This window comes from Schistocerca gregaria, chromosome 2, assembly GCF_023897955.1.
Source record: "Schistocerca gregaria isolate iqSchGreg1 chromosome 2, iqSchGreg1.2, whole genome shotgun sequence".
NCBI classification, from domain to species: domain Eukaryota; kingdom Metazoa; phylum Arthropoda; class Insecta; order Orthoptera; family Acrididae; genus Schistocerca; species Schistocerca gregaria.
In genome coordinates this window covers 30,557,937-31,134,652 of record NC_064921.1, presented here as the reverse complement: position 1 = coordinate 31,134,652, position 576,716 = coordinate 30,557,937, and the positions used below count along the sequence as shown (strand labels likewise).

At 40.2% G+C, this 576,716-nt stretch overlaps 4 protein-coding genes across 4 annotated transcripts; 3 read left to right on the top strand and 1 right to left on the bottom strand.

Annotated features, from left to right (window-relative positions):
- Nucleotides 1-120,159: 120,159 nt before the first annotated feature.
- On the top strand, nucleotides 120,160-298,689 carry LOC126335624 (Down syndrome cell adhesion molecule-like protein Dscam2). The gene is made up of 12 exons (XM_049999079.1): nucleotides 120,160-120,181; nucleotides 120,297-120,581; nucleotides 164,361-164,532; nucleotides 183,004-183,128; nucleotides 204,445-204,873; nucleotides 204,979-205,220; nucleotides 238,413-238,650; nucleotides 246,449-246,595; nucleotides 259,460-259,615; nucleotides 282,279-282,418; nucleotides 284,868-285,136; nucleotides 298,636-298,689. Exons 1-12 carry the CDS (start codon nucleotides 120,160-120,162, stop codon nucleotides 298,655-298,657), a joined length of 2,247 nt encoding a protein of 748 aa, XP_049855036.1. The 3' UTR covers nucleotides 298,658-298,689.
- A 2,906-nt stretch (nucleotides 298,690-301,595) lies between these two features.
- LOC126336261 (Down syndrome cell adhesion molecule-like protein Dscam2) lies at nucleotides 301,596-404,676 on the top strand. The gene is made up of 8 exons (XM_049999757.1): nucleotides 301,596-301,738; nucleotides 301,837-301,854; nucleotides 330,395-330,493; nucleotides 339,744-339,929; nucleotides 343,138-343,431; nucleotides 371,491-371,667; nucleotides 383,401-383,681; nucleotides 404,422-404,676. The coding sequence occupies exons 4-8, from the start codon at nucleotides 339,809-339,811 to the stop codon at nucleotides 404,533-404,535; spliced, it is 987 nt and encodes a 328-aa protein (XP_049855714.1). The 5' UTR covers nucleotides 301,596-301,738; nucleotides 301,837-301,854; nucleotides 330,395-330,493; nucleotides 339,744-339,808; the 3' UTR covers nucleotides 404,536-404,676.
- Nucleotides 404,677-470,576: 65,900 nt separating this feature from the next.
- Nucleotides 470,577-514,714, top strand: LOC126336260 (glutathione S-transferase 1-1-like). The gene is made up of 6 exons (XM_049999756.1): nucleotides 470,577-470,834; nucleotides 486,024-486,172; nucleotides 486,566-486,624; nucleotides 504,010-504,148; nucleotides 514,021-514,182; nucleotides 514,504-514,714. Exons 2-6 carry the CDS (start codon nucleotides 486,032-486,034, stop codon nucleotides 514,651-514,653), a joined length of 651 nt encoding a protein of 216 aa, XP_049855713.1. The 5' UTR covers nucleotides 470,577-470,834; nucleotides 486,024-486,031; the 3' UTR covers nucleotides 514,654-514,714.
- A 33,623-nt stretch (nucleotides 514,715-548,337) lies between these two features.
- Nucleotides 548,338-576,343, bottom strand: LOC126336259 (hemolymph lipopolysaccharide-binding protein-like). Its single transcript, XM_049999754.1, has 5 exons — nucleotides 576,280-576,343; nucleotides 566,239-566,360; nucleotides 566,004-566,160; nucleotides 556,126-556,410; nucleotides 548,338-548,788 (listed from the first exon to the last, which is right to left on the bottom strand). The coding sequence occupies exons 1-5, from the start codon at nucleotides 576,290-576,292 to the stop codon at nucleotides 548,634-548,636; spliced, it is 732 nt and encodes a 243-aa protein (XP_049855711.1). The 5' UTR covers nucleotides 576,293-576,343; the 3' UTR covers nucleotides 548,338-548,633.
- Between the last annotated feature and the right edge of the window lie 373 nt (nucleotides 576,344-576,716).

Genomic DNA, 576,716 nt, shown 5'->3' with positions numbered 1-576,716 from the left:
GGTGTGTGTAACCAGTAAAAGTGCTGGTTTTTGGACAGTTACACTAAGCATGGATACTTGCGCTTGTGGGACGTTAGTGATATAGTTACAAGAACCAGGTGTCAAGCAATGGTCTACTTGAAACAATTTTTCTTGTCATAAGCTGAATGAATTGACGGTGTCAAAGTAACTAACACGTTACTGAAACACGTCTGTTATTTATGTCTATCATCTTCATAATCACTTCCGGGGATGAGGCTAAGTACGTGTACCGTCATCAAAGACTATTCTTGAGTCCATCTGATTTTGGGCCTACTAGTAATTCTGCTTGGTCTAAGCCTGTATCTGCACAGTTCTTTCGTCGGTCTTTCTTCTGGCATTCTGCTCTCATTCTCTTTTAATCCGTTTCTATATTTTTCTATAGTGTTGTTCACCTATTCAAGACTAATTTTTCCTCTAATTTGTTCGTTCGTAATTCGGTGTCTGTGTTTACAACCTTTTACCATTCTTATACATCTAATTCTGCTACCTGTGTTTTGCTCTTATCCTTTTGTTGTGAGAACCCAGGCTTAACTCCGGTGTAGGAGAGACGTTACAGTCATACTTTCATAAAAGATTATTTTTGGTTTCTAACGCCTTTCTTCAAGCTTCTGTTAATGGAACCATATATGTATCGAAACTCATGAAACTTGTTGTCCACATCTCTATTATACTGACAGCCAATTTGATCTCGTAAATAACTGAAGCGGTTAACATGTTTAATTATTCTATTATTGATAACAATTTTTGATCTCATTAGTTAGAGTCCTTTAAATGCTATTAGCTATTTTATTGAGATTCTCTTAACGTATTGCTTCCTAGCAGATAAAGTTCATGTGGGGCACATTGTAAGTTTCTTCCATCATGAAATACAATAAACTGATCGTCTACAAAATCTTAGTTGTTTATGGTTCCGTACTGTGATATCTGTAACCCAGGATGCACTTCTTCTTTATATGTTCTGAAAAGATCGGCAATGCGTATATTAAATAATCTCGTGATAAACTGCAGTCTTGTCAGACGGCCTTATTCACAGGTCTCGTGTCTTAAGTACTTGCATCCCTTTCTCTCATTATTTTAGTGTTTGCATACGTATCTTTCAAACCCTTCATGATGTGTTTCTCTAATATTCCCCATAGTGTTTGCCTATTTACACGACGGGGAAGGCTTTTACGTAATCTATAAGAACTGTATGGATTTCCATATTAAATTCTTACCTTTTCTCTATTAACTGTCTTACACACATTACGCTAAGTGTGCATGAAGTTTGCTTAGTGCACTCATTCTGTTCTCCTATACTGAGTCTTTCACTCACAGGTTGTAGCCTCGTGCCTGTCATTCTACACATTTTGTAAGCCTTGTCTATCAGCTTTCTCCCTCTATAATTATCAGAGTATTCGGTTTTGCTGTTTTAAAAACAGGGATGACAACTGTACTCCTTCATGCACTTGGTACATGCCCATAATTACAGCAAACATTAAAGAGATAGATTCATTTTAGCAAGGTATCATCATATTTTACAAGGTCTTTGTGTTTTGTATAAGGAACGATCGAAGAGTTTCAGTTTGAGGGCGCTGCTGCAGCGCATATGCAACCCAGCGCGAACCCGATTCAGGTCTATCAACACCGACATACTGATCGCGCATTATAATTGTTTAAAGCAGTAAGCCTGAACGCCACCAATGCCGATGTAAGTGCGGCAACTCTCATTTCAGAGACTAAAATAGGGATTCGCTCGATAATCATGAAGTGCTGAAACTGGATTTTTTTTAAATTTGTGGTAAGTTCCTATGGGACCAAACTGCTGAGGTCATTGGTCCCTAGGCTTACACACTACTTTATCCAACTTAAACTAACCTACGCTAAGGACAACACACACACCCATGCCCGAGGGAGGACTCGAACCTCCGACGGGAAAAGCCCCGCGAACGATGGCAAGGCACCCAAGACCGCGCGGCTGCCCGTTGCAGCTGTGCACCGATGTCACCGTGTAGACAGCCACTTACGAAGCTTTATTTGCAACGCTGATTTCAAGTGCCGAGTTTCGCAACTCTGTGTCTCCGTCGGAACTAGACTTCACTTGCAGAATGAGCCGGTGCGCGCGTGCAGTGCCCGGGCTGGAGGAAGCCACAGCACAGCAACGGCATGTGCCTCTTCCCGGCCAGCCACGGGGGTGCGAGGCCTGAGAGCAGAGCAGAGCAGCGCGGTGGAGTGCGGCGGTAACTCAGGTGGGGGGTGGGGGGCGTGGCGCAGCCGCTGCCGCTGCCGCGGCCGCCGCCGCCGCCCGTCCATCTCGTCCCCGGGGAGCCTCATTAGCGGCACAACGCAGCACGGCACGCCGGGAAAGCTCCCTGCCTCTGCCCCCAGTAAAAGGATAGCTCTCGCGGCAGTAATTTTCTTTCTCCCAACGGCGTAACGAAGAAAATTGCGCTTTGTTTCTTGGGCGCCGGCTGTTGTGCATGCAAAGTGAAGGGAACAGCCGACCACTGTATATGCAAAGCGGAAGAGCAAAGCAGAAAGAAAGGAAAAAAAAGGAAAGCATATTGGTTCCTGCTTCCTCTTTGTGTGCTAATTTGTACAAAATGCCGCAACGTAATGCTGCAAATGCTGTGGAATTTTAATTTTTGCTGACTCGTGCAAGGAAGTCATGCCGAGATGAGAGACTAGCATACCGATTATATTAATTCTAAAAACGGCTACTGCGGTACGAACGGTACGTTTCATTGCAGTTACCTTATTATCTACTGCCAACAAGTTCGAATTAAATGTCGTTGCCTCACGTAATTAAATTAACAAATGGTCGCACAGTTGATTTCTTTTCTGGGTGAAAATTAACTCTTGAAAAGTATTGAACCGTGATTTACTTTCAAAGAATATTCTTAAGAATTTATTTTATTTACTAGCGATTCATCAAGAACATTAACACATTTAATAACACTATGTAAGCATGGAAGTAGTTGCCAGGCAGTAACTGATGAAATCATAAGCAAATGCCTCTTAACAAATGGGAATTTTATTCACGTTAATAGTGCCTAAAATCATTTTTTAAAAGAAACAGATTTAAAGCTATAATCAGAAAGCACTCTCTAAATGTCAAAGTTACAATTTCTTCAGAGGCAGAAAGAAACATGTTTAGACTATATGAGCTGTCGGGCAGAGAACCTTGCCGCTCCCTTTTGACACGGCCATAGCTGTGACCGCTCACAACAGCCTCTGAAACACTACCCTGGAGCAAATCTGCAACACACCAGATAACTTTACACTAAGAATTTTAACAATTTACACAAGCGCACAAACTATGCACCCCGCCCGTAGGAGGGATGGAAATTGTACAAAACACTAACAATTAAAATATTAATCTTGCCTCCAAAGGTGCAACTTGATTTTAATTTCTAAGGAAAGTCTTGCGGTGAAAGAGTGGCAACTTTATATACTAAAATGATCATTTAAATAAAAGCCCATGAAATGCTATCTTACAAGGTTGGCGAAACAATAGTTAACATGCTCTACAGTACACAGATACCTCCTCTCAAGACCATAGGCAATAATATCAAAGTTTCCAAAGATCAAAACATATTTCAGGTATAGGCCGTTACACTCCAAGCAATAAATTCTTTAACACACCAAATCCGACAAACATGACAAAGGCAGCTACTAACGTACGGTAGAATGATAGGGAGATTACCAAACAACCCGAACCGCAGGTTGCTTTGACCCGCCCCTACTCCACAAGGGAAAAATGGACCACCCAATTTATAAACAACCACTTTCTAGCGGATGGGCAAGCGGAGAAGAATGGTGGGACGACTCCAAAGCAAAACGGCTCGTGACCTCACCAAGAAAACAGGTAGAATTTAACAAGATTAAATCAAACAACATATCACCAATCACTTAACTTCCTATAAACTGCGATTTCTCGAGAAGACGTGGCGCAGCACCCCCAAAACGCTCTCCCGAACCGTCCGCTGCCAGCCGCTTCAACGGACGCAGGAAGGCCCGCCGATCTCCCGTCTCACGGCGTCGCAGCTCGCACCGGCCAGACTGATGTCGTGGGTTGACTCCCGTTGCTCTCGTGTCGTCCACGAAGTCACTACCCCTCGCTATACACCGCGGCCAACTGGACTGACGTGGCGACCTCACATGCGCCGACGCTCAAGACGGACAAGTCATCTTGTGTCTCGGTGCGCGACAAACCAACCGATCGATCCAACGATTGCCTGAGCAAATTCGAGCAGACTGGAGGCCTAACGCGCAGACTCAGATGCAAGAACTAAGCCCCAACCGGGCGACCACTCGCTGGCCTATCTTACTGGCGGAGTGGAAAGACTCTCATTTTGCCGGCTTTAAAGGTTGATCCGAACGACAGACATACTAGCACTCCGAACTACGGACAGACACTAACTGCCTAAAAAAATGGGGACGAGAGACAGACTAGCAAACTGGGGACGGTTCCCTTCAGAATTCCTGTTCTGTGTTTGCGCAAAATGGAAGCTTACTGCTAAAAATTCCTTAGCTGAAATCCAAGTCTCCGCTCGAAACGAACTTGGATTTCTCTCAGTCTTCCGTCCTGTAATACGTAACTTCGTTCGTCACGATGGATCATCTACTCTCCACTTAAGAAACACATAACGAAAACGCCATCTGCCCCCCCTCCCCCCCCCCCCCCCTACGCTCCTGAAGGCTCACAACTTGCACATATCACGAGGGCTGCCAACCGAGACCTCGATTTAGCTGGCTCCAAATCATTCCACGAAAATACGTAACACTCAGGCATTTCAGCCGGTCACAATCACGATCAGAATTCAGGGTTTCCTGTTCCCTCTAACAGCGCCTCTGTTTCCTAACAGGACTTTTAAAAGTTTCTCTCTGCCATGGATGTTGGAAACACCGGCTATCTCACCTGTAAGCCACCCATGTGGGCTCCGGCCATCACCCAATTGACCATTAGGAAAAGAGCAGCCCATCACTTCCAGCTTGAAAATCCTGCTTCCTTCCTCCAGTTCCCGACCCTTTCGTAGACGGTAGCTACAAGGAGAGTACATAGGTGAGACTAGAAAATATCTTACAAGCCAAGCTGTACTGTCGTTGCATAAGTGCCTGTAAACTTCAGTACAGGCGAAGCTGGGTGTTGCACTGCAGTTGTGGTTCCAGCGCAGGAGAACAGAAGAAATTCCCGTTCCACATCAGTTTCTAGTAGAGGAAGGAGGAGAGCTAACGCGCAGCTTTTAAGACTGAGGGAAAATTTAGCGCTTCGTCAAGATGGCTGACACAATTTAAACTTCACTACGGGAATCGAGAAACTGCTGTTCAGAGCGAAAAACGTAGTGATGGAGTTTTATTTCTTTACGGTGATTTCTTCAGTTACATTGACTCTGGAAACATGTTTACAACGCCAATGAAACTAGACTGACTGCACTTGAGGGGATTCTCACAAGATCTTAAGCCTCTTTGACACAGGCACATGATAATTTTGGAGATTATCCACGTTTTTCCGTTATCCGTTTACCTAGATAATCGGGGGGTTGCTGTATTTACACGGCATTTTTTTCTTGCCTATCAAATGTACTTAATACTAATCATCAGTCTGACGAAGCGGATTTTAAACTGTTAGGGACGCCTGATCTGGACGTGAAGAGAGCCTTTCATATGCAGTAGGCAGACGGTCTATACGTGAGGAAAAACAAGTAGAATTGACGACAACCGTTTCAACGTCTGTGCAGAGCCTTCAGTCACACAGCAACAAAGCTCCTTACAGAGCTCCATGGTGCATAGTGTTACGTCGTTCCTAATGGACTGTGATTTAGAAACTGTGACCATTTACAGTATGAAAGGCACATTAAAGCCATTATCTCTGGCAATAACCTTAGTTTGTCTTTTATAGTGTATAGGGATGAGTAGTTCCTACGTGCATGTCATTATAAACTTGTACGTTTCTAGACACTCCAGAATAACACATGACACTGGATTGTAATATGACAGTTTAATACTAATAAAGATGTCGGTTAATTTTAAATTAGATTTACGTGTTACGTTTCTTTCTTGAAAGTATTCGAAGATTTCGCCGTGAATACTGTTTTGAATTTTCCAGACTGATTTGGGTGACTCTTAATGCTGTGTTTCTAACGGTCTGTCAATTGAGTTGTTGAACAACTATGTTACTCTTTCCAAGGACAACCCTATTATCACATTCTGTGTGTACACACGACTTGTTCTGTTAGTCTCACCTGATACATTCTTTCGCAGTCAACCAAATTTTCCGGGTGGAGACAGTTGAAGCTTGAGGTCTGCTTTACCATACATGAAGTTACTCAGTAGTTGTTTCGATGGTAGGCATTGAATACCTCGTAACTCCATTTGTCTGTGAAAACTCGTAATTGTAATAACCAGTAATTCCATAATCAAAGAGGGAATTTAAAGTGCATGGATTTTTCTAATCTGCAAAAACTAGGCTTCTACTATGCAGTTACACATGTAGCAACTTCCTATATCACTTTATATTATTTTCTTAAGAAACTGTTTTTGCTTCATCTGGAAAATTTAACACAGTGGAGTTAAGAGGTTTTAATTGCCTACCGTCGGTCTGTCATATCTTAACACACTCTTTACATGACATTAATGCTTTCAGTTCTGATTCATTAACTGTATAATCAAAACCGCTTCACCTTTTACATTTTGCGAAGCATACCACTTTGCGTTCCCTACATTAACGTTTAGTCGCCAATAATTGTCATACAGTCAAAAACATTTTACCTGTTTTAATTCATAAACAATTATTCTCTCCGCAAATGTAAAAAATAGCTAGTACCACACAGTAAGTAACATGAACTGTAACGACCTTTATGCTTCAGTGGAACTTACATGGGGCTATTCATTTGTGTAGTGTCAGTAGACAATAGCCCGGAAACTGCCAGACATACCCGGTTATGGAGCATATTTGCATGTTTCTATCTGTAATACGCAACTTTGCGTAGTTGCATGCGGGGACAAGCGTGTTGGAACACGTAGGCAAACCATCCGCTCCGTATCGTCACACTGATTTAGTTCGCGCCTGCAGATAGGCAACGCAATAAACGGCTTTCCATAGCGGGCTGCTTTCGCTACGTCCCGGGAAATTCGTTTTGGTAACACTAATGACTGGCACACACATATTGACATTTGCCATGTCAGTAATGAAACCTATATTGAGCACCTGTAGTGTGTGACAAAAACTTCGGGAGGTGCTGTTTCATCTGATATGTGTTCGCTTTCGGTATGTCTTGTAGTCTTCGTGCAGTGGTGTTATGAAACCGCAAGGGGGCTTGTGAAAGCGCTATATATGTCTGTGGCGGTACGCTTCAATTGAAACCGAGCTTTGTGGCCTTGCAGCCTCAAAATACAAATTAAATTTCTGTTATTTGTGTCTGCCATGGGATGAAAGAGCAAACACGGTGAAAAATCCATTTTGTCCGTGCCTCGGAGCTTCCGTGGCAAAGTGCGGAACGCCAGACAAAGTACGCGGCGTATTGCACTGCGGGTTTAACTGGAAACATTTATTGTGAGGCCAGGATTAATTCTCTGCTACACCAGTAAGTCAGACCAAATGAGCGACTCCAGCCTCTCTGTGACCCGCGAGAGAGGATTAAACTTCTTGCGGCTCTCATACCAGTAATCAAAGGCCTCCAGCAGTCCCACTACAGTCAAAAGGATTCTCATAACTGACCACTTTTTGTAGGTTGGCAAATCCGACGAAAGTGTCTTTTTTCATAAGTCTTGCTTCCGTTATTAACCACAGTGTCAGGTATTACGGACACACAACACTGTGATTCCAATACAACATTAATTTATTTATCTCCAAGGAACGTACATCATGGAATATAAAACATTAATTCAAGGATAATCAATATTTACAGAGTGTCTATAATTACAAAGACCAACCCGCAAAACCCTCCGCACCCTGCTCAACATCTAGAGGATGACCAGTTGAACGGGATGTTAGATTACGGATCCTCTGAAGTTCGTAAGGTTATAGTTCGTATTTTCCCATCTCTTCCTTCATGAAGATCTTCTATCCGCGCCTTCCTCTACATGTGTCGTGGACGAACATCCTTTTGCAGAAGAGTCTTCCTGAACCTGGCCTTGGTTGATGAGTTTCATGGACGTTTTTGAGCAGGATCAGATAATCTTTCTTCCACCTGTTCCAGGCGTGTTCCACCGTCTTCTGCAGCCGTTGAAATTCCTTCGACTAGTCCTTTCTAACTGGTGATTCTGGACCAGTAGGTAGTGTTGTGAGTCGATCACCTACAAGGATATGTGCGGACGTCAGTGGCTCAGATTCCTCTTCCCCTTGCGTAATTGGTCTAGAGTTTAGTGATGCTCCTGTGCTGACCAAGATTGTGTTGCGGTCTTCTTCGTCCAACTCTGGCTGTCCTAAAACTTATCACAGGCAGCGTTTGACAGATCCCACAATCCGCTCCGAGAATCCTCCCCACCAAGGCGCGTGTGGGGCGATGAATTTCCGAGTGATGGCTAGGTGGGGTAGGTACTTGTGCGTCTTGCTTGCCATGAGAGCCTGCCAGAGCTCCTTCAGCTCTAAGTGCGTGGCATGGAAGGTAGTAGCATTATCAGTGTAAATTGTGCTAGGCACTCCTCGTGTTCCGACAAACCTTTGTTGGGCTTGAAGAAATCTGTCAGTTGACATATCAACCCGCAACATCAGGACTGCTGCCTGGTGCCTTTGCCTTTACTAAAGCCAAACTGATCCCTATCTAACGTATCTTCTGTTTTCTTTCCTATTCTTCTGTAGATTATTCTTCTCAGCGACCCGCATGCATGTGCTTTTAAACTGAGTGATAGTTCCAGCACGTATCTGCCTTTACTATCTTCGGAATTGCATGTAAGATATTTTTACTGAAGTCTCATGGTACGTCACCCATGTCATAGATTTTGCACAAATACGTGGAAGTGTCTTTCGGTTTCCACTTCTTCCAATGATTTTAGAATTTCCTATGAAATGTTATCAACCTCTTTTATCTTATTTGATCTAAAGTGTTGTAACGTTCTGTCAAATCTGCTTGTATTACTCGATCTCCTTTGACTTCCAAAACGACTTCCATTTCTTCTTGTATCACGTCGTCAGACAAGTATTCCTCCTCCCAGAAGCCTTCAGTGTACTCGTAGCACCTATCCACTCTCTACATTTACCAGTGGACTTCCCATTTCATTCTTTATACTGACAATTTTGCTTTTAATTTCACAGAAGGTTGAACCGACTTGTCTATACGCTGAATGTTTACCTCCGACCACTATTTCTTTTTCGATTTCTCTGTATTTTCCCTGCAGGTATTTCGCCTTAGATTCCCTGCACTTTATTTCGTTACTAAGCCACTTACTGTATTTCTGTCTTTTCCCGAGTATTCTTGTACTTTCTTGTTCCGTCCCGCAAATGAAGTATTTCATCATTGCCGAATATTCCTTCGCAGTTACCTTCCTTGTTATTGTATTTCTCTGTGCAACTTCTGTTATTGCTCGTTTTAGAGATGTCTATTCCCATTCATCTGAAGTGACTACGGTACTAGCTATTCACGCAATACATATAGCCTCAGAGAACTTCAAACACACATCGCAATTTTACATCTACATTGATACTCTGTAAATCACACTTAAGTGCCAGGCAGAGGGTTCATCAAACACTTTCACAATGTTGTTGTGGTCTTCAGTCCTCAGACTGGTTTGATGCAGCTCCCCATACAACTCTATCCTGTGCAAGCTTCTTCATCTCCCAGTACCTACTGCAACCTACATCTATCTGAATCTGCTTAGTGTATTCATCTCTTGGTCTCCCTCTACGATTATTACCCTCCACTCTGCCCTCCAATACTAAATTGGTGATCCCTTGATGTCTCAGAACGTGTCCTATCAACCGATCCCTTCTTCTGGTCAAGTTGTGCCACAAACTTCTCTTCTCCCCAATCCTATTGAATAGTTCCTCATTAGTTATGTGGTCTACCCATCTAATCTTCAGCATTCTTCTGTAGCATTTCGAAAGCTTCTATTCTCTTCTTGTCTAAACTATTTATCGTCCATGTTTCACTTCCATACATGGCTACACTCCATACAAATACTTTCAGAAAAAACTTCCTGACACTTAAATCAATACTCGATGTTAACAAATTTCTCTTCTTAAGGAATGTTTCCATTGCCATTGCCAGTCGACATTTTATATCCTCTCTACTTCGACCATCATCAGTTATTTTGCTCCCCAAACAGCAAAACTCCTTTACCACTTGAAGTGTCTCATTTTGTAATCTGATTCTGTTAGCAGCACTCGACTTAATTCGACTACATTCCATTATCCTCGTTTTGCTTTTGTTGATGTTCATCTTATATCCTCCTTTCAAGACACTACCCATTCCGTTCAACTGCTTTTCCAAGTCCTTTGCTGTCTCTGACAGAATTACAATGTCATCGGCGAACCTCAAAGTTTTTATTTCTTCTCCATGGATTTTAATACTTACCCCGAATATTTCTTTTGTTTCCTTTACTGCTTGCTCAATATACAGATTGAATAACATCGGGGAGAGGCTACAACCCTGTCTTACTCCCTTCCCAACCACGGCTTCCCTTTCATGTCCGTCGACTGTTATAACTGTCATCTGGTTTCTGTACAAATTGTAAATAGCCTTTCGCTCCCTGTATTTTACCCCTGCCACCTTTAGAATTTGAAAGGGAGTATTCCAATCAACATTGTCAAAAGCTTTCTCTAAGTCTACAAATGCTAGAAACGTAGATTTGCCTTTCCTTAATCTTTCTTCTATGATAAGTCGTAGTGTCACTATTGCCTCAGGTGTTCAGTGTTTCTACGGAATCCAAACTGATCTTCCCCGAGGTCGGCTTCTACTAGTTTTTCCATTCGTCTGTAAAGAATTCGTGTTAGTATTTTGCAGCTGTGGCTTATTAAACTAATTGTTCGGTAATTTTCACATCTCTCAACACCTGCTTTCTTTGGGATTGGAATTATTATATCCTTCTTGAAGTCTGCGGGTATTTCGCCTGTTTCTTACATCTTGTTCACCAGATGGTAGATTTTTGTCAAGACTGGCTCTCCCAAGGTCGTCAGTAGTTCCAATGGAATGTTGTCTACTCCGGGGGCCTTGTTTCGACTCAGGTCTTTCAGTGCTCTGTCAAACTCTTCACGCAGTATCGTATTTCCCATTTCATCTTCATCCACATCCTCTTCTATTTCCATAATATTGTCCTCAAGTACATCGCCCTTGTATAAACCTTCTATATACTCCTTCCACCTTTGTGCTTTCCCTTCTTTGCTTAGAACTGGGTTTCCATCTGAGCTCTTGATGTTCATACAAGTGGTTCTCTTATCTCCAAAGGTCTCTTTAATTTTCCTGTAGGCAGTATCTATCTTACCCCTAGAGAGATAAGCCTCTACATCCTTACATTTGTCCTCTAGCCATCCCTGCTTAACCATTCTGCACTTCCTGTCGATCTCATTTTTGAGACGTTTGTATTACTTTTTGCCTGCTTCATTTGCTGCATTTTTATATTTTCTCCTTTCATCAATTAAATTCAATACTTCTTCGGCTACCCAAGGATTTCTACTAGCCCTCGTCTTTTTACCTACTTGATTATCTGTTGCCTTCACTATTTAATCTCTCAAAGCTACCCATTCTTCTTCTACTGTTTTTGTTTCTCCCATTCCTGTCAATTGTTCCCTTACGCTCTCCCTGAAACTCTGTACAACCTCTGGTTCTTTCAGTTTATCCAGGTCATATCTCCTTAAGTTCCCTCCTTTTTGCAGTTTCTTCAGTTTTAATCTACAGGTCATAACCAATAGATTGTGGTCAGAGTCCACATCTGCCCCTGGAAATGTCTTACAATTTAAAACCTGGTTCCTTAATCTCTGTCTTATCATTATATAGTCTATCTGATACCTTTCAGTATCTCCAGGGTTCTTCCATGTATACAACCTTCTTTCATGGTTCTTAAACCAAATATTAGCTACGATTAAGTTGAGCTCTGTGCAAAATTCTACCAGGCGGGTTCCTCCTTCATTTCTTAGCCCCAATCCATATTCACCCACTACGTTTCCTTCTCTCCCTTTTCCTACTGCCGAATTCCAGTCACCCATGACTATTAAATTTTCATCACCCTTCACTATCTGAATAATTTCTTTTATTTCATCATACATTTCTTAAATTTCTTCGTCATCTTCAGAGCTAGTTGGCATATAAACTTGTACTACTGTAGTAGGTGTGGGCTTGGTGTCTATCTTGGCCACACTAATGCGTTCACTATGCTGTTTGTAGTAGCTTACCCGCATTCCTATTTTCCTATTCATTATTAAACCTACTCCTGCATTACCCCTATTTGATTTTGTGTTTATAACCCTGTAGTCACATGACCAGGAGTCTTGTTCCTCCTGCCACCGAACTTCACTAATTCCCACTACACCTAACTTTAACCTATCCATTTCCCTTTTTAAATTTAATAACCTACCTAGCCGATTAAGGGATCTGACTTTCCACGCTCCGATCCGTAGAACGCCAGTTTTCTTTCTGCTGATAACGACATCCTCTTGAGTAGTCCCCGCCCGGAGATACGAATGGCGTACTATTTTACCTCCGGAATATTGTACCCAAGAGGACGCCATCATCATTTAATCATACAGTAAAGCTGCATGCCCTCGGGAAAAATTACGGCCGTAGTTTCCCCTTGCTTTCAGCCGTTCGCAGTACCAGCACAGCAAGGCCATTTTGGTTATTGTTACAAGGCCAGTTCAGTCAATCATCCAGACTGTTGCCCTTGCAACTACTGAAAAGGCTGCTTCCCCTCTTCAGGAACCACACATTTGTCTGGCCTCTCAAGAGATACCCCTCCGTTGTGGTTGCACCTACGGTACGGCTATCTGTATCGCTGAGGCTCGCAAGCCTCCCCACCATCGGCAAGGTCCATGGTTCATGGGGTAGGACCTTCACAATAATTCTCTATTATTCCACTCTCAAACAGCGCGTAGTGAAAAGAAGATCTGATTTCTCTTATTTTACTACGATGATAGATTCTCCCTGTGTAGATCGGCGTCAACAAAAAATTTTCACATTCGGAGGAGGAAGTTGCTGATTGAAATTTCGTGAAAAGGTTCCGCCGCAACGAAAAACGCTTTTGTTTCAATGGTGTCCATCGAAAATTCTGTATCATGTCCGTGATGCTCTCTCCCCTACTTCGTGATGATACAAAACATGCTGCTCTTCATTGAACATTCTCGATGTACTCCTTTAATCCTATCTGCTAAGGACCCCAGATCGTGCTGCTGTACTGCAAAAGAGGACGGACAAGCGTAGTGTAGGCAGTCTCTTCAGTAGTTATGTTACATTTTCTAAGTGTCCTGCCAATAACACAGTCTTTGCAAAACACAGTGTTTGGTTTGCCTTTCCCACAACATTTTGTATGTGTTCTTCCCAATTTAAGCTGTTCGTAGTTGTAATTGCTAGGTATTTAGTTGAATTTACGGCCTATCCATTTGACTGATGTATCGAGTAACCGAAGTTTACAGGATTCCTTTTAGCACTCAAGTGGATGACCATGGACTTTTCGTTATTTAGGGTTAATTGCCAATTATTTCACCATTCAGATGTCTTTCCTAAATCGTTTCACAATTTCTTTCGATGTTCTGATGAACATAAATGACAGCATCATCTGCTCAGATTGTCTCCCAAATCATTTATATACACTCCTGGAAATTGAAATAAGAACACCGTGAATTCATTGTCCCAGGAAGGGGAAACTTTATTGACACATTCCTGGGGTCAGATACATCACATGATCACACTGACAGAACCACAGGCACATAGACACAGGCAACAGAGCATGCACAATGTCGGCACTAGTACAGTGTATATCCATCTTTCGCAGCAATGCAGGCTGCTATTCTCCCATGGAGACGATAGTAGAGATGCTGGATGTAGTCCTGTGGAACGGCTTGCCATGCCATTTCCACCTGGCGCCTCAGTTGGACCAGCGTTCGTGCTGGACGTGCAGACCGCGTGAGACGACGCTTCATCCAGTCCCAAACATGCTCAATGGGGGACAGATCCGGAGATCTTGCTGGCCAGGGTAGTTGACTTACACCTTCTAGAGCACGTTGGGTGGCACGGGGATACATGCGGACGTGCATTGTCCTGTTGGAACAGCAAGTTCCCTTGCCGGTCTAGGAATGGTAGAACGATGGGTTCGATGACGGTTTGGATGTACCGTGCTCTATTCAGTGTCCCCTCGACGATGACCAGAGGTGTACGGCCAGTATAGGAGATCGCTCCCCACACCATGATGCCGGGTGTTGGCCCTGTAAGCCCCGGTCGTATGCAGTCCTGATTGTGGCGCTCACCTGCAAGGCGCCAAACACGCATACGACCATCATTGGCACCAAGGCAGAAGCGACTCTCATCGCTGAAGATGACACGTCTTCATTCGTCCCTCCATTCACGCCTGTAGCGACACCACTGGAGGCGGGCTGCACGATATTGGGGCGTGAGCGGAAGACGGCCTAACGGTGTGCGGTACCGTAGCCCAGCTTCATGGAGACGGTTGCGAATGGTCCTCGCCGATACCCCAGGAACATCAGTGTCCCTAATTTGCTGGGAAGTGGTGGTGCGGTCCCCTACGGCACTGCGTAGGATCCTACGGTCTTGGCGTGCATCCGTGCGTCGCTGCGGTCCGGTCCCAGGTCGACGGGCACGTGCACCTTCCGCCGACCACTGGCGACAACATCGATGTACTGTGGAGACCTTACGCCCCACGTGTTGAGCAATTCGGCGGTACGTCCAACCGGCCTCCCGCATGCCCACTATACGCCCTCGCTCAAAGTCCGTCAACTGCACATACGGTTCACGTCCACGCTGTCGCGGCATGCTACCAGTGTTAAAGACTGCGATGGAGCTCCGTATGCCACGGCAAACTGGCTGACACTGACGGCGGCGGTGCACAAATGCTGCGCAGCTAGCGCCATTCGACGGCCAACACCGCGGTTCCTGGTGTGTCCGCTGTGCCGTGCGTGTGATCATTGCTTGTACAGCCCTCTCGCAGTGTCCGGAGCAAGTATGGTGGGTCTGACACACCGGTGTCAATGTGTTCTTTTTTCCATTTCCAGGAGTGTAGATAAGGAACAGCAAAGGGCCTATAACACTACCTTGGGGAATGGCAGAAATCACTTCTGTTTCACTCTATGAGTTTCCGTCAGTTACTAAGAACTATGACCTCTCTGACAGGAAATCACGAAGCCAGTCAAATAACTGAGTTGATATTCCATGAGCACGCAATTTCACTACGAGCCGCTTGTGTGGTACAGTATCAGAAGCCTTTTGGAAATCTAGAAATACCGAATCACACGTAGTGTATGTAAAGAGCTAATTGTGTTTCACAGGAAAAATCTATTTTCACAGTGTGTCAATAGACCGTTCTCTTCAAGGTAATTCATAATACATTTTCCAATATCCTGCCGAATGTCGACGTTAATGGTAAGGGCCTGTAACTTTGTGGATTACTCCTGCTACCTTCCTTGAATATTGGTGTGACCTGTGCAACTTTCAAGTCTTTGGGTACGGGTCTTTCATCGCGCGATCGGTTGTATATAATTGTTAAGTATGGAGCTACTGCATCAACATACTCTGAAACGAACGTAATTGGTACGCAGTCTGAGCCAGAAGACTTGCTATTATTACACGAAGTTGCTTCACTACTCCGAGGACATCTGCGTCTAAGTTACTCGTGTTGGCAGCTATTCTTGGTCAAATTCTGGAATATTTACTTAAGTAATCCGTATCCCACATCTTTCTATGTTGTTGCTCCAGATGATTCTCTTAAACTTAAGCCTACTCTTCATCACCACTAAATTGCGCTCTGCCTTTGTTAATTCAACTGGAATTTTCCCCTACCTGAAGGCCGTTTCAGGTATATTTTCCCCTAGTTTGATTTGTGACCTGTGTGTCCGCTGTTACCAGCTGGGGTTTACTGCAGGCTCCTGCTGGTCTCCCTCCGTGGTACGCACTATCCGGCTGGTTCCACCCCACCTTATTGTTAACGTTCTCCCAGTGCTCCTTATGAGCAGAGTGTTAAATTGTCATCTCCTTTTTGCGTATCGAGTTACGAGCGGACTGCCGTCATGTACTCAAAATCCGCTTCTTCTGCTTGTGACGTCGGATGTGTAACTGAATTATTGTTATTTATGTTAGTTTGCTGTCAGTTCTAACGAGAATAACGCTATCACGAAGTTGTTCAGTGTAGCTAACTCTCTGACCTACCTTTGTACTCATAATGAATCCTACTCGCTACATAATCTTGTATTACTGTTGATATGCCGTATTTTCGTGAGACTATAAATCCTTACCTTCTTCCCATTTCACTTCTTCGACCCCCACTATACAAACTAAGCCTTTACCATCCCTTTTTCAGTTTCCCTGGCTACCCTATTAAAGGTTTTTTTGTCGGTCTATATTTTATTTCCTTGTTTTTCAGGTTTACATTTTATGTTGTGTCTGAGGATATCAGCAGCATTCAGTAACCTCAGGCAGACCTGCACTACGCATAACACGGAGTACGATTTCAGTTCCCACGCTGACATAAGTAGTCACTGAACCATCTGGCGTTGCCAGCAGACTGTGGTCGAGGCACAGTGGCTGGCTGTGAGAAGACAGTTGCATCAGCGAAACCACAGCCAACCTGGTGCGGAGCAAGCGATCTTGTTTAGTAAATATTTACTAATAAAAGCCACTTTTTCCAGTACAGATTTTAGGAGAACCTAATGGTCATAAACAATTTCTTATGAGGATATTACGACGAAAGAAAGCAGTCACTTCAAAAAACAAATGAACATTGTTTAAGATGAAGGAGTTTTGCGAACAGCTACGATGTTTCACGATTGTTAAGTACGAGATGTGGACTGTGCGCCATAGTCGCCAGCCGCCAGTATGGTTCCCACCGAACTAATTCTGTCGTAAGACCATGCTCTCAAGAAACTGCTGGTTTTGAGATAATAAGTGATACAGTGACTCACAAAGGTATTCCACCACCAGTGTTACGTTTTATTTGTACTTCATTATATACAGGCACACACATTACAGGAGTAATCTCGGCACAAAATGGTATAGTATTATGTAATAAATAACAGAACAGCATTTTATTATTTAAAAACTTAACTCGAACAACATAAACAATAATACGTAAAGAAACATTCCCACTATCACATCCAAAACAGTTTTCGGGCGGCAATTACAACAGTCACAAAAATGGTTCAAATGGCTATAAGAACTATGGGACTTAACATCTGAGGTCATCAGTCCAATAGACTTAAAACTATTTAAACCTGACTAACCTAAGGACATCACACACATCTATGCCCGAGGCAGGATTCGAACCTGCGACCGTAGCAGTGGTTCGGTTCAGGACTGAAGCGCCTAGAAGCACTTTTTTTAAGACCGCTTTTTTAGCCTTTTTTACCACCTTTCTTTTACCGAAGAGAGTATTGAAAAAATTAAAATGAAAGAAAATATAATTTAATATCAAAAATAAATAAGCACCAAACATTAGCGGCGAGATAAAAATATGGCCGCTGTACGGTTTTCTTAGACCGCTTTTTTTAAATCAAAAGTGAAAAAAGGAAAAGGGTTTTGGAAGGTTTGTTTTTCTGTTTGTTTTTTTTTTTATTTTATTTTTTAAATTTGTTTTTAATTTTATTTTATTTTGATGCAAATGGATAAAAGCAAAGTCTTTCCTCTTCGGCTACATAAACAGAATAGTAGAAAGTCGTCCCGTTACGACAAAGGATGCTCCTATTAGAGCCCGCTGCGAATTTTTAATGACTGTCGTCTCGTTGCTGTGTTGTTGTCGTTGTTTGTTCAATCGCATAAAATAAAGTAACTGGAAAGAGGTGCTATGGTTATCTTCTCATGTCATCGGTAATCCAGTTGCGAGGCGGATTATGGAATGCGCTCCAAAGAAAATTTGAAAAATATTGCCCATGTTTACGGTTTTTGACGATCGCAAGATGTCGTTCGTTGAGGTAATACCAAAAATCGGGTACTGTCTTTTCTCCATTACCTTATAGGCCGCTAATCCTCGTCACAGAGTTCGCTTTTGCTCTTGGGAAATACATCTCATCGGGGAAAAGAAGTGTGACAAAAGCCAATATCTGACGCACCAAATACCAAACGTCCTTTGCCGACCCGCATTCGAAACGATGTGCATCCGTGTCAGTCACTTGGCATGTTGCACGCAAGTGTGAGTCGGCGAGGTGGATGTGATGTAGGCGGGACTGGCACAACTGTTTCCCATTAGCAGTTAAGTACCATGCAGATTGCAGGCCAGTAGCAATGGTGGTGGCATTCACTGCCTGCCACACAGCACGCCGCTTCGTAGTGGGATGTTTGCTTTCAATCACATTCGGCGTTCTGTTCATTTACATGGCAGCATATATCGTCGTCGTCATCATCAATCGTGTGGGTAGTAGTGGTGTGCGGAAGTAGCTTCATTCTAGGAAGAATTGGCTAATGTAGAAGAAAGGTGCTGGGATTGCCGATATCATCACAGGGGGTGCGAGTGAAGCTGGTCGTAAGGCATCCAGTAAGAGACTTGTGAGGCACGTCGGACTTCGTCGTCACAGTTGCAGGTGACAGCTGACGAACAGGGCCTTCGCTCTGTTCTGAACATGACAGAGGCCTAAACCCCCTCTGCTCCTCCGGAGGGTTAGGGACTCGTAACGAATCTTAAATAAACTGCCCGTATTAACAAAGGATTCCAAAATCGCCAACATGCGGTGAGCCAGGGTAGGTGGTATCGGGAGTATCTGTGCAAAATGACGCCAAATAGACGTTAGCATATCGTGTCCGTTGCAGGAGGTCTAGATGTCTAAGAAGGTGGTCACTTATTCCTGATCTGGTCTAATTCAATAAACGCGTGTAGCTAAGGGCTGTTGAACGCTTCACGTCAGATGTGAATTCAATGCCAAGACAGCGGATTGTGTCACTGATTCGCAGCGGTGCGACGCTCTCGTCGGGTAGACCTCTGCCTATAGGCAGGGCGTGCGATTTGTGGAGACTGAGATGGCTCCCCGATGCCGCACCGTAGGTCGCCACCCACGCCAGTGCTGCACGAACATTGTCATTACTGCGAAGAAGGAGTACCACATCATCCACATAGGCAGTGCAGCAAAAAGTGTATCCACCGAGGGACATCCCCGTCAGGCGTTGTCGGAGGCCGCAGAGGAGTGGTTCCAAGACGAGGGCGTACAATATCGCCGAAAGAGGGCAGCCTTGTCGCACCGATCGCTGGATCTGTATCGGCGGCGTGAGACGGCCTTTATATAACACCTTGGACGTCGCGCCGCGTAGGAGACGCATCAGTACCTTAACTATGATATCCGGATACCCCACGTGTCGCAGTACCTCCATCAAAAATGTGTGGTCGACTGTGTCAAAGGCCTGGCTAAAGTCGAGTGAGGCCAAAACTCCTGACAGTTGGCGAGCTTTGGCTAGCGCGATCATATATCGAGATCGGCACAGTGCAGTGCGAATATTATGGTCACCTCCTAACGATGCCTGGTCCTGCGACACAACACATTGTACCGATCGCTTTAGGCGTGCCGCCAGAAGCCGGGTGAAAATCATCAAGTCAGTGTTGAGTAAGGTCAAGGGGCGATAATCACTGATCCTGGATCCACCTCGTGTTTTGTGTATGGGCTGAATCAGTCCTTCTGGGAAAGCCCCAGGGATCTGCGTCATGGGAGACATACGATCGCGGCAAATATCAGTTCATGCTGGTGCCAGCAATTGCTGATATGTCCGGTAAAATTCCAGAGGCAGGTCATCAGCTCCTGGGGACTTATGAGCAGCCCCCACCTGTATTCCTTCAATGATTTCCTCTTCCGTTACGTCTGCAGTCAAATCGGCTGCCGCTGACGGAGAGATCACTCGACTTTAGCCAGGCCTTTGACAGAGTCGACCGAGTGAGTTGAGAGACTCCCCCGCCTCTGGGGGATGTCGATGTTCCGAGTACAGCCTAGTGTAGTGAACATGAAGGGAGTTTCCTATGCTGGGTATCAAGGCGTCGTCCGTCTTCCGTCGCGATAGCTTGGATCAGTGTCGGCCAAACTCCGGAAACTCTCGTCCCCAGAGCTATGGATCGCGAGATATAAATCCGGTCGATGCGGCTGGAGGAATGGCTGGTGTAATGAGTAAATCCGGGCCGATCACCACAAACATGTCCCCACGAGTCGACCAATTTAAGATTATTTATAATTGTCGCAAGTTCTGCGCAGGGAGAATGATGTGGTAACTGATCCTTAGGTGCTTGGCTACAGTTGAACTCACCTCCGATTATCAAGGCGTCCTGACGGCCCAAAAGAGGGACGTGATTGTATGATCGAAAAAGGTGGATCGTTCGCGACGCCGACCAGATCCTTGCGGTGCATAGATGTTAATAAGTTTGATTCCTTGGATAGTAAGAGCCATGCCTCTGGCGTCAGGGAGATACTCGACGTCTTCTGCGGATATACCGTCGTGGAGGAGGATCACCACACCACTGCCTTTGGCAGACGTATGTGAGACCTAAGCCTTGTAGCCATAGGGTTCCTTGAAGTCTGCGACATACACTTCTTGAAGGAGAGCAACGTCGATGTCTGCTGCGTTGAGTAGATCTTGTAGCATCGCTAATTTATATCGGGCACGTATTTTCTTGATATTAATCGTCGCTAGATGGTATGTTTGGTCAGCCAGGTCGGCAACTGGGTTGTTTAGGAGGACAGGTGTGGGCGGCAGGGGCGGCTCCACACAGGCTGACGATACAGCCGTAGTCACTGCGGTTGGTCGGTGCTGGGTACAGCCGAGGGAGCATCTCTGCCCTCGGCATCCTCCTGGTGCTGTGGCTCATCCTCGACATCATCCGCCCGAAAATCAGATGCAGCAATTGGTAACTGTTGATTAGTGTTGTCAATGGAGCGCTTGCGCGCATGTTCAGTAGCAGAATTGATGTCGTCAGACCGAGGCTCAGAAATTGTATCCGCCGTAATCGTGATGGAAAGTTTGAGTTGTGGTGGTAGAGTACTGAGTGTCGTCAGACGCCGGATTTTCGTCCGGGTCACACATCCGACGCAGGCAATCATCGGATGGCGTATGGCGCCGTTTCTTGCGTTTACGAGGGGACCGTTGTTTCCGAACATGTTGTTCTGTGTCAGAGTGCGGGCGGCATTCATCTGATGCGGTCTCCATTGGTAGGAAGGCAGAAGTCGGGACAATTTCCGTTTCTACTTCCATCTTCTCTTTGGCCTCGTCTCGGTGGCACAATTGATCACCGTCTTGAGGCAAGTCTGCCGAAGGCGTCGTAGAGGGGGATACGCTGTCCGCCACACCGTCATCGACCACTGACTGCACACAACATCAGTGCACGCCTTTTCATTGATCAGTTTTATGTAGACGACACTTTGTGTTATAGAAAAGTGGATCCCAATGATGTCTTGAGGTGCAATATGAAGTTCTTCCCGGATGAAACGTTCAATGTCAAGTGCTCGAGGTCTTGCGTAGTCCTCTTGAATGTGATCTTAATTGTGGACTTGCGGTACGAGTGCGCCATGGCACTACCGAGACACGGACGCGTGACACTCGCCGCAGCGGAAGGTAAACAGGAAACACTGGCGCGCGCGGTGCGCTGACAGTGGGACACAGGCACGACGGCCTCGCCCCACCGCTGCTAACAGCGGACTGAGCACTCGGCCACAGTGGCCAGCTAACAATCACAACCTTGTACATTTTGATACCTTCTATCGAGTCCTTTTTGCTTATTCACTTGTTCGAAGCGTTTAGGCATGCTTTGAACCAGCTTTCGCGTATAATCAGGATTTATTTGTCGCCGTTCTTTCCGTATTCGTTACTTTAAAGCTTGTTTTGATGTCACTTTTCACTACAATACGCTCCAAATATTTTTAATTGGGTTCAAGTCTAGACTCTGAGGAGGGGTATTCAAAACCTTAGGGCAATTATACAGCGCCCACAGTCTCACAATATCCGCTTTATGCTTCAGATCATTGTCTTGATAAAATCAGAACGTCCTCGAAAGCCCGTAACTTGTAGCTCTTTGCGGTAAGTTCTCTTTTAGGATGTTCAAATACTTAACGCTAGTCCGTTGTACCTTCAATGAATGGTAATTCGCCTACCCCAGATGACAACATGGAACCGCAAATCATGACACCTCTATCACCGTGTTTAACTGTGGGTTGCACATGCTTTAATTGAAATTCTTCAAGTGGTTTTCTCCAAATTATGGGTCTTCCGTTGAGGAGAACATTTGCACTTGGCATTCATCGACAAAAATTACTTTGTACCACCAACTGACACTTTTATTTACGTGTTGTTTTGTGATGTCTACTCGTTTCTTTCTATTCCTCTCATTTCCCACAGGCTTCTTCCTGCTTACTCGACCATTGTACCCCTCTCGTCTGGTGATTCGTCGGACTGTTTCAGGCTGCACGTCCTGCCCATATTCCAGCTGCACTGCGGCAGCAATTGCCGACAGCGTTGGATGTGTTTTAATTTTTCTTATCACTCTGGTTTCCTCTCTTCTACTCAGCTTCTTTAGTAGCTCTGTTTTTGGTTTATCTTCAATTCTATCTTCTCTGTTGAATCTTCGTACAATTTCACCTATAGTACTCTTACTCATTTGTAACAATCCGTCTTTCGGAACGTCCTTTAGCGTGATGGAAAATAACAAATTGTCTCTTTTCAAAGAACGTAATGTTTCCTTTCCGCCCGATGCGTGCCAACACGGAAACGCAGCAAGGAATGACTCTGCTCGTTCTACAGCTAGCACCACCGCCGCCTACACGGCATGTGTCCGGATAATGAAGTGACTGCATGGTGGGGTGTCTTATAATGCAAATATACTTTTGCGTAGTTAATTATATTATACAGCGACCTGCTTATGGTACAATGTCAGACAATAATCACACTACAGAATGGACCGGCAATTGCTTCTCGTGGACCTCAAATTTTCGAAGAGAACTTCACCTTTCAAGAACAATGTGGGTGGTCAAGTACTTTTGTGATGCACTGTATATCGCCCATTTTTATCAAATTATCGTTTTTATCGTAAATAAACACATCATAAGGGCATCTACGAACATTATTTCAAAAACATAGCTTCACGTATTATCACTTAGTATTACAGAATATGGAAATGCACTTTTCCAGAAAACCTGATGGGTTTAAAGTCTGACATTACACACTACGTCTCCTAGTATGTAATCCTTTAGTATTTCTACATTTTTTTACTTGATTACGTCCCCTTTGGACCGGAGATCCGAATACCGCTCTAATCTCGATACTTTTGCCAATGGAGAGATTAACATGACACTTTTTCAGTTGCTGGCCACATGTGCTGTGGATAGAAGTTGTGAGCCTTTACTACAGTGATGGGAACCACCGTAGTAAAGACGCAGAACGTCTCTCCGTTCTTTGGTTTACAACGTTATCTGTCTGATCGTTCCAATTTAAGTCAATGTCTCCGACTTACGGTATCGCAGAGTGGTACAAAGTGCAACAAGCAAACTAACTTGCTGCTTCTCCTTTCCTGTGTCACGTACGGCGGAGTCCTTACGCGAGGGTGGGTGTCAGCTTGCAGCGGCAAGGCTTGGTTTCGAAACTTCTGGCTGACCTGTCGTGTACGCACGTCCTGCGGGTGAACAGGCGTCCCTTATCCGTTACGGGTACGGAAAGGGAGAGGGGAGGGGACTCGGACAATTGGAGATTCAGAACCACCGATTGTCAAAGCAGGTAAACGCTATGGTGCAAAGGCTTTCCTCATCTTCGTAAACCCACCAAAAGAGTAGTCATACTCATGTCAGCCTGAGACAAATAACATCCAGTTTTGTAGCACAGACGTACATGTTCACTTAAACAAACCTGTCTCGAACTCATATGAACAAATACTGTATTTACAAATATAATTACAGTCTTTCAAGCAACCTACGACGATGAATTGATAAGTTTTGTAAAGAAACTTGCTAAATAGCAGTGTTTACTAAACAAAGTGTTATTTCTCAATATAATCACCTCTGAGTTGAACGCATTAGGTCCTGTGAGATTGTAAGATTGTACTTCCTTTCATACTCTCGAACGGCGAGCGGGAAAAACGAGCACCTAAATCTTCCTGTGCGACATATTATTTCTCTTATTGTACCATCATGATCATTTCTCCCTATGCAGGTGGGCAGCAAAAAAATATTTTTGCAATCTGAGGAAAAAGTTGGTGACTGAAATTCCACGAAAAGATACTGCCGCAACGAAAAATGCCTTTTTTTGTGATTATCTCCCCAAATCACGTATCCTGTCCGTGGTACTCACTCCCTATTCAGGATAATAAAAAACTAGCTGCCTTTCTTTGAAGTTTTTTGATGTCTTCTCAGTCCCGCACCGTAAAGCAGTACTCCAGAAGAGGGCAGACAAGCGTGGTGTAAGCAGTCTCTTTAGCATGCCTGTTGCACTTTCTGTTCTGATAATAAATCGGGGTCTTCGGCTTGCTTTACCCACAACATTATCTATGCGATCGTTTCAATTTAAGTTGTTCGTATTGTAGTCCCTAAGTACTGTATTTAGTTGAATTTACAGCCTTTAAATTTTAGTGGCTTGTTACGTAACCGAAATTCAGCGGATTCCTTTTACTACTCATGTAGATTTCATACTATTAATTATTTGGAGTCAGTTGCCACTTTTTACACCATACAGATACCTTGTCTAAATTACTTTGCAATTCGTTTTAACCACCTGATGACTTTACAAGACGGTAAATAATTGCATCATCTGCAAACAGTCTAAGAGGGCTGCTCAGAATGTCTCCTAACTCGTTTATGTAGAACAGAAATAACACAGGGTCTATTACACTTCCTTCGAGAACGCCATATGTAACTTCTGTTTTACTCGATAACTTACCGCCGGTTACTAGGAATTGTGACCTTCCTGACAAGAAATCAGGAATTAGTTTAGACAACTGAGGCGATACTCCACAGGCACGCAATTTGATTAGAAAACGCTTGTGAGGAACGGTGACAAAAGCCTTGTGGAAATATAAAAATAAGGAATGAATTTGACATCCCCTGTCGACATCATTCCTTGCTTCTGAGAATAAAGTTGTGGTTCACAAGAACGATATTTTCTGAATCAGTACTATGTGTCAATGAATTGTTTTTTTTTTTTTTTTTCGAAGTGATTCATAATGTTCGAACACAGTACATCTTCCAGAATCCAACCGTAAATCGACGTTAGTGAATGCATCTGTGACTTGCGGCGGACCTTTCGACGGGCGTGTGATTGTATATAATTTCTAATTATGGAGCTATTGTATCAGCGTACTCTGAAAGGAACCTAACTGGTATACAAATTGGACCGAAGGCCTGGCCTTTAGTAAGAGATTAAAGCTGCTCCGCTACATCGAGGACATCTACTTCGGAGTTATTAATGTTGGCCATTGTTCTAGATCAGAACTCTCGAATATTTTATTCGTCCTCTCTGGTGAAGGAGTTATCGCGCGGTAAAGGTACTCATTGCCTCTCGCCGCTGGTGTACTTAACATACGACCAGAATCTCTATAGGTTTTCTTCCAGATTTCGGCACAGAGTTTCGTCGTGGAAAATATTAAAAGCATTGAAGTTCGCGCTAACGTCGCTAATCTTGAGGATTTTGCTTTCTTTTAAATTTGCCATGCTTTCTCCGTTGCTTCTGCAACAGTGTTCTGATCGGTTTTGTGTACCTTGTCAATGTTGATACAACAGGCTTGTGGTCACTAGTCCCTTTATACGTCACAATGTTCCCCCATTTGCTCGGAATTATTTGTTTGCTGAGAGGTGAAATACGTTTTCGTAACCATTTACACGTCCAGTCGGCTTCTGAACTAATTGTTCGAAATAATTTTCTGAGAAAATACCAATATAATTTCGGACGACGCGTTGCACCTACTGCCGGCTGTAAACTTGTATTTTTGGAAGCATATCAGGGGTAGATTCAAGTCATCACCAATTATAATTCTATGAGTGGATTACCTACAGTACTGGCCATTAAAAATGCTACACCACGAAGATGACGCGCCAGAGACGCGAAATTTAACTGACAGGAAGAAGATGCTGTGATGTGCAAATGACTAGCTTTTCAGGGCATTCACACATGGTTGGCACAGGTGGCGACACCTACAACGTGCTGACATGAGGAAAGTTTCCAACTGATTTCTCATACACAAACAGCAGTTGACCGGCGTTGCCGGGTGAAACGTTGTTGTGATGCCTCGTGTAAGGAGGAGAAATGCGTACCATCACGCTTCCGACTTTCATAAAGGTCGGACATTGCTGCTCGCATTGGTCGAGATCCAATGACTGTTAGCAGAATACGGAATCGGTGGGTTAAGGAGGGTGATACGGAACGCCGAGCTGGATCCCAACTAGCAGTCGAGATGACAGGCATCTTATCCGCACGGCTGTAACGGATCGTGCAGCCACGTCTCGATCCCTGACTCAACAGATGAGGACGTTTGCAAGACAACAACCATCTGCACGAACAGTTCGACGACGTTTGCAGAAACATGGACTATCAGCTGGGAGACCATGGCTGCGGTTACCCTTGACGCTGCATTACAGACAGGAGCGCCTGCGATGGTGTACTCAACGACGAACCTGGATGCACGAATGGCAAAACGTCATTTTTTCGGATGAATCCAGGTTATGTTTACAGCATCATGATGGTCACATCCGTATTTGGCGACATCGCGGTAAATGCACATTGGAAGCGTGTATTCATCATCGCCATACTGGCGTATCACCCGACGCGATGGTATGAGATGCCAATGTTTACACGTCTCAGTCTCCTCTTGTTCGCATTGATGGCACTTTGAACAGTGGACGTTACATTTCGGACGTGTTACGACCCTTGGCTCTACTCCTCATCCGATCCCTGCAAAAACCTACATTTCAGCAGGATAATGCACGACCGCATGTTGCAGGTCCTGGATACAGAAAATGTTCGACTGCTGCCCTGGCCAACACATTCTCCAGATCTCTCTCCAATTGAAAACGTCTGGTCAATGGTGGCCGAGCAACTGGCTCATCACAATATGCCACTCACTACTCTTGACGAACTGTGGTAACGTGTTGAAGCTGCAAGGGCAGCTGTACCTGTTCACGCCACCCAAGCTCTGTTTGACTCAATGCCCAGGTGTATCAAGGCCGTTATTAAGGCCAGAGGTAATTGTTCTGGGTACTGATTTCTCAGGATCTATGGACCTAAACTGCGTGAAAATGTAATCACATGTCAGTTCTAGTATAATGTATTTGTCCAATCAATACCCGTTTGTCACTTGCATTTCTTCTTGGTGTAGTAATTTTAATGGCCAGTAGTGTATTTGAAATAAGACAACAGTTTTCTTTTAACTGTTCAGCAATTCTATCATCTAAGTCAGGGGGTCGGTAAAAAGAACCAATTATGAATTTACTCTGGTTGGCGAGTATAACTAACCTCTACCCACGCTAATTCACAGGAACTATCTACTTCAATTTCACTACATGAAAATTACATCTGACAGCAATAAACTCTCCACTACCAGCTATATTTAGTCTGTCCTTTCTAAAAGGTATATTTGTTTCCATCTCTAAGCTCATTCTCATGACAGATAACTTCTTCACCCCGTAACACTTTATTCTCTCCACATCACTTTCTAACGATAGAATGAGGAAAACAGTTACATCACGCTCATCTGAAGAACGGTATCTATAAGGAACTCTTTTGGAGACGTTCTAATGCGTTTTTCCATCCCCGTTTTATGATTGTGGACAGCACCATGGTGATGATCAATGTTTTATGTCATAGTCTCGTCCACATATGTAAATAGTCGCACTGCCTGATAAAAACAATTTACAATTTTACCTATCTTACAAATAAAAAACTTCACATCACTTTTCTCCATCAACAAAACTGATTCCTGATTTTCTTGGTTCACTTCCATCTTCGCCACGACACTATTTTTGTACGAGTTTTGTCGGTAGAAAGTAAATGAAGAATACTCAGTATTGTAGAACACTCAGTATAATGTCGTTTATTGAAACTGAACTACACTTCTCGAACAATCACAATATACACACAAAAACAAATAACTTGTAGACGACTATTCATCAAGAGCGTCGGTGAGGTCCGTCTGAGCTGGTCCTAGCTCGGCGAGGAGCTGGCACTACTGCTGCTGCGCTGGCCTTATAAAGCCGGCGGAGGTCGGCGGAGTACTCCAACTTTCCTTGTGTCCGTGAGGCGACCTCTGCAGAAAAAGGTTCGCATTAGTCTCTAGCAAGTTCTGTTTGTCATGAAGAATTGTTTTCCTCTTGGTTGCTCCTGCAAGTGGTTGTGTATGTTATATGGTACACAGAGGTGTAGTCTGCCTGACAGGGGCTGACTGTGGCAGACGTAACAGTAAAGATATATTTATATTTCGTCTGAAGTCGCATAACAGCGTCAGAAACTTCAACTTCATGTAACTTCAACATCTACGATCACATTTTTGAAAGATACATCCTTGAGCGCTTTGGGCATTGAGGCCGCGTGGGTAGCAGTGCCGTCTAGGGCGTCTTGTCACGGTTCGCGCGGCTTCCCCCGTCAGAGGTTCGACACCTACCTCGGGCATGGGTGTGTGTGTGTGTGTGTGTGTGTGTGTGTGTGTGTGTGTGTGTGTGTGTGTCTGTGTGTTGTTCTGAGGATAAGTTAGTTTAAAGTCAGATTAAGTAGTGCGTAAGCCTAGGGAGCGACGGCCTAAGCAGTTTGGTCCCATATTCCTTACCACAAATTTACAAATTTCCATTCAGTCAGTAAACAGTATTTCTCCAGCATACTTCATCACCATCATCATGGCCATAAACATTTAGTGATCACAAGTCTTATGGACAAGCACTTCCGAAACAAGCTACCGCCATTTCAGTCTGTATCTTCCTTCCCTCTTCGAGCTGCGTGGTACACCAGGTTTAATTAGGTTCGTGCTCTTCCGGCTCTCTTTGTCACGTGTTCTTGGTCAACAAACGCGACTCGTTCTCCCTGGGGTCTACTCCAGCACAGCTCTGGGAACCGTATCTTGAGACATACACGCCGCACAGCCAGCGCACTGGAACCTCTTGCTTTCCTCGTTACTCGAAATACGATGTCTGCCCACGATATCACAGACTTCATTGCTAGTCCGCTGTGACCATTTGGCTGCGTCCTTAAAAGACTCCTCTTTCGAAAATATCAAGTTTATTTCTGTGCACCTTACTTGGGCTCTATGTTACCGAGCCGTAGTTTACCACTGGATCAATCAGGGCACTTCTTATTTTTGTGATGTGCGACCAGGCTTGGGGTTGCTGAAGATACAACCTTACTCAAGCGTGAATTTTCTCAAGGCACTGAATCTGGCACCAGAAGGTCGCCGCAATTATGTTACAAAGAACTAAAGTACATACAATTGTTGCCATTGATAGCACATTGTCTGTATTATTCTAACGTCATCGTGTTCGCTGATCTCGTGGTCCCTGTTTAAGCCGGTTCGTGAAATTCGGGACATTTCGTGGTCATTAACAAACTCAAGCAACTTGTAACACTAAAGTTTTGGTGTGTCAGCATCATCTGTAGATGGGCCTATTTTGATATACACCTTAACCTTCTGTCACTCCTTCCGATAGCTGCTCTTAAATATGCTCATTTTGTTTGCAACTGACGATTTCGTGAAACCTGTTTCCTTTCCATTTTTTACACATGTCTGGTACATGCAACATCCCACCTCACGCAATCGTGGTATCCAGGGGACCTCACATTCCTGTGTCAGCTTTCGCTTTGATAGAGGCTGATAAACTCTTCGACACAGTGGTTTTCCTTGTCCCGTGACTACTGCTGCTTGAAGCACACAGATTCAGTACAAGACACGTACTGAGAGTCGCCAGCTGACCTGTCAGCCTGTCACATCACCCCACACACTGTCCAACGCGTCTGCGCGCTCTTCACTTAGGCCAGATAGACGAACGAAATTCCTTTGTTTCTCCAGCTGCCGGATTAGTTAGACTAGGGATGGGATAAACTAGGACTTTTCGATATCAGTGATTTCTGTGATACTTTTTGGTAATGGGTATTTTTAGTTATATAGTCACAATTTAAAATCACATTTAATGAATTCACAACGTGTACTCCATGTGCTGGTGCCTGCCCAGCAGGTGGTACCGCAGCGCGGAGGGTCGCAGCCAGCCGGTGCTCCAGGGGGGCGGCAGCCGCGTGCGCCAGGTGGGCGGCAGCCTGTACGTGACCGGCGCGCTGCTGCAGGACTCGGGCCGCTACGTCTGCGTCGTCAACAACTCGGTGGGCGTCGAGCGCGCCTCCACATCGCTGCTCGTCACCAGTGAGTACCGGCAGTCGGCCTCTTAACACGAAAGCAGGCGTTTTACGTGTAAAGTGAAGTGATAGTAACCCTGGCAGGGTCGCCAATTCAAACCCAGCTGTTGTCTTTTTTGAATTAACTTCTCAACCGAGTGAGTCTGGATTACATGTCACTGATACTGCTGATTATCCAGCAAGTCCAAGTGAAAAGCGCATGTGACTATAAGTTATGTGTCAGCAGCAGTTAACCTTCACAAACTCAGCAGAAAACAGATTCATTTCCATCAGAAAGAATTAATTATTCTGTACTGCAAGGGGGATCATTGGATCTCAGGGGGAGTAAAGATTATGAAACTTTGAGTAGAGTAGACGATCTTCCTTGCAACGGATATGTTTATGCAGTTTCTGTAATCTGAAACAACTCCGAATCTTACTTAAGATCAAAAATCCTGGACTCTGAACAATAAAAAAGAGAGACTGTCTCTGAGTTTTCGGTGAAACCTGTGTGCTATCAGTGATGCTGCATTAGTTATCGCTCTTCTATATTACTTGTCCAGAAATGTAGAAAAGTCGCCTGATATATACTCGCAGTGTAGTAAAATGTGCCAGATATTTATGATGGCTGGTGCAGTTACACAGGCGTTGAATAATTATTATGCCTGCTACAGATCGTTAGTTTATGTAACCACAGGACTGCAAAAGGGACTAGTAAGTTTTTACAAGGAACTTGCACATTGACATCAGATATTAATAAATCACTCTATTAGAAAATCACTTCTTTTACAGAAATTGCAGACCTACATAGAACCTTCTCAACGAAGATCGAAATTCATAGAGGGAAATGGAGATGAATTACTACACGGTATGTGAAAAATAATACCAGAAAAACTAAATGAGTGAGGGGGGTTTTTAGAATCCAAAATGGTCATGGATAACAATTGTCTGCATGTAAAGCGGCGTGGAAAACTTACGGACGAAAGTAACTTTCGCATGATGGGTCATTGCTACGTAACATAGCTTCATGAAACTTGGACCCTACATAGAAATAACTGCCACAGTAAAATATGGAAGGTAAGTGAAAGAAATACGCAAAAAGATGAACTGAAATAACTTTCATTCACAGACAACAATTACACTGAAGTCACCGCTATTTATGAAGGTCCCCAGGGCATTATGAAAAGCGCTACATAAATCTAAGTAGCCTATTTGATCACCACGAACGTCAGTGCATGCTCCCCCCCCCCCCCCCCCCCCCCCCAAAGCACCCCCCTCGACGTACGAACTGTCTGGCCACTTCCTTGAGCTTCCAGGAGCTCCTCCACCTGAGCAGTTCGATGTGGTGGTGCATTGTCAGCCACAAAAATGATGTCAGGGCTGAATGCACTCCTGAATAGACTGTCAGAGGACAGGAGTACAGTGTCGCCATAACGTTGACCATTGAGTCTATGATATTCAAGATTTTGAAGGTCAGTATGCACATGCAAAACTATGCCTGCCCACTCCGTAACACTAAGACCACCAAAACGATCATGTTTGACATTGTTGGACGTAGCGTCATATGACGAAGCGGTGAACACATAATGTACAGAGGAACATTGTCGAACATTAAAGCTTCGGAAGTCCATCTGCTATGGTTGGCAAGGCATAATGTTATATAGGTGCACTAACGCCAAAATCTTTGAAAACGGTACGCAACATTATAGTCGAACTGTCCTTTCCCATATGCGTCTTTTCAGGGATACATTCGGTCACATACATCCCCGATCTCCTCCCCCGACTCGTTGGGGAATCTCACATCGTAAGGAAGAAATGACTATTTGTTCCGGCTGCCAGCTACCTCCGCCATGCACTCGGCCTCAATTCAGAACCTGCCTACGAAACCAGCCACACATTTATCAGTGTAATTACAACGAAATATTAGAATTGAACCACCAATATGGTGGCATTCGACAATGGGAGCAGTGTCAGAAATAGCTCCTCCGACAACTGTGGCTCTGGAGTTATTAATTCTCGTCTTAAATCTATATCCTCCTTATGATTGGATGTAATTCTCCACGTAAAATCTTTCATCCCCCTTATGGGTACGAATGCGCTGAAATCGTAGTTTTTCACATCAGATCTATACGTCACTTACGACCGGACATAGTCACACCATTTATTCCTAATGTCACCTGATATATAAGATATTACAGGGTCTTCTTCTTCTAATTTATAGAAAGTTTGCACACAGCTGTGTAAAGTTTTATCGCCTGTAGTGGAGGAAGACCATATCCCACAGACTATGAATCACAAGAAGAGGGTTGTTGTATCACTGTCTCATAAACAGTTTGATACCTTGTTTTTTGCTGTGACACATCGAAACAGTGTATTACTAAAGCTGTGTACACACCCATACATTTTGTTTTTCTATCATGACTTCGAGGCCTGTGTCAAGTGCTTAACCAGCATTAGCACGTTTCCATCCATCGGCGCTCACGGAAAGCTGGACATCACATGGTGTAATTTAAGATGCTGCCACAATAAACAGGATGGTTGAAATAAAAGACAGAGGTGGTGTTTCTTATTGCCAAAATGTGGAAGACATGTCAATAGAAGTACACTGAAAGAGTTAGCGGTGTTGTGTAGCTATTCCAAACAGCTATCCGATGGTGATGACGTCTACTTTTAATCTTATCTTCAACATTGACACGTTAGCAGGCGTCTAGGTATTCTGTTTTTGAAGAGATGCAGAGCATTGATTCCTCATACTGGTGGTGCATATTGCACCCAGATATGTTACCTCCGTTTCTGTAGTCATACTGACCCCCAAATCCTTGGAGACTGCGTATTTCATTTTTATAACTTAAAATGCATAACTGCATGTGGAACAAGGGGATATTTTCCAGGACTTAAACGCATAGAGCACAGATAGTGTGCACCATCATTTGTCAATCACACCGGTGGGGGAATGGAATGATTTTCATGCACACTGCCCAGAGAGGGAGATGTTGTGGTAGGTTATTTATCATACGTTTAACCATTTCTTTCATTGTTCTCTCCATGTGTATCAGTTGTATGGTACAACCTGCACATGACTCATATACAACTTCCTGTTCTGTGTGTGACTTAGAGCGCTACCTTCCAGCAATTGTTAATAGCATACATCTCCGTACCCCTCTCAGCGGAGCACTGCCAACGCATGTGTGGTAAATTATGTCTACCAACCCAGTGGAAAACCCATTTTGGCAGCCTCCTCTAGAGGAAAGACAATGCACTTGGATTACTTCATTTCCCTGCCACATACCGGGCATAAATAAGGTCCTCAGTTTCATAATTGCAGTGATTCTGAGCTAGTGCTAGGGGTTTCTGAGGTACTACAATCCTGTGTATACATTTGCTTGGCAGATGTGTGTGGAAGAGACTGCATTCTCTACATGGAGTTGGAACAGCATGGCATGTAATTTCACATGTCAAACGCCGCTGCTATGCATTCTTTGCATTTGTCTAATTCATCATAAGGTGTTGTTGTTTTATGAATTTTCCGTTGATGACGATCACTTTTAGGACTGATGATGCGGGCATAACAGAATTTCTGAACTGTAATCGGATGTGAACAGTGGGAGCTATATACCTCCAGAAAGCTATATAGTATTAGATCACAGAGAATCCCTGTTTTTTCCCCTTTGGAGTAGAAGGTAGTAGTTTTATTATCTTAAATCTGATCACCAAAGTGAGTGCGATAGAAAATATGCAGTGTGAATGTATGCCATATGTTGCAAATAAATTTCCTGCATTGGAGTATAACAGTCTTTCACGCCACGCAACTAATATATAGGAAACCACACTGCTTTAATATTATAGCATGCTTCAGTGCACAATCATGTAGCCATAACAATAAGTGTTTATGTTCCACGATCATTTCTCTCTTCAAAGTACCTCCATGGTATGGAACTGATAGCACAAGAGATTTAAGTAAAATTTTCAAACTACTTCGTCTGGGGCTCCTTTATGCATAAATAATGCGTTAGTTCATCTTCTTAATCGCCTCTTACACCACTACGGTAGTCTTAAATGTAACAGGCTCATATCTACTATATAATGACAAAAAACGCTAAACTCCTCTGCATGCAAGTAGCTACAGAGTGCATGTCTAATTGGATGAATGACGTGAGCAACACTGGTTGGAACAGTCTTTACAGAACGGCTGTTACGGTATAGGACTGAGAATACTTATCAATGTCACTGGTACCGGCCAGTACAAGCTTGGATCGCGCGTTATACTTTTTGCAAAAGCAAATTGGCGAAGAGTATTGATTACATGGAACTCAGCTTGTTCTACTCTTTAACCAGACATCAGATGTAGTGGGTATAATACTGTCCTACTTTTGGTCAGTTTCAAATTAAACAGGATACAATGTTGCAGGGAGGGTTGGTTAAAGACAGAGGAAGAGTTACGAGACGCATAGGGAGACGCCATCTAGAATTTTGCTCAGATTCCTTAGACGATAGTTTCAACGAGAGCGTAGCTCATTTCGAAATAGAGGGTAGAGTGCTAGATCTTTGAGTGATTGTGACTATACTTTGTGACTCCCATCACAGAAGGGGAGAGGTAAATCGTAATAACATCTTACCAAATTTAAAACAGTGGTTTGGTTAAGAAACATAGTCTTTGGACCTCCAATTTGGTGACAGCTATTCCCCCCACAAGGAAAGAGTATTTGTGTCACGCCGTGTAGGCACTGTAACAGAATTTGCAATATGTCCACATGTCTATGACCATCGCAAAGTAATGGAGTGGGTGGTGTAGCGGTGATACGAAAATTGAGAACTGTGCTTCAATGACACTGCCTCATAGCACCACGAGATGCACGTGATGAGATGTTCTGTTGACGTGACAACTTGTCGAAAGTGGTGGCCAGGAATTCGAGTAACTGAGTAAAATTTGTTGAAATTACGGAAAGCCTGGTAAAATTACGTAACCTGATTGAAAATACGTAAAACTGACGAAAATATGACGATAAATGTGGAGAGATGAGGGTACTTTCATGCTCGCCTGGGTGTATGAAAATCATTCCATTCCTCTAGCAGTGGGATTGACAACTAATGGTGCATACTATCTGTACTCTATGCTTTTAAGTTATGCAGAATATCCCTTTGTTCCACATGCAGTTATGCATTTTAAGTCATGAAAATGAAAGACGCAATCTCCAAAGATTTGGGGGTCAGTATGACTACAGAAACGGAGATCACATATCTGGGTGCAATATTCACCACCAGTATGAGGAATCAATGCTCTGTATCTCTTCAAAATCAGAATACCTAGACGCCTGATAACGTGCCAATGTGGAAGATAAGATTAAAAGTAGAGGTCATCACCATCGGATAGCTTTTTGGAAGAGCTCCACAATGCCGCAAACTCTTCCAGTGTCCTTATATTGAGGTCTTCCACATCTTTGTTAATAAGAAACAGCATCTCTGTCTTTTATTTTAACCATGCTTTTTACTGTGGCAGCATCTTAGCTTACACAGTGTGATGTCCAACTTTCTGTGAGAGCCGATGGAGCTAAACGTGCTAATGCTGGTTAAGTACTTGACACAGACCTCTAAGTCATGATGAAAAGCAAAATGTATGGGTGTGTACACAACTATAGTAATACACTGCATCGATCACCACCCACCGAAGTTCTATAAGTCCCTACAAATCCTCAAACGCTATACACTTACTTTTGCTTTCTGCTTCTGTTTACAGTCCCCCCCCTCCACACGGATCCTCTACCATGCCATCAAATTCCCACCCCTCCTAACCTATATCTAACACCCACGCATCTCCTCTATTGTCTACGAAGAAGTTCCCAATAACCCCATTGCCTCGCCTCTGACCACCAACCTTCGTAAGCTGCTGCACCTTTACAAACAAATCCCTCCGTCCCTACACCTACACGCACTCCATATCCTATTCCAACACAATTTCAACCAGCTTCCTCTCTCAGACAATAAGGTCATCCCCGATGGTTTATCCCTCCCACCAACCTCAACTCTTCACTACCTGTCCCATTCCACGTCAGAACTTCTCTCTGCTTTACCTCTCTATCCAACCCCATCCATTTCTTCTTGCAGCCACTGCCCTACCAGCGTGACAGACTATTTCTCACCCTCTGTCTTTCCCACCGACTGTATTTTCCTCTATCCTTCACACTTCCTCCCTCTCATCTCCATCGTTTCCCTTTCTAACAAACTCCTCTTTTCCTACCCAAAACCCTGAACCCTATGGAATATACACACTCCTCTAGCAATACCTCTCACCCTGGTTCAGATTTTAAGCGAATGTACAGTGCCTTAGTGCTTTTCATCCAAAGAATTCCATTTTCTTGCAGTGTGTTTAAAAAATATATATATTTTCTTTTTTTTAGCTGTCCATCTTTTATTTTTAATTTAAAATAGAAAACAGCCCGAAATATTTTTTATGTTTCTCATTGCAATTTTTTTTAATTCGCCTCGCTGAAGAGTAGGGAACTGTACAAGAGACGGCCCATCTCCTGCCCTCATAGGATGATTGGTATGAAGTAACAGTGAAGCAGAAAAATTCTAATATTATTACGCATCCTTACGCCACCCTCAGAAGCTATTCACTACCAAACTGGCAGGAGCTACTGGCTTGCACTTCAGTGATAGATTGCTATCCTATTATTATTACTCATCCTTCCCACATAGCGCCATTAGCAGAAATGGCTGGAGCAACTCTGCACGCGCATCTCGTGGTCGTGCGGTAGCATTCTCGCTTGGGTGTTGTGTGATATCCTTAGGTTAGTTAGGTTTAAGTAGTTCTAAGTTCTAGGGGACTAATGACCATAGATGTTAAGTCCCATAGTGCTCAGAGCCATTTGACCTCTGCACGCTAGTCTAATGTCAACAATATCCTCTGTATATCCAGCAATCATTGATGAGACACTCTATAGTGCTCGATCAATGGCAACTACCCGTCCCCAACTCCCGAACTTCACAGCCAGAGCAAAAAATTTTGATTTTCCTGCCAGTTTTAAAATTTCCCGCCAATAGGAGGGGCAAGGGGGAGTTGAACTACACCAGTACTCTAGATCGGCCATTTCGGATTGTGACATCATAGTTAGACTCTGTCAGTATTCCAAAGATGATGGAACAAAGAGAGTGCGCTACGTTCTTCAACACCAGCAATACGCAAATTGAATCTTTATAAATAAAGCACTCCGCCTTCAGGCCACAAGTGGCCCATCGGGACGATCCGACCGCCGTGTCATCCTCAGGTGAAGATGCGGATAGGAGGGACGTGTGGTCAGCACACCGCTCTCTCGGTCGTTACGATGGTTTTCTTTGACCGGAGCCGCTACTAGTCGGTCGAGTAGCTCCTCAGTTGGTATCACGAGCCTGAGTGCACCTCTTTATAAATAAATGATTTATTATTATTAATTATTATTATGTCCTCTACAATACAGTCTACTAGTCGGTCGAGTAGCTCCTCAGTTGGTATCACGAGCCTGAGTGCACCTCTTTATAAATAAATGATTTATTATTATTAATTATTATTATGTCCTCTACCATTTAAATTTACAGTCAAAATTCGAAGTAACCATGAAATTTTGAATTTACCGCCGATTTTTTCATTTCCTACCTATGGTTAAAATTTCATCGTATTTGGGCGTTATCGTATTATAACTTGGTCCTTAATAAAGTATGACATTTCAAAGCAAGAGCGCATTGAAGTTTTATCGAAAACGGTTCGTTCTTGTTACGATTTGCTTTAATTAAATACCAGTTAATGATGTATCAGCAGTGAAGACTTTAAGTTGTCGCAACATTGAAGAAAAATACATTCAACTCACAAGTTCGCTGTAGTGTAATGGACAGAGGTGCACAGTGGTGAAGATAACTGCGGCTAGTTGGTGTCCTACTATGCCCATTTTTTTAAATTCTGCTTCGCATTTTCAAAAAGATTATGACTTTCATTATGAATTTAATGGAAGTATATGTAATATTCGATGTGATGCATATATGAGAGCTCCCTCCATCTGCCCTACCGTTCTTTCTGTTGTCTCTCTCTTTCTCTTTCTCCTTCTCCCTCTCTTATGCGCTCTCACTCTCTCAGGAATGGGTTTGTTCCATTTTGTGAACATGTCAAGAATGGTGGACCAAAGAACTGCAAGGCTGCTTTCTACGTTCCTGCCTGATTCGATCGCAATTCATTAATTTACAGCAATGTTGCAGTAACTAAATGATTTATTTGGTTTTATCTTCAACAAAGTTTGCACTTCTTACAGCAGGAGATCTTGCACTTTCTTGTGAAATGTTTAATGTTCTAAAAATCATGGTACTGAATACAAGCAGTGCTGTAGCAAGAATGACCTTAGTGTTGTACTAAAAGTGAGAATAATAAAAATTAGTTCATCTTATATGGAAGACTATTGTAAATTCTTGTCCCGCTATTTGTAATGTATGTTTTAAAAGGTGTTGTCAGTACTAACTGGATATGCAACTTTCCTTTTTGCCCAGTTTGATTTTCATGGATACTGAACTTTTTATTTATGTACAGTCCGGACAGAACGACATAGCTTGCATGTGGACAAGGAAAGAATACGCTTTTTAATAGAGCTGAAGTAGAAACTTTAAACGTGTCTGTTTTCGTAAGTAAACTGCGTGAACTGCGAGAGAGATACAACCGAAAACTGCCGCAGGAGGGAGTCGCAGCCGCAAATCACGACGAGGAACTTATTCAGTGTGACACACGTGAGAGAGCGCTTCCACAACTCGTGTTTGATAGGTTCTTGAGTGCTGCTTGGGAAGCTTACCACACTGAATTACTGGAAGAGGTAGAAAAGATTCAAAAGTGAGCTGTAATATTCCTCTGGATTTTCCGTAATCAACGTAGAGTGTTACATGTATACTGAACGAACCGCAGTATGAGACGTCAAAGGAAGAAGGTTGTACTCCGTGGCGGATCTTACTCCAAAAGGCTGGTGAATCACGAAGCATGTTACTTGTTCCAAAACACATCTCGCATAACAACAAAAAACGGTAAAATTATGAAAATTCTGATTCATAGAGAAAGATAATGGCAGGGTTTCTTCAAATATTCAATCCGCAAACGGATTAGAAAGGAGGGAAAATGCTGCTGTAGTACAAACGTAGGCGGAGGATCGATATACGGTGCATTCTGTTTTATTACGAGGTACTTACTACAGCTCACGAAATACGCTTCTCATTCAGGCGTATTCCCGTTGTGTGGCGGAAACGGCAAATTTCGCTGAAGAATGCATGCCTCCAGAAACTTAATAACTCAGAAATCTCGTCAGTGTTGCTGTATTTCTACGTTTCCAAGACGATTCAGTCTCGTACGAAGCGACGAAGCGGATTCTTACAGCGTGGGGTTGAGCAGAGATCAAGCTCTTCACCAGTGCAAATTGAGTTCCAGGTCCAGACACCAAGATCTGCTGGTGGCGTTCCTGAACTGCTAAAGTTTAATGAAGAGATGGTTCCTTTCAAAGGGGTGCGGCCAATTTCCTTCTCCATACTTCCCCAGTCCAAGTTTGTGCTTTATCTGTAATAATATTGTCGTCGATGGGAAGTTAAACCCTAACTTACTTCCTTCAAAGTACGTCATTTGCCTTTCTGAAGAGGAGTTGGTTACTTCTACATCTACATCCATACTCCGCAAGCCACCTGACGGTGTGTGGCGGAGAGTACTTTGAGTACCTCTGTCGGTTATCCCTTCTATTCCAGTCTCGTATTGTTCGTGGAGAGAAGGATTGTCGGTATGCCTCTGTGTGGGCTCTAATCTCTCTGATTTTATCCTCATGGTCTCTTCGCGAGATATACGTAGGAGGGAGCAATATACTGCTTGACTCCTCGGTGAAGGTATGTTCTCGAAACTTCAAAAAAAGCTCGTACCGAGCTACTGAGCGTCTCTCCTGGAGAGTCTTCCACTGGAGTTTGTCTATCATCTCCGTAACACTTTCGCGATTACTAAATGATCCTGTAACGAAGCGCGCTGCTCTCCGTTGGATCTGTATCTCTTCTATCAACCCTAACTGGTACGGATCCCACACTGCTGTGCAGTATTCAAGCAGTGGGCGTACAAGCGTACTGTAGCCTACTTCCTTTGTTTTTGGATTGCATTTCGTTAGGATTCTTCCAACGAATCCCAGTCTGGCATCGGCTTTACCGACGATCAACTTTATATGATCATTCTATTTTAAATCTCTCCTAATGCGTACTCCCAGATAATTTATGGAATTAACTGCTTCCAGTTGCTGACCCACTATATTGTAGCTAAATGATAAGGGATATTTCTTTCTATGTATTCGCAGCACATTACAGTTGTCTACATTGAGGTTCAATTGCCATTCCCTGCACCATGCGTCAATTCGCTGTAGATCCTCCTGCATTTCAGTACAATTTTCCATTGTTACAATCTCTCGATATACCACAGCATCTTCCGCAAAAAGCCTCAGTGAACTTCCGATGTCATCCACAAGGTCATCTATGTATATCGTGAATAGCAACGGTCCTACAACACTTCCCTGCGGCACACCTGAAATCACTCTTACTTCGGAAGACTTCTCTCCATTGAGAATGACATGCTGCGTTCTGTTATCTAGGAACTCCTCAATCCAATCACACAATTGATCTGATAGTCCATATGCTCTAATTTGTCCATTATACGACTGTTTGGAACTGTATCGAACGCCTTGCGGAAGTCAAGAAACACGGCATCGACCTGTGAACCCGTGTCTATGGCCCTCTGAGTCCCGTGGACGAATAGCGCGAGCTTGGTTTCACACGAGCGTCTTTTTTGAAATCCATGCAGATTCCTGCAGAGTAAATTTCTAGTCTCCAGAAAATTCATTATACTCGAACACAATACGTGTTCCAATATTCTACAACTAATCGACGTTAGAGGTATAGTTCTGTTCGACGTCCCTTCTTAAGACAGGACTAACGTCCGTGATGTGCTTCAGCGCCGCTGTCGGCGTACGTGGTTCCGCAGCAGCAGACGGTGGACGCGGGGCGGCCCGCGCATCTCAACTGCTCCACCGCCGGCCACCCCCAGCTGGCCGTCTCCTGGCTCAAGGACGGCCGGCCGCTTCGCACCTCGGCCAGGGTGACGCTGCTTTCGCCGCAGGTGAGTGAGCGCTCACTCCGTCTCACAGCGCTGCGCCTCTCCCAGCTGTTAACGGCGAGAAAGCCTGACAAATACGCCACTCGTGAGGGCTACTGCGCGCGCCATTGATACACAGCTTATTGTGCTGCGCTCAGGTACTGAGGCTACTGCGTTCTGTGGTCATCTTCAAATCTCTTCAACAAAATAATATCTGGATGAATAAAACTGACGTTTTCCTCACATTTGCAGTAGCCATCCTCTGGATCTCCTGCTGTATTGTGGTGTTTGGTATCCACCTATATTTCATCGTAAGCCAAATGCCGGAAAGGCATACATCAAATAAAAAAAAATGCTTAGATGATGAATGGTGGTCGGATTTGGAGGCTTTATTAATTGATTTCCTGTGTTGAAAGTAGGGTGAATCTTCTGTGGTCTGTTGCCCCATTCAGTATTTGTCACGACTGGCAGATGTCGACCCTGTTTTCCTCCGGCAGCACAGTGGACGTGCAGCGGCTGTTTCTTGATAGCACCGCGGGTGTGTCTTGTCGATATTGCGAACTATAGGGCCTGTTGGCTGCCTGCCACGACGGCGCAATATTGTAATCATCCAGGCCGGGTATTTCAATATTTCAGTAAGTTCCTCCATCTTGTACTTCACCGTATATGACTGCTTTGCTTTGCCGAATTTTATCATCTCGCTGCCGTCTTTCTCGTATTCAGCCACAACCGATTTCTTCTGCTACCTGATTCGAATGTATAGCCTGTGCACCCGGATACACTTTGCTTCTGGCGTCCCAGTTTCACCGACGTATACTAAACTGTAAATGCCCTGTAACTAGGGCCTCCCGTCAGGCAGACCGTTCGCCGTGCAAGTCTTTCGATTTCAGTCCACATCGGCGTCTTGCGCGACGGTGGGGATGAAATGATGATGATTAGGACAACACAACACCCAATCCCTGGGCGGAGAAAATTTCCTACCCAGCCGGCAATCGAACCCGGGCCCTTAGGATTGACATACTGTCGCGCTGACCTCTCAGCTACCGGGGGCGGACGCCGATGTACACTGCTCCACACATACATCCCCCTCGCACCCGCCAACTGTGTGCAGGGCGGCGGCCGCTGTGGCCGAGCGGTTCTAGGCGCTCCATTCCGGAACCGTGCTGCTGCTACCGTCGCAGGTTCGAATCCTGCCTCGGGCATGGATGTGTGCGATGTCCTTAGGTTTCTTTAAATGTTCAAATGGCTCTGAGCACTATGAGACTTAACATCTGAGGTCATCAGTCATCTAGAACTTAGAACTACTTAAACCTAGCTAACCTAAGGACATCACACGTATCCATGCCCGAGGCAGGATTCGAACCTGCGATCGTAGCAGTCGCGCGGTTCCGGACTGAAGCGCCTACAACCGCTCGGTCAGCGCGGCCGGCTCCTTAGGTTTAAGTAGTTCTGAGTCTAGGGGACTGATGACCTCAGTTCAGTCCCACAGTGCTCAGAGCCTTTTTTCTTCTTTTTTTTGTGTGCAGAGCTTCTGTCTACTCCCTGCCTCTCTCTCTGCTTCTCCATTTGGTCATTCGATTCCGGCACTATGAACTAAACACACCAATTTCCTCTGCTATTCACTTTCTACCGCAGACTTTCCAGTTTTGAATACATTACTCTGTGAAGCCATCGAGAACCATCTCAACTTTTCCCGCCCCGTTACCCTTGTGCGTTCGGACTTCACCAGTATTAACGTCTTTTCCAGCGGATCACGTTTCTTCATGATGCGCTCACAGTAGTTGAGTTTTCGTTTCAGTACCAGATCTTCCAAGCAGCAGTCTGGTTTTATTTGCTCCAATACAGACCTGCTTACTCTCTTGCGGTCCATAGACTCTGAGGAGTTCCCTCCAACACCACAGTTCAAAGCTGTTTGTTTTGCGTCGGTCAGCCTTTCTTATGGTTCAGATCTCACATCTGTATAACATAACTGGAAATACTATATCCCTTGCTACACGTATCTTTGTTATTAATGTCTCTACTCCTTAAAGTGATCGCATTTTATCCATGTCGGGCGTGTCATTTGTTATACTTATTTGTGACAATCGCTGTACTTTTCAGTTTGGGGTTACAGACATTGGCCATATTTTGTAAGCACACGTGTTGTATTGAGAGCATCTTTTACGTGTACTGTCATGCCCACTTGAGAGGCCATGACGAAATCTTACAGGACCATCGACGAATCAGTTCAGCAGCATGTCCAGAGAAAGGCCTTCCAACTGTAACCAAAACATTGGTTTTGTTAATACAGATAGTTATTTTACACTATGACGCGGCTCTACACACATAAAACATTTGCGTTAACTGAATCTAGCACTTAAAAACAAATTCACTAAAATAAAACATTTGCGTTAACTGAATCTAGCACTTAAAAACAAATTCACTAAAATGGCTATCAGGTAAGTCTGTCAAAGTTCTGTGCTCTTAGCCAGTGCTCGCGGTTCTGAAGTGCAACCATGCTTAGCCAATACTCAGGGTTTACCTCGACTCCCTGCTACTTGAGAGTGATAAGTCAGTTACTTCCTTGATCTTGCACTTAACCATAACTGACCCCTCGTCTAGGAGCAGGAATGTGGTTGGAATAAACGCCCACGTGGTGCACTGTTAGGGCAGTGTACGAACCCGCTAACTGGTATCCACAAAAAATATTTTATTTTGTGCGGTTTCTTTCATTGGGTCATGTTATTATAACGGAGCAGGTGAAACGTTTTCTCCTCCAAGCGCACTGTGCCATGGTTGAGCTTCAGTACACAATGCGTAGCTAACGACGAACATAACTTCGATCACTGTGTTTCCCAGTCTCGCAGAACGGTCGCTTCTTGACAACATTGGCTCCGTCCCCACTGTATTAAGGTACACTTTCGTTTCATAGACGTCTATGGTGCACCACAAACCTTACTAAAGTTCAGACATCATGCTCGAAGCGTTCACAGACATCTTGCAAATTTCTGTCAGTCCTTCTTCGCTTTATGGATACTATTTACTGGGTTCATCTTCTAAATTCTTGTCCAAGAGTTTCTACTCGATGTACCCCTTTCGTAAATAAATTACTGTCTCTTTTTTGAAACTCTTCTTAAGTCACTACCTAATCCTTGCCCTCTGTTTATCCGTTTGTCTGCCACGAAACACAAGAGCTTCTCAGGTGTTCTTGGTAGTCCGTGTGTGTATTTACTGCTCATGCCATTGTACAGCACCGCCAGGGGTACTTCGTATCAGTAACTTCAAATTTATTTCCGATTTTTTTCGTGTATTTACAGAGGTAAAAATGGCTGCCTACATACCTCGGTACGCGCTCTAGTGTCTCTCATCCTCGTGCCCCCAACGCGAGACATCTGGTGGTTGCAGCAGAACTGTCGCACGTTTCTCGAATACTGCTTCTCTGCGTTTATCCAACATTCACTTAAACTTCGCTTCTTTTCGTCCAAACATGCCCATTTAAGTTCCCTTGGCATAACTGTTGCACTTTCGTATAGGCAATAACAAATTGCTACGATCCTAGAAGAGCGTCACTGAATTCGCTCGATTTTTGCTATCGCCCAACTAGATGAAGACTCTGAGGGCTGAAGCAGTATGCTAGGATTACCTGCACTGGCGTCGTATATGCGATCTTCTCAATTAACGCACCACACTTTCTTATACCCCATCCAGCAAACGTAAGTTCTCTATTCACCTACTTCACTACAGATTTCATGTGTTTGGTCCATTTCATATAGCTTCTTAGTACCACCCGAATATATTTGTAGGATCTGACATAGTCCACATTATCGCAATTGACCTTGTAGTCAGATGCTGTCCAGTGGAAATATACTAGCCTTGGTCACGAAGATAATTTTTATTCATCTTCTCATCATTACGCATTTCAAGATAAACCCATAATCAGATCCGTCAAGGAAAGAAAAAAAGGATGCATTCCCATGTGGCATACTAGTATATTCCGAACAATTAGACCTGTCGAAAACGATGCGTAGGACCCAGTCGCCACGTATTACGCTCTGAAACAATCAAACCTGTCAGAAACAAAATGCAGCACCCTTTCGCCTCCAATATCGTTCTGAAACAATCTGATATTTCAAAAACAATTCACAGTGCCCTATCGTCTCATAATACATTCCGAAACATAATGATGATGTTCCGAACGCATAATGATTAGAAGAAAAATAAAAATTATGCTGGTGACGAAGACTAGCGCATTTACATTCATTGCTAAAGATGGTCGCAGTTCTCCAAAGCGACTTCTTGTCATTAGAGATAAAACAGATGGTATCAGATTCTTTCTCTTTTTTAAACCACAGGATGAAAGAGAAAGAGGAAAGATAAGAGTTTAACGCCCTGTTGTCGGATTACAGCGTCTAATCTACTGAATCAGCGTTATATTTAATTGGGTATTATAAGCGTATGCTTTCTGTACTGGAAGATCAATCAACACTCACATATAATGTTTCATGTTGAAAGGGATCCGTGATCCCCTGAACATAGATGTTAGTATCCGACACCCAGGTCGATTGCAGGCAGGAGTCGATTGCCGAGCGCTGCAGGAGGCAGTGAGACCAGTGTTGAGTGAGAAGTGGTAATGGCGAAGCGGGCAAGAATGGTGGTCGGGTGAGTAGTAAACGGCAAATTCAATGGAGTATGACAAATGATCATGTCCCCCTGATCGTTATGGGGTTGTCCTTCATCAATACTGATTCGCGAGTGATGTGAAACCTAAAGTGACAAGTGCCGAATTACGTGTTTCGCGTCAACTGCATCGGCCAGCAACAGCCACGGATTGCATTGAGGATTGTGAATGTTAACCATCATCATTGCGTGTGACGAAGTACTTGAAATAAGCAACCAATAAAAAGATATAACCGTAATTAAACGTGTAAGGCGAAGGTAGCAACAGCCTCAGAATTTGTGCGTTCGTAGAAAATACAATACAATTTGTACATCGAAACCTTTATGGTCTTTAATAATAGACAAACTTTCAATCATTAACTATTCCGTCTCAGAACAGCCGCACTCGGTTGAAATACCTCCGAAGCCACAAAAGAAAATGCGATAGCCTTTCATCCATTAAGCACACGGTGATATAATTATAATAATTAACTATTTGGCGGCTTCGGTAATTCACACGAAACCCAGTTAGGGACAAATCGGCGGTGGTTCATCAATGCTCCCGTGCCAAGGACAGTTACAATCTTCGGATCCGAACAATGATTCATTAAGCACCATTTTTGGTTTCAGTTGAAAGACATTTGCATTTATCGGACAATTTTAGTGCAAGAATAATCCGGTATTGTCGTTACCATGACTAAAATTAGAGTTTTTCAACTAGGAACAGTGAAATATAACGTAATTATGGTTAAACTAGAAATCGCGGGAACGAAGCACATCATTTAGACAGTACAGAGCAAAAGTGACTAATTTAGACACTACAATGCAAAGTCACTGATAAATAGTAAACAATTTGTTTTTACGAGTTTTGGTGACAAGAGTAGTGTTAATAAACTAAGTATTGAAGTATGAACAGGAAAACCAGCGTGAATTTCTGTAAAATTCATACTCTAAGAAAAGGAGCATTTGTGTATAGTCGCGAGTGAACCAGCCAAAATTCAGTTACGAGTGGATCAGGAGCATGTTCTCATGTGACTTTGTATCCGAAATTATCTTTTGAACGGTGTAAATCGCTCAAGTTGATGTGGACCCACAAACTGTAACTGCATTTGCGAGTGTTGACTGTGGCGTAATTGTTGGATGACGTCACCGAGACTATGAGCGGCTAGCCAAAGCATTTGAAGCAGTGAAGAAGGTCCACACGCCGCTACAGCAAGGGTTTGGATAGCGAAGGTGTACCACACTAACCAGTGACTACAGCGGAGCCAAGTGACTGAAATAGAAACCACGACGACACGGAGTTCGACATCTAGTGGTGAACCCCCCCCACATCGAAGTATACGATGCCTGCCCCACCTACCAACGCCACCAAGGTGGCGTTGCATCTATCCGCCGATCAGCGAAATACGTGATAGCAGCTCCATCCCGTCGCCAACCACCGAACTACGAGGCTGCGTCAGTGCGATTCGTCGCGAACGTAAGCAGTGCACACGGCACCACACCAGCTTTAACGACGCTTCGCCTGACAGCCGCCGCGCCGGAGGAGCCAACGCTGGCACGACTAGTAAGTAGCGCGATTTCAAACGTCAAAACATCGTGACTTCGAGAAGCGTCGAAGGTTGAATGAGGACGATTTGCTGGCGCAAGACTAATTAGTATTGCACTATCTTCAGAGCTCAGAAGGAACTTCAAATTAAATTTGACAATTGCAGAAATTATAAAAACTATTTTTTAACATTTCTTTGCGAATTTGCTCTGAAGTATGGTATGCTAATATGTGCGTGTTTTCATGCTGTGCAGCACAGACTAATCTCTCATTTGCATTATTTATCTTAAACTACATTTTTATATGTCTTTTAAGTTGCGTGTACGTTACTTCAAGATTTTGTGTATAAATGCAGTCATTGTGTGATTTAGGGACGCTTCTGTAATTTATAGTGTTCAATGGAGAGGTCTATTTTGCCAATTTGGATTAACCTAATACAGTAAAGTATTATTTACTTTTTAGCTAATTAGTGAGTGTTTGGGTTACTATGAGATTATTTTATTTTTCTTGTCTGTGCATAGTAAATAGTTGAGAATGGATACTGAACTGAAAGTAAAGGTTGTGGAGATAGGGCAGGAGGACAAGGATGAGTCAGGAATTAGTATTAGTGGAATGTCAATGGACAGCCCATTGGGTCATTCAACTGGTTATCCTGAGACACCAGTAAAACCAATTAGAAAGGAACTGAGTCTAGAGGATGGAGAGTCACAGTCAATAATATTTAAGATGATCCAAGAAATCAACAAGCATTTAGAAGAGATGTCTTAAGGAAGTGAAGAAATGAACAAGTGAATAGAAGAGATGTCCAAAAGAAACGATGAAATCTAAAACGGAAATGAAGATATCAACAAGCTTTTCCAGAGATGTCCAAAGGAAATGAAGAAATCAAGAAAGAAAACAAAGAAATGCTATGTTAGCATCAGATAGAACCAACTGCAATCTCAAGTTATAGACCGGCCTCCAATCCAGCTGAATGATCCATGAAGGAATTAAATCATTTATATAGGACATACTGTTACAAGAAGCACGGGTCATGGAAGGAGTAAATGGGAGAATTTGAATGTATCAGGATCATCTCCTGAATGACTTGACGGTATTTGCCCCGTATCGTATGAGATCTTACTTAACCAAGAACCTGATAGTGTGTTTTGTGAGCTATTAGATTATCCACCTGGAAATGACATAACATGTGAGAAGAAGTTAGAGTTAGCGGAACTGAGTATGAAAGAGAAATCAAAGAGGAGACAGGAGAGACATCATAATTGATAAAGCCAATAACTTATCTAGTGGGGGATCTGGTGCTCATAAAAGTGCATGCCAAATCGAAGAAATTAAATTCTGAGATACATAAATTTAACCATGTCTATAAAGAACCATATAAGATCACAAGAATTGATCACCTGACACATTTGAATTAGAATATGTGCAAACAAAAACATCTCATGCAAGGAACCGGTTGAGAATATAAAAAGATACTATCCACATAAGGATAAGGGCAACCCAGGTGATGGAACAGAGTCAGAGTAGGTGTAGGGAGCCAGCAACTCTTTTGCTAGTATACCAAGTGGCGACTGGTATACTCCCAGCTGGGTGAGACTTTATTTCTTATTTCAAGTTTCACTCCTCTACCATCTTTCTCTATCTCTAGATTAAGAAAGTTAGTTTATAGTAGTTAGAATAAGTAGTCAGCAACCATGTAGCAAATTTATAGTAGACTTAAAATAAGGATATGTAGTTACTGTTGATGTAGAGTGTGAGGTGTCAGAGAATCAATAAGTTAAAAATCAGCTTAGTGTCAGTACATTACAAAATGATTAGTGCCAGAAGTAATAAAAAGAGAACCATATCAGAAAGCCAATGTTTATAAAATGTAATGAGAAATTAACTGTTCAAACAAGGATTTCTGTAATCTTATCAAGTTGTTTTGTGAGGCATGAAAAGGTCATGTAATTGTAAGAGAACTGAAGTAATGTATCAGCTTGTAAATAGGAAGGCATATAGAGAAACAAATACATGATGAGATACTTGTTCAAATTAATGATGTGAAATATGATATATGGAGAGGCAAAGGAGCCTGGAGTAGTATTTTTATGTAGGTGTTGCTCCAAATATAGGTTTGATGTAGGTTTAAGATATAAATATATTTGCAGTTGAAGTTGCTGTTATATTTGTTGGAGTTATGTATAATGAGGTGTATTGAATATGAGATGTTCGAAGTATGTTATTTAGCACACAAGCAAAATCTGTCTGTAGGTTTTTGTAAGTACACATGTTGATCTAAAGTATGCTGATAAAATCAGAAACTGTAACTCATGAGTAATGAGTAATTCATGTATCCAGTTATCTATCAGGGTCAAATATGGTTATACTTAGGTCAAGCTTTAGAAACATAATTCTGGCACTGTGTAATGAATAATAAATATCCATATAGCAGATTTGGATTAATGTTCACATACGGCAGTATAAGCGTTTGGCAAAATGAAATGATTAGTAATTTAAAATTTTTCATTGGGTGACCACATTAGTTATTTTTGTAAGACGTATTTAGTGCAATAATGGAACATTTTAGATTACTGAATAAATCTGCAAGGGTATGAGAAATTGTAAAATAAGTGCATAAGTCAAGGTATTAATGTTACATTTTGTTCTCATATTCAATTTCACTTGTGTTAAAGACTCAAATGAAAAAATTGTGAATTTCTTCCTTAATTTTAGTATGTGTTGACCAAGTGAGTTATATGTTAGAGTGATAGTAGTATGGACGGCAGGAACCCTGCTGAAAGGACAGCATACCAAATAGGTAGCTGATATTCGACTAGTTATATTCTTGTCTTTGCTGTAGTAAGTTATAAAAGATTAACCAGTAACAAGTATGTCGTTAACTGCCTATACAAACCTTTGAAAGTGAAGTGTTTTTGGTAGCTGAATGTAAGATACAGTTTATAAAAATATTTACCGTGCTATGTTAATTAAAATAGTTTGATGTTGTATGATGTTTCTGTGGGGGCAGTTTGCTACCGGAGTCAATAGGGTATGATTTGTTATACATTGTAACTTTCAGTATGTGAACAAGCATCCTTCCTCATTCTCATTTACACGCTGTGTGATGCTTTCTTGCTATTATTCTTATTCGCCTGTGGCTATAAAGAAGGTTTTTAGGGTGAGGATGTAAGGGATCCGTGATCCCATGAACATAGATATTAATATCCAACACACGGGTCAATTGCAGACAGGACTCGATTGTCGAGCACTGCAGGAGGCATTGAGACCAGTGTTGAGTGAGAAGTGGTACTGGCGAAGCGGGCAAGAATGGTGGTCGGGTGGAGTATGACAAATGATCATGTCCCCCTGATCGTTGTGGGGTTGACCTTCATCAATACTGATTCACGAGTAATGTGAAACCTAAAGTGGCAAGTACCGAATTACGTGTTTTGCATCAACTGCATCAGCCAGAAACAATCATGGATTGCATTGCGGATTGTTGTGAATGTTATCCATCATCATTGTGTGTGACGAAGTACTTGAAATCAGCAACCAATAAAAAGATATAACCGTAATTAAACGTGTAAGGCGAAGGTAGCAACAGCCTCAGAATTTGTGTGTTCGTAGAAAATACAGTACAATTTGTACATAGCAACCTTTATGGTCTTTAATAATAGACAAACTTTCAATCATTAACTATTCCATCTCAGAACAGCCGCACTCGGTTGAAATACCTACGAAACCACAACAGAAAAAGCGATAGCCTTTTATCCGTTAAGCACACGGTCATATAATCATAATAATTAACTATTTGGTGGCTTCGTTAATTCACACAAAACCCAGTTAGGGACAAATTGGGGGTGTTTGAACGTGCACACTTCTACACTGACAAACATAAAGATAAATAACGAAATAAAGTTTTTCCCGTTCATCATGCCATGGTGCAAACTCTTACCTCCAACGCAATTAGAGACGCCTGTGGAAGGAGGATAATGACGACTGCTGTGTGGAATGAGCAACCGTCGTATCAAGATAGTGGCACGGCTTCGCCGAAGGCCTGTACTGAGTAGAGAGCAGCCATTCGCCGTGAGATGGGAAAGCATGAAACTGTCAGTCCGAAAGCAAAACGGCGTCACGTTTTGGAAACACGTCTGGTTTCTGAAGAACAACACGCCTCCACTGCCTTGTATCAGATACCATGGGAAAAATTGCATACTCCAAAGCTAAGCTGCTCATATGAAGCATATTTGTAGATGCTTGTATTTCTTAGTTGTTCTTTCTGATTTTTTACACCTAGTTCTACTGTATCTACAAAGTATCTAACGTTAAGGAATAAATGGTTTGTATTAATGTTTTTTTACCTCCATACTGGAGAAGACTGTATTTTGGTACCAGCAGAATGTCAAAGGGGCCAGAATGTATGACAAGTAAGAACGTTTCAGTAGTCTTAGCCACAAGTATGTCGGGGGACATACTTGAATGGGGCAATGGGAGTGGGGCGAGTGGTTTGGGAAGGGGAAGGCTAAAGAGAGCGACAGGCATTTGCAAGAACTATTGTCATGCATTGCTCGTGAGGTGATAGGGAGATATCTGATGTATGATGCGTTAGGACAGGAGGAAGGCAGTCTCGATATCTATAACACAACGGGAACGTTATTTCTCACACAAATGAAGCTCATTTGCGCGTGAATGATGGAAGATGAATTCCGCTGACGTTTATTTCTCGTCCTTGGAATGCTACACAAAGTGATTATGGGTTTCTGATATACACTCAGCTATGATTCCGCACAATGAGCTTCAGATGTGCATTCAGTATGATTCGGCTTTTCTCTATGGAGGTTCGTACTGCCGATGAGTCGCGGGCATGTGGTTTTGACCGTAAGCAGAAGCTGCAGTCGCCACAGTGGTAACGCCACTGTTTAAGTATCTGAGCATTTTGTGTGTCTGCAGTAACAATGTCAGTTGTAAAAGAGTAGTGCTTAAGTTATTTTCCTACATTTCTATTCATCCATCTGCTCTTTGTTCCGCCTGCCCAGATTCTCATGAAAAACTTGTACTGTGGTAATGTCAGGAAACTGAGGAAGAATTTTGAGCATGTACTACCCGAAATCTGGAAGAACTGCTTGCTTCAATATGACAATGTGCCATCACACATCTTACTGATTCATAATGAATTTCCTTTTAGAGAGCAGAACAAGACCTGGTCCCTCGCAGCTTCTCTCTCTTCCTTCCTGTGAAATCTCAGCTGACAGACCCACATCAAAGAGATTTGAACACACATCACTGAGAGTACTTCCCAGTACTTTAAGGAACTTAAAATTTGCTGAAATCACATAATATTGTCGAATATTGCTTTCAAAACAGCTGTTACCGTCTTTTAGCTCCGTTCACAATTATTCGACACGAATACATTTATTTTGCGTGTTGTTTCAATGGTTTTCCCACTTTTACAATAACTATTTATTTCCACTGTATAATTTGGACTAACTGTTGTTTTGCATACTCAATTTAATCAGAATCACTTTTAATGGACTGTTGTAGAAGGTAACAAATTTAATTCCTTTTCATGGATGAAAAACGATAAATTGTATTTTCTTAATTTATAACATGGATGCGTATGACTGTAGTCGTATACCATAATGCGTGGGAAGCTGCAAGAGTTAACTTTCATCCAGCAGTGGATGTAAAATGTCTGGCAATAGTGAAGGTGTCCTGTGACACTCTGGCACAGTTTTGTTACAGATACGCAAACAACAGAGGCATTGCGGCTTGGTAGTGAAATTCGATACCATTTGCTCCCTACACCAATGCTATAGATTTATTCGAGCCAGGAAGACCATCGCTAGGCAAGCATAGCTATTTGTTCTTGGTAAGTATTCGAGATATAACCTGTGTTTCTTTTCCTGTAGTTTGGCATTCATCAACTCACACTTAGTGATATATGAACACAGATTTAGAATTTAAGCTCGTTATTTGCTCTTGGAAATGATTAGAAACAGTCTCCTAATGGATTTCGAAACATGGAACGACAGTGACCACTCAAATGCACAGCTGTTGGAGACGGAAAACGTGCTTCGTATAGGATGTATGTCTTCCGAAGGTAGATCAATCTCCTCAAAGAGCTCACTTGAGGTGAAAAACAGAGATAAATGCGAAATATGATAGAATAAAGCAAAATCATAACACCAGCTGACATTTTTAGTACTTTTTATTACTAGAGCATTGTTTCAACATTAAAGGCCTAACAAATTCCACTTAAGCCCTAGAGAAGGACTCTCATCTTTTCAGGAGGAACAGTGTGACTTGGCCAAAATTTCCCCGCATCTGGCTGAAAATATCTGAAGCTACTGAAATGGAACCCACGAAATCTTCCACTGTATCTATAACCTTACGACGTACTCAGTTCTTCATGTGGCTCCGCATAAATTAGTCCACTGCTACCAAACGTAGCAGTGTCCTGCTGGAATTGCCCAACTCCATCGGAAAGCACAATGGACATGAATGGATGCAGGTGATGAGACAGGATGCTTACTTACGTGTCACCTGTCAGAGATGTATCTAGACGTACCAGGGGTCCCATATCACTCCAATTGCACACACCCCACACCATTACAGAGCCTCCACCAGCTTGAGCAGTCCCCTGCTGCCATGCAAGGTCCATGGATTCATGAGTTTTTCTTCATGCTCGACCACCTCCATCCACTTGATAGAATTTGAAACGAGACTTGTCTGAGCAGGCAACACGTTTCCAGTCATCAACAATTCAACGTCGGTGCTGACAGGCCCTGGCGAGGTGTAAAGCTGTGTATTGTGCCATCATCAAGGGTACGTGAGTGGGAGTGAGGCCATTGAATGGTTTGCATGCTGACACTTGTTGGTGGCTGAGCATCGAAACGTGCAGCAATTTGCCGAAGGGTTGCACTTCTCTTCAGTCGTCGTTGGCTCCGTTCTTCCAGGATGTTTTTCTGGCCACAGCGATGTCCGAGATTTGATGTTTTACAGACAGGAAAATCCCCACTTAATCGCTTCCTCGGAGATTGTGTGCCCCACTCACTCATGCGCCGACTATAACATCACGTTCAAACTCACTTAAATCTTGATAACCTGCCATTGTAGCAGTAGTAACCGATCTAACAACTGCGCCGGACCCTTGTTGTCTGATATAGGCGTTGCCGACCGCAGCGCCGTTTCCTACCTGTTTGTATATCTCTGTACCTGAATACGCATGCCTACACCAGTCTCTTTGGCGCTTCAGTGTATAACACAGTTGAGGAGGAACGTTTTCTATGTGACAATTTTTTATGATGGAAATAATGTTTCTGAAATTTGTGGCACCTGCTAACATTGCACATTCTTATTGTGAAAGGCATAATGCTGAAACAAGAAATGGTCCTACCGTCAGATCATGGTTTATTCGTTTATGGAGTAACTGGTGATAGCTGGAGCAACATCCTGCTGGAATTACACACCTACATCGTTAAGGAATACGACATCCTTTATCAGCTGTGGACGCAGATGATGAAAAATAGTTGACAGTTTGTCTATGATCAGTCTATCCGGCGGTGAGTAAGAGCCAAGCGAACCATTCTGTGATTCCTGACATAATGTTCACACGAAACACTTCTCAGCAGATTAGGCAGAGACAACACCGGACTTATCCTAACGTTGGAGCAAGAGTAAATGAAACAAATTTTCGTTTGATATATATGGCTGCAGGTGGTGCAATTGTTCTAGATCATAAGGGTGTAATTAGTACTCATCAAGCACGTTCCGAACTATCTTTCACTCTCACAAGACATTCGCGTGTTCTGCATAGAGTTTCCTTCAATCCACTAGAGAACTTTCTGATCTAAATTAATGTATAATCGCTAGTTTTCTTTAAATCGCCTGTTGATTGTACAAAACGTGGGGTGGCACACATCACCTTATCTGGAACATCTCTTCATAAATACCACTGGACTGGCTTCAACAGCTTAGTGCAGTACCACAGACAAGGGGGAACTTTGCCAAATTTACGCCGAGGAAACTGCTTGGAAATGACGACACAAGAGTATTGCCTGTTCCCAAGGTAATGTTCTGTTCAGTAATTGAAAAGCAAACAGGAACCAGCCACTCTGTTGGTAGAGAGTCAAGAGAATTAATCGCTTTTCTGTAACTCACATGATTAAACGTCTATCTTTCAGCTGTTGCTAACTCCTATGATATAGAGAAGCCGTTAATATATTTTTGTACCTAAAACTATTTATTTTGATGCACTCTGTTTCTATTGTAGTTTATGCAGATTTTGTAACATTTCAATTTGTGAATTAGAAATTTCATCATGAAGCGAACCCTTTGGTTGCAACCGAGTCATTTCCCGCTGTATCTTTGCGTCTCTGTCCTGCATCGAGGGCAGTTACGTCCACTCTGCTATATGAGTGGTCAGCGTGACGGATTGCCGTCCTATGGGACCAGGTTCGATTCCCAGATGGGTCGAAGATTTTCTACGGTCAGGGGCCGGGTGTTGTGTTTTTCCTATCTGGCACGCAGGTCGCCCAATGTTTGGTCGAATGTAATAAGACCTGCAGCAACGCGGCAGGAACTGCCCCGTAAGGGGCCTCCCAGCCAAATGCTGATTTCCATTTCCATCGATGGCAGTTTATTCGGTAACGGAGTTTGGAAAAGCTGGAGAAAGGCGAAGTGGGTTGCAGAAGTTCCGGCCTATGTTTGGGGAGTGCCAAATCAACTGAGTCGGAACAGCACTGCTCATGGAGGTCTTTGGTTCCGCGTACTTCTTTCCACCAACGACCGAAGTTCTTAATGCACATTACCTCACAGAAAAAGGAACCCGACCGTCAGAAATCACCGTTGTCCACACCCGATCACGAAGCCACCGCAAAAAAACTTGATATGAAGCTGTGACCTAGAAGAAAAAGATAGGAGAAATCGAAAATTGAACAGATAGCACAATATTTGTTGACAGTTGAAAGATGTCGACTGTAAGTGCACTCTGTTCCAAGATATGTTTGACAGAGTATGAGGAAGGATCTTCTTGTACACCTGTAAGTTGCTAGCACCAATGTGTCACAGTGTGGTTCATCTGAAAAGATACCGCTTATAGGACGTTGGTGTGACCTATTCTTGAATACTGTTCGAGTGTTTGGGATTCGTAGCAGGTGGGATTGAAAGAGAACATGAAAGTGATTCAGAGGCAGGCTGCTAGATTTGTTACCGGTAGATTCGAACAGCAGGTAATTGCTACGGAGATGCTTCTGGAACTCTAATGGAAATAATTGGAGGGACGGCAACATTGTTTTTCGAAGAACACTATTGAGAAAATTTAGAGAACCGCCATCTGAAACTGACTGTCGAATGATTCTACTGCCACCAACGTACATTGCGTGTAACGACGACAAAGATAAGACACAAGAAATTAGGGCTCATACGGAGGCATACAGACAGCCATTCTTCCCTCGCTCTATTTGTGAGTGGAACAGGAAAGGAAATAACTAGTAGTGGTGTAGGGTACCCTTCGCCACACGCCGTGCGGTGGCTTGGGGAATATCTGTGCAGATATAGATGCAGATTTACCGTGAATGCTACTAAAAGAATACTTCACACAGTTGTAAAATATATAGTCAAGAATAATTGTGTAGCCAATAATAATTTCCGTGAGTTTTTAAATCAGCCACCCATCTGAGAGTGAATTAAAACAGTTGAAAACCTTATCTGCAGTTTTCTGTGAAATTGACCGTTGATCATCTAATAATACTGGGCACTTCTTCTTTATTTGCGCACATTACATTAAATTTATATATGAGAGGTAACTGTCAATTTTCACAATAGGCTCTTATCATTTGTTTCAGTTTACATCATTCTACAGGCGTGACGTATGCTAAGAAATGGAAACAGTGTTTGCCTGTGTAACGTTTTGATACTTGTTGTTTTGATGTTGTAATATTTGTATACCTGTGGTACTGTGATTCTGTCCTATTGTTTTCAGACTCTCCTTATTGAACGCGTAGAGAGGTCAGATCGGGGGATGTACCAGTGCGTGGTGTCCAACAACGAGGAGACGGCCCAGGGCACTGCGGAGATCAGGCTGGGAGGTGAGTATCTCTATCCTTGGAACACCGCCAGTCTCCAACTTTATTCATGTAGGGTCTATTATAAAAACAGATTCGACATCATGACGAATTAAATTTTCCAATTGACATGCCTGCCCCTACAGAAAACGCCATACGACTTACTAGCAAGTATAGCAGACATGACAAAGTGACTTTTGGAAAAGCTGAGGACAGGTACTAGGGAATTAAGACTTTGTTCAAAGGAAAGAAGAGTGGCAGTGTTTCCACGTCCCTCAGACAACACAGCCCTTGGAAGTGGACTACCTCGGATTGAACAATGAAGGAAATACATCGTAGCTTAGTTTAAAGAGTGAAAAATAACATGGCGCAACAGTTAATTAGCAAATACTCATCTTCGTTTCCGGCGATCTCCTTTGCTGCAGTAGCTGCAAAATAATTTGCGAGTATCTATTCCATCATTAAAATTTGCTGCAACTTGCTGAGTTCTTGACAGTGTCGCTTGATATGGTAGTGCTAAGAGAAATTTCAAGAAATTCGCCTTGACACATTGTTCTCTTTCCAATCACATACTTAATGATTTAGACTGTAACATAACTGGCTCACATGTGTCAGAAAACTGAGACGCTGACGACTAATTCGCCGTTTCTCATAATGTTGTACGGGGTGAGTCACTAACTATTGCCACCTGAAATAACTCCGAAAGTATGATAGGAGCTGAAAAGTTTGTGGGGCAAAAGTTGCATGGGACAATGGGGACCATAATATTACGTTGGGTGTTTGTTTGTGGGTGTGGTCACGTCAGATATATGAAGGTCAACTTTGTTTTTTAAGTGGCAAGCTATAGTTTGGTACTTATTTTCTGATAGCGTCGATCGAGGTGAATGCAATGATGTGTAACAGTAAGCTCTTTGAAGGTCAGTGAAGGTCAAAGAGGTGGTATGAACGTCCATTTACAGAAGGTGTTTGAAATGATGTCTATTGGTATCAATACAGTGCTGCAATCTTCTTATGATGGATTGAGTGATATTCCTTATCACTTCCGCACTTATCGAAGCACATTCTCTGACAGTTCACTCTCGCATATCGTGCAAATAGTAAATATTCGACAAATACGGCGTATCCATCTAACGTGCCATTGACATGTAAACACTATTCTACTGTTGCGCAATACAGGAATGGTAGTATCATGGAATCAAGAGAATGCGAATGATGAACTCCTTCGAAGAACAAGTCGATGCTGTTGTTGTGGTCCAACAACATAAACAACATCGACTTGTTCTTCGAAGGAGTACATCATTCGCATTCTCTTGGTTCCATGATACTAGTCTCACCATTCCTGTATTGCGAAACAGTAGAATGGTTCGAAGAACAAGTCGATATGCTTCTCATTTACGGAGAATGCCAACGAAATTCAATGAGAGCTAGAGACATATACGCTGAAATATATCCTCAACGTACTCATCCTACTCATCGAACATTTAAATATATGTTTGATAAATTGAGAACAACTGGATCTTTAACGCATCGGAAACATGTCCGGCAAAGAAAAGTTACTAACGGTGAAATGGAGATTGGTACTCTTTCTACTGTGGTTCGAGATCCTTGTGTTAGTTCGCGTGAAATCGCAAGGGAATCTGGCATGAGTCAGAGTAGAGTTGTTCATATTCTGTATTGCCATAAATATCATACTTACCGTATCAGTGTCCACCAAGAATTAACTGGTATGGATTGCATGCGTCACACTGAATTCTGCCGACGGGCTCAACTTCAGGTTCAGCGGGATGATACATTTATTAATTTGGTTTTCTGTACTGACGAGGCTACATTCTCGAACCATGCAAATGTTAATTTGCATAACATGCATTATTGGGCAACTGAAAATCCATGTTGGCGGCAAGTTGCACACCAAAAACCCTGGTCGGTGAATGTATGGTGTGGGATTCTGTACGACAGAATTATAGGACCCTATTTCATCGAAGGAAATCTTAATGGTAGAAAGTACCCCTCATTCCTGCAAGAAACATCAGGTCTGTTACTGGAAGAAATACTTTTAGGAACAACGAACAGAATGTGGTATCAACATGATGGATGTCCGGCACATTTTTCGCTGATGACTAGGAATGAGTTGCAAAGACAATTCCCAAATCGTTGGAATGGACACGGAGAAGGTGTGTCATGGACGGCGCACTCACCAGACTTGGTGCCTCTGGATTTTTTCTTGTGGAGATTCGTAAAAAACATTGTTTATAAAGATGTTCCATCTACACCTGAAGATATGGGTGAGAGAATTGTCAGAGCATGTGCTTCAATAAGTGCCGATGTGATAAGGAATACCACTCAATCCATCATAAGAAGATTGCAGCACTGCATTGATACCAATGGCCATCACTTCAAACACCTTCTGTAAATGGACCTTCATTCCACCTCTTTGACCTTCAAAGATCTTACTGTTACACATCACTGTATTCGTCTCGGTAGCCACTATCAGAAAATAAGTGCCAAACTGTAACATTCCATTAAAAAAAATTGACCTTCATATCTGTGATGCGACCACACCTAGCAACAAAAAACCAACATCACATTATGGCCCATCGTTGCCCCATGCAACTTTCGTCCAACAAACTTTTCAGCTCTTATGATACTTTCGGAGTTATTCTTGGTGGCAATAGTTGGTGACTCACTCTGTATATTTGTGACGGTCACTGCTATTGCCATCCAATATTACAAACAGACAATTCATGGATTACAATCAAACATTTGATCGTTGTATACCAATTGGCCTCATCCAGTTACGCAAAAATTCGTTCCTCTACCATTCCAAGATAAAGCTTTACATGGCTTTTAATTTCTAGTATTGAAACTGAAAAAGGTATTCTGGAATTACATAGGCTAATGAGAATTGGTTATGTGTTATGTTCAAGTATCGATTAGTAGCAGTCTAACCATCGCAGCGATTTTGTATGCCTTCTGAGATCTACATCTACATCTACAGCCACACTCCGCAAGCCACCTGACGGTGTGTGGCGGAGGGTACCTTGAGTACCTCTATCGGTTCTCTCTTCTATTCCAGTGTCGTATTGTTCGTGGAAAGAAGGATTGTGGTATGCCTCTGTGTGGGCTCTAATCTCTCTGATTTTATCCTCATGGTCTCTTCGCGAGATATACGTAGGAGGGAGCAATATACTGCTTGACTCCTCGGTGAAGGTATGTTCTCGAAACTTCAACAAAAGCCCGTACTGAGCTACTGAGCGTCTCTCCTGCAGAGTCTTCCACTGGAGTTTATCTATCATCTCCGTAACGCTTTCACGATTACTAAGTGATGCTGTAATGAAGTGCGCTGCTCTCCGTTGGATCTTCTCTATCTCTTCAATCAGCCCTATCTGGTACGGATCCCACACTGCTGTGCAGTATTCAAGCAGTGGACGAACAAGCGTACTGTAACCTACTTCCTTTGTTTTCGGATTGCATTTCCTTAGGATTCTTCTAATGAATCTCAGTCTGGCGTCTGCTTTACCGACGATCAACTCTATATGATCATTCCATTTTAAATCAGTCCTAATGCGTACTCCCAGATAATTTATGAAATTAACTGCTTCCAGTTGCTGACCTGCTATATTGTAGCTAAATGATAAGGGATATTTCTTTCTATGAATTCACAGCACATTACACGTGTATACATTGAGATTCAATTGCCATTCCCTGCACCATTTGTCAATTTGCTGCAGATCCTCCTACATTTCAGTACAATTTTCCATTGTTACAACCTCTCGATATACCACAGCATCTCCTGCAAAAAGCTTCAGTGAACTTCTGATATCATCCACAAGGTCATTTATATATATTGTGAATAGCAACGGTCCTACGACACTCCCCTGCGGCAGACCTGAAATCGCTCTTACTTCGGAAGACTTCTCTCCATTGAGAATGATGTGCTGCGTTCTGTTATCTAGGAACTCTTCAATCCAATCACACAGTTCGTCTGATATTCCATACGCTCTTAGTTTGTTCATTAAACGACTATGGGAAACTGTATCGAACGCCTTGCGGAAGTCAAGAAACACGGCATCTACCTGGGATCCCGTGTCTATGGCCCTCTGAGTCTCGTGGACGAATAGCGCGAGCTGGGATTCACACGATTGTCTTTTTCGAAACTCATGTTGATTCCTACAGAGTAGATTTCTAGTCTCCAGAAAAGTCATTATACTCGAACATAATACGTGTTCCAAAATTCTACAACTGATAGACGTTAGAGATATAGGTCTATAGTTCTGCACATCTGTTCGACGTCCCTTCTTGAAAACGGGGATGACCTGTGCCCTTTTCAAATCCTTTGGAACGCTACGCTCTTCTAGAGACCTACGGTACACCGCTGCAAGAAGGGGGACAAGTTCCTTCGCGTACTCTGTGTAAAATCGAACTGGTATCCCATCAGGTCCAGCGGCCTATCCTATTATGAGCGATTTTAATTGTTTCTCTATCCCTCTGTCGTCTATTTCGATATCTACCATTTTGTCATCTGTGCGACAATCTAAAAAAGGAACTACAGTGCAGTCTTCCTATGTGAAACAGCTTTGGAAAAAGACATTTAGTATTTCTGCCTTTAGTCTGCCATCCTCTGTTTCAGTACCATTTTTGTCACAGAGTGTCTTTATATTGATCCACCTACCGCTTTCACATAAGAACAAAATTGCTTAGGATTTCCTGCCAAGTTAGTGCATAGAACTTTACTTTCGAATTCATTGAATGCCTCTCGCATAGCCCTCCTCACACTACATTTCGCTTCACGTAATTTTTGTTTGTCTGCATGGCTTTGGCTATGTTTATATTTGCTGTGAAGTTTCCTTTGCTTCCACAGCAGTTTTCTAACTCGGTTGTTGTACCACGGTGGTTCTTTTCCATCTCTTACGATCTTGCTTGGCTCATACTCATCTAACGCATATTGTACGATGGTTTTGACCTTTGTCCACTGATCCTCAACACTACCTGTATTTGAGACAAAACTTTTGTGTTGAGCCGTCAGATACTCTGAAATCTGCTTTTTGTCACTTTTGCTAAACAGAAAAATCTTCCTACCTTTTTTAATTTTTCCTTTTACGGCTGATTCATCGATGCTGTATCAGCTTTATGATCACTGATTCCCTGTTCTGCGTTAACTGTTTCAAATAGTTCGGGTCTGTTTGTCACCAGAAGGTCTAATATGTTATCGCCACCAATCGGTTCTCTGTTTAACTGCTCAAGGTAGTTTTCAGATAAATCACAGTAAAAAAATTCACTGGATGCTTTGTCCCAGACACCCGTTATGAACGTTTGAGTCTCCCAGTCTATATCCGGCAAATTAAAATCTCCACCCAGAACTATAACATGGTGGGGAAATCTACGCGAAATATTTTCCAAATTATCCTTCAGGTGCTCTGCCACAACAGCTGCTGAGTCAGGGGGCTACAGTGACATCCAATGACCATGTCTGAGCCTGCTTTAACCGTGACCTTCACAAAAATTATTTCACATTTCACATCTCCGTCAATTTCCTTCGATACTATTGCACTTTTTATCGCTATAAACACGCCTCCCCGTTCACTGTACAGCCTGTCTCTGCGATATACATTCCAATTTGAGTTTAGAATTTCATTACTGTTTACATCTGGTTTCAGCCAACTTTCGGTCCCTTGTACTATGTGGGCGTTGTGACCGTTTATTAATGAGAGCAGTTCTGGGAAATTTCTATAGACGCTACTGCAGTTCACTATTAGCACATTAATATTGTTATTCCCTGTTGCATTTTGCCTACTCCTACCTTGCCACGTCTCCGGAGGCGTCTTGTCGGGCCTAGTGAGGGAACTCTCTAACCTAAAAAACGCACATGTGCACTCCACACGTACTCCGCTACCCTTGTAGCCGCTCCCTGCGTGTAGAGCATGCCTGACCTATTCAGGGGGACCCTACATTTTTCCACCCGATAGCGGAGGTCGAGAAATTTGCATCCCAAACCTCCGCAGAATCGTCTGAGCCTCTGGTTTAAGCCTTCCACTCAGCTCCAAGCTAGAGGACCGCGATCGGTTCTGGGAACGATACTACAATTAGTTAGCTCAGATTCCACCCCGCAAGCGAGGCTTTCCGCCTTCACCAACTCCGCCAACCGACTGTATGAACTGAAGATGACCTCTGAACCCAGACATCAGGAGACATTGGTGCCGATATGAGCAACGATTTGAAGTCGGGTGCACCCAGTGCTCTCTATCGCCGCAGGCAGGGCCTCCTCCACATCTCGGATGAGACCCCCAGCAAGCAGACAAACACTGGCCTTCTTCCCCGACCTTTCCGCTATTTCCCCAAGGGGCTCCATCACCCGCCTAACATCGGAGCTCCCAATCACTAATAAACCCCTCCCCCATGTGCCTGCTCGGACCTTGATGAAGAAGCGGCCACATTTCCATTCACAGAGCGGGCGATGCCACACGGCCAGCTTCCACATTGACCCTCCGCCACGTGCGCCACGAACGCCGCTGAACCCGCCACAACCCTTGGGGAGAGGGTGGCCCAACCGCGCCCGGTACCCGCAAAGATGCCTCGACAGCACGGACAGTGGGTGAAGAATGGAACACCTGTTCGAAACGAAATTAGTATCAGAATGTTAATCAGTGAAACATATTAAATTCTAAAATGACTATTACAAAATTTATCATTTGATCTTAATTTCCCCTCTATCCAACATCTGGTCGGGTTGGGGTATAAATTTATATAAGGTTATGAATGTGGCAACCTGACACCTGAAGACAACACTTCATGTCATACTCATCCTGACGATCATATACTGGTAAGTTTCAGGAGTTATCCTAGCATACACCTCATTTTATTGAAGGAAAATTCAGAAAATCTAATTTACGACTGCCAAAGTAATTTTTATTTGATTTTAGTCACTCGAATCACAACCTTCGCAACTCTTCAACTCGTACACCGAGTGTTTCTCCTATGGGTCGTCACGCACAGTTTCTCTGGCGTTTAAGCAGTTATTTGCAGCTTCGTTGTTGCGATATGTAGCCGGAGACAGTCCAAGCGAATACTACCCAGTTTTGATGGAAAGCGTTGGTTTGTTTTCCACTGCAAAGTAAATCATTTTTAAAACGAAATTTTACTTGCCCATTCGACAGAGCAGTCCTAAATTAGTCCAGTGCTGTACTGTTTTCCTCGATATGTATTAGCAGGGACAATAAAACACAAAGAATAACCAGTACAGCAGCAGCGACTGAGCAACATTTTTGCCTATCGGTAGCAGTCGGCGCTGGCGAGGGCGGACTGCAGGAGTACTGGTCGTTCTTCGTGTTTTACCCACTCCAACGTTTTTGACGACAAGAATGTGTGATGTTGGATTGCAACCTTCCCATTTCTGTTATACTAGTAGACTTAACTTGTTGTACACAGCCGATCTTCTTCTCTGGATAGCCCGCTTCTGGAATCTCTGCAAACTTCTTCTCCGAAGAGTGATGCTAGCTACAGGAACCTTCCCCACTACCTCTCTACTCGTGAAATAATTAGGTACTGGAAGAATACTTCTCAATAACTATCGGTATATTCGAGCTTCATAAAGAACAAAATTCACACTTCGCACATAAAGATAAGACTTTTTGTAATCACTCGTATCGTCTCGTATTAGAAACAGATTTAAGTACATTTAGCAAATAGTTGGCTTAACAACCATAACTCTATTACAAGCAAATCGTAAAACACGTCGTGCCTCCAGCAAGTCCAAGATAAGAGATTTTTCTGACTTCAGAATCTCAGTTGTTCGTTTTATTTATAACAGTGGTCACTGATACGATTAGCACAAATAACCTAGAAGTTTCACGGTTCTTCCGCACACTTTCACTAGAACTTCCGTGGATCACCCGACAAGAAATTGTCGGTGCTGTTTGTCCACCGCGTCTACCTTCTGCTCGCAACTGATTTCACACCTACACACACAAACATGTGACATGCAGTAGGTAGGATTCTAACATCCCACTCTCACATCTAAAATATCGTGTGTTCGAGATGGTAGAAGGCCGAGTGGTTCTAGAATTTACGCAGAAATTCTCGAAACACTGCAGTGCATCCATAAAAGGAATATTGAATTATATTGATGTGGGATCACTCTGTCAAATGCGCACATAAAATCCCGATTTAACTAGAGCGTTCCGTCAATGCTGGGCGTCGGACGAAAGACGTGATTAGCCATGTTTTTTTGGGCTTACTCCCTTTGCACTCCGTAAAAAGAAAACTGCAAATATCTGCCGTAACACCAGAAAAAATGCACCTGACGATTCTTGGGAGACACACCCTGTACATCGTTCAGTTTTATCCATAATAGTCAGTGTTTCTTCCTTACTGTATTACTTTCCTAAAATAAAGAACAACCGCCTTCGGTCACGACCGTGATTTTATTTCAATGCACAACGCATCTCGAGCCCTGAGCTCTCATCTTCAGTTGCTATAACAGTCTAAATCATTTTGTTGTTTTTCTCAGATTTAGGTTAATTCTGGTCCTGGCATAATTACAGCGGTATATTATGAAGTGTCAGTTCAGATGCGCTGTTTGCAACGTGTATAGTGTATTTTCCTTTCTACTTACTACCTTTCCATTATCTGCTTTATTATGATTTGTGTCTTTTTTTTATTTTGTGATGTATTGTTGTGATGTATTTTTACTTCATGATGTATTGTTGACGTTGCCACGTTGAACGAATTCACAGTATATTCAGGGTGTTAGGGGTATAAGTGTATAAATATTTGTTGATGAGCAAGGGCAGTGCACCGAACAACATGACTTCATTGTTTGCTTAATTTGGACACTAATAATTATAGCTATTACGAAGCAGTATGTTTTTAGAAGTACGTCGAAGTACAGGTGGCGCAACAAGCTATTAACGTTTATCAAATGGTTCAAATGGCTCTGGGCACTATGGGACTTAACTTCTGAGTCATCAGTCCCCTAGAACTTAGAACTACTTAAACCTAACTAACCTAAGGGCATCACACACATGCTTGCCCGAGGCAGGATTTGAACCTGCGCCGTAGCGGTCGCGCGGTTCCAGACTGTAGCGCCTAGAACCGCTCGGCCACTCCGGCCGGCCTTCGTTTATCCTACCCTGGGTAGCAGGTTGGTTATTGAGGTGTGGATAGGTGAGAGTAAAATGTTAGTCTATAATGACAGGAGTAGTCCACTTCGTAGTACAGTTACGACCATGCAGGAAAGCTCAGTTAGTAATTCTTTTCGTGAGATATTTGCAGGAAGACCATTTGACACAGCGAGGGTCCGCATCTCGTGGTCGTGCAGTAGCGTTCTCGCTTTCCACCCCCGGGTTCCCGGGTTCGATTCCCGGCGGGGTCAGGGATTTTCTCGTGATGACTGGGTGTTGTGTGATGTCCTTATGTTAGTTAGGTTTAAGTAGTTCTATGTTCTAGGGGACTGATGACCATCGATGTTAAGTCCCATAGTGCTCAAGAGTCATTTGAACCATTTGACACATAGAAGAAACAACTAACACACTGATGTCAGTGCACATTCAGGTATCAATTGTCGTGATGTCTGTACTTACAGCCCCGGCATGGTGCGTATCAACACGATGTGATCAAAAGTATGAGAACACATCCAAAAACATACATTTTTCATATTAGGTGCATTGTGCTGCCACCTACTGCCAGGTACTCCATATTAGCGACCTCGGTAGTCATAAGACATCGTGAGAGGGCAGATTGGGGCGCTCCGCGGTACTCACGGACTTCGAACGTGGTCGGGTGATGGGCTGTCACTTGTGTTATACGTCTGTTAGCGAGATTTCGACACTCCTAAACATCCCTAGGTCCACTGTTTCCGATGTGGTAGTAAAGTGGAAACGTGAAGGGACAAATACAGCACAAAAGCGTACAGGCCGACCTCGTCTGTTCACTGACAGAGACACCGACAGTTGAAGAGGGCGTAATGTGTAACAGGCAGACATCTATCCAGACCACCACACAGGAATTCCAGACTGCGTCACGATCCACTGCTAGTAGTCTAACAGTTAGGCGGGAAGTGAGAAAACTTGGGTTTTATAGTGGAGCAGCTGCTCATAAGCAGCACAACACGCCGGTAGATGCCAGAGGAGACCTCACTTGGTGTAAAGGGTGTAAAAATTGGACCACTGAACAGTGGAAAAACGTTGTGCGGAGTGAGGAATCACGGTATGCAATGCTGCGATCCGATGGTAGGGTGTGGTTATGGCGAATGTCCGGTGAACGTCATCTGCCAACGTGTGTAGTGCCAACAGTAAAATTCAGAGGCGGTGGAGTTATGGTGTGGTCGTGTTATGATGGAGGAGGTTTGTTCCCTTGTTATTTTGTGTGTCACTATCAAAGCACAGGCTTCATTGATGTTTTAAGCACATTTTTGCTGGAAGCTGTCATCAAGGCTGAGAGGTTGGGCCAACACCACACTAAATTCCCGCATTACCGGTGGACGGCGCCTCGAACTTGTAAGTCATTTTCAGCCAGGTGTCTGGACTTTTGATGACATAGTGTATTCGAGCTGTACTATTTCCCTTGTTAGATGGAAACTTGTGGAACATGTCTCACATGAACTTACTCGTCTGTTTACGACTGAATGCTTATTTTAGGCGCCTTACCTATAGATTCTTCCTTTCCTCTTGGGGATGTGCGACAGCGACGATCTTGTAACATTTCCTGTAAATAATAATAACTTGTTTTACTTAAAAGGACTCGTTGTAGATGTAGGTGCGCCTCCGGCAGATCGCGAGCGCTGAGTGTGAAACGTCCCCTTATAAAAATTATACAAGACTGTGCTTAAACTGACACATAATTTTTAGCGCAATGCAATCTGACTTTCAAAAATCCCTACAAAAGAATGGCCTGACTAACATTAACCTATACGTTTCACAAATCACTTACGTCACCAAAAATTTTCGTTACTCGAACTACTGCAATACAGCGAGCGCCACTACTGCCAGCTAAATAAAAGATTCAAACTACCGAAGGCACTAACTACTGATAGGTATAGTTAGCGAGTGAAAGATTTTAATAGAGAAGAACCCTTAATATTGTTCAAAAATTCATAATATATATAGCAGTTCATGACATCCAGTCTTACAAATTTCAAAACTCCGCCATCTCTCTTCCCACATCCACCACTGCGGGCGGCTGACCTCCCACTGCACAACGCTACGCGCTGTTAGCATCCAGCTGCCACTGCCCAACACTACAATGGCAGACAACAATGCAAACTAAACACAGACTGCGCACAGCGCAGCCAGTGATTTTTCATACCGAGCGCTAAGCGGCATTACCAATAAGAAAACTTAAACAGCCTACTTACATAGCCTCCATGCTCCCCACAAAAAAATTTACGAATTGTTTTGGGCAGTGGCCAATACAGATTTGAAATTTTTTTCATAATTACAATAACAAATAAATGAAACGCACATACTTATCGATACAATGTTGGTCAAAAGCTAAAATTTTCACACAGTGCATAAAGACAGTCCTGATCATTCATCAAAGTAAAACTGCAGTGTTTTTCTCAAAGTCTGAGTAGTAAAAGAAAATTTACATGGAAGTAGTGGATTTCCATGCAGTCTTGAAGAAGTAGTGTTGTCCTTTCAAGGAAAGAAAGTGCTGACTCTCGGCATGCAGACAGGTAATGGGCCACAACAGAGCAAACCCACAGCAGAGTCAGTCGAAGTTTTAAAGAATATTGGTAGGTAGATCATCACAGACTAGACCCATTGTAGTCCTGGTAGAGATTACGGTATTGGTGGGCCACCAGAGGTGCACACCCACTGCAGTCCTTGTAGAAATAATGGTATTGGTGGGTCATCAAAGGTGTAGACCCACTGTAGTCGTTGTAGAGATGGCCAGCAGCCATCTGTTTGACTGTGCAGGCGCACAATCACCATTGAAGCGTCTTGCGGATAATATAGCAAGTCCATAACCACCACTTGTGCACTCACAAAAATTGTTTTTGAAAAGTCCTTAGAACCAGCAATGCTGTTATCCAGTCCCTTACTGAATTATTAACACACGTGCAAACACTATCAGTTCTTCTTCTCATATATTGTCCATATACTATGACCAACAGAAACGTGTGCAGTGAAATGTAATTTACAAGTTACTTAATTTGATGAACTAGTGTCAGTTACAATTTTATAACATAAGAATGCAATAACAAAGGTACAAAATACATCTTTAAAGAACATAACAATACAGATAACATTTGCAGTAGTACAGGCTTTACAAAAGAATCGAAATAGCAAACACATCAGTGTTACAAAAATTACGACATAAGTACATACATAAGAGATCAGAATAACTTTTGAAACATCAACTTCACACATGGGCATTAGAACAAAACAAAATAAATAATGTGTAAACATCTTTACGAAGTAAATAACATGTTATTAACGCAAATTATATTTGAGGATAACAGTATTCCTCATTATAGTGAATGTCTCTTAGTATTAGAAGAGAAAAAATTCTATGAAACAGCGCACAGAGACAGGAAGAAATCAAATACACAAGGGTACACAAACACATAGTGGGATAACACAAAAGGAAAGGACAGGGTTTGTTTTACTGCAGTATTTTGCAAACAAAACTTTCTTTACTTCTCGGAGATCTCCCTTCGTTCTTCATTACCTGCTTTCTGTACTTTTCTCATATAACCTATCAGTGCATTTCTTCAAATCCATCGCAACTCATTCTCTTATATAGGCTACCCCCTCTTAAGCTAACTTAAATCTACTGAGCTCAGATGCTTAACTAAGGGACGAGGCAATGCAGCAGTAGAAAACAATTTACACAAACAGCAATGATAAAAAAAAAATGGAAACTGGCAAAAAAAGGCAGCAATATTACAACTAATATAAGGCAATGCGCAGCAAACAAGAAAAATAAATCAGTAATAAAATTGGCTTAACCTAGTAATACAAAGTGACATTCAGTAGCACTATGAATGGCAAACAGCCGCAGCAAATGCTATAACTTATACCTAACATGACAAAGCTCAAGCAGAAAAAATGTTACACTAAAGACAACAATGCAGATAAGGACAATGTCTATGTAATTAAAGTGGTGCACCACAAAAATTTATTGTAAAAAAAATATTACCATGTACTTGAAAAGAAAATTCTGTATGCAATTCCTGTGAAGGGAAATGTCTTTTTGTGCTCCCTCATTTTTTTGGAAGTATATCACGAAGTTATTCTTTACTGGGTCTGTAGGCATAAAATATTTATATTAGTACATCTATAAAATTTTACTTTAACCAATGCTACAGGGCAGCTAGAAACTAGATATTAAACAAAATGGGCGAAGCAAGGCGTGAAACGTCGTTCGCTAGCCATAAGTCATTTCATAATGCAGTAAACAATCTTCCAATTCGCAAGACAATAGACATGGAATGTTTCTCATCATTTCATTTCAGTAAATATCATAAATTAAGAACTCCAAAGTGTAATCGTATGTTTTCAAGTTTGAGCGTGTCGTATTTGCGACGCTTTCTACAAATAAATGTCAATAGCGAGCATAATGGCTCCCTTTTTTTTTTACCTGTGCCTGTGAAAGGCACACACTAATGGCTTGTTTCCAGGTGGCTGTCGCCCAGCTGGGTGCCCACGACGCATTAAGTGCAGGTGGTCACTTAAATGTCTTAGCGAAATATTTACAACACCAGTTTTCGCTACGGTGGCAGTCTCATATAAAAATATTTCACAGGTCAAGAATTTGCGTTACAAATCTGTAGAAAGAAAATCCTATTGATATAACAGTGTCCAAAAAATTTTCGTCGGCCTTATAATACAGTCACGCATTTACATACATTTCATAACTCTTAAAGTACGATTCTTGGTTTCCAAAAACCTTTTTCACAAACAAGAGTCCCTAACCACTATTCATTATTCCTTACCTTATTCGTCTACACTTCTTCAATATTTCATCAAACAGATACGTAGCATAATCAAATAACTCGTATAGCATCAGCTTATTGATCATAAACATACCGCAACAGCATAATACATATCGTCATCATAACATCATAAAACCTCAGCCAAATCTCAAAATCATCATAGCTTTCTGCAATAACTTCAAAACCTAAAAAAAATATTTTCTGCTCATTTCAATAGAGTCATCTACCTCAAACTTACTTTTAAAATCATGATCCCATACCAAATACATCAATCAAAGCTCTCATAGTATAACAATGGTTCCGAAAAAATATGAACTGTTCACAAAGTACAGACAAAATACAATTTCATAAGTGTGAAGTTATCCAACGGTGTAAATACGTAAACATCTGTCACTGATGTAGTATAAAAAATGATTATTTCTCTCAGTTAAATGCTTAGATAGCTGTTAATTTATGTGTTAGAGAAATATGGTACCGATGTGTAAAGTTGTATAAGCAAATACCATATTAGCTAGGGCTCCTTGTGCTTGCCAAACACATGGTACACAAAGTAGGCGTGTACCCCCCTGAGGATTAATGTAATTATACCCTCAGGTGTTACAGATTACAGCAATGGAATGAAATGTATCACGGAAAACTTTCTTTGTAATTCAAAAATCATGAAAAATAAATGGCTTAAGTACAAAATTAATCTCTCAAATGCGTGTCCTGTAGCGCTGAATGTGCGTCTTGGTGTAAGATAATTCTGTGGAAGTGTCGGAGTTATCGTCCTCTGTAAGTAAAGTTCTGCTGAAGTCAATGTACTTAGCTCATCATAAACGAAAGTGAAATGCTTTGAGTATAGATATCGTAGTTATTACGTACCTTACCATTACCAAGAAAGTACTAAAATGTAACGTATTGTTGTGCTACGGAAAAGGCGGTCTCCTTGTAGCTATACCACAAAAGTTACTACTAAAACATGTTTTACTTTCCAGAAAAATTCAGAAAGACTGTGCAGATATAAAACACATACAGCGCAAAAGCAATCTGACTTTCAAAAATCCCTACGAAAGAATGGCCTGACTAACATTAACCTATACGTTTCACAAATCACTTACGTCACCAAAAATTTTCGTTACTCGAACTACTGCAATATAGCAAGCGCCACTACTGCCAGCTAAATAAAAGATTCAAACTACGGAAGGCACTAACTACTGATAGGTATGGTTAGCGAATGAAAGATTTTAATAGAGAAGAAACCTTAATATTGTTCAAAAATTCATAATATATATAGCAGTTCATGACATCCAGTCTTACAAATTTCAAAACTCCGCCATCTCTCTTCCCACATCCACCACTGCGGGCGGCTGACCTCCAACTGCGCAACGCTACGCGCTGTTAGCATCCAGCTGCCACTGCCCAGCACTACAATGGCAGACAACAATGCAAACTAAACACAGACTGCGCACAGCACAGCCAGTGATTTTTCATACCGAGCGCTAAGCGGCGTTACCAATAAGAGAACCTAAACAGCCTACTTACAAGTGGTGTTTGCCCGCAGACTCGTCGCCGGCGCTGCTGTCTGCGTTCAGCGGGGCGACGCTGCAGCCGGGCGACGGGTGGTCGGCGCAGTGCGAGGCCGCCGGCTCCCCTCTGCCCTCCGTGTCGTGGCTGCTGGACGGGCAGCCGCTGCGATCCTCCGCCGTGCCCGGGGAGCGCAGGGTCGAGGTAAGGCGCCAGTCAGTGATAGCGGCAGTAGTAGTAATGGTAGCATACCACAGTCACATCTGACTGATGACATCGATAGTTGCACGTGTGCAAAGTAGCAGTTACCGACGGCTGTAACGGTGTTCTTCATTGATAGGGAGGGCGGTGATAACAGGTGCAAGAGCTTCTTATTTGGCTCTCTTTCCCTTCCCCGACGTGGCCGAGTGGTTCTAGGTGCTACAGTCTGGACCTGCGCGACCGCTACGGTCGCTACGGTCGCAGGTTCGAATCCTGTCTCGGGCATGGAAGCGTGTGATGTCCTTAGGTTAGTTAGGTATAAGTCGGACTTCGTATTTCAGAAAAGTTATCGGACTTCGTGATTCGGAAAATCTATTCTTGGGGTGGTCCTTGTGGCGTTTATGACCAAAAGTCAAACCAATTTCCACTACAAAAAATATATGAAAAAAAACAGAGAATAACAAAACGTGATTAACAGGGGGAAATGGCGTAGATAAGAGTTCATCCTTTACCATGTTAACATGTCTTCTTTCCTGCGGCTTCCAGGTCTTCAAAAATCTCCTACTTCATTTCTGCGTAAAAAGTAGTAGCGGCTCCGAAATCTTGCAATCGTCCAGAAATCACTAATTTACACAAATCAAAATCGTCTTTAGATTAAATGCAATGTATTTTATGTTGTTGCTTCCATCCTCTGAATTTCATACAAATTTACACAATACATCTGCACATCAATAAGTTGTTTTTCGTCTTAATCAGACCAAGACTAGCTAAAAAGTTTTTACGTCTGCATTTATTTTCCGCTCTCAAAAGAGACAAAAGACGGATAAAAAAAAGGAGTTAACAAATTTTTGTACCTTCATTTTCTGCTGCTGCGACGGTATAATTTATACCTGAGGGAACGAGTGTAGCGCGGCGAAATTCGGAGTCCCGCTACAAAGTTAAGTCCCCAAACCTTTCGCAATGCCTGGCTCTCTCCCGCTCCAGATGACTGTGTTGTCTGGAAAGACTCTGCAAGTACCTACTGCAGAGGCAACACAGCCTGCACATCGAGCCCGGAAAGCAACTGCGACTGCTTCGTACCCAGCCCCTGCCAATCAACTCGCTTAAACAGCAATCTCAATTTTTATCAAATGTAGTTTTATTTATTCTCCTGTCATAAACGTACATAAAATACAGTTCATAAAATTCTTGACAGATCAGCACATTTTACATAATCTTTGACACAGTCGATACTGAAGCATGTGTTGAACAGTCTTTTTTTCCCCGCAGTCGTGTAGGGTTTTGTTTTCTTCAATGTATCTCGATTTTGCTGGGTTAACCCATTATCTGCCCACTCCTCACCATAGCCTATTCAAGGACCTCCAGTTTGGCCAGTTCTCCTCATGACCAACCTGAAAATATTTTCCAGCCAGGAGGGTGAGATGTCTCAGCCCTCCATAATTGCAGCCTGGCTTCTTCATCAGTGGTTGCTAGTTTCTGCGATGTTTTGAGGAAACTTTTCCTTGACCTTAGTCGCTGAGGTTAGGATTGTTGCCCATGCATTGGATGCGTTTTTCCCTGCTCCAGTTTCGTTCTTTCCCTGTTTCCTGCTATTTCTCTTCGAACAGGGAGTGGTGCAATTCCCTCAAGGTGGTAGAGCCATTACGTCTCATTTAGCACAATATCAGCCTGTTTGGCAAGGGTTCGCACGGAGTGGCCGCGCGGTTTAAGGCGTCCTGTCACGACTTGCGCGGCTCCTCCCGCCGGAGGTTCGTCTTCCCTCGGGCATGGGTGTGTGTGCTATTCTTGGCATACGTTTAAGTTGGTTTAAGTAGTGTGTAAGTCTAGGGCCCGATGACCTCAGCAGTTTGGTTTCTTAGGAATACACACACACACACACATTTGAACATTTTTGGCAAACATGACAGGCATGCTCTGCCGCGGAGTAACATAATTCCATTGCAGAAATAATCAAACGTAGTAGTAGCTGTTTTATTCATTCATGGATCATTTTTACAAGGGTACTGGGTGTGTCATCTTTATCACTAAATGTCTAGAACAATCAGCCACTCAGAGTTTTCAGGTTGCCTATCTAAAAACTTCAAGGGGCAACAAAAATTTCTGTTTCAGTATTTCATATAGATATTGAGTGATGCAATATATCTATGAGGTTTCCAGCACACTTTGTTTACCTTTGTGACATCACGTGACAGAGTCATTAATATAGTATGTCATCACTCTTAAGACTGGCATCATTTTTATCAGTGACTAGCCAGTCTCCTCCCTCCCTATTTCTAACCAGTCACAGCGATTTATTAAAAACAAAACAGATGGCAGAAATAGCCGAACTGTGCTAGCTGGAAATTTAAAACATCCTTCCCTCCCTCCTACAGAGTAGCCAGTCAGAAATTCAATTTAGAAACTAGCTCTGTTTTCCTTTATGCCCCAGCCGTTCCCCTCCTCTCCTGCCAGTCACAGTCAGATATTAAAATGATGTGTTAAAACGGGTCAAGTTACATTATTTCCGTGAAATTTACATAGAATTGCTTACACATACATGCCTCTGGTGTAGTATTAAAAATAAGTGTAAAAACGTTGCCAAGATCAAAGATAACCATTATTTACGAAAAATTGCATACATATGCATACCGGATGGTTATAATTACAGTGCAACCACTCACGGAGGTCCAGTGTGTGCTGTAATTATCGTATGGCAGCAAAACTTGCTAGATATGCTGATGCTTTACTGCGAAACCGATTTATGTTGGGGAAACAATTAGTTGCAACTGCGGGCACCAGGAGCAACTTGGTACTGGAACTTGTTTGTGGGACTTTACGACACCCACGCTGTCATGTCACAAGCTATAACGTGAGTTAACGGTGTGGCTATCTAGAAGAGAGACTGTACGCCTCCAACTGGCCACTAGCAACTCTCGTCCATAACAGGACTGCAATTCAAAGTCAATAGAGAAAGAATCACAACGAACATCATCACTCTCAGACTTCCACGCAAACAACTATAATTTACTGCCACGAATTAACCCTTACCAAGTTGGTCACATTTACCAAACATCATCTCCAGGAAGCTAACGACTTCACCCTCTGCCCTAAAGTCCACGGTCACTAATCCACAGCACACGCCGAGAAAGACAGGAAAGCATGTACCCATAAATTCATTGGAACTCTTCAGTACTTCGTTGTGCAATAAGTAACTTTGTTGATCGCGAAGCATCACCTACTCCCAACCTCGTCAAAATTAAAGTGCACCTACTTAGTGAAGTCCTGTGTGGGATGTAATTATCGTACAGCGTGAGTCGACAGTAAGGCTATCGAGAATAGAGAGCTTGCGCTTTTAGCGAAATTATTTTATGTGAACGGCAACAATTACAGTGCTGAAAAAAGCTGTGAGGAGAGCCCAATGTTATTAAATGGTTTAATGAAGATGGTGATGAAATTCGAAAATATAAGTGACGTTGGTGTGGTACCCGGAAGAGTGAGGCGTCCTATGCCAGCAGAAGTTACGGATGGGAGGGAACTGTCGCTATGGCTGACCACACAGAACGTGTTCCGTGTAGTGCTAGGGCTTCTGCACGGTCACGGGAACCGTCCAGCCCAGGGTCAGCTGTACGGAAAGCTTTGTGGTCTGTTTTACGCTGGATCCCGTAAAAAATCCACATTGTACAGCAACTGAACCCTCATGACCCGCAGCAACGATCTGAATTTCCTCTTCGATTTCTGGTTCAAAAAAATGGTTCAAATGGCTCTGAGCACTATGGGACTCAACTGCTGTGGTCATCAGTCCCCTACAACTTAGAACTACTTAAACCTAACTAACCTAAGGACATCACACACATCCATGCCCGAGGCAGGATTCGAACCTGCGACCGTAGCAGTCGCACGGTTCCGGATTGCGCACCTAGAACCGCGAGACCACCGCGGCCGGCTTCGATTTCTGGTATGGATCGAAGTTGATGACGTGTGGCAGGCAGTATTCTGTGGAGCGACGACACACATTTTACACTAAAGGATGCAGTGACTACACAGAACTGACGAATTAGTGGTAGGGTTAAACTACATGTTGTGCAAGAAGAGCCACTGCACGCCCCGAATGTGACTTGTGACTGAGTGGTGAGCATCTTTATTCTCGGTCCGTTCTTCTTTCAAAAGAATATACCTAGAGGTCTAATCATGTGTAGCGTAATATCTGCACGTTATCGAGACCTCCTTGTACAACATGAATTCCTGCTCTGGAATATCGCAGCTGTGTGGAAACCACTGTGACGGTGCAAGATGGAGCAACAGCTCATGTCACTAGTCCAGTGAAAGATCTGTTAAATGCAACATTCCTCAAACATGTTACCTCCAAAGATTTTCCAGATTCATGGAATGCAAGAACACGTAATCTGAATCCCAGGGACTTTTGACCCTGGGGATATCTAAAAGAACACGTTTACCAGGAACACGTTCGGTCTCTACCTGACATGAAGGCCAGTGTACGATTACAAGAATACGTTGCTCACACCCAAACCTCCAGATGTCAGACACTCAGATCGGTACCAAACATTGCATGTCGACAGGGTGTCAACCGAAGCTCCAATTTAGTTCGTACTGTGTGCTGTCATCCAGCAAAATAGGAGTAAACATTAAATAAAAGTAGCGTTAGAAATACGGAGCACAAGAGAAGCATAACTGTATTTCTTAAGTACAGCTTCCGTGGGGAAGTTGGTAGAGCATTGAATCCTCGTACCAAGGGTCATGAGTTCACTGTATTACGCGAGAAAGTGTTATACCAAACAACATGTTTGAGACATGTAAAAGGACTGTTTGCAGTTTACAGCAATGTTCTCTTAGCCTGCTTTCGTTTCGTTTCTTTGAAAGCAGTAAACGTACAGAGTAAATTTGTAGTTTCACAGAATATACAATCAGAACAGAAAAATAACGAAACAATTTTATCGCACTTATGGGAGTAATGGTTATAATAATAATAATAATAAATAATAATAATAATACACATGCTAAAACTACTAGCAGTAATAATAATCAAGATCAGTAATAAGTGCTATAAGTACATAACATTCAAAAATCAATGCACACACACACACACACACACACACACACACACACACACACACACACACACACACACACACTCACAAAGTGTCATACATTCAGGAACAAAGGCTTCACAGTAGTGGCTGTACAGGAAGAAGTGAGTGAAGCAAATTACATATGACAGTTTCATGCGCAAACAGTTCAAAAAAATTGTCATTGCTGGAGTTCAAAGGCGGAATCTGCGGTACGAGGACCTCACGCTGTACCAGCTTACCCACGCGAGATCTACCGACAAGTACTCACAGATACACTTTTCCTGTGCTTCGAAGTTGTGATGTTATTTTTACCTGCCGTTTACGCACGTTGTACTGGACGGCAGCACATAGCATAAACTAAATCGGTGTTTCGGTTGATACGCTATCGATCTGTCTGACATCTGGAGGTTTGGGTGTCAGATTCCACCAGAACTGCTGCCAGCAACTGTTGATCATATCGTTTTACTGATGCAGCATATCACCGACATCACCGGTGCTTATTTTGAACAAATTGTGCAAACGGTGGTTAATAATAAAATCGACATTATGCTTTTCTCTCTCGTTTGACCTTTCTTGCCAACGTGCCGTTCCTGATCCAGTACATATGGAAACATTTATTTAAGTCTTTCTTGCATTCACAGCTCCAGGTTTGCACCTGGTGGCCAGAACTGCAACTATTTTTTCCATTGTAAATCGGTTCAGCATAAACACATTAGAATATCTACCATTTTTCACTCTCATACTGTAACTGCAGCGCACACATGACCTCTGTGAGTAGTTGCACTTTAATGATAACCCGACGTTAATGATAACCTCAGACGTTATATCAAATTGATCTGTAAAAGTGGTCATAAGTTAAAATATTCGTTACTCACAAAAAACTGTGTAAGATACTTGCCTCTCAGTTGAATAAACACGCATTTCTATGTTTCATACATCAAATACTGCACTCCTTATACAAAGGCACTCCTCTCATACAAAGTAGTCATTTCTTTTCTGTCTCTCTCTCCGTCCCTCCCCCCCTGCTTCCCTCCTTTCCTTCCTCCCTCCCTCTCCCTCACAAGTGCGTCATCATTATACTACATAAGAAATGAAAATAAAAAACAAACAAAATGTATATATAAAACAATTTTATTATAAAAACTTTTAGAGCGAATTTTGGCAATTTATAGTGTCACAGGCAATGGACATATACTAATATAATAAGGTAAATATTAAACTTTAGAAACTGTGTACTAGTTTTGTTTTGGACTTTTTCATTAGTCTATGTTTGACTAAATCTAAAATAGTAAAACCAATACAATTATCACTTTTGCAATTTCAGCATTAATGGTTTCACGTTCTTAACATCAAATATTTAACCCATTATTGTATTTGTAAAGTAATCAGACGCTTGAAGCTGTTTTATGCATGGGAGCTCGATTCTTCCAAGAACTGGGCAGGTGGTGGTGGACGGTGGGGATCAGGGGGGGGGGGGGGGTAGCGTTACTAGTGGCGTTAAATAATAAACAAAATAAAATAAAAGTAACATGATTCATGTTAGGCATATACATACTTAAAAGTACGGTGTGGCAATAATGACATAGATGTTCAGTTGTGACCTCATTATAATCATCATGACATTCACGTGAAGTAATTTCGGGAAAGCACGGAAACTGTAAATCAGGTGTCCATATGAAGACTGGAACATCCACCCTCCCGAGTAAAACACCAGTCTATTTTGAAATATGCTACTTCATTCAGTTTATCCGGTCGGTTCGTTTGAGGGGGTTGAAGGGACCAGACTACAAAGGCCATCGGACCCTTCAGTCTATCCCTAGAAAATATTTAATGGAAGAGATTATTGCTACGTTGTTTCTTTATTTCTCTTCACGAGAACTTGCAACGTGCCGCCTCGAGTTACGTATCTTTCCGTGGTACTTGTGATTCACACCGGCTGAACCGACCGAATGGCGGATCACTCCCCACTGCGAATTGGAATTTATTGCACAACGGAACACATGAGAAGGAAAGTATGGCCCACGCATGTGAGTCAAAGTTGGCAACTCTTACATACGATAATAACAATTCATCGCTAGTGAAGGTACTCAGCTAGTCCACATTTACTCCAACTTTAATACCCTTTGTGTCCGAACACAAAAAAGACCATCATCAATGCAAAAAAGACAATCGTCAATACGAGCAAGTAAAAAATAAGAGGAGAACAAGAAATTACTGATCACATACGTTGATACCACCCGGTTGAAACTGAATTAGCTTGAGAAGCCGCTAGGGAAGAATGAGGCAGGAATGCTAAATGTCTTATCAAGTCGCTCCCCATAGATAGGGGTGTGATGGCTGCTCCAACTGTGCATGTAAAGTAAGGAAAGTTTCTGCGAGAAAAATCTATTGGCGTGGGAATGAGTAAGCCCATGTTCACAAAACATAACATCAGGGCGCATTAACTAAGCAGCTTTATGGATCGGATCAAATGTTCCTAATCCCATCCCTATCATGACATCCCAAACCGTGAGCGGTTCTTACCAGCATCGAGGTTGCGGCTTGACAAAACCTTCACTCACAGTAGCCCGTCGGCAGCGGCCATTCATCGGAGGTTGGGGAATTGTTTGTGAAGATGCAAGTCTGTTGCCGCTGCAGCTGTCTGAGTTCTGCCATCCCCCTTCCTCTCCATCTAACTTCTCCGACGGCTCCTGGCCGAATGTCACCAAAAATCTCTTCTCACCTCTCTGCCCCGGAATTTCCCAAGAAAATTAATTGTCGCCAGTGGGAAGGCTCGCTAAAAGCTTGCCCAAGTAAATTTTTAGGAACAGAGCTCCAACCTCCCAAACATTTTTCCATTCACCCAATGAGGTGCTTCCTCACTTCGTATGAGAAGAATTTTGTTGTTCCGCATATTTTCACGTTTGGCTGTCGCCATTCTGCCACCACATAACGTCCCCACATGAATTCCAGAGAATGCTGTCTTTTCTACGGATACAACTGATTGTTCCCCACCTGAGAGTGTTTGTCGGTGCGGACTGACACTGCAGCGTGCCAATGTTGAGGCCCACTCAGATCTCTGCATAATGTCCGATACATTAATTAGCAGAAAATGCAGTTACAGTATAGACATGGAACTACCTGAGATGAGATCCTCGCAATCACTAACAATCACATTGTATGGGGCCTCGTATGCCGATTAATAATACGGCCCAATTAGTAAACAGATCTCCATCAATGTATGTAAAAGAAACAAGATATGGGAGCAACCCCAAGATGATGCGTACTATACATATATAACAAAACACACTAGACACACTTTCAGCTGAATGAAGATTTTGTGTATTACTACTTACCATTTACTGCCTTGAAAAATTGAGTCAGTATCCCTCTGTAACAAATACGATGTTGAGCTAAGAAGGAGGGTAAGGTGTTAGTACTGTACATTAAATTATTCTGGGAGAAACGTTTTCCAGAAGTGAACAAAAGAAAGCAGAAGTGGAGAAAACATAGTGTGAAAGTGTTATGTGGAATGATACAACGGAAACTCCAGGCTGGTATAACAGCAATATAAAGAAAAAAGATAGAGTACTACTCACCATAAAGATGACATGATTTTCGGACAGGTACGAAGGACACTTACATACAATCTTCCGGCCAAGACCTTCCTCAGAAAAGAGAAACTAACGCACATTCAGACAAGCAATCTGATCTTACACACATATGACCCCCGTATCCGGCAGCTCGGACAGAAATGTGCCATCTGCAACTCAAAGTGTCGCTTTTACTATGAGTTGCAATTTATCTTTCTCCTTATATTGTTGTTCTGTGAAGAGACACATGCTTTATTATTATTATTATTATTATTATTATTATTATTATTATATTATTATTATTATCACTTTTTTTAAATTTTAGTATTGACCAAACTATTACACTGTATTTTCAAAGTTAGCAAGTAAATTTTATGTTTTAGTAATCTCTTTAATGTCCTAGGGCAATTTATTGCACAGTTTTATACCTTGATGTTTTGAGTTTCATTTTTATTCTTTAATTTTGTTCCATGATCCTGTGCAGAAGTGTTTATGTGCGAAACAGTAATTACCAGTGTTATTTTTATGTGCATAAACTATTAAATCTACTTACATTGCAAAGCTTAAAGTCTTGAAAAGATCTTTAGAATGACCTCGATACTATCTTTTATTATTAATCTTGTGGCCCTTTTCTGTTGTTTGAAAGTTGTGTTTATATTTGGCGCGTTTGTTCCCCAGAAAAGAATTCCAAAGCTGTGGACTGAGTGTATACACGAGTGGTATAGGGGCAGTCACAAGAAAAAGGGACAGACAGAAAAAAGGAAATAAACGCTTTATTATTTCAAAATTCATCACCATAATTGTGAATAAATTTATCCCACTCTGGCAATGCCTTCATGGGAAAATGTTTGCATTGCCTATGAAACCACGATGGCATCCAGTCATGCACCTCTTCGTCCGAAGCAAATCGACGGCTACGAATGTCTTTCTTCGGGGTTCCAAAAACATGGAAATCACGTGGGGAGGGATCGGGGCTCTATGGAGGATCTGTAAGGGCTTCCCAGCGAAACTTCTGCGCGTACTCATAACAACCTTGGCAAGACATGAGCAGGAATTATCCTGCAACAGGATGTTGCCGTCCTTGAACAATTCTGGGTGTTTCGACTTGATGACGTGCTTCAGTTTCCTAAAAGTGCCCACATACCGCTGTGCATAAATGTATTAGCTCCATCCTTAACAATCTTATACAACCGTTCGCTCGACGAAAAATCCGTATCCAAGACTAGAAAATTGCACACGGCACACCAATATTCGAGAAAGAATGTAGGAGTAATCCATTAAATTACAGGCTCATATCGTTAACATCGATATGCAGCAGGATTTTAGAACATATATTGTGTTAGGTGACGGCGATGTACTTGAGGACAATATTATGGAAATGGAAGAGGATGCAGATGAAGATGAAATGGGAGATATTATATTGAGTGAAGTGTTTGACAGAGCACTGAAAGACCTGAGTCGAAACAAGGCCCCCGGAGTAGACAACATTCCATTAGAACTACTGACAACCTTGGGAGAGCCAGTCCTGACAAAACTCTACCGTCTGGTGAGCAAGATGTATGAGACTGGCGAAATACCCTCAGAGTTCAAGAAGAATATAATAATTCCAATCCCAAAGAAAGCAGGTGTTGAGAGATGTGAAAATTACCGAACAATTAGTTTAAGAAGCCACAGCTGCAAAATACAAACACGAATTCTTTACAGACGAATGGAAAAACTAGTAGAAGCCGACCTCGGGGAAGATCAGTTTGGATTCCGTAGAAACACTGGAACACATGAGGCAATACTGACCTTACGACTTATCTTAGAAGAAAGATTAAGGAAAGGCAAACCTATGTTTCTCGCATTTGTAGACTTAGAGAAAGCTTTTGACAATGTTGATTGGAACACTCTCTTTCAATTTCTAAAGGTGGCAGGGGTAAAATACAGGGAGCGAAAGGCTATTTACAATTTGTACAGAAACCAGATGGCAGTTATAACAGTCGAGGGACATGAAAGGGAAGCAGTTGTTGGGAAGGGAGTTAGATAGGGTTGTAGCCTCTCCCCGATGTTATTCAATCTGTGTATTGAGCAAGCAGTAAAGGAAACAAAAGAAAAATTCGGGGTAGGTATTAAAATCCATGGAGAAGAAATAAAAACTTTGAGGTTCGCCAATGACATTGTAATTCTGTCAGAGACAGCAAAGGACTTGGAAGAGCAGTCGAGCGGCATGGACAGTGTCTTGAAAGGGAGGTAGAAGATGAACATCAACAAAAGCAAAACGAGAATAATGGAATGTAGTCGAATTAAGTCGGGTGATGCTGAGGGAATTAGATTAGGAAATGAGACACTTAAAGTAGTAAAGGAGTTTTGCTATTTGGGGAGCAAAATAACTGATGATGGTCGAAGTAGAGAGGATATAAAATGTCGACTGGCAATGGCAATGAAATCGTTCCTTAAGAAGAGAAATTTGTTAACATCGAGTATTGATTTAAGTGTCAGGAAGTCTTTTCTGAAAGTATTTATATGGAGTGTAGCCATGTATGGAGGTGAAACGTGGACGATAAATAGTTTGGAAAAGAAGAGAATAGAAGCTTTCGAAATGCTACAGAAGAATGCTGAAGATTAGATGGGTAGATCACATAACTAATGAGGAGGTATTGAACAGAATTGGGGAGAAGAGGAGCTTGTGACACAACTTGACTAGAAGAAGTGATCGGTTGGTAGGACATGTTCTGAGACATCGAGGGATCACCAATTTTGTATTGGAGGGGAGTGTGGAGGGTAAAAATCGTAGAGGGAGACCAAGAGATGAATACACTAAGCAGATTCAGAAGGATGTAGGTTGCAGCAGGTACTGGGAGATGAAGAAACTTGCACAGGATAGAGTAGCATGGAGAGCTGCATCAAACCAGTCTCAGGACTGAAGACCACAACAACATTGTGTTAAAACATTATGAATTACCCCGAAGAAAACTGTCTATTGACACACAGTCAACATGGGTTTAGAAAACATCGTTCCTGTGAAACACAACTAGCTCTTTATTCACATGAAGTGTTGAGTGCTATTGACAAGGGATTTCAGATCGACTCCGTATTTCTGGCTTTACGGAAGGCTTTTGACACTGTACCACACAAGCGGCTTCTAGTGAAATTGCGTGCTTATGGAATATTGTCTCAGTTATGTGACTGGATTTGTGATTTCCTGTCAGAGAGGTCACAGTTCGTAGTAATTGACGGAAAGTCATCGAGTAAAACAGAAGTGATTTCTGGCATTCCCCAAGGTAGTGTTATAGGCCCTTTGCTGTTCCTTATCTATATAAACGATTTTGAAGACAATCTGAGCAGCCGTCTTCGCTTGTTTTCAGATGACGCTGTCATTTATCGACTAATAAAGTCATCAGAATATCAAAACAAACTTCAGAACGAAGAGATATCTGAATGGTGCAAAAATTGGTAGTTGACCCTAAATAACAAAATGTGTAAGGTCATCCACATGAGTGCTAAAAGGAACTCGTTAAACTTCGGTTACAAGATAAATCAGTCAAATATAAAGGCAGTAAATTCGACTAAATACCTAGGAATTACAATTACCATCACTTTAAATTGAAAGGAAAACACAGAAAATGTTGTGGGGAAGGCAAACAAAGACTGTGTTTTATTGGCAGGACACTTAGAAAATGTAACAGATCTACTAAGGAGACTGCCTACACTAAGTTTCTCCGTCCTCTTTTAGAATAATGCTGCGCGGTGTGGGATCCTTACCAGATAGGAATGACGGAGTACATCGAAGAAGTTCAAAGAACTCGTGAGAGTTGTGTATTATCACTAAATATGGAAGAGAGTGCCACTGAAATGATATAGGATTTGGGTTGGACATCATTAAAAGAAAGGTGTTTTTCGTTGCTACGGAGTCTTCTCAAGAAATTCCAATCACAACTTTCTCCTCCGAATGCGAAAATATTTTGTTGACTCCGACCTACATAGGGAGAAACGATCACCACGATAAAATAAGGGGAATCAGAGCCCGTACGGAAAGATATAGGTGTTCATTCTTTCTTTGTGCTATACGAGAATAGAATAATAGAGAATTGTAAAGGTGGTTCGATGAACACTCTGCCAGGCACTTGAATGTGATTTTCAGAGTATCCATGTAGATGTAGAAGGAACTTCCTGCACTCCCTCCTGCCTGGACGCCACCTCGATTGGTGTCAGAGGTTCACTCCTTCCACTGGAACAACAGAACAGATTCCAGATTCCGATTATGAATTAATGTGGGTGAAGTATCAGAGATCAGTCAAAAATGGTAATCGGATGCTTTTATAGACCGCTTGAGTCCGGAGCTCTAGCAGTAGAGCACTTCAGATACAACTTGCAGAATATCGATAATAATTTTCCTGAACATGCCATTGTAACAGAGGGTGGCTTCAGCTGGCCAGGTATAGACTGGGAGTGTCATGCTACCGAAACTGGTGCCAGAGACAGGTATTCATATGACATGTAATAAAATGGAACACCTTAAGTCGTACTTACCAGTCATTGATTATATGGCTACCAGTTTCTGCGCTTCAGTGTAAAATCTTTAGAGCTTAGCTGACGCTGAGGGAATTAACACCATCCGTATACACGATTCATTAGTGGACAACATCCATAACTGGTTTTCCCAGACTGGTTTTCGCAACGTTGTTTGCCAAAAACAGTTATACATATGATCCACTGACGAACTGTGTATCCCTCAGCGTCATCTGAGCACTGAAGATGGTGCACTGAAGCAACGAAACTGGTAGTCACACAATAAAAGACATAGTAAGTACGACTGATGGTGTTCCATTTCATTACGTAAGTGGACGGCCGAAGTCCCTCAGACCTCCAATCACAAGGATGGACATACAAAAACATGTGTGACATTGTTCTGGATGTCTTGTTCGAAAATTATTTTTAGCAGATAATCAAAGAATCAACTCCTGAGAGTAACTTCTTAGACCTCCAAGCCACAAACGGGTCTAAACCTATGAAACTTCCTGGCTGATTAAAACTGTGTGCCGGTCCGAGACGCGAACTCGGGGACCTTTACCTTTCGCGGGCAAGTTCTCTACCATCCTTGCTACCCAAGCACGACTCACGCCCCGTCCTCACTGCTTTACTTCTGCCAGTGCCTCGTCTCTTACTTTCTGGCAAAAGCAAAACTGTGAGGACCAGTTGACGTAGGGGAAGATATCAGCGATCAAAAGGCTGTGATAGCTTCTATGACAACGGGTCTTCCAAAGAATGTTAAGAAAGGTGGGAACGTATTTTTATTTAGCAAGGAGGATACGATATAAATTTCAGAGTATATGAGCACTTAGTATCAAATGTGGACAAAGATGTGGAAAACAAATGTAAAAAATGCAAAGGCGTTGTGCAATATGCCCTAGATAAATCTATGTTCAGAGTAAGGTCCTAAGGGATGCGAAAGACCCACCATTGTTTAATAGCCGTGTTAGAAAACTGCTACGAAAGCAAAGAGAGCCTCATCTCAGATTCAAGAGAAATAAACACCTAGCTGACAAACAAAAGCTAAACAAAGTGAAAATGTACTTATGGGGAGCAGATAGAGAAGAGTTCAGTGACTTTTGAAAGTAAAACTTTGTCAACCGATCCGAGTAAAACCCTAAGAGGTTTCAGTCGTGTGTAAAAGTAGCAAGTGGCTCAATATTATCTACTCATTCACTCAATTATAATGGCACCGAAACAGAAGATAACAGATAGAAGGCTGAAATACTGAATTTGGTCTTCCGAAATTGTTTCACCGTGCAAGATGGTAACACGGCTCCACCTTTCATTGTCGAAATGGCAGGTATTGAAATAACCGATTGCGGAATAAAAAAACAACTACAATCATTTAGCAGTAGAAAGGCGTCACGACCAGATGAGATAACTATGAGATTCTACAAAGATTATGCAAAAGAACTGACTCCCCTTTTAGCAGTAATATATCGTAGATCACTTGAGCAACGCAGGGTGCCAAGTGACTGGAAGAAAGCATGGGTCATTCCCATTTTTTAGAAGGGTTAAGGGCAGATGCACACAATTATAGACCTATATCGTTGACGTCAATCTGTTGTAGAATTATGGAACATGTCCTATGCTCAAGAATTACGACGTTTTCGGAGAATGAAAATCTCTGATATAAAAATCTAAGCGGATTACGCAAACAGAGATCCTGTGAAACTCAGATTAGATTAGATTAGTTTTTCGTTCCATAGATCCGTGCTGAGGAGATCCTCGTGGATGTGGAGCATGTCGATTTTTTTAAGCTGAAAAAACAATGCTAATAGTATGACTATATACAATACATCATTTTTAAGCTGAAATAACAATACTAATAGTATGAGTATGTACAATACATCATTTGTTTCTATTAAAAAATTCCTTATTGGAGTAGAAGGAGTTGGCCACTAGTAAGTCTTTCAGGCTCCTTTTAAATTGATCTTTATTTGTAACTACATTTTTATGTTTGCTGCCAAATTATTGAAGATGAGAGTTCCTGAGTAGTGGATCCCCTTTTTGAACTAAAGTAAGTGCTTTTAAGTCGTTGTGCAGATCATTTTTGTTCCTGGTCTTGTATGTATGAACTGAGCTGTTTGTTGGAAAAAGAGATACATTATTTAGGACAAATTTCATTAAGGAGTAGATATACTAAGAGGCAGTAGTTAGTGTACCCAGTTTTTTGAAGAGGTTTCTACAGGACATCCGTGAATTTACTCCACAAATAATACGTATTACACGCTTCTGGACTCTAAAAACTTTTGTTTGACTTGAAGAGTTACCCCAAAATATTATACCATATGACATCATGGTGTGAAAGTAGGCAAAGTATGCAAGCTTTTTCATTTTTATGTCGCCTATGCCTGCTAACACTCGAATTGCAAATACAGATTTGTTAAGGCGTTTCTGCAGTTCTGTGGTGTGCTCTTCCCAAATGAATTTATTATCAAGTTGTAATCCCAGGAATTTAAGACTGTCAAACCTCTTCTATCTGCTCTTCTTCATACTTTATGCATATGCTGGGTGGAAACCTCTTACAGGTTATGAATTGCATATAGTGAGTCTTTTTGAAGTTTAATGTCAGTGAGTTGACTTTAAACCATTTATTAATATCCATAAAAATATCATTAGCAGATCTTTCAAGAACTACACTTGGCATACTATTCATTGCAATACTTGTGTCATCTGCAAACAAAATGAACTCTGCTTCTGGCAGTGTAACTGATGAGAGATCATGAATGTACACAAGAAAAAGCAATGGCCCTAAGATTGGTCCTTGTGGGACACCACATGTAATTTCTCCCCATTCTGTTGATGACTGATGACTTTATTCGCTAGTCCCTTGCACTGACACCCTTTGTTTCCTGTTTGTGAGGTATGACTTGAACCATTTTGCAGCACTGCCTGTGATACCATAGAATTCTAATTCATTTAAAAGAATGTTGTAGTTCACACAATCAAATGCCTTTGACAAATCATAGAAAATACCTCCTGCTTGTAATTTGTTATTTAATGAATTAAGTACATTTTCACTGTAGGTGTAAATAGCCTTCTCGATATCAGAACCCTTCAGAAATCCAAACTGAATTCTTGATCATGTGTTATTTGTGGTCAGATGGTTGAGAAGCTGCCTGTATATTACTTTTCCTAAAATTTTTGAGAATGTGGCAAAAATGAAATCGGTCTGTAGTTTTATGGTATCTCTTTATCCCCTGTCTTGATTAGGGGCTTAACATCTGCATATTTTAGCCAGTCAGGGAATATCCCAGTTATAATTGACTGGTTACGCAAGTAACTTAGAATTGTTCTAAACTCACAAGAACATGCCTTAATTAACTTCGTTGATATTTCATTGTAACCACCAGAATGCTTTGTTTTTAAAGCTTTTATTATGGAAGTTATTTATTTTGGTGAAGTGAGTGACATATTCATGTACCTGAAGCTATTTGTAAAGGCTAGTTTCAGGTATTTAAGGGCATTATTTACTGATCCTGACAATCCCATTCTATTAGTAATGGATATAAAGTACTTGTTAAATAGATTTGCCACACTATGCCCATCGGTTACTAATGTGTAATCTACCCTTAATGCTATTTGCTCCTGTTCCTTTCTGGTTCTACCGGTCTCCTCTCTGACTATATCCCATATTGTTTTTATTTTGTTCCCTGACATTGCTATCTTCTTCTCGTAGTGCATTTGTTTAGATCTCTGAATTACTTTTTTTAAATATTTTACAGTATTCCTTGTGTTTAGCTAAATCATCAGCATTAGGGCTATTCTTGGTCAACAGATATATTTTCCTTTTTGTCGTACAGGAAATCATTATTCCTTGTGTAATCCTTTGTTTTATTATAGACTTCTGTTTGATTTGAGTAACTTTTAGGGGAATGTGCTATATTTTTCATTCATGTCATAAGCACTATAAACATCTTTCCAGTTCATACCTTTGAGCAGGTTTCTAAAACAATCAAATTTTGGTTGATTTACTGCTCTCCTGTACTAAGATTTAGCAGTCTTGATAATTTGCTTAGAATTTGCATCCAAAACAAGGAGCTGCATGTCATGATCTGATAGTCCATTTATTACAGGTTTCATGATATGATTTTGTTCCTTTGATTTGTCTATAAAAGTGTTATCAATGGCTGTCCTTGAGGATTTATTAATCCTAGTTGGAAAGTTTACAGTGTGAATTAGATTGAAAGATAACATTACTAACTGCAGTAAATGTTTACTGGAAGACTGCATTAGAAAATCTATATTAAAGTCGCCAGTAATCAAAATTTCTTTGTTTCTTCCTATTAAATAATCCAAAAGAGCTTCTAGATGATTTATTAATAGATTATAATTTCCTGTAGGTGCTTGGTAAATAGTTACTATTATATAGGATCTGTTATGGAACTCTACTTCTGTTGCACATTCTTCTTGATGCTGCTCTAAACACAATTTTTAAAGTCAATGTTCTTGAATTTTTGGCAGTTTTAATAAATGTGGCAACTCCTCCTCCATCCATATCAACTCTGCAGAAGTAGGAAGCTATCTTAAATCCTGAAATGTCTAACATATCTATACCAGTGGTCACTTGATGTTCAGAGAGGCAGGTTATGTCAATTTGGTTAGATGAATTCATTTCATCAATACAAATGAGTAGTTCATCAACTTTATTTCTGAGTCCCGGGATGTTCTGGTGTAATAAAGATAACTGATACAGCATACTAATGGGATTATAACTGCTTTGGGGGAGATGAACTGGCAGTTTTTGCTTACTTTCTGTTAAAAATTGTTTAAATGGAGGCTGTATGCTAAATTCTGACTCCTGTTTATCTGTTTTTTCAAACTGAGTGTGTCTGCCAATCTCTCTTAAAACTCGTTTTCTTTCCCTCTTCCCTGTCCTAAAAAAGGCATCAATCTGACACCTGTGACCACTGGTATTTTACCACTTGTGACAGTGTCCCGCCTTAAGTTTTCAGCTCCCTCTGTTCCTGCATGAGATCCACAGCGCTATAGATGACGACGCTCAGGTTGATGCCATGTTCCTTGACTTCAGCAAGGAATTTGACACCGTCCCGCACTGCCATTTAGTGGAAAAAATACAAGCTTATGGAGTATCGGAGCAGATCTGCGATTGGATTTAAGAATTCCTTGCGGATAGAACTCAACGCGTCGCTCTTGATGGAACCAAATGGACAGATGTAAAGTTGATTTCCGGAGTACCCCAAGGAAGTGTGATAGGACCGTTACTGTTTACAATATACATACGTGATCTAGCAGAAAGCGGCGGGTGTTCTTTAACCCTCTTTGCAGCTGATGCAATTGGCTATAAAATTATCAACGCCAGAAGATAGTAACGATTTGGAGAATGACCTCTAGAGAATTGATGAATGGTGCAGGCTCCGGCAATTGACCCTGAACACTAATAAGTGTAACATGTTGCACATACATGGAAAAAAGAATTCCACTACTGTACAGCTACACTACTCATGACAAACTGCTGGGAACAGTATCTACCATAAAATATCTAGGAGTAACTATCCGGAGCGACCTTAAGTGGAATGGACACATAAAACAGATACTGTAGTGGGTAAAATGGATTCTAGACTTTGGTTCGTAGGAAGAATATTAAGAAATGTCACTCATCCACGAAAGAAGTTTATAAGGCGCTTGTTCGACGAATCTTGAATATTGTTCATCAATCTGGGATCCCTACCAGATAGGTCTGATAGAATATATAGAGAAGGTCCAACAAAGAACGGCGCATTTCGTCACTGGATCGTTCAGCGGCACGAGAGCGTTATGGAAATGCTCAACAAACGTCAGTGGCATACGTTACAAGAGAGGCGTTGTGCACCACTGAGAGATTTACTATTCAAATTTCGAGAGGCCACTTTGGGGAAGAGTGAGACAGAATATTACTTCCCCCTACATACGTCTCGCGCAAAGACCACGAGGAGAAAATTCGAGGAACTAGAGCCAATAGAGAGGCTTACCGAAAATCATTCTTCCAACGTGCTATTCGTGGTTGTAACAGGATTGGAGGGCTCAGTTAATGTTACAAAAGAACCCTGCGTCACACACTATTTGGTGACTTGCGGAGTATGAAGGAAGATGTGGACGCATTGTGTGTGTGTCTCTGCTTAGCAGTCATTCCTCGCCAGGTGATGCGGAAATCACCTGTAAGAGCTTATTTCGAGAGCAGGTCGGTGGCTGTAGCGTCCTGGCTGGTCAGTGTACGGAATCACTGTGCTTGGCCAACACTGGAGTGTTACGGAGATGTTCCGGGAACTCAAATGGGAATCCATGGAGGTTAAAAGACGTTCGTTTTTGCTAAAAATATTTGAGCAACTTTAGGTAACCAGCAATTATGACAGACTGCAGAACAATTCTACTGCCTTCAATATACATCTGGATAAAAGTTCCGGTCAGCAGATTTGCAATGATTTTCGACCAGCAAGCATCAGACGTCCAGAGCAGTCAGAAGAAACAGCGACTGGAAGAAAGCGTGGGTCATTCCCGTTTTTTAGAAGGGTTATACCATCCTACACTAGGATGGTATTCCTGTCTTTGTTGACGGTGTGTGCGTGAAGACTGGCAAGTTGTATAAGGAACACCGAATGAAATATGTCTTTCGTCCTGTGACACGAGCATACTTTCGTTGCCTTCTTCACTGATAGGTGGCTATGAATATCAACATCCCATGCGATAGCGTTATAGCACCGGTTCTAGGCAACTGCGCTTTTCAAGCAAACTGGTGTTAATGCTGGCGAGCCAGAATAGCTAGCCACAGTCGCAACTGAAAAGAAGGGACAATTACTTTGTGGAAGTATTGTGCATTTTACGATCCAAAGGTACGCCGGAGAACGTGTCAAACAACCATCGTGTTGTTCCAGTTATAGCGTACTGTCTTCCTCCGTAGATATTCAGGTAATAATGTTACAACTTCGTTATGTATTAATATGTAACATAGAAGCATGTTGACAGAGATCTCGTCAGAGTCTACAGAGCAATTCCACAACCCAGACAGGAACATACTTCCAAACTGATTAGAATGTGAAGTAATGTGAATGTGAAAGAGGAAAGCAGTGTTTACCACGAACTGAGCTCCAGCTTTTAACTATGCCAGGCAACAGCCAGTGCCCAGCTGGATAGCAATCGGCTAGGCTCTTGTAAATTTCCGGCGTCCAACTGCGACCCCATACTGCAGCAGACTCTGAATCGCTAGGACAGTGATCTTTGGTGTCTAGCACAGTCTTTACTTTGTCAACAGATGCCAAGACGATTCTTACGAATAAGTAACTACATCCACAGACACCGTGTTGTGTTCCACTGCTGGAGCTCGAAGCCCGACTGCTCTGTGATTGCAGGTGGCAGTGCAGGCCGGCGGCGTTTCGGTGAGGGGGCGGCTGTCGCTGTCAGGAGTGCGGGCGACGGACGCGGGGGTGTACGAGTGCGTGGCCAGCAGCGCGGCGGGGGAGGCACGCCACGCCGCCCCCCTGCACGTGCTGGGCCCGCCGCACGTGCGGCCCATGCGGGACGAGAGGCTGGTCGCCAGGGAGGACGCCGCCTTCCACTGCCGCGTCACCGGCTACCCCATTAGCGAGGTCCACTGGGAGAGGGAAGGTGAGCTGGCAGCTGGTCAGGGGCGCCAGTGTAGAGATAGCATACCTCTGTGCACGCTGTTGTTACAATTCTAACTTGTCTCTGCTGTCCCTACGTGACGGGTGTGTGGAGATCTGTAGTATATTACCAGATCCTTCACTTAATGCTAGATCTCGAACTTTGTAAGAAGTACACAAACCCGTGATCATTCGTGCTACCCCTTTTTATGTTGCTGTTGTCCTGCTCTTCACTCTGAAGACTGATTCGGTGCAGTTCTCCTATAACAGCATCTTTATCTCCACACAACTACTGCAAGCAACAGCATTTCAATGTTTCCAGAACGAGATTTTCACTCTGCAGCGGAGTGTGCATTGATATGACACTTCCTGGCAGATTAAAACTGTGTGCCGGACCCTGGAAGGTAGGAGACGAGGTACTGGCAGAAGTAAAGCTGTGAGGACGGGGCGGGAGTCGTGCTTGGGTAGCTCAGTGGTAGAGCACTTGCCCGCGAAAGGCAAAGCTCCCGAGTTCGAGACTCAGTCTGGCACACAGTTTTAATCTGCCAGGAAGTAGCATTTCAACGTACTTACAATATTTAAGCATTCGTCTTCTTCTACAATTTGTATCCCCTTCACTTCCTTCTCTTACCAGAAGATTCATTGATGCCCCAAGATCTGACCTATTAACCGAGCGCTCCTTTTTCTTCAAATTGCGCCACCAATTCCTTTTCCCCCAGTACGATTATTTTCAGTGCCACCTTATTAGTTATTCCGTCTACTCATCTAATCTTCAGCATTCTTCTGTAGCGTCACATTTCAAAGGATTCTATCTCTTCTTGTCTAGACTTTTTATCATCTACGTTTCACTTCCGTGGAAGGCTGCACTCCATAAAAGCCCCATCATAAATAATCACTATCGGATTCCTGTCCATCATCACAAATATATTTGCATATTCCTTTACTACCCAAATAATTTCTTTTATCTCATCACACATTTTTCCAATTCCTTCATCATTTTCTCCACTAGTATGCTTGTAAATTTCAAGTACTGCAACTGGTCATGGCTTTGTGCCTATCATCAGTACTACAATGTGTTCACTTTGCTGTTCATAATAGCTAACTCGCGTTACTATTCTCTTATTCGTTATTAGTCGTGTTCCTGTGTCACCCTCATCTTGTTTTGTGTTGATAACTGTCAGCTGACCTGATGAAAAGACCTGTTCTTCCTGCCACTTCAGTTCACTGTACTGCAAGAATGTATGTGTGTATGCATGTACATACACTGATAGAAAAAAAATCGCAACGCCAAGGAGGAGCTTGTGCGGCATAAATGGAAGTTGGTAGACCTGTTTCTACATATGAAAGGTGATGTCTGTTCAGATTTAGCGTCGGTCACATAAGAGTGGCGGTAACAGCGCCACTATCACGTTTGCTTTAAATAAACGCTGCAGCAGTCGTGAGCGTTGGTTACGTTTCACATTAGACGTGGTGAGTTAATGTTGGGTGAGAATGCCTTTAAGAAGACTCAGTCCGGACGGCCGTGTCACTACAGAGAAGGACGGCCGTCGTGTTAAGTGTACAGTTCTGGCCCGTCGCACTGCATCTGCAACAGAAATTTCAGCTGTAGTTAACACCACAGTGATGCAAATAACTGTTACAAGCCGGCCGCGGTGGTCATGCGGTTCTAGCGCTGCAGTCCAGAACCGCGGGACTGCTACGGTCGCAGGTTCGAATCCTGCCTCGGGCATGGATGTGTGTGATGTCCTTAGGTTAGTTCGGTTTAAGTAGTTCTAAGTTCTAGGGGACTGATGACCTAAGATGTTAAGTCCCATAGTGCTCAGAGCCATTTGAATCATTATTTTGAACTGTTACAAATAGGCCAATTCAAGGACAGCTCTGAGCCAGATGTCCTGTAACGTGCATTCCACTGACCCCAAACCACCGCCCTTTGCAACTCCATTGGTGTCAAGTGAGAGCTCATTAAAGGCACGGAAGGTGTGTAGCGTTTCCTGACGAAAGCTGGTCGCACCTTGGTGCAAGTGATGGTTGTGTGTTGGTCAGAAAGTGGTCATCTGACAGCCTGCAGTCCACCTGTCTGTGGCGGCTGTAGTAACCTTGATATTTGTTGACAACTTTGTAGGGGTTAGTCGTTGGCGTGGTAGCTGTTAATTTTCTTTGCAAGAAGACGCCCAGTTTACTGTTTTTAAAACTCGTCGTAAAACAGGGTTCGTATTGGAACTGAATATTGCGTAGTATCTTTTTCTCTTTAACTTTCATGTATTAATCGATGAATAAAGACAATAATCGTTAAGCAAGGCCTGTCCATATTGATTTTACACTCTTGCAAGTAAGTTAAATTCACGTCAAAAGTAATTTTTCTGGCAGTGAAAAATACTATGCCTATGCTAACTTTTGTTCAATTTGATGAAAAATTGCAATCGTTATGCTGCGCTGCGTAATGTAGCGATCGAAAATAATTAAATTTCTCACAGTTTCAACTTTGAATTAATTACCATCCACTGAAGCTCCCTATCTCACTTCCCTTAATTCACTTAAAATTAATTAGCAGTTATTTTTAAGAATAAAACTTTTCCCTTTCAGGGAAGATGGGCGGTATTTCTCAAATTAAGTTTGTGACTGCTTTCACATGATATATATTTTCACAGTTAAACATCACAAGCGCTCACACGAGCTAACACAATACAGAAAACGTGAGACTAGATGAGCTGAGACAAAATGACAGCGAGACACTGTTGTGTCGACTATTTATAGATTCATACAAAACAGAAGTTGACGTAACTACAACTTCTCAACCTAGTAATTCTTCGTACTCGACTTATTCTTTTGAAATGTTTATTCTTAAATAATTCACAATTATACAAAAATAATAACGGAATTATTTAAAACGATGGCTTATGCCCATATAAGAGTGACTTCAACACACTGGACCTGCACCTGGAGCCATATGCAATAGGAGCAGTCTCGTGGCTATCACACGCACCAATGCTACAAATTTGGGCATCAGTCTGGTGCTTCGACATGTTGTGCTACCATTCATGGACGGCGTTCCAGAGGGTATTTTTTAACGGGATAACACTCGCCCACGTACCGCTGTTGTAATCCAACATGCTCTTCAGACTGTCAAAATGTTGCCTTGGCCTGCTCGATCACCAAATCTGTCTCCAATCGAGCACATACGGGACATCATTGAATGACAATTCCATTGTCGTCCAGCATTAACAGTCCCTGTAATGACTGAACAAGTACCACCAGGCAGGTATCTACATCCCACGAACATCTGGTACCTGTACAACATATCCATGTATGTTTACATGCTTGATTTCAACATCCTTCCAGTTACACCAGTTATTAATGTATTATCATTTCGTATTTACAGTGGCTTAACTCATACATTAATTTGTGATCTTCCAATGTTAATCACTTAAATATGCTTCCTAGTTAAATTTACTCCTGAAACTTCATTACTCTACAATGTTTATTTTTTGGTGTTGCGATTTTTTTTTTCTGTCAGTGTATGTATGGATGTCCAGGATCTTCCTCCAAACACCTGTATCGATTTCGACCAGATTTGGCACACAAAGAGCAAACTTCACGGGTATCACCACTTCCTTGCTCCAGTAGGAGCGCAAATACGTACTAGAAGGTGTTTTTCAGCACCTGCCGTATAGGATGTCTTACACAACATGTGTGTTGTTTGGGAGTAGTATCAGCTTACCTTCTTAACCGTGCTTAGCATTGCAGCTTACACGTCCGAAGCAAGAAAGTTTCCGAGTCCCTGGGCCATGGGACGCTAAGAAAGAAGGTGACGGCAGGTTGTTAAGGTCAGTATCTAGGTGTTTCACCACTCCTGGATGTGACCTGTCAGACGCTCGGAGGCGCCAGTAAACACGATTAACTCGGTAAACAGTTATTCCTCAAAAATGCGCAGTCGTCTCGCTTCTCAGGCCGCCTGCAGCGGCAGAAGTGGAGGGCGTGCAGCACGCCGGCGCCAGCTCGCGGCGTGCAGTCCCATCGTGTGACGTCAGCGAGCAGCGGCATCGCGGGCCAGTGGCCACGTTGTGCGGCCGGCTGCTGGCAGCTCCGGGCAGTTGGCGACTGGGGCCAGGGCACGCCCCACTCTGCAGCACGAAGTGCGCGATTTCGTGCACAGAAAGCTGTGACCATCTGACAGGAAAACGGCCAGCAGCATTGATGTCTACTCGCAGGACCATCTACCCACTGTTTTCACGATGTGGAGGAACAAGATCAGAGTACACTTGCGTTGCAGAAGCTAGAACAGTATATATATTCTATCAAATAAACCCTTTGTTCCGAAAACTAAAATATTTCCAATATAGCCGGATGAGGAATGCAATAATGCTTTGTTGGGATGAAGAGAAGTACTAAAACCATACAGAAGGTACACTTCGAAAGAAAATGTCATAAACTGCAATAGAATGCAGCCGGAAGTAAAGCGACTATTCAAAAATAATCTTTGTATATTCATAATTGAAACGGACAACTTGGGACGTCAGCTAGTATAATATATGTTAAAAAATGACGAAATTCCTTCAGCTCTGTTAAGGTGTTGCTTTAATGCCAACTAGTTTCGATGTTGTTACAGCATCATCTTCAGGCCCTAAATACAACATACCATATACAAACAACCAATGCAACAACAGTAATTTATGAGTTATTATGCAAAACAATTCTATTATAACCATATTACACAATGGATAATTTTAATGAAACTAATTATATTTTTGGTCATTTCAGTTAAAATGCCATCACTCTGGACATTAGCCATTTACGTGGTATCACTAAATACAAATGAAGCTGTATATACACCGTTTTATTATAGGTTAATATCAGGTATTAAAAAATTGGAGTATATATAAGCTTAAGCGACAAGCTGTTATTCTAATGGATAACAATATAGGCGTGGAACATTGTAAATATTTTTTTTAAATAATGAACTATAAAAAGGTGAACATACGCTTTGCTAATCAGATATATGTCAGGTAAACCTCATTGTTTACTAGTGGTGGACGATGGGCAAGGTAGACTAGGGTTACGTTTGCAAAATTCTGTACTGTCGTCATACTAAAGTAACAGTGGCTTAATTTACTTAGAAAACTTCACTCGTAACACCACGAATGAAATGGTAAGGGACCGAAAAAATTGTGTGACACCTAGTTGATACAAGGTAGTCAATAGTGTAAAATAAATACTAATCAATTTAAAAAAACTATTCATTCCAATAAAAGTATAAGTTCACGTTGCTGAAATATTTTCTATGTCAGTCTCTCATCGAAGGCTATGACCAGGGTCTAAAATAATAAATCCCAGTAAGTTTACATGGTCAAAAGCACGATCAGGTACATGGCAATGCTCTAAATAGAAGCAATCTAGGTAATGTCAATTGATATAAACGGTCATATATGTAACCTATATTTTACTGAGTGTCTGTGTTTGTGTGTATTTATTAGAGGAACAACAAATAGGCTGACAGTACAGTAGAAACAAAGACTTGTGTGGTGGTCTGGGTACCACGGCCTCTGCCTCAAAACAAACTACAGAGTTTGGAGACGACATGATACAAGTCAAATGCTAATATAGTGAGTAACCGATATCCAGGTAAGTCTCAGCCGCAATGGGTATGTCACTGCTGTTTCAACACACACAACCAACGCTGGTTGCCAAAATGCGGAGACAGAATATTCCTAGTAGCTTCGTGAGCAACTTGCCCACTAACATTCTCCACACTGGTGGAACGTCGTAGGTACATCTGGACATGCAATACATCTCTCCAACACCTTCAACACGTGGTAGATGGAAACCAGATCGAAAAAACGCGCCGGTCAGTCCATTTGCTGACTATCTCTCATTGCAAGAGCTCCGGCACCTGCACTGTTCGATGCAATAGCGCATTGTTATGAATAAAGATGAAGTGAAGGCTGAATGCACCCCTCAGAAGACCACATGGGGAAGGAGTGCAGTGTCTCAGTAACGTTGACCCGTGAATGTAGCTCACCATTCACTTCCACAGAATACCCTACGATTAATCTTCCCTTAACCTTTTTACCCAGCACAGATGCTTCAGCTCTTCAGTGAAACTGCAGTCCTCCATTTTAATGCCGTTTTATCATCTTTTAAATGTCTATTTTGTCTTTCTCTCTGTCTTTGTTATTGTTAAACCTTTTGCTTCTTTTTATAAATTACGAAAACTTTTTTAATGTTTCATCCTAAATATTCTTGCCGATTTTGGCTGAAGAGCGGGATATTGTACCGAGCGAGATGAAATAACAATAAATAAAAAAAAACGTGCTAGGTCACTAGAGTGTTTTATATTTGTACTAATATGGTAGTAGTATGGTTCAGTAAACCAACCCCCACATCTACGAAAGATGAAGTTTAGGGTTTAATGTCCTTTCAACGACAAGGTCATTAGATGAAATGTACTTGATGTTGCAAATATGGACAATCACCAGGTGTACAATGGAATCACGACAGTGAAAATTTGTAGCGGACCACGACTTGAACCTGGATTTCCCTCTTATCGCGAGCCGTCGCCTTACCATTTTTTTTTTTTTTTTAATGAAGTAGAGCTCCCAGATTCAGACCATTGGAAGATGGGTGAGCAGGGTTCGAAACCAGAGGCCTGGCCACGATGCCTGCCCCCTTCTCGTCCTTGAACCACCCCAGCCGATTTTTTTGTGGGTGTGGAGCAGGAAGGCAGGTTAAACAGAACAGCTTTACTCATACAATCTGCCCTTCTACGGGTAAAGACAGTAACTGAACAACAAGAACAAAAGTAAGCCATAAATACAATGTAAAGGACACCCTTCTAGCAGAACCAACATTAGACACTACACCCGCTGCTACCAGCGACCAATATGTCAATGGGACCTTCTAACCCGCCATTGGAACTGGGCATTTATTAACAAAGAATGGGTCCATTTGGTGCTGTCACTTGTTCTGGTCTGTTTAATAAAATTGACGTGCACCTCAGGTTAAATTCTCATACTTGGCATACCCAACTGTTGCGAGGGTCTAAGAAGACACCACCCAGAGAGTTAGCAAAGTACTGGTGGTAGAGCAGTTATAAAAGTACTGGTAGTAGCGCAAGTGACGTCGGAGACAAGTGGATCGCTGCAAAAGCAAGGTCCAAAAATCGAGAAAGTGTTTGTCACCATTCTGGTAAAGATACGATATGGTCAAACCCTTCATCCATACCACTGCATGCATCTTAATATGTGGATGAAAGTCATATCTAGGATAAGAAGGGATGTCGCGGTCACTGACGTTGGGGTTGTTCACTGAACGAGAGGCAACATCTGTCTCATCAACCTCCACACCACCACGGCAGGCCCGCATTCCAGACGATGTTAACCCTTATCACATATATGTCACAGTAGATGTAACGGAGTATCCGCCATATGCATAGAATGTAGTCTCTGGCGATTCATATGTTATTGGTTGGCCGCCAGATACCAGGCTGCTCTGGTGTCCAAATCGAGAAAAGCGCTGTTTACTGAATTCCAGACCACTGACCAAGTAACTGAAGGTAAGCGGCTTTCGGTCAAATTTCGAAGATGTCCTCGCATCATCTGGCAATAAACATCAAGGGCCCTCTGCAACCACTCATTCAGCAGGTCGGCATTGACGTGACTGAAGTCCACAAACAACTGTTTAAGGTATAGGGTAAATATACACCTCTGAAATCGATGGTTCATGAGAGGCAGGGGCCAGTTATTCTGTCAAAGTCCTCGTAAAGTGCTGCATAGAAGGCACATAGCGGTGTTAATGAATGACAGGGGTGAAGTTAGCTGCCATGACACACCCTGTCGAAAGTGTGGTCAAAGTCCACTGACACAAAGGCTCCACACATGTGACATGCCCCCATTGTTGCAATGACATCACGCTAATCACTGACCACCATATGGGTATTGCTGTTACTATCAAGACATGTCTTGTCTGTAGAAATGCCTTGGGGAAGGAGACACTGAATGTAGGCAGTCAGAATCTGCAGGCAGTCAGAATCCTTTTAAAGAACTTGAAATTACTGTTAAGCAATATAAGAAGCAGCTAATAGTCAACTTCCATTCCAGCAGAAGGCGTGTAGAACGATATGAGGATGCCATTGACAAAGGCAGGTGGCATCTTCACTGTAGGGTTCATTGGCTCTCAGTACATTGGGGCATCATAACATCATAGAAATTACAATAAATATTGGGAAACCATCTGGGCCTTACAATTCGTTGGTAGCCCCTTTTTGAGGGCGTTGGTGTCATTCTCCGCTGTTGGAATCCGTGAGGATTCCCACCACATCTCCATTAAGGGTCCGAGCTAGCAAGTTGAGGAATTCTTCAGTCTCTGGAACATCGTAGTCTCCTATAGCATAGGACTGCCCGTAATGATACAATAAGGTGTTGGCGATATCCTTTTGAGGTGTCAGGCATCGTCCATCTGGTATATCCAGCATGGGAATCAACACTCTTCAACGCCTACTATGTTTGCGGAAAATGTAAGGCATGGCTGGCATTTCATCCCAGATCCAGTCCTGACTATGTTCATGCACAAGTGTGCCCTTGAGATGGCATCATGTAAGCTTAGGGAGCATTGCTTGCAGTCACTGAACCTCTGCCTGATGTCCTGGCAATGACAGTTGGATGGATATCTTCCAGAGTAACACAAAATGGTATTCCATAGTGTGCCATTTCCAACACATATCCTCTAGACCACAATAAAACAACATGTGCTGCAGTGCAGGTTTTGCACAATCAAGCCATCACTGCATCGTAGAAATAAACGTCAGATGCCACCTCTCACAGTTCCCCCACGTCTCCACTACCTTCTGCCAACACTTGGTATCCTCAAGGAGCAAGACGTTCATCTTCCATGAGCTCCTACTCCGCCACAGAAACTGACTACGAAGGGAGATGGTGCAGAGGTAGGCATCAGGATTGGTAAAGGCCACCAACCATATCTCAGCATCAAGCATGTCCATTGTACATCCCCGGGAGACATTGACACAGTCAAGGCGACTCACCAGATGTCTAGTAAATATATGTAACCCTGTCTATAGTCAAGATTGCTTCAGCATCTATCAATGAGGCGAAGGTTGTGTACCAGCATTATGGTTCCCTGCAAGTGGTAGTGTAGCACTCTATCTTGTGGTGACAGGACACAACTAAAATTCCCTTCCCTCCCTGGGGTGATAGGGTGATATTATCATGGCGTCCCTTGAATAAGGGTGCACCTTATCCACATAAAATGTCATATGGTCTCTCCTCTTGTCTGTACTTGAGTACAGATTTGTACACATTCATAATCCTGCCACCATGATATATCACAACAAGCCCTTGTGCTGAAGGAAGGTAGGTCACACCATCGATCACGATGCCATCCTTCACAAAAATGACTGTACTACAACCACTGTCCGTCCACAGCGGCTGATAAACATCGTATCCATAAATAGACGGAAAGTGGTTGAGGTGCACTTCCTGTAGAAGGGCGATATCGAAATCCACCACCTGCAATATGTCATGAAACATCTATAGTTTAACCTTCAAACTGATGGTATTGGGCTTGATGGTGCGGTAGGCCTGGCAAGAGGAGATGGAATTGTTGGCACCCATTTGGAAGGGGGGAGATCGTCGCCATTTAACTGTCATGATGTGAAGCAACTGGAATCGCTTTAGGTATGATAGTGTATATAGTGTCCTCGATATGTTCGGCTCTCGTAGTTAGGCTTGTGCTGCAATCATTCCTCAGAATTAACAGGGTGGCTCAAGGCTGCAGCACATCCACATTGAGGCAAAGACTATATCCATCTGCGGTCCATTATCCAAGCTGACACTGACGCTGTGAGAGGTCTCCTTTGAATCCACTGCCGATCAAATCCCACCAGGGAAACTGTCGATGATATCTTCCTGCCGAGGGCGATCGCCACCATCGAGGTCTTTATCCTCTTTAGACATAGTACTGCAGGTATTCGACAATGCCAGCTGGTGTTTCACCCATCTCTTCTGAGCACAGACATGACTGTTGTCCGATGGAACAGACTGAAGGGCACCCACACACGTTAACCGAACCACCACCATCAGTTTGGGCAACATCTTTTCCTCCTCCATCGACAATTGCGTGATGCCATGTTACACACAGCTTAATCTGAGACGCCCCTCTTGTCAGCATCCTGAACTGGTCTTTCGTTGGCCATCGTAAATTGCAATGGAACACCATCTGCCTATGTTCAAATAGGGCGGAACATATTTAGTAAGATTTATGCACACTTGGCGCACCCCTTTCGGAACAGGGTACGTGGTAAAGTGAGTCCATTTTTCCGCCGGATGGTTTATCATTGTGCCATCTCTGCTGGCACCTCAAATGGCAGTTCGAACACTCGGGCCGTCCTCTGGCCGAGACCTGTGTGTTCCACTTCCACAGGGTCTATGTGCCAATCCGAATGTCTGAATCAAAGTCGCTCATCATACTGAGGATCCCTTCACAAGTCACGTCATCCACCACTTTGACGTAGACCACACTACCCACAATGGAGAGATGAATCCCTGCTAGTTCATGATAATCGATGCAGATGTCACCTCGTGAGAGATGTTTAATTTCCAAAGCTTTTGCTCGCTCATACTCGGTCGTAAAACTAAACTTCAGTGTCGATTTTCGTTGTGAAAATGTAATGTGGCAATGAAGAAAGTAAGCTGCACAGAGACCACTATAAATCACACAATTAGGCTATCCTAGCACAACTCACGGCTAGACACAAACTTCCATATGCCATCAACCACGCTTACAACCTGCACTCGTACGTTCATTATGTACATTCTCATACACGGGAGACATTTTAATTGAAAGTTACCTGCCCAGTGACGGTAGATAAATACGATATTGCACCGCCTGTGTTTGTAAGGAGTACAGTGCAACGTTTCCTCAGACATGGATGCATGTCCGAAGGAGCACTGCATAGTACTTCTTACAATCACAGGCGGTGCAATACCGTAATGTCATTAGTGGTAGATTGCAAGCTCGCATTGGAGGAATTATGGAGGCAGGAATGGTGCGCATTCTTTTCAGACGAACCATTCTGACATTTGTCTCCAGAGATTTAGAGAAACCGTGGATAACCGTACAGGGGTCTGGACCGGCGTACCCCAGCAGGTGTCCCCCCCACCCCTCCTCCCCCAGCCAGACAGCCTGCCCGCCGTCCTGCCCGCTGCAACTGCTCGCCGGGTCCACCCGTCACTGTTTCTCTCGCGGCCTCCTCAGCACGGGAACAGAACCCGGCACCGCTACGAGCCACGACTGGACGCACTTTTGAATGACGTGCGGTGCCCACTCAAGAATCGCTCATCAGCCTACAATCTTTGGGCCCATCCTGAAATAACATTTTTTTGTCACTTCTCTAAATAATTACCGCACAGCAGTTATCACATCTGATTGTCGGGTAACTTCAGAGCATTAACTGTCATTGAATTAAAGTGTCATTTCAGATTTTCTTATTGTGTACTTCTCTCAGCTACTTTCTGTGCTCTGCTGTAGCACTTCTTTCTATCTGTGGTCCAAGTTTCATCGAACTTTGTTACTTGGCGGTGACAAATTACGCGAAAGCTACTTTTGTCCTTACATCTTGTACACCGAGGTCCTAAACTATACCGAATTTACAATTAATAGTGGAGTGTCTTTTTTTTTATCAGTTAAGGTTCTTCGGGAGAACCATTCCGGCACTATAATTCGTGATTTTATATTCTTTTCCTGACACCTCTGTATCAGCTATTAGAAAATTCAGATAATATGTACGTAACTACCGAATTTACAATTCATAGCAAAATGTTCATTTTGTTTTCAGGTAAAATACTGCCGGAAAATCATCGGCAGCAAGTATTTCCAAATGGGACATTGGTTATCAAGGATGTACGGAAATATGCTGACGAAGGAGGCTACGTGTGTGTCGCTACCAATCCGCAAGGCCAGACTTCGAGGAGCAAAATGAATATTCAGATAATGGGTAAGAGAATTTAGTTTATAACAATGTGTACGGCATATGAGATTGAACTGTCGTATTTTCAATATAAATACAAAATGCTGGATTTCTTTAAAATATGACCCAGCATTCTAGCCAAGTTCTTCAAGAGCTTGCTAGAATTGTCAATGTAAATTTCGTTGAAGAATTCGCGAATAATCCTTTTTCGTGACACTTTACCTTATTATTTACTCATCATGGTAAGCAAGTGCTTGTTGAGACACTGCTCTACAGGAAAACAAAGCCGTGTGCAGAGCTGGATTCTCGCATAGGCCAGGGAGGCCCACGCCTAGGAGAGGGAAAGGGCTGCTGGAATTTTCGGAAGGCTGGTGAAACAAAAGTAGGTAACTTGAAAACCTGGAAGGCCAGCCAGTAGCCAACAGCATTTTGTTCACCACTGAGTTCAGTTGGAGAGCGGCTACTGATGTCGCTGGTCGTTAAGTGCTGTATAGATGAGTTTCGCATCGTTAAGAATACAAGGAGATCACAACGTCCCTTTAGCTGCTATCGTGTGTCGACTTATTCATAGATGTTCGTATTGTAATAATGTGGGATCGTGACGGAGGACAGCTTTGAGGCAGTGTGACTATTCTTTATTATTTATTCCAGACTGTCTGTGTGTACACCATCGTTTTCATAACAGAGTATGATTCCCTTTTGTCGCTAGATTACAGATCAGGAGTTCGTAATCACTACTTCAGAGGTGCAGGCAACGGACAAAACCACGTCCAATCCATTTATTAGGAAATACCTCATTGAGATATATTCTACCAGCAATAGCATAAAGGGCTGGTGCTCCATTCTACGGCAACCATACAAGACCGAGCAGCTCCAGATCGTGCAGATGTGGAATAAATCAGTCACATAACATGGTGAGATACGCAATGCGATTCATAGCCCCGTCACAGAAATATGAACCTACCAAGTGGGTTGCCGACATTTCAGTCTGCATCATGACATGTGGTGGGTTGTGTTAAAGTTTTTCATAAAAATGTGGGTTTTCTTCACTCCAGAACAAATATTTCTCGCTTTTGCACTCGAGTCATTGCACTTTTGTCCGAGAAATACACTTTCCCCTTTGAAGGAAGAGTTGTAAAAACATCGAACATTCGCCCACATGCCCTATGTTGTCTTTACGTGTCATTATCATTCAGGTCACTTACCAATTAACGGTTAAATGCTCTTAACTTCAGATCAGTCTTCATATGTCCTTGTAATGTCAAGTGTGGGACTCCCAGTTCTGAGACGGATTACTAATGAACGTTTTCGGCGAACGTCCAAGAGACACTGTAGCCTCCACACACATTTCCAGTGTTGTTAGTGGTCGTTCTGAAGGAGCTTATCTTTTATGCAACCAGCTAAAAAGAGCTTTTTCTCCCGCCATAAAACTGTTGATTTTTGCAGAGAAAGTTTCTGGAACCTTACAGTGAAATCATGCTGAATATCTCTCACTGACTTTCCTGTGTTCGTGAGCCTACGAATAACAGCAATTCATTAACTTCTGTGTAACACATAGGGCTGCCAACGGCCTTGCCGCAGTGTTAATACAGGTTCGCCGAGCGGGATAGTCGAGCTGTCTGTGAAAAATTTAATATCGTTTCCCGCCAGATCACTGAAGTTAAGGACTGTCGAACTGGGCTAGCGCTAGGATGGGTGTCAATGCGGTATGCCGAGTGCTGTTAGCAAGCGGGGTGCCTTGTGAGGCAAACCGAGGACCTACTTGATTGGGAAGAAGAGGCTAGGAAAGCAGTGTGTAACCACATGCCCTTCCATATCCACACCCAGTGACTCCTGTGAGTGAGGATGACACGGCGGCCGATCGGTACCGTTGGGCCTTCATGACCTGTTAAGGCTGGGCTTAGTTCAATACATATGAGGTAATCGGACTTTCTGATCATTCTGTGGAAGTCGACATTACTTAAGATGTCAGTCCTCCTTTTAAAAAAAAATTACATTGAAAAAAAAAATCGGCCTATCCAACATGATGAGCGACTCGAAGAAGCTAAATACTGTTCAAAAAAGGGAAACAAACTATTGCAGGGAAAAGAAAAAGGCCGGTAAAGTTAGAAAAATAATATTTTTCTAAGCGCGAAAATGAAAATTTGAACTGACGGTTGGTGGTAATAACATTAACGGCCAAGGTGTTGTGGCGGTGAAAAATGTGGCGACAGTGGTGGCTGTGACGCGAATATTATAAGCAGCACGCAGTGCTGTAGTTGGAATAGTGTATGCCAACTACATTTCGCTCCATCACAGCATTGGCGCGAAATTACGAATGTTAACGGAAGTTTTTGAACAGACGTCGTATCTCTTCATTGCTAGAACCGTTTCCCGGCGCATTAAGCAAATAGCAGCATCTTCTTTGCGTCCAATTATGAAATAAAATTCTTCTTCCCGTATTCCTTGGAAACTTCTGTTCTGCACACTCATCACCCTCATAGCCATTATTTTTGGCCTTAGACCAGATATTATTTATTCCAATAAATACATTCACATTGAGAACGAGTACAAAAACATTAAGAACACGACTGACGCTCCCGAGTACCGAAACTTGGGGTGCCACTGACACTGCGTCACGCCAGGCTGCCTGACACTGAGTGACATGACAAAGCTGTGCAGGGCGGTGGGAGGGTGCGCGGGTGCCTCGCCCTGTCCTTAGTCTCTGGGTACGCCTGTAATGTTGACGAATTTTTGTGCTGGGAATTTCGAATTAGATGTTTCAGATAAACAATTAACGAAAACAGAAAGGATACAGGAACACAACAATGAACGGATATTTTAGCATCGCTTTACCTACATTTAAAAAATTTCTAAAGCACGTTTCGTCACGGGTGAATGAATTGTAATTTAAATTAAAGCAGAAGGAAATGAAGGAAAAAAATAAGGAGAAACACTGAATTTGACAGTGCAGCAACGGTCAGTGTTGGACGGAGTTCAGCAGAAAATAATGACGTTCCGTATAGTTTCCACTATAAAACGGCCCAAGCAGTTACAAGAGGAAATGACAAAAAGGCAACGGGCACGTTCTTCTCCAGTACCCTCCACATCTGAATTGCAATGTAAAAATAATTACATGTTTGGCCTTAAATCTGGATCTTTATTTTCAAAAATTACAAAGTAAATTTAAGTATAAAAATATTTAAATTAATGTGTCTCCTGGTGTATTTTTTTGGCTGTCTTAGCCATATTTGTACCTGTTCAGTTGCACGCACCCTTCCTGCGTTTTTAAATATGGAATGCTTGATTACCATGTAAGCCAGTAGTCTCATTACACATACTGCGATTAAAATTAGTTTGCACCTTGCAGCGGACTATTTCAGATTGCTGCCAGTCTTAGCGATCGAATAGTTGTGACATTATAGTTGCGTGGTGAATTGTTGGTTTTACTGTGTTTGTGGTTGACTTTGTTTAATAATAGTTTCGTTTGCAATACATCATCACAAATGCTTGACAAATGATTTAAATATCAGTCTACTATTTATTTAACATACTGGGAGCAAGTATGTAAAATGTGTTAAATAAATACTTCAAAGTGTCACCAGTAAGAGAAATTGTGCTTTAGGTCGCAAAAACGAGAAAATAAATACACAGACATAGCAGAAAAAAGGACGAATTAGCAAGGATATAATCGCTAATGTGTGGCAAATTCGGTGTTTTTCTGACACCAAAGTATTCCTCTCTAACTTCAACATGTGACAAACGTCCAGTACAATATATATCTTTTTACCAGTTCCCTTGTGGATGAAATAATTTTGAAAGTCTCCAATATTTACACCCAGATTAGCACGTAGCCATGGTTAAATTGCAACTAGCACCATCAAATGTCAGAGAAACTACTTCCAAACCAATATCTGCAATAAAATCCAGTGGTAAATTGATGAAGTGTGGCCTCTCGGAAACTCCCAACCATTGATAAGAAAATAGCCAATTGGTATTTTCCAGTGTCCATTAATAGCATTTAACAGGAAAACCCATGCTTCTTTTGCAACTGGAAGCTGATCGTTATCCAGATCTGACCCATAATCTATGTAGCTGTTGAATTTTGCCCATGCCATTCTACATGTTGCCTAGTCGCAGTTTCATCCACCATCATCGCACAATATAGTTTGAGCCCCTTACTTGACGCTTCAGCAACTTTTGCTTCTAAAGCAGTTACGGCTTCTGAAGTAAAGCCAGCTGACCCATTAACAGCATATACCACTTTCTGAAAGTGTCCTCACGAGGCAAAGCAAGGTCAAAAGTTTCTCTTACATAATTGTAAGCTTACGTGGAATAGAACTGAAGTGTCAGAGCAAATGTTCTTCGTTCTGGTAAGTATTGTCCCTTTTCCTTGCCCGACAAAGCCCTCTTGACCAATTCTTTCGAAGGTCCTGGGAGTGAGGCTTGGAAAACACAAACTTATCAAATACCTGTTAATACTATTCAGAATGAAATAATAATTGGACACAGTCTTAATATTTACCTCTAAAACTTGACACACTTCTTCTGAAATATTTGATTTTACCTTTAACTCATCAAGCAAAGAGGACAAGGAAGTTACTTTCTTCTTGCTCCGTGTGTTCTGAATTCTCAGAATATCAATCCTTGGTTTTGTACAGCTACTTGCTTCCTTGCAATAGATAGCGCTTTTTTTGCTTTTGTTGGAGAATCCATATCTTCTCGTGTGAAGTCTCCCACATACCTATATTAAACTATTTTTATGTAGTTTAATGACCTATACTAAACAATTTTTGTGTAGGTTAATGAAAAACACACAGCCATATATTGAGTTTTGTACTGTTACAAATGCAACAGATGCACGTATAAAACTCTTTGACAATCTATATATGAAAATAAAATATTTTCTGGCAGGTAACAAAAGTTTTTTCAAATGTACGTTGAAGGCATTTCTCCTTAACAATTCCTTCCATGCCATGAATTTATTCTTCAGTAGAGATAGTAGTTTTTAAAGAAAACTACCTGTACGTTACCAGGATGTACCCTTGTAAATATTAATTTTTTGTTGTTGTGGTATTCTACATATGTTGTTTTTAACGTGTTTCACCAAATCATGAGGTTTATCTTGAATTTGAGCTAGGGAACAATTAGCCCCAACTATGATATTACTTAGAAATATTTCACTTCTTTTACTTTACCTGTGTCGCCTTTTCCTCCTTACTGACATGGAGGGCATGGAGTCAGATGGCAAATACTCACTTTCAACATCCATCATGGGCTCATCTTGACTTTTTGCACTATTGTCATCACAGTTTGTCAAGGTTTCTGAGTGTAAAGATGAAGCAGACACCTCAGTGTACAAACCTATGCCAAATAATACAGAATGAAACACATTTCTCAGTGAAAGAAAGTAGCAAATATGATAATCACAAGTTATATGTACAAACCTGACAAATTTCGTTTTACTGGTGGTTTTTGTGTGGGTACTTTTGGTAGTAGATACTGTGAAAAACTAAAAATAGTTGGTGTAGCATCTACCTTCAGCCACACATGTCAAAATTTTTCTCTGTCTAAACATTCCTCTTCAAGGTATTTTGAACATACTTTGGAATATTTTGTGGGGACAAAATTACTCCTCCTTATTTACTGGACCCACATCTTTACTCGTTTTTCATCCTTCGCGAAACTAAAATATACATCACACGTAATCATTTTCCATGTCCTAGACACACTTAACATGGTCTCCTACTGTAACTTTATAGTAAACAGAAAGGTTTGGACACAAATATTGTATGAATACACTTACAGACTCCCAATCTATTGAATTTATTTATCTCCCATCTTCCAAATCTATATACATAATTGACAAGTCACTGATAAATGCATGGAGAATAGTATTCGCTGAAACAACTAAACATTCCCTTTCCTGTTCCACTTTCAAATTTTCAAGAGGAAGCGATTGTTTGTAAGGTTTTGTACAAGCCATAATATCTATTATATAATCATAAAACTGTAGAAAAATAGGTCTGCAGAATCAAGCCTTAATTATAATGCATCTCAAATTTTTTAAACACATACAGTGTCTCTTACTAATATGATAACTATAATTAGAGCTACATAGTATGTACCGATGAAAAGTTACTATCCCTCCTTTCACATATTTTTCTTTGCATCCGTAGCAACAACAGTAATTCACCAACGCTATTACACTATTAATAAATGGTGAAAACACAATAAAAACTCTTCATATTATAAACTTCAAACTCTGCAGAAAACACACACACACAGCGAAGTCCCAAAAACACGTGACAATCCTGGTTTAATGTTGACAACATGCACAGAACGCAATGCTCACTCCAGAGATATTTACTCTATAGTTGGGACAAAGTAAGCTCAAGGAGTATCCCTAGAGTAGACATTCATGATCATGAGGAACAAATAAAACACTAAATTTTGCAGGAAGGACTGAGAATACATTACTTTATTCAGAAATAGATTACATTAAATACACAAGTGTTGTACATTTCATCAACCGACTAATTCTCAAGTTACATGTTACACTATGGTAACTATTTGCAAAGAGAATATATAATATCTTCAGTACACTGTACCATATAGAAACTTTGTTACACTAATTACTGGTGCTCTAGTCACGTTTTGTTAGTTGTGTTGGAATGATTATTCTTATCAAACCTTCTCAAGTATAAAAAACTTTATCTTATTGTTCTGGTCATTTGCAGAAGGACTTGGTCTTCTTTACACAGTCACTTTGCTACCCTCATATCTCACATCAGTTCCAATTTTGGAATATTCTTCTTAATTGTTTAAAACTGTAGTATATTACCCAACTGCTAATTTATCTTTCCACATTTTGTAGTGCTGGACATCATCTTGCATATCACAGTAATTTCAGGATCACCTTCAATTGGTAGCACCCCATCATCTTCATTTTCAGCTTACTTTGGCCTGCGCTAAAGTAACACCATATATTCCAGAAATAAGCACCATTGTACAGAAGTGTTAAATATATTACCTAAATTGAATTTATTACAAATGACAGTTTTCTCATCTTGTTACCTGCTGGACAGATTGTAAAATTACACTCATCATATTTAACTTAACTGATGTAAAACCCTACAGGCAGAAGTTACAACTGTTAAAATATTGGGATTACAGAAGCATCCGATTCCACCCTGACCCATGACATCACCAATATGGTGGAAATGACCACTCTCAGTGTCTCCAATATGGCGCCTATGATGTCATTACATAAACACGACAACAAACACGGAAATAAATATAAAACCAACAAACACATCTCCAAAAATATAATCAAACTAACGGGACCAGTGTGGGAAATTGGGGGTTTGTGGGTGGGGACAAAACAAATATAAACACATACAGACACACACCACAATCCCAAATCACGCAAAACGATGACATAAAAGCTCCACAAAATTCCAAAACTCCGCGACACTCACAGTATCGACAGGAATCAGTCACTTCCCTTCACCTACATGGCACAACCACAATTGTCGATACCACAAAATAAAAAATAACTACTCCAAAAATTATAATCACACCGCGACTATCGATACCACAAAACCATTACCCAAAAACAACAAAATTGGAATTGGATACTTCCCTTGACCTATATAGGTCAACAGTAGCTCAGGATACCAAAACACACATAGCTACTATGACAAATTGGAATCAGACACTTCCCTTGAACTACATAGCTCAAATACAACAGACAAAACCAAAAAAATTGAAATCGGGTACTTCCCCTAAGACACACAAATCTACAGCAAGTACCGATACCAAAACATCAGCCACCAACACATGCATTAAATAACACCGACCCAACTGCACATAAAAACCCCAGACATTAGATACAAGAAAATGACTAATTACCTCAAAAAAGTTCCGGAAATACACCAACAGTTCCTGGTCCAAGATGCCGGAACTCTGGCCAACCATACACTCTGCTTGCATACGCTGCATTTCACTGTCTCCGCCACGAGCCCAAAAAGTTGCAGAAACTTAATGACGGTCAACATGTCGTCCCCCATTTCAGCCCACAGACATGCACTATTAAACTTAGGAGTCATATCCATAGTTAACAAAAGAAGCCACAAATGAATTAAATGACTTACCATGTGATAAACAGCTAACCAATAACATCAAACGGCAGTGCAATAACATAAACATAACAGAAACTTAATTCTTATCTCACTGAAACCAGTTTTCTTTCTTCTATAACAGTCACGACTGATAAATGCACACTTCACACACCGACACCCAAATGAACCCAACACACCACATAACATGCCGACCATACATACACCACCAGAGGACACCACCAACCACAACAAGACGACATCTACAAACATAACACACACGTTAACTTATCTCTGTGCCGTCATGACATCACACACCACAACACCCATATGTCACGGGTTGAAGCAAACGGGTGGGATCGCACACCTCCATTGACCCAAAATATTTATGACCAACATTGAGTCCAATGCTGCCACCATAATATTACTTCCTGAAACTCTTAGCCTTCTGGACGAAATTTCACACATTGTAAATACATCTCACCTATTTTACTTCTTGCTAATGATGTAATTTTCATGGGAAAAAAATTTTTAAACTTTGGTCCAGCCCTTGGAAAAAGTTACCTGCAAAGGGCCAAAGAAACCCCAGGTTATGGTACCTGTTTCTTATTTTATTTTAACAGTTGAATGTTGTTATTCCAGTGCAAGAATCGTGAAACATATAGTAATTTATAGAAACTTACTGAAAATTTAAGATGGAATTCTAATCTGTTAATTAGCTAAATCAGTCATCATGTTCCATAGTTCAAATGGCTCTGAGCGCTATGGGATTCAACTGCTGTGGTCATTAGTCCCCTAGAACTAAGAACTACTTAAACCTAACTAACCTAAGGACATCACACACATCCATGCCCGAGGCAGGATTCAAACCTGCAACCGTAGCAGCCGCACGGCTCCGGACTGCACGTGTTCCATAGTTCCCACAAAGGAGAGGCGTTAGAGGTGTGAAACAAATAAAATTTGTAAATTGCTATAAAGATGCAGGTGGCTTTCTAATCTCAGAAATATTTATCTCCTCCACTGCTGGAAAGCATATTCTTATGCAGTGAAAGCAACAATGATATGAAACTGTTTTGGACAAAAAAAAAAAAAAAAATTCTGTCACTTTGTATAATTAAATTGTACTCATACCATTCTTATATTCAGACTGAACTTATTCACCACAATACAAAACCAAGTCTTGATATCATAGATATTGGAAACCCAAAGTGTAATGTTAAATAAATTTGAGGGTAAATTACAGTAATCAGTCTAATTTGACAGAATGTACTCAACACCACTTCACTCTCATGAAATAGGCCTATTCTTTGTCTGTCAGTACCACTTAAGTAAGCTTCCATTCATTCACACAGCATATTCCCAAACTCCCTTAGAAGCAGCCACAGCAAGTAAAATTTACTAACAACAAATTATGACTAGTGCTGTAAGGTTACTGCACTTCCGTCCACAGCTAGTGGCTAGCATTGCTGCCTCTGGATTACATCTCAGGTTTGATCTCCGGCTGGGTCAGTGATTTTCTCCACCCGGGAACTAGGTGTTAGTGTTGTCCTCATCATCATTCAAGACATGGCAAGACTGAAAATCGAAAGATTGGCATCCTGTACAGGTGCTGAGCACCACAATGTTGAGTGCCCCTCAAAACACCAATACCACCACTGCTCTTCCACCTGTCATTTTTATCAACTACTTCATACTAAGTGTGCCATTTATATAACTTTTTAGAGCACAAAATCAACTGTCTATATATTGGAAAGGTTAAAATTCTTGAATATGAAACTGAAATATATACACAGTCCAAATATTGTGATAAATTGTAGAAATGGCTAATAAGATACAATTGTGCTTTAGTTTTGGATCTCAGGGGATTCCCATTTTCTTGCCTGATGCCGGTCAGTAGACTGTGAAAGCAACTGTTGTATTTGTAATAGAAAAAAAGACAGAAATATTTCTGTTTCATTTTTATTAGTCTCATATATCAAATTGGTACAATCTCATACACAGTTAAAAAGGGGGTGTATTGTAGCTACATATATATCTGCACAAATGCAAGACACATATTACTGGTATGTGGAAGTTTATATTATTGGAAGTGATACAAAACTCTTTACCTAAGTTGCTGAACATAGAAATGTTTCTGATTGCAGTCCTACATGAAAATATACAATCATTTTGAAACCTTTCAATCCTTTTGGTGGCAAGCTTCACCACCCGGTTCTTTTTATTTAGTTATTTTTTAACGTAGATGTGAATCAGTAATCCCTACCTATCCCCTTTTACACATTACAAAAACAGAAATTCTTTTATATGGCATTTGCTATTTGTGGAAGTTTATTCCCACAACATGTATTACATTGATGATGCCAAATACAATTTTCAAATAGCCTTAGAATACATACATAATGACAATTTTATGGGTACATTGAAGTCAAGGCAGGTCTGCCTGAATATACTGTTTTTCAGAATAATGATAATTTTTTGCTGGTTGATTGATGTACACAGTGATGATGATGGTTAAGCTTGTAATTGCTTGCTCACCATTCTCTTTACATTAATACTGTCTTTGATAATTTCTTTAGTATCCCTATGCATCACACCTTGCAGTATTCACATAGGATTTCACAATTACAATTAACATAGTTGGTGCTGTCATGACTACACTGCCAAATCGCATGGTCTCTTCTACATCCAACTTTTTATGAACTCATCCTTTTGCAGCAGGTAGTAATGTCATGTCCTTTTTTTTTACCAGTTAAAATAAAATCGTGCAGTAGTTAAAAATATAGAAGTGAGAATATTACCAAGGTAATCAGATCAGACATGACTAATTACTTCATTTAACAAATGGATTGTATCCTCGTGTTTTGCAAACACTCAAAGTTGTACTTTTTGATACTGTGACTTCATGTTTGAAATCTTCCCCAGATTCGAAGAGGGCCATCATTTATATTTAACTAAAGTTTAAATTTTGAATTATTCCCTCAAAATACAGACTGTGGTAAACCAAAGAAGATCACTGTGTTCAGAGAATCATAAGCTTCAGTATTATCAAAGTAGATTTTAGAAACATGAAAGGGTATAAAGATAGGCATGTCTGGAAATTGCATATTAATTAATTGATAACTTTCAAAGTATGAATATTTAAGCCAAAGTAATTGCTTTCTTTGAATGAGGAACAGTGAATACCTAAATTTATTAATTAGGTGGCTGGTCTATTTCAATTCTAATACATGTAATTTTGCAGAGTAATGAATTTACGTCCCTCGAATTGTATCTTCTGAACCAGTTAACTTTCTGTGAAAACCTTGGCCCCATAATGTTCAGGCTTAGAGAAATCATTTCTGTAATAATAAGAACATGAAATCCTTTACCACTGGAAAATTTGACAAATGCGTGTACACTAATGGTGCAGTCATAATTCTGTAGTTACAATAACAAGGTAATGTAGGGTGGCATTCACATATGAAATAGCTATGTATTAACCATTAAATATGCTACATTTCAATCTAACATGTCAGATTTCCTGACGGAGCAAATAGTGTGCTCTTAAGCTGATATCCTACAAGGTGGCCAATGAGGTTTGCTGAGTCAACATCTGTTGAATTACATCAGCTGATATTGATAAGTTTCCAGTCATCATTGTGAGACACATGTTTAGGATCTGTAGATCCCTGAGCTAAACCTGTACCCAGAAGGCATCATTTTAGAGCATTTTTTCCTAATTAAAAGCCTGTTATGTGGCATTTAAGTTTTATTACCGTATTTAATTGTGTAAAATTTTGCTATACAACTTTAGATTTAATGGACTGCCAAGAGTAAAAAATTGAAAAAGATTTAAATCATTGAAATACTGGCATTCAAAAAAAATTTATTAAAAGTGCAGTGGACAAAAGGAAACAGAGCTTCATGTCAATACTAAACTCAATGTTTCAAGAACTATCATTTGGTTTTAAATAAAAGTACTTCCTGCTTATGGTACAAAGGTGCTAAAATACTTTCGGGCATTGAAAAAAACAGCAGCTTTCATAACAGGCATATCTAAATTTTCACAATTCACTATTTCAGTTTTTAAAAAAATAACGTAGTGTGAGCATAGACACACAAGCTTGTTAGACAAATTCAATATAGCAAGGAGAATGTGTAAACAAAGCGTATTTTAACTATGTTGAATTCAAATACAATTCTTTCCCAAATAAGCAGTCTTAAAATGAAAGCTTTTAATAATCATATTGGCTAAATGATTGGTACCTGCACTTTGTTGTAATGAAGCATCTTATAACATTTTCGTAACTATATTGTCTTAAATGACCTTCTCCCATTACGATCATAATTAACAGATACATTCTCAGAGTGAACTCGATATTAAGAAAATACTCTGTGACATTTTATAAATTCTGATTTGAATGAAATGAGGTAAGGAGAAAGTGACTTCCTGTGATATCAACCCCATACAAAATAACAATGTCTTTGTCTTTTAGGGTTGAAAAAAGGGCTTGCACCACAGTATTAAAACAAAGACGTGTTTTGAATCTTAACATTTTGTTGTGTAAGCTCCTCTGTGATACTTGTCCTTTGGCTGTAACCTAGATAGCCTGTGCATAAATCTGGCCATTACTGCCTTACATAAGTAACTGACAACACATTGTATAGTACACATGAAATGACAACAGTGTAATTTCAGATAGAGTTAATGCAAATATCTTAGCAATTGTTGACTCTCTACACCACTTTTGCTTTTGCTGACAATGGTGTACTAAACACAGTCTTGTCTACTAGTTAATGTTTGTGCTAACCAGAAAAATTGTTAATAATTGTTAATTTTGGATGAAGTTATCTGACTGCCATCACTCACCTTTCTTAGTGTCAACTCAAGAGAATGCATGTAATAAAAAGATTACAGCTTTATCATGAGGAATAAAACTTGCACTCTGTATTCTGAAAGTATATTCATCTACATGACTACTCTGCAATTCACATTTAAGTGCTTGGCAGAGGGTTCATCGAACCACAATCATACTATCACTCTACTATTCCACTCCCGAACAGCGAGCGGGAAAAACGAACACCTAAACCTTTCTGTTCGAGCTCTGATTTCTCTTATTTTATTTTGATGATCATTCCTACCTATGTAGGTTGGGCTCAACAAAATATTTTCGCATTCGGAAGTGATGTGTGCAATTAAGGAAAAAATAATTTGGTTGTCTAGTAATTCAGTTCCACAACAAATATAGTAATTTGACAAATATTTTTTCCCTATTTATCTTATACATCGTGGAGATGTTTACTGGTTCAAATGGCTCTGAGCACTATGGGACTTAACTGCTGAGGTCATCAGTCCCCTAGAACTTTGAACTACTTAAACCTAGCTAACCTAGGGACATGACACACGTCCATGCCCGTGGCATATATGTATAAAGAAAAGCATATATGTATAAAGAAAATTGCTTCTTCCATGATAATATTTAATTATGAGCTGGTCATTGTTATGTGCTACCCTGCTGTGAATGAAACTGTTCTGTCTTGATTTATAGGCTAGTCAGAATTAACAAATATTTTATTTTCCAAAGCTAACAACTGTTCACTACTCTTTATCTCATGTTGGAGCTTGGAAAAAGTGCTACCAGCAATTATTTGATTCTTATCCATCTGATTCAGGTTTTTGCATCTTATATGACTATTCTTCCAATTTAGGATATTTGATTTCTTGAAATCTCTTTCTCTCTGCATGGTTGCCGTAAAGATTTTTTCCAATGGAACTAATGGATTTTATCATGTGAAGATCTAACTACTACTGTATATGCACACAAAGAATACTGTCCTAGGTGCTAAGATTGTTTAAATGTATCCATAGTACATTTTTTATGATGTGCCTCCATGTGTGTGAATTTTAGCTCAGTCCAAAGATTTTTACTGACTAGCGATATACACAGGAAATTCTGCATTAATTGTGAAAAATGGTACCTTGGTTATTTATTGGTGTAGTGAATGCTCATCAGCTAATTGTTAAGAAAAATTGAATTTCATAAAACAGTCAGAATAAATAAGTGAATATTTTTTATTATTATGTTAACACTATTTCTTCTGTTTTCAGAGGCACCAGAAATTGATCCAATTGTAATCAAACGTGACTTGCAACTGGGCATGCGGATGCATCTTGTTTGTGTAGTAAGTAAAGGGGACTTCCCGATACTGATTCAGTGGCTAAAAGATGGAAGTCCCATACCAGAGGACCAAGATGTTGCCGAGAAGATCCTAGATGAATACTCAAGTACGCTGAGTTTCAGCAGTCTGGCTGTAAAACATAATGGAAATTACACCTGCCAAGCTTCAAATGCTGCTGCATCCAGGAACTACTCTGTGGAAATAATTGTAAATGGTTAGAATTTACTTTTAGCAATTTAAGGAAGTATTTCATATAGTTAAATGATGCCCAATGCTGCTTCTTATTCAGTCCACTCTGTATTTGCATAGACTAATATTCATTATAATACGTGTAATGTTCTGTGGTTGCTGCTGTCTCTCATTTCTACCCAGTTTTTACATCAGCATCTATACTCTGCCAGTCACAGTGAAGTTCATGGCAGGGGGGAAGTTGCCATTGTGCCACATATTAGGGTTTTCATTCATTCCAGATGCATAAAAAGCATGGGAAGAGTGACTGCACATCTCTGCAGATGCTATAATTAGTCAGTTCCTATGAAAGTAATACAAGGTATTACAAAATGGTGTTTTATAGATTTGGAAGACTATAGAGAACAAAAAATTTGAATATTTTTAGGTAAAAAACATGTAACAGGATATATAAAATAATGTTTCAACAGCCACAACTGAGCTATTGAATAATCCATTTTGTACCTGTTCAAGAATTCTCAGGCAAGATTCACAGCGAGCATTTGGGCTGGTACTGTTGATCACCTTACTGGACCACACATTTTGCCAGATTGCTTGACTGGTGCATGGTATTTGAGCTCCTGGTGTATGCCTTGCCTGAACTTCTGGAGAATATTTCCTTGCAACTGCGCACTTGTTTGTGGCTTCAGCTCATGGATGATTCAGCACAGTTTGATTATTGGACCAGGGCATATCTTGCAGACAACCTCAGGCAGAGGGAAAACTGAATGGGATGCCCAATGCCCAGTCCTATGGCCTGCACACTCCCCTGACCTCACTGCTCTTCATTCCTTCCTCTGCAGTTATGTAAAGTCTCTCCTGTACTAAGCACCAGTAGAAACAATACCTGAGTTTATTGAGTGTATCTTTACAGCATTTGATACCATCAGAGGGGATCACAGAATCTTACAGAGAATCAGATAGAACATGGTGCACTGTTGAACATTTTGTAATGAAGCTGGTAGTAGTCACATTGAACATTTACTCAACAGTAGTGAAGCCACATGTTCAATTTATATTATTTGATTGTTCTTTTCTGCCAGTAAACTTTTCTAAATTACAGTATTTTGGTTTTTCACTTAGCCTTCCAAATGCATAGAACATGCATTGTGCAATAGAAACTGTATTTCATATTTCTTGCTACAGGTTCCTCATATTAAAAGATTCAAAATTTCATCTTCTACAGTCTCTAAAATTTTTAAAACAACATTCTGTAACACCCTATACACAGTTGTATTACAGCCCTAGATTCCCCACTTACAGCCAGGTGCTTGTTCAAACCGACCGAGAATTTGTTTTTTTTTTAATTATTTTTTTTATTGCATTTTTCGAAAGGTATATATGTCTAGAATGTTGGGACAAAAAGGTTTTTTAATCCACCCATTACAAAAGTTTCTATAGCCCATTGTTCAGTCAGTGTCACAGCTGCCAAGGTATGCTCTCAGCTAGAGATGCCTGGCTCAGGTAGAAAACTTGTCATGCTGCATGTCCACAAAATGATTTATATTGCAGTACAATTACAAACATATTCGTTGATAAAGCTGATGAACAACATGTGCAGGCTGCTGAATGTTGTATGTCCAGCTCATCCAGAACGGCTTTCTTGTCTAGAAAAATGAAGGAATTGCTGTCCAGCAACAATTTGGGTTAGCTGAAGGGTTCATATACGCTCTTGGAATTGCACTTCTTTTGGTCAAATTTTTTTCAAAATTCGTCAAAACATAAATTTTGGCCTGCTGTATTGGATTGGCCATTTTCAGTTTTGAAGATCTAACTTCAGATTTGTGTTCAACAACAACAAAAATATATAACAACATGTAGTTTTTGTGCAGATTGGACTAAAATGTATATAAAGGTTTTCCCAAACCACTAAATCAGTTTATCCTCAGAAACAACTTTTAAAACTGTGCCCAGCATAACGTAAGTGGTTCACTGTTTTAACTTCTATCTGTGACCCCTGGAGAACAAATACTTTTCTGGGGCACTGATACCGATGACATATGAAATTCTTTAATATTAATTATTTTTCACAAATCCATAAAGAGTGAAACAAACCCCTAAAAATCAAACTCAAAGTTTGAGTTGGCATCATATTGATAAATTTAAGGTTATTTCATTGTGGTTAGGAAAACATGAAATGAAATGAGCATATGGCATTGTTGGCCGGGAGGCCCCATCCAGGGAAGTTTGGCCACCGAGTGCAAGTCTTATTTCAATCGAAACCACATTGGGCGACTTGCGTGCCAGTGATGAGGATGAAATGAAGATGACAACACAACACCGAGTTCACAAGTGGAGAAAATATCCAACTCCACCAGGAATCGAACCTGGGCCCACTGCATGGGAGGCAAGCACAGCTAAGCAGGCAATTATTATGGTTAGGTATTAGCTCCCATAAATTCAGTATCGCAGCAACTGATGTTATCCATTTTTTATTCCAGATAACCCGCAGAGGCTGTACTTCACACAGTCTGCGTACCTCAAACTTGCAGACTCTTGATGAAACCATAAATTATGTTCATCATTTTTGTTATTTTTTTATTGAAAGTGTAAAATAAAGTTCCAGGTATGGTCAACCATAAAATCCATACAGGTCCTGTGAATGTCTTTTCATTGTCTCAAAAAGATATATGAACTTTGCCAATTTTTTGCTCATTTGAAAGAGAACATGCTATTAATACTGACTCTTGAAACTTAGTAAATAGTCTTTTATGGAAAAGTTGGAGTTTGTTTTCAAGCATCTGCCTATTCAGGTTTTTCATCATCTCTGTGGGTCAAGGGAGAGTGTTACCATGCTGTGTCAACAATGATATTATCTTAGAAAAATCTTAACAATTACAAATGTCCATCCTATTATTGCAACTGAAAGCAGCTCGCTCCTATAAATTGTAATGAACGTTCCACAAGCATGTACATGCAGATGTAATTTCAAATAACATCACATGATCATTTAATTAGGTGTCATATTATTCTTGTCACTGACTAGGATTTTTATCTATCATTGACATTATAGATGATATTCAGACACAACAAGATTGTTGTGGATAAATTGTACCTATAATGTCAATGATAGATAAAAATCCTAGTCATGGTTCAGAATAAAATGACATCTAATTACATTTTCATTTGTTGAAACTGTTAGACAGTGTGATAGAAAACATATTTAAACTGAAAATTCATACTATAAATTCCTCCATCTCACTGCTACTGCAGCGAATCATCACGTACCTAATATTATGCTGCTCTCAACTTGAGTCTCAATATCCTTACCATGTCTCTACTCATTTTCTTCTCTGTTGACTTTTTAAATTCATTTTTATAGTAGAAATAAGGTTTCATGATATTCTTGGGGCACACATCCTACCCATTTTCTCCTTTCTTGGTTTTTCAAACTCTTTGTTCTTTCAATCCTATGAGGCATCACTGTCTTTGAGTATTTTCAAGGATTTCACTGTTTATTTCTGAAACCTACCTATTCATCACTGATAATTACCTGCAGGTGCCCAATTACTTCTTCTCACATCCTTGGGTCCATCCCACAATCTTTCCCAGGAGTCTATCCCTCTCCTCACCCCTACCACTCCCCACACTCATACATTTATTTATTTATTTTTGAGTCATCAGTCTCCTGACTGTTTTGATTCTGCCCACTACAAATTCCTCTTGTGTGCATTTAAAGCTTATGTCCTTGATTACATGCAGGATGTATTACAGAGCCTGTATTCCCCCATAGTTCGTACCCTCTACAGCTCCCTCAAGGACTACAGATGTCCTGTCGTCCTGTCCCTTGTCTGCAGCTCATCATCTAGTCGCTAGCATTGCTGCCTCTGGATCACGGGGTCCTAGCTTTGATTCCCGGCCAGCTTGGGGATTTCCTCTGCCCAGGAACTGGGTGCTTGTGTTGCCCTCCTCCTCCTCCTCCTCCTCATCATCATCATCATCATTCGGGACAGTGGTTGGACTGGACTGTGTACAGAAATTGGGCTCTGTGAAAATTGGGACTTTGTACAGGCGCTGATGACCATGCAGTTGAGTGCTCCACAAACCAATCATCATCATCATCATCCTGTCCCTTCTTCTTGTCAGTGTTTTCCATATATTCCTTTCCTTGTTGATTCTGTGCAGAACCTCCCCATTCCTTAGTGTATCAGTCCACCTGATTCTCAACATTCTTCTGTAGCATTAGACCTCAAATACTTCCTTATCTTCTGTTTCAGTTTTCCAGCGGCCTATGTTTCACTACCGTACAATTCTATGCTCCACACATACATTCTCAGAATTTTCTTCCTCAAATTAACGCCTGTATTAGTATACTTCTCTTGGCAAGGAATGCACTTTTTGCCAGTGCTAGTCTGCTTTTTATCTCCTATTTGCTCCACCCCTCATGGATTAATTTGCTGCCTAGGTACCACAATTATTTAGTTTTGTTTGCTTTTTGATCCCTAATTCTGATGTTACGTTGCATGCTGTTCTTATTTCTGCGACTTCTCATTACTTTCCTATTTCTTCAATTTACTCTCAATCCATATTCTGTAATCATTGGACTGTTCATTTTATTCAACAGATTCCATATTTTTTTCACTTTCACTTGAACTTTTCTTTTGCTTCCATCATAGATTGAATAGTAATTGTCAAAGACTATGTATCTGTCCTACACACTGTTTAATCCAAGCACTTCGTTCTTATCTTTCTCTCTTATTGTTGTCTATTTTTCTCATAATTTCGACCACTTGGCGTCACTTTATATTCTCACTTTCTCCAGGTTGACAAATCCTATGAAGATCTCTTGATTTTTCTTCACTCTTGCTTCAGTTATGAGCTGGAATGTCAAAAATGAGTGCTGCATTTACCTTTCCTAAAGATAAACTGATTGTGATCTAACAGATCACCAGTTTTCTTTTTCATTCTTCTGTGTATTACTATTGTCAGCACCTTGGACGCAGGAGCTATTAAGCTGATTGTGTGATAATTCTGACACTTGTTGGCTCTTGTTACCTTCGGAATTGTGTGGATGGCGTTTTTTGAAAAACGAAGTCTGATGGTATATTGCCAGTCTCATAAATTCTACACACTAATGTGAATAGTCATTTTGTTGCCACTACCTCCATTGATTTCAGAAATTCCAATAGAATGCTGTTGATCCCTTCTGCCTTATTTAATCGTAAGTCATCCAAAGCTCTTTTAAATTCTGTTTTCAATATTGGAACCCTTGTCTCCTCCATGTTGACCTCTGTTTCTTCTGTTGCATCATCAGACAAGTCCTATACCCTACATCTACATCTACATCTACATCCGTACTCCGCAATCCACCTGACGGTGTGTGGCGGAGGGTACCCTGAGTACGTCTATCGGTTCTCCCTTCTATTCCAGTCTCGTATTGTACGTGGAAAGAAGGATTGTCGGTATGCTTCTGTGTGGGCTCTAATCTCTCTGATTTTATCCTCATGGTCTCTTCGCGAGATATACGTAGGAGGGAGCAATATACTGCTTGACTCTTCGGTGAAGGTATGTTCTCGAAACTTTAACAAAAGCCCGTACCGAGCTACTGAGCGTCTCTCCTGCAGAGTCTTCCACTGGAGTTTATCTATCATCTCCGTAACGCTTTCACAATTACTAAATGATCCTGTAACGAAGCGCGCTGCTCTCCGTTGGATCTTCTCTATCTCTTCTATCAACCCTACCTGGTGCGGATCCCACACTGCTGAGCAGTATTCAAGCATTGGGCGAACAAGCGTACTGTAACCTACTTCCTATGTTTTCGGATTGCATTTCCTTAGGATTCTTCCAATGAATCTCAGTCTGGCATCTGCTTTACCGACGATCAACTTCATATGATAATTCCATTTTAAATCACTCCTAATGCGTACTCCCAGATAATTTATGGAATTAACTGCTTCCAGTTGCTGACCTGCTATTTTGTAGCTAAATGATAAGGGACCTATCTTTCTATGTATTCGCATCACATTACACTTCGCTACATTGAGATTCAATTGCCATTCCGTGCACCATGCGTCAATTCGCTGCAGATCCTCCTGCATTTCAGTACAATTTTCCATTGTTGCAACCTCTCGATACACCACAGCATCATCTGCAAAAAGCCTCAGTGAACTTCCGATGTCATCCACCAGGTCATTTATGTATATTGTGAATAGCAACGGTCCTATGACACTCCCCTGCGGCACACCTGAAATCACTCTTACTTCGGAATACTTCTCTCCATTGAGAATGACATGCTGCGTTCTGTTATCTAGGAACTCCTCAATCCAATCACACAATTGATCTGATAGTCCGTATGCTCTCACTTTGTTCATTAAACGACTGTGGGGAACTGTGTCAAACGCTTTGCGGAAGTCAAGAAACACGGCATCTACCTGTGAACCTGTGTCTAAGGCCCTCTGAGTCTCGTGGATGAATAGCGCGAGCTGGGTTTCACACGATCGTCTTTTTCGAAACCCATGCTGATTCCTACAGAGTAGATTTCTAATCTCCAGAAAAGACATTATACTCGAACATAATACGTGTTCCAAAATTCTACAACTGATCGACGTTAGAGATATAGGTCTATAGTTCTGCACATCTGTTCGACGTCCCTTCTTGAGAACGGGGATGACCTGTGCCCTTTTCCAATCCTTTGGAACGCTTCGCTCTTCTAGAGACCTACGGTACACCGCTGCAAGAAGGGGGGCAAGTTCCTTCGCGTACTCTGTGTAAAATCGAACTGGTATCCCATCAGGACCAGCGGCCTTTCCTCTTTTGAGCGATTTTAATTGTTTCTCTACCCCTCTGTCGTCTACTTCGATATCTACCATTTTGTCAACTGTGCGACAATCTAGAGAAGGAAGCACAGTGCAGTCTTCCTCTGTGAAACAGCTTTGGAAGAAGACATTTAGTAATTCGGCCTTTAGTCTGTCATCCTCTGTTTCAGTACCATTTTGGTCACAGAGTGTCTGGACATTTTGTTTTGATCCTCCTACCGCTTTGACATAGGACCAAAATTTCTTAGGATTTTCTGCCAAGTCAGTACATAGAACTTTACTTTCGAATTCATTGAAAGCCTCTCGCATAGCGCTCCTCACACTACATTTCGCTTCGCGTAATTTTTGTTTGTCTGCAAGGCTTTGGCTATGTTTATGTTTGCTGTGAAGTTCCCTTTGCTTCCGCAGCAGTTTTCTAACTCGGTTGTTGTACCACGGTGGCTCTTTTCCATCTCTTATGATCTTGCTTGGCACATACTCATCTAACGCATATTGTACCATGGTTTTGAACTTTGTCCACTGATCCTCAACACTATCTGCACTTGAGACAAAACTTTTGTGTTGAGCCGTCAGGTACTCTGTAATCTGCTTTTTGTCACTTTTGCTAAACAGAAAAATCTTCCTACCTTTTTTAATATTTCTATTTACGGCTGAAATCATCGACGCAGTAACCGCTTTATGGTCGCTGATTCCCTGTTCTGCATTAACTGATTCAGAGGCCTTTGTACAGTCTTTCCACCTATCTCCTCTTTCCTCTGCATTTAACAGTGGAATTCCTGTTGCACTGTTAATGTTATCATACTTGCTTTCGATTTCACTGAAGCTTGTATTGATTTCTCTATACACTAAGGCAGTCCTTCTGCCAAATCATTTCTTTTTCTATTTCTTCACATTTTTTAAACAACTGTTTTGCCTTAACTCCCCTGCACTGTCTATTTATTTTGTTCCAAAGTGACTTGCATTTCCATATTCATGAGTTTCCTTGCACATTTTTGTATTTCCTTCATTCCCATCAGCCGAAGTATTTCTTCTGTTATCCATGATCTCTTAGTAGTGCTTACTGTCTGCTGAGCTATTCATTATCACAGTATTTCCATATCCCACTTCTTTGTGCAATGATTCTTCCTAACTAGTCTCTTGAACTTCAGCCTACTGTTCGTCATTACTAAATCATGATTAGAGTCTGTATCTGCTCCTGGGTAAGCCTTACATTCCAAAATCTAATTTCAGGAGCTCTGTCTGACTATGATGTAATCTAACTGGGTTCATCTTCCTTCACATATTTAATTTTCCATTCAGTATCCTCTTGTATCTCCTCTATATCTGCATCCTCAGTTTGTGATATTGGCATGTATACCGGAATCTTGTTTCAGTTTTCTATTGATTCTGATGAGAACAACCTTGTCACTGAACTTCTGCCCTATTTTCCTGTTCTTATATAATGAATCCTACTCTTGTTATACAGCTTTCTGCTGCTGTTGACATTGTCCTACACTTGTCTGACCAGAAAACCTTGTCTTCTTTTGATTTCATTTTACTGTCCCACACTATATCTAGATTGAGCCTTTTAATTTCCCTTATCAGATTTTCTAGCTTCCCTACCACATTCAAACTTCTGAAACTCCACACCTTGACTCAAAGATTGTTACACTTCTTATGGTTGTTTAGACTTTTTCTCATGGTCAGCTTCCACTTGGCAGTCCCCTCCTGGAGAGCCAAATGGGAGTCTAGTCCAGAATCTTTTGCCTATGGAGAGATCGTCATGACACTTTTTCACTTACAGGCTGCATGTCTTGTGGATACACACAGTGTATATTCAGTGTAGTTGTTTCCTTTGCCTTCTGCATACTTGTGCCATTGACCATGACTGATTCTTCCATCTTTTAGGGGCAGTTTCACTCCCCAAAGACAAAAGAGAGTGCGCTGACCCTCTGTTCCCTTCTCCACCCTCTTTGACAAGGCTGTTGGCAGAATGGAGGTGACTTCTTATGCTGGAAATCTTCAGCTAACATTGCTGATATTTATTCAAAATGTAAGCAGTGCTGAGATTGGAACCTGGGACTGAAGACATATTGATTGATAGTCCAACAAGCTGCCCATAAACCACGGTTGCATTATCTTGTACATAATTCCTAATGTCCGTAAACCCTACCACCCAGTAAGCCACATCAACAACAACCATTTCCTCCACCAACCCTCCACTCTTCCTGTTGTTTACCACACAGAGTTCACTTACCACTGTTGATGCCACCTTCCTCTAAAGTATCATCCCTAATGCCCATGGACTTGCTGCTGCTGAACACGACCTTTCCCAATGCCTGACTGACTCCAAACTTGTAACCTCTCTTCTGGTCACCGTTACCAACTACATCCTAACCTACAGTTACTTCACCTTTGAAGGCATCACAAATTTTGTGGTACACCAATGGCCACCCACATGGCACCATCCTATGACACCGTATCCATGGGCCATCTGCCACCTGTGGCTGCTGCATCTGTAGTGAAAAGAGCAGTCCCCCTCCAGACATACCAAGGATCTTGCCTTCACATACTGAAATTACTTTCCCAACCCTGTACAGTAACACATCTTCCTTGCCTTGTCACTCCAGTCACCTACCACCTCCCACATTTCTATTGCCTGGCCACAGAGAGTGACTACCCTTGTGACTCAGTACCAACCAGTACTAGAGCAACTCAATCACATTCTCCACTAGGGCTTTGACTACCTTTGATCACGTTGAGAAATGAGGAATGTTCTGCCCACTGTCCTTCTCATCTCCCACAGGCCGCTTGGTGCTCAGCATTTGTTTTCAGGGTACGGGCTTGGTGACCCTCATGTTTCTGAGCTGGGGACTGGTGAGTGCAACCATCCTCTGTCACTGTAAGCTCTGGACATGTTTCAGCAACCACCGTGCAGTGTCGTGGAGGAACATTGTGTATCACTGGGAACAGGGATCTTGGCTCAACTGCCTGGATCATCAGGATGGTAGAAGGCTATATAAAAAAAATCTCTCAATTTCAGGGTGTGCTGTTTGCTGATGAGATGCATGGCTGTTGACGTGGAACAGTCATTAGCGGGCAACTTGTGGCGAACCTGCCACATCATAGTTGTATAAGTCTTACCTAGACATATGGGGCTGTGTCTAAGCTGACTTTTATTTCCCTAGCTGCTCATGGGACCAGGATGAATCCTTTGAAAACTTCACTTCCTCCTCCCAACAGAAAGCGTGGGCTACTGGTAGGTACCAACACCCAGTCTAACAAGAAGACTCATGTAGCCAGTCCTCCAGACTTGGGGATTACACAGACTCTTTCACTATCGAGTAACAGAACATATACTGGTGGTCAGAACGTTTTTTATAATTAAGTGGACAGAGGGGAGCTCTGAGAAGGATTCACCTTTTTACATAAAAAAGGATTAGAGGGAATTGATGGGAGTTTAAAATCTGTCAAGCACTTATGAAACATAACCCTGTTGGTAGAAACATCTAATTCCTAGCAAGTGAAGAACATCCAGAAAGCTCAATGCCTCAAGGAGTATGCAATAAAAAGTGAACTGCACAAAAACTTGAAATATAGCAAAGGTGTTACGACTTGAAGGATCTGGTTGATATTCCCCAAAAAGAGCTGAAAGCTGAGTGGTCCCAGGAATGCAACATTGATGTACAGAACATAATGAAATGAGTGGATTTCGATCTCATAAAATCAGATTCATTTATACTGATTTTCACAAGCACAAAACTTTCAGAGCACATTAAGGCTGATTTTCATTGCCTCAGTATGCGGCCTTATTTTCCCAACCCAATGTGCTGTCTTACACACCACTGCTTTATGCACACTACCTTAGGTTGTAAAGCAGAAGCCACTTGTGGGAAATGTGGTAAGGCTGCCCATGAAGGAGGTGGGTATTCATCTCCTCCAAACTGTGTAAACTGCTCTGGGGATCACCCTGTGTAGAGTAGGGACTGCAGTGTCTTTCTTTTTAGGCCAAAAAGATCTATAAGACCATGCAGCCCCTGGTGTTTGCTACCTCCCTTGCGTCTCTTCTTAAGCAGCAATTTCAGGCTAGTGATGCTGCTACACAAACAGAGGTTGCTAGTGTCTGCACTAATACCTCCGTTCGCCAGTGCACTTGTGCTGCTGCAGCACTTCAACGCCTTCACTTCCTCCCACTACATCAGACAGGCCCGTGGCTGCTAACTTTGGGGAGCTCCCTGCTCCTGCAAAGGTTCAGTCTGGCCCACTGTCCAGTGCTGCTGCTACCACTCTTGCGTTTGTAGCTCCAAAGTCTACCCAGCAAAAAATCAAAGGTCAGGCATCTGTTGCTGACAGAGTTGGCAATCAAACAGTCTGACAGTGACAATGTGATCCTATCTGAGTTCTCTCTCAACTCTTTGGTAGTGCTAATGGACCTTGTCAGACTGGGACAATCATCTTGTACCAAAACTGAGCCCTCACCCATTACAGGCTCCCCTTCCTGGCAGAAAGCCAGAGTGAAAGTGCAACCACATATTAGATGGCTCCCATATTGCAGTGGAACATTAATGGGTTATCTACACATGTAGACGAACTGAAACTGCTAGCACAGGAATGTCACCTGAGCCTGTGTTTACACTAAAACCATCTTAAAGTCACTGATGCCCTTGTGATACGGGGCTATCCCATCACTGAAAGGATAACCTCACTGGGGACAGTCACAGGAAACGTTGTTGTGTTGGTAAATAATGCGCATCACTCCTCTGCTATTGCTCTAACTACTGACCTGCGAGCAGTTGCTGTTAAAATTCACGCGTGTCAGAGGATCTTGTTTGATCACTATTTTCTCATTGTATCTACCTCCACAAGATGCAATAGACTCTGAGGCTCTCATAGATTGTGTGGAACAACTCCCTTGACCATTTTGCTGCTCGAAGGCTTAAATGGCCATCATGTCTTGTGGGGCTCAACCTCCACTTGTCCCCTGGGTTGGGTTTTTGGAGAGCCTCGTGACATCTCACGAGCTGTGCATCCTCATTACGAGTACTCTCACTCATTTCTGTGCTGCTGCTGGGTCATTCTCAGCCATCGGCCTCTCTGCTCTCCAGCCCTCATAGACTCTGTAATGTGAAGTCATTGATGAGCTTCTTTTTAGTGACCACTTCCCTCTCCGCATTCACCTACTGTATAGAGAAACCACCAAAATGGATGGTCAGAAGGGCTAACTGGACACTGTTCCACCAGCTCACTGTGTTTGAACACTGTGACAGTGTCCACGAATGGGTCGTGGGACAGTGTCCACTGATGAGTACTACATAGCAATCTGGGTCAGGCATGGAGCTCTTCAATGATTTGAGTACTACCCAATAGCAGAGAATCTCAAAAGCTTTTGGGTTGCAAGGGCCAAGACTTGATGCGTAATTAAGAAGAGCAAGAAAAGGTCAATTAACTGTTCCACGTGGTCTACAAAAGTGTGGGAAGCCATCAGGATTTCTGGTAAACACAATCATTTACTATAGACCAATTCACTGATGATGGCAGATTTTGCAGCTTGAGACACAGACACAAGTTGGATTGTTATTGGTTCCAAGTGATGTTTGTGGTAAATCCATACACATTCATTGCATTTGGAGAAAGTGGGTGTATTGTAAATTATGTCCCTTGCATGTTTGTACAGAACTATTCGCTTAGCACCACCATCAGCAGTGACAACTTGCAACAAATGGAATAAAAATGCAATAAATAACTCACTTTGATAATGTTTAATGCTATTGTTAGTTACAACATTCACATCAGAGTGCTGAAAACACTACTGAACACTCATTGGTTGCCGGAGAATGCATTATGTAGATGTGCAGAACAAATGTAAACTTGACTGCCATCGTTGATGACTCTAACTATAATAGCAGCAGTGCAGAAACTGGAGTGTCCCTAAACAGTACCCAGAGACATTGCACAGACACTGGCAGAGCATTTTGCAAACACTGCTGCCAATGTCAACCAGGATCTAGAATTTTGCTGCTACTGTGTGACTGTACAGAGGGGAAGTTGCACATCAGGTCCTACAGTTCAGTCTTACAAATACCCTTTCTGTAGGAGCTGGAATTGACACTGTCTGAGATTTGTTATACAGAACATGGTCATGAACAAATTCAGTACCGTGTACACTGACTTTTGCCAGCAAGGTTAAAATAAATCCCCCTTAGATGTTTTCATTTGATTTGATAGACAAGTCACTTCCCCAGCTCATGCAGAGAGGTAATTTTGATAGCTCTCCTCAAACCAGGGAAGGACTGCGCATGTCCCAGTAGTCACCAGAATATTGCTGTAATGAGCTGTGTAGGAAAGACATTGGAGCAATTGGTAACTGTCATCAGGTCTAGTTGTTAGAGACAGGCAACTTCTTAGCCACTCTCTGTGGATTTTGGAGATTCAGTCCACTGACGGCAACTTGTCTATGCTGTTGTTGTCATCTTCAGTCCTGAGACTGGTTTGATGCAGCTCTCCATGATACTCTTTTCTGTGCAAGCTTCTTCATCTCCCAGTAACTACTGCAACCTACATCCTTCTGAATCTGCTTAGTGTATTCATCTCTCGGTCTCCCTCTACGATTTTTACCCTCCACACTGCCCTCCAATGCTAAATTTGTGATCCCTTGATGCCTCAGAACATGTCCTACCAACCGGTCCCTCCCTCTTGTCAAGTTGTGTCACAAATTCCTCTTCTCCCCAATTTTATTCAGTACCTCCTCATTAGTTACTCAATCTACCCATATAATCTTCAGCATTCTCCTGTAGCACCACATTTTAAAAGCTTCTATTCTCTTCTTGTACAAACTATTTATTGTCCATGTTTCACTTCCATACATGGCTACACTACATAAAAATACTTTCCTGACACTTAAATCTATACTCTATGTTAGTAAATTTCTCTTCTTCAGAAACGCTTTTATTGCCTCTCTACTTTGACAATCATCAGTTATTTTGCTCCCTAAATGGCAGAACTCATCTACTACTTTAAGTATCTCAATTCCCTTAGCATCATCTGATTTAATTAGACTACATTCCATTATCCTCGTTTTGCTCTTGTTGATGTTCATCTTATATCCTCCTTTCAAGACACTGTCTGTTCCATTCAACTGCTCTTCCAAGTCCTCCTCTGACAGAATTACAATGTCATCGGAAAACCTCAAAGTTTTTATTTCTTCTCCATGGATTTTAATTCCTACTCCAAATTTTTATTTTGTTTCCTTTACTGCTTGCTCAACATAGAGATTGAATAACATCGGGGAGAGGCTACAACCCTGTCTCACTACCTTCTCAACCACTATTTCCCTTTCATGCCCCTCGACTCATAACTGCCATCTGGCTTGTGTACAAATTGTAAATAGCCCTTCGCTCCCTATATTTTACCCCTGCCACCTTTAGTATTTGAAAGAGAGTATTCCAGTCAACATTGTCAAAATCTTTCCCTAAGTCTACAAATGCTACAAATGGAGGTTTGCCTTTCCTTAATCTTTCTTCTAAGATAATTCATAAAGTCAGTATTGCCTCACATGTTCCAACATTTCTACGGAATCCAAATTGATCTTCCCAGGGTCAGCTTCTACCAGTTTCTCCAATTGTCTCTAAAGAATTCATGTTAGTATTTTGCAGCTGTGACTTATTAAACTGATAGTTTGGTAATTTTCACATCTGTGAACACCTGCTTTCTTTGGGATTGGAATTATTATATTCTTCTTGAAGTCTGAGGGTATTTTGCCTGTCTCATACATCTCGCTCACCAGATGGTAGAGTTTTGTCAGGTCTGGCTCTCCCAAGGCCGTCAGTACTTCTAATGGAATGTTGTCTACTCCTGACGCCTTGTTTCGACTGATGTCTTTCAGTGCTCTGTCAAACTCTTCATGCAGTATCGTATCTCCCATTTCATCTATATGTACATCCTCTTGCATTTCTATAATATTGTCCTCAAGTACATCACCCTTGTATAGACCCTCTATATACTCCTTCCACCTTTCTGCTTTCCCTTCTTTGCTTAGAACTGGGTTTCCATCTGAGCTCTTGATATTCATACAAGTGGTTCTCTTATCTCCAAAGGTCTCTTTAATTTTCCTGTAGGCAGTATCTGTCTTACACCTAGTGAGATAAGCCTCTACATCCTTACATTTGTCCCTTGGCCATCCCTGCTTAGCCATTTTCCACTTCCTGTCGATCTCATTTTTGAGACGTTTGTAGTCCTTTTTGCCAGCTTCATTTACTGCATTTTTATATTTTTTCCTTTCATCAGTTAAAGTCAGTATTTCCTCTGTCACCCAAGGGTTTCTACTAGCCCTCCTTTGTTTTACCTAATTAATCCTCTGCTGCCTTCACTACTTCATCCCTCAGAGCTACCCATTCTTCTTCTACTGTATTTCTTTTCCCCCTTCCTGTCAATTGTTCCCTTATGCTCTCCCTGAAACTCTGTACAATCTCTGGTTTAGTCAGTTTATCCAGGTCCCATCTCCTTAAATTCCCCCCTTTTCGCAGATTCTTTAGTTTTAATCTACAGTTCATAACCAATAGATTGCGGTCAGAGTCCGCATCTGCCCCTGGAAATGTCTTACAATTTAAAACCTGGTTCCTAAATCTCTGTCTTACCATTATATAATCTATCTGATACCTCTAGTATCTCCAGGATTCTTCCACATTTATATACAACCTTCTTTTATGATTCTTGAACCAAGTGTTAGCTATGATTAAGTTATGCTCTGTGCAAAATTCTACCAGACAGCTACCTCTTTCATTTCTTATCTCCAATCCATATTCACCTACTATGATTCCTTCTCTCCCTTTTCCTACTCTTGAATTCCAGTCACCCATGACTATTAAATTTTTGTCTCCCTTCACTACCTGAATAATTTCTTTTATCTCATCATACATTTCATCAATTTCTTCATCATCTGCAGAGCTAGTTGGCATGTAATCTTGTACTACTGTAGTAGGCATGGGCTTCGTGTGTATCTTGGCCACAATAATGCGTTCACTATGCTGTTTGTAGTAGCTTACCCGCACTCCTACTTTTTTATTCATTATTAAACATACTCGTGCATTACCCATATTTGACTTTGTATTTATAACCCTGTATTTCACCTGACCAAAAGTCTTGTTCCTCCTGCCACTGAACTTCACTAATTCCCATTATATCCTACTTTAACTTATCCATTTCCTTTTTTAAATTTTCTTACCTTCCTGCCCGATTAAGGGATCTGACATTCCACCCATGGGGGACAATTTTACCTCCAGAATATTTTACACAAGAGGAAGCCATCATCATTTAACCATACAGTAAATGTGCATGCCCTCAGGGAAAATTACAACTGTAGTTTCCCTTTGCTTCCAGCCGTTCGCAGTACCAGCACAGCAAGGCTGTTTTGGTTAGTGTTACAAGGCCAGATCAGTCAATCATCCAGACTGTTGCCCCTGCAACGACTGAAAAGGCTGCTGCCCCTCTTCAGGTACCAGACATTTGTCTGTCCTCTCAACAGATACCCCTCTGTTGTAGTTGCACCTACAGTACGGCCATCTGTATCGCTGAGGCACGCAAGCCTCCCCACCAATGGCAAGGTCCATGGTTCACGGGGGGTGGGTTCTGACCCTGCTAGGGGCAGCTATACAACAGGCTTTTCTATGTAAGCATCACTGTACCAACATTTTCTTTGAAGTCATTGAGGCATATGATACTACTTGGAGACACAATATTCTCTCACCACTACATCAGTTGGTCTTTCGTGGCCACCTCCCAATCTTCATACAGTCTTTCCTGTCTCAGCAGGTTTTTCTGTCCTGAGTTCGTGACACACTATCAGATCGTTTTGAGCAAGAGAATGGGTCCCTTGTGGCAGTGTTTTGTGTTACCCTCTGTGCCATATCCATCAATGGTATCACATCTACCACACAGTCCCATACAATCCTCCTTAATTGTGGATGATTTTTCTGTTTTCCATTCCTCTTCCATTGTTGCAAAAATTCATCATATGCTGCATCATTCTCGTCATATTTTTAATTTACCTGACTTGCATATGAGGGTCACCATTCTACATTTTAAAGACACAGTAAGATTTTTGGGCATCATTTCTTACCCCATATTATCATGGTTACAACATGGAAGAGACCTGAAAGCCAAAACCTAGAAGGTACTGACTATTATCAAATGGCTTAGTCATAGATGTTGGGGAGCAGACAGGGTGCATCTGCTCCAGTTTTACGGCAGGGTGTATCTGCTCCAGTTTTACAGGGCTTTTGTGTGTGCACATGTAAACTATGGATGTGCGGTGTACAGGTCAGCAAGACCTTCTTACTAGAAGATTATTGTCACTACACACCACAAGGGGATTAGGCTGGCTATAGGTGCTTACAGGACCAGCCCCGTACCCAGACACTGTGGAACCCCCACTCACCATCTGGTGGCAGCTCCTAATGTTGTGTTGGCATGTATGTTCTTCAAAGCTCAGAATTCACCTACGTACCGTACTGTTGCTTGTCCACCCCTGGAACACCTTTTCTCCCATCATCCATGAGCTATAATGTCATTTGGGATTTGCTTGCAGTGTGTGCTTGATTCACATGGTGTATAGTGTGTCAAACCCAAATCCAAGGTTTAAACCACCTGCCACCGTGGTTACTACAGAGACCTAGGATAATTTTAGATTGAGTGCAGTACAGGAGAGATTGTACTCCTGTGTATGTGTGTAATTTTTTTATGACATTTTAACTGAGCACCACAACTGTGTACAGTAATGAATGAGCGTATGCCATTGGTGGCTGGGAGACTCCTTGCGGGATGGTTTGGCCGCCGCTCCACAAGTTCTTTAACACCACTATGGCGACTTGCAAGTGAATGAGGATGAAATGATGATGAAAGACACACAACACCCAGTCATCTCGAGGCAGAGAAAATCCCTGACCCCGCCGGGAATCGAACCCAGGACCCCATGCACGGGAAGCGAGAATGCTACCGCAAGACCATGAGCCACGGACAACTGTACAGTGGTCTTTATAGATGGGTTGAAACAGGAGGACTACATTGGTTGTTCTGTTGTTTTCACAGATTGTATCCTCAAGGTCAATTGCCTGGAGACCTTGCCGTCTTTGAGACAGAATTACATGCAATCTTGTTTGCACTGGAGCAGGTGAGATGTGCTTCAAGTGCTAAATTCCTTGTCTGTTCCAATTCTTTGAATTCCCTTAACTCTCTACAATGCTTGTGTGCAGCAGTTAAAGTAGTCCAAAATACGCAGAATGCCTGCCCTCAACTAAAATGCCTGGGGAAGGTGGTGTCTTTCTGTAGGGTATTAGGGCACATGGGTACTGTGTGGAACAAAAGGGCAGATGTAGCAGCCAAGGATGTGTGTTGTAGTCCTGAACTAGTTGCGTGTGCCATCCCCTGCATGCTGTCTCTTCACTGTTGTAGTACAGAGTCGTGCATCTATGGGAAGACAAGTGGTTGGAAGTAACAGTTAATAAGCTGCTTCTTGGAAAACCCATTTTGTGGCCATGGTATACCTCCATCCGGTCACGAAGATGGGATGAGGTCCTCCTTGCTCATCTTAATGTAGGCTACAGCTCTATGACGTATGTCTCCTTACTCCAGTGTGATGGCCCTCCAATGTGTGTTGCCTGTGGTATACAAATCACTGTGCACCACATTTTACTAGACTGTTTCTTTTATTTTTGGACCCGAGAGTAGCAACAGGTTTGCCAGCAGATCTTCCCTCTTTTTAAATGACAATGAAAGAATTGTGATTAGAATTTTAAGGTTTTCCAACTTGTTGCTGCAAATTCTAGAGAGATGTACCTAATGTGTTGTTAACAGGATGTCTGGCTCACCCATATTTTTTGTAACTTGTCAGCCAGTCACATTTACTTATGCCTTTCTTTTAGCTCTTCTGTGGTTCCATTTCTGTTACAATCCCTTCTCCATTGTATCAAGGCCTGTGAGACAGAGTGACTGTATGAGTTAAGGTGAGTAAGGTGGGCGTTGTGTGAATTAGTGTCATTTTTTAGGTTTACTTCTCACTGTGTGATGACAAATTTAGTCATTTTCTTCACTTTTGTCTTTTTCAGTATGTGTAAAGACACTGATAACCTCAGTGCGACTGCGCATAAGCTGGATGCAATATGTGTCCCATCCATCCTTCCAACACCAGCTACTCCATTCTGATCACAGGCATCGTCTAACCCATCAACAGCAGGGATACTTGTAATATCAATTATGAAGTCTGCAAACTAAGCTGCTACCACTGTGCTGCTTTCTATGTGCACATGACAAGCTGTATGTCCACATGAATGGCCACCAACAAACTGTGGCCAAGAGAAAGGTAGACCACCTAGTTGCTGAACAACCTGCCCACCACAACATGCTTCACTTCAGTGACTGCTTCATAGACTGTGCCACCTAAATCCTTCATACCAACACAACCTTTTGTGAACTGTGCAGGAGGGAACTCTCCCTGCAATATATTCTACAATGCCATTACTCCCCTGGCCTTAGCCTACACTAGTCCTTGTCCTTCACCCACATATCCCCTTCTATGCTCCCACTCCAGCACTACAAAGTCTTCTATCCCATCACTGTGCACCCACTAGTACTTTTACCCTTATCTACTTTTGTCCTTTTCCTTCCTCCTCCCCCCCCCCCCCCCCCCCCGGTCAAAACACCTGATTTCCCCTAACAGTTCTCTCTTGTCCTCTTGTACCCACCATGTCCCTGCATGCTTCCACAAGCAGCACTACATCCCATCCTCCCCCCCCACCCCCCCCCCCCCCCACCCCCACCCCCACCCTGCTATTCCTCCCACTGCCTGTCCCAGCCACCTCTTCAACCTCATCATCTAGAGATTCCTTCTCTCATCGGGATGTTTCTTGCTGTCTGGCCTCAGTGGGCAGAGACAGTGGTCATAAGTGAAACGTACGAACATTTAATGCTGAGTGCTCATCAGCCTCATCTTCCTTTTAGTGCATCAAGGCAAGGCAATGTCAAAGCTGATAAAGTCCTTGCATATTTCTTCATTTTTTTATTTTGTGTTAAATTACCTGTGTTGTTTGTCTTTGTTAAGAGTTGTTTTCTAGAACATGGTGTGTAGTTTACAGTAGTACCAAAGGTAATATACTGGATGATAAAAAAGTCAGTATAAATTTGAAAACTGAATAAATCATGGAATAATGTAGATAGAGAGGTACAAGTTGACACACATGGTTGGAATGACATGGGGTCATATTAAAAGATGATGTTCTTTACAGGAAATGCTCAATATGTCCATCATCATATTCACTGAAGCTTTTTGCAGATGATGCTGTGGTGTATCGAGAGGTTGTAACAATGGAAAATTGTACTGAAATGCAGGAGGATCTGCAGCGAATTGATGCATGGTGTAGGGAATGGCAATTGAATCACAATGTAGGCAAGTGTAATGTGCTACGAATACATAGAAAGATAGATCCCTTATCATTTAGCTACAAAATATCTGGTCAGCAAGTGGAAGCAGTTAATTCCATAAATTATATGGGAGTATGCTTTAGGAGTGATTTAAAATGGAATGATCATATAATGTTGATCGTTGGTAAAGCAGATGCCAGACTGAGATTCATTGGAAGAATCCAAAGGAAATGCAATCCGGAAACAAAGGAAGTTGGTTACAGTACGAAAACAAAGGAAGTAGGTTACAGTACGCTTGTTCACCCACTGCTTGAATACTGCTCAGCAGTGTGGGATCCATACCAGATAGGGTTGATAGAAGAGATAGAGAAGATCCAATGAAGAGCAGCACACTTCGTTACAGGATCATTTAGTAATCGAAAAAGCATTACGGATATGGTAGCTAAACTCCAGTGGAAGGCTCTGCAGGAGAGACGCTCAGTAGCTTGGTACAGGATTTTGTTAAAGTTTTGAGAACATACCGTCACCAAAAAGTCAAGCAGTATATTGCTCCCTCCTACGTATATCTCATGAAGAGACCATGAGGATAAAATCAGAGAGATTAGAGCCCACACAGAAGCATACCGACAATCCTTTCCACGAACAATATGAGACTGGAATAGAAGGGAGAACCGATAGAAGTACTCAAGGTACCCTCCACCACACACTGTCAGGTGGCTTGCGGAGTATGGATGTACATGTAGCTCATTCCTCAGCAATAACTGTAGTTGAGGAATAATGTTGTGAATAGCACTGTAAAGCATGTCCAGAGTTATAGTGAGGCATTGACGTCGGATGTTGTCTCTCAGCATCCCTAGAGATGTCGGACGATCACGATACACTTGCCACTTCAGGTAACCCCAAAGCCAATAATTGCACGGACTGTGGTCTGGGGCCTGGGAGGCCAAGCATGATGGAAGTGGCGGCTGAGCACACAGTCATCACCTAATGACATATGCAAGAGATCTTTCATGCGCCTAGCAATATAGGGTGGAACGCCATCCCGCATAAACATTGTACGTTCCAGCAGGTGTGTATTATCCGGGCTGGGGATGATGCGATTCTGTAACATATCGGCATACCTCCCATCCATCACTGTTGCAGTTACAAAACCAGAATCACGCATTTCCTCGAAGAAAAAAGGCCCGATAACGGTAGATGTGGTAAATCCAACCCATACCGTGACTTTGTCATCATGCAATGGAGTTTCCACGACAGTTCTAGCATTTTCGGTAGCCCAAATTCTGTAGTTGTGGGCGTTGACAGACCCTCAGAGCGTGAAATGAGCTTTGTCGGTCCACATCATGTTACTCAACCAATCGTCACCTTCCGCCATATTTTGAAATGCCCACACCGCAAATGCCCTCCGCTTCACTAAATCGCCAGGTAACAGTTCGTGATGCCAATGATTTTTCACAGATAGCATCAGAGGGTACACCTCAGTGTCAACTAAACAGTAGTGTATGGAATGACGGTACGACATGTGACTGCATGAGTGCTGACTTCCCCATGCATAAACGAACCCACTACAGTCTCCATTTCTTCCTGAATGTCCCAGCAGCATTATGCCTTGTGCTCAGTTGGCCACTACTCAGTCTATTGTCTAAACAGCCCGTGGCTTCAAACTTCAAAATCAATTTCGCCACAGCTGCGATTGTTAATGGACCTATACCCGTTCGAATCCCCTTCATATGATTATAGGATCATAATGCTGAACTAGCACATTCCCCATTCTGATAATACAGCTTCACTAAAAGCACCTTTTCATGTAACATCAACATGCTGCTACTGCTGGCGCATCTGATTCTTTCTCTCATTACAACTCCTTTTATACACGATTGTCATGCTCAGTCACGTTTTTTTTTCCTCTAATAAAACCCCATGTCATTCCAAGCATGTGTGTCAATTTTTACCTCTCTATCTACATATCTACATTATTCTGTGGTTTATTAAGTTTTCAAATTTATACTGACTTTTTGATCACTCGGTACATCAAAGATATACCTACTCATATGCCTATGCTTCTTGCCTTTGAGCAAGATCAGTATGTAGTAAAAAGGGAGGCCCCCCAGACCCCATAATATGCTGTGGCATAGTTTTTACTGTGTGGTTTTAATTAAACTGATTGTGTTCCGAATTCTACAGTGCAGACTGTAAGCATTGCAGGATGCTGAACATCATGTGTATGGTGCAGTATGTTCAGTAATTGGCATGCACATGAAGTATGCTGAAAAAATAATATTTCTATTTTTCTGCCACAAAGTGAAAATATGAAACACTTCCTATTTTGACTTAAGTATGATGATTGTCACATGGTGACACATGTTAGTCTCTCTTGTGAATTGCCTGTTGGTGTAAAGGGTAAATAAGTTTGAACTTACGACTGCAACAGCAGTGCCACATTGCAGGAATATTGCTAGCAGAAACATCTTTGAAATGGTCCCATGTCAATAAATAGGCTTAAGAATAGGTTCATGAAATTTGAAGAAACAGGTGAATTATCTGGTGCAGTATGGAGGAGGAGGAGGCGGCCCTTCCCATGGAAGTTGTTAATGAATTTGCTGTAGCAAGCTGACTGTGCAGCACATGCCTCAAATTCTGCAGCCAGTGCTTGAGCTGTCATGGGAATTATCTCTCCCTTGGTCAACAGTTCAAAAGATTTTCTGGTACATTTCATTAGGAGATTCAAAATGTTTGCCAAATGAAGCCCCCAAGATAGGCTACAATGATGTGACTTTTCCCTTGTTTTCCGTTTTTGACATGCATGGAAATGGATGACAAGTGGCCAGGAAAAGTTCTTTGGACAAATGAGGCACATATTACTCTGAATGCTGCTGTGAATGCACAGAATTGTCACGTATACTCCATGATATGTTGTGCAGGAACATCCACTGCACTCATCTTATGTGACTCTGTGGTGTGATTTCACAAGCTCCTTCATTGTCGGTCCACTTTTCTTCGACATGATGACACCTTGCAGGTCTCTTATGTGTATAGTGAAATCTGCACAGTGTAATGACCTCCTTGTGCAACATGAGATTCCAGCTTGGAATATGCAAGATGGAGAACAACAATATGTCAGGTGAAAGACTTGCTTTGAGAAATCTTTGATAATGACTGCACCATCTCTAGGCAGCTTTGTGCCTTCTAGATCCTCTGACCTAAATCTGTGTGACTTCAGATTGCAAGGGTGTCTGAAAGATTGTGTCTGTGAGAGAGGTATCCAGATTCTTCCTGATACAAAGGACAATATATTATGTTATATCGCTCTGGTTATACCAGATATGCTAAGGGCAGTTGTCAACCATGCCATGTTATTGATGCAACATGTTGCTCAGTTGGGAGACCATGCTGAAAATGTGTGTAACTTGTGGTCATGTGCTAATAAATATGTCAGAAACACTGTTATCAAGTGTTTGATCATTACTCCCATTTTCCTGCACCTATGCCACATTCTGATTGCTTATAGTACCATATTTTCATTTGCTGGCATATATTGGAACACTTTTTTTCCCCCAGAGTACTCCATGAGAGCACCAATTAATGGACATACCTATGATGTTTCAGCATCCTGTGATGTATACAGCCCACGTTGCAGCAGTTGTAACACTTGTCAGTTTAATTATAACCTCCCATTATGAGTATTTCATCTCAAAAACTTTGTCTATTTTGTCATACATGGATATGCACATTGCTAAAGGAGACATAGCCAGAGTCCTGATGCATGTACCAATATTTTGGACTCTTCCTTTTATGCTTAAATGGAACCTTCTTAACCCTTTACACCAACAGTCAATCCACTAAAGAGGCCAACAATCATCACCAAGTGATAAACATCATACTGACATCAAAACAGGAAATGTTTCACATTCTGACTGCTTACAGCATAATATTTTCACCTGTGTTCCATGTCAAGCACATATGGAGATCTCTATTGTTTCCTTGAAGCTAGGCCTACTCAATTTAAATTTGAGGTGGAAGATTTCCACATGATAAACAGTGGCTACTGAGAGGACTATGCACTGCTGGTAAAGTTTTATAGAAATGGCAGCAATAGCAGCACCACACTGTGGCAACATTGCTAACAGAAACAGCTGTAAAGAGGCTCCATGTCAGTAAACAAGTATGATCAAGAAATTTGAACAAACAGTTGAATTACTTTGCACAGCATGGAGAGAGAGGCAGCTCTTTCCATGGCACTTGTAAATGAAGTTACTGTAGTTAAGCAGGCTGTGCAGAACATGCTTCAAATTCTGCAGCCAGTGCACAATCTATTATTTCTATAGATATGGTTATGATTCCACAGGTCTTCCTCTCCTCATGGCATGAAAATCCACTGATGTGAGAGCTCTTATATCTAACTAAGAAGTGTTTCACACTTAGCTTCAAGAATCTTCAAACTCAAACTTAAATTGAGTAGCTTCAGTATAACAAATGTGATCTCCAGATGTGATCAGCATAGCTTTCTCGAGACTTACTGACTTATTCTTTTGCAAATACTCTCTGCCCTCAGCACAGTATCTTCTTCCCTACAGCCCTCTCTGTGTGCTCATGTATGTGTGAATAGGGGTATGGCTTTTACTTTTTCTTTTTTTAGGGGGGGTGGGGTGCAGGGGGGGGCAGGCGGGGGGGGGGGGGGGGGGGGGCAGGTCAGGGAATGAAAGAATGTTACTGTGGTCCTCAGGTGGAAGACTCATTTCATACAGCTCTCCATGCCACTCTATTCTGTGCAAAGCTTTTCATCTCTGTGTAACTATTGTGACCTACATCCATAAGAAACTGCTAACTGCACCTGATCCGGTCTCTTTCTACTGCTTTCCCCATCTATAAATCCACACACTTCCATTAATTACAAAATTGAGGATTTCTTTGTGCCTCAAGATGTCATCTATCAACCAATCCCATCATATATATATTTAATTTATTTTTATTTATTTAATTCTCCATCTGTATACAATAAATATTGTATGGATGTTGTCCAAAAGTACATGTAAATTTATGGTAAACAATTTGTGCAGAAGGAACATACAAAATTTTACATTAAATAGTACAAAGAATAATACATACAATTTTGTACAAAAATGTAAAAAGAATAATACTTGGTCATACAAGACACAGTAACGCAACTTTTTATAAATGTGTACTAACAGTATTGTAACTGAGTAGTCTGTTTGCTCTAAGGCTTTACTTTTGTCTTCCCTAAACAGGACACCCTTATATTCACTACTGTAATTCAGTAAGGATTTTACCACCCTCAACACCAGTCCATCATATTTTTAAAATATTAACAGAAACTTTAGGGGATAAAAGACAGTGTTTTCAGTCTTGCCTTAATATAAACATTTTCAGAATTATTTATTGGCCTAAATAGTCATTTACTGAGTAAAAACATTGTTCAAGTAGAAATTCTTTAAATTCTACTTTAAACCTGTTTTCATCTTCTAACTTTCTGATGTTGGCTGGCAGTATGTTGTAGATTTTTGTACCAATATGACTCACATATCTCTGTTTGTGTGTTCATTTTGTTCACTGAGTAGGGAGTTCTGTGCTATTTCAAGTACTGTTGTCAGCATTTGTCTGAAAATTTGTAAGGTGGGCCCTAACACATAAAACACGTGTGTGTGTGTGTGTGTGTGTGTGTGTGTGTGTGTGTGTGTGTGTGTGTGTGTGTGTAAAGTGTTGTTAGATCTTTAAGCTTGCATTGTGTCTGTGGATGCCTGTGTGTTATTATTCGGGCAGCCCTCTTCTGTAACAGAAAGATTTGTTTTAGATGCCCGCATCTCATGGTCGTGTGGTAGCGTTCACACTTCCCATGCCCGGGTTCCCGAGTTCGATTCCAGGCGGGGTCAGGGATTTTCTCTGCCTCGTGATGGCTGGGTGTTGTGTGATGTACTTAGGTTAGTTAGGTTTAAGTAGTTCTAAGTTCTAGGGGACTGATGACCATAGATGTTAAGTCCCATAGTGCTCAGAGCCATTTGAACCATTTTGTGTTTTAGATGGCAAGTGGTGGAACCCCAAAATATTATTCCGTATGTTGCAAGAGACTGAAAATAGCCAAGATATGCCATCCTGGCACCCTCTGCAGTACAAACATTTGCAATAATTCTAAGAGCAAAACAGGCTGAGTTAAGTTTCTGCACAAGTTCCATTACATGATCATTAAAATTAAGATTTTCATCTACAAGAATTCCCAGCAATTTTGTTGATCTGACACTGTCTATGGCCTTGTCACTCAACAACAGATAAAGGTTTACATGTTGACATATAATTTGTTTTATTTGCATTTAATGTCAACTGGTTTGCATTGAACCAAGTGTGGACACATTCTTTATTACTTGATCAGTAGTTGTTTGCAGCATTTGCTTTGGTGCACCTATTATTACACTAGTCTCATCTGTGAATAGTATGGCCTTTGCTGCTCCATTTGAGGTGTGTAAGTCATTAATGTAGACAAGGAACAATGAGGGACCTAGACTACTGCCTTGCGGCACTCCTATTTCCTCTTTTTGCATCTGATACTAAATTTATTTTGTAGTTGGAGTAATCTGACATCAGTCCTAAAATCTGTGTTCTATTTTGTAGGTATTATTCAAACCACTTTTTCCCTGTCCCATGAATACTTAATGCTTCCAGTTTTTCTAAAAGAATGCCATGACTGACAATGTCAAATGCTTTGGAGAGATCTAAATTTATTCCTACTATACTGTTGTATTTTTCTAGATTTTTGATTATTTGTTCAGTGTAGCACATTAGTGCTGTTTCTGTATTTTTACCTGCCTGGAAGCCATGCTGATTTCTATTTAGTAACTTATAGTCATTTAGATACTTGTTGATTCTGTGCTTCATTAATTTTTCTATTATTTTGGAAAACACTGGAAGGAGGGATATTGGCCTTCAGCATGTCGTCATTTTTGAATAATGGCTTCACTTTTGGCATTTTCATCCTTTCTGTAAACACTCCTTCACTAAATGATAAGTTGGCTATATATGTCAAGGGCCTTGCGATTTGTGCAGCTGCCATTGTTATGATATAAACAGGCACCTCATCTACTCCTGCTGACATTTTAGATTTCAAGCTTTTTATTACTTTGAACACTTCATGTTCATCTGTTGGATCTATCCTCATGCTACTATCAGCATTTGGAATTCAGGTTTTTGTTGTTTGTAAATTTCAAGCTTAATGAAGTTGTTGAATTTAGAAAATAATTGTTGATGTAATTTGTTAAATCTTGTTTTTTAATAATAATGGAATGTAGTCGCATTAAATCAGGTAATGCTAAGGGAACTACATTAGGAAATGAGAAACTTAAAGTAGAAGATGAGTTCTGCTATTTGGGGAGCAAAACTGATGATTGTCAAAGTAGATAGGATATAAAATTTTGACTATTAATGGCAACAAAAGCGTTTCCGAAGAAGAGAAATTTTTTAAAATCTAGTATAGATTTAAGTGTCAGGAAGTTGTTACTGAAAGTATTTTTATGGAGTGTAGCCATGTATGGAAGTGAAACATGGATGATAAATAGTTTGGGCAAGAAGAGAATAGAAGCTTTAGAAATGTGGTGCTGCGGAAGAATGCTGAAGATTAGATGGGTAGATCATGTAATTAATGAGGAGGTACTGAATAAAACTGGGGAGAAGAGGAATTTGTGACACAACTTGACTAGAAGAAGGGATCTTTTAGTAGGATACATTCTGTGGCGTCAAGAGATCAACAATTTACTGATGGAGGAAGTGTGGAGGGTAAAAATCATAGAGGTAGACCAAGAGATGAATACACAAACAGATTCAGAAGGATATAGGTTGCAGTAGTTTCTCAGAGATGAAGAAGCTTGCAAAGGATAGAGTAGCATGGAGCACTGGGGACCTTTGCCTTTCGTAGGCAAGTTCTGTAGGTGGTAGAGCACTTGCCTGCAATAGGCAAAGGTCCTGAGATTGAGTCTTGGTCTGGCACACAGTTTTAATCTGTCAGGAAGGTTCATATCAGTGCACACACTACTGCAGAGTGAAAAATCTCATCCTGTAAACTCGTATTTCTTCCCTTCCAAAAATGTGTGATGTTACACAAACATTGTATGTATTTGTTCTTCCAGTCTCTCAGTTTTGGATAATCAACTTTTTCCAGCAAAATATTAGCCTCCATGAAAGCTCATGGTATTGATAAAATGAATTCTTCTCCATTGGTTTTTGCTCATTACTCAGTTTGCCACTGTACTACTGACATCTGCGATAGTAACTTGTCCTTTGACACCTATTGTTATTAGTACCTTCTCCTTGTTCTTCATATGGGGAGAACTGTTATTGACATCTTTAACTTTTATAGTCCTATTTTCCTCAGTTGCGTGTAATATTACGGTATATTGATAATTTTTGCTTATGGACTGTCAGACGGTCCATAAGTAAAAGTTATCAATATACCGTAATAGAACTGTTATAATTATGTTTTTGGCATGTGTCCTATCTTTGCCACTCAGTATTTCAATGTCAAGGTCATTTTAGTTTTGTCAAACATGTAAAATCCTTCTAACAAAGATTCTTTTTCTCGAGCAAAAATCGTCATCACCATGTTAATAAATGGCAGCACAAAACCAAATCACAAAACGTAAGACTGAATGCACTGGCAATCAGCAACCATTTCCCGCATGCAATATACTGCCAGATCAAAGAATGCACCACATGTTGTTGAATGTCCTACTTCCCTGCACAGGAAATGAAGTCAGCAATACACAGTATGATATAAGATATCAATATATATCAAAGTGATCTACAATTAATTCTCATAGATATTTGAATTTCATTGCCATAACTGCCGTTAACTTCAAATGACATGATTCCATGCTATTTCATCAATTATTTTGCAATTTTGTATAAAGATAAGTAGTCTATCATTTTGTGCAAAATTTGTAAAATTTTGTAAAAATGTTGCAATTTTGTGCTTTGTAAAAAACAGGTGCCTCTGATTATTATACATTCTGTTGATCTCTTCATCATCTCTTATTCATCATTAGACCAGCTCCTTCATTACCCCTGTTTGATTTATGTTGATAACCCTTCACTGACATGATCAGAATACCTATTCTTCTTATCACCCCTCTATACTACTCCCACTATATCTAATTTCAACCTATCCATTTCCATTTTTAAATACTCTGCCCCCACCTGCTTGGTTGAGGGATCTAGCATTCCCCGTCCTGAGCTGTGGAATACCACTTTCATTTCTCCTTAGGACAACATCTAACATCTTCCTAGGCAGTCCATGCCTAGAAATACAAATGGGGGATTATTTTATTTCTGGAATATTTTCCTAAAGATGATGTCTTCACCATTAATCTATACAGTAAAGCTTCACGTTCTCAGGAAATATGACTACTGTAGTCTTCTCTTGCTTTCAGCCATTCTAGGAGTGGGAGGAGGGGGATGCAATCTTAAAGTTGCTGTCCTGTCTTTCACCCCCACTGATAAAAATCAAAAATTTTTGAGAGTAATTTGGATAATATGTTTCGAAATAAATGTCAGTATCTGACAACAGTAACTTATTTTATTAAATGAATTAAGGTCAAAGAAAACAAACATAAACAATTTTAAAATATACAAGAATATACCATAAATCTCATACAAAAATAAATTTAAAACTTTGCTTTCCAAGCATTTTTGTATGCAAAAACTTTTATGATATCATCATAGTCTATGGAAGCAGCTTATCTGTGCTCTATGGAGATCATACTGAGATTTGTTAATCTTTGTTGAGCAGTCATGTTCCTCAAATGATTTTTAATTAGTTTAAACTTGCTGGAACTTCGTTCCCCAGAGGAAACAGAAACTAGTATGGTAAGGAATATACTTAAGGCTGTAGTAATGTTGGGATACCCCTCTACCAAATATTTTTATAAGTCAAACTTAATGTAAATGATGCAGTGGCATTTTGCAAGTCTCTCTCTATTACCAGGGCATAGTGTTTGAAACTTTTGTTGTGTTGTTAGAAGAGCCAACACCGTGTTACTAGTGGAGGCCGAAATGCACGCGTTTTAGCCCACGCAGGCTGACATGAGGAGGGAAGGACTATACTGACGTGAGGTCTGGAACATGACAAGGAATTAGAATTCAGAAAGTTGACATAATTAGTTTCGTACTTAACGTTAATCCATTAACAATGAACATTGCTCTTGAAGGTACATGATTCACAACATCAATATCAATAGCAACTGAATATGGCACCTTGCTACGTCATAACAAATGATGCAGCTGAAGGCTAGGCTAAACTATCATCTTGGCAAATGAGAGTGTAAGTAGACAGCGAACCATTGCTAGCAAAGTCAGCTGTACAACTGAGGCGAGTGCTAGGGAGTCTCTAGGTTAGACTTGCCGTGTGGCGGCACTCGGCCTGCAATCACTGATAGTGGCGACATGTGGGTCCGACGTATACTAACGGACCATGGCCAATTTTAAGGCTACCACCTAGCAAGTGTGGTGTCTGGTGGTGACACCACAACTTTCAGTTTCAAAAATAAATTCTTCCTTGTTTAGATCTTCTGCAGAGGTATCAGTCAGTTCTGCTGCTTTGGCCTTTAAGTCCTCCACTTCCATTTCTTGAATTTGGGCAACACACAGAAAACTAAATTTTGCACTAATGTTCTCCAGTGCAGTAAACCAGGCACTCAGCTCCATTACCACTCTTAATTATTTCTAACAGGGACACCCTGAACAACTCTTCCTGTGAATGATTGGACACTTCATTCTCACAAATCTCACCAGCCATTTTCGGCCATTTTTCTTTCTTTCTTCTGATCCTCTTTTCTGAGAATACTGTTGACACCTCATTATCTTCTACTAGCACTTTGGCCTCAGAAATAGCTTCAGATGTACAAGAGTCTCTGGAAGTTTTCAGAAAGTTCAAAATTCCTTGAATGTTTCAAACAGCCTTATCAATTGTATGGTCCTCTCTTTGCAGAAACTGATTAACATGATCTCTTTTTTTCAATATTGCATATGAGAAACAAGTTAAGGCAATAAATTTGAGTTTTCTCTACTTTTTTAAAAATAGACCTTGCCTCTGTGTTTGTTTCTGACGTTGAGAATTTATAAGTTTCAATTTTTTCCAGAGCCTTTAAACTTTATGAAAATACTTATAAACTGCTTCAACTGCCTCTACTCTTGCAGACCACATAGTCTTGTGGGCACATGTTTTTGTAAGATTTCCCATCTTGATGTGGAACCCACAAAAATAGATACAAATGGTGGACATTTCCAAAAAATGTTTGGGCTTCAGCAGATGCGTTGGCTGCACGTGCTCCTCCTAAATTTAAAGAGTGAGCAGCACATGGTGTGAAATAGGCCTTTTGTACTTTCCAGACACATTTGCCCCTTTGTTGCAAGACTGACCTCTGCAGTATTGAATGTTCAACCCATCTTGTTCTTTCTGTTTCAGTATTTCTTGACTAGGGCCTTCTCCTGTTTTGTCTGTAACTATAAAAAAGTAACAAAATCTTCCACAAACTCTGGGTCATTTGCCTTGACATAGTGAACTACTTGAGTCATCTGCTCACTATGGCTGATATCTGGAGTGCAGTCAAACATCAATGAAAAGTATGTAGCACCTGAAATATCTTTAATTATTTCTTTTCTTATTTTGTTGGCAATCAAATCAAGGGACTAATCTTGTATATGTTTGGAAAAAACTAATTTGCCCTTTCTTGTGGCGTTCAATATGCAGATGAAGGGAGACATATTAGTGTGGTATAAGATCAAAATTTCTCACTCTGTGGATCACCAAAATCACCAACTTCTTTTGTTTCTCTAAACAGACTTCATAACCTAGCCAGGATCTTTTAACTTTTGTCCCATATTTTACTGCTTTAGAAACCAATCTTTACTTAAATTGTGACCTTCTGTATAGCTCTTATGGATGTCATATATTAAAAACAAAGATTCCAAGACTTACCAAGCGGGAAAGTGCCTGTAGACAGGCACAATAAAATAACACACAAACACACACACAAAATTTCTAGCTTTTGCAACCAACGGTTGCTTCTTCAGGAAAGAGGGAAGGAGAGGGAAAGACGAAAGGATGTGGGTTTTGAGGGAGAGGGTAAAGAGTCATTCCAATCCCGGGAATGGAAAGACTTACCATAGGGGGAAAAAAGGACAGGTGTACACTCGCACACACACACATATCCATCCGCACATACACTGACACAGATACTTATGTCAGTATCACATTCATTTTCTGCTCTCATTTTCATAATGTAACATCTTTCAGAGTCGGAAAACCTCTTCGGCCATGTACCAGGATCTTTAAAATCAAACTGAAACTCAAAAGTTTCATCCTTTTGCTGAACACTAGCTGATCTTCCAGTAGTGTTTCACATTCCTTCACACTCGTACTCAGGCCATCTTCGGTTTCACCTGAAACCGAAAAATACATAACCTGTACTGAACTTGAGCGATTTAATGTCATTGAGTAATTTGTTTGTGTCCTTCTCTGTTGTGGTAGTGTTACAGTAACTTTAAGGAATTGATCCCTGAGTCAGCCCATATGAAGTGGTCCAGTAAGGATTTTCTTGACCTTTTTTTAAATATTTAGATTTGCCAATTTGCAGGCATTAGCGATAATTTGAAGATGTCTGATTGGGATTAAGTTACAACTTTGCAGTTGATATGCTTATGTTTGGAAAAGTCTCATTTACAACATTGTCCATTACACAAAATACCCTAAAATTCAATTTATATTATGTAATCTTACGTGATGTGTAGTTTTCTTTACTGCCAGCAGGCTTTGTGGATAAGGAATCCAATTTTCATGTCTGAGGTAACACCTCACTTATTTTTTTCTATCCTCTTATACTATTTTTCTATATGTCACCCCACTACTCCATTTTCGACCATCCATTACAGTACAAGTTACTGAACAAATTTAAATACACAACAGAGGAACAATAGAGATCAATACAATAGAAAACAATGATACACCATGTAACACCATCACGCCCCAACAATAAATGGCAATAGGAGAGGGTAGGCTGCACGTGCATCATGTCTGAGAGCTTCTGTGTGAAACTATCCCCTGTCAGCCAGTGTTGACATCTTAGCCTATTTTTGGCTGATACTCACCAATTTAAGGAATACAATGCCGGAAATTGTTTTTGTTAGTTGACAGCCGAAATTCTCTCAGTTTTCTTGTATTGCTGCAAATACAGTTAAATAATTCAATTTAACTTACTAGATGCACTGTGTTATTAAAATATTTACATTCAAGCAAGATATTCCAACAAGTTAATAACGGTATTAATATTGTGACTGGACCTTCAGATAGCTTAATATACTGATTGAGTCAGTATTCTGATTGTTGCAGCCTACTGCATGACATCTGGTGCCATAAGGCTGCAGCACGACAACAGTGGATCCTCAAATAACTGTCGCACTCCATAAGCACAGCCAGGATTTGATTATGGGACACTTTTTCAACAAACTGGCATTATAATAATGTAGACTCATAATAGATCTAAAAAAGGCACTAGTAGCATATATTGTATCTTAATCTGAACATTTCATTCTAAAGAACTATGTGCTAGATAGCCACAACTGTATGAATACAACATTAAGAAGCTTCCTAAGACTTTCTTCCTAAGGAGGCAAAAAAAGAAGCCCTGATCAATCATCCAGACTGGTTCCCCCGCATCTACTGAATTGGCTGCTTCCCCTGTTCAGGAACCATATGTTTGTTTGACGCCTCCAAAGATACCCCTTTAATGTGGTTGCACCTACTGCACAGCTATCTATGCTGTAGCTGCATGCAAGCAGTCTCACCTCAGCAATATCCATGATCTGCATGTGGAATGAAAGTATAACCTTTATGAAACCTAAAAAAATAGTTCTGTTGTGAGATAAAAACAAAATAGTAACCAAAATAAAGATAGCCTATGTGAAAGTGTACTTTCTTACACATATGTGAAATCAGCATCTGCTGCTGGGTAACTTCAAGACCATTTTGGCACTAACTGCACACTGCAACAAGCTTGGATCCTCTGTGGCATGCTGTCAACAAGGTGGCTGAATCACTGTTGTCCAGACCTGTCCCTCTTTCTGGCAGCAGCCCTCTTCTAGTCATACAGTGAGTGAGGACTCCTGTGAGCTCTGTGAAGTAGGATAGGCAGTAATATGTGGCAGACTGAATGACAAAGTACATTCTGGTGCAGGCACAAATGTTTTGGAGTATACAATTCAGCACACATTGCAGGACACTTTTTGTAAAGAAGTTGGAGTGTTAAAAGTAGGACAAGTATAATAGGTACTGGATGAGAAAAAAGACCCGCCGTGTGAGAAGAAAGTCTTTGCTCCAGCTGAGTAAACTTAAAATTGTAAAGAAGTTGGAGTGTTAAAAGTAGGACAAGTATAATAGGTACTGGATGAGAAAAAGACCTGCCGTGTGAGAAGAAAGTCTTTGTTCCAACTGAGTAAACTTAAAATTTGTAAAGAAGTTGGAGTGTTAAAAGTAGGACAAGTATAATAGGTACTGGATGAGAAAAAGACCTGCCGTGTGAGAAGAAAGTCTTTGTTCCAGCTGAGTAAACTTAAAATCAGTACGACAACTACAAATGTAAATACCTTTCTACAAAATACTTTTCCAAAAACAATAAACTCCAAATTGAGAAGTTAGATACAAAAGTCCAAAATAACTGCTTCATAATAGGTGTTGGCCTTGAAGTAAAGGGAAAAAAGTAATCAATAGTTCTTCATGGCTCAAGATTACTGTATTATGATATTTTTTTATTCCAGAGGCCATTTCATGTAGCTCAATATCTGGGTGATAGTATCTTGATTAGACATCACTTTGGTGACTTGTGTGGCGCTAATATACACCCATTATCCAACTGGGAAAGGGCGACTTAAAGTTTAACATGGAATCTGAACCATGTGTTTCTCCACATTGTTGAGAAGCGAAAGCTAGATCAAAGACAGACTGAAAATTTCCTTTGTTTGAATGGGATTTGACCCCATGATCTCTCAGTTTCCAGGCATACAGTCTACCAATAGACCACCAGGACTTACAAAGGATGTTCAGAGCAGCATCATCATGAAGTCTACAATTACAAGAAGAGATTGATCAAATTTATATGCAAATTGTGTGTCCATAGTTACACCAAGTGTTAATGTGCAGTGCTTGTGAAACAAATGTGATATGTTACTAATATCTGTAGAAGACATTATGCCAGATGCATTTGTGATTGTGAGCACAAGCTGGTTAACGAAGAGGGTGAGTACAACAAAGGAATTGATAACCTTTGGATGGCAAGTTCATGGTACCAAGAAACTGCCATCTGTGGTAGTATGTCTATGTATTGCGGTGGCTCAGTGTAACGTTAAGCTCTATCGATACAGCTTAAGCGTTTTCGTGAACTTACTTGTTGAAGAATGCTGGTTCTCCTTTCTTGCAGTGCCGATGTCTTCTGCTAGCACCAGATGCTTCTCCAAAGATTTCACTGCTAGGAAGGGGAAATTTTAACTCTCTCACTCTCTCTTCTTATTTAAAAAATACACTAGTCTTGAAATATCATTCAATACACCAGAACATATTTACTTCCACTTTCTAATTGATGTAAGCCCACACATTACCGGGCACTCAGAATCAGTTAATTACACATTTTTGAACACAAATAATACATAAGCTTTTATCATGGCTGACTATCCACGTCCAGTCCACGTACTCTCAACAGCAGTTCAACTTCTAGTAAACAGTCACTATTTCGAGTCCCTCCATATGTTTTTTAACAATACAATGCTACATTACTCTTTGTAGCAAGCCTCGGAACTTCCGGCCCATATTTGCTTATTCTTCGCAGGTCGCGCTGAACACTTGCCATCGCCAACAAATTATCCCTCTTCCACTTTCACCTGCACAATCAATAAATGGGTGCAGTATCCCATGCTCATCTTTACTCCCTGCTTTAAAATAATGTGTGTTCAAAACGCCTGGAACACCAGTGTCTCCAGACTTTTTTAAAATTCTGGGAGCACTACAGAATGTCAACACAAATCTCTATATAAGGGAAGTAGACCTTATAAATGATACAAATGCAATATTAGTTATGACACTTGACACTTCTTGGGTTAGCAGTAGTGTTGTGAAGTGGCTTTGATGTATGTGTGCATGACAGAAGGGTACAAAGGAGAGTTCTTGAATTCGGTGAACTGTAAGGGCTCTTTGTAGTATGCACACTTCCATCTAAAGATGGTGCATTTCTCACACCAGTTTAACAGACGTTGATAATTGGGACTACAAAACAAATGTAGATGATCCAGTGCACATAAAGACTGTGGGAAATCAGCAGCCAAATACACTGCAATCAGACTAAGAGTTTCACAGGAGAGCTGTCACAGAGGGAAAACAATATGTATTTAGAACTTCACTGTCTGAAATTGTTTGGCAACAGAAAACCATGAATGTTACCTAGTGATGCGTTAGAGTATTTGTTCCAGACGCTGGAAACCAAATTTGAAGACGTATCTCCACTGATGCCTAAGAAAAGTTATTAAGTCAAATCAAAAGAAAGACAAAATAATTGTCAGAGAAAGGACATGGTACACACTTAAACTATATAAACTAATAAGCATTGTTCACATCTTGAATGACTGTTCCAAAGCAACCACAACATTGATACTAAATTTTCTGTAATTTCTTAAAGGTTATAAAGCTACACAGAAAATAAATAGAGGAACCAAAGAACAAGAACAAGAATGATACGGTCATAAGATAGCCCATAATTCTTGCATAGTAGTCTGGGACCTAGTGAATGAGCAGAGGAAAATGCGTACTTCCTGCTTAAATGCTAGCAACCGAATAATTTTTACGACTATTTTATTAAAGTTATTGAAAACACTACAAAAGGGATATCAGACCTGGATGTTGGAATTGTTTTTACCTTATCAAATAAGATCCACTGTAAAATGGTAAACTGGTAGAAAATGCATCCTAAGGACATAGTGAAAATAGTGAAAACATACAAACCTTCAAGAAGTGCAAATATTTATGTGATATCTTATACTGTTCTTAATAAAATTATCACTTTACCTTGACAGCTATTAGCCATAGCAAGAAACAGTTGCTTGTCTACAGGAGTCTTCCGAGACTTCTTGAAACTGACACAGACAGTATCAGTTTACAGAAGTGGGACCAGTATCAAATTGTAGGCCAGTCTCAATCAGTAAAGTTCTAGCCCAAGCAGTGGAATGTGGTATGAGAAAACAGATTTTGGTTTACTTTGGAGAAAACAATCTTTTCTGTAATGTAAGACAGGCACAATAAATAAAACACAAAACACACAAACACACACACAAAATTTCTACCTTTCGCAACCGACGGTTGCTTCTTCAGGAAAGAGGGAAAGACAAAAGGATGTGGGTTTTAAGGGAGAGGGTAAGGAGCCATTCCAATCCCGGGAGCGGAAAGACTTACCTTAGGGGGAAAAAAGGACAGGTGTACACTCGCACACACATACATATCCACCCGCACATACACAGACACAAGCAGACATTTGTAAAGAAATGGCCTTTACAAATGTCTGCTTCTGTCTGTGTATGTGCGGATGGATATGTATGTGTGTGCGAGTGTACACCTGTCCTTTTTTCCCCCTAAGGTAAGTCTTTCCGCTCCCGGGATTGGAATGACTCCTTACCCTCTCCCTTAAAACCCACAACCTTTTGTATTTCCCTCTCTTTCCCTCTTTCCTGAAGTAGCAACTGTCGGTTGCGAAAGCTAGAAATTTTGTGTGTGTGTTTGTGTGTTTTATTTGTTGTGCCTGTCTACCGGTGCTTTCCCGCTTGGTAAGTCTTGGAATCTTTGTTTTTAATATATTTTTCCCATGTGGAAGTTTCTTTCTATTTTATATATATATAAAGGCTACCCAGCCATTGACCTTTGTCTATGCAAATGTGCACAGGTTGCCCGAGCTCTTACGGGGATTATCACCTTAATGTGTGCGAGTAATGAGTGGATGGACAAATATCTATTAGGTACATTATGTAAGTAGATTGTGGACAGTTAGGAACGTGGGTCTCACGGAAAGCATCCAAGGGATAACTCCCTGCAGTTGCACTGTTCATCCCTGTCCTTGGTGGCTCAGATGGATAGAGTGTCTGCCATGTAAGCAGGATATCCTGGGTTCGAGTCCTGGTCGTAGTACACATTTTCATTTGTTCCCATCCAGGTATCTCAACAACACCTGTCGGCAGTTGAGGATTTCAATTAATTATCATTTATTTGAGCCAGGTGAAGATAGTCACACAGTATAATTTGCCAATGACACTACTCTTAGTTACAAAATAATTAATGCTATCTAACCAGTCCTGCAATTAGATGTCCTAATTGAAATGGTGGAATCAGATGTGCTATTTGGAATGGCCAAGGAGTAGTTAATCTCAAATAAAATGAAAATGGATGAAGAAAAAAGCTCAGTGTGTGGTTTGCAGCTTCAGCAAACATCTGCGTGGAGCATGTAGAAACTGTGGAATTGCTTGGTTTTTTAGTAGATCAGAAAATCTCATAGGATAAATACAGTATGAATGGAAGAAGGAACGGTTACATAAAGTATGCCTCATGAGGAGATGGAGAAGAGTAATTACAGAGTAGTAACCAGTGATTATATACCATTCTCCATTCAAGAGACATATTGTCAATGGACAGCAGCTGTTGAGGTCATTCATCAGTCTGCAAGGGCATGCTCATACTGCAAAAGAAGGCTTTAAGAATGATGAATAGTAAGCAGTAGCACTGCAGGCCTTTATTCATTAAACTGGGAATAATGTCTGTTTATAGATACTATTTATTATTTTTGCTCATCTTTGCAAGGAAAATATACCTACTTTCAGCAATAGGCATGAGATATACAGTGAAAACAGTCAAATGAAAGAGACCAAACTGTTGACTGTCAGAAACAAGAGATATCTTTTGGAAGATTGCAGATATAATGTTCAGTTCACCTTTGGAAATCCATGTCTTACCTGTGGCTAAGTTCAATAAAAACTTGCAAGAGACTAAAGCTATTCCTGGTACATTCAGTACAGGTCATTGAGACTGGTCCATTGATCAGTGAAAATGTCATGTGTTGTGATGAATCACATTTCTTGTTACACCAGATTGATGGTCATGTCTGGATATACCATCATCCATCATTCACATACATGCTTGAAACATGTACTGCACCATGGACTCATGTTGGAGGGGGCAGCAATATGCTCTGCAGGATATTGACCTGCTCATCCATGGGACCAGTGGTAGCAGTTTAAGGCGTCATACCAACTGTGGACTACATGAACATTACTGCAGGTGGGCACGGAGCGTCAGGAAAACTGTCTGTGTCACAAGATCAGAATCATGATACAGTGGTTTGAGGAAAATAATAATGTTGATGTCTTAGCTCCCAAATTCTCCTGATCTTTACACAGTAGAACACGCGAGACACACTTTTGGTTTGCCATCTCTGCACTATCACACCACCAGCCCCTAGTTTGTGGGAAATGGATGACCCATGCATAGATATCGTGAGCCAAATACCTCCAGAAACCTATAAAAGACTTGTCAAATCATACCATGCAGAATTGCTGATGTATTGCATTCCAAACTTGGACCAACACACTATTGAGCAGATCTTGATAATATTTTGGTTCATCAGTGTTTCATAGCTAATAACAAACATCCAAGACAGGTGTACTTATTTGTTAAATTTATATCTATTGCATTGATTACTGAAAGCTGTGACTGTCTTTTTATTGAGTGCAAGTTATTCTTTGTGCTTTGTTTACTCTGTCCTGTGCTAGCTTCTTCATCTCCCAGTACCTACTGCAACCTACATCCTTCAGAATCTGCTTAGTGTATTCATCTCTTGGTCTCCCTCTACGATTTTCACCCTCCACACTGCCCTCCAATGCAAATTTGAGATCCCTTGATGCCTCAGGACATGTCCTACCAACCGATCCCTTCTTCTAGTCACGTTGTGCCACAAACTTCTCTCCTCCCCAATAATATTCAGTACCTCCTCATTAGTTACGTGATCTATCCACCTTATTTTCAGCATTCTTCTGTAGCACCACATTTTGAAAGCTTCTATTCTCTTCTTGTACAAACTAGTTATAGTCCATGCTTCACTTCCATACATGGCTACACTCCATAAAAATACTTTCAGAAACGAATTCCTGATACATAAATCTATATTCGATGTTAACAAATTTCTCTTCTTCAGAAACGCTTTCCTTGCCATTGCCAGTCTACGTTTTATATCCTCTCTACTTCGACCATCATCAGCTATTTTGCTCCCCAAATAGCAAAACTCCTTTACTACTTTAAGTGTCTCATTTCCTAACCTAATACCCTCAGCATCACCCGATTTAATTTGACTACATTGCATTATCCTCGTTTTGCTTTTGTTGATGTTCATCTTATATCCTCCTTTCAAGACACTGCCATGCCGTTCAGCTGCTCTTCCAGGTCCTTTGCTGTCTCTGACAGAATTACAATGTCATCGGCAAACCTCAAAGTTTTTACTTCTTCTCCATGAATTTTAATACCTACTCCGAATTTTTCTTTTGTTTCCTTTACTGCTTGCTCAATATACAGATTGAATAACATCGTGGAGAGGCTACAGCCCTGTCTCACTCCTTTCCCAACCACTGCTTCCCTTTCATGCCCCTCAACTCTTATGAATGCCATCTGGTTTCTGTACAAATCGTAAATTGCCTTTCACTCCCTGTATTTTACCCCTGCCACCTTCAGAATTTGAAAGAGAGTATTCCAGTCAACATTGTCAAAAGCTTTTTCCAAGTCTACAAACGCTAGAAACATAGGTTTGCCTTTTCTTAATCTTTCTTCTAAGATAAGTCATAAGGTCAGTATTACCTCACGGGTTCCAACATTTCTACGGAATCCAAACTGATCTTCCCCCATGTCCACATCTACCTGTTTTTCCATTCGTCTGTAAAGAATTTGTGTTAGTATTTTGCAGCTGTGACTTATTAAACTGATAGTTCGGTAATTTCCACATCTGTCAGCACCTGCTTTCTTTGGGATTGGAATTATTATATTCTTCTTGAAATCTGAGGGTATTTTGCTTGTCTCATACATCTTGCTCACCAGCTGGTAGAGTTTTGTCATGACTGGCTCTCCTAAGGCCATCAGTAGTTCTAATGGAATGTTGTCTACTCCCAGTGCCTTGTTTCGACTCAGGTCTTTCAGTGCTCTGTCAAACTCTTCACGCAGTATTTTATCTCCAATTTCGTCTTCATCTACATCCTCTTCCATTTCCATAATATGGTCCTCAAGTACATCGCCCTTGTATAAACCTTCTATATACTCCTTCCACCTTTCTGCCTTCCCTTCTTTGCTTAGAACTGGGTTTCCATCTGAGTTCTTGATATTCATACAAGTGGTTCTCTTCTCTCCAAAGGTCTCTTTAATTTTCCTGTAGGCAGTATCTATCTTACCCCTAATGAGATAACCTTCTACAACCTTACATTTGTCCTCTAGCCATCCCTGCTTAGCCATTTTGCACTTCCTGTCGATCTCATTTTTGAGATGTTTGTATTCCTTTTTGCCTGCTTCATTTACTGCATTTTTATATTTTCTCCTTTCATCAATTAAATTCAATATTTCTTCTGTTGCCCAAGGATTTCTAGCAGCCCTCGTCTTTTTACCTACTTGATCCTCTGCTGCCTTCACTACTTCATCCCTCAGAGCTACCCATTCTTCTTCTACTGTGTTTCTTTCCCCCATTCCTGTCAATTGTTCCCTTATGCTCTCCTTGAAACTCTGTACAACCTCTGGTTCTTTCAGATTAGCCAGATCCCATGTCCTTAAATTCCCACTTTTTTGCAGTTTCTTCAGTTTTAATCTACAGGTCATAACCAATAGATTGTGGTCAGAGTCCACGTCTGGCCCTGGAAATGTCTTACAATTTAAAACCTGATTCCTAAATCTCTGTCTTACCATTATATAATCTATCTGATATCTTTTAGTATCTCCAGGATTCTTCCATGTATACAACCTTCTTAAACCAAGTGTTAGCTATGATTAAGTTATGCTCTGTGCAAAATTCTACCAAACGGCTTCCTCTTTCATTTCTTAGCCCCAAACCATATTCACCCACTATGTTTCCTTCTCTCCCTTTTCCTACTGACGAATTCCAGTCACCCATGACTATTAAATTTTCGTCTCCCTCCACTACCTGAATAATTTCTTTTATCTCATCATACATTTCATCAGTTTCTTCATCATCTGCAGAGCTAGTTGGCATATAAACTTGTACTACTGTAGTAGGCATGGTCTTTGTGTCTATCTTGGTCACAATAATGTGTTCACTATGCTGTTTGTAGTAGCTTACCCACACTCCTATTTTTTTTTATTCATTATTAAACCTACTCCTGCCTTACCCCTATTTGATTTTGTATTTATAACCCTGTAGTCACCTGACCAGAAGTCTTGTTCCTCCTGCCACCGAACTTCACTAATTCCCACTATATCTAACTTTAACCTATCCATTTACAGAGCATAATTTACCAATATTCCATCACACAGATTTTGTTATGTTTCCAGCTTTCCCATTACGTATTGCTTTATTCATTCTATTGTAAGTAGCACATTTGTTACAAGATTATAAGCAACTGAGTGATAATGTAAGTGTTAGTGTATGAAAACATTTCTGTATGTGTGTTCCTTCACATAAGACATATTCTTAACATCGAATTTGGTGAAATATAATTTTGTTTCCTTGATGTACAGAATTAGATAAATGTATTCACATTGAGAACATAAAGGCACATCTATTGACTCTGGCATACGAGAAAGGAAAATATGTAATCCAGGATAGCTTCCTGCTGTTCAGAAGAAATTTTGTGACATGTTGGTGCTTTCCTTTACTGACTTTATTCTAAGAAGCAATGTAGAAAAACAACCACAAGCGTACAGATGATAGGTAGGTGGGTTTAAGTAACATGTAACAGAGCAGAAACACGCATTGCCAAACTATGGTACAACTAGTATACTAGTGCTACTATGGTGACAATAGTAGAAAAAACACACATGCATAGTAATACTGTTTTGGACAGATAGGTGTGAATTACTGATTTTTTGGAAAAAGAGTCTTTTTCCTCTAATGAAGCTAAGTAAAACAAAAATTTAAGAGTTAAAGTTATAATCATTTGAACATTGAATTATCCGCAACACTTTACTTATTATGGTTATTCATTGTGCTATACAAAAGGTATCATCCATAATATATAAATTAAAATGAACAGTTAAGATCACAATAAAATTTCTTTACTAACAAGTTTCAGGTTAAGTACAAGCCACCTTTAGACTTCTGCTGGCAGCTCCTTGGATTTCTCGTGATACCACAATCATACACTCATGGTGTCATGAGAAATCTGAGAAGCTGCCAGCACCAGCCATAGGGAACCAAACATTCTGAAGATGGCTTGTACATAAGCTGAAACTGGGTACTAAAGAAATATTATTGTGATCTCAAGTGTTCATATTAGCATCAGGTTGCTGCTCTCTAAAGACTATGTTGTCAAAATTTATGATGCATCACATTCTTTTGCAGTGCCACCTACATGGAGAGTGGAACCCCAAGATATGGAGGTAATAGCTGGACAACATGCCATGCTAGCCTGTGCTGCAGAGGGGTCTCCAGCACCACATATTCATTGGATGAAGGACACAGGTTCCCTGCCTCCTCAGTATCAGGAACTGAATAACACAAGGATGAACTACAAGTGTGTATGGCACTTCATAGTGTCTCAAAATTTACAGACAAAATTTATAATAATCTTGCATGTTGTTACAGCATCTATGCTTAGTTATTACTGTATTCTGCTACTAGTTCTTGTGAGTGGGAGTGCACCAAGTGTAGTGTTGCCTTGCACATGTTCTTAAATCAGCCGCCATGTGTATGAGTGTGGGATGGCTGCTAGAGGCCACTTGTAGGAAGCGTGTGCATGGTGCAGGCTATGCCACGCTGTCTACCAGCAACTTACACCTAGATATGAGTGGAGTAGTGCAGACACACTCTCTAAAAGTTCTTTTAGTTTGTTGTCCTCACAGGAATTGTTCCATTATTGTTCAGAGTTTTATGAATAAAGCCGTATTTGTGTGTAGTAACCAAATAATATTCAGAACTGATCAAAGTAACACAAATATGGCTTTATTCATAAACCTCTGAACAATAATGGAAATAACCCTTTCATGACTCCACTCATAATAAGACAAAAGACTCATACAGAAGGTACAACATAGAACTACACAAAACAACTGATGTGAGTGGTACAAACTAAAAGAACACAGTGAGAGTGAGGATATAGGCATGAGTTGCTGGTAGACGGTTCAGTGGAAACCATGCCATGTCCATGCTTCCTACGGGCAGCCTCTAGTTGCCAGTGCATGCTGGTACATTTGGCAGTTGATTTACGTACACACATATGGCAACACGGTACTCATCGCACTCATACTCTTACACATTAGTAGCAGAATATTGCAGTTATTCAGTCACTTACAACAAAGTAACCACATGTTGTGCTGCAGCACTTACTCCAGTTCATGGTGGGTCAATGATATACTTCAGAAAGTTTATCAAAGCATGCTGATCATAATGAGTAACTTACAGTATGAGAAACACAATTACAAAATTGTCATTTTGTTTTGTTATACAATTAGGTCAAGGGCAAGCTGAATAGTCTAACCAATGAATGACTGAGGCCTGCAGAAATATATTTGCCAGTGTTAGTACCCTCTACATATATATGCATATAATATACCCATTAAAGGATATCACCAGATATATTAAAAATTAGAAGACCAACACTTGGAAAAAAGTATTATAAAGCATTGCAAGACAATAACATGAATTCTTTGCAGAAGAATGTAAAAGCTGTTAGAAGCCAACATAGGGGAAGATCAGTTTGGATTCAGGAGAAATGTAGAAACATGCAAGGCAATACTGATGCTATGACTTCTCTTAGAAGACAGGATTAGGAAAGGTAAACCTACTTTTGTAGCATTTGTAGACTTAGAGAAAGCATTTGACAATATTGAACAGAATACTTTCTTTGAAACTCTGAAGGTGGCAAGAGTAAAATACTGGGAGTAAAAGGTTATTTACAATGGTCAAGAGGCATGAAAGGTGAGCAGTGGTTGAGAATGGAGTGAAAAAGTATTATAGTGTATTGCCGATGTTATTCAATCTGTACACTGAGCAAGCAGTAAAGGAAATAAAAGAAAAATTTGAAGTGAGCATTTAAGTCCAGGGAGCAAAGGAGTAGGGAGAGCAGTTGAATGGAATGGACAGTGTTTTGAAAGCAGGATACAACAGCAAAATAAGAATAATGGAATGAAGTTGAAGTAAATCAGGTGATGCCGAGAGAATTAGATTAGAGAACAAGACATTTGAAATAGTAGATTAGTTTTGCTATTTGGGAAGCAAGATAACTGATGATGGCTGAAATAGAGAGGATATAAAATGTAGACTCGCAGTGGCAAGAAAAGCATTTCTGAAGAAGAGAAATTTGTTAACACCGAGTGTAACTGTAAGCATAAGGAAGTCTTTTCTGAAGGTATTTGTATGGAGTGTAGCCATGTATGCAAGTGAAACAATACATGGACGATATACAGTTTAGACATCTACATCTACATGATTACTCTGCTATTCACATTTAAGTGCTTGGCAGAGGGTTCATAGAAACACAATCATACTATCTCTCTATCATTCCACTCCCGAACAGCGTGCAGGAAAAATGAACACCTAAACCTTTCTGTTCGAATTCTGATTTCTCTTATTTTATTTTGATGATCCCTACCTATGTAGGTTGGGCTCAACAAAATATTCTCACATTCAGAAGAGAAAGTCGGTGACTGAAATTTCGTGAATAGATCTCGCGGCGACGAAAAACGTCTTTGCTTTAATGACTTCCATCCCAACTCACGTATCATATCTGCCACACTCTCTCCCTATTACATGATAATACAAAACAAGCTGCCCTCTTTTGCACCCTTTTGATGTCCTCCGTCAATCCCACCTGGTAAGGATCCCACACCGCGCAGCAATATTCTAACACAGGACAAACGAGTGTCGTGTAAGCTGTCTTTTTAGTGGACTTGTTGCATCTTCTGAGTATCCTGCCAATGAAACGCAACCTTTGGCTTGCCTTCCCCACTATATGATATCTGTGGTCTTTCCAACTGAAGTTGTTCATAATTTTAACACCCAGGTACTTAGTTGAATTGACAGCCTTGAGAATTGTACTATTTATCAAGTAATCGAATTCCAATGGATTTCTTTTGGAACTCATGTGGATCACCTCACACTTTTTGTTGTTTAGCATCAACTGCCACCTGCCACACCATACAGCAATATTTTCTAAATCACTTTGCAACTGATACTGGTCTTCGGATGACCCTACTAGAAGGTAAATTACAGCATCATCTACGAACAATCTAAGAGAACTGCTCAGCTTGTCACCCAGGTCATTTATATAGATCAGGAACAGCAGAGGTCCTAAGATGCTTCCCTGGGGAACACCTGATATCACTTCAGGTTTACTCGATGATTTGCCATCTATTACTACGAACTGCGTCCTTCCTGACAGGAAATCACGAATCCAATTGAGACGATACCCCATAGGCCCGCAGCTTGATTAGAAGTCGCTTGTGAGGAACGTTGTCAAAAGCTTTCTGGAAATATAGAAATATGGAATCAACTTGAGATCCCCTGATGATAGCGGCTATTACTTCGTGCAAATAAAGAGCTAGCTGTGTTGCACGAGAACGATGTTTTCTGAAACCATGCTGATTACATATCAATAGATCGTTCCCTTCAAGGTGATTCATAATGTTTGAATACAGTATATGTTCCTAAACCCTACTGCAAACCGATGTCAATGATATAGGTCTGTAGTTAGATGGATTACTCCTACTACCCTTCTTAAACACTGGTGCGACATGTGCAATTTTCCAATCTGTAGGTACAGATCTATCGGTGAGTGAGCGGTTGTGTATGATTGCTAAGTAGGGAGCTTTTGTATCAGTTGAATCTGAAAGGAACCTAATTGGTATACAATCTGGACCTGAAGATTTGCCTGTATCAAGTGATTTGAGTTGCTTCACAACCCCTAAGGTATCTACTTCTAAGAAACTCATGCTAGCAGCTGTTTGTGTTTCAAATTCTAGAATATTCCATTCGTCTTCCCTGGTGAAGGGATTTCAGAAAACTGCATTCAGTTACTCTGCTTTAGTGGCACAGTCATTGGTAACAGTACCATCGGCACTGTGCAGCGAAGGTATTGACTGTGTCTTGCTGCTTGTGTACTTTACATATGACCGGAAGAGAATACAATCTCTCGAAATGAGGTGCTACAGAAGAATGCTGGAGATTGGATGGGTAGATCATGTAACTTGAGGAAGTACAGAATACAATTGAGGAGACAAGAAATTTGTGGCACAGCTTGACCAAAAGAAGCGACTGGCGATTGGTTGCTAGGACACATTCTGAGACATCAAGGGACCACCAATTTAGTATTGAGGGGAGGGTGAAAATTATAGAGGGAGACTCCGAGATGAATACAGTAAGCAGTTTCAGAAAGATGTAGGTTGCAGTAGTTATTCAGAGATGAAGAGGCTTGCACAAGATAGAGTAGCATGGAGAGCTGCATCAAGCCAGTCTTCGGACTGAAGACCACAACAACAGCTAAGTGGTGAGCATAGCTGTCTGCCATGGAGAGGAATCATGTTGATTTCCCAGTACTGCCAGGGAGTTTTCCTTGGTAGGAGGACCAGAAATTTTTTTAGGGATTTACATCAAACATCTGCATAATATCATCAAATTTAAAAGGTCCTCAAGTGACGTTTCACTGATTGATGACATTTTCTATTGATGCTTTCAGGCTCTGTTGGGTTTTATTGTTTTTATATATGCTGCAGGTTAATCAGGAATTAATTTATTAATTAAGATGTGAATAGGCAAGAAATCTTGAGTAGGCCAATTTGAATGCAGAGCTACGATAGAAATATAACTATGTTTCAAGTGAGGATGCTGGATGCAAACCATCTGGTACAGCATCTACGTACATGTTGTTAAGGTAAGGATATTGAGAGAAATAGTTGGAAGCGATGTGGAATCTGAGACTGATTTTGGGGAAGGATGAGAGTAGTATCACAACTGTTTGAACAGCTAAATCTGAGAAGTATCAAATGACAGGTTTGAAGGGTACAGAGTGATGATCAAATTGATACAAGTTCTACTTTGCAGACGTATAGAGTTCGTATTCCCCACTGTTTTGCAGAAATGTGTAGTAACAGATGGCCAGAGCATCTCATTCACTATTTATCTAAAAATATATCATTTGTTGCTACCTTCAGAAGTTTCTGTGAGTGAATGAGCTTTTGAGAGCATCATAGTAATACTTCTTGTATAGGCTGAAGAAGACTATGTGCATTCAGAAAAACATTACAGTATATAACATCAGTGATACCAAAGTTGTGAAGTCATTTTTGAACTCTCCCCATGACATTTTTGATCAACTTTATCTCTTACTTCATAGATCAATGTTAATGTGTCAAAAATACTTATAATTAGAAACATGCTTGTCAACACTAGTCACAGGTTGGTCACTGAGTATGTATATTATATTTCTTTTGTTATTTTTGTTTGCCCTAAGATGGGATGACTGGTTTAGCTAACAGGTAAAGTCATGAGGTATTTTATTGAGCAGCAAGTAATTTGAACAATGTGAGCTGTCCTTGATACAACATTTCCCAGTAGAACAGTACTTCACATAATTTTTTAAATCCCTTGTCAGTTCATAAACAATCTAAAAACTCTACCATTGACTTCTAACTGTACACAGTTTCCTGAAATCTATTAACATGCAATCTTGTTCAAATGTATCTGCATTTATAAAACAGTCAAGCAAGAATAGTTTCTTTTTTTCTGTTAATGAAACCAGGTATGAAAAAACTATTCCACATAGTATTTAGAATATATGAGACAAATGGAATACCTGCAGCCTTTATTCAAGAAGATTTCAATAATTGTGACCCTGAAGAAGGCAAATGTTGGCAGTTGTGAATATAACTGAACCATTTGTTTAATAAGTCAAGGCTGAAAAACACTAACACTCACTATTTGCAGTAGAGTAAGAAGACTGCTAGAAGCCAATATTGGGGCAGAGAAGTTTGGGTTCCAGAAAAATACATAAAGTGCGGAATGAACCTACAGTTTATGGTAGAAGGCAGACTGAAGAAGTGCAAACCTAAGTTTTCAGAATTTGAAGGAAAGATTTTTACAATGTTGATTGAAATACACACTTTGAAATCTTTAAGGTAGCAGGGATAAAATACAGGAAGTGAAAGGTTATTTACCACTTGTACAGAAACCAGTTGGCATTCTAAGGACTTGAAAGAGAAGCAGTAGTTCAGAAGGGAGTGAGACAGCATTGCAGCCTCTCCTGGATGTTATTCAGTCTTTACACAGAGCAAGCAGTGAGGAAGACCAAGAATAAATTTGAAAAAGGATAACTCAGTGCCCAGTGAAAAAAATAACAACTCAAACATATGCTGTTGACATTTTGATTCTGTTGAAGAGATTGCAAGGGAGTTGACAAATGAGTTGAACAGAATGAATAGTGTCTTGAAAATAGGTTATAAGGTGAGCCTCAACAAAAGTAGTGGAATGTAGTCAAATTAAATCAGATGTTCATTCACGGAATTGGCTTAGGAAATGAGGTACTGAAAGCAACACATGAATTTGCTATTTTGGGAGTAAAATAACTAACAATGGCCATAGTAAAGAGGATATAAAATGCAGACTTACAGTAGCAAGAAATCTTTTCCGAAAAAGAGAAGTATGTAAAATATCATATGAACTTCAGTGCTAGGAATTCTTATCTGCAAGTATTGTTTGGAGTGTAGTCTTGTATGAAAGGGAAATGTACTTGATACATAGTTCAAACAATAATTGAATAGTAGCTTTTGAAATGTAGTGCTACAGAAGAATGCTAAAGATTTGATTGGTAGATCATACGACTAATGAAGAGATACTGAGTGTAACTAAAAGAAGGGACTGGTTGATACATCTTGAGGAATCAAGGAATAGCCAGTTTAGTTTTTGAGGGAAGTGTCTTGTATAGATTGTGTGTGTGTGTGTGTGTGTGTGTGTGTGTGTGTGTGTGTGTGTGTGTGTGAGAGAGAGAGAGAGAGAGAGAGAGAGAGAGAGAGAGAGAGAAAAGGGGGGGGGGGGGGGCAGAAGGTTGTAAGGGGATACCAAGGGTTGACTACTTGACTACAGTAAGCATGTGCAGTAGGATGTAAGTGGGAGTAGTTGTGCAGAATGAAGAAATTTGCACAGGATATGAAGTGTAGAAAGTTGCATCAAACAAATCTTCAGACTGAAGACAACAAGAAAAATGTGTGTGAAACAACACATTTTGTCTAAGGTGGCATATGTAGAAGTCTTTGGAGTATTTCATTTTTGTGTAGCTTATTTCATGGCATTTTTTAATAAGTACTTTCATACTCTTTCTGCTTAGGTTGATAGTGGGATGTCTCTTGTGTCAATTACTATTCCTCTAGTCTTGAGAATTTCATATTATGGGTAACTGCTCTTGGTATCAGGATGAGTCACCTCATACTAAGTGTATTGACGGTCCTGGTCACCATCATAATTTTTATGAATGAATTCAACTATTACAGTGTCATTGTAATATTTATTATGAAGTGGTGTTGGACTAGAATTGTTACCGTTTATTGGCAGTTGATGCTTCCCAGACACGGCAGCACTTCCAGTGCTGCTGTTTGCATTGTGGTGCTAATGTCAGCCTATGAATGAGAAGGTAACTGCCTAGTGTGGCTGCTGTTACTCTCACATCAGACCATTGGTGTGGGACAACACAGTGAATCCATTACTTCCTCTTGGCTGGCGGGTGCAGATGTGAAGGAGCTATGAAGTGCTTGGTGCACAACACAGTGGTGGTGCTAGAACATTGCAGGCAAGCGTGCCTGCCCTTCCATTCCCACGTAGTCCAACATCAGGTCACTGTCACACCTGAAAGACCCACAAATCTGTATATTTGACCAGACGACCAAATGAAAACCCAGTGATGGCTCAACATTTCATGCTTTTCACACCACTTATCAACCTCTACATCTACATCAATACTCTGAAAATCACACTTCATTGCCTGGCAGAGGGTTCTTCAAACCATCTCCGCAACAGTTCTCTATTATTCTGCTCTGGAACAGCATGCGAAAAAAATGAACACCTATATTTTTCCGTGTGAGCTCTGATTTCCCTTATTTTATTATGATGATCATTTCTCCCTATTTAGGTTGGAGTCAACAAAATATTTTTGCATTTGGAGGTGAAAGTTGGTGATTCAAATTTCATGAAAAGATTCCACCCCAGCAAAAACTGCCTTGGTTTTAATGGTGTCCATCCCAAATCTAAATCATGTCTGTGACACTCTCGCCTAATTCACAATAATACAAAATGTACTGATCTTCTTTGAACTATCTTGATATACTCTGTTAATCTCATCTGGTAAGGATCCGAGACTGCACAGCAGTACTCCAAAAGAGGATTGACAAGTACAGTGTAGGCAGTCTCTTTAGTAGGTCTGTTGCATTTTATAAGTATTCTGTCGATAAAATACAGTGATTGGTTTTCCTTACCCACAACATTTTCTATGTGTTCTATCCTATTTAAATTGTTCTTAATTGTAATTCCTAGGTATTTAATTGAATTTATGGCCTTTAGATTAGTTTGATTTATTGTGTGACCAAAGTTTAAACAATTGCATTCATGTGGATGACCTCACACATTTCATTATCTAGAGTCAATTATTGCATCATTCAGATAGCTTTTCTAGATCATTTTGCAATTTGTTTTGATCTTCTGATGAGTTTATTAGGCAATAAACGACAGCATCATCTGCAAACAACCTAAGATGGCTGCTCAGATTGTCTCCTAAACCATTTATGTAGATAATATACAGGAGAGAGCCTATAACACTACCTTGGGAAATGACAGATATCACTTCTGTTTTAATCTATGACTTTCTGTCAATTACTATGAGCTGTGACACCTCTGACAGGAGAATAAGAATCCAGCCACATAACTGAGACTGTATTCCATACGCATGCAATTTAAGTACAAGCCACTTGTGTTGTACAGTGTCAAAAGCCTTTTTGAAATCTAGAAATACGGAAACAAGATGAAATCCCTTGTCAATAGCACTCTCCACTTTGTGTGTGTAAAGAGCTACTTGTGTTTCGCAAGAACAATGTTTTCTAAATTTGTGTTGACTGTGTGTCAGTAGACTGTTCTCTTTGAGGTAATTCATAATGTTTGAACACAATAATGTTCCAAAATCCTGCTGGATATTGACATTAATGATATGGGCCTGTAATTTAGTGGATTACTCCTACTACCTTTCTTGAATTGAGATGTGACCTGCACAGCTTTCCAGTCTTTGGGTGCGGATCTTACGCCGAATGAGTGGTTGTATACTTATATACCCTACCAGGAGCAGTTCTGTTCTGAAAGTATTTTTTTTTTTACCATTTATCCAAGCTTGTACAATTGTGTAAACGCACCAACACACCACTTCATGATCGAGAGAATAAAGTAAAGCTCTTTCCAGTTACTGAAGTGGCTCAGTCAGCTGGTTACTGGTAGTTAATGAGGAAAGAAGGATATTTTGTTTAATATAAAATTGAAGCAGCAGTGTAGTTCAGTATTTTCATCAAAGAATTTCCAAACCTTTCACTCAATGAGCATCTGAAAACAGTGCAAATGGTATTCTGGCCATAATATTAGGTCAGTGCTGTTGAGGAAACTGAGATGTGATACAGTTCAACTGAGTCAGGGGGACCAGCATGTGGTGTAGCTTCCATTTTGTGGAATAACAGCTAGTGAGATAGGTAGAGCCATAAATAAGCAAGAATTCAGATCAGTCTTCTGGCAACCCAGGGAAATTAAAGAAATGCTATGAACCATTAAATACATTTTCAGTCAGACAGCATCAAGAATTTATAATATGCCTTTTGAAAGTTATGTGACCAGTATATACAGACTGTTACCGATCTGTGTTGAGTGCCAGTGTCACTTAAATACAGGAATCTTGAAAAGTCAGCTGGCTGAGCATAGCCTGTTAAATAAACAAAAGATTTTGTTTGATAAACAAGAATACTTGCTCATGCATTGAACAGTTGGGACTTTGTGAGCTATGAAGCAGTTGAAATTAGACTACATGAAAACAACTTTAGCAGAGACTGTGAGCTATGAAGCAGTTGAAATTAGACTACATGAAAACAACTTTAGCAGAGACTCTGGCTGTGCATGTATCAGTGTATGGGAGTGCGCATTTGATAAAGTAGGAGGACACAGGAAGATTTCTTCAAGTTTACCACCCAATGTAAGTAGTGGTATTGCAAGTGATGCTGGATAGACAGCACAAACATAAACTGTGGTGATAGAGTGCACCATACCATTTCCATGATGTCATCATAACTTACTCCAACTAACTAGATACCTCCCAATGGGAATAACTTGGGAAATTTGCCAGTTTAATGACTATCAGACTTGGCCCCTGGTGGTGGTGGTGGTGGTGGTGATGATGATGATGATGATGATGATAGATGCAATCATCACAAGCTCAGGATTCTATCCAAATAAGACATGGCAAGTAAACAGAGATCTTTTTAACCAAAGAATTTGCTAACTGATATATATAAAAGGTGCCAACAAAAGTCACCAAACTGACTGTTCAGTGTTCTTCTTGACAAAAGTGACATATAATATGGTAGAGGCATTAAGCACTGGATAGCTGTGTAAGTAAGAAGAACTGGAATATAGCAGCTCAGTTTAAGCATTTTTGTTCTTCTCCAAAATCCACTGGTTAGGGTTTGTATTAAAGAGTATAGGAGGATACGCCCCCTTTCCTCCTGAACCCCACAAACCTAAGTTGCTACAATAACTGGGGGTACCCCCTAAATTTAGATTAAAGCAGATATTCCATATCACCCCTCTCGTACACATAATATTCCATCCTTACATACGAAATCCCTCACAGTATCACTCAATTTCACCTCAGATCTGCTCACTAAATCCTGCACCAGGATCTTTCATCAGTCTGTGGGGGATATTCTTCCTAAAGTCTTTCTCATCATTTATTGTCTACCCAGTCTACAAAATGTTCTGGGGTGTCTTTATGTTACTTGTATATCCTTAACAGGAACCCAATATCACCAGTGTATCTGTATGGGCCCAGACTATCTTTGTTGCTGTATTTCTATAGCCTCTCCATCTATGTGGGTCACATCTTTGTGAAAGGCACATACAAGACTTGTCCCAGGCAACTGCCTGGTGTATTCTGTTCCATCAGAGGCAATGTTACCTGCAGTAGCAGCCGTGTAACATATCAGTTTTGCTGAAACTCTCAGAGGGTATTTTATGTCGGTATAATCTACAGCCTGATATCCAACAGCATGAATGACAACTGCTAAACTGTGGTCACAGGCAAAGTTGAAGACATAACGGCAGAGCATCTACATCTTCCTCTACATCTATATTATGCAAACTATTATTAAGTGCATGGCAGAGGTTACTCTTCATCGTACCAGTTATTACAGCTTCTCCCCATTCCACTCACATATAGAGCATGAGAAGAATGATTAGCAGACACCTCTTTATGCACTGTAATTAGCCTAATCTTGTTCTTGCAATCCCTATGGAAGTGATACTTAGAGAATTTTAGTATATTTCTAGATTCATAAGCTTTTTGGGTATAGTTTGTGTCTATTTTCAAGTGTCTGTCAGTTATGTTGGCCTGACAAACCTGTGACCCTGTAGACTTATTGCATTTGGCTAGTATTGTGCCAATGAGATAGTCACCACCTGCTTTACCTACAACTGAGTTTATGTGTTTGTTCCATTTCAGATCCCTTCAGGTTGTTATATCCACATATTTGTATGTGCTGAATGCTTCCAAACGTTTTTGTGTTTAATAAAGTGCACAACTATATATTTCTGAACATTTAAAGCAATTTGTCAATCTTTCCACCACTTCAAACACTTGTCAAGATCTGTCTGAATGTTTACACAGGTTTTTTTTTCACACATTGCAGATAATTGTACCATCTGCAAGAAGTCTGAAGTTGCTATTAACCTCATCTGCAAGGTCATTAATATACAACATGAACAGCAAGGATTCCTAAATACTTCACTGGGGAGCAGCTTAATTTATTTCTATACCTGTCAATTAATCTCGATCCAAGATAACATTCTATGTCTCCCTACTAAGAAATCCTCAGTCACAACACAAATTTTGATTGATTCTATAAGATCACACTTACAATAATAAGCATGTAGCACTCAGTCAAATGCTTTCTGGAAATCAAGAAATACCTCATCTACTGGACTCTGTTGATCCATGACTTTCATTATATCATGTGAGAAAAGGGTGATTTGGGTTTGACATGATCAGTGATTTTGGAACCCATACTGGTTGGCATGGAGGAGGTCATAATGTTTGAGCTCAGAATATGTTCTATGATTCTACAACAAATAAGTTTGTAGGATATTGTATGGCTCTTTTGTGGGTCCGTGTTCTATTCCATCTGCTGGGCATGGTTTTTTGCAGTGTGATAGATTATGATTAAAAGAGAGGCTAACTCAGATGCAAATTTGGTACAGAATCTGATAAGGATTCCTCAGGCCCTGGAGCTTTGTTGAGTTTCAACAATCTCAGCTACTGCTGAACGCTATGCATTCTAAATCCATTTCACTCTTCATTGGTGTGATAATCACATTGTGGAAATACTCCAGGGTTTTGTTTCATATAAGAACGTTTGAAAACAGAGTTCACTGTTTCTATACCTGCTTTACTACCCTCAGTTTCAGTTCCTGTCTTTGTGAGAGATCTGTAAATAATATTCTGCTACACTAGTCATTGAGCACATTGCCCAAAGCTCTCTTGACACCCAAGTGCATTTCATTCATCATCTCTCTAGCTTTAGCTCTATACTTTGTTTTTCCCCTGTTATGCAGTAGTCTCTTTTTCTTTACAGCGACTATATACTGTGGATGGTCCCTCCCATCATGAACTGTTCTCCTAGGGACATATCTTTCAAGTGATTCGTCAACTATTCTTTTAAACCTGAGCCACATTTCTTGTGCATCCTCCTCTCCAGAGCTAAGTGTTTTGAGTTCCTTATCAAGATACAACAATATTGCTTCTTTATCTTGTTTGGTGAAATGTAAGTCCTTCAAGATACAACACTATTGCTTCTTTATCTTGTTTGGTGAAATGTAAGTCCCTCTGCTTGTTTAATTTTCTTTATACCTTATTGACACAATTGTCAGGGTCACAGATACAAGTTTCAATGTTGATGCCCTCAAAGGAATCCTGTGTATTTGTTGCTGTTAGATCCAATAAATTTCCATCAAGACCTGACTTCCAAACAACCTGTTGTATATAGTTCTCAAAGAAGTCATTTAGTAATGCTTTACAGAGTTGTTATCATGTCTGACTTCGAAAACAGTAATTTTTCTCATTTGATTGTTGGATTTTTAAAGTCTCCTCCAGTGATGGCAGTACGAATGAACTTAGGTTTTCTCTTAAGTTCCCTATTACATCTGGAGGTGAGTCTGGTGGTCGGTAGAGGAATCCTATAAAAAATTTATGTCCACCTTTCAGACTGAGTCTTGCCCAAGCAATCTTACATTTAGCCTTGGAAATATCTTGAAAAAGATAGAGTGTTATTAACCATATAGTGGTAATCGTAAGTTGCACAGACACAACAAAGAGACTGCTAAACATGTAAGCTTTTGGCCAGAAAACCACCTCTATTTCCTATTAGCCTATTATTTCAATATGTACTTTGATTTTCTGCAAAAATTTCACTGCTATCATTTTGGGTTTTTACCAGCTTTCTGTATCTTGTATTATGTGAGCTTCACTTTAAATTCTTGCACTTCTTTGTGAAAGCTTTGAAGTTAATCATAAGGATTTTAATACTCTGGCCTGTAGGAGGCGTTTCTTTGGACTGCAATCTGACATGGTCTCCCACAGCTATCATTGTCTGGACAGAATCCAGAGTTGTCTAAAAAATAAAATTAAAAAATACTTTTCCTGGAATCCACACATAGTCAGCTACCTGGGTAGCAGCATGTGATGTGTAGTGTACACTTAACCCAGTTATGGGGCCCTGTAGTTCCCAAGCCTATGTCATCAGTCTGTGATATCACAGCCTAGTTTGTCACACAACAGTCTTTGGTTTAAACATTTTATGTAATGATAAGTACTGGGGGAATGCTGCAAAATATGAGCTTCGTTGAAACTCAGTGAGTGAGCTTGGTTCTCTCATCCTTCTCTGCTAGTCTCTGAAATGATATGAGTTTGACCTCAGAGCCCAGAGTTAGCATCTTTTGCTCCAACATGTGCTGTAATCTGCAATTAGTTGCACCATGTTTCCTCAATGATTGCTAGAATAGCCCACTTCAGGATGTTGAATGAGGCTTTGAGGTATACATACTGTGTGCACCTACTCTTCCTTGCCATCCCTTGCTATGATTTCACTATTTTCCAGATGTTTGAATTGCTGATGATCAGTAGACTTCTACTGAGCTGCATTTGTCTAGTAGGTTTCCCAACAATTAAGTGAGTGTTATAAGTTGAGTTTTGGTTTCAGTGGAAGACAATACCTTGAATTGTTTAGTTATGGTGATTGGAGTAACACTGTGAGTTGTCCCTTGTCCCTGTCTCCTCTGTATGGAGCACCTATCCATATCACTGAGATGTCACTCACAGTCAAGCGATTTATCCAGTACTCTCTGTAGAGAAGAGATGATCTGTAGGAGAGGGGAGTATTTGAGCTACCTTTGTTATCATTACTACATGATTCTCAGTAACCTTCCTAACGCATCCATTGGCATCAGCTTCCAAATGCTTGATAGTAATTGGGGCAGTTTCCAGATGCTTAACAGCCTCAACTAATTCATTTAATGTTTGAGAACAGCATTCACAATGTGGCTGCATTGTGGCTGGTGCAGTGTTTTCAAGAACATTATACAAATAACTTTCAAATAGACTTGCTAATACACTTTCAATTTCTGGAGTTGTTAAGCTAAAAGTAGTACTGATTTTTTTTAACAACTGAAACAATTAAGACAAAAACCAAGATTCCAATTGAGGAAACAAAAACACCCGATATAAAGTTACTAATTTTCTGAAACTTTTCTATGTTATAATGATTACAAGCTACAAAATAATTTTAGTTTACGATAAGTGTAGATAGTTCGTACTCACATTGAAGAGAAAAAGTAAATGTAACATGAAATGTTTTGCAAACCCTTGTTGCCAGTTTTGTAAACCCTTGTCTCCAGTCTTGTAAAGACCTTATCACTGCTTTGGAGGTTGAGTGCCACTGGTGTTATGGTAGGTGTAGTTTGTGAGTTTGTGAAATGGCTTCTGGTGCAGTACACTTTTAAGACAATTTCTCCCTGCCACTATTACACAACTAAGCCCCAGGGTCTGGTAACAGGAGAGGGGCACAAAGTTTCTACTACACTCCAATGAATTAGTAACAAAGCCACACAAATGATTTAAAAGGTTTACTTATCTTTGTAACTAGTTGAATAATGAAGTCTGCAACACTGCTCATAATATAACACAAAAAAACCTCAAAGGGTAAGTGCAAATAATCGCTGGTAAACTTCACAGTACATAGCAAAAGAAATTTACAACAACTGTGTGCTCACTTCCAAGAGTTCACCAAATGATAATCCCTGTTGAAGTCAGCCCTGGACGACTATCTATAACTGCTCTTCTTTCTTCTGGGTAAGGTTCTGTCCATTGTTGTCCAGTCATTGTCAGAATGTACTTGGCTGGCAATTAACGTACTTGGCTGGCAATTGGCTGATGCAAAGTCGATATCTGCGTTCTCAGCACTGCCCATGGTGCTGGTGGAACTCGTGCAAGTGGCAAGTCTCTGTGGCACTGGCACCAGCACGCATCTTGGCACCTGTGGTGCTTTTGCCCTGGCTGTGTCATGTTTGTACAACACTGCAAAATGTCAGCAATAATATGTCCTACAGTAACCATAAATCATCAACACTGATTTACCATGAAATATGTTACGCACAACACTAGTGACTTCAGGAAATTCTCAGAAATATGTGTTTATTCACATAGATGCACCCTGAAATGTGGGGTAAAATATTTTTCTTTCTTTTTTAAAAGGGATACTTCTGCAAAAATTGTATAAAGCATGAGTGCTTATTACAATGGAAGCTAGCACAAAATTGCACAGCAATTCTCGATAATCTACAACTGTCATTGACTATGAAAGCCTCACTTGATGCACAGATTAACAAACTGTTCTCTTGCAGTACAAAATGCGACATTTACAAAAGAGCGTTTCATCAGAAACAATAACTTTCACTGTCCTAAATGATGATGCTGACTGATGTAGCTGACATCTCAAACTGAGGCAGAGCACTTCCAAGATCAGCTCTACACTGACCTCAGTCTGAGGTGACTGGGTGTTTGTGTAGTCCTCATCATTTCATCGGCATTCATGAAAGTGGCGAGATTGGACCGAGCAAAGGTTGGGAATTGGTACCGTCACTGATAACCATGCATCTCAAAAGGTTGGGAATTGGTATGGGCACTGATAACTGCATAGTTGAGTGCCCACAAACCAAACATCATCATCATCAGTGTGAGGGCACTGCTATGCTAAGAGGGAGGTGTGGTCCTCTGGTGTGTCTCCTGTGGGTCATTGCAAACTGCAGTCAGCCCTCAATAATGTCTGCGGTATTTATTTGTGTTGACAACTTCCGTGTGGCATCATGATCTCTGGTCGAACCACAGTTGACCCCACTACAATACCTGCCCCCAGAATCACTATACACAATATGCTCATACCTTGCCTGTACTGCGGTGACCTCTTTTAGGTGTCACATTGCCACCACCTTTCCTTGCTCTCCCTCCATCTCCTAACATTTACTTGTCCATCCTTTTCTCCCAAATCCTCCTCCCCTTGCCTCTTTTAGTTTACCTACTCAGTCTGACCCAAACCTTCACCATGTTCAAGTTGTGCAAGTACAATATGTTTGTGTTTAGCAGGGGAGGGGGGTGATTGAGGGGGGGGGGGGGGGTCTGTCATGCGCATGTGCGTAGGCACTAACATGTGTACTTCCTTCCTTTATGCATTCCATTGTTTGTATTTCAAAGAGAGTTTTTCATTATTGTACACTCCTGGAAATTGAAATAAGACACCGTGAATTCATTGTCCCAAGAAGGGGAAACTTTATTGACACATTCCTGGGGTCAGATACATCACATGATCACACTGACAGAACCACAGGCCCATAGACACGGGCAACAGAGCATGCACAATGTCGACACTAGTACAGTGTATATCCACCTTTCGCAGCAATGCAGGCTGCTATTCTCCCATGGAGACGATTGTAGAGATGCTGGATGTAGTCCTGTGGAACGACTTGCCATGCCATTTCCACCTGGCGCCTCAGTTGGACCAGCGTTCATGCTGGACGTGCAGACCGCATGAGACGACACTTCATCCAGTCCAAAATATGCTCAATGGGGGACAGATCCAGAGATCTTGCTGGCCAGGGTAGTTGACTTACACCTTCTAGAGCACGTTGGGTGGCACGGGATACATGCGGACGTGCATTGTCCTGTTGGAACAGCAAGTTCCCTTGCCGGTCTAGGAATGGTAGAACGATGGGTTCGATGACGGTTTGGATGTACCATGCACTATTCAGAGTCCCCTCGACGATCACCAGAGGTGTACGGCCAGTGTAGGAGATCACTCCCCACACCATGATGCCGGGTGTTGGTCCTGTGTGCCTCGGTCGTATGCAGTCCTGATTGTGGCGCTCACTTGCACGGCACCAAACATGCATACAACCATCATTGGCACCAAGGCAGAAGCGACTCTCATCACTGAAGACGACACGTCTCCATTCGTCCCTCCATTCACGCCTGTCGCGACACCACTGGAGGCAGGCTGCACGATGTTGGGGCATGAGCGGAAGACGGCCTAACGGTGTGCGGGACCATAGCCCAGCTTCATGGAGGCGGTTGCGAATGGTCCTCGCCAATACCCCAGGAGCAACAGTGTCCCTAATTTGCTGGGAAGTGGCGGTGCGGTCCCCTACGGCACTGCGTAGGATCCTACGGTCTTGGCGTGCATCCGTGCGTCGCTGCGGTCCGGTCCCAGGTCGACGGGTACGTGCACCTTCCGCCGACCACTGGCGACAACATCGATGTACTGTGGAGACCTCACGCCCCACGTGTTGAGCAATTCGGCGGTACGTCCACCCGGCCTCTCGCATGCCCACTATACGCCCTCGCTCAAAGTCCGTCAACTGCACATACGGTTCACGTCCACACTGTCGTGGCATGCTACCAGTATTAAAGACTGCGATGGAGCTCTGTATGCCATGGCAAACTGGCTGACACTGACGGCGGCGGTGCACAAATGCTGCGCAGCTAGCGCCATTCGACGGCCAACACCGCGGTTCCTGGTGTGTCCGCTGTGCCTTGCGTGTTATCATATCTTGTACAGCCCTCTTGCAGTGTCCGGAGCAAGTATGGTGGGTCTGACACACCGGTGTCAATGTGTTCTTTTTTCCATTTCCAGGAGTGTATTTTAGTGGGTATATGCTTTTCTACTGAAGTAAGAGATGCAAACTAAGATGTTTGATATCATCTTAAAACTGCTCTAACTAATTATTATTATGACTTTGTACCCAAATGAGGACTAACAAAAAACTAATTTATCCTTATATGGCAGATACTACATATAGTCCCTAAGCACAGTTAGGTAATAAGGCCCTTAATATCAATTGTAATGTTATAGGAAACCATTCTCAAATATTTTTCAAACTCTGGTTATTGTACAGTGGTGTCAAAGACATCAAGCTTGTGAAGGTTACAATCAGTTAACATGTGCATATAACATCATGAGATAATATTGATAAGTTTTTTTTTTACTTTGACTCACTTGATGAAACCCACATGTCTACTATTATTCTGGCTCCTTGGAATACAGGCAAAACAAACTTACGTAAAATTTTCTGACATCGTTGTTTATGGACAGGAGTCATTAGACCTTTTCATTCTCAAAACTTAATCACATTGAAAATAAACATATTTAATGTTTTCCAGGATTCTTCACAATGGAAGCCTTCTGATCCATAGTGTGCAACCAGATGACAGAGGATATTACTTGTGCCAGGCATCAAGCGGCATTGACTCAGGTCTCAGTAAAGTGGCATATCTTTCTGTTCATGGTAAGAGTGTTTTGTTGGTCTTTAAGTAGATAACAAATGACCATTTTTTTATTCAGTCATCAAGAAGTAAGCATAGGTTATTAATCATGACAGGGTGGATAATATGAAGTTGTACTTTGCTTATGACTTAAAAAGTGCTGTTCATCAAAGGGTGATCTTTCTTAGTGGAATAGAAATTTTCTCTAAAGTTCTTTGTAGTCTCATCCTTGGTGGCTGTATTGCAGGACTAGGATATTTAGGTGGAATTCTGACATGTGTACCCATCTCCTCTCTACAACACCCATGCTCATTGTTGGGAAGTGCAACAATCTTATATGTAATATAACACTCATGTAATGTTTAACAGTTTACAGGTGGTCCATTGACTCTGTCCACTTCTAAAGCCTACTTTTTTCTTTTCTCGACTAAAATTCATTTTACTTTCTGCACAGGTGGTAATAAAATTGTATTGTTGATTATGAAAAGGAAACTTGCCTCATCTCTCATGTCTATTCCAAAGTAGAGTAACTGCAATATTGTTCCATTTTTTGCAATTATCTTTCTCACAAATAATAGGTAAACAGTTTTCAAAATTCCATTTGTATTACTTTACCCCCAGATTTGGACACTTCTGAGGAAGCCTGTTTCCTTTTTGTTTTCAATTGATTTTGTACACATCATCTTGCATTACTGCTGTTATATCACTCTATTCATTAGTAATTATCACTGTTTTCTACTTATCTCTTCACCAGTAGAAACAGTTGAATGGTGCTGGAATGATTGTACAATGTTTACTCTGTTTTTAGTTACTGCACCAATTCCACCTTTATTGACAAACTGTGGTGTGTACCTTATATTGGACCTTATATATATGAGAGACCTTTGGAGAAAGGAGAACCACATGCATGAATATCAAGAGCTCAGATGGAAACCCAGTTCTAAGCAAAGAAGGGAAAGCAGAAAGGTAGAAGGAGTATATAGAGGGTCTATACAAGGGCGAAGTACTTCAGGACAATATTATGGAAATGAAAGTGGATGTAGGTGAAGATGAAATGAGAGATATGATACTGCGTGAAGAGTTTGACAGAGCACTGAAAGACCTGAGTTGAAACAAGGCCCCAGAGTAGACAACATTCCATTAGAACTACTGACAGCCTTGGGAGAGCCAGTCCTGACAAAACTCTACCATCTGGTGATCAAGATGTATGAGACAGGCGAAATACCCTCAGACTTCAAGAAGAACATAATAATTCCAATCTCAAAGAAAGTAGGTGTTGACAGATGTTAAAATTACCGAACTATCAGTATAATAGGTCATAGCTGCAAAATACTAATGCGAATTCTTTACAGACGAATGGAAAAACTGATAGTAGCTGACCTCGGGCAGGATCAGTTTGGATTCCATAGAAATGTTGGAACCCGTGAGGCAATACTGACCCTATGACTTATCTTAGAAGAAGAAAGATTAAGGAAAGGCAAACCTACGTTTCCAGCATTTGTAGACTTAGAGAAAGCTTTTTAAAATGTTGACTGGAATACTCTCTTTCAAATTCTGAAAGTGTCAGGGGTAAAATACAGTGAGCGAAAGGCTATTTACAATTTGTACAGAAACCAGATGGCAGTTATAAGAGTCCAGGGGTATGAAAGGGAAGCAGTGGTTGGGAAGGGGGTGAGACAGGGTTGTAGCCAATCCCCGATGTTATTCAGTCTGTATATTGAGAAAGCAATAAATGAAATGAAAGAAAAGTTCAGTGTAGGTATAAAAGTCCATGGAGAAGAAATAAAAACTTTGAGGTTCGCCGATGACATTGTAATTCTGTCAGAGACAGAAAAGGACTTGGAGGAGCAGTTGAACGGAATGGACAGTGCCTTGAAAGGAGGGTATAAGATGAACATCAACAAAAGCAAAATGAGGATAATGGAATGTTATCGAATTAAGTCGGGTGATGCTGAGGGAAATAGATTAGGAAATGAGACACTTAAAGTAGTAAAGGAGTTTTGCTATTTGGGGAGCAAAATAACTGATGATGATATAAAATGCAGACTGGCAATGGCAAGGAAAGCGTTTCTGAAGAAGTAAAATTTGTTAACATCAAGTATACATTTAAGTGTCAGGAAGTCATTTCTGAAAGTATTTTTATGGAGTGTAGCGATGTATGGAAGTGAAACGTGGACGATAAATAGTTTGGACAAGAAGAGAATAGAAGCTTTCAAAATGTGGTGCTACAGTAGAATGCTGAAGATTAGATGGGTAGATCATATAACTAATGAGGAGGTATTGAATAGAATTGGGGAGAAGAGGAGTATGTGGCACAATTTGACTAGAAGAAGGGATTGTTTGGTAGGACATGTTCTGAGACATCGAGGGATCACCAATTTAGTATTGGAGGGGAGTGTGGAGGTTAAAAACCGTAGAGGGAGACCAAGAGATGAATACACTAAGCAGATTCAGAAGGATGTAGGCTGCAGTAGGTACTGGGAGATGAAGAAGCTTGCACAGGATAGAGTAGCATTGAGAGCTGCATGAAACCAGTCTCAGGACTGAAGACCACAACAACAACAACCTTATATTGGCTTATGTTTTGTTTTTCTTCATACTCTTTGTTATTTTCAATTGTTTCTCTTACCAAATGTTCAACTTGGATACGTTTCTGAATATCTTTGTTTCATTAAGCATCATTTGGTTGAAACTCTCTCATTATCTTTAATATCTGCATAATTTTTTAAGATTTTGTGTTCTTCTGCTTTCTCTGAATGTGCAAGATATTTTGTTGTTTACATAAGTACCTCTGTTCAATAAACCATATATACCTCCACAATCTTGACCTTCGTGTACCCTTTTCCTTAGGTGGGTTTTTCTTTCACCTTGAGGTTTGGGTGAGCACCCTTCCTTTTTAACTCTCCCTGACATATTTTCTCCTCCTCCCTGATGAAGAAACTGCTAGTTCTGAAAGCTAGATAGTGTGTCCCATTTGCTTTTATCTTTGTTTTTTGGCAGTACTATAAATTGTACATCTCGAAGGCAAGTGCTAGTTAGAAATTTAGTCTCATAATTTATTAGTTCTTTCGATTGCATTTTCCTTTTATTCAAGTGACCTTCATTCTCTAGGATTCTAGACTTTTTGTTTGATTAAATTTGGTATATCCCTAACAAATAAATTCTCATGATTTACGTTTTCTAAATTTTTCACTTCCTGCTTGAGGAAAATGTTTTGGGAAGAACTTATGCAAGGATGCCACAAGAAAAAGGGTAGAACTGAAAAAAGAAAAACCATTTCACAAACTTATCAAAGCACTAATGTAAAGACTGCACTTATAGAATTATGAATGTGGTCTACAGTTTATTGCCAGCTGTATCCATGGACAGTAACAGAGAGTTTACTGCATTCTGCTGGTTGTTTATAATAGCAAAGATCATGCAGAGAACAGATGCATTTCACAGTAGTTAAGATGTACAAGTAGTCATTGCTCTTAAGGTGTGCATTTTAGAGCTCACATTTACAGAACATTTTTCTTTGATTTGTTTCATATTACCACATATCAAAATATCGAACACATTTGTAACACCCTGCATACATTCCTGTACATCTGCATACATAGTCTCTTGGCCACCGTATTATACATGGTGGAGGGTATCCTTCATCACTGTTAGTAATTTCCTTTCCTGTTCCATCCACAGATGGAGTGAGGAAAAAAGGACTCTCTATATGCTTCCTCATTTTTTTCTTTGAGTCATCAGTCTTGTGACAGGTTTGGTGCACCTGTGCCAACCGTTTCATCTCATAGTACCAGCTTGCATCCTGTGTTCTCAGTCTCTGTCTTCCTGTACTGCTTTTACCCTCTACGCCCCCCCCCCCCCCCCCCCCCCCTTCCTTGCTCCCTAGTGTCTGAACAGATATTTTATCATCCTATTCCTTCTTCTTGTCAATGTTTTCCTTATGTTCTTTTTCTCACCGATTCCATGGAGAACTTCTTAATTCCATACCTTATCAATATACCCAATTTCCAACATTTTTTTGGAGCACTGCATCTCAGACACTTCAATTCTCTTCTGTTCTGGTTTCCCAAATTCCATGTCTACCATACAATACTGTCCTCTAAAAGTGCAATCTCAGAAATTTCATCCTCAAACTAACACCTGTGTATCATAAAATAGACATACCTTGGCCAGGAATGTCCTTTTTGCCAATGCTAGTCTGCTTTTTATGTCCTCCTTGCTTCATATGTCATGGATTATTTTACTCCCCAGGTGACGGAATTCCTTAACTACATCTACTTTGTGATCCCCAATTCTGATGATAAGTTTCTCACTGTTCTCTTTTCTGCTACTTTTCATTACTTTCATCTTTCTTTGATTTACTATTAGTCCATATTCTGTACTCATTAGACCATTCATTCCATTCAGCATATCTGCACTACTTCTTGACTTTCATGAGGATGGCAATGTCATCAGCAAATCATATCATTGATATCCTTTCCCCTGAATTTTAATCCCACCTTTGAACCTTTCTTTTATTTCTGTCATTGCTTCTTAGATGTATAGATTAAACAATAGGGGCAAAGGCTACATCCATGCATTACTCCCTTTTTAATCCATTTTAACCCGAGCATTGTGCTCTTGGTCTTCCAGCCTTATTGTTCCCTCTTGATTCTTGGATGCTTGGATGGAACTGTTAGCCTGATTGTGCAATAATTCTTGCACTTGTTGGCTCTTGCTGTCTTTGGAATTGTGTGTATGATGTTTCTCTGAAAGCCTGATGGTATGTTACCAGTCTGGTGTAGATTCTACACACCAGTGTGGATTGTCATTTTGTTGCCACTTCCCCAATGATTTTAGAAACTGTGATGGAATGTTATATACGTGTTCTGCCTTATTGGATCTAAAGGCAGCCCAAGCCCTCTTGAATTCTGATTCTAATACTGGATCCCCTGTCTATTTCCTGTTGACTCTTGTTTCTTCTTTTATCATGTCATCAAACAAGTCTTCCTGTGTAGAGATCTTCAGTGTACTCTTTCCATCTACCCACTCTCTCCTCTGCATTTCACAGTTGAATTCACATTGCACTCTTAATGTTACCACTTTCTTTTAATTTCACTGAAGTTTGTTTTGACTTTTCTGTATACTGAGACTGTCTTTCTGACAATAATTTCTGTCCTGATTTCATCACATTTTTCATGCAGGTATTTTGCCTTAGCTTCCCTGCATTTCCTAATTACTTTGTTCATATGCTCAAGACAGTCTAAGAATATCCCAGACAGTTTGCAATGCTATTGTCAGTTTTCAGCAGCAAATCTCTAATGGATGGAAGTGGAAAGAGTAGCCATCTGTAGAGCTCTGATAAGACTGAGGCATTGCCATAGAAATGTTTACAAAATTATGTATGTGATTTGTCGAGGTAGTCCCATGTAGCTGCTGTGCCCAGCCCACTGCAACTGTCTGGTATGAAGTTAAGCTAACTCAGCTATACGTGGTTTGTACTTCTGTATTCCAGAATTCCCCTGAACTCTACTGTGCTTCCTTCTTTCATCGATAAACTGAAGTATTTCTTCTGTTATCCACGGTTTCTTCACAGTTACCTTTATTTTACCTATTGTTTTCTTTCCAACTTCTGTGACTGCACTTGGTAGAGACATCCATTCCTCTTCAACTGAACTGCCTACTGAGCTATTCATTATCACAGTATCTGTAGCCTCAGGGAACTTAGTGTTTCTCTTCAATCCATTGTACTTCCTTATCTCACTTCCTTATCTCACTTCCTTGTGCACTATTCTTCCTTACTAGTCTCATGAACTTCAGCTTGCTCTTCATTATTACTAAATTATGATCCAAGTCTATATCTGCTCCTGCATAAGCGTTACAATACAATATCTGATTTAAAATTATATATCCAAGCTGTGACTGCCCTAACTACAAAGCCCTCTGCAGAGAACTCAATTAATTTTTCTCCTCTACCTTCCTACTACCAGGCCCATATTTTCCATACCTTTCTTCTACTCCCTCCCCTAAAACTGCATTGTATCATATTTTCATCTCCCTTTACATACTGAATCACACATTCAATATCTTCATATACTTTCCTACCTTTACATACATCTTCATCTTCAACTATTGTTCTCAGTGTTAGTTTGCTGCCGATTCTGGTGAGAACAACCCTATTACTTACCTGTTCACAATAACTCACTCTCTGTCCTACCTTCCTATTAACAAGAAGTCCTAAGCTCATTATACAATTTTCTGCTGCTGTAGATTTTACCCTATTCTCATCTGACCAGGAATCCGTGTCTCATTTCACTTTGTTGACCCCAGCTATATCTAGATTGAGTCTCTGCATTTTCCTTTTCAGATGTTCGATCTTCTGATATTCCATGCGCCTCATCATAGAATGTTATCCTTTTGATGGTTATTCAATCTTTTTCTCAGGGTCACCTCCCTCTTGGTAGTCTCCTCCCAGATATCCAAATGGGGGCTAGTCCGGAATCTTTCGCCCATGTACAGATCACATATCTTGTGGTTACACATGATGTGTCGTAAATGCAGTGGTTTCCATTGCCATCTGCATCCTCTTGCTGTTGAATATTTCTGATTCTTCCACCTTTTAGGGGCAGTTTCCCATCCCAAGTGCAAGAGAGTGCCCTGAACCTCTGTCTGCTCCTCTGATCTCTTTGACAAGGCTGTTTGCACAATGAGGGTGATTCCTTATGCCAGAAGTCATCAGCTGCCATTGCTAGTGGTTTTTATTCAAAATTTAAGCAGTGGTGAGGTTTGAAGTTTTCATTACTAGTCAAAGACACTACTCTAAACAATTAGTGGTTCTATATGATCCATTTTTCTTACATTACATGAGACGTACATTGACAGTAGCAGCATTATTTTACAGTCTGTTGAGAACAGCAGCTTTGTGAATGCTGTCATTAGAGTTTCATGAAAAGATTGTCTTCCTCGTGCACTTATTAAACTGACCGGTAACAAATCTGGCAGCAGCCTTGTAATTGCTTTGGTGTCATCTGACCTGGTAGGGATTCAAAACACTCTAGCAGTACTCAAGAATGTGTCCTACAAGTACACTTTCCTGGCAACAGCTGAGATATTTCCTGGAGGCAGTACCTATGGGAGCAAACATTTCTATTTCTGGCACATGTCTCACAGTAATCTCCAAAAAAAACATAGCCAGTTTCCTTATATGTCCTTCTCTGATCTGAGATTGTATCCCATCTCAGATGACCCAGTTATCAATGAGATATTAAACCCTGATCCTTATTTTGTATCAGAATTCAAATTCACCTGAAAAGATACTAAAGTTACAGCTGATTGACGAACTCTGATTACTGCCAAAAGACACAATAAATCTAGCAGACGAGTTGTGTGTGTGGAAACTGTGTCCAGCCACATAGACTTTTTAACCTCTTTTATTTGTTTGCTAACCAGCTTTTGAACCATAAAAATCGTAAAAATACTCACAACTTCTGGGATTATATAACATCACCTTAATCTCACCAACTAGCTGGACTTTGGGCAAAGTATGAAGTGTCTGTAAATACCCACCACATGAAGATCCCCAAGTAAATCAAAAGTTGGGTAAGGGGTAAATTTTAGTTAAAAACATTGTGAAGTAATTGGTCACTGTTTCCACTCGAAGAGGTTCCTTGCCTCAAGATGGTGCCAATGGCATGTTTTTATGTAATGATGTCTTGCTGCCTTAAAAAATGATAGTGATGTTTGTAATATCTGCATCAAAATGTTGAAAAGAGGTTCCCTGTGCATTTAGTGCAAGTGCAGGTACCACAGTACACATGGAGAAACAAATTTAAAATTATAAAACATGAACATGAGTGGACATGCTGTCAGTGCTTAGTAAGTGCAGTAACAAATATGTAAAAAAATCTGCTCACCAAGCAGAGGCAGGGGAAAATCTATATATAGTGTATGGAAATGTGCAAGCTTTTGGAGCCAGTTTTTCCTTCTTCTGGCAGAAAGGCCAAAGGGAAAATAAGAGGGATGGAGGAAAAAGATTGTTGAGATTTAGGAAATGGGAAGAGTTGTGGAAGTTACCCAGACCCTAGCTGTTGGGAGACTTAATGAATGGGCTGAGAGGGAAGTTTAACTAGTAGTTTCCACACGGGACAAGATTTGAAACCCAGGAGGTAGTTAAACATTGTCAGCATGGAAGTAATCCTAATCTGAAATTCCCATCAAGACTGATTAGGTGCAGGCAGTATGCCCATGATCTAACTTTGCTTTATGAAGCTACTACTCTATGTGTTTTTAAGAAAAAATACAATCAGGCAAATAAAGCTTTTGAAACTGAAATTGGTTACTTAAAGAGGCAGATTAACAATAAAGCAAAAGAACAGTCTGATAATATAAGTAAGGCATCCTGGGAGTTAATTTTATAAAGGGCACAAAAAGAACATGGGACCATTCAGCACAAGACTTGATGCTAATGTCATGAAAAACCAAGATAATTATGCAACATTTTTAATTACTGTTTCACTATTTCTACTAAGCAGCCAACCTGTGTTGTGGATGCACAGACTGAGGCCCTTGTCACCTCACTAAATGTTCAGAATTTGATTTATTAGAGACGAATGGGTGGGAAGTATGCAATCTAATGTGCATGTTAAAGAAAATTGTTTCATATGGAGTGAAATTACTAAGGTGTACTTAAAAGGAACCTCAGAGCTACTTGTATGTTGTATGTTTACCAGGAACCTAGAAACGACGGAGAAGCTCCATCCCTGCCACATCCGCAGTGGTCCACAAACCCATGACTACTACCACAGTCCACTTTATCCCTCCGTTGCCCCACACCATACCCAGGGTTATTGTGCAGTTCGGCCCCCAGTGGATGCCCCCAGGGAACGTCTCACACCAGATGAGTGTAACCCCTATGTTTGCATGGTAGAGTAATAGTGGTGTATGCGTACGTGGAGAACTTGTTTGCGCAATAATCACCGAGATAGTGCAGCTGAGGCGGAATAAGGGTACCCAGCCCACATTCGACAAGGGAGATGGAAAAGTGCCTAAAAACCATCCAGAGACTGGCCGGCTCACTGGACCTCGACACAAGTCCGCCAGGCGGATTCGTGCTGGGGACGAGGTGCTCCTTCCTGCTTCGGAAAGCCGTGCAGTACACCGCCTGGCTAACCGGATGGGCCAGAGCTACTTACTAGTTCAGCCACCAAAGAAAAAGCAATGGGGACGTATTTAAAGGTCACTATTTTGACATTTTTCTTGTGAAAATATTATTTAGTAGAAAATTAAACTATGTTAAATTGAAGCTTCCTGGCAGATTAATACTGTGTGCCATACTGGGATTCATATGTGGAACCTTTGTCATATGTGGGCAAGTGCTCTACTAACTCAAGCATGACTCACAACCTTTCCTCACATTTTTCATTCTGCCAGGACATCATATCCTACCTTCCAAACTCTGCAGAAGTTCTCTTACAAGACTTGCAGGAATAGTACTCCTGGAAGAAAGAGTGCATTCCACTGGAGAGTGAAAAATTGATTCTGAATACATTAAAGCTTCTACAGAAAAGGTCCTATTCCTTTTTTCTCTAAGATAAACAGTACACATGTTGTAGAGGATCGAAAAATCACAGATTATTAAGGCCATGTTCTTATTCAAATAAGCCAAAAATAGGCAAAGTTTGGAATTTTTTTTTGACACAATCAAAGGATATACTGGGAATTATGATTTATCATACTCTGAACTTTGTTTTAGATTTTCAACAAAAAATAAAAGTAAAGTAAGATCAAAATAATAGCGCCTGTAATTATTATTTGATAACGGGCCTGCAAGTTTCAAGTACACAGACTGCACGCAGTGTTGCTCTGCAGGAGTTACTTGAAATCAAAAATTGATAACATCAATTGATACTACATTAAATTTGTGGGAGCTTTTACCTATCCATGATGAAATAATGTTAAATTTCATGATATGGTGTTAACTCAATCTCTAAGTCTGGTTTGTGGTGGTTTGTTTCACTCTTTACGGTTTAAAATAGTTAATACTAACAAATTTCACAACTATAGGTATAAGCTCCCAATAAATGTGATTACTTTTCAGGGGTCAAAGGTCAAAGTTAATTGGTTGAACTGTTTATTTTATGCTGCACACAGTTTTGAGAAATCATTTCTTGAAAAAACTTGTGTAAAGTTTAGTGAAAACTTTTATTTGTAATATTAGTTCAGTTTACATAAAAACTACATGTTGTTATATATTTTTGGTTTTGATGAACACAAATCTGAAGTAATATTTTCAAAATTCAAAATGGTTAATCCAATATAGTGGATGAAAAATTATGTTTTAACCAATTTTGATCATTTGTTCAGATTTGACCAACTAAAAATGTTTTTGTTACTTACATTAGTCTGCAATTCTAGGACTGTGTATCAACCTTTCTTCTAACTTGAATTGTTCCTGGAGAGCAATTCCCCCATTCTTCATGGTGGGAAAATACAGTCTGGCTGAGCTGGATATGCTGTGTTCGACAGCCTGCACATGTTGTTTGTCAACTTTTTCAGTGAATATGTCTGTATACATTATGTAATACAGATCATTTTGTGAACGTACATCAGAAGAGCTGTAGGAAGTTTTGTAACACATGGATTAAAAAATCATTTTGTCCCAACATTCTATACAAATATATGCATCAAAAAGAGCAAAAAATGGAACCTATTGACCATTTAAATGATAATCTGGCCTTAAAAATAGTTTTTTAATGTTATAAAATTAATGGTTACTGTTAAATCAAGTTTTGTAAAGACAAATATAAAAAGTGATTTCTACTCCTGAATGTAATACATCTGTATTAAGGGATAAATAGTGTACTGTGTATGGACAGGTTAGATGGGGTGGGGGTGGAGGATATAAGCATGAGGGAATGTAGCTTGCGAGATTATGCTCATTCTCTTCCTTCCATCACAGGTCTGCATACTAAAGAGTGAGCAGGTAATTTCCCAATCTGTCTATCCCACTAGATCTCAAGAAGGAACTACAGTGTGTCTCACTAATTTATACTGACCCTCCGCCTTATGAAGCACTGCTGATGCTATGTGCAGACATGGCCGGAGGGTGCTTATTTTCCACAAAGTACATTAGCATTGCATGAAATACAGATATGTGTTACTAACAATACTAACATAAGAAACTCATATGCAAAGAAAATATTTAAATCCCTGCACACCATTCTACACTGCTAAGGGGGAAATTGATTCTTAGTCATCCCGTATAGCAGCTGTAGCATTAGAAGACAACTTTCCTCACCACAAGCCCTGCTTGCTTTTCATTTTTCATGCAGACAACACTCCCCAAGTATTTTCTTTCCAGTTCTCTTAAGTAAAGAGACAAAGTAACTTCACTCAGCTTGTGTTTATGTAGTGGACTTATTTTCAGTTTATTACATGCTTGCCGGCCGCGGTGGTCTCGCGGTTCTAGGCGCGCAGTCCGGAACCGTGCAACTGCTACGGTCGCAGGTTCGAATCCTGCCTCGGGCATGGATGTGTGTGATGTCCTTAGGTTACTTAGGTTTAATTAGTTCTAAGTTCTAGGCGACTGATGACCACAGATGTTAAGTCGCATAGCGCTCAGAACCATTTGAAACATTTGAACCATTACATGCTTATCCTATATATTTGGAGTTGGTATATCAGATATTATGTAAAAAAAGTTGAACAGCTGGAGCAATCAATGGTTTTCTGCACAAAAGAGCCTGTTTGAATGTAGCATGTTGTCAATATCTATTCAACAGTGCTCATTTAATTGTTTCCACTGTGGAGGGTGAGGTGATTTCCACAGCATGATGGGTATCAAATGTATCACACAGCCTTAGCTCTCTCAGTGTCTGAAGAGTTCCAGATGCTTAAATAGGCTCCTCTGCAACAGAAGTAGGTAACGTAGGTTTTGTGAAAGTTTGTATAACATAAATCAAGCAATGTGTTGCAGCAAATTACTATTCTAGACTTGAACACTGTTAGTCACATTCCTTCAGACATTTTCACTCCCAGCATGGAAGATATACTGTGGATATGTTGTGAGTGGCTCCATTCAGTGCAACCTACAACTGACAGCAGTTCCTGAATGGGAGAGATTTATGTAACCTACCACTAATAGAGTTAATGGTGAGAGAAGTGCCATAACTTTCTGGTCATTCATTAATTCACTAACAAGACACTACAACACAATTACACCACTTTACAATATGCTGCCAATGACAGACAACAGGAAAGATCCCCATTTTCCAGACAAATCCTTTCCCACCAACTCTAAAAAGATCACTAACAACAACTTCCTTAAGAATTACACACTTCTCAACCATTATTTATTGGAACATATTTTACATAAACACTCACATAAAAACTGCAAATAGGTACCCATATAAGAGAACTGGATAGGAAATGTTGGGGAAGTGTGGTCTGTCTGCAAAATGAAAAACTACTTTTAATTATCTCTGATTTTTCAATCCCCTGCAATGCAGAAACAGTCAGTCCTAGAGAAAAATGAATAGGACTTTTTCTGTTGGAAATTTAATGTACTTTAATTTTGTACCAGGTAACATTTTTGTTAGAAGCTGCAGTTTTCAAGTTATTGAAGAAAAATTATTTTAAAAAGTCAAACACCTCCTCTCCCTTCGCCAGCCCACACTGCTCACACCCCACCAGTACAGGTTTTTGGTATATTGTTCACTACCATTACTCCAAGCACTGTACAAAAATTTGTGACTACACGATTTTCCCCTCACTGTGTTTCCTTCATTTACTGGACTACACCTACATGATTATTTACAGCAGTAGATAAACAATGTAGCAGTGTATAAAAAGGGAAGTAAGGAAGGTGTCTCTAATTATAGATCAATATCACTAATTCCCACCTCTAGTAAGGTATTTGAAAGCAGTATCCTCCCCAAGCCAGGTTAGTGCCTTTTTCACAAAACACAGACTGCTTGTAGTTTCTCAGCATGATTTTAGAAAAGGCCTAAGCATGGCAACAGCAGTTACCCAGTTATGAAGTATACTCTCTGTTGGACCAGAGGGTACAAACTGCAGATAAATTTTCAGACCCAATGAAAGCATTTGACACAGTACACCATAGGTTATTTATAAATAAGTGAAGTCATGTTACATAGGAGATTCACACATGCTTGTTATTGCAACATAGTTGTTGAACCAGAAGCAATGCATTAAATTGAAATACAAATTATGTATATGGAAACTATCAACCCACCAGTGAAACAGTAGTGCAAGCTATACCTCTCGGCTCAGTCCTTGCTCTCTTTCTCTTCCACATATTCATGAATGACATAACTCCCATATTACAAGCTCTGTAGATGACATCTCAGTCTTATTCCGTAGTAGAAAATGTAAGAAGTTAGATTCTTTTACTAAAAGTAGGGTAACATAATTAAGAAAATATTTTAACTATCAGGGCCTCAAGGTGAATGTTACTAAATATCACTTATTGGAATTTAAAACAGGGAGTTCTCATTATCATACAACTGTAAATATTGCATGTAACATCTTGGTGACAGAAATTGGCAGCTGTGAGTTTCAAGGTGTATACATTGATGAAAATCTGTAGTGGACAAACCACGTTAGCTTTGTATGTGGAAAGATCAGTAGTGGCTTATATCTCCTTTGCCAATGTGCAAATATAGTTCCTGGTCTGACGTTATAAATAGTTTACTAATGGAACAGTTTACTTCTTTATTAAGTATAGGATTGAATTATGGGGCTTTGCATCTGATGTCCACTTAAAAATAATATTTCTGCTACAGAAACAAGCAATAAGCTTTATACATTGGATAGGCTGTATAGAATCCTGTAGTGAAGTGTTTGTACAGCACAAATACTTGACAGTATATTCTTTATGCATATTTAGATTACTTATACTTTTCTATGAGTCACCCAAGTGAAGTTACCAAGGGCAGTGATATAAATGAGTACAACATGAGAACAGAACATAACAATTTTGGATAAGAATAACATTTGGAAAAAATATGTTTTTATTTTAACATGAAATTAAAATATTTTCCTAAGAAAAATGTTTGTGTTTATTCAATGAAATCCAAGACAGTTCTTGTGGTATGAACCAGTAGCATACGATTTGTAAAGTAATAAATGTATAAAACAGATTTAAGGTCCAATAATTTTAGTATGCAACATCTTTTGTAAATGTAATTATTGTTCATATTATTTTTTCCAATGCTGGCAAAAGCCATCTTCGTGCTGGCTCCATGCAAACAAAATGGACACAAATGAAGGAATAAATAAATGAATAATTTTAAGCACAGTCACAATATTCACCATCTAGAAATGGGTAAGATACATTTACATTATAAAGTAGAAACAACTATTACATAGCTTTCAGAGCCATTAGTTTGTTCCACAGAGGGGAATCAGGAGTAAATTTTAAAAGGTCAGGAAGGAGCAGCAGGTCACTTAGACCCCAGGCTGATGTAGGGCCTCCTGTCTTGAGCATGAGAAAAGAGTGTAACAAACGAGATGTGATAAAATGTAAAGGGAATTTTTTAATTTTGTGGGTTGGTTTTATAAATCTGATTTTTCAAGAAGGTACACATGTTCCTGATGTACATTTGCATTTTCAGCAGTTTTGAATAATTACTTTATAGTTGACAGTCGAAAAGGTTACACATGTTTTCAAGTGCTTGGTGAATTTTTACTTTCAAAATAGATGGATCAAAGAATGTGCATTAAATTTTGCTTGAAAGATGGAATAACATGTAACACCACATTAAAATTGTTGACTGTGGATTTTGACCAATCTACTACTATTAAGGCAAGAGTTGACAAGTGGTATAAATGTTTCAGAGAGAGTTGAGAGGAGGTTGGAGACGATGATTGCCCCGGACACCCTATTACGTTAATTGCTGACAACAGTGAGGAAGAAGTAAAGAAAATGAAGGAGTAAAGAAAATGTGTCTGGAAATCGCCATCAGAGAGGTCTCTGATGATGTCACCATATCATTTGGCTCACGCCACACAATTTTTTCAGAAATTGTAGACATGAAATATTTAGCAGCAGAATTTGTTCTGAAATTTTTGAATTTCAACTGAAAATGACATGTGGATGTTGCCCAAGAATTGCTGATTTGTGTCAACAATGATCCAAAACTTCTAAAGAAGGTTATAACAGCAGATGAAACATGGGAATAGGGGTACGATGTCTAAACCAAGGCTAAATCATTGCAAATACTCCCTGAAGAGCCAAGACTCAAAAAATGCAACAAGTTTAATAACATGTGAAGGTTGTTCTCAGTGTTTTCTTCAATTACAATATGATAGCACATCATGAATTCCTGCCTTATGGTCACATGTTCAATAAGGAGTACTAGCTGGAAATTACGTGCTGTTTGTGTGACACAATCCAAAGAAAACAACCAGACTTGTGGCAAAACCACTCATGGAAATTGCTCCATGATAATGCTACCACTCACACCTTAAAGCTTTTCTGTTATTTTTTGTCATAAAACAAAACTGTTATGTTACCTCAGCCACTGTATTTACTGGACATGGCCCCTGAAACTCCACTCTATTCCCGAGTCTGAAGAGGACCATGTGTATTGATTGGTGACCTCCGCCACACACCATTGGGTGGCTTGCGGTGTATAAATGTAAATGTAAATGTGAATGAAAAGATGTCCTTTTGCCACCATTGATGAGATAAAAACTGGATTACTGAAGTGAGTTCCAGAAGTACTTCCAAGATTGGGAAAACTGCTTGGAGAAGTTTATTATGTGTGAGGGCGATTACTTTGAAGGGGACAAAGTTAATGTTGATGCATAAATAAAGATTCTTAAAAAGAAAAAAAAATCAGTTACCGTTTTGTCACACCTCATACTGTTCCTTGTCTTACTGCAGCCTTTGGCTGGCTGTTGAGGACATCCGACCCACCTTCCAGTACCTGGTAGAAGGTGGCCTTGCCCAGCCCAGAGTTAATGGGTCAGCCTTTCTGTAATTCATTTAAATAGTTTTTTGGTTGGAGCTTACTGTGATGGCTTTTAGGTTAGTAGCATTCATAAGAATGCAGGAAATAAGCTTGCAAAAAGTCCTCCTAGGAAGCAGCACTTTCCAGAGTTGGACTATTGCGGTAGTAGGAATTGATCGGTGGAAATGCTTCCATTGCTGAAGATGTTTTGCTGCGATGCCTGAGTAGATAAACAGTTTAGCAGAGCTTCTGACAGCTGAGCACTAAGTCCACCGCTGGCGTGCTGCCAAGATTGCGTAAGATGTTTGGCGGCTTGCATTGTCCACCTTTGTAGGCGAAACATGCTGTTGCATCCTTGAGCCCCCAGTTCTAGAACTGTCCGGTTAATGGCTGATGCTACAGATCAGTTTGCAAATAAAAAATTTATTTATGAAAATATACAGTACAATCACAAACGAACTTTACATATTCACATACACCTTTACCTTTTACTCAAATTAATACAGACTCATTTACAGATAATTTCCTCCTATTACGAGTATACAATGATAAAGCAGAAGACGACATATAAGCAGATTTACCAAAGTCTTTATTAGCAAGTTTGGCCATATGGTAAGTGTGAAATGCAATAATGCATGCGGAAAGACTTACCTTAGGGGGAAAAAAGGATAGGTATACACTCGCGTACACACACACACACACACACACACACACACATATACAGACACAAGCAGACATATGATATGTCTGCTTGTGTCTGTATATTTATGGATAGATATGTGTGCGTGTGTGTGTGTGTGCGCGAGTATATACCTATCCTTTTTCCCCCCTAAGGTAAGTATTTCTGCCCCCGGGATTGAAATGACTCCTTACCCTCTCCCTTAAAACCCACATCCTTTCGTCTTTCCCTCTCCTTCCCTCTTTTCTGAAGAAGCAACCATTTTGTGTGTGTTTGTGTGTTATTTTATTGTGCCTGTCTATATATATATATATATATATATATATATATATATATATATATATATATATAGAAATTTCCACATGGGAAAAATATATTAAAAACAAAAAGTCCAAGACTTACCAAGCGGGGAAGTGCCGGTAGACAGGCACAATAAAATAACACACAAAATTTCGAGCTTTCACAAACGGCAGCTGCTTCATCAGGAAAGAGGGAAAGAAAAGGAAAGATGAAAGGAGTTGGGTTTTAAGGGAGAGGGTAAGGAGTCATTCCAATCCCGAGAGCGGAAAGACTTACCTTAGGGGGAGGGAAGGATAGGTATATACTCGCACACACACACACACACACACATATCCATCCATACATACACAGACACAAGCAGACATATTTAAGGTGTTGTCATGTAGATAGTAAAACAACAATAGAGTATGAACAATAGAAAAGTAATAGAACTGAATAAGCAGCAGCTTTATAAAAGTAATGACCTCCCATGTGCAGGTGGAAAGTAAGTGTCTGTTGGACATTGATGGTATTTCCTAAAATAAATGGTCTGTTTTATTGAAATAAGATTCATTACAATCCTTGGAATTAAAAAAATTGATATTACATTGCGAATTATACATAGACAACAGCATCTTACACTGGTTTCTCCAGTTGTTTGGGGATGTTTTAAACTGACATCAAAAGGAACTCTTGTGGTACACTGATGAGTACATGCCAGATGCTGAATTATCCTGCATACATTGTTTTGTCCAATAGACTTCCTCCTTCACCCATCCCCACAAGAAGAAGTACATAGTATAAGATCTGGTTCAATGCTGGCTACTCTTAAGGACAGTGGAGACCCAACTGACATAACAGGAAATGATAGCCAAATCAAATGATAGTTTGATTGTCAGATGTGATGGGGCAATATCTGGCATAAACATGATGTCACTGATATTGTAAATAAAATAGAAAGAAACTTCCACATGGGAAAAATATATTAAAAAAAGAGATTCCAAGACTTACCAAGCGGGAAAGCTCCGGCAGACAGGCACATGAACAAAACACACAAACACACACACAGAATTACGAGCTTTCGCAACTGGCAGTTGCTTCGTCAGGAAAGAGGGAAGGAGAGGGAAAAATGAAAGGATGTGGGTTTTAAGGGAGAGGGTAAGGAGTCATTCCAATCCCGGGAGCGGAAAGACTTCCCTTAGGGGAAAAAAAGGACAGGTGTACACTCGCACACACACACACACATATCCATCCGCACATACACAGACACAAGCAGACATATTTAAAGGCAAAGAGTAAGGGCAGAGATGTCAGTCGAGGCAGAAGTACAGAGGCAAAGAAGTTGTTGAAAGACAGGTGAGGTATGAGCGGCGGCAACTTGAAATTAGCGGAGGTTGAGGCCTGACGGATATCGAGAAGAGAGGATATACTGAAGGGCGAGTTCCCTTCTCCGGAGTTCGGATAGGGTGGTGTTGGTGGGAAGTATCCAGATAACTCGGACGGTGTAACACTGTGCCAAGATGTGCTGGCCATGCATCAAGGCATGTTTAGCCACAGGGTGATCCTCATTACCAACAAACACTGTCTGCCTGTGTCCATTCATGCGAATGGACAGTTTGTTGCTGGTCATTCCCACATAGAAAGCATCACAGTGCAGGCAGGTCAGTTGGTAAATCACGTGGGTGCTTTCACATGTGGCTCTCCCTTGATATTGCCGTACGTGGATATGATTGCCCCAGCCAAAATTTCCCGGAATGGCAAAGTACCAGCATGAGATCATAGTGTTCAAAGAAGGAACAGACCAATACGTTGTTTTGGTGTCATACCACACATCACTGCTAACTTAGGGTGTGTCACATTTTCATAATGGTGGCATGTGGAGAAAATTTTTTCCCAGTAATGGGAATTAAGGTGGTTTACAAAACCTCCATATGAAATGCAAATTCATCACCCCAAATCATATATGAAAACAATTAGGGAGAAACCTCTGGACTAGAATTTTCCATACTCCAGCCAACAGTAACAGTCTTATGCAGAAAGCCCTTGCAGTAATATGGCTTCCACAAATGAAATTCCAGCTTCATTTTAATGACATTTTGAAGCATATACTGCGTTAGATCACTTGCAAGGGCTGCCTTCAGTATCAGTTTATTTTTCCAATTGAACATTTTCTGTGCTGTGCGCCCATTTATCTGTGATGTGGTTGCTTGGGATGACCATTTCTTACACTGTTCATCATGTACCACATAGCCAACAGTTTTGTATGGCATCTCTTGGTGGTTCTTGCAAAGCAGTGTGGAACTTGTATATAGTGCACCACCATCTTTGTACCCCAGAATGTAACACTTCATTGTAATTGACCACCTGAGCCCACTCATGCATTGGCAGGCTTCTAACCTTGACAGTCAATTTCTACCAATGCAAAGAAAAAATATCGTTGATTTTAAACAAACATAGTCATATTTAGTCAAGTTTCTAGATATTTAGAATAGGAACTTACTTCCACATTCCACCTTCTGTCCCCCCATAGTATTGCCATGTTACATTTAGCCTGAGTAAAGACTGATAGTGTATAGTAGTTTAATAATATATAATAATTATTAATGCAGCTTTGAACAGTTACAGCTTTTTGTTAATGTGTGCACTCATTTGGAAGCTTACTAACAGGGATTCTTCCTGGTCATCATTCAAGAATGAAACAGATTGTTTTATACTGGTTTTACTTTTCTTAAAAATTTCCATGTTCTCAAATGGTTCACACAATACTGGATGAATTTTTCTTGATGAATTAAATGTAAGCACAGAGGTAATCATCTCATTGGAACTTATTATTTGCAGTACAAATTTGTAAAGTACTGACAATGAATCATAGCCAAAGCACTGTTCTATATTTTTTTAAAAATGGTAAAAATTAATAAACAATTTTACTGTATGTGTTGTATTACTGTGATTTACCTTTTTCATGTGATTGTTATAGAAATTCTAGGATCATTTTCAATTTGTGTCAGCACTTCTCACATCTTCAGTGAAGTGAAGTGAGATGTGATGAAAATTGGTAATCACCTGAGAGCCTAGTCTTGGAAGAAGAAAGGAAAAATTTGGATGCAAAGATAGTGGCAATGCTTGAAGCTACAAGCAGGGTCACCAAAGCAAAGAGAAACTTGTCCCAGAATCCAGTGGAATTGTTCTTGTGACTCTTTCTGTATTCTTCTATTTTCCTGCAATCATTTCCTCTCTTGTGACTGTAGTTCTGAGAGAGAACAGTTATGTGCATTTCTACTTTTTACACTCTTCTGACAATATGTGAATAAATCTTTCTGTGTCTATATTGTTAATGTTCACAAGTGTTTTATTGGAGTTGTCACAGTAAAACAAACACTTTTTACAAAAACTTGATTGTTTATTAAGTTTACAAACAGCAGTTATAACAAGGGAGATTTTTTTTATCATTTATGATTTTTTGGAGATGATGTTTGAATTGCTTGTATAAAGCACAATTGTGTAAGTAGGAAAAATATTTTCAGGGGGGAATAAAGACATATACCAATATTCAGTCTGCTTGTAGCTATCTGTCAGTAATGTGCCAATATTAAATGTAAATGTTTATAAATATTAAATGAGCACTGGTCATCACTCGCAGCACAGAAAACCGGAACACAAAGATATGATACTTCTTGTGCAGCTATTACTTAAGTATGCATGCACATACAACTAAAATTATTTCTGCAGACAGAAATTGATTAATGAGTTTCAGCATAGCACTTTTGTCATTAGGTTCTTTTACCCTTCCTGAGTAATAATACAATTTTTATTTGAGCAATTTTAACCTTCATCCTATTGCATATATTTCTTCTCACTAAACATAATGTGCAGGCTTTCACAGCTGGTGTCTTCAGTAATTATAACTTCCGGGCTAAGAGGCCGTGGTCCAATAGTAGAAATACTTCTCCCTGACGTTTCGTTACCAGCTGCGGGCAACATCATCTGAGGTGAGTCTACAACTGGCTGCTAGGCTGTGGAGGTTGTGTTTATATAGAGCGCGTGGAGGGCACCACCACTCGTCACATATTGTCAATATTAAAACTATCTCTGGCTGGCATCATTACTCTCGATTGAGGGTAATCAATTGTCACATCTTTGGTACTGTTGACAACACGTGACAAGCGGTGGCACCCTCTACGTGCTCTATATAAACACGACCTCCACAGCCTAGCAGCCAGTCGTAGACTCACCTCAAATGATGTTGCCCGCAGCTGGCAACAAAATGTCAGGGAGAAGTATTTCTACTATTGGACCACGAACTCTTAGGTCGGAAGTTTTAATTCCTTCTCACTGTTATATCAGGATGAATATTGTCTGTGGTGAGATGTATCCATGAGGAATATTACCTTCAAACAATTAATAGTCGTATGTTTTCTTAACTTTCAGTTCCTGCAAAATTCTCCACACACTTTACAAATATTACAGTACCAAAAGGAAGCACTGCTTTTCTTAACTGCACTGTGGCTGCTGACAAACCAATATCCATTACCTGGTACCAAAATAATCATGAACTTAAAGCTAAACATAACCCACAAATAAATATTAAAGAAGATAATACAAGCAAAGGAGTAACATCAACACTCATATTCAAACATGTTCGCAGAGAAGATACTTCATCCTTTATTTGTGTTGCCTCAAATAAGTATGGGAAGGATCAATTAGAAATGAAGCTTATTGTCCAGGAAACTCCAGAACCACCTGCTAATGTTCATGTAAATAACTTCTCAAGCCGATCAGTCTCTCTCAGTTGGGAGGAGCCATATAATGGAAACAGCATCATTGGAGCTTACATAGTGCAGTATAAGAACACAACAGGTAAGCCTTGATACTATTTCCTAATAAAATGTTTCATTCAGTTGTACTTGTTAAAAATATTAACATATAACACTGTGTAATTCTAGCAGTGTGTACATCTGTTAGCAGTTCCTTGGCATCAGAATGTTGTCCAGGTTGTAGTTGGAGGAGATCAGCTGAATGTTACCATCAAAGATCTGAGACCTGCACATGGTTATCAGTTCCAAATCAGAGCAGAAAATTCTGTTGGTGTGTCCAATGCAAGTGAAACAGTAACAGTGACTACAACAGAAGAAATACCAGAGGCACCACCGAGGGACATCAAGGTTAAAGTGAAAAATTCCAGAACACTTCTTGTGACCTGGAGGGTAAGGACTAAATTTGAAAACTTTGTATTCATTTAAAGTGAGAGCCAAAGATAAACAACATTTGTAACAGCAGAGAACCATCATCTTATCAGTCACAAAAGCAGGAAAAACTGGAGTGGCCCCACACTCACACAAATTCAAAATGCAGTTGAAATTACCAAACAGTATAACCATCAAGTAACCAACAGGCACATGAACAGGACTGAAAAGTTTGCTAGCTTTTCAATGGATCCTTTTTCAAGCTAGAGTACACCAGGAGTTTTTATCACCATATTTAAATAGTCAATGAAATGGTCATGTGCTGAATAATAAAAGGGTGAATCACAAAAAACTTCTGTATAGGAGATAGTCTACAGGAAAGGAAATGATATACACTGAGGTGACAAAAGTCATGGTATAATGATATGCACATATGTGGATGGAGGTAGTATCATGTACACAAGGTACATAAGGGTGGTACATTGGCAAAACTGTCTTTTGTACTCAAGTGATTCATGTGAATAGGTTTCTGATGTGATTATGGCTACAGGACTGGAATTAACAAACTTTGAATGTGGAATGGTAGTTGGAGCAAGATGCATGTGACACTCCATTTCAGAAATCATAAGGGAATCCAATATTCCAAGATCCACAATGTCAAGAGTGTGCTGAGAATGCCAAATTTAGGGTATTACCTGACTACAAAAGGGTGTAGAGTTGTCAGTGTGGACGAACAAGGAACACTGCATGAAATAACCCAGAAATCATTGTCAGATGTATGATGAACATATCAGGACAGTCCAGCAAAATCTGGCATTATTGGGCTATAGCAGCAGATGGGAGTGCCTGTACTAATAGCATGACATCATCTGCAACACCTCTTCTGAGCTCATGGCAGTATTGGTTGAACCCTAGATGACTGGAAAATTGTGGACTGTTTGAATGAGTCGCATTTTCAGTTGGTAAGAGCTGATGGTAGAGTTTGAGTATGGCACAGACACCACAAAGCCATGGACCCAAGTTATCAACAAGGCACTGCGCAAGATAGAGGTGGCTCAATCACTATGTGGGCTGTGTTTACATGACGTGGACTGGGTCCTCTGGTCCAACTGAACCAATGGTTGAGTGGAAATGGTTATGTTCAGCTTCTAAGAGAGCATTTGCAGCCATTCATGGACTTCATGTTCCCAAACAGCAGTGGAAAGCAACAGTTGTTCACGACTGGTTTTAAAACCATTCAGGACTATTTGAGTGAATGATAATCAAGAGGTCAATTTGTACACAAAAACCTGCACCTGCAACACTTTTGCAATCATGAACGGCTATACAGGCAGCATGGCTCAGTATTTCTGGAGGGGACTTCCAACAACTTTTTGAGACCATGCAACTTCAAGTTCCTGCATTATGCCAGATAAAAGGAGGTCCAGCACAGTGAAAACAGTGAAAGAAAATACAACAAAGTCGAGGCGAGGGACTGAATTGATGCCAAGAGTCTGGACAGAGCAAATGATCCCTGTACACCATATCTGGAGTGTAGTTGCATTTTATGTAGAGAGGTAGATGCTTTGGGTGGTGAAACAAGTACCCATTTCCATACCCTAATTTTCAATAATCATATATAAAAGCTTTCTATAAAAGTTTAAATCCATTCCTGGTGTCAGTATGGATTATTGTATACTGAAGCACAGGTCTGAATAAAACAGCTTCAGACTTTAAATATAACACTGCCATTGTTATGATCTTCAGTCCAGAGACTGGTTTGATTCAGCTCTCCATGCTACCCTATTCTGTGCAAGTATCTACTGCAACCTACATCCTTCTTAATCTGCTTAGTGTATTGATCTCTTGGTCTCCCTCTATGATTTTTACCCTCCATGCTGCCCTCCAAAACTAAATTTGTGACCCCTTGATGTCTCAGAACATGTCCTACCAAGCAGTTCCTTCTTTTTGTCAAGTTGTGCCACAAACTCCTCTCCTCTCCAATTCTATTCAATAACTCCTCATTAGTTATGTGATCTACTCATCGAATCTTCACCATTCTTCTGTAGCACCACATTTTGAAAGCTTCTATTATCTTCCTGTCCAAACTATTTATCGCCCATGTTCCACTTCCATACAAGGCTACACTCCATACAAATACTTTCAGAAACGACTTCCTGACATTTAAATCTATACTTAATGTTAAGAAATTTCTCTTCTTCAGAAACGCTTTCCTTGCCATTGCCAGTCTACAATTTATATCTTCTCTACTTTGACCATCATAAGTTACTTTGCTCCCCAAATAGCAAAACACCTTTACTACTTTAAGTGTCTCATTTCCTAATCTAATTCCCTCAGCATCACCCGACTTAATTCGACTTCATTCCATTATCCTCGTCTTGCTTTTGTTGATGTTCATCTTATATCCTTCTTTCAAGACACTATCCGTTCCATTTAACTGCTCTTCCAAGTCCTTTGCTGTCTCTGACAGAATTATAATATCATCGGCGAACCTCAAAGTTTTTACTTCTTCTCCATGGATTTTAATACCTACTCCAAATTTTTCTTTTGTTTCCTTTACTGCTTGCTCAATATACAGATTGAATAACATTGGGGAGAGGCTACAAACCTGTCTAACTCCCTTCCCAACAATTGCTTCCCTTTCATGCCTCTCAACAGTTATAACTGCCATCTGGTTTCTGTACAAATTGTAAATAGCCTTTCGCTCCCTGTATTTTACCCCTGCCACCTTTAGTATTTAAAAGAGAGTATTCCAGCCAACATTGTCAAAAGCTTTCTCTAAGTCTACAAATGCTAGAAATGTAGGTTTGCCTTTCCTTAATCTTTCTTCTAAGATAAGGTGCAAGATCCGTATTGCCTCACATGTTCCAATATTTCTATGGAATCCAAACTGATCTTCCTCGAGATTGGCTTCTACCAGCTTATCCATTCGTCTGTAAAGAATTCGCGTTAGTATTTTGCAGCTGTGACTTATTAAACTGATTGTTCTGTAATTTTCATATCTGTCAACACCTGCTTTCTATGGGATTGGAATTATTATATTCTTCTTGAAGTCTGAGGGTACTTCACCTGTCTCATACATCTTGCTCACCAGATGGTAGAGTTTTGTCAGGACCGGCTCTCCCAAGGCCTTCAGTAGTTCTAATGGAATGTTGTCTACTCCCGGGACCTTGTTTCGCCTCAGGTCTTTCAGGGCTCTGTCAAACTCTTGATGCAGTATCATTTACTGCATTTTTATATTTTCTCCTTTCATCAATTAAATTCAATATTTTTTCTGTTACCCAAGGATTTCCACTAGCCCTCAACTTTTTACCTACTTGATCCTCTGCTGCCTTGACTACTTCATCCCTCAGAGCTACCCATTCTTCTTCTACTGTACTTCTTTCCCCCACTGCTGTCTATTGTTCCCTTATGCTCTCCTTGAAACTCTGTACAACCTCTGGTTTAGTCAGTTTATCCAGGTCCCATCTCCTTAAATTCCCCACCTTTTGCAGTTTATTCAATTTTAATATGCAGTTCATAACCAATAGATTGTGGTCAGAGTCCACATCTTCCCCTGCAAATGTCTTACAATTTAAAACCTGGTTCGTAAATCTCTGTCTTACCATTATATAATCTATCTGATATGTTTTGATGTCTCCATGATTCTTCCATGTATACAACCTTCTTTTATGATTCTTGAATCAAGTGTTAGCTAAGATTAATTTATGCTCTGTGCAAAATTCTAACAGATGGCTACCTCTTTCATTTCTTACCCCCAATCCATATTCACCTACTATGTTTCCTTCTCTCCATTTTCCTACACTCGAATTCCAGTCACCCATGACTATTAAATTTTCGTCTCCCTTCACTATCTGGATAATTTCTTTTATCTCATAATACATTTCATCAATATCTTCATCATCTGCAGAGCTAGTTGGCATACAAACTTGTACCACTGTAGTAGGCATGGGCTTTGTGTCTATCTTGGTCACAATAATGTGTTCACTATGCTGTTTGTAGTAGCTTACCTGCACTCCTATTTTTATATTCACTATTAAACCTACTCCTGCATTACCCCTATTTGATTTTGGATTTATTACCCTGTATTCACCTGACCAAAAGTCTTGTTCCTCCTGCCACCGAACTTCACTGATTCCCACTATATCTAACTTTAACCTATCCATTTCCCTTTTTAAATTTTCTAACCTACCTGCGCGATTAAGGGATCTGACATTCCAAACTCCAATCCGTAGAATGCCAGTTTTCTTTCTCCTGATAACAACGTCCTCTTGAGTAGTCCCCACCCGGAGATCCAAATGGAGGACTATTTTACCTCCTGAATATTTTACCCAAGAGGACACCAACATCATTGAACCTTACAGTAAAGCTGCAGGCCCTCAGGAAAAATTACAGCTGTAGTTTCCCCTTGCTTTCAGCTGTTTGCAGTACCAGCACAGCAAGGCCATTTTGGTTATTGTTACAAGGCCAGATCAGTTAATCATCCAGACTGTTGCCCCTGCAACTACTGGAAAGGCTGCTGCCCCTCTTCAGGATCCACACATTTGTCTGATATCCCTCCATTGTGGTTGCACCTACAGTACGGCCATCTGTATCATTGCGGCACACAAGCCTTCCCACCAGTGGCAAGGTCCATGGTGCTGGATGAAAGGAAAATTCCTTGCATCCTACATTGTCTTCCTACTTGATACACTTTCATTTCTCCAAAAGTTTAAGAAACAAGAAATATAACCCACTCTTTCATTTGTGTGTGTGTGTGTGTGTGTGTGTGTGTGTGTGTGTGTGTGTGTGTGTGTGTGTGTGTGTTTGTAAGCACTCACTTTTTTTGTATGTCAGGTATTGTTAATATTTATCGAATGTGAAGAAATGTTGAATTACCAAAGAGGAAGAGTGAGGGAGTTATTACATACTATATCAAGTTGAAACATATAGTTACATAGTAACAGCAGAAAAGATGTATTAAAAATTATTTTGGAGACAGATCAAAATGAGAGGAATCTAAATAAAAGTCATTACAACATAATAACATTTCACAAAATTGTAATAAATCTATTAGATGAAAGTAACTGCTGCTCTCTAAGTAATATTCGCACATGATAACTTCATGAGCAATTACACCAATAACCTGAAAACAGCTTTTCCATCCCGCAACTACCCTCATGAAGTGGCACAGAAGCAAATAATACGAGCCAATTCCTCATCCCCTCAAACCCAGAACCTCCCACAGAAGAACCCCAAAAGTGCCCCACTTGTGACAGGATACTTTCCAGGACTGGATCAGAATCTGAATGTGATTCTCCAGTAGGGATACAACTTCATCAAATCCTGCCATGAAATGAGATCCATCCTTCATGAAATCCTCCCCACTCCACCAAGAGTGTCTTTCCACTGTCCACCTAACCTTCGTAACCTCTTTGTTCATCCCTATGAAATCCCCAAACCACCTTCCCTACCCTCTGGCTCCTACCCTTGTAACTGCCCCCAGTGTAAAACCTGTCCCATGCATCCTCCCACTACCACCTACTCCAGTCCTGTAACCCAGAAGGTGTACACAATCAAAGGCAGAGCCACATGTGAAAGCACCCACGTGATTTACCAACTAACCTGCTTACACTGTGGAGCTTTCTATGTGGAAATGACCAACAACAAACTGTCCATTTGCATGAATGGACACAGGCAGACACTGTTTGTTGGTAATGAGGATCACCCTGTGGCTAAACATGCCTTGGTGCATGGCCAGCACATCTTGGCACAGTCCACACCGTCCGGGTGGAACACTCCTTACCCTCTCCCTTAAAACCCACATCCTTTCGTCTTTCCCTCTCCTTCCCTCTTTCCTGATGAAGCTACCATGGGTTGCGAAAGCTTGATTTTTGTGTGTACGTTTGTGTTTGTGTGTCTATCAACATACCAACTCTTTCGTTTGGTACATTACATCATCTTTCTTTTTAGATATAGTTTTCCCAATTGGAATGTTCCTCTCTATTACATTCATATCATTTATTTGAACCCAACAATTACGTTTGTTATTGTCACTGTTGCATTACAAAATCTTTTCTGTTTCAGTTTAACTTTATATTCACCTTCTCCTTTTTATCATAATGTACCATACAATTTTATCCTGCCTATATATACTCAATAATATGTAACCCACTTCCCAACCATAAACAAAAATTTTTTTACGCTTTCAACACTATCGCTGCTATAAAATCCACCATTCCCAGTTCACAAACAGTTCCTTTCACCTATTAAAAAACCATTTCGGCTAGTTCTAACTGTGGTGTCACCACCAGACACCACACTTGCTAGGCGGTAGCCCTTAAATCGGCCTCGGTCCAGTAGTATATGTCGGACCCGCGTGTCGCCACTATCAGTGATTGCAGACCAAGCGTTGCCACACAGCAGGTCTACAGAGACTTCCTAGCACTCACCCCAGTTGTACAGCCGACTTTGCTAGCAATCGTTCACTGACTTTCATTTGCCGAGACAATAGTTAGCATAGCCTTCAGCTACATCATTTCCTACATCCTAGCAAGGTGCCATTATCAGTTTCTATTGATATTGTAAATCATGTAATGTCAGGCGCAACGTTCGTCATTAATGGATTAAAGTTAAGTATTCCACCACCTACGTCCATTTTTCTCAATTGTAATTCCCTTGTCATGTTCCAGACCTCACGCCAGCCTGCGTGAGGTGAGACGGTTGCATTTTGGCCTCCTTTAGTAATACTGTGTTGGCTCTCCTGCCAACCACAACACTGACAACTTTTGCTTTATTTCCATTTCCCTTTTTCCCACATGACTGATCATTTTTAGCTGCTTCCCACAGGTTTTAATGTCATAATTTCTTCGCCAGACAATTGTTAGCCTCATTTTCATAATCTGCCACCACAAAATCACTCCTTTTAATACATTTACAAGCAGTTTTTTCGTAATTTTCGCAAATTTCTCCACCCTTTAACGTGTTTTGGCGGCAACACAATCACCAAACCTTTGTGCACATCATTGTTTACCAACCCAAGTTCACCACAGGATCAACATAGCTCAGCTTTAACCAACATTTTTATTACATTTTTTCACACCAGATCTCCAGTTACTTTGTAGTTCACCTTTATCTCTCCCCATATATTTTTATTTTCATTTTCATTTCATCCTCATGTTACACTTTCCACCTTCTAATACCATGTCACACTCACAACATCCCCACAATGACCCCATTAAGTTTTATTTACATTCCCTCCGCAAACATGCCTTTGCCATAGCCAGATTATGCTCCCATATTTTATTTACTCAGGCTTGTCTAACATTTGTCATTACCTGCAAAGGCCTCACACTTAAAGTTCCCATCTCTTGCTGTAACCCCTCTTTTCATCAGTCCCTATACCAGTTCCAAACTGAACAATCCATAGCCCTCATCCACCTAATCCTTGACCTACACATCAACTCAGCCAGTGAACACACCCGTCAATTCCTATCCTTAACAAAAGTCCTCAATCTTTCCTCTCCCACATCCATACCAGCTGTTCAGAGCATCCTCCTCCAGGCGAACCACAAATTAGAACAGCATGCCACCCTCCACCTCAAAAAACTATCTAGTCTCCTGGTTTTCCACGACTGGAAAAGCAACTCACCCTCCACAGCCTTTCCAGCAAACCTCAACCTCCTCTCATTGCACACAGACCCAGTCTCTCCCATCTACTCAATCTTCCACTTCCAGCTCCACTTCCCTAAGGCCTCAAAATTCTAATCAACACAATGTGGAACCACAACACCCTAATTCAGTAGTTAAACTTTCCTCCAAACCTATCTCCCAACCTGAAACCTCTGTCCTATCCAAAGGCCTCACCTTCAGCCCTACTCACAGATTCAACCAAACAGCCCTCGTCAAAGATTTACTGTCCTACACTGATACTCTCTGATGGAAATATCACATTGCCACGAAGAAAAGTAATCCTAATCCTACTCCTAATGATCCAACTCCCCAGACACTATCCAAATTGAACCCTACCTGGAACAGTTCTGTCCTCCGTCACAGTGGGACCCACATCCTCTTCCTCAAAATCACCCTCTCCAAACCTTCCAGAAATTTCTCACTTCCAGCCTTGTCTCTCAATCCTTCTTGAAAACCTTATTCCTGCTCCCAACATCACCACAGCTGAAGCCTAGGCTATCCGTGATCTGAAGGCTGACCGATACATCGTCATTCTTCCAGCGGACAAGGGTTCCACGATCTTCGTACTTGATCATCGGGAGTATATGACTGAGGGACTGCGTCAGCCTTCAGACAACTCTACATACAAAGTTTGCCAAGGTAATCCCATTCCTGATGTCCAGGCAGAGCTCCAAGGAATTCTCAGAACCTTAGGCCCCCTACAAAACCTTTCACCTGACTCCATCAACCTCCTGACCCCACCGACACACCACACCCTACCTTCTACCTACTTCCTAAAATTCACAAACCCAATCATCCTGGCAGCCCCATTGTAGCTGGTTACCAAGCTCCCACAGAACATATCTCTGCATACATAGATCAACACCTTCAACCCATTACATGCAGTCTCCCATCCTTCTTCAAAGACACCCACCCACTTTCTCAACAATTGATGCCACTTCTTTATACACAAATATTCTGCACATCCAGGGCCTCACTGCGATGGAGCACTTCCTTTCACACTGATCACCTGCCACCCTACCTAAAACCTCTTTCCTCATTACCTTAGCCAGCTTCATCCTGGCTCACAACTTCTTCACTTTCGAAGGCCAGACATACCGACAATTAAAGGGAACAGCCATGGGTACCAGGATGGCCCCCTCACATGCCAACCTATTTAAGGGTTGCTTAGAGGAAGCCCTCTTGGTTACCCAGGCCTGCCAACCCAAAGTTTGGTACAGATTTATTGATGACATTTTCATGATCTGGACTCATAGTGAAGGACAACTCCAGAATTTCCTCTCCAACCTCAACTCCTTTGGATCCATCAGATTCACCTGGTCCTACACCAAATCCCATGCCACTTTCCTTGACATTGACCTCCATCTGTCTAATGGCCAGCTTCACACATCCATCCACATCAAACCCACCAACAAGCAACAGAACCTCCATTATGACAGCTGCCACACATTCCATATCAAACGGTCTCTTCCCTACAGCCTAGATCTTCATGACAAACGAATCTGCTTCAGTCCTGAATCCCTGAACCATTACACCAACAACCTGAAAACAGCTTTCGCGTCCAGCAACTACCCTCCTGACCTAGTACAGAAGCAAATAACCTGAGCCACTTCCTCATCCCCTCAAACCCAGAACCTGTCACAGAAGAACCCTAAAAGTGCCCCACTCGTGACAGGATATTTTCTGGGACTGGATCAGACTCTGAATGTGATTCTCCAGCAGGTATATGACTTAATCAAATCCTGCCCTGAAATGAGATCCATCCTTCATGAAATTCTTCCCACTCCACGAAGAGTGTCTTTCCACCATCCACCTAACCTTCATAACCTCTTGGTTCATCCCTATGAAATCCCCAAACCACCTTCCCTACCCTCTGGCCCCTACCTTTGTAACTGCCCCTGGTGTAAAACCTGTCTCATGCACCCTCTCACCACCAGCTACTCCAGTCCCGTAACCCGGAAAGTGTACATGATCAAAGGCAGAGCCATGTATGAAAGCACCCACATGATTTACCAACTGACCTGCCTACACTGTGAAGCCTTCTATGTGGGAATGACCAGCAACAAACTGTCCATTTGCATGAATGGACACAGGCAGACAGTGTTTGTTAGGAATGAGGGTCTCCCTGTGGCTAAACATGCCTTGGTGCATGGCCAGAACATTTTGGCACAGTGTTACACCATCCGGGTTAGCTGGATACTTCCCACTAACACCAACCTATCAGAACTCCGGAGATGGGAACTTGCCCTTCAATATATCCTCTCTTTCCATTACCCACCAGGCCTCAACCTCCGCTAATTTCAAGTTGCTGCCACTCATACTTCACCTGTCATTCAACAGCATCTTTGCCTCTATACTTCCGCCTCAACTGACATCTCTGCCCAAACTCTTTGCCTTTACATATGTCTGCTTGTGTCTGTATACGTGCAGATGGATATGTGTGTGTGTGTCTGTGCGAGTCCTTACCTGTCCTTTATTCCCCCTAAGTTAAGTCTTTCCACTCCCAGGATTGAAATAACTCCTTACCCTCTCCCTTAAAACCCACATCCTTTCGTCTTTCCCTCTCCTTCCTGATGAAGCAACTGTGGGTTGCGAAAGCTTGAATTTTGTGTGTGTGTGTGTGTGTGTGTGTGTGTGTGTGTGTGTTAATGGCTCAAATAGTTGTCTTAATTTAAATGCGAATCAACCATTACATCATAGTCCACGAGTCCAGCAATGAAAAACTTTTTATTCACTGCATAATTAAATTAAGATCAATGTACAAACTTTCTTTATAAGAAGAATTTAAAGGGTGCCAGTGAAATATAAGCAGATGCTATAATGACAAAGTCTTGGTGATAGATTTCATGTATTAAATGTTCTCAGTGTGCACAGACCAATACCTCTGTTTCCATCATGATATAAAATATGAGATACATTCCAACATACTCTGTAATCTTCAAGTTCTCATGTTAGTTGGATAATTGGTATTCATTTTTGTCCATTCTAAAACACCAACTTATAACTTCTATATGTTTGTTGGCATCGTCAAGTAAATGTTGATAGTGCAACTGTGTCTTTATTAATGAAAATACTATGATTTTGGCTGCCAACTACTTCTCCCTAGGAATTAAACAATAGAAAAATCCAACATGAAGTAACAACAGTATTATGAAAAGAATAGTTTGTTACTCACCATATAAAGGAGACGTTGAGCTGCAAAGAGGCAAAACAAAAAGACTGTTACGCAATTTGAGCTTTTATAATGGGAGAAGAAATCTGAGGGTTGTGGGGATGAGGAGTAGACTAGGGTGGGGAGGGTGAGGGATAGCAGGGTGGGGGTGGGGGAAGGTGTAGTGCTGCTTATGGGAGCATGCACGGACATGGCCGTGACAGGGTATGGCTGATAGATGCAGTGGAAAGCTTGAGGAGGGTGTGGGGAGGAGGGGTGGAAAAGTAGAGAAGTAGAGGAGGGGAAAAAAGCTGTCAAGACCTGGAATGGGAGCATGGAAGAGGGGATAGGTGCATGAAGGACAGGGATTAGCAAAGGTTGGGACTGGTGGGGGTGGAGTCCACGGGAACATAGGACACATTGCAGGGAGAGATTTTGCCTGTGCATTTCAGAATTTCAGAAAATCTGATGTTGCTAGGAAGAATCCAGATGGAGCAAGATGTGTAGCAATCACTGAAATGAAGCACATTGTGTTGGCCAGCATGTTCTGCAACTTGGGGGAGTAGTTAAAAGACCTTCTCTCCTTCTCCTAGACCCTAGAGTGGAAGCAGTTTCTCATCACCAACCCTACCAATCAGACTCAACCCAGAGCCAATGTTAAATCCTGCCTCACTCAGTCTACTCCTCCAGTCAATCATGATCCACCTCCACTGTGCCCAAACACCACCTGTCGACATTCAAGAATTTGTTAACCTCACACCTTGCCTCACCATCATTCCCCTAATACCTCAACATGGAACCTAACCTTTCATAATGCCACGCCACCTAAAAACTGATCCTAACCTACTACCTGCTGACAAAGGCTCCACCACTGTGGTTTTGAACCACAGGGATTACCTGGTCTCTGCCAGCTGTCATATTCGTCCTGCTACAAACCCTTCCACATTGACCACATTCAAGATATCCTGCAGTCTCTCCTCATAACATTAGGCCTGTCCCAGAAACTCTCCTCTGGGTCTCTCTCTCTCCTCACCCATACCACTCCTCACACTCATACCTTCTACATGCTTCCTGAAGTCTATAAATCCAACCACCAAGGATGCTCCATTGTGCCCAGTTACTGGGGTCCAACTGATAGAGTGTCTGCTTTTGTGCACCATCACCTCAGGCTATTGCCTGTAACCTCCTTGCTATATAAAAAACATCAAGCATTTTCTTCTCCACAGTCCATGCTCCTTTATCACCAGCACTGTTCAGCCTGTATCTATCTGATCTACCTGACACTTCATCCAGAAGATTCTGCTATGCTGATGACCTGGCTCTGGCTGTACAACACCAGGAAATGAAGACAACAGAAGATATTCTAACCAATGAGCTGTCTTTATCAGACAATTACTTCAAAATCTGGAGACTCCATTCCACTGTGAGTAAAACAGAAGTGTGTTGCTTCCTTTTAAATAATCAGCTGGAAGTAAGTTTCAGAGGCAGAATTCTTAGCCACAACTGGAACCCCAAATATCGTATTGTCATCCTGGACCAGACACTATGGTTCAAACAACACCCTCTTAACTTTTCTCAGAAGTTCATGACTCGAAACAACATCCTCCATAACTATGTGGACCTACCTGGGGATCTTCAGCAACCACTCAGCGATCTTCAGCTCTGGGTTTGGTGTACTCAAGCGCTGAATATTGAGCACCTTTTTGGATGAATAGTCACCATACAAGGCTTGTTGACACCCAGCTGAATACAATAATGCACATAATATCTGGTGCAATCAGATCTGCTCCTGTTTATTGCCTTCCACTATTAACCTGTACAATGCCACCTGATCTACGTAGGTGTACTGCCCTTATGAGGGACTTCCAATCTAGCTATGCATAGCACTCTGCCACTTTTAGATCATAAGAGACTGAAATCATGCCACCCAACTCTGTGTGATGCTGCTGACATGGTTGCTAAGTATTTCAAACCCCTTGAAGAATGGAAAGGTTGGTGGGCAGCAGTGACAGACCTGCGCTTGCATAACAACTTCACAGATGCAAAACTTCCAAGTGAATTCGACATACCACACAAGACATAGACTACTCTCAGTAGAATCTGTACCAGCCATGGCTGATGCACGGATGGTCTCTTTAAGTGGAAGAAGCTACGTAATAGAGTCTGTGACTGCGGATCTCCATACCAAACTGTTCACCAAATTGTCAGTGAATACAGGGTTCAAGCCTATCACAGTGTTGAAGAGGACTTCCTGTTAGCAACTCCAAACTTAGGTTTCTTGTGTGTAAATATGTACATGCATATATGTAATTTAATTTTATGATGTCTGTAGTGGCCATATGCTAAATAAAATATCACATGGTGGCCTGTTAGTTAGTATTGATGCCACCTCCCTCTATGCCAGCATTTTCAAAACTGTGTTCCACAGAACACTGGTGTCCCACAGGAAGTAAATGCTTCATGAAAAACTATTAACAACATTGTGAAATGACAGTAAAATGAAAAGGGTAGATTACTACTCACCATATAGTGGAGACATTGAGACCTGGATTTCCATTTTTTCTTGAGTATTAACAACATGCTATTTTTTGAAATTTTGAAGACACTAATCGTATTTCTTTAATTTTGTTATGTTTTCAAAATTCTCAAAGTGTTTGACCACAGAAAAAGTCTGGGAACCCCTGCTCTATACTAGCATCCCTAATGCCCATGACCTTACTGCTATTGAACACCACCATTCCCAACACCCTATGGACTCCAAACCTACAACCTCCTTCCTTGTCACCGGGAAAAGCTATATTCTCACACGTAATTACTTCACCATTGAAGGCATCACCTACAAACAAATCTGTGGTACAGCAATGGGTAACTGCATACTACGAATGTGTGCCAATCTATTCATGAACAATCTAGATAAATCCTTACTAACCACCTGAATACCAAACCCTTCACCTGATTCAGATCACTGATGACATCTTCATGATCAAGATTGAGGCTGTGTAACACCCTATCCACATTCCTCAAGAACCTCTACATCTTCTCCCCTGTTTACTTCACTTGGTCCTCTTCAATCCAACACACCAGCTTCCTCTATGTTGACCTCCGTCTCAAAGATGGCTATATCAGTATCTCAGTACACATTAGCAATACCTCCACTTCAAAAGCTGTCACACATTTCATACCAGGAGTACCATCCATACAGTCACCTGGGGTTGTCAGATCTGTAGTGATGAGCAGATCCTCTCCAAATATACCAAGGGTCTCACCGTGGTCTTCATTGATCGAAATCACTCTATCTGTCTTGTACAGAAACAGATCTCTCATGCCTTGTCACTTAGTGCTTCCCACATTCTCACTATCTCGACACAAATCAGCAATCCCTTCATAATTAATACCATTCAGGACTGGAACAAGTGAACCAGGTTCTTCACTAGGGTTTCAACTATCTCTTCTCATGCTCAGAAGTGAGGAACAACCTGCGGACTATCCTTCCCACCACTGTCGCAGTGGTATCCCACCGCTCACTGAATCTGCACAATATCTTTGTTGATCCCTGCGCCACCCTGCTCCTAACACCTTGCCTCACCTCATGGCTCGTATCACTGCAATAGATGTAGATGCCTGACCTGCATCATACAGCCTCCACCATCACCTACTCCCATCTCGACACAGGCATCTTCTATCTCATTAGAGGCAGGACTGCCTGTAAAAGCAGCCACATGATGTACAAACTAAGCTGTAACCACTGTGCTGCTTTCTACATGGACAGGATAACCAACAAGCTGTCTGCATGCATCAATGTCCAGAGACAAATTGTGACCAAGAGACAGCTGGACCACCCAATAGGTGAACATGCCACCCAACACAACATGTTCACTTCATTGACTGCTTCGGAGGCTGCTCCATCTGGATCGTTCCTGCCAAGACCAACTTTTCCTGATTTGTGCAGGTGGGAACTTTTCCTGCAGTATATCCTATATTCTCAAAGTCTCACTGGCTCCAACCTTCACTAGTCAATACACTTCACCCACATGTCACCTTCCCTGCTCCCACTCCAGTACCTCACAGCCTTCTATTCTATCAATTCTAACAACCCTACCACAACAAAGGTCAAAATTTAATAATGATTGTGGTGTTGCTCACGCTGCTAAATACTGCATTTTCGGCCAACAACAGAGTTATTATGTGGCAGGTGTCATTAGAGCACAGTTAATAAAGTCATGTCATGTAATAAAGAATAAACTAGGCACTCATCTTTTCGTGTTTCCCATGCTGGTAAAATCATGGCTCAATCATCGAAAATCTAGGTGGTGATGATTCCAAGCTCAGATCCAAAGAAGCTTAGGTTTTGTTATGCTATATTCAAAAATTTTGTAGATGTGTTTCACAAACCATTCTTGAAGATTAAACCTTTGAAAATTAGCACAATGGTGATGTAAAAAATAATCAGCTCTCCATATTTAAGTTACCCTTCTTTTTTTATTGCTTTTGTTGCAGTATCACATAACACACAAAACATCACTTCACAATACAAAACATATTTGAAAACATCCTCACTGTTAAAGTTCACATTTTATAAGCTGACTACAATATGCGTTTTTCCAACATGACATCCAAGACTTGACCTTTCAGTCTCTAACTCCAAAAATCAGAGTTACAAGTATGTAAAAGATCATAGTGACAAAAGAAAGAATACACATAAGAATAATATCATTGCAACATAAACATATTGATGTATCAAAGTACCTCTACATTAATGAAATCAAATCTGAATGTTGTCTCAGAAATATGTCAACTACTTTACAGAAACACAGTAGAATATTACTGGTATCGAGAGGTTCAGGTCAGCTGCCATAATAGTTACATAATTCAAGTACCATTACCCAATGTACCGAGTAGTCTTTTTCCCTTCTTTACTTCTCTCCCCTACCCCCAAGCTCCCCACTGCACCTAGAAGCCCTACCCTTTTTCCATCGTGTCTCTACATGCTCCCCCAAGCAGCAATACACCTTTCCCCACCATTATCCTGGTATCCCTCCCACTCCCTGCCCCAACCTACTCATTACTCCCACCACCCAAAGACTGCTACTCCCACCAGGTATAGTTACTGTACACAGTCCAGCCTCGGCATCCAGAGACAATGGTCATGCATGTGTGAGTTGTGCTTATATAATTGTATGTGTATTTTCTACTTTAGAAGAAGGCCTTGTGGCTGAAAGCTCAAATGTATAGCAATCTTTTTTTGTGCCTGTTTGCAACTCAGTGTCTCCTCAATGTGGTGTGCTGCAATCTATTCTTTTCACAATATTCCCCAATAAAATTACCAGATTATTCTAACTCACATTTACTTCCACTTAATTTTTTAGTGGCAGATATTACGAAATGACTTGTGAGGAGTATCAACCCTCAAATGCCACCTTTGTACTTTGAGTGAAGAGACTCTTTGGTTTAACTTCACTTTCATTTTAGTGCACTTTTCATGCATTTTTGCATACTTTGTATTTGATATTTGTAAATAAAATTGTGTTCAATAAGTTGGTGCCACTATTTACTTATCTGCTGCAAGGGGACAGAAGTTGCCACAGACTCATAGAATAGCTACTAGGTTAACCTTTGTGACTAGCTGTGTCCAATCTTTTTCATGTAGAATTTTGAAGAATATGATAATCAAAATATCCACGGGTGTACTGCCGGTCTACAGTGTCCAACCGGCAGTACACCCGTGGATATTTTGATTATCAAATACGCCGGGAGAAACTCAAGAATCACTTGAAGAATATGCTTTAAATATTGCTCCTCATTACCTATTTCATTTTTATCGTTATAATATTAGCACCTTTTTTTGAATGACCCTTTGGCATTGCAGCAGTTTGTTGAATAGCATACATCCCAACTTGAAGTCTCCTACAGAAATGCAGAAAAAAAACAGCTACCATTTTAGAAATTGTAGTTAGTGGGAGTTAGATGGTCAGCTTAGCCACTTAGTGTATCCTAAATCAACCTACTCAGACAGATATTCTAATTAGTACAGTTCCCAAAAGAGGGCTGTGCTGAACATTGATATGGGCAGCTAAAATCATATTGGAGGAAAAATGTATCACTGCTGAAATAAACTACCTAAATTCTGTAATCAGACAAAATATTGATCAGGCACAAAAATCAAGTCATCTCTCTCCAGAAAACACAAATGAAAATCCAGGCATTCAACAAAACAAGATCACACACAGTATTCTGTATGGTCTGTACAACAATATCAAGTATAATTGGATTAATCAGAAACGGATTAATCTGAAGCAGACACAGGTTTAAAATAATCTTTCGACTACCAAAGAAAATCAAAAAACTGTTGTGTCCTGTGAAGGATGCCCTTGGCCTCAGTACCAGATGTTTACAATACCCATGTAAATTTGACAATATCCATGTAAGACTGTCCCTATGAACTGTTTCCCAATCCTTTATTGAACACGAGTAGTACATACAAGTACAGAAACATGGAAACATCTGCTATAGCTGAACGTAGCTTCATGAGTAAGAACGAGATCTTATTTGAGGAGAATGAGTTTTTAGCCTGCTTTTCGAATTACTGGGACTTGGTCATCAAAGAGGCTTTGGAAATTTTGTGTGTCAACAGCTTAAATAAATATACTGGCTACGAACTCAGAGTAGTGTGGAAGTGAGCACTTAATACCAACACACTGTTTGGGAATATATCCCTGCTGAAATGGAAAAATTTTCTCCCATTCCTAAGAAACAGTCACAGATTGTATCAAGAGAGTGCTAAGAAGACACAGTATTGACACAATGTGTAAACCATTAAGAAATATGAACACCACAAACTGGCTACACCTGCTGCATGCCTTTCATGCCTTTCAATTCCAGTGTATATACAAACTACTAAAAGAATCTATAATACTCTGCTTAAAGAGCAAAATAGCAGTTGTTGTTTTGGAAATACAGATTGTCAGTTGCAGATCATGCACTGGTAGCAGGCAACCACCAACTTTGTTTCTTTGATACTGTAGCTTTAAAAGACACAATCTTTACCATTTTAGGAAGTCTGTAGTAGGATGTACTGAGGAGCGGCTATAGGCATCCAAAAGAACGAAAACATGTTTGACAAAAAGGAATAAAACTGGACAAGTTGTAGACCTTAGTGTTAAATAAAACAAACAGGACCTGGAGCTCTGTAACTTATTTATTGCTTATTTAAGTTTCAAACTACTATCTGAACATCTGATGTTGTTTCCAGCATTATGAGAGTAAATGTTTCACACAGAAAAATGTCATAGGAGAACAATGAAAGCCTGTGTTGTATTGGCAGTTGCTTTCCTAATGGAGACAGTGATAAATATTGCTGAAACACAGGTTTATTAGGTAATTGATGTAACAAGCGCACTGCGGATATTTGGTTTGACACGTACACAACTTCCTCACACACTTGTACAAACAGTCCTAGTTAAGTACTGCCAGAACAGCATTAATTTTTATTTTGTATCTGATAGTAGCAGCTGCCAGTTATAATGATTTGTACATACTTTTGATGTAGTGTCACCATAAGATTTCCAGCAAGAGGGGATGATTAGAGAAGATAGTAACTGACAGTCTATTCCATGATCCTACAATCTACCATGAAATAAAAACAGAGGCTTTAATCAGATAGATTTTATGTCTGATCATGCTGATAAACCAACAAAATATGTGGAAAGGTCTGCACAACAAGCAGTGAGAAGCAGTTTACCATAAATATTCGTGGATGAAAAATATCAGTCACTTTTAAATTCAATTTGTCAACATTCAAGCCATCCTCCCTCAAAAGGCACCACAACAGATTAACTATGAATAAAATGAAATAGTGACTGGATTTTGAAATTACACAAGGTTTTTCTGAAATGTAATGTCACTGGCTGTATCATGAAGCTCCTATTGATTTGAATGTGTGCTAGGCACCCATGATAGCTCTTGGGAGTTGTTTTGTCCCCAAAGAGAACAATACTGTTTTCTCTGACCTCTTGGAGACTCAGGAAGCGTCGTTTCATGAACCTCTGTCTGGTGACACTGTTCAAGCTGCTATGTAACATGCATTTGAAAAATGGTATTGAATCAAATGGGAAGTATACTGTCGAAATGACTCCAGTGATTTAGCAATATTTAGGAATGAATGTTTGTCAAAATGGCAGATATTTTGATGGAATAAAGCATTTTTTCTGGATGACCGGAATGATGTCAATGTCAAATCGAGCTGTGGAGGACCTTCAGCATTGATAGGTGAAGGCATTGTAATTCATGCATATAAACTTTTGATGCATATAGCAGATTGAGTGTATGTCTAATAGAATGAAATTTTCACTCAACAACAGAGTGTGCACTGATATGAAACTTCCTGGCAGATTAAAACTGTGTGCCAGACCGAGACTCAAACTCAGGAACTTTGCCTTTCGCGGGCAAGTGCTCTACCAACTGGGCTACCCAAGCACGACTCATGCCCCACCCTCACAGCTTTAATTCCACCAGTACCTCATCTCGTATCTTCCAAATTTCACAGAAGCTCTCCTGTGAACCTTGCAGAAATAGCACTCCTGGGAGAAAGGATATTGCGGAGGCATGACTTAGCCGCAGCCTGGGGGATGTTTCTATAGTGAAATTTTCACTCTATGTATGTCTAATAGTTCAAACTCTTGGTATATCCAGAACCATCATTAACAGAACTGTAACTGAACAATTGCAGACAAAATGTGTTCAAAACTGGTCCCAAAAATTTTGGCATCAGCCGCTTGGTGAGAAATTATCTGGTCAAAAAGGATGCGGCAGTACTGTCACAGCCAATCCCACCTTCCCGTTCTACCCATGCAATCTTTATCTTTGTTTCCCCAGCTCAAGACAATCTGGAAAGTACTCTGTTTTGAAACCAGAGACAATGTGAAAAGTGCTGCTACACATGTCCTAGAAGACATTCCATCACAGGCCTGCTAGGAATCCATTCAATAGCTGGGAACCTTGCTGGCAAAAATATAATGGAGGAGGGTTCCTATTCTGAAGAAATTTTATGCATTGTATTAATCTTATCAGTAAATTACTTTGTATGAACTTAGTGACATTACCCTCCAGATAAACTTTGTAGTATCATGTACTAGAAAGAAGGAAATCTACCTAACAATGTTAAGAAAAGGAAAGTTGCTACTCACCATATAGTGGACATGCTGAGCAGTAGATTGACACAACAAAAGACTATCCCAAATAAATCTTTTGGCCATCAAGAACTTCGTTAACAATATATATATTGAAAACAAAGATTCCAAGACTTACCAAGTGGGAAAGTGCCGGTAGATAGGCACAATGAATAACACACAAACACAGACACAGAATTTGAGCTTTCGCAACTGGCGGCTGCTTCATCAGGAAAGAGGGAAGGAAAAGGAAAGATGAAAGGATGTGGGTTTTAAGGGAGAGGGTAAGGAGTCATTCCAATCCCTGGAGCAGAAAGACTTACCTTAGGAGGAAAAAAGGATAATTATATACTCACGCACACACACACACACACACACATACACACATCCATCCATCCATACACAGACACAAGCAGACATCAATAAATAAAATAGAAAGAAACTTCCACATGGGAAAATATATTAAAAACAAAGATTCCAAGACTTACAAAGTGGGAAAGCACCGGTAGATAGGCACAATAAATAAAACACACAAACACACACATGGAATTTCTAGCTTTCACAACCGACGGTTGCTTCTTCAGGAAAGAGGGAAGGAGAGGGAAAGACGAAAGGATGTGGGTTTTAAGGCAGAGGGTAAGGAGTCATTCCAATCCCGGGAGCGGAAAGACTTACATTAGGGGGAAAAAAGGACAGGTGTACACTCGCACACACACACACACACACACACACACATGTCCATCCGCACATACACAGACACAAGCACACATTTGTAAAGGCAAAGAGTGTGGGCAGAGATGTCAGTCGAGGCGGAAGTACCGAGGCAAAGAAGTTGTTGAAAGACAGGTGAGGTATGAGCGGCGGCAACTTGAAATTATCGGAGGTTGAGGCCTGGTGGATATCAAGAAGAGAGGATATACTGAAGGGCAAGTTCCCATCTCCAGAGTTCGGATAGGTTGGTGTTGGTGGGAAGTATCCAGAAACCCAGATGGTGTAACACTGTGCCAAGATGTGCTGGCCGTGCACCAAGGCATGTTTAGTGACAGGGTGATCCTCATTACCAACAAACACTGTCTAGTCAACACAATCTGGAACCACAACACCCCAATTCAGTAGTTAACCTTTCCTCCAAACCTCTCTCCCAATCCGAAACCTCTGTCCTATCCAAACGCCTCACCTTCAGCACCACTCCCAGGTTCAACCAAACTGCCCTTGTCAAAGATTTACTGTCCCACACTCATAGTCTCTGCTGGAAATATCACTTTGCCACGAAGAAAAATAATCCTGATCCCACTCCTAATGATCCAACTCCCCAAGACACTATCCAAGTTGAACCCTGCCTGGAACAGATCCGTCCTTCATCACAGCGTGACCCACCTTCCCTTCCTCAAGATCACCCTCTCCAAACCTTCCAGGAATTTCTCACTTCCAGCCTTGCCTCTCAATCTTTCTTGAAAAACCTTAATCCTACTCCCAGCATAACCACAGCCGAAGCCCAGGCTATCCGTGATGTGAAAGCTGACCGATCCATCATCATTCTTCCGGCTGACAAGGGTTCCACGACCGTGGTACTTGATCGTCTGGAGTACGTGGCTGAGGGACTGCATCAGCTTTCAGACAACTCTACATACAAAGTTTGCCAAGGTAATCCCATTCGTGATGTCCAGGCAGAGCTTCAAGGAATCCTCAGAACCTTAGGCCCCCTACAAATCCTTTCACCTGACTCCATCAAACTCCTGACCCCACCAACACCTCGCACTCCTACCTTCTACTTACTTCCTAAAATTCACAAACCCCAACATCCAAGCCGCCCCATTGTAGCTGGTTATCAAGCCCCCACAGAACGTATCTCTGCCTACATAGATCAACACCTTCAACCCATTACATGCAGTCTCCCATCCTTCATCAAAGACACCAACCACTTTCTCGAATGCCTGGAATCCTTACCCAGTCTGTTAGCCCTGGAAACCATTCTTGTAAACATTGATGCCACTTCCCTATACACAAATATCCTGCACGTCCAGGGCCTCACTGCAATGGAGCACTTCCTTTCACACTGATCACCTGCCACCCTACCTAAAACCTCTTTCCTCGTCACCTTAGCCAGCTTCATCCCAACCCACAACTTCTTCACTTTTGAAGGCCAGACATACCAACAATTAAAGTGAACAGCCATGGGTACCAGGATGGCCCCCTCACATGCCAACCTATTTAAGGGTTGCTTAGAGGAAGCCTTCTTGGTTACCCAAGCCTGCCAACCCAAAGTTTGGTACAGATTTATTGACGACATCTTCATGATCTGGACTCACAGTGAAGAACAACTCCTGAATTTTCTCTCCAACCTCAACTCCTTTGGTTCCATCAGATTCACCTGGTCCTGCTCCAAATCCCATGCCACTTTCCTTGACGTTTACCTCCATCTCTCCAATGGCCACGTTACACATCCATCCACATCAAACCCACCAACAAGCAACAGTGCCTCCATTATGACAGCTGCCACCCATTCCATATCAAACGGTCCCTTCCCTACAGCCTAGGCCTTCGTGGCAACTGAATCTGCTCCAGTCCTGAATCCCTGAACCATTACACCAACAACCTGAAAACAGCTTTCGCATCCCGCAACTACCCTCCCGACCTGGTACAGAAGCAAATAACAAGAGCCACTTCCTCATCCCCTCAAACCCAGAACCTGTCACAGAAGAACCCTAAAAGTGCCCCACTTGTGACAGGATACTTCCCGGGACTGGATCAGACTCTGAATGTGGCTCTCCAGCAGGGATACGACTTCCTAAAATCCTGCCCCGAAATGAGATCCATCCTTCATGAAATCCTCCCCACTCCACCAAGAGTGTCTTTCCGCCATCCACCTAACCTTCATAACCTCTTGGTTCATCCCTATGAAATCCCCAAACCACCTTCTCTACCCCCTGCCTCCTACCCTTGTAACCGCCCCCGGTGTAAAACCTGTCCTACGCACACTCCCACCACTACCTACTCCAGTCCTGTAACCCGGAAGGTGTACACGATCAAAGGAAGAGCCACATGTGAAAGCACTCACGTGATTTACCAACTGACCTGCCTACACTGTGACGCTTTCTATGTGGGAATGACCAGCAACAAACCGTCCATTCGCATGAATGGACACAGGCAAACAGTGTTTGTTGGTAATGAGTATGACCCTGTGGCTAAACATGCTTTGGTGCACGGCCAGCACATCTTGGCACAGTGTTACAATGTCCGGGTAATCTGGATACTTCCCATCAACACCAACCTATCCGAATTCCGGAGATGGGAACTCGCCCTTCAGTATATCCTCTCTTCTTGATATCCGCCAGGCCTCAACCTCCGCTAATTTCAAGTTGTCGCCGCTCATACCTCACCTGTCTTTCAACAACTTCTTTGCCTCTGTACTTTGGCCTCGACTGACATCTCTGCCCAAACTCTTTGCCTTTACAAATGTGTGCTTGTGTCTGTGTATGTGCGGATGGACATGTGTGTGTGTGTGTGTGTGTGTGTGTGTGTGTGTGTGTGTGTGCGAGTGTACACCTGTCCTTTTTTCCCCCTAAGGTAAGTCTTTCCGCTCCCGGGATTGGAATGACTCCTTACCCTGCCTTAGAACCCACATCCTTTCGTCTTTCCCTCTCCTTCCTTCTTTCCTGAAGAAGCAACTGTCAGTTGCAAAAGCTAGTAATTCTGTGTGTGTGTTTGTGTGTTTTATTTATTGTGCCTATCTACCGGCAGAAAGAAACTTCCAAACTGAAACCACACTGCAAGCAGCAGCACCATTGCATGATGGGTGTGGCGATTGGGTGGGGGTAAGGAGGAGGCTGGAGCAAGGAGACAGAGGGATAGTATGATGGGGTGGCAGACAGTGAAGTGCTGCAGGTTAGAAGGAGGGCAGGGGACAGGTGGGTAGGAGGAGTAGTGAAAAAGGAGAAAAGTAAAAACAAAAAGACTGGGTGTGGAGGTAGAATGATGGCTGTGTAGTACTGGAATGGGAACAGGGAATGGCTGGATGGGTGAGGACAGTGACTAATGAAGGTTGAGGCCAGGAAGGTGGTAGGAATGTAGGATGCATTGCAGAGAAAGTTCCCACCTGTGAAGTTCAGAAAAGCTGGTGTTGGTGGGAAGCATCCATTTGCCACAGGCTGTGAAGCAATCATTGAAATGAAGAATGTCATGTTTCACAGCATGTTCAGCAATGGGGTGGTCCACATGTTTCTTGGCCAGAGTTTGTCCATGAGCATTCTTGCAGACAGACACCTTTTTGATTAACATGCCCACACAGACTGCAGCACAGTGGTTGCAGCTTAGATTGTAGATCACATGACTGGTTTCACAGATAGCCCTGTCATTTATGGGATGTTAGTGACCGGAATGGAGTAGATGGTGGTGGGTGGATGTACAGGACAGGTCTTGCACATAGGTCTATTACAGGGGTATGCGCCATGAGGTAAGGGTTTGGAGCAGGGGTTGTGTAAGGATGGAAGAGTATATTTTGTAAGTTCAATGGACGGTGGAATACCACTGTAGGAGGGGTGGGAAGGATAGCGGGCAGGACATTTCTCATTTCAGGGCATGACAAGAGGCAGTCGCAACCCTGGTGGAGAATGTAATTCAGTTGCTCCAGTCCTGGGTGGTACAGAGTTACGAGAGGAATGCTCCTCTGTGGCTGGACGGAGGGATGTTGGGAGGTGGTGGGAGACTGGAAAGATAAGGCACAGGAGATTTGTTTTTGTACCAGGTTTGGAGGATAATCAAATTCTATGAAGGCTTCAATGATACCCTCAGTACATTTTGAAAGTGACCGCTCGTCACTGCAGATGCAATAACCGTGGGTGGCTATGTTGTACGGAAGGCACTTCTTGGTGTGTTACCTGTCAAAGTGGAGGTATTGCTGGTGGTTAGTAGGTTTGATATGGATGGAGGTACTGACATAGCCGTGTGCTACTCAGCATCTCTGGTTTATGGTGAGTAGCATATTCATAATATTGTTGCATTTCATTCTGTATTTTCCCTTATTTGATTTTTGCCTGATGGTTTTTCTGCTATCATGACCCACTGCTGTTTTCCTTTGTTATAATTTTCTTATGCATCAGTATATTCAATGTCCGTCCTTCTTTCTCTTCTTTCCTGTGTTTTTCTTATCACCTTACAAACTGCACTGCACATTCTACTTACAAGCTACACTGTATCATCTGTCTCGGCAGTGCACAACACATAGCTACAAGACCATGCGGATTGTTGATGAATCGTCCTCTGCTCGTGGTCGTGTGGTAGCATTCTCGCTTCCCACGCCCAGGTTCCTGGGTTCAATTCCCGGTGGGGTCAGGGATTTTCTCTGCCTCGTAATGACTGGGTGTTGTGTGATGTCCTTAGGTTATTTAGGTTTAGGTAGTTCTAAGTTCTAGGGGACTGATGACCATAGTTGTTAAGTCCCATAGTGCTCAGAGCCATTTCAACCATTTTTTTGTTGGAGAATCTTATGTCCCACATTAGTCCCGCTGATATAACTAATTCTATACTTTCAAATTGATCACTCTCCCTGATGCCACATGATCTTGGATCTTGGATCTCATCCTACGAACCCTTCCCCCCCCCCCCCCCACTCTCCCCCTCCCCCCTTCCCATCCCCCCCCCCCCCCCCCCCACATCTTCACACTTATCCATTCTCAGACCTGATACCCACAGTAGTACCAGTATACATATGTTATTATTTATTCTTTACTTTGATCCTTGCTTGTGACTTCTCGCCAATTTTAGTGAGTTTTTGCCTTTCACTATCGTCGACTCCCTCAGATTTTATCTTGTTTCCCCCTTTTTCATTCATTTCATCCTTTTCGTGAAGTTTTACACCTAATTGGGTTTATTTTTGTGAAATCTTCTGGATGTAATTCTACGTTATTTACATATTTTTTTGCAGTTTTTCACCACCATGGATCTTTTTTCCTTCCATCTGCATCAATACAGAAAATTTTCCATGTCCCTAGCCAGATTCCAGTCCCACATACTGCTCCTACATTGTTGCTTGGCTCATGCCCCCCCCCCCCCCCCCACTCACCATCCAAATGGCTGTTCCATCAAATTACCCGTCTCTGGTTGCCTCCTTCCACATTGACCTCCACTTGTTCAGATTCCACCAGTCCTTAGCCCTCACCAGCATAGTCCTATAAAACCATATCAACCAAGCCCAAACATCCTTGCAGTACCTTCTCTCCATCCCAAAATTCTCCTGCTATGCAATCCCAAATTCCTGGGACCTATAACACACATTGAAACACTTGCCTTGCAGGAACTTGAGTAACAAGCACATTGCCACGTCAAAAAGCTCTCCATCCTCTCACTTCCTACTCCTGCCTTGGAGTACCACTGTCCACCACCTCTACAACAACCTCCAAACCTCTCCCATGTCCCCTAATAACTGACAAACCCTGTCTCTCAGACCTACTACACTTAACATACCCCCCAAAATTCTCCCACGCAACCACATAGAATCCGAAACCTAAACAGACTCATACCACTGTCATGAACCTTTCCTCCAGAAGCCTTGTCCCCACAGAAATATCAGTCCTTTCCAAAGGCCTCACCCTTTGCCCCACTTACAAATTCAATGATGCAGACTTGTTCAAGACCTTCTCTCCTTCTCCCAGTCCCTACTGTGGAGACACTTTTTCACCATCAACCCTACCAATCAGACTCAACCAAAGACCAGTACTGAACTCTGCCTAACTCAGCTTGCTTCTCCATCCATCCATGATCCACCCCATAGCCCCCAAAATAACCCCCTGTTAACTTACCAGAATTTGTAAGCCTCATACCTTGCCTCGCCATCATTCTCCAAATCCCTCAACATGCAAACTAACCTTACATCCACAGAAAGAAACCCAGTCCACCATCTAAAAACTGATCCTGACTTATAAATCTACCTGCAGACAAAGGCTCTATCACTGTTGTTTTGAACTGCAAGGATTACTTGGCAGGAGGACTCCGCCAGCTGTCAGATAATTCCACCTACAAACCTTTCCACAGTGTCCCAATTCCAGATATCCAACAGAATCTCCAGTCACTACTCAAATACTTAGGCCAATCCTAGTGCTTCTCCCCAGAGTCCATTTCTCTACTTACCCCTGGCACTCCTACCTTCTACATGCTTCCTAAAGTCCATAAACCCAACCACCCAGGATGCCTCATTGCGGCCAGGTACTGTGCCCCCACCAAGAGAATCTTGGATTCCAAACCAATAATTTCCTTCCTAGTCACCAAATCTAATTATATCCTCATCCAAAATTATTTCATACAAACAAATACAGGGTACGGCTATGTTCACGTGCATGACACCATCCTATGCCAACCTATTCATGGGCCATCTAGAGGAATCCTTCCTAAAAACCCAGAATCCTAAACTGCTCACCTGGTTCAGATTCACTGATGACATATTTGCTATCTGAATTAAGGGTGAGGACACCTATCCACATTCCTCTATAACATCAACTTCTCCGCCATTTGCATCACATGGTACTCCTCAACCCAACAAGCCACCTTCCGAGATGTTGACCTCCACCTCAGGAGTGGCTACATCAGGACCTCCATCGATATCAAACCTACTAACCAACAGCAATACCTCCTCTTCGACAGCTGCCAATTGTTCCATACCAAGCCTAGCCACCCATGGTCATCGCATCTACAGTGACAAGCGATCCCTCTCAAAATATACCGAGGGTCTCACCAAAGCCTTCATAGACCTTAATTATCCTCCCATTCTTCTACAAAAACAAATCTCTCATGCCTTATCTTTCCAGTCTCCCACCACCTCCCAATGTCTCAATGTCTAGCCACAGAGAAGCATTCCCCTTGTAACTCAGTACCACCCAGGACTGGAGCAACTGAATTACATTGTCCGCCATGGTTTTGACTGCCTCTTGTCATGCCCTGAAATGAGAAATGTCCTGCCCACTATCCTTCCCACCCATCCTACAATGGTATTCCATCGTCCTCCAAACCTACAAATATACTCGTCCATCCTTACACAACCCTTGCTCCCAACCCTTACCTCATGGCTCATACCCCTGTAATAGACCTAGATGCAAGACCTGTCCCATACATCCACCCACCACCACCTACTCCATTCTGGTCACTAACATCCCATCAAAGACAGGGCTACCTGTGAAACCAGTCATGCAGTCTCCAAGCTAAGCTGCAACCACTGTGCTGCAGTCTGTGTGGGCATAATAATGAACAAGGTGTCTGTCTGCAAGAATGGTCATGGACAAACTGTGAGCAAAAAACAAGTGGACCACCCTGTTTCTGAACACGCTGTCAAACATGACATCCTTCATTTCGATGACTGCTTCACAGCCTGTGGCATATGGATCCTTCCCTCCAACGCCAGTTTTTCTGAATTGAGCAGGTGGGAACCCTCCTGGCCTCAATCATTCTTAGTCACTGTCTTCATCCATCCAGCCCCTTCCCAGTTCCCATTCCAGCATACTCCTCTCCTTTTTCACTACTCCCCCTTCCCGCCTCTCCCCTGTCCACTGTCTAACCTGCAGCACTTCATAGTCCACCACCCCACCATACTATACTGCCCCCTTCCCACCCCAGCCTCCTCATTACCCCCACCCAGTCGCCACTCCCATCATCCACTGCTGCTGCTGCTGCTGCTCGCAGTGTGGTTTAACTGTCTGAGACTGCAGTTGTGTGTGTGTGTGTGTGTGTGTGTGTGTGTGTGTGTGTGTGTGTGTGTGTGTGAGTGTGTGTGTGTGTGTGTGTTTTGTCTATTGTTGACAAAGGCCTTAATGGCCAAACGCTCTGTTTGGGACAGTCTTTTTATTGTGCCAACCTGCAACTCAGCATCTTCACTATTGTGGTGAGTAGTAACTTTGCTTTTCATAATATTGTTACATTCCATCCTGTATTTTCCATTTTTAGAAATGTACCTGAATTAGAGAATAAGTCAAAATTGAACTTTGAAAGTATAGTGTGAGTGGTATGTTAGATTGTTAATTGAGTGATTAGAAAGGACAAAGGCAGGAATTGTGCACAGAAAATTTGCAGCTGAAACAATGCAATGAAAAGTTTTTTGGTTTTTGTTAGTAGAACAGGCTAGAGATGAAAGTAATATTATGGTAAAATCAAAAAATGGAAAATGCAGGATGGAATAATCACAGTATTATGAAAATGATAGTTACTAATCACCATGTAGCAGAGATGCCGAAGTGCAGATAGTGTATTGATTAATACACTAACAACAGGGGGAAATGGCATAGATAAGATTTCATTCTTTACCATGTTAACATGTCTTCTCTCATGCGGCGTCCAGGTCTTGTTCTCCAAAAATTTCCTGTTTCATTTCTGTGTGAAAATTCATAGCTGCTCCGAAATTTTGCAATCATCCAGGAATCACTAATTTATAGAAATCAAAACCATCTTGCTATTGAATGCAATTTATTTTAAGTTGCTACTTCCATCCTCAAAATTTCATACCAACTTCCACAATACTTTTGAATATCAATGAGTTTTTTCGTCTTAATCCGACCATGACTAGCCAATAAGTAAGTTAAGCTTCCGCTCTCAAAGACAAAAGCGGGTAGAAAAACAAAAAGAGTTACAATTTTAGTACCTTCATTTTCTTAAATATTTTCTCAGCCATCGAGCGCTCGTACAGCTGTGACGGTATAATTTATATCTGAGGGAACAAGTGTAGCAGGGAGAAATTCAAAGTCCTGCTACAATAGGTACAACAAAAAGACTATCAGTCAAAGCTTTTGGTCAAACTGGTCTTCATCATAAATAGACCTCATACTTACACACATTCATGCAAATGCAGCTCGCACACAGCCTGTGGATATAGCCAGAGATTCTGGTCATGTATGTGTAATTAGCATTTACATGAGTGATTGTGTTTATGTTGTCTTCACTGTGATGAAGGCCTGTTTGGCTGAAAGCATTGTTCGACAGTATTTTGATGGGACCTGTCTGTGAGTCAGCATCTCTGCTACATTGTGAGTTGCAACTATCCTTTTCATAATATTGTCATTAATGTTATGGTAACATTTTTGAATGGTATTTGTACCAGTTTATCAACAGAAAACTAGATGTATGTGTGGTAAAACAACAGAATATATTGCAATTTAAATTAAATTGGCAATCACACAAACCATGTGCTCTAGACTATGGGAGAATAACTTGAAAGTGGTGCAGAAACATAGTAAAAGATACCTTTGTCAACTGTAACATAGTTGGAAGTACACAAACTAACTTGTAAACCAGTAAGTATGAAATACGTGGACTGACCTACAAGTCAGTATGTTTAAAGGAGGAGACAATAGCCAAAGATATAATTTCCTCTATTTCCACACCACCTTTATTCACTATGTGTCAAAGATGGATTCCATATTCCTTTACACACAAATATTAATATTTTTCTCCATAACATAATCTGTACAGTCACATCCACCAAAGTACATTTGTGTAATGGCACTCATCTCTGAGGTATCCAGGTGATGGAAGAAATTTTAACTGACAGTATTCAGCCGCTAAGGGGAGGAGAGATGGTAGCATAAAGTTCCTGATCACCAGACCTTTTGCCAATGTTGTGCATTAAATTTCAAATGTGTATGTACTGTCTAACTGATAGTGACCACATGGAAAAATTGATGATGGTCTGTCCATTGGATGGTGATGTTAAAACTTGACTGTCACCTTTGTGCTAGAGTAGACTATGTACCAACATTGGGTTTCATCTCTTCCTTTCTCTGTCATAAGCATAGTCATCCATAAACTCATGGTACTCCACTCTGCACATATTTATTACAGTCACTTACATAAGCATGAATAGCATTGAGCAGTATAGCATTAATTTGTTTTTAATTGAATGTACAAATTAAATTACTACAATTTGCTTGTGTTTTGTTGTTGTTGTTAATGTATACCTCGGCTTTTTTCATGTCTGTGAAGGTTCTCCTTTTTTACATGACCTGTGAAACAGTGAATTGATAACTGAATACACTTAGAACACAACATTTGCACTTTAAAAAAGAAATGTACCCAATGGTTGTGAATAAAGAACCTCTTTAGGATACTGCAGTTCTAGAGGATATCTCAACCAACAACATCATATGTATTTTACATTTTACTTAACTGGCACATTAAGAGAAAACCCAATTCTTCATAAAACTGTGTACTATGCAGCATAAGGTACTAAGGATGTGTGATCACATGTAGATGACAGAAATTTATGTTAATAAAAATGACCAAAAACACTTGTATAGTTTTGAAGCTGTTGTAGGATTTTATTTTATTTCATTATGACACTGTTGCGTATTATGAGGTCCAGTTCTGTCATTTGACCTTTTTTTTCGCTTGGGTGGCTAATGTTTGGATATGTTACTTCCTGCTGTGGTCTCCTTGTGGTCTTGCATAAGAGTTCTCGCTTCCCGCGCATGGGGTCCCAGGTTCGATTCCCGGCAGGGTCGGGGATTTCTCCTGCCTCGAGTTGACTGGGTGTTGTGTCATCGTCATTTTCTTCACCATCATACATCCCCATTATGTTCGGGGGAAGGTAATACCAAACCGCCTCCACTAGGGCCTTGACTAGTACAGTAGATGGGTCTCCCACATTGTCCCCTATGCTCCTAGAAGTGTGGGACATCATCATCCTGTGAGATTATTGTATAGTCTGATATGTGTACAAATATTTTTCAATTATAGGATTTTACTAAACATTGTTTTTCATAATGTTCTTCTATCCATCAATATGTTCACAGCTTGATAAATTATTTGTACCAATTTAAATAAACCAAAAAATTGTGTAGTTTATGATTTTAATTGATTATTTAATTTTTCCATTATCATTACTAATCAGCCCTTCATCTTACAAATACAGGGCAGTTGTGGGAAGAAATGTGTAACATTTGCTAGGTATACAATAGAGGTTAGAAAAATGTCATAGCAGCCCTGTCTTCAGCTGTTCAACAGTCAGTTTGTAACGTTCTCCTTGGATCATTACACTTAACTTAAATTTCTTCTGCCTGGTCCACTGATGAATAAATATGAAATTTTCAAGCTTCACAAAACGTATTTACATTAATTTACAACCAAACTGCACACTCATAATTTAAACAAAACACAAACTTACTTCATTGATGTCTTTGACTTCCAAAACTAACTTCCAAACTGACTGACTGACTCCCCCACAGCATTCTGCATTGCTTTATATAGAATTTTAACAATAAATTTCAAAATAAACCATTATTAATTTTGTACAATTTCAGTGTTACAACTAAAATTTATGAAACAAATGTTACAGCCAAATAAGGTATAAAATACAATATCAAATGACATAATCCTTCATAGTAATATCTTTAGTTTTCCATAAGAAAATCAATCTGAATTTTAATTACAACAATGTCTCTTTTTATTGTTTTAGTTATGTAATTAATTACAGTTTGGATTTGATTACTAACATTCAATGATAGTACAGAAATTGTGCTTTATCCAATTACGTACATAAAATGAACAAATAAGGCCTAAAATTCTGGAAATCGGAAAGTTGTGTAATGTAAACAATTGGAGGGTTAATTAGAAATGTAATAACAGAGCACATAAAAACATATAACAAATGAACACACATCACTTGGTAATAACTTTTAAGCTGTTTCTCAATATAATGAGGTTTTCTGTGTCTACTCATTACTCATCTGCAATTATAGTAATTAGAGGTGTTAGTTATTTGTGCCAACATTTCACAGCCTCTTGTTAACTGTTGCTGAATATTTATGACATAAATTTCTTGATAAGATATTTAATTTAGTATATGTACATACAATATTATATATGCCTCCACAATGATTATCAAGTGTTTTTGCAAATTGGAGAGAGTAATATATATAAAGACACACATACAAGGCCTTAGGAAGCACTGAATTGTCCGATAACTATCTGGATGCCTATAAAAAAAAAGTTGGTATCAGACATTTCATATGAAACTTGGGGCAGTCTGTACTGTTATAATTTCTTAAAAACATGCAATTGTAGATGATAATCTCATTATATCAGTAGTTTTGGTTTACATTCTGTTCTCTGGATGTAACACTGCATGGATTTTTTGTTCACAAACATAATACTGTACATGATTTTAGGTTCTACCTATATTTGAATGGAAACGTAGTGATGTAAAAATTTCAAGCAAAACTGAATGATGGCTTCTCTTTATTTTTTTAAATACAGCCACCTGACAAAAACCTACAGAATGGAGATATATTGGGATATTACGTTGGGTATAAGATCAGTAACTCATCAGATCCGTTCCACTACAAAACTTTTGAAGTAATTCCTGGAATGGAACTGCAAAATACATTGAATGAATTGCAGAAATTTACAGAGTACAGCATCTTAATTCAAGCATACAACAGAGCTGGTGCTGGCCCACGCAGTAAAGAAGTCACTGCCACAACAGAGGAAGATGGTAATAAAATACTGGATGTTATTTTCATACATTAAGTGGCCATACTTAGAGGTTTTAATAACAGAATCAAGAACTTGCCATGTATCTCAATGTTATTAAATACATTTGTCCTTTGGGAAAGGGAATTCAGAGTTGAGAAATGTATAGAGAAGTGAAATTGTTGATTAAGCTACTCAGGTCATTAATTAAGCCATAGGCACTACTTTTTTTTAAATATATCATTTATTTTCTCTGCTTTTCTTTCAGCTCCCTAAACATTTACTCTTGTACATTATTAACAAAAAGTATCTATAAGACATTTCATTCTAAACAATACAACATAAAGCATAACCCTTGTGATTAGCCAGTCTGAGTCTGTGGTTGTATCTTCCCCAATGATTTGCACATGAAGAAGCATTACAACAAGTCACAGTTTATTAAATAAAACATAGGTAAAATGACAGTGACTTTCTTCAAGAATTATTTAATCAGTGTTGTTCTTATCAGCTTGATGTGCATCTACCACTCAGTTTTTTAGTTATTTTATCATCAGCTGAGGAACATGCATGATAACACCACTGGAATCTATGGGAAAAACAATAATTTCATTCATGTGTTGTGTTCCAAATACTGAAACTGTTAACATTAGACCAAATTGCAGATTTTGTATCAGCCACACACAACAACTTCATCATATTTCTGCTGTGTTACCAGGATCTTCATATCTACATTTCCAGTTGTCCACTGCTTTTCAGCCTAACATGACAACATCATCAGTTTCCTGTTGCGTTAAGAGGTCCTATGCATCTACATCTCTGGTGGTCCATCACTTCCTTCTTAACACCACTATATTTTTCTTGTGGAGCATATCATCTGAGATCTATTATCTCTTCCCCCCCCCCCCCCCCTCACCAATTTGCATCCCTTCCACAAATTCCGCTGAAGCTGCTATTATGAGCCACCCCTTTTTTAGTCTATGTCCTATATATTTTCTTTTCCTTTGTATTATTACATTTAATAACTGCCTCTGCTGTCTCACTCTTCTCAGTACAGTTAAGAAAGCCAATTGTAAATAGTGCAGCCCAAGAAATAAGGCAAAATGCCAAAAACTGCTAAGTGCAGATATGAAATGAAGCCAATCAACACCAACTATCCACTGATAGTAAGAAGGGAATGAGCAGATTATGTGAAGAAACACCAATACCACAGAAGATGCTTTGAAAATAAAAGCAAAACATGTCTGGTGTAATTCTTTTTAATCAGGATCCAATCAGCTCATGACAGATAACGTATAATAACAGATGTTTTCTTTTAGACTAGTTTCTGAAACAATGTTTGTGTTTGCTTATCACTATTTATATTTTTTTCCTTATGGCATTTGTTAAAACATTCTCTCAGGTTAAGTACAGGCTTCCTTTTGCAGGTTTCATAGTAGAAAATTTTTTCTCTGGTTCCTCCTTTCTCGTTGCATTTTCTGCATACCATGAACTTCTCTGTTGATTTTGTTTACAAATACAAATACAATTAGAAATGTTTTATTCCACCGTTGAGCATATTTACATGCAATTGGTGTTGTCAGTGTTTGCATAACAATAATAATAATAAAATAATAATAATATAAACTTTGTCATGACAGATGTTATTAACTGCAATATAATAATCCAGGATGGATACAATACATATTTGTGCAAATTTCAATAACAACAAGACGTTTCTAATAGATCAATTACAAGATAAATGAACTGCATAGTTGAGTGAATAACAAATAAATAATCAAACACATATTTAACAAGAAGTACCTGAAACTGCAATAAAATAGTTGCACAGTGTGGGATATGTATAGTTTGCAGTTAATTTATTATTTATTCTCTTAAGGAAAGTGGGTCATTAGTCACATACTCAAGAAACTCTTGAGCAGAGTAAATTACTTTACTTTTGATCCACCTTGAAAGACTAGTTTCAAATTTATTTACTGGCACTGTGTAGGTATTTTCATGTAATTTGTTGAAGTAGACAGGTCCAAGATATTTGTAGATGTTACATGTCTTTGCAAGCCTAGCATATGGCATATTAATTGTATGTCCACTTCTTATGTTATGGTCATAAACTGTTCTCCTTAAGTCAAATTTACTCAGGATCTCTTAAACAAAGACAAGGCAGTTGTAAATATACAGGCCAGGACTGTCATTATATTTAGTTTCTTAAAATAATCTCAACATGATTTATATGGGCTAAGTTCTGCTATGTACCTTATGGCTTTCTTTTGCCATTTAAACACTAATTTTGATCCTACAGAATTGCCCCATAATAGTATTCCATAACTCAGGTGCGAATGGAAGAATTCAAAATATGGATATAACAGAAGTTCTTTCTGACACTGCTCCTCAGCTTGTACAGCAGTTATATGGCACACGCCAATTTGCCACATATCTTCCCTGTGTGGTTATCCCAGCTGAGCTTTTGATCTATATGAAATCCCAATAATTTTACTGTTTTGTTATCATGACTGGGAGCATTCGGATTGAAAACAGTAAATTCAGTTTTACCTTAATCCTTCTCCAGTATATATGCCTCAAACCGAGTAGTGCACCTCTCCATCGCTGCTACCATGCTGTGTTGCACACTTTCAAGATTAGTATCACATGTGATGAATGTTGTGTCATCAGCACATGGCATTGCATCACATGATACAACTGAAGGTAAATGATTTATATTAGTAATGAAAAGGAAAAGGCCAAGAACAGATCCTTGAGGTTCACCCTTTACAGCTAGGAGACATTCTGACATTTGGTTATTTACCTTAACTAACTGTTTTCTATTGTCCAAATATGATTTCCTTAGACATAGAGCATTCGTTCTCATTCCATGGTGGTAGAGCTTTTTTATGAGAATATTGTGGGAGACCATATCAAAAGCTTTTCTGAGGTCCAAAAGAGTTGCACAGATAATATCTTCATTTTCAAAACAATTTTATATTTTTGCTACCATACTCTCAACTACTTTGAGTGTAGAAAGGCTAGATCTGAAACTATACTGTGAGGAAATGAGTATATCATTATGTTCAAAATATTGACTCATCTATTCAAAAAGATTTCGGACTTGCAGCCAGTCATCGTTAGCTTCCATCCACGATATTCTGACTGGACAACTGCCAGCCATCCTCAGGTGAGCCATCGAAGACTGATGAAGATGCCCTCCGTTCCACAATATATAGCATGCAGCGATTATTCCGTGCATGCGTCAAAATCATATTGACAGACGAACCACACTGTCCACCAGCAGCACGCTTGCTGGTGGAACTGCAGAACTGAGCAGTCTTCGGCATTGTCAATTGCCATGGCCATCGGAGTACTCTGATGTCTTCGTCTGGAGATGATGGGTTCCACGCATTATCTAGCTGGTAGCCATTGTCACGGTTCATAAGATTGTGTGCCATGTAAACTTTCACTGATTCTTTTACTACAGAGTCCCAAAAGGATGTCGCTGTGGCCAAAATTGTTGTCTTGTCATACTCCATTGAGTGCCCAGTGGAAATGCAATGCTCAGCAATTGCAGACTTGCTAGGTTGCACTAAAGGCGAGTACAGCATTGATATTCAGTGCAACATTCTTCTATTGTTCGCAATGTTTGTCCTATATAAGACATGCCACACTGACAAGGTATTTTATAAATTCCCACCTTCCGCAATACCAGATCTTCTTTCACTGATCCCAGCAGGTCAGAAATCTTCGATGGTGGACGGAAAATCACTTTCACTTCGGAACCATGGAGGGTTCTTGGAGTTTTGAAGGAAATGTTGCCAACAAAGGGAAGAAAAGCTAAAGATTTAGTAGGCATGCTCGCTTCTTTCTCCACTCCCTGTTTCTTTGGCTTAATTGCAAGTGCCTTGCTAATTTGCCGGGTAGAATATCCATTATCTTTAAAAAGCCTGTTCAGGTGGGCAAGCTCTTCAGGCAAACTATCTGCATCTGACACTACATGAGCTCTGTGTACAAGTGTTTTAAGTACACTCATTGTTTGCGATGAGTGATGGCAGCTGAACAAATTTAAATACAAATCAGTATGTGTGGGCTTTCAATGAAGTGAATGCCCCTGAGAGCCATCACTCTTCTGTCTAACTAGCACATCCAAAAAAGGGAAGCAACCATTTTTCTCTAATTCCATGGTAAACCGAATGTTCTCATGAATGAAGTTGAGGTGATCTGAAAACTCCATTAATTTGTCTTCTCCATGAGGCCACACTACAAATGTGTCATCCACGTTCCTCCAAAAAACAGTTGGTTTGAGGGCTGCTGATTCAAGTGCTCTCTCCTCAAAGTCCTCCATAAGAAGGTTGGCCACCAAGGGAGGCAAGGGGCTACCCATGGTGACACCATCAATCTGTTCAAAATATTCTTGGCTGAACATAAAATATGTTGAGGAGAGTGCATGGTGAAACAAAGCATTGATTCCCACCTGAGACTTACGTCAAAACTAACTAAAAGATCAAAAGTACTTAGACAGAGAGCCCCCAGTCTTTTGATAAAATCAGCCGAGTTTTGTATGTGATGTGGACTTTTGCCCACAAATGGCCTCAGCAAGGGTGCAAGATGTTTGGCTAAATCATAAGTGGGGGCCCCAATATTGCTCACTATTGGCCGTAAGGGTAGTCCGTCTTTATATACCTTCAGAAAAGGCCATACAGTCTTGGAGGTACACTGCCATGAGGTCTTAAGCGCTTGATCATCTCTGGAGGCAACGAGGAAGAATTCAGGAGTGTAGATGTCTTCAATTGCACAAGTCCTGTAGGCAGAATCACTCAGTAGACTGTACATCTTATCCACATACGAACTGTGAGGTAACAGTACAGTTAAATTGCCTTTATCAGCCTTCAGTACCACAATGTCCGGATCTTCTCGGAGATTTCGCAGTGCAGCCCTTTTTGTGGAGGTTATGTTACTGTCTTGAGGAGGAGTTCTCAGAAGAGCATGGCAAGTTTCCCTGCAAGTTTATTCTGCAGTTTCCATAGGAAGGTGTCGTACAGCTTCTTCAATATCATTTACCAAACTTACCAAAGGTGGTGGTCTAGGTGTAGGTGCAAAATTCAAACCCTTACTTAATACTGACAGTGTCGCGTAATCCAAATTCTTCTCCGTGCAGTTAACAATGGAACGTTGTGCAGTAATCCCCTGTGGCGATGACTGTTGTGGCAACAGATGATCAAATTTTGACATCTGCCGAGAACTTGCATCCTTGTGTACCCACTCAAATTTGGCGGCAGTCACTCCATCAACTCAGGCCCATGATACAGTAGACCGATGTGCTGCAATCTTCAGAAGCAGGTGGAACAATTCTTCTGAAATGGCATCCAATATTCGTCTTGCGTGGCAAATCCTCTCTTTAACAATAGTGTGACCGGCCTTTTCCGTTATCTTCTGTGCAGTGGCAGTCTTAATAAAAGGTGTCACTCTGGCAAATTTTGGTATTATGCCATGATCCCAACATCTCCATAAAAAGTTCAAAGAACACAAAAGCTTAGCTCTCTTACCACGTAGTTTGTCAAAACTTCTTACATGTGAGGCCATCTCCTCCCTGTAAAGACGTCTGATGTGAAATTTAAAATTTTCCCGGAGAACTAAATATTCAAAAAGATTTCAGGCTTGCATCCAGTCATCGTTAGGTTCCATCCACGATATTTCTTCAGTCTTCGATGGCTCACCTGAGGATGGCTGACAGTTGTCCAGTCAAAATATCGTGGATGGAAGCTAACGACGTGCTGCAAGCCCAAAATCTTTTTGAATATTTAATTCACTGGGAAAATTTTAAATTTCATGTTGTCTCATCTGTTTAAGCATGCACTATTCTATTATTTTTGATGTTATGGGTATAAGTGATATTAGGCAATGGTTATCTGGTGAGGCTACATCTCTTTTCTTATTTACTGGTTTAACTGTCTGTCTGCTTTTGGATTATAAGATGCATCTTCCCATTTACTCTTTCCTTGCTCTCAGACAATGATAGTCTTCTTCTTTTCTTAGAATTTGTATTTCTCACCTGGTCAACTAGCTGCCTGATTACATCTCTTCTGTAGAAAAGATGAGTCTGCAGTTGTTCCCCACATTTGTTTTTATCTGTTGAGTAAAGAATATAACTGTTTACTACAGCAACTTCAATCAGTCACAAAAATAATTTTTTCTGTTACTTTCCTATATAACAGTAGGTTCAGGAATCACACAGGCTCTTTTTTCCTGCAACAAGATGGGTTTGAAGACAAAAGAATACACTCAACATAGTCACTTAGCTCTTGTCGTGCAATGAAAGACGTAATTTTCTCTCTCACATTGATAGGCACATAAATCATATTCAGCAAGTTTCATCTTCTTCAAACTGCATAGAAAATCCTTCCAAGAAGTATAACTGTACCTGTTAAATGAAATTTCGTTTTGTGCTGTCCATGAGCAAGTTGAGGGCTTGTTCAGAACATGTCAGTATAGATGTGAAACCTGAACCACCTGCACAAACAAGCAATCGGATGCCAAGTGAAACACTATTTGGGTTGCTAAAGGCATATGAGGATGAATTAGACTTTTTATAGTTGTCCTTCCATTATATGGAATATGAAAGAAACATAATCATTTTCAGAATCATGCAGATGGAAAGCTCATAAACCCCACTTTGTAGGCTTCTTTGGATTGTAGCATTTGGATTGATTTCTTCCTTTGAATCCTTCTGTGCTCTCATCTATAGCCACATTTCTTTTTGGTAAATAAAGTTCTTTGTGTTTACTGGCAATACACTCACTAACATCATCTTCCTTGCTCTCATTCATTGACACCATTGAGATACGACAGGTGGAAGTAAAGGCAGCATCTAAAATATTTGGAAGGAAAAGACAGACAAAAAAAGACATCCTTAAAAAATGGAGTTTGTTCTGGTCAGTCTTCTGTAAAATAGTCAACAAATTCTGCTTTTAAATTAAAGGCCATGTTCAGTATTATACCAAAAAAAGCCTTGAATTCTTCTAGTGAAATATCCACCCATGAGTGCAAGGTTTATACTATCCCTTCCCATCTCCCTTTTAAGGTTTCCTAGTCCTCCCATCTTTTAGCAGTGTTCTCACATTCAAGGTACCCATCTGTGTTTTGATATCTTGACCGTGCCTCCTGTCAAGATTAAAAAGATTGTATAATGCCCTCTGTTAGCATATTCTGTGGTGTTACTGAATGGTTTGAATCTGTGCCTTGCCAATGTTCTGCAGTGATAGATTCATCACTATGCAAGGTGTATCCTATTTGGGCAGAGTATTTCCTTTCATTGAAGTCAGTGGATTCAACTGCATCATTTGGTGATTTTATACTGATTCTTTCACATGCCGGATTATTTATGTGTTGGATGCATTAAAATGCCAATAACTTTAATGCCATTTGTAGAGATGTCCCTATTTTTGCCCTGTTGAAAAAAATGCATTGTACAGTGTAGGTGATGTATTCTTTCCATCAGTAATGAATGTTTTGCAAGTTTATAGAAATAACATGTTTTTCTGGTTCTAAAGTGTGATTGCAACCAATGGAATTTTAGTATGATGTAAACATATGAATATAACCTTGCTGCGCCTACAGATCACTGATATATGAGTAGGTGCATAGCCCTCGATGGTCAGTGTCAATTCAAATAAAGTCCTATTGGGTGTTGATCCAAATCATAGTGTTAAACACAACAATGAGACAAAACTAATATTTTGACTGATACTGATTCCACACTTTTAATTGCATGAGACTATGTTTTGCATACCATTTTATAATTCAAAAAGATCTAAATTTTATGTGGGCTTCTGTTTCAGTGCCAGGAGCACCACCTACTGATGTTAGGTGCACAGCATTGTCTCCACAGAGAATTTTAGTACTGTGGTCAAGTCCTCCAGAATCTGCTATTAACGGAATACTGAAGGGTTACAAAGTACTCTACCGCTCACTGGCAGACTGGGATGGTAAAAAAAAAAAAAAAAAAACTTAATTTTATAAACTAGAGCTATTGTTTCTATAATTTTTACCTTCTTAGTAAAATGTATGCTAATTCTAACATTATCTCACAGCAATTAAACAACACATAATACACTGCTTCTAAACAGCAAGATCCTTGGATTTCATTCTGCTCATTAGTGTACAAGTACTATTCTAAGAATTGTCTTTTTCTCTATTTTTTTCATTTTTCAATTTATATTGATGAAGAAATTGTCATTCTCCACTCGCACACTCAGCTTATTACAAAATTAACTGTAACTATAGCTCATACTTTCTAATGAAATATCTGATCAGAAAATATTAAGCACTGTTTCTTTTCTTTTCTCTTTGTAACTAATTTAATTTCTTTGTATTTCTAGTAGATCAAGGATAACACAGTTTTTCTGAGAAACTCTACGTACACAATGTGATCAAAAGTATCCAGGCACCTGGCTGAAAATGACTTCCAAGTCTGTGACTTGCTGGTATTCAATATGGTGTTGGCCCACCCTTAGCCTTGATGACAGCTTCTGCTCTCACAGGCTTACATTAAATAAGGTGCTGGAAGGTTTCTTGGGGAATGGCAGCCCATTCTTCACAGACTGCTGCACCAAGGAGAGGTATCAATGCTGGTCAGTGAGGCCTGGCAAGAAGTTGGCGTTCCAAAACATCCCAAGGGTGCTCTATAGGATTCAGGTCAGGACTCTGTGCAGACCAATCGATTACAGGGATGTTATTGTCCTGTAACCACTCTGCCACAGGCTGTTTATTATGAACAGGTGCTCGATCATGTTGATAGATGCAATCACCATCCCCGAATTGCTCTTCAACAGTGGGAAGCAATAAGGTGCTTAAAACATCAATGTAGGGTTGTTCTGTGATAACAGCATGCAAAACAACAAGAGGTGTAAGCCCTCTCCACGAAAAACACAACCAAAACATAGCACCATCACCTCCAAATTTTGCTGTTGTCACTACACACACTGACAGATAACGTTCACCGGGCATTCATCATATCCACACCCTGTTATTGGATCGCCACATTATGTACCATGATTCATCACTCCACACAATATTTTGAATTGTCCAGTGTTTACACTCCTAACACCAAGTGAGGGGTCATTTGGCATTTACTGGCGTGATGTGTGGCTTATGAGTAGCCGATCGTCCATAAAATCCAAGTCTTCTCACTTCCCACCTAACTTTCATAATACTTGCAGTGGATCCTGATGCAGTTTGGAATTCCTGTGTAATGGTCTGGATAGATGTCAACCTATTACACATTTCGACCTTCTTCAACTGTCAGCGGTCTCTGTCAGTCAACAGATGAGGCTGGCCTGTAAGCTTTCATGCTGCATATGTCCCTTCACATTTCCACTTCACTATCACAACAAAAACAGTGGACCTAGGGATGTTCAGGGTGTCGAAATGTCACGTACAGACTTATGACACACGTGACACCCAATCACCTGACCACGTTCAAAGTCCATGAGTTCCACAGAGTGCCCTATTCAGCTCTCTCATGATGTCTAATGACTACTGAGGTAGCTGATATGGAGTACATGGCAGTAGGTGACAGCACAATGCACCTAATATGAAAAATATATGTTTTGGGGGGTGTCTGGATACTTTTGATTACATAATGTAGTTCTTCCTTATTCAAGACCTGAGTACAAAAAAGTACACAGAAAATAGTGGTGCAAACTCATACTGAGAAAAAAAAGAAAAAAATAAGGTCTTTTATGACAGGTGGAAGCAAGTTATCAGATCTAAAAAAAACTCTAAATGGGCTTCAAACCCTCAGTTCTTTTATTCCAAAAAGTAGATGAAGGTTTCTGGAAGAATGAAAATTTATATGAGAACTAAGTTTCTCATGGCATATACAATGTTCGAATAACTAGGTTACATCATGAGAAACCACCGATGTTTTGATAGGAGCTCACACTGTCGTTTTCTAAGCAAATGCTGTGCAAGGGAAATTAAAACCTCAGTTTTCTGAGAACCTTGGAAAGATTACACACACACACACACACACACACACACACACACACACACACACACACACCACTGTAAACGCTAGTGCCACCACAAACCAAAGATGACCAACATCAAAAGCTATTCCATGGGATGATTGGTGTCAAGACAATGTTCTGCATTGTGAATTTGCTTGGCTGTTGTAAGAATCACCATCTAGCTCAGTGTGAAAGAGTACTTCTTACCTTAATTGACGGGGATCACATTATTTCAGACACTGAGAGTTTGTCAGCTGAGTGATCCCACATCAAAGTCATCTTTTGTCAGATGGTTGTAGTGAAAGACAGATCAGACATACATTGTGCTACCAACCAAACTATGCACTGGGTGAGTGATTACGATACTGAAGTGGTGCCAAATTCTATGGCCTTTTTGCCTTGCATAATGAACATTTCAAACAGGTTCAGTTGTATTTTGTGGAAATACAATGTGAAGTATGTTTTACGACCACCAACTAAGATCATTGTCCTTTTAATTTCCATAAAGAATGATCTTTGATTCCATAAGCCAGGTGTCTGCTGAATTCTTTGGAGTTGTCGCACGTCATATACCAGTCTCAAGTAGCCTGCTGCCGATAACCTACAGTCCCTGGCAGGCAAATGCTCTTTGTATTGCTACATACCAGGTCTGGCCAGCAGTATGTATATGTCAACAGGTCTGTACTCATCACTATTCTGTAGAGTAGGTTGGGGTAAAAGTATGCAGTTTTAGTTTTACTACATATCTAAAAAAAAAAGCTCATAACAATATTATGCAGTTTCACATATTAGAAACATTGTGTAAAAGTTTCACTGTCACTACTATTTGAGAACTAATAGTAGTTTCCTTAAAAATTTCTTTTGCGCACTTACTACATGCTGTGGGGTAAGAGTATGCAGGCCAGGGACAAGAGTACACAGTATGTAATCCTACCCCAGCTGATAAAAATAAAAAGGATTACAATTAAATATGTGAAAATAATTATAAACTCTTTATTTTTTGGTGAATTCAAAAAGTGTCATAATGATCTGAGAGTAAGGCTAAAAATACTTTGAGGCAAATGCAGTACTGAACTATTGTTTGGCTTTCTTCCCACGAAAAAGTTTTAGTGAACTGGCCAAGGTGCTCACTACCTTTGCTGTTTTTAAGATGATTTCTTAAGGCAATTGGATGCTTTCTGTATACAGCTACCATCTTCAGTGAGGCCAAGAGCTTGATGATAAAGTAGTCCTGTTAATGGCTGTTGACTTGATGTCCTCAGACAGATTACAGAAAAAAAAAATTCTGCTGTGGAAGACTTACTTATTTTTGAAGTCTGTTCCAGACCCATTGAAAGAACAATTACAGAAAAGGAAAATTAATTTAGGTTTTCTAAGATGGATAATGAGGCATCAAAGGTAAATAAACACCAATAAAAATGCATGAATACACTAGAAGGGACTACACAAGTCCTGTGGTAAATGTTCATAAACGGTTGCTTAATGGGGTACGAGTATGCCCTGTGAACTTTTACCCATTGCACCTGCATATTTTTTCCCATTCTGTTATTTTTTTCTCTGGCAATCTGTGAATAACACAAACAACTAAAATCATGGAGATCAAGGCAGATACTGGAAATATACAGCTGCCATTTCCAGTATGGAGTTTATCTGATTTTATGTAGATTTAGGTGCACCTAACACTGAACGAAAACTATACAAATTTTGCATCAAAAATGAACAACAGTGACTTATCAGAATTTCTCCAGCTGTGTTGACTGTGTTGAGGATTCAGAATAGAATTGAGATGATGAGGTATGTGCTGCCTAGTGGGGGAAGGGTGAACTTCTGCTATAGATGACTGAAAACTTGACATGTACTCTTTCCCTATGTGCACTTAAACCCCACTTACACTATGCATCAACAAGTCTGTAACCATCTCTAGGCTATACCTATTCTGTATGCTGTCACTCTGTGTTTTAATAAACTGTGAAGTTTTTGTATCTCTGTTTTTCATTGTGTTCCAAGTCACAACAAATGTAAATGAGCAAATGGGGGAAGCAGGCAACTGTAACAGAGGTTAGGATATGCTGGCAGTCTGGGCGATGAGAGCAGAGTCCCTCTTGCATCATTGATAACTGAATATTTTTGTTACCAGTATTCTCAAAAAATTTGAGAAAGGCAGTGTATTATAAAGTGGTTGCTTATTTCTTGTAGCACAAGTTTTTGACAGATTCACAGTTTAGTTTTAGAAATTTGTCTTCATTCCTTCTAGAATGAGATAATGGGATGCACCTTTGTCACATCTCTCTTTTTCTCTCTCTGTTTTATCAGAAGAAGGAGTGAGTTTTCTAGAGCTAATGATTGCATTAGTTTCTTTCTATGTTTGTCCATGTTTCCAGCCAAGTGGTAAGTAAATGTTTCATTCAATAAGGCTCTCAGGTAGTGCATCCTTGCTAAATGTGATAATTTCATCACTGGTGGAAGGCTCAGTGGAACATTGTCATGGCAAGACATGATTACATGTTTGTTAACCAGGTGTCCTATGCTTCAATGTCCTAATAATAGTGTAATGCATCGGAAGATGACAAAAATAAAGAATAGGTCCCAGAACTGAGACTTACACTATTGGATCATCATTTCAAACAGTCCTGACCTAACTTCTTCTGATTAGTCTCTGCCTAGTCCACTTAAATAATAGTACAAAGTCAACAGCTTTTTATGAAACAAGAGTTGCATAGCAATAATGCATTCACAAATTTCGAATGCATTAATCAATACATTATTTACTCTTACAAATTTATTCTTACTTCATATTGACCATCTTTGATCATGTCCCAATTTCAATTCATTTTCATTTTTTGTTGTTACAAGTTCTTCAAATATTCCCCTTTCATGTAACTTTCTTTCTTCTGTCTATAATGATCTTGTCTTCTCTGCCTTGGAATATTTCTGTTGTATATCTTGTCCTCGTGAGATTCATTTATTTTGTTTATGATTCTTGAATGTTATTTTGTTTGAAAATTTTCTTGACCCATTTGAACCAGATGCAACATGTTGTCAAACAGCAATTGATGTAAGATATCTTGTGGTCAAGTGCATACTTAATTACTGAGTGATCAAATTAGCATTTGGCAACCTTTTAGTGGCCAACTTATGAATAGATAGCTGGTTGATCTTCAGGCCCACATAAATGTCATAAAATAATTGAAAATGAATTCACATTTGACAGAAATAATTTTTGGTATTAGGCCACACTAAACACTAAAAACAAGTAAAATACTGATGTCAGTATTATGAAAAGAATATTTGTTACTCACCAAATAGTGCAAATGGTGATCTCCACTATATGAGTAGCAATTTATGCTTTTTCTTATAGTGTTAGTATTCCATCTTGGATTTTCCATTGTTTGAAGTGCTGATGTATTTTGCAGTGGCCCTCTTCAGGATGAAATGTTAGTATTTTAATTGTTGTTAGTGTTTCATAATGTCACAGCCTTCCTCTTCTCTTCAGGAGCACTGCAAAGATACTCAAAATGTTGGTATTTTATTGGTTTTGGTATTTCGTAATGAGATGGCCTAATATGCAAAATGATTATATATAGATATAATATTATCATTATTATTGTGCTTATTATTTTTAATACTGAAATTGGCTATGGTAGTCTGTGGACTTTAACAGTTGATACCGATAATTGATTTGGCATCTTTGCCCTGTAGCCCTGCATCTAATGTGATGAAATATGTGGAAGGAGGACATATTGCGTACATGCATCTGATAGGTATTTCATATGGATAGACCTGTGTGCAAAGGATTCAAAGTAGGAGTCAAACTTGAATCAACTGAAGTACTTTATAGGTTGAGTGTGCAGCAGGCTACTACTTTGGAAGAGGTAGGAATGGTTTTGGGAGGATGTTGTTAATTTCAAGGCATGTTGAGAGAAGGTTAAATCTGTGATGGATGGACATTTTGATGTAGAAGGTATGGCAGTTGTTGTTGCACTAACTGATTTAATGTTCTATCTTGCTTTCATTTTATTTTAATAAACCATACAACTTGCATTACCCTATGAAAATAAAAACTGATGAAGACAGAACATTGTCTTAATTAGTAAAACTGTGATCTATATAATTATTTTATATTGTACATTGACAAAGATGTTGTCAAATATGGGATTTGTTTGTCATTTCCTGGGTTGTAGTATGCAATAAATTCTTAATTCTAAGGGAGTTTCATTGGTGTTGTTCTGGTGGGCCACATAATTGGAGAAATAGTCCAAGTTGATAAGTATACAGTATCCCATATCCTAAGCCACTCTTTTCATTCTTGATCTCTCTTATGATAATTTTGGTTTCAAAGTATTTGAAAGAAAGTATCAAGAAAATAATAAATACTTCATTCTGCACACTTTTGTGGTGAACTTCTCCCTGTTGTCCCTTTTTGGACTATCTCAAAATGTGTGCATGTGTGTGGTCTACCTAACTTACTTGTGGCCAGTTAGTAACTTCCATTCAGAAAGTTCTGAAGTCATCATTTGCATATTTTTGTAAGGCTAGGAGACTATTATTGTTTACATTGTTTGCCTAGCTACCTTATGTGAAGCCTAGAAAGAAACTGTCAAAGACTGTTTGATTGAACTCATCTGCACTTGCTGAAAGTATCACTGGTGGAAGTAAGTTTAAATCATACATTAATGATTCAAGTACTTTGTGATTGTTTGTTTTATGATAGAAAGCCACTGCTGAAATCTCCACAAACAGTGATACTGCTGTTTTTCTTAGAGAATTTTATTGGGCAGGTTCTATTTTTGCAGGGATATTTTTAATGTACTTAAGGCTTCCCTATAATTTATTACTGTTACGGAAGCATGTGTTTCTAATGGAGTACTGCTGCCATGACATTCATAAATTGGTCAAGTATGTTCTCAGAATGTCTCACCTATCTTTCATTTAAATTTCTCATATAATGATCCTTGCAGAAGTGTCCATTCTATTACATTAATTCTGGAAGATAAAAGGAGAGCTGCTTTTTGTTTTTATTAATTACAGTGACATAATCATTACAGGGCATAGTCTCAATATCTGATGTCATCCTTAGATACATTCAAAATTTTGTGAAGCATGAAATGTGTGATGGCTGAGTTAGTTGTAATAATTATTTTGCACAAAATCTGTGGAAGTTGTTTTTCCCTGAAACATTGAAATTCCTTTGTGAATTGTCTTTAGAAAAATGGCAAGGTTCGCACCCAAATGCACAGCACACCACAAGTGAAAGAACACATTTATTTTAACATATACGCAGAACACATTTTACAATAAATCATCACAAAAAGAGAACCATGGGTACTTCTGAGTTCATATCACTGATAACCTTCCTAGTCCTTGCCCCCCATTAACTTCCAATGAGTTTTCCATCTCAGGTTGTCGATTGGCTTTGCCAGACAGTCAATACATTCTTATCACTCGCAATATATTCTAAACCTATGTTGTTGGCTTCCACCTCCTCTTCCATGAAGAAAGTCTAAACTGATATGCTTGATTCTTTCTGAACACCCACAATTTTAGCAAGTTTCTTTGCACTTTGATTATCAATGAAAATCTTCATAAGATGGGACAGAAAACTATCTTGATCTATTTCTTTCAGAAAATTGTTCATTCACTTTGTTTTTCTTACAGATTCACCTAGTGCAACAAACTCTGCTTCAACAGTGTAACAATTTATTATTTTCTGGTATTGTATCTTATATCTCCACTTCCAAAATCTGTCACATATCCACTAAAGGATTTATGGTCATTTGGATCAGGTCTCCAGTCTGCATTGGTATACATTTTGATTTTCTTACCAGTCTTGTGGTAAGCAATAATGTAGGTGTGTGACAGCATGCCAGCACTCCTCACTTGGATTGCTCCTGAACTGGCTTAAATAAGTATGCTAAGTCTGGTCTTTCATGTATTGCCAAGCATAGAAGACTTTCAGATGAAGGTTTGTATTTTGATAAAACCTGTTGCTTAAGCTTGTCTTCATCTGTCACATTTTGTAGCTTCACTTTCATGATGAGAGGTATTTTCACACATTGCAGTTTTCCATTTGGATTTATTTTAAGATTACTTTTGCATACGCTGCTTGCTCTAAAATCAGTGTTCCACCTTCTCTCATAACTCGAACTGACTGTAAGTCATGCTACTTCAAGGTCTCTTACATCAAATTCAATGCTTTTACTTATATCACTTTTCTTGCCATACAATATTATGTCATTCTCATATGCAGTTACAATGAGTGTCATGCCTTAGGTCATAGTAAACACGCAGGTAACATACTGACCACAGCATCTCATGTTTGCACAGGTACTTCTCAAGTGCTACTGGACTGATGCAATCCACAGATGTGCTTTCCAAGCCTACAGATCCATTCGCGATTGTTCAGTTCCTTGTGTTCTGATATGACAATGAATTTTCTTCATAGTTTGTCAGAGGCATCTGTGAAACCTATGGGTAATTCCACATGGGTTTCATCTTTTATGTCAGTTGTAAAATATGCCATAATCACATCTAAATGATGAATTTCCCAATCTTGTTGCACTGCTATCCCTGTAAGTAGTCACATACCTTTCATTTTTTTTCAACTCGATTGTAACATTTGTCATAATCAGTTCCTGGTCTTTGTTCATTACCTAAGCCCACTACTCATGCTGTATGTCTGGCAGTTCCTACATTTTCCTATTTCCACTTGAAAACAGCTTTTATTCATATTGTCTTTGTGTTGTTAGTACAAGGTACAAATTTCCAGGTTGAGTTTTGAATTAAGTTTTCCAGTTCTTCTGACAATTATTCTTGCATTTGTTTTTGTAATCAGCTGGCATGGCTTCCTGTATACTTCGTGGACCTTTTGAGCTTTTGTAGTCACATTTTCAACTTCACACACCTTCTTCTTTCCATTTGACTTGCAATGTGTCAGCCACTTCATTGGTTTGACTTGTCACCTATAATGTGTTTTGTAATTTTTGTTTATTGTAGGTTCTCATAGTTCACATTTATTATTACATCTTGTGAAGTAATCATCGTCAGCATTCTCATCCTCCCATTCAGTCACCTTTCTTACATCAGTGAGTCTGGAGCCAACACACGTTTCTAAATCTCCACTTTGTTTGATGTCAGATTCTTATCCTGTTTACATAACATGTACATTATGTAATGGTCCTTCATCATCTACAGTGGTTATGGTCTTCAGATCAACAACTTTTGTAACATGTTTGTCCAATTTTGTGGGAAAGATATTTGCATCAAATACAAATTCTCTGGTAATTGTTATATTTCCTATTTCTGTGTTTTTCCACAGTTTGTAGGCTTTCATGATTTCTTAATATCTAACCATTACAAGAGGTTGTTCTTTTGATTCAAATTTGCCATGATGAATTTTTCATTTTTGCCCATGCATGACATCCAAATAATTTCAGATGGTTAATTTATGGTCCTCTTCTATGCCATTGTTTGTAGGGATTTTCTTCAACATTTGCTGTTGTAAGGTATCTGTTTTGCTAGTAATTTCTCATTGCTATTGCTTTGCCTCAGAACTTTTGTGACATTCCACTCTCAAAAAAATGGCATCACACAGTATTTGGAAAGATTTGCTCGTAGCGTTCTGCATCACCATTTTGTTGTCGTGTGCCAGAGATGGTCAGCTGCCTCTGAATTGTTTCATTTTGCAGATATTCTTGTAATTCATTCATATATTCACTTCCATTGTACATTGTATGAACATAGCATTCTTATTCTTTTCTGGTGAAAATTTTCTGCATATACTTTGTATTCTTTGAATGACTCAAACACTTCACTTTTGACTCTGAGTAAATGTTGTTGTTGTTGTGGTCTTCAGTTCGAAGACTGGTATGATGCAGCTGTCCATGCTACCCTATCCTGTGAAACTTTCATCATCTCCCAGTACATACTGCAACCTACATCCTTCTGAGTCTGCTTAGAGTATTCATCTCTTGGTCTCCCTCTACAGTTTTTACCCTCCACGCTGCCCTCCAATACTAAATTGGCGATCCCTTGATGCCTCTGAACATTTTCTAACAACCGGCCCTTCTTCTCATCAAGTTGTGCCACAAACTCCTCTTCTCCCCAATTCTATTCAATACCTCCTCATTAGTTATGTGATTTAGCCATCTAATCTTCAGCATCCTTCTGTAGCACCACATTTCGGGATCTTCTATTCTCTTCCTGTCCAAACTATTTATCGTCCGTGTTTCACTTCCATTCAAGGCTACACTCCATACAAATAAAGTCAGAAATGACTTCCTGATACTTAAATCTATACTCAATGTTAACAAATTTCTATTCTTCAGAAACGCTTTCTTTGCCATTGCCAGTGTACATTTTATATCTTCTCTACTTCAACCATCATTAGTTATTTTGCTCGCCAAATAGCAAAACCTATTTACTACTTTAAGTGTCTCATTTCCTAATCTAATTCCCTCAGCATCACCTGACTTAATTCAACTTCATTCCACTATCCTCATTTTGCTTTTGTTGATGTTCATCTTATATCCTCCTTCAAGACCCATTCAACTGCTCTTCCAAGCCCTTTGCTGTCTCTGACAGAATTACAATGTCATCGGCGAACCTCAAAGATTTTATTTCTTCTCCATGGATTTTAATACCTACTCAGAATTTTTCTTCTGTTTCCTTTACTGCTTTCTCAATATACAGATTGAATAACATTGGGGAGAGGCTACAACCCTGTCTCACTCCCTTCCAAACCACTGCTTCCCTTTCATGCCCTGAACACTTATAACTGCCATCTGGTTCCTGTACAAATTGTAAATAGCCTTTTGCTCCATGTATTTTACCCCTGCCACTCTTAGAATTTGACAGAGAATATTCCAGTCAACATTGTCAAAAGCTTTCTCTAAGTCTACAAATGCTAGAAACATAGGTTTGTCTTTCCTTAATCTTTCTTCTAAGATAAGTCGTAAGGTCAGTGTTGCCCCACAGGTTCCAATATTTCTACGGAATCCAAACTGATCTTCCACAGTTTCGGCTTCTACCAGCTTTTCCATTCATCTGCAAAGAATTCGCGTTAGTATTTTGCAGCTGTGACTTATTAAACTGATAGTTTGGTAATTTTCAAATCTGTCAAGACCTGCTTTCTTTGGGATTGGAATTATTATATTCTTCTTGAAGTCTGAGGGTACTTCGCCTGTCTCATACATCTTGCTCACCAGATGGTAGAGTTTTGTCAGGACTGGCTCTCCCAAGGCCTTCAGTAGTTCTAATGGGATGTTGTCTACTCCCGGGGCCTTGTTTTGGCTCAGGTCTTTCAGTGCTCTGTCAAACTCTTCACGCAGTATCATTTACTGCATTTTTATATTTTCTCCTTTCATCAATTAAATTCAATATTTCTTCTGTTACCCAAGGATTTCTACTAGCCCTCATCTTTTTACCTACTTGATTTTTTGCTGCCTTCACTACTTCATCCCTCAGAGCTACCCATTCTTCTTCTACTGTACTTCTTTCCCCCACTGCTGTCAATTGTTCCCTTATGCTCTCCCTGAAACTCTGTACAACCTCTGGTTTAGTCAGTTTATCCAGGTCCCATCTCCTTAAATTCCCACCTTTTTGTAGTTTATTCAATTTTAATCTGCAGTTCATAACCAATGGTGGTGAGAGTCCACATCTGCCCCTGGAAATGTCTTACAATTTAAAATCTGGTTCCTAAATCTCTGTCTTACCATTATATAATCTATCTGATACCTTTTGGTATCTCCATGATTCTTCCATGTATACAACCTTCTTCTATGATTCTTGAACCAAGTGTTAGCTATGATTAAGTTATGTTCTGTGCAAAATTCTAACAGATGGCTTCCTCTCTCATTTCTTACCCCCAATCCATAGTCACCTACTACGTTTCCTTCTCTCCCCTTTCCTACTCTTCAATTCCAGTCACCCATGACTATTAAATTTTTGTCTTCCTTTGCTACATGAATAATTTCTTTTATCTCATCATACATTTCATCAATTTCTTCATCTTCTAAAGAGCTAGTTGGTATAAAAACTTCTACTACTGTAGTAGGTGTGGACTTCATGTCTATCTTGGGCAGAATAATGCATTCACTGTGCTGTTTGTAGTAACTTACCCTCACTCTTATTTTTTTATTCATTATTAAACCTACTCCTGCATTACCCCTATTTGATTTTGTAATTATAACCCTGTATTCACCTGATGAAAAGTCTTGTTCCTCCTGCCACCGAACTTCACTAATTCCCACTATATGAGTATATTTGAGTAAATATGTTACTGGATATCTTGAATAATCTTCAATTAATATGAAAACGTATTTCACTCCACTGAGAGATTTGTGGCAGACACTCAATACATCACAATGTACCAAACATAGAAGTATCTTTGGCTAAGGATCAGCAATCCTTTGCCCTTAACCTGGAATATGTTTGTACAAGCTGCAAACCATTGTGAAGTGTACAACAGAGGGTATGTCCCACTGTACCAGGGATTAGGACTCTTCCCCATTCCATTCATGTGTTGAGCATGGGAAGAATGATTGTCTAAATATCTCTGTATCTGCTGTGATCAGTCTAATCTTGTCCTCATGATACCTATGTGAATGACACACAGGGGATAGCGACTAGGAAGGTAAGTTTTCATGTGAGGGGTTGTCAGCTATCACTTTAAAATTTTTAAAATCTTCAGAAGTAAAAGTATAAGAAATCACCAATTATTTGTCTAAAATAGGTTCCCATAAAACATAATAATTGTAATTATTTTTCCTAATTTGGATTTATTAATCTCAACTATAAAATATTCGAATAATGTGTAACACTTTGTTGTAATATCATTTCCAGATTTCTCACATCCCATGGAGCAAGTAACCAGAGACAATAAAATGGAGTTAACTAATCTTGGCCAATTTTGCAACTACAGTATAGAAGTGTGTGCATTTACCAATAAAGGTGATGGTGTTAAAAGCCATCCAATATTTTGTAGGACATTGGAGGATGGTATGGCTTATGTTAGTTTTCACAGCAGTTTGACTTTCACCAGGATAATTTTTTAATTTTTGTAAACAGTTCATGATGAAATTAAAAGAGTTTTCTGTATCAGTCATTTATTATACCACTAAGCATTTCAGCTGTTTATACCATCATCAACATGTTGAATGTTATGCAGTTACATTCCTGGCAGTGCTCAACAGTAAAACCACATGTGCAGTGTGAAGTACACACTCAATACATAGCAGTATTCAAAATTTATTTCAAAATTTTCTTCAACTAAAAAAAAGTAACATAACCTCTTGTCCACTTAGTCTGCTGCTGTGAAAATAGGTCTGTCCTCACTAGCACTGGAGCTATAACTATATAACCTGATAGTTATGGCATTGCCTGTTAAAGTGGATTGTGGTATAATAAATGAGTGAGTGACACAGAAAGCTGTTTTATTAGTGTTTAATTATTAGTTATAGACCTGATGATGATGTACTTTATGGGCAGACTAATTATTAGACAGCAATTATTGCTGTAAATGTAAGATAGCAAAATGAAGCTTTTAGCCAGGTAGGTAACTTAGGGGTTGGTAATGCAGTAAGAGCATTGGCCATTTAAGACAAGGGTCCCAATTTGAGTCCCAGTCCAGCAAACATTTTTAATCAGAAAACCTCATTTTCTTCCTTAAATATTCACACGATATAACTCTATTTGTAACATAACATAGATGAAAAGCTGGGTGATACATGTGCTATCCACTTGGAAATCTTATGTATATGAACAAGAGGTATGTGTGCAATACCTAACATGAAAATGAACAGCAAGTAACCTAATCTAATAATGAAAATACCTGTTCATATAATGGATAAAACACTGTATCATTCCAGAGAAACAATTATGTTTTCTTGCTTGCTCTTTCTTCATCACTGATTTCATTGCTGACTATTACTCTGGGATGGAACACTTGAAATGACATGTAACTGTAAGTTTCTTTTAATTTCTTCTGACTTCCTTTAATTTTTCTCTATTGGATTTGAGGCTTCAGGGAAGTCAGAATATTGGTGAATCAGAAGACTGAAGCAATGTGATTTTTTCTGTAAATAAATAATTGGTATTGTTGATAAAAGTGAAACAGTGGTACATAATGAGTAGCTAAATATTATAAATAAAAATGCAACTTTTACCTTTGGAAGTAGTGACTTTTCTATTAATCAAGGTACTTATTGGTAATGGTTTCTTGATTATGTAGAATATTATTTATTTAAACTTATTATATACACTCCTGGAAATGGAAAAAAGAACACAGGGACACCGGTGTGTCAGACCCACCATACTTGCTCCAGACACTGCGAGAGGGCTGTACAAGCAATGATCACACGCACGGCACAGCGGACACATCAGGAACCGCGGTGTTGGCCGTTGAATGGCACTAGCTGCGCAGCATTTGTGCACCGCCACTGTCAGTGTCAGCCAGTTTGCCGTGATATACGGAGCTCCAACGCAGTCTTTAACACTGGTAGCATGCCGCGACACCGTGGACGTGAACCGTATGTGCAGTTGACGGACTTTGAGCGAGGGCGTATAGTGGGCATGCGGGAGGCCGGGTGGACGTACCGCCGAATTGCTCAACACGTGGGGCGTGAGGTCTCCACAGTACATCAATGTTGTCGCCAGTGGTCGGCGGAAGGTGCACATGCCCGTCGACCTGGGACCGGACCGCAGCGATGCACGGATGCACGCCAAGACCGTAGGATCCTACGTAGTGTCGTAGGGGACCCAGCAAATTAGGGACACTGTTGCTCCTGGGGTATCGGCGAGGACCATTCGCAACCGTCTCCATGAAGCTGGGCTACAGTCCCACACACCGTTAGGCCGTCTTCCGCTCACGCCCCAAAATCGTGCAGCCCGCCTCCAGTGGTGTCGTGACAGGTGTGAATGGAGGGACGATTGGAGACGTGTCGTCTTCAGCGATGAGAGTCGCTTCTGCCTTGGTGCCAATGATGGTCATATGTGTGTTTGGCGCCGTGCAGGTAAGCGCCACAATCAGGACTGCATACGACCGAGGCACACAGGGCCAACACCCGGAATCATGGTGTGGGGAGCGATCTCCTACACTGGCCGTACACCTCTGGTGATCGTCGAGGGGACACTGAATAGTGCACGGTACATCCAAACCGTCATCGAACCCATCGTTCTACCATTCCTAGACCGGCAAGGGAACTTGCTGTTCCAACAGGACAATGCACGTCCTCACGTATCCCGTGCCACCCAACGTGCTCTAGAAGGTGTAAGTCAACTACCCTGGCCAGCAAGATCTCCGGATCTGTCCCCCATTGAGCATGTTTGGGACTGCATGAAGCGTCGTCTCACTCGGTCTGCACGTCCAGCACGAACACTGGTCCAACTGAGGCGCCAGGTGGAAATGGCATGGCAAGCTGTTCCACAGGACTACATCCAGCATCTCTACGATCGTCTCCATGGGAGAATAGCAGCCTGCATTGCTGCGAAAGGTGGATATACACTGTACTAGTGCAGACATTGTGCATGCTCTGTTGCCTGTGTCTATGTGCCTGCGGTTCTGTCAGTGTGATCATGTGATGTATCTGACCCCAGGAATGTGTCAATAAAGTTTCCCCTTCCTGGGACAATGAATTCACGGTGTTCTTATTTCAATTTCCAGGAGTGTACTTAGACTAGTGTTAATGATGTTTTGGTAATAAGCAGAAACTTTGTCATGTGTGCTACTTTTTGTTATTTAACTTCATGATTCGTTTCATATTCTCAAAAGTTCTCTTGTATAATGTAACCTATAGATTACATTAGGTTACGAATGAGTGAGTGAATGAATGGACTTATGCTTGTTGAACAAGTAGGTACCACAGGGATTGATACTAGGACTGCTGTTGTTCATGTTACATATAAATGATCTTCCATCATTTATCGAATAAGTAGAAATAGTTCTCTTTGATGTCAATGTAAGTACAATAATCAAGACTAGTGAAATAATTTCAACATTTGAAAATGTAAATTAAAACTCACCAAATAGAGGTGGCATTTGAGAGACAGCCCCCTATAAAGGTAGACTTAGGGTATGATTCAGCTATAAAATAAAGTCCTTCATCAACTAAGAAAAACACACATACACTTCCAGAATGAGATTTACACATACACTTTTTTATATATACAATCACACACACACACACATCATCTTTGGTTGTTGTGGCCCCCAGTGCTGTGAGGACTAAACTCAGCTAGGTTCAATAGTGGGGGTACAGATGAGGTATGGTGCATAGAGGGCGAGGTTTAACAGTGTGTGTGGGTGAAGATGCTGTTTGAATTGATGCCTGAGCTGAAGCACTTGACATTGCAGGTGGGGACTGCATCATTACCCATGGCCATTTAACACCACACCATGCCAAACTTGGAGTTGGTGTCACTAATGAAAAAAAGGGTTAAAGCCAGGTGGTTTACTGCTGGAGGGTTGGGAGACCAACCTGACTGAATACATTGAAGGACCCATTGAATTAGGTAGCATCAAGGTGCTGTACCAATTTCCAGGGAATTATAGGGAACTCGTCAAGCAGTTGCTTCAGTTGGCTTTCCAACTGGAAAACAAGTGCGTGCTGGTTAACAAATCCAGTAAGTTGATCTGTTGTATGATGAAGATGTGCATCAGTGATAGAATGCCGAATGGAAGAAAAATAGTGAATTGATATTGGAAATTTGCCAAATAGAGCGCCCATCGATGAAGGCAAAGCACCATACACTCTGTTAATGAAGCCTTGGATCCAAACGAGTGACACAACCAGTTAACTGTTGTTGAAAAGATGAAATTTGTGACCTAAGAAAAATCTATAGACACCAAAGTTGATGTTCCATTTCTGCCTGAAACTAAAGCTGCTGATCTGGAGTAAGTGTTTATAACTTACATGTGATCGGGTTCTCTGTGCCATGTGTACTTAGAGAGAACAGTGGAGTAAGTATTTATGACTTAAATGTCATTGGTTTCTCCATGCTATCCTTACTTTATGAGAGAACAGCCCCAACACCATGTGCTTTTGACTAGTGAAAAGCCCAGTTACACAGTTTGGATTGTACAGAATGTAGTCCCTTTATATGGAGATGATTTAGTGGATGGACTATGGAAACTGGATGGATTGTGAATAGAAATAACACATTGGTGGAACAAAGGTCCTCTTCTCTTAGTATAAAATGGAAATAACTGACTACTGCCTGAAAAAGAAAAAGTTACACTTAAGGTCTTTCTGTGCAGAGATTATGGTAACCAATTGGAGACTGAGCGAATGCTCATTTGTTGCTATGACAGGTGATTAGAATATTGTCTAGTTAATTTACAAAATATGGGACTTCAGCAGTGGTATGTTCAAGGGCCTTCTGGAATATGATTGGAGCACTAGCCATGTCAAAAGGCAACCTATGATTTTTTTATAAAGTCAGAAGGGCATGTTCAGGACTAATACCTTCTGTGGGAATTTAAGGAGACCAGACCTGGATAAACTGACTAAACCAGAGGGTGTACAGAGTTTCAGGGACAGCATAAGGGAGAAATTGACAGGAATGGGAGAAAGAAATACAGTAGAAGAAGAATGGGTAGCTGTGAAGGATGAAGTAGTGAAGGCAGCAGAGGTTCAAATAGGTAAAAAGATGAGGGCTAGTAGAAACCCTTGGGTAACAGAAGAAATATTGAATTTAATTGATGAAAGGAGAAAATATATAAATGCAGTAAATGAAGCAGGCAAAAAGGAATACAAACATCTCAAAAATGAGATCGACAGGAAGTGCAAAATAGCTAAGCAGAGATGGCTAGAGGACAAATGTAAGGATGTAAAGGGTTATTTAACTATGGGTAAGACAGATACTGCATACAGGAAAATTAAAGAAACGTTTGGAGAAAGGAGAGCCACTTGCATGAATATCAAGAACTTTGATGGAAACCCAGTCCTAAGTAAAGAAGGGAAAGCAGAAATGTGGAAGGAGTATACAGAGGGTCTATACAAGGAAGATGTACTTGAGGACAATATCATGAAAATGTAAGAGGATGTAGATGAAAATGAAATGGGAGGTATGATACTGTGTGAAGAGTTTGACAGAGCACTGAAAGACCTGAGTTGAAACAAGACCCCAGGAGTAGACAACATTCCATTAGAACTACTGACGGCCTTGGGAAAGCCAGTCCTGTCAAAACTCTACCAGCTGGTGAGCAAAATGTATGAGACAGACGAAATACCCTCAGATTTCAACAAGAATATAATAATTCCAATCCTAAAGAAAGCAGGTGTTGACAGATGTGAAAATTACTGAACTATCAGTTTAGTAAGACACAGCTGCAAAATACTAACATGAATTCTTTGCAGATGAACAGAAAAACAGATAGAAGCCAACCTTGGGGAAGATAGATTTGGATTCCATAGAAATGTTAGAACACATGAGGCAATACATATCTTATGACTTATCTTAGAAGAAAGATTAAGGAAAGGCGAACCTATGTTTCTAGCATTTGTAGACTTAGAGAAAGCTTTTGACAATGTTGATTGAAATACTCTCTTCAAATTCTGAAGGTGGCTGGGGTAATATACAGGGAGCGAAAGGCTATTTACAATTTGTACAGAAAGCAGATGGCAGTACTACGAGTCGAGGGGTATGAAAGGGAAGCAGTGTTTGGAAAGGAAGTGAGACAGGTTTGTAGCCTATCCCCAATGTTATTCAATCTGTGTATTGAGCAAGCAATAAAGGAAATAAAAGAAAAGTGCGGAGTAGGTATTAAAATCCATGGAGAAGAAATAAAATCTTTGAGGTTTGTCAATGACATGGAACGGATCTTGGTGGAGGATATAAGATTAACATCAACAAAAGCAAAATGAAATTAATTGAATGGAGTCGAATGAAGTCAGGTGATGCTGAGGGAATTAGATTAGGAAATGAGACACTTAAAGTAGTAAAGGAGTTTTGCTATTTGGGGAGCAAAATAACTTATGATGGTCGAAGTAGAGAAGATATAAATTGTAGACTGGTAATTGCAAGGAAAGCAATTCTGAAGAAGAGAAATTTCTTATCATCGAGTATAGATTTAAATGTCAGGAAGTCGTTTCTGAAAGTATTTGTATGGAGTGTAGCCTTGTATGGAAGTGAAACATGGACGATCAATAGTTTGGACAGGAAGAGAATAGAAGCTTTCAAAATGTGGTGCTACAGAAGAAAGCTGAAGATTTGATGGCTAAATCACATAACTAATGAGGAGGTATTGAATAGAATAGGGGAGAGGAGGAGCTTGTGGCACAACTTGACTAGAAGAAGGGATCGGTTGGTAGGACATGTTCTGAGACATCAAAGGATCACCAATTTAGAATTGGAGAGCAGCATGGAGGGTAAAAATCGTAGAGGGAGACCAAGAGATGAATACACTAAGCAGATTCAGAAGGATGTAGGCTGCAGTAGGTACTGGGAGATGAAGAGGCTTGCACAGGATAGAGTAGCATGGAGAGCTGCATCAAACCAGTCTCAGGACTGAAGACCATAACAACAACAACCTTCTGTGAGTCTTCATCAAAAGGTAACTCGAGGTATGCTTCTGCAAAATGATTTTGGAGCATAGTTTACCTCCTGAAAGTTTAGAAAAGAGTTCATCTGAAAAAAGCAACAGATGTGAATTGACATCCACTGGAGAATTACTGGTTTGCTTAAAGTCTCCACACAAACATTGACTGCCCCAGGTTCCCTGACAGTAACTAACAGTGGAGCCCACTGACTTGAAATGAGGGGAAAAAACTTGTTGATGTTCTAGTCCATATAGTTCAATGTTAACCCCAGCATTAATGACCAACAGAATTCAGCAAGTGTAAAGTCTCGAACTTGTTGTCCAATTTAAGCCAATGTAGATCTGTAAGTCAATCAGTGGTGCAAATGAAGTGTATCAATAGGAGGACAGGGTGCTGACAAGCTGACGGAATGTACTGCTTGAAATAATGAAAATCCAAAAGTGAAATGTGCATTGAGGCCAAATATATTGTTAACTAAAGGATCCACCACAACCACCACCTCAAGGTGACTCCATGTCTATGACAATGAATGTGCTTTACTGAGAAAGGGAAAGGGAGCACATGTGCACATACTAAAGCACAAGGGCTGATTTATAACTGAGATTAGTGTCTTGGTATCAGAAAGAAAGGAAACCAGAATGCCTTACAATGGTGCCTGTAACATAGTTTTACACAGTGCCAGCATCGGATCATGTTATTAATTTGCATTGGCCGGTGGGGGTGGGGGGGGGGGGGGAAGGGGGGGGGGGGTTGGAGTGCTGTCTGATACCTGCTGTGCCACAACATACTTTTGTAATGTGACTTCTATGTAAACACTCATTTCACGTATTCTCAAGATTTGGACATTCCAAGGAAAAACAGTTTGGGCAACTTGATAACAAAGTGAATTGCTGTGAATGATGCCTGGTACAAGCCTGAGATTGCAGAGAACTCAGACAGGTGGCTGCTGCTTGTTTACCACTTACGATTCTGTGACTGAAACTCACTGCACTGTATCATGTAGCTCTTGGCCACCTGTGAAATGTTAGGACCATCTGAAGAGAGAAATGTGTCTTTTTTGGTGAAATATTATAGAGTACAATTGAACTTTCTTGTAACAACATCATTTACAATGCTATCTCGGCTATAACCCCGTGATTTCTGTGGTACATCCATATTCCTTGTAAGGAACATACCTACTTATCATCCTTGCTTAATACGACAAATGTATTTGCTATTTGTGTATAGCTCATATATAACCCCATTTTCAGCCTGAGTTAGCAACAGGATTTTCCAAGAATCAACGTACTGTACAAGGAAATCTGTTATTGTAATACAGCAACCTGGCATATGCTTGTATCTGCCTTCCATCAACAGTAGGTGTAGTATATGCTCATCACCTCATAACTACCCTAGCGCATTCATACTACAGTAGTGGTGACAGTCGCAGAACTCTTCACCAGTACATGTGATGTCAGTTTCCATAGCAATTTGTTACAAGGCACACACTTTTTAGAACAGCATATACAGTAAAATAAAAGTTTTAATGGTGGGATAAAAACTGAAACTGATAAATGAAATCTAGAGTGGAGCTAAAAAGGTTGACGTGTCGCTTATCTGGGCTCCAAATTCCAGTCCAAACAACTTGGAAGAACAAGGATAAAATTGTTATTGCATGTGAACAAATGGGTCTAAAATTAAGTTTCTACAAAAAGCGGAATGGAATGATGTACATGAACCACTGCTTAAGTGGTTTAAACAACATAGAAGCATCAATGCAACCATTATTGGACCTCCCCTTATGGTGAAAGCAGAAGAATTTGCCTAGAAATTAACAGATGAGGAATTTGGTGCAGCAGTGGCTGGATTGACAGATTCAAGCAACATCACGGAATTACTCTTCACAAAGTGAGTGGTGAAGGCATCAGTGTGAATACTAAAACATTCCAACAATTACTCACCACTGTGTGGCATAAAATTCATCTACATCTATATCTACATCTACATGATTACTCTGCAATTCACATTTAAGTGCTTGGCAGAGGGTTCATTGAACCACAATCATACTATCTCTCCACCATTCCACTGCCGAACAGCGCATGGGAAAAATGGACACCTAAACCTTTCTGTTCGAGTTTTGATTTCTCTTATTTTATATTGATGATCATTCCTACCTATGTAGATTGGGCTCAACAAAATATTTTCGCATTTGGAAGAGATAGTTGGTGACTGAAATTCCGTAAATAGATCTCGCCACGACAAAAAATGTCTTTGATTTAATGACTTCCATCCCAACTCGTATATCATATCTGCCACATTCTCTCCCTATTACATGATAATACAAAACAAGCTGCCCTCTTTTTGCACCCTTTCGATGTCCTCCGTCAATCCCACCTGGTAAGGACCCCACACTGGGCAGCAATATTCTAACAGAGGATGAACGAGTGTAGTGTAAGCTGTCCCTTTAGTGGACTTGTTGCATCTTCTAAGTGTCCTGCCAATGAAACGCAACCTGTGGCTCGCCTTCCCCACTATATGATGTATGTGGTCTTTCCAACTGAAGTTGTTCGTAATTTTAACACCCAGGTACTTAGTTGAATTGACAGCCTTGAGAATTGTACTATTTATTGAGTAATCAAATTCCAATGGATTTCTTTTGGAACTCATGTGGATCACCTCACACTTTCCGTTATTTAGCGTCAACTACCATCTGCCACACCATACAGCAATCTTTTCTAAATCGCTTTGCAACTGATACTGGTCTTTGAAATAATCTTACTAGACAGTAAATTACAGCATCATCTGCAAACATCCTAAGAGAGCTGCTCAGATTGTCACCCAGGTCATTTATATAGATCAGGAACAGCAGAGGTCCCAGGACGCTTCCCTGGGGAACACCTGATATCACTTTAGATTTACTCGATGATTTGCCGTCTGTTACTATGAACTGCTACCTTCCTGACAGGAAATCATGAATCCAGTAGCACAACTGAGACAATACCCCATAGGCCCACAGCTTGATTAGAAGTCGCTTGTGAGGAATGGTGTCAAAAGCTTTCCGGAAATCTAGCAATATGGAATCAACTTGAGATCCCTTGTCGATAGCTGCCATTACTTTGTGCAAATAAACAGCTAGCTGCGTTGCACAAGAACAATGTTTTCTGAAACCATGCTGGTTATGTATCAATAGATTGTTCCCTTCGAGGCGATTGATCATGTTTGAATACAGTATATGCTCCAAAACCCTACTGCAAACCGACATCTATGATATAGGTCTGTAGTTCGATAGATTGCTCCTACTACCCTTCTTAAACACCAGTGCAACCTGTGCAATTTTCCAATCTGTAGGTACATATCTATTGGTGAGCGAGTTGTTGTATATGATTGCTAAGTAGGGAGCTATTGTATTAGCGTAATCTGAAAGGAACCTAATCGGTATACAATCTGGACCAGAAGACTTGCCTGTATCAAGCGATTTGAGTTGCTTCAAACCCCTAAGGTACCTACTTCTAAGAAACTCATGCTAGCAGCTGTTCATGTTTCAAATTCTTGAATATTCCATTCATCTTCCCTGGCGAAGGAATTTCAGAACACTGCAGTCATTAGCTCCGCTTTAGCGGCACAGTTTTCGGTAACAGTACCATCAGCACTGCGCAGCGAAGGTATTGACTGTGTCTTGCTGCTTGTGTACTTTACATACAACCGGAATTTCTACAGATTTTCTACCAAATTTCGAGACAATGTTTCGTTGTGGAACCTATTAAAAGCATCTCGCATTGAAGTCTGTGCCAAATTTCGCGTCTGTAAATTTTAGCCCATCTTTGGGATTTTGCACTCTTCTGAACTTCTCATGCTTTTTCTGTTGCATCTGCAACAGCGTTTGGACCTGTTTTGTGTACCATGGGACATCAGTTCCATCTCTTACCAATTTATGAGTTATCAATCTCTCAATTGCTGTTGCTACTATATCTTTGAATTTAAGCCACATCTCATCTACATTTGCATAGTCAGTTGGAAAAGAATGGAGATTGTCTCTTGGGAAGGCTTCTAGTGACCCTTTATCCACTTCTTTAAATAAAACTATTTTGTATTTGTTTCTGGTGGATTTGGAAGAAACGGTATTGAGCCTAGCTACAACGACCTTGTGATCACTAATCCCTGTATCAGTCATGATGTTCTCTATTACCTCTGGATTGTTTGTGGCTAAGAGGTCAAGTGTGTTTTCACAACCATTTACAATTCGTGTGGGTTCATGGACTAACTGTTTGAAATAATTTTCAGAGAAAGCATTTAGGACAATCTCGGAAGATGTTTTCTGCCTACCACCAGTTTTGAACAAGTATTTTTGCCAACATATCGAGGGAAGGTTGAAGTCCCCACCAACTATAACTGTATAAGGGGGGTATTTATTTGTTACGACACTCAAATTTTCTCTGAACTGTTCAGCAACTATATCATCGGAGTCTGAGGGTCGGTAGAAGGAGCCAATTATTAACTTAGTTCGGCTGTTAAGTATAACCTCCACCCATACCAATTTGCACGGAGTATCTACTTTGACTTCACTACAAGATAAACCACTACTAACAGACACAAACACTCCACCACCAATTCTGCCTAATCTATCTTTCCTGAACATCATCTAAGACTTCGTAAAAATTTCTGCAGAACTTATTACAGGCTTTAGCCAGCTTTCCGTACCTATAACGATTTCAGCTTCTGTGCTTTCTATTAGCACTTGAAGCTCAGGGACGTTCCCAGCAAAATTTCAACAATTTACAACTACAATTCCGACTGTTCCTTGATCCAAGCACGTCCTGTATTTGCCATGCACCCTTTGAGATTGCAGCCCACCCTGTACTATCTCGAGGCATCTAACCTAAAAAATCGCCCAGTCCACACCACACATCCTCTGCTACCCATGTAGCCGCCAGATGAGTGTAGTGAACTCCTGACCTATTCAACAGAACCCAAAACCCCACCACCTTATAGTGCAAGTCAAGGAATCTGCAAGCAACACAGTCGCAAAACCGTCTGAGCCTCAGATTCTGACCTTCCATCTGGCTCTGCACCAAAGGTCCGCAGTCGGTTCTGTCAATGATGCTGCAGATGGTGAGCTCTGCCTTCATCTCATAAGCAAGACTGGCAGTCTTCACCAAATCAGATAGCTGCTGGAATCCAGAGAGAATTTCCTCAGATCCAAAGCGACACACATCATTAGTGCCGACATGTGCTACCACCTGCAGCTGGCTGCTCCCTGTGCTCTTCATGGCATCTGGAAGGACCCTTTCCACATTGGGAATGACTCCACCCAGAATGCACACGGAGGACACACTGGATTTCTTCCCCTCCTTAGCCGCCATATCCCTAAGGGGCCCCATTATGCGCCTAACATTGAAGCGCCCAACTACCAATAATTGCCTGGACCTTGAAGGCTGAGAATAATCCTCTGAAACAGGGCAGGCAGCTGCATCTGGCTCAGCCAGAGACAGTGCCAGAAACTTTTTTGTCAGACGCACCGGGGAGGCTTTCTGATCAGCCTCCGGGGACGTCTTTCGCTGCCTGCCATGCTTTGGAATTACCTCCCAATCAACCACAGGCAAATGCTCAGCCCCACTGCAGGCAGCAACCAGGGCAACCACAGCAGCAGACCGATTTGGATACAGACAGGATGAGGTTGACATTTCCATGATACCCAAGTCCGGCTCCCCACAGTGGTGCCCATTGGCAACAGCCTCAAGCTGCATGACTGAAGTCAGCGCCGCCTACAGCTGTGAGTGAAGGGATGTCAACTCAGCCCTCATCCAAACACAGCAATCACAATCCCTGTCCATTCTAATCGATGTTGAACAACAGTTACTGAAACACGAGTCCGTGCCTAGATAACACAAGGGAAACACCCAAAGAATGTATGAACTAATCTGTACAGATGCCTAACGACTGCGCTACAATCTGCCTGAATTTATGATTACATTAACTAAAACTCGAAATAGCACCTCCTATATAAAACTCACACGCAATTAAGTAATAATCTATGAAGTAAACACAGAAAAGAAGCTATATATGTATCTTTCTGCGCTGTCAATGTGCACCAACTGGGATCTCAGGCCACACTGGTCTCTGAGGCCTTCATGAAGGATATGAAGATTGTGATGTCTTAAATGCAGATGAGACTGGCATTTTCATTAAATCAACACATGACAAAACTCTGCAATTTAAGGGTGAAAAATATGTTGAACGCAAGTTATCTAAAGAATGAATAGCAGTTCTGGTTTGTGCTAATGTAGATGGAACTGATAAGAAAAAAACTTCTGATGATAGGTAAAAATAAATCCTGGGTGTTTAAAGCATGTAAAAATTCAGCCAGTTCACTACAATGATGATAAAGAGTCCTGGATGACTTCTGAACTCTTTATAGCCAAAATAGGGTATTGGGATCAGGAGCTTAAAATTCAGAAAGGAAAGATACTGTCGACAATTGTCCAGCACATTCTGCACTCTCTGATATGGAGAATATGAAGCTAGGAGTCTGAAATGCCACTATCATAAGCTCATATTACTGAAAATGATACAACACATCAAGAGAAAGGCACCACATTATTTCTGATCAACTTGTATGTCTTACTGGAATTTAATTTCTCACATTATGAATGGGCAACTTGATTTTTTAACAATATTAATGTGCAGTCATTTTACCATCTATGTTCATCCAATACAATACTCTATTTTTTTTGTCTGACAAGGAAACTTTAGATTTAATTTACATTACAGAGACTGTCATTAATCAGGTCTGAGCCATGTGGTTAGAGGTGCCATGTCACGGATCGTGAGGCCCCTCCCGCCAGAGGTTTGAGGCCTCCCGTGAGCATGGGTGCATGTGTTGTTCTTAGCATAAGTTAGTTTAAGTAGTGTGTAAGTCTAGGGACCAATAACCTTTGAAGTTTGGTCCTTTGGGAATTCACACACATTTGAACATAATCAGATGTGAAACTGTCTCCCACAGATTCTTCATAAGAATAATCATCTTGAGGTTCTTCTCCATTGGTGGATTCAGTTCTGCAATTTTGAGTGTTTCAGTCTGCAGTACTTAAATATTTGTGTAAGAGTTTAACAACCATCTCACATATCACATAATAATGTTTTTTCAACATGCATCTGGTAAATGTGGAACTGTGAACTATGGCAATGTTACAGCCAAATGTGTGTAAATAGGACTAATGTGCTATTTTCTTTTCTTGTCTGCTGGAGGACAAATATAGGAGACATCCATCAAAGAATGAAGAATATGTGTAGGGCAGTATGTCTGTCGAAAACCAGCATTCTGAAAGGGTTCTGTGCTGGTTGTAGATTGACACAAGATGCTGATTAATCATTGAGGCTAGCTTCATCCATTACATAGAACAACAAGTGTGTAGTTGATGATGAGATTGGGGTGGGCCAACACATAATCACACATGCACTAGCAAAGAGTCTCAACATCTGCTTCGGTAGTGTGCAACACACAAGCTGTTAGGAGTTAGGTTACTGTAATGTCTGTGCCCTGTGGTGGGTACCCCAGGTTTTGAATGCCAAGCAAAAGGCCCGTGACCTATTTATTTCAAGAAACCTGGTATCTGCATCACTGGGGAACAGTACTGCACAATGTAAGATGTATTTCAATGTGCACTTAAGGTGAAACATCCAGGAAAATTTTACCAATGGGTGCTGCTGCTTCATGCTGTTTCATATCCCCATATCACAAATAACATAACTCAGATGTTATGCCAACTCAAGTGGGAGACATCTGAGTACCCACCCTATAGTCTTGGTCTCTTCCCTTGTGGTTATCTTGCATTTGATACCTTAAAAAAGGCCTTGAAGTTTCAACAGCTCCTGTCGGATGAGGATGTGCAGCGGGTAGGTACTGGCTTCTTCACACAGCAGGACATGCTGTTTTACCAAAAGGGCATCTTCAACCTGTTGCGTTGGTGCGATGATTTAATTACCTCCTTGCTCACAGTGATTCTGGACTGTGCAGCCTCTGGAAAGAAACTTTTTGATCGCCTCTGATTCTGACAAATTTTTGAGCTATGAATTTTGCTCCTAATACTGTGTTTCTAAACATTTACCTGGATGGCAGGGTAACTAGTTGCAGTGTTAGAGCCATGGTGAGTGGGGGAAGCAGAGAAAGGGAAAGTACTGTGACACTGGAGTGGGAACAGGGGAGGGGATAAAGGAAAGTGGGTGACAACAGAGACTAGCAAAGGTTGAAACAAGGAGAGTTATGGGAATGAATGATGTGTTGCAGGCTGTGTTCCCAACAGGGAAGTTCTGAAAAGCTGATGGTGATAGGAAGAATCCAGATGGTACAGGCTGTGAAATAGTCATTGAAGTCGAGTAGAGCATGCTGATGGGCATGCACAATATCTTGGTGGCTCAGCCATCTCTTGGTCACAGTTTTTCAGACACAGCATTAGTAGTGTTCTGCCTGACACAGTCATGTCATTTAAATATCTGGGCATAATGTTGTAAAACACTATGAAATGGAACAAGCATGTGAGGATTGTGGTAGGGAAGATGAATGGTTGACTTTGGTCTATTGGGAGAACTTTTAGGAAAGTGTGGTTCAGCTATAAAGAGAAACACATGTAGGATGCTGGTGAGACCTGTTCTTCAGTACTGCCCAGGTTTTTGGGATCTGCAGCTGGCCAGATTGAAGGAATACATTAAAGCAGTTCAGAGGCAGGCTGCTAGTTTTTTTACCGACGGCTCCAAATAACATGCACATGGTTTGAAGATGCTTCAGGGATTCAAACAGGAATCTCTGCAGGGAAGACAATGTTCTTTCCAAGATACACTATTGAGAAAATTTAAAGAACTCGCATTTGAAGCTGACTGCAGAATGAGCCTACAGCCACCAACATAAATTCTGTATAAGGGCAACAAAGATGGGATACAAGAAACTAGGACTCATATGGAGGCATACAGACAGTTGTTTTCCCCCCACTCCATCTGTGAGTGGAATAGGGAAGAAAGCGACTGGTAGCAGTCTGTCTTGTATCATACAGCGGCTTGTGGAGTATGTATGTGTAAACATAGAAGCTAAGATGGTAGACTACATGGCTGCCTACACAGGTGGCCCTACACTGCTATATCCTTCTCCCTTAATGTATCATGTTCCTTCTGTACCCCAAGTATCCATCCCAACCGAAACTCACTGCAGTCAAGCCTCAGTACCAGGAGGCAACAATAGTTATACTTGTGTTAGTTGCACTTGTGTTAATGTGCATGTGTTTTTCTGAACTAAAGAAGAACTTTGTCCCATAGCTTAGTCTACTTTTAAATATATCTACTGGCTGCTGAACACCTTCTCTTTGTGGTGAGTAGCAGTCTACCATAATTAATATTATGGTTTCATATTAAATGCTTTTGGTTTAAAGGAGACCACTCACCAAAAAGCAGGAATATTGTTTTGTTGATATGCACACACAAAAGATACAAAACTTGCTAGGTTTCAAAGTTACCTTTTGACAAACTAGAGTAAATCACACACACACAGAGATTTGTTCGCACATGTGCGCCAATGTCTCTACATGATGTAGAGGCATAGGTGTGTGTGTGTGTGTGTGTGTGTGTGTGTGTGTGTGTGTTTTACTCTACTTTGTAAAAGGATAACTCTGAAAGCTAACAAAATTTTCTTCCTTTGTGTGATCTTATCATTAACTCAGAGTTAGTCTTTTCAATGAATGATCTCCTTTAATCTAAAATTAATTACACTATACAAGAGATTTCCTACAATAGGTTTCACATTAAGCATATTTATGCACTAAATAGGCAATTGATAGTATTCTGTGTTATGTTACATAATGATTTATTTGAAGTACCAGATAAAAACAGTAGCTGGGTAATGTAAGATGACAATTAACAGCATTTTTGAGAGTAGCTGCTATTTTGCTGATATAATAGTAATGAAGTTATTTAGAAGGCATTTTATTCTTCTTCTGTCATGCATTAGATCTTGCTTGACCTGCTGCAGCTATGTTTTGTTCTTCCACCTTTTTGCTAGTCTTCTGGTGCTTCTTTTACTTTGCAGAATGCATTGCAAAAATGTAGTAGTGATCTTGACTTCTCCACATGCAACTGATGGGATATCCATTTTTGGCTGTTTTCTTCAACCCCTTTGTATACATCAGATATTTTCAGTTCCTTCCTAGTATCTACTTCTCACTATGGTCTTAAAGAATTTCAGTTTTTTGTTCTGTAACCTTATTTTATCTTCTTATCATTACTCATACTCCCATCCTGGTACTGACATAACTTTATAAAATTTAAGATAATTTTCTTGCTTTACAATATTTTGAGAAGATGTAATGGTGCTGTATAGGTAACACAGCTTCTCAGTTTTGTGTTTTTGATCCAGGCACATTAGCCAGTACTTCAAAATTTAAATTCATCAACTTGCTCTGTGATCTTGTTTGCCATTGCTACTTTTGTCCTTACTGGGTTTTTACCACAAACAGACACAGCTTTTGTTTTTTGTTTTGACATTGACATGTTGTATATCTAACATACTTTGTATAGTTCATAGACAGCTCTATTCTGGCAGTTTTCACTGTTCTTCATTAAAATCTGATCATCTACAAGTAGCATTGTCATTATATAATATTGTTGGTTTAAATTGGATATGTCATTGTGTTGTTTCTTTTTTCATCACCATACAATTTAATTGATGTGTGTGTTAAAGAACATAGACAAAAGGCTGCAACGTTGTTGAACTTCTAAGTTAATATTCTCCGTTTCTTTGTTCTTTTTTAAATTATCACCAGTAATTTGGATTCTTGTATTACACAATATGTTGTGGAAGGAGAAAGAGGGTGGAGGTTGGGGATGGCTCTAGAGTCATACCAAAGCTAGCTTTCCTAGGGAGTAAACCCTTACAAGAAAATCAGGCAGTGCCACTGTCCAACTATGCTTCGTGAAATGGGCAGGCAATATCAGAAGTTACTGGCAAGCTCCATAAGAGAGTAAGCTAATCAGAAGTCCATATAATGAACTGGCACAAGAAAAAGGACAGGAACTTTGGTGTAGCATGTTATGTACTCTAGAAGTAATTCTCACAATTAGCAAATGGAAAAGATTAACATTACTTACAACTATTTACTAGCCTTCAGTTATCCCTTCTGCTAGTTAATGCATAATTTGATGCATTCTACAACCCTGAAGAATCTCATTCATGATGGGATTTATGGACCACTGAATGTAGACAGACAAATAAATAGTGATACTACATTATGATGATTTTGAATACTAGTTCAAGAATGACAAACAACAGAAATGGACATTTTTGAGCCCAGGAGAAATTTAGTATTATTAACTTCATAAGTATATATATTGAAAACACTAGACTGATGCAAGAGTCTCCTAAAACCATGGAGTATTCCCAGTCAGATGGTGGCAATTGACTCTGAAATCTTGGCTTTGAAAATAAATAAATAATAAATTGGACAATAAGAAGTCCAGAATGGAATAACAACGATATGGAAAGAATAGATTGCTACTCACCACATAGAAGAGATTTTGAGTCAAAAATGGATATAATGAAAAATTATAGTAGAGATATTTTCAGCTTATGGGCAAACTCTTTCGATGTCACTCTTTACACTACCTTGACTGACACTCACCAGTAGTTACAGAAATGTGTGGTTACTGCATTGTTGATCAGTATCTCCATATTTGTATCACATTCGTTTTCACTTCCTATATACAGCCATAGTGCTAGGTGGTCTGATTCCTTCTTCTGATTTTATGTGATTTTTGTAAGTATTCTGTGCAGTGCTCAATGGCCCCTGTCCTTCAGTAGCTGCGATTGTCCCATTGTATTTCCACATTACTACAGTCACATCACCAACAGCCATCTTGAGTAACTTTAGAAGGCTTGAAACATCCCTGATGGTTTTGTTAGGTGATATCTAATAACTGGTCAATGACTGAAATCACTAAGCTCACTTGACCATCACATTCTGCTGTTATTCATTCTCTAGTGACAAGACAATACCCCCCATCTCCTTTTATACTGGCAGGTCTGCATTTTGTGACTTACAGTAGCCTGTTCTGCATTACATAGTGATGTATGGATATTTTTTTTACATCTACATAAATACTGTACAAACTGCTGTCAGGTGCATGGTAGAGGGCATTCAGCATTGTCCCACCTGTCAGGGTTTCTCCCATTTCAGTCAGGTATGGAGCTTGGTAAGAGGAACAGTTAGTGCTTAAATGTCTCTGTGAATTCTGTAATTAGTCTAATGTTGTCTTGGCAGTACTTACAGGAGTGATGCGCCAGGTCTGAAGTATATTTCTAGACTCCTCACATATTAGCGGTATCTGAAACTTTGTGAGTAGGCTTGTGAGGGATGATTGGCATCTATGTTCAAGCATCTGGCAGTTCAGGTCTTTCAGCATTTCTTTGAGGCTACCCTAAGAGACAGACATACCTGTGACCATTAGTGCTACCTGTCTTTGCATAATTAAATATCCTGAGCATGTCCTATGTGATATGGGCCTTACACACTTGAGTAGTATTCGAAAATGAGATGCATAGGTGTAATATAAGCAATGTCCACTGTAGACTGACTGCATTTGCCCACTATCCTACCAGTGAACCAAAGTATTTTTTACTCCCAATTGAGCCTATGTGATCATTCCATTTCAAGGCCTGTGGGTGAATTGGCAGAAAGTGGTTCACCATGAAGGTGAGGGGATGTGAATTGGAAGAAGGTGATAGGACAGAGGGGGTGGACACTGTTGGGTGGAGAGTGTGATGACAGTAGGCTACTGTAGGTTGAGGCTGGGATGATTACAGGAACCGAGAATATGGAGTAAGGATAACTCTCATTGGCTTGGAAGCAGTCATTGAAATCAAGCACACTATGTTCAGCTGCGTGTTGTGCCACAGTGTTGTCAACTTTGCCCTTGGCCACAGTTTATAGATGACCATCCTGGTGGACTGCTGGTTGGTATTCATTCCAATATAAAAAGCTGTGCATTGATTGCAGCAGAGATGGTATATGACATGGCTGTTTCACAGACATCCTGGCCTCTGATAGGGTCATGTAGCGATATGGTCATGAAGGACCCATGCCGGTCTGAACCTGTGCTAGGAGACCATTATTGTTTTTTCATTGAGCAAGATATCAAAGATATGTGGGTTGAGAGTGGGAAATGGACAGGAATAGTGCAGTTGTACTGGTGGTCAGATTATGGCATTACACAGCATTACATAGCTGCAACCTGACTATGCCTTGTGTACTAAGATTTTTGGAGCATTGTGTGTGGTAGATGGTGACACATTCAAATTGTGGATATGGAGCTTCATGTACTGCACTGACACAAGTAGGTCTGCTGGGCTGGGAGTTGGTGTGAGTAACATAAACTCCACTGGGAGCATAAAGGATTCAGTGTACAAGATTTCTGCAGGGGAAGCTCATAGCTTGTTTCTTAAATCCCATATGGATGCCAAGCACCACCCATAGAAATGCCTTCATCCACAGTTCACCATAGCACATGAGAGCAGTCTTCAGAGTATGGTGTCACCACTCTACAAGCTCATTACTCTGTGGGTGGTATGTGGTTGTATGATGGTGGGTAATGCCACAGGTGTGGCAGAGTGCATCAAACTGAGAGAATTTGTACTGGGCCCTTAGTAATTGAGGTAATTGTTTCCATGCAGTCAAAGTGAGACATCCATGCACTGATGAAAGCTCAAACAGTAGATTCCACTGTTATGTCCTTCAGAAGCATGCCCCATCCCAGTATGAGACCCAGTCAATTATTGCAAATAGTATTTTTAGCCTTCTGATTGTGGTAGGGTGATGATGAGGTCATGGTGCGCATTCCGAAATCATGCACATTGTATATCAGAGTAACTGAGAGGAAGCTGCATATGGAAACAGACCTTTCTGTATTGGCATTCCAGACAAGCCTGTGACTAAGTATGGCAGTCATATTTTATGTTAGGTCAAATGAATTATTCAGTTACAAACGAACCCAAGGTTGTGAAGCTGGTTGAAGATCAGTTGTTGTAAGCGGACATGGGGCTGACAGTTCAGCTGCTGTTCTATGAGACATTGCAGAGGATGTGGCCGCATGTGCCAGGAATCACTCACTGTTCACTGCAAAGATTGGAGGCATCACAGTTTTCCACAGAGCTACAACATCAATGCTTACATCTTTCTTTGAAAACCATTAATTGATTGAGATAAGTTTGAAATCTTTTCAAATGATGAAAATTGCAACAGCTGCTTCAAAATGATTTATTAATCACAGCTAATATTATGACATTATAGTCACATCTTCAGAAACAAACTGTTGTCCTAAAGAAGTAACAAAAATTGTAATTATAATTATCTTAAAACAGCAACTACTGAATTAATATAATGTCAGTTAACAAGTGAGGTATATGGATCTTTCAAATAATAATATCTTTAAAATCTCTGTAAGGTTAAACAATGGAAGTTCCTTGCTTTCGTTAACTGCCATGTGATTTGAAAGTTTGAAATCATTCTCCTTATACGTACATTGTCCAAACGATTTGTGAGGATCCTTACACTGTCATGTTGATGATCTGTGTACATATGCTTGTATTGTTATGGAATAATATATAAAATAAATCAAGAAAAATAATCAGTCTTAGAAAATGTAAAATAGTATCAATAAAAATTATCTATGTACCTGGTGGCAGCAGGAAAAATATCTATAAAAGATATGGAAATGCAGAAGTTTTCATGGCCAGTGGCTCCATATAGTCAAAAGAGGGAAAGGAAGAGGAATGAAAGAAATGATTGGCAACATTTAGGAAATGGAGAGGGTTACAGAAAAGTACACACAGTCCCAAGCCAGAGAAGACTGACTGGAAGGGTTGGGAGGGAAAGAATGGTTGTTATTGCCTGCACCAGACAAGATATGAAAACCTGAAATCTTAAAGGTGGGAGATAGTGCCATAAGAAAGACACAGATTACTGGAGGGCAAAAAAAAACAGTGTGCAATAAACAATAAGAGGGAAATGCTAAGAGCATTATATGTGATAGACAGGCAAGGGTGGTGAGAAAATTAGGCAGGTTGGTAAATAAACAAAAGATATAAAAAAATAAAGGGGATTGAAGAAAATGAATATTTACTGAAAGAAATGCTGAGACCATAGAAATCCAACATAAATTTTTGCCATATGAGTGGTGAGAACCAAGCACATATTGTAATGCCAGGAGGGTTGTGAGAACCAAGCACATGTTATAATGCCATTCCCACTGTGGAGTTCTGAGAAACTGCTGTCAGGAGAGAGAAACCAAATGGCATGTGTGGTAAAACAGGTATCAAGGCCATGATTGTAATGTTGTAAAGTGTGCTCTGCAACAGGATTTTGTGTAGCAGTATACAACCTCTGTCTGTACTCATCCATCCTAACTGATAACTTGGTGGGAGTCATTCTAGTTTAGAATGCCAAACAGTGTTTACATAACAGCTGGTATACAACATGTCATTCCATAGGTGACTCTCCCTTTAATAGTATATGTTTTGCCAGTTACAGGCCTGGTATAGATGGTGCTAGGAAGGTGCATCAGGCAAGTCTTATAATGGCCACAGGGGTAGGAGCAGTCAGCCCAGTTCAGAAAGACTTCCCAGGCCATCACATCCATACTGGTACTGCTGATCCCTAAATAAAAAAAAAATAAATAAATAAATAAATAAATTAAAAAAAATCTGGTCTTGAATGTATTAATCAGCTGCTTCGCCAAGTCTATGACATCCTAAAATAATGCCCTGAAATGAGGTCCATTCTGTTGATATTTTTCTCGACCTACAATAGTTTACACAATGGTTTTACGGTAATCTTTACCTTGCTTATTATCCTAAATTCCACCTTGGAGTTCTCAAGTATTCAAATATTCTCTGGTGTAGCCACCAACAATCAGACTTTCCTTCTTAACCTATCCAGTAAGTCTTCCATGGCACAGGGTTCTGGGCAACTTTTCTGTAATTCTCCTCATTTTGTAAACCTTGCCAGTCTTTACCTTCATCTGTCTTCTTTTCCCTTCAAGCCTCCAGTCAATATGTAAAATAAATTGCAGTGTTTTAGTGTTAGTACTGACCATCCTTGTCAAATATGTTACAGTTCCCAGTGAACCTGCAGACATAAAGGCTCTTATAATGGATTCAAGAACAGTTTTAGTCTCTTGGAGGCCTCCACAATACCCAAATGGCAGAATACAGAAGTACAAAATATATGTGAGATCACTGGATGGAATAGGTTTGGTTAGTATGGTCACCTGGATTTCACTAGAATATAAACATTTTTGTTGAAATAGCTTATACTGTGAAGACGAAAAATTATCAACCAGACCTGCTCACATCATTAACATAATGAAGTAAGTTTTGTAGCATTCTGAGTGATGATCAGAACTTTTCAGATCTAAATTCTGTATCTCTGTTGCAGCTACATTTGCAATTGCATTGTTATTTAATGCAAAATTATTTTCAGCATTAATTCTTAGATTAAAAAACACTATATGCTGACAGAAGAATGTCTTAATGTAATAGAATCAATGCACTATAGCTGTTTTTCTCTTTATATTTTCATCTCTGAATCCTCTCTCTGCTTCCTTGCAGGTTACACTGATCAGCCAGAACATCAAGATCACCAACCTAATGGCTAGTATGTCCACCTTTAGCACACTTAACAATGCTGACACATTGTGGCATGGAAGCAGTGATACCTTGGTACATCACTGGAGGGAGTTGGTACCTCATCTTCACACACAGGTCACCTAATTCCTGTAAATTGTGGGCAGAGGCCAATGAGCTCTAACATCACATTCAATCACATCCCAGATATGTTCGATCAGGTTCACATATGGCCTGTTGTGGCAATGGCACATCAATTGAAACTCACCAATGTGTTCCTTTAACCACTCCATCACACTCCTGGCATTGTGACATGGTGCATTATCTTCTTCAAAAATCACAATGCTGTCAGGAAACATGATCATCATGAAAGGGTGTGCATGGTCTGCAACCACTGTATGATACTCCTTGGCCATCAAGGTGCCTTGCAAGAGCTCAATTGGACCCACGGAAGACCACATGAATGGTCCCCAGAGCATAATAGAGCTGCCACCAGCTTCTCTCTGTCCTGCAGTACATGTGTCAAGGAGCTGTTCCCCGGGGATACAATGGATTCATGCCCCTCCCATTGGCATGATGAAGATGGTATTGTGATTCATCAGACCAAGTAACACTCTGCCACTGTGCCATCATCCAGTGCTAACAGAAAGTATCAGGATTCTTCAGACCATGCAACATTCTGCCACTACGCCATTGTCCAGCGCCAATGGTCATGTGCCAATTTTAGTCATAGTTGCCATGGCCGATCATTAGAGGTGTTCAGTGCACTGTTGTGTTCAGACACACTTTTACTCTGCCTAGCATTAAACTTTGTGTTAGTTCCACCACAGTTTGCCACCTGTCCTGTTTACCAGTCTGACCAGCCTACAGTGTTGGACATCTATAACGATGGGTAGTCACAACCCAAAGATGCCTGGACATGGTTTCACATTGGCTTCTCCATTTGTTGAAGACACTCACCACAGCACTCCTCGAACACCCAAAAAAAGTTGTTCAGTTTCTGAAATGCTTATGCTTACCGTGTGGGCATTCACAAATTGCCCCTGGTAGAACTCAGATAGATCACATGCTTTCCCCACTCTACACACAGACTAGCACTAATTCCTCACCATGTGACACTGTTATCGCCTGGATGAGTTTATATCAATAGTAGATTGATGGTCATAATGTTCTTGCTAATCAGTGTACGAACTGGAACAACTTTTCCAACAAACAGAAATTTTGTATTATCATTTAACATTTGTAACATGTTCAAAGAATCAGTTTATGTCTTACAAAGGTCATTCAGGAAATAATGCCTCCAACTTTTTAATTTTTATTCTAAATGAAAAGTAAAAGCCATATACATAGGACAACAGCTACAACATTTCGGATTCATTTGCCACTTTTGAATATAATCACCATCTTTGTTGAAATTTTTTTCCAGCTTGAAACAAAAGCATGTGTACCTAAGAGGTGAAAAATCATGGCAATGGTTCATGACCTTAAAGGTCAGACATATTCTTTATCAAAACTTGCAACATCCCCATTAATCTAAGTAGCTTATTCCCACTTATTCCTTGTTCATGAAAGGAATTTAGTAAATGAGCATGAAAATGAAATGTCCTCCATTCACTGAATCTGCAACCATAACAACAAATATCACTTGTTTCTTCTTGAAATGTAAAGTCCAAAGTAACATCTTAATAACAGATATTTCCTTCTTATCATTTACATCCTTTGACTTTAAGCTCATTAACTATAAAGCAATAATTGAAATAAATTCAAACATAATGAAAAACAAGAAAAGAGAGGGAAAAAGCTCTGCAGCATTTAGAAACAATCAATGTAATTTTAACTTGGAGGTAATGTGGGAGCCATAAAAACCTTAAATCAGAAAAATTTGGACAGGATTTGAACAGTTATACCCCTTATTGCAATGTATTATTGTGTGCATCGCTCATTACAAAGCATTTTATTTATGTTTACAGTATCAATGGGAACCTTAATTTCTCTCCTTTATACACAGTTCTTTGAATATCATAGGTCTTATGAGTATGATATCTATTTTTATTGATTAATATGTAATCTTACACTCTAGGACAAGGACAACTTTGAAATCCCTGCAGAACAGACATTTTACACTATCTCTCATTTGGAGCTGCACCATCGTTATGAATTCTGGGTGTCAGCATTTACAGCAGTAGGAGAAGGTGCTGGATCCAGACATATTGTGCAGGCTCCAGCAAGTCATGTACCTGCACGAATAGCATCTTTCACACAACAGGTGATAGCTGTACTTCATGAAGACTTGCACCTATCTTGCCACTCTGTTGGAGAACCTGCACCACTTCGTCTCTGGAGAAAGAAGTAAGTATTTGCTTTTGTAAGTAATATGTCTTTCATTATATTTGTAATAATGGCTGTCAGCAGAACTTTATTCAAGGGAGAGCAAGATTCTAAAATTGCCAGTTTATATACAACTAATTTGGTGAGTTTCATACATGTCATGCCCCATAAACTAAATTGAAATGATGTACACAATACTCACTTTATCTCAAATGTTTGTCAGTTATTCATTCAGTGAAATCCCTATTTTACATTTTCATGTGGTCCAGACTTCAAAAATGCAAAATTGAGGAAAAACATGTAATTGGCATATATGATTAAAATTGTAATCCTCTTAAATATACACTAAAATGTTTATGCAGTAATTTTGGTAATGAATTTCAGCAGTTCTTAAAAAATCACAGATGTGTAACAGCAAGTAACAACACATCAAAAAATTGAAATTGGTACCTGGGTACAAAGTAATTGAGCTTTTCTCAATGTGCTGCAACCACAAGCTATCAGTTAAAACACATGTGGTGAATTAAACTGAAAACTGTGAAGTACAAAATCTAAAGATGTGTTACACTGAGCTTGAAACATATTTTCAAAACACACAACCATGCGAATATGTTCAATGCAGCCTTTCTCCCAGTTCCTGTGGTTTGTGACTGAGTGAAAGCTGTTTGAGTTGTGGGCAATGGGCAGTTGCAACTAGTTTTCACTGATTGGAGGAAATAATTCTGACTAGCTCCAAAGCCTTAAATAATCCTGCTCCAAAGAGATCAGTGCATGCATGCACAGACCGTTTTGTGTACATGCATGTAGCATTCTTGTTGAAGAAAATAAGTCCTAGGTTCCTTTTAAAGAAACCGTATATCTCAAATTTGTTAAAATTTGATACATCCAAGTGTAATTTCATTTCCTTGAAGTACTTTTTGGAGAAATGTGTTGCACATACAGGGTGACAGTAATTAAAATTAAACTTTCAAAACACTGTAGGAATAACACCACTGGTCAGAATGGCATCAAATTGCAACAGAATATTATCGGAAAAGGGGAAAAATGTATGGCATCAGAAAAAAAAATTGTGTGAAAATTGATCAGTAGATGGTGCTGTATTTGTCAGAATGCGTAAATTAAAACACTTATAATGCGTACAACCCATTGAAGTTGGTATAAAACACCCTGGGTACATGGATTTTCCTCCTTTCACATCTGTGACATTCGCCTTGACTGTCTCAGTGCAGGATCATGCTATGCTTGTAAATCTGTATTACAGGAACGATGACTGTGCACACATCATACTGCAGAAGTTCTGGACACTGACGGATTCAAAAGACAGTTGGTCTGACGACTGCCGTGAGTCCGTAGAAAATGATTTGGAAATTCAAAAAGACTGCTTCTTTTGGTGTACAACCTGGTAGAGAGAGGAAACGAATTGATTTGACATCAGTGGAAGCAGTGGCCACAGCAATGCAGGAGGAGACGAGTGGTGGTGTGCAAGCATGTAGTGCATGGAGAATTTCCCGAACATTGGACGCAAATGTGAGCATTGTGTGTAAAAACCTATGAAACATCCTTTTTTGCTATCCATTCAAAATTACCATGTGCAGGAGTTGCTTCCTGTTAAACTGCCAGCAAGAGAGAACTTTGCCTTAGCATTTCTTGCTTTCATGGAAGTGGAAGATTTTGCGGACAGACTATGTCCATTCCATCTGACAGGATATGCCAATACACAGAATTTTCGAATCAGAACTGAAAATCCGTGCACAAATCAACCAGTACCACTTCGTCCTGGAAAGGTTACTGTGTGGTGTGGGTTTACAGCTTCATTTATCATAGGTCCATATTTTTTGGAAGAGACAGGTGCTCATGGTTCTGTTACCTGTACAGTAACTGGTAAGTGCTATGAGTGTCTTTCAAACAACCACAGCATTCCAGGTCTCCAATAGTGTGGATGTGTGAATGAGATCATTCTTATGAAAGATGGCACACCTCCGCACATTGCAAATCCAGTTAAGCAGCTGCTGAAGTGCCATTTTGGAAATGCTAGAATTATCAGCCACCATTTCCCTACAGCCTGGCAGTCCCATTCACCTGCTCTTAATCTGTGTGACTTTTGGCTGTGGGGCTATCTGAAAGGCACTGTGTGCAGTGTTCCAATTGCAAACTTAGTTGCTTTGAAGGCATGCATTGCACAACACAATCTAAATGTAACCCTGGAAACACTTTGATGAGTTGTGGAACATGCCGCATCTCGATTTCAGCTTCTTGCAGAAAACAGTGGACAGCATACTGAACTTGTTTTGCACCAGTCATATGGAAATTAATAATCCAATTGGATTTTGATTTATGGTTTTTATGTGATTTTCGGCCTCAGGACAGTTAAAAACTGATTTTTCCCATCCGATGTGATATGACCTTGCCGTGGCGGATAGGCTTACATAACTAAAAGTATCACACCTGTACACCCATGTTGTTTAACATCAAATGTACACCTTAGGCATTGTTGTATGATTCATTTGTTGTTTTTAGTCGACCACTATTAAATTATGATACTTACAGTGCCATCTATTGGTACATTTTGTAACTATTTATTTTTCTTCTGCCATACGTTTTCTCCCTTCTACAATAATATTCTGCTGCAATTTGGCATCATTCTGAACAGTGGTGTTATTTCTACAGCAGTTTTGAAGTTTAACTTTAATTATAATATTTAATTATAATTATAATATGTGTGTTATGAAAAGTAAAAGGATCTCACTATCCTCTGTTCTACAACTACATCTACACTGATACTCCGCAATCCATCATATGCTGCTTGGCAGAGGGTCCCTTGTATCACTACTAATCATTTCATTTCCTGTTCCTCTGTAGAAGTCACATTTATAATTAATAAATTTTCTCTCTTCTTGCAAGGATCTGAGGACAAGGGCTGATACTTGGGGGTTCCTTGCTATACTCATTGACATAAATGATGCATGCACATTAAGTTGGCACACTTTAGAGGGGAGATGGCATAGGTAGAATAAGCATGCCCTGCTTTTATACATATATTAGTGAAATTAAGCTGCATAACAGATTCTTAACCAGTGGACTCATTGCAGCACTCACTACCAATGATAATTTTTATTCAAATTAGGTAATTTACAGCATTTACTACATTGTTGTTTATTAAAATTGGTACTAATTATCTGCAATGTGATGCCAATCAGCAACAAAATTTGTGTTACCAAAATCAATGAAATAGGCTGATCAAATTTTTTCATCATATGCATATAACGAAGACACATAAAAGAAAACAAGATGTTGCAAAGGAATGTGGTGTCAAGAACAATTAAGAATGTCTTCAGTTTTAACATTTTGTATAACTGGTTTTCCAAGAAGTGCCGACCACAAGTGGGAAGCAGGACATTTGATGGAATTTCATTCATCTTGATCAATGTTTTTGGAAAGCCTGCAACTGCCTTCATTCTTTAAATATTGTATTGGAACACTGCACTACTTATGTATTATTTTGTGCTTCGCACAACATGTTTTGAGAATTTCTCATCATCATGATCAAATATTTACATTAGTATTTTTGTGTTGTGCTGCTTTTCTTGCAATGCAGCTGCCTTTTTGAGGTTATAGGATGCTGTGCTATCTCCATTATGCAGAAAACCAGACATATGCAAATCATCATTCATACAGTTTGTGAAATTTTAGTGTGTTTGTGCTTGTGTTTTTCTCTGTAATGTAGAAGACACAGTACTGTACCATAACCTCAAAAAGATGACACCATACAGTGCAAGAAAGCACAACACACATGTTCCTAAAATACTTACATAAATATTTTAACTTGCCAGTGAGAATAAATTCTCGAAATATGTAGTGCTAAGAAGAAAAAAAAAAAAAAAAAAAAAAAAAAAAAAAAAAAAAAAAAAAAAAAAAAAAAAAAACTGTGTCATTATTTAAATCAGAAACATTTGAGCAACACGAAGAGAACAGAGGTCTCAGGTAGCACTATAGATAGATATTTGCTTTCTAGGAACCTTGATTAAAGGTTTTTTCCAATTGTCAACTTGTCTTTTGTCAGAACAGCTTCTCCGTAGGTGTAAGGCCAGTTGAGCTACATGGGAGATCGTTAGCAACTTGCCAGAGTGGGGAATGTATTTGATCCACCTTTCATGTTTGTGAGGGGTGTAAGTTCAGATAAATCTGCTAAATTCTTTAAATATTCCCTAAGGGACTTGCTTCTGGGGATAACTTGGATACAAGTATATATTTAATGTTGTGAGTGTTCATGAATTCTTTCCAATGGTTGCCTGTAAAATACAGTGTGTTGTCCATCAACAGTATTTCTGGCTTTCCTACTCAGGGTAGATAATCCATGATGAATCTGATGATGGTGCTCACCATCACAGATCACATAATATACAATTTGACAGTGCTACAACATATCTTACACCTCCTTTCCCTTGTGGATACGGTCCATCTGCATCCAAGGAAACTATCTCCAAAGGTCTTTCAAGTAGTATCAGGTGTAGTTCAATTAGTTTTGACTTATTTGTAAGCTTAGCCTTCTGACACATGACAGATTTCTGTATTACATGCAGAACGTTTCCTCTTAAATTTGGAGAGTAACAATAAGTGCTTATCTTACTAACGCACTTGGAGATACCATAGTGACTCGAAACATAGTGAGTGTGTAACATGAAGTCATTAATGTGATCTTCTGGCAAACAAACACACCACTCTCTCTGTGCTGGGTGGCATTGGTGGAAAAATAAATCTTGGTAAATCATTAATTTTTTTTTCAACCTGTTATCATTATTCTGCACCAGCTGAAAAATCTCGTTTTTTGTCTCACTACCGTATTTACTTGAATCTATGCTACCCCTGAAAAATGATACTTGAAATCAAGGAAAAAAAAATTTAACGAATCTAAGCCGCACCTGAAATTTGAGACTTGAAATTCAAGGGGAGAGAAAAGTTTAGGCCGCACCTCCAAAACGAAACAAAGTTACTCCATTGTAATATGAGACACAATTTAGGACGAATGAATGATGATACAGCTACATTAGTTTGATTCGAGTCGTAAGCTTAGCAGTTAAGCTTTACCAGGTAGCCATTGCTATGTGTCAAGCTCTCCTTCCTTATTTATATGAGTACCCTTCTTTTTTCATGTGCTTTGTCTGGTTTGAATTGTTGATTATTTTTCTTTGATCTGATAAGTTCTGTTCTCTTTATTATAGGTGTTTACTTCACTCTAAGCTGGAAATGCATTACTGTACTGTGTCATGCATTGTTTGTGGCATTCTGATAATGAGTGGTTACGGCCTGTTGCTGTGGCATGGCTTGCTTTTGTGCACTCTACCACCGCTTAAAAAAAAAAAAAAAAAAAAGTGATATTGTCTTATTAGTGAAACAATGACTAGAGACTGCTATTTTTTGTTACTTACACTGCTGCTTTGTTGATAGTGATCAACAATAACCAAATGTAGACTGAGTATGATAGAAGATGTTCTGAGCAAGAGTTTAGCAAAAATTTTTCTCTGTTTGAAAATCTTTGCTGACACCTCTTTAGTACATTACATTCTACACAGAAATTAGAGTCATCTTAGATTTAAAAATCTAGTCAATTGCTGTGCTTCATTTCTGACTGTACCACTACTAGGCATAATAATAATACGAACGTAAACATGACATGATATGTATATTCTTCCATGTTTGCAGTTGTCTCACTCTAGTTTTGTAGTTTATTAGGCAGACAAGTAGGAAAAAATTCAGAACATAGAGTTGGCCATATTGACAAACATCCCAAACAGTCTTGACAGTCGGATTTTCATAGTACATTGAAAGGCTGCTACATTTGAAGATGAACAATATGGAATTTGTATTTACTTCATTGGATAATGTATGAAAAAGCAGTGGTCAAAACTCGGGGTGGAGAAAAAAGCTCATCTTCCACCTTTTTATAAGTTATTTACTGACACAGAGGTTTTGGCACCAGTATTTATTTTTGTGCTTACAAAGCAGAAGTTAGTTGTGGCAGCACCAACCAACATTTTTCAGAACTTCCGCTTACTTTGCACTCAATTCTAAGCCACACGTGGTTTTTTGGATTACAAAAACTGGAAAAAAGTGTGGCTTAGATTCGAGTAAATACGGTAGCTTCGGGTGAAGTACTGTCGGAATCCTTATACCAAGTTTTTGACCATTGACTACTGCCTGCACTGTGTCTTTATTTTTATCCTCACATTTGGTAATATCTTCCTGATACAGCTTATCTTTGAAATCAGCACAGATATAATATTTTAAGAAAACACCTTTTAACTACAAGGTTGCCACAAGTTCTGGAAATCAGGGAATTCCAAAACCATTGGGGGTGTCGTTTTTTGTCTCACTAGATGAAACGGTTTGTTTACTGAGATGTCATGCATGCATGCTGACTGAGCACAGCTGAGTACATGCACTGCCTCCCTACTCCCTCATACCTGCTGCTTCTGCAATTTCTACCAGACCGAGCGAGGTGATGCAGTGGTTAGGACACTGGACTTGCATTCGGGAGGACAACGGTTCCATCCCATCTCCAGCCATCCTGATTTAGGTTTCTGTGATTTCCCTAAATCTTTTCAGGCAAATGCTGGGATGGTTCGTTTGAAAGGGCCAATTTCCTTCCCAATCCTTCCCTAACCCGAGCTTGCGCTCCGTCTCTTATGACCTCGTTGTCGATGGGACGTTAAACACTAACCACCACCACCACCATTTCTACCACTCCCCTCAGCTTGCAGTCAGTGATGCCACCACTTCTTGCCACTAGCCTAGCAGCTGCGGATGAGAGGCAGGGAGGCGTGAGGACTGGTTTGTTTGCATCTGATTCTCAGAGACTGTAGACGCATTGGCTGAAGATGGCAGTCAGGTGTGCTCGAATTGTAACTGAGTGATTGAGTAAATGTATGTGTGTAATCCCATTTTCTAACAAAGGCTGGGGCCAAAAATTTTGTTCTCACAGTGTGATTGTCTTTTCTACATGCCTGACTGTGGCTCAATGATCATCTACATGGTGATTTGCTAGCTATCTTCATTATCTTTGATTCTCAGAGTATTTGAGCAAGTTATTTGTTGCATGGATTGGTCAACATGGTCACATTTCATCAACATGCTGCTAGCTGTGTTGGTTGTTATTACCATTCCTGCCGTGTTAGTTGTTAGTTCTTGTGGGGTCTGCCTGCGCACTGTCACTTTGCATTGGTGCAGATCTCTCTTTACAGATAAGATCAATGGAATCAAGAACTGAGAGGAAATTCTCTACATTGTACTCAGGAGTGGTGAACAATTACTCTTGTATTATAGCCGGTAGTCTGTTTTCCAAAATTTTTAGGGCAATCTGTGTGTTACATTGGATTTGTCCAGTAAAGGGTTTTATTTAGATGCTACTTTGATTCTCTTCTAAGCCCTCCGTGTGTCATCTCTCTTGTTCTGCAATGGACAAGAACTTGTCTAGGAATGTACTTTCCAGCTGTTCATAGGTGTGACACTTTTCTGCCATGCCAGTGACCCACAGCAAAACATCACCCTGTGTATAAACTACCACAAAGCATATTTTCTGTGCTTTAGTCCAGTTCCTTGGGGAAACATTCCAGTAGGGTATTACGAACATGACTGGGTTTGCTTGCTTACCTTTGTAATAAGTCCTCATCCATGAGCAAAGTAGAAAGGCATGCAGCACTGTCTGTTGCTGGTGTGACATTGTTTCGATGTATTGGATCATATTCCACACACCTCTGTGCAATAAGGACAGAAGTTAGCAGTGCCTGCTGCATTTTATAGTTGCGATTTATTTCACCTGACAGTTTAGGGTTCAATTCCAGACAGTTGTTTGGTTTATCTATCCTGTCAGTTGACATCTGATTATGTTGTGGTTGGCAGGAGAGCCTACACCATTACTACAGGAGGCTGAAATGTACGCGTTTTAGCTCACGCAGGCTGGTGTGAGGTCTGGAACAGGACAAGGAATTTAGACTTCAGAAAAACAGACGTAGCTGGTGGAATACTTAACTTTAATCCATTAATGGAGAATGTCGCTCTTTATGGTACATGATTCACAATATCAATAGTACGGATACTGGCGCCTTGCTAGGTCGTAGCAAATAACGTAGCTGAAAGCTATGCTAACTATCATCTCGGCAAATAAAGGCGTAATTTGTCAGTGTACCATCACTAGCAAAGTTGGCTGTACAACTGGGGCGAGTGCTAGGAAGTCTCTCTAGACCTTCTGTGTGGCGGCGCTCGGTCTGCAATCACTGATAGTGGTGACACACAGGTCCGACGTATACTACCGGACTGCGGCCAATTTAAAGGCCACCACCTAGCAAGTGTGGTGCCTGGCGGTGACACTACAGATTACTTAGGGTTGAATGTTTCCTTTCCTTTTCATTGTTACTAATGATGTTAGTCCATGGCTTTTGCTCCAGTGCTTTCAACTACCAATCTATTTCAGCTCTTTGTTCTGCCTTCTGTATCTTCATTGCTTCCTCAATCACATCTACAAAACCCTTGTGTTCCTGGCCTACCTTCTGTGTCAAGGTGCTGCCTTGGTTCAGCATATCAGCCTTGGCTCTGTCCTTTCTTTCCTTGATATCATTATATATACTTTCTTGCTCCTTTCTTATGAACTGAGTATTTAAAATTATGCTGCCTAGTTGCAATGACAGGTACTGCACCTATTGAGGTAGACATCTGTGTGCTGTTTGCAACCCATAAGTGGAATCTGTGAGTGTGTTTATATTCTGGTGCAATTGTGACTGATCTTGCTTTATTTTTTTTTTCTGAGCCTTAGATATCTCCTGAACCTTTACCAAGAAGTGTTCTTCTATCTTATCTACTGATGACTCATTTTGGCTTAAATTATTTATATCTTGTGACAAATTAGCGAGCAGTTGTGTTTTAGATCTTTCCCCATACTTACAAGTTTATCTGATGGCTCATTTGAAAGATCACTACGCAAATCTTTTGGCAAGTCATTGAACTGTTGTGTTATGTCAGTTTGGAAAGCATCAAGAGTTTACTTTTGCTGTTCAAGTAATTTCCTTTGTGTATCTGTCTGTTGCATTGAAAACACATTAAATTATTCATTTTGTTATTTTGAAAAAATCATTAAATTTTTCATCATAACATTGCTTAAGTGTTTTATTTTGTTCATTAAGATTACTAATTTTTTTTTACTCTTCCTTAAACTCATTCTTTAAACCATGAAGCTTTATTTAAATAACTTTATGTAACATTTGCATCATAATGAGGGTTTCCAGTGTGCCTAGTGCACTCTTTCCAGTCATGTTTGTATTAGGTGTGAGTGTGGAAGGCAAAGAAGTCCGCTCTGTCACATGCTAAATTTTCACCAGGGGGAAAAATACTTCCTGGAGAAAATTGTGACCCTGTTTCATCTACTGTAATCATTGTATCATTTGGAATTGTAATGTTACTGTCATCTGTGTCAATGTTAAGTGAAAAAGGGTAATTGGTTGTCATCACTGCAACTGACATTTTTAGTTTTGATTTCATTTTTGCCACATCCATGTTGGCGACATCTTGTGCCTGGCTATCAGGCAATGGACTGGCAACAGTGTGCCTAAGTTGTGTACTCATCTCTCAAGAATTTTACAAAATGGCTAAATAAACAAATACTTTTGAAAATGAAATATTCCATTTGTAATAGTGAAGATACCACTAAAAACCTATTCAGTTATGCCTCGCCAACACATATCAAAATATATTCTTGACGTAGTTCAATTGTATGTGCACATTTCCCTAAAATTAATGTTATGTTCAATGTCTTTCATTGGCTTTTACAGTCCTTCCAGAATTAATTCACCAATTAATTTTGTTGAATCTTTTGCACATAGTGTGGTTTCCATTCTCGTTATAATAATATAGTAATCCATTCATGAATGGAACAGAGAAAGATAACAATTAGTATAATAGAAAAATTACAAAATCATATAATTATTTTCAGTTACTACAAACTTGCTACTCTCTCCCAATAGTGACGCCCTAGTATAGGGCGCCATATATAGCGGTTGGGGAAGAGAGATTCAGAGCTGAAGTAATTATCATTTAGCCACACCAGACTTCATATGCTCAGAAACATGCACAGGTGTGGATGTGTGTATGTTAAGAAACATTGTGGCAGTTCTGGAACATTAATTCAATGTTAATTCCCTTGGGTTTTGGTGTACAGCTTAATGTTCACCCTGTCTCCTCAATGATGTGTAACATTACCAGCATGACTGTGGCAGCTATGCTCTCTTTGTTTTGACTTTTTCTCTGAGAAAGTCCATTTAAAAATGCAATCCTCATCACATTGGGAGGTGGATATTAGGACATAGCTCAGTAGGGAAATTAAAAGTTGCGACTTCCACATATAATAACTTTCAATTAATACAATACTGGGAAAATGCAATTTCATATGTCTTAATCAGCCCTGCTCAAAAGACCAACAGACACTGCGATTGGTTGAGGGAAGAAAATGAGGTACATGAAATAACTGATGATAGTTTAGCCTTCAATTTTCTGTTAGCTTACTCAGATAATCATACCTCCCTATGATATCTTTGTCACACAGGAATGGGGTATATATATTTATTTATAGGTGCAGGCCATCTTAATAACCTACACAGTACACCACGTACTTCGAGGTCATTGCTTTCTGTAGTGAAAACAGCAGCTTTTGTGAAAGCGTGTTTATCCACAAAAGTTTTCCTTCGCAGGATGTATTTATTTACACAAATGAATGTAAAATAAAGTTAAGCCTGCTGTGATTTCAGTGTTTCATCGTCTGAACATCCATTATATTTGTAACAATCCATCTGCCATTACAGTGCATTAAACACCATTGAGTAGTGCAACAAAGACAAACAAGTCATTGTACAACTATTCACTGATCACATCCCATTAAAAGTCATGCAGCACATGGCAAATGGAGTAGCCTATATTGGCTGCAGTCAATAGAGGCATGATATATTACAGATTCCGTGGACAGGCTTCGTGCAGAGCTGCTGTAAGTAAAATTAGTGTATGGTAGTGAAGGGCATACATGGTATAACTATATACATTAAACCTAAATGGATTCTGTGAGCAATCCACTTCCTATACACCAATCACATCAGCTGTACTTTGGAATAAGCCGCCAAGTAGTCTTTTGTTTATTACTCCATAAGCCACTGCATTAGTGTGACATCATCTTGCTATACAGTAATTGGATGCAGGTGGAAAGTAAACTTTCAAGATGTTACAAATATCTGAGATGTTGTAATCCAGCAGTTTTCACCATATTTCACATTTTTCAGTTTATTCCACCATGTAGGCTTCAAATATTTTCTCTTTTTGAGGCAAGCATAAAATGTAAAAACACTCAAAGAACAGAATGCTTTTAGGTATAATTTGTGGCAGTAGTATGCTGGAAATGCCGCAATTACCTCGTACATCATTAGCAGAAGTGATAGTGTTTTCAGTTATATACTCTACAATATCACTAGAGGCAAAAATCACTTTTTTACTAATAGATTTATTAGATGATGTAAAATTTTGATATTTCTTTTTTGTATTTATGGATTAGCAATTTGGTATGTCAGTTGATTTTATGAGTGTTCATAAAATTGTCACCTATGAGGTGCAGAGTTTATTCTTTATAATCCAGTGCTGTAGGACTTTTGAATGTTTTGTAGGCTAAGGTCTGTTAACTTATCATGTGTGTTAGTGTGGTGAGGTGGCTGTACTGGCTGCTGGGTGATGTAACAAATTGCCACCTAATAAGAACTCACTAGCCAGAAATGACCAATGTTTCCTTCATCTTGACCAAGCGTATTCTTCAAGTCTCATTGTTGGAATTTAAAAGGTTGATGATTGATATTGTTGATAAATATGTGCAAAAAGATGAGTCTCAGTTGCAAGTGGCACAAGAAAAGGTGGCGGTGGGGTCTCTTCATCATGTATTGAGTCGGTCCAAAGCACTTCACTTTGACTGTCCTATTCTTCCATTGCTGCCACAACCTAGCAGTAGTTTAATCATTATTGCATGGTGAAGCTAAATGTTGGAAGTTGTGTTGAAATTGCCAATTATGAATTACATCAGCATTTCCTCTCTCAAGTCTCCCCTCTCTGAAATATCCTAAAATATTCCCTTAACTTTGCCAGCCAGAATCCATGGTGCAAACTGGTATAGACATGCATATTCAAATGCAGAGATATGTAAAAAAGCAGAATACGGCACTGTGGTTGGCAATGTCTTTGTAAGACAACAAGTGTTTGATGCAGTTGTTAGATCAGTTACTGTTGCTACAATGGCAGGTTATCAAGATTTAAGATAGTTTGAACATGGTGTTATACTTGGCACATGAGCGATGGGACACATCATCTCCAAAGTTGTAATTAAGTGGGGATTTTCCAGTATGACCATTTCATGAGTGTACCATGAATATCAGGAATCCAGTAAAACATCAAATCTTCAACATCACTGGAGCCTGAAAAAGATCCTGCAAGAACGGGACCAATGAAAACTGAAGATAATCATTCAATGTGACAGAAGTACAACCTTTCTGCAGGCTGCTGCAGATTTCAGTGCTGGGCCATCAACAACTGTCAATGTGTGAACTATTCAACATAACATCATCGATATGGGCTTTCAGAGCCAAAGGCCCATTCATGTACAATTGGTGACTACCCGACACAAAACGTTACACCTTGCCTGGGCCCGTCAACACCGACATTGGACTGTTGATGACTGGAAACATGTTACTTGGTCAGAAGAGTCTCATTTCAGATTGTATTGAGCAGATGGACCTGTATGGGTATGGAGACAACTTCATGAATCCAAGGATACTGTATTTCATCAGGGGACTGTTCAAGGTGATGGAGGCTCTGTAATGGTGTGGGGCATGTGCATTTGGAGTGATATGGGACCCCTCATATATTTAGATATGACTCTGATGGGTGACATGTACATAAGCATCCTATCTGATCAGCTGCATGCATTATGTCCATTGTGAATTCCAACAGACTTGGGCAATTCCAGCAGGGCAATGTGACACCCCACAGATAAGAAATGCTACAGAGTGGCTCCAGGAACACTCTTCTGAATTTAAACACTTCTGCTGGCCACCAAACTCTCCATACATGAACATTATTGAGCATATATGGGATGCTTTGCAATGTGCTGTTCAGAAGAGATCTATACCCCCTCATGCTCTTAGGCATTTATGGACAGCCCTGCAGGATTCAGTGTATCAGTTCTCTCCAGTACTACTTCAGAAATTACTGAAGTCCATGCCACATCGTGTTGCAGAAATTCTGCAAGCCTACATGATATTGGGCATGTGTACCAGTTTCTTTGGCTCTTTGGTGTAGAACGAATTCAGTCACATTAAATGTCAGTAGCAAGAAAATGAGATGAAGTCAAGTGAGACAGCACATAAGAATGTAGAACTGAATTAAAACTTACTAGGAAGGAATGTAAGATTGGGGGATTTTCAGCACTGATCTTATGGTTTCTTTTACAGGGATTACAAATTTATGGTGTAGAATCGTGAGAAACATAAAAATGGAGAACAGAAAATTCAATTCCAACTGATATGAAAATAGAAATCTGATCTAACCATCTGAAATTACATCCTCGTGTAGTTAAATGAAGCATATCTAATGAGTTTACTGAAAAAGATAATATACTGTGGTAAGTCATTCCATGGTTGTTCAAACCCCATCCAGCTATCCAGATTTAGTTTTCTGTAAGTTCTCAAAATTGATTGTGTTAATGTTGGTCATTTCCTTTGAAAAGACATGGCCAATTTCAGTCCCCATGCCTTCCCAATTGGAACTTGTATTCTGTTTCCAATGAAACTGTCATTGACAAGATGTTAAACCTTGATTACCCCCCAACGAGTTAGGAACTAAAGCTCTAAAAGATTCACAAATATTATTCATTTACAAATAACATTTGATTGAGACTGGGAACTAAAAATCTGAAATACACATAAAAATTAAATTCATTCAGAAAATCTTGTTGGACATCAACAAAAATAACTAGTGATAAATGTCACAGATTAGTACTCATCAAAGTGGAGGAGGAGGATTACATGTTAAAAAATAAAAATGTTTATTTAACTGTGATGTCAAGTCCAACATTTTTATTGGTTACAAAACTTAATATCTGATGTTAATTAATTAAATGCATTATTTGAATGACTTTCATTTTTTAATGCTGGTGGGTATAATAGAATTTGAGCAGAATATGTTTTGGAAGCTACATTTATAAGGGTAACCGAGGCTTAAATTTGACAAGTTATGCAGCACATTCCAACACAGGCATCAAATTGCCTTTTAGAACAGACTCTTAACAGCCTGTGACTCCACATTATTTTGCATCCTTGGCAACTGGACTGCAGAAATCATAACTCAGTAGCTACATGTTGCTCTGTGTTGCAAAACATACAGTTTGAGAAGGTTACAACTCTAGAAGAAGTTATCTTTTAACCTGAAATTCTTACCTTCTTTTGTATTCTAGTGCAGAAGATGGCATTTCTTCGTTTAATTGGTGCATTTGTGTCAACAGATGAAACATGAATGAACACATTGAAAATAAATAGAGTGGCCATTTTCTTCAGAATCTAATAAAAAGTAATCTCAGCAAACTTATTCTCAGACAAAAGTTAAGCTACTTGGTGACAGAGCTGTACAGCATAGGAAATTGCTATCCTTCTGAGAATTTGGGGTTGGATGTAACTATTTTTACTTTGTGCTGGCTGTTGAAACTGCACATTGACAATGACTTTGCAAGGAAGGGACAGAGAACAGGTGGGAACTTAATCTAAGAAATGTTGTAATCTCCCATGAACAGCCTGACAGTCAAACAAATCCAAACTTTGTAATGCCTACTAAACCCACAATGTTTTCTGTTGCATTCATTAGTGCCGAATCTGCAATTTTGACTGTTATTTTTACAAATGAATAAGAATTTTGTAAAAATTAAAAGGTCTGTACTCTAGAAACTCCAAGGGACAAGTCTACCCTCTTTCCTCCATTGCAGATGCTAATTGCTGTAGTATAGATTATTAACTAGCCGTCAGACTAAAAATTTTCCCCAATAATGTCCTGATATATTTATAGACTGGCCACATGATTATAATAATTTTGTCCTGCTAGTTGCAATTGTTCATGGTCAAGACCACACATTGATTCTGTTAGTAGAAGAATGATTAAATAAACAAAACATCCAAGCAGTAGAATGTGAGAGCAAAACTCTACTGCCTAGTTTGTCATTTGTTTCAAGTTTTGACTGTTGAACATCAGATTAATTATTTTGTTGGGGTAAGGAAACCCCTCTGTTTTACAAATTACATTTCTAGTTCATTGCGTTGTAGTAGTCATGCGGTCTGAGGCATCTTGTCATGGTTTGGACGGCCCTCCCCTTCGGAGGTTCGAGTCCTGCCTTGGGCATGGGTGTGTGTGTTGCCTGTCCTCAGCATGAGTTAGTTTAAGTTAGATTAAGTAGTGAGTAAGCCTAGAGATTGATGACCTCAGCAGTGTGCTCCCATAGCCCTTACCACAAATTTTAAAAAAATTTCTAGTGCTGAAATTACATGTATACTTGTTTCTCAATTAACTATTTGAGGTTTTTGACTGCTAATACATGTATGTGATGTTATTGTTCCATGTTTATTGCTTGTATTTAAACATGCAGGGATCCAGATCATCCCAAATGCATCCATTCTTTAGAAAGAGCTATATCAACCTCAGAAATAAATGTGAATTCCTGTAGCAACAAAGAGTGATTAATTTATAATAGTCAGCTAGGTATTGGATCTATCTTGGATGTGTTTTAGCTGTTTCACAGCAAATTTTATTAGTTTCTGTTTTTGTAAGTTTTATATCTATTTCAATAAGTTTTCAGTAATAGGGCCTTATGATGAGGCACATCACAGACTGTGAACTTCAAACAGAAAGAAGATCTCATTAATAATAGATTTCTGCTATCAGTCATCCTTTTTAAATTTTAGTGGCAGATCTAGATTTCAACTAGAAACTAGTCATTCTCAATGCATTATCATTTTTGATCAATGCATGTAATGCTTGTTGGTCAGGCTTTATCCACAGTTCATTGCATACCGTATTCAATGAACTGTGGATGAAGCCCGACCAACAGGCATTACACGCATTGATAACAAATGATAGTGCATTGAGAATGGCTAGTTTCTAGCTGAAATCTAGATCTTCCAATAAAGTTTAAAAAGGATGACTGATAGCTGAAATCTATTATTTACAAATCACTGCATGCATCAACCTTCTTAATGGAAGGTAACCTGAGAAAGAAGATCATCAGGAACATGTTGTGGCTATAGAATTACTTTTTTAACTATAAATTAAAAACACTAATTTACATTGTCATGTAAGACCAAGACTATCTAGTTTAAGAACATTACCGCTAACTGATAAAAAACAATTTTCTGCCAAACAGTGAAAAACCAATACAAGAGAGCAGTTTGAAAATTAATGACGAATGGGAGCTTTACATCAGTCCAGTTACAGCTTCACATGCTGGGAATTACACATGCTCTGTGGAAAACATATTTGGGAAAGATGAGATTACATATTATGTGACAGTTCAAGGTAACTTAAGAAATATATATCCACTTTTTGGGTGTGTTGAAAATGTTCTATTTCTTTTAATAATGATGTATCTTGGTGTCTTTTTCATGCACCATCAGGAAACAGAAATAAAGGAAGTAAGTATTTTTCATTTTCCATTAACCTTCAGTTTCTTAATTGCTTTCACTACTAACTACCAGCTGTACGGCTTGTTTTGCATCATTACTTACAGGTAATACCACATTTAAAATCTTCAGGGCTCATCAGTACTATTAACATAAGCAAATAATGATCATTTGTTAGGGACTTGGCTAGGAAGCACTGGCAACATTGAGTTCATCAGTTTCTTCTGGCATATTAGTTGGTTGAACAATGCGTGCATGTACTGTCCATTCATAGTGGCAGATGGACTTCAGATTTTAGTCTTCAGAAGGCTAGAGTATACAAGGTCCTATGCTATTGCGGCAGAACATTTGTTGAACAAACAGTTTGCACCATTGAAGGTAACTGATAGCATACTAGCAGCACACTCAATTGATGTGTCCTGACAAGTTGGCAGTCACAAAGCACTGTTTGTCTGGGACTCACATGATTACAGCATCAGGATTTTAGCACAGATGTCAAAATACTGGTACACTGTCATTACAGGTACACACCAGAGGAGTTTCACAACTGGAACTGCAGCTGTAGTCCCAGCAAGGCTTGATTACCAGCAATGAGTTTAATTAAGAAGACATTCAATAAACACAGCAAGCTGGTGGCCAGGGCAGATGGAGTGCCTACATACATGCCTCCATAGCCAGGGCCCCACACTAGGTGTTCCCAGTCACAGTCACCAACACAATCACCTCTTTGGCCTTGAATGTGAGCCTGTGGATGTAGATTACATAGGGAGTGCTCAGTGGAGGGAGGGGAGGTAATGTAAGTTGGCCATGCTAACCCAGGTCATTTTGTGAGCTTACCTAATTATGGCAACATGGCTCTTCATCAAAATATGGTACAGCCCAATGAACCAGTAGTAAAACTGTGGCGTGTTTGATCTGCTAGCAACATGGCATGGCTTTCACCTTTTGTGGGAAATCAAGCAGAAATTTCTGGGCATTGTGCAGCACATGAGAACTTACACAATTGGATGATGATGTTATTTGTGAGGTTCTCAGGGTCATAGTGATGACCCTGAGATCTCCTAAACAGTTACACAGACTGTTTACCAGATAATGAATATTCAGTAATCTTTTTTGAAAAGTGATCTCTTCTTAACACACTGAATATGGAAAAGAACAGATATAGTCACACAGTTTTGATTCGCAATAATGATGGAGAAAAAGAGTATTATGTAGCACAACTTTATCATAGAGAAAGAGGAGGGGTACATTTAGGAGAAAAAAACTGGGTTAAATTTTATTATTGGAAACTGATGTTACACTCAGAAATGGTTTATCCACATCTGCAGATCAAGATTTAGGTTTTCCTAAGGCTCTGAAGCTGAATACTAAAGTTCCTGTTGAGAAAAGACTGAGAGAAAATTCCTATCCTGAGCTTGCATTCCTCACCTAATAACATCTTTCTCAGTAGACTGTTATACCCTAATCTTTCTTCGTACCATCATTTGGAAACAGAAATAGTTGTTGCATGTTATAGAAATAAGTAAGTGCTCACTTTAGTGATAATCAACTACAAAAAGTTCACCTTATGACCAGCTCCTTACAAAACTATAGCATTTGATTGTGACGATGTCCATGCAAAACATAAAATGTAGTTAAACTGTTACGGTTTTAGGTTGTTTGTTTGCTAGAAGATGGTCATATGACTGAAACTAGTCCATTAATAAAATACAACTTAACGGTTTTTGGTTGAAAATGTCATTCATCGACTGTATCAGGGCTTCATAAGGACTGTTTGTTGTCTATTTCTGATCTTGCATGTTGGCAGACTGCTGTACAGTTACAATCACATCTCATATTTTTGTCTTATTGGGAAGTAGCTGAGTAGTTAGTATGTGAGATTCTCAGAACTCTATAGTTTTTCTGCACTCATTATGATGTTCTTCATTAACTTGCTGCTCAGACTTGCAGCTGTCTTTGTAGACTCCAAGCATGTGCAACATGTCAATCGCACCCTGTGTGTGGCTTGTCACATCTGTGATTTTGTTGCTGCTTTTGTTGGTTACATAAGCCTTTGAACATACAATAATGATGCTAAATGGTAACCTTAAAAAATACATCACTCTGAACAGACACATTTGATATGCAGTTATTGTTATATCAAGATTCACAAAAAGAGGGATGATTATTAGCTAATATGGAAACAAAGACTTCATGAGTGAAATTTTCCTGGTTTATCAGATGGATAACAACATAAAGGTACACAAATTGGAAGATATACAATGATAGCACTTGGACTTGAGGCTTATCTATTCCCACTACTATTATTGTCATCTACATCTATGTATATACTCTGCAAACCACTCTGAAGTGCATGGCAGAGATTACTTAGCATTGTGCCACATGTTTGTGTACCATCCCAATCCAACTGAATGCGGAACATGGAAAGAATAACTGCTTAATTGCCACTGTTTGTGAAGCAATTGGTTTAACCTTATCTTCACAGTCCTTAAAAGAATGATAGGTAGAGGGCTGTAAATATTCTCTGACACTTTTATATGTCTTGACCACAGTATTTATTCATGAGCGCACTGTGACTTTCTCCATTTCCAAAGGCTACAATAAGTCATCAATGAGAAAAGATTAAGGTAATATTAAAAGATGAACATTACACAGTGAAATAAAACACTCACCAAAAATATATAATATCATTTGTGCATATGAAATCAACCTTAAGTAGTGACGAGCAAGTACAAATATCCAGAATGAGATTTTCACTGTGCAGCGGAGTGTGCACTGATATGAAACTTTAGAAGGTAGGAGACGAGGTACTGGCAGAATTTAAGCTGTGAGGAATGGTCGTGAGTTGTGCTTGGGTAGCTCAGTTGGTAGAGCACTTGCCCGTGAAAGGCAAAGGTCCTGAGTTCGAGTCTCAGTCCGGCACACAGTTTTAATCTGCCAGAAAGTTTCATGTACAAATATGACTTTACAGTACAGTGATAGTGTAAAGTGAAGGCACTAGGTGGCATTGCAGTCATGATGATTATGATGCATCACAATATTTGAAATAGAAAAATATTCTGCAATTAGTTAAAATACTAAGCATTAACAGCCATATTTCTTTTGTCTGTCTATTACACAATATAGTTAATTTTACATTATAAAAGTCAATGTCAGAATTCAGTGCATATAATTAAAACTAGGTAATGCTAGTGTATAACAGTGGGCATCATAATGGAAAATTGTTACAAAATTGTAGTGAATGATATGCAAACCAGCATCTATGGAAGAAGGTATACAAGGCCAAAATCATTGATAAGAAAATGTAAATAAATATAAAACAAATTATGATATTATACACAAGTCAGAAAGTATGCAGCTATTTAAAAATAAGTAAAATATAAAAAAATAATAGAAATATATGCAATAAAACCCAAACAGCAACAAATGTAAAACAATCAATCAATCTATCTATCTATTTGTTCATCTGTTAACAATATACATTCTATGGATGTAGTCAATTACACTATAGTTTCTTACCTTTGTTTCAAAAACATGGATAATAAATTCAAATATTTTATATCAGTATATATAAATAATATTACTTTTCCAGATTCAGATATTCTTCAATGCTATAAAAACTGTGTGTTAGTACAAATTGTTTAAGATCTACCTTGAATTTATGAAATTCTTTAATTTTCTTTATTGTAGAAGGCAATGCACTAAAATGTATTTTGGGCTGGTAGTTTACACTTTTTTCGTAGAGTGCTCCTTTGTGGGTGTCTCTGTTAAAATCATTCCTGTTTCTTGTTTCATGGTTATGAATCTGATTATTTAATGTAGAAAATTCCTGGTGAGTTTTCAGAAAGCACACATATTCATAGATGTATAAGATAGGAAGAGTCATTATTTTAAATTCTTTAAATATACCCCTGCATGACACTCTGCAGGGAATCCCTTTCATTATTCTAATAACCCTTTTTTGAAGTTTGAAAGCTTGTTTTGTCATACCTGTATTTCCCCAGAAGATCACACAATATCTAAGCAAACTGTTCATGTAAGCATAATAGGCACACAGCAATGATTCAGTGTTGCAGCATTCCTGAAGCAGGCGTAGCACATAGCGGCAATTAGTTAATTTTTTACTCAAAACTTCTAGATGCTTTTCCCATCTCCAGTGCTCATCCACCCATATACAAAGGAATTTCATGTATGGAGCTTGTGCAATAACATAGTTCTCTAACTCAGCTTTCACTCTTCTTCTAGCTTTTATTTTAATATTACTGAATTTCATAAGTACTGTTTTATCCTTATTTATGATCAAAAAATTATCACTAAACCACTTTCCTGTCTCATTTATTGTCCTAGAGGCACTCTGCTGTTGATCATCCTGAGTGTATCCTCTTATAAAAATGCTAGCGCCATCAGCAAACATCACCGTTTCTGCAACTGTCACATGGTTTGGCAAATCGATTATGTACACCATGAACAACAAAGGGCAAAATACCAAAGTTCAAGGATGGGGAAAGAAAACTCTTGGAAATACATTCAATATATATTCATATCTGCTCAGAATTTGCAGTGAAAATAAGTTTCAATGCCAAAACACTGAATTTCAGAAATTTTCATTTTTTATACAACTGAAAAAATTCTTAAACATTTGTTCATGATTAATGATCAAAGTGATATTTTTATTAAAAATTAAAAAATAAAGAAATGATCTATTCAGTCTTTAAATGTGAATAAATGTTTGAGCAGTTTTTTTCAGTTGTCTAAGAAATCAAGTTTTATGAAATTCAGTATTTTGGCAGAGATGCTTAATTTCTTTACTCTTTGTGAGCAGGAATGAATATGTACATACATATGCTTCCAAGAGTTTCATATCCTGAGCCTTGAATTTTCTGTTATTTTATCATTGTTTTACAACATGTTGCTAATTGGGTTTTATTGCATATATTTGTCTTATATTTTTTTATATTTTTACCTATTTTTTGAAATATTTGTATGTTTCATGATTTATGGAGAACATCATAAAACAAATTAAATTTATTTATATTTTCTCATACCTATTTCTTTAGATGCTGAATTGCACATCATTCATAGTGTATAATTTTGTAATGGCTGTCTATTATGTCACACATCCTATAGTTTTGACCATATGCAGTGAACTCCTACACTTGGTTCATATAATGTGAAATTAAATATATTATGTAATAGATGTACAAAGGAAAATTGTCTGTTAATGTTAGTATTTTCATTAATTGTACATAGTATCTTCAATATGGCATCAAGTGCAAATGTGAACAATATTAGTGCTTCTAAAATTTACAGTTACATTGTAAAAAGTGGTGCATGCGAAAAGTGTCAAGGTGAAATCGAGAAGATAAATGAACATTTAAGAAGTATCCAGAAAAAGCACTGTGACCCTGCTCTGACAAAAGAACTCACTAATCACTAATCTCAAAAATGAAAACCATGAGTTACAAACAATGGCATCAAGCGAAATACCAAGTAAAAATGCAATACAGAAAACTACTAATGATTTGAAGCTCCTGTACACCAACCATCACAGTGTGCAATAGTGGAAAATAATGCCTATAACGGCCAGAAGTGTGTTAATAATTCAAACTCCATTCCAAGTGAAGATACTGATCAAAAGTGAGTAAAGCATTCAAACATTTTCCCTGTTTCTCAAGGACTGCCTAGCGAGTAAAAAAGTAACCTTCTCTCAACAAAATTCGTCAAACAAAACTGGTCTTGTATGCACAAATTGGTTCAGTGTTTTATCAGAAGACAGCAGCAACTTCATAAACATTGAAAATTGGTTCAGTGTTTTATCAGAAGACAGCAGCAACTTCGTAAACATTGAAAATGAACATGACATCCAACAGGAAAATTAAATTAAAATGGCAAATGATGAAATCAAAATCACCAGCAATTGTAGGTAGCAGGCAAAGAAATGCAATGTGCTTTTTCTAACAGACAATCACGGGAGAAAGCTAGCTACTATTTTACAGGAAGTGAATACGGATTTGGGTGCAACTGTCATTGTGAAACCCAGCGCAACAACCAAAAACATTACTGAATGTGTCTCAGAACACAGGAATACAATGAAGAACAGTGACATCGTTTGTGTGATGGGTGCCAACAATGTAGGTCATAACGAAGCTGGAAAGTGCAGAACAGGTTTGAGAGATTTTTTAAAATGTAAATATGATCAAAAACACTATTGTTGTGATGATACCTCATAGACATGTATAATGCGTGTGTGAATAAATAAATCCACAAAACCAACACCAGAATAAAAGAGTTATGCTCTACTTATGCAAAATGCAATGTAGTAGATATTAACAGACTGGTGAAAAGTCTGCACACTGAGCACAGTGAGCATCTGAATTACCAGTATAAAAAATTTCTCTGTCACGAGGTAAGCAAAATTATAAATGAAATTCAACAACACAACTGTCTAGTTTTTAGACCCTATTTCGGGGGTCATTTACAGGGGAAAGAAGGGTAGAAACCACATTAAGGGAAAACTGCAGCAAAATAATTAATTCAGACAAATGTGTTGTTTTAGATCAATCGGAGAAAATAAACGAACATGCAAGACCTTGAGACATCAAAATACCTTTCTGTGCAGATAACAACGTTTTTCTACAGATAAATGTACAATCACTTCATGGTAAAATCAGTGAACTGCAGTACTGGCTTGATAAAATTAACTGCAGTTTATTGTGTATCAAATAACACTAGATGAAAGAGTCTGGAATAGACTTGTGTGTTCCTCCAGGACATTTGCTAGTTACTAGCTATTGCAGAAGCAGCATTTCACATGGTAGAGTCTCAGTCTACATTAAGAGCAAATTAGATTTAGATTATTCAGTAGTAGACCTTAGCAAAATGTGCCTTGAAGGCATATTTGAAGTTGCCGGTATGGTAATACATGCACAAAAAATTGTAATTGTCTCAGTGTATCGAACTCCAAGATCTGATGAAATAACATTTACAGAAAAAATTAACACACTTATTTTGCTGTTGTCCAAATATAAAGAACATAAAATTATAATTGTAGGTGATATTAACATAGATATAAGGTCAAAGAAGAAAAATGTTATCTATGTGGTTTATTCTTTGAAATCGAACTGTTATTGTCTTAGTGAAAAGCCCACCAGACAGAATGCATGTCTTGATAACATAATTAGTAATGTATATAAAGATGCTCTTGGATGTGACATAATAGAATTATGAATATCAGATCATGCAGGACTATATCTTCAAATAGAAAATTCAAAACTCAACACTAAAGAAAGACATGTGACTTATAGACTTCTAGGAGAATCCAACATAAACAACATGATTAATGAGTTACAGGAAATTGATAGGTCTCATAAAATTAATAATAATAATAAGTCAATTGATAACTGCTTTACTATTTTACTCACAGAAATTAAGTAAATTGTAGAAAAGACATTCCCCACTGTAACCAAAGACAACATCTGAATAATACACATAAGCAGTGTCGTACTAACAAGTGGTACACTCCAAAACTTAACAAACTTAAGATACTACTTCTAACTCTGAAGGATAAGTCTAATAAAAGTGATCAAGACAAGGCAAATTACATAAATATGAAAAAACTTTACAAATTAGAAATAAAAGGGGCTCAGTGCAATGCAAATGATGAATACATTTTGAATTCCAAAAATAAATCTAAAGCAGCCTGGAATGCCATATGCTAAAACAGGAAATTAATAACATCAATAAAGAAAACAACATCCCTATAGACTGTGATACACTCAATGATTATTTTGTAAAAAGTGCCAAATCCACTCCACTCAATAATTCTACCATAGATGCAGAAGCATTACTCATCCATTCAATACAGACTAGTGAGAAACTTACTTAAGCCCCTATCACCCTAAATGACATTTGCAAATTGATAAACTAACTAAGCAATTCCAGAGCAGAAGACTATTGTGGACTCAGTTATTACATCATAAATCATTGGTGGCCGAAGACTTCCGGCATAAGAAGTCACCCTCAGTCTGCCAACGGCTTTGTCAAAGCGGGTGGAGGAGCGGATAGAGGTTCAGGGCACTCTCTTGTCCTAGGGGTGGGAAATTGCCCCTAAAGACGGAAGAATCAGCAATGATCAACGACATGAGGATGTAGAAGCCAATGGAAACCACTGCATTAAAGACACGTAACGTGTATCCACAGGACATGTGGCCTGTAACTGAAGAAGTGTCATGATGATCTCTCCATTGGCAAAGGATTCCGGAATAGTCCCCCATTCGGATCTCCAGGAGGGGACTGCCAAGGGGGAGGTTACCATGAGAAAAAGGTTGAATAATCAACGAAAGGATAATGTTCTACGAGTCGGGGCGTGGAATGTCAGAAGCTTGAATGTGGTAGGGAAACTAGAAAATCTGAAAAGGTAAATGCAAAGGCTCAATCTAGATATAGTAGGGGTCAGTGAAGTGAAGTGGAAGGAAGACAAGGATTTCTGGTCAGATGAGTATCGGGTAATATCAACAGCAGCAGAAAATGGTATAACAGGTGTAGGACTCGTTATGAATAGGAAGGTAGGGCAGAGGTTGTGTTACTGTGAACAGTTCAGTGACCGGGTTGTTCTAATCAGAATCGACAGCAGACCAACACTGACAACGATAGTTCAGGTATACATGCCAATGTCGCAAGCTAAAGATGAACAGATAGAGAAAGTGTATGAGGATATTCAAAGGGTAGTGCAGTATGTAAAGGGGGATGAAAATCTAATAGTCATGGGCGACTGGAATGCAGTTGTAGGGGAAGGAGTAGAAGAAAAGGTTACAAGAGAATATGGGCTTGGGACAAGGTATGAAAGAGGAGAAAGACTAATTGAGTTCTGTAACAAGTTTCAGCTAGTAATAGCGAATACCTTGTCCAAGAATCACAAGAGGAGGAGGTATACTTGGAAAAGGCCGGGAGATATGAGAAGATTTCATTTAGATTACATCATGGTCAGACAGAGATTCCAAAATCAGATACTGGATTGTAAGGTGTACCCAGGAGCAGATATAGACTCAGATCACAATATAGTAGTGATGAAGAGTAGGCTGAAGTTCAAGACATTAGTCAGGAAGAATCAATATGCAATGAAGTGGGATACAGAAGTACTAAGGAATGGCGAGATATGTTTGAAGTTCTCTAATGCTATAGATACAGCAATAAGGAATAGCGCAGTAGACATTACAGTTGAAGAGGAATGGACATCTCTAAAAAGGGTCATCACAGAAGTTGGGAAGGAAAACATAGGTACAAAGAAGGTAGCTGCAAAGAAACCATGGGTTACAGAAGAAATATTTCAGTTGATTGATGAAAGGAGGAAGTACAAACATGTTCCGGGAAAATCAGGAATACAGAAATACAAGTTGCTGAGGAATCAAATAAATAGGAAGTGCAGGAAAGCTAAGACGAAATGGCTGCAGGAAAAATGTGAAGACATCGAAAAAGATATGATTGTCGGAAGGACAGACTCAGCATACAGGAAAGTCAAAACAACCTTTGGTGACATTAAAAGCAACGGTGGTAACATTAAGAGTGCAACGGGTATTCCACTGTTAAATGCAGAGGAGAGAGCAGATAGGTGGAAAGAATACATTGAAAGCCTCTATGAGGGTGAAGATTTGTCTCATGTGATAGAAGAAGAAACAGGCGTCGATTTAGAAGACATAGGGATCCAGTATTAGAATCGGAATTTAAAAGAACTTTGGAGGACTTACGGTCAAATAAGGCAGAAGGGATAGATAACATTCCATCAGAATTTCTAAAATCATTGGGGGAAGTGGCAACAAAACGACTATTCACGTTGGTGTGTAGAATATATGAGTCTGGCGACATACCATCTGACTTTCGGCAAAACATCATCCACACATTTCCGAAGACGGCAAGAGCTGACAAGTGCAAAAGTTATCGCACAATCAGCTTAACAGCTCATACATCGAAGTTGCTTACAAGAATAATATACAGAAGAATGGAAAAGAAAATTGAGAATGCACTAGGTGACGATCAGTTTGGCTTTGGGAAAAGTAAAGGGATGAGAGAGGCAATTCTGACGTTACGGCTAATAATGGAAGCAAGGCTAAAGAAAAATTAAGACATGTTCATAGGGTTTCTCGACCTGGAAAAAGCATTCGACAATATAAATTGGTGCAAGCTGTTCCGAGATTCTGAAAAAGGTAGGGTTAAGCTATAGGGAGAGACAGGTCATATACAATATGTACAACAACCAAGAGGGAATAATAAAAGTGCACGATCAAGAACGAAGTGCTCGTATTAAGAAGGGTGTAAGACAAGGCTGTAACCTTTCGCCCCTACTCTTCAATCTGTACATCGAGGAAGCAATGATGGAAATAAATGAAAGGTTCAGGAGTGGAATTAAAATACAAGGTGAAAGGATATCAATGATACGATTCGCTGATGGCATTGCTTCCCTGAGCGAAAGTGAAGAAGAATTAAATGATCTGCTGAACGGAATGAACAGTCTAACGAGTACACAGTATGGTTTAAGAGTAAATCGGAGAAAGACAAAGGTAATGAGAAGTGGTAGAAATGAGAACAGCGAGAAACTTAACATCAGAATTGATGGTCATGAGGTCAATGAAGTTAAGGAATTCTGCTAGCTAGGCAGTAAAATAACCAATGACGGACGGAGCAAGGAGGACATCAAAAGCAGACTCGCTATGGCAAAAAAGGCATTTCTGGCCAAGAGAAGTCTACTAATATCAAATACCGGCCTTAATTTGAGGAACAAATTTCTGAGAATGTATGTCTGGAGTACAGCATTGTATGGTAGTGAAACATGGACTGTGGGATAACTGGAACAGAAGAGAATGGGAAAACACTGATAAGGAGAAGGGACAGGATGGTAGGACATCTGCTAAGACATGAGGGAATGACTTCCATGGTACTAGAGGGAGCTGTAGAGGGCAAAAACTGTAGAGGAAGACAGAGATTGGAATACGTCAAGCAAATAATTGAGGACGTAGGTTGCAAGTGCTACTCTGAAATGAAGAAGAGGTTAGCAGAGGAACGGAATTCGTGGCGGGCCGCATCAAACCAGTCAGACTGATGACCCCCCCCCCCCCCCTCCAAAAAAAAAAAAAAAAGAAAATGCCACTTTCTCACTATCAGACAGAGTACTAGATGAAGGAATTTTTCCAGAATGTCTTAACCTCACAGTTACACTACCTGTGTATAAAAAGGTGATAAAAATCTCCTAAACAACTACAGACCCATATCAATAGTACCAATCATATCCAAAATAATAGAAAGTTGCATGCATATGCAGCTATACAGCTATTTTGAAAGCAACAAACTATTAAATGAACAGCAGTTCAGATTCAGGTCTCACCTATCAACTGTAAAAGCAATTGAAGCTTTGAAGAGCAATATATATGAAGTATATGACAAGAGATTGCGTATATCTAGAACACTTATTGATTTAAGCAAAGCATTTGATTCAGTGTCTCATGACATAATCATTAAAAAGTTAGAATACTATGGCATTGAAGGTATACCACTCACCTTATTCAAATCTTATGTAAGCCATAGGTTACAGCATGTATATGCAAATAAACAGAGATCAGCAATACTCCATATAGAAAGAGGAATACCCCAAGGCTAGGTTCTTGGGCCTTTCATGTTGATTGTCTATATTAATGATTTCTCGAATTGTATATCATGTAAGAATATACTGTATGCTGATGATATAACACTAATAATCTTGGGTGACAATTTACAAACTGTGCTGGATAACAAAAGCGAAATAATGCAAATGACTGGTCACTGGTGTCAGGCCAATCAACTGTGCATAAACAATAGAAAAACAGAACAAATAATTTTCAATCTAAAACCTACAAAAAGTAAAAATAATGCAGTGAAACTACTTGGATTGCACATAGACCAAAAACTCTCCTGGGAAGAACACACCAACCACTTGTGCAGCAAACTAGCCTGTGTTTTTCTCTTTTTTTACTGTACAAATTGAGAAACAGTGTGAGCAAACAGCTGTTACTCCACTCATATTTTGCTTTCTTCCATTTCCATCTGGAGTATGGAATTTTGCTCTGGGGTAATTCCTCAGGGGATAAATGAATTTTCAGATGGCAAAAGAAGGCCATCAAATGTATACTAGGATTAGCACCCAGAGATTCCTGCAGAAACCACTTTCAATATCTCGGTGCAATGACAGTACATAGCATGTACATATATCACTCTTTAATGTATGCTAAAAAAACTCTGGACAAATTTAACACAAGATGTGATGTACACACACACACACACACACAACCATAAATAGTCGCTTGTTGGATTTTCCTTTCTCGAGGGTAACTGTTGTCCATAATAAATATAAACATCAGGGCATAAATTTTTTTTAACAAGTTACCATACTCAGCTCGTGTAGCCACATTTAATAAATTCAAGAGTGTATTGCAAAATTTGTTAAAATGCAGTGAATTCTATACAATTGAAGAATTCCTAGGAAATAGTCATTATAATATAAGTTTTTAATAAGTGATAAAGAAATGGTTTCAATTCTTAAATAAGCGAAATACTTCTGTGTATGTAAGTGTTTATTGTGCTTACTCCATTGTACTCCATTGTAAACTTTCACGAAGCCAATTGTTTGAAAAATACTAAAAGGCAAATAAAAAAATTCTATTCTAAAAAGAAAATCATTATTTTCCTCTTTCAAAAATGATGATGTATCCTAATCCCAACTAGCACAACAATACATACATATACATCTTCTTTCTTTCATGGCTAATCAGCAAGATCGCCTTCATTCTTTTCATAAGAGAAAACCTAGATAGCGGAGAAGCTGTTCCATGGAATAAATGGACACTCCAAGGAATAATAGGGCTTAAACTACTTTGCATTGATAATCATCGTATATTAAAGTTTAGCAATCAGTAAGATAAGAAGAGATATTTCCAGATATGTACTGAGTTATACAATCTATAACATTTCTGAAAATAACAATTTGAAAATGACATTAGTATTAAAGTAATTTGAGTGTCTTAGGTAATTGTGATGCAAAAAATGTACTGTATGTACAAGACCCTGGTCCGATGTAAGAGAGAGGCTCATAGCGCTAATGATATCAGGTTAAATAAATAAATATGGCCCCAATTGCTGCTGATACACTGATTATGGAAATGAACTTGCAACAATCAAGTGTTCCAAAGCTTTGCCGGTGAATTAAATGGTTCAAATGGCTCTAAGCACTATGGGACTTAACATCTGAGGTCAACAGTCTGTAATGTCTCTTACAGCGGTCTCTCCATTATATTTTCAGAAATGTTATAGATTGTATAACTCAGTACATATCTCGAAATATCTCTTATTATCTTACTGATTCCTAAACTTTAATATACGATGATTATCAATGCAAAGTCAGAATATATTCTGGGATTCTGCAACAGATGAAATTGGAAGGTAGCTTTGTTGATCACTTTTTCTGTTCTTGTTGTAGGCTAATATGACCTGTGCTTGCTTTCTGTCACTAGGCACAGATTTTTATTCAAGAAATCTGTTGTACAGTGTCGTTAAGATGAGAGCTAAGTCAGCTGAAAAATTATGTGCAGAATTGGATTCCATCATAGTTTAATTTCAGCATTTTCAGCTGTTTGTAACCACTAATATCTTCATCAGTCTTTTTTTTTGTGTCAGTAATCTGCAACTTCATTAATAAAGGAACTTTGGGAAATGAAGTTCAGTATTTATGCTTTCTTAACAGATTTCATGATCCCTTCTGCTGTCTTTCTCTTTATTTTATGTACAATTGTACAATTTCGGCCTTATGCCATTTTCAAGTATTTAATGGATAATTTTTTAGTAGTAAGTTATGCCACATATGTCACTGATCTTATTATGAGATGTTTTATGCTATTTTAGGAGCATGTACTCCTAAAAAAGCATAAAACATTTCAGATTTATTTTATGAGCATAACATGGAGTCATAGGGGCAATGATATACATGGCACAATTTAATACTGAAAAATCATCCATAAAACACTTGAAAATGTCCTAAGGCTGAAATTGTACAATTGTTCATGAAATAAAGAGAATGGCAGCTAAAGCCATCATGAAATATTTAAAAAAAATTCATCGCAGTTGCAGACCCTATCACATTGAACATTTATGCTTTCGCTTTGCTACCCATGTCTTTAGTTCTCATTTCAATCTCTGAGCATCTGGACACCAAATTCTGAGCACAGACAGACTGTAGTAATGACCAGAATTTCTTCAGGTTTCATGAGAGGTCTTTTGATAAGATTCTGCTAGTGTAGTTATACTAGCTTCACATCTTCTTTTTAAAGAGCCAACAGCGTTCCATTTAGCATTTCTTTGCCTGTAACCCTATGCTTTGATGTATGCTTGTGCTGTAATCACAGTGAATGTATACCATGGAGTGTCACACATATTATGAATAGTTCTATTACTTACATGTCTGTCCAGTGCTTGCTCAGCTACTCTCCTAAATTTGAGCCTCAATTCTTGAACAGTTATACTACTTCCATGTCCGCCCAGTGCAAGGTCAGCTACTCTTCTAAATTTGAGCCTCAATTCCTCTACATGCCCCTGTCCTGAGGGAAATATTTTGACTTCTTCTTTAAGTTATGACATGACTGGCTCTGTATCTAACTTGCTGAACATGTTATTCTTCCTACTTGTTTTTTGCTACCTTTCATACCTTAGTAATAATTGTTGCTACAGTTGCCTCATGGTTGCAGCATGTGATAGCCAAGCGGTCTAAGGCATCTTGCCTCAGTTCACGCGGATCCCCCTGTTGGTAGCTCGAGACCTCCCGCGGGCATGGGTGTGTGTTGTTCTTAGGGTTTGATGACCTCTGAAGTTTGGTTCCATGGGAACTTATCACAAATTTCCAAAATATTGCCTTATGGTCACTGATACCAGTGTCAGTCTGGATAGTCTGGAGAAATCAGATCTGTTTTTGTATCCTTTATGTGTAAAATATTTCCATCATGAACAGATTTATGACCAACATTCTAGGTAGTTTTCAGAAGGCATTTATTAATGTTTTGGAGGACATCCTGCCTAGACCAGCACTTACAGTATTGTAATTATACCAATGAATTATTGGATGACTAAAATAATAAATGATGAAAGTATCATTGGGGAACATAAATACCAGGAAACTGGGTTTTTTTCTGAAATTTGCACTAACATCTGGGGTAATTCTGTTAGTTTCACAAGAAGATCCAGTTTCAAGTTTTCACTCAACCATGATACTCTGTTTTGCACATACAAGCTCACATGCAGCATCAGTTTCTATCTCTGTAGATTTCAGTTTTTTCTCTGCTGAAACAAATGCACCACCTTCATTTTCCATTATCATATCTGTTCCATATACACTTTGATTTGTCCCAAACATCAAAGTGGTGGCAATTTAGCCAGCTTTCTATATCCAGTATCATAAGCTCTGCTGCTTTCTAGGCACACTTCAAACTTGGGCACTTCACTGTGAATGCTTCAGCAATTCACTACTAAAATTTTAATACTACTGCCTATGGAGAGCATTACATTAGATCTATCAGTGATACTTCTGTGTCTTTTACAGCTATCATTATCTGGAGTGATTGAAGATGCAACCATTCTATAAAGCACTTGTGTGCACCCCACTCACAGTCAGCTACACTGCTGATGTGTAGTTCAAAACTCATCTATTTAGAAAGATGCTACAGTTTTTAACTCTACAGTTTCCAGCCCTACATTGCAAGTCTAGAACATTGAAGAATAGCTTCTCATAGAACTTTCAAAGTCTCTGGTTCAAACATTCAACTCTGCTCAGAACCTGGGTGCCCCAATAAATTCTGGGGAATTAGCTGCAGATAGTGAGCTACCATGAAATTCTGTGAGTCGGCCAAAGCCTTCTTCAGAAAAGGAAACAAACACACATTCATTCACACAAGCAAGCACACATAACCACTATCTCCAAAAGCTCAGGCTAGAATGCAACTGTCACGGAGAATGGAAACAGGAGTCTGGAGGGGATGAGGAAGATGATAGCAGGGTATGGGTTGGGGGCAGGATTTTGGAAGTGGAGGATGTGTTGTAAGGAAAACTTCCAGCTGGTTAGTTTAGAAAAGTTGGTGGTGGAGGGGAGGATCCAAATGGCTCGGGTAATGAAGTAGGCACTGTGATCAAGCATGGTATGTTCACACCCTCTTTGTGCACTGCCCTCTGGAAAGTGTTGAGTAGAGGGAATGGGGATGGTAGATTACTGTGGATTGAGGCTGGGATAATTTTGAGAGTGGAGAATGTTTTATAAGGATAACTCCCATCTGCACAGTTCAGAAAAATGGACGGTGGAGGGAAGGATCCAGATGGCCTGGCTAGTGAAGTAGACAGTGAAATCAAATATGTTATGTTCACAATCTGCCACTGCACCCCATGTCTTTTCCCTTCACTGTTCATCTCCTCTTTACTCCCTGTTCTCCCTCCCCCCTCCCTGCCCCACAGCATCCCAATTCTGTGCTTCTTGGCAATGTAGTCCCTACACACTTTACCAGACAGCATTTTTCTGTCCCCCCACCTGTACCCTGCTATCCCTTCCCTGCCTGTTCCATATTGCTGCTTCCATTCTACATGACAGTTGCATTCTGGTTCAAAGTGTCAGAGATGGTGGTCTCATGTGTGTGAGATATGCTTTCCTGTGTGAATGAGTGTGTGTATGTTTCCTTTTCTGAAGAGGGTTTTGGAAAAAAGGTAATGTGTAAGTGTAAAGGGTCTTTTTATTGTGCATGTCTGCAACTCAACATATCATGTGGGTAGCAATCTATCTTTTATTTATATTGTTAAAGTATTACTTCAGAGACAAGATGACTGTCATCATTTGCTCCAATGGCACTACTATCTCCAGTTGATTGCACCCTGGTCCCCAATGGCTGCTGAAACAGTCTCTTCAAAAAGTTCAATTTGACTTCCATTCATGCACAATGAGTGCAAATGTTTAACCTTCTCACTCCATGATTCAGCTTTTTCTTAGGGCATACCATTATTCACTGTAAATTTCAACTACTGTTGATTAACAGACCTCTGCACATTTGTGCTTTCCTTTTCACTGCACAGGACACAACAGGCTTCCCAATAGGTGAAATGTGTTTCACTGGCTCTTTTCTAAGTTTCTGTGGCAGACAGTACCTTGAACTTGTTGGTTTCACCCTGGTCCCTGCCTCCCTCACACAGAGTCACTAGACCTGCCACCAGCACATCACTCACGGTCAAGTGGAAATGCGCTGATAGATTATTTATACATTGCAGAGGACATGTCACCCATTGAAGAAGGTAGGGCTTGAAATACCTTTGATAGCTCTGGTACACAATCCTTGGCAGCTCGCACAACACACCAATATGAAGCAGCAGCCATTTGCTTGAAAGCAGTTAGAGGAATCTTTAGCTGCTTGTGAAATACACCCAACTCAACCTACACCCACGTGGCTGCATTTTGACTAGTACAGGTTTTATCTGAACACTAAAAAAATAACTTTAAATAAGCCTCACTGGGATTGTTTTAATTTCAGAATCCATAGTGCTACAAGTATTGCAACTTCTTTTTAACACCTGGGACAAAGAACACTCAATGATTTGGTTTGTGTAAATAACAAGAGAAAAACCTGGCATAAATTTCATACAATCCTTAATGATAACTGTATGTTGCACTTCTTTTGTAGTTATATTCAGTAACAGAGTTGTGTAACAATTGGTAACAATGTCAATAAAGGCAAATGTTGTCAATATGCACTATTTTATAAGGGGAGGCTAAATAAAACATACCACAGTTACAATAATCACAAAGCACAGTACTAAACTGCAGCAGTTGAATTCAAATGACATAAAATTTCAAACACTTACTTAGAAGAATCAGGTAAATGAGAAGAAAAGTGGAAATATTGTAGGAATCACATAATTAAGTACACTGCTGTAAGATGAGTTCACGTCTTGAACATGTATTGCTGACAAAATTTTCTGAATGCAAAACTGTGGCTCTCAATATGCTATGAAATATGTTAAACACAACTCTTGTGTCTGAAAATTTTCAAAAATGTACCTTGTATCACATAACAACACAACGAAATTTGGAGGAAACTATTTTTTTTAACAAGGATACTGTTGTGACTTCTGAAATTTTCCTGGCGTATTTGTTCTTCTATTAATTTCCGGGTATGCAGCCGGATCCCATCGACAGTCTGCCATGATATTTCAGCCCAGAGACGTCTGGCCATCATCATGTGAGTACACAACTACTGAAGAGCCCAGGTGTAGTCGTGGTATTTATGCCGAATCTCGCGCATGCGAAATGTACTGGCATCCTACAGCGCATGCGCCAGGTGTTGACATACGCGGCATAGCTGAGTTGTACATGCTGCCCTTGGTGGTGAAAAGAAAAGATCATCTAGTCATTGAGTATCAAATGACACTGTCGATTCCACTGTGATTGTATAATTTTAATAACAGGATTCCAATTTTTATCCAGCTGAAAGCCGTTGTCACGATTTATAAGATTATCGGCAAGACATATTTACTCTGATTCTTTGATTACGGAATCCCAAAATCCGGAAACAGGAGCTAAAATTTTTGTTCCATTGTATTCCATTGAATGTCCTAATGAAATACATACACCGGGAATGTGTTGTCAAAAATAGACCGGTTACTGAAGAAGAATAAAATCCAGGTTATCTTCCTTCCACCAGCAAAGAACCGAGACCTGGTTGGATCCGTTAAAGATGATTTACAACTGAAGAAAACAGGCGTCTACAAAATTCCCTGTGAATGTGGCTCTGCATATATTGGCCAGACAACAAGAACTGTCCATGAACGATGTACAGAACATGAAAAATACACCCGTCTGCAGCAACCATCAAAATGGGCAGTAGCAGAGCACTGTATTTCATTGCGACATTCAATGGAATACAATGGAACAAAAATTTTAGCTCCAGTTTCCAGATTTTGGGATTCCGTAATCAAGGAATCAGTGGAAATACGTTTTGCCGATAATCTTATAAATCGTGACAACGGCTTTCAACTGGATAAAAATTGGAATCCTGTTATTAAAATTATACAATCACAGGAGAATTGACAGCATCATTCAATACTCAATGACTAGATGATCTTTAATTTTCACCACCGAGGGCAGCACGTACTACTCGGCTATGCCACGCATGTCAACACCTGGCGCATGCACTGTAGGATGCCAGTACATTTCGCTTGCGCAAGACTCGGCATAAATACAGCGACTGCACCTGGGCTCCTCAGTAGTTGTGTACTCACATGATGATGGCCGGACGTCTCTGGGCCAAAAAATTGTGGCAGACCGTCGACGGGATCCGGCTGCACACCCGGAAATTATTAGAAGAAGGATACTGTTGCCAAAAGTTCATAAGAAAAACAAATGTAGTTTACAATGGACAATGAAGTAGGAAATGTTGTGCAGCTTCAACAAATGCTCAAAGACACACAATATATCATGATACATACAGGCCTTGAAAAAATCAATGATGGATTATGGGGAAAATACACAAACAGTAGAAGTTTTTCCCAGATTTGAGAAATTCTAGAAACTGTCTTGCACTTGTAGCCTCACATAAAGTAAAAGGTTGAAGTTGGTGTGTATATAAAAATGAATATGTAAAGAAATGTGTGAAGTGCACAGATTTATACTTAGCTCGATTTGTGTCACCTTCTACACTAGCATGCCATTGATGAACACTGTTGTGTCTCTTTATACTCCTCCAAATAGTGAAGTTCTTGGAGTACCAACAAATTATAATACATACTTGGAGTAGCTAATAATGCAATTCTGCTGCTTGAGATAAAGGTACACATTTTACCTGCCCAATACTCTCATGCTCCATTAGGGGTGAAGGGCACAGCCCAGAATCCTTAAAACGTGGGTTCCTGTAGGATGTTGACAGTTTGCCAGAATAAGTTTAGTAAGAAACTTCTGAAAAATATAACTCCAAGATGCTAAGTCTTTTTTTTCTCCCATTCCCACATTTGAGGTCTGTCCTAAAAATTCTGGAACTTCGTACAAAATTTTTTTCTACACTTAGCTTTCAATTATTATACATTGTTCCCTTTGAAATGCACACCTCCATACCTCCATAGTTTATACACTGCTCTCAACACCATTTCCACTTCTGGAACCAGTTTTTGTATGCCTCTTGGTGGATCACATGAAGCACCATCTTTGAATTTTCTTTTATCTTGTCTATCATTGCAAATCTTCATCATTTCAGTAGGATTTTCAACTTGAGTTCTGGTTTTCTTAAAGATCGTCTTGTTCTTATGTGCACAATACGAAAGCTCTTCACAAATTGCAGGGCAAAGGTCTTTCTAGTCTTGTCTCATGAGCCATGGGGAAAATTTTGCGGTATCATGAGTGTCATCAGTACCTGTTGAATGTTGTCCTGAACAAGGGTCATCTTTGACTTTCATCAGGCCATTTTTAAACCATGTGAACCATTCATAATATCTAGTATGGATTAAACACCCATAGGTTTCCTATAGCACGTTGTGTGTCTCAGTGAAGGCTTTCATAAGTTTCATGCAAAATTTAATACAGATGCATTGCTCCTCTTACTCTGCCAACTTGAAACTCGCAAATCATGTGACAAAACATTCTACTCATTACAACACTGAACAATAACTAACAGAGATACAACACTGAAACTTCCTGTAGTTACACATTAAACATAGGTATGTGCAGGGATGGCAACAGCATTTTTCTCCAACATACCATTGGTGCGAAATTATGAATCTTCCAGAATTTTTTGAAGTTACAGTGGACATATTGCTCCTTAAACATGTGGGATATGACTGATCATCAACCTATTTCCTTACAATTCTCAAGAAAACACTGTTGAAGACTTGTGGACTCGTGTACAAATTGTGTAGATTGTTATATCCCAGGTCTTTCTAATTTAAGATCACTACATCAACAACATTTGATTGCAATGGCTGGTAGCTTCACTCCACACTAAACCTGCAGTCAGATGTCATGTACAGTGCTGTGTACTATCATGTACATTATGTAGTACATAGTTAAGTGCAGTCATATGAATCTTTCTTGGTCTTCCAATTACATTCTTTTCCAGGAACATTGTAAGCTTAGTTTTTCAAACTCAGTTCAGTTTACCAAATGTTAGTGGTCTATTTATTTCTTTTGCTGACCATCCTGTCATGGGCTTCAACTGCCCTAAATAATAGAATTCATCAAGTCATCCTACAAGTTCATTGTTAATCTTGAAATACCGTTCAAAAATTTCAAATCAAATTAGCAAGAGCTGTCACACTACATGTGAGGCTAGCACAACAGAATCCAAATTTGCAGAGAAAACCAAGTGATTTTAATATGATTTACTTATCTTGAGTAACAGTGCTCTTGTAGATGTTGAACTGGATAGTTCATTGCTCCAGGACCATATTCTGTTTTGTTCAATTCTGTTATATGGGGTTCTTATGATATTAAAAATAATAACAGTGGCCATATAATTATTTAATGATTTATATTTAATTTTACAAGCTTACTCAGTTTGACTCAATGTATCAATGCCTCTCACAACAGACACCCCACATGCCCAATTCTTTGACATAGACAGGATCTACAAAAGTGCATATGCTTCTGTTAAAATCAAGAAACCACCTCTCACTTAGTGAAAAAAGCTTCCAATATGGTGGACTTACTCCAAAGATCAAATGAGTAATTACATTTTAGTCTACTTATGCAGAAAACAATAGGAAATGGAATTTATGATAAAAATAGAACAGGTGCTGATGATTTTCATATACTTGTTCTGTATTTATGTAATGACCATTAATTATAAGGGGTGATCAAAAAGTTTCCATCTGAGGGCTTTTCTGTAGCATACTTGGAACACAGCATGACTCTGTTGAGGGTACGTAAGCTCCGGCATGTAGGCAAGAGATTAGTGTGGGGTTTATGTTTTTTTGATGTGCATGCAGTAAATGCAGAAATTTTGACAAGGGCAACATTATTACCATGTGTTTCCAAACATGACCAGTGTGCGGTTATTCTTCCCTTGCTGGCCAGAGAAAAACACTGCTGGACAGCATGTCTTTCCTAAACCACTATTGGAGAATGGTATGCCAAATTCTGTGCTGGTCGTAATTTGACACAAGAGGCCAGCAGCATCATCACTTACTCAAGTGAGAGACACTCGAGCACCCATCCTATTGATCTGATCTCTCCCCATGTAATTACATCCCCTTTGGTCCCTTAAGAAATGCCTTTAAGAGTTGTTGATTCCTGTTGGACTAGGATGTGCAGCAGGCAGTTATGGACTTCTTGACACAGCAGAACACTGTGTTTTAACAAACAGGTAGCTTCAGCCATGTGCATGATGTGATACTTTCCTCAATGCTCATGACAGTTTTGTTTGATTCTGGTCTGCATGGCCTCCAAAAAGAAATTGTTTGATCATCCCTTACATGTTAAATTCACATTTTAAAGTTTGTTTTTGCTAAACATGATCTATTAAGTGTTGTTATTATACTAACAGTTTAAAAATCCCTACAGAATTGTCGTGTCAACGGTTTTACAAATTCTTAATAACACAATTACACAATTTAGTATTTCAAATTTCAAAAACAACATAATCCAGCAAGTTTGACAAGATATATAATGCATTCTGCATATTCTGTCTCCTAAACTTCTTGATGAGCTGTAAATTCAAAGAAAGTAGTTGCTTTTTTTAAAATAAGCAAATTCATAAATTATTAATTTCATTAAATTTCATTACATTTCATTAATATCCTGAAACATCTAATGTGTCTTTTTAGGTTTTGTTAGGAAGTTGTGGCCATTATCAAAGTATATTGGATACTGTTCATATTTAAATTGCTTTGCAGTACATTATTTTTGAATATTTGCATAAGGTAAACTTGGTCATAATTATAGTTTGCTAAAAACATTTCTTTTCTTTGCTAACAGTAAGAACATAAGTCAAATATTATGGTATTGTGCAAGTATAGGCAATGAGAGTATTCAAAATATGAATTTTATATGCTGCCAACTGAGCATGGAAAATGTTGATAAACAACCTGATTCACGTTGGGTGACAGCTGACCAGACACCATATTGAAATGATCAGTATCTTGCCTAAAATGTTATAATCACTACAGTTTGATATGTAAGTATTTGTTTATTCATGTCTAAAGCATCAAACTTCAACATACAAGATATATACAAATACAAATACAACACTTTGTAGAGATGTAAAATGAAATAATCACATTGGTTTATTGGCACAGTGCTAGAGAAATGTAGTGAGTCTAAAAAGGAGAAGACTTACAAATCACTCAGGAGAATGGTAGCAAATAGAAGTAAAGGGGATATCAAATTTATACAGAGAAGGGCAACACAAATGGTCACAGGTTTCTTTAACCAATGGAAGAGTGTCACAGAGATGCTGAAGGAACTAAATTGGTTGACACTTAAAGAGAGATGCAAAGTATCTTGCGAAAGCCTAATTCCAAAGTTTCAAGAAGCTTAAATGATGACTCCATGAATATACTAACCCCTATGTATCACTCCTGTCGGGTTCATGAGGACAGGATTAGATTAATTACAGTGCCCTCAGAGGACTTTAAACAGTCATTCTTCCCATGCTTTATAGGGAGAAGCCCTAATAGTTGTTACAGTGGAAAATACACTGTGCCATGTGCTTTGCAAGGTTTTTAACAGAATGTGGCCATAGATGTAGAAATAGCACTTGTAGACTAATTGCTAATTTAAAATTTGATACAATGGTACATCTTGCAGGATATAGTCTTCACTGGTATGGTTTGCTGTACTCCAGTTATGATCTCTTATTAAGTATTGCAAATGTTGACTTTGAAGAATACATCAAATGAAAAGATGATTATGACTATTTAAGCAACTTTAGCCCAGTTTATGCCAATCACTGTGCCTTTAGAGCTTGCAGACATCAAATCAACAATGACACTTCTTGTAGGACGCTTTCTACATCGCTGTAAGTGCTCCATAGTTTCTTGAACTCCTCAGGTACAAAGAGTTGATGATACGAAATAACCCCATTTCTGGAAATTGTTTTTTGACCTTGCAAACCCTGTCTGAACTTATTCAGTTTTCCACAAGGGACATTCTTCAGAAAAATCAACAGCTGTATTTCCAAAGGAGTTATCCAGTGTTGTTGAGACCTCATCTTCTTCATAGATTATTGATAACACATCTTTTGGCCAGTGTTATCTGATGCCCTTATGAAACTTTTTCTGGATATCAGTTTTTAAGGAGCAGGATGATTGCTGTGTGATGGCTGTTTATCAAAGGCTGATATTGTATACCTTTCTCTGCATACAGATACATCAATCAGATATGTGGAGTGACAATTCTAGCTAAATGACAGAGTTTATCCCATGTGTAGGATTCAGACATCCAGTAATAAGCCTACATAACTCATTGAGAGTGATATCCTCTTGTTTAACATAGCCAGAATTGTATCTGAGGTATCCATGCCACCAGACATGCCAATGGAACCAGATGAAGTGGCATGAATGGTGCTGTGGAGTAGTGCAGAAACTTATTGTAGATGGTGCACAACATGCACCATCTACAATAAGTTTCTGCACTATGGGCAGACCCACTGACGGAGGTGTTTACCTGCGTGGGTCAGTAAGCTGAACAGGGTAGTGGTTACACAGAGTTCAGCTACTGCAGACTGCACCTTCTGTATCATCCCAAGCATTGCTGCTGAGAGTTCAGTCAACAGCTGCTGGTGCCAGCTGTGTGCTGAGTTATCCACGGGTATATCTCTACAAGGATTAAGACTTTCTGCTTCCCATAGATTGACTCACAAGGTGAGTTGTTTCCTCTCATGAGGTTTGATTCTCTGTTTATTATCAAACCACCATTGGCCAATGACGTCCCCGTGCCAAAAGTGTAATGTAGCAGCAGTGTCACACCAGTGCAGATCTTAAAAGTACCTAACAGGACTCGCATATGCATCTGCTGTGGGACACAAAGGTGAAGCTGTAATTTTAACTGTTTTTGCTGCTGCACCACAGGATTATCACACAATTTAATGCAGTATATTCTTTCTTGCCGATAATTTTCGTTTTTCATTAAGACACTGATGTTTCAAGGTCAATGTCTGATCAGTAGTGACTCCATGATATGCGGGTAGAAACTGTGTTACAGCCACACTCACCTCCAAGTCATGCATAGATTTCTGAGGACATCTGTTACTAAAATGCAACATGAACACTTATGTTTTGCTTTGATTTGGCTTTAATAGATTCTTACACTAGTATTTATCACACTCCTCCACAACAGTGCTAAGATTTATTTCCAACTGTTTAAAGGTCACACTGTGAGAAGAGAGGGCAAGCTTATCAGCGTAGATGAACCTTCATTTGTTATTATGCAGGGGCTGATCGTTGGTATAAATATTAAATAACTGATGAGTCAAAACATTGCCCTATTGAAACCTCTTCTTTTTGCCCCTCCACTGACTTTGATGATCTTGAGGATCTGTAAAAATTTTCTATTTTGAAGGAGATCTTGAATCATTTTGGTCAAATGGTAATCTTTAGTTATTCCATGCATTTTTGTAGGTGTGTTTGACAGTTTATTGTGTCATAAGATGCTGTTAGGTCAATAAATGTTATTCCAGTAACCTTTCTTCTATCAAAGCCATTTCAGTATACTGGGTTGGATTTAATACTTGTGCTGTACTGTCCTTACCCAGTCTAAATCCAGCCGAGTGAGGTGGCGCAGTGGTTAGCACACTGGACTCGCATTCGGGAGGACGACGGTTCAATCCCGTCTCTGGCCATCCGGATTTAGGTTTTCCGTGGTTTCCCTAAATCACTTTGGGCAAATGCAGGGATGGTTCCTTTGAAAGGGCACGGCCGATTTCCTTCCCCATCCTTCCCTCACACGAGCTTGCACTCCGTCTCCAATGACCTCGTTGTCGACGGGACGTTAAACACTAATCTCTACCCCCTCTAAATCCAGCTTGCTGTGGAATTAAGAGGGGTTATACTGCTTCTAAGAGTCTATTATGGTTCATTTGTTCAAAAGTCTTGCAAGTATGATAAAGAAGATTATAGTCTGTAACTGCTTGGTTTGTCAACTTGCTTGCCTGGTTTCAGAAAGGCAGCTACTTGAAACTTGCATAATTGAGACAATTGTTGAAGAAACATGGGAGCTGGTTTTTGGACCAAAATGTTTTACTTGTTTGACTATTATATAATGTAAGCCAGAAGCTTTACCAATTTTAGCACTGGTATTGCTCTCTCCAGTTTTTTTTTTTTTTTTTTTTTTTTTTTTTTTTTTTTTTTTTGACAAATGGTTTAGAAAGGTGACTCAGTTCCTCTTCCAGAGATCTGAATATTTTAGTTGGAGACTTATGTGTATGACTCTCATTTACCATTTTAAGCAGGATAATAGCTATCTGATCATCAGAAATGTTGCTCCTACATATCTCTTAGCCATATCATTATTTAATCTCTTCAGCAGTCTCTATATATCTTTTCCCCCCTAGTTCTGGATATCTATAGTTCTTTAATAAATTCCACCACTGCTCTCTTTTGACTTTAGTGATCAAGTTGTTAAGGTGTTTGCAGCTACAGTTGTTTCCATGAAAGGTTTAAGATATGTCTTAATCTATTGCATTGTGCTTGGGGTAAGTTCATATATATATAGCTGATTCAAGAAATAGTCATCCATGGGTGTTTTCTGTACAATTTCTATAATTTAATCATGGACTCAGTTGTAGGGACTAGTTCGATTATCTTCTGTGACTTTCAGTTTCTCCCAATTAGCCTTTAAGAAGTTAACCTTAGATGGAGTGGTACTACCTGTGGTCTTATTGCCAACACATGTGGACATATTATTGCCTGATGTTGGGTATTTGGGATGGGTGTGCATCCATAAGGGCTTTGCGCATTGTTCAGCAGTGTTATCAGCAACAAAAAAAGGGTCAGGATTGTAGCCACACATGTATCTGCCACAGTTTAACAATGCAGGTTTTTTGATGTTATGTAATAGTGTTAACTGATAAGTGCCTGCCTAATGGAGAACATTTTCACAGTTTTTGTTATCATCATTATAACCGCATACAATATTATGACTGCAGAAATCTTCAATTAAGAACTTAATTTTTCCTATATGAAAGTTCTCAAGATCATCAATACCAAATTTGTTACCTGGAGGTTTGTATAAAGGCGAAATACACAATCATAAAGTTGTTGCCTTCTCTGACATCAGTGAATATTATCTTAATATACAGTTGTTCAAACACTGAACTCCCACACTGTTGATGGGACCTTTCAGCAATGAGAGACAATCTAAGGATCCTGGAACACAGTTTACAGTTGTCTTTGTGTGTTTCTTGGATACATGTGACATGATATTTCTGTTCGAACCATAGCTGCTTCAGCAAATCTGTGTTGCTTAGAGGTAAGCTTTCTATGATGGTAGAAATTATTGTCATTTTGGATCTGACAAAGGCTGAATTTTAACTGAAAGATTATGTTTCATTTCTATGAATGCTTTTGTATTGAAAGAGTCAGTTGGTAAGTACACAGTACTTTGACAGTTGCACAGGTGGTGCCCAATTGCAAGTAAATACTGCAGCCTTTTGGGGAGTTCTATTGGTGCCCTCTGCTATGTTGGTTATAAATTATTTTACTATTGTTATAATTGATTTTAATGTCTACATTCAAACTTGTTTTCTCAATTCCTTCCATTTAGTTTTCCCAGCAGGAGCAGTCTTCAGCAATATGAAGGTTCAGGCATATTCAATTAAAACAATTGGCATTTTCAACTTCCCACTTCAAGGACCCAAAAACTTCCTGTAGGGTCACTGAGAATGGTTTTGGTGACATTGACTCCCCTTGTCCAATTCCTTTTTCAGTTTTGAATTTAATACTATTCTGATAAATGTCTGTTGCAAGTAATAGTAATCATATCTATATTTTTAGTGTGCTAATGTAGATTGAATCAGTGCCTGTTTTTCTCAAAAACTGTTACTGCAGATTTTGTTGAATTTGAGTCTAAGGATTTCTCAAACTCCCTGAATCCCTAGAAAAATGGTAATTCATACTCATCACTATTTTTTTGAGACTTTATTTAATAGTCAGTCTTTGTGATAATCTGATGAAAAAGGAACCATAATGTACAGGTACAGGAAAGCTCAGGAAAGAACCACTCTCTGAAACAGTGTGAATGCAACCATCACGTCAGGAGGTGGCTCATAAAGTATTTGCCGTAATAGAAAGAATCAATTAGTTGCTCTCAAGCTAATAGCTTTTAGGCAAAGTGTGTGTAATATGAGAAAATCGGAATTGTTAGACACTGTACAAGTTATATGAATAATGAATCAGTTGTTTGTAATTGAACTAAAGATACAAATTTCTCTCTTTCTGTAATATATTCTTGCTTCACAATTACAGTCTCTAATATTTGTTGTAAGAATCTTTACATGGGAAGCTGTCAGTAAGCATGATGTGTTTTTCTCAGTTCCTCCCGCACCAAGTGATCTACAAGTTACTTCTGCAAGCATTTCAAGCATTCTGCTTCAGTGGAACATCTCTTTTGCAATTAATAACGTTATTCAAGGTAAGCATAATCACACAAATTTATTAAAATGTGTCTAAACTAGCAGTACATGTAATGACAACAATGCAAATAGTCAGTTTTTGACAATGTAATGTAACTGAATAGATAAAAAAAATATCTACTCACCAGCAGCAGGACAACACACATATAAAAAAGGATTTCACTTAAACAAGCTTTTGGAGCTGGTAACTCCTTCTTCCAGCAGAAGGGCTGCAGGTGAAGGAAGAGGGGTGAACAGAAAGAAACTCGGACATCGGGTTCTGTGGACTTTTCCAAACTCTACCCCTTTTCCTAAACCTCTCCTGTTCCTTTCCATTCACCCCTCTTCCTCCCCCTCACCCTTTCTCCTAGAAGTAGGAGCCACTGGCTGCTTACTGAATAAGAAAAATGTTTTCTTATATGTGTGTTGTCCTGCTGCTGCTTAGTGAGTAGATTGTTTATCTATCCAGGTACTTACAAATTAGTTTTTACAATGATATTTTTTCTATGACACACCACCAAGAAACTTAAAGCAGACAAAAAGGCATGTTACATATTAGATGAGTTATGACAAGTACTACAGTGCTCTTTAGTTATGAAAACATAGACCACAAATTTTTTACAAACCATATAACTTTGGTATTGATGTTACAGTCAAAAGATGTGTTGTGAGAACTTGCAGAACAAAGAACACTTACTTTAGTGCTGATGAGTTATACCAAAAATATCAAAATAAAGTGGTAAATGAATATAAAGGGAGAGTGGTGGTGAGAGGTGTCGCACGTTGCACCAAACTAAATTACACCTAAAAATGTTGCTACAGTTAAATTCAAAATTCTAATCATAGAATTATTTGCTCCTATAATTTACAAATAACGAGACATGTTTCTACAGTGGTGGGATGGATATAGCATGTATGTAATTCATGTCGGGACTGATTGCCATTTCAGTAGCAGTGGACTATAGAGTGTTGCACATTCACATATAATTCCTTCATCATAAGTGTTGATTCAACATGGCAGATGTTTCACCTTCATTTTAATCACAATATGATCTCAATGATAGGTTACAGCTTCCAGACCTACAGGATACATTATTAAAAAGAAGGTGGAATGTCCTGTTAAAGAGGCAGCGAGTATAAAGCATTGTCATTATGATAGAGGCAATCATCAAACGTCTGAGATGGTCCACAATAAACATACACACTGTGTATAGATGAACATTGAGTCTGTGAGAAAAAATTCATGTTAGTATGTTAGGATTTATACACGGGTGACAGAAGTCATGGGATATGTGCCAATGACATGTAGGGCTCCTTTTGTCCAGCATAGTGCAGCAACTCAACATGGCATGGACTCAGGAAGTCATTGGAAGTCCCCTGCAGAAATATAAAGCCATGCTACCTCTACAGATGTCCACAATTGCGAAAGTGCTACCTGCGCAGGATTTTGTGTACAAACTGGTGTCTTGATTCAGCCCCATAAATGTTCAATGGGATTAATGTTGGGTTGATCTGACTGACCAAATCATTTGCTTGGAGAGTCTAAAATGTTCTTCAATCCACCTTGAATAATTGGGCTTGTGGGTTGGCGCATTGTCACCCATAGATATTCCACCATTGTTTCAGAGCATGAAGTCAATGAATGGCTGCAGATTGTCTCCAAGTTGTCAAACATAACCATTTCCAGTCGATCGTAGTTTAGTTGAACCAGAAGACCCAGTTCATTCCATGTAAACAGAGTCCACATCATAATGGAGCCACCACCCACTTAAACTGTGGCTTGTTGTCAACTTGGGTCCATGGCTTCACCTTGTCTGCGTTACACTTGAACCTTAGCATCAGCCCATACCAAATGAAACTGTGACTCATCTGAGCAGTTGCATAGGGTCCAGACGATAGGTCAGGAGCTCAGGCAAATCGTTGCAGGCAAACTCGTGCTGTTAGCAAAGGTACTCACATGATCATCTGCTGTCACATTCCATTAATGCCAAATTTTGCTGCACTGTCCTAACAGATATATTCATCGTACATCCCACATTGATTTTTGCAGTTATTTCATGCAGGGTTGGTTGTATGTTAATAACAACAACTCTACGCAGATTTTGCAGCCCACAGTTGTTAAGTGAAGGTCATCCATGGTAAAAGGTGATGGCTTAGATTTGGTGTTGTCAGGATGCTCTTGACACTGTGGGCCTGGGAATACTGAATTCTCCAATGTTTTCTGAAATGGATTGTCCCATGTGTCTAGCTCCAACTGCCATTCCATATTCAAAGTTAGTTAATTCCTGTCATGCTGCTATAATCATGTTGCACATCTTTTCACATGAATCACATGAGAGAAAATGACAGCTCTGCCAATGCACTGCCCATTTATACCTTGCATATTCAGTGCAAGTGCCATTTGCATATGGGTGTATCACTCTACCATGACTTTTGTCACCTCAGTGTATTTCCGTACTTATAAAATGTTGGAGACTCACTAAATTAAAGGCAGGGATTTTGTTAGCTGCATATCATATATACTGAAAGTCCACTGTAACACTGCATTTCTTTCCTTGGTTCACATGTGGTGACAGTAACTGTGAAAAGACAGAAATTTAATTATATGGTAAAAGGAAGTTATTGTAGATCATGTGTTTGTGTGCTGTGTAATAGTGCAAACAATACATTCAGTGCAAATATTAATCTGATTTATGCATCTTACAAACTGATGTTTCCATACTTCTGTTGTGCCATATTCACTGAACTGTGAACATCATGGTTATGTACACAAAAGAACAATCAGTAGACTAGCGTGATTTTGACTGCGAAAGTGATTAAGATTTATATATGAGAACAGCTTGTGAAAAGTACAGGCAAATTTAAGAAAAGATTGATTTTTACCAAAACTGTGGTACCTTAGTACAATAGCACCCATTCATTCCCACCTTGTCAAACTTTCTATTTTACTGAAACGTTTCAGTATATCTACAGACAGCAATGCCATGGACAAAAGGTCATCCTGTGCATAAGCTTTGTATAGGTGGTACAGGCTACAGTCATGAAGCATAAACATTTATATTGCCTACCAAATGTACCATTATTCCACCTGGGGTGCTTACAGTGTCTGTTTCTTAGGTCATTCTGTATAAATGAATAGAGTCCCACATTACTGCATGGTAGATACACAAATGAAGAGTGCAAATGTGAAATGTTGTAAGGGCCAAATCCCACATTTGTAAGGATAGTGAGAAAACAATCTGTCCCTTTCTCAACATAATATTTGTATCCAAAAAACTGAGAAAGTATTATGATACCACAGAATTGTGCTGCTGACCACTTCATGACAAAAAGTAAAGAGACACATTAGAAAACAATTTATTAACAGCACTCTAGGTAACATATCAGGGAACTGACTGATTCTAAATTTCTATAAAGAAGCTTTTGTTCCAAGTGCCATTAACACTGAGGTGCAACATTTTCTTTAATTTTTTTGTGATAATACAAGTACAGAAATACAGCAGCTATGTCTTAACTAGTAAAACTGTAGTCAATAACAGTCATTTCTAATTTTTGTATGAGATAATAACAAAATTAAATTCAGGAAAAAAATATTTCAGTATTGTCTTTTCTACTCACACATTTTCATTCTTGGGATGAGATGTCCCAAAGTTTTAACAGTAGACTCCCTGTGTTGTTAAGGAAGAAATTACTTTGTCTGTTCACTTCTCTAATGTGCTACTATTTCTGAAACCAAAATGAGATTTTTATTAATAAAAACAAAATATTAATGCACTCTGATTTCCACACAAACTGTGCATCAACTAAATGGAGGAGAACCTGATGATTGATTCTTGGATATGTGTGTGTGTGTGCGAGTGTATACCTGTCCTTTTTTCCCCCTAAGGTAAGTGTTTCCACTCCCGGGATCAGAATGACTCCTTACCCTCTCCCTTAAAACCCAAATCTTTTCATCTTTCCCTCTTTCCTGACGAAGCAACCGTGGGTTGCGAAAGCTCGAAATTTTGTGCTTGTGTTTGTGTGTTTTTTTATTGTGCCTATCTACCAGCGTTTTCCCGCTTGGTAAGTCATGGAATCTGTGTCTTAATATATTTTTCCCATGTGGAATTTTATTTATTCCATTTTATATATATTTTTTTGGGCAACTCACCTGCCAGCAAAAGTTGCATTATTGTCCAAAAAAAGAGTTATAAGAATCATAGGAAATGCAACTACTATAAGTTCATGCAAGCTACTATTTAAGAACCTACAAGTTCTTTCATTAAGTTTGTTAATAATGTAATGGACAATGAAGACCAACTAGTACAATTCATAAGTACAATACTTGACACAAAAAGGAACTACATGTAGATAAGATGGGACACGACTAGCAAAATTTTACAAGTTACTAGATCATGTTAAGACACAAAAAAAATTAAGGAATTTTCTTAACCTATACAGAAGTTAGTGAAGCTACCTTCTTTCGAAAATCTGGGTAAGTTCCTGTAGAATACTTCAGTAACATAATCAGTGTTAGTGTATGTCATGTGAATTGTAAATATTTTCTAATCTTCAAATTTGTGCAAATTGTACAAATGCAAAATCTGCAAACTATAGTCATGGGCATTTGTAATTATTTAGAGTGATTATTGATAATTCATAAAAAAAAGTGCTATGACGTAACGTAAATTTGTTTACTTATGCAAAAAAAAAAAAAAAAAAAAAAAAAAAAAAAAAAAAAAAAAAAAAGGAGAGAGAGAGAGAGAGAATGTAACCTATGATCAACACACTAATATAAACACCCTCTTGCTTTTTTAATTAAAAAACTAATATAAGTTCTTGTGAAGAGCACGTAGACATTAACCTGTATACATTTACTTACAATTATGTAAACATATTCATGTTGTAGTAGATAAGAAATTTGTAATCATCACATAAATTCACAGTGTCTCACCTCATCAGCTCACAAAAATTGACTTGTCCAATATCAGTTTGTAACTACACACATCAAGTAAAGTTTCGCTGCACCCCAGTTACCAGAACTCCTGAAGATAGACGTTGACTGTAGATATTGTTTCACAGACCCAGTCCCTTTGACTGCTCAGAGATGTCACTAAACCCACCCAAAGATGTAAACAACAATGCATGAGCAGCACCTATTAGATGGAGGGGGTCCAGCAGCTGATCAGTTCCAGTCATTCCACCAGGAAGGAGGTACATGGGTTGTGTTGTCTGTAGTTCAACCATACTTAGACAGTCAACACCATGGTTCAGTCTTGTCAGCATTGTTACTTCGTGCCAGGAAGGGCTCTCAACAAGGGAAGTGTCCAGGTGTCTCGGAGTGAACGAAAGCAATCTTGCTCAGACATGGAGGAGGTACAGAGAGACAGGAACTGTCAATGACATGCCTTGCTGAGGCCACCCAAGAGCTACTACCACAGTGAATGACCACTACCTGTGGATTATGGCTCAGAGGAACCCTGGCGGCAACACCACCATGTTGAATAATGCTTTTCCAGAAGCCATAGGACGTCATGTCATGACTCAAACTGTGCGTAATAGACTGCATGATGTGCAACTCCACTCATGACACTCATGGTGAGGTCTATCTTTGCAACCACAACACCACACAATGCGGTACAGATAGGCCCAACAACAGGCCGAGTGGACCGCTCAGGGTTGCCATCACATTGGCTTCATCAATGAGTGTCACATATGCCTTCAACCAGACAATCGCCAGAGGCATGTTTGGAGGCAACCCGGTCAGGCTGAACACCTTAGACACACCATCCAGCAAGGTGGAGGATCCCTGTTGTTTTGGGTGGCATTATGGAGGCCAACGTGTGGCGCTGGTGGTCATGGAAGGCACTGTAACGGCTGTACGATACATGAATTCCATTCTCCGTCTGATAGTGCAACCATATCAGCAGCATACCGGTGAGGCATCATCTTCATGGATGACAATTCACACCACCATCATGCACATCTTGTGACTGTCTTCCTTCAGGATAGCGACATTGCTCGACTAGAGTGGCCAGCATGTTCTCCAGACATGGACCCTATCGAACATGCCTGGAATAGATTGAAAAGGGTGGTTTATGGAAGACATGACCCACTAACTTTGAGGGATCTACATTGAATTGCTGTTGAGAAGTGGGATAATCTGGACCAACAATGCCTTGATGTGGACAATATGCCATGATGAATGCAGGCATGCATCAGTGCAAGAGGATGTTCTTCTGGGTATCAGAGGTACCAGTGTGTACAGCAGTCTTGACCACCACCTCTGAAGGTCTTGCAGTATGGTGGTACAACATGTAATGTGTCATTTTCATGAGCAGTAAAAAGAGCGGAAATTATGTTTATGTTGATCTCTGTTCCAATTTTCTGTACAGGTTCCAGAACTCGTGGAACCGAGGTGATGCAAAACTGTTTTTGATGTTTGTATGTACAAAAATGATGAAACAGACCAACAAATAAATGAGTCAATCATTTATACCACTGTGGGACATGATGGTCACTGTGTTCATGGAAAAATGTTTGTGGTTCCCAGATAACCATGATTATACCCAGGTATGCAGCTCTTCATCTAAAGCAAATTGACAATCACAAATGTCTTTCTTTAGAGCTCTACAAATGTGGAAATCACTGGGGGAGATATCAGGACTATATGAAGGATGTGTAAGGACTTCTCAGCAATACCCCTGCAGCATTGTCAAAAGAATCTTGGCAACGTATGGATGGGAATTATCCCACAACAGAATGATGCCATCCATAAATATTCCTGAGCATTTGGTCTTGATGGAGTATTTCAGTTTTGGCAAAGTGTTCATGTACCACTGTGCATTAATTGTGGCATGGTGTTCCAGGAAGTCAACAAGCAGTGGGCACTTGAAATCAAAGAAAAAGGTCATCATGACTTTCTTGAAACTGGCATGCCTGTTGTTTCAACTGCATTGTAGCAGTTCTACTAAGAGTCCTTATGAATTCTTCATACTGTCCTGATCTCTCCCCATGTGATATCCATATTTTTTGAGCCTTGAAGAAAGATATTCATGGCTGCACATCTGCTTTGGATAAACATGACTGGGTACATCATATTTCCTTAGGCAACTGCCACAATTTTTTCATGAACTCATTGATAGCCATTTATTTATTTATTATCTGCTCAGAACACATAATTTTAAATGTATGGCATTGTTAACAATGTATCAATTTTTGACATTTACAAAGTACAAATATTTTACAATATGCTACACTTACTTAACTTATTTCTAGTACAGGACTATTTCTTATGTTGTTGTTCATGTTAAATCTGAGTTATATGGGCAAGTTTTAATAAGCCACTGCTTGAGTCACATTATAAAAGTATTTCTGACACACATTAACTTCATTTGGTAACAAATTATGAGAGACAACTCCTTTGAAATAAGGGCTTTTTGCTGTTAAAGTTAATCTTCTATTAATCATGTGAGACTTTTTTGTATCATGGTTGTGAATTTCCATATTCCTCTTGGTGACCTTAGTATCGTCTTTCACTAGCGTAATGATTTACAGCATACAGATAGCATTGTCATTGTTGTGGTCTTCAATCTCAACACAGGTTTGATGCAACTCTCCATACTGCTCTATCCTGTGCAAGTCTGTTCATCTCCAAATAACTATTACAACTTGCATCATTCTGAATCTGTGTATCATATTCATCTTTTGGTCACCCCCCCCCCCCCCCTCCCATGATTTTTGTGTCTCCCCTGCCTCCCATCCCCCACCCACCCCACCACAGTTCCTTCCAGTACTAAATTGTTAATCCCTTGATGTATCAGAATGTGCCCTATCAACCAATCTCTTCTACTAGTCAGGTTGTGCCACAAATTTCTTTTCTTACTAATTATATTCAGTGCCTCCTCACTACTCCTCATTAGTTACATGGCATAAGTTGTGAGAGTATTGATTCTAGTGAATAGACTTTTGCAAAATGTTCCTTGTTTTACTTTTGCTGTGATCTTCAGGGTCCTCTTTTGTATTATGAAAACCCTTTTCATATTAGTGTGGCAAGTCCCATGCCAAAGTACTATTCCATAAAACAAGAAAGGGCATACTAATCCAAAATATACAGTACTTAAGTTTTAAAAATTAAGATATGGTGATAGGCCCCTTAATACATGTAGACTGGGTGTTATCTTTTACAGATATGGTCAACTTGCTGAATCCATTCAGTCATTTATGTATAAACCCGAAAAGCTGTATTCTGAACCAATTTTTGATAGAATTTCATCAATCACAATATTTTGCCTATTTGGACCACACATTTTAAATTGTATGATGTTTTTTTGTTCTATGTTTACTTTTAAGTTGTCTCTTTCAAAGTGAGTTCTAACTCTTTCAGTGAAGTTTTGAAGGCTAAGCTTGCTGGTTGCACAACATAGTTTTCATCTTCTTCAATTGGGCTAAGCTCACTAGTTGCACAACAGACGCAAGATGTGGCATCGGTATATATAATGATCAAATGTTTGCTCTTTACAGAATTTTGGATATCATTTACATAACATGTAAATAAGAACGGAACTCAAATGGAGCCAAAATGTATATTTCATATTCTTGATTGTCTTCCCTCCAGTATTTCTCCATTATCATGTATGATTTTTGTACACTTTTGTTTAGCTTTTAAAAATATTTCCAGAAACTGCACGAGTTTTCCAATGGCACTACTCATCACAATTTTTGATAAGAGCATGTTGTGATTTATTTATCAAAATCTTTTGAGAGGTCCAAGATCATGCCGCACAATGGGATAAATGTTTGGCACTGATAGGTCGTATTGACCACAATTTACACCATCTTTGGACTCTTATTGCTCTGCCTAGCCTCCATGTTACTTTTTAGTTCTGTTCTGTATCCCAAGCTGTGTACACGTTTATGACTAACTATGAAATATATCTCTATGTGGAATTTAATGGGAATAGTTATTGCATTCGACTGATAATCGTATCCTGTTTCCATAAATGCATTAACACTAATGGCAATTACTTTTCAAATTATAACAGTTCATTAACTTTTTTCCATCTGTCTTGTTTCATTTGATTTTCTATTACGTTTTTCTTCATGAATGCACTTGTCATTTTGGAGCACAATATATTCATTTAAGTGGGTGCAGATAGTCTTAAAAATATATTTTGCTACCTGCCAAAATTTTAGTCTATTAACTTAAAAATTTGTCTCCATCATCTACAAATAAAAATGAAACATCCTAGAAGTACCATTATCAAATGTATGTGAATATTTCCTCTCTAGGGTTTTATTTGCATCTCAAAAGGGAGTTTGGAGAATGGGAAAAAATAGTATTAACAGCAGATGATATGAGTTATTTATTGAGTAATCTTCAATGTGGGACTAGATACTATTTGTATTTGCAAACCTTCAACCAGCTGGGGCAAAGTTCACCTACACCCACAATCGTGACACGCACTCATGGCTCAGGTAAAGTATTGTGCTGTGCTATATATGTTTGTTATTTATAAGTCATCATTTTAAGCATTCCTTATTTTCTAAGAAGTGAAATGTGTAAGTGCATTGACAATAGTTTCATTGTGTTTTTTGTCCTTGAGTGTGATCTTCAAAGTTACAGAAACATTGTGCTTCAGTGGAAGGATTGCACTATATTACAAGCAGTGTGCTGTAATGAATACACTGTATAATGCTGAAAGTGGTTTGTATACATTCACAGAACAGTGAACATCATTGGTTGTCAGTTTTGGCAATTGTAATTTCTCCACGGTTCTCTTAATATCATTTCTATTTACTCTAAAATGATCCTTAAAGTGAAAGTGTATGTAATGCAGATAAAGAAAATCTGCTCACCAAGCATGAGCAGAAGTTGGTGAATGGGCATAGCAGAGAATATATACTGAAAAAATGCATTACCCTAATGCAGAGCATCCAATGCAAGGTACTAGGGTCTATTTTACCACACTGGATGCCATGATTCTCCCTCCTAATATATGCTCCCCAAAATCATGTCAGTGGGGAATCATTCCACAACATATACATAGCCTCAGTTATGCCAATGTTTTCAGTAATCATTTTCTTTTTTTATCATTTATTTACATTTTTCTTTTTATCTATTTGGTTATTTCGTCTTCCCTCCCCATCTGCATTTTCACCTTTGCTTACTCCTCTCTTTCAGGCTCATACATGACATATTTCTGCTAATGTCCAACTTTTATAGTACCCTCTCTGCCACTTTCAAGTTCTTTGCTCTGTAAACCTTATCTGGTATGAATAATCCAATTATTTTTTTCCCAAGCAGTTTTTGAATGGATAGAAGAGTGAATGAGATGCAGCAGTGTCGCAGTATACTTTCCTAGGTAGCGAAGATGATGTATGTGTGAGTCTTACTTCCTTTTCCAACTTTCTATCACAATTAGGCACTAAGTCCACTTTCATCAGTACCCACATAAACAGTGTATGTGTTTTCAGAAACTCTCATTTTCTGATAATTAAACATTTACCTCTGGTATAAGATGTACCTGGGATCAGTTAATCCAATAACAGAGTGCATACTACGAGTGTGATACAGACTGATATGATTGCCTACAGCAAGACTACCTAGAGGAAGATTCTGTTCCAGTGTATGAAAAAGAGCTTACCATACCATACAAATTTTGAGGTGTATGTTAATTTAAATAAAGGAGATAAAAAGTTTCTTGAGAGATGAAGCTATAATACAGAGAAGCAAATCCAGATTAAAAAGTATGCACTGTTTTTGTTTGACTCTGTATAAAGATGTGTGTGTGTTAGATGTGTTTTCATGTGTGTGTGTCTGTCTATATTTTCTTAAGAGGAAGAAGTTCTTTTGGCTGAAAGTTTTATTTGCTTAACAGTCTTTTTGTTGTGCCTATCTGTGACTCAACATCTCTGCCATATGATGAGCAATCCGTCTTTTTCATAATAGTGTCGAAAGATGATTAATGGTAGGGAGTAACATTTGTCTGCTACTGTTGCATTCATGTGCTTAGGCAGATCATTAGTCAAGAGGTCAGTCATGAAACCCTTCTTCTTATCATGGACACAATACAAGCTTAATCTCAAGTTTGCAGCATTGCATTCCCTAGAAATATTGCCATTGACCTGACTATGCAATTTAATATTTTTATATTTTATTAAGTTATTGAAGCCTTGGGGTTAGTAGAAGACTGATAGAGGGGAGATTGTATTCCATTCGCTGCTTTAAACATATGAGGAAAATACAATCTTGTCTTTCCACAGGCTGTTTATTACAATTTACTGTATGCGTCATGTAATTTGTTTTTGAAATTGTTCAAAAAGTCTTGGTGTTTCTCTAATTATGCAAATTCCTTATGAAGGAAAATTTCTAAAATATATATGATTAAAAAGGAAGTTAAAACATGCTTCATAAGTCCATACTACAAAATTAAACATCCCTTACTCTTTGGCCATGATATGAATACCCATCATGTGGTTGCTGCCGGGAAGACTATGAGGCAGGCTCTGCCGATGCATTAAGACTATCACTAAGAAAGGAGCACCGAGGGAAGTAGAGTACCGATACCTTCCTGCAGTGCAGGCACAATTACCTATATCTTACACTTATACGAAAGCAGAGGTAACACACGCAAAAATATTATTACCACTTGGAGACAAATATCTTCCAACCAGTGTCAACATTGTCCAGCGCTGACACCACTAGTAGAAAGTCTCTTTCTGTTGTGGATCAATAATAGAGGCCTCTTAGAGTATGGGTTCATAATGGAAGGGGACAGTTGCAACACCCCACCACATTTTAATACCTGATCACATTTTAATTCTTTTTATAAGAAAATCATGTGCTCAAGATCTATAGGGCATAATATTAATGCATTGTCATTCCCCTGAGTTCAACATCTCACTCATTGTAGTGGGGAAATAGGGTGCTGAGTCAGTTCTCTAAATGGATAAGGAGAACGGCATGTGGCATAATAACAAGTTTATGACCTTGGAACCACTTTTTCAGACATACTGAAGAGAGTGCAAGAAGCATAGCACAGTGAAATCTTCATGGCCTTACACCCATGTGGCCTCATTCAAACTCAATGAAGTTTTGAGGATTATCATTCCCATCATCTTTACCAGAAGATGATCAGGTTGACACTCATTAAAACATCGTGGAATTTTAAAGAAGCACAAAAACGTGAGCCAGAGAAGATTTCGTCAGCAGTACATGCTGCGATAGCCTACATGCACACATAGCACCATGTTTGTTGTCCTGCAGTTATCAACAGCTATCCATAGTGTTTGCAGTGGTAGTGTATAGATGTGAAGAAACAGATAAAGATTTACATTGTAATTAATCCGTGCGAATTATATAGGAACAAACATTACAGTAGAGTTCAACCAAATGAGTCAATGCAGTTGATAAGACACTGACTTCTTGTTTGAGAGAATAGAATTTGCTCTGTCTGGCCATCCTGACTAGCATTTCATAAATCATTTCAGGCAATTGCAGATATAGTCCATAGTTCCTATATCAAGATGACAGCCAACCACCTGTCATACCCTCATAAGAATATCCTTATAAATTCATTGGGTTTGTATGTCTGAAACTTTTTATTTTCCTTGTATTTTGTTGACAAATCCTGTACCATTATCAAATGATCTCTGGATTAGTTAATGATTAAATAATTTTCAGCTCCAGTGGCTCCAAGCAGTGCAGATATGATAAAAGTGAACTCTACCTCAATATCTTTGAACTTGAGTTCTTGGAGCGATGGTGGATGTCCAATAACATCACTTGTTGTGGAGTATAAGCAAAAGAAAGCAATAGCATGGACACTTGTTTCAAATAATATCAAAGTAGGAAAACCAGAATTCCAGGTGTTGGATTTGGATCCAGAAACCTGGTATACCTTACGCATTACAGCTCATAATAGCGCTGGATCAACTGCAAAGCAATACAACTTTGTAACACTTACATATGGAGGAGGTATGTAGACATTTAGTTCTCGCATACATGTTAGCTTCTGTGGTAAGTGTTCACATGAATTATAAATGAATGTGGCAGCAATGTGTATTTAGATGTAACCAGTAGCATTAAAACATGTATTATATGTTGAAAAACAATACCTAAATTTACAATGTAGCATTAAAACATGTATTATATGTTGAAAAACAATACCTAAATTTACAATGTGATGTTGCTACTCCAGTTGTTACATATTTTGCACAAAAGCTATAAAATTTAGCCTGCAGTCAAGAACTAAGCTGCAGGAGAAAACACACACACATTTTCTATGTATGAACGTAGCATGAATATATAGATACTGACTGCAAAGCTTTCCAACATGGAAATTTCATCTTTGATAGCCAAAATCAATTTTACTAAATCTGGTGTTCTTTCCTGCTGGACTGTTGCTGGTGAACATAAAAAAGAGAAGTAATTTGCCTAATTTAATTCATATTTTTATGTGATGCTTTAATAAACATTTGGACGGACATAGGCTGCATATTTTTAAATATTTATGGTGTGTGTAATATATAAATTGGAAACATCATTAGTAAAAATTTTAAAAAGTTCTTGACTGATTGACTTCACATTTTTGCAATATACTCTAATAAATATTTACATGGAAATAGACTATATACTTTCCCATGAGCGGGACAGTCATATGACTGGATTTACAGTGGTGTGCCAACCATGGCCAGCACCTTTGGCTGAAAAGGAGGAAGTGCCCCTTCAGTTTTGTAAAGGAGTGAATCAGTTTACTACCATTTGGTAAAGATGACAAAAAGAAAACCCATGTTACGTCACAATTATTTATTGTGTATCTGCTCATATACCGGGCTTTTTTCACTATAATTTTTCATGATGTTACATATTATTCTATAGGATCATGACAAATATAACACCTCTTAACTGTTTTTTATCATAAAATAATAAAAATGTTATCTTCGTATGTGTAAATAGCAAAATGCTTCTTGGTATTTTTTTCCATTTTTTTACTGTAGTGTGTTTGCTATGTATCTAGATCTTAAAAATATTTAACATTAGTAAAAAATAATAATATTGAGAAAAGGTAATGCTGTTAGAAAATCTGAACACAGTTATACAATATCAACTATTCTAGCTTTTCTGTTGGCAAAATCGTTAGTGATGTATCTCTGTTATTTAAAATGTTCCCTCCTATCGTTATTATGGCCAAGTTGGACAGTCTTTCCTGACTCATTGTTGAGCACAAATGATTTTTATTATTTTTAATTTTAGCAGGATCTTTCCGTGCTTGCTACTGTGACTGGCATCATTATTAAAATTTGTAATGAAATTATGATATTAGGGTATATGGCTGTTAAATTGTTTAAAAATATAAATTTATGAATTTTTGTCACATTTTTGTCGAAATGTTTAAAAAGGAACTGAAATGACATAATTTATGTTCACAAATCTTCAGCAACTCTATCTGACAAACTATCAGTCACAGAAAGGCTTTCCTTTAAATAATAACATTTAATCATAAGCTGGTATTTATCTTTAGTTTCAACAATGGACTAAATACATTGTTGTAAATAAATAACAAATGAAATCTTTCTTTTACTAACATTAGAGCTTGGTCTAAAATAACCTTGGTTGGTTGGTTTTGGGAGTGGGATGAAACAGTTAGGTCATCAGTCCCATTGAATGAGGGAAGGATGGGGAAGGAAGTTGGCCATCCCCTTTCAAAGGAACCAGCCCAGGATTTGCCTAAAGTGATTTAGGGAAATCACAGAAAACCTAAATCAGGATGGCCAGAAATAGGTTTGAACCATCATCCTCCTGAGTGCGAGTCCAGTGTGCTAACCACCACAGTACCTCACTCGGTCAATAACATTGAAAGAGGTTTTTGAGTCGTTTGACGGGCATGGTATCCATGTTCATAATAAAATGTTTTCAGAGTTTTATGGTTCATTAGGGGTCTGTAAGTTTCAAATTCAGTTTCTATTTCTAATTTTGCAGCAGTTTCTTTGCATGTTTACATTGTTGTTGTTGTTGTTGTCTTCAGTCCTGAGACTGGTTTGATGCAGCTCTCCATGCCACTCTATCCTGTGCAAGCTTCTTCATCTCCCAGTACCTACTGCAACCTACATCCTTCTGAATCTGCTTAGTGTATTCATCTCTTGGTCTCCCTCTACGATTTTTACCCTCCACGCTGCCCTCCAATGCTAAATTTGTGATCCCTTGATGCCTCAGAACATGTCCTACAAATCGATCCCTTTTTCTAGTCAAGTTGTGCAACAAACTTCTCTTCTCCCCAATCCTATTCAATACCTCCTCGTTAGTTATGTGACCTACCCATCTAATCTTCAGCATTCTTCTGTAGCACCACATTTCGAAAGCTTCTATTCTCTTCTTGTCCAAACTAGTTATCATCCATGTTTCACTTCCATACATGGCTGCACTCCATACAAATACTTTCAGAAACGATTTCCTGATACATAAATCTATATTCGATGTTAACAAAGTTCTCTTCTGCATAAACGCATTTCTTGCCATTGCCAGTCTACATTTTATATCCTCTCTACTTCGACCATCATCAGTTATTTTGCTCCCCAAATAGCAAAATTCCATTACTACTTTAAGTGTCTCATTTCCTAATCTAATTCCCTCAGCATCACTCGATTTACTTTGACTACATTCCATTATCCTCATTTTGCTTTTGTTGAAGTTCATCTTATATCCTCCTTTCAAGACCCGTCCATTCCGTTCAACTGCTCTTCCAAGTCCTTTGCTGTCTCTGACAGAATTACAATGTCATCGGCGAACCTCAAAGTTTTTACTTCCTCTCCATGAATTTTAATACCTACACCAAATTTTTCTTTTGTTTCCTTTACTGCTTGCTCAATATACAGATTGAATAACATCGGGGAGAGGCTAAAACCCTGTCTCACTCCTTTCCCAACCACTGCTTCCCTTTCTTGCCCCTCGACTCTTATAACTGCCATCTGGTTTCTGTACAAATTGTAAATAGCCTTTCGCTCCCTGCATTTTACCCCTGCCACCTTCAGAATTTGAAAGAGAGTATTCCAGTCAACATTGTCAAAAGCTTTCTCTAAGTCCGCAAATGCTAGAAACATAGGTTTGCCTTTTCTTAATCTTTCTTCTAAGATAAGTCATAAGGTCAGTATTCCCTCACGTGTTCCAACATTTCTACGGAATCCAAATTGATCCTCCCCGAGGTCGGCTTCTACCAGTTTTACCATTCGTCTGTAAAGAATTCGCGTTAGTATTTTGCAGCTGTGACTTATTAAACTGGTAGTTCGGTAACTTTCACATCTGTCAGCACCTACTTTCTTTGGGATTGGAATTATTATATTCTTCTTGACGTCTGAGGGTATTTCGCCTGTCTCATACATCTTGCCCACCAGATGGTAGAGTTTTGTCAGGACTGGCTCTCCCAAGGCTGTCAGTAGCTCTAATCAAATGTTGTCTACTCCGGGGGCCTTGTTTCAACTCAGGTCTTTCAGTGCTCTGTCAAACTCTTCATGCAGTATCTTATCTCCCATTTCGTCCTCATCTACATCCTCTTCCATTTCCATAATATTGTCCTGAAGTACATCGCTCTTGTATAAACCTTCTATATACTCCTTCCGCCTTTCTGCCTTCCCTTCTTTGCTTAGAACTGGGTTTCCATCTGAGCTCTTGATATTCATACACGTGGTTCTCTTATCTCCAAAGGTCTCTTTAATTTTCCTGTAGGCAGTATCTATCTTACCCCTAGTGAGATAAGCTTCTACATCCTTACATTTGTCCTCTGGCCATCCCTACTTAGCCATTTTTCACTTCCTGTCAATCTCATTTTTGAGACGTTTGTATTCCTTTTTGCCTGCTTCATTTACTGCATTTATATATTTTCTCCTTTCATCAATTAAATTCAATATTTCTTCTGTTACGCAAGGATTTCTAGCAGCCCTCGTCTTTTTACCTACTTTATCCTCTGCTGCCTTGACTACTTCATCCCTCAGAGCTACCCATTCTTCTTGTACTCTGTTTCTTTCCTCCATTCCTGTCAATTGTTTCCTTATGCTCTGCTTGAAACTCTGTACAACCTCTAGTTCTTTCAGCTTATCCAGATCCCATGTGCTTAAATTCCCACCTTTTTGCAGTTTCTTCAGTTTTAACCTACAGGTCTTAACCAATATATTGTGGTCAGAGTCCACATCTGCCCCTGGAAATGTCCTACAATTTAAAACCTGATTCCTAAATCTCTGTCTTACCATTGTATAATCTATCTGATATATTTTAGTATCTCCAGGATTCTTCCATGTATACAACCTTCTTTTATGATTCTTGAACCAAGTGTTAGCTATGATTAAGTTATGCTCTGTGCAAAATTCTACCAGATGGCTTCCTCTTTCATTTCTTAGCCCCAATCCATAATCACCTACTATGTTTCCATCTCTCCCTTTTCCTACTGATGAATTCCAGTCACCCATGACTGTTAAATTTTCATCTCCCTTCACTATCTGAATAATTTCTTTTATCTCATCATACATTTCATCAATTTCTTCATCATCTGCAGAGCTAGTTGGCATATAAATTTGTACTACTGTAGTAGGCATGGGCTTTGTGTCCATCTTGGCCACAATGATGCATTCACTATGCTGTTTGTAGTAGCTTACCCGCACTCCTATTTTTTTTATTCATTATTAAACCTACTCCTGCATTACCCCTATTTGATTTTATATTTATAACCCTGTATTCACCTGACCAAAAGCCTTGTTCCTCCTGCCACCGAACTTCACTAATTCCCACTATATCTAACTTTAACCTATCCATTTCCCTTTTTAAATTTTCTAACCTACCTGCTCGATTAAGGGATCTGACATTCCATGCTCCGATCCATAGAACGCCAGTTTTCTTTCTCCTGATAACGACGTCCTCCTGAGTAGTCCCCTCCCGGAGATCCGAATGGGGGACTATTTTACCTTCAGAATATTTTACCCAAGAGGACGCCATCATCATTTAATCATACAGTAAAGCTGCATGTCCTCGGGAAAAATTACGGCTGTAGTTTCCCCTTGCTTTCAGCCATTCGCAGTACCAGCACAGCAAGGCCGTTTTGGTTAATGTTGCAAGGCCAGATCAGTCAATCATCCAGACTGTTGCCCCTGCAACTACTGAAAAGGCTGCTACCCCTCTTCAGGAACCACATGTTTGTCTGGCCTCTCAACAGATACCCCTCCATTGTGGTTGCACCTACGGTACGGCCATCTGTATCGCTGAGGCACGCAAACCTCCACACCAACGGCAAGGTCCATGGTTCATGGGGGGGGATGTTTACATTATGGACTGAATTTTACAGTCTTTAATGTTTACATTAAAGACTGAAAAATTTTACTAACAAATTTTGCTTTTGTCAGTATATTGTGCTGTACATATATTAAACAAGTTAATGAAAATGTACATCTTTCATCTGTTGGAGCTCTTACATCATATTTTGCCTTTTGTTGTTTATTTCATATAAAGCATTGTAAATCTCTGGTAAATTATTATGGAACAGTCTTATGGCAATTATTCTATTTGTCAGTTTGTTCCAGACAATGGTTTTAAAGTTAAAATAGTAGTGTGTGTGTGTGTGTGTGTGTGTGTGTGTGTGTGTGTGTGTGTGTGTGTGTTTAATGTATCCAATTTTTTGTAGACAATGAAAAATAATTGAACAACTCTTGCACTATACTGAAAAAACCAGTAGTGTAGTAATTTAATTAGCTGCATTGTTTACAATTAAACTAAAACTATGGACACTTCATGGTATCTAATAAGCTTACAGATTTAGCTCCAACATTTGCTTTTGCAAAACCATTGGTTTTGCCACACATGTTCAAATCATTGTCATAGTCATGCTCCTGTAAATTATTTATATCCAAATTATGCCTTGGTAGCTGTTCTTTAGTAAAAGAAGACAAACTGGCACCAGAAGCATCAAAAATTGAACAAAAAAGTAAGGAGTGTTGTCTTGTTTCCTACTTGTTAAGTGTTCATCAAAATTAATCAATCTGATAATAACACTAACTTGTTCCACATGTGAATAATCAGGAGTACAGCCAAGAGTAAATGAAAAATATTATTAGTTCAGCACAGAATTAAAATATGGCTTTCGACTTGGGTTGCAAGGACAGGGATTATTTCATTCTGAATTTTGTCTCCAAGATGTGTCAGCATATCCATAAGATTCTTATCATTCTTCCTATGTCTTATGTGTTCAGTAATACTTGGATCAAATCTTCCTAACATTTCAGGTCATTTTAGAAAATTGCCATTATTCTGGTCATTTAATTTTCTGCTCTTCCCATGGAACTCCATGTTTTGTGAATTCCAAAATTTAATCACATAATCCTTTTAATAACAGTGCCCCAGCTCTCTTTTTCAGTGTCTACAAGTTTTTGATATACACTCTGTCAACAGTTATTTTGTTTTTTAAAGCCTTATCCAGATCAATACATTTCTCATAATTACCTAAATGTGGAGAACTGTTCTTGTGTCTGCTTAAATCTAAAGCTAAATCCTGCTAGTGTACTCATTCCCTCATAAAATTTGTTATGTTTTGTTTTGAAAAGCTTATAATATAAGCAGAAAACAGCATTTTTTGGAATTGAATAAAATAACCATTCTCTGTGATACTTCACACCATTTCCTAAATGCCTTTCATAATAATAAGTTGAAAACATTCGATTGAAAGTGTCACATGGATAAGCAAGCTTTCTCACTTGTCTGGGTGGTTTTTATTATCGAACACTGCACCACTTCAGAATTTAAAACTGCAGGCTAAAATCCAGAATCATTTTCAGAGATACTTTACATCGATCTTGGTATCCGTGGAGACAGTGGTCTTTGCGGCGTTGTTTGAGTACAAGCCGCAGACATAATTTCAGCAGCATCAACATTTAACTTATCTTTGTCAGGTAACCTCCAATACTAGAAAACAAATTTTTCCTTTACTTTTTAAATAATGCAGTACATAGAAATTGATAGGATAAGAAAAGCATGGCCCAATACCGAATGGCACAAAAGATGGTACAGTTTATGAAAAAACTGCAATAGCTCTTATTTAAAATTTATAGATTGATATAAAATAAGTTTTATACACTCCTGGAAATTGAAATAAGAACACCGTGAATTCATTGTCCCAGGAAGGGGAAACTTTATTGACACATTCCTGGCGTCAGATATATCACATGATCACACTGACAGAACCACAGGCACATAGACACAGGCAACAGAGCATGCACAATGTCGGCACTAGTACAGTGTATATCCACCTTTCGCAGCAATGCAGGCTGATATTCTCCCATGGAGACGATCGTAGAGATGCTGGATGTAGTCCTGTGGAACGGCTTGCCATGCCATTTCCACCTGGCGCCTCAGTTGGACCAGCGTTCGTGCTGGACGTGCAGACCGCGTGAGACGACGCTTCATCCAGTCCCAAACATGCTCAATGGGGGACAGATCCGGAAATCTTGCTGGCCAGGGTAGTTGACTTACACCTTCTGGAGCACGTTGGGTGGCACGGGATACATGCGGACGTGCATTGTCCTGTTGGAACAGCAAGTTCCCTTGCCGGTCTAGGAATGGTAGAACGATGGGTTCGATGACGGTTTGGATGTACCGTGCACTATTCAGTGTCCCCTCGACGATCACCAGAGGTGTACGGCCAGTGTAGGAGATCGCTCCCCACACCATGATGCCGGGAGTTGGCCCTGTGTGCCTCGGTCATATGCAGTCCTGATTGTGGCGCTCACCTGCACAGTGCCAAACACGCATATGACCATCATTGGCACCAAGGCAGAAGCGACTCTCATCGCTGGAGACGACACATCTCCATTCGTCCCTCCATTCACGCCTGTCGCGACACCACTGGAGGCGGGCTGCACGATGTTGGGGCGTGAGCGGAAGACGGCCTAATGGTGTGCGGGACCGTAGCCCAGCTTCATGGAGACAGTTGCGAATGGTCCTCGCCGATACCCCAAGAGCAACAGTGTCCCTAATTTGCTGGGAAGTGGTGGTGCGGTCCCCTACGGCACTGCGTAGGATCCTACGGTCTTGGCATGCATCCGTGCGTTGCTGCGGTCCGGTCCCAGGTCGATGGGCACGTGCACCTTCCGCCGACCACTGGCGACAACATCGATGTACTGTGGACACCTCATGCCCCACGTGTTGAGCAATTAGGCGGTACGTCCACCCGGCCTCCCGCATGCCCACTATATGCCCTCGCTCACAGTCCGTGAACTGCACATACGGTTCACGTCCACGCTGTCGCGGCATGCTACCAGTGTTAAAGACTGAAATGGAGCTGCGTATGCCACGGCAAACTGGCTGACACTGACGGCGGCGGTGCACAAATGCTGTGCAGCTAGCGCCATTCGACGGCCAACACCGCGGTTCCTGGTGTGTCCGCTGTGCCGTGCGTGTGATCATTGCTTGTACAGCCCTCTCGCAGTGTCCGGAGCAAGTATGGTGGGTCTGACACACCGGTGTCAATGTGTTCTTTTTTCCATTTCCAGGAGTGTATGTTTTATCACTGAACTTTTTAAGGAAGACAAAGAGAATTGAATGTTGTGACTGCACTCATACATGTATGTGAGAACAGGCAAGGTTGGTATAGTGGCAAAGGGGCTTGACCCACCTGTGAGGGACCCAGGTTCAATCCATGGGCCAGCTGCCAAATTTGGGATTTCTGTTGGTTTCGCTACCATTTTATGCAAATGTCAGAATGAGTCATTGAACATACCCTCCTCTTCCATTGTTTCTAATGACCTTAGCTGTGAAGTAGATGTAAAACTTCCTTCTTTCAGAATTCATTCACTGGACTGTCTCCATTATATTCCATTACAGCTTTTACCACTTCAGCTGTGAGAAATTAGCTCTCAGCATTAAACAGTGCATTTTTTACTTTCTAAAATGATGTTGTACACTTAAGGGAACCGGTTAGGATATACGAGCCCACATTTTAGTTCTGAACAAATACCATTATACCTTCTGAAGTTATTAGTGAATTTTAATGAATAGTTTATTGTACATGGTATATATCTTTGGTGTAAATTTTCATTGCTTATGGGTTTCAAATTCAAAATATAGAGATTAATTAGTTAATATAATTAGTTCATATCAAATACAAAAATATACCCTTCTTTAGGTGCCAATTTCTCAAAAAGCGTAAAAGTTGTTATTATGAAACTTTTCATGTGGTTTTTATGGTACTCTCCTGAGTAGTGTGGCATAAATTGTGTGTTTATATCAAATAGTTCATCTGTTATAATATTTATTATTTGCTATAGAAGTTACTTGAAAATTTTTTACTGTGTTTCTGTCACTAATGCCTTATAATACCGAAATTATAAATTCAATATTAGGCATTAGAATATGCAGTACAGCATATAGGGTAATTTCTATGTGAGAAAGTGTCTTACTAACTCTTTAAATTCAGTTTTAAAGCTTTTGGGCCCAGAGATTCCACACAGAAATCTTTTGTATTGCTTTTTAGATGACTTGATGAACTTGAATAATTTAGGGAATTAAAATACTATTGTACACAAAGGGAACAATGGTTTAAGGCTTTAATCATAAAGTACACAAATATAAATAGATGTAAGAAGCAGATTTATCCCCCAACATGTACTGTAAGCATGTAAAAAGTTGGCCGGTTACATTATGGGGGAGGCGGGATTGACAAGGGCAGCAGCTTATCTGCTAGGGAGAAAGAGAACGACAAAGCACAAATTATTAGTTGCTTCTCACTGAGTGCTGCCCTGCTGCCCAATAATAGGCATCCACTGCAGATAAACTGCTATGATATAAATTTCATTGGTAACATAGATTTATAAATGTCCATTGTAGAACTGACCACCTTCAAGTGTGGTTCCCATTTGTGGCGAAGAATGTAAAATTAAGTCTGTTGTACAATGCAATAATTAGGAAAAAAGTGGCCACTCATGATCACTGAGGCCGGTGACAATTATACACAAGATATTTAGCTTGAAATGCTCCAAAGGGGACTGATGTGGAGCCAGCTCATGCAGATTTTGCAGCCCTTTGCAATAGATTCAAGCACCTCTTCTTCCTTCCTTACACACAAAGACACAAAATTATAATATTTTATTAGCATTATCACTCATTAAAAATTGTCTTATTTTCATGAATCCTATTGTTTAATTTTGATGGTTTTTTATGTGAATATGCTGCAATTCATGAAACGGAAGTAAAATGTTTGTAATGCATTTAGAGTTATCTGAAATTATTATATGCACCAAGATACAGCAATATTGCCTGCCAAGTGTATACAGGTAAGACACTGAAATGACCTCTTGCAATGGATTTGCAGAAGGAAATGGATGATATATAATGGTGAAATTCATCGTCTCATTTGATTCTTGATAAATTTGGAAAAGAGTGTTTCAAGAATGTTGGGAATGATTTTTATAATGCACTTCACAAAATTTTCAATTTATACACTAAATAAGGATTTCAGCTTGTTGAAATCTTCAGTGGACACAATAGCACAAAAGTCTGACGCAACACAATCATTGTAATAATTTTAGCAGATTTTACAGTTATTTCTAAAGAAATATTCAGACTTGAAGTAGTGCACTTCATATGAGCAATATGGAGGTCTAACTGCATTAACAAATATGAATTTTAGATGTTACGATGTGACCAATACTTTCAATTTTATGGAAGCACAATTGCTACGATGGTTCAATTTGGAACTCTCTCCAACTACATTCAAGATACCTGCCAGTGCAATTATCTAAGCTGAAATGTTGAATATATGAAAATACTAGTTGTGCAGTGGTGGAGTGAATAAGTGGAACTTCTGTGTGGAAGAATGCTCCAGTCAATTATTCCTAAAAGCATCATGCTATCGTGAACTATAGGATGTTGATATTGGGAATGATTTGTCCAAGGTTACTGCATGTGTTTTGTTGGGCATTCATACAATGCTGCCATAAGGCACAGTGGACCAGCAAGAGTAGGATAAATTGCACACAATGTAACAAGATTTTGTGAAAGCACTTTATAGATCATGAGCATTCAGTTGTTTTACTTATATGCCATTAATTATTTCTGAATTGACATTTACACACCACAACAAAACTTGACCATATGTTACCAAGCCACAAATGTAAGATCTCTGAAGTTGCTAGCAGTTAGAAATATAAGACAGTATACTAATTTTTACCAGCATACGCCTATTAGAACTAGGACTCTGAAGCTCATATTTTCCTAGACAAGCAATTAAACTGTGTGTGTCACCACAAAGCCATTCTATTAATTAGTAATGACTAACCAATCATACACTACATACAATAACAACCTAACAAGTATGATGTATTTTTCCTATTTCCAATAGTAATAAAAGGTCTCATCAGCATTGTGCATATAACAAAACTGTAAATTTGTGTTAATTCTACATTTAATTGAGAAAAATCACATCAGAGATACCTATAACATCAACAGAAGCCAGATCATTCATTTTTGGTGTTTCTATCTATCTGAATGTTTTAAGTAGTCTTCAAAGGTTTGCCACCAGATAACATTATGAAAATTCTACAATATTTCCTTGGAGCAACTGTCCGAAATCTTCAGGTGGCTCAGCTTTGCTGGTGGCTAGGTACAACTGATGGTATCCACACATGGACACCACTGTATATAGAACATGCATGCACAGAATGCATATGTGCAGAAATCACATGTGTGCCATGATGTGCAGATCGATGCGATGCCACTGTATTCAAATGGCTTCTGCTGAAAATTGTAGAGCAGCCAGCCTTCCTGCATGTGCACTTTAAGCTATGTTCACAGTGTGGCCATATGTCACTCACTAAAAAAACATACTCTACTATCAAAAAAATCTTGACTTTCTCATCATGCTTTAATGGCAGTCAATGCAGAGTTCCAAGCTGTGCTCAGTTGAAGTCCCGTCAGCTGTATGAATACATATTGCTTCCTTCATGATGCAATCCCAGAAAGATGATGGCAGGGATAAAGCTTCTGTATTTTCATAAATCATGCAAAATCCTGTATTCAGACAGTGTTCTGCAACTGCTGGTTTTTCCAGTGGGCGTTAACATGCATGATGCTGAAGTTTATTGCAGTGTTTTTGTACTGTGCAACATGTCTGGCCTATATATGCTACCCCACATTTACAAGGAATCTTATACATGCCATGTTTCTTCAGGCCAAGATCATCCTTAACCAAACCCAACAGATTCCTTAGTTTTTCAGATGGTCAAAAGACACACTTAAAGTCATATCCTCTGAGGACCCTTGAGATTCGTGACAAAATGGCACCAAAACAATGACAAAAAGTCAAAAGTGAAGGGTGTCTTTGTATCTTCATTCTGTTCCATAGATTTAACTTTCTTGGGCCAGAATGCATTATGTATCTGTCTCTCAGAATAACCGTTTCCTCGGAACACTGTCTCCAAATGTTGTATTTCACTCAACAGGCTTTCAGAATCAGATACTGCATGCGCTCTTTGAGTTAACATACATAATGCACTGCCACACTATGCAGGATAATGGCAGCATGTGTCCTGCAAATATAGATCTGCATACGTTGGCTTGCAGTACACACTGCCTCCCAATGTTCCACCTGCTTTCCTTCATACCCAAACATGAAGAAAAGGTAAAATACCATCTTTTTCCACATACACTATGAACTTTATATTTGGATGGAGTGAATTTAAATGCTGAAGAAACAGGTAGAGTATGAAGTCCATGTGACCACACCACAAATTTATCATCCACATATCACAGAAAACAATAGGGTTTGAAAGTGGCTGACTGTAATGCTTTTTCTTCAAAGCATCATTAAAATAATTGGCCCCTAAAGGAGACAGTGGGCTTCCCATGGCAACACTGTCCACTTATTGAAAACATTGATCATGAAATCATTTTATAGGTCACCTGAAAAGTCTGAGATTGCAGTCATCAGATCTCTTAGTAAGTTTTGATGTTGTGTCTTCATTTACAAAGGTGCCCTTACAGAACTCTTTCGAGCTCATTAACAACAAGTTTGAGGAGGACATAGTGGCATTATTTAAACATGTACTTATTTCAACATACTTCTTATTTCATGACTAATATTTTGAAAAAGTGAACGGTGTCGCCATGGGAAGCCCTCTGTCTCATGTAGTGGCCAATTATTTTATGGAGGACTTTCAAGAAAAAGCACTAAAGTCAGCCACTGTCAAACTCCCTTGTTTTCTACGGTATGTGAATGACATATTTTTGGTGGGAGCCATATGGACTTGATACTCTACACACATTCCTTCACCATTTAGATTCACTCCATCTGAATATAAACTTCACAGTGGGAGTGGATAAAGATGGTACTTTACCATTTCTTGTTGTTTTGGTACGAAGGAAAGCAGATGGACCTTAGACACAGCATCTACCACAAACTAATGCATAAAGATTCATATTTGCAGGCCACAAGCTACCATCATCATGCACAATGTGGTAGTACACTATGTACATTAGTTCTTAGAGTGTGTGTGATATCTGATTCTGAAAGCCTGTCAAGTGAAATACAGCATTTGAAAATGGTGATCCGACAAAATAATTATTCTGAGAGACATATATGTAACATATTCAGGCCCAAGTGAGTTCAATCCATGGAGCAAGCTGAAGATACGAAGACACCCTTCACTTTGGCCATTTTACCATATTTTTGTGCCACTTTACCAAGAATTGAAAGAGTCATTGGAAGATATTACCTTATGTGTGTGTTTTGACCATCTGCAAAACTGGGGAACCTGTTGGGCTCAGTTAAGGATGATCTTTTCCTGAGGAAACGTTGTGTGTACAAGATAACTTGTCAATGTGGGGTGGCATATATAGGCCAGACATGTCGCACAGTACAAGAATGCTGTGATTAACATCAGCATCATACATGCCTACACCAACCAGAAAAGTCGGCAGTTACAGAACATTGTCTGAACACAGGACATTGCATGATTTATGAAAAGATGGAAGTTTTATTCTCACCATCATCTTTCTGGGATTGCATCATTAAAGTAGCAATACATATGCATACAACTGATAATCTCATCAACAGCGATGCAGGATTTTAACTGAGCACAGCCTGGAACCCTGCATTGGCTGCTGTTAAATCATGATGAGAAAATCAAAGCTTTTTTCAATATCAGACCAGTCATAACATTGTTCTAGTATGGTTTTTTGTGAGTGACTTCTGACCACACTGTTAGTAAACTCAACATGCAGCACACATGCAGGAGGTCTGCTCTGTGATTTTCAGCAGAGGATACTTGAATATGGTGTCATCTATTGGCAAATCATTGAGCATGCATGATTTCCACACCTGCACATTCTGCACATGTGTAATCTACATAGAGCATTGTTGACATGATAGTGCCAATCATACCTAGCCACCAGCAAGGTTTGGCCCCGTGAAGATATTGGACAGTTGCTCCAAGGAAATATTGTCGAATTTGCACAACGTCATCTCGTGGCAAACACACGAAGACAGGCTACAGCATATCCACAGAGAAAGCATGGAGAGTCATGTCTGAATGTTTGCACCACAAGAAAGCTATTAAACCAAAACTGAAGATGATATTCCTTGATGACTAACTTAAGGAACAGTGTTTGTTTAATCATATTTTGGTGGTTGCAAGCTGAGATTTAAAATGAGTGGCATATGTGAAACATGTTCAATTGAAAGTGGCTGTCACATAACAAAATATCATGATTGCAGGCAAACACAATTTGTACAGATAGCTACCAAAACCATGCCAGTTTTGAAGAAGGTGGTCAAACCGTTACACATTGATTGGAGTATGGTGAGTTGCTGTCTATGATTTTCACTTAGGTTGGGAATCTTTTGGTTTTAAATTAAAAACTGACTGCCACAGTACTGTTTATGTGAAACTCACTATACCTCAACTACACCTTTTAGTTTGAAACTCATGGATGTGTAACTTTCCACATCCCTAACTTCTTGAAAATTACCAGAAACAATAAAAGACAAGTAAAAGTACAATCCCTTAATTTCACAAGAACAGTAAGAGACCAGTGTTTACATTGTGCTGGTATTTGCACTTGTGTGGCAGAGAGGGTTGAAAAGAGATCCCATCAATGTTTTGTGACCATGATTCAAACTAAACAACACAGCTAGATTATCAAGAAACAAGGAAAATACTTACCTCTCCATAAAGTACTTTTTGAAGCCCCACAACATCCAGAGCTGGTTTATTATTCCCAAATAATTGAGAAAATTGTTGGGAGGTAGACGGTAAAGTTTTACAACAATTAGTATTTTTTGTTGAATTTCTATGTTGTTTCTTTTCTCTTTTATTTTCTTTATATGAGTTCAATGGCCAGATAATTTATTTTTCTTATCTTCAACAAACATATTCAGAGATCAGTAACACAAAGCACAATTCAAATATACTTATTTCAGGTTTAGTCAATCTCATGGTGATTGTATTTACACAGAGTATGCCTGATGCAATGTCACACTTTCACTATTTTTTACTGAATAATATGATCTAATTGCTATAGCTGTGTGTATTGTAGGCACGCAAAACATGTAGTCATCAGCACAAATGTCAGAACCTCTTGGAACCTTTCATGCCAATTGTTCTGAAACTCATGGTAGTGTCAGTTTTTATTCTATTCATTGCATCAGGGCCTACATTACAACAGCCTTCATTTAACTTCATATTCCTTGTTACAGAGATCCACATTGGAGTGTATGTGTCCCAGTTCATAAGTCATCCCTGGCATATGAAGCCCATTGGTTCTAATGTGTATGGTCACAAATCTGTGTTACTACCATGTGAAATTTATAGCACAGCCATTGATCAGCGCAAGGTGCATACACCTCTGATTTATCAGCAGTGTAAGTCAAATGAGAAAGCATTCCCAATAAATAGATGATCATTTTCTCCTGTCAATCACTGAGAGAAATGGGGAATGAATTCTCACCTCAGTCCCAATCCTATAGATTTCAATTTTCTGTGTGTGACACCCAAAAAATTTGTAATGACAACCACAGCTCATTTTTCTGATGAGACATAGCATGATGTATACTGTAATCACTGTGGTATAACAGTACTTTGAAAATGAGACATAAGAATATTTAATTTCTCCATGTGTCAGTACAGGTGATGCAAGAGAGTGCTGGGATGAAGAGAGTGACAATCTGGGCGCCTGCAACCTGTAAGTAAAGGCGTGCATGAGGAGATGCTGACATAAGCCAGAATTGGCACTGTCAACCCACATTCGGACATTGCTTGATGCCAAGTGCCTTTTACACTGATCAACTGCTGCAGTATAGATTTCACGGGGAGGTAACATAAATTTGTGAACACATAATATAGATACGTTCCTATTCAGATGCAATGCCAGGGTTGCCACAGGTTCTGAAAATCAGGGAATTTCAAATATGTCAGGAAAATATCAGGGAAATTTGAAAAAAAAAAACACTGGAAAAATTTCATTTTTGTCTCAGTAAATGAAATACTTTGTTTACTGAGATGTCATGCATCATTGCTGGCTGGGTACAGCTTCACCACTCCCTCATTCCTACTGCTTTTCCCCTTCCTACCACTCCCCTCAGCTTGCAGTCAGTGCTTCTTGCCACTAGCCTAGCAGCTGCCAATGAGAGGCAGGGAGGCATGAGAGAATTCGTTTGAATCTGATTCTCAGAGATTGTAGATGCAGCAGCCAGAGACGGCAGTCATATGTGCATGAGGTGTGTCTGCATGATTGTGGGAATGTGTGTGTGCTCTCCTTTTCTGACAAAAGGTATGGCTGAAAATTTAGTTGTGAGAGAGTGATTATCTTTTCTACGTGCCTGTCTGCAGCTCTACAATCATCTTTATGGTCAGGTGCTACATATCCTCATTATTATTGATTCTCAGAGTATTTGAACAAGTTATCTGTTGCATGAATTGATCACTGTGGTCTCATTTCATCAACGTGCTGTCAGTGACTTGTGAATAGCTGGTCACACGAGTGGATTTCTGCTGTGCGAGCCAAAACCAGAAGCTGTTTGCTTTGTGGATCTGTAATGGATCGGGCCTGCCGATCTGCAGCCATTCACTTCCCACTAATGTGCAGGCCCTGCCCATCAGATCTACTCCCACAAATCTACCCATGCGCTAGGTCTGTTTGTGTGTGGTGTAATGCAGAGGATTTCCACGGTTTATCCATGGACCCAGGACTGCAGTGGTCATCAGCAGACTAGAGGCCATGGGCGATGGATTTCAGGAATTTCAACTGTCTCATCACAAGTATGTTATATAGTGTAGCTTTTTGTAGACATTTTATTTGTTCTAGTAAATTTTGGTGTGGTGTCACCGCCAGACACCACACTTGCTAGGTGGAAGCCTTTAAATCAACCGTGGTCTATTAGTATACGTCGTACCCACATGTCGCCACTATCATGACTGCAGACCGAGCACCGCCGAACGGCAGGTTTAGTCTAGAGAGACTCCCTAGCACTCGCCCAGTTGTACAGCTGACTTTGCTAGCATTGGTTCACTGTCTACAGATGCTCTCAACTACAGAGACTTCAGTTTAGTATAGCCTTCAGCTACGTCATTTGCTATGACCTAGCAAGGCGCCATATTCAGTTACTATAAGTACTATTTTCAAGAATGTCTTCTGAACAGATAATATTGTGACTCATGTACAATCAAGAGCGATGTTCATCATTAATGGATTAAAGTTAAGTATCAAACTAATTATGTCCACTTTCTGAATTATCATTCCTTGTCATGTTCCAGACCTCACGTCGGTATAGTTCTTTCCTCCTCACGCCAGCCTGCATGAGCTAAAATGGATGTACTTTGGCCTCCACTCGTAACACGGTGTTGGCTCTTCTGTTAACACAAAATTTGGCACGTCAAAAGCAGTTGATATGTTAGAAAGTATGAATGATAAGAAGAATAAAATTGTGTCAGTCACTTGCAGTTTGTGCGCTATGCACTCATAAATTTCTCAAAAGAAAAATCACACAATACCTGTTAAATAACAGATATAACACAGTGGGTAATAGCTGACAATAACAAACATAGTAGAACCATCATTTTATTGGCGGTCACCTATAGTGTTGGTTCACACAATTCTTCCACACCGTATACACTTCTTTCAATAGGCGTACTTTATTCTGAGTTTATTTCTGAAATCACTGAATGGATTTTAAATTTATATTGTGACTCCAAGAAAATGTGTATTTGGTCAGATAAAATAACATCAGTTTTCTTAATGAAACATATATACCATGTGGTCTGCTTTCTCCATATAATTACAGTTCATTACAAAATATGTTAATGTTAGTACTTAAGATTTTTAATCACACCAGGAAACACCATCTGCCTGCAAGTTTGTTTTAGATATTCCCTTATCTTCACTATTGTTTCTTGTACTGTAGCCCTAAAGACAGATTGTCTACTTACATCTCAATTTACCCTTGAGCTTTAAAAATTTGTCAGGGAGAAATGCTAAAACTTGTCTGTAAATCAGGGAAATATCAGGGAATTTCAGTGGGGAACTCATGGCAACCCTGAGTACTCATTATTAGCAAAGAACCCAACACTACACAGCAGTGTTACAATTAACTTTGCGACAGAAGTATGATTCTATGACTGGTAGATCCCAGGGTTGGCAGCAATAGCAAAAAAGAGGTCAGTCAATGTGAAATGATCTGTAAGGAACCATTATGTGATGAAATTGAACTGCAAGCTTGCAGGACAACTACTCTTGTGCTAACTACTCATGTATATTGACATATCACATTTTTCTCAACTTCATATCATATACATTCGTGTAATGACTGATAATGCCCATATGCAAATTGTGCCATTTTCAAGGTGCATACACCTTTGATTTATCAGCACTGGATGACAAACAAGAAAGCATTGTCTCACAGCACCCCTGTGTATTTGATGCTTGTGTGCATTGCACACATTGCACACTGCTCCCATGTATTTATAAAGTGTATGGCATTTACAAAAATTTTCAGTCACATAACTTTCACATTTGTTTTGCTCTGAAGATTTTCTCTCCTCTTTGGCAATAGCTGCAGTTTACATAATTAAGTAGCTCACAAGGTGAACAAATAAACACGTTCATTAAATGGCAAATTAAGTGTTTAATAGAACAGTTGTTTCATTATTCAATTAATATGATTATAGGTAGTATGAATTTTTCATTAAAACATGTTCATCTTAATTCATGCACCCTACACTGTCTGCTTATTTTGAACTAAGTGAATTGTCAAAAAATTCTTCACCAGTTTATTTCAAATTTTTATGTGATGCTTTACTAAATGTTTAGATTGACATAGACTAAATTTTTTAAAATATATATTTGGTATATATAATATATAAAGAGAAACATTGCTAGCAAACATCTTGACAAGTTCTTGACTGGTTTGCTTCAAATTTTTACACAATTTATATCTACTGCAAACCACTGTGATGTGGTCCTGTTCCATTCATGTGATGGGATGTGGGAAGAATGATTGAATGCCTCTGTGCATGCAGTAATTACTCTAGTCTTATGCTCACAATCCCTATGTGAGTGATATGTAGTGGGTTGTAGTGTATTCCTAGAGTAATCATTTAAAGCTGGATCTTGAAACTGTGTTAACAGACTTTCTTGAGATAGTTTACACCTATCTTCAAGAGTCTCCCATTTCAGTTCCTTCAGTATCTCTGTGACACTCTCCCATGGATTAAATAAACCTGTGACCGTTTGAGCTGCCCTTCTGTGTATACATTCAATATCTACTGTTAGTCCTATTTGGTACAGGTTCCACAAACTTGAATAATATTCTGGAACTAGTCACATGAGTGATGTGTAAGTATTCTCCTTTATATATTAAAAACAAAGATTCCAAGACTTACCAAGCGGGAAAGCGCCGGCAGACAGGCACATGAACAAAACATGGTCTGTGTATGTGCGGATGGATATGTGTGTGTGTGTGTGTGCGAGTGTACACCTGTCCTTCTTTTCCCCTAAGGGAAGTCTTTCCGCTCCCGGGATTGGAATGACTCCTTACCCTCTCCCTTAAAACCCACATCCTTTCATTTTTCCCTCTCCTTCCCTCTTTCCTGACGAAGCAACTGCCAGTTGCGAAAGCTCGTAATTCTGTGTGTGTGTTTGTGTGTTTTGTTCATGTGCCTGTCTGCCGGCGCTTTCCCGCTTGGTAAGTCTTGGAATCTTTGTTTTTAATATATTTTTCCCATGTGGAAGTTTCTTTCTGTTTTATTTATATTCTCCTTTATAGATTGATTGCACTTCCCTAGTACTCTTCCAATAAACTGAAGCGTTATCCCATGCATTTGTATGAGTTGGCTGATTCCAACAGTGACTCACTGATATTATAGTCATATATATATCATTTTCCAAAATAAAAAATTTTACATTTATAAACATTTGGAGCAAGTTGCCAGGTCTTTGCACCACATTGAAATCTTATCAAGATCTGACTGTATTTATGCAACTTCTTTCCAATAGTATTTCATTATAGATAACTGTATCATCTGCAAAAAGCCTGATTTTATTATTAATATTGTCTGTAAGGTCATTAAATATAACATGAACAGCAAGGGTCCCAACAGACTTCCCTGGAGCACACCCAAAGTTACTTCTACATCTGAGAGTGACTCTCCATCCAAGATAACTTGCTGTGTCCTCCCTACCAAAAGGTCCTCAATCCAGTCAGAAATTTCACTTGATAGTACTTTTGACAATAAGTGTAGGTGTGGTACTCAGTCAAATGCTTTTTGGAAAACAAGAAATACTGCATCTGACTAGTTGTCTTGATCCAAAGCTTTCAATATGTCACATGAGAAAAGTGCAAGTTGGGTTTCATGTGACTGGTGTCTTTGAAATCCATGCTGGTTGGCTTTGTGAAGGTCATTCTGTTCAAGATACCTCATTACATTTGAGCTCAGAATATGTTCTAAGATTCTACAATAAATTGATATCAAGTATATTGGACAGTCGTTTTGTGGATCACTTCTACTACCCCTCTTGTAGAAGGGAGTGACCTATGCCTTTTTCCAATAACTAGGCACAGTTTATTGTTTGAGGTATCTTTGATAGATTATAGTTAGAAGAGGGGCTAATTCAACTGCAAATTCTGTATAGAATCGGACAGGGATTCAATCAGGTCCTGGAGCTTTCTTCAGTTTTAATTATTTCACCCGTTTCTCAACACCACTGACACATAGCTCTTTATTCGCACGAAGTAATGGCCGCTATCGACAGGGGATCTCAAGTTGATTCCGTATTTCTAGATTTCCGGAAAGCTTTTGACACCGTTCCTCACAAGCGACTTCTAATCAAGCTGCGGAGCTATGGGGTATCGTCTCAGTTGTGCGACTGGATTCGTGATTTCCTGTCAGGAAGGTTGCAGTTCGTTGTAATAGACGGCAAATCATCGAGTAAAACTGAAGTGATATCAGGTGTTCCCCAGGGAAGCGTCCTGGGACCTCTACTGTTCCTGATCTATATAAATGACCTGGGTGACAATCTGAACAGTTCTCTTAGGTTGTTCGCAGATGATGCTGTAATTTACCGTCTAGTAAGGTCATCCGAAGACCAGTATCAGCTGCAAAGTGATTTAGAAAAGATTGCTGTATGGTGTGTCAGGTGGCAGTTGACGCTAAATAACGAAAAGTGTGAGATGATCCACATGAGTTCGAAAAGAAATCCGTTGGAATTTGATTACTCGATAAATAGTACAATTCTCAAGGCTGTCAATTCAACTAAGTACCTGGGTGTTAAAATTACGAACAACTTCAGTTGGAAGGACCACATAGATAATATTGTCGGGAAGGCGAGCCAAAGGTTGCGTTTCATTGGCAGGACACTTAGAAGATGCAACAAGTCCACTAAAGAGACAGCTTACACTACACTCATTCGTCCTCTGTTAGAATATTGCTGCGCGGTGTGGGATCCTTACCAGGTGGGATTGACGGAGGACATCGAGAGGGTGCAAAGAAGGGCAGCTCGTTTTGTATTATCGCGTTATAGGGGAGAGAGTGTGGCAGATATGATACACGAGTTGGGATGGAAGTCATTACAGCATAGACGTTTTTCGTCGCGGCGAGAGCTTTTTACGAAATTTCAGTCACCAACTTTCTCTTCCGAATGCGAAAATATTTTGTTGAGCCCAACCTACACAGGTAGGAATGATCATCAAAATAAAATAAGAGAAATCAGAGCTCGAACAGAAAGGTTTAGGTGTTCGTTTTTCCCGCTCGCTGTTCGGGAGTGGAATAGTAGAGAGATAGTATGATTGTGGTTCGATGAACCATCTGCCAAGCACTTAAATGTGAATTGCAGAGTAGTCATGTAGATGTAGATGTACTTATTTAATTAACCTTTTCAGTGGTACAATGATTAAATTTGCGCAATTCTCCTGGTTTTTCCTTTGTAAAGGAACATTTGAAAATATTTCAATTTTTGCTTTACTACCCTCAATTTCAATTCTTGTCTGATTCCCTGGGGACTGAATGCAATACTCTAATAAACACTCAGACAAACATAGGCTGTTTATTTTTTTTAAAACAACAATTAACAGGTTTTCTGTTAAAATGTCTGCAAGAAAGAAAATGCTGTGGTGAGCTGTGAAAATATTTGGCTTCATTTTCTTTCTTGCAGTCAGTTTTAATATGATAGCAGGGCACTGAAATCACTAGACAAATTGTTTCTCCCAGACATATACTCCTTACATATCATTCTTCACATAAATTATATTTACAATAATGTGCTGAGGTGATTATTATTATACACTCCTGGAAATTGAAATAAGAACACTGTGAATTCATTGTCCCAGGAAGGGGAAACTTTATTGACACATTCCTGGGGTCAGATACATCACATGATCACGCTGACAGAACCACAGGCACATAGACACAGGCAACAGAGCATGCACAATGTCGGCACTAGTACAGTGTATATCCACCTTTCGCAGCAATGCAGGCTGCTATTCTCCCATGGAAACGATCGTAGAGATGCTGGATGTAGTCCTGTGGAACGGCTTGCCATGCCATTTCCACCTGGCGCCTCAGTTGGACCAGCGTTCGTGCTGGACGTGCAGACCGCGTGAGACGACGCTTCATCCAGTCCCAAACATGCTCAATGGGGGACAGATCCGGAGATCTTGCTGGCCAGGGTAGTTGACTTACACCTTCTAGAGCACGTTGGGTGGCACGGAATACATGCGGATGTGCATTGTCCTGTTGGAACAGCAAGTTCCCTTGCCGGTCTAGGAATGGTAGAACGATGGGTTCGATGACGGTTTGGATGTACCGTGCACTATTCAGTGTCCCCTCGACGATCACCAGAGGTGTACGGCCAGTGTAGGAGATCGCTCCCCACACCATGATGCCGGGAGTTGGCCCTGTGTGCCTCGGTCGTATGCAGTCCTGATTGTGGCGCTCACCTGCACGGCGCCAAACACGCATACGACCATCATTGGCACCAAGGCAGAAGTGACTCTCATCGCTGAAGACGACACGTCTCCATTCGTCCCTCCATTCACGCCTGTCGCAACACCACTGGAGGTGGGCTGCACGATGTTGGGGCGTGAGCGGAAGACAGCCTAACGGTGTGCGGGACCGTAGCCCAGCTTCATGGAGACGGTTGCGAATGGTCCTCGCCGATACCCCAGGAGCAACAGTGTCCCTAATTTGCTGGGAAGTGGCGGTGCGGTCCCCTACGGCACTGTGTAGGATCCTACGGTCTTGGCGTGCATCCGTGCGTCGCTGCGGTCCGGTCCCAGGTCAACGGGCACGTGTACCTTCCGCCGACCACTGGCGACAACATCGATGTACTGTGGAGACCTCACGCCCCACATGTTGAGCAATTCGGCGGTACGTCCACCCGGCCTCCCGCATGCCCACTATACGCCCTCGCTCAAAGTCCGTGAACTGCACATACGGTTCACGTCCACGCTGTCACGGCATGCTACCAGTGTTAAAGACTGCGATGGAGCTCCGTATGCCACGGCAAACTGGCTGACACTGACAGCGGCGGTGCACAAAAGCTGCGCAGCTAGCGCCATTCGACGGCCAACACCGCGATTCCTGGTGTGTCCGCTGTGCCGTGCGTGTGATCATTGCTTGTACAGCCCTCTCGCAGTGTCCGGAGCAAGAATGGTGGGTCTGACACACCGGCGTCAATGTGTTCTTTTTTCCATTTCCAGGAGTGTATTATGGTTAGTATATTGCTGTGAATCTAAATCATCTAATCCTGTAGTTTGTTTTAACAGAAAGCCAGTTTATGATTAGTATATTGCTGGGGACTCTAAATCATGCAAAACCATGTGAAACACTCTCACTGAAGCTATCATTCTCACAGATCCAGCAGCTGGAGAGGGCTCTCCCATGCCCCTTACACCAATGATCACAACTGATTTATCCATCAATTTTAAGTGACTTCAACTCCCAGTCAAGGTTTGTTTGCTATAACAGTAACCAAGGCTCAAGGTCAGAAGTATGGCAGGGAAGGGATGGGTGAGGAGATAGCCAGTACGGGAAGGGGAGGAAACTGACACAGAGTGGGTAATGGAGGAGGTGTACATAAGCGGAAGGGGCACGATGAAGTCAAGGGTGGACAAGCAGATGGGCAGAGAGAGGGAGAGGCAATTGGTGAACAGAGAGGGGGTGCATGAGGAAGAGATGGGAAAAGATAGGGGGAAGAGGAGATGCTCAAAGAGAGGAAAAGAAATAGATTAGTATATCAAATTCCCATACGTACTAAGCAATTTCAAAGCACTGCCAGGTTTGTGAGTTTAATTATACTTATAGGCTTAATCAAATTTCTTCCAGAGCAACAAATGGCATGTCTAACTTATAATACAGTTTCAGTTGGATGCTGCAGTTATAATTGTTGCATGAATATAAAAAAAATCACCTAAGCTGTAATCAACATTAACATTGTAGTACTGGCAGTAATATGTTCACCTTGTTAGACTTCCCACTAATCAGATACTACAATTCAATTCAATTCCATTGACTGATCTTGCCCAGTTTTTAAATGTACTTGTTACAACAATATTACATTGATCAGTTTATACATAGATTCATTGGTATAACATGGTATTCAGTACTAGGGCTATTATGTCAAAATCCTGTAGAATAGCTACAAACAAAAATACAGCAAAAAAAAAATAGCCTTCAGCTCATACATTTCTATCGACACACTGAATTAGTACATTGCTCCTTCATATGTATATAATACTGATGTTGGAGTAGTATTCCCATAACATTTTGGGACCGTAGACTGCAAGGTATTGTAACATGAACGCAGCAAAACAAAAATATGGAAACTGGTTGCATATAATAGTTGTAACTAATAAAAGAAATTACAATATTGAAATTAATGTTGAGTAAACAAACATTTTCAGAGTGTAGTTAACTGCTTCTTGCAGATGATCAAGACTGGCAATATTACTTTTGTTTCTGATATTTCTTGTCCTTTAATGAAAATATAAAGATATGGAAATAAACAAATTACAAGACTATCATATGGCAAGACTAGCATATGGCACAGGAAACCATAGGTCACTCATGACAAAACTGTATGACACGTTAAAAGATTACCAGCTTGCAAAGATTACTTATGGGAATGGCAGACAAACAGTCTTGTCCAAGGCAATGTTGTGACTCCTTTCCTATCCAACCTCTATACCAATGACCAAATAACATCAAATTACTTGAGTCACTTCCTGTACATTGATGATAAGGCTGTCACAGCACAAAGAAAGAGTTTTAAGGAGGTAGTGTGCTGGTGTAAGCAGTTGCCAGGACACCAGTCAGCAAAGATGTAGTGCAGAGATCGATAGTAGGTGCTGGATTAAGTGTCTCTATCAGAAGAGAGGCCAGAGGCAGGTTTGCAAGCAACATGTTACCAGTGCCCTTATGATAGTAAGTATTTAAGCTACCACAGCTGACTGGAGCGTCACACTAAGTCACTGACACACTAACTCACACTCCAGTTTGGCATCTGTCAGTTAACATCGCAGGCTAGGATCGTACATAGTGACCAGTATTGTGCCTCTAGCTAGATTACTGATATTGTTTGCAAGAGAACAGTTATGGATGAGCTTGTACTCTATTACATGGACTCTATTAAAGTTAAGTAGCAGCTATCAGTTCATGTAAGTAAAGAACTGTGTTAATCCATATGTGTGTTTGCATTGTGAAAAGAGAATACTGGCCACACATAACAATATCCTCTCCCTTGCTTCCCTATGGTGCAAGACTACAGTGGTGATGCGGACTACAGGAAGAACAAAATGTTGAATGTGCTCCAAGTATCATGTCAGTATACTATCACAAAAAACACTTAAACCAAAACCCTCAAACACAAAGTCACTGCCATCCACCTTCACTCAAAACAGTCAAATTGAAAGCTGAATATGTACAGATGCAAATGGAAGACTGGACGAAAGATGCTGAAAACCACAGATCAGGCACTGTGCTTCTCCACAGCAAAATGTGGTTGCCCAGAGTAGTAAAGATCTCTAAATGCCAAAAATATCAATGTAAGCTTAAATAAAACATGCCAACTAATAGCTGGTTGCATGAAACTCCCACTGATTGGTAAACTATACAAAGCAGCTAGGCTTACAGTCCAAAATACCTGATGAACTGATCACAACCATACAGAGAAGCTTAAGCATATCTGTGATGAGTGCCACAACATGCCTTGTTTTGGAGCTTCCTGTGAGCCGAAAGACTTAAATCTGACAAGAAATTTGTGAGCAAAGAATTCACTGAGCCTCCAAATGATTACTCCCCACTACAGAAGGTACCCAGTGGTGACAACCTGAGATGGAAGAGGAGGAGCAGCCTGAACCACATCAGAATGAGCATAGCACCAGTGAAGGCAAATCTGATCAAGTGGTGCGTTATGGATGAACATGATGACAGATGTGATTGTGGTGAAGGTGGATCTTCCCTTGTAGAGTTCTCAGTATATGCTTTCCCCCTTTCAGCTGCTTCTTCCTTGCTTAGTACTGGCTTGCTGCCTTAGCTTATAGTTTTCATACTGATACTTCTGTTTTCTGCATAGGCCTGTTCAATTTGACTGTATACAGCATATATTATTCCCTTAGTTATGCGTGATTTCTCCTCTAGCCATTCCTGCTTAGCCATTAAGCATTTTCTGTCAGTCTCATTTTTAGATGTCTGTATTCCCTTTTACCTCATTTGCTACATTTTTATATTTCTCTTTTTGTCAATTATATCCAGTGATGAGACAAAGAAATTAGGTATTCACATAATTAAGGAAGTAGACATATGTTAGCATACTTATTATAAATAGTCTGCAGTGGTTGTTTCTGCCTATCTATGTATAAATTGACTTGTTCTGCATTCGTGAAGGCTCTCCTTTGGAATGGATTTTAAAAAACATGCTGTGTGAAAGAATGAATGAATGTGTGAATGGAGAATACAATTTAACTGTGATAGAGACTGTAATTTGGTAGTAAGAAAAGGGGAAAAAGAAAAAAAATAGTAGGAGTACGTGAACTAGGGGGAAGGAATGAACAAGAAAGCCATACAGTTGAATTTTGCACAGAGAAAAGTTTAATAATTGCTAACTCTTGGATTAAAAATTATGAGTGACTGTCATACATTTGGAAGAGTATGGAGACATCAGAAGTTTTCAGATAGACTATTTAATATTAAGAGAGAAAAATTTTAAAATCATATTTTAAACTGCAACACATATCTAGGGGCAGACGTAGACCCTGACCTTACTTATGAATTGCAGAGTAAAACTGAAGAAAGCGCAGAGTTTCAGAGAGTGCATGAGACAATGATTGGATGAAACAGAGGAAATGAATCACTATAATGGCAAATTTAATAATGATGGCTACTTCTGTATTAGAGCAACTCTTTCTATTTACACAGTTTTAATTTAGTCATGTTTCAAACTTCTGTAGAGTCTTCAGAAATAAGGTATGTTGTGACAAACCAAATTATATCTTTTCTTAATTGTTGTCAAATTTACTTTCAGCTACAATTTCACCTGATGCTGCAGAGCGTTCAATATCTGGGGGCAAAATGTTCTATAGTGGTCTTGGGATTATAGGACCAACAGCATCAGCAGTTATAGTTCTTATAGCAGCTGCCACTGGCCTTTTATTGTACCTCAGAAAAAATCAAGAGATGTTGTCGTCAAAGCCATTTGGAGGTATTTTTATCAAACAGCTACATATGAGTATCAGTTAATAATACCTGAGATGAAATTAATCATGTCAGAATGCTTGGTTTTGTGACTCTACCACCTGTATACATTTGCAGTATTATATCCTTCCAACTTGTGAAACAAACTAAACATTCTTTTCATAATTACAAAACCAAGAAATTCTCTCTTGTATTCTGATTCTTATTCAATGATCCATAGTTTGTAGGTAATGTAATACCTGCTATGTTATTTGTGTTATTGCAGGAATTTCTGTGTAACTTATATACAGTAGATATGTATCCTTGACTGTATCTTTGCAGACTGAAGTGACAAATAAAAATTTGTACCTAGGCCAGGATATGAACCTGGGTTTCCTGCCCACCAGGCAGATGTGCTGACCACTGCACCACCCTGGTGCAGCGACTTTGCACAGTTGCATGGAATACCCTTGCATTCCACACTCCTCAGTCCAAATTCTCATTCACATCTTAACCCGTTTGGTATTCCCCCTAAACTTGAACAGCACGAGAGGTTCTCCAACTGTATTAGAATATACCTCAGCATTGAACAAAATACCAAGTGAGCTGAGGCATGAATGGAAATCTGGACAGAGCAGCAGGCATGCTGGTGTAATCCATGCTGTTGTGCAAAGCCACTGAGCCAGGGTGGAGTAGTAGTTAGCACTCCTACCTAGTGAACAGGACACCAGGATATGAATCATGGCCATGGTACAAATTTTCTTTTGCAGTTTTCGTCTGCATATATACATCAGGAAGGATCCCCCATTTAATTTGTTGCTGAGGTGCTGTTCCACTACAGTTGGGGAGCCTCTGCAGTGCTGTTCAAATTGAGGGACAATAAGAAAGTGTACCAAGGCATGAATGGGAATTTGTGCTGAGGAGGGAGGGATTACAGGGTTGTCCATGCAGTTGTGCAAAGCTGCTGCGCCATGTTAGTGCATCTGCTTAGTGAGCAGGAGACCCAGGTTTGAAACCCAGCCTTGGTACAGATTTTCATTTGCACTTCATTCTGCATTTATACATCATAGACGTTTGAAATGAAAGCTCTCTGGGACCATATAGTATCATTTGATTCAAGCACCTGTGCCTGAGTTTCAGGCAGGTCAAGGAGAATACCAATTGAGCTGAGACATGAATGGGAATTTGGTTTGAGGAGGGAGGAGTGATAGGGTAGTCTGCGGCGTTGTGCAAAGCTACTGTGGCAGGTTGGTTCAGTGGTTAGCACTTATGCGTAGTAAGCAGAAGACCCAAATCTGAAAATTGGCTTTGATGCAAATTTTCATTCATCACTTCAGTCTGTGTGTATACGTAATAGATGTTTTTGAGACTTGAAAAAGGTCTCTCGAGCCATATAGTTTTATTTGATATCTTTGATTGGTCAAATAATATTGTAATTGGTATTGATATTTCAGTGCAATACAAAAACCCACAGCTTTTGTGCAAACCAAAGTCCAACCCAACAGTAAAGGCCACTCATACATCAGTGTAATTTTAGTTCAGTTCTATACATGTTCTATCATTATGCTTCTTATGTCATCCCAGGAGTAAATGATGAGGATGAAGTGGCACTTAAACACAAAAGGGCACTAAGACAAATAACACTTAGTAACCAAAATTTTGATATTACTTAACTTTATAAATTGTGGTGTCCAAATACACAGGAGGGTCACAATACCAGCAAAGTGTTCAAAAAGGCAGCTCAAATACAATCCGTTCATGTGGAGGTCACAAAAGTCTAAGTAAAAGTGACTGATTAGTAGGCCTCTTCAGCTGCAAGTAAGTGACACCAAGACTGAACCAAGACCACCCGTGAGCCGGTCCATGCCTTTCCAGCCCTCCCAATGGGGCGCTGCCTGTGGAAGCTGTCAACACTGGAAGAAAGAGATTGATACAAAGGGCTCTATATGTCCAAATACCCCCACCAGCCACCCCCCCCCCCCCCCCTCTCTTCCACCATCATCATATTCTGCAGCTGAGATCACACCCACACCCTGGCATATGCCCTGAGCTCACCTAGGAACACCATCCCAAATACTTGGACAAAGGGTATGCCCCCATGCCCAGCAGTGACCAGAGTCTTCCTCCCTTGACGATGACTATGGCAATGGCAAGGGCAATGATAGTGGCATAGGTGACAGTGATTCTGAGAGGCCATGGCGGCCCAGTGGAACACTGCTGAGTGGAGTGGTGCACCCTTCTGGTGCTGCAGCAATGTCAACACGGTGGCATTGACATCCTTAGGCTCTCCATCCAACACTGCCAGCACAGGACCAGATGGAGGCAAAGATTGCAGTGGCGATGGGGAAGGGGAGGGGGGGGGGTGCACATCTTCATATTGAGAAGCAATGGCAGAACAACCAAGACCACTAACATGCGACTGATATTTATGGTGGTGTAACACTCCAGAGGGCACCTGTACTAATTACATGGAATACCTAATGATTTTCAACACAATTACCTTCGCCCAGCACTTGCTACCGTGGAAGCATCTGAAAAAGACAAGATTATCAGGCTTAAACTGAGTGTGCCGCTGTGGAATTATAGCCAACCATGATGGGGGATGTAACAGCACTGGTGGTCAGCATTAATTTTGTGGCTGGGAGCAGTATGAGACTACAAACAACAATAGTGATTCCTCTCTAGTGTGAGAAGTGTACAACTTGGACATTTTTTGCTTCAATTTCTGAAGCAGTAGTTCAGCTACACCATTGGATTAGGAGTGAAGCAATGCAGTGGTGATACACTTGATTCCTTTGGCAACACAAAACTGCTGGAGCGCTACTGATGTAAACTGTGGTCCTTTGTCTGAAATGGTCACTTTAGGGAGGCCCTCTATGCTAAAAATGGACTGCAGTATTTTCACTGTGCTAATAATTGTGGTGTAGCACATCAGAACCACAAATGGGATCTTTCTGTAAGCATCAGTGACAAGAAGCCAGCATGGTTCCAGAAGCGGCCCATGTAATCAATATGCACCCTCTGCCGAGGGAGGCTAGTCTGGGATAAGACAAAAAAATTTTGTCAGGAAGAAGCGAGGTGCTCCATTCAAACCATACACTGAGAGGTAAATTGTTCAATTTGTTGTCCATATCAACCCCTGTGAAGTGGCATTAGGCAAGCTGCTTATTTCTTGCCATGCCCCAATGGCTTTGATATAGGAGGCCAAGAAAGGAACCACTTCATGACATTGGTCATTTGTCTATGTGAAGAAAATAACACAACTTTGAAGTGACAAATTGTATCACAAAGCAAAGTAACAATGATCAGTGGGATTGTTGTTCTGCTGAAATTTGCACAGTCAGCCAGATTGGAATCCACAGCCAATGACTGAGCAATCTGATGATAATTAATAGGATAACCATCCAGAGTTTCACTATCCTGAGCAGCAGTGTGGTAGCAAAATTCTTCAGTAGCATCAAACGCCAAGTCAGTGCTTACTGAGAGGTGTGAAAGAGAATTAGCACTTGAGTATTTTGTATCTGGTCTATACACTGTCTCATATTGATAACTGGCACTGCAGTTTTGTGCTGTACAGGGAGGAACTGGCCCCATCAAGCTAAACAGTGAAACCTCTGGCTTATGACCTGTCATCAAGCAGAACTTCCTGCCATATATGTATTGGTGAAATTTGGTGACTCTGTAGACGATAGCAAGAGTTTCTTTCTCTATTCATGAATAATTACTCTCAGTTTTTTTCAAGAATTTGGATGCAAAATCAATAGGTCTGTCTACAGATCCAATTCTGTGAGAAAGGATAGTGCCAATTTCATATGACAAAGCAAAAATAGCAAGAATCACTGGCCTTGCAGGATCAAACTGCACAAAACAATAGTCACTAAAGCAAGGCATCTTTTGAGTTTCTGAAATACAATTTCATGATCAGGAGACCACACAAATGGAACATTCTTTCTGCAAAGGTGATGCAACAAATGGCTCTGAGCACTATGCGACTTAACATCTGTGGTCATCAGTCACCTAGAACTTAGAACTAATTAAACCTAACTAACCTAAGGACATCACACGCATCCATGCCCGAGGTAGGATTCGAACCTGGGACCGTAGCAGTCGCACGGTTCCAGACTGAGCGCCTAGAACCGCGAGACCACCGCGGCCGGTGGTGATGCAACAGAGTAGCAATCTACACAGCCTGTGGGATGAATCGAATGTAAAATTTTATTTTTTCTAGGGTAGTTTGCACTTCAGTTTCTCCCAAAAAAGTTTGCAATTCAGTTAGGTTGCAAGGAGCTGGCAGATCATGTACAGTAGTCAAGCATGATTGCAAGCGGGTGAACCCTCTGATTGTTAATGACATGTTCTAGATTCACAATTTCAGGTTGAAAGAATGAATACTCTCCTTTATTGCAGTGCAAACCTCCATCTTAGAGCACTTGAAAAAGTTTCCACAAATTTGCTAAATGTTTCTCAGGTGCACATCTAGAAACAAGAATATCATCTAAGTAATTTCCACAAACTGGGACCTAGGTCATTGACTATTCAAAGTATCATTGAAAGATAGCAGGTGTGGAAGCACTGCCATATGGCAAATGTGAAAATTTGAATAACCCCTGATGGTTGTTGATAACAAGAACGTGTTGGAACAGTTCATCAACAGGTAACTGCAAAAGTAAGCATCTCATGAATCAGTTTCTGAATAAAAGTGACTAGCACCCTGTTTGTGCTTTAATTTGTCAGGCATATCAAAGGAAATGAGTCAATCACAATTTATGGATTGACTGTTGACTTAAAGCCAGCACACAAATGTACTTTTCCTGATAACTTCCATATGATGACTAACAGCAATTCCTATTGGCTGGTGAGGTGACACAGTAGTTAGCACACTGGACTCAGATTCGAGAGGATGGTGGTTCAAACTCGCATCCAGCCATTTAGATGTAGGTTTTCTGTGCTTTCCTTAAATCGCTCCAGGCACATGTCAGGATGATTCCTTTCCAAGGGCATGGCCTATTTCCTTCCTCATCCTTGACACAATCTGAGCTTGGGCTCCATCTCTGATGACCTCGATATTGAGAGGGATGTTAAACCCAATCTTCCTTCCTTTTTCCCATTAGCTGGCTGCAGTGGGTGCAATCATTCTACTTTATTGTCAAGCTAATAGTTCCTCAGCAACATGGCGCCTAATTGGATGAGGAACAGGGCAAGCAAAACCAAAGTGTGGCTCAGCATTGCCTTTCATACAGATACAAGCCTCAGAATTGTTAGCCTGCCTAAATCATCTTGAAATAAGCCAATAAATTCCTTAGAACTTTCCAATATTGAGTGACAAGCACAAACAAGTTCACTAATAAAACATTTCTTGTACTTTAAAGTCAAATAACGGAAAAGAATCCATTGTAAAAATATTTTTGCAGTCACATGAACACAACACTATAAATGGAACTGTTTTTGCAATGCTGCAAAAAGTAGTGAGTGGGTTGCACAGACCTAACACCAGAATGTTATTACCATTTTAGGCAGACAACATAGATTGAGACTGGTGTAATAGTCTCTTTATTCAACAAGTAACCATTGTCAAACTGCAAGCAAATTCCACTGTGTCAAAAATTTGTTGTAGTGATGTTGAATGGAAGAAGTGTTTGACATTTTCTGTGATGCATTAGAATGTGACTGGGCTACTGGATAGTCACAACTAGGCCCTGAAGATACTGCATTCACTAAGTGCACTGACTGTTTTTGCACTTCATTCCTTTTCCAGCAAACTGCCTGTAAGTGTACATGTTTCCTAAAATGGAAGCACTTAGTATCGTGAAATGACAGGCTTGGCACATATATATTTTGAAACAAAGGGGACAAGAACTGACACTGCTAGACTGTTTCTGTCAATGCTGCTGGTGTTTACTATATTGCAGTGAGCATGTCTTGGCTGGCTGTAAACAGGCATGCACTGTTTAGAAGTATCTTGCACAGCACAAATCGGTGTGGAATCAAAACTAGCCACTGAAATGTCATGTATGTCCAGATGTTCAATCAAATGAAGCAATTATTTGAGGGTGGGGTTGAGGTACTTTAAAATCTGATGCAAGAATCTGACACATTTTGTCTGATAGCATCTCTAATCATTTCATCACTAAATTACTGACCACACTAACACTTCTAATTACTGTAACAGGTCAACCCTGCAGTACAGCTACCCGTTGCTTATAGGTCTGATTTGCTTGTCATTGGAGGTAAAAAAAAGTTATTCCTAGCTGCAGACACATTGATCTGAGAATCCTAATACTTGTGTAGCACAGCTACCACATTTTTCTAGGTGCACTTTCAGCACACATGGTTGGGAACAGTTTTATAGTGAGATGATAAGTAGGCACACCAAAATGCAAAATCCTCATTGAGCTGAGTACAGTACTCAGTCCATTCCTCCATGTTAATGTCAAATGGCCGAAAAGGTGGCCCAAAGTTGGCACTGGGAGTAGTTATGGCTGGGCTACAGATTGTGGAGTTGGTGGTGATGGTACTGCTGCTGCTTAATATGACAGGATCTGTGTCATAATTTGCATTACGTGTTGCATTTCCTGGATCTGAAACTGGATAACTTGAATTATAGAGGGTTCTTGCACTGTGTATTGCAAATTGCAAGCCATAATTAAATAACAAGAACAAAACACCCTAAAAGAAATTAGCTAAAAGGAACAATGTTAGATGCAGCTTGAAGAAGAAGAGAATTGTAATAAATTCAGCAGTGGAAGTAAGCACAAATACACACAAAGATAAATAACAAATCAGTGCAGACTGTGAGAGCAAGCGAAAAGCAAAAGTGACTGCAAAACAAGCATAAATTTGCTTGAAGAGGCTCTCCCTCCCAGAGAATATGGATTTGCTGCAGCTCACATGGCTTAGGTTTTCAGCCTCTGCAAGTGACCTGGCAGGTAGTGGAGTCAGTGTGGAAGCACTCCACAGAGCTTGTAGACCAACAATAACTCATATAGTTTTCTTTTCTTACATTTCAAAACCTCACTGAAATTTCTTCTTGACAGTGAATTATTACTGTGGAAACTATCAAATCTATTCAGTTGTAAACTATTTTGTTCCAGAACTTCACAGACTACTATGATGGGCAATAAATTAGAATAATAGAGTATAATCAATGAAGTGATTATTCTGCAAAATTGGATTGCAGAAATCTCATGTAAAGTCAGTAAATAAACATTGTGCAAAGGCCTCTTCAAATAGTCTTATGTTTTTACATCCCTTTCCCATTATGTTTTCTTCTTAATGGAATGTGTCACTGGTTAAAAACTTCTTAAAATAAGTGTAATAAATTTTCTGCTAATTATACCAGACACTTAGTTGAGACTTGCTCTGCATCTTTGAGAATTCTATCTCACTGTGGGACTAAAAGAAGAGTGAATGGAGAAAAAGCTAAATGTCTACATCAGTCCTATCTGTGCATTTGATAATTTAATGTTGTTGGCTTGCATACCTGTGTTATTAGTAATATATTAATGAATTTTAGGTTATATTTGTGTATGTGCAACTGATAAATGCAATTTTTGTGTTAACCAACCCATTTTACCTTACTTTAGCAAGGTGTCTTTAGTGGCATTACATATTGTGCTACATTGCTTATTGTTGTGCTGTTCTTATGGTGGACCTATTCTTATTTCTTTACCACTAAGAAATCTTATCAGCAAAGACAGATTAATAAAATTGCATGATCTGAACTGTTTGTACAGCTTGTTCACAATAACTTGACAGTTTTACTGGCGCTGTAAAAAACAGAGAAAATTGGAACTAGTCAAAAGAATTTCATTTGTCTCTGAGTGCTGCCAATGTTAAGCTGCCTCTAATCATGAAGTGTTACTCTACATGTCGAAAGGCACAAAACATATATTATAGTATCAGAAATGCTTCAAACGGCTGATGCTGGCTTCCCCTCACAGTTCCTCTCCCTTCAGCAGTTCTAATGTGAGGGAAGGCACACTTTCTGCCATTCTTGACATCCACCACACAGATTGTCAACTTATCATGTTATCATGGACATGCCGTAGCTTACAAATATAGTAGCATGGAAAATAAATCAAAAGTACTGCATTTAAGTGAGAATTTATATCTGTTTAAGGGCACAGAAGATGTTTTATTAAGGAAAATGGAACACTTGTAACAAAGTGAAAATTAGATTTATCAATTGTGCATTCACAAACAGAACCTAAAAGTGATAACAATATATTAAACAACAGAAAATCTGGGAGTGAATAGCAACAATATGAATTGGGAAAGGTTGCTACTCACCATACAGGAGCACTGAGTGGCAGACAGACACATTTTAAATGTACCTGTCTGTAGTTGGGAGCTCTAATGTTAGGCGCATAATGGTCCCCTTAGGAACATGGTTGCCAAGGAGGGGAAGGAAGCCAATTGTCGACAGAACCATCTGTGGTCCTTTGATGCAGAGCCGACTGGAGAGTCTGAATCAGAGGCTCAGGTGGTTCTGTGACCATGTAGGCTGCAGATTCCTTTGTGCCATCAGGTGGTGGGTATCCAGGTTCCACTTAATAGGTCAGGAGTCCATTACACACACGAAGTGAGTACATGGGTAGTGGGAGCTGTGTGGAAGGGACTGGGTTAGTTTTTAGGTTAGAGGTTTTTTTAGGAAACCACAGAAAGTGTGTCCATCTAAACAGGGGCAGGTAAAACACAGTAAGGTAGTTGTAAAAATGAATGGTATTCTAGTTGTGAATTGTCGTAGCTGTGTTGGGAAAGAACCAGAGCTCTGAGCCTTAATAGAAAGCACAGGAGCTCAAATAGTTATAGGTATGGAAAGCTGGCTAAAGCCAGAAATAAGTTCATCTGAAATTTTTTCAAATGACCTAACAGTGTTAAGAAAGAATAGATTAAATATGGTTTGTGGTGGAGTATTTATTGCTGTCAGAAGTAGTCTACCTTGTAGCGAAATTGAATTAGATAGTTCCTGCAAAGTTGTATGGGTAGAGGTTATATACTTGACAATCGGATTAAACTTTTTTTTTACACACACACACACACACACACACACACACACACACACACACACACACACACACACACACACATGACTCTAAAGATATAGCTGCTGAACAGTTCAAAGAAAACCTGAGTCTCATTTCAAATAGGCACCCCGCTCATAAAATTACAGTCAGTGGCGACTTCAATCTACCCTCAATATGCTGGAAAAACTATATGTTTAAAGCCAGTGGCAGGCATAAAATATCATCTTAAGTTGTACTGACTGCTTTCTCAGAAAGTTATTTTGAATAATTAGTTCATGAGCCAACTCGAAGTGTTAATGGTTGGGAGCATACTTGACCTCTTAGCAACAAATAATCCTGGAAAAATAGGGAGAGTCATGACAAATACAGGAATTAGTGACCACAAGGCAGTTGCTGCTAGGCTGAACACTGTAACACCCACAACCATCAAAAAGAAATGCAATGTACATCTATTTAAAAAAGCTGATAAAAATGCTCTTAATACATTTTTAAGAGACAGTCTCCACTCCTTCTGATCTGATCATGCAAGTGTAGAAAAGATGTAGAATGATTTCAAAGGGATAGTATCAATGGAAATTGAGAGATATATACGCCATAAATTAATAATTGATGGTACTGATCCCCCATGGTACACAAAATGGGTCAGATTGCTGTTGCACAAGCAACGAAAAACGCATGTCCAATGTAAAACAACGCAAAATCCCCAAGATTGGCAAAATATTGCAGAAGTTTGAAATATAGCATGTACTTCAATGCAAGATGCTTTTAATAATTTCCACAAGAAAACTTTATCTTGGAAGCTGGCAGAAATCCCAAAGAGATCCTGCTCATACATAAAAGACACCAGTGGCAAGACACGGTCAATACCATCACTGTGGAATAACACCAGTGAAGTCAGTGATGACAGTGCCACTAAGGCAGTGTTATTAAACAAGGTTTTCCGAAACTCCTTCACCAAAGAAGACAAAGTAAATATTCCTGAATTCCAATCAAGAACAATTGCGAAGATGAGAAATATAGATGTTAATATCCTCGGTGTAGCAAAGCAGCTTAAATCACTTTATAAAGGCAAGGCTCCCAGTCCAGATTTTATATCAGTCAGGTTCCTTTCAGGGTATGCTGGTGCAATAGCTCCATATTTAACAATTATATACAACTGCTTGCTCACAGAAAGTTCTGTACCCAAAGACCTGAAAATTGCTCAAGTCACACCAACACCCAAAAAGGGAAGTAGGAGTAATCTGTTGAATTACAGAGCCATGTTACTAACGTCGATTTGCAGTGGGGTTTTGGAACATATACTGTGTTTGAATATTATGAAGTACCTCAAAGAAAACAATTTATTGACACATTAGTTAGCATGGATTCAGGAAACATCATTCTTGTGAAATACAACTAGCTCTTTATACTCACGAAGTAATGAGTACTATCAACAGGTGATGTCAAATTGATTCCATGTTTTTAGATTTCCAGAAGGCTTTTGGTACCATTCCTCACAAGCATCTTCTGACCAAACTGCGTGCCTATGGAATATCGCCTCATTTGTGCGACTAGATTCACAATTTCCTGGCAGAAAGGTCACAGTTCGTAGTAATAGATGGAAAGTCATTGAGTAAAACAGAAGTAATATCCAATGTTCCCCAAATAAGTGTTATAGGCCCTCTATTGTTCCTGATCTATATTAACAACATAGGAGACAATCTGAGTAGCCCTATTAGATTATTTGCAGATGATGCTGTAATATACCATCTTGTAAAGTCATCAGATGACCAAAATCAATTGCAAAATTATATAGATAAGATATCGGTGTGGTACAAAAAGTGGCAGTTGACACTGACATAGACAATGTTGTGGGTAGAGCAAACCAAAGACTGTGGTGATTCATTGGCAGAACACTTAGAAAGTGCAACACATCTACTAAAGAGACTGCTTACACCACACTTGTCCGCCCTATTCTGGAGTACTGCTGTGTAGTGTGTGATCTACATCACGTGGGACTGATGGACAACACTGAAAACGTTCAAAGAAGGGCACCTCGTTTTGCATTATTGCAAAATAGGGGAGAATAGGGGAGAGTTGGACTGGCAATCATTAAAAAAAGGCATTTTTGCCTGGAACTTCTCATAAAATTTGAATCACCAGTTTTCTCCCCCAATTGTGAAAACATTCTGTTGCCACCTACCTATGTAGGGAGAAGTGATTATCAGTATAAAATAAGAGACATCAGGGCTTACACAGAAAAATTTAAGTGCTCATTTTTCCCGCGTGCCGTTTGAAAGTGGAATGTTAGAGACAGCTTGAAGGTGGTTCATTCACTTAATCATGAATAGCAGAGTAATTACATAGCTGTAGATGTGGATGTGGATCTAGATGTAGATGCCCCTAAATCCCTTCTCCATGTGCTGAGCTGCAATCTGTTCTAATTCATATTCTTCTATATAAATATGTTGATATTTTCTTGTTAGCGGGTAATAAATGTCATGATGTCATAAGGTGTTGTATGAAATTTTATACAGTTAACCATAAAACATAGTTCATACCATTATTTCAAAATTAAAGAAAAATGGCAACTAGAAAACAAACATATTAAGAGCAATTATTTTTATTGTAATCATTGAAATAAGCATAATCAAAGTACAACTGCACAATCTTTTGCATACCAGTGAGAAAAATATGTCTTTGATGTGTTTTTTTGTAGGAACAGATTCACAGAAATTACATTTCATGTCTTCCAGATAAGCCATTGGAGAAGGATTCAACGCCAGGAGCAGATAAGAAGACTGTTGCACCCATTTATGACAGTGATGATGGTCTGGTGGCACTAAGTCCAACACCACAGGAGTCTGTGTATCTGCCTACACCAGTGAGAGTTTCACCTGCCCACAGGAAAGGCATAAGCCCCTATGCAACATTTCGAGTTCCTTTAGAAGTATCAATGAAAAATGCTGAAAATATTGAGTCATATGTGTCACCTGGACCTGTTCAGTACCCTGGGAACATTAAGATCTCAGAAATGGCAAGTATAGTTTTGGATGGGGGGAAATGAATGCATTCTTTGTGAGTTTTTGTGGTATATTTAGTCATCATTTATTGAAGTAGCTGTCATGTTTCTGTCTGATAGTAATGTAATGTTCTATCAGTTTGTGGATCCCTTACAACCTGGGGTCTGAGGGACTTACACCTCTTTTCCACATTTTCCTTATTGCTCTTTTGTCCTTGACGAAGGAAGATGAAAGTTCCAAAAGCCTGATAGAACCTGCATGGGCGTCTAATTGGAGAAGCAGGAGGGGGCACATCAGTTCACATTTGACCACTGTACTTTACAATATAAGAGACAGTTTCATAAAAACAATGAGTAGTTCACCATTAAAAACATATATTCTTAATAGTTGCAAATGTAATGCATTAAAAGTTGCTGTGAGACTAAGACAATAAATCTTCCCATTTGACTCCATCATATCTTATCTCCTCAGCAGCCCCATTCGTGCATGTGCATCAGTCACTGAAGCAGAGAGAGAGAGAGAGAGTAAAATACTTTTTTGATGAGTTCTTGAGTATTGTGAAACCTAAGTTTCTCCTTGTGTAAACAAAGCTCAAATAACTTATGGGAATGCAGTTGGGTGACACTGTTGAAATATAGGCAGTTGTCAACTACATCACCTGAATGCATTCCTGAGTATTGTTTGTGAATCTGGGACCCTTACCAAGTTGGATTAACAGAGACAAAAAGATTCAAAGAGGCACCTAACAATTTGTCATGGATACATTTAGTCATCATGAGACTGCCACAAAAATGGTAAAGAAACTGCTGTGGGTAACACTTCAAGAAATATGTTGTTTGTTGTAGTGAGTCTTACTGACATTATTCCAAGAGCCCACATTCAGAAACATATCAGAAACATATTACTTCCTTCAAGTTCCTACAGTTATCATGTTGGCAAAATGACAGGAGTTCCAGTAGTCTCTTCTCATGTGCCTTCCACAAGTGTAATAGTAAAGGGAAGGAAATAAATATAGTACAACAAAAACACTCTGGTATAAGCCATATGGCTGATTTGTGAGTGTGTATGTAGGTGTTCACTATTTTGGGGTTAGATTAGATTAGATTAGATTAATACTTGTTCCATAGATCGTGAATACGACACTTCGTAATGATGTGGAACGTGTCAGGTTAATGAAATATGTCTGTATAAGATATTACATTACACAAAATATTACATGACACTAATGCTTAAGTTAGTTTTTTTCCCTCCCTTAATTTATATCTAAAAATTCAGCCAATGAGTAGAAGGAGTTGTCATCTAGAAATTCTTTTAATTTATTTTTAAATGTTGGTTGACTATCTGTCAGGCTTTTGATGCTGTTTGGTAGGTGACCAAAGACTTTTGTGGCAGCATAATTTACCCTCTTCTGTGCCAAAGTCAGATTTAACCCTGCATAGTAAAGATCATCCTTTCTCCTGGTGTTATAGCTATGCACACTGCTATTACTTTTGAACTGGGCTGGATTATTAACAACAAATTTCATAAGTGAATATGTATACTGTGAGGTTACTGTTCACATCCTGGTGATGGAAGAACTTTTCACCAACAGTGTCTATACTTTGCAAGCCACTTTATGGTGTATGGTGGAGGTAGCACAGTTATTTTCCACTTTCTTGTTCCATTTCAGAATAATGCATGGGAAGAATGATTGTTGGTAAACACCATACAAGTTCTAATTTCATTGATTTTCACACTGAAGTCATTTTGTGATATATATTTGAAAGGAAGTAATATGTTGCCTGATTCCTATTGAAACATAATCTCTCAGAATCTCAACAGGAGACCTCTTCATGATGCACAACACTTCTATTATAGCATCTTCCACCACATGCTCTTGTACTGAATCATCCCATGATGGAACATGTTTCTCATGCTTGTATCTTCCCTGTCTCTTTTGTTAGTCCATCATTGTAAGGACTGCAGACTGATGTGCAGTACTAAAGAATTGGTCAAATGAGTGTTTTCTTAGCAACTTCTTTTGTAGATGAATTGCTTTTGGTTGATATTCTTCTAATGAATCTCAACATGGTATCTGATTTCCTGTAATTAGTTTTGTAGGGTCACACCAGATGATTAGGGCTACGTGTTTTACAGATGTCAGTAGTGTAATTTAACAACAATATATCTCTGAATCTATTTACATGAAGTGTGTTACATTTATTTATACTCAGGGTCAACTGCCAGTCCCCGCACCAGTTGTTGAGCCTCTGCTGGTCTCCCTGCATTTCATTACAGTCTCCTGGTGTTGAAACCAGTGGTTTCCAATCTTCCTGAGACCATTACTCCTGAACAGCATCAGATGTCATGCACATCCTATACAAAGTTTGGAATCTAATTAAACATTAGATTACAAAAACTATTGCAGTGCAACTGTAATGTGTTAGAAAAAAACTGTTTATACTACTGAGATAAAGCTCAAACAATGGAAACTCAGCTGTTTTCTGCCTTTTTCACTAAATAAAAATAATATTTGGTCCAAAAAAATAATAAGTCACTGGGTTGCTTGGTCCTGCTTATTTATAACAGTCTTTCTTTTATATTTGGTCTGGTGTCTGCCATTTCATATTGTAAGTGATGTACCAAGTTCTTCACCTTAATTTTCATTGCAGAGGCATTCAAAAGTATATTTTCAGTTGTAATTCATGGCAAATGGAATCAGTGTTCCTAAGAAATCTTCCTAAAAGTTCTACTGTATGAAAATCTTTTTACAGGGTGTTACCTTTACAAGATCCAGCAAATTGTACTTTGTCTTGAACTTCACAATGTGAAAATATTCCTTCATCCACTGGAACAATTGTAGAACACAGGCCAGTTTTCCAAATCTGAAAATACAGTTGCTATTAAAATTTATTACTGATGGCAAATGATTACTGCCATTGGATGAACATCAAGATCAGTAAATAGAAGAGTAAAACTGATCTTGGTGAAATAAATAAATTTTCAAAATGAAACTTTTAATGTATATGAAACTTAAAAACAACAAACAGTATGTGTAAGCAATTTGGACTCATGACAGTGAGATATGATCCTTTAACATATGGAGAGATGCATGTTGCAAATTATTGGGAGAGAGTGGAAAGCAAGTAAATGGATTAGGGAACAGATTAGAGTGAGAGATATAACTATGACAATGATGAAGAAAGTAGAAGTGAGCAACACAGTTCCCAGGAAGCTGGATAGTAGAATGCCAAAAGAAGCTATTTTCTGGATTCCAAGAAATAAGAAAAGACAGAGAACATATACTTGTGAAATGTGTGCAGCGGCAATATTTATTCATTTTGATAAAGATCACAATTCAAGGAAACATCTAGGGAAGGCCTTTATCCAGCAGAGGATATTAGATGGCTGATGATGGTGATAATGAAGTATTATGTATTGTAATGTAGTGAGATTTTGATAATAGAAGCTATTTGTACAAACTAATTTAGAGAGAGACCCCTCAGAAACCTTCACTTTACCTCTCAGTGGGTAATTATCCCCAGGTTGAGAGCCACTGCTATAAACCAGAGGTGTACAAACTTGCTAGTACTAAGGGCCACACACTCCACACTCTGTCCAAATAAAAAAAATAAAAAAAAAAAAAAAAACATACTCTAATGAGTAAGCTGACAGCTGACAAACCTCTTCGTTTGTACAATGTCATTTCCTGCAGGCTCATGTGCCGCTCTTATTGCTGCAACAGCTTTGTTGCACAACTTCAAAAAGTGTGTGCTGTTAGATGAGTTATGATTCCAAATTGAGATCCCTGTGCCGTAATGTCAGATAGACAGGTGTTTCTCATAAGAATGAAGACGTTACCTCTCTCTTCTGGGAGGAAATGAATGATGAGTAAAAACAAGATTTTACAAGAATGAAACATGATGGGTGGGGGATCAGAACAGTTGGGGCCCCCATGCATATAAGGGGCTGCGATCTGTGCATTCCTGTTACAGACAATAGTACTGTCTATGAACTGTCTCATAGAGCTTCCAACACTCTCTTACAACTGTCCATTGTCATGACCTGTTAAAAATTACATGTTTGGTTCCATCCACTTGGAAGTTTTAACACAAGTCACAAATCTGGACTAACCATCGAAAGGTCACATTTTGTTCACTAAACGAGTATACAGAACTGTACTGAGTGTCTTCTGGATATCAATGAAGATGGCTTCAAACTGCATGCTGTTGTCTATGGCACTCATTTTCCAATGAGTTTCACATGATACCTGTATGCTTAATCCATGCTGATCTTTGTAGAAGAGGGCAAGAAGATCATAACATGGTAACATAAAACTACTAGTTTAATAATTTTGCTACATACTGATGTCAGTGATAAATTATAAACCTGTAAATCTGTGCACCTGTCTTATGGCCCTTCTTTAAAATGTGAATGGCATGTGTTTTTTCATGTCACTTGGTATCATCCATTGCTCCAGCAACCTACAACAAACTACTACTAGAGAAACAAATTTTTTCACATAATGTAGAGTGTTACAGGTAGCTCATCCAGTCCAGGTAACCTTCCATTGTTGAGTAGTGTTAGTTTTTTTTTATTCTGTGATTACTTATCTCAACATTTCTGTGATGACTGAAACAAGAAAAACATATGATAGTTTTCCTCAGTGAGAAAATTTTGGAAGACTGAATTCAGTATTTTGGTCTTCTTTCTGTCATTTTCTGTTTCAGGACCGGTATATTCATTGAGTGGCTGAGTGGCACAGTAACTGATTTTGATCTGCTTAGTGATTTTAAGTGAGGTTGAAGCTTCTTAGGTTTTTTACACAGATTATTCAGTAATAATTTACTTTAGAATTCACCACACTCTAGTCACATTGCTCTCCTTTCTCCTTTTTTGGTTGTCTTCAAGTTTTGTTTAATAATAAGGCTCTGACCTCATGTAAATCTGTGATGAAGTTCTCTTTGCTACCATACCAACATTCCAACAAGAGTATTGAACCACTGCACATGTTTGCCATCTGTTACATATAGGTCTAAGGTATAGTGTAGAATACTTATAAATTTTAGCCATTTGTGACACAACTCTCATGGTTTGCAGAGGAAGTGCCCAGTGGGTGGAAGCAAAGAAAGCCAATATGATTTCAGCAACTGAATGACTAGAGGATTTCTAAGACAGCCATTACCACACAGTATATTTACTTTGCAAACTGCAAAACCAATACAGCAAAGTCAGAAATAAAGTGCCCTTACAATTTGTCTCACACTCATCCTATCTCAATTCAAAGATATCAGTCATGCCCAAAGATCTTGCTATGTTGTTACTACTTGTTATGGTGAAAACAGCTGACTTCTTGTATCAAGGTTATGTTGCCATTAATCTCAGCTTTCAGATCAAATTGTCATGATGTTCAGAGAGAGAGAATAGATGTTGGTCTTCATGAACACACTTTAATATAACAGTCCCTTAATTTTTCACTTCAGTGTATCTTTTGACTGTGATGCAATGAATTTATATTTTGGCTGTAACACAATTGGGTGGAGCGTCATTATCACAGCAGTAGTTACATTTTCATGAGTTTCCGTGCACAGAATGTAGCTATTGTACTTTGTTTTGTAGGTCTACTGTGCTCTTTTCCACATTAAAATGTAGTGAAACTACGGTTCTTGCTTATTACAAATATAAAGGGCAGTAACCTTTCTCATATCAAAAAAATTATTTTATAATCACCTCTAAAAGAGTACGTGAACAAAAAGAAGATGTATCAAAAAGTATTGTACCACACACAATATGAAATAGCAGATCTGTTCCTGGAAGGGACAGCTGTGAGACAAAAGTTATACATTAATCAAATAAGTCAATGGGTGAATTTATCAATAACATCATCCCCAGCCACTCATATACCACTGGTGCATACTATATACCCTCAACAGTAACATCACAGTGTTCAGATGGATATCAGAGTGAGTGATAAACAGCTGATACACAACCTTAAGTGAGGAATCTGTTAACTTCTTTTTATAAGATATCCATCCCCCCAGACACTCAGCATATTGGCACCATCTTCCCCTGTCTGAGCAAGTGGAGAAGAATGTTCTGGATGTTTAGATCTAGGGCATATAAAAGGCTGCATAACATTCATATAATAATACCCAATGAGAATATTTAACCTCTAATCATCTGCTTTAGTAGTCTAACAACTACACAGAATTTGGCATTAATTGAATCCTTTCTTTACCAAATCCTGATTATGTAATATTGGGTACAGTGAGCCAAGGACACCGCCAGCATGGACCTGACAGTGTACATTGTCATAAATCCCTGCTGTTTGTGTAGTTTAAATTAATTATAAAAGTGAAATCACAATTTTTGTAGTTCAGTAGATGTATTACAAATATGTATCTCATTAGTAGCTAAGATAAGTTATTGATTCAGCTCATAGCCCCTGATCATTCAGTAGTAGCTACACTTTCTTCCCAAAACAACATGTTTTTCATGACTGACTGTTGTGTAGTATATCACACGTGCATGAGGAATGGCCAGAAATGCAAATTACTGTGGAAGTAAATGGAAACAAAGCATCTTACATTACTTGGAGCTGCTGGCAGCTCACTTGTGTTATCTGCACAGAAAACCGAAGCTGTTTTACAATTTGTATAGCTAACTTAATGTCCTCATGGTGCCACAAAATGTAATAAACCACATTTAAGTTTAATACCTGATAGCTGCTGAGGCCATTATCAGTGGAGTGCCATCATAGGCAGGTAAGATTTCTGAGAGATTGAGTATGATGCTGTTCCCAAAATTTGACTTCAGTGATGGAAGGGAATGATGAAAAAGTAGACCAGTAAGACCAAATGTATATGCAGTGCCACCTTGATCTCTGGTGCATTGAAACTATGCATTTTGGATCCAAATTGAGAGTGGAAGCATATGTGATACAGCAGTAATTCTATTAAGAATGAAATACCTCAACAATTCCTATTTGGGATAGTAGCCTTTTCTTCTAATGTGCAGATGTTGTCAAAATACCTAGTGAGATACCTTATCATGAGATCCTCCATATATGCCAGCCAAGTAAATTTTAGATGGAATATAATGTCCAGAAACTCACTGATTATTTAAATGTAGGCTCTTTAGTACTACTGAGATAGATTAAAAGCAAAATGATGTCCTCAATTTGTTTACATCTTGTATTTATTTCTAATGTGTCCACAACAAGATTTCTGAATACTTTACTTATTAATACACCTTTCCTTTTCTTACAATTTGATACTGTAAAATAAATATTTTTTTCTGTCTTCCTTTTGCAACTACAACAAATAAAAGTACATTAACATAATTGTCTCATTGTTGATGCACTGAGAAAGCTTTAAGCACAAAGCAGGATGAATATCATTGCTACTATCCAGTCTATTGCAAAAGCAGTTGCGTTCTCTGTGCTCATTTTCCATTTAAGATATAGTTTAGTTCATTATAACATGAGCACCAAACCATACTGGATGCATGCATGCTTTCAGACATTTTTTCAGAGATAGCTGTTACATGTAAAAAATGGAATACATAGATTCCTGTCACTTTTGTAGATATATGACTCATTGCAATAGATGCAGTCATAAAATGCAATCAACAAGATCCAGCAGTGGCCGATTGAGGCAAAAATAATAGTGAACATTAAAAATAACCTACTCAAGGATAAAACCATCAAAAACAGTTCAAAAGTTATTTCATTGTGTGATATAGTTATACCTGACGATAAAATCCATCTGGAGAAATTTTAAAACTATAAAGAGATAGAATGCCCGGATGGTACTTACTTTAAGGAGGCAAATTTCTAAGTACATTTAAAAAAAATTTATTCACTGAGCTTTTAACACAAATCCTATCACCAAGCTTGCAGTCTGTCCTTGACAACCAGAGACACTGGTCATGTGTGTGTGATGTGTGTTTGTGTGAATGTGTATGTGTACATTGTCTAGTTCCAATCAAGGCCTTGTTGGCCAAAGGCTTACATGTTTGGTAGTCTTATCGTTGTGCCTTTCTCTGACTCAACATCTCCACTATATGGTGACTAGCATTCTATCCTTTCCATAATATTGTGTTCCTTTTTCTTATTAATGTTTTCTGTATGATCCCTTCTTTGCTGATTCTGAGGAGAACCTCCTCATTCCTTATCTTAACAATCCAACTAATTTCCAACATTCATCTATGACACCATATCTCAAAGGCTTCAGTTCTCTTCTTTTCCTGTTTTCCCACAGCACATGATTCACTACCATAGTACAATGTTGTGCTCCAGATGCACAGTTTCAGAAATTTATTCCTTAAATTAGGGCCTATGTTTGATATTAGTAGTCTTTGTTTTACCAGGAATGGCCTCTTGGCCTGTGCTAGTCTGCTTTTTATCTCCTACTCCCTCTGTCCATCATGTGTTCTTATGTTTACAAGGTAGCAGCATTATTTCATTCAGTCTACTTCATGGTCATCAATTTTGGTGCTAAGTTTATCACTAATCCCACATGTGCTGCTCTGTATTCCTGCCATCTTTCTTCAGTCCATAGTGTATGCTCATTAGCCTGTTCATTTCATACAACAGCTCCTGTAATTCTTCTACACTTTTGCTGAGGGTAGCAATGTCAGCAGCTAATCTTATCATTGATATTCCATTCAGCATGAATTTTAATCTCACTCTTGAAACTTTCTTTTATCTCTGTCATTACTTTTTTTTGACATTAAGTTTGTACAATATGGGTTGAAGACTGCAGCCCTGTTGTACACTCTTTTTTATGTAAGCACTTTGTTCTTGATCGTCTATTCTTATTGTTTCCTCTTGGTTCTTGTTCATATTACATATGACTCCTCTTTCTTTGTAGCTTCTTTTTAGTATTGTTAGTATTTCAAACATATGCCATTTTGCATTGTCAAATGCTTATTCCAAGTCAACAAATTCTATGAATATCTCTTCATTTTCTTAAGTGTTGCTTCCATGATCAGTCACAATTTCAAAACTTCCTTTCTGTTGTCTTTACCTTTCCGAAAGACAAACTTTGCCTCCTCTAACATATTCTGAGTTTCCTTTTCCATTCTTTTGCATGTTATTCCCGTCAACAACTTGGATGCATGAGCCATTAAGCTGATGGGCAATACTTCTCACACTTATTTGTCATTGGGGGCTTTCATATTCTGTGGTAGCTTCCTGAAAGTCTGAATAGTCTTGAGCAGTCATTTAGTTGCCATGCCCATCAGCAGTTTCAGAAATTCTAGAGTAATGTTGTCTATTCCCTTTGCCTTACTTGATTGCAAGTCTTCTAAAGCTCTGTTAAACTCTGACTCTAGTACTGGATCCTCTATGTATTCAGCACTCCCATTTCTTCTCCACATCATCATATGCTCCTCCCTCTTCTAGAGCTCTTCAGTGTTATCTTTCCACATATTCACTTCCTCCTTTGCATTTGAAAGTCGAATTCTTAGTGTTTTTGCCCTTCAAATGAGCTTTTCTCTTGCAGCCATTTCACCTTGGCTTCCCTGAGTTTCCTATTTATTTATTTCCTGTGTGACTTTTATTGTTGTATTGCTGTCTTTCCCTGAACATTTTTAAACATAACTTTTGTCATTGAGCAGTTAAAATATGTCTTCTGTCACCCAAGGTTTCTTTGCAGGTACCTTCATTGTATATATGATTGTACTCTGGTGGTTGCCGTTTTTAGATATTTTAGTTCTAATCTATTCAACCCAACTGTTATGGTATTCATTGTTAACAGTATCTACAGCCTTTGAGATTTTCTAGCCCATCTCATCTTCCTTAGAACACTTATTCCACAGTGGTTCTTCTGGGTGATTCTCTTAAAATTCAGTTCACTCTCCATCATTACAAAATTGTGATACAAGTCTGTCTATGCTCCTGGAAACATCTTACAATCCATTTTCCATTTTTGGAATCTCTGTCTGACCATGATGTAATCGACCTGCTATCTTCTTGTGCCTCCAGACCTTCTTCGATTATTCCTCCATCTCATGTGAGTTATGGACACTGTATTCATTATTACTACCTGATTTTTATTGCAGAACTCATTTACACTCTCTCTTTCTCATTCCTACTATCATACTGGTATTCTGCCATAAATCTGTCCTCTACTTATTTCTCTAATGCAGACCATTACACATAGAGCTCATAGCCAAACCCTTCTTCAGAAAGTAACACACACACACACACACACACACACATAAATATAAATTCACAGAATCAAGCACACCTCACGTGCACATGACTGTAGTCTCCTGCCACTCCGGCCTACTGAATTAACATGTTCAGTATAGTTACATTCTCTATCTCTTCATATTCTGTCTGTGACATTGACATAAATATATGAACTATTATTGTTAGCATTGTTTTACTGTTGATTCTCATAAGAACAATCCTATTGCTCAACTATTGACAAAAACTCTCTCTCTCTGCCCTGTTATTCATTTCATATTCATAATATTCCCAGATTGTCTGACTTCCCTACCACGTTTAAACTTCTGACATTTCATGCGCTGGCTTGTAGAACGTTTTTCTTTCATCAGTTATTCAGTCTTTTCTTCATGATAACCTTTCATTTGGCAGCCCCTTCCAGAGACCTGAATGGGGCATTAACCCAGAATATTTAGCCATTGAAGTGTATGACACAATACCCTTGATTTAAATTTTGTAGACGTTACATAAAAATAAAAGTTGTTGTGCAGCAATGTATTCAATGCATTCAAGACACAGCTTGGAGTCAATTGTTTGTCTATTAAATCATGGTTTATTTACACTTTCACATTAGCTCCACTTGTTTTCACAAAATCTAAAAATATAACATCAAAACATAAGAAGTGTATTTATTATTGTTGTCCATCTCCACTACACATTTCCAAAGAGCTTCTTTAGATATTAACTCATAACAAATTAAAATAGAAAGAAACTTCCACATGGGAAAAATATATTACAACAAAGATTCCAAGACTTACCAAGCGGGAAAGCGGCGGTAGATAGGCACAATGAATAAAACACACAAACACACACACAGAATTTCGAGCTTTCGCAACCGGCGGCTGCTTCGTCAGGAAAGAGGGAAGGAAAAGGAAAGATGAAAGGATGTGGGTTTTAAGGGAGAGGATAAGGAGTCATTCCAATCCCGGGAGCAGAAAGACTTACCTTATGGGAAAAAAAGCATAGGTATATACTCGCGCACACACACACACACACACACACACACACACACACACACACACACACACACACACGCGTATCCATCCATCCATACATACACAGACACAAGCAGACATATTTAAAGGCAAAGACTATGCGCAGAGATGTAAGTCAAGCCGAAAGTGTGGAGGCAAAGATGATGTTGAATGACAGGTGAGGTATGAGTGGCGGCAACTTGAAATTAGCAGAGATTGAGGCCTGGTGGATAACGAGAAGAGAGGATATATTGAAGGGCAAGATCCCATCTCCGGAGTTCGGATAGGTTGGTGTTGGTGGGAAGTATCCAGATAACTGGGACGGTGTAACACTGTTCCAAGGTGTGCTGGCCATGCACCAAGGCATGTTTAGCCACAGGGTGATCCTCATTACCAACAAACACTGTCTGCCTGTGTCCATTCATGCGAATGGACAGTTTGTTGCTAGTCATTCCCACATAAGAAGCGTCACAGTGTAGGCAGGTCAGTTGGTAAATCACGTGGGTGCTTCCACACGTGGTTCTGCCTTTGATCGTGTACATCTTCCGGGTTACAGGACTGGAGTAGGTAGTGGTGGGAGGGAGCATAGGACAGGTTTTACACCGGGGGCGGTTACAAGGGTAGGAGCCAGAGGGTAGGGGAGGTGGTTTGGGGATTTCATAGGGATGAACCAAGAGGTTACGAAGGTTAGGCGGACGGTGGAAAGACACTCTTGGTGGAGTGGGGAGGATTTCATGAAGGATGGATCTCATTTTGGGGAAGGATTTTAGGAAGTCGTATCCCTGCTGGAGAGCCACATACAGAGTCTGATCCAGTCCCGGGAAGTATCCTGTCACAAGTGGGGCACTTTTGGGGGTCTTCTGTGAGAGGTTCTGGGTTTGAGGGGATAAGGAAGTGGCTCTGGTTATCTGCTTCTGTACCAGGTCGGGAGGGTAGTTGCGGGATGCGAAAGCTGTTTTCAGGTTGTTGGTGTAATGGTCCAGGGATTCAGGACTGGAGCAGATTCGTTTGCCACTAAGGCCTAGGCTGTAGGGAAGGGACCGTTTCATATGGTTAACCATTGATGCCACTTCCCTATACACAAATATCCCGCATGTCCAAGGCCTTGCTGCAATGGAGCACTTCCTTTCACGCCGATCACCTGCCACCCTACCTACAACCTCTTTCCTCATCACCTTAGCCAGCTTCATCCTGACCCGCTATTTTTTCACTTTTGAAGGCCAGACATACCAACAATTAAAGGGAACAGCCACGGGTACCAGGATGGCCCCCTCGTATGCCAACCTATTTATGGGTCACTTAGAGGAAGCCTTCTTGGTTACCCAAGCCTGCCAACCCAAAGTTTGGTACAGGTTTATTGATGACATCTTCATGATCTTGACTCACAGTGAAGAACAACTCCAGAATTTCCTCTCCAACCTCAACTCCTTTGGTTCCATCAGATTCACCTGGTCCTACTCCAAATCCCATGCCACTTTCCTTGACGTTGACCTCCATCTGTCCAATGGCCAGCTTCACACATCCGTCCACATCAAACCCACCAACAAGCAACAGTACCTCCATTATGACAGCTGCCACCCATTCCATATCAAACGGTCCCTTCCCTACAGCCTAGGCCTTCATGGCAAACGAATCTGCTCCAGTCATGAATCCCTGGACCATTACACAGTTCCAGGCGTGGCTGTCATCTTACCCTACCACTGGTGCGGGTGCAGGCACAGCCATGTTTCACATCATCACCCACTGGCACTGACACGGGGGTCCAGCTGCCTTCAAGTGCTACTCATGTTGTGTGCCACATACCGGGCACTGACGGCATCAGTGCTAGGCCTGTGTGTCTCAGCCATCTGTCTAGCCATCAGGTGTCACCTTGACGTCTGCTGAGAGAGGCAGTGTTTATTTTGATAACTGTCTTTCTCTAGGTTGCCTCTGGCTAGCAACCCTGCGCAAACCCTCTGCCACCAGCATATATTACACACAGTTATGCCTGCAAATATGAAAAATCTTGATGTGATGAGATTATTCCTTCTTTGAGAAGTGGATACAGGGAGCATGTAAAATCAGGTTACTGAGAAAAATATAGAACAGTAAGCAATAAATCACATACCTAATAAATTTCATACCTGTGACATAGCAGTTAAAGTATTCCAAAGAGATTTTCATTGCTTATAACTGTCCTAGTGACACCAATACTGCAGAGCAAAAATTTAATCAGAATTATCATGTTACAATAAGATAACATCACAGTCAAATTAACTCATCCCTTATTTTATTTTTCAGCCTGACAGTTGCACAGAATCAACATATTCAAAAATCCAGAGGAATTCACAGCATAGTAATGAAGGAACTGAGTGGATACCACTTCATAACCTGTATCAGGCTCATAGATACTAATGACTTCTCAGTATCAGAAAGCATTACATTTCATTGCCACTAAAGGCACTTGCTACACAATTTAATAAGTGCCTTTCTGTAAATAATATTTCTAATCAGTTGAGTGTTGTAATTAAGGTACTGTATGATACTCTTTCTCCATCTCAGGTAAAATGAATCTTTCAGTAAGCTGTGTTGTATGTAGCACATTTATATTTGACAATAATGTTTGTAACAAATGGTGATTAAAAACTTTTGAGAAAATGGGTCTTTTGTTTTGAAAGATGTTTGTTTACTGCCCCTTTATATCTACTTTTGGTGTATGGTTCTGAGTCCAAAATTTCATCTCATAACAAAATACTAAGGTAGCGAGAATGGTTTCAAAAAGACTGACCCAATATAGCTTGGAGGAAGAAAGAACTTTTTAAGTATACAATTTTGTGCTTCTACATGACATATGACTTAGTGCTAAGAACCTTAAAGCACCACAAGAAGCTAATACTTCAGACATTATGATTATGTTCACCGATATTAAACAAATAATTAATATTAAATATTTATAATTTAGATGAAAATTAATTACAGCCTCAGAAAAATATTTTGTGATAATCATACAATTTTAGTAGGCATGTAAAATATACCCAGTTCTCAGACATAATGAGAAGAATTATTTGAAATAGACAGTTAATGCTCTCTGCTGTAAGCCATTCTACCAGTTCTTGCAATGGCAGCTAGATCTATATAATTGTACAAGATTTGTTTTGTTCTGTATAGTTCCACTTGAGTGGTGCATAAGTAGCCCAAGGTCTATGATTGTTGCTGCCTCAAATAATAATACACGGAACTGAAATGGCCACATTTTTCAGAGCTCACAACAGACACCTCATTACACTACCATTCAGTGATTCTCGGTATCCTCATTTCAGGTAGGGCCACAACTAGACTGGGCAGTGCCACAGATTGCTCTAGGAGCTGCCCCTCCCAAAAGATAAAGAGGAAAAAATGAAAAAAAGGAAATTCTGATAAAATAGAAAAGAACTTGAGTCAATGTATGTCTCAAATGTGTGTGACATTTTTATGGTCAGTGGCGAAGTTCTGAATTTAGTATGGAATTCAGTCTAAGTTACTGAATTTTGTAGTTGCCCTTCATTGTAATAATATGTGATTATCAAATATGAAAAAATAGCAGAATAGTGCAAAACGCTAATAAAAGAAAGTATGCACAGGCATAGAGAAGTAGCCTGTTTATTTTGTGAATAGGTCCAGGTGTCAAACAAGGTTCTGAGCAAATGATAGCACTAAGGGATGTGTATTTTGATATGTCATAAAGTGTCTTAATATTGAAGCAAGTATGAATTTTTAAATAGAATGATATACTTTCTTAACTGAATCTGAAAGTGGTCTAAAAGCTGCATGCAGCAGTGTAATGCCTTTTAATGTTGAGGATGAAACTCTTCACGAAAGATTCCATGAAACACACTAAAATTTGAAAGAACATCACCAAGCAGTGCTGTTACGCGATGCTCCATCATTATATACAGCAAGATGGGTGAACACCACTAAGATAAACCCTCATTTTCTATTTGATGTAGATACATTGACAGCCATTATTCTTATGTATGGAACTACAGCATCTGCTACCTTTGGGTGTGTCATTTGGGGCTTAAGGAAACTATTTCAAATGTGTGTGTGTTTACAGGTTTTTATGGAAACGACAGTTTCCTTAGCCACTTTCCCATTTAAACCCTCCTTGTCATTGTTTACTTTCAGTCATAACAGTAAATATCCCTATTCAGGGGAAAAAGGAAGCTAGTGTATTAACTTTCTTAGATTTGAACAAAAATAATACCTAACGTGTCTTTGCCTGGAGACAACAGAATGCTTCTAAAGTAAACCACCTGCTGTCATGCAAATGTGTCTATAAATACCACTCAGCACAGTAATTAGATGGAATACACTTTAAATAAGCTAAACAGTGTATACAGAATGACTGGCAACCAGTCTCCCACAATATGAATACTTTTCTTAATGAAACATACTTTTACATTTTACTTGCATATATGCTCAAATTGTTAATCATTGACTGCAGGATGTATTTTCACTTGCCATTTAAGAGATAGATGAACAGTGGAAAGTACATCAGAAGTACATAAGATTGCAGTTCACTGGCACTTATCATATGGCATAGTTGGGCCTTCATGAAGACTACATCGTTCATTGCTCCCCATAGAAAGAAATCAGGGTGAGACAAATCAAAACACCTGGCCAGCTATTGTACTGCAGTATTCCATTCCATCCAATGATTATGAAACTTTTCATTCAGTATTTGTGTTGCAACACAGGAAGCATGAGCTGGGCAGCCATCGTATTGAAATCACGTATACTGTCTCTTAATCAGTGGTACTTCTTCTAGAAGAACAGAGAGATTGTTCATAAGAAAGTGTGCATATGTATTTTCACTTAACAAGTCTGAGATGAGGTGTGGTCCCACAAAGGAGTTTCCTATGATACTGCACTATAAATTGACATGCCACAGATGGTGATGTACCTGATAAAGCCAGCACATAATTTCAGTCTCCCAGTAGTTAATGCTGTGTAAATTTACACTACCATATGTTATGAATGTTGCTTTGTTTGTAAGGAGCAGACATTGAAAAATGTAATATTGTCTTCCAAGTGAAGCAGAGCAAATTGATGAATTCTATATGACTTTTAAAATGGTGTCCTTCAAGTGCCTGATGTAGTGGCAGATGATACAAATGGAATTTATGTTGGTGCAAGATGTGAATGACACTCCTCTTGCTGATCCCACATTCCTTGTATGAATGACACTCTTCTGCCTGATACCACATTCCTTGGCAACATGTGTTGTGACACCATTCACCATATAAAATTAGCACCTTCAAATTCTACTCACTGATGTACATATCTGCATGCAAGGAATGTTGAAGCATAAATGACCTGCCAGTAGATGACGCAGTGTCTGCTGGTTCTGCAGTGCAGGAAATTTGAAAGGTTTGATACAGTGACATAACCTGACATAAGCTATTTGCATTGCAGTAGCTGATTCTAGCTGATGTGAGTTTTAGAATATTTCTCCAATTTTTGGTGAAGAGTTTCAACCTCAACATTAACAAGCCTTACAACACTGTACCCATCTTTTCAAGCTCTTTTGGATGCTGTTTAAAAAGTACATTACTCTATTTTTTTAAAAATCGTACTGGCTTGATAAGTACAAGAGTGAAGACTATTTATCACATACCATAGTTCAGGCACCTGAGCATACTATCATCTCCTGTAAAGCTCGTTTCAGTATCAAGAACTATTCATGAAATAAAACCCCATCACATCTTATGTGAGTCAACCCATACATGGTGTTTATAACTGATTGGTGCAGTTTTAAAAATTATTAATAAAACAACTTATTACTTTATATGAGCAAACCTTACAGTATAAGCAGAGACAACCATTCTAGATTTTTATGGGCTACCCACTATTTACTTGTCATGCTTACGATGCAGGTGTAACTTCTGTATTGAAGATAGAATGACAGCAGGAAAAGATGGCACCAAAAATTTGTGGGATCTGGATGCCTTTGTCAGATGAACACTCCTGGTCAGCCTTGTATGAAGTGGAATCCTAAATTTTTGGGCCTGGTGCTGCCATCTGGAAAGTAGGAGTAGTAGATCTTTGCACCGCTAGGTGGCAAGAGCTGCATATCTGATGAGTCAGTGTGCAGAGTGGCCTTCAGCTGGGAGGATGTGTTGTGTGTCCACAATGATGTCCGTAATACTCTGTGTTTGGTGTGTGGTGATTTTACAGTAGATCCACGAACGGATGGATATGTGTGTGTGTGCGCGAGTGTTTACCTGTCCTTTTTCCCCCAGGGTAAGTCTTTCTGCTCCCGGGATTGGAATGACTCCTTACCCTCTCCCTTAAAACCCACATCCTTTCTTCTTTCCTTTTCTTTCCCTCTTTCCTGACGAAGCAGCCGACGGTTGCAAAAGCTCGAAATTCTGTGTGTGTGTTTGTGTGTTTCATTCATTGTGCCTATCTACCTGCACTTTCCCGCTTGGTAAGTCTTGGAATCTTTGTTTTAATATATTTTTCCCATGTGGAAGTTTCTTTCTATATTTAATTTGCTATGAGTTAAAATCTAAAGAAGCTCTTTGGAAATGTGTAGTAGAGATGGACAACAATAATAAATACACTTCTTATGTTTTGATGTTATATTTTTAGATTTTGTGAAAACAAGTGGAGCTAATGTGAAAGTGTAAATAAACCATGATTTAATAGACAAACAATTGACTCCAAGCTGTGTCTTGAATGCATTGAATACATTGCTGCACAACAATTTTTATTTTTATGTAACGTCTACAAGATTTAAATCTTAAAAACTGAATCAAGGGTATTGTGACATACACTTCAATGGCTAAATATTCTGGGTTAATGTCCCATTCAGGTCTCTGGAAGGGGCCGCCAAATGAAAGGTTATCATGAAGAAAAGACTGAATAACTGATGAAAGAAAAACGTTCTACAAGCCAGCGCATGAAATGTCAGAAGTTTAAACATGGTAGGGAAGTCAGACAATCTGGAAAGAGAAATGCAAACACCCTATCTAGATGCAGCAGGGTCAGTGAAGTGAAATGGAAAGAAGAGAAAGGTAATTTCAGGAGCAGCAGAAAATGGTACAATGGGAATATTATGAATATGAAATGAATAACAGGGCAGAGAGAGAGTTTTTGTCAGTAGTTGAGCAATAGGATTGTTCTTATGAGAATTGACAGTAAAACAATGCTAACAATAATAGTTCATATATTTATGTCAATGTCACAGACAGAATATGAAGAGACAGAGAATGTGACTATACTGAACATGTTAATTCAGTAGGCTGGAGTGGGAGGAGACTACAGTCATGTGCACGTGAGGTGTGCTTGATTCTGTGAATTTATATTTATGTGTGTGTGTGTGTGTGTGTGTGTGTGTGTGTGTGTGTGTGACTTCCTGAAGAAGGGTTTGGCTATGAGCTCAATGTGTAATGGTCTTCATTAGAGAAATGAGTAGAGGACAGATTTATGGCAGAATACCAGTATGATAGTAGGAATGAGAAAGAGAGAGACTAAATGAGTTCTGCAATAAAAATCTGGTAGTAATAAGGAATACAGTGTCCATAACTCACAAGAGATGGAGGAATAATCGAAGAAGGTCTGGAGGCACAAGAAGATAGCAGGTCGATTACATGTCAGACAGAGATTCCAAAAATGGATATTGGATATGTCTTTTGAGCCATAAATAAAGCAGCTATAATCAAGTAATTTTTATTTGAAGATGCTGCCAGGCTGTCAGTCAAAATATTGAGGTAAGAAGTTAGAAATTTCAAGCTGCAATCCAAAAATTTGTTGGAATTCTGTTTCTATGTTTGTTGGATATTGTTTTTGCACCATTAAGTGATTGACTTATGTGGAATGGTAAGCTGTTCCTTTTTAGGACTATGAGAGGCTCAGAGGGGTAGTACCATATGTGGTTCATGTTTGGGGATAGGTTTAGAAATATGTTTTCAAAGCCACAGTGTGACAGGGATATCCCAGGCCCACTTCATCAGCAATTAGGTGAACTGTTCTTGCAGGGCCAAAGGCTTGAATGATGTTCCAAATTGTTGTGAGACTGAATGACACAGTAGAGATGCCAAGGAGACAATATGTGTAGTGAGTGTGTGCGGAACATTGGTGTGTGTGTGTGTGTGTGTGTGTGTGTGTGTGTGTGTGTGTGTGTTGATGAGATATGTATTTCCTGGAGCTTAGAAGGATACAAGCTCTCAGAACAGGACATGAGGGCATAGAAAGACAGTTGCCAAGGGCACATGGCTAGCAGGACAAAAAATAAAGGCACAATGTGTTGTTTGTTCCAAGAGAACTGATGGTCTATTAAGTTGAATGGCAAATAAGTAAAATAGTAGTACAAGAGAAAGTCTAATAAGCAAACTTGCATATTAAATATGGTTTCTGAACAATGTGGTTAAAGGTGCCGAACACTTCTGTAGAGAGAACTGGTTCCTTAAATATGATACGACGTTCATAGGACTTGGGAATCTCTGGTAGACAATGTTTCCAGCCGGGTACTCGGGGATCACATCTTCACGTAAAAGGGAGTAGTGTAGCACCACTACAAGGCAAGTCCAAGATGTAGGCAGTAATAGATCAGTTTATTCATTGATAGATGGCCCAGGCAGAGCTCTGCAAAAAATGCCATTACAGCGGTAAGATGTGGTTCTTGCGATGCAGGCAAGGGGATTTCACCAGTGGGATTTAGTAGTGTTGTCAAGAATGTGACTTAATGGCACATTGGCATGACTGATGTGTTTTTATTGGGAATAAATAGGAGTAATTTCATAGCAGCTTCGTTTTGAGCTCGGCGGTACTACTAGGAAATGAACAGTATAACTGATGAAGGGAGAACTTGGAGACACCAGCACCAGTCACAAGTTTGGCCTACCTGCTGGACTTGAAACCACAGTGTGCCAAGGATATCCCAGGCCCACTTCATCAGCAAGCCAGATTCCTGCTCAGACAGGCAGGAGGTTGAGTTCCAAGCGTGGCTGTCATCTTACCCTACCACTGGTGCGGGTGCAGGCACAGCCATGTTTCACATCATCACCCACTGGCACTGGCCGGGGGTCCAGCTGCCTTCAAGTGCTACTCATGTTGTGTGCCACATACCTGGCACTGACGGCATCAGTGCTAGGCCCGTGTGTCTCAGCCATCTGTCTAGCCATCAGATGTCACCTTGACGTCTGCTGAGAGAGGCGGTGTTTATTTTGATAACTGTCTTTCTCTAGGCCGCTTCTGGCTAGCGACTCTGCGCAAACCCTCTGCCACCAGCATATATTACACACAGTAATGCCCGCAAATATGAAAAATCTTGATGTGATGAGATTATTCCTTCTTAGAGAAGTGGATAGAGGGAGCATATAAAATCAGGTTACTGAGAAAAATATAGAACAGTAAGCAATAAATCACATACCTAATAAATTTCATACCTGTGACATAGCAGTTAAAGTATTCCAAAGAGATTTTCATTGCTTATAACTGTCCTAGTGACACCAATACTGCAGAGCAAAAATTTAATCAGAATTGTCATGTTACAATAAGATAACATCACAGCTAAATTAACTCATCCTTTATTTTATTTTTCAGCCTGACATTTGCACAGAATCAACATATTCAAAAATCCAGAGGAATTCACAGCATAGCAATGAAGGAACTGAGTGGATACCACTTCATAACCTGTATCAGGCTCATAGATACTAATGACTTCTCAGTATCAGAAAGCATTACATTTTATTGAAACTAAAGGCACTTGCTACACAATTTAATAAGTGCCTTTCTATAAATAATATTTCTAATCAGTTGAGTGTTGTAATTAAGGTACTGTATGATACTCTTTCTCCATCTCAGGTAAAATGAATCTTTCAGTAAACTATGTTATATGTAACACATTTATATCTGACAATAATGTTTGCAACAAATGGTGATTAAAAACTTTTGAGAGAATGTGTCTTCTGTTTTGAAAGATGTTTGTTTACTGCCCCTTTATATCTACTTTTACTGTATGGTTCATCTCATAACAAAATACTAAGGAAGAGAGAATGGTTTCAATAAGACTTTCACCCAGAATAGCTTGGAGGAAGAAAGAACAAGAAGCACAAGAAACTAATACTTCAGACATTATGATGATGTTCACAAATATTAACCATTTATAATGTAGATGAAAATTAATTATAGCCTGAGAAAAATATTTTGTGATAATCATACAATTTTAGTATGCATGTGAAATATACCTAGTTCTCAGACATAATGAGAAGAATTATTTGAAATAGACAGTTAATGCTCTCCGCTGTAAGCCATTCTACCAGTTCTTGCAATGACAGCTAGATCTATATGATTGTACAAGATTTGTTTTGTTCTGTATAGTCCCACTTGAGTGGTGTGTAAGTAGCTCAAGGTCTATGATTTGTTTATTGCTGCCTCAAATAATAATACGATAATAATACGCTGAACTGAAATGGCCACATTTTTCAAAGCTCACATTACACTACCATTCAGTGATTCTCAGTATCCTCATTTCAGTCAGGGCCACAACTAGGCTGGGCAGTGCCACAGATTGCTCTATTAGCTGCCCCTCCCAAAAGATAAAGAGGAAAAAATGAAAGAAAAAGAAAATCTGGTAAAATAGAAAAGCAACATTTTTTGTGGTCAGTGGCAGAGTTCTGTAATTAGTGTGGAATTTAGTCTAAATTACTGAAATTTTTAGTTGCCCTTGAATCTAATAATATGTGATTATCAAATATATAAAAATAGCAGAACAGTGCAGAACACTAATAAAAGAAAATATGCAGAGGCATAGAGAAGTAGCCCATTTATTTTGTGAATAGGTCCAGGTATCAAACATGATTCTGAGCAAATGGTAGCACTAAGGGATGTGCACTTTGTTATGTCTTAAAGTGTCTTGATATTGAAGCAAGTATGATTTTTAAATAGAATAATATACTTTCCTAACTGCATCTGAAAGTGGTCTAAAAGCTGCATGCAGCAGTATCTACATCTACATCTACATGAATACTCTGCAATTCACATTTAAGTGCATGCCTTTTAATGTACACCAGGATCTTTTTGGCAAAACACAACATGGTGTTGGCACAATTGGACTTAGTATTATTCCCTAAACTGAAACTCAAGTTGAAAGGACATCAGTTCAACACTCTAGAGGGGATTCGAGAAGCATCACTGGCGGTGATAATCACCCTCAAAGAACAGGGCTTCCAGAAAATGTTGGACCAGTGGCAGAAGGGCTGGGACAAAGTGGGTACTTGCAGATGGGAACTATTTTGAGGGTGATGGTGACCATTAGTCAAAAGGTAAGGTTTACAACAGATGGCAGCACCAGTCCCGAAAATTTTCGGTAGCACCTCGTATGTCTGATGCAAATGTCAAAAGAGTGTGTGAGACATTTCACTGAAGTCCTTGAATGTCACTTAGTAAAACAAGGAGGGAATTGTTGATGCCAAAGATTATAGTTGTGGAGGGTACTGTGCAAGCAGCTATGTTTTAAACTACACATAGTTGGATTAGTGTTGGCCTTATACCAGCAGACAAAATTAAATGGTGTGACTTTTGTGACATACTGGAGTCAAAAATGAGGGACACAGATTTTTTTTATAGAAAGCCTCACCTTCTGTGATGATCCACTTTCCATGTAAGTGGCAAGGTGAAAACACGATGTCTATCTCTGGGCAAGCGAGAAATCTCATATGCTGATAGTGTAACTTTCCAAAAGTGAACATTTTCTGTGTAGTGTCACATGCGAAAGTGCAAGGCTCATTTTTTGTCAAGAACAAATGTTGGCAGATAACTCATTTCGAGACATTTTCAAAATCTGGTTGTAACCCCAGCTGAACACCAGTTATGATGATTACATTTTGCAACTTTCATTTTAAAGGCTGCTATAGAAATGCCAACACACATCACAAAATCCTCAGCCACAATCCTTGATCAAATATTTACAAATATGCCCTTGAAACATACCTGTTCGCCAAATTTAACACCTTGCAATTTCGTTTTGTGGGGGTTTGTGAAAGACTGAATTTATGTACTGCCATTGCCTGTGACCCTTGAGGAAGTGTGTCATGAAATAAAGCATGTACTGTAGACCATGATAGAGGACTTGCTACACTGAGAACAAGAAGAATTTGATTACCATGTAGATGGGTGACCAAGGGCGCACATATTGAAGATTGTGATTGATGCATCAAAAACTTGGACTTACGTTGTAAGGTTTGCTCATATAAAGTAATAAGTCAATTTGTAATTAATTTTTGAGATTGTACCATTCATTTACAAATGCCCTGTATACACATGACTGCCACCAAAGCATGTATTTAGAATTCAGTGGACCTTGAAAAGAAGATGAAAAGCTATTTAGCTCCCACTGTAGGAAATTAGTATTCTTTGATGTCTGCAATTTGTTTTCCATTTTACAAGTAGGGGAATGTGTTATTATTCTGACTGAATTGATGTACTGGTTTAGCACTAACACCATGGAACTGAATGACTTTGACACTGACTACTCTGACATGCTTAGTGCAAAAGCATTTCCAGTTCTAAGGGAAAATGAAAATTGAAAATAAAAGTTATCTTCCATTGAGAAATTCCAATATAAGTACTAAGAACAGTAAGTTTCAGAACTTGTGTTTAACTCCAAACCTGACCATATTTCATCAAAATGTACAATTTCTATCCAACAAAGTAAACAAATTTCAAATTTTGTTGGAAAGTGACATTAAAAACAACTCTGTATTAAGTTTTACTGAACATTGGCTTGACAAAGATAAACTTCATATACCATGCATTTCAAATTTTGTATTGGGTGGTTATTTTTGTCGGAAATTGTATGAACATGGTAGTAGTTGTATTTACGTTAAAAATAGCATAAATTTTAGATGTACTCCGTATGCAGAAAAATTATCCATAGAGAAAGATATTAAGGTAAATAGAATTGAAATCACAAACGAAAAAAATGCTATAATTTGTCTATACAGGGTGCCAACTGGCAGTATTAACATAATGTTAAAGAACCTTGAAAATAAACAAGACTACACAAAAAATAGATAACTAATTATATGTGGGGATTTCAACATTGACTTTGCAAATGAGTCCAATCAAAAAACTGCTTTACTGAACCTCTTAGCAATTTTCAATTTAAAGGCTACTATAGAAATGCCAACACACATCACAAAAGCCTCAGCCACAATCCTTGCTCAAATATTTACAAATATGCCCTTGAAACATACAACACAAACCCACAATACAGGCTTTGGGGACCACACAGCCCAAGAAATTAGTATAAAATTAGGAAAACCGTTTAGTTCAACTGAATGTCTAACTACATCTAGGAAGTATAATGACCAGAATATACAACATTTCCTTAACTATCTGTGTAAAGAAACTTGGGAAGACATCTATGAATGTAAAAGTAAAAATAATAAGTTGAACAAATTCCTAAAAAAATTTAGCTATTATTTTGAACTTTGCTTTCCACTCCATAAAAAGACAGTCACGAAAAGCGATCTGATAATAAAATGGGTCACAACAGGGATACAAGTATCTATGAAGAAAAAGATATTACTTCATCAAATATCTAGATAGTACACCACATCCCCAGAATTTGATTCCTATTTTAAGAATTACAAAAAGATTTTAACTAAAGTCATAAAAGAAACAAATACAATGGCAAATAGTTCCTTCATAGCAAATGTAAAAAAATAAAATGAAAGCCTTCTGTAGTAGCTGATCCCCAGCAGATAGAAAATAATTTTAACTCATATTTCTCTGAGGCAGCTGACATTCTGGTGAAGCAAAACTTTCAATATGCTGTCATTACAAATCAGATTAAAACTATCCCTAGTAAAAGTCTCTCTTCCGATACCCAACAGATGAACAGGAAATGGTAAAAACAATAGGGGAGCTAAAATCAAAATTTTCCTCTGGTACTGACAACATACCAGACCATATCATTAAAAAATGTGTACCCTTAGTAGTCAGGCTCATGGTAGACATATGCAATAGTTCACTTTCTCAGGGAATCTTCCCAGAAAGGTTAAAAATAGCTAACGTGAAGCCACTGTACAAAAAGGGTGAGAAAACAGATATAACAAATTATAGGCCAGTCTCTCTACTATCTGTTTTTTTTCTAAAATAATTGAAAAAATCTTTTATAGAAGACTCGTAGATTTCAATGAAAAAAAATAAATTTTCTCAGCTACACAGCATGGTTTCCAAAAATGTAAATCAACTGAGACAGCTATTATTGATTTCTTAAATGAAGCTTTGAATGCATTAGATAAAAAAGAACACACAGCAGCAATACTCCTAGATCTTTCAAAAGTATTTGACGTCATTGACCATGGTCTATTGATTAGAAAGCTAGAAAATGTTGGTATCAGAGGCCTAGCCTATGAGTGGGTAAAGTGATATCTACAAAACAGACACCAAATAGTTGAAGTCTTGTACAAAGAAGGAAAAAATTTAACGTCCTATCAATCAGAAAAACAGTGTGTTAAAAACGGTGAGCTGCACGGTTCCATACTGAGACCAATCTTGTTCTTGCTGTTTGTAAATGACGTGGAACCATCCAGCCCTAACTATAAGTACATTAAATATCCTGATGATACAAATATATGTATCAAAGGGAAGACCCAGAAGAGCTCCAAAACGAAATAAAAAGACTGCTTTACATGTATCAGAATGGTTCGCAATGAACAACTTAATAATAAACACACATAAAACAAACATTATGCATCTACACAGTGCAGAATAAACAGCCTTTAACTGCAACCATAGAACTGTTAGGCAAAAGTCTTGAAATCGTAAATAGCATCAAATTTTTGGGAGTTTGAATCCAAGATGACCTACGATGGCAGAAACACACACAACACCTATGTAGTAAATCAATTACCATATGTTATAGCATAAAAATTCTTGCTGGGTGCACATCAATGCAAGCCATAAAAATGAGTACTATTCCCAAGTAGAATCACTACTAAGATGTGATTTCATTTGCTGCGGAAATTCACCACCCAGCAAAAGCTGTTTTATTGCACAAAAAAGAATTATAAGAGCCATGGAAGGCTCAGCAGTTCGATCTTCATGCAAACCCTCATTTAAAAAGCTTCATGTTCTTCCATTACCATGCCTATATATCCTAGAAACAATAATGTTTATAAGGAAAATCGTAGATTAAAATAGCAAGATTGCTCCAAAACACCAAAATATCCATTCATACAACACAAGGAATAATCAAGATGTACATATGCATTTTCAAATAGAACACTAAAACAAAAAGGACCCTTGCAAGCAGGAAAAAAACTGTATAACAAACTGTAAACAATATCTCTCGAAAGACAATGAAGGAAGACTTCATTGTAGTATGTGGTGGTGCAAATGACGTCGCACACAACGATGGTTTGCATGCTGTTAATGCCCTAAAATCTGCCCTAAACCATCTAAATGACTCAAACGTCATTGTTCTCAAAATTCCACACAGGTATGACTTCCCCCAATTCTCGTGTGTAAACAGGGCAGTAGCATACACAAACAGTCAATATGCAGAAATTTGCAACCGTTACGCAAATGTACAAATGGTTAACGTGCAACATTTTAGTAGAGATCTTTACACCAGTCATGGCCTTCACCTCAATCGGTGGGGAAAAAGTCACTTAGCATCCATTATTTGTGAAATCGTCGTAAATGCTAGGAACAACATATACTCAAAACACACACATTCGAAGAATGAGTGCTCCACAACACAAGAAGACTGCAGGAATGGGTATAGACAGACGACACTGGACAAATGGCTGCTGAAAACATCAGGTAAAGCTGATTCTTCCCAGGCTCCCAGTACATGGAAACAGACCAACTTGAATAAATTGATAGTCAAAAATACCAAACCCACTTTGTCAACTGATATTTCTTTTTTAGGGACAAATGTATAAGTGGTTCTGGTAGGGTGACACGTCCATCAAGCGTTCAACAATCCAAACTCACTTTCAAATTAATTCACCAGAACTTTCAAAGTCTTGGCAATAAGCACAATGAGTTGGATACCATTGCAGCAATTGATAAGCCTGATGTTTTAGTTATAAGTGAACACTGATACACAGATGAGGTAATTAGTGTATGTAAGCCACTTTCCATGAACTTTTGCTCTACCTTCAGTAGAAAAGAGAAACGTGTTGGTGGGGTAGTAATTATAGTGTAATAGATGTAAGTGTTTTCAGCATTGAGGGTATAATAGAACTAGCAGCAATTAATTATAAGTGAGGGAAAGAGAACTTAATTATTATAGGCCTATACAGACCTCCATCTGATTGCCTAGATAGTTTCTTTGATGTTCTTAATGACCTGTTTGTTGACATTGACAGTAAACACTGCAATAAAAATGACTGGGTTAACATAATACTAACTGGAGATATAAACATTGACTTGCTGTCCAATGACTCTGTATCTAAAAAACTAATGGCAATACTAGCTGAATTTAACTTAACATTTATGATAAACAAGCCCACAAGAGAGGTCAATAGTGTAAAATCTTACATTGACAACATTATAACTAACATGTCCCACTTTACATGCAGTGCATAAGTTCTGAAGCTTGCCATTTCTGACCACCACACAGTACAGGTATTGATAGAAGCTGAAAATATTCATGTCAATAGAAAAGAGAAACAATATGTGACAAAAAGAATGACCAATGATGACAATGTTAATGATTTCAACAGTTTGCTAAAAAGCTTAAAATGGGGTGAAAAAAAAACAGCATTACTTTCAGTGAATTTTCATCAGATTTTTATTATTGCTTCAATATCTCATGTCCAGAAATGACCTTTACAGTAAATGACTGCAAAAATATACAAAGAAATAACTGGATAACTCATGGAGTTAAAACAGCAAGAGAGAAAGACTTTTCCAATATGCAATGATAAATAATAACAATAATAATAGACTAAAGGTAGAATTTAAGAACTATCAGGAGTACTATAAAGATCTTCTGCTAGAAACTAAAAGTAAATATGTAGCCACAATGTTAAGAAACTCTACTAACACAGGTTTAGCTGTTTGGAAAGTAATAAATAGCTTTAGGGATTGTAAGGACAGATCAACAAGTGATTTTACTATAAACCATAAAGGGCATATCATGATATGTCAATGTCAGATTGCAAATGTTTTTAATGAGTACTTTTCTTCTGTTGAAAAATCTGTCAATGGCGATTTTAAGAATCTTCAGCATAAATATAGGGGCATTCCAATCAAACAAAGCATATACTTGGCCCCAACCAATAACAAGGAAGTCAAAAACATAGTAATGTCATTAAAAAATACAAAATCAGCAGGCTATGATGGATTGTCTATTTGTACACTGAAAAGATGCATAGACAACATATCTGATGCCATGGCCACAGCAGTAAATGATGTAATTGCATCAGGTTGTTTCCCATATAGTCTAAAGACAGCACAAGTAACACCGATTCACAAGAAAGGTGATAAATCTAAAATTGAAAACTACCGACCCATCTCAATCTTACTTGCATTTTCAAAGGTAGTTGAGAAAGTTATTTATACTAGACTAATTACATTCTTGAGTCAACACAATTTAATATTTGAAAATCAGAATGGCTTTATGAAAAACAAGTCAACATCAGTAGCAGCAGCACAATTAATAGACAAAATAATAACGGCCATAGAGAACAAGGAGTATGTAGCTAGAGTGTTCCTTGATCTAGAAAAAGCTTTTGATTGTGTCAACATCACCATATTACTTGACAAGCTGTGAAACCTGGGTATCAGAGGAACTGGCTATGAGCTAATAAAATCGTATATGAGCAATAGAAAACAATTTGTCTTGCTTAGAACAAACAGTGGGTCTTACAAATCTAAAATTACATACATCAAATATGGAGTCCCTCAAAGTTCTGTCTTGGGACCCCTTCTTTTCTTGATATATATGTTAATTATTTACGGTATTGTTCTCCTAACTGTACAAAAATATTGTATGCAGATGACAGATCAATAGTGTGTAAACACAAAGACTATGAGAGTCTGGAGGTACAGTGCAACAGTGTAACTAATGAAATAGTCAAGTATTTTAATGAAAGCCATCTAAATTCAAGTGCTTCAAAGACTGCAATGATGGAATTTAAGACAAGGATACAAATAGAATTTGACATGAAGTTATCGATAGGAAATGCCATTGTAAAAAAGGAAAAATGGACAAAGTTCTTGGGAATTACAATCCAGAACAGCCTCAAATGGGACATGCATATTGATTCCTTAGCATGTAAGCTGTCAAAGAATGTGTTTGCTATAAATATGATTAGCAAATATTGTAAGGAGATGGGTGTACTAAAAACTGCTTATCATGCCCTATTCTCATCAAACTTAAACTATGCTGTAGAAATATGGGGTGCAACAACTCAAGCCAACCTAAGTACATTATTAATACTACAGAAAAAAGTTATCAGGATCATTTGTGGTGCCAAACCTCGAGAATCATGTCGGAATCTGTTCCCAAAATTAGGTGTGCTTACCATTATAGGTGTGTACGTATTGAAAGTTATATTGCTTGTGAAAACAATAAATCCAAATTTCAACTGTGACCTGCACCAATATGATACAAGGCAAAAGTTCAGATACCATGTAAATAGCCACAGAACAGCTTTATATGAAAAAAATGCACTTCATGCTGGGCTGAAGCTAGCTAATGCCCTACCAAAAAGTCTCACAACCCTTCCTACTAACAAATTAAAAGATCAGCTAAAAAGAATTCTATTTGAAAACCCTTTTTATTCCCTAGATGAGTATTATATCTGTATGAAAAGTGTTTCATAAGTATGCCAAGCTCATAGTTTTAAGTAACCTACAACTAATATAATGTTGATAAAAAATATTTGTAATATCGTGATTGTATACTACCAGACGTAAAATCCATCAAAATGTAAAATTTATTAATACAAACAAATCTTTAGTTTGTAATTTATAAACTGACATATTCAGAAGAATAATCTGTATAATGTCCTGAAACTGCATTATTTCTAGGAATTGTATTTGATTATTTGATGTTGAATAAATATTATTACTATTATTACCTAAAAAAATTAAGGCAATAACTGGCAAGCATAAATTCTAAGCTGCAGTGAGTGACTACTTGCTACAGAATTGCTACTATAGTGCTGATAAATTTTTATCTACAATTTAAATTTGTGAAAATTTTAAATAGTTTATACAATTAAAGCCAAAATAAGAAATGTGTACATGTAGATTTATCTGTGTATTATATGTGGTCTATTACATATGTGTGTGTGTATGTGTGTGTGTATAATCAAGGGCGAAAGTATGAAATGTGTTTGTGTAAAATTTATTTGTATATTTGTGAAATGTTATTCCCATATGTTAAAGTTATATTGCTATATACTGAAAACCATACAACAGTTTTTCTGTTAAATTTTATTGCAAAATTACTTGACTTGTCCTATATCATTATGTACCCCTGTAGAGTGTATGATTCAAAGGACCAATAAATATACAATACAATACAATACTTTGTATAACAGGTAGATGGCATAGCTGTGGGATCCCCTCTAAGTCCACCATTGGCTGAAATATTCATGGAGAATTTTGGACAATATTTTTGAATGAAGAACCTTTAAATGCTAATATTAAATACTGGTTCAGGCATATAGATGGTGTAATGTGTATGTGGACAGACAATACAAGACACCTCAACAGCCTTTTTTTATAACTGGAACAATCAATATGAAAGTATTCAGTTCAGAAATGGGGACTGGTAACAAACCCATAAACTTCGTACATCTAACCATTCACATCAGCACACATAGTTTCAAAATTTATAGAAAAATTTTAGCTAAAGACACAGTAATGTGTTCTCACTCACAACAACTGGTAACACACAAACATGCAACTTTCCACTTAATGGTGCACCATTTCCTATCTGTTTCCACGTCCAAAAAAATTTAAAAGCAGAATTAGACATAATAAAATTTATTGCCTCAACCAATGGCTACAACCTGTTCTTGCTTGACGATATCTTTCATAGGAAACAGAAATTGAAAATTATACCTGTCCTCTGTGCTCCTTCTGCTGTTTCTTCAAGTGTCTGTAGGAAGTGCTGTAGAATCCCATATCTAGCACATGTATCACAGAGTGTAACAAAAACAATGAAATCCTGAAACTATAGGGTTTCCTACTATTTGCAGAACACCACAGCTCAGTGTATTTCCAGCAGCAAAGATAAGATACAATTACAGTAGAGTATCAAAATTAATTGTCCTGATTGCACTAAATTTCGTACTGGGCAATCAGGCAGACTAGACCAACTGAACATGAATGCAGCTGGAGGTTGCATAATTGTAATCCACATTTTCTGACCATGTACTGAATGAGCCCCAGTCCTATACCCTCCAATTATCAAACAAAGGCAAAAAATTAAACTTGTCAGTTGCATCTTTTACTCCTTTTCTGTATCACTTTTCATATGTGACACCTTTTCAAACTCTTTTTTAAAACTCTCATCAGAAACTAATTTTATTGTGTTGATTGAATGTTCCCTCAGCTCTTCATCAAATATTTTGTACTTCGAGAATGAAAATACTGTATATTACACCAGTGTTCTCTGTTTTCATTCATAGCTTATTTTACTTATTTGGAAAGTTAATTTAACTGAAATTGTTATGTACGCACTGTTTTTGTGTTTAATGTTAATGATTATAAAGAATCCACCTTGATAGCAAATATCAACCAGATGCTGGCGGTTTTGGCGCGGATAACCACGCCTTCATCGAAACACACAAAAACTACAAATTGCCTAAAGAGGCATGGTCCAACATGGTCTTTAGGCAGTTTGTAGTTTTAGTGTGTTCCGAAGAAGACGTGATTATCCGCACCGAAACTTAGGTCAACATCCCGTTTCTATTTGAAATCGAGGTGGATTCTTTATAACCATTAAATTATTAACAATTGTTGATGATGTGCTGCAATGTTAAAAGTTCTTTAACGTTAATACTTATCCTAGGTTTTTTCCCTTTACAGCTATTAACTCTTCACTTTTTGACTTTTTTCATTACATTACCATTGAAGTGTCAAAGATGACATTTACTCAGAGTTTGTGCCTCACTACATATGAGAATATCTTTTCCAATTCTGTTTACAATATTGTGATTTATTGATTACAATAGTCACTTTAAGTCTGATGATAGCGTTGTAAGAAAAAAATTAGTTAACTACAAAAATTATCATGTAGAATGTACATAATATCATGCTTTTCATTTATAATTAATTTGTTCTACCAAGAAGTGACAGAACAATCACTTAGCATAGTTTGTCAGTATAGATGAATGAACCAACAGAAAGGAAGGCACTATAAGAAACATTATTACATCAGCAGGTAAGGATGGAATTTTCAGCATTGTGCTACTTCATTTGTGCATTCTACTCTATTTTTCATTGTTATGCTCTTCATGCACCTGTTCCATACTTGAAAACATAATCACAACACAGTACATAAATCATCTCTCGTGGAAAGCTAATTCATTAGTCACAGTTTCCATAACATTTATGTTTGTACTATGCATGTGGCTGCTTCCTTCTTACCCTTTCCCTTTCATCTATCTTTGCTGCCTTCTCTGTGTAATTATTTTAACATGTTGAAGCAAGAACGTGTTGTATCTCCGCTTACAGTCACTCACGTGCAGTGAACCGGCTTTATCGCCGCGCCCATGCACTATGCTCAAGGGAGAGGCTTTGTGGCAATAAACGACTAAAGCGGTTTCGGGACAGGACACATTTATTTTTCCTACTGTTACAATAAATGACAAATAACATTCTTCGCTAATGTCCGTCCATACAGGTGCGTTGCACTGGCGGCACGGCTCGATCACCGATCCCGGAGGGTATACACTCCAGTGACGAGCCATGGCGCGACCGCGTGGACCAAGCGAGACAAAACGACGCGTCACAGAATGTTCTGCTCGTGGCGCGACCGGAGGTGCCGTGACGTCCGCGAAGAAGCGAAAGACACTTTAACGGTGACTGCGTTTACGACCGCGCGTACGCATTTACGGAGGAGTCTCGTTGACTCGACGCACGTGGTCCGCGGCGGAAGAACTGACAGACGTGTGTCGCATCGCGTCGACTAGATTGCACTGACTGCCTGCTCTGTTCCCGTGCAGTCCGGTGTGCGACGCACCGTTGCCGAAATTCTGCGTAACGGTACAGGTGCCCCTATTTGTGTCGGCAGTGCCGTAGTTCAGCCCTTCGTGCGTTGGACGGTGCTGCCGCCACAATGTTGGATAACGCACTTTTACATAGTGTTGTTTATTCATTTAAAATCTGTTTCCCATCTACTATTGCCCTCTTTTGTGGAAATTTTCTTCAATGGTGGATTTTTATTAAGGCCATGGATGTGTTTAAGTATGGCATAATATGTATTGCAAGAGATTTCAGGATTGCAACTATATGATGTTGACTTCTGGTCCCATTACTTCAGTTGAAAATAAAGCAGCCATAATCAAGTCAATTTTTGTTTGAATATGCTGCCTGGCTGTCAGTCAAAATATTAAGGTAAGAAGTTAGTAATTTCAAGCTTCAATCCAAAAATTTGTTAGAATTCTGTTTCTATGTTTGTTGGATATTGTTCCTGTGCCATTAAGTGATTGGCTTATGTGTAATGGTGAGCTGTTCCTTTTTAAGACTGACACGAATTACATATTAATTGGCAATGCCCGATCTGCTGAATTTGTCAGTGACTGTTTCCTGTTTTCTAACTTTTTACTGGATAGTGTTATGTGTAATGTATCTTATCTGAAGTCCCTGTTTCTTTGATATATTGGTTAATTCGAAAGGACTTTTGTTAAGATAGATGTTATCTTAAATCCCTGTTCCTTCAATATATTGATTACTTTGGGAATTTTGTTATGGTGTGAGCATGGAATCTTTTCTTTCCTTCTTTTCTTCATTGACAGTTTCATTAACTTTATGAGTTGAGTTTTTCTGCTATGTGTGCACTTTCTCTAAGCCTATTTGTGTGAATCTCCCCCCCCCCCCCCATCCCCCCCATGAACCATAGACGTTGCCGTTGGTGGGGAGGCTTGCGTGCCTCAGCGATACAGATAGCCGTACCGTAGGTGCAACCACAATGGAGGGGTTTCTGTAGAGAGGCCAGATAAACGTGTGGTTCCTGAAGAGGGGCAGCAGCCTTTTCAGTAGTTGCAGGGGCAACAGTCTGGATGATTGACTGATCTGGCCTTGTAACATAACCAAAACGGCCTTGCTGTGCTAGTACTGCAAACGGCTGAAAGTAAGGGGAAACTACAGCTGTAATTTTTCCCGAGGGCATGCAGCTTTACTGTATGGTTAAATGATTATGGCGTCCTCTTGGGTAAAATATTCCAGAGGTAAAATAGTCCCCCATTCAGATCTCCAGGTGGGGACTACTCAGGAGGACGTCATTATCAGCAGAAAGAAAACTGGCGTTCTATGGATCGGAGCGTGGAATGTCAGATCCCTTAATCGGGCAGGTAGGTTAGAAAATTTAAAAAGGGAAATGGATAGGTTAAATTTAGATATAGTGGGAATTAGTGAAGTTCAGTGGCAGGAGGAACACGACTTTTGGTCAGGTGAATACAGGGTTATAAATACAAAATCAAATAGGGGTAATGTAGGAGAAGATTTAATAATTAATAAAAAAAATAGGAGTGCGGGTAAGCTACTACAAACCGCATAGTGAACACATTATTGTGGCCAAGACAGACATGAAGCCCTACTACAGGAGTACAAGTTTATATGCCAACTAGCTCGGCAGATGATGAAGAAATTGAAGAAATGTATGATGAAATAAAAGAAATTATTTAGATAGTGAAGGGTGACGAAATTTTAATAGTCATGTGTGACTGGAATTCGGTAGTAGGAAAAGGGAGAGAAGGAAACATAGTAGGTGAATATGGATTGGGGGTAAGAAATGAAAGAGGAAGCCGTCTGGCAGAATTTTGCACAGAGCACAACTTAATCGTAGCTAACACTTAGTTCAAGAATCATGAAAGAAGGTTGTATACATGGAAGAACCCTGGAGATCCTAAACAGTATCAGATAGATTATATAATGGTAAGACAGAGATTTAGGAACCAGGTTTTAAATTGTAAGAGATTTCCAGGGGCAGATGTGGACTCTGACCACAATCTGTTGGTTATGAACTGTAGATTAAAACTCAAGAAACTGCAAAAAGGTGGGAATTTAAGGAGATGGGACCTGGATAAACTGAAAGAACCAGCGGTTGGACAGAGTTTCACGGAGAGCATAAGGGAACAATTGACAGGAATGGGGGAAAGAAATACAGTAGAAGAAGAATGGATAGCTTTGGGGGATGAAGTAGTGAAGGCAGCAGAGGGTCAAGCAGGTAAAAAGACGAGGGCTGCTAGAAATCCTTGGGTAATAGAAGAAATATTGAACTTAATTGATGAAAGGAGAAAATATAAAAATGCAGTAAATGAAGCAGGCAAAAAGGAATACAAATGAGATTGACAGGAAGTGCAAAATGGCTAAGCAGGGATGGCTAGAGGATAAATGTAAGGATGTAGAGACTTATCTCACTAGGGGCAAGATAGATACTGCCTACAGGAAAATTAAAAAGACGTTTGGAGAAAAGCGAACCACTTGTATGAATATCAAGAGCTCAGATGGAAATCCAGTTCTAAGCAATGAAGGGAAAGCAGAAAGGTGGAAGGAGTATATAGAGGGTCTATACAAGGGAGATGTACTTGAGGACAATATTATGGAAATGGAAGAGAATGTAGATGAAGATGAAATGGGAGATACAATACTGCATGAAGAGTTTGAGAGAGCACTGAAAGAAGTAAGTCGAGACAAGGCCTCGGGAGTAGACAACACTCTATTAGAACTACGGACAGCCTTGGAAGAGCCAGTCCTGACAAAACTCTACCATCTGGTGAGCAAGATGTACGAGACAGGCGAAATACCCTCAGACTTCAAGAAGAATATAATAGTTCCAATTCCAAAGAAAGCAGGCGTTTACAGATGTGCAAATTACTGAACTATCAGTTTAATAAGTCAAGGCTGCAAAATACTAACACAAATTCTTTACAGACGAATGGAAAAACTAGTAGAAGCTGACCTTGGGGAAGATCAGTTTGGATTCCATTGAAATATTGTAACACGTGGTGCAATACTGACCCTACGACTTATCTTAGAAGCTACATTAAGGAAAAGCAAACCTACGTTTCTAGCATTTGTAGACTTAGAGAAAGCTTTTGACAATGTTGACTGGAATACTACCTTTCAAATTCTGAAGGTGGCAGGGGTGAAATACAGGGAGCAAAAGCCTATTTGCAATTTGTACAGAAACCAGATGGCAGTTATAAGAGTTGAGGGGCATGAAAGGGAAGCAGTGGTTGGGGAGGGAGTGAGAGAGGGTTGCAGCCTCTCCCCAATGTTATTCAATCTGTGTATTGAGCAAGCAGTGAAGGAAACAAAAGAAAAATTTGGAGTACTTATTAAAATCCTTGGAGAAGAAATAAAAACTTTGAGGTTTGCCAATGACATTGTAATTCTGTCAGAGACAGCAAAGGACTTGGAAGGGCAGTTGAACGGAATGGACGGTGTCTTGAAAGGAGGGTATACGATGAACATCAACAAAAGCAAAACGAGGATAATGGAATGTAGTCCAATTAAGTCGGGTGATGCTGAGAGAATTAGATTAGGAAATGAGACACTTAAAGTAGTAAAGGAGTTTTGCTATTTGGGGAGCAAAATAACTGATGATGGTCGAAGTAGAGAGGACATAAAATGTAGACTGGCAATGGCAAGGAAAGCATTTCTGAAGAAGAGAAATTTGTTAACATTGAGTATAGATCTAAGTGTGAGGAAGTCGTTTCTGAAAGTATTTGTATGGAGTGTAGCCTTGTATGGAAATGGAATGTGGACGATAAATAGTTTAGACAAGAAGAGAATAGATGCGTTCGAAATGTGGTGCCACAGAAGAATTCTGAAGATTAGATGGGTAGATCACATAACTAATGAGGAGGTATTGAATAGGATTGGGGAGAAGAGAAATTTGTGGCACAACTTGACTAGAAGAAGGGATCGGTTGGTAGGACATGTTCTGAGACATCAAGGGTCACCAATTTAGTATTGGAGGGCAGTGTGGAGGGTAAAAATCATAGAGGGAGACCAAGAGATGAATACAGTAAGCAGATTCAGAAGGATGTAGGTTGCAGTAGTTACTGGGAGATGAAGAAGCTTGCACAGGATAGAGTAGCATGGAGAGCTGCATCAAACCAGTCTCAGGACTGAAGACCGCACAAAAACAACATTTGTGTGAATGACTTTTTTCTTGATTTTTCAACAGAGGGAGAGCTGAGACATGTGTCTGTATATGGGCCAAGGTTTTTTCCTTAATTTGTGTATGGTGTTCTATTTCTGCATAGAGATTTTATGTAATTTGTAAAGTAAGTATCCAAAAATTGTTTACTTGTGTGGCGCAGGGTAGTTCTATTTGACGTGAATGGTAGTGTTTTTGTCTGTTTTTGATATATTGTGGTTTCGTGTCTAAGAGCCCAAAAACTGCTGACCATATAATGGTCCACACCATTATTCAACAAAGATAGGCACACTAATAATAGTAATAAAATCCGCCCACAATCTGAAATCTCATCACTGCAGAAAATGCATACAGAGGGCAATAACAGGTTTCAAATGAGTACAAAACATTATGTAATGATACACAGTTCCATGTTATACAGGGAAGACAGGAGAACCACACACACACACACACACACACACACACACACACACACATACACACACTTACAGAGGGAGAGAGAGAGAGAGAGAGAGAGAGAGAGAGAGAGAGAGAGAGAGAGAGAGAGAGAGAATAACAAACAGACATTCATATGACACACCAGAGACAGAATGGAATCAGTTGTTGAATGTCAGCAACAGCCAGACACATACATAGTGCAAATGTAAAAATTGTGTTTTATGTCTAATGGACTTAGTGGTATTGATAAAGCATACATATATGTTGCTTTTGTGATTATATTCGTATGGTTAAATGCACATGAGAAGAATAAGAGCAAAAACGCAGTGAACATGTAGGGAAAAAACCTAAAATGAAAACTTTCGTGGTACGAACTATTACATTTATTAAAATTCTCTAGAATATTATGTAGAGGTCCCATGGATTTTCTTGTAAATCCAAGCATCTTGTCACCATCTGTGTTCTACATTTTCATGATGTGTTGTGGCCTTAATATATGTCTGATTCACACCGAAGCTTGCAGTTGACTGAGGTTAATGTGCACGTGTCACTGCAGACATATGACATTGCTCATTATTGTTATTATTTTTGTTATTTAGAGTGCATTTTGGCCACTGGCTGTTGATTATCAACATTGCTGATATTGTCAATTGTTGGAAGGCTAGTCAGTGGTGTACATCTTCATTATCAAGAAGCTGAGCTCCACATAATCCTTTTTATTAATGTTGCTGGCATGTATAGTAACAGTGATTGACTCTCTACTCCACGTGGTGAAGACCAAGGTTTTATCAAATAGAATTCTATGGTTTCCCCATTGAAAACTGTGGCCTACTACACCAGGTTTACCAGTTTCTTGCTTTCAATAGTTTTCTTTATGCTCCTGTATTTGTTTGTCCATCTTTCTCTTCATAATACTGTTTCTGCTATACATTGATGATAAAAGCACGAAGCTTGCTACAGGGCATACCACACTATTTGCTGATGACACAAGTATACTAATAACAGGTACTAATACAAAGGACCACCACCAAAAAATTAAACCGCTTATGTTGTCACTCAGCAAATGGTTCAATGAGAACAAACTGACTATAAACACACAGAAAACAATGTACATCAACTTCAGACTCTCATCCCAAAAACAAGAAGTGCCTGACGTGATTCTAAATAACACGGTGCTTATGTGTGTGGACTATGTCAAGTTTCTTGGCATATGGCTTGAAGAAAATCTTAAGTGGGAGACTCACACATATTATATCTCAAAAAAGCTCTCAACTGTGTGTTACATTTTAAGGATACTCAAAAAATCAGTCACAAAATCTGTTCTCATACATGTATATTATGCTTACTTCCATTCTACATTACAGTATGGACTCATATTTTGGGGGAACTCACCTGGAGGTAGACATATTTTCAAAATGCAAAAAATACAATACAATATATAATCTAAGACATAACGAATCATGCGGACAACATTTAAAAACAAATGACATTATGACACTGCCCTCTGCTTACATTTATAATATCGTCTCATTTGTCAAGTCATACCTGTTAAAACAATGACTGCCCACTACAATTCTATGGACATATTTATAACTATGCAACAAGGCAGCAATCTGACCTACATATGATTCATTCCAGAACTACCTGCTACCAAAAAAGTGTTTTAAATGTTGGGATACAAATGTATAACAATTTACCCAATGAAATTAAATCAACAAAGAACCCAAGAGCATTCACATATAAGTTAAAAAATATCTCTTGGACCATTGCTTTTATGCAGTTGATCATTTTTCTGAAAGGGGTTAAAAATGTAAACAATATGATAAATGTTCAGTTAGGTCTGAAAATTATATACTGTGCATGTCTATGAAATATACTGGACTACTTTACTATTAAATTTGTATTGGCTGTTTATATTTTACCATACAACATTTGTATTTACTGTTTTGTTAAAGATAGCTAACTTCCTCATTGCAAAATAATGTAACATCAATTTATTAAAAATTACTTGCAAATATGTTCTCTTGACCTGTCCAATATCCTATGTACAACCTTACAGTTCTATAATTTGCATTAACTGTTTTGTTTAAGATAGATAATTTCCTTGCTACATAATAATGTAAAAATCACTTTGTAAAAATGACTTGTAAATAGCTCTATTGACCTGTCCAGTATCATATGTACAGCTGTACAATACTATGATTGCCTGGATCAATAAAAATACAATACAATACAATAATACTAACATGCACCTACTCATTAAAAAATTCTATACGTCTATCCTGTTCCTAAGGCATGGTTCTCACTGAGGTGATTCAATTCACAATATGACATGTTGCAATCAAGGTCTTGCAGTGCAACAGTTATCTATGTGACACTCATGTTCCAACATAAATGATATGATAAGCAGCAAGACACAGCAGGCTGCAATAGCCTCACATGTGGTGCATTGCTGCCAGACTTGTCTTAGACAACTTCCAGATATATCACATATCTCTTCAAGACTGGAAAGAGGTATTGACTGTCCTTCTACAGTTAGTAACAATTTTGATTTGTTAGCTACACTGGGTGTGCAATACTGTCTGACCTAAAATGTACCAAAAGTAAACTGGTCAAGATTACATGTTTTACTGCTTATGCTTCAAAATATGCACTGCATTTTACTTTTCTTTTCTTTCAAAGTATCACAATAAATGTGAAACCAGTCATTATCAAGCTGTGGTATCAGTCTATAAGAGGCAAAAATACCAAGATTTTATTAAGTAGTTTTCTCAAAATTGAATCTAAAAGATTGCATAGAGGAGAACACATGCAAATCCCAAAGCTAATATTTTTATTTTTTATGCAAAAAATAAGAGTTGTTCTGAGAAACTAACCATACTGCTTCATCTACATTAAACAATTTTTTCAGGAACATCAGATGACTTGAAATTTCCCTGACTGTGCACTGTACAATACAGTCACGCGGAGCAAGGAGAACTCTGTATCACACTGGGCGATATGACGGAGACTCGTGTCACTGTTGTATTGCTGTCTTCTCGGTGTGAAGCAGTTAAGTCATTTTAACTACATTTCTACATGCTCCACCAATGTGGATTGCTTCTACATTGTATCACATTTTGCATCACATTTTGTATCACATATCATATCGTCTGATTGACTTTTGCACCCAAAAGTAGGTGAGATTCCTTAACTGACCTTAGATTGTTCTCTGTCTTGTTTTGAAAATAAGAGTATACAAACTAAAAATAGAATGGAGAAAAATGGATAGAGGCAGATAAAGGCAGCTTCAAAGGCAGCTAGTAGAAAAATTATGCAGTGATTAAATCACAATATTGTCTCTTATAATACCTAGGCCCATGCCACCACAAGTTGATCCTATGGCACATATTACAGAGGTTACCACACATGCAGTTAACTTTAACTGGGAACAGAAAAGTTGGAAGTTTAATGAAATCAGGTTTCTGGTTATAAAGAGGTTGTATACCAACACATCCTGCAGTAACTGTTTGATTACAGCAAAATAAGGTGACAGAATTAAAAACCTTGTTCTCTGAGTGCTTTCAGTGAAACACTAATGTCAGTAAACTCAGCATGTTGATCTGGAAGTATTACGCCATCTGTGAAATTAAAAAAGATTTGTTGTCATTCTTAAGCCTCTCACACACATAATTCTTATGATTAAATTATGTGGGAAGTGAACTGTAGCAGTAAGTCTTAAAAAGAAAACTGAATTCGAGAACTGTGTTACTCTTTCAATAATTCAGAGCAAAGTACTAGACAAACAATAGACCACAAGGGGCCTTGCAGTTTTAGAGTGCAGACATAAGAGGTGCATATGAAGGTCTTTAAAACAGACTGTGCTCAGCAGTTGTAAGAATTAGAAGCAACACAGGTTCATAAGGATTATCTGGAGAAGTGGTGCTGTGAGATTTTGGACAAGAGCAGACTGTTACCAGCCTTATGTCGTGTGATCTATACCCAAGCATTTGCACTGTTAAAGAGCACATGAACACCATTTGCATTAGATGCAGCCAGCTTTTGGTCCAAAATTTCCTAGCTCCATAATATTATAGGTCACGTGTTTGTTTATACACAATCGGCAGTTACACATATTTATGTTTACATTATTCATCCATTGTTTGTTGTTATATAGAGTGTTTGATGATTCTCACGTGATTAAGTAAATGATCTCTTATAACAGTGCCATCAAATGTTCAGTGCCTAATGACCATTTGACAAACTGCTTGTCAAAGCTTTCAACATGTATGAAATATGGGCATTAAGAGTTTATTCTCTAGCACATGATTGCCATATGCACAAAGGGAGAGGAAGATGGCTGGGAGACATGAAACAATGTGTGGGTGACATTTTGTGAGCATGGAAGTATGGAGAGGGCAGGCATGGAAGTTGAGGGATGGGGCCATGATTTGGATGTGTGCCGTGGAGCCCCCACCATTGTCATTATTGCCCTGGTTCCATGTTCATAAATTTAGTTCTCAGTTATATTTATGATATTTAACCCTTCTGATGCTTTGGACATGTTAAGGTTAACTGCTGTAGCTCTTCCTAACTTGTGCGGACATCATAAAACTTGTTAATCTGCATTAACTACAGTGCTACTCATTTTACCTGCTTGGTCCCTGAGTGCTACGGAGAGACTTAGGCATAGTACCCCTTGGCTACATGTATGCAGTGGGTATCATAAAAAACACAGATGTATTTCTGTTCTGTTCACCACGTAGATCTTCCGGTTCAAGCGGCTTCGTTGGAGCAATAGTGGGTGTTTCGTATTGAGGCCGCTCATCAATGTTTTGCACATTTCTTATTGTTCTCAGCTAGTGTTTAGTATCCACATTACATTTTTGTTCAGTCGATGGTGCTATTCTATACAGGTCATCATATTTACAGAGAGGAAGAATTACTAAAGGTACAACAGTGTGGTTAATTTTTTCTGCACAAAATTCAATGATTCGTTTTAAGAACATCAAAATAATGGTCCAGAATCATGTAACTCAGCAAGCACAACACACCATTGTATTTGTCCTATAACAAACATTCTTGACAGTTCAAAATCGAAAATTTTTGAGAAAGATGTTGAAACTGTAGGGAAAGAATCAGTCTTTAGTCTCATGTTTTAAGGAGAAAAATGTGACTTTTGTGCATTTACACATGGTATTTAATGACCTGGCTTTTGTAATCATGTGTCTGGTAATGCTCATCCTTGATGATATTCCCAATACAATATTTCACATAATTGAAATCAGTCAATTTTATTCACACAAGATTAGATTAGATTAGTAGATTGTTTTCATTCCATAGACCCAAAAATGAGATAACTGTTTATGGATGTGGAACTTGTTAGAAACTATAAAATAAAAAACATAGAACATTTGAATATAATACTCACTTCCCTGATCATTTTGTCAGGAGATTGTCAAAATACATGAATACATTACAGTGAACTGGAACTGCTAATATTTACAGAATGAATACACTGTCAAAATGAAATATAGTTATGCACTTATAATAAATTTATTATATACAAAATATATAATCTTGACTGTTGTGACTAAGCGCTGTCAAAACTGAAACCTAACAGACATTGCCAGCCACATGAATTTACTGATGGAGCTGGAATAACTGCAATAATGTGGTGTTACAGAAGCCAGCACTTGTCACTTCTTGGTGACCAATAAAATGAATTTGCTGGACCATGTGGGTGCATAAAGTTTATTAATGCATCCCTTTGCTCTGTGGAGGTCTCACAGATATTCCAATCCACCACACGTTTTCACAGATGCATGCAACATATTGTCCTGTTTGGAGAGCAGACATTAATGTGCCTCCTTCATTACTGTGTCCCATTTTAGCTAGAAAAGATGAACAATCATTTGAAACTCTGCTGACTTGAATTGTTTCATCAATAGGTAAAAAGTGATGATTTTCTCTAGTGCCTGCTACAGTTGGTCCAAGTTTAAACCTCTCTTTTTGTGACACAATATATTTTTTTTTTTTTCATTTTCATATTTACTGATGAAAACAAATTAAGTTCTATTAATGTTTTCAGAGCAGAAGTGAAACAGATCTAGGGGAGTAGGAATTTGTACATTAAGTGGCCGTTGCAAGCTTGCTCTTGCTGCTAACCGCTTTGTTGTACCTCCAATCCCATCACAAGATGATTTCCGGTGACTAGTAGCAAAAAAGTTCCATTTGGCTGTCATTCCAAAATCACTCTTATGGTAGCACAAATTTAGGAAATTCTTGAAATTTTTATATTTGGCACTGGAGCCATCACTGAAATAATGAATGTGGGATATCTGTGCAAACTGTGCTTTTACATATTTGATGATCTCCTTGATAAAAATGTGAACTGTAATGGTGTCATCCCACAAACAATCACTGGTAATGCAAAAACTTAAAGATTCTACTTTCTCATTTTCACGAAAGTAGATAACAAATGGATGAATTGTTGCTTGACTATTGTCCCAGTGGAAGCCTTGCACATCATCTTGAATGATAAAAGAATAATTTTCTGCAAAACACATTAGGACAACAAGCTCTTCGTCTTTCAGATGACATTTAAGGCCTTTAAGATGCAAGCTTTGATGCTCGGCAATGTAATGATGGCATGACAGACTCCATATTTTATTTTTTACCATTTGTTTCGTGTCCAGTGTGGGCTGATCGGTATGTATGCATTGCTTAAACACAATAACTTCCTGTGGCTCATGATCTAGGAAATAGCTGGCAATTTTAGATTCTATACCTTCGGGCCCAGGACACCTTTCACAGCGATGTAGCATGCACTGTTTAGAGTTCAAACTGTAAACTGCCTTGCTGAGAATCTCCTTATAATTTTCGCGTATACCAGCTCCGCTAAGCATAAGCTTAACATTTTGGTGAATTGCACAGACGCAAACTGCATGCATTCCAGGTTATCCTACTGTTACACACCATTTGGGTCTAAGTTCACAAAACTTTGTGAATCCTATTTCTGGACCATTGATATTCTTATAGATAACATACAATTCCCGTAAATTGCAAATTAACAGTCTTTTCTGCATGTATGTCTTTCTATCTAAAAGTCTAACTGAAATACTATCTTTTTTCCAGGCCACACCTTACTACACTCATCATATTCAAAAAAAATTCGCACTCTACTAGCAACTTCTGGTGGTAATTTCCTGCTTTGGCTATTTTCAGGAAGTGCCAGAATGCCCTTCTCTGCCTTAAGCTTCTGAGCATTCTTCACCATTCATTCGGACATGCCGAACTGAGCTGCTGTTTGTCTGACTGTCCAACTTACAGGTGCCAAGGTTAAAATTTGCATCTGTTCTTTATGAATTGGATTCTGCATCTTGGCTTTCAGTTCAGTCAGCAAATGTGCATAGTCGGCACAGTTTCCACATTTCTTAATTTCACTAGCATCTTCTGTTTGTCGGTTTACTCCCATTGCATTTACAATTCTGTTTTTAATCACATTTTGAGCCTTTTGAATTTTCTTCTTCACATATTGGGGCTTATCTCTGTAGCTTACTGTTCTCTTCAGGGGTGAAATACCGATAGACAATAAGCTACTATTTAATTCTTCTTCTGGTGTAAAGTCCTCATCAGAAAGTGATGATGTGGCTGATAAAGGTTCGTCCAAGTGTTTATTTGAGGTAGTCCTGCAAGCCGGACAAATTTTCTGACCTGGCTTTATGTTATTAATAAGCTGCTTCTTGAACATATCAGAAGCCTTATTAGCTGTTTCAATATCTAGAGTGCAAATTCCTGCCTTAACATTATGATTCACCTTCCCAAAGGGTTTGAAGCATTTTTTTGTAACCTCTAATATTGTGTCAATAACAGGGCTTCATGGTGTAGGAAAACTTGAGAGGTATTGTCCAGCTTTGCCTCAGAACGTCAGACCAACAACAATTTTTCCTCATCATTAAAATCCGCAAACCATTTTAAAGCATCTTTTTTGGCAAAGAAAGTGAAATGACACTTTGTTCCACTATCTCCTTCCCCAATTGAGCAGGAAGGTATGTTGTTCCCTTCTGCACCCATCTCTAATCAGTAACTAAATAATTTATTTGGCCTCGAAGTGCATATTATAATCTGCTTAAATTTCAGACAAATTGCGACTGAATTAAATTATACACAATGTATAATACAAATAAAAAATCTAATAAGCGATATACGCTATAATCAAAATATTTTTTTCTAAATTAGATTACAAACTTTGATGGTCTTACAAATCACTTAACAAGCCACACTCAGTCAAGAGAACCCACTCACTACGCTGCAAACACATCACTGAAATACTGATTTTTCAAACAAGGCTCACAATAATGAAACAATTTGATTGTTATAGTAAGTGTTGCCATTATATTTTCTATAAACAGTGAATCTTGTGAATTTTCTCTGTGGAACTAGTGGTTACATATTTACTAAGGTAGTAGGCTACATTTAAGTGTGATTAAATACAAAATTAATAACTCTTAGATGTTTAACCACCCAATTTCACATGTTTCCCTAATAACTTTAAGACAAAAATTCACAGGTTACAACGCCTAGGTATTAAAATCTCTGCAATATTGATTGGAAAATTTACATCATTTGATGCATGACTCAAGCAAAACCGATTCTTTTTTGGAAAAATGTTTTATACAATTGAATCCAAAAATTAGGTCTTCTTTTTCCACTTATAAATATTTACAATTTTTATAAGAACAAAAAATATGAAGCTATTATTCATTGAATTCTTTATGATCTCTCTCTCTCTCTCTCTATTATTATTATTATTTTTTTTTTTACGAATGTGAAGAGTTTTATGCAGATGAACACTTGTGATAAAAGCAGAAGGGCTACTTCTCATAGTTTTCAAGTTTTTTGTTTTTCTGGCAGTCTCATTGCCTATTTACCATATTTTTTTAATTTCAATTATTCAAGGTACTAATAAACATTTATTAGGCATAATAAAAGGTTTCAGGTATAATTTGAGTGCCACAAAAATGTGTTCAAACTTCCAGTGCCCCTCTTTGATGATACTACCTTTTTAGGCCTTATGTGCTGGCATTGCAAAACCAAATCCACTTTTCTACATAGTTTATAACATGTTATTTCTAATGACCATAGTTTAGAACAGTTTGGAGAAAACACTTTTTTGAAAAATTTGACTAAAAATACCCATTTTTAGCACTTTCTCAAAAATCGTCAACTTCACCCTAGATTTGTGAAATAATGGAAAGCAATAGGAGAATGAAATTTTATATTCTAAGACCTTGTGTTAGTGTGTTATGGTGTGCAAACTTTCATGTACATCTCAATATTACTTTTGGAGATATAAAAAACTAAAATTTGCATTTTCTTAAACAGCTTTGCCTCAAATTATCTATATGAAAATTGCTCAGACATCCTTTTCTTAATATTTTAGTTTAAAGAGCTCTAAAAGTTGTATAAGATGGCAAAGTTTTGTTTCTTTCATGCAAATACTTACAGAGATATCTGGTCTCAAAGTTGCTGAAAATTCAGGGATGCACTATTGGGAGCTGTGCTATGTTTTCAAACAAGTGACTATATCTCTGCAAGTATTGAATTTCTGAAACTGAAGCTTTACCAGTGTTCATTGAGAACATGTGTGAATGTTCATACAAAAGTTCATCATAATCCATGATGGTCATGTGGGAACATTTCTCGATATTAGACCACTTGGCACAGAATGGCCCTTTTGCAACTTCTCGAAACTGATATACTGCATAGCACATCCAATAAGCCAAACTATGTCCTATTTGCAGCTGTGATCATTGCCTTAATATCATTTTCCATTCTATTCTGTTCGCTAGAAATGCTTTTCAAGTATTTAAATACGTCTATCCTTTTAAAAGTGACTTAAACAACTGTCAGTGCATTGTTATAATTGGGTACCACGCTCACGACCATGTACTCAGTTTTCTCCTCATTACTTTGTAACCCTGCTTGCCTTGTAATATTTCTGTGAGAGTTTTTCACGAGGTGCAAGTCCTTCTTTCTACCAGTTATTAGAACATTATCATTTGAATATGCTGGCAAGTTTATTATGTTGTTACCCAGTCGTTCTCCAGCGGTTGGGTGCCCCTCTTGTCTCTGTTTTCCAAAATTAGATTAAAAAGTGTCGGAGGTAGTACATTTCCTTGTCCAACAAGGGGCACCTGTCACATGTCTTTCTCTGACACAGTGGAAACTTGGCATGGTAATCGAAAAGTGAAAATAAAGTGACACCTGCTTCGCCTTAGATGCCAATACTAGGTAGTTTTAAAGAAAATAACAGTGAAACTTTTAACACGACTTCATCAGGCCACTCCCGCATAGTAAAAACAAGTAAGTTCTGAGTTGGTAGCGCAATGACTGAGAGCACAATTTCGCGCCCCTTGTTCAAATCCAATATTGTTATGTTACATAAATATTTATTGTGGCATTGTAAATTAAAATGGAATTATTGATGAAATAATTGGGCATTTTAAATCTTATTAAAACAGATTGCATCACAAATCTTATATCGTTAACAGTAATTGAAGATTAAGAACATAAAAATTCTAGTCCATCAATTTTTGCTTTGATTTTTACTTGTCCAAGAGAACCGGTTCATTCATAGAAACATTGAAAGCATACAAATTCGGAGCACCAGAAACAACAGAGTAGAACTCATCTCCAAAGGCTTCCTGTAAACATGACGTCATTTTGACGTTACGCATAATGTCTATATTCGATGAGATTTCGGGATTGCAGCCGGATCACGTTGACTTCTTGCCACGATATTTCGGCTGGCAATCGTCCAGCCATCTTCAGGTGAGTGTGCGTCACTGGAGACTGCAAGTTCCGGGAGTCAGCTTTATAGCAAAAAATTGGCGCGAAAACGCATGCGCATTGGCCACCGTCACAGGAGCGTCCTCTGTCGAAGTCCGCGCCCTCTGGAGCTACTGTTCTATCTTTGGAGCGCAGGCACATGCGTAAAGGTGAAAACTACATGTCCGCCCTCTGTCGGAATGCGCGCCCGCGTCGCTAAAAACAGACGTCAGATGTCGCTAGACGTGTCATTTAGAATAAACCGTCTTCTCTCAGAGGAAATTAGAGAGATCACCGGGTCCCAAGCCTTGTCCAGTTGAAAACCGCCGTCACGATTTATAAGATTTTGCGCTAGGCGTATCTCCACAGATTCTTTAATAACGGAATCCCAAAAAGTTTTCGCTGGGGCCAAGATTTTCGTGGCCGAAAATTCCATAGCGCGTCCTGTGGTAATACAATGCTCAGCTACGGCCGACTTACTGGGCTGCAAAAGGCGAGTGTGGCGTTCGTGTTCAACGCACCTTTCATGTACTGTGCGCGTCGTCTGTCCGATGTAAGCTTTGCCACACTGGCAAGGAATTTTATAGATTCCGGCCTTCCGCAGACCCAGATCGTCCTTTACCGAACCGAGAAGGGCACTAATCTTCGCCGGTGGCCGGAAGATTACTTTTACTTGATGTTTCCTTAGGATCCTGCCTATTTTAGATGAAAGGTTGCCGGCGTATGGAAGGAACGCCCTGGACCTAAAAAGCTCCTTATCTTCTTGATGTGAGTGGTCACGTTTCTTCCTTTTTAGCGCTGCTCTAATCTGATGTGGAGAGTAACCATTACCTCTGAACACCGACTCTAAATGTTCCAGCTCCTTTGTAAGGCTGTCTCCATCAGAAACGGTCTTCCGAAGATCCATAAGAAAGAGGTTCCTTTACGGCCGATCGTCAGTAATATCGACGCCCCCACGTATGATTTGGCGACACATCTCGCCTCTCTACTGAGACCTTTTGTGGGGAAGTGTGCGCATCATGTTCGCAATTCGGCTGACTTTATTAGTAGACTAAAGCCACTTCGGCTCAGTGAAACTGACTTACTAGTTAGCTTCGACGTCATCTCACTTTTCACTAAGGTTCCTCTTATGGACTCTTTGTCTCTCATCAGCAATAAGTTCACGGCCGACATAACAGCACTTTTCCATCACGTCCTTTCCTCAACCTACTTTTTATTTAATAACGAGTATTTTGAGCAGACTGACGGTGTTGCCATGGGAAGTCCTCTCTCGCCTTTGGTAGCAAACTTTTTTATGGAAGACTTTGAGGAAAGGGCACTAGATTCGGCAGAACTTAAACCGAGTGTATTCTGGCGGTACGTAGATGACACTTTTGTAGTGTGGCCCCATGGTGAAGAAGAACTGTCACGGTTCTTGCAGCATCTGAATGCAATCCACAATAACATCCAGTTCAAGATGGAAATAGAGAAGGATGGTTGCTTGCCGTTTTTGGACGTCTTGGTTACCAAGAGAGTGGACGGGTCATTAGGGCATTCTGTCTACCGTAAGCCCACACATACGGACCTCTACCTGCAAGCGTCGAGTTGTCATCATCCTTCACAAACTACTGGTGTCCTTAGAACGTTGGTGCACCGGGCTCATGTTGTTTCTGATGGAGACAGCCTTACAAAGGAGCTGGAACATTTAGAGTCGGTGTTCAGAGGTAATGGTTACTCTCCACATCAGATTAGAGCAGCGCTAAAAAGGAAGAAACGTGACCACTCACATCAAGAAGATAAGGAGCTTTTTAGGTCCAGGGCGTTCCTTCCATACGCCGGCAACCTTTCATCTAAAATAGGCAGGATCCTAAGGAAACATCAAGTAAAAGTAATCTTCCGGCCACCGGCGAAGATTAGTGCCCTTCTCGGTTCGGTAAAGGACGATCTGGGTCTGCGGAAGGCCGGAATCTATAAAATTCCTTGCCAGTGTGGCAAAGCTTACATCGGTCAGACGACGCGCACAGTACATGAAAGGTGCGTTGAACACGAACGCCACACTCGCCTTTTGCAGCCCAGTAAGTCGGCCGTAGCTGAGCATTGTATTACCACAGGACACGCTATGGAATTTTCGGCCATGAAAATCTTGGCCCCAGCGAAAACTTTTTGGGATTCCGTTATTAAAGAATCTGTGGAGATACGCCTAGCGCAAAATCTTATAAATCGTGACGGCGGTTTTCAACTGGACAAGGCTTGGGACCCGGTGATCTCTCTAATTTCCTCTGAGAGAAGACGGTTTATCCTAAATGACACGTCTAGCGACATCTGACGTCTGTTTTTAGCGACGCGGGCGCGCATTCCGACAGAGGGCGGACATGTAGTTTTCACCTTTACGCATGTGCCTGCGCTCCAAAGATAGAACAGTAGCTCCAGAGGGCGCGGACTTCGACAGAGGACGCTCCTGTGACGGTGGCCAATGCGCATGCGTTTTCGCGCCAATTTTTTGCTATAAAGCTGACTCCCGGAACTTGCAGTCTCCAGTGACGCACACTCACCTGAAGATGGCTGGACGATTGCCAGCCGAAATATCGTGGCAAGAAGTCAACGTGATCCGGCTGCAATCCCGAAATCTCATCGAATACTCAGTACGCCGGGAAAACTTCAAGAATCACATAATGTCTATAGTCGGTGTGGCAGGTGCCATATTTATTTTCGCGTAGCTGTTTTATTATTATAGCCTGTAGTAGCGGTATGCCATTCCAAAACATTGGCACAGTGAAAATTTAACAAAAACACGTCACAAGTACCATTAAACGGCAGTTAATAACCCATCAACAATATAAGAGTTCAACGATTTCTACAGGGTGAACCACCAAGAAAAACTCCAAAAGTATGGTATGAGCTGAAAAGTTTGTGGGACAAAAGTTGCATGGGACAATGGGGGCCATACTATGACGACGTTTTTTTTTGTTGAGTGGGGTTGCGTCAGAGATATGGAGGTCAACTTTGTTTCTTTAAATGGGATGCTGTAGTTTGGTACTTATTCCCTGACAGCGGCTATCGAGATGAATCCAATGCTGTGTAACAGTAAGGTCGAAAGGTCAACAAAGGTGGCATGAACGTCCATTTACAGAAGGTGTTTGAAGTGACGACCAATGGTATCAATGCAGTGCTGCAATCTTCTTATCATAGATTAAGTGGTATTCTCTATCACATTGGCACTTGTTGAAGCACATGGTCTGACAGCTCTCCCTTGCATATCTTCAGGTGTAGTTGGAGTGTCAATTAAAACAATGTCTCTTACAAATCCCCACAAGAAGAAATACAGAGGCGTCAAGTATGGCAAACAAGCCGGACACGACACATTTCCTCCTCATCCAATCCAATGATTTGGAAATAGTCTCTGATACTCATTTCTAGCCATCAGCTAAAAATGTGCTGGACACCCGTTGTGTTGATACCCCATTCTGTTACATGTTCCTAAAGGTATTTATTCCAATAACAGACCAAATGTTTCTTGCAGGAATGTGGTGTACTCCCTACCATTAAGATTTACTTCAATGAAATAAGGACCTGTAATTCTGTCCTCCAGAATCCCACACCATACATTCACCAGCCACTGTTTTTGGTGTGCAACTTGCCGCAGCCAACATGGATTTTCAGTTGCCCAATAACGCATGTTATGCAAGTTCCATGGTTCATGAATGTAACCTCGTCAGTAAATAAAATCAAATTAATAAATGTGTCACCCCTCTGAATATGAAGTTGAGCTCATCGGCAGAATTCAATGCGATGCGTACAATCAATCCCAGTTAATTCTTGTTGGAGACTGATATGGTAAGGATGATATTAATGGCGAAACAGAACACGAACAACACTACTCTGGCTGATGACAGATTCCCTTACGATTTTACATGAACTAACACAAGGATCTCGAACCACAGTTGCAACAGTACCAATTTCCATTTCCTCATTTCTAACTTTCCTTTGCTGGATATGTTTCCGATGCATTAAAAATCCAGTTGTTCTCAATGATTTCATGCACATATCTAAATGTACGATGTGTAGGGTGAGTGCGTTGAGGATATCTTTCAGTGTACGGTATCTCTCTAGCTCTCACTGAATTTCGTTGGAACTCTCCTTAAATGAGAAGCATATCGACTTCTTCTTCGAAGGAATACATCATTCACATTTGCTTGATTCGATGATACTAGTCTTATAGTTCCTATAAGTGTTGTATTGCGAAACCATCGAATGGTGTTTACATGTCAAAGGTACGTTGGATGGATACATCTTGGTAGGATATGTGTCGAACGCACAGCTCTCACAGAACAATATATCGATTTTGTTCACAGCGATGACACATATCTCTCTTCGAGCGACATCATTGACATAGTAACTGTTAAAGAATATCTGTTTTCAGTAAACTCGTAGAGATGACTGAAGCAGCTACAGTTTCCAACAGAATTAGTCTCACGTAGCGTGATTTAATTCCCAGGTTGAGTAACGCTTACAACTGTGTAGACTTCTGTTATGAGTACCATCTGCTGCCCAATTAGTATACTACAAATTGCGAGAATTGTTATGGAAGGAACTGCGTCAGACATGGTTCAAAAAGTAGCGATTGTGACTTCCTCATTACTGTTGTGTTGTAGCAAACATCGGAGAAGAACAAGTATAAGAAAAACATGGTCTGATAATTCTAAACTGACAATACAGCAGAGCATTATCTTGGTTTCGTGCTGGATTAGATATACACTGTAGAAAACAGAGCGTGGGAAACTTGTCTGTCGATTAATACTGCACGTGACTATTACAGTTTCTGCAGAGGAGTGTGTTACGTAATTGTGACTAATGACAGTGGTCCAATGGGAGGTGTCAACAAGAGTGTGGAAATAGATGAGTCGCACATAACCACTCAAAAATACGGGAAAGGACGACTCCTCAAGAATGAAACTGGACAGATTTGAGTATTCAGCATAGAGACTCAAGAAAGTCTTTCATTGTGAAGGGCTATTCCACGACTAAAAAAAACGTTAATGGCTCTTATTATGAGCTTCATATTAGTCGGCACCAAAGTCATTGAACATGGATGGATATCGCACAACACTTTGAAGGAACAGGGATTTCACCATTAGTATGTATACCATTCTGTCGAATTTGTGTCTTCTGATGATTCATCTGTGAACACACAAAATATCGAGCGATTGTGGAAATCCCTGAAATCATCCATCAAAAGAGAAGGACGAACGAGAGACCGAGATGAACAGCATACTTTTCAGTACATCCACTTCCAAAATTGTACCTTACGTGGCATAAAACTCCCATATGAGATTTCGCCAGTTTTCTTAAGAGGTAGACTGTAGGTACGCAAACTGTGGAAAACAAGGACTTCTACTGGCAGCATACACAGGACGAACATATCGATTATGTGTAGGGTAAGTGAAATAGCTTTTTGATGTCGCCATTGGACAATTTTCATGTACTGTTTTTGTCTTTGCCAACGCCATTACTGAAATGCACATTGTTTGTCTTTTGTCGTAGTAGTTCAGATTGTTGTTAACAAAATCGATAAATTTTCCGTGACAATCGTTCGTTCGATATATATCGCTTGCAAGGGTTCTTGGAAATTACCTTATGATCGCGCCGATCCTTCTCTAGGTCTCAGAAAAACAGGAAAAAAATATTGTAGTCAGGTGCTTTTCTTTTTTTCCTTTTTTTCCAAGAAAATATCTCAAAAATAGGTATTAACAGGATCGGAACGTGAACTTTTTTGTGGCTCTTACAAGTCACCATTCGTCTTCCAAAATATTAAAAATACTCCATACGCGCGCCAGGTAAACTATCTCCCCCCTTCCCTACATACTGTCATAAAGGCGCCCTTGATAGTACCTGGTAATTCCTTCTGCAACTGGGATCATTCTCTTCAGTAGACAGTGAGGTACATTTTGTAGCTATCATTATTACTGGACAGGGGATCGTTCCTTTTAATATAGGGTAGATTACTGAAAATATCCAGTTATCAGGCAATCTTTCATATTCCCAAGCATTCTATAACAGTTCCATAATTACTTTAACGAGAACTGGTTTTCAGTTCTTTATTACTTCTCCTGCTGTTTGATCTTCTCCAAAAGCCTTATTATTTTTTGCGTTTTTCATTATTTGTCGTATTTCGTCTTCATAGTCAATAATGTCTGGTACCTGACATGGGAGAGACACAATGGGTTCATCACAGTTCAGTAATTCTGCGAAGTACTCTACCCATAGCCACTGTACTTCAGTTTCACCCAAGTGAATCTTTCCCAGTGTGTCTTTAACAAAACTTTCTGTTTTCTTGTAGTTCTGTGCTAGTTCCTTTACTTTTTAATACATTTGTCCTGTCCTGAGATGGATAAAGGCATCTTCGGCTTCTTTTATTAACTGTTTGTAATATTTCTGTTTCTCATGACTTAGTATAGTTGCCTTTTACTTCATTATTCTGATGTACCTGTCTTTTAACTTGAAACGTAACAGATTAGCATAGACAGCAAATTGAACAGATCAATATCACAACTATTAGTCCAATTAGAATATGGAATCATCCAAATCCCAGTTAGCAGTATAATTAGCCTGTAATGTAAATGACTTGTCATTGCCATTGAAATTGGCACCTCCAGTTGTGCAGTAATTAGCATACCTTGAAATTATGTTTTTAAAAGTTGCTCATTTTCTGTTGTCAGGCAAAATTTCTCAAACAATATTTAACTTATCTTGAACACAGCTACTGCTCATTTTTGTCGTCTACATACTTAGCGATATTCACTAATTTTCGGGACACTTGTGAAACTTAATGAGTTATTGTCAGTCAGAAAATATAAACAAATTGCCAAAATCTACTTGCCGTATGAATACCGGAACTTTTGGTAATACAGATAAAAATATATATCCAATCAAGCGTGTAAAATATGGCAGGAATCCTGTAGCTAATTTATTTATTGTGTAATTAGCAAAGCTGTAAAAAGCATCATACTTGTTGTATATTTGATGTATGTTCCTGTGATAACTTCCTTTCCGGACTGGACTGTACGTATTGATCGAATGATAGCAATTGTAACGTTTCCAATGGTATGTTAAATTAGAAAGATATAATGATTTTTAATTGTAACTCGGAAAATCAGTGCTATCAAAAATTTCGCTGTTTTCATGAACTCTACACAAGGTGTTCGGAAATTCCTTTACAGACTTCGAGGACTTGTAGAGGGAGTGAGCACATATGTTGAATAGGGACCCATGCCCAGAAACATACTGTTTCCTCTTGAAAACATGTTTACTAGGTAAATATGCAACAGGGTAGTCATGGTGGTGGGCTGTTAGCCCGAATCGGCTGACGAGATTTCACGTCTATCCTATCACTGTGCCATGGTGCAAGTCTCATTTATTTATTTATTTATTCTTTGCCCATGGACTCCAGCTGAAAGTCCAGCTGAGAGTATTGGATGTTTCATACAATAGGCTATTAACATCAAACTTGATTTCATTATATATAAATGAAAGCAATAATTAAGCAGAAATAGTCCATAATCATACAAAGGTATTGCATGTTTCACATTATATGTACACACAAATCCAAACAACATACAGAAATGAGAATTTTTAAAGGTACTTTTCAGTAATGATATAACATATTTAAACACCATCTTAGTATTCACTCAAACTGTTTATACATTTCTCTGTGGGATATAGTTTCAAATGATTTTTAAAACATTTTAGATCTGTTTCTTTTTTAATGATTTTGAGGAATTTATTAAAAAACCTTTTGCCTGCTTCTTCTGGGGCAGTCATAGACAGTTTTAGATTTCTGTTTATCATGTAGTAATTTTCATTTCCTCTTGTAGCGTGTTTGTGTACATCTTTATTTAGGAGGTGTTTATCACTTGACCTTACCGCCATTATACTTTGGTATATGTCCAGTGAATATACTGTCATAATATTATAGTGTACAAAAGCTTGCCTACAGGTCTGTCTTTCTGGTATTTTTGCAATGCATCTCACTGCCCTTTTCTGAATTGTGAATATTCTTTTCAGGTAGCCAGCTTGTGCACTTCCCCATATATGAACTGAATAAAACAAATGCGGGAAGACAAGTTCATAATACATTGATCTGAGGACTTTATCATCCACAGTCTTAGCTATTTTATGCATGATGAAGATCTGTTTCTTTATCTTTTTACACAGTGCATCTATATGCTCCCCCCATGCCAAATGTTTGTCTGTTATAGTTCCTAGGAAATTTGTGCTGGTTACTTCTTTAATAGTCTTTCCATTTATATTAACATTTATATTATAATTTTCACTATGCTTGGTCTGAAATACAACATTCATTGTTTTAGACTGATTCATAAACAGGTTGTTTTGTGTTAAATATTTATTTGCATTTTCGATAGTCAGGAGTGCTTCCTTCTCAAGCTCCTCCTTTGTGTCAGCTGTGCAAATGATTGTTGTGTCATCAGCATACATTATAAGTTTCTGATTATAGCTAGAGAAGTCATTTACGTAGAGTATAAATAGCATTGGCCCAAGCACAGACCCTTGTGGTACACCGTGTTTAACTGTTTGTAATTCTGATCTGCAGTTTGTTATATTTCCCCCACTAGTATGGCTGATTTCTGTGCATTGTTTCCCATTTGTAATGTATGATTTAAGTATGTCATAGCATTTTCCTCTAATTCCATACTGATATAATTTCATCATCAGTTTTGAGTGGTTCACACAATCATATGCCTTAGATAGGTCCATAAAAATCCCACAGGTCTTTTGTAGCCTGTCAAGTAAATTAAGAATGTGCTCAATTATATATGTTGATGCTGTTTTTGTTGACTTCCCTTCTCTGAAACCATGTTGTGATGAATGCAGTATACTGTACTTTGTTATAAAACTTACAATTCTATTCTTTATTATCATTTCATAGATTTTAGCAAATGTTGAGATCAATGATACTGGCCTGTAATTTTCTAATTCATCCCTGTTCCCTTTCTTAAATATTGGCTTCACTTAACTTACTTTCAGTGAATCTGGAAATATATCTTCTTCTATCACAGCATTCAGCATATGTGTAAATGGTTTTGATATAAATTTTCTGCATCCCTTTATGAGATGTGATGTGACAGCATCCAAGCCAGATGAATGTTTAATTTTAAGTTGTTTTATTAGGTTTGACACTTCTGCATCTGTTGCAGGTATGAAAACCATACAGTGATTTGTATGTGGGTGGTTTAACAATTTACTTACTGCATTTGTTTTATTTTGACTTATCAATTCGTCTGCTACAGTAATATAATATCTGCTAAAAGTATTGGCTACTTCTAGAGGGTTTGCATTGCTTTTCCCACTCATCAGTGGGCAGATGTCCTCCGCCCGATTTATTACTTTCCCTCTCTCTTCATTAATGAACGACCATAAACCTTTTGAGTAGTTCTTTCCTTTATCTATAGACATTCTGATAAAACTACAGTACTCTTTCTTTTTTATTTTATTCAAAGTGTTGTAGGCCTCAGTATTTGGTTTTTTTTTTTTTTTTTTTTTTTTTTGGAGGGATCATAATACACTCTCAGATTATTTCTCGCATGGATTACTAATCCAGTCACCCAGCTTTTCTTTTTTTGTTGCTGTTTGACAAGCCTTTTACTAACAGGACATGTAACATCATAATAATAATTGAATGAAGAAAAAAACTGGTTCCATTTGGTGTTTACATCTTTAGCTGCATATATTGTTTCCCAGTTTTCTGCCTGTAACATCTTTTTTAGCAGATTTTTGTTATGTGGGTAGTTCTGTCTCCTCATCTCCCAAATCTTCTGCATTGAATGACTAGTCTTTATATTTATGTCTATCATGATTGCAAAATGGTCTGCTAATGTGGAGTTTACTGCCTGTGTGTCACAATAGCATGTAGGAATATTTGTTATTACATGACCAATTATAGTTTCACTATGCTTTGTTACTCTGGTTGGTTTATCTATTTTTATTTTTAGATTGTATATGCACAATAAGTCCAGTAGGATCTTAGTATTGTCTGTATTTTTACTCATGTCTGTGTTCAGATCTCCTATAACGATCAAATAAGCATATGTTTTTGAGTAGTGTTGGATTATATCTTCCAGCTGTTCAAAGAAGGTTTTAATTATGCCATTTTGTGATTGATACAAACTTTATACACAACATAAATTCCCAGCAATTTTAGTTTCCAGTGCTCTAGCTTCACAGCTGAATTCTATAGCATATTTTGTTATATTTATGGCTTTAGTTGATTTATAGTTAGAAAAAATGGCAACCCCACCACCTTTATAGGAAGTTCTGCAAAAACTGGCTACTTTCACATAATTCTTCAAGTTGTACATTCCTATATGATTTTCTTTTAGCCCATGTTCTGTAACTACTAGCATATTTGGCCTATACTCCTGTAATATTACCTCTAGTTCCTCTGTCTTATTGTTAATGTATTGAACATTTTGGTGAAGTATTCTAACAGTTGGCTTTAAATGTAATAGTTCCCCTTACTGTAATATACTAATAATTGGCAATATACACTCCTGGAAATGGAAAAAAGAACACATTGACACCGGTGCGTCAGACCCACCATACTTGCTCCGGACACTGTGAGAGGGCTGTACAAGCAATGATCACACGCACGGCACAGCGGACACACCAGGAACCACGGTGTTGGCCGTCGAATGGCGCTAGCTGCGCAGCATTTGTGCACCGCCGCCGTCAGTGTCAGCCAGTTTGCCGTGGCATACGGAGCTCCATCGCAGTCTTTAACACTGGTAGCATGCTGCGACAGCGTGGACGTGAACCGTATGTGCAGTTGACGGACTTTGAGCGAGGGCGTATAGTGGGCATGTGGGAGGCCGGGTGGACGTACCGCCGAATTGCTCAACACGTGGGGCGTGACGTCTCCACAGTACATCGATGTTGTCGCCAGTGGTCGGCGGAAGGTGCACGTGCCCGTCGACCTGGGACCGGACCGCAGCGACGCACGGATGCACGCCAAGACCGTAGGATCCTACGCAGTGCCGTAGGGGACCGCACCGCCACTTCCCAGCAAATTAGGGACACTGTTGCTCCTGGGGTATCGGCGAGGACCATTCGCAACCGTCTCCATGAAGCTGGGCTACAATCCCGCACACCGTTAGGCCGTCTTCCGCTCACGCCCCAACATCGTGCAGCCCGCCTCCAGTGGTGTCGCGACAGGCGTGAATGGAGGGACGAATGGAGACGTGTCGTCTTCAGCGATGAGAGTCGCTTCTGCCTTGGTGCCAATGATGGTCGTATGCGTGTTTGGCGCCGTGCAGGTGAGCGCCACAATCAGGACTGCATACGATCGAGGCACACAGGGCCAACACCCGGCATCATGGTGTGGGGACCGATCTCCTACACTGGCCGTACACCTCTGGTGATCGTCGAGGTAACACTGAATAGTGCATGGTACATCCAAACCGTCATCGAACCCATCGTTCTACCATTCCTAGACCGGCAAGGGAACTTGCTGTTCCAACAGGCAATGCACGTCCGCATGTATCCCGTGCCACCCAACGTGCTCTAGAAGGTGTAAGTCAACTACCCTGGCCAGCAAGATTTCCGGATCTGTCCCCCATTGAGCATGTTTGGGACTGGATGAAGCGTCGTCTCACGCGGTCTGCACGTCCAGCACGAACGCTGGTCCAACTGAGGCGCCAGGTGGAAATGGCATGGCAAGCCGTTCCACAGGACTACATCCAGCATCTCTACGATTGTCTCCATGGGAGAATAGCAGCTTGCATTACTGCGAAAGGTGGATATACACTGTACTAGTGCCGACATTGTGCATGCTCTGTTGCCTGTATCTATGTGCCTGTGGTTCTGTCAGTGTGATCATGTGATGTATCTGACCCCTGGAATGTGTCAATAAAGTTTCCCCTTCCTGGGACAATTAATTCACGGTGTTCTTATTTCAATTTCCAGGAGTGTAGTAAATGTGCAGACCACAGCAGACTAGAACTATGTGTGGACACAAATAATTACGAAATGCCACTTTTTTGGATTAGTTTTGTGCCCTGTCTTGGATGTAAAACCTACACGACAGAACTATTGGTTCAAATGGCTCTGAACACTATGGGACTTAACATCTCAGGTCATCAGTCCCCTAGAACTTACAACTGCTTAAACCTAACTAACCTAAGGACATCACACACATCCATGCTCGAGGCAGGATTCGAAGCTGCGGCCGTAGCGGTCGCGCGGTTCTTCACTGAAGCGCCTAGAAGCGCTCGGCCACATCGGCAAGCTACAGAACTATTGACCAAAGAATGTATTGCACAATAATGATGTAAATAAGGCCTTGTTCCATAACAGGTTTGAGGCTCTTTTAAACACGCATCATTTTTCCGGTAAGTTTGCCACGAACAAAGGCAAAGTGTACAGAATTTTGCAATTAGTTTATCTAATAAACGATAAATTTAACGAAATGCATCGTTCTAGTAAGAAAGAATGCTTTGATGAAACTATGGTCTATTTTGAAGGTAGTCTACGGTTTCGTGAGTATATTCCAGGGAAGCAACATAAATGTGGTCTCAAGCTATTCAAGCTGTGTGTTTAGGGAGGCTATACTTGCATTGTGAAAAATTATGATGGAAAGGAGATTGCTCCCACAGATCATGAAGTATGTTCTCGTGTAGTGATGGAGCTGATGGACCCACTGTTGAAGATCAGGCGCACTGCGTACATCGACAAATTACTACGCAAGTGTTGCCTGAGCCCATACGCTGAATGAACATTCAACCCACCTTATGGGTAAATTGAGAAATAACAGAAAGTACAATGCAATGGCAGTAGTAAAAGGAAATGTCTAGAAAGGTGAAATGTAATGCATGCAGGGGAATACAAATGTTATCTATGAAAATAGAAGGGCGAGAGAGATGTCATGTTTCTCACCACTAAAAAAACTCCAGAAATCGAAGCAACCCCCTCAACAACAGGAGCAACCAAAAAACCATCCACAGTTTCGGAATATGACGTCGCAAAATCCTTCATAGACATGTCAGATCAAATAGCATCTTAAGCCTCAACTTCACGAAAAGGACTGAAGTGGTACTGCCAGATTGCATTCAAGCTCCTTACAAATACTGCAACTATCAGTGCCCATGCTATCTACAAGCAAGTAATTGACAAAAATGCACACATACCTGAATTCCAAAAGAAAATTGCACTTGCTCTGATGAACATAGGAAACTCAAAAGCTCTACCAGTAAAATCAAGTTCATGCAAACCTGTCTTGTAACAAATGAGCAGCAAGGGAAACAGGTACATGTCTTCTTACTGAATAGTAGTATCGTGTTCTGCCTTACGGCAGATTTTGTCATGGGTGAAGCCTCTTCCGCTTTTGTTTGTCCATAGCCAGTCTTTTCATTTCTGAATATTTGTCTCCTTTGATATTGTCCAGAATTTGATATCTTCTTTTTCCATTTTCCCTTCACCATTCCTTCTATTGTTCCTTCAATAAACAGTCTGTCCTCAAACAATGTCCAACCCAGTTCGGTTTTTTCTGTGATGACTTTCAGCATGTTTCTTTGTTCTCCAACTCTTCTTAATACTTCTTCATTCCTTACTTTTCCATTCTTCTCCATATCCACATCTGTAGTGCCTCCAGTCTTCTTTCCTCGTCCTTCCTCTCTGCACCATACACTGTGACACTCCATATATAACATTTGGTAAGTCTGTTCCTAAGATCTCTGCTTAGTGGTTCGCAAAGTAATTTCTGTTTACTCTTGAATCCTTCTTTTGCCGTTGAAATTCTTTTCCTAATTTCTGTTGAGCAATACATATCATCCATTATTGTTACTGATGACATTCTTAAAAATTTTATTGATCTAAACTATAAAGAAATCAAAGCAAGTCGTACAAACAGTATGGGTTGTCTGAACGAAAAGTTCAGGTGCTTGGACCCTTTTTTTTTCTGCATGCTCACTTGTAACATACGGCATACGATCTATTGATCGCTTCTGGTATGTTGTTACATCAGCTGTGAATCTGTAAATCAATCTGCTGAGGTATTAAACATTCAGAATTTCTATTACTTTTGCTCTGTTCTTCCAAAAAATAAAAGTTATTATTTTAGCTCTGTTCTTCCAAAAATAAATGACATTCATCTGAAATGCTAAAAGGAGTTTTGTTTTGTTATTAGAGGTTTTTACATAATTCTGTTCCTGGGAGGAATTATAAGAAAAAAATTAACTACACAGGATATTTTTGTAACAATTGCTCACCCGAAAAAGACTTCGGCATTGTATAAAAACTTGGGTTATTCAGGTCCAGCAGAAATTGTGGCAAACTTGTGTATTATAGTCTAAAGTGTGTACTTCTTAGTCTATCATGTCCCCCTCCACCTAGAGTTCCATGCATAACTGTGTATTCAAATGTTCGTTTACAAAGGGCAACCGAGGAGTATTGCCCCAGTTTCATTCTCGTGCCTCTGAAAAGATAAGTGAAATACAAATTAGTGTCAGTGGCGTTGAGGAACAGCTGAAATCGTCAAAATGTAACCAAGCCCAAGGGCCCAATGGAATCCCTATTCAGAGCTGAATTAGCCCCTCCATTTACTGCAACCCTTCACAGATCCCACAAACAAAAGTGTGTGCCCAGTGGCTGGAAGAATGAACAAGTCAAACCTATCTACAAGAAGGGTAGCAGAAATTAATAGTGGAATTATTGTCCAATATTCTTGACTTCAATTTATTGTAGAATCTTAGAGCATATTCTGAACTCAAACATAATGATGTATGTCGAACAGAAGGACCTCCACCATGCCAACCAGCATTGATTTTGGAATCGTCGATCATATGAATCCTAACTTCCATTTTTCTAATATCATATGCTGAAAGCTATGGATCAAGGCAGTCAGGTGTAGTCCATGCAGAGTTCCGCGGCCAGTATATGTGCAGAATGCAGGGCACTATAGGGAGGGCGGTAATGGTGAGGGTTATGGGCAGCCATTGTAGGGGAGATGCTGAGTGCTGGAGTCGAGGTGCGATCCTGCCTACGCTCAAATATTTTTAAATATTTAAATATTCAGTGGAGCCCCCCCCCCCCCCCCCCCCCCCACGCCCACACTTGCATTGTGACCATTCCGCTTTGGTTAGTCTAAAAAGAATTCCTCCGAAAATGCAGTGATTTATTTTTATCTGGCTTGTTAACCATTTGTAACTTTCAGATAAACATAATGCGCGGCGAATTTTGAGTAAAAGCTACATGTTCTCTGGTTGCCATATTCAAATTTGCTTCGTTTGCCAAATCACAGCCGAGCTCACACACCTCTCATTTCACTAAGGTGTTGAGCAGACACAATTGCGAGAGAACTCTGAAATAGTGGTTTATTAAGTTCACTAAGTGAGGGACTGAGAAAAAAGTAGAGTCAGTAGGTTATGAAAAAGCATATCCTTGGTGTAAAAAAACGTGTAATGTCTTCACGTGTGATGTTTCAAAACCCATAGCACTACTCGATCACCAGCTATCGATGGAACTTAAAAATTACATTCTTTCATCGATAAAGTCTGTAGCTTATTGATAACACAGAGGATACAAAAGTTTTACATAATAACGATATGAAATTCAGTTTGTGTACTATCATATGTCAAAATCGCATTTCGATGTCTCAAACCCTTTATAAAATATGAGCAATGTGGTAGATGTTTCACTCTGCTGCCATGGTGCTGTCGCGAATGATAGCGCTACGCAAAATCAATTATTTCGAAATTGGTAACTGATAGATACCTCTATCCAAGTCAAAAAAATTCAATATATTAGCTAAATTTCATATGCAGCAATATATTATGTAATATGTACCAAACGCAAAATCATAGCGACCTCTAAGTTCTATTGCAAACTTTTCCGAATTTCGCACAGTGTCCCTGACATATAAAGCTATAACTAAAGATTTTTTTTTGCGTCTCCTGGAGAAACGAATGAACTCTACCAGGGTTTTGGACGAAAACTGATCACTCCAAATCAGCGACTGTATCCTACACGTGCCTTAGATACAGTATTTTTCGATTTCCGAAACTCATATGATTCAGAATGGTTCAAATGGCTCTGAGCACTATGGGACTTAACATCTGAGGTCATCAGTCCCTTAGACTTAGAACTACTTAAACCAAACTAACTTAAGAACAACACATACATCCATGCTCGAGGCAGGATTCGAACTTGCCACCATAGCAGCAGAGCGGTTCCGGACTGAAACGCCTAGGACCGCTCGGCCACAACGGCCGGCTCATATGACTCAGTATCATATCTACGATCATATGGATTATCGGACGATATATGTGACTGGAATGAGGATTTATTGGTAGAAAGGATGCAGCATGTTATCTTAGATGGAGTCATTAAGACATTTAAAGTCACTTGGGTGTACTCCAGGTATGTGTGTTGGTTCCCTTGTTGTTCATGTAGAGTATTAATGATCTTACATCATACCAGTTCTGTTTTTGTTCACTTTCAGTTATTTTAGAGAGGCTCAAACTGTTGACACAAATGTGCATTTCGTGCAACTGTTTCAGCGTCATGATCGGCCTCATTTTAATGCAGCTGTCAGGCGTGTTAACATGGGCCTGGAGAAGCATGGCAAACGGCATGAGTCACGTTTCAGCGGTGCCAGTTGAGTCTATAATAGATCAGGTTTCAATAGGCATGGCCTGCACCTCAATAGGTATGGGAAGGGGGGTTGGCAAAGCTTATAGGTGACAGTGTAGTGGGTGGTGGTGGGATCACTCATGGAAAAATTCCTGTAGTAGTTGGGGTTAGAGCTGCACCTTTTTTAAATTGAAGTCAGCTTATATGTCATTTATAAAATAATAAATATCCCAAAAGGGCATTAGTCACAAAGATATTTAAGATAAAGAAAACTATGATGGCGAGCCGCTAAGGACTGCTCGTTACTTGCATGGTGCAGGTTGCAAAACGGACTGAGGTGCTCGCATTAACAAATGCGGCCACGTGAACCTGGCACTGCAATGAGCGCGCCATCTAGTAGCTGTAGATACAATTAGGCTACTTCACATTGAAATATAGACAGAAATGGTTATAAGTAACAGTATTTGGTACACAACAGAAAGCAATGTTTGTTTGATAATGGCATAGAACATAACATTTTGGCTACATCAAAGCTTATAACAGTAAGATAAAACATGAAAACATCATTCCGTTCAACTGAGGGAATTAAACAATGAATAGTTTGGACAAGAGGAGAATAGAAGCTTTCGAAATGTGGTGCTACAGAAGACTGCTGAAGATTACATGGGTAGATCACATGACTATCGAACTGAATTGGGGAGAAGAGGAGTTTGTGGCACAACTTGACAAGAAGGAGGGACCGGTTGGTAGGACATGTTCTGAGGCATCAAGGGATCACAAATTTAGCATTTGAGGGCATAGTGGAGGGTAAAAATCGTAGAGGGAGACCAAGAGATGAATACCCTAAACAGATTCAAAAGGATGTAGGTCGCAGTAAGTACTGGGAGATGAAGAAGCTTGCATATGATAGAGTACTGTAAGGAGCTTAAAATGTTATTAGGAAGGCAGGAAATAGAATACCTGATTCACAGGATAACATTAATACCATATGATCAGTTGTGAAGTAAGTATCTGGTCACCAGCACAAGATCAACGATATGAAGTCAGTTTGTAGTAGAAATATTTCTGTCACTGATAAATCAGAAATGTGGACAGCATTTAACAATCATTTTCTGAGCATTTCTGGTGAATTAAATAAAAATTTAGTCTCTACAGTAAATCGTATAACTCTCTTGGCAAATGCCTTTCCGACATTGATGTCTGAAATACTCCTATGTGATGCAGACAAGGGGGACGTTGAGTCAATAATTAAATCACTGAAAACTAAGGACTCTCATGGTTATGGTGGAGTGCCTAGCAGGACGTCAACGTACTGTGCTGTACATGTTAGCCCTGTACTTAGTCATATTTGCAATTTTTCCTTTACGAATGGTCTGTTTCCTGAATGATTATAGTACTCAGTAGTAAAGCTGCTTTATAAAAAGGGAGAAAGGGATAATGTAGATAATTTTAGACCTATTTCTATGCCATCAGTGTTCGCAAAAGTCATTGAAAAGGCTGTGTATGTAAGGATGATTGATCATTTTATATCACACAATTTGCTGTCAAATATACAGTTCGGCTTTAGAAGTCGTTTAACGACTGAAAATGATATATTCTCTTTTCTCTGTGAAGTGCAGGATGGGTTAAACAAAAAGTTTCGAACGCTAGGCACATTTTTTGATGGAACTGAGGCGTTTGGTTTGTTGATCACAAAAATTGCTCCAGAAGCTGCATGTTTACAGAATAGGGGGAGTAGCTCACAGGTGGCTCACTTACTTTAGCAACAGACAGCAAAAGTTCATTATTCACATTGTTGAGAATGGTTGTGATGTGGAGCCTGAGTGGGGTACAGTAAAATCGGGGTGTCCCAGGGATCAGTGTTGGGGCCAGTCCTGTTCCTTATTTATATAAACTATGCCCTCTAGTACTATGGGTAACTGTAAAATATTTCTGTCTGCTGGTGTCACTAGCTTGGTAGTAAAGGATGTTGTGTGCAACATTGGCTCGGTTTTAAATAGCGCAGTGCATGACATAAGTTCATGGCTTGTAGAAAATAAGCTAACACTAAATCATAGTAAGACTCAATTTTTTCAGTCTGTAACACACAATTCAACAAAACCCAACATTTTAATTTCACAGAATGGGCATATAATTAGTGAAACTGAACAGTTAAAATTCCTAAGTCTTCAGATAATAGTACGCTGTCATGGAAAACCCACGTTCAGGTTCTTGTTCAAAGACTTAACACTGCCATTTTTACTATTCAAACGGTATCTGAAGTAAGCGATCATTCGAAACGAAAATTAGTGTACTTTGCTTATTTTCATTTGCTTATGTCTTATGGTATTATGTTTTGGGGTAACTCTTCCCGTTCTAAAAGGATATTTTTGACTCGGAAATGGGCAGTTCGGGCAGTAAGTGGTGTAAGTTCGCCAACCTCTTGTCGACCCCTGTTCATTAATCTGGGTATTTTGACATTGGCCTCTTAATACTCGGCAGAAATCAAACTTACATTTGGATCTGGCTTCCTTAAGTCTTGTGTAGTAAGGTGTGCAGTGTACTGCTGCATCCATTTTCAAAAATCTTACCATTAATCCACGCGCTTTCAAATCGACACTGAAGAGTTTGCTCATGGGTCACTCCTTCCTTGAAAAATCAGGCTGATTCTTGTTGTATTGTTGATTGAATTTACTTAATCTTATGGCCTGAGTTTTTTGGGTTCATAAACATTTTATTTTTATCTGTTATTACTTTTATGTTGTAATTGCAGGTACTGACAAGTTCCATGACCTTGGAGATTTGCTCCTCAATTTGGTCCTACGGAACTTGATGTGGAAATGAATAAATAAACTAGATAAAATCATTCCAAATACGATTTCGCAGAAATGTGTTTAATAGATAGAAAGAAGCAGCAGGAAAGAATAGAAGTGGTAGATGTCAGTGGAAAAGCCTTATTGCAAGAATGAGCCGTTTAATGAGATATGTGATTTGGCATTAAGAAACGATTATTTTGTCAAAGGAAGGGGCAATGAGACAACAAATTGTGGAGTAGGCAAGAATAAGACTATGTAAACAGATCATACAAGACATTTTACGTGCAGTGTGTACAACGACCACAAGATTAGCTGAAGAAGGCGAGTAATGCACAGTGGCATTAAACCAAAAGAATAACATGTTCAGTCTATTTCGTGACTGTAATATAAATAATTGAAAACAATAAAGTGTCGCTATTGGTCAATTTTATTTTTGTTGACATTTGTTACCTTTTAGGGCTTATTTCTTTTTTTCTGTTACGATCAGTTGCGAGTACATAAGATTTTTGTTGTTGATTCACATCTTTCTCACTGTTTGTCTCTCACTAATTTATGCACCTAGGTGTTATTTGAAGTCACGATCACTAGACAGCAATATATGTATTCGTCATACCTTTGACGTATAGCTTGTAGTACAGGTTTATGTGTACAAACTTCGAAAAGTTGTTTTTATTAGCTGTCAAGACTCTTAAAAAGCTACCTATAACGCACATTTTTAGGGAAGTGCGTGCATCGGATGGGAAGTATTGGATATCATCTCTAGGATCATATTTTGCATTGAGTTAGATCTTCAACAATCTTCAGAGTGCTTCTAATGCCGGTATTGTGTATGTGTTAGTACTTTGAAGGCACGTAACTGTAGTATTCTCAGTATTCTTATTGTTAATCGTTCTGTTTCATTATCCTGTAACTGAACCAACTTCCCTTCCTCTTCTTGTAACTACGAAGCAAACATCATGGGTACTATTATGCATGAGCTTATATGTAAAACTGAAATCTTTCGTCCACGAATTTCTTTGCTTCGGAGTCTAACTCTGAAAAGAAAGAAAAGTAAAAAAAAAAAAAATATTCCTAGTGCACAGTTTCCTACCTCAGAAAATGAAGCTATTGTATGAAATGAGTTTTCAAAACAAGTTGGAATAAAATTAATGGCTTTTTGGTACAGAGGAGATGCTGCAGGTTGGAAGACATGTTAGTTGTCTGTTTCTCTGAAAGGCGGAGCCAGCTGGTCCGATAAACAAGTTTGAGCGCGACTACGACCTTGGCCCGAGAGGTGAGGGGATGGCAGCGTTGAGGGAAGTTTCCATTGCAGGTGGGCAGTTGCAGCTTCCAGCGGAGCGTGCACCCCACACCAGACTGTTTCCCGAGCTGCAATGAGCGGCGAACCGTGTCTTTTCAAGAAATTATCACAGCAGTACAACAAAGGCCAGAAATTTGTTAATCCAATCATTCTCGCTGTAAGAAATAGGCCCACTGGAAGGAATATTTGGAGTGACAGCTTAATGGAAGCTTAATGAAGATGGTTTTACTGTGTAAGTCTGTCTTCTGACGAAAGTTATTGACAAGCATGTCTCGCACGTTTTATGCCACTAATCATTAACTATTATATCGTCTTTCAGTCATATTGTACTGTGGATCACTATTTCTATCACATTCGGTAATGATCTTATGTAAAATACATGCTGGTTTGCCTATAAGACACGCATTCGTCTCTAAACGATATATTAATATGCGTCACTTTGCATTTAAAATTCCAAATATGCTGAAGCACCGCAAAATGACAGGTTTGGGAAAGGAGCAGAATATTAGAAGTCTTCCCTTGGTAACACAAAAGGCAAGCAAAACAGGTCAATACGCTTGGCGGAGTGTTGACAAGGAGGGATTTCTGATTTTACATGAATTGCAGCTAGGAGAGGGGTGTAATAGCCATACACAGTAAGAGCTGGGTGTCTAACACATCAGTGCAGCAGAATGAGGTCGTAGAGAGACGAGGACAACGCCACTGTGTTGATCACGCAGAATGAAGTAGTAAGCCCTATGTCCGACATAACAATGATTATTCAGAGTACCGACGCTGCAGAATACGTTCACGATTTTTTCTGAAAGGCTAAATTAAGGCCCCTTTCAGCTACAGTTGAAGTCGCCATAAAAGTTGACACGTAAAATAAGCCGTCAAGTGAAGACATCGTAGCGTCGCAGTACCAATACGCGCGAGACGGATCTTGTATAAGTATTACTCTTCTCCAGTGGCTTGATACGCTTACCCTCAGTTTGCAGCCGAGAAACTGGAAGGTTAAGCCTTTGCTGTTTGTGGAGACTGTCTTCGACCTCTGGTGGAACAGCGAATCCTGCCCAGCGGACTTTGAAACAGCAAGCCGCAGTGCTGCCGCAAGAGTCGAGACAGATGGGAAGCTGTGGGCAGCATCCACTAGCAGGGCCTCTGGAGGCCTAGATGATGGGGCTGCCAGAAGTCAAAGTAGTCACTGTTGAGGGACGTGTTGCAGCCGTCGCCCGTGTTCCGTTTCTGTGGACGAAAATCGACTCTGCGGGCCTTATTCGTATCAGAGGCGACGGTGTGACCCAGTCCGACGTCGCACACTCTGTCTAGGGCCAGTGGGTGCATTCTGGGGCGCTCTGTGTTCAGTGACAATGAGATAGCTCTGGTAACCTACTGTCCTGAACTGCTAACACCAGAGCCAGTGCAGACAATACCGGCTGAGCGGCAGCCGACGTGCCATGACACCTCCGGGTGCTGGGCAGGCTCGGCCACTGCTGTAGTAGCCGTGACTGCGTGGCGCGGCGCGGCGCATGTGGGTGTCGTGACACTCCAGCGAGAGTAGCCACCTGCTGCCTGCAGCCACTGCTGGCTGCCGTGAATGGAGGCAACAAGGAGTATTTTGGAACATTAATTGCTTGTTTGTTAATCGTGTTTTGTTAGCACCTTCGGGTGCTGACCAGGCCATCTGCTACCGAGCGATGGCTAACCCCCACACAAGAAGTGACAATCCGGCGTAATCCTGAACCTGACGACCCAATACCGTCAGGTAAAGTGGCGACTGGTTTCCGACGGGTACTGTGCTTTCAATACACTTTCCAGCACGAGCTAGGCGCTAACTGAAAATACCTTTTGTCATCTTTCATATTCTTTCTGGGACTGGATCCACTAAATTTGGCTTGAAAAGGTGCTTCACATCTGCGACAAAAATATATAGCAAAGGACTTGCGGTTTGAGACATTATTTCTGGGTGTGATATATTGAGATTTCCATTTCCCATTAACTTAAAATTTTATGCTTGGTTGTTAATCACCAGCTGTGAAGCAAGTCTTAAGAACATAAATAATCAGTCGTCAGCTGCACAATTTTTTGTTCAGTGAACTTCTTGACTAGTTTCCGCAAATTAATTTGCCATCTTCAGAAAATCGTACAATTAAGCATGCATCGGAAAGAAATTGACAGGCGAACTCTGGACGATAGAGTTCTAAAAAAATGGATACGCAATAAGAATATTAGTGATTACCAGGCTTGGATCACAACTAACAGCAGATTAACAACAATATGTGCACAGTAATAAACGGATTATAAATGTACCTTCTTTAAAATTTTTGGATAATAATGTAAAGCACTTAAATATTAATGTAAAAAACGCGAAGATATGGTTATCAAAACAACTTCGCATCAATAGTAAAATATTAAAAAACACTAGACATATGATGATGAGCGCCAACAGACTGGTAGTTTAGCTATAAGGGATTTCACTTATATTTATACCACCGACCACTACCGTGCCTAAAAGCTTACGAAAACTAAGCACATTGAGGGCGGTCGTGTCTATAACAAACGTCAAACGAAATCGAACATCAATCTTAAAGAAAAATGTACTGAACGTGTGGTATTGTTGGCCGGGAGGTCCCATTCGTGGAAGTTCGGCCGACGAGTGCAAGTCTTATATCAGTCGATGCCACATTGGGCGACTTGCGTGCTGGCGATGAAGATAACACAACATCCAGTCCACGAGCGGAGAAAATCTTCAACCCGACCAGTAATTGCACCCGGGCACGCTGCATTGTAGGCAAGAAAATTACCTCTCAGCTAACCAGGTGTACAATCTTCAAGAAATGAAACGCCATTAAGACCTTACGTCAGTCACGTGCTAATCGAAAGTATACAATTTAAAAAAATGAAATAGCTTGTAAAAATGACTGAAGAATGGCTATAATGGTCAGGTTTATTTGATAATAAACAGAATGCGGTACTGTGGGCCGATGGAGAAGCGGCGCTACATTAAACTTTCCAGTATCTTGATGTAGAGGCCGGCCGCCGGATAGGAATTTTCAGCGACGTTTCGTCATGGCGGTGTCATCCGACTCGGTGGCGAGCGCGAGGTCCCCGTGCGAGCAGCACAGTCCATCGGCGTTAGTAACTCACAACCGTAGCCAGATAAGGACATAACGTAGGAAAATGTTCAAATTGTTCAAATGGCTCTGAGCACTATGGGACTTAACATCTGAGGTCATGAGTCCCCTAGAACTTAGAACCACTTAAACCTAACTAACCTAAGGACATCACACACATCCATGCCCGAGACAGGATTCGAACCTGCGACCGTAGCAGTCGCGTGGTTCCGGACTGGAGCGCCTAGAACCGCTCGGCCACCGCATAGGAAAATGTGTTTGGCACACTGACCACTATATAAATTGGTGTCCCGTGGCTCTCCCTACTCATCACAGTTAAGCCACATTTAAAATAATATATTAAAAATTAATTACATTAAAAAGCACTTAGACATCTTGACTAGACAGCAAAGTCTAGGGAATAAATGAACAACCAACATATGAAAATGGCTGCTCTTAACAATGGAAAGCTTTAAGAAAATAAGGAGATTACAAATCATCTGAATCGACGGGCACAAGGCATCTTTGCCAGTGTCTGATATGAAAACTGGTTAAGCTAATAGGCAGGTTACAAATTAGTTGAAGAGAGTAGAAATACAAACAAAATACACCTGTTTCTAAGCGAGAGCTGATCATTCCGGACGGGAATGGTTATAAATTTCAATCACTCCAAATAGATTCATTTTGTACCGTTTATAGACTGAGTGCAAGATTTCTATATTAAGTAACGAAGGCGGTGGGTGTAACTGCTTTTCAACTTCAAGATGTTGTGCGAACGTTGACTTATGAGCATTCTCACTGTCTTTGTTCAATACATGTTAAGGGAACCGAGCCTTAGACGCCCTTCCATTTAGTGCTATATAAAATCCTGGGCATTCGCTGCACTGAATTTTGTATATACCAGATTTTAAAGATTTATCAATACGAGAACTTTCGTTACGCATGAAGAAAAGCTTAGATTATTAATGGGGAACGCCACATTGAGGTCGTATTTTCTAAATAACCTTGCAATCTGATAGGAAATATCACCTAAGAACGGAGTAGCGCCATCTTCATTCAGTAAATATATACTACAGTTCTTATTATTTCTTGCCGTGTAAAGTTTTGCACAAGGTTGGCTTGACAGCCGTTACTGACGGAAATATGCTTGATATTATTAAGTTCCTTGACAATAGGGGACGGGGTTGAAGGGACCTAAAACATCCGGTCAATCATAGCACGAAAGAATACAATTTTATTCCTATAGGGATGGGAGGAAAATGCATAGACGATATTACCAGTAGTAGTGGGTTTTGTTTAGATGACAGAGCTAGTTTTCCCATCTGTTAGCCGCAATTTCAGGTCAAGACTGATTCTCTATTTCTTACGTGAACTTAATTTTCGGGTGGAAGCAATTCAGTGTTTCGCTAAGAAATATGAAATCATCGACATCACCTATGAATAGTATGGTGGTATCATCTACGTACAGCCTGTAGAAAGAGATTTTACCAGTCAGGACGGGGTAAGATTCAGAGAACCTGATCTCGAAATGATTAAGGACAACGTCAGTTAAAAACCCAGCTAGGCAGTTCCCCATGGTGAGGCCTTCGTTTTGTTAGAACAATTGTCTATTGAAATAGAAATAATTGTACTTGAGAAAAATGTTCAAAAGCGTGGTCATTTTTTTCAATTTTTGTAGTCTGTAATTTCTTTTTTTATTGATATTGTAATAGATAATGGTGACTGTCTCTTTTACTAGAATGTTAATGTAGAGGTTGATAATGTCAAGGGATGCAAGCAAATGGCCATAAGGAAACGTAACAATTTTTAGTGAATTAATTATCTCTTTCCCGTTTTTAAGAGAAAGAGAAGTCGCTAATACGTAATTTTTTTTAGAACAAATAACAGTTTTTTAGATAGGTAGTAGCCAGGGTACCAATTCAATGGATAGCTGGACGAATCGACTATTTTTCTTCATGTTTCTTAAGTGGTCATCGCAGAGTTTGTACCCTGTTGTTCATAGATAACAATCTCGTACGGTCTTTAGGCAGCAGAGGAACAAGACGAGGCTAGTCGAAATCCTTGGGTAACAGAAGAGATACTGAATTTAATTTCTGAAAGGAGAAAATACAAAAATGCAGTAAAGGAAACAGGCAAAAAGGAATACAAACGTCTCAAAAACGATATCGACGGAAAGTGTGAAACGGCTAAGCAAGTTTGGCTAGAGCACAAATGTAAGGATGTAGAAGCATATATCACTAGAGGTAAGATAGATATTACCTACAGGAAAATTAAGAGACCTTTCGAGAAAAGAGGACGATCTGTATGAATATCAAGAGCTCAGATGGAAACCCAGTCCTAAGCAAAGAGGTGTAGGCGCCTCGGTGGTCCCGGTCGCCTACGGTGGACTGTAAGCCGAGCGATGACCTCTCCAGTTGACAGGATGCTAGGAAATGACTGTGGACGCGTCAGAAACGCCAAAGAAACATTATTAATTCATAATACCTTTATCCCTGCCGAGTACAATGTGGCCCACGGAACACAGGCTGGCTGAGCTTGGTGATATCAACGACCTTCCCCGAGTCCTCGCTGACTCATATCTATGACACCAGCTCTGGGGCGCACCAGTCTTGCTAGCGCAGCGCCGCGTGCTGTGACGTAGTGGTGGAACCGCCTTACTTCGGCTGCGTGTGGCTGGTGGCGCCCGACTGACCGGCCGGCTCGGCGGCGGACAGCAGGCCGCTGCGTGTAGGAGGCTCCGGGTTGGAGGCCGGGCGCTGTCGGCACGAGAAGCGTTCTCGTAGTGGCAAGTTTACTCTATCCCACCCTGTCTTCTTCCCTGCTCCTCCTGGTGGCTCATCTGTGGTGGACGGATGGAACGGGCTGCAGTCCCCCAGCGTCGTGGGCTCACCCAGTTGTGATGGCGGATGCACAGGGCCTGGGCCCCGCACGATCTCGACGACGGCTCACTAATGTGGTCAGCATTGGCTGCGAGCGAGTCTGCCGCGATGTCTGCTAATCCTGGGTTGATGATTGACAGCGGCTGCAGAGAGGACCAGAGCTGATACTGTCCCCTCACGTCTGCAGCTGGAAGGTCCGCCCTTACTGCAACATCTCCTTAATAAAGGTTAACAGATCGATCACCGAGCTGAGCGCTATGCAGTGTCCCAGCACACATCTAACTGCAACTGCCTTGTTGCTATCAAAGCGCTATGCAGTGTTCCAGCACACGTCTAACTGCAACTGCCTTGTTGCTATCAAAGCTGGCGTATTTCAAAGGAAGCACGAGCGACGTCCTGACGCCATGCTCGTTTGTAATGAACGCATTCGTTCCACTTATCCTGCTGATTCAACTGTTGTACTCGCCCCTTAGGTGTTCTTGTGACAGAGTTACGAGTTGTTGCGGCAGACTTAACGCAAAGTTATGAAATGCGGTACAGCTGACGCTATACCTCTGTCTCACACTCAACGAAAGTCTCCGTCTAACACAAACCCGCGTGCTAAGCAATTCTCTCTCGCCTGTTGTATGTAACCAGGCCATTGCCCCTGCGTGACGACACATTCCGATACATGTGCAATCCTACTTACTCTTGGCTAACCTACTGCCTCTGGCTCTCGGCATAGGCAATGAAACTTTGTCAATATTCCACGTTGCCAACTGTTTACTATTCTGCGACACTACAGAAGAGGAAGCAGAAAGGTGGGAGTATATATAGCGTCAATACAAGAGCGATGTACTTGAGGGGAATATAATGTAAATGTAAGAGGACGTAGATGAAGATGAAATGGGATATATGATACTGCGTGAAGAATTTGACAGAGCACTGGAAGACCTGAGTCGAAACAAGGCCGCGGGAGTAGTCAAAATTCCATTAGAACTACTGATAGCCTTGGGAGAGCCAGCCATGACAAAACTCTTCCATTTGCTAAGAAAGATGTATGAGACAGACGAAATACTCTCATGCTTCAAGCAGAATATAATAGTTCCAATTAAAATGAAAGTAGGTGTTGACAGGTGTGATAATTACCGAACAACGCATGTAATAAGTCACAGTTGCAAAGTACTAACACGAATTCTTTACAGACGAATGGTAAAACATGGAGGCCGACATCGGGGAAGATCAGTTTGGATTCCGTAGAAATGCTGGACCACACAAGACAATACTGATTCCACAACTTATCTTAGACGATAGGTTAAGGAAAGGTAATCCTACACTATGTGATCAAAAGTATTCGGACAACACCAAAAACATACATTTTCACATTAGGTGTATTGTGCTGCCACCTACTGCCAGGTATTACATGCCAGCAACCTCAGTAGTCATCAGACTTCGTGAAAGAGCAGAATGGGGCACTCCGCGGTACTCACGGACTTCGAACGTGGTCAGGTGATGGGCTGTCACTTGTGTCATACGTCTGTACCCGAGATTTCGACACTCCTAAACATCCCTAGGTCCACTGTTTCCGATGTGACAGTGAAGTAGAAACGTGAAGGGACACATACAGCACAAAAGTATACAGGCCTACCTCGTCTGTTCACTGACAGAGACTGCCAACAGTTGAAGAGGGTCATAATTAACAGGCAGACATCTATCGAGACCATCACACAGGAATTCCAAACAGCATCAGGATCCACTGCAAGTACTATGACGGTTAGGTAGGAGATGAGAAAACTTGCATTTCATGGTCGAGCGGCTGCTCATAAGCCACACATCACGCCGGTAAATGCCAAACGACGCCTTGCTTGGTGTAAGGAGCGTAAACATTGGACTATTGAACAGTGGAAAAACGTTGTGTGGAGTGACAAATCACGGTACACAACGTGACGATCCGATATCAGGGTGTGGGTAAGGCGAATTCCCAGTGAAACTCATCTGCCAGCGTGTGTAGCGCCAACAGTAAAATTCGGTGGTGTTATGGTGTGGTCGTGTTTGTTCATGGAGTGGGTTTGCACCCCTTGTTGTTTTGCGTGGCACTATAACAGGACAGGCCTACACTGATGTTTTAAGCAGCTTCTTGTTTCCCATTGTTGAAGAGCAATCCGGGGGTGGCGATTGCATCTTTCAACACGATCGAGCGCCTGTTTATAATGCACGGCCTGTTGCGGAATGGTCAGACGACAATAACATCCCTGTGATAGACTGGCTTGCACAGAGACCTGACCTGTTTCCTATAGAACACCTTTGGGATGACTTCGTACCAGGCTTCACCGACCTACATCGTTACCTCTCCTCAGTGCAGCACTCAGAGAAGAAAGGACTGCAATTCTCCAAGAAACCTTCCAGCACCTGGTTGAACGTATGCCTACGAGAGTCGAAGCTGTCATAAAGGCTAAGAGTGGGTCAACACCATACTGAATCCCAGCATTACCGATGGAGGGCGGCACAAACTTGTAAGTCATTTTCAGCTGTCCGGATACTTTTGATCACTTTTATAGTATCTGTAGACTTGGAGAAAGCTTTTGAAAGTCTTAACTGGAATACTCTCTGTCAAATTCTGAAAGTGGCTGGGGTCAAATACAGCGATCGAAAGTCTATTTCGATTTTGTACAGAAACCAGATGGCAGTTAAAAGAGTCGAGGGGCACGAAGGGGAAGTAGTGATTGAGAAGGGAATGAGACAGAGTTGCAGCCTATTCCCGATGTTATTCAATCTGTATATTGAGCAAGCAGTAAAGGAAACGAAAGAAAAATTTGGAGTAGGAATTAAAATCCATGAAGAAGAAACAAAAACTTCAGGTTTGCCAATGACTTTGTAATTCTGTCAGAGATAGGAAAGGACCTGAAGATCTGTTGAACTGAATGGACAGGGTCTTGAAAGGAGGATATAAGATGAACATCAACAAAAGCAAGCCGAGGATAAAGGAATGTAATCGAATTAAATCAGGTGATGCTGAGGGAATTAGATCAGGAAATGAGACGCTTGAAGTAGTAGATGAGTTTTGCTATTTGGGGAGCAAAATAAGTGATGATGGTCGATGTATTGAGGATATAAGATGTAGACAGGCTCATCATCATCATGATCATCATCATCATCATTTAAGACTGATTATGCCTTACAGCGTTCAGTCTGGAGCATAGCCCCCTTATAATATTCCTCCATGATCCCCTATTCAGTGCTAACATTGGTGCCTCTTCAGATGTTAAACCTATTACTTCAAAATCATTCTTAACCGAATCCAGGTACCTTCTCCTTGGTCTGCCCCGACACCTCCTACCCTCTACTGCTGAACCCATGAGTGTTTTGGGTAACCTTGCTTCTCCCATGCGTGTAACAATACCCCACCATCTAAGCCTGTTCATCTTGATTGCTACATCTACATAGTTCATTCCCAGTTTTTCTTTGATTTCCTCATTGTGGACACCCTCCTGCCATTGTTCCCATCTGCTAGTACCTGCAATCATCCTAGCTACTTTCATATCCGTAACCTCAACCTTGTTGATAAGGTAACTTCAATCCACCCAGCTTTCGATCCCATACAAAAAGTTGGTCGAAAGATTGAACGGTGCACAGATACCTTAGTCTTGGTACTGACTTCCTTCTTGCAGAAGAGAGTAGATCATAGCTGAGCGCTCACTGCATTAGATTTGCTACACCTCGCTTCCAGTTCTTTCACTATATTGCTATCCTGTGAGAATATGCATCCTAAGTACTTGAAACTGTCCACCTGTTCTAACTTTGTTCCTCCTATTTGGCACTCAATCCGTTTATATTTCTTTCCCACTGACATTACTTTCGTTTTGAAGATGCTAATGTTCATACTATAGTCCTTACATTTCTGATCTAGTTCTGAAATATTACTTTGCAAACTTTCAATCGAATCTGCCATCACAACTAAGTCATCGGCATGTGCAAAACTGCTTATTTTGTGTTCACATAACTTGATCTCACCCAGCCCGTCTATTGTTTTCAACATATGACCCATAAATAATATGAACAACAGTGGAGACAGGTTGCAGCCTTGTCTTACCCCTGAAACTACTCTGAACCATGAACTCAATTTACCGTCAACTCTAACTGCTGCCTGACTATACATGTAAAGACCTTTAATTGCTTGAAAAAGTTTGCCACCTATTCCATAATCTCGTAGAACAGACAATAACTTCCTCCTAGGAACATAGATACAATTCCCTGTTTCACTCATAACACTTCTCCATTATAAGCTAAAGATCTGGTCCTGACAACCTCTAAGAGGCCTAAACCCACACTGATTTTCATCCAATTGGTCCTCAACTAATACTCGCACTTTCCTTTCAACAATACCTGAGAAGATTTTACCCACAATGCTGATTAAAGAGATACCTCTGTAGTTGTTACAGGCTTTTCTGTTTCCATGTTTAAAGATTGGTGTGATTACTGCTTTTGTCCAGTCTGATGGAACCTGTCCCGACTCCCAGGCCATTTCAGTTATTCTGTGTAGCCATTTAAGACCTGACGTTCCACTGTATTTGATGAGTTCCGACTTAATTTCATCCACCCCAGCTGCTTTATTGCACTACAATCTATTGACCATTTTCTCCACTTCCTCAAATGTGATCCTATTTCCTTCATCATTCCTATCCCATTCTACCTCAAAATCTGAAACATTGCTGATCGTATTTTCACCTACATTGAGCAACTCTTCAACATATTCCCTCCATCTGCCCAAGGCATCCACAGGATTCACCAGCAGTTTTCCTGACCTGTCCAAAATACTTGTCATTTCCTTCGTACCTCCCTTTCGAAGACTGCTAATTACACTCCAGAATTGTTTTCCAGCAGCTTGACCCATAGTCTCCAACCTGTTTCCAAAGTCTTCCCAAGATTTTTTCTTGGATGCTGTAATTATCTGTTTGGCTTTGTTTCTTTCTTCAACATAACTTTCTCTGTCTACCTGAGTTCTAGTATGTAGCCATTTTTGATACGCCTTCTTTTTCCTTTTGCAGGCTGCCTTGTCTGTGTCATTCCACCAAGCTGTTTGCTTCATCCTACTTTTAAACACTACTGTTCCAAGACATTCTTTAGCCACATCTAGTACTGTGTCCCTGTACCTTGTCCATTCCTTTTCCAATGACTGTAACTGACTACATTCAACTAACTGGTACCTTTCTGAGATTGCTGTTATTTAATTGTGCCTGATTTCCTTATCCTGAAGTTTCTCCACTCTTATCCTCCTACATATTGACCTGACCTCCTGCACTTTCGGCCTCACAATCCCAATTCCACTGCACATTAAATAATGATCAGTGTCATCAAAGAATCCCCTGAATACACGTGTGTCCCTCACAGTCTTGTAGACAGGCTATGGCAAGGAAATCGTTTCTGAAGGTGATAGATTTATTAACATTGAGTACAGATTTAAGTGTCACAAAGTCCTTTCTGAAAGAATTTGTATGGAGTGTAGCCATGTATGGAAGTGAAACATGGACGATAAATAGTTTAGACAAGAATAGAATAGAAACTTTCGATATATAGTCCAACAGAAGAATGCTTTGGATTAGATGGGTAGATCACGTCACTAATGATGAGGTACTGAATAGAATTGGAGAAAGATGAATTTGTGGCACAACTTGACTAGAAGAAGGGATCGTTTGATAGGGCACGCTCTAAAGCATCAAGGGATCGCCAATTTAGACTTGGAGGGAAGCTTGGAGTGCAAAAATCGCCGAGGGAGGCGAAATGATTAATACTCTAAGCAGATTCAGAGGGATGTAGGTTGCAGTAGTTACTCGGAGAAAAAAACTCAAAAATGCCTTTGACACTTGTGATTCCCTTTTTTCTCTTAAAGAGCATACAATATTGTTGTCTATGAACAACAGGACTACAACCCTGCGATCACAAGTTGTTGTTGTTGTTGTTGCGGTCTTCAGTCCTGAGACTGGTTTGATGCAGCTCTCCATGCTACTCTATCTTGTGCAACCCTCTTCATCTCCCAGTACCTACTGCAACCTACATCCTTTTGAATCTGCTTAGGGTATTCATCTCTTGGTCTCCCTCTACGATTTTTACCCTCCACGTTACCCTCCAATACTAAATTGGTGATCCCTTGATGCCTCAGAACATGTCCTACCAACCGATCCCTTCTTCTAGTAAAGTTGTGCCACAAATTTCTCTTCTCCCCAATCCTATTCAATACCTCCTCATTAGTTATGTGATCTACCCATCTAATCTTCAGCATTCTTCTGTAGCACCACATTTCAAAAGCTTCTATTCTCTTCTTGTCCAAACTATTTATCGTATATGTTTCACTTCCATGCATGGCTACACTCCATACAAATACTTTCAGAAACGACTTCCTGACACTTAAATCTATACTCGACGTTAACAAATTTCTCTTCTTCAGAAACGCTTTCGTTGCCATTGCCAGTCTACATTTTATATCCTCTCTACTTCGACCATCATCAGATATTTTGCTTCCCAAATAGCAGAACTCCTTTACTACTTTAAGTGTCTCATTTCCTAATCTAATTCCCTCAGCATCTCTTATATCCTCCTTTGAAGACGCTATCCATTCCATTCAACTGCTCATCCAAGTCCTTTGCTGCTCTGACAGAATTACAATGCCATCGGCGAACCTCAAAGTTTTTATTTCTTCTCCGTGGATTTTAATACCTACTCCATATTTTTCTTTTGTTTCCTTTACTGCTTGCTCAATATACAGATTGAACAACATAGGGGAGAGGCTACAACCCTGTCTCACTCCCTTCCCAACCACTGCTTCCCTTTCATGCCCCTCGACTCTTATAACTGCCATCTGGTTTCTGTACAAATTGTAAATAGCCTTTCTCTCCCTGTATTTTACCCCTGCCACCTTTAGAATTTGAAAGAGAGTATTCCAGTCAACATTGTCAAAAGCCTTCTCTAAGTCTACAAATGCAAGAAACGTAGGTTTGCCATTCCTTAATCTTTCTTCTAAGATCAGTCGTAAGGTCAGTATTGCCTCACGGGTTCCAACATTTCTACGGAATCCAAACTGATCTTCCCCGAGGTCGGCTTCTATTAGTTTTTCCATTCGTCTGTAAAGAATTCGTGTTAGTATTTTGCAGCTGTGGCTTATTAAACTGATTGTTCGGTCATTTTCACATCTGTCAACACCTGCTTTCTTTGGGATTGGAATTATTATATTCTTCTTGAAGTCTGAGGGTATTTCGCCTGTTTCATAACATCTTGTTCACCAGATGGTAGAGTTTTGTCAGGACTGGTTCTCCCAAGGCATTCAGTAGTTCTAATGGAATGTTGTCTACTCCGGGGGCCTTGCTTCGACTCAGGTCTTTCAGTGCTCTGTCAAACTCTTCGCGCAGTATCGTATCTCCCATTTCATCTTCATCTACATTCTCTTCCATTTCCATAATACTGTCCTCAAGTACATCGCCCTTGTATAGACCCTCTATATACTCCTTCCTCCTTTCTGCTTTCCCTTCTTTGCTTAGAACTGGGTTTCCATCTGAGCTCTTGATATTCATACAAGTGGCTCTCTTATCTCCAAAGGTCTCTTTAAGTTTCCTGTAGGCAGTATCTATCTTACCCCTAGTGAGAGAAGCCTTTACATCCTTACATTTGTCCTCTAGCCATCCCTGCTTAGCCATTTTGCACTTCCCGTCGATCTCATTTTTGAGACGTTTGTATTCCTTTTTGCCTGCTTCATTTACTGCATTTTTATCTTTTCTCCTTTCATCAATTAAATTCAATATTTCTTCTGTTACCCAAGGAGTTCTACTAGCCCTCGTCTTTTTACCTACTTGATCCTCTGCTGCCTTCACTACTTCATCCCTCAAAGCTACCCATTCTTCTTCTACTGTATTTCTTTCCCCCATTACTGTCAATTGTTCAAAGGTGATGACGATGTCTTCATATTTCTTACCTAAACACTGAATTGCTTGAGCCCGAAATTAAGTTCACGTTAGAATCAGCCTCATGAACTTAACTTCCTTGACCTGAAATGGCGGCTAGTGCTGTATAAGAAAACGAAAAAGTATTCTAGTGAAACAGAAAGAATTGTTGGAGCGGTTAACTCGTTGTATGAGAGTTTACGACAGAGGTAATTTGAGTAATGTGTGATTGTGCAAATTGCTAAGAATCATCTGAAGTAAATGGTTGGAATTACGTCGAAAGTTGCGTTAGGAGTGAACCCTGTATTGCTCAGCATAGTTTGATTATTACGTGTTGAGCTTGTATCGCCACTCTAGTGTGTCTGCTGTGGCTGTTTTTAAGCATGCGTGTTTCAATGTAATGTAATTACCTGCGAAGATGGGTGGCTTGAAAATGGACATAATGTCGGAAAGTAGTCACCACTAATAAATAGAGGATACTTACGCGACCCTCGGCGGGATTCCAAATATTTATTTCAATAAAGGAAAAGCTACTGACGTATTTCATGTGCAGCATGCCGTAGGTCCATAAAGAACAATTCACTTGATGTTGATGTTGTCCTGGTAGAGAAGAATAACCAGTCTGGTTCTCGGTCACATCTTCATTTAAACACTCATCAATGTTTCCCGGAACTGCAATTTCTTGGCAGATAACTTCTTCGTAGATGACTAAACACTCTCGAGAAAGACATAACCTTCAAAGCATTTTAATTTCGTATTTGCTTCTCTCTCACTTAATCTTTTCTCCGTCAGAAAAAGTTTATGTTTTTCCAATGTCAGTATGTCTTCTCGTGAAGCATTACCATTTCGCTTCCATTTCATGGACGCTAACGGCGATTTGTGGGATGAGAGAGACCATCAATCTCTTTATGTTCAGCCGTTCCTGTGATGGTTGAGCTGAAACTTTCGGCTTCCCACTCACCCATTTCTGTATTTTAGTTGTCCATTGTCTTAGCTGTAATTACTCACCATGCAGGAAGAATATTTTATGGAAGTACGGCCATGACGATTTGCTATTTCAAGGGGCTTCTAAGGCAAACCTGTAGACTGTTTGTGTTTTAACTTATTTTCTGTACGTATGTTTCCATTCTTATTTCAGTGTCTCATCTAAAATAAAGGAAAAACTAAAATTATATAGTCATATGCACTGTGATCTTATGTTACAGGTATCTTGCGACAGGAATAGCATTCAGAGTTTTGGCTTTTGGGTTCCGCTGCTTTAACAGCAGCTTCATAACAATAAGTGTACAGCAATAAACAGATTATGAACGTAGCTTGGATAAAATTTTTAAATAATACTGTGAAGCAGTTAAACAGTAATGTAAAAATGCGAAGATATGGTCACCAAAAAAACTACGCATCGTAAGTCTAATATTAAGAAACATGAGACATACGATGATGAGTGCCAGAAGATTGATAGTTTGATTGTGAAGAGTTTAAATTATACGAGGTCTGTCTAAAAAGTATACGACCTAAAAAGTAAATAGAGACGATAGAGCGGCAAGTACGCAGTAAAGGAAGGGGCCTTCATGCGTATGCGTGAATTGTGTCCCGCCTTCCAGCACGTCAGTCGCTGCCTGTCGGTCGCTGGGTAATGTGCTACACAACATGTTCGTCGGATTACGTCGGATTACCGATTATCCCAAGATGACTGAACGTGTTGAGTAAAGATACTGCCTCAGATTTTGTCAAAAGCTTGATGATTCTCAAAGCGAAACAATTCTTAAGACTCAACAGGTGTTTGGAGAAGATGCGATGGGTGTAACACAAATTAAGAAGTTATTCAACCGATTCAAAATTCAGCGGAGAATGACCAGCGTTCTGGTAGGCCACAAACTGCTCGGAGTGCAGCTGTTGTAGAGAGGGTACAAAATTTGGTGATGACAGATCGTCGTTTGACCGTGCGGGAGATTGGCCAAGAGGTTGGAGTGAGTAAAGATTCATCACATGCAATTTTGCTTGATGGTTTGAACAAGCACCGAGTGGCTGCGACATTCGTGCCCAAGCTGTTGTCGTCGGAACAAGAAGACCTCCGCTTAAAGTTGCACAGGACCTTATGGACACCACCAACACTGTTCCGGGGTTTCTGAACACCGTGATAACTGGAGATGAGTCATGGGTGTACCAGAAACAAAATGACAACCGTCGCTATGGAAGAATCCCGAGTCTCCAAGGCCGACGATAGTGTGGTAAGTGCGAAGCAAAGTCAGGGTGATACTGACTGTTTTCTTTTATGTCCGTGGAATTGTGCATCACGAATATGAACCAGAAGGACAAACAGTGACAAAGGAGTACTATCAAGATGTTCTCCGGTGACTCCGTGACGCAGTTCGGCGCAAAAGACCGGACATGTGGAGGGCGAAAAACTGGCAACTGCATCACGCCAACGCCCCCGCACATTCATCCCACTTGATCCAAAATTTCTTGGCCAAACATGGAATTGCAGCCGTTCACCAAACTCCCTACTCTCTAGACATGGTTCCTTACGATCTCTGTTTTTTTTCCAAAATTGAAGACGTCACTGAAAGGATCTCGTTTTGAGAGTAGAGAAGAGATAACGTGGAACACGACGACAGAGCTGAACCCCATTCCAAAAGAAGACTTCCAGAGGTGTTTCCAGCAGTGGAAGGATCGATGGGCTAAGTGCGTGCAAGCACAAGGGGCGTACTTTGAAGGTGATCAGGGTCCCAACCCCGTCAGGTATCCGGAATATTTTTTTCTTGCCAAAGATCGGATACTTTTTAGACAGGCCTCGTATAAGAAGCAGAGCCATAGTGCGCCTAGAAGCTTACGAAAACTAACCACAATGAGGGCGCTAGTGTCTATAAGTCAAACGAAACCAAATATCAATATTAAAGAAATGAAGCACCACTAAGGCCTTATGTCACATGCTAATCAAGCGCATAACGCTTTACACAAAAATGAATTAGCTTGTAAAAAGGGCTGAGGAATGGGTTCAATGATCAGGTTTATTTGATGATAAGCTGATGGTGGCACAGTGGGCAGATGGAGAAGCGGCGCTACATTGAGCTTTCTACTATCTTGACGTAAAGGTCGGGCGCTGGATAGGAGTTTTCAGCAACACGAGTAGGTTATCACGCCACGTCTGAGTCATCCGATTCGATAGCGAGCGCCAAGTCCTTGTGTGTGATTACAAGTTGTCTTCCCGTTTAGGGCCTCCACCTATAGCTCGTATAAAAATCAGGTGCAGCACAGTACCTCTGCGTTAGTAACTTAAAACCTTATCCAGATAAGGGCGTAACGTAGGAAAATGTGTTTGCACACTGACCACTATACAAATATATTTAAAAAATCAATAACAATAAAAAGCACTTAGACATCTTGACTAGATATCAAAGTTGAGAGAAAAAATGATCAACCAACAGATGTAAATGGGCGTTCTGAACAATAGAAAGCACAAAGCAAATAGGGAGATTATAAGTCATCTTCCAGATATGTATCAAACTAGTTTACAATGCATCAGATTCCATCGTTTGTCTGATCTGTGCAGAACGCTACTAGACACCGGTGAACAAGGAAGTGCTACTCGTCAGGACGCTACAGCGCTAGCTCGCGACCTGACCTCATCGTGCATTCTGCCCCCTCCACGCCGCGCTACACACAGGACTGTTCAGCTTTATCGCACCGTTTGGGACGTTACGTAACCATGACGCTGCAGTCAGACGCAATACAGAGGGCAGCAGCTGACGAGTGTGTTACGAAGTCTACCTTGGGCTGCAGGCAGTACGTTTCACTTTCACCTCGTCCGGTATGTAACGCATCAACTATTATTCTGTTACGCTGCAAAGCTATAGGTCTGTGAAATGAATGTCTCGTCGGCTGTAGAATGTTGTAAACGCTGTGACTAGGAAGAGGACATAAAAGAAGTCACTAGCATAGGCCCTAGCCACGTTTTTAGATATTACCGATCCACACGCATAATATTTCAGAGCATTTGCCTTTCCAAACAAACCAGAGGCGTGAACAATATACTCGACAGTTGTTTCGCATTTAACGTCAGTTCCCTGGTGTACTGCGAACATTGCACAAGGACTGTGCGAGCGAGCGTATTGCCTGACTTACGGTATAACGTAAGTTAACGGAATTTTAACAACAAACCTCTGTCCTCATACATAGCTGGCAAGCATGAAGTGGAAGTTCTTTCAGTTGTGTTAAGCACTCCAATATTTGGTGCATCCCACTAAAGCAAATTTACTTAAGATATTGAAATCGCTGAATAAGTTTCATGACAATAGTTTTGTACCCACCAAAAATAAGTATATTTCCTGCCAACGTTAGTTTCCTTTGATGAATTATCTTAAATAGATTTTTAATAGGGACAGTGTCATATTTGTTAGTCTGCTTACAAACTGTCGTATATTACTTTTCCACCTCAAAGTATGGTGAATTTAGTTTGTTATACTGTCACCGATCTTAAGGCTATTGTGGAGAAAGTTACTTTACAATTTTTTGCTTTTAAAAACATTAATCCTCTCTGATTGCCATTCGATAGCAGCAAACGCGTATCTGCATCTTTTTTTTGTTGCGATCTTCCTGGTACGAGAGAGCAATTAATGAAGTCACAGGGATTCTACAACCACTGAATCATAACACGAAAAAAGTGCAGTTATTGAAATAACTTTATTTCAGCGGAATATGTTGGGCCTGTGAAACTGAAATTTACGAGGAACGGTCTTTTCTCCTGTCACTACAAATCTTTGCCTTTGTTTAAGACAAAATAAAGTAAATGCTAACTCTTTCCACCACTTGCATAATACTCAAAATAAAGAACCTTTCGGTTTCGTTCATAAGCTCCTAACTAATGCTTTTTCTCCAAAGGCAAAGTTCGCTCAGTTTATACTGGGAAGCGTAGTGCTGAAAACGACATTTGTGCTTCTGTAGCTACAGTAGGCCGATTACTCTTGCATATGCAAAGCTTCTTCCAGTTTCGTCTCTCAATAGAAAACGTCTGTTCAACTTGAGACTCGCTTGGGACTACAATAAAAAATAAGAAAATGGCAAATGGAATTAATTCATTAGCTACACTGTTCAAAACAGTTAGAGGACCCCGTGTATCAACGTCCTGCATGTTACATCTATTTTGATACAGGCTGTGCCCGTGGTCTTGTTGCATGGCTTGAGACCTTCGCTTTAAATGTAGACAACAATTAAAATCATTCGCCATCTGCCTGTGTTTTGCATTACAGCGTCAGGTGACCCATCAGAAGGAAGGGAGAACAGATGCCCCGGTATTTTCTAGTGAGGTCGTTTGTGGACGTTGTAGTGAATGCCACGTCTTTGTGCAGTGCAAGTTGCAAGTGAGGTCTTTATTCGCAAAAAAAAAAGACAGTCTTTCGGCCGCGTTGCAGCGGATGCCAGTGCCTCTCCATGAGCCAGGCTGTGGACGAGCCACAGGGAGACAGTTCAGTACACTAGGCGAGTTGAGAAGGTCTCCGAGGCATTACAACCCCATGAGAAGACCGGTGTATGGTTACCTTCGCGTTGCGGCGTCGTATAGGAACCGCAAGAGGATCTCATAAGGGCTAGTGGGGCTTCTGTGTCCGATCAGAGTGCAATGAACAGTTTACGAGAGAAGACCTTACGATCCAGGCGTCCTGTTCGAGTACCTACCCGACACGACTTCTTCCAGCTCGGATTCAGTTCTGCTGTTATCAGAACAATTCACAACTTCGTGGTTGGCGAAACTTGGTGGTGAGCAGTACCTGCAGATTTCCGTGGTTCTGTGATGTTGCGGGGAGGCTTCGATATTGACAGCCATACGGATCTTGTCGTTGTCCTTGGTCGCCTTATCGCGCCTTACCGCCTGGCAGTACTTCCAACACATGCCTTGACATTGCACTACGTGGTAGCTGCTGCATGCGGTGGTGGCCCTGAATTCCTTCTAAAGCAACGGCCTGTGTGGCGGGCTTTAGTAGGGATGTCTTGCGAGACCTCGACGTTGAAGTAATGCACGCCCGGTGGTGAGTCCGATCGTGCATACGTGGAATATGCTTGACACACGTTGTCCTAGTCGCTCTGTTCAGCCACAGACTCTTCAAGATCTCTCATCGGCTCTCATTAAAGAACCGCAAAGGGAACCACAGGGTGCCCCTGCAGACTGATACGGAGCTTGCTATGTGTCAGGCAGTGACAAACGCTCATGTAGGGCAAACACGTTCCTCAAGCTCTCAAAGTACAATGGAAAACACCGAGGATGACGGGATGAATATTTCCTCTCTGTTTTCGACACCTGTCAGACATTTCAGTCCTTTTTATGCAATCGATCGAGGATGTAACGATGTCTAGCTGTGTACTTAATTTGTGAAAGATGAAGGTATAATTTGGTAACATACCAGGCCCCAAAAGTTGTTCATTGGGGTATGGCAGATATGTTTCCGTAATACGTAAACCGCAAGCTGAGGGTACCCTGTCTCACAGGTAGTCATTTCTTAGGAGAGAAACATGTTATTTTACTATCATCGTTCTGCAGTCTGTCAGAGTTGCCGGTGGATTTCCTCAATAGTGTTTCCAGAAAAGATCTTCTTCTTCCCATCAGAGCCTCTCATTCGAGTTCACAGAGCATTTTTGTAATAATCGCGTACTGATCGAACCTACCGATAACAAATCTAGCAGCAAGCCTCTGAATTGCTTCGCTATCTTTCTTTAAACCGATCTGATGGGGATGCCAAAGACCCTAGAAGTACTCAAGAATGGGTCGCATAACTAAGTGCCCTGTAGGTTGTTTCTTTTATTGGAATGGTCTCAATAAACTGAAGTCAACCATTTGCCTCCCCTAGAGCCGGCCGACTTAATAATGTCAGAGTCCCACGGCGATGTACTGCGCTTGGTTTTATGTCCGCGCTGGTGGTTGGTCGCTGCAACCGTCGACTAACTGATAGCTCTGTCCATGCTCAGGGAACTGTATTGTCACCTACTGAGTGGTAATAGCTTGGAAATGCTTCTCACACAATTGAGTGACAAGTATAATTAAAAAATTACAGTACATACAATATACGTAACCCTTCTGTATCTTTAATTATAATCACGTCTGTACTAGAGATAGCGCGAATACGATCTTGGAAATTCTCTCTTCCTTTGAAATATCACACTTGAACTACTGTGAACAAAGGTGTTATAATTTTCTTTACTAATATCATTTTAAAGGGGAAGGCGAAAATTGTTTCATGATGTCGTCAACGGGGTGCGTCTTCCCAAATGACGGGGAACTTGGACCTACGGGCGTATCCAGTAGCTGGGAAGACACTGTGGTACCTTGCCCGTGGTCATATCTCTGTTTGGGACCCTGAGGTTCGCTGTTCTCTGCAAAAGTGTCACGAAACCTTTCATTAGGACAGTCATAGTACTCACACTTCACATTATCTGATGTACCTTTTTTGTATTCTCATTTCTACTGTTTTCATTTTATTGTTGGTTGCTTACTTGACCGATAATTTTACTGACGAGGTAATTTTTTTAAAGTCAGCTCGTAGGGAGGCGTTCGTTGCTTGTTTTACTGACCTCTTCTACGTCTGGTCCGTCAAAGTTGGCAAGACTTCTTCTCAGTAATTGTATATAGGGTGTCCCGTAAAGAATGTACTTTTGAAATTCCCGCCATTTTTGTTGTAGTATGTTGGCAGCCCTGAGAGTCGCACAGGTTTCATCTGTTTTCTTTGTGGTTAATAAAGAAGCGCTACACGATGGAACAAAGCGTTGTCATAGTGAAAAAGTATTACAACAGTTCATAATGTTCTGTATAGATCCTTTGCAAGCTCTTTGATAAATGTAATGTACCCAACAATTCAACTATGAAGATACTGTTTTCTATATTAGAGAACACCACTTCGATTGTGATCATTAGCCAGAGGGGCGTCCACGTGTTAATCGCTCTGAGGAAAAAAATCGCCATTGAGTGTGACAATGTTGCCCAAAATGTGGTGAAATCTATTTGTGGACCTTCTAAACAACTGGATATTCCAAGAAGCATGCACTGATTTCTGAAAGAAAATATGCGCCTTTGGGGCTATAAAGACCGAGACGAGCACTGAAGGCAGACAACACACGAAAAGCGCAAAACTGTATACACTCAGTGCTGGAAAAACAGAGAGCGAACAACAGTTTCATCAAGAAAATGATGTTCACTGAAGAGGCGTACTTTCAGTTGAATGGTTTTGTGGGCAAAGAAAATTGTGGTATTTGGGGCAGAGAAAACTCTCTTGTATTTAAGTAGAAGCTATTACATTGGTGACTGGTGTATAATTTGAGTTGAGGGCGTAACTGGACCGAACTTCTTCGAATATGGCGCCGAAAACGCATTAACTGTACACTGGAGCAATATGTCTTAACATCTGTTTTTAGGATCTGAACTAGATCATGTGAATGCTTGAAGAGGTTTGGTTTCAACAATATGGTGTAGCCTCATAAAAATGGATTGCAAAAATGGGTTTATTACGACAGAGTTTCCCTGGCCGGGTGGTTTCCAGTAACGAGGACATGAATTGACTGCCCAGGTCTTGTGATTTAGCGCTATGTGAATTCTTTTTGTGGGGGTATTCGAATTCTTTTGTATACGGCAACGAAGTACGATCACTTCGAGAGCTCGAGTAGAGGTCCAGCATGTAATTTCAGAACTAGAGGTGCACGTGTGCCGAAAAGTTAGGCAAAATTTTGTCGAAATAACGATAGTGTGCATAGTCGTGGAGGGCATTAGAGTAATTTATTACGTATATGATCGTAGATAGGATATGTCGCAGTTAAGTAAATTACTTAAGTTCATAAATAAATTTGTATGTTATTAGGCATTCAGAAGTTGATTTCTTTATGGGACACTCGTTACATCAGTCTGCGCATTTATTGTTGTTTGTTGCTCTCTCTGTCTACGGCTTATGGAGCCTCCTGGTTGGGCTGTTCGTTTATTCGGATTTCTCAGTGTAAAGAAAGACTTTTATAGTTTGTGTTGTTCACTTTCCTGATTCAGCTTTGTCAGCAGCATTACCGTTCTTTCCTACGGTAGTGACGATGCCGCCGGCATGTCCTGTCCGTGAGGTAGGTCCGTCACTGCTCACACTCATCACTAATCGGCCCTCCCCGTAGCTGCGTCTGATGCATTTCTCTTGATGTCAATTAGCGGATATTTTTTATTTCTCTGTTCCTCTTCATAGTCATCATTCTTCGTAGAGTATACTGTACTATGTAGTCTATTCTCAATCACTGCCCTAGCCAAGTTTTTCCTCCTCTTTGTTTCCGGTAATCGTCTTCCCTGTGGAACACAACCTCACGCCCTATTATATCCATAATTTCACACCTTCCATTCTTGTCTAGAGCCTCGTCTCAAAATCCTCTAAATATTTTCTCCTCTGCGTTGCAGTGTCCATGTTGGGGTACAGTTACAGGTCAGCACATCACACAAACCGCTTCCCTAGTATTTTACTTAACAGTTCATGTAATGAACCGCACAAAATACTCCTTTAAAACATTTATTTTGCAATCGCTGTCCTTTCTTGATAGGGTTCTGGTTCTTTTCCATCGTAGGTAGGTGAAGTTAACAACTTGTTCCACTAACTCATCAAAAATTTTCGCTTTTCCGTCTTCCTTGCTTACCTTCTAAAAGTCAATTTATCTTTAGTATACATCCCTCACATATTGTTACTTGCCTTACGATTGTCACTTAGTGATACCACGTAATCAGCATGTTTTATGCATTATACTATCCTTCCGCCTATTATCAAACGAAAATAGACACCAAACAAGGTAGGCGAAAGACAATAGCCTTGCGTACTGTACTAATGACTCTAATTATATATTTAGTTATTTTGTTCTTCCGTCTTTCAACACCCGAGGTGTGAAAAGTCATCTTACAAGATAAATATTAAAATTTGTTTTCTGACTAAAGGAAGCATTTCCTTTAGACGTGTAATCATTTTCATAAGCTTGCGATTGTAGCAACTGTGCATGCTGTGAAATACATTTGCATAGTAAGATTCGAAGCGGTGTTCGAAGTGGTCAATGGAAGAATTAAAATAATGAGGATAGATGTGATATAATTTGAACAGTGCGGAGTTCATTAACAGACGACATTACAGACTTGTAGTGAACGAATCTCTAGCAGGAATCATTTCCTGCACCCACATCAGTTTCTACTTAGCACTACACGCCGGAAGCGGCTACGAGGGTAGCGGAGTACGTGTGGAGTGCACATGGGGTGTTTTTAGGTTAGAGAATTCCCTCCCTAGGCCCGACAAGACGCCTCCTGAGACGCGGCAAGGCAGGAGTAGGCAAAATGCAACAAGGAATAACAATATTAATGTGCTAATAGTAAACTGCAGAAGCGTCTATAGAAAGGTCCCAGAACTGCTCTCATTAATAAACGGTCACAACGCCCATATAGTACTAGGAACAGAAAGTTGGCTGAAACCAGACGTAAACAGTAATGAAATCCTAAACTCTGATTGGAATGTATACCGCAGAGATAGGCTGGACAGTGAAGGGGGAGGCGTGTTTATAGCGATAAGAAGTGCAATAGTATCGAAGGAAATTGACGGAGATTCGAATTGTGAAATGATTTGGGTGAAGGTCACGGTTAAAGCAGGCTCAGACATGGTAATTGGATGTCTCTATAGGCCCCCGGGCTCAGCAGCTGTTGTGGCTCAGCACCTGAAGAATAATTTGGAAAATATTTCGAGTAGATTTCCCCACCATGTTATAGTTCTGGGTGGAGATTTTAATTTGCCGGATATAGACTGGGAGACTCAAACGTTCATAACGGGTGGCAGGGACAAAGAATCCAGTGAAATATTTTTAAGTGCTTTATCTGAAAACTACCTTGAGCAGTTAAACAGAAAACCGACTCGTGGCGATAATATATTAGACTTTCTGGTGACAAACAGACCCGAACTATTTGAATCAGTTAATGCAGAACAGGGAATCAGCGATCATAAAGCGGTTACTGCGTCGATGATTTCAGCCGTAAATAGAAATATTAAAAAAGGTAGGAAGATTTTTCTGTTTAGCAAAAGTGACAAAAAGCAGATTACAGAGTACCTGACGGCTCAACACAAAAGTTTTGTCTCAAGTGCAGATAGTGTTGAGGATCAGTGGACAAAGTTCAAAACCATGGTACAATATGCGTTAGATGAGTATGTGCCAAGCAAGATCGTAAGAGATGGAAAAGAGCCACCGTGGTACAACAACCGAGTTAGAAAACTGCTGCGGAAGCAAAGGGAACTTCACAGCAAACATAAACATAGCCAAAGCCTTGCAGACAAACAAAAATTACGCGAAGCGAAATGTAGTGTGAGGAGGGCTATGCGAGAGGCTTTCAATGAATTCGAAAGTAACGTTCTATGTACTGACTTGGCAGAAAATCCTAAGAAATTTTGGTCCTATGTCAAAGCGGTAGGTGGATCAAAACAAAATGTCCAGACACTCTGTGACCAAAATGGTACTGAAACAGAGGATGACAGACTAAAGGCCGAATTGCTAAATGTCTTCTTCCAAAGCTGTTTCACAGAGGAAGACTGCACTGTGCTTCCTTCTCTAGATTGTCGCACAGTTGACAAAATGGTAGATATCGAAGTAGACGACAGAGGGATAGAGAAACAACTAAAATCGCTCAAAAGAGGAAAGGCCGCTGGTCCTGATGGGATACCAGTTCGATTTTACACAGAGTACGCGAAGGAACTTGCCCCCCTTCTTGCAGCGGTGTACCGTAGGTCTCTAGAAGAGCGAAGCGTTCCAAAGGATTGGAAAAGGGCACAGGTCATCCCCGTTCTCAAGAAGGGACGTCGAACAGATGTGCAGAACTATAGACCTATATCTCTAACGTCGATCAGTTGTAGAATTTTGGAACACGTATTATGTTCGAGTATAATGTCTTTTCTGGAGACTAGAAATCTACTCTGTAGGAATCAGCATGGGTTTCGAAAAAGACGATCGTGTGAAACCCAGCTCGCGCTATTCGTCCACGAGACTCAGAGGGCCTTAGACACGGGTTCACAGGTAGATGCTGTGTTTCTTGACTTCCGCAAGGCGTTTGACACAGTTCCCCATAGTCGTTTAATGAACAAAGTAAGAGCATACGGACTATCAGATCAATTGTGTGATTGGATTGAGGAGTTCCTAGATAACAGAACGCAGCACGTCATTCTCAATGGAGATAAGTCTTCCGAAGTAAGAGTGATTTCAGGTGTGCCGCAGGGGAGTGTCATAGGACCGTTGCTATTCACAATATACGTAAATGACCTGGTGGATGACATCGGAAGTTCACTGAGGCTTTTTGCAGATGATGCTGTGGTGTATCGAGAGGTTGCAACAATGGAAAATTGTACTGAAATGCAGGAGGATCTGCAGCGAATTGACGCATGGTGCACGGAATGGCAATTGAATCTCAATGTAGCGAAGTGTAATGTGATGCGAATACATAGAAAGATAGGTCCCTTATCATTTAGCTACAAAATAGCAGGTCAGCAACTGGAAGCAGTTAATTCCATAAATTATCTGGGAGTACGCATTAGGAGTGATTTAAAATGGAATGATCATATAAAGTTGATCGTCGGTAAAGCAGATGCCAGACTGAGATTCATTGGAAGAATCCTAAGGAAATGCAATCCGACAACAAAGGAAGTAGGTTACAGTACGCTTGTTCGCCCAATGCTTGAATACTGCTCAGCAGTGTGGGATCCGCACCAGGTAGGGTTGATAGAAGAGATAGAGAAGATCCAACGGAGAGCAGCGCGCTTCGTTACAGGATCATTTAGTAATTGCGAAAGCGTTACGGAGATGATAGATAAACTCCAGTGGAAGACTCTGCAGGAGAGACGCTCAGTAGCTCGGTACGGGCTTTTGTTGAAGTTTCGAGAACATACCTTCACCGAAGAGTCAAGCAGTATATTGCTCCCTCCTACGTATATCTCGCGAAGAGACCATGAGGATAAAATCAGAGAGATTAGAGCCCACACAGAAGCATACCGACAATCCTTCTTTCCACGTACAATACGAGACTGGAATAGAAGGGAGAACCGATAGAGGTACTCAGGGTACCCTCCGCCACACACCGTCAGGTGGCTTGCGGAGTACGGATGTAGATGTAGATGTAGATGATGCTGAAGTTCAATTCGTCAATACTTTTGTATGAAAGGATCTTGGTTTAAGATCCGAAATCAGCAAGATTATAATCTCTCACGCCGATTATAAATGTCGAAGTGTAATGGTTTTACAGTACGATCTACACTCTAAGAAAAAAAAATGTCTCATCACGAAGGAATTTTCGAAATTGCACGGAAAGCGGTATATCTGATGTACATGTACAGACAAACAAATGTTTACAATTTCAGAAAAATTGGACGATTTGTTCAAGAGAAAGAGCCTCACAAATTGAGCAAGTAAATAACGCGTCGGTCCACCTCTGGTGCTTATACAAGCGGTTATTCGGCTTGACACCAGTTGATAAAGTTGTGGAATATCGTCATGAGGGATGTCGTGCCAAACTCTGTCCGAAATGCGTGTTAGATCGTCAAAATCCCAAGCTAGTCGAAGGGCTCTGTCCCTAACGTTCCAAACGTTTTCAATTGCGAAGAGATCTGACGACCTTGCTAGCCAAGGTAGGGTTTTGCAAACACGAAGATAAGCAGCAGAAACTCTCGTCATGTGTAGGGGGGGATTATTGTGTTACTATGCAAGACGAACATGGCCTGCCATGAAGGGAAACGCAACAGAGCGTAGGATATCATCGACGTACCGCTGTGCTGTAGGGGTGCCACAGACGACAACCAAAGGGGTCTGCTATGAAATATAATGACACCCAAGACCATCACTTCTGTTGGTCGGGCCATATGGCGCGCTACAATCAGGTTCGTATCCCGCTGCTGTCCAGGACGTCTCCAAATTCTGGGCCGAAAACGTGTCTGAAAACGCCCCCTGACAGCTTTGGGATACCAGCCTGACAGTTTTACCTCCCATACGGCCCAACGAGGAGTGATGCTTCGGGATGGTACTTTATTTAGTAGCACAGCCACTTTGGTTGTCGTCCGTGGCACCCTTGCAGCACAGTGGTATGTCGACGATATTCTATGTCCTGTTTTGTTGCCTTTCATGACAAGCCCTCCCGGGCTTACATTTCAGGAAGATAATGCCCACACACATGGTGAGAGATCCTGCTGTTTATCTCTGTGCTTCCAAACGCTACCCTGTCCAACGAAGTCACCGTAATGGAGAGTCATGTGTTGGGAGGAGAGACAAATGTGTGGCTCCTGAAGAGGGGGTAGCAGCAAAATTAAAGAAATGGCAGCCCTCAGTCGCAAAAAGAAGTGTTTTGACCTAGGTTTCGGCACTCCCAAGAGCACCTTCATCAGAAGTAAAACTCTCAAACTGGCGTATAACATAATTACAAAATTACAGGAAAAAATTTTTAAGTACTAACTAGTAGTACAAAAAAGACACATTGCTTATATGTCATGCATAAAATTAAATATCAAGCAATAAAGCATTAGTCCAAAATTTATAAAACAGTACAGTGAAATCGAGACACTATGTGCTGCTTACCCGTGTCGAGCTACTGTAGCATCAGACTGAGGCACACGCGTTAGCAATTGTAGGCAGGTGAACATTACACCAAGAGTGCCATCGAGTAGCCGCAAATACGAACAGGTTACTTAACATTCAAAATACAGACATTTGAATGTTATGATGAGTATTATTTAGTACATGAAATAAAAGGCAATTATTTCATCTGACAGCAGCAGACATGGTAACAACTTGTCTGCATAATAGCTTATAAATACAGTTTAAAGGGTGATTGATGAAAAGAAAAAATTTAAAACTGCAGAGAACAAAGTGGGAGAAGGAAATTACAAACGTTTGAAAAATGAAACTAATAGGAAGTTCAAAATTGCTAAGCAGCTATGGCTAGAGGGCAAATGTAAGGATTTAGAAGCATATTTCACTCAGGCTCAGTCTTAGGCTTATTATTGTTTGAAAAAATAAAGACTGCCTATAACCACAGACAACCCACGCAATTACGTGCGACAATGCAGTTCTGTGCTGAAATACATAATAGAGCTGTGATTCACAGAGATGCACAGGGGCGCAACACAGATAGCATCCCAGAGTGCCCTCAGGCTGCAGCACCAAGAATCGCTTCTCGCTTTTGGCAATATCAGTGTGTAGTGTGTTTGTTTTGGGGAGGGGGCGGGGGACCAGCGTTCTTCATTTATGATAATATACAGTCAAATCACCAACAAGTTTTATACCTTTACAAACGCCAGATCCCTTACACACACTTCAGCTTGAGCCACCTTAAGATGTCCCCGAGTCCATAGTATGAAAGGAATCGTACATGTGGTGTTTTGAAATTTTTTCTTAAAAGGGATGAGAAATTTAGTGATGGTACTGGATAGCTTACCATGGCTATTGTTTGCTATGGAAGTGTTGAAAGTGTAGGTGGCCTTGAAAGTTTTAACAATTGTGACATCAGTACTTACATTAGTTTTAATGTTGGTGAAGTTTTTAATAAGGACATAGATACATCTTATTTTTATTGTATGATGCCGTTTTTAATAAGGACATAGATACATCTTATTTTTATTGTATGATGCCGTTTGTATCGACGAATGTGGATGTTGTAGGGTGGGCCAAGGTGATTGATAACACTGAAATCAATACTGGCACCGATAAGAAAAATAAGGTGAAGGTAAAAGGTATTACGTCCCTTGCAGTCCTTGATGGTCCCTCTGCTTTTCTATGTGGTTTATTGAAATTTTCCTTTCTAAAGGACGATAAATTTAGTCGTGTTACTGGATGGCCTTCCTTATAACAATGAGCGTGAGCCTGAACCTATAAATTATGCCTACTAACATAATTTTCTTTCAACTCATTCATCTCAGTTCTTACTTTCTTGCAAATCAGTCATCTAAATGTAAACAATAAAAAAGTAAATATGTAGGCAAACGACAATTTATCCTCTGTAGTTTTTACCGTATACGACTCCCTCTAGCAGCATGGACGTTGTTCCCCGATAGCTTACCAATGCCTTTTTATTATCAGCATTTTCCACATATTCCTTTCCTTAATGATTCACCACAGGATTTCCTCATTTATCATTCTAATCAAGTTTCAGCATACTTTTGCAACACCACCTCTCATACTCATCGATTCCTTTCTCTTCCTGCTTTCTCGCAATCTACGATTCACTTCTGTAGTGCGCTGTGCTCCAGACGCACGTTCTCAGAAGTTTTTTCCTCAAATTGTGTGTTGTATTTGAAGCTACATTGGTTTCCAAAGCTTCAGAACGAATGCAACTTTCGCATTGTGTGTCACTGCCAAGTAAAATTCCCACATGGAATTTGACCTTACATAGAAAGAACTGCTACGTTATTGTACAAAAGGTAAGTGAAGGAAACACGCAGTGAGACCCACAAAAATGATACTTTTATTCAAAGTCGGGCTCTCGATGCAACTTAAGACGGGGGAACGGGAAGGTCAGTTCATTCGCTGTATATCGCCTTTTTCCAAGACTTCCTTCACCTGCACTGTTCGATGCGGTCGCACATTATCCGTAAGAAAATTGGCCTGATGCTGGTAGCACCAGCGACTGAGGATTTCGTAGAAACTTGTATATATATATATCCATCCTGGGAATCGAGTAACTCAACGATTTGTGCCTATTATCGACATCGAAGATACTGGCCCCGCAAATTCCAATAGCTTATCAACATCTGTACAGTTGTTCCTCACTCAGACTACCCCGGACGTACCAAAAGAAGCGACCAGGGGACTTCAGTATATATATGTAGATAGAGAGTTTATGTAGTAAAACAGTTTTTATTTACTTACCAAAACATATTAAAAATTACATTTTATGCTTGCTTGCAGTTATATTTGTCTATTACGCATTTTACGGGTGATGAATACAATGTATAATCTAGTGGCAAAATATATTTGGTATGAGATATGATTACAGTTTCACGAATTTCAATTATTTTACTTTACTTGCAGTGCGAAACCTTGCCTTTCGTCGAATTTCATGATTCTACGTCATCGGAAAGTATCCTTTAGGTTTCGATGAGTGAGTTAGTGAGTATTAAAATATGTGACATAAATACCCATGTCTTTTGATTGCATTTATGTAGAGGCTTACAGTTTTTATGAACATAGACCATAGTATGTGACAAAAATTTCAAATAGTTACGTCAAACTGTTCAAGAGAATAAGAGTCGTATCAGATAAACGGATGCATAAAAAAGAGACAAAAATATTTTCGTGTGATATAGTTACAGATTAGCAGTTTTCGGATTTTGCCCTTTACTTGTAATGCGAAATGTTTCTTTTCGCCAAATTTCATGATTCTAAGAAACAGGAAGCACCCTATAGGTTTTGATGAGTGAGTTTTCGAGTATCAAAATATGTAACATAAATGGCTATGTATTTTGACTGAAGTGGCTTAGAAGCTTTAAATTTTTTAACACGTAAGGGAAAATAGACTTCAGTACGTGACATAAATTTGAAGTTGATAGGTCTACCCAGTCCTGAGAAAAAGGGTTCTTAACAGTCAGTCAGTCAGACAGACAGACAACAAAACAAATCTATAAGGGTTTGCAGATTGACACACGGAAAGCCAGAAATAAAGTCAGAGCCAAATGCAGCCTTGAAGAGACGCACACTGGAAACGAATACAGTGTCATACTGACCTTGTCTGGGAGTCAAATATTTGGAGGTCAATATGCCGACGCGACATTATATCTCCCGACACCATAACGCCTGGACCACCAAAACGACCGTGTTCGGAAATACTCACGTGTGCATTAGATGTTCACGTCTCTTCCCATATGACGGTACGAGTTGCACTTAGAATGTAGTCGAACATGATCGTCAAGATGGTCCAGGTGTTTCAGTGTCGGGAGGATTAATGTTGCATCGGCATTCTGACCACCAAATCTTTGAAACTGTTTATTGTCCGGTCAGCGTGATTGTGACACTGTACTCCTTTGTAATGTGCTTCTTTTCAGGGGCGCATTCGGCCCCGACTTCATTTCTACGGACGACAATGCGTGCCATATGGAACAGTGCAGCTGCAGCAGCTCTTCGAACTAGAGGATCCCGGTTACTTCACTGTACTTATTACCTTTGAATAAAAGCGTTCATTTCTGTTCGTTTCATTCTTTATTTCTTTCATTCACGTTCTTTACTATACCGTAGTAGTTGTTTCTATGCGACGTCCAAGTTTCATCGAGGTATGTTACTTGACACGTCTTGGGAAAGTTATTTTCTTCCTTAAGTTTTGCACAACAGAGTAATAGACTTATTTTGGCCTGCAATGTCGTCTTTGCCTGTACTAGATTCCTTGCTATATCATTCTTGCTTCGTACTCTATAGGCTACTTTACTTCAAAGGTAGCAAAAGTCTCTCACTTGGTCCACTTCATGGTGAAAAATTGTCATTTTAAGTTTATCACTAAACTGTTTTCTTCTACTCCTCAGTAGTTTCCTATTTCTTTAGTTTGCACTCAAACCATATTATGCGCTTATTAAATAATTCCATTCAACCACTCCTGTAATTGTTTCTCTTTTTCTGTATGGATTGAAATGTCATCAGTGAATCTTGCCATTAATATCCATTCTCCTAGAATTTTGATGACACTTTTAAACGTTTCTTTTGTTTTCGTCATTGCTTCTTGGATGGTTTAACAGTAGCGGAGAGTATCTGCATCCTTGCTTTTGCGCCGTTGTTAATCCATGTGCTGATGTCTTGGTCATTCACTCATACTGTTTTTATTACATAATCTACATATTGTATTTCATGCGTCTTTTCAAACAGTTTTACCTACTTTTCTACTAATTTCAAATACCTTCCGGCGTTTTACGTTGTCGAAAGCTATTACTTGGTCGAAGAACGTGTGCCCACAAACAGACGAGTGCGAAGGAGCTGCCAACCGTGTTGTGAAATATTTAAGATGTGTGTTGTTTTCTAGGAAGAACCATGTCCCCGTTGACTCTCTACAACAGCAACTTGAGCATCCCGTGCCGCTTAGTTCGTCTCGTGGCTGGCGCTGTTGGAGTCGATCTGAAAATTGTTAATGTCAATCCGAGGGTTGATCTGAGGAAGCCTGAATGGTTGAAGGTAACAAGTTCATTTGTGTCCAGGTTCAACGTGGCTATAAATAAGCTCAACTATACAACTTGCAAAATCTTAAAGGAATTTATATTTTCTGGAATAGTTCTCAATTTCATCATGCAGATAAAGAATTAAAGTATGTAGAATGACATATCCTTGCAATTTTTTACGCCTTTCCTAAGAAAGCCATATCCTTTAAGAATTAGATTATGCTGTAATGATCTTACTTAATTTGCATTAAATATATGTGAAATCGTTGTTGGCAGAATTATCATTTGTTAAAGGCGTATTGACTTTACTTTTAATGTCCTAAACCGGGTATGTTTTATGGTATCGCTAATTAAAAGTGATGTTTAAAGTTTTACACGAGGTTGTTAACTGAAACTGCACTTGTTGCAGAGAAATCCACAACACACAGTTCCGGTACTGGAAGATAACGGCTTATGGCTTACTGAAAGGTATGTGCTAAGTCTTACCTATTTTAGAGAAAGATATGTTATCGCATGTATGGGATGTGCTTTTTTTCTTTGAAAGAGAAACAAAGAAGATGCCATGACTAAAATCGATCTTATAAGCTTATGCGCGTTCAAATATAGGCTACATTCAAGAAAATATGTTCGTATGGTAATATGTTCGTTCTGGTAACGTTTACCTGAATATGTGTTGGTGGATCAGCGCTATAGACGTGTTTTAAGTAACGTTCCATGATGGTTCGAAACCTTTTTGCTTGTTTTAAAAAAAAGTTTAGCTTAGACTGAATATTAACCAAGTACCCAAAAGTAATGATAACTTAGGAGAGCAGTAAGACGGTCTTGGCTCGTGATCGATGACATTCCTAACGGGATCCCGGTTGTTAGTGTGTTCAAGTGACATAATCAGAGTGCCTCGTGTGAAGTGAGAGATAAAACTCGTCTTATCGGAGCTATTTCAGAGAGAAGAGATTCTGATTTGAAGAACTTCTACCGAACTACAAAACGAACAGAATGAGATTTTCACTCTGCAGCGGAGTGTGCGCTGATATAAAACTTCCTGGCAGACTAAAACTGTGTGCCAGGCCGAGACTCGAACTCGGGACCTTTGCCTTTGGCGGGCAAGTGCTGTACCAACTGAGCTACCCAAGCACGACTCACGCCCCGTCCTCACAGCTTTACTTCTGCCAGTACCTCGTCTCCTACCTTCCAAACCTAGAATAAAACCTACCAACAAAACGAACGTCAGAGTGGTATTAATTTCGTTCATAATTTGTATAGTGCTGGTGAACGGGTTCTTTCTGATTACTTTTGCAGGTCCTCCGAAGTTCTATGTCTGATGTTAATGTCTTCCATTTTTTTGTCATATTGTCTCGGCTTTGGAATCGCTTAACAAGTTTTTAAGGCGAATACGTGCTTTGTTACCACTACGTGTTTTGGTTAGTAGCCATCAGGCCAGTATAAAAACTGTGTACTAGTTGTTTATCATGTAACATGATATTTGAAATCAGGTCGTATTTGATATGACCCGCCGCGCGCAGTGGCCGCGTGGTTTGAGGCGCCATGTCACGGATTGCGCGGCTCCTCTTGCCGCAGGTTCGAGTCCTCCCTCGGCTATGTGTGTGTATGTGTGTGTGTGTGTGTGTGTGTGTGTTGTTCTTAGCATAAGTTAGTTTAACTAGTGTGCAAGTCTAGGGACCTATGACCACAGCAGTTTGGTCCGTTAGGAATTCACACACTTTTTTTTTGTATTCACACATTATATCAAAATGAGAGCAAACTTCACACATAATTTCAAACATTTTCGAAACTTTCTCTCTCCTTTTCTCTCTCTCTCTCTCTCTCTCTCTCTCTCTCTCTCTCTCTCTCTCTCCCTCCCTCCCTCCCTCCCTCCCTCCCTTCCTCCCTCCCTTTCACACACACACACACACACACACACACACACACACTTATCGCTTACTACTTTAGCCCGCCTCATTTTCCTGGAAGAGACTGAATTTTTGCGTTGAGTAGGAGATGAATTTCTACGAAGTGGTCTAGTTCTGCATTCTTGGACGTTTAACCCGCTGGAGAACAGGCAGTGCAGCAGAGACATCACAAGGTTTCCGCACCCTTCCCCTTAAATATCTGGGTGTAATGCAGGCTTTACCCGTGCTATTACGAGAGAAAACCTGGTATAAAATAAGCTGATCGTATGCAGCAGGTCTGAACATTATATCTGGAATGTTTTATTTGTTGATGTTATTATATTACGAAATGATTAACATGGGATACGATCGTAGTGTTTTGATTAAATAGAACCTTCTAGTTATTAGCAGAAATAATAAAAGCTTACAGAGAGACGTTCTGATAGACATCCGTCCATCAAATGTTTTAGGTGATTTTCTTTCTTTCTCTCGTCCCTCAGCACTTCTTTCTCGTCAGCTATTGGGCAAACCGGATCAAACCGGATGCCGTTAGACACCATTCCTCGAATAGCTCACTTCGTGTTATTATTATTATAATGAATACACTAATATATCAGTACAGGTGGCACAGGTTGATGTAAATTGTTATTTTGAAAATAAATAATAAAACTAACGAGAAGAAACTATTCTCCGCTTCTGCGCACTGATGTCTTAGACATTGTAATCTTGATCATTACTTAAGCACTCGGTCCTCTTTTATTTTTGTGTAATATTATTAAAGCACGTTATGTAGCACGGTATACTCATACTGAAGCAGGCTACAGCATCTGTAAAGGAAGCACTCCACTCAGAAAATTTATTGGCATTTAGATACTGTTCGGAGGATCTGCAGTTAGGTTTTACAGCAAGTACTAGAAGACGGACCGTAAATAGAAGTACTGGTGTTTAAACTGAGATATTGAATTTATATAATAATATAATTATATATTTATTATATTGTTCGTAGTACACTGTACGGTAGACAGTTCGAAGAAACTGTTGCTGCTTGCCTGTCTAATGACTTCCAGCGGAAATCTGATTTTTTGAGGATTTCATATAATGATGGACTGAATTTAAAATTTTGTCGTAATTTACGCATTGAGAGGTACGATCTTATGTTAAAGGTTTAGCGCAGACAGACAACTATGTACCACAGTTAGAAACTTTTTTTATTCCTTGTGTGTATGTGAAACCTTATGGGACTTAACTGCTAAGCTCATGAGTCCCTAGCTTACACACTACTTAACCTAAATTATCCTAAGGACAAACACACACACACCCATGCCCGAGGGAGGACTCGAACCTCCGCCGGGACCAGCCGCACAGTCCATGGCTGCAGCGCCCCAGACCACTCGGCTAATCCCACGCGGCTTTTATCTCTTGACGCAGCGAAACTCACTGCGTGCAAATTGCCTAGACTAATTCGTCTAGTATTTGAGAATGAGAGCGCTTCGCAACTTCTAATAAACTTTATAGATAATTCCAAATCTCTCCCATACATTTCTCCCTCTTATTCCCCACAAAATAATGAAAGGAAAAGAAAGTTTAACTCTTACTATGTTTCCGCTGTTCATGCAGTAAAACTTCATCATCAAGCATGACGTGTTTCGAATAGTTATTAGTAGAGAAACTAATAACTCTATTCAAAACACATGTTCCAGACATTATCCACATATTCCACAGAAAGGGCCTGCAACACTATATCGTTGTACGACATATAATTAAGACAATATCATGTGGCAAACATTGATTAAAAAACCACCTTTGATTAAAACGAAGCACAAATTACCCAGACTACGCTTTTCCAGCGTTTAACAATAAGAGCACTTAGCCATTTCCAAAAATCTTTATCTTTGCATAATTTCAAATCTTCCCTAAACTTTTACTCGCTTGTGTACTTACCGTCAAATATTAACTCATTTGTAAAGAGATCACAAGTTTGGAGCTGGTTCATACATGGAACATCGATTCTTGAGATCAGCTCCCGTTGTCAAAAGTGTCCGTGCCGCGTACGTTTTACGCCCTCGCCACGCCCACGGCTTCGACCAGTCCGCCGTACGGCCTCTCGCATCGACACGCCCCGCCATCCCCCCGCCCTTAGGACGGTGCAGTGCCCCACTCGACCAGACGGCCGCCACCCTGACCCCCGCAACGGACGCCATGGAGTCGGGTACCTCTCCACGACACCTGGTCGACTCCTTCATTCTACCGACCGAAGCCTCCGAACCAAGTCGACACTCCTGCTAGCCGTCGTCTGATAAGGAAGAATGCGAACGTAAACAAAGCTCGCCGCGTCGGCGCCAACATCACCACCCGCTCACGGGTCCTCTTTCCCAAGATAATGGAGACGCAGCCTAAGCAGCGTAAGGTCCTGCGCAGATGTTACCGTACAGCACTAGCGATGACCAACAAGTTTTGTTTTTCCTTATGGCCAACCAGTGGCTACTGCAGGATATATCGTAACGACTGGTGCGGAGCTTCCGACACGTGTCTTCCTGCCGACCCCTCATCTTCTCTCTCCAAAATGACGCTCACATGGACACTGGACAGATCCTCGGCACAGGGGCGTGTAGGGTGACGACGTGAGGGACGAAATGCCTCCTCCACAGGACTGTCTACCACCCACCCTTCCCCCTCGTCCGACGAGGTTGATCTTTAATGTTATCGGAATCGGCGCACGGCGCCAGCGGGACGGGCACTCCTTCCGGTCCCCACTTCACACAGCCTCTGGCGACGATAGACGCGCGTCCAGCACTGCTAGCACAGACGTACCGGTTCGCCACACTGGACGTCTGCACGATCGACACTCCACCAAAGTTGCTGTTCCTCCGTGATACGTTTTGGGCCATATTCAGCAAGTTTGTGTTGCCACGCTACCAGCAGTTTACGGATATGACACGCCAATCACTCGGGGTGCGGAGTGGCCTTTTACATACACGGAGGGATCCCGGTCATGGATATGACACTCCTCCCGTCCGGACAGGACAATCCTTGGCGTGCACGTCATCGATATCTGGTTTCACGAATCGGCGGCAGCGGTCCACGTTCTTCGCAGATGATGTGGCCCATCCGATTTCCAGATGCTTTTATCGCTTCGTTGTGGGCGGCGATTTCGACTGCATCCTCACATGAAGGACGATTCACTAGTCGCCATGGCCTACGCTGTGTACCTTAGTCGAAGACTTTCGTCTCGTTGACGTTTGGGTGACGACCCACTCCGATGCCCCGGTCGCTAGGGATGGAACTTAAATTGTGGCAACTATCTATTCACAGCCGATACAGAAGAGTTACATGTTTTCACCTGTTACTGTCCTTCAAAGTAGTCACCAGCGTTGCGCAGAAGCCGTTGCCAGCGATGTGGAAGGCGTAGTATACCGCTAGCAGAGCCAGTTCTGTTGATGGTGCGAATGGAGCGGTCTACTGCCTGTCAAATCTCTGGAACAGTTTTGAAGCGAATGCCACGAAGTGGTTCCTTCATCTTCGGAATCAAATCAGTCACAAGGACTTAAGTCGACCGAACAGAGCAGCCACAGCTTGCGCTGTATGCAGCCGCGCATTGTCGTGCAAAATGATGCGTGGGTTGCGCAGAAAGTGTCGCCGCGTATTACTGTTCATTTTTGGAGCATCACCCGCGACCAGCTTTGCGAAAGAAGCAGCGACACTTCCTGTGCAACCTACCCATCGATTTGCACGACAATGCGCTGTCGCATACAGCGCAAGCTGTGACTCCTCTGTTCGGTCGATGGGACTGGGAAGTACTGTACCATCCACCATACTCCCAGGACAAGTCCCTGTGACTTTGATTTGATTCCGAAGATGAAGGAACCACTTCGTGCCATTCGCTTCACCATCGTTCCAGAGATTCGACAGCAGTAGACCGCTCCATTCGCACCATCAACAGAACAGTCTCTGCTACTCCTTCCACATTGCTGTCAACGGGTTCTACACCATGTTGGCGATTACTTTGAAGAACAGTAACAGGTGCAAACATGTAACTCTTTTGTATCGGTTGTCAATAAGTAGTTGCCACTATTTAAGTTCCAATCATCGTCTATCCATTATACAGAAGATTCTGCGAGCAGACTAGATCGATTTTATGTCCCTGTCCACCTTGGAAGCGAAATCTCCCAAACAGAAAAAAGGCTCCTTGAGTTTTTAGACCATTGCGCCATTTACCATGTCAGTCGGTCTGTTGCAGCAAAGTGTCATGGAAGCTTACACTTCCCTATTTGCAGACCGCACTGCCGACAGCGCACTGCCGCTACAGGGCCGTCCTGGTGGCTGAAGCGGGTGCAGCCTGCAGTCACCCAGATCTTCCTGCAGTGTGGCAGGGAGCAGCGGTGTCGAATCAGGACACCACCAATTTTCACTACACTGTTCGTCGCGAGCTCGAAGCATTCCTATCGTCACCTGAGAGGAACGCGACAGATGTCCGTCCATCGGGAGGCTAATAAATATTGAAAAGTCCGGTAAAATTCCAAGGGGAGGCCATCAGGACCCGGAGACTTGTTGACTTGTTGACAGCTCCTTTTATAATGACGTCGATCACTACTTCTTCTGTAATTTCTTCCATCAAGGCCGCTTCCATTGCCGGGGTGACGGCGTCTGAGAGACGTCCTCCAGTGCTGTCGGAACAGGAGTCTGAGCGGAATAGAGTTGGGAATAATGATTGTAGGACGCTGTGTTTATGTCTTGTTGCGTGGTGAGACGACGGCCGTCCTCCTTGTCGATGAAGCGTATCAGCGCTCGTTGGCGTCGTTTACGTTCACGAAGAACGTGGAACATTGACGGGCATTCGCTCGGTATCCGATCCTGCGTCCTAGAGCGGATGACTATCCCCTCTAGGTGGCGTCGCATATGAGCGATGATCTGAGCCTTAGCATGGTGACCGCCGTTTGTCGTTCCGGACACGGCGCCATAGCATCGCAGTGTCCTGAAGTAAAAGTCGCCAAGTAGCGTGGTCGCGACCGTAGTTTATCAACGTTCGCCTCAGTGCCGGTTTGGCGCAGTCCAACCACCAGCGGATCGTTGTGGGATATGCACGGAGGCGATTTTCACACGAATGCCACGTATCCTCCACGGCTTAGCGGCAATCCGAGTACGACAGGTGAGCGATGTTTAACTTCCACGGGCTGCGGCTTCTCCACACTTGTTGCCGCCGTAGAGTGATGGCACAAATGTAAGCTGAGTGATCCGAGAAGGCTGCAGGCCACAGTTCTGCATCCTGTGTTCCAGCGGCGAGAGAGCGTGAGACATAAATCCGATCGATACGAATGGAAGAGTGACTCGTGAAGTGTGTGAATCCCTGTCGGTGGCCGTGAAGATGTTCCCAAGTGTCCACCATTTGCAGGTCTCGAATTAGTCTCGAGTTCCGGGCACGGATTATGTCGTGGGAGTTGGTCTCTGGGCGCCAGTACGCAATTGTAGTCACCTCCAAACACCAGATGGTCGTGGCGGCCTTGGAAGAGCGGAGCGACGTCTTCCGCAAAGAATCGTGAACGTTCGCAACGTTTGTCCGTCCCGGAAGGTGCGTAGATCGATGGAAGCAGAGTTCAACATATCCTGAAGCAAGGATAACTTAGCGTGAGTCCGTATAGTGTTGATGTTGATAATTGCAACGCGAGGTCTATCCATAGCACCTGTGTTGGCCATCAATACCCTTTTAAGGCTGTCTTGTCACTGTATCTGATGGCGGAAAAGGATCAACACTGGTGGGGTAAATTTCCCCGCGTGTCGTCCGACACGATGGGCAAGGAGTTTTCCTCATAGTCGTCCGTCCAGTCGCCATGAAATACCATTGGCTGTTGGTGGCTGTTAGTGGCTGCTCCGGCACTCGGCGCTTACTCCATCGGCTCTACTCGCTGGGAATCGACAGCGGCTGTCTGCATGTTATCCTGCTATTCTGTGGGGTCGGAGGAGCTGAAGCCGTCACCACGGCGAACTGTTATGTTTGATGTTAAAGCGGCCTCTGTACCGCCGGTACCGTCGTCGGAGTGTCCACAGTCCATGTCAGACGATCGCTGCAAACACTCGTCTGATGGAGCACGCCGCCGTCTCTTGTGTTTTCACGGGGAACGCTGTTTACGGACGTGTGTTTCAGTATCTGAATGTGGGTGGATTTCTTCAGCTGCTACGGTGTCTGGAAGAAAAGCCACTGTTGGCACAATCCGTGGGTCAATGTCCATCCTGACATCCACGCCTTCTTGCAAGGTTGGTCGGTGATTATCTTCATGTGGGGGCGCCGTTGTAGAGGCCGGATCCTGTACTGCAGAATCCATCATGGTCTCGCTATCGGGGTCGGCTATCGGACTAATGTAGTCAGCATCGGAAAGGGTTGCTGCCCGTGTAACTTCTGCGTAATTGAGAGGAAGGGTCGTCACCGTAGGAGGAGTCATAGATTCACCTGTCGGGATTTGAGTAAGCCGTCGTCGGAGACAATCCGACCGGACGTGCCCTTCTTGGCCACAACCAGAGCAAGTGCGTGGCTGACCGTCATACATAAAGATCGCCCTACATCCGCCGATGACAAGATATGACGGAACATGTTTGGTCAGTTCAATTTTGATCACTCTGCCGTAGGGCTGGAAAGCCGCGGTGACTACGTCCGGTGGTACTTCGAAAGGGAGTTCAAAGACGCGTATCGATAGAGACTGCCCCAATATGGCCATCGGAATGTTTGAATTTAAGATCGTTCGCATGTGCGCGCACGATTCTGTTGCACACGTCGTCACTTTCTGACTTGACGTAGACAACACTGCTCGTGATAGAGAGATGGATACCAATTATGTCTCGCGGTTCAATTCTAACGTCGTCACGTAGAAAACGTTCCACTTCAAAAGCTCGCGGTCGTGCATGATCGAGTTGAAAACTGATCTTGATGGTGATGGTTTGTCTGTATGAATGTGCCATGTTGCGTCGGTAGTGATGGACTCTAAACTAGCGACAACGCAGTAGTAAACAACTACGGGCAATCGCGATCGCGGGACGTAAACAAGACGTCCTCGCCACAGCGCTGAGGAAAGCAGACTGCCCCATTCAGCTATCGGGGCGTATGCTGAAGATGAAGAGATATAAAAAGTATATGAGGATAAGGAACAAGCAATTCAGTACGTAAAGGGAGATGAAAATCTAATAGTCAAGGGGTATTGGCATGCGGTTGTAAGGAAAGAATTGGAAGAAAGGGTTACGGAAGATATTGGCTTGGTATTAGGACTGAGAGAGGAGAAAGAGTTCTATAGTAAATTTCAGCAAGTAATAGCGAATACTCTGTTCAAGAATCCAGGAGGAGAAGGAATAATTGTAGAAGCTCAGGAGATACGGGAAGATTTCAGTTAGATTACATCATGGCCAGGCAGAGATTCCGATATCTAATACTGGATCGTAATGCATACCCAGCAGCAGAAAGAGACTCGGATGACAATTCAGTAGTGACAAAGAGACGGCTGAAGCTTAAAAGACTAGTCAGGAATAATCATAAAGCAAAGAAGTGGGTTACGGAAGTTCTAATGAATGAAGAGATACACTTGAAGTTCTCTGAGGCTCTAGATAATTCAATAATGAGCAGCACACCAGGAAGTTCAATTGAAGGGGATCGACATCTCTATAAAGAGCAATCACAGAAGTTGGAAACAAGAACACAGCTACAAAGAAGGTAATTGCAAAGTAGCCTTGGGTAACAGAAGAAAACTTCAGTCGATCGATGAAAGAAGGAAGTACAGAAATGTCCAGGAAAATTCTAGAATACGAGCCGTTTGGGAATGAAATAAATAGTAAATGCAAGGATGGTTCAAATGGCTCTGAGCACTATGGGACTCAACTGCTGTGGTCATCAGTCCCCTAGAACTTAGAACTACTTAAACCTAACTAACCTAAGGACATCACACACATCCATGTCCGAGGCAGGATTCGAACCTGCGACCGTAGCAGTCGCACGGTGCCGGACAGCGCGCCTAGACCAGTGAGACCACCGCGGCCGGCAAATGCAATGAAGCTAAGGTGAAATGGTATCATGAAAAATGTGAAGAAATCGAGAAAGAAATTACTGTATGAAGTACTGACTCAGCCTGTAGACAGGTCAAAAAAACCTTATCCAGTATCAGAATCAGAAACATCTCATCAGGGTTTCTAAGATCACTGTGGAATTAGTGTCTGAACGACTGTTTACGTTGGTGTGTAGGATGTACCTGTATGTGTCTGGTGACAACATCCACACAATTCCGAAAATTGAAAGAGCCGACAAGCGCGAGAATTATCGCAAACCTTCACAGCAGAAGAATGGAAAAGAAAACTAAGGATCGTTGCGGTCGATAATGGAAACAAGATGAAAGAAAAATGAAGACGCGTTCTTAAGGTTTGTCGACCTGGGAAAAGCGTTCGACACTGTCAAATTGTGCAAGACGTTCGAAATTCTGAGGAAAATAGAGGTAAACTATAGGTAGAGACGGGTAATATCAACATGTACAAGAGTCAAGATAAAATAATTAGAGTGGAAAACCAAGGACGAAGTTCTCTGATTAAAAATGGTGTAGGACGCGAATGCAGATTTTGACCTTACTGTCCAATCTACATATCGAGAAAGCAATGGAGGAAATAAATGAAAAGTTCAAGAGTGGAACTGAAATTCAAGGTGAAAGGATATTAATGATAAGATTCGCTGATGACATTGCTATCTTCACTAAAACTGAGTAGATTTACAGGATCTACTGAATGGAATGAACAGTTCAATGTGTACTGAATATGGATTGAGAGTCAATCGAAGAAATTGATGGTCACGAAGCAGATGAAGTTAAGGAATTCTACTACCTAGGTAATAAATGACGGACGGGGAAGGAGAACATAAGAAGAAGAATAGCACTGACAAAAAGCGTTTTCCAAGAGAAGTTTACTAGTATCAAACATAGACCTTAATTTGAGGAAGAAATTTCTAAGGATACACGTTTGGAGGACTGCATTGTATGGTTGGTTTGGGTTGGTTTGGTGGAAGAGACCAAACAGCGAGGTCATCGGTCGCATTGCATGATAGTGAAACATGGACTGTGGCATAACGAGAACAGAAGAGAAGCGAAGCATTTGAGGTGTGGTGCTACACGTGATTTTTGAAAATTAGGTGAGCTGATAAGGCAAAGAATGAGAATGCTCTGCGCAGAATCGGAGAGAAAACGAATGTATGGAAAACACTGAGGAGAAGAAGAAGGGACAGGATGATAGAACATGTGTTAAGACATCAGGGAATGACTTCCATCGTATTAGAGGGAGCTGTAGCGGATAAAAATTGTAGAGGCAGAGAGAGACTGGAATAGATGCAGCAAGTAATTGAGGACATAGGTTGCAAGTTCTACTCTGAGACGAAGAGGTTGGCACAGGAGAGGAATTTGATGCTCCCCACATCAGACCAGTTAGAAGACTGATGACTCATGTCTGTCAAGCGATCCGGAGGGGCAAATGTTTCAACGTACCGCCCCTTACGTCAACGAACATCGATCTAAACCTGAGCGGCATGCATACACACGGACTTAACTACGGTCCTCTCACCGGAACAGACTACACATGGTTATGGGGCTACCGTTCAAACGACTATGGGAGAATGCCGAGACATCATCGTGACAGCCGCGATCTGTCGGCTCTGTGCGGCACTGTTCACCATTGTTTGTATAAGTGCCTTCAATTACGTTCAACACCATTTCCTCCTCACGATCATTACGTGTACGGTGTTCTCGTCACTCTTTGTGGACGCCATTCACCGTTACTGCTCCCGCTGCCTCTGTGGTCCAAGTCAATGGGAGACTTGCTGGACCGATTCCTATACGTTGTTCTGCACGTCAGGGTGCCCCATGTCCACACTACTGTATGTCATCGCGCTGGAACCCAACATCGCCAGTCTTACAACTCACCTACAGGGTTTCACTTTGTGTGATCATACCTGTCACTGCAGGGCCTATGTAGATGATCTCCTAATTCCACACTGGAATTCAATGACGCCATCCGCTGGATTCAGCAGTAGGGACATATGTCAGGTAGCATCCTTAACGTCCACAAGTCGATGATGTTGCATATCAGCCATGGATCCCAGGCTGTGGTGCCAGACCCATTTCCCATCAGTACCACTCTTTGTTACTTAGGGACAGACTTTACAGCCACCAGACACTCCACTACACCATTGGCTTACCACTAGATTTTACAGCCCATGTGGCACTATGTTCACTGCCATGTCCAGTGCAGCTTCAACCAGCTACCAGCATGTATGTGGCCCCTAAATTGGTACATGTTGCCTAGATCCTCCCAATGCCATTACACCTTGGTCACCGACTTAAATCGGCTCTCGGATACTTCGCGTCAGTAGGTGCCCTTTGCGATGTCCGCTACAACATTGCCTTCTCTAAAAGATGACCTTAGACTAGTCAAAGTGCGGGCATGACCCATCGCGGTTTTTGTGAATACTATGCTGTGGCACTGGTGGGGGACCTCTCAGTAGTCTCTTTCCTATCGTCCGACCAACTTCTCCTCAAATGCCGATCGACATAGCGCTTATCTCTGTCTCAATGTACCATATCGTAATTTATTTCACGGCACTCAGCTACGTTCGGTACGATCTCCTGGTCACCTGCCGCCCTGTCCGAAGAGCTGTTATCCTTTGTTTGCATCACCCACCACTCACAAGCCCGTGGAAGTAGAGTACGTAGACGTTAATTGGCAGATGTTCTGGGGTTGCGTCCATACACTCTTTTTTACCATCGTATGTGTCTGCACTCTGGAATGTCGTTGTTAGTGGTAAATTTCCGATCAGTGTTCGCCCTCATCATATAGGACTGCCTACTTTGCCACTTTGGTTTGGCTACCAACCCAACAACACCGACACTCTGAAACAGGACGTTTGGCTGCTCATCCTGTGCATCGTGGGCTATTACCTCTGTGCTGCGCCTCCTATTGGCCCAGACTTCACACAACGTGCTTACGAAACACCAATCAAACATCTGGTTTCGAAGTCAGGTGTTAGAATGCCTCTTTCACAACAGTCCACATAGAGTACTCGACTTTAGGAATTCGGACGTCATCGCGCAAAGTATGCTCAGCCGGGCACCGACAAACTTACGCAGGATAATACCACAGTGTCTTTTGTGATCCCTCCTTCACAGATGGGGTGTGTTATATTCCGCATTTCGTGACGCATTCGTGATCACTTTCCACGATAATGTGAACCAAGACAAAGAGATGTAATGCATCCAAAATAGGATTCGGGAGAAGAGAAGTTTGTGGCACAACTTGACAAGAAGAAGGGATCGGTTGGTAGGACAAGTTCTGAGGCATCAAGGGATCACCAATTTAGTACTGGAGGGCAGCGTGGAGGGTGAAAATCATAGAGGGATACCAAGAGATGACAACACTAAGCAGATTCAGAAGGATGTAGGTTGCAGTAGGTACTTGGAGATGAAGAAGCTTGCACAGGATAGAGTAGCATGGAGAGCTGCATCAACCCAGTCTCAGGACTGAAGACCGCAACAACAACAACATCCAAAGAAAGAATAATCCTTGTTTTATGGTTGTTGGGATCTCTTAACTGTCATTCCTATCTGCCTTGAAGATTGGCGCTAGAACTATTGTCCCTTTTAGTTATCTTTGTTTTCTCAGGTGTGGAGGTAGTTAGGATGGCGACGCCTGAAGATGGATCAGTTTATTTTTGTTTCGTAGGGTCACAATTGGTGGTGCGCCGTAGGGTTAGTCCTGCCTTTTTTATTTTCTTTTGCTAGATACCCTTAACACCCTAACCAACCATAACTAAAAAAATTTGAAAAATTCGGTAGAGCACTTGACAAAAACAAAAAATTATAAAAAATTGAGCAGGTGATATGGGTTCGAATCTCGACATTGGAAAAAAAGCGCATAAAAAATCTTAGCCTCTGTACAAATATTCATTCGTCGTTTCTGTCTGCATACATATATCAAAAGGGAATCCGTTGTTGCAAATGATATGCATGTTTAATCGGGAAGAACACCATTGATATTCATGATATTATCTTCCATACAGACGTAGTCAGGTTCCGTCTCTCCTGTCACGTTAACACACAGAAATCAAGATTATGGTGAACGGAGAGTCATCGAGGTGAGCTTGAAACGCCATTGGACAACCAGAATATTGGAACGGGGCTAGCCATATTTAGACGGCGCTCTATTGGTCTTTATTATTTGAATAAACCGTGGACAGTTTACGGTACTGTTTCAATAAATATCCACGACTTCACTGGTCAGCGAAAGGAAAACGAAGTCAACTACAAGATAATGCTACTATGTAAACAGCTAACAAAACTTTGCTTCTTCTGGAAGACTTCCTTAGGAAGCGTGTCATCTAAACAAACCTATCGTCCCCTCGTTCGCAGGACCTTACTCAACTGGCTTTCTTCTCTGGGGAGCAGCAAAATCTGTTGTGTATCGCAATAGCCCAAGTACTCTTTGTGACTGGAAAACTTAAGTAACTGGGTGTTGTTGTTGTTGTATCTTCAGTCCTGAGACTGGTTTGATGCAGATCTCCATGCTACTCTATCCTGCGCAAGCTTCTTCATCTCCCAGCACTTACGGCACACAACATCCTTCTGAATCTGCCTAGTGTATTCATCTCTTGGTCTCCTCTAGGATTTTTACCCCCCACTCTGCCGTCCAGTGCTAAATTTGTGATCCCTTCATGCCTCAGAACATGTCCTACCAACCAGTCCCTTCTTCTTGTCAAGCTGTGCCACAAACTTCTCTTCCCCCAACTCTATTCAGTACCTCCTCATTAGTTATGTGATCTACCCATCTAATTTTCAGCATTCCTCTGTTGCACCACATTTCGAAAGCTTCTATTCTCTAGTTATGCAAACTATTTATGATCCATGTTTCACTTCCATACGTAGATACACTCCATACAAATACTTTCAGGAACTACTTCCTGACACTTAAATCTATACTCGATGTTAACAAATTTCTCTTCTTCCGAAACGCTTTCCTTGCCATTGAGAGTTTACATTTTATATCTTCTCTACTTCGACCATCATCAGTTATTTTGCTCCCCAAATAACTACACTCCTTTGCTACTGTAAGTGTCTCATTTTTTAATCTAAATCCCTCAGCACCACAAGACTTATTCGACTACATTCCATTATCCTCGTTTTGCTTTTCTTGATGTTTATCTTATATCACCCTTTCAAGACACTGTCCATTCCGTTCAACTGCTCTTCCAGGTCCTTTGCTGTCTCTGATAGAATTACAATGTCATCGGTGAACCTCAAAGTTTTTATTTCTTCTCCATGGATTTTAGTACCTACTCCAAATTTTTCTTTTGTTTCCTTCACTGCTTGCTCAATTTACAGATTGAATAACATCGGGAAGAGGCTACAACCCTGTCTCACTCCCTTCCCAACCACTGCTTCCCTTTCATGCCCCTCGACTCTTATAACTGCCATCTGGTTTCTGTACAAATTGTAAATATCCTTTCGCTCCCTGTATATTACCCCTGCCACCTTTAGAATTTGAAAGAGAGAAATCCAGTCAACATTTTCAAAAGCTTTCTCTAAGTCTACAAATGCAAGAAACGTAGGTTTGCCTTTCCTTAATCTTTCTTCTAAGATAGGTCGTAAGGTCAGTTTTGCCTCACGTGTTCCAACATTTCTACGGAATCCAAACTGATCTTCCCCGAGGCCGGCTTCTACCAGTTTTTCCATTCGTCTATAAAGAATTCGTGTTAGTATTTTGCAGCTGTGACTTATAAAACTGATAGTTCGGTAATTTTCACAGCTGTCAACAACTGCTTTCTTTGGGACTGGAATTATTATATTCTTCTTGAAGTCTGAGGGAATTTCTCCTGTCTCATACATCTTTCTCACCAGATGGTAAAGTTTTGTCAGGACTGGCTCTCCCAAGGCTGTCAGTGGTTCTAATAGAATGTTGTCTACTCCCGGGGCCTTGTCTCAACTTAGGTCTTTCAGTTCTCTGTCAAACTCTTCACGCAGTATCGTATCTCCCATTTCATCTTCATCTACATTCTCTTCCATTTCCATAATACTGTCCTCAAGTACATCGCCCTTGTATAGACCCTCTATATACTCCTTCCTCCTTTCTGCTTTCCATTCTTTGCTTAGAACTGGGTTTCCATCTGAGCTCTTTATGTTCATACAAGTGGCTCTCTTTTCTCCAAAGGTCTCTTTAATTTTCCTGTAGGCAGTTATCTATCTTACCCCTAATGAGATAAGCCTCTACATCCTTACATTTGTCCTCTAGCCATCCCTGCTTAGCCATTTTGCACTTCCTGTCGATTTCATTTTTGAGACGTTTGTATTCCTTTTTGCCTGCTTCATTTACTGCATTTTTATATTTTCTCCTTTCGTCAATTAAATTCAATATTTCTTCTGTTACCCAAGGATTTCTACTAGCTCTCGTCTTTTTACCTACCTGATCCTCTGCTGCCTTCACAACATCATCCCTCAGAGCTACCCATTCTTCTTCTACTGTATTTCTTTCCCCCATTCCCTTCAATTGTTCCCTTATGTCCTCCCTGAAACTCTGTACAGCTTCTCGTTTAATCGGTTTATCCAGGTCCCATCTCCTTAAATTCTCCTATTTGTAGTTTCTTCAGTTTTAATCTACAGTTCATAACCAATGGATTATGGTCAGAGTCCACATCTGCCCCTGGAAATGCCTTACAATTTAAAAGCTGGTTCCTAAATCTCTGTCTTAATATTATATAATCTATCTGATACCTTTTAGTATCTCCAGTATTCTTCCCTGTATACATCCTTCTTTTATGATTCTTGAACCAAGTGTTAGCTATGATGAAGTAACTGGGTAGGTGAGAAGAATTTCAAATCAGATCTGCACAAATTGTTTTGCAAAAAAATTACTTGAGTTCCGGCTTGCATAGCCTTGGGTGTCATTTTGAACAAATGTTAAAACAGCACAGCAACTTTGTGAACATCTTGCACATAACTCACCATCTCTGAAAAGTCTGAGCTTACTATTAGTACTGTCTGTCAGATCATTAAGATACAACATGAAGAGCAAGGATCCCAACACTTTTCCTTGGAGCACGATTAATGTTACTTATCTGTCGATGAGTCACCGTCCACGATAATATGCTGCCTTTTCCCTACCAAGAAATCCTCTGCCCTGTCACATATTTCGTTTGAAACTACATACTGTCGTACTTTCGGAACGGACCTTGGTATGGGAGTGAGTGAAACATTTTTCAGGCTCCAGGAAGGTACAGCCTGTACCTTCTGCCTTGATTCATTGTTTTCAGGATGTCAGTGAGAAAAGCAATAGATGTCTTTCTGTGTGGCAGTTATTTTCGGAATCCCTTCTGGTTGTCATGGAGGAGGTCATTCTGTTCGGAGTACCTCGTTATATTTAAGCTCAGAACATATTACACTATTCTACATCATATGGATGTCAATGTTGCCGGATGTAGTTTTGTGGACTACTTCTGCTACCTTTCCTGGAGACAGCTGTCACATTGCTACTACTGACAAGGTATTTTTTGTTCGAAAGATCTATCGTAAAATATGGTTAATGAAGTGGATTACCCATCCGCAAATTCTTCGTAGAATCTGATAGGGATTCCGAAGAGCTTTATAGCCCCATTCCAAAGAACTCTCAACGCTACTGACACTCTACCACTTATTCCTGTAGAATTGCGAGAATTTAGCTTGTATAGTAACTGCGAGATATCTGCTGTCGAAAACACCCTTACTCTAACAATCGATGTGATAAGATACAGCAGTCAGATGTGTGGCATAATGCAATTTCAGCTCTTCCATACAAATTTCAAATAACTCGCGGATAATCGATGGCAAAACATTTACCAACACAAGCGACCACACAAAAACAAGGAACACGTTAGGTTCTAAGATATAATAAGTTTAACATGATATGTGGATAATATTATTGTCTTTTTCCGTAACAGCCGCGCCATATCGATGTACATCGTCTCAAAATATGCAAAAGACGACTCTCTGTACCCAAAAGATTTGAACAAACGTGTTCTCGTCGACCAAAAGCTGTTTTTCGATCAAGATCTGTTCAACAGATTGGCCAGCGTTTTCGTAAGTACAACGTTGCTCGTTTCTATGTATATGTATAAACAACTCTTAGCGTGTTTAAACTGATTATCTCATTTCTCACTTTACCTCCAATAACAGCGGTAGTCACTGTCCTTGATTTACCTCAGAAACCTGAAAATCCCACTACATTACTTTTCGACATTATTCACAATCAGGCCACAGAGATTGTAACACCATGAGGACGGTATGAGACCTACATTAAGCTGGTGTTACGCATACTAAAGGCACGGATATTTAAATTATTAGCTTCTCAGCTCTACTGCACAAAGTTGATAGAAGTACCGCCATCTACTTTTCTCATGTAGGGAAAGATAACGCAGCGAGTTACTTATTTGTAAATCATATCCGAATGTTGTTTGTTTGTGGGAATATCATTTTATGACACATTTTAGAAGTTTAGCATGCATCTTATTGTCAATAAGCTTAAGTAAATGTACTACTATAATATTAAATATAATATTACGCGGGAAACATTTCCTGAGATTCTACAAAATTAGCATTTTTTTTTCACGAAAAGGCTTTCGACTCCTTCGTCATCTTCAGGTGACAACTTCATGTCGCAAACACAGGTACAATGACATACGAGTTACACACACATTATTTACACAGAAGATACATAAGATTAAAAAATATGACATGTAGAATGTTTACACAGGAAAGTATTACATTTTTTGTCACGCAGAAATAAGTACATTAACTAAAAAAGGAAACAAATTTTTGGTGGAGGCACTTTTAACAACTGATGAAAAATAATTGTTAATTTATAATTTAAATCCATTACTTGTAACTAAAACTAAATTTGAAAGGAAGAAAAACCGAAATCGAATATGATCATCTAATACTAAGGTGGCATGTGTCACATATATTATGTGTAATTATACGTGCGTGACTGAAAAATGTAATACTTCTTTATGTAAACACTATATATCATTTTTGTACCATGCATCTTCTGTGTAAACGATAGTTGTGTAAGTAGCACGTCATTTGTGACATTCAGTTGCGACTTTAATATGGCCTAAGAAGCTGAAAGACGGTTCGTGACCAAATAAATGTAATTTCGCATAACGTCAGGAAGTTTTGCCTGCCAAACACTGACGGAAAGTAATCTACGCTGTAATGAGAGAATATTTCTCCTACTTACCTCATGTCGATTCTCCATCAGCGTCATTATCGTTGTTAGCACAGTTGTCTAATCGGAAATTCCTGTTTGCTAAAAGACTATTTTCTCAGGCTGGAACTCATTTCATGTGCATAAATGGACTTGTATGCCTTTGCATTTGTTCTTGTACATATTTCATTCATTCTTTTGTTATTTTCCGTATCAACCTGACAGTTTACAAGTAGTACTTCCTAAATACATTCTGACAAGACTGCTGAATCTTTGATTTCAGTAGTCTCAAATCCAGCATTTCAACGGGAACAAAAGAAATTCACTTATGTCACACATTTTTGGCTTACCATTTACGATCGTTATTAAACAATAATATTAGTTAAAAATGTATAATACAACAACTGTTTTGCCCTGTAGTTTATTACATACAAATAAGTGACAAAGTGTATAAAATTTTGTTAATTTCATCGAGATTAAGTCACAATTCACGAAAGATATTGACATTGACTCTGTTACATATACTTAGTATTAATGACTTGCTAGTAATACAGGATGTTCACGAAGTCCCACTATCATTTCAAATAATCATAACTTTGAAAAATGAGTGTTTAGCAGCTCTCAAAGTTTCTTCTGTTGTGACAGACTTTCACTGTACGCCCCATTCATCGCTTACAGAACACGAGCGTGGATACGGATTAGCACTGCAGCATCAACAGTTCTGCTTGTTACATTGATTCGTACATGAAGGGTAGCAATATCACTGACTAGTGCAATTTAATGGCAAGACATCGTGCGTTAGGGGACATCAAACATTAAGCCTCAGGCTACTAATGATGTGTTCACGTGTTTTGTGTAGGTTTTCGGAGCTCTAAGTTGTGACGATTCACATGTCCGGAAACGTGAAACGTTGTCTTTTCTATAAACAATAACTTTTGCAAGTAGTCATTGTCAGCATCTCTGGAGGTCAGAATGGAACACGCGAATGTATCCGTGGAGGACGATCCTTTGGTTGCAGACCTTAGGCCATTTGCTCTTCGTAGCCAAAAAGGCGTAACCGCTAATGTAATACGAGGGCGCGCTAAAAAGTAATACATCCGAATTTTTTTCGTGGAAACTTGTAAAGATTTTTATACAAAACAAACGTTATTATATTCTTCATATTTATTCTTCATGTCTACATATTTACAAGCCTTTGTCGCTGGAGGGCTCTGAAGTGGTCGGTACCGTGTAACATGGCTGAATATAACGTAACTTCGTTGGTGCGTGAGAAACAACGTGCTGTAATCGTGCTTCGAATTCGAAGAGATCGTCCACACATGGAGCGCACTTTCCTTCAGCACGACAATGCCCTATCACACATCACTGCGGCATCTGCTACAAACCGGCGCCTTGGGTCCAGTGTCATTGATCATCCCCCATTCTGTCGAGGTGTTCCTTGAAAAATCAAGCTGATTCTTGTTGTATTGCTGATTGCATTTACTCAAACTTATGGCTTGACTTTTTTCTGGTTCATATACACTTTATTTTTATCTGTTATTACTTTTATGTTGTAATTTCAGGTATTGACACGTTCCATGACCTTGGAGATATGTTCCTCAGTTCGGTCCTATGTAACTTAACGTGTAAATAAAATATAATAGAAGCTTCTTGGCCCCATCAAATTTTCCTTTTTTTTCAAAACTTAAAAAACACCCTAGAGAACTTCGTTTTGATAATGATGAAGCGGCGCAGCCAGAGGTGAGATGGTGGCTCCGTCAACGAATTCAAACATTCTACAGTGACGGAATCAACAACCAGATCTTTCGAGAAATTGTGTTCATCGCCATGCTGAATATGTTGAAAAATATATATGTAGACATGAAGAATAAAGATTTAAAATGTTAATAACGTCTGTTTAATTTAAATATTTTAAGAGCATTCACATAAAAATTCGGAAGCATTTCTTCTCAGCACGCTCTCACATTTTGTGTATAATCTCTGTTCCTGCAATTCGCATGTTGCACGAGTATCTGAGTTGTGTGGGCTGTGTTGAAATGTCAACACGTGCTTGAGTCACAGGGAAACATCGACTTCGAGGAAGATCTTTGACACAACATTTCTGTAAAGTATTTAAAGTGCCTCAGTATGCTTTTCTTTGCCGGTAGTACCCACCGGTGTTGATGTCGATAATTCCGCAATACCATTGTCATACATTTGAATTCTGCATACCAGATTACAAATTGGGCCTTCTCCTGGTCTGTCGCCATTTCGATCTACTCCAAGCCAAACCCGCAACAAAGGGCAAAGGGAAAGAAATGAGAGCTCCTAAGCATTTTGCAAGAAACCAATATTCATTAACTCTAATATTTTTCAAGTTATCATGTTCCGAAAACAATACCAGGTCTTGATGGCGGGTCTGTATGGACACCCTGTAAGAAAATACATATGCAGTGAATCTTACGTGTTTTATTAGTGTTTTATGTTGGTTACCAAAATGATGTATGTTGTTTACTAAATATGAGCTGGTGAATATTGTAAACTGTTAATATAAGAGGAAAAACGTAAATCACCGGAATTCAACAACAGCACAATCGTGGCCTATACAATTTACAGTTTATTGTTCCATGATTCTGCTGCTCACATTGGTTTGGTACAGGGAATCGATGTGTAAGAGACGGCCACACTCAACTCCGTTAACTGAGTCCAGGAGATAAGCGCCCGACAAATATGCATTTACTTCGTGCGAGAGCGCTAAGCAGATGATCAACAAGCTCCAGTTTTAGACGTTACAAGAGAGGCGTTGTGCATCACGGAGAGATTTACTGTTAAAATTCTGAGACTGTATCTTCCAGGAGGAGGCAGACAATTGGAGAGAGGGAGAGAGAAATTAGAGTTCATTGGGAGGCTTGCCGACAGTCATTCTTCCGCAAGCCGTTCGTGAATGGAACAGGCAAAGGGGTCAGGGTGATAGTGGAACCAGCAGTACCCTCTACCACATCACGTGACTTGAGTTGTCGAGTACAGCTGCAGATATGTGCTCTACCGTGCAGAGGTGTGTTTACAAGAAGGCACGTACCCTCCAGAACAGTGCAACAAGGGCTGTCAGCATGGTACCATTATTGCTGATTCACTCGAAGCGGCGGTAGAGAGAGAGCGCCGACAATGGTGTGCCCGATGCATACAGCACCACGATGGACGCATCATTTTAGGAAGTCTCTGAGGAGAACGAAAATAAACAGATTGCATTTGTCATACGAGCCCAGAAGCTGGCGTGATGGTACGAGGTTCCAGTGCGAAAACAACATGATCATTTAAGCGGCAATCTGGATAGCTGATGTAACATTTCTGATGTACACTTTAAAATCGATGCACCATTGGAGAACTATCCTGATGGGACGGAAATCGGTATATACGATGTGCATGTGCAGACAAAGCAATGATTATAATAACAGGCAAATTGATTCATTTATTCAAGAGAAAGAGCTTCGCAAACAGAGCATGTCAATAATGCGTTGGTCCAACTCTGGACCTTATGCAAACAGTTATTGGGCTTGGCGTTGTTTGACGGAGTTTTAGAAAGCCTCCTGAGAGGTTTCGTTCAAAATTCTGACCAATTGGCGCGTTAGATCGTCAAAAACCCGAGCTGGTCGGAATACCCTGCTCATAACGCTCCAAACGTTCTCAATTGGCTAGAGATCCGGTGACCTTGGTCGCCGAGGTAGGCATTGACAAGAACAAAGACAAGCAGTAGAAACTCTCAACGTGTCGAGGGGGAGATTATTTTGCTGAAATGTAATCTCGGGAGGGGTTGGCGTGGATGACAACAGAACGGGACGTAGAATATCGTGGACGAACCGCTATGCTGTAAGGGTACCGTGGGTGTCAACGGAAGGGGTCCTGTTCTGAAACGATATGGTGCACCAGACAATCACTAAGCATTATACCGGTTTATTTACAGTGTAAGTATCGTAAAAAATGTGCCAGTTACGAGTAGGACTCGCGGTCTCAGGGCTCCGAACAAAATTAATTACGTATATAGACAGTTCTTCCATGCCGGGAGTGTAGAATGTCGACAATTTTTGCCTGTTATCGACATTGATACTGACAAGATATCGGTCTCGGGAATTCCAAGACTTTCGGATATGTTTAATTTTAAGTCTGAAGTCGAGTAACAAATGGCGAAAGAATATTTTTTCGTGTTATATAATTACAAATTAAGACATTCCCAATTTTTTCCCTTTACCTGTACTGTTAAACCTTGCTTCTTCACAAATTTCATGATTAATAGGTGAACGCGAAGTATCCCACAGGTTTCGATGCGTCAGTTTCCGAGTACTACAATATGTGACATAAATGGTCGTATCTTTTGATTGCATTGACTTAGAAACTTCAATTTTTTACACTGCCAAGGGCTCGTAGACTTAATATGTGACATGAATTTCAGCTTGTCGAGTTTATACGTTCCTGAGGCTTGGGTTAGGTTGGGTTGTTTCGGGGAGAAGACCAGACAGCGAGGTCATTGGTCTCATCGGATTAGGGAATGACAGGGAAGGAAGTCAGCCGTGCTGACAAAGGAACCATCCCGGCATTTGCCTGGAGCGATTTAGGGAAATCACACGTTCCTGAGGAAAAACGTTTCTAACAGTCGGACAGACAGGCAGACAGACGGAGTGGCAACAAAGCGATCCTATAAGTGTTCCGATTTTGCCTATTGAGGTACGAAACCCTATAACTGCAAATAAAAAAAAAATAAAAAAAATCTTCATATGGACCCGACCACACGACACTCGGATTACCGTACTGCATCCTCCTCGCTTCACGAACCGCTGCCAAGATTCTATGCTAATATAAATGGCTAACGTCTCGCCCGACCAGCGCCAAAAATTCATATATTTTTCTAAACGCTTGTCCAGCTGGAGCTTCTGTCACTTTCATTTCTGGCCAAACCCTGCATATGCCATAAATATGGACGAAATCCATGAAGATGAGTGGGCGTGGTCCGTCCGTAAGCACCTCGCGGTGGCGGTTGGCGCCTGCCGGCGAAGCTTGAAAACGCGAGGTGGCACAGAGCCACGAACTCACGACCTGTGCGGCAGAGTGGCGGGCCGATGGCGCCGTCGGCTGTACAGCGGGTGCTGGAGCCGTCCAGCAGCGCTGGGGGCCGCTCTGCCTGGCAGCACAGCCCCGGCCTACGTTCACGTAATGGCTCGTTCAAATGGCTCTGAGCACTATGCGACTTCACTTCTGAGGTCATCAGTCCCCTAGAACTTAGAACTACTTAAACCTAACTAACCTAAGGACGTCACAAACATCCATGCCCTAGGCAGGATTCGAACCTGCGGCCGTAACGGTCTCTCGACTCCAGATTGTAGCGCCTAGAACCGCACGGCCGGCTTCACATAACGAGTCGCTCTTTATGCACGTTGGTTTCATCGTCAGACGCATTGACTTCGGGACGGTGTACCGCACACAGCTTTTGGTAAAGTTATTGGCGATAGTCACTGACATAGACAATACAGAGTGTTTGCAAATTAGTTATACGAATGTAACCTTTACCGTGAAAAGGGTTAATAACTTACAGAAACATTTGATACAGCAGTGAATGCAGTATATCATCAAGTTTTACTCCCGCCTAACACTGTTCGTTCCCGAAGTTCCCGCTAGGTGGCTTTCGTAAATCAGTCATTCCAAACATCATCATGTAGTCGTGTAACGGTCAGAATGTACCCAGTGTTGCTCATAGTTCCATGAACCAAATCCGTTACTATGGTTCAGAAACAATTCTGGACTAAACAGCGGAAGTCACCGCCTCGAAGACGAACTATCATTAATCCGTACAAATGTTTCACAAAAACTGGCCGTCTATTGCACAGAACGCCGTGTCATGGTCGGGCAGCAGTCTCTGACGCACCAACTGAACAAGTTCGGCAGTCTTACGTTCGTAGTCCAGGTATATCAATCACACATGCTAGCCTAAAATTGAATTTGGCCTACTGTTACAGTGTGGAAGGTATTACAAAAACCGCTGTCATTCAGATCCTGCAAACTGGGACTGTTGCAAGCTTTAAGAGAAAGTGACAAAGAAAAATGAGCCGAGTTTTGTGTAGAAATTTTTAACAAAATGCAGATTAAAGATGACTTTCATTCCATATACTCAGTTGTACAATAAGTATGTCTCGCAGACAGGCGTGTGAACAATATACGCAAATGTCAGGATTTGAGAGAAGGCGTGTAGTTGGACTTACAGGAACCGTTGGGAGTAATCGATGACTCGCTCAACATTGAATACGAGTGATATCATTATTCGACGATGTTGAGAGGAATGGGTGAATCATGGACGAACACAGTGTCAAGAAGTAAGCGACCGATCGAGAGAGATGACGGAACGAGATGACGCAACAATCGTCAGAGCCACTGCAATCTCGCTGACTGGCGCGGAATTGCCTTTAGTGGTAAATCCCTCGTCGAATTTAGCCCTGAAGACGCGCCTGGAGACGCCCTGTTCAGCAGTGGGATACCAAGCTGACTGCCAACCGCAATACTGCCCGACAACCAGGACTGATGTTTTGGGGTGCCGTTTCTTTCCGTAGCAGGATCTCTCTGGCTGCCATCCGCGGCAGACTTGCGCGCAGCTGCATGTTGACCCTATTCTACTCCCCGTCTCGTCGCCCTTCATCGCGAGGCATCCGGAGCTCACGAGTCGACAACATGATGTCCGCCCGCACACGACGACAGTTCCCACCACGTATCTTCACACTTACCGAATCCTGCCTTGGCCAGCAGCGTCCCCAATTGAGAACGTTAGGAGCATAACGGGCAGGGCCCCTACGTCTCAGGATTTTGACGAACTAACGCGTCAGTTTGGCGGAATTTGCCACAATATCCCTCTGGCGGATATCCAACAACCCTATCAATCAATGCAAAGCCGAATAACTTCTTGTGTAAGGGCCAGAGGTGGTACAACTCGTTGTTTACTTGCTCAGTTTGTGAAGCTCTTCCTCCTGAATAAATTATCCAGTATTTCTCAAATTATAATAATTTGTTTGACTGCACATGCACATCACGCCTGCCGATATCCGTCCCATTTAAATAATTCATTCGTGGTGCGTCGTTTTTTTGTGTGTGTTATCTTTCTAATATTTTTAATATTGTTTTTCGCGTTTGTCTCTACAATGGTCATCGGTTACGTTGAGATCTTGAACATATTCCGACCTATTACAAAGTCCGACATCACGACAAGCTTTCAAACGTACGTTGTTTGTTGTCGGATGGTTAAGAAACTTATGTAGCACCATTTCAAACCTTTTCGAGAATGCTAACATAAGGAAGAGTGCAACAAAGGTATTTTCTCTTTCCATATGTTGCTGCATTGACATTCGTCCTCGTCACAAATATTTTTGTGCAAGGTGGTGTAAGGGTTACAGAGAGAGATTAATTGAGATAGCAGACGCTGGAGCCACCTTTCAGTGCTTTCTTAGCCTCACTATAGAGAAACTTTTCTGTCGCTTACAGTTCAAGCACATTTTGCCCCTCTGCGGAAATAGAGCAATCTTTGCATTCCAACTACTGTTACTGGTACTTGTTTGTGTAAGATGTGCCGCTGACTCGATTTTCTCACACAAGTCTTCACCTCTGCACTCGACTTATGATCGAACGTGTGTAATGTAAAACATCGCTTAGAGGTTGTAGTTCCAGGAAATCTCCGTCAGATATTATAACTATGAGTTTTTCGACCTTAGTCTAATCGTTCAGGAAACTCGATCTTTCTTTCTAATGCCTCATTGTTGCTAGACGTAAGATAACCGTTAGTTATTGCATTCGTAGATCTAAGAAAAGTCTTCGATAATGTGAAATGGAATACGTTAGTGAAAATTTTTGAGTGTTGGTCTAGGTCTCAGAGATCGATGAATAGTATATGGATTGTCTATCAGCGAATTATTTAACCGCTAATGGTGAAATATGTTCAACCCGTGTATTATAAAGAAATTGACGAATATAAACAATATATCGGAGAAAAAACTCAAAATTCGCTTCGACAGGGTTGTCACTGAGGAGAACGAAGAGAAAGCGTTAGCAAGAACGAACAAAATCAAGAAAGCAGGCATTAGAGTTAATGATACACCGTTCGTTCAGGGCAGTAAATACCGTTAACTACTTACAAAGCAAAATCATATCATACGTTAAAAGCTCAATGGAAATAAATAATAGAAATGCACAAGCAAAGGTAACCTAGTACAAGAAAATGGTGGTTCTTACGTAAACGAAACTTAATGATGCTGTGTCTGGAGCATAGCCTTAGTCGGCTCAGAAGCATGGACTATTAAACGAAAATTTCTTAGTAGGTGAAGAAAGAAAGATCGCTGCTAGCAACAGAACGAAAAAGACGTAGTGCATTAATTAGTCATCTCGACCGACACATTCGTTTTCTAATTCATGCTTGGAGTGATTCAGGATAAGCGTTAATTCAGATGAAGCATGATGCAGGAGCAGGATCATATGAAGCAATGAGAGACTAACTGGAAACAGAGATCAGTTAGAAGAATTTCTGCCAGTCGATCATCGAATAGAGAATTAAGAGACCACATCGTTGTTAAGTCTGTAATGTTCAACTGTCTGCAAGAGAATAAATTCGCTTTGGTTTTCTGCTTGCGTTGTGCGTTTTTTACCTTTAATTCACGTTTACTCGCAAGTCCGCTTAGATGAGTTGTAATGGTTACTATGTAATCATTGACCTGTGTTTTAACCTTATGCTTTTTTACAACAGCGGCCACAAATTTTTGGCACATTGTTGGATCCCAGCAGTGTGGACAAAGTAAACGACAGTCTCGAGAGCCTGACACGAATGCTGGAAGACAAACAGTGGTTGGCTGGAGAGAATATCACCCTTGCAGACTACGCTGTAGCTATTACTCTCGCTGGACTTGAGGTAAACCTGCACACATATCATATTCGAAAGTCATAAGTAAATGACTATACGCTTATAGCACTCTTCGTTCTGTTTTTTTTTTTTTTTTATTACACTCATAACGTAACATATGAACGTTCTTTGTTGTTCGTAAAATATTGCTGTTTGAAGCAACACTTAGTGAAATTAGTTTACTTCGCCGAGAATTATCACGTCTTTTTTATTGCAATGGCCGTTGACGCCACACGTTAAGTCGTTACTTTATTAGCGTCTAACCTTTGTAATCCACACGTTAAGTAATTATTTAATATGCGTCTAACTATTATAACTTACTCCTTCCAGCTCGCTCCAGAGACTGCGGGACTTGACCTCATGAAATACTCCAACATCAAGCAGTGGCTTTCACGTTTTGAAGGTAGCACTCCACAGATTTTTGAACATCGCAAAGGATTACGTGAAGCTCTCGTGCAAAGACTACAGTCAGTAAAGTAAATTACATAATAAGAATTTGTAAATATACTATTTTGCCGAAATAAATCTCCTGTGTTCCTAACACATTTTCTCTAAATGAAAATACCGATCCGGCATATTTTCGAAAACTTTTTGAGGTAGTGACAGAAGTAGAAACAGAACTTGGAAAAGATTTAAAAGTATGATGAACTCGGGAAATTACGTATCCACGAGACTGACATTTGCATAGCCTTTCTCCGCAGCTGATATTTGCTGAGACACCCGTCTGCGAAGGCATTTGGCTCGTAGGTATATCATTTGTATACATCCAGCTGCGTTCACTGATTGTGACGCAAAATCGGAGGTCAATAACTTATATGACAGAACATGAGCAGTTAGGTTCAGATTATAGAAGAAAAGTATTGCTTGATCAAGGCACCTAGCAGTAAATGACAGCGAAAATGCTGCAGATGACAGTGCGGAGGAAAATTTTAACTCTTTCTTGTACATATTTCTACATAACTTGAGTCTCGTTTTCTCTAACAGAAAGTAGGACAAAATTAAAAGAATGCAAAGTTGTTTCAGTTGGATTGCAATGAAGAATACTCTGACGTATTGAATCTGAGTTGCCTTCTTTGTAATTTTCTTTTGATGTTTCCTTAGAAGAAGATTAGCACTAGCTATTGAATTATCGGTGTTATGACCATCAATAGGAATTCAACCTTTCAGTTGCATACAAATTCCCTTGCTTCATACAGTTTCAGTACCTCCTCATTAGTTAAAGAGTCAACGACAGAAGTCAAATAATTTTGTGTAGAGACGTGAACATAAACACAAGTATTGCAAATAAAACTAGTAGCTCCATTACAAATATCCTTCAGAGTTTTCAAGTGACCCTGTTGATCAAAATCGCAAGAAGTGTATCCAAAATAACTGCCTTTCCTGCCAAATAATAACAACAGTATTAGCTGTAGACCTAACAAATACGTTCAACAGAAATCAAAATATCAGATTTTTCAAGAGAAGTAGCAAATCAAAGTTAGGATGAGGAGTATAGAGAAATCAATGCAAACAGGAAATTCTGTAAGTTTTCTAGGTATTTGGACTTAACTGAATCGCTTATTTCACAAGGGCCCTGTGACCATCCAATATAGTTTTGAAGAAAGTGAAAGAAACTGTTTTAATATTTTACAGGGTATTTTCTTGAGTGTTTGCAGCTACCATGTGAGAGGTACACTATGAGCAATTATTCTGACTTATTATAGACTCAAACGTTTGTCTATTTATTGCCCGGAGCTGAATATTTCTCTTCGACATAGAGCTTTTCTGTGCTAAGTGAGAAATAAAAATCTTAAAACCTTTACGTCATAAACAAATGTAATTAAGTGCTTCCAGTTGCTGACCTGCTATTTTGTAACTAAATGATAAGGGATCTATCTTTCTATGTATTCGCAGCACATTACACTTGTCTACATTGAGATTCAATTGCCATTGCCTGCACCATGGGTCAATTCGCTGCAGATGCTCCTGCATTTCAGTACAATTTTTCATTGTTGCAACCTCTCGATACACCACAGCATCATCTGCAAAAAGCCTCAGTGAACTTCCGGTGTCATCCACCAGGTCATTTATGTATATTGTGAATAGCAACGGTCCTATGACACTCCCCTGCGGCACACCTGAAATCACTCTTACTTCGGAAGACTTCTCTCCATTGAGAATGACATGCTGCGTTCTGTTATCTAGGAACTCCTCAATCCAATCACACAATTGGTCTGATAGTCCGTATGCTCTTACTTTGTTCATTAAACGACTGTGGGGAACTGTGTCAAACGCCTTGCGGAAGTCAAGAAACACGGCATCTACCTGTGAACCCGTGTCTATCGCCCTCTGAGTCTCGTGGACGAATAGCGCGAGCTGGGTTTCACACGAACGTCTCTTTCGAAACCCATGCTGATTCCTACAGAGTAGATTTCTAGTCTCCAGAAAAGTCATTATACTCGAACATAATACGTGTTCCAAAATTCTACAACTGATCGACGTTAGAGATATAGGTCTATAGTTCTGCACATCTGTTCGACGTCCCTTCTTGAAAACGGGGATGACCTGTGCCCTTTTCCAATCCTTTGGAACGCTTCGCTCTTCTAGAGACCTACGGTACACCGCTAAAAGAAGGGGGGCAAGTTCCTTCGCGTACTCTGTGTAAAATCGAACTGGTATCCCATCAGGTCCAGCGGCCTTTCCTCTTTTGAGCGATTTTAATAGTTTCTCTATCCCTCTGTCGTCTATTTCGATATCTACCATTTTGTCATCTGTGAAAAAATCTAGAGAAGGAACTACAGTACAGTCTTTCTCTGTGAAACAGCTTTGGAAGAAGACATTTATTATTTCGGTCTTTAGAATGTCATCCTCTGTTTCAGTACCATTTTGGTCACAGAGTGTCTAGACATTTTGTTTTGATCCACCTACCGCTTTGACATAGGACCAAAATGTCTTAGGATTTTCTGCCAAGTCAGTACATAGAACTTTACTTTCGAATTTATTGAACGCCTCTCGCATAGCCCTCCACACGCTACATTTCGCTTCGCGTAATTTTAGTTTGTCTGCAAGGCTTTGGCTATGTTTATATTTGCTGTGAAGTGCCCTTTGCTTCCGCAGCAGTTTTCTAACTCTGTTGTTGTACCACGATGGCTCTTATCCATCTCTTACGATCTTGCTTGGCACATACTCATCTAACGCATATTGTACGATGGTTTTGAACTTTGTCCACTGATCCTCAACACTATCTGTACTTGAGACAAAACTTTTGTGTTGAACCATCAAGTACTCTGAAATCTGCTTATTGTCACTTTTGCTAAACAGAAAAATCTTCCTACCTTTTTTAATATTTCTATTTACGGCTGAAATCATCGATGCAATGACCGCTTTATGATCGCTGATTCCCTGTTCTGCATTAACTGATTCAAATAGTTCGGGTCTGTTTGTCACCAGAAGGTCTAATATGTTATCGCCACGAGTCGGTTCTCTGTTTAACTGCTCAAGGTAGTTTTCAGATAAAGAACTTAAAAAAATTTCACAGGATTCTTTTTCCCTGCGGCCTGTTATGAACGTTTGAGTCACCCAGTCTATATTCGGCAAATTAAAATCTCCACCCAGAACTATAACATGGTGGGGAAATCTACTCGAAATATTTTCCAAATTATTCTTCAGGTGCTGAGCCACAACAGCTGCTGAGCCCGGGGGCCTATAGAGACATCCAATTACCATGTCTGAGCCTGCTTTAACCGTGACCTTCACCCAAATCATTTCACAATTCGAATCTCCATCAATTTCCTTCGATACTATTGCACTTCTTATCGCTATAAACACGCCTCCCCCTTCACTGTCCAGCCTGTCTCTGCGGTAGACATTACAATCTGAGTTTAGGATTTCATTACTGTTTACATGTGGTTTCAGCCAACTTTCTGTCCCTAGTACTATATGGGCGTTGTGACCGTTTATTAATGAGAGCAGTTCTGGGACGTTTCTATAGACGCTCCTGCAGTTTACTATTAGCACATTAATATTGTTATTCCCTGTTTCATTTTGCCTACTCCTGCCTTGCCGCGTCTCAGGAGGCGTCTTGTCGGGCCTAGGGAGGGAATTCTCTAACCTAAAAAAACCCCATGTGCACTCCACACGTACTCCGCTACCCTCGTTGCCGCTTCCGGCGTGTAGTGCACGCCTGACCTATTCAGGAGGACCCTATATTTCTCCACCCGATAGCGGAGGTCGAGAAATTTGCACCCCAGCTCTCCGCAGAATCGTCTGAGCCTCTGGTTTAAGCCTTCCACTCGGCTCCAAACCAGAGGACCGCGATACTACAAATAGTTAGCTCTGATTCCACCCCGCGAGCGAGGCTTTCCGCCTTCACCAACTCCGCCAACCGCCTGTACCAACTGAGGATGACCTCTGAACCCAGACGGCAGGAGTCATTGGTGCCGACATGAGCAACAACTTGCAGTCGGGTGCACCCAGTGCTCTCTATCGCCGTCGGTAGGGCCTCCTCCACATCTCGGATGAGACCCCCCGGCAAGCAGACAGAGTGAACACTGGCCTTCTTCCCCGACCTTTCCGCTATTTCCCTAAGGGGCTCCATCACCCGCCTAACGTTGGAGCTCCCAATAACTAATAAAACCCTCCCCCCGTGTGCCTGCTCGGACCTTGCTGAAGGAGCGGCCACATGTCCACTCACAGGCAGAGCGGGCGATGCCACACGGCCAGCCTCCACATTGACCCTCCGCCTCGTGCGCCGCGAACGCCGCTGAACCCGCCACTCCCCTTGGGGAGAGGGTGGCCCAACCGCGCCCGGTACCCGCGAAGATGTGTCGACAGCAGGGACAGTGGGTGAAGCATGTAACACCTGGGGTGTACCTTGCGACGCACCAGACTCCCCACTGCCGCTACACTCCGAGGCATCAGCCTGAAGACGGCTGACCGCGGCCATCAACACGCTCAGCTGTTTGCGAAGAGTGGCCAGCTCCTCCTGCGTCCGTACACAGCAGTCAAACATCCTATCCATCCTAAGGAATCAATTTACTGAAGAGACTTAATCAACTTTTAACTAGACTGCTAATTCACTAAAGGCGGCTGATTATTAACTAAACTGTGATTGCTAGCCACTTCTTGTAGAAAACAATGAAAATAGCACTACCTGTCTCTGGACTGTATTCAAAACAAACACCAGCACTACTGTCACTAGCACTATGGCTGACTAAACGGACTCCCTCTGACTGTATTCAAAACAAACAAGAAATCTATGGAACACTATTAATAGCACTCGACAATTAAAGCTTCCTAAAAGCAAAAACACACGGTAGAAGAAGTGTCAAGTAAGAAAAATACAGTTAATACTTAAATTAAGGTAGCTCGCTGCACAGCAGACGTGAAGCAGACCGCGGTTAGGGTGACACTCAGTACTCACTACAGCAGCGACAGCTCATAACAACAAATGGGCAGCAGCATGTACTAGGAAGTTCTCTCAATCCGTTCAATGAAAGAAAGTCATAAAGAGTTCTTAAATTTCTATTATAGGTTTTAAGATATTTATAGAATGACTTTTTGCTGGAAAACGGTCATTTAGTGACAAAATACTAATAATATACATGCAGAGAAGAACAACGTAGTCTGAGATGTCATTGAACAGGAAACGTGGTGAGTCTAATAAAAGTATTGAAACGTCCCCTTAGAAATATTATACACGACTGCTAAAACTGACACACAATATTTTTTAGCGCAACGCAATCTGACTTTCAAAAAATCCCTACAAACGAATGGCCCAGACTAACATTAATCTATACCTTTCACAAATCACGTACCTCAGAAAAAATCTTCGTTACTCGAACTACTGCAATACAGCGAGCACCACTACTGCCAGCTAAATAAAAGATTCTAACTACGGAAAGCACTAACTACTGATAGGTATAGTTAGCAAATGAAAGATTTTAATAGAGAACAAACAGTGTATTTACCTTAATAGTCAAAATATATATGATAGTTCATGACATCCAATCTTACAAATTACAAAACTCCGCCATCTCTCTCCCCACGTCCACCACTGCTGGCGGCTCACCTCCAACTGCGCAACGCTACGCGCTGTTAGCATCCAGCTGCCGCTCCCCGTCACTACAATGCGAGTATTACAACAATGCCAACCAGCCACAGACTGCGCACAGCACAGCCAGTGATTTTTCATACAGAGCGCTACGTGGCGTTACCAATAAGAAAATGTAAACAGCCTACTTACATAGCCCCCATGTTCCCCACAAAAAAATTTACAAATTGTTTTGGGCCGTGGCCAATACAGATTTGAAAATTTTTTTCATAATTACAATAACAAAGAAATGAAATGCACACACTTATCGATACAATGTTGGTCAAAAGCTAAAATTTTCTCACAGTCCATAACGACAGTCCTGATCATTCATCATAGTAAAATTGGAGTGTTTTTTTTTTCAAAGTCTGAGCAATAAAATAAATTGAACTTGGAAGTAGTGGATTTCTATGCAGTCTTGAAGAAGTAGTGTTGTCCTCCCAACGAAAGACAGTGCTGACTCTTGACATGCAGACAGGTAATAGGCCACAGCAGAGTCAGTCGACGTTGAAGACTATCGGTAGGTAGGTCATCACAGAGCAGACCCACTGTAGTCCTGGTAGAGATTACTATTGGTGGGCCACCAGAGGTGCAGACCCACTGCAGTCCTTGTAGAAATAATGGTATTGGTGGGTCATCAAAGGTGTAGACCCACTGTAGTCTTTGTAGAAATGGCCAGCAGCCATCTGTTTGACTGTGCAGGCGCACAATCACCATTGAAGAATCTTGCGGATAATATAACAAGTCCATAACAACCACTTATGCACTCAGAAAAATTGTTTTTGAAATGTCCTTAGAACCAGCAATGCTGTTATCCAGTCCCTTACTGAGTTATTAACACACGTGCAAACACTATCAGTCCCTACTTCTCACATATTGTCCATATACTATGACCAACAGAAACGTGTGCAGTGAAATGTAATTTACAAATTACTTAATTTGATGAACTGGTGTCAATTACAATTTTATAACATAAGAATACAATAACAAAGGATCAAAATACATTTTTAAAGAACATAACAATACAGATAACATTTGTAGTAGTACAGGCTTTACAAAAGAATCGAAATAAAAATACATCAGTGTTACAAAAATTACGACATAAGTACATACATAAAAGATCATAATTACTTTTCAAACATCAACTTCACACATGAGCATTAAAATAAAACAGAATAAATAATGTCTAAGCATCTTTACAAAGTAAATAACATATTATCAGAAAAATTCTATAATGTAACTCTCATCAGATAAACACATAAAGACAGGAAGAACACAAATATAAAAGAGTACACAAACACATAGCGGAATAACAGAAAGGGAAAGAACAGGGTTTCTTTTCAGTGTAACATTTGGTACTGCAGTCCAACCCAATCTTATCTCAACATTTGTTTCCACCAAAAATATCCTATCCACACATGCTTTCTGTATTTTGTTCACATCCTCTTTCAAAAATAGTTTTTCTCCACTATACACTACTTTTTTGGCCAAATCATTTTCTTATAGCTTCTCAATGCATTTCTTCCAATTCCTCATAGTTAGTTTCTTATATAGTCTACCCCCTCTTAAGCTAACTTAAAATCTACTGAGCTCAGATGCTAAACTAAGGGACGACGCAATGCAGCAGCACAAAACAATTAAGACAAACAGCAATGACTAAAAAATGCAAGTAAGCATAGCAAGCAGCAATAAATGTAATAACTTATACCTAAACATAACAAAGCTGAAGCAGAAAAAATATTACAGTAAAAAATGTTTAATACCTATGTCACATCTTAACACAATAGTGATGCATCACAACATACGCTAGCAGATAAGTTACCAAATAGTAAAAAAAATTATTTTTTCACTTCATGTGAAGGGAAATTTCTATTTGTGCTCTCTTTTCTAAGAAAGTACATCATAAAATGATTCTTTACTGGGTCTGTAGACAGAAAATAGTGATATTAGTACATCTATTAAATTTTATTTTAACCAATGCTGCAGTGCAGATAGAAACTGGATATTAAACAAAATGAGCAATCTCTCAGCTAGAAAGACAATAGATATAAAATGTTTCTCATCATTTCATTTCAGTAAATATCATAAATTAAGAGCTTCACAGTGTAATCATATGTTTTCAAGTTTGGGCGTGTCGTATTTGCGATGCTTTCTACAAAGGAATGTGAATAACGAGGTTAATGGCCTCCTTTTTTCTCCACCTGTGCCTCTGAAAGGCACACACTAATGACTTTTTCTCAAGGCAGCTGGCACGCCTGGCCGCTCGCAACGCATTACGCCACGGTCACCTACCTTTCTTACCGAAATATTTACGACAGCAGTTTCCGCTACAGTGACAGTCTCATGTAAAAATATTTTCACAGGTTGAGAATTTGCGTTGCAAACGCGTAGAAAATAAAATCCTATAAATTTAACAGCGTCCAAAAATTTTTCGACAGCATTGTAATACATTCACACATGTACACACATTTCATAACTCCTAAAGTACGATTCTTGGTTTCCAACAACCGTTTTCACAAACCAGAGTCCATAACCACTACTCATTATTCCTTACCTTATTCGTCGACACTTCTTCAATATTTCATCATGGCAGATACGTAGCATAACCAAATAACTCATATAGCATCAGCTTAAACATACCTCAGCAGCATAATTCACATCGTCGTCGTAATAATAACATCATAACACCTCAGTCAAATCTCAAAAACGTCATAGCTTTCTGCAATAATTTCAAAACCTAAAAAAAAATTCTCTGCTCATTTCAAAAGTGTCATCTACCTCAAACGTACTTTAACAATCATGATCCCATACCAAACACATCATTCAAAGCTCTCATAGTATCACAATGGTTCTGAAAAAATATGAACTTTTCACAAAGTACAGACAAAATACAATTTCATTAGTTTGAAGTTATTCAGCTGTGTAATTACGTAAACATCTGTCACTGACGTGGTAAAAAAAATGTTTGTCTCTCAGTTAAATGATCAGATAGCTGTGTAATTTATGTGTTAGAGAAATATGGTACCGATGTGTAAAGTTGTATAAGCAAATACCATATTAGCTAGGGCTTCTTGTGCTTGCCAAACACTTTGTACTTCAAATATCTTTAAAAATAAATGTTTTCAGTACCAAATTAATCACTCAAATACGTGTACTGTAGCGCTAAACTGTGCATCTTGTTGTAAGATAATTCTGTGGAACTGTCGTAGTTATCGTCCTCTGTAAGCAAAGTTCTGCTGAAGTCAATGTACTTACCTCATCATAAACGAAAGTGAAATGCTTTCCGTATAGATATAGTAGTTATTACATACCTTACCGTGATCAAGAAAGTACTATAATGTAACGTATTGTTGTGCTACGATAAAGGCTGTCTAATTGTAGCTATACCACAAAAGTTACTACTAAAATATGTTTTACTTTCCAGAATAATTCAAAAAAACTGTGCAGATATAAAACAGATACACCGCAAAAGCACAATGTAAATTGTGTCACACATTATTAGCGTCGTGATATAATCGTGTAGCTATCAAAGAAACCAAACGCTAAGTCATCTTTAATCTCACAGAAAGTACTTCAAATAAAGAATGTCTTTTCAACTGAACCAAAATGTTGCATTAAAACCTCATTAACAGTATATGTTCTAAGTATGCAAGCCTTATAGTCGTTACGTAATCGTGCAACTAACAAGCAAGAATGTACAAATAACAACACTGTGTCGTCTGTTCACTATAACAATGCATTCGTAATTTCTGTTTAAATAAGTTCTCTTGGTTCTTGATTGGATATTTAACTTCAAACATTGTTGCATGTTAACAGATTATAAGTCTGACAAAGCATACTAGAAATGTGAAGTGAAATGTTTTATGGCAAAGACAAAGTTAAAAAGCAGATTATCTTTCAAGAAACGGTTTTACATGTGAAATGTGGTGTAAACCTTTACTCTTCCTAGTACGCAGAGTTTCAACTTCAACGCAATTATCATGTGGTATACGTCGGATTCTGTAAGGTCCATTGTAAACTAGAAAGAATTTGTGACTCAAGTGTTTCTTCTTATGTGACAATGAATGAGCTTTAATGAGAACTTTCTGACCAATATATAATTTCTTTGCATTTGCTTTACCGTGTAATTTTCTCCTTTTGTCTGCAGCAGAATTTATATTTTTAATAGCCAAATCAATTATGTCTTTGTGTCGAAGTTTACGTGTATTCGAAAAAGGTACAAGCTCTCTGATTCTGTTCGGTGGTTCTTTATTCTTCAGTACAAGAACAGGTGGTAAAGCAGTGGAGTCATGAGGCATTTCATTCAGCACGTTTTGAAATAAGTGTAAATATCTGTCCCAATACTGATGCTTTCTGTGACAATAAAGTCTGCAAAGCTTATTGATTTCTTTCATAATCCGTTCAGACGGGTTACAATGTGGTGAGTACAATGAAATAAAAACAGATTTGATTTTATGGTTACGAAGCATGCGTGACCAAACAGCAGATCTGAATTGCGGTTCGTTATCAGAAATGACTTTACTAACGTGTCCAACTTCACGTAAGAAATTTTTAACAAAGGCGATGGATACAGACCGTCCAGTGGCTTTACGTAACGGAGTGAAAGAAACAAATTTTGAAGTAAGTTCAACAGCGACTAGAACGTACGAAAATCCATTAGATGTTCTAACAAGCGGTCCCAAGAGATCAACAGCAGCAAATTCTTTTAATTTAGTAGGAATGATAGGAAACAATGGAGCACGATGCGAGACAGTAGATGGTTTCGCCTTTTGACAAAGTTTACAAATAGACAAGACTCTTCGAATTCTCTTTTCCATATTGTTAAAATAACAAGTCGTTCGAAGAATATGATAACATTTTCGTGGACCAAAATGTGCATAGCTGAAATGAATGTACCAAATGGGCTTATTAACAAAATCGTCTGGAATGCAAAGTACCCATAGCTAGTCATCAACAGAGCATCGTTTGAACAGTATGTTGTTTCTAACCAGATAACAATGCCGAATCTGTGTGTGTGTCTTTTCATGCCATTTACTTTTGATGTCTTTCCAAATCGGATCTTTATCTTGTTCATGAGCAATGTCCTTTAAAGATGTGGTGATGAAGTTTTCAAAGGCGACTTTCTGAAAGTAAAGAATACTGAAATTTTTCTCGAGGTTGCTTTCTGTGTTACTTTTCCCAAGCCCAGCCGGTGCGCGTGACAGTGCGTCCGCAACAATGTTCTCCCTGCCGGGAATGTAGACTATTGTGAAGTGGAATTCTTGCAGAAACAATGTCCAACGTTTTAACCTGTCATGATTTAATTTTGAAGACATAAGAAATTGTAATGCACGATGATCACTGTATACTTTTACGTGCTTACCATAAAGAAAGAAACGGAATTTGTTAAATGCCCAAACGATAGCTAAAGCTTCTAATTCAGTAACGGAATAATTTTTTTCAGATTTTGTTAGCACTCGGCTAGCAAAAGCAATGGTTTTCTGAACGGTAGTGTCATTTTCTATGGCGTCTTGAAACAAATGGGCACCAAGACCGACTTTAGAAGAATCCGTGCTAAGGCAGAAATCTTGTGACAGATCTGGATGAGCTAGTATTGGAGCGTTACGTAACGATTCTTTCAAAGAATTGAATTCCAAGTGTGTTTGTTCGTCCCAGTTCCAAATAGTATTTTTTCCAGTGAGAGAACAAAGTTTTGGTGTTACTAGAATTTGCATATTCAGAAAACGACGGTAAAAATTTACGAGGCCTAGAAAACTGCGGACTTGTTTTTTTGTGGATGGAACTGGAATGGCTCTGATTGCTTCTAACTTTTCAGGATCTGGCTGAATGCCTTCAGAAGAAATAATATGTCCCAAAAACTTCACCTTTGTCCTACCGAATTCAGACTTTTCCAAGTTAACTGTAATTCCAGATTCTGCAAAAATATGTAACACGCTGTTGAGGATGCGATTATGTTGTTCCCATGAGGCTTCTGCTATCAGAATATCGTCCACATATAAGGTGATGTGACGTTTTAAGAACTCAGGTAATATGGAATTTAGCACGCTAATGAATGCTGCCGAAGAAATGTTCAAGCCAAAAGGAAGTTTCCGAAACTGATAACAAACGCCGAAACAAAGGAAAGCTGTGTATTTTTTACATTCTGGATGAAGTTCGATCTGATAAAAGCTGGATCTGAGATCAATGGAAGACAACACTTTTACACCATTAAAATTTTGAAGAAATTCTTCCAACGTTTGCGGCCTGTCTGTTTCAGGAATAATGATAGTATTGATTTGTCTCGAATCTAAGACAAGCCTGATCGACCCATTTTTCTTCTCAACAACATGTAATGGATTATTGTATGAGCTTACTGCAGGTTCAATAATGCCCTCGTCAAGCATAGATTGTATTTCTGTTCTAACACGGTCCCTATAATGTGCTGGAATTACGTATGGTCTAACACAAAATTTAGTATGCTCACGAACACGAAATTGGTATTGAAATCCCTTGATTGTTCCTGTTTTGTGAGTAAAAACTGTGGAATGTGCTTGTAAAATCTCAAAAAGGTCCTGCCTATCAGTGTCATTACAGTTCTCAATTGTTTGAATTTTATTCTGTATTAACTCATTAGTTTCAATTGTGCCGTCGATATCATCCCTGTCAGTACTTGCAGAGCGACTGTTAGTGCCTAGTTCCGTAGAAAATTCCGAACTGTTGTCTAACAGAAGGTAAAGCCGATTAATTTCCTCGTCATGGTTTGAGAGCCAATCTTCAAATTTCAAAGCTATTGACTTACCTTCTTTCTCTAAACTTATTTCAGCATCGTGAAAGTTTAAGATTGCTTTGTATTCATTCAAAAAGTCTACTTCCAGTATAACTTCCGTCGACAATAATGGAACAATAAGAAAGTTCATAGAGAAGCTGTGGCTTTGACAAAAGAATTCTAAGTTGGTTTGTTGGCGTACATCTACACTTCTTCCAATGACTGCAACTTGTAATTTAATCTTGCGTAACGGAAGTGTGGGGCAATCGTTCGATTTGTTGCATTTGCTAAAAGCTGTTTCACTAATTACTGAAATGGGACTGCCTGAGTCAAGTACTGCCGTAAATTTTACGTCACTTACAGTAATGTGAATCACAGGATATGCAATGTTATTATGTTGTACGTCGTGTTCCTGGAGTAATATGTCCATAATGTCTTCCATTTTAACGTAATTACTAGCTACGGCAGCTGCGTCGTCAGTTTCATAAGTACGTTTTGTGGCTGCCAGCGGTATGAGTCATTGCCTATTGTGTCTTTGTTGGCGCGCGTCGTTATTGGGATTTGGGGACCTAACTTATACAAATTCACCTTGTCGAGAGGGCCCTGCTCTGTTTGAATCCCGCCAGTTCTGCTGCAATTCAGGTCTGTCGTTACGATCATATCGTCTGTCGTCATGTCGGTAGATTCCATAGTTTCTTTCTTGTCGGTCACGTGGTGGAGAATTTCTCCCTGAATCGTAACTGCGCGCTAGACCGTTGCGTCTTAAGTTATTCTGTCTCCCTTGATAATAATTATTTTGGTTCCTATATTGTCTGTTTCTCTGATTGTCTCTGTGATAGTCACTACTGCGGAGAGGTGATCTTTCCCTGTAATTATTACTATTCTGCCAACGGTTGTCATACGGGTGGTGTCTGTTTTGGTCACGATTTGTGTTATGAGAATAGCCTTGTCGTGTCCAGTTATTATTTCTTTCATCGAGGAATTGCGACGTATGTGACCTGTAATTGTTGTGTTCCTGTTTTCGCGTTCCGCGATTGTCAGTGTCAATTTCTTAATTCTTGTAAGAGTCCCTGAAAAGCTTCAATGTCGTCTTTGCAACGGCCTGCCAAAATAGTATGCCGTAAATGTTCAGGCAATTTGATTAAGCAAATGCGGATGAGTTCTGACGGGCTGTATGGGTTTGAAAGATACTGATTCTTATGTAACATGTCTTCAAAATATTTCACAAGACTTGAAAATTCAGATTGTTCGAAATTTTTCATCATCATGATGCCATGTTTTACTCGGTCTTGTGTGGCTTGAGACCAATATGCTGAGAGGAAGGCATGGTAAAATTCTCCTTCACTGTGGCAATCGTGAATGACCGATCGCATTCTTACAGCTGGTTCATTCTCTAAATAGCCACACATAAATTCTAATCTGTGCTCTAATGACCAGTTGGGGGGGAAACAATGAGAGAATTGATGAAGCCATGCTTGTGGATGAATGTCGTTGCCAGAATTCTTAAATGTTTTGAATTTGCGTGTAGTAATGAACAGCTTATAGTCACAACCATCGTGTCGGCGGGTCGCATGTCGGTCATTGTTACGTCGTTTCGGCGGTTCCATCTCAAAATTCGGTGTACTTTGCCAATTTCTTTCATAATCTCCAAAGTGCCCTGTGTTATTATTTTGTGTCAGTTCCGTATTTTTATGTCCCTCTTCCCGTATTGGTGTGCGAGAGTCCTCTGAAATACGTAATTCTTGTATTACCTATGTCAGCTGATCTTGTACTTCCCGGATTTCTCTTTGGTGTTGCGTATTAATTTGATTTTGATTTTGTTTGAATTTCCTAATTTGTTCGAACTCTTCTGTGTCATTAAAGACTACCGGTTTTGTGTCATTCAGATTATCATCTACCTTCGCAGATAAATTATTTAGCTGATCCGAAAGTTCAACTACTTTCTCTGATAATGAACTAATGTCCTCCATGCGTCTTTCTGAACCAATTTTCAGAGTATCTACTGTGTCCTTTAAGTTTTCTTGAGTTTTTGCAAATTGCGTAACCGAATCGGTAGATGCAACTGGGTCAATTTTAGCTTGCAAGGTCTCATGATTTTCCTGAACAATTGTTTGCAGTTCTTTTATGGCTGATTCGTGATTCTGTAATGCATTTTCATGCCGCGAAAAAATAGGTTGGAAATGCTCACAAATTTGTGTTTTTACGTCATTACAGACTTTTTGACATTTCGATTCGATTTTATGTAATTCAGTAGTTAAATCTTCACGTATTTGTTCAAGCATATGTTCCACTGTGTCTAACTTTTGAAGCTTTTGCTGTGTTTGTCTCTGATTTTGTTCCATTGTGTCTAACTTTTGAAGATTTTGTTCCATTGTGTCTAACTTTTGAAGCTTTTGTCCCATTTGTTTCTGATTTTGTTCCATTTGTTGCATTAATTGCAATAATAATGTATTAGTGTCTGGAATCTGTTTTTCTATGCTTTTTTGGCAGTGCATTTTCACCGGCAACATTTACATTTTGACAGGCAGAAAATGTGTCTTGACTCATTTGAGAAAACGGTGAGGATCCATAACCTAAGTCTACAGTATTTGCAATATTGTGTTCTGTCATTTCGGATCCCTGAGGCGAGCTGTTGCCAACTGATCGATCGATAATGCTTCCCTGTTCACTACCTGTTTCACTGTCTACACAATTATTTGCCGCCCGCTCCATTTCCTATGCACAATTACCAAATTACTACTTCGAATGTCTATTAATTCACTACACAGTGGTGCTGATAAGCGACGCTCGTCGTCACTATTATTTCTCATTTTACTCTGGAGCCTAGTGTTACGTTTTTCACACGCCATTATTGTCACAATATTTCACACGATAACACATAAAAGCACAATTTGAAGAGCAATAATAAGAGAACACATTAACATAGCACTGAAAATAATATCTAGTTAATTGCAAGCGAAGCTGCGAAATACTTGGTGCAAATCTACAGGCATGCCACACCTTTTTTACTGTACAACAAGGATGACTGCAACTACAAAGGAAATTCTCTCTATGATTACGCGCTAGCAATAAACAAAGCTTCACTAACTACGCAAACTACAAGAAAAAAAAATCAGAAGATTCCAGTGAGGTATCCTCGGCTAAGGGTCGACATATGAAACGTCCCCTTAGAAAAATTACACACGACTGCTAAAACTGACACACAATATTTTTTAGCGCAACGCAATCTGACTTTCAAAAAATCCCTACAAACGAATGGCCCGGACTAACATTAATCTATACCTTTCACAAATCACGTACCTCAGAAAAAATCTTCGTTACTCGAACTACTGCAATACAGCGAGCACCACTACTGCCAGCTAAATAAAAGATTCTAACTACGGAAAGCACTAACTACTGATAGGTATAGTTAGCAAATGAAAGATTTTAATAGAGAACAAACAGTGTATTTACCTTAATAGTCAAAATATATATGATAGTTCATGACATCCAATCTTACAAATTACAAAACTCCGCCATCTCTCTCCCCACGTCCACCACTGCTGGCGGCTCACCTCCAACTGCGCAACGCTACGCGCTGTTAGCATCCAGCTGCCGCTCCCCGTCACTACAATGCGAGTATTACAACAATGCCAACCAGCCACAGACTGCGCACAGCACAGCCAGTGATTTTTCATACAGAGCGCTACGTGGCGTTACCAATAAGAAAATGTAAAGAGCCTACTTACAGTATAACATATGACAAGGGAGGGTTCAGCAAACTAGTAAACGATCCACGCTAATTAGCAGACTGTGTGAGGAGCATTTTTCCAGTGTTGCAGAGAAACTACAGCAAACAGTTTCCTAAGAAATGTTACACTTGTAAATAATTATCTAAGTACAATAATATCATCAACTTGGAAAGTCGGATTTTCTGTAGGTAATACGCGTTGTACTTGTATGATATTTCGATTGCATAACCTGCAATCTTCAACTTGAACTCCTAGAGGCTGAATCCAGAGCTTTCCTTTTTTCTCTCTTTTCATTCCTGCTTCGGAAGGAGAAGGGTAAACTGTTCGAGGGCTTGCTCTGCCCTTTTGAGCCGGACATGGGTGATTTAGATTTATATTTCTTTATTTAGTTAGTTCATTTCTTTTGCAGCTGGTTGGAACTGCGATACTTTCTTGTGGGTTCTGTTTTGGTTTCTTGGCCTTCGTGGTTTTGGGTGGCTTTAGTTTCTCCCAACAGGAAATGTAGGAGGGATATGGAAGACAGCTCTGACATTTGCATTACAGCCGAAGGGAAACCTCCTGAAGCCCTGGCTATAGCTGCTGGTGCTACCACCGTAGTCCTTATCGAAACATTATTGCGAATGTAACTCAACAACAAGTATAAATTAACAGTAGTAAGAATAATTCAGTTCTTAAAGCAAAGAAGCTGCTCGTTCCAGGAAGGAAACGTCGCTACAGTATTTGGTGATCGCGTTTACCCAGCGCGCACACAGCGGTGCCAGAAGGCAAATAAGCTTACGTGACGATAACAGGGAACCAAATAGCTTTCACGCGTCTCGTAATAATGGGAGTGTACCAGTAAGTGTGGCCAGCCTCTGGGCCAGATATGTGGAACCTTCTAGAATGTTCTAGAAGCTTTCAGTGACGCTCGAAGGTACTTGAAATAAGGCGTCAGGAGCACCATTCAGGCAGTCGCTGGTAAGTTGAGACCCACAAAGCATACCGACACAGCCTCTGTGTTTTTCTACGGCGGACGTGGGGACTTAGAAAGACTCGCCGGCCTCGGCTCTTCTACAACCAGGGAGATAGATCCCATACTATGAGATTCAACTGATAGAAATTAGGGCAAGACAATGCCAGTAGAAAATTCTCAGTTGTCAACCTATAGGGGATCTTATGAATTCTGGCCTGCAGCAGTATCCTCTCCTCACCGAGCTCCGTGTCCTGCACCTTAACAATTAGCTTGCTCCTTCTCGCTGTCGGAGTTGCAGAAGCTGCCCGTGCCTACTTCTACTCTTCGACAAGATCGAACGAGGTAAGACAATCCGTGTCATTCCCGCTCCTTCTAGGGACACGACAACATGTTTCCACTTGTTCTTTTTCTGGTATTCCGAGTCGCCTCCACACTGCCAGCAGTACTTGTGGCTGTGTGGGGCTAGGCGCCCCGTCATCAGTCCGCGCCTCGCCAGAGGGTCCATCCGAAGTGCGCGCCGGTCAGCAGCACCAACCGTAATATTTTCTAGCCGTCGATGTTCCGTCTGCTGTGTGCGTACTGTTTGTCTGTCATCAATTAATAATTTCGTCATCTGACGTTCTGTTCCGTCTCCTAGTCGTACTAGACATTGAGTCTTCCGACTGCCGTCCTTTAACCTTTCCTGCGAACTATGCTGTTCTATTACAGTCACGTGAGGTGCTCAGTCCGAGTTACGTGCCCGCGAGGGGCGGCTGTCGGAATATTTTCTGGCCACTTAATTGAAGAGTTATTTGAGGCTGAGACAAGGGAAGACGAAATTCAGGGGAATAATGCGGACTCGACGTAAGCTGAACATAAATTACAATTGGTCACAGGTCCTAATGTGTACGATGATGGAAGTTACAGGGACATAATAACGGCATTTAGATGTGATTATTTGAGAATTTCGCCAGAGAAAGAACAGGAAGATGTAGTTTAACTGAGGAAAGACTCAGTTAAATATGGAGAAGAAGAGAGAGATAGTGGTCGAGGTATATCTTATAGAAGGTAAAAATCCTGAAATGACTCACGTATGATTCAATAGAGGATGCTTTAATGCAAGGAGATGAGGAAGAAAAGAGCAACCCGGTCGAGATTCAACCATTTGTGAAAGCCATGGCAGCAAAAATCCCAGCGGGACCGACCTAACCGTGATTTTGGAGAACTTATTTCACCAATGTAATGCTACTGAAGAATTATCGATCTTTAAAACGAAGAAGTTTAACGTGAAGGGTCCCATTAAAAGTCATGCTGCGAGTGTCAATAAGCAAACAAGGTCAAAAGATCGTAGCCAATTTTGTTATCATAACGGTAGACGTGATAGGTGCGGAGTTTTAGAAACAGAGACTAGTTGTGATAAACTTGGGAAAAGGTAGAGTCACTTTTGAGAGCACTACACTTCTATTTGAGCCAGGGCTGTACAGTGTCAAACAGAGGTGCAAGAGCAAGAGTCTTACAGATCTAAGGAACGATGTTCCACCCCTCAAACAGAATCGTATAGACAGAACGAACCGACCACAGAATGAGACAGGTAAAAGTTTACGACTTCACCATGTAAGCCATATTTAAAGGTATGATGAATAATCACTTATAGGCATCAGTAAATAACGTCAAGTACGTTTCAGACAGGATGTGACCAGGAGTCTGAGGAAAAGAAAAGACAGAAAAATGTCACGTACCTTAAATTTTTATATGTAGCAACTAATATGATATGTAGAGTCTGCAAAGGTGAAACGGATAATTCATTATCTAAAACATGACATACTAACATGCCACAACACGACACCACAAATAACGAACACAAGGAGTCTCATTAGCTTAAGAAACAAGGAAGAAATTGGAACCTGATAGAGAAACTAGAGCTGTAACGCAGAGGTAGGTCGGTGAACCATGCAAAAAATTTCTTAAGAGGAGTAAATTAGGCATTAAGCATAAGGCAGATTTGTACTCAAACCTGCTGCAAGAAAAAATAGTCAGCTGCCCACCACGATGTGGCAGATGGCAAATGCAGAACATAAAGAATGTCAATGGACACAACCAACAATCTTGTACAAAAAAGTACAAGGAATGGGAAACAGACGAAAAAATTTTTACATCTCGGCCAAACCCCAGCTTGGCTGCGGCACAATTTAGCAAACAAAATTACTTTTAAATCGTACAGTCACCACCTGAGTGAGATATTAAAACCATAGAACTGGAGCAAAGTCAGTCAATGCTGAATTACACGTCCTAATAACCAAATAAAACACCAGTTAATGTAAAACTTCAAAGAAACCAGTAGTCAATAATTTGCTACATCCTGCCCAGAGAAGAGTCAGGGTTCAAGTGAGAAGGAAGGAAGATACTAGGGAAAACAGGAAACAAATAGTCCCAAGACAGAGAGTGAAGAGAAAAGATGGGGGAAAAATTACAAGATATACCTTTCCAAATGCTCATCCTATTGGAAACTAGTTATCTGCGAAGTGTTGCAAAAATTACAAATACCTCCAGCAATGTCTTGAGGAGAAATATACACGTTTTTAATTACAAATAAGCCACGAGGCTCACTATTATAAGGCCACATAAAACTACAGCAACATCCAGTTGCAAGCGAATCGACGAAGAACGACACTGTCCACTCAGAAGTTGCCGACAATCACCTTGCTCAAGTCCAGCAAACTCGTGCAAAGACATTTGACGAACTCATGCAAGAACATTCGTAGGTATCATGTGAAGGTAATTGTTGAAATAGTGTAATGATCAGTGTCAGACAGAGAAAAAACTGCAAAAACACAACCATTAACATAGGACTTCGATGTATTAATATCGATTTGATGCAATTTACATCTCTCTATACATGTAAGTGTCTGAATACGAATTGTATAACAGTCTTTCCATAATCTTTCTTTCATAAGTCATGCAGGAGAAACCTTTTTGAAAAAAAAAGTTTGGTACACTTACAGTGATAGCTAGAGTAATATGTTAAAAAGAAAATCTATATATGTATATTGTTAAAGCAACATTTTTGTAAAGGCAGTTTACGGTCTGTGAGTGTAATATTTTAAAATTTTATTCATGCATACTCATTAATGTAACATTTCTTAAAACCTATATTGTCTATTACAATAATATTTTTTAAGAATAATGTGTATGAATTACCTAGTTTGTGACTTTAATGTTTTTGAAATTGGTATTGTTTATTAATACAGAATTTTTAAAAATTTCATACCAGTAGGATTTATTAAAAGAATATTTTTATTCTAGCACTATTTGTAATAATTGAATGTAGATATTGCATTCTTTATGTTATGTGTAAAGTCATTAAAAACTTAAGTTAAATTTACAGATCAGAAAGAAAACTAGGATTTGAAGCCATTAGCGAAAATGTTGGAATTAATATTAGAAGACTAATATGAAAGGCTCCTCATTTTCGACATAAAACTGTAAACACACACAACACATTTAAATGAATAAAGAAAGAGAAATTGATATTGGTATTGATAAAAAAATTGTAGTCTTTACTTAAGGGAGAAAGTTAACCATGATAAAAATTAAAGTATAGAAAAGAACAGAATTAAATAGAATAAGGACTAGAGCAAGTGGCTGATCAATATTCAGTGCTTGAGAAAAAAATATGATTTTCGACTGACTTAGACAACACCACAACCATTGTCTAACTTCACTACAAAAATTATCGTGGAAGGGTGGTGATAGTAAGGTGTCAAACAAATAACACACCTTACATTGAATTCCCGAAACAATTCCAGCTAAACTGATATGTCACACGACAAAGTAACATGAAAAAGTACGAATTTTACTGATATGCAATTTGAATAAACAAGCCGGCATTTCGTAAATATAAACCACTAATACTAGTAAGTGCACACAAGTAATTTCCCAGACTGGAGCTGTGAGATGCAATTCTGAGGAAGTGAGAGCTTTACGACCGCAACGGCAGTCCCACATTCGGCCGAAACCTTCGCAGCGGGACACCCAGCTGACACAATGAGACCCAGTAGCCACTGCGCATGCCATTGTCAGAAGCCGCCCTTGTCCCTGCCTTTAGTGATGATCCTTCGGAAAGCCTTTCTGCAGGAACACGGCTGGAGATGGCAGATAAACGTCTGGAGCAATCCAACTCCAAACACTAGTGACTCACTCTGGCCACCCCCATAAAACCCAGCGTGGAAGAAAGCTATTTGTCTCAATATTACGTAGCCGAATTGAAACTCTGTCCTACAAAAGAAAGGATGCCTTTGATAGGCTATAGAAACTCTAATGCGTGGAGCTATAACAAGTACGAATGCTCTGATTGCCAGAAAGAAAAAGTTTGGCTACCAGTTTTAATATAGGCAAAATGCAGACAGAAAAATTCGCTCTTCTCTTGCAGCAAATCGTGGAGTGTTTGAGCAAGGCAACTGGCGCTGCGCTGAGACGATTGCGAGAGTAATTATGTGAACACTTATTCACAGACACGTCTTAACTCTTAAGGAGTTAAACTGCTATGTCTCCTAGTATGGAGAATTGCACCAAGCACTGACAGTTAACACTTGTGAGCGATTTGAAGGCATGACATACGTGCTTTCCCATCAAATAGCGTGTACCATGCCAATTAACTTAGCTAGAGGATAACTAGGAGTCTCGGCTCCACCAAAGATGTAGGACGTGCATCAGACTAGTGTTTAACAATCAAGACAGATTTGGAATAGATTCTCAGGTTCACTGCTCATGCCAACAGCAGCCACTGCCACTGCCGAAGATGGGTAAAAACGCGAGCTCGGACTACACCAGTAAATAATATTCAATAGACACTCAGAAATCCGGTCGTCTCCTATTTTTTTCGTACATTTAACATATTCACGATTTTCGAGCTTAATTCAATGGAAAACACGCTATATATCCGATCTAATGAAAAGTATTGATCAGCCACTGCAGAGTGCTTTATACTCTAAAGTTAGTGAACAGTTTTAATTGTGTAATAACGTTGCAGTGATATTTACGCACCCTATACATACCAAATTCATTTTTGCGTATTTTCCTTAGGTATTTTTACTTTAATTAATATCTCTGGCCCCAACTGTATTTAATTTTTTTTGGTATTTTATCGACCCCCATATACGGTCATCAACCATCTCACTATTAAAGAACCTTAGAATAGTTAGAAATTTCGCTTCACAGTTGTGAATGCCCAACATCAATACTTTGCCATCATGTACATATTATAATTGTGATTACTGTGTCATGAAGTTAAACTTAGAGTAAAAATAAACCTTAATAACGAAAATGTAAGATTTTCAGTTTTGCTAAAATATAGTTATGCGTGAACCCATACACTAATTTCTGTTAGCGATGAGGTTTCCTTTACAGGGCGTGTAGTAGAACTGACGCTCAAATCACTGTCTGATTACATCACTTTCCATATTGTTGCACTCTTATGAACTCTGCATACCTCGCTAGTGTCTTCCTACCTTGCAAGCGGTAGGTTCAACACAAATTCCTAAAGCACTCGCAGAGTGTCCTTGTGCAACTGTGGTAGGAAGATAGATTAGAGCAAGTCTAACACATGTCAGGCACTCTGTAGGGAGAGGAGTGATGCTCAAGCAGCAGTATTGTCCAAACCTGTGCACACTCCGCTAGGATACTCTGACTGAAGGCATCCTGCTGAAAAAAAAAAAAAAAAAAAAGCATTTTCTTGTGTTATTTTAAAGCAAATTGTCATGAGGGGAACCTTGTCATGGCAGATCGAGCGACCAAGGCTTTTGTCGTGCTAAAGCAAAGGGGTGGTGAGTTGCTGTCTGGCGGAAGTTTTTCTTACAGCACCCGCACCTGGGCCCCCACTTACGACAGACTCAGATCCTAACTCACACAATGAGATGGATAAAGAAATGGACAATCGCCTCAGGTCGTGGATTCAACACCATGCCTACTCCCTAGAGAGGAGGAGGAAATTATTGTTGGCGGGAGACGTCATTTCCACCAAGCTGGAGATGGAGACCAGGAGAAGATCATGGGGTCATCCCACAGATGCAGCGAGAACATGGCGCCGAGACTGAACTCAGTCGGTATAGCCTGCAGATGTGGCTGTTGGTATGCGCTCCCTTGCTGCTAACAGAATTCCCTGCAGACTACTGCTGCCATCTCTGCTGACATAACTTCTGAGCAGACTGCCGAACCTGACAGAACCCATGACATGTCAACAGCACCAGCCACAGCTGCAGTCGATGAGACAACGACTGACACACTGCAGATGGGTGGAACGAGCTCACCCACTACATGATGAGGGCATGGAGGTAACCCATACCTTGCAGAAGCATCATGCTGCAGCCACAGAGGAATATTGCCCCACCCACGCTGGCATGTGGAGGCCGAAGCGGAAGACGACAGCTTGGAGAAGATTCGCTCCATGTCTGTGTCATCCAGATGGGACTGGGTTCGTCATTTCTTATCAGAAGCAAACAGGCAGAGCTGTCGAGCTCCAGCGCAAGTTCAGATGGTTAATTTGGAGACTGCAAACTGCTATGGCAACAAACAGGAAACAGACAAAGAGGGCAGGACCACGCTGCAACAGATTAAGGAATCTCAAACAGGTTAAGAAAACTCATCATACATTTGACGGTCACCATCAGGCGACTGGAGGGTTACCATATTTTCCGTCAGAAGATCCACTCCATCGCCAAACCCCAATACTTTCGTGGGGGAGGCTCAGGCTTTTACAGGGTCCAGATGGAAAATACCAGTGACTACAGCAAGCTCATGACGGTTGTAGAGGAGCAGAAATGGCACTGTTTCATCCAAAATGTCAAGCTGTAGAAGCAGCTTGTGGTGGTTAGAAGATGGAGCTGGAATTACTGAATTAGCAACTCACACTCCTGAGTTTCTCAGCCTTCTCTGCTTGCCCGGTGAAGTCACCCATGACACATAGCAACATGTTCCTGTTTCTAGTCATCGTAGCTCGGAAAATTTTCTAGATGGACAAAGCCACTGATATCTAAATGAAGGTCAAGGCTCTTCGAGAGGAAGGTAGAAGAGCCCACTGCAACTCCTGCCAAGGCCTGGACCATGTGGTGCGTTGCTGCCACATGCCTGTTCACTGCGCCAACTGCCAGGCCACACCAGACCAAGAAATACCAGAATAAGAAGGAGGACACGCCGACTTTCTGCAACTGTAGCCACCACATGTGGCAAGTTACAGGAACTACAGTGCATTCAGTCACAGAACAGCTGCCATGTGATCCCTGCCAGGATGCTGTTTTGGCGATGCTGCCAAGGGGAATTCACCACCTGTGACAGCATAGGCTGTTGTGTCTGTGCCCTTTTGTAATGTTTTGTGGTTCCTGACTGGATGAGATTAAAAAACACTTTATTACAGAAACCAGTTGAGTACTTAACTTCCATGATGACCAGTCTGAAGTTCTGTGGTTAACAGCAATCAAATAACATGTACTAATTCTTGAGTCTTGTCTGTGTCCATATCACAACTATATACAATGACTAATGTTCCCTCCGAGCCAGCTACGGTGCGAGACAGTGGCTATCACTGTGGAATACTAGAGCACAGTTTGACATATTGAGGTGCAATGCAAACTGAGTCCTGAAGCGATGTACCGAGGTACTGAGCTTCAGAGATTGAGACAGCTCGACCGCTACGGTCGCAGTTTCGAATCCTGCCTCGGGCATGGATGTGTGTGATGTCCTTAGGTTAGTTAAGTTTAAGTAGTTCTAAGTTCTAGGGGACTGATGACCTGAGAAGTTAAGTCCTATAGTGCTCAGGTCCATTTGAGATAGCTCGGTCGACGGCAGTGGCCTATGTGCACAGTGCCCAGGTGGCATTAATGGCATGTAGCCTGGGTGCCTGTCTTGGTCTTCTCTTGCCATTAGCACGCCTTGTTCAGCGCTGACCAGTGCACTGGTGAAGGTGTACACCAGCATGGAAACCGTCACACCTGCGCCGCCATCTTAGCCAAAAGCTGCAGGATGTGGGTGCGGACGTCAGACAGAGCTGTGCGCCACATAACAGTGTGCAGAACACACGCAGCAGTCAGTGGACACCATCCCAGCATCGGAAACCAATGTCGCAGCCCCCAGAGAAGACGCCAGCGAACTCAGTACGGTTTTGCGAACACGGAGCTAGCTCATGTGTCAGCTATCTGCAGTCATCGACGCAGTTCTGGGGGCCCTCAGCGCCAGTGCCCTTAAGAACCAAGCCCAGCGTGGATAATGTCCACAACCGTGGCCTAACTATCTGTACAATCAATACGAACGGCCCGCATCCACGGCAGGGTTAATTTCGCCAGTTCCTACAGGCTGATCATGATGAAATTGGTCTTGTGAAGGAAACCTTCTCAAACCTGGTGTCAACATGCGGACAACAAACTACTACTGCTACTGAGAATGGGCGGTTTTTTAGGTTAGATGGCCTCGGGCAAGTACATAAAGGGCAACAGCCTCAAAGGGTGCGGGGCATGCGAGGACCAAGCAGCAATAGGTATTGTAATTGTAAACTGTCGAAGCTGCATTGGTAAAGTACTGGAACTTCAAGCACTGATAGAAAGCAACGAAGCTGAAATCGTTATAGGGTTCAGAAAGCTGGCTGAAGCCAGAGATAAATTCCGCCGAATTTTTTACAAACGCAAAGACGGTGTTTAGAGAGGATAGATTGCATGTAACCGATGGTGGCGTGTTTGTCGCTGTTAGTAGTAGTTTATGCTGTAGTGAAGTAGAAGTGGATAGTCCCTGTGAAATATTATGGGTGGAGGTTACACTCAACAACCGAGCTAGGTTAATAATTGGCTCCTTTTACCGACCTCCCGACTCATCAGCATTAGTGGCAGAACAACTGAGAGAAAATTTGGAATACATTTCACATAAATTTTCTCACCATGTTATAGTCTTATATGGAAGTTTCAATTTACCAGATATAGACTGGGACACTCAGATGTTTAGGACGGGTGGTAGGGACAGAGCATCGAGTGACATTATACTGAGTGCACTATCCGAAAATTACCTCGAGCAATTAAACAGAGAACCGATTCGTGGAGATAACAGCTTGGACCTACTGATAACAAACAGACCCGAACTTTTCGACTCTGTAAGTGCAGAACAGGGAATCAGTGATCACAAGGCCGTTACAGCATCCCTCGATATGGAAGTTAATAGGAATATAAAAAAAGGGAGGAGTGTTTATCTGTTTGGCAAGAGTAATAGAAGGCAGATTTCAGACTACCTAACAGATCAAAACGAAAATTTCTGTTCCGACACTGACAATGTTGAGTGTTTATGGAGTGCCGAGTAAAACTGTGAGGGACGGGAAAAACCCACCGTGGTTCAACAACAAACGTAGGAAATGACTTCGAAAGCAAAGAAAGCTTCACTCCAAGTTTAAACGCAACCAAAACCTCTCAGACAAACAGAACCTAAACGATGTCAAAGTTAGCGTAAGGAGGGCTACGCGTGAAGCGTTCAGTTAATTCGAAAGTAAAATTCTATGTACCGACTTGACAGAAAATCCTAGGAAGTTCTGGTCTTACGTTAAATTAATAAGTGGCTCGAAACAGCAGATCCAGACACTCTGGGATGGCAAAGAAACAGAGGATGACATGCGTACAGCTGAAATACTAAACACCTTTTTCCAAAGCTGTTTCACAGAGGAAGACCGCACTGCAGTTCCTTCTCTAAATCCTCGCACAAACGGAAAAATGGCTGACATCGAAATAAGTGTCCAAGGAACAGAAAAGCAACTGGAATCACTCAACAGAGGAAAGTCCACTGGACCTGACGGGATACCAAATCGTTTCCACACAGAGTACGCGAAAGAACTTGCCCCCCTTCTAACAGCCGTGTACCGCAAGTCTCTAGAGGAACGGAAGGTTCCAAATGATTGGAAAAGAGCACAGATAGTCCCAGTCTTCAAGAAGGGTCGTCGAGCAGATGCGCAAAACTATAGACCTATATCTCTGACGTCGATCTGTTGTAGAATTTTAGAACATGTTTTTTGCTTGAGTTGTAAGTAGGCTGTTTAGGTTTTCTTATTGGTAACGCCACGTAGCGCTCTGTATGAAAAATCACTGGCTGTGCTGTGTGCAGTCTGTGGCTAGTTTGCATTGTTGTCTGCCATTGTAGTGTTGGGCAGTGGCAGCTGGATGTGAACAGCGCGTAGCGTTGCGCAGTTGGAGGTGAGCTGCCAGCAGTGGTGGACGTGGGGAGAGAGATGGCGGAGTTTTGAAATTTGTAAGACTGGATGTCGTAAACTGCTATATACATTATGACTTTTGATCACTATTGAGGTAAATACATTGTTTGTTCTCTATCAAAATCTTTCATTTGCTAACTATGCATATCAGTAGTTAGTGCCTTCCGTAGTTTGAATCTTTTAGTTAGCTGGCAGTAGTGGCGCTCGCTTTATTGCAGTAGTTCGAGTAACGAAGATTTTTGGTGAGGTAAGTGGTTTGTAAAAGGTATAGGTTAATGTTAGTCAGGGCCATTCTTTTGTAGGGATTTTTAAAAGCCAGATTGCGTTGTGCTAAAAATATTGTGTGTTAGTTTAAGCACACTTATGTATAATTTTTCTAAGGGAACGTTTCATATGGCGACATGTCGTTTTTGGAAACTCAGAATCTACTCTGTAGGAATCAACATGGATTCCGGAAACAGCGATCGTGTGAGACCCAAGTCGCTTTATTTGTTCATGAGACCCAGAAAATATTAGATACAGGCTCCCAGGTAGATGCTATTTTCCTTGACTTCCGGAAGGCGTTCGACACAGTTCCGCATTGTCGCCTGATAAACAAAGTATGAGCCTACGGAATATCAGACCAGCTGTGTGGCTGGATTGAAGAGTTTTTAGCAAACAGAACACAGCATGTTGTTATCAATGCAGAGACGTCTACAGATGTTAAAGTAACCTCTGGCGTGCCAAAGGGGAGTGTTATGGGACCATTTCTTTTCAATATATAAATGACCTAGTAGATAGTATCATAAGTTGCATGCGGCTTTTTGCGGATGATGCTGTTGTTGTTGTTGTTGTCTTCAGTCCTGAGACTGGTTTGATGCAGCTCTCCATGCTACTCTATCCTGTGCAAGCTGCTTCATCTCCCAGTACCTACTGCAACCTACATCCTTCTGAATCTGCTTAGTGTACTCATCTCTCGGTCTCCCTCTACGATTTTTACCCTCCACGCTGCCCTCCAATGCTAAATTTGTGATCCCTTGATGCCTCAAAACATGTCCTACCAACCGATCCCTTCTTCTAGTCAAGTTGTGCCACAAACTTCTCTTCTCCCCAATCCTATTCAATACCTCCTCATTAGTTACGTGATCTATCCACCTTATCTTCAGTATTCTTCTGTAGCACCACATTTCGAAAGCTTCTATTCTCTTCTTGTCCAAACTAGTTATCGTCCATGTTTCACTTCCATACATGGCTACACTCCAAACAAATACTTTCAGAAACGACTTCCTGATACATAAATCTATATTCGATGTTAACAAATTTCTCTTCTTCAGAAGATGATGCTGTAGTATATATGTCTATGTTAAGGGTCAGTTGCCCCTCCCTGCACCAAGTGCCTATCTGTTACAGATCTTCCTGCATTTCTCTGCAATTTTCTAATGCTGCAACTTTTCTATATACTACAGCATCATCTAGTATATAGAAAAGTTGCAGCATTAGAAAATTGCAGAGAAATGCAGGAAGATCTGTAACAGATAGGCACTTGGTGCAGGGAGGGGCAACTGACCCTTAACATAGACAAATGTAATGTATTGCGAATACATAGAAATAAGGATCATTTATTGTATGATTATATGATAGCGGAACAAACAATGGTAGCAGTTACTTATGTTAAATATCTGGGAGTATGTGTGCGGAACGATTTGAAGTGGAATGATCATATAAAATTAATTGTTGGTAGGGCTGGTACCAGGTTGAGATTCATTGGGAGGGTCCTTCGAAAATGTAGTCCATCAACAAAGGAGGTGGCTTACAAAACACTCGTTCGACCTGTACTTGAGTATTGCTCATCAGTGTGGGATCCGTACCAGATTGGGTTGACGGAGGAGATAGAGAAGATCCAAAGAAGAGCGGCGCGTTTCCTCACAGGGTTATTTGGTAACCGTGATAGCGTTACGGAGATGCTTAGCAAACTCAAGTGGCAGACTCTGCAAGAGAGGCGCTCTGCATCGCGTTGTAGCTTGCTCGCCAGGTTTCGAGAGGGTGCGTTTCTGGATGAGGTATCGAATATAATGCTTCCCACAACTTATGCCTCCCGAGGAGATCACGAATGTAAAATTAGAGAGGTTCGAGCGAGCACGGAGGCTTTTAGACAATCGTTCTTCCCGCGAACCATACGCGACTGGGACATAAAAAGGAGGTAATGACAGTGGCACGTAAAGTGCCCTCCGCCACACACCGTTGGGTGGCTTGCGGAGCATAAATGTAGATGTAGATGTAGATGGGGCAACCCACAAGGGAGGCACTACTGTCTAAATCAAGAGGTCACTGTGACATCATCAGATCAACCTACAACAGCTTGCCATGTTTGAGGCCACTGGGGTGGCTGTCATTACTACCACAGGAATGATTCTTTTGATGTCAATATACCGGCGTTCACCTGACAGACTGTTACGTGCAGCTGAGTGTGATTTCCTTCTGTCAATGGAGTGGAGACTATTCATTGCAGGGGACTTCAACACACAAAACCCATAACGGAACTCTCGCCTCACCCCCACCAGCAGGGCGCGGCGTAGCCGAGTGGTCTCGGACACCTTGTCACGGTTCACATGGCTTCCCCCATCCGAGGCTCGAGTCCTCCCTCGGGAATGGGTGTGTGTGACGTTCTTGGCGTAAGTTAGAATACGTAGTGTGTAAGCTTAGGGACCGATGAACTCAGCAGTTTGGTCTTATAAGATCGTACACAAATTTCCAAAATTTCCACAAGTGAGACGCTAACCCTCCTGTGTCGTTCACTGAAATGGCGCAGTCGGCCTGGAACCGTTTTTCTCCACGGGGTTGACTAAACATGATCGCTTTTGCCTTCCTGAATGGAACAATTCCCATATGCCAAGATGCAGAACGTCCTGTCATCTGAACAAGTTCCAGTCATCTTTGACATGAGAATGATCAATATCTCTCTCCGAGACCAGCGTCTGAGTTATGGGAAAGTGGACAATAGCATTTCCACAACGAAATACTCGAATCACTCGAGAACGTGACCAATTCCAAATTAGTCGGGGCCAATGCAGCCTTAGCCTTCTTCAACCAAACAATGCTTTGAGTAGCAAATGCAGCTATCACCGAGCTACCACAGCGACCACGAAATTTCTCACATCTGCTACCACCTCACAACCTCATGGTGATCACTGAGAAGGAGCAACTGTTCCATGTGAACGGCAACTCACTTGCCAAGACACAGAATGCCACGGCAATCGCATGCAACGAGAGATTAAGGCAGCAGTTGAAGAACACAGGAGTACCGAATGGGTGGACCTGGTGTGCACGCTCAGTTCCGACCAAGGCAGCGCCTGGAAGGTCGTGAAGAACCTCCTGCTGACAGCCACCATTACAGACCGGCAACGACTACGTTAGTGAATCTGACGCAAAAGCCAACGCGCTGGAAGACGCATTAGAAGCTAACTCCACGCTGCTGACCAACGTTGTGGACAAGAGCCATGTCCATCGACTAGGCGAGCAGCCAGAAATGAAGACATCATCGAGCCAGTCAAAGAGGAATGAGTCAGGGTGCGGTTTTGCACACTGATCATTTAAGAATCTGAGTTGTTTATTTTTCACTTCTATTGTGAATTTTATGTTAGGGTGGCGTGAGTTCAGTTGTTCCAGGAAAACAAGAGCTTGCTCCTGCCTTGGATCCAAATAACCCATGTATCTGAAGATACACTTTGGTTGATATGTGGCTGACGCAAGTATCTCATCTTTAAATCGCTCCATAAACAGATTATTGATCACTTTGTATGTGGATCCAATGTAAATGCGAATTTCTTAAGGGAAGTCATTTCCCTGCCTACACTATCATTTTGAAGTAAATACTTTAATTATTTAGCAGTTAGCTAATCCTGCTTTGGCAATGGCCTTGCCGCAGTGGATACACCGGTTCCCGTGAGATCACCGACGTTAAGCGCTGTCGGGCGTGGCTGGCACTTGGATGGGTGACCATCCATCGGCCGTGCGCTGTTGCCATTTTTCGGGGTGCACTCAGCCTCGTGATGCCAATTGAGGAGCTACTCGACCGAATAGTAGCGGCTCCGGTCAAAGAAAGCCATCACAGCGAAGGGGAGAGTGGTGTGCTGACCACATGACCCTCCTATCTGCATGTCTAGGAGAGCACCGTCGAACATTTCTCCAGTCAATTCTAGGGAATCATTCAGTGGTATCCCGGTGAACAAAGAAATGGTGTACTCAAAACTATAGTTAACTGTGCACGAACTCTGTCTGATCCGACAACTTGGCGAAGATAGAATACCTGCAATCTGCATACTAGAGGAACGAATATTCCTCCAGACATATTCGGAGGGCACTGCGCCCAGCTTCTCCGCCGGAGGGGTCGGTAGAAGTACAACAAGAAGCAAAGAAAGTTGCTTTTTTTTCTATTTTCCGGACCAATATCTGCCAAAATCAGCAGAATGCCTCTCAAATATAACGTCAAGAGCGTTTTCTGCCCACGAACTAAAATCAACACTCTGTTAGGGAGTGTAAAGAATTATCTGGGCCTACAGAAACCTGGTATTTACCACATACCATGCCAGCGTGATAATTCATATATCGACCAGACCACGAGAACCTTTGACATCACGTCTAAGGAGCACCAGTAGCACACCAGACTCAAAGAAGCTTCCAAGTTAGCTATAACAGAACGTTCTTTGGAAATCAATGATTCGATGAATTATGATGATGCCAAGAATCTACCACAGACCCACAGACACTGGGCTAGCGTTATTAAAGAATCCATCGAAGTGAAAGTCACACGGAATCTTGTCAATGTCGCTCCACCTGGAAATCGGCTCTCGATCTCCGACAGACGCAACAGAGGCAACATCCACATTCTAGGAGAAATACTTTCGAATTGACGACAGAACAAATAATCCTTTAAAGTCGGTGGTACTTCTGACGTCAAATCAACTACCTCAGGACGGTAAAGTCGCCCTCAGAGCGCGAGTACCTCGGAGGGAGTACCAGACGCGACTGGTGACGGTAACAGAACAGCATAGTCTAAGTGGAAAGCTTAAATAACTGAACATCCAGTACAGCTTGGAGGTGGAACAGAAGGTTAGATGAAATTTTTAACTGACAACAGCTGAAAAGTACACGCACAGCAGACGGAACATCTACAACTAGAGAGTACTGTGGCTGTTGCTACTCACCAGTGTGTGCCTTGGACGGAGCGAACCTATTCCACATTGGATTCAGCCTCAAGGAGTACATCCAATATACATGCTCTGGCACCCTTTCGATGTCCTCCGTCAATCCCATTGAACTGATATTTATGAAGCAGGAATTGACACAAAATTCAAAATGGTATTTTCTACCAAGGAATAAAATTGTGTGATAAATTGCCAAAGAAGATTAAAGATGTTACTGAATGAAAGTTACTTAAAAGACAGGTAAATAGTACTTGTTAATCTATAAGTCTATGCAGTGAAGTATTGCATACATAACACATTGTAGGGGTTTGATTAAAATGTAAGACAAGTAAGTAATAATAACGATAATAATAATAATAATAATAATACATCTGTCATTTCACATAACATATTCACATTATGATTCTTCTTCTTTTTTCTTTTCTTTTATGAAAACGTTACTCCCAATGCTATGCAGTGTGTAATACTAACACCTTATCCTCTTTCAGAGCTCAGTATCTCAGTCAATGCAGGGATATGCTAACATTGTTTCGGAGGCAGTACACAAGATAAGAAGCTTCGTCACTGTAATCCTGATGTCAGCTGATATTGTCAATAGTGTTACAGTGTGAAATTATGTGTGGATATAGTATATAGTGACTGGGAATGAGAAAAGAATGAACAGTATAGTACTAGCCCCTTACAGTATGAAATAACCTCCTTGGAAAACAGTATTGAACAGTAGCGGTAAACTGAATCAGGCAGCCCTAATGTACGCAGACTGGCCTTTTTATTCAAGAGGAGAGACGTTCCAATTTTCATCTTTGGTTTCTCGCGATTTCCCTAAATTAGTTCAGTGAAATACAAGTGTGGCTCCTACAAGAGAGCAACAGCTGATTAAGTGTGTCATCCTTCTGAAACTACACCTCCACCTGTATAAATACCCTTATATAATAATTGTTATTTTTGTTGTTCGCAAACTGTAAGGTCGTCACATGTACTATATCCTTGTAAAATCTATCTACAGATAAGTAGAACTACTACCTACTTCTGTATCATTATGATTAACCTTATCAAATTTAATGTCGGACAGTTTTTATGTTTGCGTATATGATCAGTGAATTTCAGTAGTGGAGCTGCATATATATCATTCATAAACGATTTAATATAAGATAGGACAAAGCTACTGACCTTCAAACTTCCACAGGGCGTTATTTATGAGTTGTTTCATAGCTGCTTTTTTAATGTAAAGCATCACATTTTCTTTCAAGTATTTCAATATGTAGCATGTCTTTCCGAAAAATACTGTATATCACTAAATGCTCCTATGAGTAACATTTCCTTCTTCCTTTGTGCTGAAGCATGTACTCAACATTATAACACAGTTGGGGTACTCAAAATGTCTGTTCAGATTCCACAGGATCAAATGAAGGCACATTAAAATCTACAAGTAGCTGTAATACAGATATTTGTAACAATATTTTCAACACATTACAGATAATTTATTTCACTAACTTGTCAACAAAGATTATTAATGCAAGAACCCATCAGTAGCAGACATGTCGGTTATGTCAGTTGGTGTGGACGCCGGGTTTACGCTGGCATCTCACAGATAAACCCATTAATGTCGTTACAGCACACTTTTACAATATCCCCTGTGAACGATATGGCGCCACATAAGTCACTGCTAGCGCTGGAATTTGATTTCTTGATCCATTTTCCATACTCAGTCAATCTGACAGGTTCACCTGCGAAAAGAGAAGAAGGAGCAGTTAGCCAATGGTAAACGACAGGGCTCTTGATCGACTGCAGTCTGTCTAAAATGAAGAGTCTGGGATTCAGTGTTTTCTGTTATATTTCTTTAGAAGTATCCACTTACCAACTTGATTGTACCACCAGTGAAGATGACAAATATCTGTTACCCAATTCCCCAGGTTATATAGTACTATGCTCTCACGATTAGTCAAAGTCACAAATTACTGAAAATACTGATGCCTCCATACTGTAACACTAGACTGTAAATTTAATGACAACAGGTGGTGTGGCTCAATACATTTGAAAACATTCCGTAATGGTATTCATCTCACCCACTCTCATTTAAATGACATTTCCAGCAGTTCACAATAAACAAAATATTTGAAAAATTCGTGTTAAGGTGGTCTTGAGCATTGAAATATTTGAAACCATAATACGTGTAATTCCAGCTAAAGTAAATAAGATGCTGCATAACTTTTAAATCGTCTACACTGTTTTATGATTGTATGTGTATTAGTGCCTCTAAGGATGTTATGGCTTGCACTGATAAAGTTGTATGGGACAACTGTCTGTTGGAACGAACTTAAACTGATAGAGTTGTAGGAGATAGTAATCTGTTGGAACAAACTTAATGTGATTGAATTGTGACAGGCAACAATTTGTCGGAACCAACTTAACGTAATACAGTTGTGAAAGAGAACAATCTGTTGGAACAAACTAAACATGATGGAGTTTTGTGAGATGACAATGTGTTGGAACAAGCTGAATATGATAGAATTGTTGCAGACAAAAATCTGTTGGAACAAACTTAATATGCTGGAAAAAACGTACCATGATAGAGATGTGCGAAACAAAAATCTGTTGCAACAAACTAAACATGATAGAGTTGTGGGAGACAACAGTCTGTTGGAGCAGACTTAACATGGCAGAATTGTTAGAGCCAAAACTCTGTTGGATCAAACTTAACGTGATAGAGTTGTTGGGAACAACAATATGTTGGAATAAACTAACCATGATAGAATTGTGGGAGACATCAATGTGTCCGACGTAAAATGATAGAGATTTGAGAGGCAATAATCTGTTGGAACAAATGTAACGTGGCAGAGTTGTGAGAGACAAAAATTTGTTGGAACAAACTTAACATGACAAGCAGACTTCTTTTAATGACGACAGTACAGCACTGTGGTGGTACGGTTTGTGATACAAGTATTGGGGCTCGCGATTTAGTGTGCTGAATTGTGAGGATGTTAAAAACCTCTATTTTTTTATAAAAGAAAAGAAGAAACCTGGCTCTCAAGCTGAGTTATTTGCAAATAGGATTGATGACTGTTGAGGTGAAACAGTTAAGTGTGCACAACTTCAGGGGAGCCTGCCACATCTCAGTTGTTTACAACTAGGCTAGTGGTTTTTATCTACATAAAGAATTGCAATGTATAGCAGGCAGAATGAGGAATGGAACACTACTGGCAGAAACAGCTAAAGCACATCTAGCTGAACAGATACAGAAAACAAAAGCGCTATGAAAATACCCATTTGTTGCTGAACTGTACAATAGCCTAAATTCTGGTAAGGGGGCCTTATCGAGCAGATATGTCACTCATACTGAAGTGGTGAAACTGGAAGAAGAGTGGGAACATTATGGCATGACTGGATTTATCTGTCAGAAAGTGAGATCATATGTCGCTAACTGAATGTGCTATTTCATTCGTCACCACAATGGGCAAACCATCACACATGCAACTAGGGCAAAATCTGGGCAACCTGTATTTGAAGCTGGGAACTTTGTTCGCCACCTTTATTCTGTGTTAACTGCAAAGGCAACCAGTCCGTCTGGAATTGTGATTGTCATGTAGTCTTGCATGCAAGGAAAATTCAGGAGACTAAAGCAACTCGGAAGAAATCCTACTTGTATTCTAAAAAAAGATATGGCAATGACTCCGAAACAACAATCCTTTCGAAGGTCACTTCCGTCAGTGGCCGAAAGAGCGTTTCATCTACGGAGTTCCTCAACGCAGACTATCCCAGCTAGAGCTGCCTCAAACAGCTCCACACAAAAGTTCTCCTGCAACAACGGAGATACTGTAAAGGCACTTATCTCTCCGACACAACACACAAAGTCCATAGGCAAACGCATTTAACACGCTACAAGTACATCTCTCCAGGCTCACAAACCAAAATTGAGTGCACAATAACGAAAAGGGAAGCCGTCAGATGACTCTTCACTCTTATGGTGGGGCAAATACGACGAAACATGCGAGGTTATGGACTCTGAAGTCAGCCTGAGACAACCAACAACCGCTCCTCAAATAAACCACATTCTTTCGCAACATCCTCATCTCGACTGAAATGTAAAAGCAAAGAACACATAATTATCTCACCTATGAGATGCCTCCTGTTTTACAGCGGAATGTAAATGACTTCAAGGCATATGTGAAGAAAGTCAGGCTTCCGGCACAGACGAAACTTTATGTTTGCAAAAAATACACTTTAAATTTACTGAAGCCCCTGTGATAACCGGTTGTAATTACCACAGGAGAACGACTGAAGTGGGGAGGGAGCTAAGGGAGGAGAGGCAATATTTGTATGTGTTGCATACCACGGCTCTCCTGCCCCATCAATATCAGTCTACAAGCAGTTTTTATTAGAGCGTAAGTGCGGCAAGAGGTTCATAATGTTCCTTCTAGCTGCTTCTCCAGAACCGAACTGACATAAAGATTTTCAATGACATTGTCACAGAACTCCATAGCCTTTAGACCTAAGTGAGGATTTTAATGCTCATCACGTGCCATGGGGCTCCTCTACCACCGACCCTAGGACTCGAGTTGTTTGGAGCCTTTCTGTGTACAGAAAATAAAACAAAGCACAAACTTTAGCACTGCTACAGAATCGCTCTCCGCCATTTATCACTCTGTAATAGGTTAGTAATCGTATGTGAAAATATTAGTTATAAAATTAAGTAAAGACTTGGTGAAGGAAGTTACAGGGACTCAAGCACGCTAGCAGATACACGGAAGTGGAGCAGGACCGCGGAGAGGTAATCGTCCGATCGAGTATGCGAACCAAGCAGTCAGCAGTCTACTGGGGGCGTCGTCAGGAGGACATTGCCCGCCCCGCTGGAAAGCAGGGCAGATGGATCAGGAGCCAGCATAAGTCACGTGTACGATACACGAGGGAACCTTCTAGCATCGAACCACAGAGGTCAGTCACTGTGCTACAAACGTCACGCCGTGAGCAGGAACACGAAATAAATACCCCGGAAAGAGGCAGCTCCCTCTCGAAGTTTGCAGCTTCTCCTGAAGTCTGCTGGGAGTCTGCTCGAAGTCTGCTGGAAGTGCTGGTCAACTTATGGAATACGCTTGTCATGTTCCGGAAGCCTCGTGACGTTTGCTGGGCGTGCTGATGTACTCCCGACGGTACGCATGAAGAAGAAGCGGCAGCTATGGAGGTCATAGGACAGCATCGAACCTGATAGCAGCATCTAGTTACCACAACTTACGAAGAAACAAGAAGATGTCGTCCCTTCGCCAGTAAGTCACAGAAGTCGAGTCTTCGTTCCGAGTCAAGTCATTAAAGTCGAAGTCTCACCTACAGCAACAGAGGGAGACGTATAGTGAATAACCCGGACGAAGGGATGCGGCAGAACCAGTGAAGTCACCCGTGAATTGGGAAGAACTCCAGTTCAATGGACGCCGCCCAGAGCCGCCGAATCTGAGAACACGGGTTCGCTCCTAGCACGGGGCAACTTTCGTCATAGCAGTGGCCGGCCAGCCGCCCGGAATTGCAGTACACTCGCCGGCACCCAGTCTTGCCGCGTAAGCAGCGTTCGCCACGTGCGGCCGTCGTCAGCTGCTGTTTCCGGGGCATTCCTTGCAGTCTACGTTTGCATCTCTCGCCGCCGCCAGCACCGAGGCCACTACGCCGCGTTGCTACGGAAGCACTGAATCTAGCGAGTAAAGTCAACCGGTTGAAGTCCGCTGAATACACTGTTGTCAAGGAAATGTTTGTCAATAAATAACTCTTGGAGTAAGGGATGTTTTATTGTACCTCATCCTCTGAGCCAAGGGAAGAACCCATGTAGCCCAGCTCTCCATGCCTGACAAATAATAAGAATAACAAGAAATAAATAAAAAGAGACTCTACAACTCGTTGTAATCTGTCTCTCGCACATTCCGGTCTGGGGATCCTAGATTCCAGTGTCCACTTCCCAGTTTGGATACATCTACCAGAAGAAGCAACTGCCAAGATGTCTGCTCAGTAGCGCAAGCTGGAGGTTGTATAGGGAAGTGGCTGTATTTGAACGTAGAGAGAGCGTCCAGCAAGAGTGTATCACGTGAGCAGCACGGTCCACCAGGCTACTGATGCATCCCTGCCTGTTTGTCGAGACAAGCTGAGAACAGCCTGTTCACTGTTGGAGTGAAGAGTGTCACCTCACAAGCAGGGCTTGGTGCACAGCACTACGGAGATTCAGGTGCAGGCCGTCGGTGGGGAACTCTTCAGCTTTCCGGTAAGCGAAGGCAAAATGACGTCGCACCAGAGAGGACAACGAGAAGCGATCACGGTAGGCAGTCCGAAGCTCCTTTAGAGAGATCATGAAAAAGATATTCAGCAAAATTGGAAGGTGCTCAGTTACTGTTTTAATGATGAATGGTTTTTCCAGAGCAACAAAGGACGCATTGCCCCGACTATGGCGGAACATTTTACTCACATAACTTCTACCGCCACACAGAACCCTCATACAGATCAACATAGACACACTGTTGGGAGAAGCTGTGTTGACTTCAGTCCTACCAACGACAAAGTTTGCTGTACTTATTTTATTTATTTTTGTGGCATAATTTTTACTTTTTCAGTCGCTTTGTAATAATATTTAATCAGCAATACGCGTTTCGTCAGCGTGCTGCCATCATCAGGTGCATTCCAGTTACCTGTACGCTACTTTAATCTGAATGTGATTATGTTCATTTGCTCTGTGTGGCAGTGAGGTCATGTGTCGAAATACAATTCTGTACAGAAAATGCAAGAAGGACGTGGCATCAATTCACTTAATCCAGTTGGAATTCATATAAAATCAACATTTAAAAACAGCTCCACGATCATATAAAGAACTAAGTAGCACTCGTAAATCCATATATGGAGGAGACACAGCGACTCGGATGGAAACATACCAGGCCAGATGAGCTGCACCTGCGTCCATACGCGATCGCCTTTACGGGGCCCCGGGTTCGATTCCCGGCCGGGTTGAGGATTTTCTCTGACCAGGGACAGGGTGTTTGTGTTGTCCTTGTCATTACATCTTCTCTCGTGAAAGTGCCAGGATTCGGCTGTGTGCAGATTGGGAATTTGAACGGGCGCTGGGGAACGCGCAGTTGAGCGCCCCAAAAACCAATCATTATCATTATCATCATCTAATGTCCTTTGACCGTTGGTCATTCCACTCTGTCCCCGCTAGCAGTTCCAGGCTATGGGGGTTTTAGCGTTACCTTGCTATTTTCAACTCCAGCAGAAAAAATGCTTCTACCTGTTCGTGACATTCTCTTGTCAAAGGCTTGTGCATGCAAATTCAGAATCAAAGATATCCTTCACATTTCAGTTTGAAAGTTGGCGGGATTGCTGCAGTTCGCCACGAGAGAAAACTCGACTACTACACACATCAAAAAAAGTTTTGCATCACCTTGTTCCGCGTGTTCCGGAACGTGTACAGAAAATTGGAATATAGATCGACATAAAAATCATTGCCGCCCTTTCTATTGCTCATGAAAACCACACATTGCATGTTGTACCACCATACAGCGAAATCTTCAGGGATGGTTGTCCAGGCTGCTGTACACACCGCTACATCTAATACTCAGTAGCACGTCCTCTTTCATTGATGCATGCCTGTATTCGTCGGAGCATACTGTCCACAAGCTCATCAAGGCACTGTTGGTCTTGATTGTCCCACTACACAACTGCGATACGGCGTAGATCCATCAGAGTGGTTGGTGAGTCACGTCGTCCATAAACAGCCCTTTACAATCTATCCCACGCATGTTCAATAGCGTTCATGTCTGGAGAACATGCTAACCACTCTAGTTGAGCGCCATCGTTATCGTGAAGGAAGTCATTTACAATATGTGCACGATTGGGCACGAATTGTCGTTCATGAAGACGAATGTCTCGCCAATATTCTGCTGATACAGTTGCACTATCGCTCAAGGGATGACATTCACGTTACTGTGCCTTCCATGACCACCAGCGGCGTCCGTCGGCCTCACATAATGCCACCCCAAAACACCAGAGGAGCTCCACCTTGCTATACTCTCTGGGCAATGCGTGTAAGGCTTTCAGCCTGACAGGGTAGCCTCCAAACACGTCTCCGACGATTGTCTGGTTGACGGTATATGCTAGAGTCATCAGTGAAGAGAACGTGATTCCAATCCTGAGCGGTTCATTCGGCATGCTGCTGCGCCCATCAGACCGCGCTGCATGGTATCTATGGCGGTTTCAGAGGTGGACCTCACCATGGACGTCAGAAATGAAGCTGCGCATCATACAGCCTATTGCGCACAGTTTGAGTCGTAACACGACGTTCTGTGGCTGCACAAAAAGCATTATTCAACATGGTGGCGTTGCTGCCAGGGTTCCTCCGAGTCATAATCCGTAGGTAGAGGCCATCCACTGCAATAGTAGTCATTGGGCGGCCTGAGCGAGGCATGTCATCGACAGTTCCTGTCTCTCTGTATCAATGTCCGAAGAACATGGCTTTGTTTCAGTCCGAGACGCCTGGACATTTAGCTTGTTGAGAGCCCTTCCTGGCACAAAGTGGCAATACGGATGCGATCGAACCGCGGTATTGACCGTCTAGGCATGTATACCTCCTTCCTGGTGTAATGACTATAACTGATCGGCTGTCGGATTCCCCTGCCCCCCCCCCCCCCCTCCCAAATCACCGTCTAATAGGTGCTGCTCATGCATTGTTGTCTACATCTTTGGGCGGGTTTAGTGACATATCTGAACAGTCAAAGGGACTGTGTCGTCTGTGATACAATATCCACAGTCAACGTCTCTCTAGGAGTTCTGAGAAACGGAGTGATGCAGAACTTGTTTTGATGAGTGTATTAAGGCACTGCTAGAGGAACAAAAAAGAATGGGGATACATATTTTCAAGCGTAAGTCATTTATACAGCTATATGAATCTCCTTTTGCTTTTAATGTCTGTGGGAGCTTACAATGTAGCTCGAGCTACGAAGCCTGTCGGTACGTTTGAAACACCCTGACGAGAACTACAATTCTGAGGATGTACATCCCCTTGGAAACGTTCTGCGGTGCTCTGCTGTGCCGCGGCACTCACCAGCAACTGTGTCGAAGTAGTCTTCTTGTCTCTTGTGGCGCAATCCAGTAAACAAGCGACGATGACGGGCTATGAGTCTCTTTATGACCTCCTCTTCTGTCTTTGAGTTAATTTCCAGCAGATGGGCGCCTTCTTCTTCGCAGATCGTCTTCGCCTCCGACCAGGTCCTCGGTGACTGGTGCAATTTGTAAGAACCAACTCCGACATATTTTTCGTAATCAGGCCGGTCATACCGATTCTTCTCTGAGTCTTCTTTAAGGACACAGGGGCAACGATTTGGTTTATCTGTCAACAAAGCAAGTACTTCAGTGTATAAACAGTGCTTTCTATTGCGTTTCTTTTTGTGCCTTTAGATAATTTTCCTACTTTGCCTGCTACAACCGATGTTGTTGTTGTGGTCTTAAGTCCTGAGACTGGTTTGATGCAGCTCTCCATGCTACTCTATCCTGTGCAAGCTTCTTCATTCCCAGTACCTACTGCAGCCTCCTTCCTTCTGAATCTGCTTGGTGTATTCATTTCTTGGTCTCCCTCTACGATCTTTACCCTCCACGCTGCCCTCCAGTACTAAACTGGTGATCTCTTGATGCCTCAGAACATGTCCTACCAACCAATCCCTTCTTCTGGTCAAGTTGTGCCACAAACTTCTCTTCTCCCCAGTCCTATTCAATACCTCCACATTAGTTATTTGATCTACCCATCTAATCTTCAGCATTCTTCTGTAGCACCACATTTCGAAAGCTTCTATTCTCTTCTTGTCCAGACTATTTATCGTCCATGTTTGACTTCTATACATGGATACACTCCATACAAATACTTTCAGAAACGACTTCCTGACACTTAAATCTATACTCGTTGTTAACAAATTTCTCTTCTTCAGAAACGCTTTCCTTGCCATTGGCAGTATACATTTTATATCCTCTCTACTTTGACCATCATCAGTCATTTTGCTACCCAAATAGCAAAACTCGTTTACTACTTTAAGTGTTTCATTTCCTAATCTAATTCCCTCAGCATCACCCGACTTAATTGGACTGCATTCCATTATCCTCGTTTTGCTTTTGTTAATGTTCATCTTATACCCTCCTTTCAAGACACTGTCCATTCCTTTCAACTGCTCTTCCATGTCCTTTGCTGTCTCTGGCAGAATTACAATATTATCGGCGAACCTCAAAGTTTTTATTTCTTCTCCGTGAATTTTAATACCTACTCCGAACTTTTATTTTGGTTCCTTTACTGCTTGCTCAATATACAGATTGAATAGTATCGGGAAGAGGCTACCAATACGAACTTGCTAAAATTTACACCGTTATTCGTAAAATTTTTAAAGGCTTTCTATCCTTTTCTCTTGATTTTTTATACTATTTGTTTTGTAGTTACATGACGGGTAGGGATGCAACTTTCGAATACCAATTACCAAAGGAGTGTTCAAATTATTGATCCTGCCACCAAGTTCTCGACTTTCCGTGGTGGTCGTTCTCATAAGGAGAACACGCCCCGTGCCATAAGTCGATATCCCAGAAACTTCGCTGAGTGGAAAAGCGGTCGAAAGAAGCGAACGCTTGCCTCGGCTTATCTGCAGATAGTCGATCGTTTGTGAGCAAATGACAGTCAAAGTTTCTGATGCGCTGCATATTCCGGTCAGAAAGCAACCTCTTTAGTGGAAGCGTTAGCATAGTGGTTAGTGTTGCGTCTACACGCTTTTGTTCTCGTGTTCGAAACGGGGTTATTGCTTTAATTTATTATTTTATTATTTTTTAGTATCTACCCCCTATTCAGAGTGAATTTACGCGTTAATTCACGATTCTCTGAAAAATTTGAAGCAATTCACGGGACAATCACTAACTTTATGCTCTTATGCATGAGACAGACGACGCACCGACGTCTTGGTTGCCATCGGCCAGTGTCTGTGAGGTAGGTGCCGAAATGTCTTCTCGTTTCTGAATACGGAAAATTGTGTATGAAGTTCCAGGCCACTTGTTAGCAGCAGCAACAGGATGTAAGAGCATGTTTAGTGATGGTGGTACAAGTTTTCGTGGATTACGAAAACCAAATAATAAAAAAAGGAAATGAATGACAGGATCGGGGTAATGAGCTATCATTGATCAGACGACGATGATAAGCCTTCTAAGAGAACATTTTTGTATTTGTTTTATTTATCTCCTCACTTTGTACGAAGTGCTGAGGCTCACCTCATCGAAACTATTTCATGAAAGAATTTTTTTCTACGTTATTTCAGGCACTTTACTACTTTCAGCGAACTTTATTTGATCACGGTGGACAAAATATATTGGAAAGTGAAGGCAATACCAAACGCTGTTTCTGAGGCTCACGAAAACACATGTAAAATGTCTCGTAGTAAAGGGCACTTATACCAAATATACATCCCCTGTGTCGGTAAAAGAACTACAGAACATGAATATTAAATTGCCACTACTATCGGAAACGTCCATTTCTCACATTTGACTCACTGTGAGGAGTAGGTCCTTATAATGCTTCACTACATATTTGTGAAATAGTATATTATTCTGACTGCGAAATTCTGTAGTTTGAGCAGCAGTAAGACGTTTGCCATTTCGCCGGTGCGTACTTAAAAATCGTGTATTCTCTGTTACATGGCAGAATTTTGGTAGCACTCGTATTTTGTCCATGTCCTATGAAAATCTAATTGTATGTCAGTGTGAATATCAAGAGCAGAGATGGAAAACCAGTCCTAAGCAAGGAAGGAAAAGTTGGAAGGTGAAAGACGCATATAGAGAGTCTGTACAGGGCTAGATGATGTTGAGGATGGTCAGGAGCGGGCAGGTGAAGTTGGGGCTTCCCTTCGTTTTAAAGCAAAAAGTCAGGTTAAACCATAATGAACGTTTATCCAAGTTCAGTATACAGCGTCGGTCTTGAAGCGGGGGAGGGGGGGGGGAGCGTCTGAGAGGATGCCATCAGGGAGATGAAGGAGGTGCGTCTGTTCGGTTCGGGAGCCAGCAGAGAAGAGGGCGTCGCCTTCGTGTCTGCTACGTCTCTTCGCTGATCGCGCCAGAGACTCACGTCATATATCCCTCGCACACCATTGGTTCCCTCTAAGCGGACCACGGAAGTCCGACGCCATGCAGTCAGTATTTTTACAAGTGGGTAGCTGCGTGGTACTCATGTAGACAGCTCCGAGTTAACTAAAGTCGACAGGAACATAATTATATTTTTTTTAAGAATGTTGTTTTTTCTCTTCCATAGTTCCCTTTGAACCAGAGGCCCTGCACAGTGAATCTGATGACACTTTTACAGAAATGGAAGAGGTCGTAGATGAATATGAGATGAAAGATATTACACTGCGAGAAGAATTTGACAGAGCACTGAAAGACCTGAGTCGAAAAAAGGCAACGGGAGTAGACGACTTTCCATCAGATGAACTGACAGTCTCGAGAGACACAGGCATCGTAAAACTCTTCCATCTGGTCCATAAGACGTGTGATGACTCACACATGGCAATGGCAGGAAAAGCGTATCTGAAGAAAAGAAATTTGTTAACGTCGAATGTAGATTTATGTGTTAGGAAGGAAGTCTCTTCTGAAAGTATTTGTGTGGAGTGTAGTCTTGTATGGAAGTGAAACATGGACGATGAGGAGTTTAGACAAGAAAAGATTAGAAACTTTTCGAATGTGGTGCTACGGAAGAGTGCTAAATATTGGATGGGTAAATCACATAACTAATGAGGAGCTGCTGAAAATAATTAGGAAAGAAGGAAATCTGAGTCACAACATGACTGGAAGAATGAATTGGTTGATAGAGCACATTCTCAGACATCAAGGTATCACCAGTTCACTACTAGAGGCAAGTGTGTGGGCTAAAAATCATAGAGGGGCACAAGAGATGAATACAGTAATTAAAACAAGAAGTGTGCAAGTTGGAGTACTTATTAGGAGATGAAGAGGCTTGCACGGGATACAGTAGCATCGAGAGGTGCATGAAACCACTCTTCGGACTGAACACCATAATAACGAAACATCATCATCTGCATGAGTTTTGAGCCACTAAATGAAGGTAACAGACGTATTTCCCTGCCAGTCTGTGCCTCAAAGAACAGTTTGCGCTGCTGAATTTGTGAATATCCTCGATGTAGAGGTATTGCAACTGTTTTGAATTACAATCTGCTTCTGGAGAGCAACAGTAGTATGGTAGGTATGAAAACTCGTCCTACAAGATCAAGAAAAGTAGGAAATGTTTGAACCAAAGCACTCAATTGCAAGAAAGCTGTTTACAACCAAACCTACACTATATGACCCAATGAATGAAGTACTCAGAAGGACAAGAGGTAACGAATTGAAACTTCAAGGTTTGTGAAGGTCATTTCAATGATTACAAAACAGAATCAAATTTATAAAGAGCTTGGTAGTATGAGCTCACTCGTTAGTATCATGTTGAATCACCTACGGCCTGGATGAGTGCACTGATTCAGCTGGGAAGGGTGTCATAAAGTTGTTGTGTCTGATACAAGATGGTCCACAAATGTTGTATATGGTGCTTAACATCCTTGATACCGACGGTGCAACGGAGTTCACGTCAGATAAGACCCCAAAGACCCCACACGTTCTGTTGGGGACACATACAGTGTTCTTGCTCGCCATGGGAGTACTTCAACATATAGTAGGTAGTTCATGTTGATACAAGCCAAGTATGGACGACCATTGTCCTCCTGAAAAATTGCAACACGGTAGTGTCGCTTGAGAGGTAACACACGAGGTCGCTGGATGTACGTTACCTACCGTTGTGCTTTCAGAGTTTCCTCAATAGTTACCATTCGTGACCGGTGGTCATACCCCATGGCTTCTCACCCCATGACGCCAGCAGTAATACCCCTGTGCCTCTATAAAAATTTGGAAGAACGAGACTGCTCTGCAAGTTGTCACCATGGTCGCCGACGAAGGTCGACCAGGACAGCGCAGAACTGCAAGTCATCGCCGACCACAATCCGACGCCTTTCATAATCACTCCATGCTTCCTGATCACGGCATCACTCCAGTTTCTGCTGTGGCACTGACGGCAGCCTACGCTGGGGCCTGTAACTCCCTAGCCCAGTTGCTGCTGGTCTCTGATCGATGGTGTGGAAGGATGCGGAATGCTCCAGTGAGTCCATTACTTGTTCTCGGATGCGAGGCGCAAACTTGAATGGGTCACACTGTGCCCGGTGTACAGTATTGTGATCCTCCCTTGTGGTGGTCAGATCTGGTCGACTGGGGGAACCTTCACGGCCAGTATGTATGCCCTCAAGTTCTCATGCAGTCCAACATATGGCTTTATCCGAATGCCTCACAAAGCTGGGTCAAATTAACGGAGACCCACAGTGAAGCCCCTTTCAAACTCTGTCGGTATTGATAACGCTATCCCACACGAGTGTCTGATCGATGGTGACATCGTGTTTAGTGTATCCAGGATTGTAAAACAGTTAAGATTCTTAGACGCCAGGAAGGCCTCTGGCCCAGATGGTGTCTCCATAAGATTATATGTTGACTATGCTAGAAATCATCCAGGCTCTGATGTGGAAAGTGACCACATACTCGTTATGATGAAGACTGAACTAAAATTCAAGAACATTAAAAAAAGAAGTACTTATAAATGGGATTTGACAAACCTGAAAAACGAAAGTACACTGAAGCACTATCAACTAGAAACAGACAAGAAAACAAATGCACAGGGCTGCAATGACATCCAAAACAGCTGGGAAAAAATAAAAACCGGTATTTCAGAAGCAGCAGAAGAAGTAATAGGAAAAGAAAGGACAGAGAAAAGGAAGGAATGGATCACTAATGACCTACTAAATATGATGGAAGAAAGAAGGAAATTGAAAAATTCTGTGAAGAAGGAAGACCAAGAGAAATACAAGAGTCTGAAAAATAGAATCAACAGAGAGGCAAAACAAGCAAGAGAAAAATACCTTGATGATCTCTGTATTTCAGTTGAGGACAACATGAGCAAGGGAAATATCAATAAGGCCTATAAATGTGTGAGACATTGCTTTGGAGACAGAAGAAACAAGTGAAGGACTGTGATGGATGAAAGTGGCAATATGTTGGATGACGATGATGAAGTTGCAAGAAGATGGAAACAATATATAGGAAAACTGTACAGCGGACCAGACCTGTCTGAAAACATCATGGAAGAAGAAACAGAAGTAGATGCACACAACATAGGTGAACGTATATTAAAGGAAGAGTTTGAACTAGCTCTGAAAAAATTGAAAAACAACAAATCGCCTGGTATAGACAATATCCCAGCCGAACTTCTGCAATCTGGAGGAGCAAAACTGAATCAGGAGTTGTATAATCTTGTTTTCAACATGTACGAGCAGGGTAAAATTCCTACAGACTTTGAGAAGAACATTATGATCCCCATTCCAAAGAAGGCAAATGCTACAAGATGTGAAAATTATAGGACGCTCAGCCTAGTTACTCACGCCTCTAAAATATTAACCTCAATTATCCTAAAACGCATAGAACAAAAAGTCGAAGCTACACTCTCCGAAGAGCAGTTTGTATTCCGGAAGGATAGAGGAACCAGAGAAGTAATATTTGCTCTAAAACTAATAATAGAGAAACGACTAGATAAGAACCTGAAAACATACATAGCTTTGGTAGATGTAGAGAAAGCCTTTGATAATGTTAAATGGGATAAGATGTTTGAGGTACTCAAAAAAGTAGGAATAGACCATAAAGATAGAAAAATGATATGGATCCTATACAAAAACGAGACCGCAGTTATCCGTGGATGGACAAAACAAGAAGAGGTGCAGATACGGAAAGGTGTCCGACAAGGTTGTGCACTACCCCCTGTTATCCTTAACGTATACATTGAAGAGGTGCTGAAAAAAGTAAGGGAAAATTCACAGACAGGTGTAGTAATTCATGGCCAACGAATAGATATGATAAGATATGCCGATGATATAGCTCTCCTGGCTGAAAGTGAAAAAAATCTTGTAGTCCTACTGAATAGATTGGAGAAAGTTATGGCTGAAGAATATAATATGAGAATTAAAAAAGCAAAAACAAAAGTAATGGCATGCGACAAAGAAGATCAAGTGAAAGTCCAAGTTCATGTAGACAATGAACTGCTTGAACAAGTTGATAAATTTACTTATCTGGGCAGTAATATCACCAGGGATGGAAGGAGCAAGGCAGAAGTTATAAGTAGAATAGCTCAAGCAAAGGCTGCTTTTAACAGGAAGAAAAACATTTTAACATCTAAGAGCATCAGCCTTGAAATCAGAAAAAGATTTTTGAAATCATATGTGTGGAGTGTGGCACGCTATGGGTGTGAAACATGGACTCTCGGGAAAGAGGAAGACCAGAAGCTAAATTCTTTTGAAATGTGGTGCTATAGACGCATGCTCAAAATAAAATCTATAGACAAAGTCACAAACGAAGTGGTTCTGGAAAGAGCAGGTGAGAAGAGAAGCTTCTGGAGTTTCATTGTTAAAAGAAGAGTGCAATATACAGGCCACCTATTAAGACATAAAGAACTCCTGAACACAATCATAGAGGGATATGTCGAGGGAAAAAGACCAAGAGGAAGACCACGGCTCAGGTACATAGGTCAAATCGTGAAAGATGTGGGATGTAACACCTACAAAGAAACGAAGAGAAAATCTGAAAGACGCACAGAATGGAGACAAGCTGCCATTGTAGCTGTTGCAAACCAATCCTTGAATTGACTACTACAGAAGAAGAAGAAGATGCTACAAATATAGCGCCATTCTTATCCATCATCTATCAGAGATAACTGGAACAGCGGAGAGTTCCACAGGACTGGAAGAAGGCCCAGGTCATAGCAATCTATAAAAAGGATAGAAAAACGGATGCACATAATTACCGGCCAATTTCACTGACTTCGATTTGTTGTAGAATCATGGAACATATTTTGTGTTCAGTCATAATGACCTTTCTAGATTCTGATAAGCTCATCTGCAGAAACCAGCACGGATTTAGGAAACAGCAGTTATGCGAGACACAGCTGGCCCTCTTTGTGCATGATATACAACAGGCTCTAGATACCGGCTCCCAGCTTGATGCCATATTCCTCTACTTTCGGAAGGCGTTCGACTCAGTTCCGCACTGTCGCTTGCTCCAAAAAGTGCGCGCTTACGGTCTATTCGATAAATATGATGTTGGATAGAAAGTTTTCTGACAGAAAGACAGCAGTATGTCGTTCTCAAACGGGTGACTTCAATAGAAACAAGGGTAACTTCAGGTGTGCCCCAGGGCAGCCTAAAAGGTCCGTTGCTTTTTACGATTTACATAAACGATTTGGTTGATGGTATTGGCAACGGCATTAGACTGTTTGCCGATGATGCTGTAGTCTACAGGAAAGTAGTATCACACGAAATTTGTGAACAAATCAATGAAGATTTGCAGAAAATATCTTGTAATATTAGTAAGTGTAACCTACTACGTATAACAAGACGAAAATCCCCATTAATGCACGAGTACAAAATAAATTCCCAGTCTTTGGAAGCGGTAACATCCGTCAAGCATCTGGGTGTGACTATTCGAAATGATCACAAATGGAATGATCAGATTACACACGTAACGGGTAAGGCGAACTTTAGATGGCGGTTTATTGGTAGAATCCTGAAGCGATGCAGTCCTTCAATGAAAGAAATTGCTTACAGTACGTTAGTTTGTCCAGTATTAGAGTATTGTTCATCTGTATGATACCCTTATCAGTTGGGTCTGATTCAAGAGACTGAGAAGGTCCAAAGAAGAGCGGCAAGATTCATGATTGGTACATTCAGCAAACGCGAGAACGTTACAAATCTGATAGAAAGTTTGAAGTGGGGCACACTTGCAGATAGAAGACGCCCTAAGCGGAAGGAGCTGCTCACTAAATTCCGAAATCCGATCTTCGCCGAGGATGTAGAGTGGAACAGAGGGGGGGGGGGGGGGGGGTGAATACGACTTTGGCGGCAATTGTGCCCTCCGCCACACACCGCTTGGTGGCTAGCGGAGTATATATGTGGATGCAGAGATGCAGAGTACCCTGCATGTCCTTGTCCTTCACGCGACATCTGAAGCCGCGCACACTTGTTACACACTCTGCCAGGCACTGCGGCACTGTGGTGGCCGTTTTACTTGTCACAGACAAATTACAACTCTGATCAATTTAATAACCGCCAACGGTATTTAAGAAGCTACATTGACACCCTACCGTGATTTCTGGATGTTTCACTTTTTGTCAGGTAATGCGTATGTTAATGGTTTTTGTTGGCGTCACTCAGTAGTACACTGTCCTTTAGACGTAGCCAGACGGTTATAGGAGCTGATCCAAGAAAAAGAATCCCAATTTTATCTTATTTATAGATGTAATAGGAAATACCATGTAAATGATGCACCATTAAAATCCTGCAACTCTTGTAGCCGCCAGTTAATGACAATAGAAATTACAAATTGCTATTTAATTATCAGTTAAATAGGTGTTGTAAGTGTCAGCTAAGTTCTGGCAGCTGACTTATTACAAGTCATTTTTCAGTTGTAGTCCATATCTGCAATAGGCAATTTCTTTCAAAAATTTCGACAGCTCTCCGTGTATCTGCAGGAGTCTCGAGATCCAACATTTGAATCTGAGGAGGAGGGAGATTTTCTAACACGTTGAGCAGTAGTCGAGATAGGCGCCAGACGCTTTCGCAACTACCTGCCTACTCATATTAGCATTTATACTCCCGTTTGGAGCTATTCGTCTCTCAGAGTTAACCTGCATTCAGACATTTTGTATATTCTGGCAAAAAAAGAAAAATGTATCTAAGAATTATTTAATAACACCTAAATTCTTAAAATATATTGTTATTAATATTTCATGCATCAGAGGCCACTGACGATCAAAAACAACAGAACATCTCTCACCTGTTGTCGCTTCCAGAGACCCATGTGTCACTTCCTCAGACCCCTGATTGAATTGGCTTATTGTGATGTGATTCGTGACAACGATTTCGTATATCAAGCAAGCCGCCGATTTACCAGCATCGTGTCCTGAGTTTGATGTCCTGGGAGTTACGGTCGTCTATGAATGGATCAAGAGTATCACATGAGAAACAAGCATCTAGATTTGCCACCTCATAGTACACATCCCACCACTTACTTTAACAGTCGTATTCACCACCGGATGCTGAGACTTTGCTTCGGAAGTATGCGCCAACTCTCCTGCAGACACTGACAATGAAGCGACTGCAATTATCAGAGTAATCCCAGGCGTCAGGAATACTGGAAAAGAAATCAGCAGATAAATAGGTGGTCCCTTAGCGTGCTGCAGTTATGTAGTACTGTGTGTTCACAGTCTAAGTAATTGGGTGTCATGCTGCAAGTGCCAAATTTATGAGAAGAATGATATGAATATAGCAGAACTCAACTCCAGACAAAGCATTTCGGTCCAAATGCGCTGATGGCAGCAGGCTTCACCTTGAGGGAGAGAATATTTGCAACAAAAACGGCGACAGGTTTCTGTGTTCAAAATGAAGATACTAAGGTACGGTTAATATTCTGCAATCACGTTATCGTGTTGTGAATGCTCGGAAATCAGCGTCAAACGGATTTAGGGAAACAACTTTCCTTAGCTTATACTCTTGCTCTCTCACATATCCTCAGAATATTCAATTTAACTCGTTATAGATCTGTCCTAATAAATGTGCTACACAGTATCACGCTTTGGTAAGAAACATTTATAGTTACGATATGAATGTCTCTTCAGGAAACATTGAGGATGTCGGAAAAGCTGTGATAATTTCAATTTGAACTGTTTCTAGTTGCTGAAACAATAACAATTATGTTGCAGAAGTTGAGCATAGAAACGTAATCACTCCGCATCACGTTCCGTGCACATGTTCTACATCTACATCTACATCCATACTCCGCAAGCCACCTGACGGTGTGTGGCGGAGGGTACCCTGAGTTGTTCACGTCAGAAGAAGAATACTGGTAGCACCGTGTCAACGACTCACTCGAGCATCACACATCCCCTGTTAACAGCTGAACTACAGCAAATTAAAAAACTTGGTCCTGCTGTAGAAATTATCTTCGGAGCGAATTCCTTTATGTCCCTTAACATAGTATCAATTTGACACAGCCATTGGACAACTTAAATAGTACTTCAGAAATCCGACACTTCGAGATAAGTCTGTGGAGTGTAACAATTTGTGTACTGAGACGTATATTGAGTCTTTAAGAGTGTTCGCGCGAGCTTCAGAGACTCCCAGATATTAGTTCCGTTCTTATCAACAGCATTTTATATAGTCCACACATTCCCCAATCGCAGATATCATACAATACTGTTCGTTACTGTTATTCGGTCAAACTAATTGATTTCGTCCAATAACAATTGGCAAGGGAAGGGGAGGCTGGCTAAGCTTATAGGTGACAGTGTAGTGGGTGGTGGTGGTGGTAGTGGTATCACTCATGGAAAAATTCCTGTAGTAGTTGGTTATACAGCTGCACCTTTTTTAGACTGAAGTCAGCTGATACATCTACTCTACATCTACATTCATACTCCGCAAGCCACCCAACGGTGTGTGGCGAAGGGCACTTTACGTGCCACTGTCATTACCTCCCTTTTCTGTTCCAGTCGCGTATGGTTCGTGGGAAGAACGACTGTCTGAAATCCTCCGTGCGCGCTCGAAACAGTATCGAAACCGTATACCTGCTTAAAGGAAGTGCCTCTCTCTAAGGACTCACCTCCAGACGATGTAATGTTTCCAAGTAAAGAAGGAATTAGCATATTTCATCAAAATATAAGAGGTATTAGAGATAAAGTTATTGAACTGCTAATAGATGTTAACTCTGACATTATTGGTTTATTAGAGCACCACTTAAATAATTTGATAATTCAGAGGCTTCCTTTACCAGGCTACAGATTAGATGGCTGTTTCTCAAGGAGTTCCTTGCGAGGTGGCGGAGTGGCTCTGTACGTAAAAAACAGTATTTCATTTGAGTGCATAGACGTATCACGACACTGCACTGAACAGATATTTGGAAGTTGTGCAGCATTAGTTGAATTTAGTGAAACTAAACTTCTAATTGCTGTTGTTTATAGGTCCCCTAACTCCGACTTCAGAGCATTTTTGATTAAGTTAGAGAGGGTTCTTGAATCACTTTGTAGGAAGTACCAGAGAGTAGTTCTATGTGGTGACTTCAATATTAATTTTGTACTTGATTGTGCAAGGAAAAGGATGTTGGTAGATCTCCTAAATTCATATGATCTGATGCAAACTGTGTTTTTTCCAACTAGAGTGCAGGGGAACAGTAGCACAGTCATAGACAATATTTTTATTCATTCTTCATTACTAGATGGGCATTCTGTTAGTAAAAGGGTGAATGGCCTTTCAGACCATGATGCACAAATTTTAACACTAAAAGGTTTTTGTACTCAATCCAATGTCGTATTTAATTACAAACTACGTAGGAAAGTTAATACAACAGCAATAGAGATGTTTCAAAGCTTGTCAAGGAACAAGAGTGGCAAGATTTTATAGTGGCGATAATATAGATGATAAATACAATGCTTTCCATAACATATTTGTCATGCTCTTTGAGAGTTGCTTTCCATTAGGACATTCTAAACGGGGGTACTAGCAGTAATAGACAGCCCGGTTGGCTGACTAGTGGGATAAGGATATCATGTAGAACAAAGCAGGAATTATATCAAAATGTTAGAAGCAGTCACAATCAAGCTACAGTAGACCATTACAAACAGTATTGTAAGGTGCTTAAAAACGTTATTAGCAAGGCAAAAAGTATGTGGTATGTAAATAGAATAGCTAATTCACAGGATAAAATTAAAGCCATATGGTCAGTTGTGAAGGAAGTGTCTGGTCAGCAGCACAAGGTTGACGATATAAAGTCAGTTTGCAGTAATAATATTTCTGTTACTGATAAACCAGATATATGTACAGTATTTAACAACCATTTTCTGAGCATTGCTGGTGAATTAAATAAAAATTTAATATCTACAGGAAATCATATAAATTTCTTAGCAAATACCTTTCCGAGATTGACGTCTGAAATACTCCTCTGTGATACAGACAAGAGGGAGATTGAGACAATAATCAAATCACTGAAGACTAAGGACTCTCATGGTTATGATGGAGTGCCTAGTAGAATATTAAAGTACTGTGCTGCACATGTTAGCCCTGTATTTAGCCATATTTGTAATTTTTCCTTTAGGAATGGTCAGTTTCCTAAGCGATTAAAGTACTCAGTAGTAAAGCCGCTTTATAAAAAGGTAGAAAGTGATAATGTAGATAATTTTAGACCATTTTCTATGCCATCAGTGTTTGCAAAAGTTATCGAAAAGGCTGTGTATGTAAGGTTAACTGATCATTTTATATCACACGATTTGCTATCAAATGTACAGTTCGGCTTTAGAAGTCGTTTGACAACTGAAATCGCTATATTCTCTTTTCTCTGTGAGGTACTGGATGGGCTAAGCAAAACGTTTCGAACGCTTGGAGTATTTTTTGATTTAACAAAGGCATTTGACTGTGTTGATCACACAATATTGCTCCAGAAGTTGGATCATTATGGAATAAGGGGAGTAGCACACAATTGGTTCACCTCTTACTTTAGCAACAGGCAGCAAAAGGTCATTATTCACAATCTTGATAACGGCTGTGATGTGGGATCTGAGTGGGGTACTGTCAAGTGGGAGGTGCCCCAGGGATCAGTGTTGGGGCGCTCCTGTTCCTTATTTATATAAATGATATGCCCTCTAGCATTATGGGTAACTCTAAAATATTTCTGTTTGCTGATGACACTAGCTTGGTAGTGAAGGATGTTGTGTGCAACATTGACTCGGTTTCAAGTAGAGCAATACACGACCTCAGTTCATGGCTTGTAGAAAATAAACTAAGGTTAAATCACAGTAAGACTCAGTTTTTACAGTTCCTAACACACAATTCAGCAAAACCTGACGTTTTACCTCACAGAACGTGCATATGATTAGTGAAACTGAACAGTTCAAATTCCTAGGTGTTCAGATACATAGTAAGCTGTCGTGGAAAGCCCACGTTTAGGATCTTGTTCAAAGACTTAATACTGCCATTTTCACTATTCGAACGGTATCGAAAGTGAATGATATTTCGACACGTAAATTAGTCTACTTTGCTTATTTTCATTCACTTATGTCGTATGGTGTTATGTTTTGGGGTAACTCTTACCATTCTAGAAGGATATTTTCGGCTCAGAAACGGGCGGTTCGGGCAATAAGTGGTGTGAGTTCACGAAACTCTTGTCGACCTCTTTTCACGAGTCTGGGTATTTTGACATTGGCCTCTCAATATTTATATTACTTAATGTCGTTTCTTGTTACCAATATTAGTTTATTTCCAACAATAAGCAGCTGTCACTCGGTTAATACTCGACAGAAATCAAACCTCTATTTGGCTCGGACTTCCTTAACTCTTGTGCAAAAAGGTGTGCAGTATACTGCTGCATCCAGTTTCAATAAGCTGCCACTCGAATTCACAAATCTTAGCAGTAATCCACGTGCTTTCAAATTTAAACTGAAGAGTTTCCTCATGGGTCACTCCTTCTATTCTGTCGAGGAGTTCCTTGAAAAAATAAGATGATTCTCATTGTATTGCTGATAGCGTTTGCTTAAACTTATGAACTGATTTTCTTTCAGGTTCATGAACATTTATTTTTATCTGTTATTACTTTTTATGTTGTAAGTTCATGTACTGACACGTTCCATGACCTTGGAGATTTGCTCCTCAATTTCGTCCTACGGAACTTGACATTTAAATAAATAAAACAATATAAAATAAAAACAAATAAATTACGAATGTAAAGTCTTCCAATAACAATAAAAACGTAAATTAAGAATTTGGGCAGCACAAATATTTCGTATTTTCCCACTGGATTTTGCTTTCGCCGTTTTACAATATCGTCAGTCGACAAGCAGACTAATAAATCGAAATCTATGTTTTTCACATAGACGTAGTGGTACTTTAAACAGACATTTGTCAAGGCAACCTTGAGACAAGCGGCGTCCTTGTGATAAGCGCATCTGCCTTAAAGTGGTTACGAAATCTCTCCACGCGGAGCCAAATGAGAAGAGTGTTTGATTTATAAACAGTAAACTTTATTTATAATAATACGAAGTCGTATCATGAATGACAGATATATTACCATAACAGCCATCACCTTTCCACCAATTCATCATCATTAATCAGGGTAGGCATACTAAGCGTATAATACGGTTTACCAATATCCTTGTTATTAACCTTTCCAACATTGGAAAGTACATGATGTTACTACGCTGCCAAGTACATCAAAATAACTCAAAACTATTGTTTTCACGATGATATGATCATCTCTAATAGAAGGCTTCTGTATGTGAGTTTCCACATGCGTTATCTAGGGAGACACAAGAACATTAGTATTGAACTGTGCTTCAGTAGGTAGTTCATTTGGCAGTTAGTAAAGACACGCTAATAAAGTGCGTTATTTATAAAATATATAGGCTGACATAATTTAGTACCGTTTGAAGAACATTTTTCTTAGGTCTAAAGAGCATTACGAGTATTATCGACTTACACTTATTTTTCCCATCACACATGGTGCGCCATTTGATTCATCACTACAATTGCAATTACGTACTACTTTGATCTAATCGTAGGTGGCAGAACAGTCTCTAGTAGAGTATCCCTTCACGGTAGGACCGCAGCCCATTTTACCCACTGCTGTCATTACGTAAGTGGACAACATGGACTGTGATCATCAAAGACAGCGATAGACGATGTGATTCCTGTGGAAAGAGGATGCAAACACAACGGAGATTCAGAGGTGATCGGCGGCAGTGTATGGATAGTGTGCACCGCCATGGGAAGTGCTCTTGTAACACGACGAGACTCGTCGGCACGAGTCGGAAAACCGCGGCTGCCATCGCAGGAATGGGGTTCCAGGTGCTGCCACACCGAACGTATTCCCTTGTTCTTACCTCATTAATTTCTGCAGGCCTTCCTCGAACCACTTTTGGAGTCTGTCACATTCACCGAAGGACATCTGCTCGCAGTTCCTGGAAGTCTACGAAATTACGTCCTCGCAGAGGTTTCGTAGCCCCGGGTAGGTGGTAGAACGGGGCGAGAATAGGGTGGATGTGGCAATACCTGAAACCCCAGTTCAGCGATGGCAGGCCACGTTTTTCGAGTGGTGGGGAGGAGCGTTGTCGTGTTACGTTGATACTTTTTCGTGATTGTGCACACATCTACATCTACATCATACTCTGCAAGCCACCTAATGGTGTGTACTAACTGAGCCCTCCAACCCAGTTCCACTCGAGAATGATTGTCGGTAAGCCTCTGTATTGGCTCTAGTTTCTATAATTTTCTCCTTATGGTTATTACGTGAGACGTATGTAGGGAGAAGTAATACGTTGTCCCACTCTTCCCGGAAAGTGCTCTCTCTAAATTTAAATAGTAAATCTCTCCGTGATGAATAACTTATCTCTTTAAGGTCTGCCAATGGACTTTGTTTAGCATCTCCGTAACGCTCTCTTGCCGACTAAACGATCCAGTGACGAAACGTGCCGCTCCTCGTTGGGTCTTCTCTGTTTCTTCTATCAGACCTACCTGGAAGATATCCCAGAAGATGAACAACACTCAAGAATCGGTCGAACAAGCGCATTATAAGCTACTTCCTTTATGGATGACTTACATTTCCTTAAGATTCTTCCTATGAATCTAAGTCTGACATCTGTTTTTTCCACTATTTGGTTTATGTGATTACTCCACTTAAAGTCGCTCTGATTAATTACTTGTTCAAATGTGTGTGAAATCTTATGGGATTTAACTGCTATGGTCATCAGTCCCTAAGCTTATACACTACTTAACCTAAATTACCCTAAGGACAAACACACACACTCATGCCCGAGGGATGACTCGAACCTCCGCCGCTACCAGCCGCACAGTCCATGAATGCAGCCCCTAAGATCGCTCGGCTAATCCTGAGCGGCCTGAATAATTACTCCTAGGTATTTTACTGTAGGTACTGTTTCCAGCGGTTTGTCATCAGTAGTGTAGCTGTGCAGTAGGGGATTTCTTACCCTATTTATTACCATTTATTTACGCTCAGTGTCAACTGCCAGAGCCTGCATCATTCATCAATTCTCTGGAGGTCATTCTGCAAATCGTTACTATCTTCTTGCGTTGCTACTTTGTTATAGACAACCGCATCATCTAAGAACAGCCTTAGAGAGCATCTGGCGCTTTCTACAACATTTATATGTATTGTAAACAGTAACGGTCCTACCAGACTTCCTTGAGGTGCACCGGAAAATACATCTGTCGATTTTTTTTCCGTTAAGAGCGACGTGGTGAGTTCTGTCTGCGAGGAAGTCTTGAACCCATTCGCAAATCTGCGCCAATACTCCGTAAGCTCGTAGTTTTTTTCACTAAACGGCAGCGCGACACTGTGTCAAATGCTTTCCTGAAGTCAAGGTATCAAACCCAGCGTCATTGTCTGCGGCACTGCGGACCTCATGGAGGGACAGAGAGAGCTGAGTTTCGCAGGGCCTCCATTTGCGGAATTCACATTGATTTTTATAGAGCAGATTTTCATTCTCCAGGAACGTCACACTCTTCACACACTGCCACTACTCGTCTGTCAATATACGCTGTATTTACACCCTCCATCCACAGAAGCCACACCATCCAGCGCTGTCCTTAATGATCATACTCCATGCCGTCCGCTGATGTAATGGGAGCAGTTGGGAAAATGGGATGTAGTCTACAGGGATTACAATTCTAGTGATTCTCTCGCCACCCAAGCAGGGCCGTGCGGCAACATTTTTCCAAACAAGCGACTTATTATATAGTGATCCTCTCTCATCTTGCCTCGTTTCTTTTTCACCTGTGTCAGTTTACGATACTAAGCGTGATATGTACAGCACAGAAGTCTTACGGTTGTGGCGCCTCTGGCGGACCTCTAAATTTCAGGCCCCAGGCGGTGGCTTATGTTGCTTGGGTCTTAAAGCAGCCCCTTTTACAAAAGTATTACTGTAATATTTCTGGATTTACAGCCATCATATTCGGCTACATGGAGCAGTTGAGAAGGCAGCAGGGGCAAGATGACGTAATGTGGTGTGAGGTATCGATGACAAATGCTTTGTTCGATATGGTTGTAGTGGGAAAGACAGCCTAAATTATGGTCCTTCTCCGCGACTGGCTGCTGCATTCGGAATTTGTGCGCAAAAATAATAATCTTCTGAAATTATTATTACACAAACTAAACAGCGTTCTTAATTTCATTTGACATTAAAGCATCTCTCAATGCTTACTACCATTCCATTATTTCAAAAGTGTTAGCTACGAGCTGAATAAAAAACAATTGATAAACGAAAAGGCAGACTATGCACTTCCGTGACCTTCGGATCGTTCGTAACTTGGATGGCGGGTGAAGTGGTTCGGCTGTAAGATCAGAGCTGATTCGGCAGTCTTTTTAGGAGAGAAATGTTACCTTCCGCGGTCGGTATTAGTTAAGAAGTAGTAATTTTTTGTTATGTGGATACGAAGTTGAGAAAAATTTCATAGTAATTGCGCAAATAAGCAATTAAATGTTTTGTTTTGATGAAAGTATAAAGATTGGGGATTATTTGTGACTCATAAAGTGGAATATAATTGTGTAGTTCCTTGTATTCTGCAAACAAAAAACAAGTGGCATCCCCTGTAAACAGACTAACTGGAAATTATTTATAAAATACCAGTTCCTCACTAAGAGTTTATTACAGTCTCAAGATTCACGACCCAAGTGCTGTTTTCTGCCCAGGGGACAACTGCAGAAGACTGCACGTTGATGAACATCAATTAGAAGTTATGCATTTCACTCAGGGTGGTGCAAGGAAATAGGCACCTTAGTACAAATGGGATCAGTGACACATAATCTGTGGCAACACACAGGAGATATGAAGAACAGAATGTTTCGAGGGAAGGCGTTAATCATAGGTTCGTATGTATATCACCCTCTCTCTCTCTCTCTCTCTCTCTCTCTCTCTCTCTCTCTCTCTCTCTCTCTCTCTCTTCCCCTCTCTTTTTCAACTTACTGTGTTAAACATTTGTAACTATAGTGACGAGTTAACTGGTGCACCATTATTGTTAGAAAAGAATAAATTTTAAATCAATTTGGAATGCTCCACGAATTTGGTACTTGCAAAATCAATGTTTTAACTTGTTGCTGTTGTCTTCAGTCAAAGGCCTGGTTTGATGCAATTTTCTGTGCTGGTTTATTTTGTGCAAGCCCCTTCATCTCTGCATAACTACTGCGGTCTACATCCATTTGAACCTGCTTGTCGTATTCATCACTTGGTCTCCCACTAGAATTTTTATTCCTCACATTTCTTTCCAATATGAAATTGACGATTCTTTAACGCGTCAGGATGTGGCCTATCAACCGACCCGCTCTCTCAATCAAGTTCTTCATTAATTTCATTCCCCTTATTAGACTGAATACCTCCTCATTAGTTACTCGAGGTAGGCATGTAATCTACGGCGTTCTTCTGCAACAGCACATTTCAAAAGTTTGTGGTGGCTGTTCCGGGCTGTATGACCGTTGTGTTAGAAATTTCTAGAATAAAACAAGTAAGACACTATGAGGAGCATAGTTTGAATTTCGATCAAATAACGAAATGGATAGTACCTTCAAGAGACGTCATGATATGAATATCAAGCAATGTAAAACAAGAGTAATGAAATGGAGAAGAATGAGTTCAGGGAATTAGGTTAGAAAATGAGATACTAATTATAGTAGATAACTTTTGCTATTTGGGCAGCAAAATAACATGATGGGCGAATTACAGACAATATAAAACACACATTGGCTATTGCAATAAGCATTTCTGAAAAAGCGGAATATTTTAACATTTAATGTAAATTTTATTACTAGAAAGGCTTTTCTGAACGTCTTTGCCTGAAGGGCAGCAATGTATGGAAGTCAAATGTGCTTCATAAACCGCACAGCCAACAACAAAAACTTTTGAAATCTAATAAAAGCTTTCGCGACCAGACGTCATAGTTACTGATGAGTCTTGTGAGAAGTATGGCCACGATCACCTCCGAAGACGTCCATCGCAGCTCGGAATATAACGTCGGCAACCAAGTGCAAAGCTCAGTACGATACTTTACAGCCGGCACTGTACCTGTGGAGCCCATTTCGTGCTGCTAGGATCAGCGTCGGAGTGGATACTGATCTACCGGGACGACTGTCAGAACAGCTCCGGACACTTTTGCCTCTGCTGGCCATTATTAGACTCTTTATAGCAGGCGGAACAGCGTAATTTGCACGACCTCGTCCATTGTACGGCAGGTGAGTTGGGTGACTTATCTCTGTTACATGCCACAGGTCAAGACTAGTAATGAAGTAAGTAATTCACCAGACATTGTCCCTCAGGCGTATTCTGGTAAAAGATACGAGCAGCTGATAGCGGGTATCATCTCAAGCACTTTATGGACTCCGTTACAGACTTCATTGCACTGTAAACAAGCAGAATGATGTCACGCTGCAACGCTCCTCTTCTCGTGGCCATACCTCAGCCACCCCTGCGTCCCGCGGTATCATACTGGCGGCCACGCGCAG

What these genes read in the sequence shown, in the direction of transcription:
- LOC126335624 (XM_049999079.1), top strand. Translation starts at nt 120,160, where the DNA reads ATGGTACCTTGGTTATTTATTG. An exon ending in GGTACCTTGGTTATTTATTG is followed by an intron (nt 120,182 to 120,296) that starts GTGTAGTGAATG and finishes TTCTGTTTTCAG; the next exon opens with AGGCACCAGAAATTGATCCA. An exon ending in TTGTAGGACATTGGAGGATG is followed by an intron (nt 259,616 to 282,278) that starts GTATGGCTTATG and finishes AATATGTTACAG; the next exon opens with TTCCCAGTGAACCTGCAGAC.
- LOC126336261 (XM_049999757.1), top strand. Translation starts at nt 339,809, where the DNA reads ATGAGTTATTTATTGAGTAATCTTCAATGTGGGACTAGATACTATTTG. An exon ending in AACACTTACATATGGAGGAG is followed by an intron (nt 343,432 to 371,490) that starts GTATGTAGACAT and finishes ATTTACTTTCAG; the next exon opens with CTACAATTTCACCTGATGCT. An exon ending in GTCGTCAAAGCCATTTGGAG is followed by an intron (nt 371,668 to 383,400) that starts GTATTTTTATCA and finishes CATGTCTTCCAG; the next exon opens with ATAAGCCATTGGAGAAGGAT.
- LOC126336260 (XM_049999756.1), top strand. Translation starts at nt 486,032, where the DNA reads ATGTCCCCGTTGACTCTCTACAACAGCAACTTGAGCATCCCGTGCCGC. An exon ending in GGCTTATGGCTTACTGAAAG is followed by an intron (nt 486,625 to 504,009) that starts GTATGTGCTAAG and finishes TTTCCGTAACAG; the next exon opens with CCGCGCCATATCGATGTACA. An exon ending in ACAGATTGGCCAGCGTTTTC is followed by an intron (nt 504,149 to 514,020) that starts GTAAGTACAACG and finishes TTTTTACAACAG; the next exon opens with CGGCCACAAATTTTTGGCAC.
- LOC126336259 (XM_049999754.1), bottom strand. An exon ending in TGGTGAATACGACTGTTAAA is followed by an intron (nt 566,161 to 566,238) that starts GTAAGTGGTGGG and finishes ATCCATTCATAG; the next exon opens with ACGACCGTAACTCCCAGGAC. An exon ending in GTCTCTGGAAGCGACAACAG is followed by an intron (nt 556,411 to 566,003) that starts GTGAGAGATGTT and finishes CTTTGTTGACAG; the next exon opens with ATAAACCAAATCGTTGCCCC.